Source organism: Triturus cristatus, chromosome 6, assembly GCF_964204655.1.
Source record: "Triturus cristatus chromosome 6, aTriCri1.1, whole genome shotgun sequence".
Lineage (NCBI taxonomy): Eukaryota > Metazoa > Chordata > Amphibia > Caudata > Salamandridae > Triturus > Triturus cristatus.
The window spans coordinates 64373268-64860854 of NC_140589.1; the positions used below are offsets into that span (position 1 = coordinate 64373268).

At 47.7% G+C, this 487587-nt stretch overlaps 2 protein-coding genes across 2 annotated transcripts in view; one reads left to right on the plus strand and one right to left on the minus strand.

The window, feature by feature from the left end:
• Nucleotides 1–14549, minus strand: part of DNAH8 (dynein axonemal heavy chain 8) — a 13985216-nt gene extending 13970667 nt beyond the window's left edge. The window contains exons 1-2 of the mRNA XM_085610239.1: nt 14453–14549; nt 451–617 (exon numbers count right to left, since the gene is read on the minus strand). Coding sequence (XP_085466365.1) covers nt 451–588 — 138 coding nt within the window. The 5' untranslated portion in view covers nt 589–617; nt 14453–14549. The remainder of the gene's footprint in view (nt 1–450; nt 618–14452) is intronic.
• Nucleotides 14550–257708: 243159 nt separating this feature from the next.
• Nucleotides 257709–477715, plus strand: GLO1 (glyoxalase I). The gene is made up of 6 exons (XM_085610240.1): nt 257709–257902; nt 336478–336560; nt 401383–401523; nt 426846–426904; nt 475182–475271; nt 476902–477715. The coding sequence occupies exons 1-6, from the start codon at nt 257816–257818 to the stop codon at nt 476988–476990; spliced, it is 549 nt and encodes a 182-aa protein (XP_085466366.1). The 5' UTR covers nt 257709–257815; the 3' UTR covers nt 476991–477715.
• The last annotated feature ends 9872 nt before the right edge of the window (nt 477716–487587 follow it).

Genomic DNA, 487587 nt, shown 5'->3' on the forward strand with positions numbered 1-487587 from the left:
CACGTCACTCTCACCCCAAATTGGAAGACCTAGACAACACTGCCAAGGTCTAGTTATTTTTTAAATTTAATATAAAAATTGCTCTTGCATACATTTTCTCTTCAGGTTTTATGTTGCTTGGTACCAAGTACCGGTAATCAAGTCAGATATCTTTGTTGTTAGGTTTCGCCTGCACAAACAGCTTATTATTAAGCACATAGGCCAAACCTAATGCATTTACCAAGGCCTGTTGTTGCTTGCACTAAATTTTACATGTGATACTGTTGTGACGCTACCACATGTATATTGTTTCCAAAACCCGATAACTGAGAAATCCTATATTAAGGATTGTTATTTTTCGGAGTAAGAATTAAAATCTCTGAAATTGTACAAATGGCTCAAACGATATTAGAGAAACAAAAATAATGAGAAATGGAATGTAACCATAAGGATCTAAAATATTTAAATTACCTGTTTTTCTTTCAGATTGTCTTGCAAGCTTTGCAATCCACTAACACTGCGTCGAAACTTCGAAGATGTGGGTGTCATTGAGATGCTATCATGAGGTGTAATTATACTGGGAGGATCTATGCTGCCTCCTCCTTCCATTTTATCAAGAGAGTGCTACTATCTAATACCTGAAAATAGAATAAGGACATAAAACATCTGTGAAGGAACAATCATATCTGGCTATGAACATAAAGCCTACATTATATTAACAACTACTGTCTATCTAGAAGCAGAAAAGGAAGAAAGAAGAACAAATGTTACTTACCTGTAAACTGTGGTTCTCCAGTATTGGTGTCTTTCATAGATTCACATGCTTGAATATTCCCCGTCGTCGAAGTGGGAGTCCCACGGTATATATAAAAAGCAATAAGTATCATGTATATATACATATACACATACCTAACCACATAAGAGTATATACATACCCAAATAAACATATATATATAGTTCAAATAACATATCAAGTTAAAAATACCATAGGATAGCATTGAGACATAGGAAAGCATAGAGAAAAAGAATCACTTTGCTAACATATCACTGTCACTTTATAGTCCAAACTCCAGCCAATCAGGCGCTAGCACCCTCTAGAACCTTCTCCTCAGAGGCTCAGGCCCTCAGATTTTCGAGCACGAGAGTGACCATAGAGCCGAAAGAGGAGAAGAGAGCCTCTGAGGGGAGGAGGGTGGGTCGCATGTGAATCTATGAAAGACACCAATACTGGAGAACCACAGTTTACAGGTAAGTAACATTTGTTCTTCTCCAGTTTTTGGGGTGTCTTTCATAGATTCACATGCTTGAATAGAATAGTAAGCAGTAAACAGTATTCGGCTGACCAAGCCGTATTGATATTGCATGTAATACAAACAATGTATTTAAAGCGCAATAATAATAATAATACCCCAGGAGGAGGGAAGTAGCAGAGGCTCACCTTATTTAAACAGATTTCGTAGAACTGCCTGTCCCACAGCCGTGTCTGCTTCGTTAATGGATTCCAGACAGTAGTGCTTCGTAAACGTGTGCCTGCTGGACCACGTAGCTGCCCGGCATATTTGATGGATGGGCACACCAGCGAACAGGGCAGTGGAAGATGACATAGCCCTCGTTGAATGGGCTCTCACTCCCGAAGACAGAGGCTTACCAGCCTTTTGATGGCAAAAAGAGATTGCTGATGAAACCCAACGGGCAATAGTAGGTTTGGTGACAGATTGTCCTTTGCAAGCACGCCCGTAGGCCACAAACAACTGGTCAGATTTGCGAAAGGATTGAGTCCTGCTAATGTAGAATTTTAGACATCTCTTCAAGTCCAGAGAGTGTAAGCTTTGCTCCGCCGGGGTTTGTGGATGCGGGAAAAAAGTCTTTAAGAGCACTGGTTCGTTAAGATGGAAATCGGATGGCACTTTAGGTATAAAAACCGGATTAGTGCGGAGGATGACACAATCCGATCTGAATTGAAGGAACGGAGGCTTTATTGTAAAAGCGTGAATGTCACTGACTCTGCGGGAAGAGGTCAGAGCAAGGAGGAGGGCCACTTTCCAAGTTAAAAATTTGACATCCGCTGAGTGGATAGGTTCGAAGGGCGCCTTCATAAGCTGAGCCAGCACGATGTTCAGGCGCCACGTGGGTGGAGGACGCCGAATGGGCGGGAACATGCGGAAGAGACCCTTGAAAAATTGTTGTATGACTCTGGATGAATAGAGAGAGGACGAGCCATCTTGTCGGAAGCGAGATATTGCCGCTAGAAAGACCTTTAAGGTAGAGTGCGATAATCCAGACTGCGCTAGTTGTAGGAAGAACGGCAGAATGTGTTCTGGAGGAGCGTGCACAGAATGAATGTGGGCAGAAGCACACCAATGACAAAATCGCTTCCATTTGAGCTTATACGTTTTCACTGTGGATGGAGCTCTTGCCTTAGCTAACACCTCCCTGCAGGCTGGAGGAATGTTCAAATGAGCAAATTCAAGGTGCTCAGGTTCCAAGCCGACAAGCTGAGAGATCTGGGATTCGGATGGCATATCCGACCATCGTTCATTGTGAGCAGATCCGGCTTCAGGTGGAGAAGGATGGGCTCGCGTTGGGATAGGAGAAGCAACTCCGAAAACCATGCCTGCCGAGGCCACCGTGGAGCTATTAGAAGTACATGGCACGGTTGTTGTCTCATCTTCCGCAGCACTCGTGGAATCAACGGAATCGGCGGAAAAGCGTACGCAAATATCCCGTACCAATTGATCGAAAGGGCATTTCCGCACGACCCTTCGTGGGGAAACCAGCTTGCGTAGGACTGGCATTTTGCATTCTGCGGGGTTGCGAAGAGGTCGATTGTCGGGTGACCCCAAAGGTTGAAGACGAATTCCAGCGTCGGTTGATGTAACTCCCACTCGTGGGTTGATGATGCTGACCGACTGAGTGCATCCGCCAGAGTATTGGAAATGCCGGGCAGATGAATTGCTTGTAACGTCATCTGATGGAGTATGGCCCAACTCCAAATCCTCTGCGCCAGACGGGAGAGCAGTGGAGATCTTGTCCCGCCCTGTTTGTTCAGGTAGTGCATGCACGTGGTGTTGTCCGTCTGAATGAGGACTGACTTCCCTTGGAATTGCAGGCGGAAGGATTTCAACGCCAAGAAAATGGCCATCAGTTCCAGTCTGTTGATGTGCCAGCAACGCTGAGCCGCTGACCATAGGCCCTTGACGGATAGATCTTGAAAATGTGCGCCCCAACCCTCCATGGAGGCGTCCGTGGTAAGGACGAGTTCTGGGGTTGACGACAGAAAGGATGTTCCTGCTGCGATGTTGGCAGGACAAGTCCACCAATGCAGCGCTTGAGCCATGCGGGGTGACACCACGACCTGATCGTTGAAGGAACCGGAAACCTGGCGCCACTGCTTGTCTAACTCCTCTTGGATGATGCGACTTTTTAGTCTGCAGAGAGGGATCAAAGCGATGCATGAGGACGCCATTCCCAGAAAGGATTTTAATATGCGGACTGAAACTGACTGCTTTGCTGCGATGGAGCTCGCAAGCTGTTGAATCCGTTCCTGACGTTCTGCTGAAGCGAAGGCCATGGTTGTGCTCGTATTGATACAAGCGCCGAGAAAAGTCTTGCACGTAGTCGGCGTGAGTTGAGATTTCTGTACATTGATCGACAACCCCAGGGACTGAAACAGATCGAGACAGCGCTGGGTATCGAGGGCCGCCTGGTGAGAGGATTGAGCTTTGATGAGGCAATCGTCCAGGTAGGGGTATATCTGAATACCCTCTTGTCGTAAGTGAGCCACCACCGGGGCTAGGAATTTTGTAAAGACCCGCGGGGCTGAGCAGAGTCCGAAGGGTAGGACTTTGAATTGGTAGTCCCTGTGGCCCACTCGAAACCGTAGGTATTTCCTGTGGCGTGGTAGAATGGGCACATGGAAATATGCGTCCTGCAGATCGATCGTTGTCATGTAATCCTCCTGAGAAAAGAATTGGAGGATGTCCTTCAATGTGAGCATCCGAAAGGACTGAGTCTTGAGAAATTTGTTGAGCAATCTGAGATCGAGGATCGGACGCCATTCCCCTGATTTCTTTAGTATGAGGAAAAAACGGGAATAGAATCCCAACCCTCTTTGATATTTCGGAACCACTTCGATGGCACCCTTGTTTAACATTATTTGGATTTGTTTGAAAAGTTCTCTGAGATGGGCGGGTGGTGGCCCGGATGGAGGTGTGCGTGGAGGAACCTTCACAAACTCTAGGGCGTGGCCCCTTGAAATTATATCCAGGACCCAGCGGTCCGAAGTGATCAAGGACCAGGTTGAAAAGAACTGGGAGATTTTTCCTCCAAGAACTAGAGGACAACTGGGAAAAGGAAGTTCTTTCCGTACAGAGTCACTGCTTCTTGGTTGAATTTCCTCTGTAATTCGACTTTCCTCTGTATGACTTGCTAGTTTGCTGTCTGTAGGACTGCTGCGGTTGTGAATAGTATCGCTGTTGCCCCTGATTGTACGAGCGGTATTGGGACGAGGTGCCACGAAAGGATGATGATGAGGAGGTGCCGCGGCCGCGTGCACCTCGAAAGGGCTGCTTCTTAAACTGTAGAGTGCCGAGGGAACGAGCCGTATCCGTATCCTTTTTAATGGTTTGCAAGGCATCTTCTACATGCTGGCCGAATAATGACTCCCCGTCATATGGCATGTCCAAAATCTTAGCCTGGACCTCTTGCCGAAAAGAGGTTGACCGAAGCCAGCCCTGTCTTCTTAGGACGGCTGCTCCCGCCAATTGGCGAAAACCGGTGGATGCGATGTCAACAGAGCAGTCAATGATCTCGGATGACGCCCTTTCTCCCTCTTGCAGGATTTTCTGAGCTTCCGCTCTTGAATCCTCCGGTATAAGTTTGACCAATGCAGCCATGTCCGACCACATCTGTCTATCATAACGGCCGAGGATAGCCAAGGAATTCGCAGCCCGGACCGTTGTTGACGCCATGGTTGAAAACTTCTTGCCTATAGCATCCAGGCGACGGCCGTCGCGGTCCGGAGGCGCCGACATTGGAGATGATGGATTCTTGGAGCGGCGCTGTGCCGCTTGTGTGATCACTGAGTCCGGCTTAGGTTGAGACACCAAGCAGGCTGGGGAAGAATCCGGAGCTTTATATTTTTTCTCCAGGCGTGGGAGCACCGCCGGAATAGAATTAGGTGTCTTCATTAATTTTAGGCCTTCATTCCATATGAAGTCTATGATTGGCACAGCTCGTACTTGTTTCTGAGGCTGGGACTTGAAGTCATATAAGAAACAGTCCTCTTCCCTAACCACCATGGGAAGGTGAAAGCGTTGTGCTGCTCTCTCCATCAGCTGATGGAACCCTGTTATGTCGACAGGTGGCGAGTTGACTGGTGACCTTGGCGGTGATGCGGGCGAATTGATTTGGTAATCATCCCAGTCCGCCATAGTGTCGTCCTCTGGGAGCTCGCCCTCTTCCGTATCCGGATTGTCCATATTATCATCCTCTGCATTGAAAGGCAGTGCAGGTGTGGAGGGCGTGGGTATCGTTGGCAATATAGGAGGTGGAACCTCAGATGGCGCTTCACGTGGAGTATTTTGAGGGGATGCTGGAAAACGACGATTATAGTCTTCCAACATATACTGGAGGTTGGAAACAAGCTGCACAGGAAGCTGCATCATAGGAACCGGAGCAGAGGTATTTTGCTCTTCTTCCTGTTCATAAAATTCATCCTCCTCAGACTCTTGGCATTTTATATGGAGCTCCGAAGGACTATGAGCATCCCGAAAAAGAGACTGATCGCCTTCATCCGAATCGTCCTCATCCCCTGAGGGAAATAGTTGACGAGGTGGCCGTGGTCCAGGTGGTAACATAACTGGGTCTAGCATGGCCTTACGACGAAGCATTAAGGAGCTGTCCACAGACCCCGGTGCTGGTGTTGACATTGGCACCAATGGCATTGTCGCAAAATTTGACCCTACCGTCGTCGAGGCGACCGTCGACGAAGCAATCGTCGACGGAGCTGCCGTCGACGAGGTTGTTGCCGTCGACGGGACTGTCGTCGACGGGGTGGCTGCCGTCGACGGGGTGGCTGCCGTCGACGGAATGGCTGTCGTCGACGGAATGGCTGTCGTCGACGGTGTGGCTGTCGTCGACGGTGTGGCTGTCGTCGACGAGGCTGTCGTCGACGAGGCTGTCGTCGACGAGGAAGATTTCCTCTTCTTCTTTTTACCCATCGTCGACGAAGTTGTGGACGTCGACGGAAGCGCCAGCTTCCCAGTCGTCGACGAAGAAGTGAGTGGTATCGTCGACGAGACAGTTCTAAGAGACACACATACTATCGTCGACGGAGAAGACGTCGACGAAGTCAGTGTCGTCGACGAAGGATATCTACTCGATACCGTCGTCGACGAGGCTGATGAAGTAGCCGATCTCGTCGACGGAGGGGCCGTCGACGGGCCCGTCGACGGTTTTGAAAGTTTCTGACTGGAAACATGTGCTGACGGAGTCACAGACGCCTGAGAGCTACGTCTCGGGGGCGCAGACGTGGAGACAGAGACTTTGCCTGTAGACACTTCCTCAAGGTGAAGTCTCTTCTTTTTCAGAAAAGGAGATGGCAAGTCCTGGACACTTCCACGCTTTGAGGAGACTCCTGTTTTGACAGAGGCTACACTTTCCACCTCAGAAAGTGGGTTGTCTGTGTCCTTTAGTTTTTGAAGCCATATTAAAAGGCGACCTTCTCTATCTTTCAAAGTTTTGTGAGAGAAAGTTCTGCAGATCTTACAATTAGCCACCTTATGATCAGGATACAGACAATAAATACATTTCTCATGGGGATCCTCAGAGAAAAGTCTTGACTTTCCGCAAGATGAACAAGGACGGAAAAGAGATTTCTTACTTGCAGACATGATGAGAGATAAAAAACCTCAAACCAGATGAAGAACTGAGCAGAGCTCAGGGAGACTCCCTTCACACGACGTGCGGTAGAAAATCTGAGGGCCTGAGCCTCTGAGGAGAAGGTTCTAGAGGGTGCTAGCGCCTGATTGGCTGGAGTTTGGACTATAAAGTGACAGTGATATGTTAGCAAAGTGATTCTTTTTCTCTATGCTTTCCTATGTCTCAATGCTATCCTATGGTATTTTTAACTTGATATGTTATTTGAACTATATATATATGTTTATTTGGGTATGTATATACTCTTATGTGGTTAGGTATGTGTATATGTATATATACATGATACTTATTGCTTTTTATATATACCGTGGGACTCCCACTTCGACGACGGGGAATATTCAAGCATGTGAATCTATGAAAGACACCCCAAATACTGGAGAACTTTACTTACTTGTAATCCTTATTCCTTTTAAACATGAAAAAGGAAATAAGCTTCCTACATAAAAACTTACGTTCCTTAGTGTTGCTGTCTTTTGTAGATTCATGTTAGAATCAATCCCGGTCATAAAGGTGTGTGCATCTAGTTCCATACAATTGCAGTGCAGTACAGCAATAAGCTATGAAGAGACGAGTAAACATCAACTTAGTAGCACATCTATCACATTGAAAACGATCCAAAGTTCAACCAATGAGGTGGAAGTGCTGTGAACTCTACTCCCCCAGAGGCCAATGTAGGTCAGAATTCAAAGCACATGTGTGAGCATGAGCATAGACACATGCAAGCCTGAAAGAGCGAAGGAGAGAGGACTGCCTCTGAATCTATGCAAAATTTCAACAATGGAGAACTGTAGTTACAGGTAAGTATCATAGGGCCTGATTTAGAGTTCGGCTGAAGAGTTACTCCTTCACAAACATGACAATTATCCTGTCTGAAGTATTACAAGTGCATTATATCCAATGACACTTGTAATGTGGCGGGGAGGATATTCATCACATTTGTGACGGAGTAATCCATCCGCCGAACTCTACATTAGGCCCATATTTCTTCCTTTATGGATTCAGATGCTTGAATCAGACGAGCAGGCAGTGTAAGCAATGCCCAACAATGAAGTGATGTGTGCTGCAAGCCTTTTATATGTATTGTTAATGGTACAGGTCTAATTGTATGCTAACACAAATGCCCAACAATGAAGTGATGTGTGCTGCAAGCCTTTTATATGTATTGTTAATGGTACAGGTCTAATTATATGCTAACACAAATCACTGATTGTGCATTTGATGTATTTGACTGTGTGAAGCAGGCAAGGGGTGCAGAAAACTGCGGCCCAAAAATCAGACTTGATTGCTTGAATGGTGCACTTAATTAAAAAATGACTTGAATGCTTATGGAGAGGAGAAGGAGAATGTTCTTTCTGTGGGAGTCTTTCGTAAGCACAGAAGCTAAAATGGGTCTCCAAGGGAAGAGTAAAAAGTAGACTAATCGCCAACATATTTTCTATATTTTGAACACAAAGTATTTTGCACTCTCCTGTGTAACAAAACAGGAGCTGGACATGAGTGTACTCCTATAAAGAGCACCATATATAGATAGATATTTTTTTTTAAACGTTGCTGGGGCAGCCTGAGACATGTAGACTTATTGCTGCAGGGATGCAGAAGCACTTTGTTCTGACTTCATGCCTGATGGCACAAAAAGGACAAGTTACTTAGCTGTAATCCTAGTTCTCTTCCAGGGCTATACTCATCAAAGTCATAAGCACTGAAGAGTCCCGCCCATGTGCCAGGACCCCGGAGCACTAACAAAAAATATATATATACATTTATTTCACACACGAAAACCGCCCAACTCTCCTCGCTCTTGGCGGTGCGGGTGCAGCAGCTCGTATAGGCAGCCCCACGGCAATACTTTACGCCATGATATCGCCACACAAGAAACAGAAGGCTGCGCACTCAGGCTCGATATATTCAATTCAGTTTATTCCAAATCCAGGAACCAGAAGACTAACACACGCGTTCCGGCCATCTGGCCTTCGTCAGTGTGGCCGGAACACGTGTGTTAGTCTTCTGTTTCCTGGAGTTGGAATAAACTGAATTGAATATATTGAGCCTGAGTGCGCAGCCTTCCGTTTCTTGTGTGGAGACATTGTGGCATAAAATATATATAACAAATATACACACATGTATATAAATATGCAGGCCAACCATAATATCAGGCTCAAATATGTCAATATTGCATTGTATTTTTCATTTGAAATATCAAAAAAACTTGTAAAATAACATTTTTATAACACAGAGAAAGTGTACCTCTGACTTGTTTTGTACATAGCCTTTATTTTCAAAGGAAAAAGGCAAAGGTAATAGCAGGCAGATTAGCCTAGAAAGCTGCATATAGAACACTCAGAAAAAACTGGTGCCGTGCCTTTAAGACCTTCAGGACCTCCAGGCTCCCATCATGCCCCACAGGTGACAGTTAGCTCAGGCCTTTTTGACAGCGTATTACATTTTAATCATAACATGAGTAACAGGCATATCATTATAGACATGGTATTTGTCCGGGTAGGAGGGAGGGATGCTTATGACTTTGAGGAGTATACCCCTGGAAAAGACCTAGGATTACAGGTAAGTCACTTTTCCTTCTCTTCCAGGGATACTTGTCAATAGTCATAAGCACTGAATAGAGTAGCAAGCCCATCCCTGAGCCCTGCGGACGGATACCTATAATGTCAAAACCTGTTTCCAACCATTCGTTAACTAAAGACATTTCTCAAGGATGCTTGCACAAACTGAGCATCCGCCGGAGTATCAGAATCTAAGCAGGCAAAAGTGTGGACTGAGCGCCATGTCGCTGCTTTACATATCTCTTGGATATGAACATTCTTAAGCAGAGCTGTAGTAGCAGCTTTACCTCTCGTAGAGTGAGCTCTTGGCTTGGAAAGGAGCTGCTTGTCGGCTAGCTGATAAGATATTGTGATGCAAGACACTATCCATCGAGCGATGGACCTAGAGCCAGAGAATGCAACCCCCTCTCAGGAGGCGTGGTAGGGTTAGGAAAAAACATGGGAAGAGCGATTGACTGCTTAACGTGAAAATCCAAGATCACCTTAGGAAGGAAACACGGGTGAGTTCTTAGCAGCACTCTGTTAACATGGAAAACAATATAACGCTCTGTAGAGCATAATGCCTGAATTTCGCTCACCCTGCAAGCAGAGGTAATTGCCATTAGAAAAGCGGTCTTCCAAGATAGGTGCTGTAACAAAGGGGGAACAACCTTTACAACGCAACTTTTACAACGCACTAAACTTACAACGCATTTTTTACAACGCAAAATCCATTACAACGTATTCCATTACAACGCATGCACTTACAACGCATTTTTAAAAACTACCTTTACAACGCATTCCATTACAACGCATACTACCTTTACAACGCATACCATTACAACGCATAATATTACACTACACTATCCAACACTTACCCTACTGTTGCACCACCCTGGAGTTAGAATAGCAATTTTTACCCCTATACTATCCAACACTTACCCTACTGTTGCACCCCCTGGAGTTAGAATAGTAATTTTTACCCCTATACTATCCAACACTTACCCTACTGTTGCACCCCCCTGGAGTTAGAATAGCAATTTGTACCCCTATACTATCCAACACTTACCCTACTGTTGCACCCCCTGGAGTTAGAATAGTAATTTTTACCCCTATACTATCCAACACTTACCCTACTGTTGCACCCCCTGGAGTTAGAATAGTAATTTTTACCCCTATACTATCCAACACTTACCCTACTGTTGCACCCCCTGGAGTTAGAATAGTATTTTTTACCCCTATACTATCCAACACTTATCCTACTGTTGCACCCCCTGGAGTTAGAATAGTAATTTTTACCCCTATACTATCCAACACTTACCCTACTGTTGCACCCCCTGGAGTTAGAATAGTAATTTTTACCCCTATACTATCCAACACTTACCCTACTGTTGCACCCCCTGGAGTTAGAATAGCAATTTTTACCCCTATACTATCTAATACTTACCTTAAATGCAATTTAATATTATGCGTTGTAATGGTATGCGTTGTAAAGGTAGTATGCGTTGTAATGGAATGCGTTGTAAAGGTAGTTTTAAAAATGCGTTGTAGTGTCATGCTATGTAATGGAATGCGTTGTAATGGATTTTGCGTTGTAAAAAATGCGTTGTAAGTGCATGCGTTGTAAAAGTGTGCGTTGTAACGACATACATCCGTAACAAAGCTTTATGAATTGGTTAAAATGGGGGCCCCATTTAACTTAGAGAGGACTAAATTCAGTTCCCAGGCAGGAGAGGGTAACCTAACTGGTGGGTAAACCTTCCTTAGCCCCTCTAGGAGACTTTGACAGCTGGCATTTGAAACAAGCATTTGCAATGCAAATTGGTCTCGCATTTGTGAGAGTTAGAGGTATTGGCTTTGTAAATGACAATGGGGCATATGTATCAAACTATTTTGTAATCGCAAACGCTGCGATTCGCAAAAAAACAGAAAATGAGATGTATGAGCCATTTTCGCATCGCATTATTAAGGAATCGCTAATTTTGCGATTCCCTAATTTTGCGTAAGCATTTAAGGAATCGCAAATTGCGATTCCTTAAATGCTATGTAACACGCACCCGAGTTGTGCGATTTCTCCTTAAGAAATCGCAAATTACCACCAACTTCAAGTTGGTGGTAATTTGCGATTTCTTCGAAAAATTCACTTTTTGGCATTTTTTAAAGTGCCATGTGGCACTTAGGGCATGTATGTGCGCCAATGCGCACACATGCTCATTTCAGGGGTGCATCAGGGTGTCATCATGACACCCTTGCACCTTTGAAATTATTCTCAATTTGCGATAAGCAAATTGCGATTCGCAATTTGAGAATGACTTCCCATTCATTCCTATGGGCCTCCTGGCCCATAGGAATGAATGGGAAGGTATTCCTTAATTGCGATTTCACAATTTGCTAATCGCAATTAAGGAATATTAAGAATTCTCCAAATTTGTGCGAATTTTTAAATACATCCCGTTTTGCAATTCTCAAATAGCGATTCTCAAAAAATCGCTATTTGAGATTCGCAAATGGAGATTTTGATACATATGCCCCAATGTCTTCTATCTACCAAAGGAATGAAAGAGGAAAAATATGTAAAGAGAAAGGATGCTAGAGAAAGGAGGAAAATGTAACAGAAATGGAATGAAACTGCGGAAATGGGATAAATTGAGTGAAAAGAAAATAGGGCGGAAAATAGAAACGGCAAAATTAAGATAGAATGATGAAAAAGAGAAATAAAGAAAGCAAAAATGTCCTAAGATTAACAAAGTAAATAAAGGAGGAAATAGAGAAGAATAAATAGAAACAGGAGAAGAAAATAACAAATCAAAGCAGAGCAAAACAGAAAAAAGCAAGGTGGATGAAATGGAGCAGAAAGGCATGGATTGGTAATCTAGGTTTCAAATTACCATGATATCCCCCTCACAGATTAACGAAAAAAACAGACGGCCTATGCCAGGGAACAAAACAAAGCCAGATAGAGTCACATTTCGAGGCCCCCTTTAAAAAACTGCCGGTACTCAGCACGGTGTGACTCAGTGTCCATTGAAATCCTACACCGTAAAAAACTAGTGAGCAAGATTGAGTGGTGTACAGTACAAAACATGTGGCAGATGACGCGCACAGAGGATTCAGAAGGAAGGCTAACGAGAGGAAAGTGAGATAAACTGAGAGAAAAACAAAGGAGAGGACATTAGACAGACAGAGAAGGTAAAAGAGACAGCTGAGAGAAGGACAACATTAGAATGACAGAATGTGGAAATTTAAGGAGAAAAGGCGAGGATAGGGGCTGAAGGGATGAAAAGAAGGGAATAGCTCAATCTAGAAAGGAAGGAGAGGGATTGAGAAAACAACAACGTGGGAGAAATGTTGAGGGGATGAGAATATTTGAAGTAGGAGGCTGTGGGCACGTGGAAGGGAAGAGTGGCGATAAACAGTAGGCATGCTGTGGGAGAAGGGTAGTATGAGAAGAATGACGGGAAGAGGAACTTCTCTGGTGCACATTAACATGGCCTGACAGGCAAAGCATCGTACAATGACCATTTATCACAGGTGCTACCATGATTTTACCTTTTATGGTGAAGGGTAGGGCTCTCCAAACTTGGTCCTGGAGGGCCGGATTCATGCCAGATTTCTAGCATATCCCCATTTAGATAAATGTCGTTGTCGTAAAAAATCTGTCATGTATCTGGCCCTCCGGGACCGACTTTGGAGAACCCTGGTGTATGAAATATGGAATGTTACTAGTATCCAATGTCATTGAACTTGTATTTGTAATTCGATTGGCCTAACGCGTTGTCCCCCTGACAAGGTGCATTAGCAGACAGGTAGCACGTGGGGAAGTCACTAGTCTATACTCGGTTATCAACATTAGAAAAATGGGTGGCCGAGACAGCCATATCAGCATTCACATGTATGAGATGCTAGTGGCACCCAGACGTCTAACTCACTTGTCTAGCTTGCCAGCTGAGATAAAGTGACGAGGGAGAGGGCGAGTGAGCATGAGTGAGGGTGTATGTGAGGCGCACACTTTTCTCAATTGCCAATTATACGTGACTCCACCAGTTTTATCTGTTGGCCCTTGGTTCGCCCCGTTCCTCCTTTCTCCAGTCCCCGTTCTGAAGGTGCCACTGGTTGACCAGGGCTTGACGATGCTTACACAAATCCTATTTACAAAAGAGCACCCTTGGTTGTGTATAAAAATATGATGTGAACTTTCCTATTTCATGCTCGAAATGCCCCTCCCACAGCAGCTTTCTGGCCCTCGCGCTTTTCTCATTAGCTCAAATGAAACGAAAAAGAGCCAGTTCCTTAAGTGCACTTCCTGCGATGAAAGTTGCGGTCTCAACACCTCGGAGGAGATTTCACAGAGAAGAGATTTGTGTTGGTGCTCGGCCCTCGGGCCATATCTTTATCCTGAAACGAGGGTTTTAGCGCTCCGTGTGCTTCCAATATTAACAGGTAAGCTGGACGGATTTAACAGTATCAATATACAGCACTCTTGTCCAGTAATAAATGCTTTGCAGTAACACCCGTTAATATGACCGAGCTCAAAGATATTCATTCTTTTGACCCTAACTAAAGTGAAAGACAAAACCTATGGTAGCCTATAGGTGACATTCAGGCGCTGGCTCGCGTGTGTGGGTCTGTGTGTCGCTTATAGGTCATAGGTTTACTCTTTTGCAAGATGCCTCAGTCAGTTTTGCTAGACTCCTGACAAATACGTGACCCGTGGCTATCGGTTAGGCTTTGGCACGGCAAACTCAGACTTGCATCTTTGTGGTGTCGTTTTATTAATTACTATTACATTAGCCAATATTAACATCTGTCATTAACAACAATATGAAGCGCTAATACAAACATTTGTGTTTTGTAGCAGGTGCACAAGTCCACTGCGTTTCTGAGAAGGGAAGCATGTATAATTTTAGTAAAAGCATTTTATACTGATGTATGAATCTGATCAATTATCCCTCGCCTACTAAAACGCTGCCGTCGGTGTGTGTATATGCAGTACTTACAGAGCAAGGGCGTAGCTGGCACACAGAGGAAATCAGAGACTGGGAACTATTCAGGATCGTGCACTTATGGAACGCGCTGGAGCTTGCAACTTAGAGCACGGCGCATGCGCTGAGAGCTTGACTCAGCCGCTACGTCATGACTATGAACTCAAGAGGAAAGGCAGCGGCTTCTCCCTCTGCTTCATCGCTCACTGTAAGAGCCACACTACCCAAAAAGAGAGAGAAATCGACATGTTGATTCTGCCAAAATAGGAACGGGTTACGGAAGTTAGCAATGAAATGCCAGCCGAGACACAGAAATAAATGTCACTCTTAGCATGGCGCATTTTTGTACCAATCCCCAAACTGAGCTTAAAGACTCACATGTCGGATTCGAGATGTTTCACCATTTCGGCCTAGTACACTCCTATCATCTTGCATTCTAGACAGCACACGTTTTCAAATATAAAAGTGCGCCTCCCATAATGTAAAGTGCTGCGAGATAAAGTTAAAAGTTAGAACTAGTAGACGACCTCAAAGCTGGTATGGCACTTTTTAAATTGTCTGCTGAAATCGAGGAGACTGTTTTTAGTTTTTATGCTGTTGTGATGGGTGCCTCAGATCTGACAGCTTCCCACACTAAGCACTACTCCCGAGAATTAGGGCGCGGCGTAGGTGATCTTGTAATATAATACAAACTCTTTTATTCTGCACAATTTAAACAGGCTTCGACAAAGGCAATCAAGTGGCTTTTGTACATTAAACCACATGTTCCACGTTTCAACATGTTTCTTAGTGCAAATCTCACGCGTTCAAAATGGATGAGTCATGGTGCAGATCTGAAGCTGCTGCGAGGGCGACTGAGTAATGGGATACATGTAATGCACTAATGACAGCAGAAAAGTTAAAACATCCTGGTTGGCGTGAAATTCGCCATCCGTCCACTCCTGCAGCCTCGCGTGCGCACGCACACACACACGCATTCACTCATCACACGCTTGCTTAGGCATGCTGAAGTGGATGCCTGCTTGTACCCCGGGGGGACCACAAAGTGCATTCTGATAGAGAAGCACTCTAGTAGGTCCCTGCTTTTGCCCCAGGGGCACTGTAAAGTGCGCGCAATGGAAACAAAGATAAACCCCTTTAAGGGGGCTTGTCTTGAAGCGAGGAGCAGTGGCGTAACATATAAAGCTGCCGACGTTGGAGCTGGAGAGCAGAGTTCGATCCTAGACTTGGGCTGTATTAATCCTAAATAATTAAACAGAGATCTCAGATAAAACAAGCATTGTGGGGAGACAAATAAAACAAGCATTGGCAGAGACAAATAAAGCAAGCATTGGCAATGCAATGGGGTGTGAGAAGGCATTGGAAGAAAGTAGTCTGTGCAGTAAAGGGGACAATAGCCGTGGAAGGACACAAATGAAGACATGTCCATCATAAGGAGGGACTAACAAGCCTACAACCAATCGAAAGGCACCATTTAGGACACCAACCAATAACAAGCATTTGCAATGCAATAGGTCTCGCATTTATAAGAGTTTGAGCTATTGGCATTGTAAAATTACAATGCCTTTTATTTATGCTTTGGTTTTAAAACAAATAAAAGGCATTGTCATTTACAATGTCAGTAGCATAAACTCGCATAAAAGCAGTGTGTGGAGTGCAGCAGTGTGCGGCGTGCAGCAGTGTGCGGCGTGCAGCAGCGTGTGGCGTGCAGCAGCGTGTGGCGTGCAGCAGCGTGTGGCGTGCAGCAGCGTGTGGCGTGCAGCGGCTTGCAGCGGTGTGCGGCATGCAGCAGTGTACGGCATGCAGCAGTGTGCTGCGTGCAGCAGTGTCGTGCAGCATGCAGCAGTGAGTAATGCAGCAGTGTGCAGCAGTGTGTGGCGTGCAGCAGTGTGCGGCATTGTGTGGCGTGCAGCATTGTGCGGCGTGCAGCATTGTGCGGCGTGCAGCATTGTGCAGCGTGCAGCATTGTGCAGCGTGCAGCAGTGTGCGGTGTGCAGCAGTGTGCGGTGTGCAGCAGTGTGCGGTGTGCAGCAGTGTGCGGCGTGCAGCGGCATGCAGCAGTGTGTGGCATGCAGCAGTGTGCAGCGTGCAGCAGTGTGTGGCATGCAGCAGTGTTTCGTGTAGCAGTGTGAGGCATGCAGCAGTGTGTGGCGTGCAGCAGTGTGCGGCATGCAGCAGTGTGCGGCATGCAGCAGTGTGTGGCGTGCAGCAGTGTGTGGCGTGCAGCAGTGTGTGGCGTGCAGCGGCGTGCAGCAGTGTGTGGCGTGCAGCAGTGTGCGGCGTGCAGCAGTGTGCGGCGTGCAGCAGTGTGTGGCATGCAGCAGTGTTTCGTGTAGCAGTGTGCGGCATGCAGCAGTGTGCGGCGTGCAGCAGTGTGTAATGCAGAAGTGTGCGCAGCATTGTGCGGCGTGCGGTAGTGTGCGGCGTGCAGCAGTGTGCAGCGTGCAGCAGTGTGTGGAGTGCAGCAGTGTGTGGCGTGCAGCAGTGTTTCATGTAGCATTGTGCGCCGTTCAGCAGTGTGTGGCGTGCAGCAGTGTGTGGTGTGCAGCAGTGTGTGGCGTGCAGCAGTGTGCGGCGTGCAGCAGTGTGCGGCGTGCAGTGGCATGCAGCAGTGTGTGGCGTGCAGCAGTGTGTGGCGTGCAGCAGTGTATGGCATGCAGCAGTGTGCGGCGTGCAGCAGTGTGCGGCGTGCAGCGGCATGCAGCAGTGTGCGGCGTGCAGCAGTGTGCGGCGTGCAGCAGTGTGAGGCGTGCAGCAGTGTGTGGCGTGCAGCAGTGTGTGGCGTGCAGCAGGGTGTGGCGTGCAGCGGCGTGCAGCAGTGTGCGGCATGCAGCAGTGTGTGGCGTGCAGCAGTGTGTGGCGTGCAGCAGTGTGCGGCGTGCAGCAGTGTGTGGCGTGTAGCAGTGTGTGGCGTGCAGCAGTGTGCGGCGTGCAGCAGTGTGCGGCATGCAGCGGCATGCAGCAGTGTGCGGCGTGCAGCAGTGTGCGGCGTGCAGCAGTGTGTGGCGTGCAGCAGTGTGTGGCGTGCAGCAGTGTGTGGCGTGCAGCAGTGTGTGGCGTGCAGCGGCGTGCAGCAGTGTGCGGCATGCAGCAGTGTGTGGCGTGCAGCAGTGTGTGGCGTGCAGCAGTGTGCGCCGTTCAGCAGTGTGTGGCGTGCAGCAGTGTGTGGTGTGCAGCAGTGTGTGGCGTGCAGCAGTGTGCGGCGTGCAGCAGTGTGCGGCGTGCAGCGGCATGCAGCAGTGTGTGGCGTGCAGCAGTGTGTGGCGTGCAGCAGTGTGTGGCGTGCAGCAGTGTGTGGCGTGCAGCAGTGTGCGGCGTGCAGCAGTGTGCGGCGTGCAGCGGCATGCAGCAGTGTGCGGCGTGCAGCAGTGTGCGGCGTGCAGCAGTGTGAGGCGTGCAGCAGTGTGTGGCGTGCAGCAATGTGTGGCGTGCAGAAGTGTGTGGCGTGCAGCGGCGTGCAGCAGTGTGCGGCATGCAGCAGTGTGTGGCGTGCAGCAGTGTGCGGCGTGCAGCAGTTTGCGGCGTGCAGCAGTGTGCAGCGTGCAGCAGTCTCGCATTTGTGAAAGTTCGAGTTTTTAGCATTGAAATCTAATGTTTTTTTACTTTAGTCTGTTCATTTGCAGAGGAGTGATTATATTTGCATAGCACTATTGCCATTTATATGAAGTTGTGGCGCTGGAGAACCTGGAAATAGGTTATAAGGGAGGGGAGACAAGAGTGATAGGTGCGTGAAAAATAAGTAACAAAATCCTTGAAAAAACGAACACATAGGTAATGCAAGATTAAGTAAAGCATGTGAAATCTAGTCAGGAACAACATGTTTACTTTAAAGGTTTTGGTTAGTTAGAGCCAAACGCAATTTACCGGCAGCCCAGAACTGCTCGCCTCTATCTAATGTGCTGAACCACTGTAGTGCGAGCGGACTCAAACTGTGAATTCACTCCAAAATACGATGACAATGGAGGGAGTGGGAGGGGGGAGTGGGGGCGGGCCGCAGTTGTAAAAGGCAGGGAGAGGGTGAGATTGAGGAAGGGAAAGATAGGGATCAAAGGAAAAAACAAGGGGGTGGCAAATGGTGTGCACTTTGATGTCCTCAGTGTCCGCACGGCTCACTGAGGACATCAAAGCAAGTGATCAGGCAGTGCTTTTCAGGCTGCCAAATGGTGCGCGTGCCTGGGGCACATGCACTGTATTTGGAGGCCTGAAAAGCCACTGTTTGCACTTGCAAAACTCGCTTACTATAAGTCTCGCCAGAGCAGCGCTAAAGCGCTGTCTCAGGCGAGACCTAAAAATGATGGGTGGAGAGTGGGTGGAGCTTCTATACACTATAGTGTATACTGCATGTCTCAACGAGACAGCGCAAGCGCTGCCTAGGCGAGACCTAAAAAGGAAACCTGGGTAGAAAATTTTCTAAACGCCTTAATTACAGCCAGATGTACTCTGATAGAAGAGAACTGTAGGCCTGCTGTAGCTAAGTATAACAGACAAGGTAAAATAACTTGCTCTTGACCCCAGACAGGGTCATGACCATTAGCTGTACATCATAGATAGAAACGCTGGGGGGCGTGGCCACGAGGCGGATGGGAACAGGACGTGTGAGAGCAGCCAGGAACAGCGGGCAGGTAGCAGAGGCGGGGGCGCCGCCGAGAGCAGGTTGAACGGGGGAAGCAGACCCAAGATGGCGGCGTGAAGGCTCTGAGATCGGACGGGTCGCGGGTCCGGCGCTACCTGAGAACCGGGTAGGGGACAACGACGGGGAGGACGGACCCTCCCACCCCAGTGGAAGCCCTGACTGCCTTCGTGGACGCAAGCAGGGGCTGTCGGAAGGCAGAGCGCCTGGGACGCAAAAGACAGTGGCGGCGGTGGGGCTGTAAAATGGCGGCGGAAGAGACTAGCGGCGCTGCTGGACTGCCGCTGTGAGTGGAAACCGAGGAGGAAGTTATGGCCTCGAGAGGGGTGCGAGCAGGTGGAGCTGAAACACTGATGGCAGAGAAGTGAGAGGGGTGTCGGGGTTCCTTCCCCTGCTCCCCCCCCTTCGCCTTGTTGGTTCGGAGGGCTGCTCTGGTGGCACACAGGCGGCCGGGGAGGTCAAGCTGGCGCAATCGGGGGCGATTTGGGGAGCGTTGGGCCCCGGAGGATAGTGAGCACTGAGGAGAGGGCGAAGCTCCTCTGGACCAACTGCCTGGGCGAGGAGGCTGTGAGGAAGTAGGAAGGTGACGGGAGCGACTCGTGATGCGGGCCAGCCGGTGAGGGGGCCGCGGCTGGGAGCGGAGTTAAAGAAGAGCGTTGTGGCCGCAGAGACGGGGACCTGAGAGGGCAAGAGGCGCGGAATCACGGACATCAGTGGAGTGCAGAGAGCGGCAGCGCCCACCCCCGCCAGGTCACCGCACTGTCCCCGAGGGAGGTGCTGGTGGTCTAGAGGCACTCTGCGGGAACGGGAAGGAGTAGCTGGGGGCGGCGTGGGCCCCCCGGAGGTCAGTGAACAACGGGGGAGGGGCAGTGCTCCCCCTGATCGAATAGCTGGACTGAGGAGGCCCTGGAGGAGGAGGTACTGGCGAGCGCTGGGTAGATAGCCCCAGGCTAAGGGGAGGAGACCGCGATAGAGCGGCCACAGGTGGCAGGAGCCGACTGGAGAGGAGCTTGGCGTGAGGAGGGATTGGCACGGAGAGAACAGCTGGAAACAGGGGCAGAGGTCGGGGGTCCAGGCAAGGGGCTCAGGCGGAGCAGCACTGGAGCCAAAACTAAGGGCAGACGGCACCAAGGAAGGTGGAGGTGCCCGAAGGGGAGGAGAACGGAGAGCGCTGAAGGGACGGCTCACCTACCTGAGGGGAGGCCGCTAAGTGGGGAACAACCAAGAGGGGCGCAGAACGGTTGACCACTTGGAGGAGTTGCGGAGCCAGAGATTGGAGAGAGCTTGGGGAAACCAAGAGGGAAACAGGCGGGAGTGCCCGCGGAACAGGAAGAGGACACCACCTCTCGGGAATGGCGGGAGGATCAGCAGCAGCCAAAGGGGTTGCTTCAGCAACAGGTCGAACAAATATTGAAGGCCATAACAGACACTAAGGAGGCCCTGCAGTTGGACATTGCACATGTTACGCAGAGCTTAGGGTTGCTCCGAGCAGGCCACAACAAACTGGCCGACAGGGTGAAACAAGCAGAGACGAGCATAGGAGCTCTGGAGCCAGCTCAAAAGGTGATGTCCGCGACGATGGCAGATTTTCAAAGAAGGCTGAGGACTCTGGAGCGGCGGGCAGAGGATGCTGAAGGGAGGAATCGAAGGAATAACATCCAGGTGGTGGGGCTACCAGAAGGGGTGAAAGGAGCCAGCATGGTGGAATACCTGGAGGAGTGGCTGAAAGGGACTGTCGCGCCGGAAGGTTTGTCAGCCTTCTTTACGCTGGAGAGGGCTCACAGAGTACCGACCAGGCCCTTGGCGCCCGGGAGACCGCCAAGGCCAGTTGTAGCCAGGTTGCTTCATTACAAGGACAGGGATCTTTTGTTGCAAAAAGCAAGGTCGGCGAGCCCCTACACGGTGGACAACAGTAGGGTGTCCTTATTCCCGGACTATACGCTTGAGGAACAGCGCCGCAGAATGTCATTTGTGGCAGTGAAAAGAGCACTCCGGGAGGAAGGGGTCCAATATTTTCTTGTGTATCCGGCTCGATTGAAGATCATGGTGGATGGCAAGATATCCTTCTCGGACAGCCCGGAAGAGACTTGGGACTGGCTCGAGAGGTATAGAGCGGGTGCGGGAGGGGGGGGCGGAGGGGCCTCGCCCGGGCAGAATGAGGCGCAATAGGCGACGGCAACCAGCGAGTCAGAAGCCGACAGAGACTCAAACGGACAAAGAAAGAGCGGCCGCTCTGCAGGCTGTTACAGCAATCTCTCAGGGGGAAGCAGGTCGATCCCCAGCGAAAACGGACACGGAAGGGGGGTCTACGGGAGAGGATGCTGAACACTCAGATGCCGGAAGTTCGCACCTGCCGCATGTGACAGCTGGGACGGCGGACGAGCTAATGGATGGGTGATGTAGGCTCTTGCCGGACAGGGACAAGGGCAGCAAAGCAATCCCGGGGGGAAGATTGGGAGGAGATCGGACGGGAACTGGGTGGGCGGGGCTCGCTTTCCCCGGCCTGGGGGCAATGCGGGGATGGGGTGAAATTCGAGGAAGTTGAGGTGTTGATGTGCGGCTCCTGTGGGAGCTGCTTTGTTAATACGGGGGTTGGACGCAGGTTGGAGGTCTATTAGGTGTCCGAATCTCTGAAGCTAAGGGCGTACCTCCCGTAAGTTTGTGTGGCTGTAGCTCCTTAAGGGTATAGAGGGAGCAGTTGAGCAGTAGTTTGGATGGGTTCTAATGTTGTAGTGCCTGTTCTGGGGGGAGGGAGTTGGGGGGGTGTGGGGGGTGGGAGGGGGGAGTTAGGGACACCGGTGTGCTCTTCGATGGAGGATGGAGGCAGGGGGGGGGGACTGTCAGATAAATATGGTCAATACATGATTTGAAATGTATCACATGGAATGTGCGGGGGCTTCACACAATGCACAGGCGACACAAAGTGCATGCCTACCTAGTGAGACGAGGGGTGCAGGTGGCGCTCTTACAGGAAACACATCTCAATCGCTCTGAGGGGGCAGCATTGAAGAGGAGGTGGAGGGGGCACCTATTTTATACAACTTACTCGGCCTTTGCCAGGGGTGCGCTGGTATGGGTCAGGGCAGGCGTCCCTTTTCAGCCAATACAGCACTTGATTGACCCAGAAGGACGGTTTGCAGTGGTGATGGGCAGGCTCAACGGAGTGGAAGTGGCTCTGTGTAGTGTGTATGCTCCCAATGTTGGTCAACTCTCCTTTTTCGAGAGATTGTCAGGGAGTCTGGCACCGTATTTAACTGGAACGGTAATAATGGGGGGAGATTTCAACTCCATAGAAGATGTGGATAGGGATAGGTCTCACCGCCGCTTTCTGGTGCTCCAGTATATAAGATCTCCAAGGCAAGAAGAGCATGGCAAGCTAATTGGGGCCTGGTCGACATTTGGCGTGCCCAGCTCGTGGAGCAGAGGGATTACTCTTATTATTCTGGCCTCCATGACCTGCATGTATGATTGGATGCAATATTAGGTACTCCTGATGTCCACGCCAAGGTGATAGGGTGCGAGTACTTAGCAAGAACGATCTCGGATCATAACCCGCTATTAATGCGGATGCGATGGAATCAAGAGAGGTCACCTATACCGACCTGGCGACTCAGACCGGAGGCGCTGGAGGATCCGGTTTTTAGCGAGGAGCTGGGGGCGGGTATTGCACAATATTTTGAAAAGAACGAGGGGACGGCAACATCGGCGTCAATTGAATGGGATGCGTTTAAGGTGGTGGTTAGGGGCATCTGCATAGGTAAGGTGGTGGGAGTACGGAAAACATTAATGGCAGACCTGGAGAAAGCGGAACGGCGATTGCGGGAAGCGGAGAGAAATACGCCAGGGCGGCCTGGGGCGCAGACTGGGGTGCTGGAAGCTAGAGAGGCAGTGGCAGTACAGGTGGAGAAACTGCGCTCTTACGACCATAAGAATTATAGGGCACGAATGCATGCGGAGGAAGACAAAGCGGGCGCTTTGTTGGCATGGTTGACTAACCCGGTGCCCAGGGGAGCGACGATACTGGGCTTGGCATCTCCCATGGGGGAGGTGGTGTATACGCAGGAGGGGATAAACAGATTGTTCCTGGATTATTATGCTGAGCTCTACAGCACTCAGCTGGATAGGGGACCAGATAGTATAGGGGAGTATCTCGAAGAGGTGGCTCTGCCGAGCTTGAGTAAAGAGGAGGGAGACATGCTGGGCAGCGAAATTACGGTGGGAGAGATTAAGAGCGCGATTAAGCACATGGCTCGCAACAAGACACCGGGAGTGGACGGTATTCCCATAGAATTCTATGCCACGTATGTTGAGTGTCTGGCTCCGCGGTTACAGGTGGTTTATAAGGAAGCGCATAAACTAGGGAGGCTGCCTGAGACGACAAGGGAGGCTATTATCATTCCCCTCCTGAAACCCGAAAGGGAGGCCACGGACGTGAAGGCTTATCGCCCGCTCTCAATGCTGACGACCGACTATAAAATCCTGAGCAGGATCCTAGCATCCCATCTCCTCCCACATATGACGAGGTTGGTGCACTGGGACCAATCGGGTTTTATACCTAAACGCAACACGGCTATTAATGTGCGAATACTGGAGCAACATCAGACCCCGATGTCGACGGCGGTGATTTTGTCAGAAGACATAGAAAAGGCCTTTGACAGTCTGGAGTGGCTGTATCTATTTCAGGTGATGCAAAAGATGGGTTTGGGGGAGGCATTTGTAAGATGGGCCCGAATTCTGTATGACTCGGCGACGGCTAGAGTACGAACGGGGGGGATGGTGTCACCGCCCTGCTCTGTGGGGAGAGGGACGCGTCAGGGCTGCTCGTTGTTGCCGCTCCTTTTTGCATTGGTGATTGAACCATTGGCGATGCGAGCTAGAACAGGGAGGCATTATGCTGGGCTGGAAATGTGTGGGGAAGTACATTACATTTCGCTGTACGCCAATGACTTGTTGATGTTTTTGGTCGGTCCTGATGAGGAGCTTAAGAGAGCGACAGAACTGCTGCAGTCATTTAGGGAGGTATCGGGGCTGTGCGTGAATTGGGAGAAGACTTGCTTGTTTCCGGCAGCCCGGGCGATGAGTCCTCCCACTAGGTTGGAGAGAATAAGGTGGGAACCCTGTTGCCTTCGATACTTGGGGACTAACATATACCATGAGCAGGCGGACTTATTGGAGGGCAATGTGAATAGAGCAGTGCGAGGGGTCAAGGGGAGTATGGCATTCTGGAGCACCTTGCCGCTATCAGTGGCGGGTAGAGTAGCACTACTGAAAATGGTGGTACTGCCCAGACTCTTATATTATTTCAGGACGCTGCCGATTTGGATCCCAGGTGGGGTGTTTAAGACACTTAGAGCCATGGTAGGAGGATTTCTGTGGGGCAGTGGTAGGCGGCGAGTCGCACTGGCCACGATGATGAGGCCTAGAGCGGAAGGAGGGTGGGCAGTCCCGGACTTCGAGGTGTATTATCTAGCAGCCCAGTTGCAGTGGTTCACACAGGCGGTGGCTCGGGAATTTAGGGGTCCGAACGGCTCAGAGGGCCGCTGGATTCCGAGGCATGTGTTATCGTTTATAGTTCTTGGACAGTAACTGCGGGTGGACTCATTGAGGATCGAGGAGAAAACATTAAGAGCGTGTTGGAATAGAAGCAAGCGCAAGAGCGGAACTATCTGCCCATACGCTCCGGAGATTCCCCTGGGCATGTGCACGGCCTTACCACATGGCGGAGACTGGTTGGCGCTAGCAGAATGGGAAGAGATGGGGTTGCAAATGGTTGGGGATTTATATGAGGAGGGGGTCCTCTTGCCGTTTCAGGCACTACAGGATAGGTATGGCTTACATAGGGGTGCCTTTTTACTGCATGCTGCACTAATCGCTGCGATTCAGAAACACTGGGGTGAAGGGCTATCCGAGCCACAGACATCTCTGACATGTCAATACGTGGTGATGGCAGCGGGGACGATAAAGGCAGTAACATGTCTGGGAATGCGAATGGTGACGGAGGGACTACAGCCACTGACTCAGTTGCGAGAGAAATGGGAGGCAGATTTGGGGAAGGATATACCTGAGACGACTTGGGTTAAAATAGTGGAAAGGGCATGGAAAGGCACGCGGAACGCCAGCTTCCAACTCATTCATTTCTACATTATCCATAGGGCATATTTAACCCCGGGGCAGATAAATAAATATTTTCAAGTGGACTCAGCGAGTTGCCCAAGATGCAATACGAAGGCGGCGGACTTGCAACATATGCTATGGAACTGCCCGCAGCTTGGCACCTACTGGGAGGAGGTAGTTGAGGTCCTGGGTGGGGCGACAGATAGACAGATAGAGCCTGACTTGGGAACATGTGTACTACACTGGTTTCCACACACGGAGCGAACTAAGCTAACGGGTAAGTTCATTGGTCTGGGGCTCCTATTGGCTAAACGGGAGGTGACAAGGCAGTGGAAATCGAAGCAGGGCCCTAGAGTAGCGCGCTGGAGGGCGGAATTTACCAACTGGGCGGCTAGTGAGAGTATGGTTAGGTTGCAACAGGCTAGGAGAGCGAATAATGAAAAAGCGATGGAAACAGCACGGGCGTGGGAAGCATTGGTAACTCAGCTGAAGGTTCCAGAGCCGGATTCGGATACAGATACCCTAGAGGAGGCGGGGGACAATGAAGGAGTACGCAGAGCATAGATAGGTAGATGTGGGAGAGACGCAGGGGAGGAGGAGTGGAAACTGAGCTAACGGAACTGGGAGGATGACCTTCCTGCGATCAGAGGCCCGCACACCCCGCACGAGGATGTTGAATGATTATCCTAGGTACAATACTTGGAGCACACCGGTGGAGGGGGTTAGGGGGTAGGGGGAGGGAGGGGTAGGAACACATAGGGGGCTTCATGGTTGAGAGGATTGAGGAATTAAGATGGAGGCGAATGTACTCATTGATGTTCATAGCCACAGGAACTGAGGATGAAGGATCACTACTAGTGGCATGATATGAGTGGAGGACGATATCCAAATGGTCAATAATGCAAAATGTTGGCAAGGGGCCAAGAGAAATGTATCCAATTGATAATATGCTCTATATGTGGGGTGTTGGTTATGTTGAAAAGTAATACAAATATTTTTTTTAAAAAAAATCATATAGAAACGCTTCCATCTGAAAGCATATGTCTTTCTCGTCAAAGGCCTTCTCGCTTCCTTCAAGATCTGCATACAGTCTTGCAAGGCCTAAGTTTCCGTATTGCAGGAACTCAGGAACCATGCTGTCAATTTCAGCGACGGTAGGTTGGGATGAAACACCTACCCTCCTGACTTGCTCAGTAGATCCGGATGGCATGGCAATCTCCTGTGTGGTACCTTGGACAGGTGAAGAAGGTTCGGGTACCACCACAGGCTAGGCCACTCTGGTGCAATCAGGATCATCTCTGTCCTGGATCTGTACAGTTTGTTGATCACCAGAGGTATGAGAGGGACTGGTGGAAAAGCGTAGAGTAATCTCTCTGACCAGTGGATCAACAGTGCATTCACCCTGGAGCCTGTTTGGGGGTATCTGGATGCAAAGACACGGCATTTTGTGTTTTCTGCATCCGCAAACAAGTCTATGTCTGGCACTCCTCATCTCCGAAAGATGTCTTGAGTTATCTCGTCTTTTAGCACCCAGTTGTGCGCTTCGACGAAGTTTTGGCTTAGGTCTTCCGCTTGTGCATTGAGGGCGCCTGGAAGGTGGACTGCAGATATCGACAAGTCTTTCACCAGAAGCCATTTCCAGATCCCTTGAGCCTCCAGAGACATGGGTCTGGATCTGGTCCCTCCCTGTTTGTTCAGGTAATACATTGTTGTTGTATTGTCCGTCTGAACTAGCAGGGAACCCGACTCGATGGAGGGAAAAAATGCCTTGAGAGACAGATGCACTGCTCTGAGTTCGAGCATGTTGATCTGGTAAAGTTTTCCCCTTTCCGACCACATTCCCTGGACCTGAAGAGATACCATGTGTGCGCCCCAGCCCTGAAGGGACGCATCTGTGACGAGAGTCTGTTTGGCAAGTTTCTTGAGGAAAGGGACTCCTTTCATGAGATGAGCCCGTTGCATCCACCATCTTACTGAGATTTTGACTGAGTGAGGTAGAGTTATCGTGTCCTCCCAGCAACTGGAGACCTAAGACCATTGGTCCTCTAGAGCTTGCTGTAGGGGTCTCGTCTGTAGCCTGGTATTCAGAACTATGAATATGCATAAAGCCATCAAGCCCAGCAGAGAGGATACCTGCCTGGCCGTGGGATGAGTTGTTCTCAGGAGAGCCCAGCTCTTGTGGAGGATCAATAATAATCTCTCCTCCAAAGGAAACGCTTTTGCGTTTGCTGTGTCCAGAGTGGCGCCCTAGTAATACATCCTCTGCGTTGGATTGAGGATAGACATTTTGAAGTTGACACACAGGCCTAACTGGTTTAATAGTTGAATGCAGCATCTCAGATGGCTTGGGGTGGCACTTTTGAGTAACCTATCGTCTAGGTAAGGATAGACGAAGATATTTTTCTTTCTCAGGAAAGCCGCTACCACCGCCATGCATTTTGAGAAGGTGCGAAGAGCTGACTTTAGCCCAAAAGGCAGGACCTTGAATTGGAAGTGGTCCGATTGGATCTTGAATCAAAAAAACTTCCGGTGCTTACGAGAGATTGGGATGTGAAAATAAGCATCCTGAAGATCTATGTAACACATCCAGTCCTCTTGATAAATGTGTGGAATGATTTGGTGTAATGCCAACATTCTGAATTTCTCTCTGATAACAAATTTGTTTACGAGTCTGAGATCTAGTATACGCCTGAACTCCTTGTTTGGACCTTTCTTTGGGACCAGAAAGTAACGGGAATAGATACCCTGCCGATGTTGATACCAGGGAACCTTTTCGATTGTCTGTTTTAGTAGAAGGATAGATACCTCTTCTTGAAGCATATTTATGTGATGTACTGTTCTTCTCCGAGGAGGTACCAATGGTGGAGGTGACTTTAATCTGATTGAGTACCCATTCCTCACAAAACTGAGTACCCATTTGTCCTGTGTTATCTTGGTCCACTCGTCCAAGAGGAATTTTACAATTCCCCCCACAGGAGTGGGTAACGGAGATGGGGAAGCAAGCACTCACTGCTTAGCCTGTTGTTTTGCTGCACAGGTTGCTTGTCTTGAGCCTCCTCTTCCTCTACCAGGTCGTCTCTGGTGGTACTGAGATCTCGCTTGATGTTTCTGCGAAGACCAATGAGGGGTTTGAACCCTCTACTGGTATTGACGACCATCGTATGGTTGATGGCGACGTCGGAAATCCTCTCTTTTCTCTAACCCCACCACCTTCAAGGTCTCAAGTTCGGATTTCATTCTTGACATCTCATCATCAGCATGAGAGCCAAAAAGTGAGGTTCCGTTAAAGGGAAGGGTGAGAATCCTGTGCTGGGCCTCTGGTTTCAAACCCTTAAGTCGTAGCCAGGAGGATTGACGAACACAGGTTCCATGAGAATATCCATGGTCAGCGAGGTCTGGGGCGTCTCCAGCAGTGCTTATGACCTGAGACCCCCTTCCTGTAGGATTTCTTTAAAATTCTGACAGTCCTCCTTTGGTAACTTCTCTGTGAATCGTGATAGAGAGTCCCAAAGAAAGCGGTCATATCGGCCCTATAACGCTGACGCGCTGGCAACCTTCATGTAGGTAGCAGATGTGTTAAACATGCTCTTGCCAATGGGGTCCATGGCTTTGCTGTCCTTATCAGGGGGAACGGCAGAAGAGGATGCTCCAGTGTCAGCTTTTCTGGACGCTGAAACGATGACGGAGTCAGGAGGTGGCACAGCGGATCCTGCTCTGGTGTCCTGTATTTCTTTGCTATCCGTGATGGAGCAGCTCCCACAGAAGCCGGTGTTAGGAAAGTGTAGAGGGCCGTTTCTAACAATCCAGGTACCAGAGGGAGTAGAGGTCTAGAGGAGGACCTGTGATGCACGGTCTCAAAAATAACAGATGTCGAGGTGTAGAGGCTGGGCATCTGATCTCCGATTAAATCCACAAAGAAAGAAAACGCCTTTTGGCCACTGTTTTAATTGTTTGTTCATTACATACAGTAACACATACTGTTGATACCATAACGTGTGCACAGGTCATCTGTAATACTTCCTACTAGACTCCGGTCTTCTTAGGGGGTTTAGGGTTATCCCCCCACCTGTAGTACCGTGCTAATTTGCTTTGCTTGACACTGACGTCCACATGTAGAGGCGCCATCGCATACCGTATCACTTTAAACCCCTTGCGAAATGATGTTTTTGGGGATATTTCAAATGAAAAATACAATGCAATATGGGCATATTTGAGCCTGATATTATGGTTGAGCTGCATATTCATATACGTGTATATATAGTTGAATCTGCTCCGTCTTACGACTTCCTTTCCTTTGGAAACAAGTACGGGCACGGACCACAGCGCTGTGCTTAGATATTTAGGGGTCGATTCCGATCCTGTATTTTTTTTTTCCGTACGACTACTATCCGTAATTATTTCCGTACGAATCGTACAAGTCCCGTCCGACCCGTGAAGTACGATTCGTACAGGAAAAATACATACGGATCGGCCCGATCCGTATGAATGGGATCGGGAAAAGTTGTACGAGACGGACCCGGACACTTTTCCGTACGAATCCTAAAAATACAGTCCAACCGTAAAAGTATGATCCGGACCGGCTTTCCGATTTACGATTAGTATGGAAAACGTCCCGTACACGGGGAATGACTTTACCCGCTACGAAGCGAACTTTGTACGACTCATATCCCGGGAATAGTTGTTCCAGGGGTGCGAGTCCTACAGGGGTACGAGTCCTACATGTACGAGTCGTACAGGGGTATGAGTCGTACAGGGGTAGGGTATGAGTCGTACATGTACGAGTCGTACAGGGGTACGAGTCGTACATGTACGAGTCGTACAGGGATACAAGTCATACAGGGGTACGAGTCATACAGGGGTACGAGTCATACAGGGGTACGAGTCGTACATGTACGAGTCGTACAGGGGTACGAGTCGTACATGTATGAGTCGTACCCGAGTTGTACAGGAGTAGGGTACGAGTCATACAGGGGTACGAGTCGTACAGGGGTACGAGTCGTACATGTACGAGTCGTACAGGGGTACGAGTCGTACAGGGGTACGAGTCATACAGGGGTACGAGTCGTACATGTACGACTCGTACCCCTGTATGACTTGCACCCCTGGGAACGTGTCGGAGTACGACTCATACGCTACCGTGGAGAACGTCGCGTACCGGGGCTCTGTTTGTAGGACTCTGCTTTTACGGCTGTTTTTGGCTCCCGTAAGAAAAGAGCCGTACGGAGTGCCGTAGGGACGAATCGTACTTGCTGGGCCGGAAACCGCTGCTTAAATACGTCCGGATGTCGCGTTCCAGATCAGAATAGTTGTTTTTTTTTACCCGTAGGGTCTTTTGTACGATTCGTACGGAAAGAGGCTTTCTGTACGAATCGTACTTCCTAGGTTGTAAGGAAAGTTTACCGGGTACGAGTCGTACGGAGAAAACGCTCCGTACAACGATTCGTACAGCCTTTTTCCAGGATTGGAATCGGCCCCTTAGTGTTGCTCTCGGACCTTTACAGCCATTACGCGTTTCAGCCCTCCTCAGGCCTTGATCACATGACACGCTCTGTCAGGTGAGTACTTTTTTTATACCATTTTTTTACCCAATAGTCATTGAAACAGCCAGTGTTTAAAGTGACAAGTGCACCATAACATTGCAATGTAACGAAATAACATTGTCAGAAGTTTTGGAAAGAAATGCATATTAAAATGATTAAATTTCTATCATTGTTGTAGAATTGACACATTAACATTTCCTAAAATTCCTGCGAAAAAGGTTTTATCCAATAAATTTATTCCATCGTATGTCCTTATTCTAAAAACTTTTTGTGCATAATTTCAAAGGGGAACATGATTATAAAATTATCTAAAATCATGAATAAAAATTAATTTCGGTATAAATACCATAAAATTGGTTATGTCCCAAATCATTGTGCAAATTTCGCTGATACAGTACCAAACTTCTATGATTCATGTAAGCATTGAATATTGTAAAGTGCAAATGCTGGGCAAAATTGCATAATATTATTACTAATACCTAAAAGAAACCCTGCTTAAAATCTTGCTAAAAAGACTTTTTCTGCTAACTCACCCTATGTGTAAAATTATGTGCAAAATGCGGCAGTTAAAGTGTTTTAATTAGTATCAAAATAAATATTTGCAATTGCAGAACACCAAAATCAGAAAATTCTTATTTAAAAGAATATATATATATTATTTTGATGACTAAGTGGACATAACAATTTCAGAATTTATGACTCTTGCAGTTAACTTGTATTAGAGACAAGTATATAATTCCTCAGTGGCATTGAGACCCTTAGGATGTTTAGTATCGAGGTTAAGAATATATTTAGCCTCGAGTAGTCTGAGCACTCTTTCTCTGTCTCCCCCTCTTCTGTTGGGGGTGACTGCATCTATTAAAAAGTATCTCAGAACACTGGGGTCAGAATTATGTGATTCACTAAAGTGCCTGGCAACTGGATATGCCTGATCTTAAGTGCTGGAGTACCCTCTTGTGTGCTTGTAAGATCGTGCTACCAATGTAGCGAAGTCCACAAGGGCACTCCAGCAGATAGACGGCACAGTCAGTTTTACAATTGAGGGATTTTGTTATCACATTTTCCTTTTCACAGAATGGGGTTTTGTATGTAGTTTGATTACAGCCATATTGGCATGACTTACATACTCGACATTTGAAGAACCCCTTTCTTTGTGATAACTACGTATTTTTACCAGGTACTGTAGGGTCATGTTGTACCAAAATATCTTTCATGGACCTCGCTCTGCTGTATGTGATAGCTGGTTTCCTGGGGAGCAAGTGCCCGATAGTGGGGTCACTAAGGACTAAAGGCCAATTTCTAGTTAAAAGTTTCCTAATCTGTCCTTCTTGTTCGCTAAACTGTATGATGAATCTAAACATATTGACAACATTTTGTTTGGTATTGTGTTGTGTTTCAAGGGAAAGTTTCTCACTGTCTTTCTTCAGGAGAGATTCCCTTGGTAACATAATACTTTTACGGATGGCAACGTCTATATTGTGTTTAGTATATCCTCTCAGCTCAAATCGATGTATACACACTATATATATATATATATATATATATATATATATATATATCACTTCGTGGTTCCCCAGATCTTGGAGACCCTACTCCGCCAGAAAGCAGGTTTCCAACCTCTTCATTAAGGAACTGCGCATTACAACTGTTCGTGTAGGAGTCCCGACGCGTTTCGAAGCACCTGCTTCTTCTTCATGGGACGGCAAAACATCAGGTGATGGAAAGCTGCAGCCATCTTTATCCAGTACGCATGCGCTCCCTGGTGAGTAGCATGCTGGTAGTTGCAGTTCAATTATTCCCCTTCAGTGGAGTCCGTAACTTGAATTCAGTTCTTTATGCCATTTATATTTTGTTACAACCCTCCGGTGGGCTACAGGTATAGTGATCAGTTCCAATTTGTACGCTTTCTCGCGCTGCAAACAGGCTGTCATTTGGCAACCATTCAGCCCCACTATCACATTCTCAGCGGGTGGTGCATCTCCCGCGGCTTGAGGATGCCGTGTAAAACATGACTTCGTGGTTCCCCAGATCTTGGAGACGCTACTCCGCCAGAAAGCAGGTTTCCAACCTCTTCATTAAGGAACTGCGCATTACAACTGTTCGTGTAGGAGTCCCGACGCGTTTCGAAGCACCTGCTTCTTCTTCATGGGACGGCAAAACATCAGGTGACGGAAAGCTGCAGCCATCTTTATCCAGTACGCATGCGCTCCCTGGTGAGTAGCATGCTGGTAGTTGCAGTTCAATTATTCCCCTTCAGTGGAGTCCGTAACTTGAATTCAGTTCTTTATGCCATTTATATTTTGTTACAACCCTCCGGTGGGCTACAGAAATAGTGATCAGTTCCAATTTGTACGCTTTCTCCCGCTGCAAACAGGCTGTCATTTGGCAACCATTCAGCCCAGCTATCACATTCTCAGCGGGTGGTGCATCTCCCGCGGCTTGAGGATGCCGCGTAAAACATCACTTCGTGGTTCCCCAGATCTTGGAGACGCTACTCCGCCAGAAAGCAGGTTTCCAACCTCTTCATTAAGGAACTGTGCATTACAACTGTTCGTGTAGGAGTCCCGACGCGTTTCGAAGCACCTGCTTCTTCTTCATGGGACGGCAAAACATCAGTTTTGCAATCATTCTAATGAACAAGATATGCAGACGAACAGAATACAATGAATATTCATAAATTGTAGAATAACACCTATACTAATTTCGGACTCCAAGTCAGGGCTAGATATACCACATGCAGATGAGAGATTTGATTACAGGTTTTGTCTGACTCCTAACACTTTCACAGACATATACACAACTCAATGCGGAAGGAGTGAGAAACAGCTGCCAGTTTTCCACTTCTCTGAAAAGTCACAGTTTCCATTTGAGAAAGAAATCTACTAGATAAGAAGTCAATAATTTGGAGGTAACACATGGCACCAAATATTGGGCTGGGCCCCTGAAGGCCTGGAACCCAAGAGAGGTACAGAGGTATTTTACGATCCTTCTAAGTATTGTGAGAGGTATCCTCTTATTCAATTAAGGTTTGATGAGTACTTAACCATTTGAATATATCTGCCCAGGTGGTTTGTGAAATTTCAGTCTCTGTAAACAAAAAGTGAGAAACACAGGAGAAAACAAAATCAAAATGGTGGATAGTCCAGAAACATAGGCCCTGTCCTTATTTCCTATCTGACAACAAACAGTGTCTCATTATCCGCAGTTGAAGTTAAACTGGTTGTCAGAACTGTCCCAATGTATACCACTGCAGAATTTCTATTCATAGATTAAAATGGAAGCTGCAGATGTGGGTGGGTAATTCACAAAATATGCTATGAGAAATCTTCAAGTGCATTAAAGTCAATATAGATGTATTGAAGTGTGGTTAACTTAAATTGTAACTATTACCTTGTTTCAATGGACACTACTGCATATAACATAGAGTGTGTGTTTGGGACCTTTAAGATTGCCATGGGGGGCGTGGCCTGCAGCCGACAGCGATGGCCGCGCGCTAGCGAAGCTCTGAGAGCGACGTAGCTTCCCCAGACAATCCGGCAATATATCCGACAACTTATCCTGCCCCCAAAGACAGCAACAACTACCGGAAGGCAAGAGGCACCGATCGATCTGGCCTCGGTCTGCGTGGGGGCCCAGGAGGCAGCAGAGGACGTGCGGTAGGAGGTGGCCTCGCTCAGCGCCGGCAGCCGGGGACTAAATTTGCCGGTCTCTGCCAGTGGCCCGGGAGCGTGAAGGGAGGCCCGGCCAGGGAGGCGTGCACGCACCTGGTGAAGTGCGGAGAGAGGCGGCGACGGCGGAGGTCACCTGAAGGGGACACAACAAAAGTGGCACAAACGGCGACTTTAGCACCGTGAATGTGGAGAACGGCGCGAGGTGCCCTGCGGTGAGCGGAAGCGGAGCCAGCCCAGCCGAGTGCTGCTACGGATCCGGCAGTGCGGCAGAAAGGTGCAAGCAGCTGGGCCCCAGAGCCGTTAGAGAGCACAGTGACCCGGTCACCCCAGTGGCCCTACAGACTGAGGTAAAGGTGGAACCGGAGCGGCGGTGGCGGGCACGAGGGAGCCGGCGGCCTTGTCGCGCACTGACAGCCGGGGCCTGGATTTCCAAAGAACCCTGAAAGCGAGGGCGGGGCCCAGCAGGTGACCAGAGGGGCCAGCCCAGGAAAGATCGAAGAGAAGTGCCGGTGGCGGGAGACGCCTGTGAGGGGCGCATCCCTCCTGGAGACGGTGACCACATCGGGAGCGAGCACATTGGGCAGCGGTGCGGAGGGTGCTAAGAGCGCGGGAAGAGGGCCCGGCAGAACGGCGCAATCCCACCACCACGCATTGCGGAGAAGACGCACAAGTAGCTGAGGCCACCTGCCGACGGGGAAGAAAGAGGCCCTGCCCCTGATGTGACCCTCCGCCGGCTTAAGGCCGAATTTCAAAACTTTTCAACACACTTGCCAGCAACAATCGCAGAGAGCAGTGGAGGGGCCTCATCCGCGCTCCGCGCTGACTCGGGTCTGGGGCGGGCCATTGTCAGGCCAATAACGTGGAGGGCAGATCCGGGAGCGAAGAGACTGCTGGCGGGGACGTGCAAGGACCCATAGGTGCCCTGAGACGCCCAGAGCCCCCGGTACGGTGGAGGTCGCACCCCAAGCGAACAGGAACATCAGTCGCGCCGTGCAGGTGACTACGAGGACCCCATAACCCATAGCTCAATCGACGCTTCTGGTACAGCGAAAACCGACAGGCCGCGCTGGTGAGCGAGACTAGCGGCAGGCGGCGGAGAATACCTGTCAGGACTGGCCGGACCAAGTGACGATGGGGGGCAAGGGCCAACGCGTGACAGCACAGGCCAAGCTCGACAAATATGCCTTCGGTAAAGACTCCAATGGCCCGCCGGAGCGCAAAGAACTTTCCGCTGGGGCCCCAGACTCCGGGGGAGTGGCCAAGGTGACATTAGAAGATATTATGGCAGCTCTTGCCAGCGTGCAATCCACGGTTGGTTCGATCTCTGCGAACGTTTCCTTCCTCCGAGCGGATTTCCAAAAAATGAACGCCAGAGTGACGGAAGTGGAGCAGGTGGCGAAATCCCTTACTAAAGACACCGCTTCGCTGATCCAAAGAGTTGGTCGGTTGGAGAATGACAATAAAATCATGGCGGCCAAGCTCGATGATCAGGAGGGGCGCTCTCGGCAGAACAACGTTAGAATTACGGGGGTCCTGGAAGGCGAAGGGATACATTCCATGGATCTCAATGTAGAAGACCTAATACAGTCGAAGCTGCAGCCTCGGGGGCTCTCCGCCCTCTTGCCGTGGAGAGAGCGCACAGAGTGCCGGGCGGTAAGCCCAAACCCGGAGCGCCCCCAAGACCTATCCTGACCCGCATCTTTAACTTTCGGGATCGAGACGCTATCCTGCAGGCGGCGAGGGTGGCACCGCCGGTGCGAATCCAGAATTCCCAGATCTCCTTCTTTCAGGACTACACGGCGGTGGTTGCTCAGCGCCGAAGAAGCTTTCTGGAGGTAAAAAAAGAACTTCCTATAAGGGAGCTTCCATACGCAATGCTCTTTCCAGCGAAGGTGAGGGTGGTGGCGGATGGCAAGACATGTTTCTTTGAAACGCCAGAGGAGGCCCACGACTGGCTGGAGGGATGGCAGCGAGCCGGGGGTGATGAGCGCTCAAGGCGGCGTCGACGACAAGAGAAGGCAGAAAAGGAGGACTCCAAGATCTCCGCACATGAGCGGCAGGCATCACTTTCCACGAATGCAGACACTGGGGAATGACACGGCTACAAGTGGCAGTTGAACTGGTGGCGTGGGGACGAGGTGAGCCCCTCATACACGGTGAAATGATTATGTGGACAGATTATGAACATGACGACCCGCCCTTGCCAGTGCTGTTGGCGACGGGTCGGGATTACAGGCTCAATTGGGATGCTAAACGGCAAAGGCTGGCGGAACGGCTGTCTTGGAGGTTGGGGGACTACAGTACTGACTCTCGGACTTCTCTCCCCCGGCACGCAAGTACTGTTTATGGGATCAAAGCACTCTGCTATGTTGGGGTGGCGGGTAGTTGGGGATCCGTCTGGCAGGGAAGCAGGGAGGGGGGTGGGGAAGGGGGGTTGTTTTCCTTTAGTGGTTTTTGGGGCTCTTTTATTGCTCCTTGATTTGTTGTTCTTTCTTCTGCACCTGGAGTTTGAACTGAGAGTACACCCACACGAAGAAAGTTTGCGTACCAAAAATGTATTAGTGATCCAGAGTCCATCACAGAGCTGGACCGCGCCACAGGTATGCGCACACGCGCAACGAACACCATGTCGAGATAATGGCGAGTGCAACAATGAGTGATTGTCTTGGCCCGGGCGCCCCGCTGACAGTGATGTCATGGAATGTGAACGGCCTGGGCAATAAAATTAAGACGGGGCTGGTGCTGCAACATATTAAGAGGCATACTCCGTCGGTGGCTCTCCTGCAGGAGACCCATCTGGCTGGCACGGCCGTGAGGGCACTAGATAGATGGGGGTTCAAAATGGTAGCGCACTCCGTATTCACCTCAGGCTCCAGAGGAGTTGGGATCCTCCTCCGGAAATGCTGTCCCTTGGTGGTGACCGGGAAGTGGGCAGATGATCAGGGGCGCTTTGCTGCGATATCGGGACAATGGGAGGGGTGCAGCTTTAATTTTCTCACGGTATACATCCCCCCGGCACTGCACACACTAGCTTTTCCGGCCCTGGGAAGGTTCCTGCTGGGCCTACCCCAGGGTGAACTGATCATTGGGGGCGACTTTAACGCCACTGTAGACGCGGAGTGGGATAAGCACCCCCCAAGAGGGCCAAACACGACCCCTACACCCCTACGGGGCTTCCTGAACGCCATGGGGCTCCTTGACTGTTGGCGCATGCGACACCCCACAGACCGCCAATATACTCATCACGCTAGCACGCACAACAGTCTCTCGAGAATTGACTACCTCCTCACCTCTCCTACATGTATGGATCGCATACAAGAGATTAAGCACCTCCCCAGGGGCATATCCGATCACTCACCGGTGTTGCTAACATATTCCTCGGGCCTCTCAGGTAGAAGGCGCACTTTCCCGATACATCCTGGATTTATGAAGGTCCCAGGCGTGAGAAAGACGTTGCATAAAACTCCAAAACAGTATTTTCCCGAAAACTTACATTCTGTCTCCTCGCCTATTGTCCTCTTGGAGGTCTACAAAACAGTGCTGCGCGGCCAGGCCATTGCAGTAATTATAGCCCATAAGCGAGAAGCGTCACACCAGGTGGCAACACTGGAGGAAGCAGTGACCATGGCAGAAAGGGAGCACACCAGAGACCCCACCGATACGAATACACATACACTTAATCTTGCGAAAAAGGCATATAGAGACCACCTATGGGAGGCGGCCCGGATGCGCCTAGCGAAAACGCAACATACGATATACGAGATTGGGGACAAGGCGGGCCGACTGCTAGAGTGGCTGGATAAAAAAGAGAAGGCCAACCGGTGGGTGGGGCGGCTGCGACTGACCTCAGGGGAGGACGTAGCAAACCCAGACGACATAGCGTTGGCCTTTGCAAATTACTATGAACAGGTATACACCGCTGCGGTAACGACCACCACAGAGGATAATTTAAAATTCCTCAAAGACATACGACTTCCGAAACTGGCCCCAGATGACGCACTTGCGCTGGAAAAGGGTCTTTCGGAAGAGGAGGTCGCCCTAGCTATTCACGGCCTTCAGTCGGGGAAAGCGCTGGGACCGAATGGGATTCCAGTGGAATTGTTCAAACGAGAGGCGACTACGATAGTGCCGCACTTGTTGCAAATGTATGAGGCCAGTCTGGAGGAAGGCATGCTTCCACGGGACGTCAGAGTCGCGACCCTGGTCGCAATATTAAAGCCCGGGAAGCCCCCCACCGAGTGTACCTCCTATAGACCTATCTCACTCCTAAATGTGGAAGCCAAGATATTGGCAAAAATATTAGCAACCCGTATGCAACCTCATTTGCAGACAATTATCCATCCAGACCAGTCAAGCTTTATGCCCGGCGGAACACTGCAATGAATATTAGACGGCTACACGGCATACTGGCCAGTGGTCCCCACATCCAGGAGGATGCTGTTTTACTCTCGCTAGACGCGATTATGGCTTTCGACCGAGTGGAGTGGCCCTTTCTATTCGCGGTGCTTATGCATTTTGGTTTTGGGCCCAAGTTCTGCGCATGGGTACGGCTACTCTATACAGAACCTCTGGCGCAGGTGGCAGTGAATGGCCGGCTCTCGAGAGACTTTGCACTGGGACGTGGTACTAGACAAGGGTGTTATTCGCCCTGGTTTTGGAGCCATTGGCGGCATGGATACGGCAGGATCCAGTTATATCAGGGCTAAAATGGACGGAGAGCTGGGATGATCGTATCTCACTCTATGCGGACGATATCTTGGTATATTTGACACAACCGAAGCGGTCCATAGCTGCACTGCTGGATATCTGCGACTCCTATGGTAGGTTCTCTGGCTACCCGATTAACTGGACGAAGTCAGTGCTTTACGTTCTAGAGGGGCCCCCGCCACAACTCCCCGAAGGAGTGTTCATCCCAATGGCGGAGGATGGTTTCAAATATCTGGGTATAAACATCACGCCGGATCCTGCGCTATTCCTAGAACGCAATTTGCTTCCGCCCCTAGAAAGACTGAAAAGTGATGTCAAATATTGGCACTCCCTGCCACTGACGTTACTGGGGAGAGCGGCGCTATTCAAAATGATGGCTCTCCCTCGTTTCCTCTATGCGCTGCAAAATGCGCCCGATCTAGTCCCAGACTCTTACTTTAAAGCGATCGACGCAGAGGAGGGATGTCTGCTGTGGGAGGGTAAACCGCATAGAATAGCTCTCTGCAAACTTATGCGGAGCTGGTATGATGGGGGAATCGCGCTGCCCAACATACGTCTATATTATTGGGCGTCCCAACTGATAATAATTGTAGGAAGGTGGATATCTGACTATGGTTACCCCCAACTTTTTGCCTAGTGTCTAGCTGGTTTTTTGACTTAGTTGGCCTGAGATCCTGCCATTCAGGGTCTCAGGCTGTCTGCTCTCTCTTTAAAATGGACTCCATGTACCCTAGGTACATTCCCAATTGGTAAGGATCACCTTATTGGACCCTGTACAGTGTACCCTAGGTACCCAGGGCATAGGTGTACCCTAGGCCTCCCAGGGGCTGCAGGATGTATTATGCCACCCCTGGTCTGGCCTTCCAATCAGACACAACTGGCTGATCACTCAGCTGGGGCAAGGTCGTGTAATCACCCCTTGCTTAGATATAGTATGCCTATATCTACCCTTATATATAGACACATGTGTACCTATCAGTCACTCCTATGGCAGGCCTTAACAATCCTGGAGGCAGAGTGCTTGGTAACATGTGAGATGGTGCTCTAGCATGAGCTGAGCCTGTCTGCAGCTTTCGGAATCATGTCCTTATGGCTGTTCTATGATATAGCCTACCATATACTCTTAAAGTGCCTTATAATCTTAAACGGTTATGGTAACTATGGTTTGGCTTTATCAAAACATGTCGTGTAAGGTGTCTAACACTTTGGAATAATACCCCCATACCATTTCTGGTGATGAGGATATTATTCCCCAGACAGACTTTAGTGTATTGGGGCAGGGAGGGCTGAAAGGAATGAGACATGCCTGGGGCACACAAGGTGTCCCGTGCATAGTCCAGTTCAAACCGGTGCTGGGGCACTCCAGCCCCAGTCCTGGCGCGAAACTGGACAAAGGGAAGGGGGTGTAACCACCCCCCTCCCAGGTCCCACCCATAAGGCGTGACCTAGCAGGTAACCCAGCCCCCCAGATTAGTATAAGAGTGGTAGCTGGGCCCCAGGAGATTAGATTATCCTGAACCTGCAACTTGAACAGAAACTCTGGACCTTCGACATTCGACGAAAGAAGAAGACTGAAGAATCTCCCTTGTGGCCAAGGAGTGGCTACCCTGTGCAAACAGGCACCATCAAGAGACTACCCTTTGCTTTGCTGAAGTTCTACGAGGGACCGACTGCAGAGCCCGACCAGAGCCTTGACTTCCAGACTTCTCCGACCCTGATCCACATCCACAGCCGAGCTGAGATCCGTGGAGGCGACGAGAGACGTGGGACCGGCTACCTGGGAAAAGTGGCTAGTATCTTCCAGCGCAGCTTCTGAGGCACCCTCGAAGTTGTGGACAGGGGATTGAGAAGCCCCAACCCCAAGCACCATCTGCACCGAAGATCAGCCCCCCACACTCCACGAGTCCTGCGTGGGGCCCTTCTGCATTTTCCTGCTTGCCGCGTCTGTCCGGTTGCTTGCCCGTTGGCTAGTGGCCTTTGTGACGACGCATCCAGAAATCTTCACCGCTGGTTTGGCTCCTCCAGACTGGCTCCCACTTCTTTGCAAAAGAGAAGCACCCCAGACCTTCCTGGTCTGCACCAGAAGCAAGTCCTCCGTTCTTCGTGGGTTCCGCTTGCCAAGGCTTGGTGAGTCCTAGTCCAACTTCGACGCCGCCGACAGCAAGAGCCTTCGTGGGACAGCTCGCCTCCTGGTCCTGGTCGTCCTCGACATTCCCTGGTCCTCGTGGCTGCAGCGACAAGCTTCACCTTCACCTGAAATCTTCACGACATCGCCTGGTTCCTTCCTGGTTCCACGTGGTCACTGGCTAGTGACCTTGACTCTGTCCCTTCTGCTTGCAGGTCTCCTCTCTTCTTGATCCCAGCCTTGGGATCCACCGGACACTCTTCACTGACTGCCTGTCAGCAACTTTCCTTCAGGCATCCATAGAAGTCCACGACGAAACCCGACGCATGTTCACACCTATGCACCCGCAGCCTGTGAGCTAGGTAACTTGGGTACTTCGGTGCTCACAAGGGTAGTGACTATCCTAGGGTCTAGTTTCCGAGTCTCGACTCTCTAGCTGCTTCAGAAGTGTCCTTAAACTGTTAATTGCTAACAACTACTATTTCTATCGACTTTAACGCATTACGCGTGAGTGTTTCCACTCTGCACCTGAATCCCGTGGGCCTCCCACTTCCTAACTGTTGCTAGTGTAGTGTAGCCCCAGCGATTCCCTAGGCCTAGGCCTATCCTATTTCCGTGACAGTGGTCCTTATACCACTTACTTAGTATATGGTTCGCGTGGCCCCTAGGGCCTAACTGTATTACTTACCTGTGTGACTTAATGTATGCTTAAATAAGACTGTGTTGTACTTACCTCTAATCTCATAAAGAGTGCTGAGGGTTTGACTAGAATAAATACACTTTATTTTATATATATATCTGTTGTGGTGTCCTTTCATTTGGTATTCAAGGGATTATATATGGTATCACAGCTGGCTTCACATGCCATTCAGAGTTTAGCCTAAGACTGCTCTTGTCCATGCTACCACTAGGATAGCTGGTCTATAAGGTTGACTTTACAACCAATCACCATAAGGGTATTTGTACTGATATAAGGTGTACACTAGAACTAGTGACATCATACATCAGGCCAACTTCTCACATTGGTGAGCAGCGGTTGGGATCTGAGCTTGCTGTTGTAATACCATTGTAATCTTGAGATACTAAATTGAAAGATCACACAGATATTGTTTAGGTACATATAACATAGATTATAATACTTAAGTGCTACTGGACTTAGTGGTTGTAGGTTGAAGGGAGTAACACACCCTGACTACAACTACTAGAGAGGTTTAGTAGATACAACTAGTGTAGGTAGGTGCACACACCACACCCTCACTAGAATCATGTCCCTGAATGGAGATCACACTGATACTCCCTCAGGAGAGGAGAATCCTAGACAGATTCCCTCTAGATATGATGCATTCACTTTCCAGGAGATGAGACAACTGTGTACCTCCAGGAGATTAAAACAGGGTTCCAACCCTACCCTTAGACAGCTAGTGGAGCTTCTGGAGGACTATGATGCTGAAAGAGCTGCCAAGTATGGTGCCATAGCTGTAGATAAGGGTCTACCCACCACAGAGGAGTCAGATGGGGCTTCAGAGGAAGAGGTAGACAGCCAGGGCCAAGTAGGAAGACTTAGCCAGGCTAACCTAAGCTTACATGGGAGTTTGCATGGGGTCCCCCCATACAGACCCCCAAGTGGGCTTAACCAGAGAAGCAGGAGAGACAGATCCCCTTCAAGGGAATCCATCCACTCCCATGTCTCTAGCATCTCTAATGCTTCCTCTCACAGGGGAATGACTTCACCTGAGAGAAAGGAGCATGAAGCCAGAATGAGGGAAGCTAATCTGAGGATTCAGAGGGAAGAACTTGCCCTTGCCAAGGAGAAGCTTGCTCTGGCTAGAGACCAAAAATGGTGTGGGTCAGAACCCACTGGTGGCAGCAACATTCCTAGAGATAGGGATAGGTCTTATGACCATAGAAACCTAAGCAAGATAGTCCCCCCATATCAGAATGGGGATGACATCCACAAGTGGATGACTGCTTTGGAGAGGGCCTGCAAAGTACAGCAGGTACCCCAGAGTCAGTGGGCAGCTATCTTGTGGCTCTCCTTTTCTGACAAAGGTAGAGACAAGCTCCTCACAGTCAGTGATGAGGATGCTAACAATTACAAAGTCCTGAAGAGTGCTCTGATAGATGGGTTTGGCTTAACCACTGAGCAATATAGGTTGTTGTTCAGAGACACCCAGAAGACACAGACACAGGACTGGTCTGATTTTGTGGATTGTGCCACTAAGGCTTTGGAAGGTTGGTTAACTGGCAGCAAGGTGCAGGACTATACAGGATTGTACAACTTGATTATGAGGGAGCAGATCCTTAGCAATTGTCAGAACCAGCTTCTCCATCAACACCTGGTAGACTCAGATTTGACCTCTCCCCAAGAATTGGGAAAGAGGGCAGATAAATGGGTCAGGACCAGGATTAGGCCTACAAATCAGGGTGGTGACCAAAAGAAAGATACCACCAAGCCTCAAGAGAAGGGTGGGGATAAAACAAAAGAGAAATCTTCCTCAGGGCCCCAAAACTCCACACAGGGTGGTGGGTTCCAAGCTCCCTCCTCTACCACAGTTAAAAAGCCTTACTGCCATGAGTGTAAAACTCCTGGGCATTGGAAAACTGACAGCAGTTGCCCAAAGGCTAAAAACAAAACTGTTCCTCCAACTACTCCTGTCACACCACCTATTACTGTCAGCAGTAATCCCCCAGGTGGTGGGAGTGCCCCCAAAAATTTGGTTGGGTTTTCTTGGGGAACACAGGGGGACCCTGGCTTAGCCAATTCCCCTACAGCAGCTACTCTTGTCTGTGATGGTGGCATGGGGTTTGCCAACTTCATTGCCTGTCCCAACACTTTGGGTAGGTACAGACAGGAGCCCTACATCAATGGTAGAAAAGCTGAGGCCTACAGAGACACTGGAGCTAGCATCACTATGGTGGCCCATAGGCTAGTTCCCTCTGAGCAGCTTTTGCCTGGTTTCTCATACCAGGTAACTAACATTGATGGCAAACAGAACAGTCATCCCATGGCAGAGGTATGTCTCAGCTGGGGAGGTGTCACTGGCCCTAAAAGGGTGGCAGTGTCTCCAACCTTGCCTGTGGACTGCTTACTGGGGAATGACTTAGAACTCTCAGCTTGGGCTGGAGTTGAACAAGACACCCATTCAAAAATGGTAGGTCTTTCACAAAAGGGTAGTGGGGTTGTGCCAGTCACAACCCCTGTCCAAGTAGATTTCCTCCCTGAAAAGGTTGGAAGGGCAGTGGTAGCCACAGCCCAGGCAAAGACAGACTTCCCTGTAGAGATTAGCAGAGCTGTGACAGTCACAGCTCAAACCCAAACTGAGTGCCTCCCTGAAAAGGTTGGCAAGGCTGTAATGGTCTCAGCCCATACTCAGACTGACATAGGTGTAGCGAAGCCTGAAACTATGGATCACTCCACACAAACAGAGAGTAGTGGGGAGGAAGAAAAGTCTCCCCCTCCCCAGACATTAGGAAAAGGTCAGCCTCCTCAGGGATCTGACCTCACCCCTTGTGAAGGAACTGCCCCAGAGGTAGCCAGGCCTGGCCTGGCAGAGCCTCTGATGTCAGTGGCCCCTTCCAAGGTGGGACCCAGTCTGGTGCAGGTAGCCTGCCTCTCTCTACCCTGCCTCAGTCAGCCCAGGGCTGCAGAGGTCAGGGAGGCCAGTGGACCCCAAGAGGGCCCCTGTCCACAAGAACCCCCCCATCAAAAGAATGAGGATTGCCTGGCTAGTAGCCCTAGCCAGGTGATGGGTAAAAATATTCCTGAGGGATCCCCTTTACAGGTAGTTAGGGACCTCCCCCAGAGGGATTCTGTTGGGCACAGGCAAACATGGGACCTTAGGGCCCCAAACCTGACCTGTCCCTCCAGTAAGCCCACAAAAGGGACCCAGCCTCCAGCTTTAGGTAGCCAGAGGCTGACCCTGAGAGCACAGTGCAACTCAGTGAAAGAAAGAAAGGCATCCATGGTGGAGGATGATTGGAGGAAGCTGAGGCCTCACTTTGAGGACACTCACTTCAGTACTCCATCTCAACACCAGCTTTTTACTTTGCAAAGACACACCAAAGGTAGAGATTCCCTATGGTGGAGACCCTATGATACCTTTAGGATGAGGGATTGCTTAGTGGACCATGAGACAGGGGGTAACCATGCCAGTGCTGGTTCTTCCTTATATGGCCACTTAGGCAATAGAGGCTTACCTTGTCAAGGCCAGCCTTATCTCCTTTCGTTTGGGGGGTGGGGGTTGTGTAGGAAGGTGGATATCTGACTATGGTTACCCCCAACTTTTTGTCTAGTGTCTAGCTGGTTTTTCGACTTAGTTGGCCTGAGATCCTGCCATTCAGGGTCTCAGGCTGTCTGCTCTCTCTTTAAAATGGACTCCATGTACCCTAGGTACATTCCCAATTGGTAAGGATCACCTTATTGGACCCTGTACAGTGTACCCTAGGTACCCAGGGCATAGGTGTACCCTAGGCCTCCCAGGGGCTGCAGCATGTATTATGCCACCCCTGGTCTGGCCTTCCAATCAGACACAACTGGCTGATCACTCAGCTGGGGTAAGGTCGTGTTATCACCCCTTGCTTAGATATAGTATGCCTATATCTACCCTTATATATAGACACATGTGTACCTATCAGTCACTCCTATGGCAGGCCTTAACAATCCTGGAGGCAGAGTGCTTGGTAACATGTGAGATGGTGCTCTAGCATGAGCTGAGCCTGTCTGCAGCTTTCGGAATCATGTCCTTATGGCTGTTCTATGATATAGCCTACCATATACTCTTAAAGTGCCTTATAATCTTAAACGGTTATGGTAACTATGGTTTGGCTTTATCAAAACATGTCGTGTAAGGTGTCTAACACTTTGGAATAATACCCCCATACAATTTCTGGTGATGAGGATATTATTCCTCCCTTCTAGAGGGAGAAACATGTTAAAATCCTACTTTGCTGTTTAACTCTAACCAAAGCCTCAGCATCACAAAATGGATGCTGCTGCCACAGACACAAGTCTGACCTCCTGCTGCTGGGAGTGATGTGGAAATGTGGATTTTCCTGATCAGTTATGTCCCCTATCTTGGACCCCAACGGTTCTATGTGCATGTTACAAGCACATGTATGTTCCCTCCAGTTCCAGTTTCGAAGACGCAAACACATGTGCGTCCACCATCAACATGTCCTCTGTCAGATCCGCCATCAATGGGCTGGATATTCAATTCCTAAGTATGAAAGGCCACCGACTTTATATGGCTAAAGTTACTCCATTTTTGCAGTTCAGGCAGAGTAGGCCCGATTCTGTCCTCAAAGCCTTTCCCTGCTCTCTGCCTCTGACAGCATCAATTTGAGCTCGCATCTGTATCCATGAACTTTGTCCTACTTCCTGTGCAGCTAACGGTGCCTGCCTCGGCCAGTTTCGCCTGCCTGCCAAGAAGCTGTATTTCACCTTCGAATTATCTACTTTGCTCCTCAGCCGATGCATTCCTGTCTAGTAGTTTAGGTAAACATTTCCTTTAGCTCCCAAGCAAAGGGCTCGGCCTTTCTGTCCTCATGCAAGTAAATCATAGCCCTGTTGCCATGGAAAGTTTTTGCCTCTCGCATCTCATATAGACACTTAGACGCTTGTACACGCACACACACAGTCAGTATAGAATAGATTCTGTCCGAGAGTCCTTCCTTGTGGATAACATAGTTCTTTAAACATAGGATGTTAGATATGATTTGGGATTAGGTTGACTTGACCCCCTAGACTTTTTGTCTCCACATGTAGAGCTAAATGTCAAGTCCCCTTCACCCCCTAGTTACACGTCAATTACACGTCATGCTGCTGCGCGCGCATCTATGCCAAGTATTATCTTATAGATCCACCTATGCACAACATCATGACCAATCATGTTTCTTTTTACTCCTTATTACGCCCATTTTCGGTTACGCATTTACAGTATCGTTTCTCTTATCAATTGTTACGCCTTTTACATTGGTTTCATTATAATGTATGTTCTATAAAAGCAATTTCCTGTCAATAAAGTATGTACTTCACTTCCTGAACCCTCGTGGTGACGGAACCTGAAGGCCGCGACTCGAGTCGGCCATTTTGGAATAAAGCCCATTCAGAAACCTCTTATACCACGGATTCTGCCTCTTATTATTCTGAGCTATTTTATTTAAGATTCCGTATGAAATTCAGTCCAGGTAAAAGAATATTTACCACATAATGGCGCCCGAATAGGGACACTTTCTCATCTCACGCGCCGGCGGTGCGTTGCAGGCCCGGTCTCCTGCCACAGCTGGACGGACCATAACGCGTACCAGCAGGATTTCCTGTAGCTCCCTCCGGTCAAGCGGGGGCGACTGAGGCTGCGATCAACCCAGACGAGGCGGTGAGAAGTGCGAAGTATCCCGACCAGAGCCTAGCTGAGAGAGCAAGATCCGAGGTATACAGAGGCCCACCAGGTTTTCGAAGTCCCGATGTCCAGAGGGTCCGATGTCCACAGTCATCGAGTCCAGTCCATTCTCCGAGGCCTTCCGTTTCAAGGAGCTACCCGGTGAGTACCATCGCCGGGGAGGCGTGTTGACGCGCACATAGGTTGTGCCGGTCAAGACGGATTTGGGTACACAAATCCGGTCTGCACTGTTTAGCAGTGTATATGTACTGTTTAGCAGTATATCAAGTATTCCGAAGTATCTAGTTATTGTCGAGAATTCTGCTTGGTGATTAGTTATGCAGACTGTCATCATTGTTGGTCATTTTTTTAATAATGTTTTAATGTTTAATGTTTAATGTGTTAAACGTCTTGCATATTGTGGTATGAGTGATTGTTCATTATTGTGTTTTTCGCATTAAGTGTGTTCAAGACCAGGTATCAGATCAGTTGTTAATATGCCGCTCTTTTCGAAGTTAAGACAGATTACTACTAGAAAAGGGGTGCTTGAAGAAGCAGTCCCTATTCCTCCTAGGGACACTCCAGGGCACTTTATGTATCACAAGCATGGCTTAGATGCCATATTATTTCTTGATTTATGGGTAGATTACACCAAAGGATTGCCAGAAAGTCAAAGGTGGCCCGCAGCGGGAACCTGGGATGCAGAGTGCATCATGAAAGTCGAGGAAGAATTATGGAAAAGAAAGGTCAGACAGTCACAGAAAGACGCTGTTGAGTTATGGCGTAAAGAATCTCATAGACGTACAGAAAAAGCACGTAGACAAGAAGAGAAGAGTAAAGAAAGTTCAAATAAAGTTCAAGAAAATCTATTAATTGAGGAAGGTATCCGAGTGAAATCAGAACAAATAGATAGACAAAGAAATGCCCTTATGAATGGTATGTATCCCCTTCTAGCCGAAGGATTACCTAAAGCTGCTCCAGAGATACCGAAAGACTTGCCACCCCCATTATTTCCAATTAAGGTACATCCTAAAGGACATCCCAGAACCGCAGAAGATGTTTTTCTTTCCTCATATCTAGATGACGCAGCTCCCGAGTATGCTAACCCCGCACCACATAGACCGTCTGCCGGGGGGGGTTCAACGTCAGGATCAGGTATCTGTCCCTGTGCAACAGCAAGTCCCGACACAAGCTTCGGCAAGCACATCTGTTTCCGCATCTGTCTCCGCAACCGATTCTACAGTGGTGTCCACACCTATAGTTGCTGTGTCACGTTCGACGAATCCATTCACACCCGACGCCCCAGATGGGGCCACGGGAGGTGTTAGCAATACTTCTACGCCACCTAGAATAAATAAACTTGTTTTTCAAGAGTCAGCGCATTCACGTACACCCAAATTCGTAAGTGAACGTGCGCTTAAGGAACTTCTTATAGATTGTAGATATGACCCGGTGGTCGGTAAAGAGGACGAAATGGTCCTGGCATCATTACGCATCAGACGAGCCGCAGGGTATTTAGCGAAGTTACCAGGAATGACTGCGCATCTAGATAAAATATATCATTTTGTTCAAACAGGACGAGATCCAGAATGTATTAATAGAGCTATGGAATTCCAGAAAGTAGAGATACAGGGGGAACTATTACGTTTCCTCATAAACTGTGTGATCAGAAATCAAGACCGACCGGGGGTAGACCCGAATGCCATGCTTATTCTTACAAGATGGAGCCAGAATATATCAGAAGGGAGACACGATAAGCAAAATTGTATAATAGCCATGTGCCGAAAGATCCGTAAAGAAATAGAACGTATTCATGAAGAAAGATTGGAAACAGACGAGTTCGAGCAAGATGAAGTGTCCGAATCAGGGGATTCCGTAAGACAGTCAGAGACCATAGCCTATGTAGGTAGAGGAAGATCCTGTAATAATACTAGATGTTTTTCTGATCCAATACACTCTGTATGTCCAAATAATAGCAGAACGTATCCGACGCCAATAATAAATCTGAAGTCTCCTGAGCATTTGTTTCAAGCCGCAGATAAAATACTCCGAGAACGAAGGGGTTACCACCTCCTCGATTCCATGGATGAGCAAGAATTAGCCAGATCAGCCGTCCACTGGATTGACAGTCCTGGAAAATACGGTGATGAGACCGTAGCACACACGTTTTTTAACCTCAGTCCAGATGAACAACGTTTAGCTGGAATCTATATGATTCAGCAACTCCTTATATTATATAAGAGCCAACATGCTGATCCTGGTCCTTTACCTGATATATTAACGGAACTACTCACGAATAGATGAAGAGGTTCTAGTAACAAGTTAATTAAAGAAATCTTAGTGTCACGTAAACAGTACGTCCTTTTTGTAAGCCCAGATCCTTTCTCGCTGCCCAGCAAGGAAAGAATGCCGTATTACATGGATAGACAAAATCCCTTACGAGAAGTGCACCCAATAAAAGGCGAAGACAATCAGTTTCACCGTGTATTTGTATACACACCCATAACAAAAATTGAATTGTTAGAAATGAAGAAAGTAGTACCGAGTCATGACAAAGACCCAGCGGGTTTTCACCGAGAAATTAAAGACATGTTACTGATGGGAGAGTATACCTATCCTGATATTATGACAATATTAAAGGTGCTAATGCCGGCTGGCATTTATGAAAAGCTGAAAGAAAAAGAGTGGGAAGTGGGAGACCAAAAAAATAGATTGGACAGCATTAGAAGCAGAGGAAAGGGCCCGAACTGCAGGTTCAGGGCTCGGGGATAAAGTTAAAGCATTACCAGGTTTACTAGTACAAGTACTACCACGTTTATTAACTACGAAAAAGGAAGATTGGGGTGCAATCTCAGCCTGTAAACAAAAGCATGATGAAGACACAAGTGATTATTATGCCCGAATTGAAAAATGTTTTGGTGTGAATAGTGGTATAAAAGCAAGTAGTGAGTCGTATCCACATTTATTTGTGACAAAATTAGTGGAAAATGCATTGCCTCCAGTGAAGAATAGAATATTGAAATTCGAGAGTACCTGGCAAAGTAACACTCCGTCACAAATGCTACAAATGTTACAGTATCATCACAATAGAATTAGAGATGAACAAGAACACGAACAAAGACGTATGAAGGATACAAAAATGAAAATGCTAGTTTCCCAGACAGTACCAGCGGATGGTCACAAAAAGGGTGTGACACATTCCGGAGATTCAGCAGTTCCTGTAAAGGGAACATGCAATTACTGTAAACAACTAGGCCATTATGTACACGATTGTCAAGTCCTGAAGCGTAATATAGCTATAGGTATTGCAAAAGAAAGACCACGACCACTCAGACAGGATCAGAATGAACAAGGAGCTACGCAGCATGGACAGTCCATGCCAGCTCAGCAACAGTCTATGCCAGCCTCACAACAATCCATACAGTTTGTGCCAGCTGCACCATCGATGCCTGCTGCTGCCACACAAACCACAACACGACAAATGTATCAGACTGCACAGTATGAATATCCTGAGTATCAGCGTTACGCATGAACTAGCCTAGAGAGGGAAGTTGACTTACCCCTTATTGAGATTCCTGTAGATCAAGAAGGACCTTATGTACATAGTGAATTATTAGGTCAAGATAGAAAATTCTTACTCGATACAGGGGCAAGTCGAACAACAATAAAACGTAGTGAAGTTCCAGGGGCACCCCTCTCAGGCTCTCAAAATGTTTCCCTTGGTTTTTCAGGAAAGCCTATTGTTAATGAGGTATCACAGCCACTTCCACTTACGATTGGTCCTTTAACACGAACTACTGATTTATTGCTTACCAAATCTTGTCCAGAAAACTTGTTAGGTATAAAGACATTAAAAGCCCTAGGGGCTACTATCTGTTGTTCTCCGGAAGGAGTACGATTGTTTTTACGTGATTTTAAAGGTCATTATGTATCCAGAGACATGGATCGCCGATTACAGACTTTACCAGCACATCTATGGGCACAAGGCCCTACTGATGTTGGTTGCATGAACATTACGCCATACCGAGTCACATTAAAGGCAGGAGTGGTGCTACCACGAATGCGACAATACAAGTTACCACCAGATGCTGTAGTGGCTTTGCTGAAAATCATTGACGAGCTAATTGCCCAAGGAGTAGTTGTAGAAACAGACTCCAATGTATGTAATTCACCGATAATTCCGATTCTTAAACGAACAGATCCTACAGCCCCGCCAGTGTATCGATTGGTTATTGATTTACGCGAATTAAACAAATGCATTGTACCACAATTTCCTGTGGTCCCCGATATCTCATCATTATTGACAGCCATTGATTCCGAAGCAACATTCTTTACTGTAATTGATCTCAAGAATGCTTTTTTCAGCGTCCCCATAGATCCGGAAAGCCAATATTTGTTCGGATTCAGTTTAAATGGGCGTAGTTTTAAATTCTCACGCGCACCTCAAGGATTTACAGAAAGCCCCAGCATCTATAGCCAAGCACTGAAACGAGAACTTGACAGTATCAACATGCCAGTTAACACTGCCTTGCTTCAATATGTCGATGATCTGCTGATCACTGCTAGAAGCGAACCTGAATGTGAAAAGGCTTCTCTGACAGTTTTACATTTTCTAGCCGACAAGGGGCACAAGGTATCTCCTTCTAAGCTGCAATTCTGTGTCCAGCGAGTTATTTATCTTGGTCACTCGCTGTCCAAGGAGGGAAGGCAGCTTACACCAGATCGCATTCAGTTAATTGCTAACATGTCAATACCCAAGACACAAAAGGAGGTGCGGGCTTTCATAGGCCTCACTTCATATTGTAGGCAGTGGATCCCTCAGTACGCATTTCTAGCAAAACCACTCATTCAGTTGACAACACAGGAGGCAGCCACATCGACTGTCCTCCCTTGGACCCAGGAACACACACAAGCTTTTGAAAGCTTAAAGAAAGCTCTATGTCAAGCACCTGTTTTAGCGACACCATGTTACAGCAAACATTTTACACTCTTTGTTACAGAACGCGAAGGTACTGCCTTGTCAGTACTCACCCAGGAACAAGCAGGATCACGCAAGCCATGTGCTTATTTTTCCAGTACATTAGATCCCGTAGCTCAGGCTTTGCCTGCGTGCCTGAAATCAGTGGCAGCAACAGCTTTAGCAATTAGACAAAGCGATGCCATAGTGTTAGGACATCCATTGACAGTACAAGTACCACATGCAGTAGAAGTCCTTGTGAACCGAACGCAAACACAACACTTGACCATAGCAAGACTTACCGGTTATGAACTGACATTGTTTCAACCACACATAGAGATCCGACGTTGTAATACATTGAATCCTGCTACACTTTTACCTGTAATTGGAACAGACCCACTAGCTCATGATTGTGTTGAAGTTATTGAAATAAAGACGAAACCCAGACAAGACTTAACAGACGTTCCATTGTTAGATCCAGACCTGACGTTGTATGTAGATGGATCGTGCATGAGAACAAGTACAGGAGATTTAGTGGCCGCCTATGCAGTCACAACAGACACTGAAGTTATTGAAACAAACTGTATAGATACTTTGTCAGCCCAAGCAGCGGAACTTATTGCTCTAACACAAGCCTGTATTCAAGCCACAAATAAGAAAGTTAACATATACACTGATTCACGTTATGCATTCGGAGTTGTACATGACTTCGGGGTGCTTTGGCGAGAGAGGGGTTATTTAACTTCTCATGGGACCCATATTCAGCATGGGTCTCTCATTCATGCTTTGTTAGACGCAATCCATCTGCCCACAGCTATATCGATTATGAAATGTAAAGCACACACGAAGGTTACTGATATCATTTCTCAAGGCAATGATTTAGCTGACAGAACGGCTAAACAGACTGCTCAGACTCACATATCCGACATGACAAAGCCAATAGTCCCGACACCAACACAGTGTATGACAATTAAGGATCCCGCACTTGATATAATTGACATACAGTCACATGCCACAACAGAAGAAATAAAGAAATGGACTGAACTAGGAGGGATCCAGACAGATCAGGGATGGGTGACAAAGGAGAAATCTGTATGGTTTCTTCCTGACTCTATGGTCCAAGCCATTATAGCTACAATTCACAGTCCGGCGCACTTAGGAGAGAAAGCTATGCTAGATAGCATTCAACACATTTGGTTCAATAAACATTTACGAGCAGCAGCTAAACAAAAAATCCGTACCTGTATGATATGTTGTCAGTTCAACCCAGGAAAAAGTGTTCCCGTAGAACAGGGTGGATTTCATACTCCTGATCATCCTTTCGAAGCTCTCCAGATGGATTATATCCAGATGGAACGATGTCGAGGATTCAAATATGTTCTTGTAGTTGTCTGCGCTCTTTCCCGATGGACTGAAGCGTACCCAGTATCAGATTACACTGCCCCGACCACTGCCAAGCAGCTAGTTCGAGAATTCTTCCCACGGTACGGTTTACCACGTGTTGTATATTCAGATAACGGCCAGCCTTTCTCATCTGAATTAATGAAACATGTTTCACTTTTGCTGGGATATCAGTGGAAGTTTCATTGTGTCCGACACCCCGAGGCAGCAGGTCTCGTGGAACGACATAATCAAATTTTGAAAATCAGATTGTCTAAAATATGTCAGGAGAAAGGTGTTGACTGGATAGTAGCCTTACCAGTTGCACTATTTTACATAAGAATGGTAGCACACTCTCGAACAGGGCTATCCCCGTATGAGGTGATCTTCGGCAGACCACCGAATATGTGGGGGACGCCTATACCCCGTAAAATAACTGATGTTGATTGTAATATGCTGACAGATTACCTGGCTTCCTTGATGTCTGCACTACAATCTTGTCGTTCACAGGTAGCTGCAGCCTTTCCTGACAACACTGAGGTGAAACCCCATGACGTAATCCCGGGCGATTATGTCCTTGTGAGGAACTTTGACAGAAAGACCCAACTGGAGCCGAGGTGGAAGGCACCCAAGCTAGTCTTGTTGACCACAAGGACAGCCGTGAAGATCGAAGGAAGAAAAGGTTGGATCCATTCAAGCCACATCAAGAAATTTCATGGACTTCCTTCAGATATAAACAGTCCTCCTCGTGTGTCTTCACCCATTGACTCAAAGCTACCTTTGGCTGAGGCCAGTAGCACAGACCTTTACAAACTGAAACTTAGACCCAGGCCGTCGGACGATTTGATTGTTTAAGTCCTCTCCTAGGTGAAGCGGTTGAATTTGTCCCGACATGTATCCCTTAGGTCTGAATCATGAACAATCAAGAACAATGTTGAAACGACATGCATACTGTAAAGCACTGCGTAGCCACTGTATAATGACATTATTAATTTTGTTTTCCTTGAGTTTTATAATAATTACTGCAAGTATATTGTTGCATATGTATTATCCTGTTTCTAAACATATTTTCAATATAACTGATGAACATTCTTTTAGTGACCTACCCCCACATGAATTATCTTATAGACTTGCGCTGCGTAATAACACTTTCATTAGTATGTTACATCATTCCCATCAGACTAGTAATGCCACTAATTGTTGGGTGTGTGGCCGACTTCCTCCCTATCAGAATAACAAAGGAGTTCTGCCTTTCTTCCCCCATCCGTTCACACATAATGGCTCCTGTGGAGCATGGTTTAGTTTACTGAATTCCATAGACTCAGACACAGCAGTTTATCAATACCATTGGATATGGGGAAATCTGAATCTAGTTTTATTCAAAGTCTGTTACCCTGATAAGGAGGGTCACTCCAGTAGAACAGGAACTGATCTAGAAAATGAAGTGTATGGATTAGGCAATTTTACACCTAATCTTATGATTCTGAATGTCGAATCCGAAGTTGAACTAATTCTGCCCACTATGTCAGTATTTCCAGTTAAGGGTGAATTATGTGTAAGAAAAGTTGGTTCCATACATATGGGCCATAGCAAATGCGTTACTACAGTAGAATATAGTGATCAAGGTAAATCTTCATTTAGAGCTTCTCGCCATTCCTACTTTATATGTGGTCAGACCGCATATATGCGTCTGCCTCTAGATTGGGATGGTACCTGTTACATAGCATTCCTTTTGCCACCTGTTTTCCTAGCTCCTCCTGATTATTATCGAAATGTTCATTTAGTACACAATAGAGAGCGAAGAGATCTCCCAGTTGTCGATTATACTGAGACGGCATGGGACAAGTATGTAGACTTCAATAAAGGTATCTTTCCTTATATAGGTACAATTTCAAATAGTAAGCTGATACGTAGGCTAACCAAGACTCTTGAAGCTGTAGTGAATGAGACTATAGCCGCCCTAGGCAATCTGACAGAGGAGCAATCGGTGATGAGAATTGTTGTTCTTCAGAATCGTCTTGTCCTTGACGTCATCCTGGCCGATAGGGGCGGAGCTTGTAGGGTCATCGGATCCAGCTGCTGTATATTCATACCAAAAAATTCGCCATCTGTATATAAAGCTATAACACGCCTTCATAAGATTGTGAGCCAGATACACGAGAATCCAGGCACTTGGACGTGGTCCGGGTGGTTTTGGAGTGTGATATCAGCCTGGGGATGGAGAGTTCTGTCCTTCCTAGGTATTGGCCTTCTTATACTATTCAGTTGCTGCTTATGCCTGCAATGTGGACCAGCGATTTGTGGTCTGTGTGCCACATCGTGTATTCCACATCAAGGTTTTCGTTCAAAATCCCGGAAGAAGAAAGAAGAAGAAATGATGCTCCATGAGCAAATCAATGGATTAATGAAGATCGATATCTCTTGAAGGGCAAGTAGGGGACAAGGAGGGAATGTGGAAATGTGGATTTTCCTGATCAGTTATGTCCCCTATCTTGGACCCCAACGGTTCTATGTGCATGTTACAAGCACATGTATGTTCCCTCCAGTTCCAGTTTCGAAGACGCAAACACATGTGCGTCCACCATCAACATGTCCTCTGTCAGATCCGCCATCAATGGGCTGGATATTCAATTCCTAAGTATGAAAGGCCACCGACTTTATATGGCTAAAGTTACTCCATTTTTGCAGTTCAGGCAGAGTAGGCCCGATTCTGTCCTCAAAGCCTTTCCCTGCTCTCTGCCTCTGACAGCATCAATTTGAGCTCGCATCTGTATCCATGAACTTTGTCCTACTTCCTGTGCAGCTAACGGTGCCTGCCTCGGCCAGTTTCGCCTGCCTGCCAAGAAGCTGTATTTCACCTTCGAATTATCTACTTTGCTCCTCAGCCGATGCATTCCTGTCTAGTAGTTTAGGTAAACATTTCCTTTAGCTCCCAAGCAAAGGGCTCGGCCTTTCTGTCCTCATGCAAGTAAATCATAGCCCTGTTGCCATGGAAAGTTTTTGCCTCTCGCATCTCATATAGACACTTAGACGCTTGTACACGCACACACACAGTCAGTATAGAATAGATTCTGTCCGAGAGTCCTTCCTTGTGGATAACATAGTTCTTTAAACATAGGATGTTAGATATGATTTGGGATTAGGTTGACTTGACCCCCTAGACTTTTTGTCTCCACATGTAGAGCTAAATGTCAAGTCCCCTTCACCCCCTAGTTACACGTCAATTACACGTCATGCTGCTGCGCGCGCATCTATGCCAAGTATTATCTTATAGATCCACCTATGCACAACATCATGACCAATCATGTTTCTTTTTACTCCTTATTACGCCCATTTTCGGTTACGCATTTACAGTATCGTTTCTCTTATCAATTGTTACGCCTTTTACATTGGTTTCATTATAATGTATGTTCTATAAAAGCAATTTCCTGTCAATAAAGTATGTACTTCACTTCCTGAACCCTCGTGGTGACGGAACCTGAAGGCCGCGACTCGAGTCGGCCATTTTGGAATAAAGCCCATTCAGAAACCTCTTATACCACGGATTCTGCCTCTTATTATTCTGAGCTATTTTATTTAAGATTCCGTATGAAATTCAGTCCAGGTAAAAGAATATTTACCACAGTGATCCCGGCAAGGGAGGCTTGGACAATAGGTTTCCTGCTTGGGGAGGTGCTAGCACCTCCCCAGACAGACTTTAGTGTATTGGGGCAGGGAGGGCTGAAAGGAATGAGACATGCCTGGGGCACACAAGGTGTCCCGTGCATAGTCCAGTTCAAACCGGTGCTGGGGCACTCCAGCCCCAGTCCTGGCGCGAAACTGGACAAAGGGAAGGGGGTGTAACCACCCCCCTTCCAGGTCCCACCCATAAGGCGTGAACTAGCAGGTAACCCAGCCCCCCAGATTAGTATAAGAGTGGTAGCTGGGCCCCAGGAGATTAGATTATCCTGAACCTGCAACTTGAACAGAAACTCTGGACCTTCGACATTTGACGAAAGAAGAAGACTGAAGAATCTCCCTTGTGGCCAAGGAGTGGCTACCCTGTGCAAACAGGCACTATCAAGAGACTACCCTTTGCTTTGCTGAAGTTCTACGAGGGACCGACTGCAGAGCCCGACCAGAGCCTTGACTTCCAGACTTCTCCGACCCTGATCCACATCCACAGCCGAGCTGAGATCCGTGGAGGCGACGAGAGACGTGGGACCGGCTACCTGGGAAAAGTGGCTAGTATCTTCCAGCGCAGCTTCTGAGGCACCCTCGAAGTTGTGCACCGGGGATTGAGAAGCCCCAACCCCAAGCATCATCTGCACCGAAGATCAGCCCCCCACACTCCACGAGTCCTGCGTGGGGCCCTTCTGCATTTTCCTGCTTGCCGCGTCTGTCCGGTTGCTTGCCCGTTGGCTAGTGGCCTTTGTGACGACGCATCCAGAAATCTTCACCGCTGGTTTGGCTCCTCCAGACTGGCTCCCGCTTCCTTGCAAAAGAGAAGCACCCCAGACCTCCCTGGTCTGCACCAGAAGCAAGTCCTCCGTTCTTCGTGGGTTCCGCTTGCCCAGGCTTGGTGAGTTCTAGTCCAACTTCGACGCCGCCGACAGCAAGAGCCTTCGTGGGACAGCTCGCCTCCTGGTCCTGGTTGTCCTCGACGTTCCCTGGTCCTCGTGGCTGCAGCGACAAGCTTCACCTTCACCTGCAATCTTCACGACATCGCCTGGTTCCTTCCTGGTTCCACGTGGTCACTGGCTAGTGACCTTGACTCTGTCCCTTCTGCTTGCAGGTCTCCTCTCTTCTTGATCCCAGCCTTGGGATCCACCGGACACTCTTCACTGACTACCTGTCAGCAACTTTCCTTCAGGCATCCATAGAAGTCCACGACGAAACCCGACGCAAGTTCACACCTATGCACCCGCAGCCTGTGGGCTAGGTAACTTGGGTACTTCGGTGCTCACAAGGGTAGTGACTATCCTAGGGTCTAGTTTCCGAGTCTCGACTCTCTAGCTGCTTGAGAAGTGTCCTTAAACTGTTAATTGCTAACAACTACTATTTCTATCGACTTTTACGCATTACGCGTGAGTGTTTCCAGTCTGCACCTGAATCCCGTGGGCCTCCCACTTCCTAACTGTTGCTAGTGTAGTGTAGCCCCAGCGATTCCCTAGGCCTAGGCCTATCCTATTTCCGTGACAGTGGTCCTTATACCACTTACTTAGTATATGGTTTGCGTGGCCCCTAGGGCCTAACTGTATTACTTACCTGGGTGACTTAATGTATGCTTAAATAAGACTGTGTTGTACTTACCTCTAATCTCATAAAGAGTGCTGAGGGTTTGACTAGAATAAATACACTTTATTTTATATATATATCTGTTGTGGTGTCCTTTCATTTGGTATTCAAGGGATTATATATGGTATCACAGCTGGCTTCACATGCCATTCAGAGTTTAGCCTAAGACTGCTCTTGTCCATGCTACCACTAGGATAGCTGGTCTATAAGGTTGACTTTACAACCAATCACCATAAGGGCATTTGGACTGATATAAGGTGTACACTAGAACTAGTGACATCATACATCAGGCCAACTTCTCACAATAATCAATCAATGGATGCACGCAGCACAAGATGAACCCGCTTTGCGAATGGACAGGGCCATGCTGGGACTACACAGAGTCCTCCAAGCCTTATATGTTAAATCGGGGACAAATAAGCTACAAGGCCCCACAGCGCACACGGTACAGATATGGCGCACGGCACAGCGCAGGTTGGGGTGGGAGGGGGTGATTACACGGCAGACGCCGCTATGGATCTCCCCTAAGATAGGTATGGGTCACTTACGTAAAGAATTCGAGGGGTGGGACCTCATAGGCATCTCCAGGGTCGGTGACCTCTGGAGGAAGGGTGGGGTGATACCATTTGAGAAGCTGCAATCAGAGTATCAGATGAACCGGACCGAGCATTTTAAATTCTTGCAAATACAACATGCACTACAGAAAGCTATACCCAGGGGGACCACCCTACCTGAGTCCTCCCCGCTAGAAGATCGGCTGCTCACAGACCACCTCACCAAGAAAGCTATATCATTGACCTACCGTAAACTGGTGAATCATCAAAAAGACCCCACGGAGATCCTTAAAAGAAAGTGGGAGGCAGCAGTGGGACCCATGGACGAACTAGAATGGTATGAAGCGTTGGCGTCTCCCCGAGAAGTGGCCATACCATCCAAAATAAAACTGGTGCAGCTTAAAATACTGCACCGGATATACTACACTAGAGACACACTCCATAAAATGGGGAGGGCACTTACTCCGCTCTGTCTGCGGGGGTGTGGCCTACTGGGCACCTACTTTCACACTATATGGGAATGTCCTGACATTACCTTGTACTGGGGGGAGGTCATGGCAACGATCTCACGGGTTACCGGTCATGATGTCCCACCAGAACCTCGGATGTGCTTACTGAATGTGTGGGATGCTACTGATCTTAACCAGGCTGACCAAACTTGGGTGACCATCGGACTAGCATTGGCGAAGAGGAATATTGCGCAATACTGGGGGGCGCAGTCAGCCCCCTCCCACGTGAGGTGGTGCAGAGACCTAGATAGTGCCATGACGGCGGAGAGGGTGGTGTGCGCGAACAGGGTTTGCCCCCGGAGATGGCAGAGAATTTGGGGAAAGTGGAACGCATTTAGAGGCAATATATGCGAACCCCCTGTAACGGACTCAGAGTCCGAGCTGAGCGAATGAAACAGAGACATCATCACGACATAAGAATCGACTCGGAGAAGGGTGGGTGTAGGGGCGGGGGGCGACGGGTGGTGGATATGTAGGCTCGGATGTAATTGTATGACAGCTTCACTAAATGTCAGAAATTTATTAATATGACAGCAAACTGTACCACACGGATGCAATATGTACTGACGAAAGGTGTACTTTTGTTCTCTGTTTGTCTTAACAAAAATTGTTTAAAAAAAAAAAAAAAAAAAAGATTGCCATGACAGACATGACTCACATTAACTACTTACATACCGAGATAGGGGTTGACTACCCAAAGAGGATACTGGGGAAATGCTGACTAACGTAATAATAGACAGATGGGAGAGTTTGAATTACAACAGCGTGACACTGAAACCACACGCACTACCCAAACACATGCATATGCTTTGGTCATTAATTCACAGGGTATAAATGCAATAAAGAGGCATCGTGGAGTAAAACAAAACAAAATCCTGTTCTGGGTACCTAGAAAGACTTTTCAGCTAAATATGATTTAACCTTACCTAACCTTACAGGATGTATACTGAGTAATGAATAAGTTGCTTTCTATGGGGAATGTGCTAAGTCTACCGCAGTGCCAGATACGGGGAAGCTTGTTTGCACCCCAGCATAGTAATATATATATCAATCCCTCAAAAGCTGTTTTGCCTGAGGTTCTAAGATAAATAGAGGAGGCACCCTGCCTGCAGGGCACTTATGTACGAAACTGACAGTAAACATTTATACCATAGCTGAAATAGTTATTGGCAACATTAAAAGCGAGGCATCTGTTTTCGCTATATGGCATAGATACGCATCGACTCCACAAGATCAGGAAGACGTAGAATTATCTCCCTAGTTCACGTTTCCATGGGAAGACACACACCTTTAGATCAAAACCACAACACAATTAAAACCAAAATAAAAGAACGAAACAAACCCAGAAGGAACAAAACAGGATAGGTAGCAATTCCAAGGGGTGGGTGATTTACATTTACATCCTGAACTTTTTCACACAAGTTATTTATGGAACACTAGGGGGCATTTGTTGGGCTCATTGCTGTTTCATTTGATCAGACCAAATATTTGCTTTGTTTCCCACTGCGCCACCAACATAATTTAGAAAGTAAAGTATAATGATACGGGGGGCGCTAGAGGGCACCGAACCAAGATGGCCGCACCGTAGTGAGGCTCTGGACGCCTGACCCTGAAATCCGCCATTTATCCGCACAAAGACCCCTCGACCGCAGACAAAAAATGCGGCAACACTGACTCCCGGAGCTGAGGCAGACTCGCTGCAAGTTTTACGGTGCTGAGGTGCTGGGCGGCGGAGCTATCGGGCCCGGTACTGCCTAGGGGAGGAGCTGCGTCTCGGAGGCGGAGGACTGGTGCGGCGGCGGACGCTACTCGAGTGCCGGTGCGGCCACGAGGGTGCGGGCCCGCCGGCAGAGAACGGCTTGCTGTGTGGAGTGCGGCAGGAGAGCCCGCCGTCGCAACACGGAACAACACGCTATGAAGGGGTGAGAGTTGACGCTGCCTGATATTTGCTGTCGAGGCCTCCGCAGGCGGATGGACTGCGCTATCGGGCCTCACCGGGGGCGCTAGGAGCACTGGCGTGCGCGGACCCGACTGCTGGAGGTGCGGGGCCTGCCTGCGTCGGCTGAGGACGGGCTGGCGCAGAGCTCGATATTCGTGCACTGCCCCTGGAGGGGAGCCTGAGACGCATAGGCCCTGACTGCTTGCTGTAGATGGTGAGAAGCTGCGAGCTGAGGCTGGGCGTGGGAAGGCGCTGGAACTTGCACGGATGCGACGCTGTGAAGGATCCGGAGCCCCTGCAGGGAGGCGAGACTCTCTAACAGTGCCCCCCCCCAGCTATAAGACGGACGCGCTTGGGATACTGGCTTGCTGGCTGTGGGTACCTGGTTGCTGACCTTGAGTGGCGCTGCCTGACCGCGGCCGGCGCGCTGTGGCGGAGTGATCTGCAGTGCCTGTGGACCCTTGGGGACGCTGGCGGACCCCCGAGCGACGGCCCGTGGCTGAGTGGAGGTGGAAGATTGGGCGACGCTTGGGAGCAGTCGCCGGGTGTTGCGCTCGCCCCCCCCCCCAGCGGCTCGGTGGGAGTGCGCTGCTGGACGGGGAGGTCGTGAGCCGGAGCCCGGGCGCGGCGTGCATAGCTGCCCCCGGTGTGGGCTGCGCGGGGCAGGAGCCGGAGACGAGCTGCGGGGCCCATGCGGAGGGGAGACCAGTGACAACGTGGAAGGGAGCCCCTTACTGCAAGCGGAGCCTGAGAATTTGCTGGCATGGGGAAGGCGGAGGCACGCCAGGCCAAGCTCCTGTTTGAACAGAGGAAAGCGGCCACGCGACCTGTGACGGGGGACGCGGAGGCGCCTACCCCTGGACCGTCTGCTCCCCCTGCGACTGCCCCTACTGATGAACTAAAAACCATGCTCGTCACGATGCAGCAGAGCTTAAACACCCTCTCAGGGAAAATGGACACCATGAACACCAGGCTGGACTTTCTGGTGCTTAAGGTTGACAAACATGACAAGCAGATTAAGGAGGCGGAGAGGCGCATATCCGCCACTGAGGACAGCTCCACTGAAATGGTGCGCCAAATGGCTCACATGGACAAGATCCTGAAGGTGATTGCGGCCAAAAGCGAGGATTTAGAGGCGCGCAGCCGCCAGAATAACATCCGCCTGGTGGGCATACCGGAGTCCACAGCCACGGGGAGAATGGAAGATTACGTGGAGAGACTGCTGACGGGCTCGCTGGGCGCTGACACCTTTTCGGCGCATCTAATAGTGGAGCGGGCACATAGAGTGCTGGGCCCGCGGCCTCCGGTCGGTGCACCGCCGCGACCTATAGTGGCGAGGCTGCTCAACTACAGGGACAGAGACGTCGCGCTCCGAAGGGCGAGAGAGATCCCGAACCTGCAATACGAAGGCAACTCGTTCTCTATCTATCCAGACTTTACCCTGGCAGTCCAAGAGGCTCGCCGGAAATTCCTAACTGTGAAGCAGAAATTGCGCCAGGTGAACGTGGATTATGCCTTGCTATACCCTACCAAGTTGCGGATCCGGCATCGCGACCGCACTATCATCTGTGCAAACCCGCAGCAGGCGGAGGACTTCATCAAGACCCTGCGACGCTCGTCTCCGGTGCACGACAATAATGCCGGGCATTCGGGCTCTTGCTCGCCCATGACTGAGGATTAGCCGCTGGGCGCCGGTTCTTCCGCTGCTCCAGATTGGACCTCATGGCCTGTTACAGGGCCTACCGGCGGCGCTGAGAGAAGAGTCACTTTCAGAGACTTCGGAGGTGAGAAGACGGTGGCGGGACACGGCTGAGACTTCCTCCAGACCCTGCGGCGACAGGCTTTGACCCAAGGACTGGATGCTGGGGGAGGAAGTCCGCACCCGCCCATGGCTGAGGAGTGGACACGGTGCTCCGAGAGTTCATTGCTGGTGCTGTCGGCGACAGATGAGTACATTCTATAATGCTTTATGTCAGACATTTTGTGCTGCCGCACTGTGGGCACCCGGGGCGCAGCGATGGCTGCGCTGCTACTGCCAGCCCTGGGGGGCTTGATTGTTTGCTTGCTCTGGGCTTGAAGGGGTCTGATTCATTGGATGGGGCACCCTCGACTCTATCCTCCACCGCACTGACCGTTCAGGGGCGGAGGCGGGAGGTCCTGCCACAAGGGGGGACACGAGGGGATTGACGGCACTCGGACTAGCCTTTTCTTTGTTGACATTCTACTGTTTGCTTTTGTTTGCCTCATGGCTGGGGAGGGGGATAGGGTGGGAAGATTCGGGATGCCAGTGCATTTGGGGCGCTGCTGTGGGAGGGGGGGGGTGGAAGGGGGGAGGGAGGGAGGGCGTCGTGGGGAGGAAGAAGGGGGACACACTAGCGACATCGTGGGGACAACTTCGGTTGCGCTGCTGCACTGCATCGCAGCGACTAACATGGCACCAAGTTACACTACATCGGGGACTGACGCACTGTTCACCAGGCCGGGGGATACGCACTTCCGGTGCACTGTTTCATGACCATGGAGGGAGATCGTAGAAATAGTTTGAAGCTTCTGTCGTGGAATGTGCGAGGGTTGCGTGATCCCAGGAAAAAGCGGCACATACTTTCTTACCTGGATCGCCACGATATAAGCATAATGGCACTACAGGAAACTCACACTGACCCCAGAACCTCCCCCACTTTTGGTAGCAGATGGGCCTCAGATAGAATATTCTTTGCCTATTCCACATACGCGCGGGGCACGGCCATTTTAGTCAAGAGGGGCACCCCCTTTAGGTTTGCTGGGTCACGGAGTGATGGGGAGGGCAGGTTTTGCATGCTGTGGGGCGCCTTGGGAGTGCAGTCGCTTGTCATTGTCAGCTACTATGGCCCCAACGTTGACAATCCGGACATCCTGAATGTAGTGTGGGGGCAGGTACTTACAGTCGGAGCCACTCATGTGCTCTGGGCGGGCGACTTTAACACAGTCGTGGACCCGGCTATGGACCGATCCTCACACATGCCCCATCACTACACGAGAAGTCAAGGCGCCTTCCGGGGCTTGTTGGAGGACGGCGGGCTGGTGGACCTGAGGAGGCACAGACACACCGGCGAACGGGAGGGGACATTTCATTCAACCATGCATGAGTCTTGGTCTGGATTGGACTACTGGCTTGGGTCCAGAGGAGTATGCCCATGGGTACGCAGTGTAACTCACATGGCTCGAACCCTGTCTGATCATGCCCCGGTGTGTTTGACGGTGGAGGTCCCGACGTTGACGGTGGGCTTTACAGGCTGGAGACTGGCCCCCGAGGAGCTGCTGGACGAGGTCTTCCGCACCGAACTGGGGGAGGCAATTACAGAATTCTTTGAACGCAATAGGGAATCGGTGGTGCAGATGAGTACCCTGTGGGAGGCGTTTAAAGTCACTATACGCGGGGAATGCATGGCCAAAAGTTTTGGAGTGCTGCGCGACCTTAGACGGAGGTTGAGGCTACTTGAGGTGACGATTAAGGGGCTCGAGGTGGATATCTGGAGGGGGGGCAGTGGAGAGGACAGAGCTAAGCTGAGGGACCTACTGACTGAGTACACAAATGAGGCGGACAGAGAGATGAGGTTCAGAGGGAAATACGCTAAGGCGCTCCGATACGGTGAGGGCGGGAGACCTGGGAAGGCCTTCGCGCAGGACATCAGACAGCCATGTTACGCCAACTACGTTTTAGAGGTGGAAGATGGGGATGGTACTTGCCAGAAGGACGGTCCTCAGATACTGCAGGCCTTTACTGACTTTTATGCGGAACTCTACCGCTCTAAGGGGATCAACGAGGCGGACTTCCCACAGTTTTTCGGGGGAATCACGTTGGGGTACCTGGAAGACAGACAGAGAGAGTTCCTATGCGTTCCCTTCACGAATGAGGAAATTAGGGAGGCGGTTCTCCAGCTGCCGTCTGGTAAGGCGCCTGGACCGGACGGGCTACCGAGTGACTTTTACAAACTGTACATGGATCAATTGGCCCCCATTCTTCTGGAAGTGTATGCCGAGGTGCAAGAGACGCAGGCACTGCCACCCACAATGCGAGAGGCCCTTATCCTGTCGATTCTGAAGCCTGGTAAGCCGGCCCACAAGTGTGACTCCTATCGACCACTGTCCCTTATCAACGTCGACAGTAAACTTCTCACTAAAATGATAGCTAATCGCCTGAACCTCCTGATGGATAAATTGGTCCTGCCGGACCAGGCGGGATTCATCCCCGGGCGCTCCACCTCCCACAACCTGCGCACCCTCTTTTCGATCGTCCAACAGGTGGCCCCGCAGTTGTCGCTGGCGGCTGTCTTCCTGGATGCCACTAAGGCATTCGACTCGCTGGAGTGGGGCTACCTACACGCGGTGCTTCGGTGTATGGGATTCCCGGTTGGCTTCTCTGCCCTGATCAAATTACTTTATACTGACCCGGTGGCCCGCGTGCAGATTAATGGCCAGCTGTCTCGGACGATCTCGCTGTCGCGGGGCACTAGACAGGGATGCCCACTGTCGCCGCTGCTGTTCGCCTTGGCGATGGAGCCGCTGGCGGCCAGGGTGCGTCAACATCATCAGGAGAAGGCCCTTAGATGACTGCTACGCCCCATCTTGATTTCCTTGTATGCGGACGACGTAACGTTGTATGTAAAGGATCCGTTGCACAACCTTAACCCGCTCCTACGGGAATTTGTGCGATTTGGGGGCCTCTCCGGCATACACATAAACTGGGCGAAGTCCCAGATCCTGCCCCTCACTCCGGCGGTCGTCCCCTTTGAGGTTGATTTTCCCTTGGAGTGGTGCGACTCCACCGTCCGATACTTGGGGGTGACTGTCGCCTTGGACAGGGAGGAGCTGATCCGAGAGAATTATGGCCGGGCCAAAGACGCGTTGCGGGACTCCATCTCGAGATGGACGGCCTTGCCATTGTCCATGATAGACAGAATCTCATTGATTAAGATGACGGTACTGCCTAAGTTTCTGTATTACTTCCTGAATATTCCCTATCACCCGGGCAGAGTGTTATTCTCCACGCTGCGGACGGAGCTCCTGCGCTTGGTCTGGGGCGGAAAGCAGCCGCGGGTTAGCTGGGTGACGCTGGCCAGTCCCTATGCACAGGGAGGTCTTGAGCTTCCCAACTTTGAACTCTACTACATCTGTGCGCAAGCGCACTATGCGCACTACTGGTTTAACGGCCCCAAATATACGGCGCACGTGGCCACGGAGCACTGGCTGGTGGACCCGGTTCCGCTAGAGGGGGCGATCCTGCTGCCCGCGGGGCGGTGCGACCGGGAACCCACGAATGTGGAGTGCACGGTGCGAGAATGGAATTGGATTGCGCGCAAAATGCGGGCCCCGATGCTCTACTCCCCCCGCTTGCCGCTGACGTTTCATCCTCAACTGACCCTTCTGCAGGAGGGTGTCTTTAAACGATTTCAGCGAATGCGGCGCGCAGTCACATGGGGAGACATATACAAGGATGGGAGGTTCACTACCCTTCAGCAGTTATGCGCAGAGCCCCCCCCGACTGGGATGGAGACGTTCGTCTATGCCCGACTGAGGGAGGGGATGCGGGCCTGTACGCCAGAATACCCGGCTGAACCACAGGTGCTTCCCCAGTTACACGCTTTGCTGGGAGCGCGCACGGCCTCTCACTTGGTGTCCATATTGTACCGATCGGTTTATGTTGAGCTGGGCGGCCCGCATGGCTCTGCTCGGGCCAGTTGGGAGAGGGTTCTAGGGCACGAAATCACGGACCGGGAATGGCACTACTGCTGTACCCAGATTGAGAGGGTGTCTGCTAGCGGTCGGCTGCGCATTATGCATTTCAAGTTCCTGCAAAGGTACTATTACACCCCTGCTAGGCTGCGTAGATTTGGGTTGCGGGAGGACGCACGATGCGACAGGTGCCGGACAGATGGTGCTGACATGCTGCATCTGGCCTGGAGCGGCCCGGCCCTTCAGTTATACTGGGAACAGGTCTTTGAGGCAGTGGGGAAAATTTTGGATGCCTCGCTCCCGCCGACACCGTTGATGGGCATTCTGGTACGGAAAAACTACCTGTGCTGCATAGGAGATGTGCTTCGCTGTGCTTCCTCCCTGCCAAGTGGAGAGTGGCCTGTAGATGGGGAAGGGGGAGGGCACCTAAATTCAAAGATTGGCTAGAAACAATGATCCTTTGGCAGGATCAGCTTGTCCTTTACTCTGACCTTCTGCCGACTGGGTCCCGACCCGGAGACATATGGGGACCCTTGAAGACGTACCTGCTGCTGAACCCCATGCTGCCTGACGAGGCGGCCCCCGCCTCCCTGACTGGAGCTGAGACTGGGTAGCTTGCGGGGGAGATGTTGACGATCTCTGAGGCTCCCGGGATGGGGTGCTGGATGGGGGGGCCGGGGACCCTTTTAGATATTCTGGATTGGCGGGACTGCCCGCTCTGCTCGTGGCCTCCTGGGACTGGGGCGCTGCTGGCGGTGGGCTGGTTGGTGGGCTGCCCGGGGCGCTTATGCAGCCGGCTGTGGCCTCGGCAGGTTCGGAAGGCTGTTTACAGGGATAATAATCCTCTTGTCTTGGTGTGTGTGGTTGCGTCGCTGCGTTTCAGATGGTATGCTGCTGCATAGATCAGTCCTAGATCGCCCCCTGATTTTTTTTCATTTTTTTTCTTTTTGTTTCTTTCTCACTGTTGTCCTGCTTGTCTCTTCCCGCGATGCTAGTTTGGGGTGGGGTATTCAATTGGTGTTCATTTGTTATTGGATAACGGTATCCTTGTTCTACTACAATGCAAAACCCATATCTACTGCTACGCGGTCGGCCCTTCTGGGTTGTGGAAGTTCCGCTGTGTACCTCCCTATTGCTTTGCTTATTATGGTTTGCTGCCGGCCCGAAGAGGTTGTAGGCGGAATGCCGTGTACTGACTTTCTTTCTGCTGAATAAAGGTTCATCCAGCCACTCAATGTTAAACTTCCATCTTTTCTGCAAATTTTATAAAAGTTACACTAAGAGGTCCTGTTCCTAAAATTTAAGAACCTTCTGCACTGCGTTCAGGTTTACTACTATCGCCAGCAAATTCTAGATAAGGAGTCCTGCCTCTGTGTAAACTTATTTTTGCATTCAGTTGTACAGTCATGTGACACTATGCAATCAGATTCATTGTATTTTTACGATTTGTATATAGACTGAGAACAATGCATAATGTTTTAGATAATTATTCATGTGCCTGTAAAATGTATTAGAGTCACTACCATTGATTTTAATTATTTTATGTATTTTATTACTGTATATGTAAATGTAAATGTTGTAGACTTGTAAAGCGCACAGCTGCCCCAGCAACGGGGCGTCCCGGCGCTGTTGACCGCTGGGGAACCCGTCCTGGCTATCCCTGTGAGATGGTCCCTTTCTGGGTATCTCCAAGGTGAAACCAGGCATCCCCGGCGTCTGTGGGGGGCCGTTGTAGAGATGAGGCAAGCTTAATGCCCAGAGTTGCCGAGTGTGTTCCTGGTTAGAGTAGGTACCGAGGCGAGAATTATTGAGTCCGTTTTGACCCTGGTCCACGCTTTTATTATTCAATCATGGACGAAATAAAGTTATTTTGAATTGAAATTAATTGAGTAGGATAGATCGTAGAAGAATGTGGTAGGGTGGAGTGGTGCATATTGGAGTTGTGATTTGTTGGGCAATTTAAGTGGTGCATATTGGGGTGATTAGAATGCTATAGGGTAGTTTGTGAAGAGTGGAGCATTGTAGCATTTTGGGAAGTGGACTGGAATTGTGTGGTATTACTGTGTGGTGTGGAGTATTATTGATTTGTATAATGTGATATGTAGTGGAGTTGTAATATGTATTGTTGAGTGGGATTATAATTGTGGAGTGTAATTATGTGTTGAGTTGTATTAGTGTGGGATAGTGTCACAATGTATGTTATGGTTTTGTATGGTGGTGATTGTATTTATGGTTAATTGTGCAAAGTGCTAAAAAGTTATTATATGGTATGATGTGGCATTCTGTGGAATGGCATTGTGTGTTATGTATTGGCATGGTGTGAAGTTGTATTTTGCTGAGAGATATTGAAATAGGTGGTGTTTAGTGGAATGGTGTGGGTCTTGTGGAATTATGTATATTTTGGTTGGCATGATGTATGTTGTGTTGGACTGAATTAAGTTTAGCATAACTGTGTTGTGTGATGCAGTGTATTTGTGTAGTTTGGTTGTTTTGGATTAGAGATGAGTAGATTGTTTTGATTGCGTTAATTAGGAGAGCATTATATCATGGTTGTTTCTGTTACATTGTAAATGTTTCGGGTGGCGTGAAGTGGTGGTAGAGTGGAGTAGAGGGCATTTGACATGGTGTTGTTTGAGTGGATTAGTATACATTAGATTGTAATAGAGTTGTGTAGGTGGGAGTGGAGTGATGTATATTTAAGAGTACATGTGTGTTTGATTGGGTGCAATAGAGTAGATGTTTATAGCATAGTTGATTGAAATTGTCGTGTTTCGTTTTGTAGATTGTAGTGAAGTGCTGTGAAGTGATTGGTTTAGATTAAACTTGATGGTACCGTGTAGAATGTATTAGTGTAGTGTGTAATGCAGGTGTGTAGAGTGTTTTTGCGTCTAGTTGAGTGGGAATCCATGTTCTATGTACTTTTTAAATGAGTGTTGTAAGTGGAGTGGCATACAGTTGATTTGTATGGAATATAAGTGCTGTGGTTTTGAGTGGTATGTTATGGATTTCAAGTGTATAGTTTAGAGTTGAGTGAAGTGGTGTATCTTGTATTAGAGATTTTGTGAATGTAGCGTATGCATGGTGTTATCCTACATTGCTTTTTTATAGAACACAGTAATAGGGCTATCACAGAGCTATAGGTGGTGTAAACGTTAATGTGTTGTGGGTGGGGTGAGGGTCTGGTTGATGCTTTCACACACAAAACGTTTTATGTTCTTTTCTTAATAAAAACTTAATACAAACAGAATAATTACAATGTGCATTATAAAATGTCTTCTGAAAAGGCCAATAAGCAGGAAAACACAAGAAAATTGCTATATTTAACTCACTTGAGGTAAGTTTGCCCTCCACAAGACAAAAGACAATAACCGCCAAGAGAAAATGCAACTTTAAGTCCCACATAAAATCATTTCACTATTTAGACAGATTTGCGATTAAATAAAGTATAGCCCTCCTATGCTCACCGCAGACCTATTTCATTCTTATAAAAAATAGCTGTGCAAAATTGTGGATGGTAAATGAAATCAGGGTATGAAGGTATAAATTCAGACAGAACCGTATTAGCTTTTCAACTGCATGTTGTCAGTTGATTATGGTATCTGCACCAAATTTGTTTAATAGTAATAGCCCAGAAAATGCACGCTGTACATAACCAGATGGCGTGATAGCATTTACAAATGGATGAAGAGATGACAAGATTCCATATACATTTGGTTGACTTTACCACACGTTTTCTGTTAAAATGGATCATACGAGTTCTTATTTCCATACAGTTGTGGGCAAGTACATGGTAGCCATTGTAAGGAGTTTATGGGATTTTTTTATTCAGTTGAATAGAAGCACTCTATAGAAGTTACACAAACTGTTGGGAATTATTAAATTGCCACCTGAATTATGTGTTGCGGGACGGGGGTAGAAGGTGTAGGAGGTATAGTATGCAGATCTGGAACGTATTAAGCAGCAGAGGCTGAAGCCATTTGTGTTTTGGATCTGTGAGTATGTAGGTTGCGGCTTGGGTTTGAACACACCACTAATCTCACATAAGCGTGTCCTGTGTGAATACTGGGCTGCAAAACATGCAAATACTGCTTTTGAATGAAGCGGATCTACAATGGCGAAAGCCTGCACTGTTTGTGTGCTAGGCAAGATGACATAGAAGAATCGGGACGGGTATCACGCTGGGCATTGCTGTCGAGCCACAATCTGCTTGAGAGACTCTAATGACTTAAGTAGCCACAATAAAACTACAGGACAGGCAGGGTGGGCAGTGATAGAAAGGAAGGGTGTGGCTTTGGCTTTCTCCCGAGAAAGCGGTTTTAAGTGGGAGCAACCAAATTACATGGTTTTGGTTAACAATCTCACATTAAATATTGCAGAGACTGAAGCCATTTGCCTTTTTTCGATCTATGAATATGTGGGTTGTGGCTTGGGCTCGTGCACACCACTAGTTTTTAGGTCTCGCCTAGGCAGCGCATGCGCTGTCTCGTCAAGAGATGGTGTATACAGTATAGCGGGGGAAGCTCCGCCCACTTTCCTCCTAGCTTTACCTATTTTTTTGATTGGCCGAAATCTTGAATGCTGCATTGTAATTGGTTTTCAGCAAGTTAGTCCTGCCTCCTGACGACCATGTCGTAATTTTTCTCCTTCCATGGCTATCAGCCCCTTTACTTTCAAAACTCTTTTGTTCCCCTGCCTCCCCCCATTCCCTCCCGCAGTCCGTGACTTCTCTGCCTACCACCACCCCCCCCCCACCAAATCCCGTTCCTGCCTTCTTGGACACCCGCATTTTTGCTTACGATGCAAGAGGACTTGCATGAATACGAGTCCTATTGCATTTGTAAATGCTTGTTTTTTTCCTATGATTGGCTGCCTGCATTCGCACTCTATTTTGCCTGACCTGTCCAGACTCTCGCATGCGTGTGATGCTTTACATCGAGCGCATGCGCGCCAAAAGTCTGCCTCTGTCTCTTGTTTTGTTTAACTTCACACTGGAAGTTGTCACTGGCAGCACACTCCGTTCCTGGTTGAAGGAACTTGAGGTCAGTGTAGGAGGGGTGAGAGGCTGCACTCCATTCTCGTACCGTAATGCTTTATGTACCTCACTGGCTTGTGCAATAGGTTTCAGAGCTGCCTTTATTTTGATACAATACAACTGCAAACCACTTGACACTGGCATGGTCGTGCAGGAGGTAGCATTGAATGCAATCTGTAAATGGCAGCACTAGTGGAGTCAATAACTGGTAGGGTGAGTGTGTGTGTTTGATTTCCTTGGTTGTTCGGCACACCTTTTCCACCGTCCAGAGTAGCCTGTAGATTGTAGTGAATCCGGCGACAACTTGTAATAATGAAAAAATCTCTGTAGTTCTTGCAGTGTTTTCTGTATCCCCACCGCATCAACAAAAAGTTAGATCTTCTCCGCCATTGTTGCGGGAAAAAATTCATGGTACTATGAGCAGAAGGCAGTACTGTTTACATATTGATAATCAGCATCGAAGACAAATATGACTAGTAAAAAAATTATTTGCTTTTTAGAAAAATCGATCCTGTTTGGTTTTCCACTGCGGCAGTATGGATTTGCACAAGAGGTTTAAAAGAACCTTTGTCCTCGTAAAATGTCTATAGCTGGCAACCATTGTCAGGTTCGGGTGCTGGCAATTACGCTATCTGCGCACTGCGTCGGCGAAGCCCTGGGTAGAACTACATTACCCATGATGCTTCGCGGACGCGTCGTGCGTCGGGCAGCGTCAGCGCCGGAAACAGGAACAAGAACCCAGGACGCCGATTATTCGTCCAAGATCCCAGAAGGACGCCTGTTGTTGCAGGTCCTGTAGGCGGTAAGAGTGTCTCAGACACATCTGCTGAAACCGCCTTTTAGAGGCACTCGGAGGTTCCCCTGGAGACATTTGACTCCCCCGTTGGTGGAGACCGGTAGCTAACAAGGTCTCGTGCGGGGGAGCGTAGGTGCCCGTAGAGGTGCTTGGGCTGCCTGGATTCACCCTGTTGGCTGAAATCGTGAATGGTTTCATGCAGGGTGATCGTAGCACCCGCGATTGAAGTTTCTTTACCGAAGGTAACACGGAGTGTATGAGCGGATAGTGGAACCGTGTGTCAGACATCCTTAACACCAATACGACCGTGATTATTCCTGGAGTGTGTGTGCGTGAGTAATAAGGGATCCGAACCGTGAATCAGAGATACTTACCATGCATAAGAATCAAAGGGATACTCAGAGGGGAAAGACCCCTACATGACATTGATGTAATCTTTATGGTGAGCCGCAGTGGAGACATTCTTGAGCATATTCCACTACTTCCCCCCAGGATCTCCATAGAATGGAAGTAACCTTGTGCGACAATAACTAAAACTGCAGTGTGTGTGAGTGTGTGTGAAGTGTGTAACACACCTTACCCTGGGTGCAGGAATCATAGCCCACAGAGAAGGAACAAATTGCCGCTTCTAATTTCCTCTCTTGGTGATACCAAACAAGACAAAGATAGTAGTCAACCTACAGCAAGATTGTTATTTCACTGTCTTGGGCCTTGTTGCTTGTATTTGTCTTTTCCATCTTATTTTCCAGTACACAGGAGGGTGTGGGAAGAACGAAAGGAACAGACAGTAACAAGGCTGGACCTGAATCGGATCACACAGGAGTCTAGGGGCGTCTTATTCGTTCTCCTCCTGTGTTCTGGGTTGCTCTTCTTTTCTTTTGCAGGTAGGAAAGGGGACTAAAGAAGGGGTGCAAGGGGGCTAGTTAACAGCACTAGATAAAGGGAAGGTATAACCGACGCTGATGGTGTCTCATTGTTTCTCTCACAGGTCTCCCTCCCCGCAGTCCCTACCCTTTCCTTACCCCGCTCAATTGCCCCAAAAGTCTGTGTGTTTCCAAGTGAGCCAGACTTGGGCCAATTCAGAGGTGGGCCCCCATTGAGCATCTTCTAATCAAAAGGGAATGGATCACTTGTAACTGAAAAATAGGGTTCTGGATCGTTCTATCCGTCAGTACCCTGGGTTGGTACTTTGAGAACCCTCAATCACGTAGTGTCGGTCGTATGGCGGTTTATCTTGATTCTCCGCTTTTTTTATGCGTGTCAGCATTATCATTGGGTCTCTTTTTTTGTAATGCTTCCTCCACCTGGAGGGAACCACTGATTTATCCAGTAGTGATCAGAAATGGTCGTGCAGAAGTGTTATAGTGACGTTAAAACTGTCTTTCTCACACTACCTTAGAAATGATATTTTATTCTGTCTGGTGTGTGAGGAGACTTCTAAAAAAGTGAAAAAATCGTGCAGTAGGTCAAATTATGTAGCCATTGCACTATTTGGTGTCCAAATCAAAGGTCGACATGTTTCTGCCCTTCTAGTGCCCCAGAGGGGGGTCGATGGGCTTTCTTCAGGACCTAGTGGTTGTGAGAACTGGTGATATCCAGTTCAGAAAAAAGGGGGGGTTTACAGGGTAAATACTCCGCAAACACGAGGTCTTAGAGTACCTCAAGGTTAATGTTTACCTAAAAGCAAAAACATGAAAAGAGACAAGCAATGATGCGAGTACTGGTTAAATTCTTAAGCACATTTTCGTAATTCAAGCAGACAACGAAAAAATGGCAAATCTTTATAACACTGTTACAGCAAAACTGTTTAAAAATGGCAAGTCTTTATAATTCAACTGTAATTGTAAAAGGGTGTATTATATAGTGCTCGAGTATCTGTACTTTCAAATGTTTTGTGAGTTCCTCTTATGTAAGGAAGTAACGGGGAAGGGGGTTCGTTGAATAAACAATGAAAGTAATTACAGTGACCGCGGGGTTAAATAACGATCAAAATTAACTTTTCTAGGTAATATACCTATTGTGTGGATTGCAGTCAGGTGTTCTAATACCAATGGATTCCCTTAGTTATTGCGGTAAAGTCGGAAGTTACGTTAGTTCTTAGTAATACAAAAAGAGTACCTTATGGCAGTCCCGAGTTCGGGCCGCTGCGGGGCCGCCGTGAGCGCGTAGCCTAATGTGGTTAGTAAACACGGGGAAAAGGAAAAAGGAAGGATGGTACCGTTAATGGGTGTATTCCGTTGATACTTCACGTGACGGATGAGAGGTAAAGGTCGTTCCTCGTTTCTCCTACCTCTTCTGTGGGCTGCGCACAACTTGTGCTGACGCTGATCTCCGGGGCTCATTTGGAGCGGGATCTCGTGTGTGTTTGTTATACAGTGGGCGATGAAAGAGAGAGAGGACAAAGAGGGAGTGTGTTCCAAAACAGTTGTAAATGCACAACGTACAAGAAAGAATTATAAGACTTAAAAAACGGGAATCGTCTGTTTCCCAGGAAGAGGACAATGCTGTGCCTCAAAGTCCTCCGAGAGAGATACCTCAGGACGCTGCTATGTCTCTCGCAGTTAAGGCCTCCCTAGAAAGGTTGAAAAACACAAACCTCCCATTGAGAACAGGAAGATCACGTTCTCGAGAAAGAGATTTTCAACGTCGTTCTCGAACACCAAGGAGACGATCCAGGTCCTCCTCTCACAGAAGGGAGTCAACCAGATCGGGGAGAAGGCGGCGTAGGACTCCCTCATCCTCTCCGTCAAGTCGTTCTTCAAGAAGGGATTATTCACCTACACTCTCGGATACACCACCTTCTAGAGTATCGCCGGTGGATGATATCTCTACGTTCCAAGAAGTGTTGTGCAGAGGGGCTACGAAATTGAACATCCCAATGCCAGTTCAAGAGACCACCTCTTCTATAATTTTTGAAACCCTTCATGAGCGAGCAGTATCGCGCCCACTGTTGCCGTTAGTCCCTGGTTTGTTACAACCAGTAATGGATATTTTCCTCACGCCAGCGACTATTAAATCTGCGCCGGCGCGGATTCTTAAGAAGTATCGTCCGGCTCCTGAGGATCCGCTATTTCTAAAATCAGATCCACCACCGGATTCTGTTATCACCGCTGCTGCCAGAAAAACTCATGCAGTGGCTGGGTCTTCCACAGTGCCTCCAGATAAGGACAGCAAATCACAAGACTCGTGGGGAAGAAGAGTTTGTGGCTCGGCATCTTCAAGTCTTAAAGTGGCCAGTGCCTCAGCGCTTCTGGGGCGCTACGATAGATAACTGTGGGACTCTCTCCAGAGGTTTATAGATAAAGTTCCATCAGAAGATAGACGGGACTTTGAAGAGATTTTACAAGAGGGCAGTCTGGTCTCCAACCAAGTGATAAGCGCAGCAGCGGATGGAGCAACCTTAGCAGCACACTCGTATGCACATGGGATTACGGCCAGAAGATCTTCATGGCTGAGGCTGACTGCTCTGAAGCCTGAAGCTCAGGCGAGAATACTGAACCTGCCTTTCTCGGGTAGTTCGCTTTTTGGGTCTCATGCGGATGATGAAATGGCTCGCATGAAGGCAGAGCCCGACACCATGAAAGCCGTGGGGCTTGAAAAGAGAAAAGAGTTTTGTCGCCGCAGGGGGAACGATAGGGGTAACTACCAGCAGAGGGTTCAAACCCCTCACTGGCAGAAAAATCAGGACAAGCAAGGTCAAAAGAAACAGCAATACCAGTCCCGCAGACCATCCAGTGGACGTGGTAACAACCGACAATCTAACGCTGGGAATAAGGCTCCAGGTAAACAATGAGGGACCGCTTCCTCCGACGCTGTCCACCGCTCCGGTGGGAGGAAGTATTGCACATCATCTTCCAGAGTGGCAATCCATCACGAAGGACCAGTGGGTTCTAAAGATACTGCGTCATGGATACTCGCTTCGTTTCCGGAGTCACCCTCCCTCGATTCATCCTGTGCATTCCTCTCAGCATCTCAAGAGGCTAAGAGAAGAGGTGGCAACTCTTCTACTCAAGTCCGCAATAGAAAGAGTGCTCAGAATGCAAAGAGGGAAAGGAGTTTACTCCAGATATTTTCTGATTCAAAAAAGGAGCGCAAAGGAAGAGTTCAGACCCATCTTGGACTTGCGAATACTGAACAAACACATCAAAAGAGAAAAATTTAGTATGCTGGCGCTCCACCAAATATATCCTCTCCTCCGGATAGGCGATTGGATGTGTTCGCTGGACCTTCAGGACGCATATTTTCATATTCCCATCCTACAAAGTCATCGAAAGTTTCTCAGGTTTGTGGTGGGAACCTCTCACTATCAGTTCAAGGTTCTACCATTTGGCCTGAAGTCAGCTCCTCGAGTGTTTACAAAATGCATGGCAGTAGTAGCGGCGGCACTGAGGCGCGCAGGAGTCTTCGTCTATCCCTATCTAGACGACTGGCTGATAAAAGGTCCATCTCCTCAAAGTGTTCAATCACAGCTGACGCTTTGCCTGCAATTATGTCGCAGACTGGGGCTCAGGGTGAATGTCAAGAAGTCCAACTTCTCACCAACACAACGAATTCACTATCTGGGTGCAACCATAGACTCCGCAGTAGGAAAAGAGTTTCCTTCGGAGGAGAGACAGTCATCCATTATCCTCAAGGGCAAGCAGATCATATCCAGCAATCTGTCTACAGCAAGACAAATCTCATCTCTGCTAGGGGCCATGGCATCCTGCATTTTCCTAGTGCCCAATGCCAGATTAAGGATGCGTCCTCTCCAGCAAGATCTCGAGGACAAATGGGACCAAAGGAATACCCCGTGGGAAGAAAAAGTTTGCCTTTCCTCAGCTGCCAAACAGTCAATCAAGTGGTGGTTGAAACCATCCAATCTACAGGTGGGAATTCTCTTCCACCAGGAACCACCAACTCAGACCTTAATCACCGACGCATCCCTTCAAGGCTGGGGTGCGCATCTCGGATCTCTGCAAACCCAGGGGCGGTGGTCCAGCAGCGAGCAGTTGTACCACATCAACATGCTGGAGCTCAGGGCAGTCCACCTAGCCCTCAAAGCGTTCCTGCCCGCGATCAGGACGAGTACCGTTCTAGTACAGACGGACAATACCACCACAATGTACTACCTGAACAAGCAGGGGGGTACTCGATCCAGGACGCTCTTGCTGGAAGCTCAGTCACTGTGGCACTGGATCCTAGCACGGAACATCTCGTTGAAAACGGTGCACCTGCCAGGAGAACTCAATGTGCAAGCGGACTTACTCAGTCGTCATTTTCAAGAACCAGAGGACTGGGTACTAAACGACGAGGTGTTAGAAGACATCTTCGGGGAATGGGGGCGTCCGCAAGTGGACCTCTTCGCGGACGAGCACAACACAAAATGCCGAGGCTTCGCCTCAAGATACCATCGGCCAGGATCCATAGGGAATGCCCTTTTGATCAATTGGTCAATGACATTTGTGTACGCTTTTCCGCCTCTCCCACTAATCCCCATGGTAGTGAAAAAGCTGCAGAATTCATCTAACAAGATGATCCTCATAGCACCGGACTGGCCGAGGCAGTGGTGGTACACGGATCTCCTACACATGTCGATCCGACCTCACAAACGGCTGCCGTGCAGGCCGGACTTGTTATCCAAGATGCAGGGGAAGATTTACCATCCCAGCCTTCCCTCGCTGAGCTTAACTGCATGGCACCTGAAGTCCTCCAGTATGGCCAGCTGAACCTTCCCCAGGAGTGTATGTCCATACTGAAGGAAGCCAGGAGGCCTTCAACCAGACACTCTTACCTCTGTAAGTGGAATAGGTTTTACATATGGTGTTGTCAACATCACTATGATCCTACAAAATGTCAGGAGGATGTAATTTTGCCCTATCTTCTACACTTAGCGAGGGCGGGGTTGAAATTTTCATCCATCAAAGTTCACCTAGCAGCCATTACAGCATATAGGCGCTCTTCAACGCAGCAGTCATTCTTTAAGCTGCAGGTGGTGAAGGATTTCTTGCAGGGTCTCAAGAAAGTGTATCCCCCTGTTAGGCCTCCCTCACCTTCTTGGGAGCTAAACTTGGTTCTGTCAAGGCTCATGAGTTCGCCTTTTGAGCCTATACATAAGGCTACCTTACAGCACCTTACATGGAAAACAGCCTTTTTAATAGCCATCACTTCAGCACGGAGGGTCAGTGAGATACAGGCCCTTTGTTCTAAAGAACCCTACACTATGTTTCATCTTAATAGGGTAGTGATGAGGACTCATCCATCTTTCTTGCCAAAGGTGGTGTCGGACTTTCATGTCAGTTACAAAAAACAACGGTCCTAAACCTATACTTAGAATGAATTAATCAAAATACTTTGTTTCTTGTATGATTCAATTAACCATATCATTAAATGAGGTAAACAACATAAAAAACAGAAAACGACCTTGAAAAGAAATCACCATATATTTATTCAATAATATTTTGGATAAAAGCCATATATATTATTTTAATCTCATGAATCAATCAAAGGAGGTTGCACCAGAGGAAGGTGTGCAGTAAAAAAGAGGGTGCTCAAGTGTAAAGAGATAAAGAAGAAGAATACTTCAACACATTATCAAGAATTTAATATGTCAAGGCAGGGTAGAGCGGTTACATGTCACCGTCCTAGCTAGTCTGTCCCAATGGCATTCATGTAAACTTGACTTTTGTTTCATAACAGAAATCAATTCCGGAGTAGCACATTAAGGAGGGTATTTTGGGTACAGACTAAATACAAATGGGGCGTCGACGTTTCGATCCGACTTTCGACCATAAGGGAAATTAGACAGCCTCGGTCTTGCGGATCTTCATCAGGACTTGGCCTGGGCAACCTATCAATTATGGGTGAGTAACGAAATCCACGGTTCATACATGGAGTCCAGTAGAATGAGTTCTATAGTCCAAACTTGACAGTGAATGTCCAAGGGTTAACCACCAGAGGCTTCAAAGGACGATTACAGCCAATGTTCCGATTCGAGAGTAAGCGGACATCTGGGGTTCCTTAAATTATTGTATTAGAGCGCGCCTAGCCAGTACGCGGTCGTCACCATGGAATCAAGCACAAATACCCTCCTTAATGTGCTACTCCGGAATTGATTTCTGTTATGAAACAAAATTCAAGTTTACATGAATGCCATTTGGACAGACTAGCTAGGACGGTGACTTGTAACCGCTCTACCCTGCCTTGACATATTAAATTCTTGATAATGTGTTGAAGTATTCTTCTTCTTTATCTCTTTACACTTGAGCACCCTCTTTTTCACTGCACACCTTCCTCTGGTGCAACCTCCTTTGATTGATTCATGAGATTAAAATAATATATATGGCTTTTATCCAAAATATTATTGAATAAATATATGGTGATTTCTTTTCAAGGTCGTTTTCTGTTTTTTATGTTGTTTACCTCATTTAATGATATGGTTAATTGAATCATACAAGAAACAAAGTATTTTGATTAATTCATTCTAAGTATAGGTTTAGGACCGTTGTTTTTTGTAACGTACATTACCCAGGTCCCTGACCAGATTGGGTTACCCCGTTTTCTGTAATGAGGACTTTCATGTCAATCAGACCATCTCCTTGCCTACCTTTTTTCCCAACCCCTCCTCGCCTGCGGAGAGGGCGTTGCTGTAGGAGAGTAGGGTCTGCTTTCTATGTTCACCCCCACTTTTTGCTTTTGCTTTACTGGTTTTCGACTTAGATGTGGCTGGGGGCCTGCTAATCAGACCCACAGCCCTGCTGTTCTCTCTCTAGATTAATACATGTACTTTAGGTGCATAACCCATTTGGTTTGGATCACCTTATTGGCCCCTGTACAGTGTACCTTAGGTACCCAGGGCATAGGTGTACCCTAGGCCTACCAGGGGCTGAAGCATGTATTATGCCACCCCTGGCCTGGCCTTCCCTTATGACACAACTGGCTGATCACTCAGCTGGGGCAAGGTCGTGTAATCACCCCTTGCTTAGGTGTAGTATTCCTATACCTATCTTATATATAGACACATGTGTACCTATCAGCCACTCCTATGGCAGGCCTTAACAATCCTGGAGGCAGAGTGCTTGGTAACATGTGAGATGGTGCTCTAGCATGAGCTGAGCCTGTCTGCAGCTTTCGGAATCATGTCCTTATGGCTGTTCTATGATATAGCCTACCATATACTCTTAAAGTGCCTTATAATCTTAAACGGTTATGGTAACTAGGGTTTGGCTTTATCAAAACATGTTGTGTAAGGTGTCTAACATTTTGGAATAATACCCCCATCCCATTTCTGGGGATGAGGATATTATCCCTCCCTTCTAGAGGGAGAGGGCATGTTGAAACCTACTTACCCGGTTAAAGTTAACCAGAGCCCCAGCATCACAAAATGGATGCTGCTGCCACGACACAAGTATGACCTCCTGCTGCTGGGAGTGATCCCGACACAGGAGGCTTGGACAATAGGTTTCCTGCCTTGGGAGGTGCGAGCACCACCCCAGACAGGCCTTAGTGTATTGGGGCAGGGAGGGATGAATGAAACGAGACACTGCCTGGGGCACACAAGGTGTCCCATGCATAGTCCAGTTCAAACCGGTGTTGGGGCCCACCAGCCCCAGTCCTGGCGCGAAACTGGACAAAGGGAAGGGGGTGTAACCACCCCCCTCCCAGGTCCCACCCATAAGGCGTGACCTAGCAGGCAACCCAGCCCCCCAGATTAGTATAAGAGTGGTAGCTGGGCCCCAGGAGATTAGATTATCCTGAACCTGCAACTTGAACAGAAACTCTGGACCTTCGACATTCTACGAAAGAAGAAGACTGAAGAATCTCCCTTGTGGCCAAGGAGTGGGTACCCTGTGCAAACAGGCACCATCAAGAGACTTACCCTTTGCTTTGCTGAAGTTCTACGAGGGACCGACTGCAGAGCCTTGACTTCCAGACTTCTCCGACCCTGATCCACATCCACAGCCGAGCTGAGATCCGTGGAGGCGACGAGAGACGTGGGACCGGCTACCTGGGAAAAGTGGCGAGTATCTTCCAGCGCAGCTTCTGAGGTACCCTCGAAGTTGTGCACCGGGGATTGAGAAGCCCCAACCCCAAGCACCATCTGCACCGAAGATCAGCCCCCCACACTCCACGAATCCTGCGTGTGGCCCTTCTGCATTTTCCTGCTTGCCGCGTCTGTCCGGTTGTTTGCCCGTTGGCTAGCGGCCTTTGTGACGACATACCTTTAACTCTTCACTGCTGGTTTGGTTCCTCCAGACTGGCTCCCGCTCCTCTGCAAAAGAGAAGCACCCCAGACCTTCCTGGTCTGCACCAGAAGCAAGTCCTCCATTCTTCGTGGGTTCCGCTTGCCAAGGCTTGGTGAGTCCTAGTTCGACTTCGACGCCGCCGACAGCAAGGGCCTTCATGGGACAGCTCGCCTCCTGGTCCTGGTCGTCCTCGACGTCTCCTGGTACCCGTGGCTGCTGCGACAAGCTTCACCTCTTCACCTGCAATCTTCACGACATCGCCTGGTTCCTTCCTGGTTCCACGTGGTCACTGGCTAGTGACCTTGACTCTGTCCCTTCTGCTTGCAGGTACCCTTCCTTCTTGATCCCGGCCTTGGGATCCACCGGACACTCTGCACTGACTGCCTGTCAGCAACTTTCCTTCAGGCATCCATAGAAGTCCACGACGAAACCCGACGCAAGTTCACACCTATGCACCCGCAGCCCGTGGGCTAGGTAACTTGGGTACTTCGGTGCTCACAAGGGTAGTGACTATCCTAGGGTCTAGTTTCCGAGTCTCGACTTTCGAGTTGCTCCAGAAGTGTCCTAAAACTGCTTATTTCAGAACTGTACTATTTCCATCGATTATACGCATTACGCGTGAGTGTTTCCACTCTGCACCTGAATCCCGTGGGCCTCCCACTTCCTAACTGTTGGTAGTGTAGTGTAGCCCCAGCGATTCCCTAGGCCTAGGCCTATTCTATTTCCGTGACAGTGGTCCTTATACCACTTCTTTAGTATATGGTTTGCGTGGCCCCTAGGGCCTAACTGTATTACTTACCTGTGTGACTTAATGTATGCTTAAATAAGAATGTGTTGTACTTACCTCGAATCTCATAAAGAGTGCTGAGGGTTTGACTAGAATAAATACACTTTATTTTATATATATATATATCTGTTGTGGTGTCCTTTCATTTGGTATTCAAGGGATTATATATGGTATCACAGCTGGCTTCACATGCCATTCAGAGTTTAGCCTAAGACTGCTCTTGTCCATGCTACCACTAGGATAGCTGGTCTATAAGGTTGACTTTACAACCAATCACCATAAGGGTTGTTTGGACTGATATAAGGTGTACACTGGAACTAGTGACATCATACATCAGGCCAACTTCTCACATTGGTGAGCAGCGGTTGGGATCTGAGCTTGCTGTTGTAATACCATTGTAATCTTGAGATACTAAATTGAAAGATCACACAGATATTGTTTAGGTACATATAACATAGATTAGAATACTTAAGTCCTACTGGACTTAGTTGTTGTAGGTTGAAGGGACTAACACACCCTGACTACAACTACTAGAGAGGTTTAGTAGAAACAACTAGTGTAGGTAGGTGCACACACCACACCCTCACTAGATCATGTCTCTGGGAGGAGATCAAGGAGATTCTCTCTCAGGAGGGGCAGATCTGAGAAAGATCCCCTCTAGATATGATACCCTAACTTTTCAGGAGATGAGACAATTGTGTACCTCCAGAAAGTTAAAACAGGGTGCAAACCCTACCCTCCTTCAGCTAGTACAGATCCTAGAGGAATATGATGCTCTTAGGGCCTCACAGGCTGGTACCCTAGGTACAAGGGAGGGTCTACCCGCTACAGATGAGTCAGATGGGACTTCAGATGAGGAGGTAGACAGCCAGGACCAAGTAGGAAGACTTAGCCAGGCTAACCTAAGCTTACATGGGAGTTTGCATGGGGTCCCCCCATACAGACCCCCAATTGGGCTTAACCAGAGAAGCAGGAGAGACAGATCCCCTTCAAGGGAATCCATCCACTCCCATGTCTCTAGCATCTCTAATGCCTCTTCTCACAGGGGAATGACTTCCCCCCAGAGAAAAGAGCATGAAGCCAGAATGAGGGAAGCTAATCTAAGGATTGAGAGGGAAGAACTTGCCCTTGCCAAGGAGAAGCTTGCTCTGGCTAGAGAGCAAAAGTTAAGTGGGTTAGAACCCACTGGTGGCAGCAATATCCCTAAGGATAGAGACAGGCACTATGATAATAGAAACCTGAGCAAGATTGTCCCTCCCTACAAGTGTGGGGATGACATCCACAAATGGATAACTGCTTTGGAGAGGGCTTGCAAAGTACAGCAGGTACCCCAAAGTCAGTGGGCAGCTATCTTGTGGCTCTCCTTCTCTGAGAAAGGTAGAGACAAGCTCCTCACAGTTAGTGATGAGGATGCAGACAATTACACTGTCCTGAAGAGTGCTCTAATTGATGGGTTTGGCCTAACCACTGAACAATTAAGGTTGTTGTTCAGGGATACCCAGAAGACACAGACTCAGGACTGGACTGACTTTGTAGATTGTGCCACTAAGGCTCTGGAAGGCTGGCTAGTGGGAAGTAAGGTTAAGGACTACACAGGATTGTATAATTTGATCATGAGAGAGCAAATCCTTAACAACTGTCAAAACCAGCTACTGATTGATTCTGATCTGACTTCTCCCCAAGAATTGGGAAAGAAGGCAGATAGATGGGTCAGGACTAGAGTTAAGCAGAAAAACCAGAACCAGGGCGGTGATCAGAAAAAGGCAGACCAGAAGGGTAATGATCAGAAACAAAAAGACCAGAAGTCATCACCAGGCCCCCAAAAGGCTCAGGGGGAGGGTGGTCCCAAAAAGGATAAAAAGAAAGATGGCCAAAACAAACCATGGTGCAACTATTGTAAGTCCAACTCACATTGGTTTAGTGAGTGCACCAAAAAGGATAAGCCCCCAGCCACCATTGCCGTTAAGGCAACTGTACCCCCTAGTTCAGCTGTAAGTGGTGGTTCCCAGCAAAAGGGTGTAGTAGGGTTAACCCTGGGAACTGAGGAGGATTCTGGCCTAGTCAGAATACCTACTCAGGCTGTTCAGATCTGTGATGGGGACCTAGCTTTGTCCTCTACTGAAGGCCCCAGTAACCTGGGCAAGTACAGACAGACTCCTTTTATCAACCAAAGAATGGCTCAGGCCTACAGGGACACTGGGGCTAGTGTCACAATGGTGACACCTGCCTTTGTGGACCCTGGACAGATCATACTAGGTGAGAACTACCTAGTGACCAACGCTAGCAATGCCACTACCTCCCATAGTGTGGCTATTGTTTACTTCTCCTGGGGAGGGGTAACTGGCCTCAAGAAAGTTGTTGTTAGTTCAGACCTTCCTGTGGAGTGTTTACTGGGCAATGATCTTGAAACTTCAGTTTGGTCTGAAGTGGAGTATAGGACCCATGCAGAAATGCTAGGGATAGATGCACATGTCCTTGCTGTGACCAGGTCACAGGCCAAAAAGTGCACCACTGAACAAGTGCTGGATCCTGAAACTATGGACCAGTCACAAACCAAGAGAAAGAGCAGTAGGGTAAAGGCTGTGCCTTCCCTCCTGCCTCAGGCCCTGGATCAGCCCTCACAGGAGGATGATTCTGAGAGCCCTGAAGGAACTGTCCTAGAAGAACTTGAACCTGATCAGGTTGACTTTCTTGGGACAGGGGGACCTTCAAGGGCAGATCTGAGGCAGGCACAATTAGACTGCCCCTCTCTTGAACCCCTCAGACAGCAGGCTGCTGCTGAGGCTGCAGGGAATGCTCAAGGTACCCATAGAGTGTATTGGGATGAAGGGCTGCTGTATTCAGAGGCTAGAGACCCCAAGCCTGGTGCATCCAGGATGTTGGTCATACCACTGAAGTTCAGAGGCTTCCTTCTTACCTTGGCCCATGATATTCCCCTTGCAGGACACTTAGGCCAGAACAAGACTTGGGACAGGCTTGTCCCTCACTTTCACTGGCCCCATATGTTAGAAGATACCAAGGAGTTTTGTCGCTCCTGTGTCACCTGCCAAGCCAGTGGCAAATCAGGTTGCACCACAAAGGCCCCCCTCATACCATTACCTGTGGTGGGGGTTCCCTTTGAAAGAGTGGGCATAGATATTGTAGGACCAATGGACCCACAAACAGCATCTGGGCACAGATTCATACTGGTGATAGTGGACCATGCCACCAGGTATCCAGAAGCTATTCCCCTGAGGACCACAACAGCTCCTGCTGTGGCAAGGGCCCTGCTTGGAGTATTCTCCAGAGTGGGCTTTCCAAAGGAGGTCATTTCTGACAGAGGTGCCAACTTCATGTCAGGATACTTGACTGCAATGTGGAAGGAGTGTGGTGTGAACTACAAGTTCACCACACCCTATCACCCACAGTGCAATGGGCTTGTTGAGAGATTCAACAAGACCCTAAAGGGAATGATAAAAAGTTTACCAGACAAGCTTAGGCGAAGATGGGACATCCTTTTACCCTGCCTTCTGTTTGCTTACAGAGAGGTCCCACAAAAGGGGGTTGGCTACAGCCCTTTTGAGCTTTTGTTTGGGCATCCTGTAAGAGGACCCCTATGTTTAGTAAGGGAAGGATGGGAGAGACCTCTCAGACAACTCAAACTTGATATAGTGGATTATGTACTTGGTCTCCGCTCCAGGATGGCAGAGTATATGAAGAAGGCTTCTAAAAACCTTGAGGCAAGCCAAGAAAGTGTGGGTGTTGGAGCCAGTGGCCCCAGCAGCACTCCAAGACAAATGGTCTGGACCCCACACTATTGTTGAGAGAAAGGGAGAAGTCACCTACTTGGTGGACCTTGGGACCCCCAGAAGCCCCCACAGGGTGCTTCATGTCAACAGATTGAAGGCATATGTTGACAGGGCAGACATGGGCTTACTCATGGCTACAGATGAGGGGCAGGAGGAAGAGAGTGACCCTCTCCCAGACCTGTTGACTCAGAACCCTGATGATGGCTCAGTTGATGGTGTGGTCTTTTCTGACAGCCTCACTGTCCATCAGCAACAGGACTGCAGACAAGTTCTGCAATCCTACAGACATATGTTCTCTCTGACCCCAAGTCAGACAAACTGGTGCACCCATGAGGTGGACACTGGTGACAGTCTGCCTGTGAAGAGTAAAATCTACAGGCAACCTGACCATGTCAGGGACTGTATAAAAGTTGAGGTACAAAAGATGTTGGAGCTGGGAGTCATTGAACCTTCAGAGAGCCCTTGGGCTAGTCCTGTAGTTCTTGTGCCAAAACCTCACACCCAAGATGGTAAGAGAGAGATGAGGTTTTGCGTGGATTACAGAGGTCTCAATGCTGTCACTAGGACAGATGCCCACCCAATACCTAGGGCAGATGAGCTCATTGACAGACTGGCAGCTGCTAAGTTTTTGAGCACATTTGACCTGACAGCAGGCTACTGGCAAATCAGACTAGCTGAGAATGCAAAGGCCAAAACTGCTTTCTCGACCCCAGGAGGACATTATCAATTTGTGGTAATGCCCTTTGGTTTGAAGAATGCACCTGCCACTTTCCAAAGGTTGGTGAATCAAGTCCTTACTGGGTTGGATGATTACTGTGCAGCTTATCTTGATGATATTGCTGTCTTTAGCTCCACCTGGGAGGATCACCTGGTCCACCTGAGGAATGTTTTAGAGGCCCTGCAAAAGGCAGGCCTCACTATCAAGGCCACTAAGTGCCAGATAGGGCAGAGCAAGGTTGTATACCTGGGCCACTTAGTTGGTGGGGGTCAGGTTCAACCACTGGAGAGCAAGATCCAGACCATAAAGGACTGGACTCCTCCAACTACCCAGACTCAGGTCAGAGCTTTCTTGGGCCTGACTGGGTACTACAGAAAGTTTGTTAAGAACTATGGGTCTATTGTGACACCACTTAATGACTTGACCTCCAAGAAAATGCCAAAGAAAGTTCAGTGGACAGTAAGCTGTCAAAAAGCATTTGATGACCTGAAGCAGGCCATGTGCAGTGCACCTATTCTGAAAAGTCCAGACTACTCCAAAGAGTTTATTGTCCAGACAGATGCTTCTGAGTTGGGTGTGGGAGCTGTTCTTTCACAACTTAATATAGATGGTCAAGACCAGCCCATTGCTTTTATAAGTAGAAGGCTGACCCCTAGAGAGAAACGTTGGTCAGCTATTGAGAGGGAGGCCTTTGCTGTGGTTTGGGCCCTGAAGAAGCTGAGGCCATACTTGTTTGGCACTCACTTCAAGATTCAGACAGACCATAAGCCCCTCTTGTGGCTAAATCAGATGAAGGGTGAAAATCCCAAACTTCTTAGGTGGTCCATTTCCCTACAGGGGATGGACTTCACAGTGGAACATAGAGCTGGGACTGACCATGCCAATGCAGATGGACTCTCCAGATATTTCCACTTAGAACATGAAGACTCATATGGTCAAGGTTAGTTTAATGTCCCTAAGTTTGGGGGGGGGGTTGTGTAGGAGAGTAGGGTCTGCTTTCTATGTTCACCCCCACTTTTTGCTTTTGCTTTACTGGTTTTCGACTTAGATGTGGCTGTGGGCCTGCTAATCAGACCCACAGCCCTGCTGTTCTCTCTCTAAATTAATACTATGTACTTTAGGTGCATAACCCATTTGGATAGGATCACCTTATCGGCCCCTGTACAGTGTACCTTAGGTACCCAGGGCATAGGTGTACCCTAGGCCTACCAGGGGCTGCAGCATGTATTATGCCACCCCTGGCCTGGCCTTCCCTTATGACACAACTGGCTGAATACTCAGCTGGGGCAAGGTCGTGTAATCACCCCTTGCTTAGGTGTAGTATTCCTATACCTATCTTATATATAGACACATGTGTACCTATCAGCCACTCCTATGGCAGGCCTTAACAATCCTGGAGGCAGAGTGCTTGGTAACATGTGAGATGGTGCTCTAGCATGAGCTGAGCCTGTCAGCAGCTTTCGGAACCATGTCCTTATAGCTGTTCTATTATATAGCCTACCATATACTCTTAAAGTGCCTTATAATCTTAAACGTTTATGGTAACTATGGTTTGGCTTTATCAAAACATGTCGTGTAAGGTGTCTAACACTTTGGAATAATACCCCCATCCCATTTCTGGGGATGAGGATATTATCCCTCCCTTCTAGAGGGAGAGGGCATGTTGAAACCTACTTACCCGGTTAAAGTTAACCAGAGCCCCAGCATCACAAAATGGATGCTGCTGCCACGACACAAGTCTGACCTCCTGCTGCTGGGAGTGATCCCGACACGGGAGGCTTGGACAATAGGTTTCCTGCCTTGGGAGGTGCGAGCACCACCCCAGACAGGCCTTAGTGTATTGGGGCAGGGAGGGATGAATGAAACGAGACACTGCCTGGGGCACACAAGGTGTCCCATGCATAGTCCAGTTCAAACTGGTGCTGGGGCCCACCAGCCCCAGTCCTGGCGCGAAACTGGACAAAGGGAAGGGGGTGTAACCACCCCCCTCCCAGGTCCCACCCATAAGGCGTGACCTAGCAGGCAACCCAGCCCCCCAGATTAGTATAACAGTGGTAGCTGGGCCCCAGGAGATTAGATTATCCTGAACCTGCAACTTGAACAGAAACTCTGGACCTTCGACATTCTACGAAAGAAGAAGACTGAAGAATCTCCCTTGTGGCCAAGGAGTGGCTACCCTGTGCAAACAGGCACCATCAAGAGACTTACCCTTTGCTTTGCTGAAGTTCTATGAGGGACCGACTGCAGAGCCTTGACTTCCAGACTTCTCCGACCCTGATCCACATCCACAGCCGAGCTGAGATCCGTGGAGGCGACGAGAGACGTGGGACCGGCTACCTGGGAAAAGTGGCGAGTATCTTCCAGCGCAGCTTCTGAGGTACCCTCGAAGTTGTGCACCGGGGATTGAGAAGCCCCAACCCCAAGCACCATCTGCACCGAAGATCAGCCCCCCACACTCCACGAATCCTGCGTGGGGCCCTTCTGCATTTTCCTGCTTGCCGCGTCTGTCCGGTTGCTTGCCCGTTGGCTAGCGGCCTTTGTGACGACACACCTTTAACTCTTCACTGCTGGTTTGGCTCCTCCAGACTGGCTCCCGCTCCTCTGCAAAAGAGAAGCACCCCAGACCTTCCTGGTCTGCACCAGAAGCAAGTCCTCTATTCTTCGTGGGTTCCGCTTGCCAAGGCTTGGTAAGTCCTAGTTCGACTTCGACGCCGCCGACAGCAAGGGCCTTCGTGGGACAGCTCGCCTCCTGGTCCTGGTCGTCCTCGAAGTCTCCTGGTACCCGTGGCTGCTGCGACAACCTTCACCTCTTCACCTGCAATCTTCACGACATCGCCTGGTTCCTTCCTGGTTCCACGTGGTCACTGGCTAGTGACCTTGACTCTGTCCCTTCTGCTTGCAGGTACCCTTCCTTCTTGATCCCGGCCTTGGGATCCACCGGACACTCTGCACTGACTGCCTGTCAGCAACTTTCCTTCAGGCATCCATAGAAGTCCACGACGAAACCCGACGCAAGTTCACACCTATGCACCCGCAGACCGTGGGCTAGGTAACTTGGGTACTTCGGTGCTCACAAGGGTAGTGACTATCCTAGGGTCTAGTTTCCGAGTCTCGACTTTCTAGTTGCTCCAGAAGTGTCCTAAAACTGCTTATTTCAGAACTGTACTATTTCTATCGATTATACGCATTACGCGTGAGTGTTTCCACTCTGCACCTGAATCCCGTGGGCCTCCCACTTCCTAACTGTTGGTAGTGTAGTGTAGCCCCAGCGTTCCCTAGGCCTAGGCCTATTCTATTTCCGTGACAGTGGTCCTTATACCACTTCTTTAGTATATGGTTTGCGTGGCCCCTAGGGCCTAACTGTATTACTTACCTGTGTGACTTAATGTATGCTTAAATAAGACTGTGTTGTACTTACCTCGAATCTCATAAAGAGTGCTGAGGGTTTGACTAGAATAAATACACTTTATATTATATATATTTATCTGTTGTGGTGTCCTTTCATTTGGTATTCAAGGGATTATATATGGTATCACAGCTGGCTTCACATGCCATTCAGAGTTTAGCCTAAGACTGCTCTTGTCCATGCTACCACTGGGATAGCTGGTCTATAAGGTTGACTTTACAACCAATCACCATAAGGGTTGTTTGGACTGATATAAGGTGTACACTAGAACTAGTGACATCATACATCAGGCCAACTTCTCACAGTTGCATTCTTTAGATGTCAAAAGGGTCCAAAAATTCTACCTAGATAGGACTAAGGCTGTCAGGAAATCTGATCAATTGTTTGTGAACTATGGTGTTGTCCGCATGGGTTTTGCTGCATCCAAACGTTCCATTGCTAGATGGATTGTTTCATGTATTAAATTGGCCTACCAACTGGCCCAGAAGCCGTTGATGGCGCGCCCTAAGGCGCATTCTAAAAGGGGAAAGGCGGCTACCGCTGCTTTTCTCAATCACGTCCCACTCTCCGAGATCTGCAAAGCAGCTACTTGGAGATCTGTCCATACCTTTACCAGACACTATTGTCTGGATTCGGACACCAGAGCAGACACTCAAGTAGGACAAGCCTCCTTGAGGAATCTGTTCAATAATTAAACAGTTTCATGTTTTGACCCCGGAAATAATAAAATTATATATGTAAAAACCATACATATATACAGCTCTGTATATGTATAAACATATATAATTTTTTCCAAGCAAATGCAGCCCCCATAAAAGGCTAGACAATGTATATATAAACATCCAATAAAATATATAGGTATAATAATACAGGTAAAACACTCATGAGAAAGAAAAGAGAACACTGTGAGAAACACATATCACAAAAACATTGTTAGCCTGCAGGCTGCAATGCAATACAATACCATAGAGACTGAAAAGCTCTGTACAGGTAAAAACTGGCACCGTGCCTTTAAGGCAGCCCTGACTGTAGTATCCCATCATGCCTCAGGGGTGACAGTTGGGTCAGTTGTTCTTTGCGGGACCGTAGCCCTAAACACAAAGATATATCTTTTCCATGGTAAATAATACACTCCTCTCATTTGCCTGGGGAGGCGGGTGGGCTGCTTATGACTTTGATGAGGATACCCCTGGAAGAGAACTAGGATTACAGGTAAGTAACTTATCCTTCTCTTCCAGGGGATCCTCATCAATAGTCATATGCACTGAATAGAATAGCAAGCCCACCTTCCACCTGCAGGCAAATGCAAATGCAAAAATTGTACTATACATGGAGTAAGAAAAAACATGAAACTGTTTAATTATTGAACAGATTCCTCAAGGAGGCTTGTCCTACTTGAGTGTCTGCTCTGGTGTCCGAATCCAGACAATAGTGTCTGGTAAAGGTATGGACAGATCTCCAAGTAGCTGCTTTGCAGATCTCGGAGAGTGGGACGTGATTGAGAAAAGCAGCGGTAGCCGCCTTTCCCCTTGTAGAATGCGCCTTAGGGCGCGCCATCAACGGCTTCTGGGCCAGTTGGTAGGCCAATTTAATACATGAAACAATCCATCTAGCAATGGAACGTTTGGATGCAGCAAAACCCATGCGGACAACACCATAGTTCACAAACAATTGATCAGATTTCCTGACAGCCTTAGTCCTATCTAAGTAGAATTTTAGGACCCTTTTGACATCTAACGAATGCAACGCCCTCTCCACAGGCGAGGAGGAGTTGGGAAAAAGGTAGGCAAGGAAATGGTCTGATTGACATGAAAGTCCGACACCACCTTTGGCAAGAAAGATGGATGAGTCCTCATCACTACCCTATTAAGATGAAACATAGTGTAGGGTTCTTTAGAACAAAGGGCCTGTATCTCACTGACACTCCGTGCTGAAGTGATGGCTATTAAAAAGGCTGTTTTCCATGTAAGGTGCTGTAAGGTAGCCTTATGTATAGGCTCAAAAGGCGAACTCATGAGCCTTGACAGAACCAAGTTTAGCTCCCAAGAAGTTGAGGGAGGCCTAACAGGGGGATACACTTTCTTGAGACCCTGCAAGAAATCCTTCACCACCTGCAGCTTAAAGAATGACTGCTACGTTGGAGAGCGCCTATACTAAATCAGATCTTGATCTCGAACCATCTGATAATGAAGGCGAGATAGAGATCGGGCGCGGTGAATCATGCTCAGATGCAGTATACACTAGTCTATGAGGAGATTTGCGCCTGGATTTTGGTTTGATAGTCAGACGAACGTGCGACAGCTCTTGATAACCCACTGGAGAGGGACGCCTCAACGGTGATAAGCCTATCACCGGAGACCTGGGCCTTGACTCCGGGTGGATAATTAGTGAGTCTTCCTGCCTCGACGTCGAGAGCCTTGTCGTCGACGGAGGGCTTCGTCTGAACGGAGGCCTAGACCCCGACGGGGAATCTCGCCTCGACGTCACAGTTTTCTCCAAAGCCTTGGAGGCTTGTGAGGACGGAGGCACCTGCCTCGACGTCGATCCCGACGGAGGCGCCTGCCTCGACGTTGACCCCGACGGAGGCCCCTGCCTCGACGCCGGTCTAGACGGAGGCGCCTGCCTCGACGTCGAATGTTCCGACGATGAAGGTCTCGACGTCGTAAGTGTCTTCGCCGACGGTCGGTCTTGTCTCGACGGCGAACCTGGTCTCGACGACGATCTAGGTCTCGACGTCGTAGCAGACTTTGAAGTCGAACGCCTACGAACTTCTGTCGACGTCGACTTTCCTCTTGCCGCTTTTGACGTTGACGTCGAGCGATGCCTTGACGGCGAACTATGACGACGTTCTCTCGACGCCGATGATTTCTTAGACGTCGAAGTCGCCGACGACGAACGCATCCGCTTCGCCGCTGTGTCTAGATGTGAGAAGTTGGCCTGGTATATGATGCTCACTAGTTAAAGTGATCACCTTGTACCATGCCAAGCAACCCTTATGGTGTGGTTGTAAGTCAACCTTTTCGGACTAGCTGCCCTAGTGGTAGCGTAGGCTAAGCAGTCTTTGAGGCTAAACTCGTGAAGCGTGTTAAGCAGGCTGTTTTACCAAATGTAACCCCCTTTTATACCAATGAAAGGACACCACACAGATATATATTGAAAATATATATGTATTTATTTCTCAAAGTAACCCCTAGACTCTTTATGAGCACAGGAGCACAAATCGTTAAACAAGAATACGTTAGAATACACAGAAGTTGCACTTTATATGGATAGGCCCTGGTGGCCGCTCGAACCATATACTAAAATAGTGGTATAAGTACCACGAACAGAAAAGGGAAAAGGCCTAGGGCCTCTAGAATCGCTGGGCCTACAAGGAGCTAACTTTAGTTAGTGACCAGGAGGTCCGCGGGTTGCGTGTGCAGAGCAAATAGTCACACGCGGGCTCCCATAGGTTTTCAATGGGTGCGTAAAAGTTACAAAGTTACTGCAAAAAGGATCTTCCGGATGGACTATGAACTCAAGATTGGAAACACAGACACTAGAGATGTTACTCTACACTTGGGCTCCGGAGTGCCAGCTTTACCTCACCCACAGGAAGCGGGTGCATAGGTGTCGAAGTGCGTCGGGTTTCTTCTATCTGTTCAGTGGAGCCTGAAGACAAAGATGCTGCAGGCGGTCGGTCCGGAAGGGATGCGGTGGATCCAAGAGTGGATCGGAGTTGTAGAAGACCTGTAAGCAGAGGGGACAGTGTTCACAGTCACTAGCCAGTGACCAGCGTGGCACCAGGTGGGTACCAGGCGATGTCGGGTGCAAACAGGAAGAAAGGTGTAGCTTGTCTCTGCAGCCACGTGGTCCCTGAAGGTCGACGACGTCCAGGAGTCGGTTCACGAGCTGTCCCACGCAGGCTTTCGCTGTCGGCGCTGTCGGCGACTTGATCAAAGCAAACAAGCCTTGGCAAAAGCAATTGTTGTGGAAAAACGAAATAAGCTGAGGGTTCTGACCAGCAAGGTCAGAGGGACTGCTCCTTTGGAGGGGAGCAAGGGACAGTCTGGAGCAACCAGACCAGCGGTGTATTTCTTGAAGTTCGTCGCCAAGATGTCCACTAGCCAGCGGGCCAGCAACCGGTTAGGCGCGTCGAGTGGCAAAATGCAGAAGGGCCCCACGCAGATCGTGGAGATGCTGGAGGGCTCACCTTTGGTGCAGATGCTGCTCGGGTGTTGGGCTTCTCAGATCCCAAAGCACAACTTGGAGGGAGCCTCGGTTGTTGCGCTTGCAGCTTGTCGTGGTCTTTTCAAGATGGCTGGCTCCACGTGTCTCGGTGCCTCCACGGGTCTCCTCTTTTCAGGGACTGTGGATCGGGCGGTGAGAGGTCTGGAGGTCCAGGTCTTGTCAGTCTCTGGGCTCGGGCTCCGGCGGGAGGCGGCGGCAAAGCAGACGTTGATTCGCTGGATGGTGCTTGCGTTAGCAAGGTGGTCACTCCCTGACCACAGGGGAGATTGGCTTCAGTCCTCTGTGCGGCAGAGCGTCGAAGTTCCCGTCTTCTTCTTGTAGTTAAGTTGATTCCAGGAAGTCTAAAGTCTTAGGACACAGCTCCTACCTTTAAGCGGATTCTAGGGGCCGGACTACCTGCTAGGTCCCTCCCTAAGGGTGGGACCAGGAAGGGGGGTGGTTACACCCCCAATCCTTTGTCCAGCTCGCCCCAGGTCCAGGGCTGGTGTGCCCCAGGACCGGTTTGAACTGGCATATGCACCGAGGCTCCTTGTGAGCCTCAGGCATGTCTGGTTCCTTTAAACCCTACCTGACCAATACACAAAATCCTGTCTGGGGTGGTGCACGCACCTCCCCTGGCAGGAAACCCTTTGTCCACACCTCCCAAGCTGGAAGGACTCCCAGCAGCAGGAGGGCAGACTTGTGTCTGTGGTGGCAGCATCCATTTTGTGGAGCTGAGGCTATGTCTGATTTTACCCGGGTTTCAGGTACTGTACATGTCGTGTCCCTCTAGAAGGGTGGAATGCTAACCCCGTCGCCAGAATTGGCGAGGGGTTAGTATTCCAATTCGTATGACACCTTACTCGACATGTTTTGATAAAGCCAAACCAAAGATAGCATTTAACCGCGAGGTTCATAATGCACTTAAGAGTATATGGTATGACGATATCTGGAAACAGTAGAAGGAAGTTGTTCCGACCACTGCAGACAGGCTCAGCTCATGCCAGAGCACCATCTCACATGGAACCAAGCACTCTGCCTTCAGGATTGTTAAGGCCTGCCATAGGAGTGACTTATAGGTTAACATGTGTCCCATTTTAAGGTTAGGTATAGGTATACTACACCTAAGTAAGAGGTGGTTACACCAACTTACCCCAGCTGAGTGATCAGCCAGTTGTGTCAAATTTGTTAGGCCAGGCCTGGGGTGGCATAATACATGCTGCAGCCCCTGGCAGGCCTTAGATACACCAATGCCCTGGGTACCTAGTGTACACTGGTACAGGGGCTCACAGGGTGATCCACTTCCAATTGGTTATGCACCTAGGGTACATGGTGTGAGAAGTTGGCCTGATGTATGATGTCACTAGTTCTAGTGTACACCTTATATCAGTCCAAATACCCTTATGGTGATTGGTTGTAAAGTCAACCTTATAGACCAGCTATCCTAGTGGTAGCATGGACAAGAGCAGTCTTAGGCTAAACTCTGAATGGCATGTGAAGCCAGCTGTGATACCATATATAATCCCTTGAATACCAAATGAAAGGACACCACAACAGATATATATATAAAACAAAAGTGTATTTATTCTAGTCAAACCCACAGCACTCTTTATGAGATTAGAGGTAAGTACAACACAGTCTTATTTAAGCATACATTAAGTCACACAGGTAAGTAATACAGTTAGGCCCTAGGGGCCACGCAAACCATATACTAAGTAAGTGGTATAAGGACCACTGTCACGGAAATAGAATAGGCCTAGGCCTAGGGAATCGCTGGGGCTACACTACACTAGCGTTAGTTAGGAAGTGGGAGGCCCACGGGATTCGTGTGCAGAGTGGAAACACTCACGCGTAATGCGTAAAAGTCACTAGCAATAGTACAGTTTAGAAAACGATAGATTTAGGACACTTCCGGAGTAGCTAGGAAGTCGAGACTGGCAAACTAGACACTAGGATAGTCACTATCCTGATGAGCACCGGAGTACCCAAGTTACCTAGCCCACAGGCTGCGGGTGCATAGGGGTGAAGTTGCGTCGGTTTTCGTCGTCGACTCCTATGGATGCCTGAAGAAAGATGCTGACAGGCAGTCAGTGAAGAGTGTCCGGTGGATCCCAAGGCTGGGATCAAGAAGAGAGGAGACCTGCAAGCAGAAGGGACAGAGTCAAGGTCACTAGCCAGTGACCACGTGGAACCAGGAAGGAACCAGGCGATGTCGTGAAGATTGCAGGTGAAGGTGAAGCTTGTCGCTGCAGCCAGGAGGACCAGGAAGCGTCGAGGATGACCAGGACCAGGAGGCGAGCTGTCCCACGAAGGCTCTTGCTGTCGGCGGCGTCGAAGTTGGACTAGGGCTCACTAAGGCTTGGCAAGCGGAACCCACGAAGAACGGAGGACTTGCTTCTGGTGCAGACCAGGAAGGTCTGGGGTGCTTCTTCTTTGCAGAGAAGCGGGAGCCAGTCTGGAGGAGCCAAACCAGCGTAGAAGATTTCAGGGTGCGTCGTCACAAAGGCCACTAGCCAGCGGGCAAGCAACCAGACAGACGCGGCAAGCAGGAAAATGCAGAAGGGCCCCACGCAGGACTCGTGGAGTGTGGGGGCTGATCTTCGGTGCAGATGATGCTTGGGGTTGGGGCTTCTCAATCCCCGGTGCACAACTTCGAGGGTGCCTCAGAAGCTGCGCTTGAAGTTACTAGCCACTTTTCCCAGGTAGCCGGTCCCACGTCGCTCGTCGCCTCCACGGATCTCAGCTCTGCTGTGGATGTGGATCAGGGTCGGAGAAGTCTGGAAGTCAAGGCTCTGGTCGGGCTCTGCAGTCGGTTCCTCGTAGAACGTGGGCAAAGCAAAGGGTAGTCTCTTGATGGTGCCTGTTTGCACAGGGTAGCCACTCCTTGGCCACAAGGGAGATTCTTCAGTCTTCTTCTTTCGTCGAATGTCGAAGGTCCAGAGTTTCTGTTCAAGTTTGCAGGTTCAGGATAATCTAAAGTCTTGAGGCCCAACTCCCACTCTTATACTAATCTGGGGGGCTGGGATACCTGCTAGGTCACGCCTTATGGGTGGGACCTGGGAGGGGGTGGTTACACCCACTTCCCTTTGTCCAGTTTCGCGCCAGAGCTGGGGCTGGAGTGCCCCAGCGCCGGTTTGAACTGGACTATGCAAGGAACACCTTGTGTGCCCCAGGCATGTCTCATTCCTTTCAGCCCACCCTGCCCCAATACACTAAAGGCTGTCTGGGAAGGTGCTAGCACCTCCCCAAGCAGGAAACCTATTGTCCAGGCCTCCCTGGCTGGGATCACTCCCAGCTGCAGGAGGTCAGACTTGTGTCGTGGCAGCAGCATCCATTTTGTGATGCTGAGGCTTTGGTCAGAGGCTAACAGTGAAGTATGATTTTAACATGTCTTTCCCTCTAGAAGGGGGGAATAATATCCTCATGTCCAGAAATGGCATGGGGGTATTATTCCACAGTGTTAGACACCTTACACGACATGTTTCGATAAAGCCAAACCATAGTTACCATAACCGTCTAAGATTATAAGGCACTTTAAGAGTATATGGTAGGCTATATCATAGAACAGCTATAAGGACTTGGTTCCGAAAGCTGCAGACAGGCTCAGCTCATGCTAGAGCACCATCTCACATGTTACCAAGCACTCTGCCTCCAGGATTGTTAAGGCCTGCCATAGGAGTGACTGATAGGTACACATGTGTCTATATGTAAGTTAGGTATAGGAATACTACACCTAAGCAAGGAGTGATTACACGACCTTGCCCCAGCTGAGTGATCAGCCAGTTGTGTCAAACTGGAAGGCCAGGCCAGGGGTGGCATAATACATGCTGCAGCCCCTGGTAGGCCTAGGGTACACCTATGCCCTGGGTACCTAGGGTACACTGTACAGGGGCCAATAAGGTGATCCTATCCAAATGGGTTATGCACCTAAAGTACATAGTATTAATTTAGAGAGAGAACAGCAGGGCTGTGGGTCTGATTAGCAGGCCCACAGCCACATCTAAGTCGAAAACAAGTAAAGCAAAAGCAAAAAGTGGGGGTGAACATAGAAAGCAGACCCTACTCTCCTACACAACCTCCCCCCCCAAACTTAGGGACATTAAACTAACCTTGACCAGTTGAGTCTTCATGTTCTAAGTGGAAATATCTGGCAAGTCCATCTGCATTGGCATGGTCAGTCCCAGGTCTATGTTCCACTGTGAAGTCCATCCCCTGTAGGGAAATGGACCACCTAAGAAGTTTGGGATTTTCACCCTTCATCTGATTTAGCCACAAGAGGGGCTTATGGTCTGTCTGAATCTTGAAGTGAGTGCCAAACAAGTATGGCCTCAGCTTCTTCAGGGCCCAAACCACAGCAAAGGCCTCCCTCTCAATAGCTGACCAACGTTTCTCTCTAGGGGTCAGCCTTCTACTTATAAAAGCAATGGGCTGGTCTTGACCATCTACATTCAGTTGTGAAAGAACAGCTCCCACACCTAACTCAGAAGCATCTGTCTGGACAATGAACTCTTTGGAGTAGTCTGGACTTTTCAGAATAGGTGCACTGCACATGGCCTGCTTCAGGTCATCAAATGCTTTTTGACAGCTTACTGTCCACTGACCTTTCTTTGGCATCTTCTTGGAGGTCAAGTCATTAAGTGGTGTCACTATGGACCCATAGTTCTTAACAAACTTTCTGTAGTACCCAGTCAGGCCCAAGAAAGCTCTGACCTGAGTCTGGGTAGTTGGAGGAGCCCAGTCCTTTATGGTCTGGATCTTGCTCTCCAGTGGTTGAACCTGACCCCCACCAACTAGGTGGCCCAGGTATACAACCTTGCTCTGCCCTATCTGGCACTTAGTGGCCTTGATAGTGAGGCCTGCCTTTTGCAGGGCCTCTAAAACATTCCTCTAGTAGACCAGGTGATCCTCCCAGGTGGAGCTAAAGACAGCAATATCATCAAGATAAGCTGCACAATAATCATCCAACCCAGTAAGGACTTGATTCACCAACCTTTGGAAAGTGGCAGGTGCATTCTTCAAACCAAACGGCATTACCACAAATTGATAATGTCCTCCTGGGGTCGAGAAAGCAGATTTGGCCTTTGCACTCTCAGCTAGTCTGATTTGCCAGTAGCCTGCTGTCAGGTCAAATGTGCTCAAACACTTAGCAGCTGCCAGTCTGTCAATGAGCTCATCTGCCCTAGGTATTGGGTGGGCATCTGTCCTAGTGACAGCATTGAGACCTCTATAATCCACGCAAAACCTCATCTCTCTCTTACCATCTTGGGTGTGAGGTTTTGGCACAAGAACTACAGGACTAGCCCAAGGGCTCTCCGAAGGTTCAATGACTCCCAGCTCCAACATCTTTTGTACCTCAACTTTTATGCAGTCCCTGACATGGTCAGGTTGCCTGTAGATTTTACTCTTCACAGGCAGACTGTTACCAGTGTCCACCTCATGGGTGCACCAGTTTGTCTGACTTGGGGTCAGAGAGAACATATGTCTGTAGGATTGCAGAACTTGTCTGCAGTCCTGTTGCTGATGGACAGTGAGGCTGTCAGAAAAGACCACACCATCAACTGAGCCATCATCAGGGTTCTGAGTCAACAGGTCTGGGAGAGGGTCACTCTCTTCCTCCTGCCCCTCATCTGTAGCCATGAGTAGCCCCATGTCTGCCCTGTCAACATATGCCTTCAATCTGTTGACATGAAGCACCCTGTGGGGGCTTCTGGGAGTCCCAAGGTCCACCAGGTAGGTGACTTCTCCCTTTTTCTCAACAATAGTGTGGGGTCCAGACCATTTGTCTTGGAGTGCTGCTGGGGCCACTGGCTCCAACACCCACACTTTCTGTCCTGGCTGGTAAACAGTCAGTACAGCCTTTTGGTCATGCCAAGCTTTTTGGAGTTCTTGGCTTGCCTCAAGGTTTTTAGAAGCCTTCTTCATATACTCTGCCATCCTGGAGCGGAGACCAAGTACATAATCCACTATGTCTAGTTTGGGTTGTCTGAGAGGTCTCTCCCATCCTTCCTTCACCAAACACAGGATGCCCAAACAAAAGCTCAAAAGGGCTGTAGCCAACCCCCTTTTGTGGGACCTCTCTGTAAGCAAACAGAAGGCAGGGTAAACGGATGTCCCATCTTCGCCTAAGCTTGTCTGGTAATCCTTTTATCATTCCCTTTAGGGTCTTGTTGAATCTCTCAACAAGCCCATTGCACTGTGGGTGATAGGGTGTGGATAACTTGTAGTTAACACCACATTCCTTCCACATTGCAGTCAAGTATCCTGACATGAAGTTGGCACCTCTGTCAGAAATGACCTCCTTTGGAAAGCCCACTCTGGAGAATACTCCAAGCAGGGCCCTTGCCACAACAGGAGCTGTTGTGGTCCTCAGGGGAATTGCTTCTGGGTACCTGGTGGCATGGTCCACTATCACCAGTATGAATCTGTGCCCAGATGCTGTTTGTGGGTCCATTGGTCCTACAATATCTATGCCCACTCTTTCAAAGGGGACCCCCACCACAGGTAGTGGTATGAGGGGGGCCTTTGTGGTGCCACCTGATTTGCCACTGGCTTGGCAGGTGACACAGGAGCGACAAAACTCCTTAGTATCTTCTGACATATGGGGCCAGTGAAAGTGAGGGACAAGCCTGTCCCAAGTCTTGTTCTGGCCTAGATGTCCTGCAAGGGGAATATCATGGGCCAAGGTAAGAAGGAAGCCTCTGAACTTCAGTGGTATGACCAACCTCCTGGATGCACCAGGCTTGGGGTCTCTAGCCTCTGAATACAGTAGCCCTTCATCCCAATACACTCTATGGGTACCTTGAGCATTCCCTGCAGCCTCAGCAGCAGCCAGCTGTCTGAGGGGTTCAAGAGAGGGGCAGTCTAATTGAGCCTGCCTCAGATCTGCCCTTGAAGGTCCCCCTGTCCCAAGAAACTCAACCTGATCAGGTTCAAGTTCTTCTAGGACAGTTCCTTCAGGGCTCTCAGAATCATCCTCCTGGGAGGGCTGATCCACCACCTGAGGCAGGGGGGAAGGCACAGCCTTAACCCTACTGCTCTTTCTCTTGGGTTGTGACTGGTCCATAGTTTCAGGATCCAGCACTTGTTCAGTGGTGCACTTTTTGGCCTGTGACCTGGTCACAGCAAGGACATGTGCATCTATCCCCAGCATTTCTGCATGGGTCCTATACTCCACTTCAGACCAAACTGAAGTTTCAAGATCATTGCCCAGTAAACACTCTACAGGAAGGTCTGAACTAACAACAACTTTCTTGAGGCCAGTTACCCCTCCCCAGGAGAAGTTAACAATAGCCACACTATGGGAGGTAGTGGCATTGCTAGCGTTGGTCACTAGGTAATTCTCACCTAGTATGATCTGTCCAGGGTCCACAAAAGCAGGTGTCACCATTGTGATACTAGCCCCAGTGTCCCTGTAGGCCTGAGCCATTCTTTGGTTGATAAAAGGAGTCTGTCTGTACTTGCCCAGGTTACTGGGGCCTACAGTAGAGGACAAAGCTAAGTCCCCATCACAGATCAGAACAGCCTGAGTAGGTACTCTGACTAGGCCAGAATCCTCCTCAGTTCCCAGGGTTAACCCTACTACACCCTTTTGCTGGGAACCACCACTTACAGCTCAACTAGGGGGTACAGTTGCCTTAGGGGCAATGGTGGCTGGGGGCTTATCCTTTTTGGTGCACTCACTAAACCAATGTGAGTTGGACTTACAATAGTTGCACCATGGTTTCTTTTGGCCATCTTTCTTTTTATCCTTTTTGGGACCACCCTCCCCCTGAGCCTTTTGGGGGCCTGGTGAAGACTTCTGGTCTTTTTGTTTCTGATCATTACCCTTCTGGTCTGCCTTTTTCTGATCACCGCCCTGGTTCTGGTTTTTCTGCTTAACTCTAGTCCTGACCCATCTATCTGCCTTCTTTCCCAATTCTTGGGGAGAAGTCAGATCAGAATCAATCAGGTGTTGATGCAATAGCTGGTTTTGACAGTTGTTAAGTATTTGTTCTCTCATGATCAAATTATACAATCCTGTATAGTCCTTAACCTTACTTCCCATTAGCCAGCCTTCCAGAGCCTTAGTGGCACAATCTACAAAGTCAGTCCACACCTGAGTCTGTGTCTTCTGGGTATCCCTGAACAACAACCTGTATTGTTCAGTGGTTAGGCCAAACCCATCAATCAGAGCACTCTTCAGGACAGTGTAATTATCTGCATCCTCATCACTAACTGTGAGGAGCTTGTCTCTACCTTTCTCAGAGAAGGAGAGCCACAAGATAGCTGCCCACTGACTTTGGGGTACCTGCTGTACTTTGCAAGCTCTCTCCAAAGCAGTTATCCATTTGTGGATGTCATCCCCACACTTGTAGGGAGGGACAATCTTGCTCAGGTTTCTATTATCATAGTGCCTGTCTCTATCCTTAGGGATATTGCTGCCACCAGTGGGTTCTGACCCACTTAACATTTGCTCTCTAGCCAGAGCAAGCTTCTCCTTGGCAAGGGCAAGTTCTTCCCTCTGAATCCTCAGATTAGCTTCCCTCATTCTGGCTTCATGTTCCTTTCTCTCAGGGGAAGTCATTCCCCTGTGAGAGGAAACACTAGAGATGCTAGAGACATGGGAGTGGATGGATTCCCTTGAAGGGGATCTGTCCCTCCTGTTTCTCTGGTTAAGCCCACTTGGGGGTCTGTATGGGGGGACCCCATGCAAACTCCCATGTAAACTTAGGTTAGCCTGGCTAAGTCTTCCTACTTGGCCCTGGCTGTCTACCTCTCCATCTGAAGCGCCATCTGACTCCTCTGTGGTGGGTAGACCCTCCTCTGTACCTAGGGTACCTGCCTGAGAGGCCCTAAGAGCATCATACTCCTCTAGGAGTTGTCTTAACTGAAGGAGGGTAGGGTTTGCACCCTGTTTTATTCCTCTGGAGGTACACAATTGTCTCATCTCCTGGAATGTTAAGGTATCATATCTAGAGGGGGTCTTCTGCAGACCTGCCCCTCCTGAGAGAGCATCTACTTGATCTCCTCTCAGAGACATGATCTAGTGAGGGTGTGGTGTGTGCACCTACCTACACTAGTTGTTTCTACTAAACCTCTCTGGTAGTTGTAGTCAGGGTGTGTTACTCCCTTCAACCTACAACTACTAAGTCCAGTAGGACTTAAGTATTATAATCTATGTTATATGTACCTAGACAATATCTGTGTGATCTTTCAATTTAGTATCTCAAGATTACAATGGTATTACAACAGCAAGCTCAGATCCCAACCGCTGCTCACCAATGTGAGAAGTTGGCCTGATGTATGATGTCACTAGTTCTAGTGTACACCTTATATCAGTCCAAATACCCTTATGGTGATTGGTTGTAAAGTCAACCTTATAGACCAGCTATCCTAGTGGTAGCATGGACAAGAGCAGTCTTAGGCTAAACTCTGAATGGCATGTGAAGCCAGCTGTGATACCATATATAATCCCTTGAATACCAAATGAAAGGACACCACAACAGATATATATATAAAATAAAGTGTATTTATTCTAGTCAAACCCTCAGCACTCTTTATGAGATTAGAGGTAAGTACAACACAGTTTTATTTAAGCATACATTAAGTCACACAGGTAAGTAATACAGTTAGGCCATAGGGGCCACGCAAACCATATACTAAGTAAGTGGTATAAGGACCACTGTCACGGAAATAGAATAGGCCTAGGCCTAGGGAATCGCTGGGGCTACACTACACTAGCGTTAGTTAGGAAGTGGGAGGCCCACGGGATTCGTGTGCAGAGTGGAAACACTCACGCGTAATGCGTAAAAGTCACTAGCAATAGTACAGTTTAGAAAACGATAGATTTAGGACACTTCTGGAGTAGCTAGGAAGTCGAGACTGGAAAACTAGACACTAGGATAGTCACTATCCTGATGAGCACCGGAGTACCCAAGTTACCTAGCCCACAGGCTGCGGGTGCATAGGGGTGAAGTTGCGTCGGTTTTCGTCATCGACTCCTATGGATGCCTGAAGAAAGATGCTGACAGGCAGTCAGTGAAGAGTGTCCGGTGGATCCCAAGGCTGGGATCAAGAAGAGAGGAGACCTGCAAGCAGAAGGGACAGAGTCAAGGTCACTAGCCAGTGACCACGTGGAACCAGGAAGGAACCAGGCGATGTCGTGAAGATTGCAGGTGAAGGTGAAGCTTGTCGCTGCAGCCAGGAGGACCAGGAAGCGTCGAGGACGACCAGGACCAGGAGGCGAGCTGTCCCACGAAGGCTCTTGCTGTCGGCGGCGTCGAAGTTGGACTAGGACTCACCAAGCCTTGGCAAGCGGAACCCACGAAGAACGGAGGACTTGCTTCTGGTGCAGACCAGGAAGGTCTGGGGTGCTTCTTCTTTGCAGAGAAGCGGGAGCCAGTCTGGAGGAGCCAAACCAGCGTAGAAGATTTCAGGGTGCGTCGTCACAAAGGCCACTAGCCAGCGGGCAAGCAACCGGACAGACGCGGCAAGCAGGAAAATGCAGAAGGGCCCCACGCAGGACTCGTGGAGTGTGGGGGGCTGATCTTCGGTGCAGATGATGCTTGGGGTTGGGGCTTCTCAATCCCCGGTGCACAACTTCGAAGGTGCCTCAGAAGCTGCGCTTGAAGTTACTAGCCACTTTTCCCAGGTAGCCGGTCCCACGTCGCTCGTCGCCTCCACGGATCTCAGCTCTGCTGTGGATGTGGATCAGGGTCGGAGAAGTCTGGAAGTCAAGGCTCTGGTCGGGCTCTGCAGTCGGTTCCTCGTAGAACGTGGGAAAAGCAAAGGGTAGTCTATTGATGGTGCCTGTTTGCACAGGGTAGCCACTCCTTGGCCACAAGGGATATTCTTCAGTCTTCTTCTTTCGTCGAATGTCGAAGGTCCAGAGTTTCTGTTCAAGTTTGCAGGTTCAGGATAATCTAAAGTCTTGAGGCCCAACTCCCACTCTTATACTAATCTGGGGGGCTGGGATACCTGCTAGGTCACGCCTTATGGGTGGGACCTGGGAGGGGGTGGTTACACCCACTTCCCTTTGTCCAGTTTCACGCCAGAGCTGGGGCTGGAGTGCCCCAGCGCCTGTTTGAACTGGACTATGCAAGGAACACCTTGTGTGCCCCAGGCATGTCTCATTCCTTTCAGCCCACCCTGCCCCAATACACTAAAGGCTGTCTGGGGAGGTGCTAGCACCTCCCCAAGCAGGAAACCTATTGTCCAGGCCTCCCTGGCTGGGATCACTCCCAGCTGCAGGAGGTCAGACTTGTGTCGTGGCAGCAGCATCCATTTTGTGATGCTGAGGCTTTGGTCAGAGGCTAACAGTGAAGTATGATTTTAACATGTCTTTCCCTCTAGAAGGGTGGAATAATATCCTCATGTCCAGAAATGGCATGGGGGTATTATTCCACAGTGTTAGACACCTTACACGACATGTTTCGATAAAGCCAAACCATAGTTACCATAACCGTCTAAGATTATAAGGCACTTTAAGAGTATATGGTAGGCTATATCATAGAACCTGTTTATTACTGAGAGCGCACGAACAACTATTTCGTTTTGTGTGGACATTAACTTTGCCGGCGTGCTCCGCTGGCGTGTGCGCCACCTCTCAAGGGTCCCAGCAGATCCGGAAGGAGCTTTTCTGTTTGTGGATTTAACGTGAGGACTGCAACCTTGGACCGGCTGTGTGGCGACTACTGGAGAGAGAGACAGTGACTCTGTGGATGGAACCTGGTATTTACTGCAACACCCATACGAAGGTAAGCCTGCCTGCTGGGTTTGTTCGTCCCTAGGGGGGGGTTATTTTCTCGCATCGGAGGGTGCGGGCTGCATTTCGCCTCTCGGGGCAGCGACAACCAGCACGGGTGGGCGGTTTCCAACGATGGTGTATCCGCATTTGATCCACACTCCGGTAGGGAAGTGATACAAGGACCACAACGCATATACACGTAGTGTGATCCGGTAGTGGGAGCAAGACTGTACATCATTAGATTCGTCTTAATCTATACACAACGCATTGACAAACACAGTTGGCTCCTATTACCTGTCCTGAGATCAACATCACTTCGAGCAGCCAGCAGGAGGAACTCCCCACTCTATGGGGGGGGTATAACAGGGCATAAACAACGATTAATTGTCCGAGTAGCATTGCAACATGGAAGAAGAGGCGGAACGACGAGCGGCAGCAGCGACCCTATTCAGCAGGAAAACAGGGGTGCACAACAAAGGGGACAACACCCTGAGAGGGGACGCTTCAGTACAACCAGTAGAAGATACCATTAAAAAACTGGAGAAACTTAAAAGAAATGAGGTGTCCAAATGGTGGGAGGCGATTTCTCTACAGAATTATGTAGATCAGAACATGGCGCCAAGAGGACTAAGAATTTTTATTACTCCCACATATGAAGCCCCCAACCCCAAAATGCTGGAGGAATGGTCGGAACACTCAGCTGCAAGCTCCAAAGGCATGATGGGCATATTGATCAAGTATGCTTGGCAGGACAGGGAAGAGCTTCTAAAACAGATCAAAACCCTTACTGCAGACTTGCAACAGATGGTGGACAATGATGCTTTAAAGAAAATCCTAGACTCCATGAAGGAACGTCTTACCAAATATGAGGAAGAGATTAAAGCTAGAAAGCAAAGGAAGATGAACAGAGATTACTCGGATTATGAAAAGGGAAGGATCCTAACGTTCAGTAGAAAATATGACCATTTGTATACCACACAGGACACCCTCAGACAAACCATTCCCACTGCAAATAACATCCTGGTATCTGAAACCCCCACTGTAAGTGATGTCGAATCAGATGTATCTGAAGGCAACACATCTGGTGAGGACTGTAACATCAGACAGGTCAATTTTTTAGAGGAGTTTCGGGACCGACAAACAAACACGGGACAATCAACAACCGAGAACCCGGGGACGAGGAAGAGGACGTGGCAGGGGAAGCGCCGCCACAGAAAAAAGAGATTACAACAACGCTGGGAACGCAGACAAAGGAAGGGGAGCCATGGGAAACAGAAAAACACGCTCCAACAGAAATTACTAATGGATACGAACATGGTAAATTTAACGGTTGTAAATCTATCCAAAAGACCATCATCCGACATAGAAAAGAGAACCCTATGTTTGGGCCTTTCCTTCTGTCCGTCCTCTCCCTTTAACTACACTGAAACACGCATTGACTTATTCAAATATGCGAGGAAACTGAAACTTAAAAAGTGGTTCAAACTGAAAGGACAGGAACATATACCTGGTAGTGGTAATACGAACAACAACGCCATGGGTAATCTTACGATCAATGATATTGATAATCTTTTGGTTTTAGCTGATTTAGCGCATGATAATACATCTAATGATGATGAGATCCGCACCACTCAAATCTTAGGGGAGATGGATCTCACTCAAGGGGCAGCAGCATGCACTAATTTCAAAATCAAATCTACTTTTGTGCCCCCCCTTCCCCACGACAACATTGACACTTTCCAGGACTGCATTGCCAAATCTCTGGTTGATCTCAGATTCAGTAAAAAATACTCGGGTAGCCGCACGAACAACTTATCTTACACTCAAAGACAGGCATTCAAAACTCTAGCCAGTGACACCACTCTAGTTATACGCCCAGCTGACAAGGGGGGCAATGTGGTTATCCTAGACAGAGACTACTACATTAGTGAAGCATTAAGACAACTGCAAGACATCAATTTCTACATAACCATATCCTGGGACATCTACAACTTGAGCATCACAGAGATCTGGGACAAACTTACTGATTGGAAGGACAAGGGCCTCTTAGTATGGGAAGAATTTTGCTATTTAAAAAGGGACCATCCCAAACTTCCCATATTGTACTTACTACCGAAACTCCACAAAGATAAAGTCAGACCTCCTGGTCGCCCCATTGTCTCTTCCATAGGGAGTGTCAGTGAACACATCTCTAAGTATGTGGACCATTTCCTGAGGGAATATGTCATATCCCTTCCCAGTTATTTGAGGGACACGAAAGACTTTCTTGGCAAAATTGAGGAATTGACCTGGGAGCCCACCTACCTCTTTGTCGTGCTGGATGTCCAGTCCCTGTACACGATAATTAATCACCAACAGGGGATGGAAGCCTGTGAGTACTTTTTGAGGCAAAGACCGATCAGATACATGGAACATAGCCGTATGATTATGGAAATGATCGATTTTTGTCTCAAAAATAACATTTTTTCTTTCAATGGCGCCCTCTACAGGCAGGTAAACGGTACTGCCATGGGTTCCTGCTTTGCTCCCAGTTTCGCCAATCTATTCATGGGCTTCTGGGAGCAAGAAATAACAGCCAGCAGGACCCTGGAAACCGATTTCCGGAAAGTTGTCATGTGGCGTCGCTACATTGATGACTTGTTCATCGTCTGGAATGGCACCAGAGGTGAAGCTGAGGAATTTATCTCGAAACTGAATACCAACAGTTACAACATTGTTCTGTCTGGGAGTATTAATGACATCAAAACGGACTTTCTTGACGTAGGACTGGAGGTAGTACAGAATAAAATATGCACCACTCTCTTTCGGAAAGCTACAGCGGGCAACAGCATCTTGCATGCCCTCAGCAGCCACCCCGATACTCTCAAATGGAGTATACCCTATGGGGAGCTGCTGAGGGCAAAGAGAAATTGCAACAATCCCGATGCATACGGTGCAGAGAGGGACAACATTGTCAGCCGGTTTCAAGCTAGAGGCTATCCCAATTGGGTTCTCAAAAAAGCGAAAGAACGCGCGGAAGGGATTGATAGGGTAGACACCCTCAAAGACAGAGTAGAAAGTACCACTGATGATACCTCAGATGTGGTCCGGGTGATCCTCACATACAATTCTGATGCACATAAAATCCAACGCATTTTCGCAAAACATTGGGATATCCTTAAGTCAGATGGGGTGGTTGGCAATCTGGTTCCTGACAGGCCCAGTATCACCTACAGGAGGAATAAAAACATCAGGGACATAGTAGTCAGAAATGATATCACTGACCGCACCACCAATACTGGCCATGGCCTCATGGGATTTTTCCCATGTGGCCATTGTAAAGCCTGCAGAAACAGCACATTTAAAGACAATCTGACATATGGTGGGGTGTCCAAGAAAATCACGCAATTTCTCACGTGTAGTACCTGTTTCGTGATTTATGCCATTGAGTGTACGTGCGGACTTTGGTACATAGGGAGTACCACATGTCCTGCCAAAAAGAGAGTGATGGAGCATCTAAGGGCCATTACCAATAATGACCCCAAATACCCGGTTGCTCGTCACTTTTTCTCCAAACATGGTTCCAACATTAATGACATGAGTTACTGCATTTTGGAGCATATACCTAGGAATCCCAGAGGTGGGGACAGAACTCTTCACCTCAGACAACGTGAATCTAGGTATATTATTGATTTTCAAACAAAGAGCCCAGGTGGATTGAACATGGATGAGGAAATGTCAATCCACCTTAAATAATGAGGAACCATACAACTGTAATCACAGCAAGCTAACATTTTATGTCCTAATTGCTCCTTTACCCTTCCAGCATACCGTGTTTTTATGCTCACCCATGTACAGCCAATTCTAGCTGTTTTGTCATTTAACAGTCTCTTTTTCGTTGTGTATGCTATGCTTCTTAATACTTTTTTTATTGTGTTAATCTTATGAGCTATGTTATTCGTTGCACTGACATGTTCATTTTTTGTATTATTTACAGGAGAGAAGGAAGGAGCCCTTCACTTTGACTCACCGGCACGGGCATCCTACCCTTTCACTCCATGAGTTCACTCTTCACTTGCTCATCACCTCAATCTTTTCCACTGACGGTTTCTTGATAGAGCATATGAGCACGCTCATTGGCTAAGATAAGTCCTATGGTTCTAGTCATCACGTACACTTTTTATGTCTGTACAGCTAAACTATTGCAGTATTATGTTTCGGTCCTCGTTATTTAGCGCTAGTCATAACATTACTAGGTAGTTGCCTGGGCATTTGCCCGGAATTTGCCATTCACTTGACCCCTGTTTTTAGCTCACGCATTTTCGTGTCAATAGTTGGGGTCACCATTGCCATGGCAACCACCGTTTTCGTTTAATACTACCCGTACAATTTCTTGGGTCCAGCAGTACAGCCACAGGGATGTTCCGCACTTGTGTAGACACATCACATTGCATCATTGATTAATTCATTTAACTTTGATTTCGGATTTATTTTGAGCATGCAATGTTTTCCTCTGTACCAATACTGTTTCTACCACTCTAATATGGCCGCTGCCTTGGCTCTAACTCTTTCTAGTGTGATGACAGCGTAATTTCAATGCTTTATCCGCACTTATGTAGACACGTCACATTGCATCATTGATTAATTAATTTAACTTTGAATTTCGGATTTATTGAGCATGCAATGTTTTCCTGTGTACCAATACTGTTTGTACCACTCTAAGATGGCCGCTGCCCTGGCTCTTTCTAGTGTGATGACAGCGCAATTTCAATGCTTTATTAGGACTGTTGGGTAACACAATTTCACACGTGATCAAGGCTTGTCGCCGAAACGCGTAGTGTGAATTAAACTCTTGGATTATTGACTTCGTTGTTTCACCTGTTTATTACTGAGAGCGCACGAACAACTATTTCGTTTTGTGTGGACATCATAGAACAGCTATAAGGACTTGGTTCCGAAAGCTGCAGACAGGCTCAGCTCATGCTAGAGCACCATCTCACATGTTACCAAGCACTCTGCCTCCAGGATTGTTAAGGCCTGCCATAGGAGTGACTGATAGGTACACATGTGTCTATATGTAAGTTAGGTATAGGAATACTACACCTAAGCAAGGGGTGATTACACGACCTTGCCCCAGCTGAGTGATCAGCCAGTTGTGTCAAACTGGAAGGCCAGGCCAGGGGTGGCATAATACATGCTGCAGCCCCTGGTAGGCCTAGGGTACACCTATGCCCTGGGTACCTAGGGTACACTGTACAGGGGCCAATAAGGTGATCCTATCCAAATGGGTTATGCACCTAAAGTACATAGTATTAATTTAGAGAGAGAACAGCAGGGCTGTGGGTCTGATTAGCAGGCCCACAGCCACATCTAAGTCGAAAACCAGTAAAGCAAAAGCAAAAAGTGGGGGTGAACATAGAAAGCAGACCCTACTCTCCTACACATGGAGTCCATTTTAAAGAGAGAACAGCTAGGCTGAGACCCTGAATGACAGGATCTCAGGCCAACTAAGTCGAAAAACCAGCTAGATACTAGGCAAAAATTTGGGGGTAACCATAGTCAGATATTCACCTTCCTACACTAGAGTAGACGACGATTTCCTTTTCGAAGCATGACTCCCCCTGGACTCCTCACCTCTCAGCGACGATCCTGCCGCTGGAGTCTTCGCCGCCGAGCCCGACGCCGAAGGAGAGCAAACAGGGACCAGCTGCTTCGACGTCGACCGCTCCACTGATAATCCATAGAGCCTAATCCTCTCTCTCTCCCCTTCAAAGTTCTCTTGGAGAGGTCTTTACAATGACGACATGTAGCTGGAGAGTGAGATTCTGGCAAACAGACGATACACACAGCATGTGTGTCTGAAGAAGCCTTCTTTTTGCCACAGGAAGGGCAAGGCATAAATAACGAAGGCATTTTTCTGTTGAAAATAGTCAGAAAAACACAGGATACAAACTTCCTCACAGATATTAAGAGGAAGCTTTAAAAAAGTACTAGAAAAGCAATAATTCTTTACTGAAAAGTCAAAAAGGAGAAAGCTGAATTCCAGGGTCCTGACTGAAGGAGCCGGAAAGAACAACTGACCCAACTGTCACCCCTGAGGCATGATGGGATACTACAGTCAGGGCTGCCTTAAAGGCACGGTGCTAGTTTTTACCTGTACAGAGCTTTTCAGTCTCTATGGTATTGTATTGCAATGCAGCCTGCAGGCTAAAATGTTTTTGTGATCTGTGTTTCTCACAGTGTTCTCTTTTCTTTCTCATGAGTGATTTTACCTCATTAAAAAAAAAAGAGATTTAGGTGTATTATTATACCTATATGTTTTATTGGATGTTTATATATACATTGTCTAGCCTTTTATGGGGGCTGCATTTGCTTGGAAAAAAATGATATATGTTTATACATATACAGAGCTGTATATATGTATGGTTTTTACATATATAATTTTATTATTTCCGGGGTCCCCGCACATGGGCGGGAATATTTAGTGCTTATGACTATTGATGAGGCTCCCCTGGAAGAGAAGCATAGTGCCGGGACGGTTGCTCCTGTTGCAGTCAGCTCCTTCCAGGACCATGGAGCAGTGTGCCCACTACAGTCCCCTGACACAGCCTGCCCTCCTACTCATGTGTGTCATTCAACACTGTGCACATTCACTGTGGGTTCAGCATGGCTCTGCCTCTGTGGCATTGTTCCCTGGCCTAGGTAGTATTTTTCACATGTGTGATACATTTGTCCACTGAACAGGGATACATCAGTTTGCTTGTGCATACTCACACTGGGCAGTGCCTGTGTGGCTATTCACAACAATCTGTTGATGTTTGTTTGTGACCAATATGTTTTGGCAGCCCTACAAGGTGATGTCGTGTTAATGAAGCTAGTTTTCAAGCACAGTTATTGTAACCCTGAATAAGAGGTGTCACTTCTTGGTCGGTATCAGTCAAATTGACTCAGGTATGGGTGGGTGTGTGCGGGAGGGGCGTACAAGTTCAACCCTGATGTTTCATTGCCAGTTCTGACTTGTGTGTGATGATTCGCAGTACAGAAAGTCACCGTGCAGTGCCCCCGTGATGTTGGCCAGTGCTTAATGTTCGTGCTTTGTAGCCTGTGTCAGTTTTTGACAATCATGTATCCTGCTTGTACATTTTTGGCACCTGTGTGTGGTTCAGATGCTACACAGTTGTGACTTTGTGTGCTGACATCTGTGGGTACATTCTGGCTTGCCATGAGGGGGAACCCACAGTACAGCTACGCTTTTTTGCTAAACAATTGCAGGCCCATTAGCTTAGCATTGTCCTGGGTGTGGACATGTGTGCCACTCCAGATGACAGTCAGTAGGTCATATGTGTAGACAACTGTGTGATAAGGTGACGGATAGCCATGTGACAAATGACATTATTCAAGTTGTTACTCAGAGAAAATGTCCATTGGCACTCACTACACCTGTCAACATGTCTCAATGTTTCATATGCTTGACCTTGTTGTTTTGTCGTGAAGGACAATGATGTGCCTGCATGACAGATGTCTCCCAAGGAAGTGCAAAAGACACCACCTTTACACTTTCCAGGGACACGCTGGCACATTTTAAAGTAAGGCACAGTTTGAGCAAAACTTGTTTGGAGTTCATACATATACATGTTCCCATAGTGTGGTAGCATTTGGGTTAGTCCTTGGTTGTTGCTGATACCAACTGTCAAGTCATCCAGACCACCGTGGTGCTATGTATATGTACTTACTGATACGCCATTTCTGCCTAACAGTGGCTGATTTGAATGAGTCTGGCAGCTCAGACAATGACTGTGTACATGTAGTCTGGTGTGCACCTCCTTGTGTGACTTCTGCTATACAGACACATGTGTGTTGTGTTCACAGAGTGCCACGTTCACACATTCTAGACATGTCCATTGTGTAAAGGGTTGTGATTCTCCAGGAGTCACAATGTATTTCTTTGGGGTTTCAAAAGTACTCACAGGTCTCTGAGTGTGGGGACACCTTCTGCATTGGCATGTGGTATTTGGCTTTGGGTGCGACAATACTCTTTGGTTCACAGTGAACAAGCGGTAGCATGATTTCATAGTCTTGCTGTGCTCAACTGATCCCAGACACTAGCTTCTCATGATCTTGTGATTTCAAGTTATTTGCTGTTGTGTCCTAATTTTCATTGTTTCCAAGAGGCATGGTGGGTCAACCAACTGGGGAGTGCAGGGCTTACATATGTGGGGAGTATTCTAGATGTTACTCATGATGCCTTTCCTGATATGCACTGTTGCCTATTTTGTTTGGACTCATGTGTCAGATGTATACAGGTGACTGATTTTTTCCAGTCTCTTCATCTTGCCCACAGCATCATCGGAGGACACCGAGGGAGACACCGGCACAGACGTGGAGGAGGGATCGAGCAGTGGTGCCACCACTGCTGAGGAGTCGGCGGACTCAAGTGGCACCGAGGGTGAGGGGAGTGAGGCGGAGGACCTGCCCAGTACCAACACTGACTACGAGGCTGACGGGTCCGAAGCTGAACTCCCTGAGGGGGCGGAGGCTGCTCCAACAGCTGGCAGCAGCACTCCATCCGTACCCGCCCCCTCCATTCCCATCACCGCCCTCCCACTTGCTCAGGTCCCTTCTGTCCGTGCTAGGCCACACCGTGTCTCCTTCGTGCCAGGCACCGCACCCCCTGCCCCTGTCCCCCCTGCTGCCATCACTGCCGAGTCTGTGGACATTCAGCGGCAGTTGCAAGTTGGGCAGACATCGATCCTGACTGTCCTCCATGGCCACACCAGACTGCTGACCCAGATGGTGTCGTACATGGAGGGTATGTCTGACCAACGGATGTTGCTGAGGTCCATGGACTCGTCACTGACGGCAGTACTGAGTCACCTGCAGCGCTAAATCCCCCCCCCACCCCTGCCCCATCCACAAGTCCCACACCCATGCCTGTCCCAAGCACACCAAGACATCCACACACACGCACCCCACCAGACACAAGCAGCACACCACCACGTAAGGGCAAGCGCACACCTCCTGACACGCACACTCAGGGGGAAGCAGGCACACCCACTGGGTCTGGGGCACCAGGCAGGCACGCAGCCACAGTCCTCGTCCACATGACTCACTCCCCAGTCCCTCCGATGTCACTCCCCTTGGCTCCCCTGCCCCAGATTCGGAGAAGGAGGCCTACTTTGCTGGGCTGGGCCTCAGCCCCACTAGTTCACCTGGCCGGAAACGGTCAAGGCACTCCACGGGTAGGGGAGTTAAGTCCCCCAGCCTGTCCACCACCTCCCCCAGTAGCGCTGCAACCCATCCCTCCGACCCCCCCCCCCTCCTTGGGTCCTGTTGTTTCTCCGGGTGCAGGGGAGACGCTTGAAGAACTGGCAGAAGTGTGCAGCGCCGAGCTCACCTCCACCTTTGGCGCTGCCCCACCCCCTGTGGTGGAGTCGTCCGTCCCTGCACCCACCACACCTACCCTTCCCCCTCCTGTCCCTGCGGTGCCTGGTCCTTCCCCACATGATGCCCCCCCCCCCCAGTCGACGACACAGACAAGCTAGGGGAGACGCATGGCCATGTGTCCCCACCCAAGGACTGATGATATGGACTGGCCATTGGCCTTTGTGAATAGTCTCGTTTACACATTATTATTTTCATGCTGAATAAAGCATTTTCTATTTTCGTTAGAAAAGTCTTGCATTTCAGGTATTGATGTTGATGCTGATGCTACAGGAGATGGGGTTGTGGGCATGTGTTATTTTTCAGGGAAATGTTGTAGTCTGCTGCTCATGCGGTGGAACCTGGTATCTGCGTGCCATCACAAGGTCTCTGCAAAGATTCTTTGTCGTGTATGCTCTTTGTGTTTGGAGACATTGTCCCAAGGAGTGTTCCTTCCTCTGTGGAACCTGACATCTTCCCTGCAGAGAGTTGCACAATTGTTGTGTTGACCTGTGTCTACATTTCCTTTGTTGGTGATGGATCCCTTCAACTCTGGCCATGCCTGCTCAGCAATGTCTCCGGCTGCATCGTCTGTGCCATCCAGCTACTCACTGTACTTGTGTATTCAAAACCCGCAGTGGCCCACCCAAATGCGCCCTTGGCCCACCCAAATAAAAATTCCTGGAGCCGGGCCTGGTGCCAAAGAAAGGCGGGTTTGTGCACCTGCTGCTGGGAAGAAATAAAGTGCGGTTGCAGGTGATTAGAGGCACTCTTGAGAGACGTGTTTTAAAGGAACCGCGCGCAACGAGGACCCGATTAATTAACTCTAAAATGGCAGAGAAACATAGGGGGCGGTGTGAGGAAAAAGTGGATTTTCCTGTAAGTTCCAAGTACATCTGTGAGGTGTCCGAACACCCGTCTGCAACGCTGTGGTGCCCGCCTGCGGTCTGGCTTGCCGGATCTAAAACCACAAACTGCTAATGAACCAGGTGTCGGAGCAGAAAAAATTACTTTGAAACTGCTGAACGGGCAGGATAACTTCCCATCATGTAGTAACAAGCATTGGCATAGCCAATAGGTCTCGTATTTGGGACCTTATAAGTGTTTAGCCATGCAACAGTAGATGTTGTTGCACCAAGGGTATTGTACTGCATAACTAAATACTTATAAGGTCCCAAAGGCGAGACCTATTGGCTATGCCAATGCTTGTAACATTGTTTTTTTTGCTCCCCACGCCACCCCTAGTTTGAACCGAGCCATATTCAAATAAATCTTGACCCTGCTCCCCATGGGAGCAATCCACTCAGAACTGCCATGGCATATCCTCCCTGGTCCGAAAACAGGCTGAAAAGCTTGAAAGCTATGGTGGTGTAACCAGGGAGCTCCAGACAATACATTATTGGTTTACTTCACTGTGTGCTGATTGGATTATTCACTAAACAACCAATACGTGCCCCTCCTATACATTACTTCTTGAGACGCCCGGACACTTGAAATAACACTATCCCGCCCACCTTACCGCGTATGTCCTCAGCTCTGCAGCCTCAGGCCTCCGATCACGGCACCTGCCACAAGTGCGCAACAGCTCCCTCAGGCGGCGCCAACGCCGCAGCAACGCCCGTGCGCACGGCGGAGGGATCCGGTGGAGAGCCGCTCTCCACGAGTTTGCGGTGAAGCACTAAGACTGAAATAGTTCCGGCTAGTTTTGACAACTTTCTTCTAATACAGGCTATTTCGTTGTACGTATTGCAAAATCAGAAAAATATTACTTCATCTTGAACACAATCTCCGCTACTATAAAGAGTTTAGAGTCGTATTCGTTAAAACGGAAGGTTACGCGGAAGATTACACGGAGGGTCGTATCTTGCTTGAATGAGGAACTGAGGTTTTTTAAGACAGACAAGTTTGGCGCTGTAATTTGACAGATGTCGCCTTGACAAAAATATTAATTATGAAGGACTAAAAGGATGACATGATTTTATTTGTTGTTGGCTTAGAGCGAGCTAATAGCTCTCTTTTAGACCATTGATGGATAGATACATGGCACTGGTTAAGGTTATCATTATACACGCCCATACTCCTGCAAGTGACTCCTAATATTTAAAGCCTAAATTTGTTTTATTTCGTCTTTTCACAGTTGTAAAATACGCCACGTCTAAGCAGGTCAGGGGAGAAATTTATTTTTCCCGATTTTGTTTCCAAAGTCTCTCACTTTTTTCATCCCCAAATGTTGACATGTATAGTTAGCAGACCACTTTAAGCATTATTTAAAATTGCAGTTGCCTACTGCTAGTTACCCTTGCAATATTTAGTTTCCTATTTTCATGACCGGATAATGTGAGTGCCCTACATTTATAGATATCCTCATGTTTTTGGCTGAATGTGATTTTGAGGTAGGTGTGTGATCCATACCATATGTGGATGTGCCTAATGTTGACTATATATATGTGAGTGCCGCCCCACTGCTCTTAGAGCAGTAGAAAAAGGGAAAATAAAATGATAATAACGCAAGGTTATTATGATTTTAGTTTTCCCTTGTCAGGCAGTTTTAGGGGGCGGGCTTGACTGTCTTCACAGCCAGCAGGGGAGGAGTGGTTGAGGCACCTAAGTGTGCATGCCGGTTTGGCCAGCTAGCTTGGGCCGGCCAAACCATCATGCGCATTTTGCATGTTCTGTGTGGTGTACAGCCTGGGTGGAGAACATGTACAGGCTCCCGCTCCGTCCGAGCACCGAAACGCGACGCTCAGACCAATCACCACACCCGTTGTCTGACCGGAGGGGGAGAGAGGGACCGCAACCCCCAGCTCACCTTGCCGCCTCTACACCGCCGTCATGCAGCCTGCACGCACAGCAGGAGGCACTTAAAACCACCTTGGGGCTCCCACAACATGGTCCGTCTGCACCCGTTCGAGAGGAGGCGGTGCTGGGCCAGGTCTCTTAGCCCTGCGTTTTGGACATACAAATGAGGGTACTGTCACCTTTAATAAATTCTACTCAGTAGTTATATATTTATTTCTGTTGCCTATTGCAAAGCCTCAACTATTAAGGAGAAGTGTGCGCCCCTCTGCGGCTCACCCTAAGATCTAGTTATGTTATGTTATGGGCATTTCTAAAGCGCAAACGGTTACCCAAGGGTATTCTGGAGCTAGCTGCTTTCCTCTAAGCATTGAGGTGGAGGCACATTTACAGGTTAAAGAGCCATGTTTTTAGTTGTTTCCTAAATGTTAGGAGATTGGTGGAGTTTCTCAAGTGGAAGGGGAGATCGTTCCAGGCCCTTGCGGCACCAGCAATGAAGCTTCTCCCACCCCATGAAACTCTTTTTATGGGTGGTACTGATACCAACTTTGCCCCCAGGGAGCGTAGTGTTCTTTTGGGCTGGTACCACTGTAGCTGCTGCTTTAGGTAGTCTGGGCCGTGCCCTGCAGTGCCTTATACACGATGCACAGAGCTTTAAAACGTACCCTTTTCCTCGCAGGCAGCCAATGGAGTTTTTTGATCTCGTTAGCAATTGGCATAAATTTGATGTGCCGGTGACCAATCTTGTTGCTGCATTTTGCAACAGTTGGGAGCTTGTTCATAAAGTGTTCTTGAATGTTTAGGTAGAGACTATTACAGTAATCTAGCCTAGACATGATAAGTGCCGTGACAACTGTCCGCCTACTGTCTACCGGCAAGAAGTGTGTAGTATTTTCTTAATCATTTTGAGGAAATAGAAGGTGATTGAAGCTACAGCATTTATCTGGTCACCAAAGTTGAGCTTATCGTCAACTATCACTCCCAGGTTCTTTGCCTTCCTGGTAGGTATGGGAAGAGTACCCAATGCATCTGGCCACCAATTTGGGGCCCAGAAATTGGGGTCAATAAAATGACCTCAGTCTTGCCTAAATTGAGACATCCACCTCCCAACTGCCTCCATACAGTCGTGGAACTGAATGTCAATTCCTGCTCCCTGTCCAGGACGCAGAGCCACCACAATTTGTGTGTCGTCTGCGTAGGAGGTAAGGTTGAACCCAAAGGAGCCAATTAGGGATGCTAAGGAAGAAACATACACGTTAAAAAGTGTCGGACTGAGGGAGGACCCCTGTGGTACTCCGCAGGGCAGGGAGAAGGGTTTGGAACAGAATTCGTCAAACGCCACAATTTAAGATCTGTCCATTAGGAAGGACTTCAGCAACTTCCATGCCTTACTCTGGACCCCACTTTTGTAATTGATCAAAGTGCTGTCATGACATGTAGACCAGGAGCCAGAGATGTAGTTAAGTAGATGTATTGGTTCAGTTAAGTTGGTACAAGGTGCCCCACCGGGAGCAGCATCCTGCTGCTCAGCCCCACTCAATCTAACTGATCACTCATTCAAAGCATGCACACACACTCAACATTCTATGACATCACACTCATGCAGGCTGAGCAGCCAGGACTAAGAAGCATAGGATATAACATATCTCATTCCTTTAGAAACAATAAAACAACAAGAAGCAAAGTGAAGAAAATAATTACATTTCGTTTCTTGGAAATTAAATCAAGATAGGTCACAAAATCATATTAGATAAGTAAATGCATTCTTAGTTCACAATATTAATCAAATAGCATTCTAGGATATTAAGATCAACAAGATCAAATAAAATGATAAGAGATAAATGATTCCTCTCTAGTTCACTTAAGATCATATAGCATAAATAATTGTGTTCTTCATATAGAATGGTAATGAAACATGAAAGGTCACATTTAAAAGAATTGCACATGTTTCAGGCAGGGTGCAATCAAAACAGATTGCAAATGTTTCAGGGAAAATGCAATCACAACACTTACCCCATACACCCTGAAGAACACTGCATGGAAAATGCAATCAGCACACTTACCCAGTACTCTCTGGAGAACACCACAACACACCTATCTCCCTCTGCTAAAGAACATGAAAAGAAAAAAAATGTGCACATGTTCCAGTATGGATGTAATAACGCACAATAAATGATGTGCGAGGGAGAACAAAATGTAATGCACGCCGAACATTACAGTTTAAATAGCTAGTGCACTACCAATGCAACCGTGACGTGCGAGGCAAAAGATAAAAATAATGCACATGACAACTACAACACTAATTCTTGAGTACTCTGCCAACGCAACCCTGACGTGCGAGGCAAAGCACCTTCCCAACACAACCCTGACGTGTGAGGGACATTCCTAACGCAACCTTGACGTGCGAGGGAGACTGCCAACGCAACCTTGACGTGCGAGGCAAAGCACCTTCCCAACACAACCCTGACGTGTGAGGGACATTCCCAACGCAACCTTGACATGCGAGGGAAAAGCAAAAAATAAGTACTGCACGGGGTACACCTAGAAATGGACAAGGTACTTCACACAAACAGAAATCACTGTGCACCTGGAAATGTAATGCGTACCTAATACTTAAAAATATGCACATATCCATAGTGCAACCACATCCACACTGAAGATTCACTTATAAACTGAACACAACTAAATACCAGAAAATTTACCGAACGACATAAAACAACACACATGCCACATAACACCCTTCCATACCGCTCACATGTACCACTCACTATTACCGCTCACACGTATCACTCACTACCACAAATGATAGCCTGTATGGGTGGTACATAAAAAAAACTTCATGACATTATGCACCATAATTGAATGGCTATATACTCAAACAAGTCAAATCAATTAAAACATTAGGTGAGTGACACCCGAGCCCACAGCGCAAATAGCACCAAAATAAATCCACTTTCGGCCCGCGATGTGAAAGGGAAAACCAGCAAACAGGCTTGCGGGCAGCAACTCACTAGTTCAAAGTATAAATGGGTCCACAGATCGACTATCACGCTAGAGTCACTATAGCACGGTGCCAGTGTTGGAAAATGATCAATTTGAAAGATACCTCAGTTCGTTGCTCATGCGCTATCATCTTTAAACAGGAGAATTCACGCACGTTGGGTCGGTTTCTCCTTTCAGCCTACAGTCTGCCATGCTTGACCCAAAGACCTCGCTATTACAGACAAAATTAATCAAAGTAGTCACCGTTGTGCCTCGGTCCTCACGTAGTCTCGGTTTCCGCTTTGCAGATACGTTGCCGCTGAACTACTTTGTCGAAGAACAGCTGGATCATGCCTTGCCGCATGCAGATCCGCCATTTTCAATAACGTGGCGCAGTGGTGTTGTCAAAGCAACGTACAGCATCCTTGCACGTTGAATTACGTCGTTTTGCAATACCGCCCGATGAAAACAGCGTTCTGGGGTTACCTAGGAAACATCCGGCGTACATTGTCAGTACGCGTCTCACTAAGACGGACATCAGATTGGAACCGGATGGAGGGCACAGCTCATGGTACCCCACGCTCTTAAAAGAACCTTGCGCCAGCTAACAGAATGCCGGTAGGTGTTTGAACAATAACACACGCTGAGGCAGGCACCAAGGTACAACTTCTCACCGTTGTCTCCACTGCTTTAAGTCAGTAGTGCACTCCGACAGTTACCGCACACCAATCCTCCATGTGAGCGTGAAGTTCTGTCAAACACTCCTCGGGGCTCGACTTATGCCCCCGACTGCAGATTGCCTTTTAGATAAGCTCACGCACTACCAACTAACACTGCAGTTTATGTTCACAACATCCATGCATGGCTGGCTTCAAAAACCCACACTGCCGGTTCACTGCATTTCCAAGGCTGTATTGGTTTTAAAATCAACGCTGCACGAAAATTTACTTGCTGCCCATTGTTGACAAACAAACACTGCCAATTTACTCGATGTGAAATTTAAACTACAACACAATCCATAACGTACCTCCCTTTAACATTTCCAGATGACTTCAGATGGTTGTCAGACAGATTAAACACACAAAGCTCAATAGTCTGTAGATTGGCAGGTTTCAAACATCAGGTGATTTAAATATCTTCTGATACTTTGTATGTTGTATAGGCATTGTGCAAGTCCCATATGCCAAATGTCACTACATGTGGATTGTCAGTTCAAAAATCCCACGTCAAAAACGTTCACTTTATAGTCTGTAGGCAGGTTTCAAGCCACTCAAGTCACATAATGTCTAATGCCCGACACATACCTCTGTGGACTGTCTGTTGGAAAAGACACCAGTGGGGCATCCAAGGCGTTACACAGGCTTAATTTTAGGCTTCTTTTCGGACTCTGGCCATCTTCTTTTAGTTCCTTGTGTAATTTCTGGGCTCTTCATGCGTGGTTCTTTTAAAAATCGTCGCCATTTTTGTAATTGAAGAAAGTGCTGTCATGACATGTGGACCAGGAGCCAGAGATGTAGTTAAGTAGATTTATTGGTTCAGGTAAGTTGGTACAAGGTGCCCTACCGGGAGCAGCATCCTGCTGCTCAGCCCCACTCAATCTAACTGATCACTCATTCAAAGCATGCACACACACTCAACATTCTATGACATCACACTCATGCAGTCTGAGCAGCCAGGACTAAGAAGCATAGGATATAACACCCACATGTTGACAAACGGTCGAGCAATAAATCATGATGGACCGTGTCAAAGGCCGCTGACAGATCTAGCATAATCAAGGTGGCCTTACCTCCCCAATTCAAAACGTCTCTAATCTCTTCGGTGGATTTAATGAGGTGCGGACTCTGTGCTATATCCCTCTCTGAAACCATATTGAGTTGGATCCAGACCTTTAGTTTCGCCTAAGAAAGTAGTAAGTTGTACATTCATTGATTTTTCGACCAGTTTAGCTGGTAACGGGAGGCGAGAGATTGGACGGAAGTTATTGGGATCTTTAGGATCGAGGTTGGGCTTTTTTAGTAGAGGCAATATTGAGGCAACCTTCCAAAGTTTTGGGAACTCCCCTACTTCAAACATTGTGTTAAATCTAGTACTGTACTATTGGATACAGGTGTGGTCTGTCCACCTCTCCTCTTGGCAAGAGCAGTTAACTTCAAAGCTACCAATCATGGTCAAAAGAAAAACAACAGTTGGAGGAGCGGGGGGTAACAACACTGTGGTGCCGATTACGATCCGGCAAAAACCGGGTACGAACCGTCGGACGGAGCATATTCCCCGTCCGACGCGTACCCGGTCGTGTAAATATACAAACATGGAATTACGATTCGGACGGAAACACCTTTTCCGTACGAATCGTACAAAACACCGACCGACGAAAATCAACGTACAAATGCGATCCGGGAAAGCGCCGACCTGACGTCGGGACGCACGCAGCCTGCCATTCACGAACCAGGAATTACGATTCGCACCGACGTCATCCCGCACGGTGAATATTTTCCGGCTGCCAAAAACTGCCGGGAAATCAGGACGACGCGAACAAGGAGTACCAGTACGCGACGGACAGACAGGACGACGTGAACAAGGAGTACCAGTACGCGACGGACAGACAGGACGACGCGAACAAGGAGTACCAGTACGCGACGGACAGACAGGACGACGCGAAAAAGGAGTACCAGTACGCGACGGACAGACATGGACCCGAACCTACGTGTCATCCCGGCCCTCATAGCAGTCGACCTCCTCTACAGGTTACGACGCAGACGCAGCAGAAGGTCAGAACAACTAAGGGAGGGGGGAAAGGGGGGGAAGGGGGGGGGGCAGGAGCAGGGGCAGGCCACAAAACCCCCACCATAGTCACACAGCACACATGCCCTGGACATACCTGACTCCCAGGCCCTGGTCACTACGAGGGGGTGGGGCCTTGTCCAGCCAAGCCAGCGACCGCCACAACGGAAGTCCTTGACGACGCGAACCTGCAACACAACCAGACAGGTACGTCCCGTACCCACGCCTTAAGAGCGTGGGTACGAGTCGTACCACGCCCACACCTACGTCACCCCAACAATGGCGGGACGGCTCATACCCACGTGGCAAAGGCCTGGGGACGGCCCGCACAAGCATCACATAGCGTGGGGACGGATATGTACGGACCGTACCCCCACCCCGTATGCATGGAGCGGACCCCCAACCCCAACAGTGCAAGTATGACACGTACCCCCACCCGCGGACGTATGGAGCGTACCCCCCACCCCAACAGTGTAAGTACGACACGTGCCCTCACCCGCGGACGTATGGAGCGTACCCCCACCCCAACAGTGTAAGTACGACCCGTACCCCCACCCGCGGACGTATGGAGCGTACCCCCACCCCAACAGTGTAAGTACGACACGTACCCTCACCTCGAATGCATGGAGCGTACCCCCCACCCCAACAGTGTAAGTACGATCCGTGGCCTCACCCGCGGACGAATGGAGCGTACCCCCACCCCAACAGTGTAAGTACGACACGTACCCTCACCCGCGGACGAATGGAGCGTACCCCCACCCCAACAGTGTAAGTACGACACGTACCCTCACCTCGAATGCATGGAGCGTACCCCCCACCCCAACAGTGTAAGTACGACCCGTGGCCTCACCCGCGGACGAATGGAGCGTACCCCCACCCCAACAGTGTAAGTACGACACGTACCCTCACCTCGAATGCATGGAGCGTACCCCCCACCCCAACAGTGTTAGTACGACCCGTGGCCTCACCCGCGGACGAATGGAGCGTACCCCCACCCCAACAGTGTAAGTACGACACGTACCCTCACCTCGAATGCATGGAGCGTACCCCCCACCCCAACAGTGTAAGTACGACCCGTACCCTCACCCGCGGACGAATGGAGCGTACCCCCACCCCAACAGTGTAAGTACGACACGTACCCCCACCTCGAATGCATGGAGCATACCCACATCCGTGTATGTAATGAGCGTACATATTGTGAAATGGGAGAGGTGTGTGCAGAGTCCTCCCAGCAGTGCCCCGAGACAGGAGGGGTGGGTTCCTATCACTCCCAGCAGTGCCCAGAGACAGGAGGGGTGGGTGCAGAGTCCTCCCAGCAGTGCCCTGAGACAGAAGGGGCGGGTTCCTATCACCCCCAGCAGTGCCCAGAGACAGGAGGGGTGGGTGCAGAGTCCTCCCAGCAGTGCCCTGAGACAGGAGGGGTGGGTGCAGAGTCCTCCCAGCAGTGTCCTGAGACAGGAGGGGTGGGTGCAGAGTCCTCCCAGCAGTGCCCAGACACAGGAGGGGTGGGTTCCTATCACTCCCAGCAGTGCCCAGAGACAGGAGGGGTGGGTGCCTAACACTCCCAGCAGTGCCCAGACATGAGAGGGGTGTGTGCAGAGTCCTCCCAGCAGTGCCCAGAGACAGGAGGGGTGGGTGCAGAGTCCTCCCAGCAGTGCCCAGACACAGGAGGGGTGGGTTCCTATCACTCCCAGCAGTGCCCAGAGACAGGAGGGGTGGGTGCAGAGTCCTCCCAGCAGTGCCCTGAGACAGGAGGGGTGTGTGCAGAGTCCTCCCAGCAGTGCCCTGAGACAGGAGGGGTGGATGCAGAGTCCTCCCAGCAGTGCCCTGAGACAGGAGGGGTGTGTGCAGAGTCCTCCCAGCAGTGCCCTGAGACAGAAGGGGTGGGTGCAGAGTCCTCCCAGCAGTGCCCTGAGACAGGAGGGGTGTGTGCAGAGTCCTCCCAGCAGTGCCCAGACACAGGAGGGGTGTGTGCAGAGTCCTCCCAGCAGTGCCCAGAGAAAGGAGGGGTGGGTGCAGAGTCCTCCCAGCAGTGCCCAGACACAGGAGGGGTGGGTTCCTATCACTCCCAGCAGTGCCCAGAGACAGGAGGGGTGGGTGCAGAGTCCTCCCAGCAGTGCCCTGAGACAGGAGGGGTGTGTGCAGAGTCCTCCCAGCAGTGCCCTGAGACAGGAGGGGTGGGTGCAGAGTCCTCCCAGCAGTGCCCTGAGACAGGAGGGGTGTGTGCAGAGTCCTCCCAGCAGTGCCCTGAGACAGGAGGGGTGGGTGCAGAGTCCTCCCAGCAGTGCCCTGAGACAGGAGGGGTGTGTGCAGAGTCCTCCCAGCAGTGCCCAGACACAGGAGGGGTGTGTGCAGAGTCCTCCCAGCAGTGCCCAGAGACAGGAGGGGTGGGTGCAGAGTCCTCCCAGCAGTGCCCAGACACAGGAGGGGTGGGTTCCTATCACTCCCAGCAGTGCCCAGAGACAGGAGGGGTGGGTGCAGAGTCCTCCCAGCAGTGCCCTGAGACAGGAGGGGTGTGTGCAGAGTCCTCCCAGCAGTGCCCTGAGACAGGAGGGGTGGGTGCAGAGTCCTCCCAGCAGTGCCCTGAGACAGGAGGGGTGTGTGCAGAGCCCTCCCAGCAGTGCCCTGAGACAGGAGGGGTGGGTGCAGAGTCCTCCCAGCAGTGCCCTGAGACAGGAGGGGTGTGTGCAGAGTCCTCCCAGCAGTGCCCTGAGACAGGAGGGGTAGGTTCCTATCACTCCCAGCAGTGCCCAGAGACAGGAGGGGTGGGTGCCTAACACTCCCAGCAGTACCCAGACATGAGAGGGGTGGGTGCAGAGTCCTCCCAGCAGTGCCCTGAGACAGGAGGGGTGGGTGCAGAGTCCTCCCAGCAGTGCCCTGAGACAGGAGGGGTAGGTTCCTATCACTCCCAGCAGTGCCCAGAGACAGGAGGGGTGGGTGCCTAACACTCCCAGCAGTGCCCAGACATGAGAGGGGTGGGTGCAGAGTCATCCCAGCAGTGCCCTGAGACAGGAGGGGTGGGTGCAGAGTCCTCCCAGCAGTGCCCTGAGACAGGAGGGGTGGGTTCCTATCACTCCCAGCAGTGCCCAGAGACAGGAGGGGTGGGTGCCTAACACTCCCAGCAGTGCCCAGACATGAGAGAGGTGGATGCAGAGTCCTCCCAGCAGTGCCCTGAGACAGGAGGGGTGGGTGCAGAGTCCTCCCAGCAGTGCCCTGAGACAGGAGGGGTGGGTTCCTATCACTCCCAGCAGTGCCCAGAGACAGGAGGGGTGGGTGCAGAGTCCTCCCAGCAGTGCCCTGAGACAGGAGGGGTGGGTGCAGAGTCCTCTCAGCAGTGCCCTGAGACAGGAGGGGTGGGTTCCTATAACTCCCAGCAGTGCCCAGAGACAGGAGGGGTGGGTGCCTAACACTCCCAGCAGTGCCCAGACATGAGAGGGGTGGGTGCAGAGTCCTCCCAGCAGTGCCCTGAGACAGGAGGGGTGGGTGCAGAGTCCTCCCAGCAGTGCCCTGAGACAGGAGGGGTGTATGCAGAGTCCTCCCAGCAGTGCCCAGACACAGGAGGGGTATTGGTATTGGCATTGGTATTTATAGAGCGCGACTGTCGCTCCGGAAGGAGTATCCTGGCGCTAACTGGAAAGTATGCTTGAGGTTGAGGGAAGGCGGGATTAGATGGCGTCCAGTACGTACTCGTCAGAAAGGCTGAAGATCCAGGTTTTTAGTTGTTTCCTAAAATGGATTTCCTTGGTTAGGGACCTCAGGTGATGGGGCATGGAATTCCAGGCTCTAGAAGATAAGTGGGTGAGTGTTTTACCCCCTTTGGTTTTTAGGTTGAAGTTGGATGGTTTTAGTAGATTGTTATTGGAGGATCTCAGGGTCCTCTGGGGATTGTAATGGGGGTAGCGCCTAATTAGATATTTGGGGCCGATGTGGTTGAATGCCCGGAATGCAATGATTAGGATTTTGAAAAGAATCTTTTTGTGCAAGGGTAGCCAGTGGAGGGTTCTCAGAGCAGTGGAAGCTGAAGACCTCCTGGGGAGTTTAAGCACCATTCTGGCAGCAGAATGCTGGACGCTCTGCAGTTTATTGAGTGTGACTTTTTTCACACCTGCCATTAGGCCGTTGCAGTAATCCAAGCGCGATAGGATTAGCGCCACGGCTACCGCTTTTCTAGCATCCGTTGGTAGGAAGTCAAAAATTTTTTTGAGGGATTTAATGATTCCGAAGCAGCTTCCTGCCACCTTCCTTACGTGATGATCGAAGGATAGGTCAGTATCGAAGGTGACTCCAAGGTTTCTTGCTGTTGTGACGGTCTGGGGAGGGGCTGTGGAGTCCTCTGGCCACCAGAGATGAGGACAGAAGTTGACATTTTTCCCCATGGGGAGGATTTCTGTCTTACTAGTGTTGCACTTGAGGTGATTTGTTTCCATCCACAGAAAGACGTTTTTCAGGCAGTTTTTTAGATTTTGTTCGGCTGATGTAGAATTCTCCTCTAGCGGGACTATGAGTTGGGTATCGTCGGCGTATGATGTAACAGTTATGCCGAATGATTCGATCAGGGAGATAAGGGGAATAAGGTAGACGTTAAAGAGCAGGGGGCTTAAGATGGAGCCTTGTGGGACTCCTGATCGAATCTTTTTCTCTGCAGAACTGAAAGGTCCTAGTGTGATGGATTGGGATCTTTCTGTTAGGAAAGATGTTATCCAGTTCAATGCCAGGTCAGAGATACCAATGTCCCTGAGTCTGTCCAGTAGTATGGGATGGGGGATGGGAGATGGTGTCGAACGCTGCTGTGAGGTCCAACAGGATCAATACTGCGTTCTTTCTTTGGTCCTGTAATATTTTTATTGAGTCAGTCAATTCGATCAAGGCAGTTTCCGTCGAGTGCTGGGGGCGGAAGCCTGATTGTTGAGGGTGGAGGATATTATTCATTTCGAGATGGTTTTTGAGTTCCCTGTAGACTAATTGTTCTGTGATATTTCCCAGAACTGGGAGAAGTGAGATTGGACGGAGATTGGTCAGGTCGGAAGGGGATTTGTTCAATTTTTTCATTAAGGGCTTAACAATGGCTTGTTTCCATGCCCTGGGGACGATGCCAGTGCTGAGGGAGGTATTTACTATTTTGTTTATGATGGGATTGACAGTGTCAATCAGTTGGTGAAGGATTCTAGGAGGGCAGGAGTCAGAGGGGGCTCCTGACTTGCATGCTAAGATGACTTCCTTGGTTTGGGCTAGAGTGACCTGTGAGAACGTTTTTAGGTTTCCAGTTAGTTTACCTGCTTGTTCCAGAGGGATGGGGGACTGTGGGCTATGGTAAGGGGGGAAGTCTTTCTGAATGAGATTGATTTTCTCTTCAAAGAAGTCTGCTATTTGGTCGCAGAGGTCTTGAGAGGGAGGTATTTCGGGCTGTAGGGCTTTTGGATGGGTGAAAGATTTAACTATTGCAAACAGGGTTTTTTGTTTTTGCTTGGCCTCATTAATGGCTTTGATGTAGAACTCTTTTTTTGCACTTTTTATAATGGAGTGGTAACTTTTCCTTAGTTGGACATAGGAGTTTCTGTCCGAACTGTCGTATGTTTTTCTCCATTTGCGTTCGCCTTTTTTACAGAGCATATGAGCCTCGGCTACTTCTGGGGTGAACCAAGGGGCGTTGGTTTTGCCATTACTATCAGATTTCCTAGTCCGTTTGGGTGGAGCACGTTCTGTAATTTCGCGTAGTATCCAATTGTGGAAGGATTGGGAGTCTTGTTCGACGTTACCAGTCAGGCTGGGGTTTTGAGTCTCAAAGGTAGGCTGGAGTTTAAAGGTGTCTTCTACCTTTTTCCAGTTGACATGGTTCTCTGGGGGTGAACAGGGTTTTTTTGAGTTTTTAGGCTGCGGGGTTCTAATGAGAAATGGGATCAGGTTATGATCTGTCCAGATTTGTGGAATCGGAGTATGGGTTTCTAGAGGGGGAAAGTTCGTGCAGACCCCATCTAGAGTGTGTCCAGCTAGGTGAGTGGGTTGCTTAACCCTTTGCTGAAGGTTGAAGATTTCTAGAGTTTGGTGGAAGTTAAGTGTCTGAGCGTCCTCTGTAGAGTCGAGGTGTAGATTGAAGTCGCCCAAAAGGGTGACATGTGGGTATCTGGTTAGGAGCTGACCAAGGGTATCACTGAGAGTATCTAGGAATTTGGTGGCGGTGCCTGGGGGACGGTAGACTAGTCCTCCTGAAAAGGAGGCGGACTCATTGAGTTTGATGGAGAATCCGAGGGATTCGGCTCCTTTTAATGAGTCCAGGGTGAAGGTATGGCTCTCCCCTTCAGTCTGTCTTGCCTGAAAATGGAGTAGCCTTGTGGAAGAGCAGTAGCTAGGTCAGGATTACTGTTGTCTGAGAGCCAGGTCTCCGTTATGAGAAGACAGTCAAGGTTTAATTCCTGAATGAGGTCTTTGATATCTTGGTTGTGGCAGCCCATGGAGCGTGCATTAATCAACCCTCCTTTAAAGAGTGGATTGTTGTCCCTAGGGTTTGTTCGAGGGGCTGTGGTATTGACGGGGGAGGAGGTCCATCTGCATAGCCTGCAGCTGAAAGGCCCCTTGATGGTATTAATGTCAATTTTGCATGCGCACATTTTGCCGCTGCGTAGGTTTAATAGACAGTTGGACTGGTAACTCAAAATAGGGAGGCCGGGTACAGAGTTTCCTGCGCCTGTCGCGGTCTTGGCACGGACGGGCGCAGACGGGCTTGCCTTAGGCGCTCAAACGGCGCTCCCGCTGCGCTCGTCCGCTGCGCTTGCGTGGAAGGCACATTTGTAGTGGAATTGGGCGTGGCCTGTCAGGGGGCGTGGCCTCGCATCAAATGCGATGGCGGCCGTGAAGGAACGCTATCACTAAACAGCGCTAATATCCGCTGATAGTGTTGTGCCTGCTTGGCGCTTTCAACAGAAATGAGCTCAGGTACAGGTTAAGGTTTTAAAAATGCATCAATCACAAAGTATACAGTTTTTTAAAAAACGGCGAGTGCTTCCTCCGGCTTCCGCCTCAGAGGTAGATTCCAGTAGGTGCGCTTGTAGTCAGCGCTGGCTTTTTCTAGGCAGGAGTGGGAGTGGGCGTGGCCTGTCAGGGGGCGTGGCCTCGCGTCAAATGCGATGGCGGCCGTGAAGGAACGCTATCACTAAACAGCGCTAATATCCGCTGATAGTGTTGTGCCTGCTTGGCGCTTTCAACAGAAATGAGCTCAGGTACAGGTTAAGGTTTTAAAAATGCATCAATCACAAAGTATACAGTTTTTTTAAAAAACGGCGAGTGCTTCCTCCGGCTTCCACCTCAGAGGTAGATTCCAGTAGGTGCGCTTGTAGTCAGCGCTGGCTTTTTCTAGGCGGGATAGGGAGTGGGCGTGGCCTGTCAGGGGGCGTGGCCTTGCGTCAAATGCGATGGCGGCCGTGAAGGAACGCTATCACTAAACAGCGCTAATATCCGCTGATAGTGTTGTGCCTGCTTGGCGCTTTCAACAGAAATGAGCTCAGGTACAGGTTAAGGTTTTAAAAATGCATCAATCACAAAGTATACAGTTTTTTTTAAAAACGGCGAGTGCTTCCTCCGGCTTCCGCCTCAGAGGTAGATTCCAGTAGGAGGTGTGTGCAGAGTCCTCCCAGCAGTGCCCAGAGACAGGAGGGGTGGGTGCAGAGTCCTCCCAGCAGTGCCCAGACACAGGAGGGGTGGGTTCCTATCACTCCCAGCAGTGCCCAGAGACAGGAGGGGTGGGTGCAGAGTCCTCCCAGCAGTGCCCTGAGACAGGAGGGGTGTGTGCAGAGTCCTCCTAGCAGTGCCCTTAGACAGGAGGGGTGGGTGCAGAGTCCTCCCAGCAGTGCCCTGAGACAGGAGGGGTGTGTGCAGAGTCCTCCCAGCAGTGCCCTGAGACAGGAGGGGTGGGTGCAGAGTCCTCCCAGCAGTGCCCTGAGACAGGAGGGGTGTGTGCAGAGTCCTCCCAGCAGTGCCCAGAGACAGGAGGGTTGGGTGCCTAACACTCCCAGCAGTGCCCTGAGACAGGAGGGGTGGGTTCCTATCACTCCCAGCAGTGCCCAGAGACAGGAGGGGTGGGTGCCTAACACTCCCAGCAGTGCCCAGACATGAGAGGGGTGGGTGCAGAGTCCTCCCAGCAGTGCCCTGAGACAGGAGGGGTGGGTGCAGAGTCCTCCCAGCAGTGCCCTGAGACAGGAGGGGTGGGTTCCTATCACTCCCAGCAGTGCCCAGAGACAGGAGGGGTGGGTGCAGAGTCCTCCCAGCAGTGCCCTGAGACAGGAGGGGTGGGTTCCTATCACTCCCAGCAGTGCCCAGGGACAGGAGGGGTGTGTGCAGAGTCCTCCCAGCAGTGCCCTGAGACAGGAGGGGTGGGTGCCCATCACTCCCAGCAGTGCCCATGGAACGCAAAGGGTGCAGTAGCCACAGATACCATGCCCACAAATGTCAGTCAGGTGCACAAAGACCCTGCAGTACATGTACCACATGTGTGCGAGGCTGGGAGTATACGCATGCATAGGGCCAAAAAGAAAACATGTCCACATGAAGTCATGTCAATAGTCCACATACACAAGTACAATGACTACCAAGGATGCCACGAATGATGCAGGTGGAGAATGGCTCAGCATGCATATGCAAAGGTGAAGGACTACGTCACACACCCAGCTAATGTACACACAGCTCTGCGCTAAAGTCAGGGGACACCCTGCAGGGAAGAAGTCAGGGTACACAGAGGAAGGAATACACCTTGGGACAATTGCAACATGCAGCAACTGCTTACATGAATGGAGAAAGGTAGCTAACACCGTGTGATGGCACACAGATCCCAGGGTCCCCCCTATGAGCAGCACACTACTACATTTCCCACACACCCAACACATGACCAACACCCACAACCATGTAGCAGCCCCACCAACAGCAATGCCAGCAAAGCAGGAGTGTTCCAAGGGCAAAAAATAAATAGCTTTATTCAGCATGAACAAAAAACTAGTATGAAGTAAGTCCAATAATTACAAAGCCCATAGGGCAGTCCAGGAGTCACAGCTGGATGGGGGACACAGTGGGATGCGTGTCCCCTAGCTTGCCTGCACAGTCACAAGCCGTTGTCTTCCACAGGGGTGAGGGCATCATGTTGGGGGGAAGGAACAGGCACCGCAGGGACAGGAGGGCGAAGGGTAGGCGACGTGGGTGCAGGGATGGAAGACTCCACCACAGGGGGTGGGGCAGGGCCAAAGGTGGATTCTATGAGCGCGCTGCACACCTCGGCAAGGTCCTCCAGGGACTCCCCTGCACCCGAAGGAACCACAGGCCCCAAGGAGGGGGGGGGGGGGGTCAGAGGGATGGGTCGCAGCGCCACTGGGGGAGGGTGTGGACAGGGGGGGGGACTCAAGCACCCTGACCGTGGACTTCCTTGACCGCTTGCGGGGTGGTGTCACTGTGGGGCTCAGGGACAGAGCGGCCATGAAGGAGTCTTTGGAAGAGATCTGGCCAGGAGAGCTGAGGGATGGTGATTTGGAGGGAGTGGATTGGGTGGAATGCGGACTCCCACTCTGGCTGCGTGTCACACGTTTGGCCCCCGACCCAGTGGGTGTGCCTACTTCACCCTGTGTGTGCGTGTCAGGAGGTGTGCGGCGGACCTTCCCTGCTGGTGTGGTGCCTGTGTGTGTTGTGGTGGGTGCATGCTTACGTCTGGGTGTATGTGGGACAGACATGGGAGTGGGAAGTGTGGAAGGGGCAGGGGTAGGGGGTGGGACGTAGCGCTGCAGGAGACCCACTGCTGCAGTCAGTGTGGAGTCTATGGACCTCAGCAAGTTGCGTTGGTCAGCCTGCGATGAATGAATGCCCTCCAAGTATGCCTCCATGTTGTTGAGGACCTGGCTGTGGGCATGGAGGACATTAAGGATCGCAGTCTGACCAATCTGCAACTGCCGCTGGATGTCCACAGACTCAGCATTGGCGGCAGCAGTGGAGACAGGGGCAGGGGGTGCGGTGCCTGGCAGGAAGGAGACATGTGGTGACCGGGCACGTTGGGAAGGGACACGAGCACGTGGGAGGCAGCTGATGCCAATGGAGGGGGTGGTGCCAGATGTAGGGCTGCTGTCAGATGGTGGTGCAGCCACCGCCCACTCGGAGAGATCATCCTCGGACCCGTCAGCTTCATACTCTGTTGTGCCAGTCGACAGGTCCCCGGGTTCACTCTCCTCCGCCTCAGTCCCACTCGAAGTGCCAGCCCCGATGTCACCGCTGGCACTGGTGCTCGGTCCCTCCGCGCCGTCTGTGTCCATGTCTCCCTCCGTGTCCCCCGACAATGCTGTGGGCAGGGTGAAGAGACAGAAATTAATCATCCACCTGTATACATATGTCACATGCGTCAAATCTACTTAGGTTACAGTGCATAGCCTGAAACAAAGGAAGAGTTACAACTACAAAACAAGGTACATATGTCGGACCTGCAAGACACAGTTGTGTGACCCACCATGCCATGGAAAAACTATGGAGAGCATGACACAATAGCAAATGAGATGACAAGGAATTTTGACTGAGGAGCAAGGCCCTGGGGACAATACAGCACTGCATCTGCACCACACAGCGTGGCAGGAAATTGGGATGAGCAGGGACCATATCCAGGAACTAGAGGCACATGCAGCATAGGTAATACTGATAACATGCCCACCCTGACTGGCACACTGCACCTTGAGTGTATGTCCAGACAAACATCACACACTGGCCAGTCCTAGCAAGGAGATAACAGGTCTTGACATGTAGGCCATGCCCGCACCACCCACCCCCTACATGAGACAAATCTGTGGAGACACAGGAAGCACCTACATCTCTTAGTCTGGGTGAAATACACATGGGATGCAATAATTCAAGATTGCACACCAAATACCCAAGGTGCGCCTGTCCAAATAATCATGTACAAATGGGCATCATCAGATGATTGCAACAAGACACACAGGCAATGGCCACCGTGAGTATGTACTTTGAAAATCAGGTCAGGCTGGACAGTGGACACTTGTAATACATCTCACGTCAAGAAACATGGTGCCAGGGGACAATGGCACAGAGCACAACCTATGCTGTAGACACAGAGATTGTCGACATTCTCGGATTACACACATGATACCTAGGAAAATATGCCCCTGGGGACAGTAGTGGCCACACAACTCCATGCTCCTGAATGGGAATGACTGCAACACACGCTAACATCCCTGCACTATGCGTAACGCACACTCATGCACATCATGTCACAGGCCACCACATGGGACATGCCTGCTGGAAGGCCTGGCACTCGAGAGATTAACTCCCATGTCTGGACTCAGCATTAGTGCCAACTGACATGGAACCCACAAGTCCAGAACTGGACAGGGCACAGGCAAGGTCACAAAACCTGTTACACACCACCCCCACACATGATGCTGCAGGCATTGTACACTTGTAGAAGGTGTCAGGCTACATAACCTTGTGATGGAGTGACTACACACAGACCAGGGAACACATTGCAAGGAGGGGAAGGGAGGCAGGAGAGCACTGCAATACTGTGGGGAACAGGATCTGCACAGCACCATAAACCCTGGAAGTGTATCCATGGAACAGTGCACTTACAAATGCTGGTGAAACACAACAAACACACACATGTACCTACCCCCTTCCGGCTGCTGCATGTCCTGTAGACGCCTGTCCAAGTCTGGAAAGACCACCGCCAGCACACGTTTCTGGATGTGGGAGAGACGGCGGCGCCCGCGGTTCTTGTGGCTCTCAGGTGAGTCCCCCAGCAGGACCCGTGCGATCCTCCGCGTCCAGCACCGGATATCCTGCCAGCGTTTCCTCACCTGGGACAGGTGCCGCCTCCGACCATCCGCACTCCTCACGGCGCTGACGGCGTCCAGCCATATCTGCTCCTTGGCAGAGGCGTCTACCTGTGAGGATGAACAAGTGAAACTACATCAATACACCTTGCACATGTCACAGGGACACAGATTAGAACACATTTGCTGTTTACAACAAGGCATAGTGTGCATCCAACGCATTGCACCTTTGTCATAGGGACATGATCCTCTGGGGGAAGGCCAAAAGCAGTACGTGCCATTGAAAGGACACAGGTGGAATGAGGGCAACTACACAATCAATGATCCAGGCTCACACTGTGCATCACACCCACCCCATCTGTCTCAGGGCACTGCTGGGAGGACTCTGCACCCATCCCTCCTGTCTCAGGGCACTGCTGGGAGGACTCTGCACCCACCCCTCCTGTCTCAGGGCACTGCTGGGAGGACTCTGCACACACCCCTCCTGTCTCAGGGCACTGCTGGGAGTGATAGGCACCCACCCCACCTGTCTCAGGGCACTGCTGGGAGGACTCTGCACACACCCCTCCTGTCTCAGGGCACTGCTGGGAGGACTCTGCACCCACCCCTCCTGTCTCAGGGCAGTGCTGGGAGGACTCTGCACCCACCCCGCCTGTCTCAGGGCACTGCTGGGAGGACTCTGCACACACCCCTCCTGTCTCAGGGCACTGCTGGGAGGACTCTGCACACACCCCTCCTGTCTCAGGGCACTGCTGGGAGTGATAGGCACCCACCCCACCTGTCTCAGGGCACTGCTGGGAGGACTCTGCACACACCCCTCCTGTCTCAGGGCACTGCTGGGAGGACTCTGCACCCACCCCTCCTGTCTCAGGGCACTGCTGGGAGGACTCTGCACCCACCCCTCCTGTCTCAGGGCACTGCTGGGAGGACTCTGCACACACCCCTCCTGTCTCAGGGCACTGCTGGGAGGACTCTGCACACACCCCTCCTGTCTCAGGGCACTGCTGGGAGTGATAGGCACCCACCCCACCTGTCTCAGGGCACTGCTGGGAGGACTCTGCACACACCCCTCCTGTCTCAGGGCACTGCTGAGAGGACTCTGCACCCACCCCTCCTGTCTCAGGGCACTGCTGGGAGGACTCTGCACACACCCCTCCTGTCTCAGGGCACTGCTGGGAGTGATAGGCACCCACCCCTCCTGTCTCAGGGCACTGCTGGGAGGACTCTGCATCCACCCCTCCTGTCTCAGGGCACTGCTGGGAGGACTCTGCACACACCCCTCCTGTCTCAGGGCACTGCTGGGAGTGATAGGCACCCACCCCTCCTGTCTCAGGGCACTGCTGGGAGGACTCTGCACACACCCCTCCTGTCTCAGGGCACTGCTGGGAGTGATAGGCACCCACCCCTCCTGTCTCAGGGCACTGCTGGGAGGACTCTGCACCCACCCCTCCTGTCTCAGGGCACTGCTGGGAGACATCAGGCATTCCCCCCCCTGGGACCCCCCCTACAGTACATAGCATGTGTGTCACACCTGGACACAATGGCAGAAGTCACAGTCACAAAAAAGGGACACAGTCTGTGCCAGTGGACACTGCACTCACCTGATAACCTGGTCGCCCATACAGCATGGGGTACCGTGGGAGGATCACTTCCACCAAAGCCATGTTCTCCTCCAGGGTGAATGGCTGTGACCTCTCCACAGCCCTTGACATGGTTCCAGGGAATCAGTAGCAGCAGCTGGGTCGGGGAATACAGAGATGTGCAGACAAGTGCTCCCTCATGGGACCTGGCTGCCTTATATCTGCCTTGCTGGCCCATCTCATGCACAGGAGTACAGAGTGATTGGTCACTCACATTTGCATCCTATGTTTCCTCCAATCCCTTCAAACCTAGCAGTCTGTGGGTTCTCAATCTGTTTTTTTCTCCTGCATGATGTCAGCCCCACAAACACATTGCAACAAAGTAGATTAATTCCAACTGACTTCTGCTGTGCACCTTCCAGAACAAATTCAAAATGTAAACTTGGTCTCCATGACAACCAGCATGCATGTAGGCCTTAATACTTGTCCCTCATGTGTCCCCTATGTAATTTGGAGCTTCACACACAGGTAAGGTGCGTTCCGGGGCCCTAGGGCACCCCAAATGCATTGCAACGGCCCGTACACGCGTGCCTACGTTCACTATCACTATGGGTGTCCTCGCGTATGCGTACTCATAGTGGTACGGGCCGTACACACGCCTGTACGCTCACTATCACTACGTGTACGCATACGCGAGGACACCCATAGTGATAGGGAGCGTACAGGCGTGTGTACGGCCCGTACCACTACGAGTACGCATACGCGAGGACACCCATAGTGATAGGGAGCGTACAGGCGTGTGTACGCCCCGTACCACTACGAGTACGCATACGCGAGGACACCCATAGTGATAGGGAGCGTACAGGCGTGTGTACGGCCCGTACCACTACGAGTACGCATACGCGAGGACACCCATAGTGATAGGGAGCGTACAGGCGTGTGTACGGCCCTACCACTATGGGTGTTCTTGCGTTTGCGTACTCGTAGTGGTACGGACCGTACACATGCCTGTACGCTCGCCATCACGATGGGTACACATACGGCAGCACTCCCATAGTGATATGGGAACGTACACAGGCCCTCTTAGCAGCAGTACGGCGGTTTTCACACATCACAGTGGTGACAGGCGGCACACAGGTAGGAATAGGGCGGACATACTTGTCCATGGATGGACATACTTGTCCATGAATGGACATCAAGGCATCGTCTGTGCATTACTACATGTGTGGGGCACAGGTGTGACAGGCTGTGATGTGGAACATTACTCCTGAGTCGAGAAGGCACCAGATGTATGATGAGATGTGTACAGATGTACTGTGTGACGGTGCAATGTGTGCCAGGCATGCCCTTGACTCCTTTGACATGTGTGCATGTCGTACTGCACACTTGGGATGAGCGTCACTGGCATGGCACGGACACCAACACACGGAAGTGTCCCCTGATGCCCGGTACAGGGGTTACCACACCTGACTTGTCACTACCCACGGTGCACAATGTGACTATGTCATGTATGTGTGGGGGCTTCCCATCAGGTTGATGTTGGAGCACCCTCAAAAGCTGCAGCTGTTGCAGCAACCAACATGTGTCTGTGTGTAGATTGACATTGCACACTGTTCCGCACACCATGCCACATGTGGTATCGGATGTGAGGTGCACATGTATGCATGGGACACGGAGTAGCGTGACAAGGACATGTCTGCATCCTCTCAATGAATGTGTGGTGAGTCATGACATGTGCACCTTCATGGCAATGTGTGTGGGCTGTCCTAGTGTAATGTCATGTGACCTGTGGCTCTAGTGTTCCGCTACCAGTCTCTGCAATCGGCATCCTACTTCTGCTGATGTGTGGGCGTATGTCACTCCTGTCTTGCGTCTGGCTGTTCACTTGCACTGGGACACAGCTAATCCCATGGCATGGCATGGGGAGGTTCTCAATCTCCGTGTGTAGCTGGGTTTTGGTAGGAGTGTCACCTGGCAGCCATACGTGTCCAGGGCATGTAGCACATACCTGACTCCCTATGTAGCATATGTGTATTGACAGATTAACATGTGCTCAGTACATATAAATTGTTGTCGTAGTGCACTCACTCTTCCTTGTCACTTCCAAATTACTGCAGAGCGCCGCCTCTTGACCGACCAATTCCGGACTTGGCTGCCATGCGGGAGAATGACAGTATCCGGTGCTACCGCTTCCCCCAACCGTTGATTCTGGAGTTGACGGCGAGACTGGCACCACACCTGCAACCGCAGCACAGGTATCCTACGGCACTGACACCCCAGCTGAAGGTAATGGCAGCCCTACATTTTCTTGCCACGGGTACCTTTCAATATACCATAGCTCATGTTGGTGGCATGTCCCAGAGCATGTTCTGCCGTGTGCTGCATGATTTCTTAGAGGCCATGTTGATTCACCTGGATGACTTCATCAAGTTCCCAACCCCTGAAATGTTGACTGGGGTCAAGCGTGGATTCTATGCCCTGGGAGGGATGCCCCATGTCATTGGGTCCATAGATGGGACACATGTAGCTTTGGTACCACCACACGCACGGGAGGTAGCGTACCGCAATCGGAAGCACTACCACTCCATCAATGCCCTTGTGGTGTGTCTGTCCAACATGGTGATTTCACATGTCTGTGCTCGTTTTCCAGGATCAGCACACGATGCCTACATCATGAAGCGTAGCAGGATGCCTGAAATGATGATGCAGCTGCGCAACGAAAGAGCATGTGTTGTTGGTGGGTACAGTCTGTCTGTCCTGTATTTTGCATAGCCTACCAGCACGACCGCTTCACCAGTTCTAACGATGTCCATGTGCTTCCCATGTAGGGGACGCTGGCTATCCCAACATGCCATGGCTGCTCACACCTCTCCGCAACCCCATCACACCGGCTCAGCTCTGCTACAACACCGCCCATGGCCGGACAAGGCGAGTGATAGAGAGGACGTTTGGCCTGCTGAAGAGCCGATTTCGGTGCCTCCACAAGACCGGCGGCGCGCTCCCATATGCCCCTGCGAAGGTCTGCAAAATCTTCATGGTCTGCTGCATGCTGCACAACATGGCAGTTGAGAAAGCTGTGCCACTCATCCTGGATCAACATGATGAGGACCATCCACCCGTGGAGGACGAAGGGCTTGGCAATGGGGCTAGTGATGTGGAGGATGTGGAGCCGCAAGAGGACATCCGGACTCGGCTCATACGCGACTTCTTTGCTTAGTGGTGAGTACCAGTGTCTGATTGTGCACGCATTGGTACCCGTGTGGCATGTGTTGTGATGTGTGTCTCCACCTGCATGTATGGCACGTGAGTCAGAGGTGTGTGTGGGTGTGTCACTGGAGTGATGGTGGCAGTGGTGGTTGTATTTCCCCAGTCATAATTGTGACCTAGCATGTTGTCATCCATACATGTGTCGAGTACATGCACATGCAAGTGGCTGTGCTTTTAGTGGCTGACTTCTTGTGTGTCTCTCATCCCCAGGTATTTGCGCATGCCGTCTGCTGGTTGCATTGTTGTGGCCCTGCTATTCCTCATGGACACGTCATGGTGTGCTGACTCAGCGTTACACGCACGGACAAGTTTGGAAGTCTCCTTAGGGTAAGGGATGCATCAGGGGTGTATTGGGTGTGGCAGTTGTTCACGATGTATGCACACTGCCCCTGTCGATGTTTGGTTCCTCTGCAGCCATGTAGCATCACCATGGGACACGACATGCAGCTGTGTACACCTGAATAGATGGTCTGACTGGTTGACAGTCATCAGTGATGGGATAGTGGATTGTGATGATGGCATCAATGTGTGTAACACTGCCCTCGGACACATACGGTTTGCATTGGCTTGACATGGTGTGGGACTACTACATCAGCGGATCAATGGTGTATGGCTGTCTCTCCGTGAGCAGCTGTGGGTGTTTAGCTGTTGGCCGACTTTTGTGTGCCAGTTCCATGGCTATCACGCATTTGTGCTGCAGAAGGGGGGTGCCAGTGTTGGACCCACATGTTACTCCACATGACGTGTTCATGTGTACTTCGAGTTGCCTCTGCAATCCAGAAACATGACTAATAAAGGTGTCCCTATGCCTCCAAGGTGCCTCTTCTCAGTCAATGCTGGTGTGTTGCCACGGTGCATCCAGCATGTCTGGCATGGTTGTCCCTGATAGTGGCCATGTGTCTATGTGTCGAGTAGCAAGATGCAAGCTGTGTGTGTGGGCTGAGACTGGGTATTATGCATGATGTCCATGAGTGTGTGGGTATTGTGACATGTGCCATCCCCATGCATCCAACGTTGGCCAGGCCCCCATTCTCTGCATCCACCAGACTCACGCTTGCAGGACATGGTTCTGCCACCTGTCTACACATACCTGGGTGCCCCCAGGACACTGGACGGGATCCCTGACCTCTGCGCATGACTGTTGCTGTACTCAATGTGTCTGTCAGCACGGTTGTGCGGCCACCCCCTCAGCTGGTTGGGCCCATCACGGGTGTGTATGGTGCTCCATGTCTGTCTTGCCTAATACACTGTGGCCCGTGTGTCCTGTCCCAGACTCAGGCCCCAGGGTGTGGATGGTTGAAGTCAAAAGAGAACTCAGGCATGATTAGACTTTACTAGACACATGTAAGGTAATAATGCAACCAGCAGGCATCTTCTCTTCATGGTGTGAATTTTTATTTTTGGGGGGGGGGGGGGGGGGGGGGGGGTATGCCGTGAGGGGCTTCCCGGGAGTTTGGAATCCAAAGTTCAGTAGGGGAGTTGGTGTCCTTGCCATTGGAAATCCTCAGAGTCCATGCCACAGTCTTTGTCCACATTGGTCAGACAGTGACCAGCAAGGCCATGTGGCAGAGAATGTCTCTTGATGCTGTGATGCTGTTGCTCCAGTGGGCCAGGTGCCAGGCCAGGTGTCCTGGGAGATGGTGATGTAGTGCCGACCCTCACGGTCCTTTCCGTGGACGACCCGGCCTCCTGCGGGGACCCTCAGAAGCAGGCCGTGACGATGTTTGGGATGCTCCATCGGATGTTTCCTCCTCCTCCTGATCCCTCCCTGTGGGTGGTGATGTTCTACGCCTTCTGGCAAAGGGAGGGTTGCCCATGTTGTCGGCCATCCGACGGAGTGTATCGTGAATCCCCTGGAACACCGTCACTTGCTCAGCCTGTCTGTCCTCCATCCTCCGTTGGTGTTGCAGTAGACAGGCATGTAGCTCCGCATGTTGCTGGGCCTGCTGGGTCTTGATCCCCTCGAGGACGGACACAACCTGGGCCATGCCCGTGGTGTCCTGCCGGTATGAGTCCAGGATGTTACGGACATGGGAATATACCGGATCCCCAGCCAACTGGTCAGGCTGGCGCCTCCGCCGTCCTCCACTCCCACCACCCCTGCCCACTTGCACCTGGCCTGCCCTTGTGGGCACATCGGGTCTCTGGGACCCCTGAGGGGTGGCATTGGCGTTGTCGCCTGCCTCCTCCTGGGTGCCCGGGACACCGTGTCCCTCCTGGCGAGCCTGGCTGCTTTGTGGTGTTGGGGCAGGGATCCTGGGTGTCTCCTGGGATGTGGCAGGAGTGGGGGTGGTGGTTGGCCCCGTTGTACCTGACGCAGGTGCTGCGGGTGGTTGGACACCAGAGGGGCCAGGTTGGTCGGGGTCGTCCACAGAGTGGTGAGAGTCGTCGCTGCCGGTGGGATCGGGCTCCCGCAGATCCGGGTCCTGTGAGTCTTCCCCCCCAGTGTTGGGGGGTGAACCACGACGTTGACCTGTGTGTGAGAGAGACAATGTTAATTTTGGTCCATGCAACATCCATGTTTCATCAGTTTCAACGTTGACACCTTTCCTCTTGGAATTAGGATCTGTCTTGCATTCCACTCACAGTGCACTTGTGCATGGGTGTGTCCCTTGGGCACCACTTTGGCCCCTTTCACTATGTGTGGCACAGTCTTACTTGCTGCGTCAAGTGTGACTGCAGTCAGCAGTGGAGTGGGCAGGTGTGGCGAGCCATGCATTGGCGCCTTCCGTGTAGCACTGTACATGTGCACATGGAGTGGATCCACACACTTATATAATGCAGGCAGCTGTCGTTGTGCTCGTGAACAGGTTGTGACATGGCCCTGTGTTTTGCCATGGGGAAGAGGGGGGTTCTGGCACTGGCCACCCTTGGCTACATGCACGCAGTCTACCTGCTGACGAGCAGACATTCCCACACACCACACAGCTGATTTGCTCTCCCTGTGTCTCCCTCCCTCTCTGTCCCCCTCTCCCTCACTCTGTGTGTCAGCCTCCTCCCTCTGTCCGTGTCCCTGTGTCTCCCTCCCTCTCTGTCCCCCTCTCCCTCCCTCTCTGTCCCCCTCTCCCTCCGTCCGTGTGTCAGCCTCCTCCCTCTGTCTGTGTCCCTGTGTCTCCCTCCCTCTCTGTCCCCCTCTCCCTCCCTCCGTGTGTCAGCCTCCTCCCTCTGTCCGTGTCCCTGTGTCTCCCTCCCTCTCTGTCCCCCTCTCCCTCCCTCCGTGTGTCAGCCTCCTCCCTCTGACCGACTCCCTGTGTCTCCCTCCCTCTCTGTCCCCCTCTCCCTCCCTCTGTGACCCCCTCTCCCTCCCTCTGTGTGTCACCCTCTGTCACCTCAGCCCAGCTTCCTGGGCACACACTGTTAGCAGATCTTTGAATGGCTCTTGGCTTGTTGATGTGAGTTTGTTTGTGATCTCCAGGCACCCATTGGGTGTAGTGTCTGTCTCTGCGCTGCTGCTGTGGTGGTGTGTGCTGCCACTCTTTCACAATGTTGGCTGTTAATTAGCTGCTGTCATGTGCAAAACAGTGCCTTCACCCCCATGTGTTGATGCAAGGCGTCCGCCATTTGCTGGCGAGTCTTTCCTGTGTGGGGACACAGTGTTTGTATGGCTGTGACCTAGGCCATATGGGCAGAGGGCATTGTTGTCTGCTTCTGAGTTGCACTATGTGAATTTTGGGGCCCACCCTCCCGCCATCCGGGTTACCGTGTCATGTGTTGGTGTCTTCTGGTGGCCTGTGACTTGACATTGTCCAGCTGGGTGCATGGGGCATGGTGGCGCCAGTGGCATGTGCGTGTTCATGGAGTGTGGTTGAGTCATGCGATAGCATGGGGTGGTTGCGTGCCTGTTAGTGATTTTGGTTGTGGATGACGTTCCCCCCATGTGAGGTGCGTTGTTTGTGTACTCACCCGGGTCTCGGAGTCCTCCTAATCCTTCGACAGCCTCCACCGGCTGTATGGCCATCACCCTCTCCTCCCAGGGCTGGTAGTGTACGGGTCTGCGGGAGGGCCCTCCTCCAGTGGCGTTGGCCTGGTTGTGTTCCTCCAGCATCTTGGCTCGGACCCTCCTCCGCAGATCGTACCACCTGGCTTGGCATTCATGCCTGGTCCTTCTGGTGTCTGCAACAGCATTCACAGCATCGACGATGGTCTGCCACATGGCTGTTTTTGCTGCAATGCTGGTCTGTCTGACCAATGTTCCAAAGAGCTGTGGCTCGACTCTGAGGATTTCATCGACAAGGACCTCCAACTCTCGGTTACTGAACTTTGGATTCTTGTTAGTGGGCATGGTGAGGGGTGTGGGTGTGGATGGGGGGGTGTGTGGATGGTTGTGGGTGTGAGGGTGTGGTTGTGCAGGTGTGTGTGTGTGTGAATGTGATGAGGGTGTGTTTGTGAAGGTGGTTGTGTGAAGGTGTGCAAGTGTAAGGTGTGGTGAAGCTTGTAGTATGGTGCTGTAGGTTGTCTGAGGGGTCTGGCAGCAGTGAGTCCGTTGCAAAGGCTCATGGTTTTTGTGTGTGGGCCCTTTTTATTGGTCCATTGGTGGGTGTGGCTGTGTTTGAAGTTTGGGTGGGTGTGTTATAAGGAGTGGTGGTGTTTTGGGCCTCTGTTTGTTTTTGGCAGTTGCAGGTCAGTGAATGTGTTTTTTTAGTGTTTGTTGGACATGTTTTGTGGCTTTGTGCCATTCGAATGGTGTATTCTTGTGTTGTTTTGTTTTGTCCTGGTTGTGTACGTGCGTTTTTAGCGTGTGTACGGTGTGTACATGGGCCATTTGGTTGTACGGTGCTGTCCTTGTGTGTGGCTTGGTACGACTCGTACATGCGGTTGTGATGTTGGGGCCTGGGGTGCGCTCCGTACTTAGGAGGTTGTGTTGGGGGTGCGACTGGAAGGTACTGGGGTGTACATTGACGGTGGTACGACACGTACAGGGGTGGGGGTACGACTCGAACGTACTGGGGTGTACATTGACGGTGGTACGACACGTACAGGGGTGGGGGTACGACTGGAACGTACTGGGGTGTACATTGACGGTGGTACGACACGTACAGGGGTGGGGGTACGACTCGAACGTACTGGGGTGTACATTGACGGTGGTACGACACGTACAGGGGTGGGGGTACGACTCGAACGTACTGGGGTGTACATTGACGGTGGTACGACACGTACAGGGGTGGGGGTGCGACTGGAACGTACTGGGGTGTACATTGACGGTGGTACGACACGTACAGGGGTGGGGGTACGACTGGAACGTACTGGGGTGTACATTGACGGTGGTACGACACGTACAGGGGTGGGGGTACGACTCGAACGTACTGGGGTGTACATTGACGGTGGTACGACACTTACAGGGGTGGGGGTACGACTCGAACGTACTGGGGTGTACATTGACGGTGGTACGACACGTACAGGGGTGGGGGTACGACTGGAACGTACTGGGGTGTACATTGACGGTGGTACGACATGTACAGGGGTGGGGGTACGACTTGAACGTACTGGGGTGTACATTGACGGTGGTACGACACGTACAGGGGTGGGGGTACGACTCGAACGTACAGGGGTGTACATTGACGGTGGTATGACACGTACAGGGGTGGGGGTACGACTGGAACATACTGGGGTGTACATTGATGGTGGTACGACACGTACAGGGGTGGGGGTACGACTGGAACGTACTGGGGTGTACATTGACGGTGGTACGACACATACAGCGGTGGGGGTGCGACTGGAACGTACTGGGGTGTACATTCATGGGGGTCGGAAACGTACAGGGGTGGGGGTACGGCTCGAACGTACAGGGGTGTACATACATGGGGGTCGGACACGTACAGGGGTGGGTGTACGACTCGAACGTACTGGGGTGTACATACATGGGGTCGGACACGTACAGGGGTGGGGGTACGACTGGAACGTACAGGGGTGTACACTGACGGTGGCTTCCCGGGAGTTTGGAATCCAAAGTTCAGTAGGGGAGTTGGTGTCCTTGCCATTGGAAATCCTCAGAGTCCATGCCACAGTCTTTGTCCACATTGGTCAGACAGTGACCAGCAAGGCCATGTGGCAGAGAATGTCTCTTGATGCTGTGATGCTGTTGCTCCAGTGGGCCAGGTGCCAGGCCAGGTGTCCTGGGAGATGGTGATGTAGTGCCGACCCTCACGGTCCTTTCCGTGGACGACCCGGCCTCCTGCGGGGACCCTCAGAAGCAGGCCGTGACGATGTTTGGGATGCTCCATCGGATGTTTCCTCCTCCTCCTGATCCCTCCCTGTGGGTGGTGATGTTCTACGCCTTCTGGCAAAGGGAGGGTTGCCCATGTTGTCGGCCATCCGACGGAGTGTATCGTGAATCCCCTGGAACACCGTCACTTGCTCAGCCTGTCTGTCCTCCATCCTCCGTTGGTGTTGCAGTAGACAGGCATGTAGCTCCGCATGTTGCTGGGCCTGCTGGGTCTTGATCCCCTCGAGGACGGACACAACCTGGGCCATGCCCGTGGTGTCCTGCCGGTATGAGTCCAGGATGTTACGGACATGGGAATATACCGGATCCCCAGCCAACTGGTCAGGCTGGCGCCTCCGCCGTCCTCCACTCCCACCACCCCTGCCCACTTGCACCTGGCCTGCCCTTGTGGGCACATCGGGTCTCTGGGACCCCTGAGGGGTGGCATTGGCGTTGTCGCCTGCCTCCTCCTGGGTGCCCGGGACACCGTGTCCCTCCTGGCGAGCCTGGCTGCTTTGTGGTGTTGGGGCAGGGATCCTGGGTGTCTCCTGGGATGTGGCAGGAGTGGGGGTGGTGGTTGGCCCCGTTGTACCTGACGCAGGTGCTGCGGGTGGTTGGACACCAGAGGGGCCAGGTTGGTCGGGGTCGTCCACAGAGTGGTGAGAGTCGTCGCTGCCGGTGGGATCGGGCTCCCGCAGATCCGGGTCCTGTGAGTCTTCCCCCCCAGTGTTGGGGGGTGAACCACGACGTTGACCTGTGTGTGAGAGAGACAATGTTAATTTTGGTCCATGCAACATCCATGTTTCATCAGTTTCAACGTTGACACCTTTCCTCTTGGAATTAGGATCTGTCTTGCATTCCACTCACAGTGCACTTGTGCATGGGTGTGTCCCTTGGGCACCACTTTGGCCCCTTTCACTATGTGTGGCACAGTCTTACTTGCTGCGTCAAGTGTGACTGCAGTCAGCAGTGGAGTGGGCAGGTGTGGCGAGCCATGCATTGGCGCCTTCCGTGTAGCACTGTACATGTGCACATGGAGTGGATCCACACACTTATATAATGCAGGCAGCTGTCGTTGTGCTCGTGAACAGGTTGTGACATGGCCCTGTGTTTTGCCATGGGGAAGAGGGGGGGTTCTGGCACTGGCCACCCTTGGCTACATGCACGCAGTCTACCTGCTGACGAGCAGACATTCCCACACACCACACAGCTGATTTGCTCTCCCTGTGTCTCCCTCCCTCTCTGTCCCCCTCTCCCTCACTCTGTGTGTCAGCCTCCTCCCTCTGTCCGTGTCCCTGTGTCTCCCTCCCTCTCTGTCCCCCTCTCCCTCCCTCTCTGTCCCCCTCTCCCTCCCTCCGTGTGTCAGCCTCCTCCCTCTGTCTGTGTCCCTGTGTCTCCCTCCCTCTCTGTCCCCCTCTCCCTCCCTCCGTGTGTCAGCCTCCTCCCTCTGTCCGTGTCCCTGTGTCTCCCTCCCTCTCTGTCCCCCTCTCCCTCCCTCCGTGTGTCAGCCTCCTCCCTCTGACCGACTCCCTGTGTCTCCCTCCCTCTCTGTCCCCCTCTCCCTCCCTCTGTGACCCCCTCTCCCTCCCTCTGTGTGTCACCCTCTGTCACCTCAGCCCAGCTTCCTGGGCACACACTGTTAGCAGATCTTTGAATGGCTCTTGGCTTGTTGATGTGAGTTTGTTTGTGATCTCCAGGCACCCATTGGGTGTAGTGTCTGTCTCTGCGCTGCTGCTGTGGTGGTGTGTGCTGCCACTCTTTCACAATGTTGGCTGTTAATTAGCTGCTGTCATGTGCAAAACAGTGCCTTCACCCCCATGTGTTGATGCAAGGCGTCCGCCATTTGCTGGCGAGTCTTTCCTGTGTGGGGACACAGTGTTTGTATGGCTGTGACCTAGGCCATATGGGCAGAGGGCATTGTTGTCTGCTTCTGAGTTGCACTATGTGAATTTTGGGGCCCACCCTCCCGCCATCCGGGTTACCGTGTCATGTGTTGGTGTCTTCTGGTGGCCTGTGACTTGACATTGTCCAGCTGGGTGCATGGGGCATGGTGGCGCCAGTGGCATGTGCGTGTTCATGGAGTGTGGTTGAGTCATGCGATAGCTTGGGGTGGTTGCGTGCCTGTTAGTGATTTTGGTTGTGGATGACGTTCCCCCCATGTGAGGTGCGTTGTTTGTGTACTCACCCGGGTCTCGGAGTCCTCCTAATCCTTCGACAGCCTCCACCGGCTGTATGGCCATCACCCTCTCCTCCCAGGGCTGGTAGTGTACGGGTCTGCGGGAGGGCCCTCCTCCAGTGGCGTTGGCCTGGTTGTGTTCCTCCAGCATCTTGGCTCGGACCCTCCTCCGCAGATCGTACCACCTGGCTTGGCATTCATGCCTGGTCCTTCTGGTGTCTGCAACAGCATTCACAGCATCGACGATGGTCTGCCACATGGCTGTTTTTGCTGCAATGCTGGTCTGTCTGACCAATGTTCCAAAGAGCTGTGGCTCGACTCTGAGGATTTCATCGACAAGGACCTCCAACTCTCGGTTACTGAACTTTGGATTCTTGTTAGTGGGCATGGTGAGGGGTGTGGGTGTGGATGGGGGGGTGTGTGGATGGTTGTGGGTGTGAGGGTGTGGTTGTGCAGGTGTGTGTGTGTGTGAATGTGATGAGGGTGTGTTTGTGAAGGTGGTTGTGTGAAGGTGTGCAAGTGTAAGGTGTGGTGAAGCTTGTAGTATGGTGCTGTAGGTTGTCTGAGGGGTCTGGCAGCAGTGAGTCCGTTGCAAAGGCTCATGGTTTTTGTGTGTGGGCCCTTTTTATTGGTCCATTGGTGGGTGTGGCTGTGTTTGAAGTTTGGGTGGGTGTGTTATAAGGAGTGGTGGTGTTTTGGGCCTCTGTTTGTTTTTGGCAGTTGCAGGTCAGTGAATGTGTTTTTTTAGTGTTTGTTGGACATGTTTTGTGGCTTTGTGCCATTCGAATGGTGTATTCTTGTGTTGTTTTGTTTTGTCCTGGTTGTGTACGTGCGTTTTTAGCGTGTGTACGGTGTGTACATGGGCCATTTGGTTGTACGGTGCTGTCCTTGTGTGTGGCTTGGTACGACTCGTACATGCGGTTGTGATGTTGGGGCCTGGGGTGCGCTCCGTACTTAGGAGGTTGTGTTGGGGGTGCGACTGGAAGGTACTGGGGTGTACATTGACGGTGGTACGACACGTACAGGGGTGGGGGTACGACTCGAACGTACTGGGGTGTACATTGACGGTGGTACGACACGTACAGGGGTGGGGGTACGACTGGAACGTACTGGGGTGTACATTGACGGTGGTACGACACGTACAGGGGTGGGGGTACGACTCGAACGTACTGGGGTGTACATTGACGGTGGTACGACACGTACAGGGGTGGGGGTACGACTGGAACGTACTGGGGTGTACATTGACGGTGGTACGACACGTACAGGGGTGGGGGTACGACTGGAACGTACTGGGGTGTACATTGACGGTGGTACGACACGTACAGGGGTGGGGGTGCGACTGGAACGTACTGGGGTGTACATTGACGGTGGTACGACACGTACAGGGGTGGGGGTACGACTGGAACGTACTGGGGTGTACATTGACGGTGGTACGACACGTACAGGGGTGGGGGTACGACTCGAACATACTGGGGTGTACATTGACGGTGGTACGACACTTACAGGGGTGGGGGTACGACTCGAACGTACTGGGGTGTACATTGACGGTGGTACGACACGTACAGGGGTGGGGGTACGACTGGAACGTACTGGGGTGTACATTGACGGTGGTACGACATGTACAGGGGTGGGGGTACGACTTGAACGTACTGGGGGGTACATTGACGGTGGTACGACACGTACAGGGGTGGGGGTACGACTCGAACATACAGGGGTGTACATTGACGGTGGTACGACACGTACAGGGGTGGGGGTACGACTGGAACATACTGGGGTGTACATTGATGGTGGTACGACACGTACAGGGGTGGGGGTACGACTGGAACGTACTGGGGTGTACATTGACGGTGGTACGACACATACAGGGGTGGGGGTGCGACTGGAACGTACTGGGGTGTACATTCATGGGGGTCGGAAACGTACAGGGGTGGGGGTACGGCTCGAACGTACAGGGGTGTACATACATGGGGGTCGGACACGTACAGGGGTGGGTGTACGACTCGAACGTACTGGGGTGTACATACATGGGGTCGGACACGTACAGGGGTGGGGGTACGACTGGAACGTACAGGGGTGTACACTGACGGTGGTACGACACGTACAGGGGTGGGGGTACGACTCGAACGTACTGGGGTGTACATTGACGGTGGTACGACATGTACAGGGGTGGGGGTACGACTCGAACGTACTGGGGTGTACATTGACGGTGGTACGACACGTACAGGGGTGGGGGTACGACTCAAACGTACTGGGGTGTACATAGATGGTGGTACGACACGTACAGGGGTGGGGGTACGACTCGAATGTACTGGGGTGTACATTGACGGTGGTACGACACGTACAGGGGTGGGGGTACGACTCGAACGTACTGGGGTGTACATAGACGGTGGTACGACACGTACAGGGGTGGGGGTACGACTCGAACGTACAGGGGTGTACATACACGGGTGGGGGTGTACATACACGGGGGTACGTCTCGGACGTACGGGGGCGGGGGGAGTGTTGGGCGCGTATGCGGGCACATGTCTCCATGGTTGCTATGGGAGTTCGGTGCGGACGGTGTTTTTTCCATACGGTTGTAACATCGGACGCACGGGATGGATCGTGATTCCTCGGTCGGACTTGACTTTTCACATTTGTACGGTAAATCGTCCGAGGACGTGTCGGACACATTTTCCGACCCGAGGACGTGTGGGAAATCATTCCCGATGCGGTTCGTATGGACTTTTTACCATGCGAATCGTGATTGCCAGTTCGTACGGCACTTGTACGATTTGTACGGTAAAAAGACCGGATACGAGTCGCACGGGGAATTTTTTTACCGGATCGTAATTGGCACCATAGTCCATTGATTCGTTTTTAACTAGGGTGGCCAGTGTCATCTCCCTGGAGATAGGTAAATCCACCTCAGCCCAATTTCTAACAGATAGCCTTGGAGTGGAAGAGGCTAATTCCGGACTGGTATTATCTCCTTCGGCTACTCTAGTTACAGTGAACCTTAATGCTGAGACGGCTAGGACACAGGTGGAGGATGACTTACCTAGCCCACCCTACTAAGAGGAAGGAAACAGGCTGCAAGTGTGCCCCCCCCGTAATCCCCCACCCAAAATGCCCTCAACGCCAGCCAGTTCTTATTTTAGAACATTTCATTGACTTACTTTTACCAAGATTGGAGTCTATATTTGATAACCTTTTAGCGCCAAGACTGAAAAAATTGGAGGGTCTGGATGCAAGATTTGACGCAGTTCTACCGATAATACCCGGTCATCCCATTGCAAAGGAGTCTGTGAGAGGCGGGTACATTGGCCCTGCTAGGCCAACTAAGTCGCAACTGTCTGATATAGGGACATCAGATACGGACACAGGGGGCACGCTAGTAGTGCCTGGATGCTCTACTCAGGTGCCCCTTGAACTACTAAACACTCAAACCATTCAAAACATTGGGCACCAGGAACAAAGGGCAATCAAAGGGGCCGGGACCTTAGGTGCGACTTGTAATCCACCTTATGTGGTGCAGGCAGGGGAGACGGCTCAGGTAGTCCCACCTCAAGGGGCATCACTATCAAGGGGGCTTGTACCCAATAGGTCTGTCTCAATCTATCTTATAAAGCCCCCAGACAACAGTCATGAGACCAGAGATTTGCCACCAGAAACAGCACCTTTGGCTATAGTCTTAGTGGGAGTCCCTCCGATCACACAGGGAAGCAAGGAATCTACATTGGATTTGGTACATAAGGTTACTCACTGGTGTAATGCGAATATTGTGAATGGCCATCGGATATCCCCGGACATTATTATGGCTAGAAGAGTGGGCTGGGTGGGGCACAGGGTGTAGAAAACAATCGAGGGGGGACTGTTTGATAGTCAACATGAGACACCCTGTCCAAGTTAATGTGCTGACAGATTGTGAGCTTAGGGGTAGCTCTAAAACAATGATTAGGATTTCCCCCCTTCAGTACTTTTACCCCCCTGCTAATCTTTTTCCCTCAAAAATCCCCTGACTTCAGGTACCTAGTATATCTAAACCACCCCAGATTAGTAATCCTAGGTTGGTCCTACCTTTAGCCAACAGATTTGAACCCTTGGGAAGCTTACAGGGGCTTGATGGCGTAGATTGACAATCATCATCCGAGGTTGAGCCACATGGGACAATATCACAGGACTCGGCTGCCAATACCACTCCCTTATCTGGGAAATCAGAATCTGCACCACCATTTAGCCCAGTTATTGTCCAGCAACTATTAGTGTCCTACTTCCTAGGCCAGCCCTTACTGGAACCCGTAACACTCTTTCTCCATGGAAAGCCTGCTCTCCCTTTTAGTATAGTACCTCATTTGTTAAGCATGCAATTCCCTCGATATCGGGACGTGCTAGGGGAGGCCCTCTTTTTAGGTCTCGCTGAGCCCAGCACATGCGCTGGCTCGGAGAGACATTTTGTATGTTAGTTTTCAAAGTGCTGCTGGCTGGGCTAGCGCTTGCGTTCACGCGACCGTGCACGCGCGCCAGCCTTCAGCAGCACTTTGAAAACGTGTGCGTCATCGCGATCACTTTCGCTTTCAAAGCGATCCCGATCGCGATGACGCACGTGCGCACACAACTCCCGCTTCTCCCCCTCCCCCACCACATATGGCTGTTCGCGCGTGGCCAACGCTTGTCTTTGCTTATGGGTTTTCCCCATACCCTCTCATATCCCCGTTACTACCCCAAAGCATTACCGCAAGCATGCACTTCTATGATCCTGCATGTCTTAAAATGGCACGCTTAAAATTCTTGTAGCAGGCAACAGCTGTGTGCAGCACTTCAGTTAAACCCCGCAGCGCCATTCCACCGATGCCATTCCGGAGAAATATGGAGAAGTCGATCAGCGCTTACATTTGTTTCAAACTTTTTTTCGAAGACAAGAGTAATTTGCTATCAAACGCTAGGGACAACAAAGAAGAACTCATTGCAACTCTCTTCTCTGGGGTAGTGTGTCTCAGGTTCGATGGGTTCTAGTTGAGACAGCCATCTCTCACCATCCGGCCACACAAACCACTCAATGTGCTGCAAAGATCTCTTGACCCATTCTTTTGTAGGAAGGACGCATTGAACGGGATGAAATGTCACAACTATGACAAAACGGCTACGAAACAGGAAAGCAACATTGAAAGATGCGACTTGCTGGGCTACGCTACTGTTCTCCACAGGCAAAGACAATGGCTTCTGTTATTCAAATGACCCCCGACATCTGACCTATGACCTTTACACCCTTTATACTCTATTCGTCCTCGAACTTTACCATCTCACCAATAGTTCCTTATAAATGGACAGCGAGCAGCTGTCTCTCTTCGCTTGCCGCATCTTTCCATGAAATGTCTTCTAGGACTGCGGCGAGAAACGGGCATCTCACAAGGAGTAAACTGTGCTAGAAGCAAACATAACTGAGGCATAACCGCAAAAGGAAAAATCTACATCAAGTGTATGCCCATCTAGATGACTCGATCCTGTAACGACAGAGATTTACATGACATTATTTTAGGATTCCATACCTGCAAACACAGCCTGGGCTGCTTTTTTTATGCGAGTCATTAATCCATATATTCTGGGCCACTGGAATTATGCAGCAGGGGAGCACCAAATTATGAGGCAGGGTTGACTACATTATGCAGCAAGAAAAGGCAAATCATGTACCATATAAAGCTGCACATTTTTTTTATATCACTTCATTTTTTTGCAATTTTTATACATGACAATAACTGACTGGCTGAAGACTTCACCTAATTAGTGCCAGTTTAACACCTAAATACAGAAATGAGCAATTGGAAGATGCCTAGTTACCTTTGGCAAAGGGCCTGCCTTCCACTGCGCACAAACCCATACCCCACATTTTTGGTATCTTTTGATTAGTATGTGCTAGAAACACCTTTTTGGGCTTTAACCTGCAATGCAGATTATGGATTATTTATCAAATGGGGAAGATCCATAATTATGTGGAAAGGTTGCTACCACAAAATCCCTTAATCCTAGTAGCCCTACATATGCCGAATGCCCTATTATTCGGTAAATGTTATTAGACAAGGGTGCGGTTGATTACAGAAAATAGGGTGTATGGGGAAGTGCAGGGGCTTCTTACAAGTACTTAGGTGATTTTTGATAATTAATTCCTGCTTACAGTGATTGATGCGGAGGCCAGACTGGGTAAGGGAAACATGTTTTTTTAGTGAAGGGCCCGAACCAGCAGAATCTCATACCATGCACAGCTCCCTTAGTCTCGGTCTGTACTTCAAACCAGCTACAAAGACATCTTTGCCAATCCGAAAGTGTGACGCAACCCCAGGGCTCTGAAAGCGTACATCACATTCAGAAACATTCTGTAGAGGGTGCCACCATAGATGCACAAATTTTTTTTAACAGACTTTTATATAGCGCAAACTTGACCCGGTATGTGTATGAGAGCACTTCACATAGCACTAGTTATGTCACGTTACATGAATGAGGACACAATCATTTTTTTTGTTAGGCACGGGGAGATTAAGTGATTTGTCCAGAATCACAGGATGTTCAGCGTCATTGCCGAGACTCGAACCCGGTTCCCCAGATTCGAGGTCGACCGCCCTAGCCGTTAGGCCAACTCCTCTCACACATTAATCTTGCAAAGGAGCAGCATCTATTGCTTTAACATTGGGTCAATGACACACAATTCATTCAGTATCCCTTCATCCTTGCGCTGACAAATCACAGCCACTTCAATGAAACATCAACTCTCAAGGCTCCGTCAGTGCACCCCCCGAAATGCGGAAACATCTGCCTCGCCAACATGAACTTTGAGCTCGGGCTGCATCAGTGCCCAGCCCCTCTTAAATAAGGAAGTCCTGCCAGTCGAAAAATGTAATGCAAAGACGCAGCTCGGTCACTGCACATCAGTCTAGCATTTGGAAATCTGTCACTCTAGACACGTAGTATCCAAGGACATCTCCGTCAGTGCACCTCAACTGAGCATGCCACACGCAGAAATCCCAGCCACACCAAACATGCACTACAAGTTAACCGTTTGTCAATGCACCCTCATCCTGGGATGCGGGAATCTCTGGCATTTAAACATGCAGTGTCAATTCAGCTCTGTCAATGCACCTCAACCTGGGAGGTAGAAATCTCTGGTAGTTTAACAAGCATTAGTAAAGTAAACACATCCTTGCTAATGGGAACGACAAATGTGCGACTGGTGTGGCCATATGTGCGACTCAAGAGGCAACTTTCTCAACGCGAACGTTGCATGGTCTGACTATGCATAAAAGTAGCTGCGTGTGAAGCAGCAAATTCAGACTGGCCCTCTATCTGTGTGGAGACAGTCGCTCTCCTGTCGCCACAGTAAAGAGCTGTTTTTACCTTGCCCAGAGTAGTCTGTCTTTTTCTTTATTTTGAAGTTACCCCGCAACAAGGGTATAAAGAAGCTACTGAAATAAGAGAAAGGGCAAAGTTTCACAAAATGGTTGAGGGAAAAATGGGGCTGCAAGAGGAGAGAAGGGGAAGGTAGACCTGGATTAGATGCAAAAAAAAACAAGCATTGGCATAGCCAATAGGTCTCGCTTTTTGGACCTTATAAGTATTTAGTTATGCAGCACAATATCCTTGGTGCAACAACAACTGTTGCATGGCAAAACACTTATAAGGTCCCAAAGGCGAGACCTATTGGCTATGCCAATGCTTGTTTTGGTTTCTCTTGATTTAGGTTGCAAGATGAGCCGATTAGTGTCATTCTCCCCAAATGTTAGCAGTAGAGCTGATGTTTAAGAATCACTACCCGTTACTAGTAGTACATTTCTATAATTCTTTCACCAGATCCTCCGCGATAGAACACATACCCACCCTGGAGGGTTTCTTTGACACCTACAGAAAAAGTAAATGTACTTATTTTGAGATCTTAATTTTGGTCGACTTTAATGCCCATCAGTGCAACTTTAACTGCATCCCAACTAAGGCTTATGGGGATTCTTTACCTTTAACCATACATTTTGAACATACAGAGTAAGGCACATTCATGGAAGGGCTTCTCTCAGCAAACAACTAGTATTGTCTAGAGAAAACAGGGGGGAACACTCCTATTCCCACCTTTACCGGCAGAGGATGCTCTAGTATCATTGATTTTATAATTATCTCTGTATCCTTAACTCCTGCAGTCTATAATTGGAGTGTTTTTCTGGAGGAACTATAGTGACCATAACCCTCTTATACCCGATCTATTGTACTCATCTGCCTTTTACAAAGTAGAGAGTAGGGGTAGCTCCAATTCTGATATCACCACCAAAGACCAATCACGTAGACTGAAGTTGACCAAGGTGGTACCAGAAAGGATCTTAGATAACCTGTATGCGGAGTTGATGTCTCAGCATGCATGGACATCAATGTGCAGGATAGAGCTGTACTAGACGCCTTTGGAACACTGACTAACCAGATAGCTACCAACCTAACTGTCCCATGCAGGGGTGAGGGACCTAAAGTGAAGAGGTGGTTCAATGGCACCTGTTCTACTGCCTACAGGAAATTAATGTTGCCTCTCAAACAAAACCCAAGTGAAGACAGTGAGATCAGGGCCTGCAGGGGGGTCTATAAGAATGCAATCCAGGAGAGGAAAAAAGCCATCAGGGAAAAGGCACGGGAGGATCTTTGCCAAGCAAGTACACTCTCAGATAGTAACAAGTTCTGGGCGGTGGTTAATAGCCTGCTTTTTCGGAGACTGTAAATGCTAGCACAGATTGCATCGTAGCCCCAAAATGGTGGGTTGATATTTTTCAGGGACATGTATAGTGGTTCTGATCTGGAGGGGATGGAGACACAAGAGAGCCCTAGCCTACCTATAGCACCACTTCATTTTAATGCTGCTGAGGTTCATAGAGGTATCCTTGCTACAGCCGGGAGAAAGGAACTAAGGCCGTGATGGGGTACCAGCTGATCTGCATAAGGCAGACCCCCAGGTCTGGGCTACAATATTGGCACAGCTTTTTGATGCGGTTAGCACATGTGGTTTTCCTCCGTCATAGGCGAAGGCTATTATTATCCCAATTTTTAATAAAAGGTTCAAGGGATGATCCTGCCTGTTATAGACCTATTTCGCTCTTGGATTCTGCTGCTAAAATCATGGGGAAGGTGATCTTGAACCATCTATCATTGTGGTTAGATAATTTTAATGTTATTAAGTGATTTACAGTATGGTTTTAGGCAAGGGAGAGGGACGCTTGATCAATGCATTCATTTGAACCTGGTAATCGGGAAGTACACTATAGTAAAGAGAGGTACCTTGCATATGGGATTTATGGACTTAACTTCGGCTTTTGATCGAGTCAACCAATTTAAACAGTGACAGATTCTGGGGGAGTTGGGTATGGACCCTAGTCTGATATCCTTTTTATATTATGCCCATAATAACACCACTGCTGCAGAAAGGTTCAAGGAAGATGGCAGTTTGACGGACCTTTGGGTTGTCAAGGGAGGAGTACTTCAGGGGTGCATCTTGGCCCCTCTGCTGTTTGCATTTTATATAAACAAACTTGGAGACCTCCTCTCAATCAGTACTGAAAACATCCCAAGAGCAGGGGCCAAATTGGTCCATGCACTACTGTACGCAGATTATGCAGTACTGTTTGCAGTGACCGCTGTAGGCCTCCAAAACCTTTTAAATGTTTTTATTGATTTTATGGAGTCACTTGACTTAGCAACACATTTCTCAAAATCTCATACCATGACAATGGGTAGCAAAATGGCTGCTAAGAGCAAGTTTTTCTGCAGGGGGGTAGAACTGTCGAAAGTGTCCACCTTTCCTTATTTAGGGGTGTTGTTCGATGATCATGGGACCTGTGTTGCGCAAAGACAACTAAAAAAAGAAAATATTGGCAAGAGCATTTGTGGCCTTATGGGATTTTGCCAAAAGGCTGGGGTCCAAACCAATACCTGCCCTACTCTAGGTCTATAAAGAAAAGTGTATCCCTATGGCGATATATGGATGTGATGTATGGGGTTATAAGGAAGTCAGGGATATTCAGGGGGTCAATAATACATTTATGCGTGGCCTTCTTGCTCTCCCCCCAAGCACCCATGCCTTTATTCTGCATGAAGAGCTTGGCTTGGGGTAAATTTCTGACAACATCGCTGCTGCACCATTGATACGTTGGCTGAGGATCTGGTGGAGCACCTCCACTATTCTGAATCAGTTGATCATAGTGGACTGTATCCCCTTGAGGGCGCCCTTCGTTTTCCGTGGCTAAAATACATTAGGGAGCAAATGATGTGGCTGGGCTGACCAGATATGTACAGCAAACCAAGACCCTTAGGCCCGGCAGCCATTAAGGATATTAACTTGAAGTTTCTGGCTAGGCAGCAGGCGGTCAGGGAGGGCTTGGATGTAGACAAGCCCTCAGTGAGAAGGTATGTTACTATAAGTCTGACCCCACAGTTACAGCCCTACTTGTCACTAATCCCCAACGTGCAACATCGCTTTGTTTTAACTAGATATAGGTTGAATCAGGTACCCTGAATTGTAGCCTTCCCCAAGGGGTATTCACTGCCAGGTACTCTAAAGCTGTTTCCTTGTGACAATTTTTCGGAACAGGATACCTTACATTTTCTTTTGTGAATTTTATGCCCCCTTCTGCAACAATTTTATATTGCGGTTACTTAGAGAGGCTAACTTTGTTCAAGTAAGGCCTTCATTACTATGCTATCCTCCCCTGTGGTGTGCTTTTGGGTGGTGAGCAGTCTGTTAGGGGTTATGAGATTCAGGACAAAGATGTCCCTGCAGTAGCTACGTAACATCTATTTAAGCATGGTTACGGCACCATATGTTTTTCTGAGCACTTTTAAACGCCTAATTAAGAGGGTTCTTATTAAGCATCCATTTTTATGGTATTTTATTTACTGTATTTTTATTCATCTATTGATACCTGCTGATTTTTTTACAGTGGGTTTTAATTCTATTTGATTAAGTGATTAATTGTAGTATATACAATATGCGTATGATGGGGTTTTCCGTAATGGACACGTGCACTTTCCCTCGCCTAATGTATTTTTTTTGTAGTAATTTTCTTTATTGGCCTTTCGAAAAACAACAAACAGTAGAAAAAACTTAGCCAGTTGCACAGAATAATATCGCATTCCATACATTTGCGAGATACAGTACTGTACATTGGAATAGCCTAGTACTTACAATATCCGGTAATAAATATCGTACATAGTACAATAGTGTGGTGGGAGATATTAAATTGCAAACTAGTCCTCAAGCGCACCAGGAGCTAACATTCGGATCAGGGTTTATACGGGTGTTCTAGTACTGATAGTTATCGTGTGGTCAGTTCAACTCCTAGTCCAGTGTGTTACCTGTAGTGAGGCTTGTGAGCGCATACCTACAAATCGACGAATGCCACATGAGAAACCTCCCCTTTGTTTTGTCGTGTGTGCGCCCACCCCAGAAACGGACCCCATATGTCCTTTGGCCTGGATGCCGACAGCATCAGCTCCCAAAAGGTAGTTAGTTGTGTGTGGCTGAAGGTTACGTCTTGGAACCAAGCCTCCACGGGGGGGGGGCTCCCCTTCTCCCCCAGTGCATGGCGACCCGGCCTTTTGTAAAAAGTAATAACATAACATGTAATTTACGGTTCCCAGCTGGTGTGTCTCGAACATATTCCAATAGTCCAAGTAATGGGTCTGGGTCATCCGCCATGCCAATTATATCATGTACTTTGGTGAAGATCTTAGACCACAATGAGGCCAACCGGGGACAGCTCCATGCCATGTGCAGGAACATACCTGGGACGTAGCCACATCTCCAGCAGCGGTCATCTCCCTTGAGCCCCATGCGTTGTAATTGGGATGGGGTCCTATAAAATCTGTGGAGGTATTTAAAATTAATCAAGCGCAGCTTGTAGTTAGGGGACAGAGCCGTTAGTTGGCTGCAGCAAAATCCCCACTGATCCTCCATTATCTGGCTTTGCAATTGGTCGTAATAAGAACACATTATGCCAGAGGAGATAAGCGACTGAGGCATTGAAATTTTAAATATGAGGGGATTGCCATTCTCTATTGATATAGGCAGTCTCTTAACATAATATTGGAGGAACTATCACTTAAATCTTTGTCAAAATTACGGCGCTGTTTGTAAATATTATGTTACAACAAACAAATGATGGACGGAATGCTGACAATGCAGACATTCTCCCCCAGTCAAGAGATCTGGGTTAAATCCATCGTTCTTTTGCCCACTACGCCACCCCAGTTTAGACATGGCCATATGCAAATCAGTCTTGACCCTGTGCCTCATGGGAACAGTCCAGCCCGAACTGCCAAGCCATGTCTTCCCTGGACCGGAATCAAGCATCCTAGGACCGGTTTCTGGCTATCAGCCGTCATCAGCCAGGATCGCTTGACTCCAGTGGCGTAGTGAGCACGGGTCCCACGTCTGGGAATACCAATCCCACTTAGGGCGAAAAGCGTTACAACAAACAAATGATGGACGGAATGCTGACAATGCAGACATTCTCCCCCAGTCAAGAGATCTGGGTTAAATCCATCGTTCTTTTGCCCACTACGCCACCCCAGTTTAGACATGGCCATATGCAAATCAGTCTTGAACCTGTGCCTCATGGGAACAGTCCAGCCCGAACTGCCAAGCCATGTCTTCCCTGGACCGGAATCAAGCATCCTAGGACCGGTTTCTGGCTATCAGCCGTCATCAGCCAGGATAGCTTGACTCCAGTGGCGTAGTGAGCACGGGTCCCACGTCTGGGAATACCCATCCCACTTAGGGCGAAAAGCGTTACAACAAACAAATGATGGACGGAATGCTGACAATGCAGACATTCTCCCCCAGTCAAGAGATCTGGGTTAAATCCATTGTTCTTTTGCCCACTACGCCACCCCAGTTTAGACATGGCCATATGCAAATCAGTCTTGACCCTGTGCCTCATGGGAACAGTCCAGCCCGAACTGCCAAGCCATGTCTTCCCTGGACCGGAATCAAGCATCCTATCCTTGTCAATATTATAGCATTCCTAAATTATAATTAAAATCTATATTTAAATACAATATTAATTTGGGTAATGAAGTCACCTTCTGGATGAAGAGACAATTTGTTTTCATGAGACGACCTGTGCACAATAATACATGTGCTAATACACGATCAAGCGCTTGACAATTGAAGTTTCTGCTTGTGTAACATACCTTCTTTTAAAATCAATACTTAAACTTAAATCTTTGTATTGGCATTTTCTTGTTCACAGAGAGTGCGTGTGGGCCGCTGTCCTCACTCCCCCGCCATTTCGAGTTTATAAACTTAATAAACTCGGTAAGTTGTGTATAACAAACGGCAAGGTGTTGTGGTGCCTTTCGAGCAATTGTTTTTACTTTGTAGTTTACTGGGTATAACTACACCTCCTGATCAGTACATTTACAGGAGGGAGTACATAGCCAAGAACTTTATTGGCATTATGTTTGTAAGCAACCACCTATATCCCTATTGTGGGAGGTTTGAGTATGCTTCTGTGGAGACTTTTTAATGTGTGGTTGGGGAGTATTCACCAGTTTTATGATATTCTTTTGTATATATAGTGAGGAACCTGACCATTAAGGGCCAAGCGGCGCAGAGTACGCCTGAAATCCTCTAGTTCTCCTGCCTTGCAATACAGAGACACTGGACACTCCGTCTGGCGTAAAAGATCGAGTTTTATTAGCTGCAGCTAGGACAGTTGTCCGTGAAGTCACACAGGGATGGGTTCACAAGAGACTGCTCCCTGACCTCCGTGGCGCACAAGCTTTTATACAGTGAAATACAATGGATACAATGGATAACCAAAAACATATAGAATTTGAGACATCGACAAATGTCACCAACAATGGTTTAAGCTAAAAACTAACTCGGGTTCCAGGTGATGTTTGTGGCTGGCCCCTTTAAGCAAATTGCAAAGAGAATCCACATGATACAGTTTACAAGGAAAGAAAACATGGTTGTATGTTCTAGAAGGACAGTCGTGAAGCCAGAGAATGCATGAGATGTGTAGTGAAGGGCAGTAGATAAGATAAGCGAGAGGGAAGAATGGTGTGAGCTAACAGATAGTTCGGTCAGGGGTTATCCAGTTCAGACATGAATTAGTGTATTCGGCCAGACCCTGACACTAGTTAATAAACACGGGACGAAAGGCTACCTGACACGCAAGGGCAGAAATGACAAAAACATCTCGTTTACCAGCTGCCTGAGTGTGGGCAACCTTAGATGGCGGAAAACTCAAGATGGAGTCTGGGTGCGATCGAGAAACGACAAATTTCAGAACCTCAGACCCTCCTTTTGCCATTACTCAGGCAATAACACAATGACTGGGCTCATGTTAGTCTGAGTCGGAGTCAATATCAATTGCCATAAGGTCGTTTAACTGTTGCTGGACCATAATTTTACTATTCTCTGTTTGTTGGGTTACAGACTTAGATACACATAAGGTAGCGAACAGACCACAGATAGCAGGACCACTGTGTATGCACAAGCAACAAGAGAATATGATGGCCAGAATTGCTCCAAGGAATGTTAGTATCTTCCATCCCCAGGTAGATAACAATCCCCATAACCATCCCATGAGGGACCAATCTCCTTCGTCCTGATGGATCGATGCGGAGATGGTATGTCATTTTGAGATGGCCTGATATAGAGTCGGGGCGTCATCAGGAATGTATATACAGCAAACTGGGCACCTAATATTAAAATTGGATCAAGGTTTTCCCAGCACTGGTTTTTAATCACTGTTTATCACTGGTTCTGCACTTTCAACTCACCGTTGGTTCCACATTATTTTGTATGCTGTATTCGTTTTTTCCCCTTCCCCTATTGCTCCACCTCCATGCGTTTGGCTGGCGCGGAGGTGTAGTAGCAGCCCAATGATGAAGCATGACACAGCTTGCTGTGTGTGAGGGCAGTTTTACAAAATTGGTGTGTCTCCCACTCACTTATTGGTCTCTACAAAACTTGTTTTTATCCCTCTTCTTTGTGTGATATTCAGTTCCTGAGCGGGAGGTCGAAGGGGGATATTCCTCTCACCCCTCTGTATTTTAAGCGTTTTGAGCCTATTTCTTTTGCCAGAGCTCTGCTTGCTCCCTCCCATATAGTGGGTATCATAGGGTTATGTGCCAGGGGAATGGACGGGCATATAACATTTTGAGATGGGCTCTATCCCACGTCCACCTCAGGGTTTCGACCGTGTCGATGCCATCTCGCGGTCCTCTGTATGCCTGATATATGGCCACCTGGAGGGGAACTGGCGCCGTGACATTCATCTCCACAGGCGTGTGTGGTTGGAAAGGGGTGGGATGTACCTAAAAATGCAGGAACTGGGCCTGTGCGCAGAATGCATACAATTGGATGTCCGGGGCTCCCAAGCCGCCCTGGGACAAAGGTGGGGTTAAGAGTTCCCACGAGATCCGTGCCTGTCGACCCCCCAAATCATAGTGATAATTAAAGAGCAAATTGAATTATAGAAAGCTTGTGTGAGAGGAATCTGAATATTTACGAATAAATACAACAGTTTCGGCAGAACCACCATTTTCGCTACTGCGATTCTCCCGGCCAGGGATTGGGGGAGGCCAGCCCACACATTAACTTTCTCCACAAAACTGTACGCCTGTAATTCATGTTCCAGATATCCTGCATGTTCCTGCTAATCCAAATGTCAAGGTATTTCACCGGCCATTGGCCCATTTGAGTGGGTAATCAATGGGGAATGGTGTAGTAGCTTCCGTTAAGGGAAATATTGTTGACTTGGCCCAGTTTATTGAAATGCTGGATAGGCCTCTGAATTTGATTGGTTCACGGAGGATGGGGCGGTGTTTGCCGCCGGGTCATTGATATATAGGGTGATGTCATCTGCGTATAACGAAATCAGGAGGCCCCTCTTGCTGAACCCCAGGCCCCTGGCAGAGTGGTGTTGCCTAATACATGCCACCAGTGGTTCCATCGCTATCGCGAAGAGCAGGGGGAAAAGAGGGCACCCCTGTCTCGTACCACTCGATTGGTCAAACAGTTCTGGCAGCATACCATTCAATCGGATCCTTGCAGATGGCTTTGTGTAAAGTAATCTTATGAGACTCAGGAAGAGGGGGCTAAATCCCATCCTCTCCATGACTGCAAATAGATATATCCACTCTAGCTTATCAAACGCTTTTGTGACGTCAAGGAACACCGCAATTGCTTGCGTATCAGGGTGCAGGTAATGAACTGCAGTAAAAAAAAAAAAGAAAGAAAGAAGATTGTGTGACGTGGATCTCCCGGGAATAAACCTCGATTGGTCTGTGCGGGCTATCAATGGGAGCAGAGGCTGTAGCCGGTTAGCAACCAGCTTTGCCAATATTTTAATATCCACGTTTGTTAGTGAGAGTGGTCTGTAAGCGTTGATTTCATCATTGGGTTTCCTTGGCTTCAGCAGGCTAATGATGGCCTCACGCATTAAGGGTGGTGAAATACCTGTGGTCTGGGCCTCCTCATATAACACTATTAGGTGTGGGGCTAGTTCCTCTGCGCATGCTTTGTAGAATGAGGTGGTTAAGCAGTCGGATCCCGGTGCCTTCTCCAGTGGGAGACCCTTGATCACCTGGGTGACATCCTCTACAAAGAAGGGGACGTCCAAGTATTCCCTGTGCCCCAGTACCAACCAAAGCAGCTCCAGGGAATTCAGGAAGGGCCAAAGGCCCTCCTGTACTGAGCAATGTGTGGCCGTATACAATTTGGTGTAAAACTGTGTGAATTTGTCTTGTGGGCCGCTAATCACTAGATCTCAGTAACATATGCCGTGGAGCGAGTGGCGCGAAGCATTGTCGCAAGGGTTCTCCCTAGCCTGTCCCCCACCCCGTACCTTCTAGTTTGTGTGTGCTTACCCAGAAACTTCACCTCTTGCTGGGCCTCTTCCTCAAACTCCAGCAGTTTTTCTCTTAATTGAGCTATAAGAGCGGGTCGTCAGTGGTGTAAAATTGTGTTTCGATGCATTTCTCTTGGGATGCCAGTGTGCCCCCGATTGCCTTCAGTACCCCGACTTGACGTGCTATGCATTTACCCCTTATTACCACCTTAAAGGCCTCCCATAAGGAGGCCTGGGTTGAGAGCGAGCCAGCATTAAGATTAAAATAAACTACTATGTCTCCCCTTATTTCCTCTTTAAAGACCTCATCAAAAGGGCATTAGGGGGAAGCTGCCAGCGGAACATTTTGCTAGGTGAATTTGGCATAGTTTGGCACAGGAGGCTGGGAGCGTGGTCAGACAAAGATCTGGGGAGGTGAGAGACTTCGCATGTCCATGTCACCACATCCCGTGACACCAACCAATAATCCAACCTGGACGAGGCCCTGTGATACTCAGAAGTACATGTGCCTTCCTTAACAGGTTGATGGCGGTGACGTCATATGTTGATCAGATTACCGTTCGATATAACAGCATTTAATGCGGCACTTGCTTTAGGGTGAAGGAAGCGGGACTGCCCCTTCCTGTCCATCGCGTCATCAAGTATCGCATTAAAGTCTCCTTCCTAGATGATAGTGTCGCATCCAGTTGCTCTTATTTTGGCCCATATGTTTTGAAAAAAAGTGGGGGTGTCCGCATTAGGTCCGTAAATTGCCACTATTGCCACCCGGACCCCACCCAGGTCACCAATAAGTATGATATAGCTTCCCTCTGGATCGAGGTGAGATTCGCACTCCTTCCAGTCCAATCCCTGCCACACGAGCACTGCCACCCCTCGGGAGTAATTTGAATATATGGAAGAGTAAACGTGTCCCCATCGCCTGTGCTTTAGCCTAGTGGAGGGCGTGTTGTTCAAGTGCGTCTTTTGTAATAGGCACACGTCAATGTGATGCCTTAGTAGGTAGGTGTGAACTAATCTGGTCTTCCTATGGTCGTTCAGACCTCGGATGTTCCAGGTTAAAAACCTTAAACTCGACATACCAAAGCTGTTGTTGCCTGATGTAATACCTTGTTGTGGGCCCACAATGCCCGAACCTCCCAATGGCCAGTCGGTGCGAGGTTTTTACATGTTTGTCATGGTGCCTAACCCTGTTGCAATCTGAAGACAATATGGATGTAGACCGTGATTCTCATGTATGGTATACTAGGCTATGAAGCAATAAGCTGGCTAAGAACAAAACATTAAACTCCCCCCCTCCTCCCTCCACCAACTCCAACCCCCCAAACAGGTTGTGTTAAACCCTTCCCCTCCAACATTGTCAACAAGTTGTTCCCCGTTTAGAGCAAAACAACAGCCGGGAGTTCTCCCTGGGGGGCGCGGTGTCGTCGGCATACACCCCCACCGAAAGCAGGGTGGCCAAGAATAAGGCAGAGGGCCAAAGATGGGTTGTATATGAACAGTTCACAGCGTCGCTGCACAAGGAAAATGGCCAACCCCAACATTAAAACCATCCCGTGTCCCAGCCGGGATTTGGCGTCTGTGAAAAACTGTGTCGTGCCCTTGTGCGTCACCTTAAGCTTGGTGGGATACAGCAGCGAGTAGGGGATCTTAGCTTGTAGCAGAATGCGTTTTGCAGGCAGGAACACCCGGCGTGCCGCCTGCACCGCCGGTGTGAAATCAGGGTAGAATGAGATTGTATTCCCTTTATGGGTTATAGTCCCTCGCTCCCTGGCTAGTCTCAGGATAAGGTTGTGGTCCTGATAGTTCAAGATCCGAGCCAGGATAGGCCTAGGTGTAGCTCCGACTGAAGTTTTGGAGCCCATGGTGTGGTGTGCTTGCTCGACTGTGAACACTGCGGATAGATCAGGGTCAAAGAGTTCACGCAACAGATCAGCTATGTAAACCTCCATTTTAGATATGGCAGTCGTCTCCGGAATGCTCGTGATCAGGTTGTTTCGGCGGGACTGGGCTTCCAAGTCCTCATTCTTTGCCCTGATCAGTCCCAGTGCTTTGTCCATGTGCAGGAGCTGTTCTTTAGTTTCAACCTGAAACTCATGAAAGTCTGAGTTGCGATTTACGAGCACATCCAGCCTTGTCTCGTGAGTTCCCATCCGTTTTTTGACTTTGTCTAGCTGAGAAGTGAGCATATCCAGCTTTGTGCCAATGGTGTCAGTGATATCACTTGAGATGTCATGAGTGATGTCACTGACCATGTCATGAATGATGTAATATGTGACATCATCAGCAGTGCATTGCGGGCGCGCGAGTTATAGTTAGCAGAACTAACTATAACGGAGTCATTTCTATGGTTTTGTACGAGTGAAATGTCCAGCTAACTATAACACCCCTGAAACCTATGGTTTTTTCAGTGAATTTCTAAGGTTTTTTAAAAGCTAATTTCTAACTATAATGTCTCTGAAACCTATGTTTTTTCAGTGAATTTCAAAGCTTTTTTACATGCTAAATTCTAACTAGAACGTTTCTGAAACTTATGGTTTTTTCAGTGAATTTCAAAGGTTTTTTAAATGCTAATTTTTAAGTGTAATAGTAGTTAAACCTATCTGTTTGTACTGATTTTCTAGGGTGGCTTTTCCTCTCCTTGTAAATATAAAGGAGTGCCTGGCGCCATCACTACGTTACAAAAAGTAATGTACTGGTGGCGCAGGGTGCTTGTAAATCTGCCCCATAAGTGCTTAGGTATTGGCAGACTGATACAATAAGAACATAGTGCTGGATGGGTGATTGAAGAATTGCATGAGACGGACAGGAGATATCCTATGCTGCATGGGTACTACTTCAGTATTTAATGGAATGTACCAATAGTATATATCTGCTTAAAAGATTTGTAGGGATTATGCACAGAATATTTTATGTGTACTTGTGTTGGTGCCTAGGTCATTTTATAAGAATACCACTAGTAACTGGAATGATGATGTGACCGGGAGACCGAGGGGTGCTCACAACCAACCCCTCCACTCAGTACGGGTCACATAAACTGGTGGAACCCCCACCCGGACTACATTGACTTGTCTTCCCTTTCCCAGGCGGACCCACCGCGGAACGATGGAGTAGAGTGGGGACCGGAGGACGACGCCGGGAGTAACTTCTCCTTTAACTGGAATCAACCTGGGTCGAGCCACGCCCCCTACTCAAGGGAAAGGGAGCGAACACCTATCACCGAAGAGGACGTCAGAAGAAAAGACGGGGACGCACACTACGCCGAGGGAAACCCGGAAGAAGAGGAGCGAGAACGCGTAGCGAAAAAGATCGGAGAAGCAGACGAGGAAGACCAGCGGACGGAAACCTGCAGACCACAGCCCAAGGAAGGAGCGCCAGGAGGCCAACGTTCCTGTGAATCGCCCAGCCACCCCTCAGGAGAGGAGTGGCTAGCGCAGGTACGGAGACGCGTAGCGGGCTTCGTTGGGAGGTCTGGGTGGTCTGCCAAAGGGAAACGCTAGAAGCAGGCGCGTAAGCAGCCCCCCCCAGCACCCACACATATAGCACTGAAGGCACCGATACCTTGTGTAAATAACTCACGAGCACAATGGGTGAAATCCTTCCCCCTCACTCCTATCCCGGGAACCCCCTGAAGTACCCCAACCAAACCCTGGCCTAACGCGGGACTCTTTTTCTGTTTGCCCCGAGGGGAAACCGTCATCACAAGAAGGGAACAGCCCAGGGAAAGGAACGTGACGAAACGTAGAGGAGAATCAGGAAGGACCTACAAACTCCCAACCGGACCCTGAGAAGAAGCGATTATAGCATACCACGGAACTGTATACCTTTGGGGAATCTACCACAGAAAAGAAATATGTAAATAAATAAACACTCATACAGCGCAACCCTCTAGCCTCCGTTGATTATTCCTCAGAGAGGCCTACCAGGTCACAAGTGGTGCCGAAACCCGGGACTTCTCCGTCGATAAAGATGGAAGCACTGATACAACACTTAGTACAAGCGCAAGATAAACTGGGATGGGCCCTAGAGAGACAACTCACATCGGCCCAAGCCGACCGCGAGGTCTTTTCCAATTCCATGAATGCGCAAATGGCAGGACTGCATAAATTGGTTGCGGATCAAACCGTGGGACCACATCCCCTACCCCGTACCTCGCAACATGGCCCAGCGGGAGTGGCCCTACAAAAGTTCGTGCAGGGGGATGACCCGGACGCCTACCTAACAAATTTCGAACGGGCAGCAAGAGCCTGCGGGTGGCCCCCGGAAAAATGGCCTTTTTTTCTCGCCCCGTTGCTAACGGGGGAGGCCCAGGCGGCCTATCAGGTCGCCAATCCGACCGGTACTACTCCTTACGGGGAGATCAAGAAGATCATTTTAGACCATCTTGGGTTAGACGAGGAGGCATACCGACTACGGTTTCGGAAGGATAAAGGACAGACGGGGGAAAACCCCAAGACCTTGTTTTATAGATTAAAGTTTGCAGCAGACAAGTGGCTCAAACCGGAGGAATGCACCAAAGAGGACATATTAGACAAGATATACCTTGAGCAATTTCTAGACGATCTACCATATCCCACCCAACGGTGGCTGCGTCAACATGCGAACTTGACTACAAAGGAGGCCATGGAAATGGCCACAACTTTTGCCCGAGCTCAGGCCAAATCAGGAACAGGAGAGCCCGAGAAGAGCTACAAACCCCTACCGGGAAAATTCGTGAAGCCTGGATATCGACGACCCGTGGAACTCCCCAGACCCAGAAGCAAACCGCCCGACGTATTCACCCCTAAGGGGCCACAATGTTTCGACTGTGGAGGGTGGGGACACATAGCAAGAGCGTGTCCCCAACATAAAACACACGACGAACCTATGGACGTTGGATATGCGCCAAGAACCGTCCTGTATACCGCGGAGATGGGGCCAGCTTTCTACGTAAGAGTAAAAATTAACGAACACGTCATAAAGGCCTTGTTAGACTCGGGCTGTAAACAGTCGGTGGTCATGAGGGAATACACACGTCCCCGAGACTTACTACCCGGGGCGGTGGTCCATATCCGATGTGTCCATGGGGACGTTAAATCCTACCCTGTAGCCATGGTAACAGCAACAATAGAGGGAGGAACACCAGAGATACTCAGAGTGGGGGTGGTGGAGAACCTGCCAGAGGAATTGATTATAGGGACAGATAACCCCCACTTCCTGAAAATATTTACCATGTTAACGAAACACCAACAGAAACAGTCACCCACAGCAGGAAGGGAAGAGGCGGATGCAGCTCTAGCGAAGTCGGATCCTTGGGTAATAGATAAGAACTTCAAGTTTGCCCAGGAAAACGATAACACACTGAAACATGCATGGGAGGCCGGTATAACTCCCCATGACGCTCCTCCCCTCCAAGCCCACTTCTTGATTAGGGATGGCTTGCTGTACCGCGTAAAAGACCCTGAATCTGAACCACAACTGTTAGTCCCACGGGAGTTCCGTGAACAGATCTTGTTCTACGCCCATTCACACTTAACGGCGGGACATCAGGGGGCAGAGAAAGCAACGCAGGCGGTCCTCAGGCACTTCTATTGGCCAGGGGTTTATTCCGATTTAAAGAGGTACTGTCAACAGTGTGAAACCTGTCAGAGACAGAGCACTTATAAACCCCCAGACGTTCCATTACAGCCCCTCCCGATCATCGGGACCCCCTTCTCCCGGATAGGAATGGACATAATAGGACCCCTTACGAGGACAAAGAACGGACATATCTATGCCCTGGTGGTCGTAGACTATGCCACCCGATTTCCTGAAGCCTTTCCATTGAGAGCCCCGAATGCCCCCGCAATAGCATCGTGTTTAATAGAACTGTTCTCGCGAGTGGGATTCCCCAAGGAAATCTTAACGGACCAGGGCTCCCCGTTCGTATCAAAACTAATGAAAGAGGTGTGTAAAACCCTCGATATTAAACATCTGAAGACCTCAGTGTACCATCCACAGACTGACGGTTTAGTCGAGAGGTACAACGGCTCCCTCAAACGCCTCCTTAGGAAGATGTTGATCATGGAAGGAAGAGAGTGGGACCGACTCCTGCCATTGGCCCTCTATGTACTCCGGAGTCAGGTCCAGAGTAGTCTGGGTTGTTCTTCCTTCCAGATGTTATACGGAAGGCAACTCAGATCTCTCTTGGAGATGACGAAAGAGGCGTGGGAGAGACAAGAGAGAGAGGAAACCTCACACTTTCTCGATTATACCCGCAACCTCCAAGCAAAAATAGTGAAACTCAGGGATTTGGCATATTCGAACCTGGAGAAGAACCAACAAAAACAAAAGACCTTCTATGATAAAGGGAGGAAATGGAGGTTTTTACAACAGGGTGACTGGGCCTTGGTGAAACTACCTTCCTCTATGGGTAAATACAAATCAGAATGGTCTGGTCCTTTCCTTGTAGCTGACACACTGGGGAGAACGACTTATCGTCTACAGATAACACCAAGGAAAACCCAGTGTTACCACATAAATCTCTTAAAGAAGTGGATCGGGCCACCGCCGCCTTCCATACGATTCGCCTCCCCTATCACTGAGGAGTCGACTACCATAAGAGAGTTAGTGGTCAGTCAGGAACTTAACAGCACTCAGCGGAGGGAACTAGAAGCCGTATGTGTTCGGTTTAAACCCACCTTCTCCGATCTGCCTGGCAAAACAACCCTCGCGGAACATACCATAGAGACTGAACCAGGAAAGGTAATAAAACAACGACCCTACCGAATCCCTGCATCCCGAAGGGAGGCCATACGGAAAGAGGTGCAGGACATGTTAAAACTGGGGGTAATAAGGGAGTCCAACAGCGAATGGTGTTCCCCCATTGTCCTTGTGCCCAAACCAGACGGCTCCTTGAGGTTTTGTATGGACTTTCGCGCCCTGAACAGCATCTCCTCCTTCGATGCATATCCGATACCCAGGGTAGATGACCTAATCGAACGATTGGGAAACGCACAATTTATCAGTACTCTAGACCTAACAAAAGGGTACTGGCAGGTCCCTTTGAGAGAAAAAGACCGAAAAAAGACAGCCTTCGCCACACCCGATGTACTATATGAGTTCACGGTGTTACCCTTTGGCCTGCATGGAGCACCCGCCACGTTCCAACGGCTCATGAACACTGTTCTGCAAAACCATCAGGGCTGTGCTGCAGCGTACCTAGATGACATAGTCATATACAGCAACACCTGGGAACAACACCTCCAAGACCTGAGTAACATACTAGGGTGCCTCACCAGGGCAGGGCTCCATGTCAACTCCCGCAAGTCCAAGGTAGGGTTTGACAGGGTGAAATACCTAGGCTACGTACTAGGCCACGGGGTGATTGCGCCCCAAGAGGAGAAAGTGAAAGCAATCAAGAACACCCCATTCCCATCAACCCAGAAAGACATACGAGCTTTTCTCGGTCTAGTTGGGTATTACAGGAGATTCATACCCAACTTTTCGGATGTAGCAGCTCCCCTAACGGATCTACTTAAAAAACGGAAGGCAGGTACCCCGTTGCCAGATCCCTCCTCAGACGCAGTAAAAGCATTCCAAACACTAAAAGACATCGTTACCTCCTCACCAGTGTTAATATCACCAGATTTCTCCCTCCCATTCCTATTGCAAACTGATGCCTCCGGCCGAGGGATAGGAGCGGTCCTCTCCCAAAAGTCCAAGGAGGGAACCGAACACCCGATTCTATTCATTAGTAGAAAACTATTTCCCCGGGAGGTTCACTACTCCAACATAGAGAAGGAGTGTTTAGCGATCAAGTGGGCCGTGGACAAACTGCGTTATTATTTGGAAGGCACACGATTTACCCTTTACACCGACCACGAGCCCCTGACGTGGATGTATCGCAACATGGGGAATAACCCTAGAATAATGCGTTGGTTCTTGACCCTCCAACCGTTCACCTTTAGTATCAAACACCGTAAGGGCAGTGACAATGGTAACGCAGACTTCCTATCCCGGGTCATTCCGCTCCCCGAACGGGAGCAGCTTAGGGGGGAGGTGTGTGACCGGGAGACCGAGGGGTGCTCACAACCAACCCCTCCACTCAGTACGGGTCACATAAACTGGTGGAACCCCCACCCGGACTACATTGACTTGTCTTCCCTTTCCCAGGCGGACCCACCGCGGAACGATGAAGTAGAGTGGGGACCGGAGGACGACGCCGGGAGTAACTTCTCCTTTAACTGGAATCAACCTGGGTCGAGCCACGCCCCCTACTCAAGGGAAAGGGAGCGAACACCTATCACCGAAGAGGACGTCAGAAGAAAAGACGGGGACGCACACTACGCCGAGGGAAACCCGGAAGAAGAGGAGCGAGAACGCGTAGCGAAAAAGATCGGAGAAGCAGACGAGGAAGACCAGCGGACGGAAACCTGCAGACCACAGCCCAAGGAAGGAGGGCCAGGAGGCCAACGTTCCTGTGAATCGCCCAGCCACCCCTCAGGAGAGGAGTGGCTAGCGCAGGTACGGAGACGCGTAGCGGGCTTCGTTGGGAGGTCTGGGTGGTCTGCCAAAGGGAAACGCTAGAAGCAGGCGCGTAAGCAGCCCCCCCCAGCACCCACACATATAGCACTGAAGGCACCGATACCTTGTGTAAATAACTCACGAGCACAACGGGTGAAATCCTTCCCCCTCACTCCTATCCCGGGAACCCCCTGAAGTACCCCAACCAAACCCTGGCCTAACGCGGGACTCTTTTTCTGTTTGCCCCGAGGGGAAACCGTCATCACAAGAAGGGAACAGCCCAGGGAAAGGAACGTGACGAAACGTAGAGGAGAATCAGGAAGGACCTACAAACTCCCAACCGGACCCTGAGAAGAAGCGATTATAGCATACCACGGAACTGTATACCTTTGGGGAATCTACCACAGAAAAGAAATATGTAAATAAATAAACACTCATACAGCGCAACCCTCTAGCCTCCGTTGATTATTCCTCAGAGAGGCCTACCAGGTCACAGATGACAGTGCTGCAAACAGAGTGAACACTTAATTTATAAGTGCTTACGTATTGGTGGAGTGATAGGTTAAGTAGATAGTGGTAGATAAGTGATTAAAGAAGTGCATGGGACAGACTGGACGATTCCTACACTGCATGAGTACTAACTGGGTATTTAGAAGAGTGTATCAATAGTATGTAGCTAGTTAGAGGTCTGCTTGGATAGTGCCCAAAATATTATAGATGTACTTGTGTTAGTAGCTAGGCCATTCCATAAATTCCTGACTAGTAACTAGAATAATTACAGTATTACAGAGTGTATAGTGAATTTATAAGTGCTTAGGTATTGGTGGAGTGATAGGATAAGTAGATAGTGCTGGATGGGTGATTGGAGAAATGCATGGGACAGACAGGAGGATTGCTACACTGCATAGGTACTAACTGGGTATTTAGAAGAGCATATCAATAGTTTGTAGCTGGTTAGAGGTGTGCATGCATAATGCACAAAATATTGTACCTCCACTTGTGTTTTTGGCTACGCCATTCCTTAAGTATATGACTAATAACTGGAGTAATTTCAGTGCTGCAAAGAGAGTGCATGCTAAATTTATTAGAGCTTAGTTATTGGCAGAGTGATAGGATACGTAGATAGTGCTGGATGGTTGAATGGAGAAGTGCATGGGACAGACAGAAGGACTCCTAGACTGCATAGGTACTGAGTATTTAAAAGACTGTATCAAAGCTATGTAGCGGATTAGAGGTCTGCATGCATAGTGCACAGAATATTGTAGCTGTACTAGTATTGGTGTGTCTATGGTTTCGAGAATGGTAGTCTGTATTTAAGGGTGTGAGGAGGTGCATCAGATGATCACGTAGATGATGTCATCAGTGATGTGATTTGAGATGTCAGTGATGTCACTGACCATGTCATGAGTGATGTAATATGTGACGTCAGGAGTGCATTACTTTAATCCAAAAAGCTGGCGTCCATATTGGCCTGGTCACGATGTGAAAATTCAGGAATTGATGCAATAAAGAAAAGAAAACAAGTGTTAATATGCACACAATGTCATTTCAGCATATCTTGCCCCGTGACCGCCAAACCTGTATGTTCGTCAACGTGACTTATTCATAATAAACATACTTAGAATTGCAAACATCAACATAAACAATGGACTACACATTACTTTAAAGTGAAAGGCTATCGGCCACATTAATCTGGGCACGTTGCGTATTAGACTGGTTCTTACACAAAAGAAAAGGAAAAAAAGGGGTGTTAATATACACACTATCCCTAAATAAAGTTCTAGCGATTATAGTTCCATTCCATTCACAGCACATTTGAGATGTCATGAGTGATGTCATGAGTGATGTACCTGACCATGTCATTAATGATGTAATGTCTGAGGTCCTTAACAGTACATTGCGGGGGCGTAAGTTGTAGTTAGCACAGGTAACTATAACTGCTGAATTTCACTGGTTGTGTATGAGTGAAATCTGAGTCTAACTATACTGTCCTTGTAATCTTTGTTTTTTTCAGCAAATTTAAAAAAAAATTTTTTAACGTTAAGTAAGATGCATATCACAATGGATGGTGGGTGGTTGGAAGCAGGGCCTGGCATTGTGCTGCCCCCACTCAAGCTTGCTGCTCCTGCCTTCCCTCCTCCTAGCCATCCATTGTCCAAGTCCATGTCACTGCTCCCTTATTACAGCCCAGTGTGGCTGTTGTTCTGCCACTGGCCTTCCCGCCTTCTCTGAACAGTTAACTTGCTGCCCCATCCACCTCCTCCCTATCCTATGTTGTCTGAATCCATGGACTAGCCTCCTCCCTCCTGCCATGCATGGTCTGATGTGCTGCCACTGCCCTCCATTTAGCATGATGTACCAGTCCACTCCTCCTGCACTCCATTGCCCCATCATTGACCTCCTGCTTAGCCTCTGTGCTTAGCTTGCTGACCCTATTCTCCTTCCCACTGCCCTCCGATGTCTTTGTGCATGCCCCTGCTCCATCCTTTTTGCCCACCATGTTCCATGGACCTGCCACTCCTATCTACTCTGAGTGTTCTGTTGAGCTGCCACTCCCCTCCCACCTGCCTAGCATTGTCAGATGACTGTAACCTGTCCCTGCCACCTCCACCCTGCCTGTCCACATTCCATGCCCCTATCCCCTTCCTCCTGTTCTCCATGGTCCATTTTACTGCCATGTCCTTCTGCCCTCCCTGGTCTGTTGTGCTGCAACTGCTCCTACTGCCTGCCCTGCGTGGTCTGTTGTGAGGCCCCTTCCCCTAAACTCTCTTGTCTGTGCCCAGGTCATGACTCTCTCTTCTATCCTCCATGGTCCTTTGTGCATGCCACTGCACCCTCCTTCTTGCCCATCATAGCCATCGTGCTGCCACTAACCCTCCCGCTTGCCATGCATGGTCTTCTGTGCTGCCACGGCCCCTCCCACCTTCCCTGTGTAGTCAGCTAGCTGCCCTGACCCCCTCCTACCTTCCCTCCATGGTCTGTGTGTATGCCATCATAGTCTCACTGTTGCTCTCCATGGTGTGTCTTGCTTCTAGTGCCCATCCTGCCTGACCTCCATGGTCATCTTGCTGCTCCTGCCCTGCCCCCTTGCACCCAGCCCTCTGTTTCCATGTGCAGACCCCTATTCCCTCCGTCCTGGCTTGTCTGTTCCATTGTAATGCCCCTGATCCATCCCTCCTGCCCTTTATGGTCTGTTATGCTGCTGCTCGCTCTCCTGTCTGTCCATTATGGTCAGCTAACTACCATTGCCTCTTCCCCTCTGTTCTCTGTTGTCCATGTGCATGGTCCTGTCGCCTCTCTATTGCTTTTCATGGATTGTTGTGCTGCACTCCCGTCCCGCATGCCCTGTGTGGTGCATTGTGCTGCTGCAAACCCTGTTGCCTGCCCTGTAGGGTCAGTTTGGAGCACCTATCCATGTCCCTCCTGTCCTCTGTTATCCGAGTCCATGTCCCTACCCCAATTCCTCCTGCCTTCCATGATCCAATGTACCATACTTGCGAACATTTTGAACTTGGTAAGAGGGAGATTTTGAAAAAAACTGGGGTATTGATTTTCCCCTTTGAGTTACATTGAAAAAGAGGAGATTGTAGACAGGAGACAGATCAAATAAAGACCATTTGAGCTTAAAAACATTGGACGTTTCCTGGCTGAATCGGGTCTGTTGGCATGTATGGTTGTACTACCACTGCCTCTTCCTTCTGCCCACAACGGTCTATTATATTGCCACAGCCTCTCTTGCCAGTCCTGTATTGTTGGTTTGTTGCCCCTGCCCCCCTTTCCACTGCCCTCCATAGTCTGTTGTACTGCCACTGCCCGTCCTGCCTGCCCAGTGTGGTCAAATTGTTGCCTCTGCCCTCTCAAAATTTCACCCTCAAAATTGAAGGCAGGTAGGAACCTGCTTTCAATTTTCAGAGTCCGTGCCCTGGCCTCTGCCTCTCAACAGTATCCTAATGAACAACTAGATTGCTAACGTTCTATATTTATTACAAAAGTGTGGAACGCCTGATGTCATCTTGAAAACTGTAATACCTAGAGCATTTCCTTTAGAAATTACATATATGAGAGGGTCTTATTTGCATCAAAATTATGGTTAGTGCTCTAAAAAACTAAAATGAGGACATATTTTCTGAGTTTTCAAATAGCAACAAAGCACTTTTAAATTATTTGTTATCTTTTTTTTTTATCCAGTTGACCACTTGATTAAATGTTGCACTTAGGGGAGAGGATGTGGTGTTACTTCCAGAGCTGCAGACTTTGCAACTGGGGAACCAGGTTGGAGTTTCTGCTTCAGCTCGACATTCTGTTATTCTGGTCAAATCACTTACTCTCCCCATGTCTACAACCAAAATGAATTTGTTCCTGTGTGATGTAACCAATGCTCATGTAAAGCACTCCAATACCTGACAAGTCTGCACTATATAAAACTGCAAAAACACAAAAAATAAAAAGTGTTTTGAACACTTCTGTCATTGGGCTACATGTGGGCTACATCTGGGTGATATTTGTGCTGCATTTGGGCTCTTTTGTCTCTGGTGGCCATCTTGGGAAACTTATTTGTTATGAAGTTTCCTAATTTCCTCATTTACTGCAGTCTCCTGAGTAGGAAATACTTTCAGTTTTTTACTTTGGTTCCATCAAGAAGGCATTCAGATGTGTCACTCTAGTTGCTCATTAGATCACTGTAGTAAAGCTTCTGCTCACCAGGGAAGTCTGCTGCTGGTATTCAAAGTGCATGTGTCAGTCGGCATGTCAGAATTTTTTAATGAAATAGAAGAGGATTTGAGAAGTCAAAATGTGCCCTAATTTTTATTTCTGCAGCACTAATCATAATTTCTATGGCAAAATGAACCCCCTCATGTTGTTCCTTTGCAAATTAAATGTTTTAAGTGTTACCACTTTATTCCAATCAAGATGGCTTCAGGTGTGCCATACTTTTGTCATAAGTAAGACTGTTAGCGCTCTAGTTGTTCTTTAGAACACTCTGGGACATTCTGTCATTGGGCTATACTTGGGCTACATCTGGATGACATTTGTGCTACATTTGAGCTCTTTTGTCTCTGGTGGCCATCTTGGGAGACTTATTTGTTATGAAGTTTCATAATTTCCTCATTTACTACAGTCTCCTCAGTAGGAATACTTTCAGTTTTTTTACTTTGATTCCATCAAGAAGGCATTCAGATGTGTCACACATTTGCCATAAATTTAGAATGTTAGCACTCTAGTTGCTCATTAGATCACTGTAGTAAAGCTACTGCTCATCAGGGAAGTCTGCTGCTGGTATTGAAAGTGGATGTATGACGTTACAACGCATGCATTTACATCGCGGTACATTACATCGCGGTTTTTACAACACAAGTCGTTACAACGACTTGCGTTGGAGGGCGCTGGACTTAGGAGTAGTATAATTTACTATTCCAACTCCAGTCTACGTACAGTAGGGAAGGTGTTGGATAGTAAATTATACTATTCCTTGTCCTAGAGCGCCATCTAGCGCAAGTCGTTGTAACGACTTGCGTTGGAAAAACAACGATGTAATGGCATCGCGATGTAATCCCCGCGTTGTAAACGATGTTTCCCATTGAAAGTGCATGTTTCAGTCTGCATGTCAGAATTTTTTTATGAAATAGAAGAGGATTTGAGAAGTCATTTAAAATGTGCCCTAATTTTTCTTTCTGCAGCACTAATCATACTTTCTATGGCAAAATGAACCCCCTCATTTTGTTCCTTTTTAAATTAAATGTTTTAAGAGTTACCACTTTATTCCAATCAAGATGGCTTCAGGTGTGCAATACGTTTGTCATAAGTAGGACTGTTAGCGCTCTAGTTGTTCTTTAGAACACTCTGGGACGCTGCAGTAGAACACAAAGGAATCAACTGACAGTCTCTGCCCGTGTTGGATGTACATGTTTTTCTGAGAATGTCAGACTTCATTCTCATATGACTGAGAAAGATAATGTGAATTTACAGAAAATATGCTCTCAGTTTAGCTTATAGGTCACCTTCCAAACCTCTGTGGGAAAAGCATGAGAAAATAGTTTTCTCTCAAACAGGATTTTTCACATGGTAAAATCACGTTAGAACACACCACAATTCCTAAAATGAGTATGGTGCCATCAACAAATGATTTATAATGTAACTAAAGTCTTAAACCCTTCTATTAACTGCAATGCTTTTTAATGAGGTGCTAGCATGTATATTGGTCCCAAGATGGCTGCCAACACTTCTTGGATGAAGTGCTGACAGCCAATCAGATCTCACGATGAGATGTGTGGTTAGGCTCCGCCCAGATATATATGTGATTTTACTTTTGATTTTCTCAGGAACTACTGAACAGATTTACACCATATAACCAAAAGGCACGACTCTGAACCAAGGGCTACCTTTTTGCCAAATTTGGTGTAATTCCTTTCAGCAGTTCGGTCTGTAGCTGCGATTAAAGGTTCCTATGGAAAACTGCATTGGGAAGACACATTTTGGGACCCCTTTTTTTCTCGGCCCCCGCTTGACGAATCACCCCGAGACTTTCAGGATAGGAGCGGACCGGAGCGCCACACTAGTTTTGAAACTTTCGCTTAGATTCGTCAACCGGCGCCAAAGTTATTCCAAATAGAATGTTGCGGATTTCCTATGGATAAAAGGTCCTAAGTAGAACAACCTACTGGCGAGCGCCAGTAGGAGATATATATATATATATATATATATATATATATATATATATATATATATATATATATATATATTATATTCCCTTGATTAAAAAAGATGGAGTATAGAGGGTATTTGGAGAGACCATCAGGCACATGCATCAACCAAAAAAAACCTCGCAAAATTTGCAAATCCCAAGAAAAGTCCGTTTGCGAACGCAATCCAACCCTTTCCAATGCAGGAACCCATTCTGCGAAAAACAACCTCTTTTGCAAAAATAAGGAATCGCAAATTTTGCGAGAAGCAATAATGCGAATCCTATTTAGCAAGTACCTCAACACCGAACGCAACTAGCGATTAGCAAATATAGAATCGCAATTCAATGCATGTAAACTCGCAATTAGCGACTCACATGAAAATCGCTATTTTGCAAGTGCAGAATAAGGGGAATCACAATCAGGTGGTAAAGTTAAACAAAAATTATCACACAGGTGCAACCACTCAGAAACCTATTTAAACTCACTCAGAAGGCCCCTGAAGCCGTTCACAATGGCAGCACTCTACGTGATGGCGAGGAGGATGAGGATCCATGCAGCAGCCAAGCGCAGAAGGAGCGGATTTTCAGAGTGCGCCTCACATTGCTGGGACAAACAGAAGATGAAATCTAAGATAAGTACAGGCTCAATGGTGCAATAATCATGCACCTAATAGCAGAATTGGAACCCCTAATGCAGCGCTAGACCCGTAGGACCCATGCTATCCCCGCACATGTACAGGTCCTATGTTGCCTGCACCTACTTGCCTCAGGCAGTTTCCAGGGGGTAGCAGCTGTAGCTGGAGGGGTATCACAAAGCTTCCTCTCACGTTTCTTCAAAACCTTTCTTGATGCCATGACGACAAGGATCCACACCCACATCACCTTCCCCACAACCCAACAGGATTTGAATAAGACAAAACTGGTCTTCAACCAGGTAGCACAGTTCCCTCATGTGATCGGCTGCATAGATTGTACGCATGTCCCTATTTGTCCCCCAGCAGTGAATGAATACATTTTCAGGAACAGGAAATCCTATCACTCAATCAATGTGCAAGTAGTGTGCAATGCAAAACATATCATAACAGACATTGTGGCGCAAATCCCTGGAAGCACCCATGACTCCTATATATTCCGTCACAGTGGCATCCACACGCGTCTGCTCAGGGGTAAATTTGGCGAAGGACAGCTACTTGGTACACATATATACTTATTCCCTACATAAATCTAAAGAATGTCAATGCATAACTGTAACTAACCCTTTGCTTTCCACCCTGTAGGTGACATCGTATATGCCGAGCGTAACTACATATTGACGCCATACCTCAACCCAGCCACGCCACATGAGCAGAGGTACAATGCAGCACAAGACAGCACACGGAATGTGATTGAACGCATGTTTGGACTACTGAAAAGCCACTTTCGCATTCTATAAAAAACTGGTGGAGCGCAGCAGTACCGTCCAGAGACCTGCTGCCGGATTGTGGCTGCATATACCATGTATAATATTTATATTGTTTCCTCTTTTACCCTATTAACTACGATAAAACTAAACACTGTACCTTTATTATGCCTCTATGTGAAAGCAAGGCACTTGAATGTGGAAGGGAAGGTGACCACCTGCCTCGACACCCCCTGCATAAATAAAAGGAGAATGAGCAGGCATTGTGAATATAACATATGTCACTACAAACAGAAATCTCTATTAATAGCACAATCCAAGGAAAGAGATTTAGTAGAACAGAGTATAATAAAAAAAGAAAAAAAAATGAGAGTTCAATATCACTCTCCAAAAGAAAGTCAAATCCAAATCAAGGTTTCACACTGTTCTTCCCTGCATGAGCCACTGCCTAACGGGCTCGCCAACAGGGAAGATATAGCCTTTCTCAATAGAGTGTAGGTAAATACAAAGGCGTAGCGTTTTGCTTTAATAAGCCCTGTCTACCAAAATGATTCCCTCGCATGAGTCCGTTAGCAATGGTGACTGAACAGCGGACTCTCCAACGAGGGAACCACCAAAGAGCTATGAACAGGTCAAAGAGGATTATCCAACACGGCCAAACCAAACTGTTCATACGGCGTGTCAAAGAACTATAGAAAAGATAAGCGGTGTCATCCGACACCCCTACAGGATGTGAAGAATAAGACTATCAGGATGCAAAGAACCGGACACTCGGAATAATCGGCAGCGTCTCCTGTCGTGGCAACGTCCTTCCAACATTCCCGGAAGTCACGTGAGACGTCGTATCTCACGCCCGACGTCCTCCAAGGCTGCTGGGAGTTGTAGTTCCCGTTAGCTGCGCTTTGTTCCTGCCTGGGAGTGCGTGAATCCTGTGACTCCTGGCAGTTATCGTAGCAATGATGGTAACAATGGAAGTAAGACCAATAATGAACATAGTCTTTCGATCACAGACTCTCATAACAGTTGATTTCTTCTCCGTAGGCATGTTCATCTTGCCGTTTGAACAACAGAACAGATGGTGCCTTAAGGTCCTGGGCGACGTTGGTTTCTTCGCTGAGGTTGAGACGAGTAGCCGCTAGATGAGTACCCCCCTTTGTAACTCAGTCTTTCACTAACCCAGGACAGTGGCTCAAACAGTTTTTTTCAGCAACGACGTGTCTCTTCCGGGGTCGCAGCTGATATCGAGATGTACCAGGGATCGTATGGTCAGGGAACACTTCCTCAGGTTCTTCAGGTGACGCAGCTCGGCCTCTCTTGGTGTTCAGGATATCGCGGTGATCTTTCAGCGCAGCAGGTTCCACCAAGGCGGACGGCACCCTTTAGCAGTTGGTGGAATGGATCCAGTTCTTCCGATTGGTCACTCGCACTGCAGTCCTGGTTGCAAGAAGAACTTGCTCAGGTCCCCGCCACCGAGGTTCCAGGCTGCTCGACCTCTGGAACACCTTCACCATCACCTGGTCAGCGGGCCGCAGGTCATGACCGTCAGGAAGAGCTTCTCGAACATGTTGATGAATAGAAAGCAAGCTGTCAGTCAACTGAGACAAGTAGTCGTTCATCAATACATAAGGTACATCATGTATAGGGCGTGGCTTAGGAATCCCCCAAATATTCATTGGCCTCCTGAAAACCACCTCGTACGGTGTGAGGCCAGATCGTGTATGTGGTATCGATCTAATGGATAGCAATGCCAAGGGCAGTGCATCAGGCCATTTCAGAGATGTGGAAGGTTGGATTTTAGCCAACTGAGGCTTGAGGGTAGATTTATATAGTTCCACTAGCCTTGCTGATTGTGGGTGAAAAGCAGCATGGAACTTCTACTTAGTTCCCAATCCTTTCAAGACATACTCAACAACTTGCCCAATGAAATGGGGTCTGTTGTCACTCCACAAAATTCGACAAATGCCAAATCTGGGGAAAAACCCCTTTAGGAGCACCTTTGCTGTAGTAAGAGCTGTATTATCTTTTGTAGCATATGCCTCTATCCATTTACTAAAGGCACATACCACTACTAAGACATACTTCAAGTTATTACGGAGTTCAAGCTGGATGAAAGCCATTTGCAGAACCTCAAAAAGGTGCAGGATGGCCGGGTGCGTTGCTCGGGTAGCAAGCATGGCGGATGCAGCCTGGTCGGGCTCCGTCCACCCACGCCAAAACCCGGCGACTATCCTCTTGCTTTGGCGGTCACGCGAGTGGGAGCGCTGCCTGCCACCCTGGCGCTGTCGGGCCACTGTTGGGCCTTCAGGAGATCGATAAATCGAAGCGCAGCCAATGCCCTGACGAGAATACCGGTGCGGCCAGGGCAGCGTGGGTCCGCTGATCTGTCCAGATTCCACCCACAGCTCTGTGGCCTGGCCGGATCTTGAGGTGAAGGTGGCTGCTTTTTCCCCACACCCCCGCACCTCCCTATCATACAGTGACCTGCATGGATGCCCTAAGAGACACGTAGGGGTTTACTACCACCGACGCTGCTGGGCTGAAGTCTTAGATCGAATCCTCCACCGTGATGTCACTCCCCTCGTGTCTGGGTCCCTCGGCGATGGAGAAGGGCGGGCGCAGGTCCCAAGCAGGGCACCATTGATCAGTTCAGGACGCCCGCTGGGGGAACCATGGGGAGAGATGGGGGGGCTGCTCCACCCGAAAATGCAACCCTCCTGGCAGCAATCATTCATGGAAGGGATACTCTCGATGTCAAGATAGGCGCAGTGGGGTCTGAGGTCTCCTTCCTGCGCCAAGATCTCCGCAAGGCAGTGGACAGTATTACCGAAGCTGAAACTCAGGTCTCGACAGTGGAGGACACGGTGTCCAGCCTCCAAAAAAAAAGTGAACAAGCTCACCGTGGTGTCGCAGGAGCTGGCCTCCAGGGTGGAAGACGCAGAAGGACGCGCACGGCAGAACAACCTACGCTTTGTGGGCCTGCAGGAGGGCTGCGAGGGTGCCTCAATGACCACCTTCATTGCCAAATGGCTCACAGATATTTTACCGAAAGATCTCCTTTCATCGTCTTTTGTTGTGGAAAAGGCCCACCAAGCATTGACACAAAAACCTCCACCAGGTGCGGCCCCGCGGCCGGTCATCGCCAAAATCATGAACTATGCGGACCGCGATGTGATATTAAGGTTTGCCAGAACTCACAAAGACGGCCTAAGGATTCAAATATCTGTGTGTGTATATATATATATATATATATATATATATATATATATTCACATAAAAAACCATAGGTTTCAGGCACGTTATAGTTAGGAATTAGCATTTAAAAAACCTCAGAAATTCACTGAAAAAACCATAGGTTTCAGGGGTGTTATAGTTAGCTGGACTTTTCACTTGTACAAAACCATTGAAATTCCCCCGTTATAGTTAGTTCAGCTAACTATAACTCGCGCGCCCGCAATGCACTGCTGATGACGTCACATATTAAATCACTCATGACATGGTCAGTGACATCACTCATGACATCACTGATGACATCTCAAATGACATCACTGATGACATCACTGATGACATCATCCAGTGAATGTCTGTTTTTCTGAAAATTAAATATGTTTTATATATGTATATCTCAAGGTCGATGGAAGAATAAATGGGTATATAAGTGTCCAAATGGATGATTTGTTTTTGAAAAATTGATTGTGTAACTGACTGATTAAGTGTATCATAGTGAATACATGGCTTAGTGAGTAATGTTTAAATATGTAAATATCTGTATCAGTCTCTCACTTTGTGTATAAGTGGCTGCATGGGTTGGTGAGTAGCTACATGGGTGTCTATATAGGTTATTAGTTGTTTTTTTGAGTATCAGTCTGAGTGTCTGCATGGTTCGGTGGGGGGTATTACGTAGTGCATAGGTGCATGAATGAGTGACTCACTGTTTGTATGTGTTGAAGACAGCATGTGTGCAGGACTGTATGGGTGGATGAGTGTGTGTATGGGTGTGTTAGTGAGTGAATGACTGTCTCAATAGTGTCTTTATGAGTAACTACATATGTTTTAAACTAGTATATGTGACTATTGGTGTATATAAGTGAGTATATGTGAGAGTGAGAGATTGAAAGAGTTCCTTTATGAATAAGTATGTGTTTCTATAAGTGATTGTTTAAAAGACTAAGTATGTGTAAGTTTCCATAGAAGTAAGTGTGGTGGTGTGTGCATAACTGTATATGCAAGTAAATGTATGTTTGATTCTTTATTAGCATGAGTGACTATGTGTGTGAGTAAATCTATGGATGAGTGGCATTGTGTAACAGGATGTATAGGTGTATGAGTACATATGATGAGTGAGTACATGTATGAGTGACTGTATAGGACTGTTGGTGAATGAGTGGATGTGTATTGTCGTACTTTAATATTCGGGACCGCGTAGGGGACAGGGCCCTACCCCTGTCTATCTTGGTATTAGCGAACCGCAAATGGTAAATGCGGCATGTACGAGTGCTTTATATATCGTTCTAGCTATGAATGCACTGTGTACACGTTATTCTGCTCCACTACGCGGGTTCCATTTTGGAAGCAGTGGCCATCTTGTCATTGCCCTCACATAGGCTATGATGGAGTTAATACGGGCCTCACAGTACATGGGCTTTCCCTCTGACTTCTCTGTGACCTGGGCAGCTGGCTCTGCTGCCCCGGGTCAAACCGGTCTCACGAGCTCCCCTTCCTCCGTCCACCTGTGATTAGCATCAGGGTTTGACCCGTCATAAAGCCCTTTCATTCTACACAATCCCCCGGCTAATCTCTTCCACACCTGCTTGTTCCTGCTTTATGACTTGTTTCCCAAAACAGGAGATGCTCATGTTTATTGGGGGGTCTCTTTACATCAAACGTGGGATCTGAACCTTACTGTGTAAATCATTGTGGGCTGGCCGAACTGGAATGTGGGATGGTCATCATGACTCTGCTTTTTCGTTTGTAATGTATACCTTTATATGACCATATCGTAAACCAAGGAATGTGTGCCTGGAGCATGATATTTTGTACTTAAGGAGAAGTCCGTTCCTATGATTTTCAGCAGTCTCCTGAGAACATACACGCTGTTGTACTTCTAGGATACCTGTCATTGGTCTGCAGCCAATAAACGAATCTTTGACTTCACCCAGAAGACTCTGTGTTTCTGTAGGTCCGGAACAGGGTGAACCCAGAAGTCATAGGGTGTGTGCCCCTGCACCGCTGGGTCTAAAATACCCAGTACTTCAGTTTGGCGCCCAACTCGGGACGATTTCAGCGGTACCAGTCCAAGCCAGAGGTTCGTGAGGAGCTTCGTGTGGAAATTCCGGAGGAAGGCCGCCACTTCATCGACCCCTGCATGTCGACGTGGTCCGAAAGTCTTTTCTGCGAGGTTCTCCGCGTCCCGACGGCTACGAAGGACTGCTGCCCTGATTAATCGACCTGTTTTGGACCCTTGACGAGTTTGAGAGAGCGAAACAATCGAGAGAGTCTTCTGGTGGCGCCATCGATCAGCAATATTCAGTTAAGTATAAGTGGAGCGTCTCCCATTTGTTTTGGTATCCTTCGGGATCATTTGAATTGGTACTTTGGAGTTTGCAAACGCCAAAACCAGAGGAGTTTGAGTTTGAGTTTGAGTTTAAAAATTCTTATATAGCGCTCTTACACCAGCGGTTTCATGGCGCTGTAACTGGCAGATCTCCTCAATAGGCAAGGAAGGGAGGTCGGGTAACAGAGGATTAGATGAAAATTTTGCTGAAGAAGTAGGCTTTAAGTTTCTTTTCGAAACTGGGAATATGGGGTTAGGGATCTGAGATCAAGGGGTAATGAGTTCCAAAGGGTTGGGGCAAGGGTCGCAAATTTTGAGCCCCCCCACTTTTTCCGGCGAAACCGGGGAACTATCAGGAGGGATTGGGAAGAAGATCGGAGCTCCCTAGTTGGCAAGTAGGGGATAATCTCCGAAGAAATGAATGCAGGGGCCGTACCCAATCGAGCCTGGTAAGTGATAGATGCAAGCTTGAATTGGATACGTTCCCGAACCGGAAGCCAATGTAAAAGTTTCAGAAGGGGGGTGACATGTGAGGGTTTAGGAAGGTTAAAGACCAGCTGAACCGCCTGGTTTTGGATCATCTGCAACCGCCTGAGACTATATGCAGGTATACCTGCATATAGGGCGTTGCCATAATCCAGGCGGGAGATGACCATCGCAAGGACGATCAACTTCAAGGCCTCAAAGGTGAAAAATCGAGAGACCCTGCGGATGGTGCGAAGAGACAGAAAAGAGGAAGAAACCACAAAACTAACCTGGGAGTGAAGGGTAAGGTGAGAGTTGAGTTTAATACCAAGGGTTTTGACCGAAGTAGAGGGGACCGGAGAGGGACCAAGGGAAGGGGGCCAAAAGAGTGAAGACCAGGGACTGGAACAACCACCCGTCAACACCAACTCGGTCTTATCAGGGTTGAGTTTCAGGTGGTTGAAATCCATCCAGTCCCTGATGAAAATCATAGTGGACTGGAAATTAGAGATAGAGGCAGAAGAAGAGGACAGATTAAAGACAAGTTGGAGGTCATCCGCATAGTTGTATACGGAGACCTCCATTTGTTGTAAAGAAAAAATGAGGGGAGAGATGTAAAGATTAAACAGAAGAGGTGAAAGGGAGGAGCCTTGGGGGACCCCGCCCAGAACTTTCCGAAAGTCCGCAGTGAAGTCACCCAGGCGAACTGCCTGGGTGCGGTCCCTCAGGAAGGAGGACAACCAAACCAGGGCCGTACCCCCGATCCCCGCCGCCGCGACACGGGAAAGTAAGATGGTATGATCCACCGTGTCGAAGGCGGCAGAGAGATCGAGGAGGACCAGTGCCTGGAATTGATTGGTGTCCCTCCCCTCCCTGAGGTTGTCAAGGACCGAAAGAACTACGGACTCCGTAGAGTGTGCGGGGCGAAAACCAGCCTGGCGGGCAGCCAATACCCCATTTTCTTCCACAAAGGTGCTCAGAGACCTGGTGACATGGCGCTCGAGCACCTTAGCCAAAAATGGTAGGAGAGAAATGGGGCGAAAGTTGGCTGTGATCGAGGGGTCTGCGCCCGGTTTTTTTAAAATGGGTAAAATGATAGCTGATTTCAAGGGGTTGGGAACAACCCCCTGAGAGAGTGAACTGTTTAGTAAGTGAATGGGAGGATCAGGGCAAGAAATGTAAATGTGATGAAGTATTTGAGCGGGACAGGTGTCAAGGGGAGAGCCAGATTTTACAAGGGGGATTAAGGATGTGAAGGATTCCTTGGTCAGAAGAGGGAGAGAGTTTAATTGTCCTTGGGAAGGAGGGCACTGAGGATCAACAAAAGACGGGGAAGGTGCAGGGATATTAGCTTTAATGGCAGCAATTTTATCAATGAAAAAGCTGTTCAGAGAGTGACAAAGGGCAAGGGAAGGAGAGGGCTTAAGAGAGGTACGATCTGAAAAGGCTAGGTTCTGAACAATCGAGAAAATTTCCCTAGATTGGTTCTCGGCTGTGAGGATCTTGGAGGAGAAATAGGCCGTTTTAGCGGCCAAGATGGCATTCTTATATTGAGCTAAAAGGGTGGTAAAATCAGCTCTTAAGATGGGACAATAGTTTCTCCTCCAGGCCCTCTCAGCACGGCGTACCGATAATTTGATGGTTTTCAAGTCATCGGTAAACCACAGGTTGGCATCTTTCTCTCGCTTGGAAGTCAGACGTTTCAAGGGGGCAATGGACTTACTGGCTGAGGAGAGCCATTGTTCAATGCTATTAACCTGAGCCGAAGTGGAAAGCCCGTGTAAGACGGGATAGGAAGCACTTAAAAGAGCTGATAAGTTCGCCGGGTCAACTCTACTCCACGAGCGGACCCAGACATTATTAGGAAGGGGGGCCCTAACTGGAGAACTGATAGGAAGAACAAAAGAAATCAGGTGATGATCAGACCAAGTGCAAGGAGAGATAAGAAGGGAGTCGACAGGGCAGTTCAAGGACCAAATCTGGTCCAAGATATGCCCCTTGACGTGAGTTGGGGAAGATACGTGAGAAACAAAATTAAGAGATAAAAGTGTGTCTGAAAACTCTCTAGAAGATGAACACTCTGCTGGGTCGGAGGGCCAGAAATTAAAATCACCCAGTAATAACACTGAAGAGTTATTGACAGAGAGGGTGGCTAACACCTCCTGGAAATCAGGGAGAAATCGTAGAGGCGACTGGGGAGGTCGATAAATGAGAAGACAGGTGAGAGGGGGGGATGTGGACGTGGTTCGAATAGCAAGATACTCTGTGGTGGCAATATCGGGGAGAGAGAGCAGTTGAAATGGAAGATCAGAACGGGCAATGACCGCGACGCCACCCCCCGTTCTGCCGGATGAACGATCGGCCCGAAGTGCATAATAGGGGGCGGGCAATGTAGCTAGCAAGGTGGGTAGGGAGTCATCACAGAACCATGTCTCGGTTAAAAGGAGAAGATCTGGTGCATGATGATCTAACAACACTGATAGTTCATGTGAATGAGCCACAGCCGATCTGGTATTCAGATAATACGCCTTAAGGGTCTTAACTGGGGCAGTATTGACGGCTTCTGTGGAAGGGGGGACCGGGATAGGAGAAGTGAATGAACAGGAACAGTGAGAAGGAGGGGATAAATCTAGCTGGGATATCCGTGAGTGTGTGGAGGCAGATAGAACCCACGGACCCTGTAGCCTGTGAAGCTGGGAAGGAGTGTAAGAAATGATTTGGGCAGGGTATTGTGCCCCTGGCCCCGGTCGGCCGCGGACGGGCGCAGACGGGCTTAACTTAGGCGCAACTTCGGCGCGCCCGCTGCGCCCGCCCGCTGCGCCGTCGGTGAGGGGAAGTGATTATATAGGGACACATGTGGGGGGAGTTTTGAGTGGGGCGTGGCAGGGGGTGGAGGAGCCAGAGTAGTGCACGCCCAGCCCAGACCCGCCCAAGGTGTACTGGCCGCCCGTCCCACTCCCCACGCGAGGCAAGGAGGGGGCGATCGGCGGAGGCGGTCTGGCTGTCTGGGTCGTGAAAGCAGGCGAAGGGGCAGCCAGGAAGTTGCTGGTGCTGGTTCCTGAGCGCTGAGCGAAATGCGCAGGTAGGCACAAGTCAATTAAAACAAGACGTCAGGGAAGTAAAAGAAACACCGTTGCTCCCGGCGAAGCCTCGGGAGATCTGCAATCACTGCAGGTAGCCCACTGTCAGCCTTTTGAGCCGTTAGCCAGGGGGGGAGGAGCCAGAGTAGTGCACGCCCAGCCCAGACCCGCCCAAGGTGTACTGGCCGCCCGTCCCACTCCCCACGCGAGGCAAGGAGGGGGCGATCGGCGGAGGCGGTCTGGCTGTCTGGGTCGTGAAAGCAGGCGAAGGGGCAGCCAGGAAGTTGCTGGCGCTGGTTCCTGAGCGCTGAGCGAAATGCGCAGGTAGGCACAAGTCAATTAAAACAAGACGTCAGGGAAGTAAAAGAAACACCGTTGCTCCCGGCGAAGCCTCGGGAGATCTGCAATCACTGCAGGTAGCCCACTGTCAGCCTTTTGAGCCGTTAGCCAGGGGGGGAGGAGCCAGAGTAGTGCACGCCCAGCCCAGACCCGCCCAAGGTGTACTGGCCGCCCGTCCCACTCCCCACGCGAGGCAAGGAGGGGGCGATCGGCGGAGGCGGTCTGGCTGTCTGGGTCGTGAAAGCAGGCGAAGGGGCAGCCAGGAAGTTGCTGGCGCTGGTTCCTGAGCGCTGAGCGAAATGCGCAGGTAGGCACAAGTCAATTAAAACAAGACGCCAGGGAAGTAAAAGAAACACCATTGCTCCCGGCGAAGCCTCGGGAGATCTGCAATCACTGCAGGTAGCCCACTGTCAGCCTTTTGAGCCGTTAGCCAGGGGGGGAGGAGCCAGAGTAGTGCACGCCCAGCCCAGACCCGCCCAAGGTGTACTGGCCGCCCGTCCCACTCCCCACGCGAGGCAAGGAGGGGGCGATCGGCGGAGGCGGTCTGGCTGGGACTCGTGTATTCACGAGAATATCGTATTCGATAATCCTTTGACGTTTGGATCTAGACTAGTGAGCGAAGATGCCTGGTTCTGGACTATTTGGTAGATTATTCTGTTTGGGTTGTGGAAAAGATTTCCAGCTAGAGGAATCATGTCCGGTTCCTCCGGTTGGAACTCCAACTTATGAGCTCTATGTGAAACATGGCGTAGGCCCCATTGCATATAACGAAGTGTGGATCCACTACACCAGGAAAGATGGTGTTTTAAAATGGCCCCAAAATGGTAGTTTTGATACCGATATTTTAGATAATCTGGAAATTAAATTGTTTAAGAAGAAAGCCCGGCCGGCGATGTTTGACTCTTTCCGCTTATGGCGAAAGGAAGCCAAACAGAAGGAAATTAAGTTGGCGAAAAAGAATAAGAGAGAGAGAGGTATGTCAGTAATGCAAGCAGCTGTACAATTTAAAGACAATGAAGAGGAGCAAATGAATGAGCAATTGCACAGGCAGCGTAAGTTAGGGATTGACAAATGTTACCCAGCTTTGCCACATTCTAAGCAGGATGAGTCAGAAGAAAAGGAGAAAGATCCCTTGATGTCACATTTGTTGAGTTCGCCACCCCCGTATGCTCAAACTGCCACGGCGCCTCCCCAGCTTGTAAATATGCCGCCTCCAGTGCATATACTGCAAGCCTTGCCGCAACCGCCAGTTGCTCTGCAGCCAGTTCCTATTCCTGTAGCGCAGCCCTCTCAAGCGCCGCCAGTTGTGCTTCCAACTGCCCCCGCACTTCCTGCGACTTTGCCTAATCCAGTAACTGCCTCCCCTAACACTCTTCCTTCCACCACTCCAGTACCTGTCTCTACATCCTCTTTTCTTCCCTCTGTTTTTCCCCCTGTTCTCGCCTCAGCTTCTCCTTCAGCGCGACAGCGCTTAGCTAATGTGGTTACTACATTAATGTCTCCTCTCTTTGGGTCATCTGGTGCAACTCCTGGTGTACAGCGTAAGCAGTTGCGCAGCCAATTGCCTAACCCCGATGAGAAAAAGGTAATAGATCACATGGCGCGTAGATGGATCGTTTTTCCTTCACTGTATGATGTGGAATCAGTTGTCAACATTTTCCATCAATGGGATGCCCCTAAACAGAGATATGTGTTTGAGAAAATGTGCGAAATTCTCTGTGAAGAATTGGAGGATAGTGGTAAAAATCCGAACCCGCAGGAATTGTGTAGAGTGAGGTTCGATTTTGGAACTGGTATAATTGTGGACCGCGAAGTAGATAAAGCAGTTGCGGTTGTATTGTCCTTAAGGAATGACGATTGCCAACAGTCATTGTTTGAACAAGAGGTCCTTGTGGGGAAAAAGGCAAAAGCGCGACAATATCCTATGAGAGAAGTTCCCCCGGTATGGAAGGAAGCGGTTGCAGCTGTCGGTGGTAACCCCGCTGTGGCAGCGCATTTCCAGCGTGTTTGGGTGCATGTTCCATGGAAGCGCTCTGAGGTGTTAGCGCTTAAGCAGTCCTTGCCTGATCCCCGTAAAAACCCAGCAGGTTATTATAAAGAGTTGTCACAGACGGCAGGGTCATGCATTATGAATCTGGCCGATATAGACATGTTGTTTGGTAATGTTGTTCCACAGCCTCTATGGGGATCAATTCGTAATGTAGATCACAATGCAGAACTAGGGGATACATGGGCTAACATTGTTACTGCTGATGCTAGACAAACTGGTGGTGCGAAACCAGAACCTTTAGTAGCTGAATTGCCTGGTAGAATCATCACGTATATGAAGACAATAATGCCTGCGATGCGCGTAAATTGGGACAAGTTATCTGCATGCAAGCAGAAGAAAGATGAGACAGTGTCAGACTTCTTCACTAGGTTTGAAGAAACGTTTATTGACCACAGTGGGCAAGATATGAGTACTGAGGGTGGCCAACGGCTGTTTGTGGATAAGTTTGTGCAGAATTTACTTACTGACCTGTGTAAAAAGTTAAAAGATTCAGAAAGTTCTTGGGCTGTTTCTTCTTCAGCGCAAATACTGGCTACTGCACAGTATTATGAAAATAGAGATAAAGATGAGAAGGATAGAACGGAAAAGAAAACGAAGGAACTGAAGACAAAGGTCCTTTTACAGCAGGCCTATCCGCCACGTGGAGGTGGTAATAATTATAGGCAACCCCAAGGTGTCTATCACCAACCCCAACAGTTTCAGACAAACCAGCAAATGAACGGGTATTACCAACCACGTGTCCCTGTAGGTCCCAACCAATGTTCATACTGTAAAGAGGAAGGTCATTTTAAATACAGTTGCCCTAAATAAATGCAGCGGAACGGTAATATGTATGGCGCAAGAGGTAGGGGTGGTCAGCAAGCTCCTAGAGGCAGAGGGCGTGGAAGTGTTCCCCAGAACGCGCGTCCTCTGCCGCCTCTGCCACCATCAATAGCTTTGATCAGCAAGCTAACGCGACTAGTAATACGGCACAGTATTATAATAATGATTATTATGCAGAGGACGGTGATGCAGAGAATATTGATTACTAGGACAGCCATAGACAGAGAGAGGGAGTTGTTTCAGTGCCAGTGGATCAGAGTGGACCGTATGTTGAGGTGACTACAGCAAATGTAACGGAGCCTTTTCTGCTAGACACTGGTGCTGCAAAGAGTTCAATCATACATTCAAAACTCCCTGGCGCACCTTTGTCTGGCGATATAAATGTTTCAGTAGGTTTTTCTGGCGCCCCGGTTAGGAACCCGATTTCCAGTCCCATATCACTTTCTGTTGGACCTTGTGAGCTGAAAGCACCCCTGATCCTGACAACAGGTTGTGGTGAGAATTTGCTGGGATTAGATTTGTTGAAAAGATTGCACGCTACACTGTATTGTTCTCCTTCAGGAGTACAACTTACATTAGGCAAGAAAGTGGTTTCCCCAATGTATTTGTCTAAGAACACGATGCCACCTGAATTGTCGTCCCTTCCGGATGCCCTTTGGGCTACTGGTCCCAATGATGTGGGCCTCTTGGAGATACCGCCATACGTGGTGACTTTAAAGGCTAATGTCAGACTGCCACGTATTCCCCAGTACAAGATCTCTAATGAAGGGCAGAAAGCATTGTTAGACATTGTCAGCGACTTGATTAAGAAGGGTGTGATTGAGGAGACAAGAGGCAACGTTTGCAATAGTCCGATTTTACCTGTCTTAAAACGAAAGGACCCCTCACAGCCACCTGTTTACAGATTTGTGATCGATCTCAGAGAGGTTAATAAGATTGTTGTGCCACAGTTTCCAGTTGTCCCTGATATAACTGCCTTGTTAACGATGATTCCAGCCTCTGCTGCATGGTTTTCAGTGATCGATTTAAAGAATGCTTTCTTTAGTATCCCAATTGCAGAAGAGAGCAGAGATATTTTTGGTTTTAGTCTGGGAGGCCGAAGCTTCCGTTTCAAACGCGCTCCCCAGGGCTACTGTGAGAGTCCATCCATATATAGTCAGGCTTTGAAAGCGCAGCTTGATGCACTTGTTTTACCTAGTGGCGCTATCCTGATTCAGTACGTGGACGATTTACTGATCGCTGCGGATACTGAGAAGATCTGTAAAGAAGCCACATTGTCACTGTTGCGCCATTTATCAGCTTTCCATCACAAAGTGTCTCTCTCTAAGCTGCAATATTGTCGACAAGAAGTGACCTACTTAGGTCATCTCTTATCGAAGGAGGGAAGGAAACTGACCCTAGAAAGAATTCAAGCCATTGCACAGTTGAGTGTGCCAAAGACACAGAGAGAAGTGCGTGCTTTCCTGGGCATTACCTCATACTGTAGGCATTGGATCCCTAGTTTTTCCTTATTGGCAAAACCTTTGTTAGCCTTAACATGCAAAGACACACCGAATCCTATCCTATGGTCTGAAGAGTGCCAGAAAAGTTTTGTGGAATTGCGTAATGCATTATGTTCAGCACCTGTGTTGGGTACTCCTGACTACAGTAAGCCTTTTACATTGTATGTTCACGAGAAAGATGGATGTGCGTTGTCAGTGTTAACACAGCCTTTTGGCGACAGACCACGCCCATGCGCATATTTTTCATCTACCTTGGACCCTGTAGCGAGGGCATTGCCAAGCTGTCTGAGAGCGACAGCTGCTGCAGCGATGTCTATCCGACAATCTGCTGGTTTGGTAATGGACAACACATTGATTGTCATGGTTCCACACGCTGTAGACACATTATTAAATAGGACCAAGACACAACACTTGACTAGTGCACGATTATCGGGCTACGAACTTACACTGTTAGCAAATCACATACACATAAAAAGATGCAATACGCTGAATCCAGCTACATTGTTGCCAATTCCAGCAGACTCAGATGAGATTGAGCAACATGACTGTCTGTTCAGAACAGAAGAAGAGACGAAAGGGAGAGTAGATCTAAAAGATACTCCCCTGACTGAGTGTGATGGCACTTTATGGGTAGATGGGTCATGTTTTAAGCTCCCTAATGGTGACACGACTGCTGCATATGCTATCACGACTTTGCACACGGTCGTGGAAACTGCACGAGTGCCACATAATTCGGCCCAAGCAGCAGAATTAATCGCCCTCACGAGAGCATGTGTGTTGTCTGAAGGAATGAGAGTGAACATATACACAGATAGCCAGTACGCCTTTGGCGTGGCTCATAATTTTGGGCGTTTGTGGAAAGAGCGTGGGTTCCTGACGTCGCATGGAGCTAAAATTCAGAATGGCAAGTTGGTGAATGATCTCCTTGAGTCACTGACCCTACCGTTGCAAGTTGCGATCATGAAATGCAGTGCGCACAGGAAAGTCACAGATGATGTTGGACGTGGGAATGCGTTTGCTGATGAGACCGCGAAAGAAACAGCACAGAATGTGAAGACTAGAATGTATGTTGCAGGTCCCGCAAGATGGGTTAATGATGTGGGAATGTGTGAAAACACAATAGAGAGTGTGAAGTCGCTTCAAGCTGAAGCCACAGAGGAAGAGTTAAGCAAGTGGAGAGAAAGTATGGGTAAGTTGGATTAGAATGGTTGTTGGATTGATCTGACAGAACATAGGCGATGGTTGTTGCCTGATGCATATGTGCTTCCAGTGGTTACTATGGCACATGGAATGGCACATATCAGTACGAAAGGTATATGCAAGTTGTTGGCTCCAGTATGGCAGAATGCTGGGATTCCCAAGTGTGCAGAGAATGTGGTCAAGAATTGCATAGTATGCTTGAAGTACAACCCTGGTAGGGGAACCCCAACTCCGGCTGGTCACTTTGCACCCCCATCATGTCCATTTGAAGTTTTGCAGCTGGACTTTATTCACATGGAAAGATGCAACAACCTGAAATATGTATTGGTGGTTGTTTGTGCTTTCTCAAAATGGATAGAGGCTTATCCTCTGAAAGATAACACTGCCCTATCCACAGCCAAAGCCCTTGTGAAGGAGTTTTTCCCTAGGTTTGGGATGCCAAGAATGGTGTGGTGTGATAACGGAAGTGAGTTTGTGGGTAAAGTGATGAAGAATGTATGTGAAGGGCTAGGGATAAAGCAGAAGTTCCACGCTGCAAATCACCCCCAATCAGCTGGATTAGTAGAACGCTACAATGGAGCCTTAAAGCTCAAGCTGGCTAAAATCCAGGCGAGCACCGGTCTTAAATGGCCTGACGCTCTGCCTTTAGCACTCCTGTCCACCAGAATGACCATACACTCACGAGTGGGACTTAGCCCTTACGAGGTCGTCTTTGGCCGCCCGGCTAATGTATGGGGCGTGCCAAGACCGGCGAAATTTAGCGAAATAGAACATCCAGTACTGCTCGATTACCTGTATGATTTGACTGTTAAACTGCGTGTTTTGCACCAACAGGTACATGATACTCTTCCCCAAGCCTCTGAACCTCCTGGACACCCTATCAACCCTGGTACGTGGGTGCTAGTCCGAAATTTCCAGCGCAAGAGCAACGACGAGCCTCGCTGGATCGGCCCTCATCTTGTTCTTCTTTCGACAAGATCAGCAGTGCGAGTGAAAGGGAAGAAGCACTGGATTCATGGTACCCACTGCAAAGTAGTCCCCTTGCCTCTGCCATATGACCAGTGGGTCAAGGAGGGTATCGCCGACTCAGAGACAGACATTGTACCTCGCTTTGTACCATTCAGTGACGCACGCTTAAGAGGCACAGTTTCAGACCAAGAGAGTGACAATATTCTGCAGGAAGCTGTGCCACCATCAAATCGACTGGACACCACTGAGCCTGAACTTTTGTTCCGAGACCAAACAGCACCTGGCCGTCTCCGCTATAATTTGAGACCTAGGCCCATGGACAAATAAAGATTTCCTCATTATTTCCCTTTTGACATTTTTGCTCTCCCATCTGAAGGACTTTCTTGATTTTTGTTTTTCGAACCACCATCCGGGTTCTGCCGCAGGGTCGCGGTGCCAAGACTTTGGGGTACAGGCCGAAGACGCTAGGTCGACGGTTCTGGTTGGTCTAGGGCTTTTCCCTGGACTGACAGGCGTACTCTTTAGCAGAAGAAACTCATCCACCGCGAGCGGCCCGAGTAGAGGATGGAGTTTTTTAAGATGGAGAGACCGATTGAGGAAATGAACTTTAACACAAGGATGTGTAGAATTGTAAAAAGTAAATGTTTTGTCTTTTTGTGCCTTTTTACGCTGTGTAGTATAATAATGTTTATTGTAGGATTTGTGTTTTTCTCCGCTCAAAAGCCCATTGCACCCACTCAACAGCCTATATCTCTTTCTACTGCCTCCTCTCACTCTTTTCACCCTTTGCCTGAGCACAAACAGACCAGACGATCAGAGTTTGTAAATAACTCGTTTATCCAACTCTTGCACCAGCACCAACTAGTAATGAATACGACCAATTGCTGGGTGTGTGGGTTAATGCCACATACCATTAACAAAGGTATTCCCTACCTGGTGCTACCGTACAGTTACAATGGATCGTCATGGGCATTCCAAACCATGTTTCTCTATGCTCTAGATACATACTCCCCTCGCCAACCGCGTTCCATCAGACCTATCACCAATAATAAGGCTTTGATGAAAGGAGTTGCCGATATGAGTAGGGATATCAATGCATACTCATCTATTCCCAAAGAAGAGTTGAGACCTTATGTAGGATGGAACGCGACGGGGTATAGTATTAGTCTGGGTGAAAGACAGCGAAAAATCTCATCTCCAATCTGGGTCGTACCCCACATGGGTCGGTTCTGCTTACAGGGTAATGGTCAGAATCCTAGAGCTCAACTGGGAAGAAGTGACTGTACCGAAACGTACACCTTCCCGTCACAGTTTTCCCCTGCGTTTCTAGCTGCTAAGGGCACATATTTCATCTGTCATGACCGAGCATATACATGGCTGCCCCCTGATTTCTCGGGCACATGTTATATTGCGAACTTGCTACCGCCGACATTTACTGCTGCCTCTGACTATCACAAGACCAGAGTTGTGAGAGGTGTGATTAGTAAGGAGGATACTGCCGGTCAGGAAGCAGGAGACTTCTTCTTGGGTTTCCTGCCGTTTTGGGGACCTATGGTCAATAGTAGGAACCTAAGACAGCTGACTCGTGTGGTTGAATCCACTGTCAATGTAACGGCTGGTGCCCTTAGTAATCTGACAGCTGAGCTCCAAGCGGATCGCCTTATGACTCTGCAGAACCGCATGGTTCTAGACGTTATTCTTGCAGACCGCGGTGGGGTATGCAAGGTCATCCAATCCAGTTGCTGCATTTTCATACCAGATAATGCTCCAACAGTGTATCAAGCCATCTCCAAACTCCATAAAATATCTGAAGCCATACACGTGGATAAGGGAGATTGGTCACTGGTGGGGTGGTTCTGGGAATTGATATCTGCCTGGGGTTGGAAAGTTCTGATGGTCGTTGGAATGATCTTAGCCATTCTTTTCCTGTTCTGTCTGTGTATACAGTGTGCTCCCGCGATATGTGGTCTCTGTACTACCTTATGTGTAAGGAAACCTGTATCGAGGGACGAGCTAAGTAATAGGATGATGCTACAGCAACATCTCCATGACTTCGTGAACATTGACCTAGACTCGGATTAAGATGAGTATAGTGATTGCCTATGTAAGGGCAAAAGGAGGGTCTGTCGTACTTTAATATTCGGGACCGCGTAGGGGACAGGGCCCTACCCCTGTCTATCTTGGTATTAGCGAACCGCAAATGGTAAATGTGGCATGTACGAGTGCTTTATATATCGTTCTAGCTATGAATGCACTGTGTACACGTTATTCTGCTCCACTACGCGGGTTCCATTTTGGAAGCAGTGGCCATCTTGTCATTGCCCTCACATAGGCTATGATGGAGTTAATACGGGCCTCACAGTACATGGGCTTTCCCTCTGACTTCTCTGTGACCTGGGCAGCTGGCTCTGCTGCCCCGGGTCAAACCGGTCTCACGAGCTCCCCTTCCTCCGTCCACCTGTGATTAGCATCAGGGTTTGACCCGTCATAAAGCCCTTTCATTCTACACAATCCCCCGGCTAATCTCTTCCACACCTGCTTGTTCCTGCTTTATGACTTGTTTCCCAAAACAGGAGATGCTCATGTTTATTGGGGGGTCTCTTTACATCAAACGTGGGATCTGAACCTTACTGTGTAAATCATTGTGGGCTGGCCGAACTGGAATGTGGGATGGTCATCATGACTCTGCTTTTTCGTTTGTAATGTATACCTTTATATGACCATATCGTAAACCAAGGAATGTGTGCCTGGAGCATGATATTTTGTACTTAAGGAGAAGTCCGTTCCTAAGATTTTCAGCAGTCTCCTGAGAACATACACGCTGTTGTACTTCTAGGATACCTGTCATTGGTCTGCAGCCAATAAACGAATCTTTGACTTCACCCAGAAGACTCTGTGTTTCTGTAGGTCCGGAACAGGGTGAACCCAGAAGTCATAGGGTGTGTGCCCCTGCACCGCTGGGTCTAAAATACCCAGTACTTCAGTATGTGGATCTTAGAATTACTGAAGAGGTTGTTGTAACTGGTATTGGTATGTCCATTGTTTTATAAAATTTTAGTCTCTATTTTTGAATGTGTGTATCAAAGGTTATATTAGGGTGAGAGGAGGTCTGCCACTCTATCACAAGGATGATGTCATCCGTGATGTCATCAGTGATGTCATTTGAGATGTCATGAGTGATGTCACTGACCATGTCATGAGTGATGTAATATGTGACGTCATCAGCAGTGCATTGCGGGCGCGCGAGTTATAGTTAGCTGAACTAACTATAACGGGGGAATTTCAATGGTTTTGTACAAGTGAAAAGTCCAGCTAACTATAACACCCCTGAAACCTATGGTTTTTTCAGTGAATTTCTGAGGTTTTTTAAATGCTAATTCCTAACTATAACGTGCCTGAAACCTATGGTTTTTTCTGTGAATTTCAAAGGTTTTTTAAATGCTAATTTCTAACTATGCCTACAGAGATAGGAAATATGAAGAAAGAAGAAAAAATGCACAGAAAGAAAAAAAAGAAGTGCAGAAAGAAGCAACAGAAGTCCTCAAAGACAAAGAAAAGTGCAGGAAGAAGGATAACGTGCAGAAAGAACAAAAAGAAGAGCAGAAAGAATCCTTGTTGCAAAATCATCCTGTACCCTCAACTTTTTCAGACGGATACTGGTGGTAACTGAGTCTGACTAACCAGTCCAAGAGCCAGTGCTATGTTAAAAGACACTTAGAATACAGTGAAAAACCTACATACACTAGGTAACATTATGCGTTGGGGTCCCCCAGTGATTAGCATGACCTCCTCTGTAAGCCCCTAGTATATAATAGGGCAGGGGGATTAAAACTACCTCTTAAAACAGGCCACAGGGCGTTTTTGCACACCTTAACTCAGGCCCCGTCCCCTCCCTTCACCACTGTGTAAACACGCCCTGTGTCCGTTTTTAGTTGGGAGATTAAGTTCATTTGAATCCTGAGGGTCCCTAGTGTAACGCCCTGAACGTCTCAGGATCGTTTAACAGACACGACAATGAGGACGCAACCACTTGTGAAGGGTTAGTTCTTTTAATGAAGGCAAATAAAATACAAAGAACAAACAAAAGTTATAGTCACTGGAATCCTCCAGGCTAAGTACGTTACCAGCCCACAGCACGGATGGTCCTAACCGTCCTCTGCATATACGCCGATCCCGGCGTATGCCAACAGAGGGCAGAAATGAAATGGCCGACAATGCCAATCGGTAGGCTGTGAGGGGCACGAAGAGTGTTGGGGAGAATCGAGGAGTCAGGGAAACACCCAGCCGGGGTCTCTACCTGAAGGGAGCAGCCGCTCAACCTCTTCCTCAGACTGCACCGGGACGCGGAGTCACCTCCTGGTGATGTGTCACCGATACCCCAATCACAAGCAAGAAGACTGAACCGAGAGCAGCCGCTCGATCGATCCTGTGGACTTCCGAGTCTGTAACGCGGCAAACACCTCCTGGTGTGCGTTACAGCTGGCAGTCCCTGTGTCTCTGGTCGGGCTGGGAGTTACGACTCCAACCAGCAAAAGCGCCACTGCGCTTGGACTCAGCCGAGTCAAAAAGCGAAGCTCAATGGTTGACCGGTAGAGCTTCCGGGTCCTTCACAGGTGACGATGGGGCAAGACACGGCCCAGGGAGTAACGACTCGACCTACCTCCGTTCTTGCCTTACTGGAGCACCACTCCGGAACACTGCTCTTCACGAAGCAGGTACGTCGGTGTAAACACAATATCCGACAGCCTTGTACCTCCCGGTTCCTCCCTTTATAGGGAGTGTTTTCCTTGAGTTATGTAACAGCTCTCCTGTTTACATAAGGGCGTGTTTCCCTTGAGTTATGTAACAGCTCTCCTGTTTACATAAGGGCGTGTTTCCCTTGAGTTATGTAACAGCTCTCCTGTTTACATAAGGGCGTGTTTCCCTTGAGTTATGTAACAGCTCTCCTGTTTACATAAGGGCGTGTTTCCCTTGAGTTATGTAACAGCTCTCCTGTTTACATAACCTCTCAACCGCTAAGCATCCTGGGAGATGTAGTCCGTTTTCGCTGGTTACCGTTTTCCTCCCCTCGTATGACAGGAATTCTTGACACCTAGGGTCCAACTAGCCCACTAGGTACCTCCAGTAAGTGCCACAGAGCTGCGTTGCAGAAAGGTGTAAAAAGTGGCACAGCCTGGACCACCTCTCTGCAATGCAGCTCAGTGGCGCTTACTGGAAGCACTTGGTGGGCTAGTTAGCCCCCAGGGGCCCTCAGTATTGAAGGGAAATTATATCCCCAATTTAAAACGTGCCATAGTGCGTGTTTGCACACGTCACCTCAGGCCCCGTACCCTCCCTTCACCACTGTGTAAACGCGCCCTGTGGCTGTTCTAAGTTGAGAGATTAAGTCCCCTTGAATCCTAAGGGTCCCTAGGGTCAAACTAGACCACTAGGTACCTCCAGTAAGCGCCACAGAGCTGCGTTGCAGAGAGGTGTAAAAAGGGGCTTGGCCTCAGAACACCTGTCTGCAGCGCAGCTCCCTGGCGCATACTGGAGATGCCTGTTGGGCTAGTTGGCCCTCAGGGACCCTCAGTATTGAAGAGGAATTAATTCCCCAACTTACAACTCGCCAGGGGGCGCGTTTGCAGAGTGCTGCAAGGAGGGGGCGTGGCCTCCAGCACAATGCCAGTCTTTTATTTATTTTAATTTTTTAAGAAGGGGGGCTGTGTGGTTCCCCTTCTTATTCTAATTTATTGGCCCTGATGACCCCATCCCCCAGGGCCTGTCTCCTAATTATATTTTTTTGACCCCAATCCCCAGGGCCGGCCACTGTTTTTTATTATTTTAAAAAAATATATATTTATAGACACACCTAGGACATGCTGGACAAACCGTACGTACCTATCACCATGACGATTTGAGTGATATTCATTAAAAGGCGACTATGCATACAATGAATCCACGTGGAATGTATTTACACCACTAGTGAAGCTCTGACATGTCTGATGCCCTACCGTGCCTAATGCCGGTAGACACCCTTGTCGTTTATTTATACAAACATGGGTAGCTATTGACGGGCACATTTAATACACATGCACACCAAGCCATTCAAAGGGGATTCGACAAAAATTCGACCAAAACTATGTAAGAAACCCCCCTCACGATTAATAAAACACACATCCACTGTCGGATGTGTAATACTTTTTATTTTACTCTCTGGAAAGGGGACGAACATCACTTGAGAGTCACAGCGCGCTCCTGGCAGAGCCCAATGCTGTGTTACACCCACCATTGCCTGCCGAGTGCCACACACCTCTGTGTTGTATTCCACCAGCTAGTGCATATGCTATGACACTCTCTAGCCCATGTGCACTGTAACACCACCCCGTGAATATGTCATGCCACACTTGTCTTCGCACGGGTTATATTGCCCCATCTAACGTGCCTTCCTCGATGCCTATGTTATAACGCACAGTGCTATGCCATACATATTACAATCTGGGATCCATATCTTTGTCACAGTGCATATGCAACGTTACACTCCCCAGCACATATTTTATATTACAACTTTAGAGACTAGTTAGGTTACATAACACTGCCCTGTGCATATTACACTCCAAGGCGCACATCGCATAGCACGCGCTAGTGCCTGTGCTATCTCGCGCTCTCCAATGAATCTGTCATTGCGCACAATGTATTGCATATTATATTTCACGCCCGGTTCATCTTATATCACACTTTTTGGTGCATAGTTTATACCATACACTATATCTAGTTTTCATTTTCAATCGTGCTCTCAGGACTATGTTCTATATAACACTGTGTTCACCTACCCTTTTCACGGGCATTACATTTTGCGATAGGGTGTGGAGGGTCAGGGGGTGTTTCTGCCAAGTGAGCCCGGAGTCACAGTCACAAACGTCCTCTTCTTCCTGAATAAAAGTGAGATTATGCTGCATACCTGTTCATATTTTAAGTAGTTCGCACAGACACACGTTTTAAAAACAATAAAGTTCCTAATACCCGCCTTCTCTGAACAGTTAGCTTGCTGCCCCATCCCCCTCCTCCCTATCCTCTGTTGTGTGAATCCATGGACTAGCCTCCTCCCTCCTGCCATGCATGGTCTGATGTGCTGCCACTGCCCTCAATTTAGTATGATGTACCAGTCCCCTCCTCCTGCCCTCCATTGCCCAATTCTATGCCCCATCATTGACCTCCTGCTTAAACTCTGTGCTTAGCTTGCTGCCCCTATTCTCCTTCCCCCTGCCCTCCGATGTCTTTGTGCATGGCCCTGCTCCATCCTTTTTGCCCACCATGTTTCATGGACCTGCCACTCCTATCTACTCTGAGTGTTCTGTTGAGCTGCCACTCCCCTCCCACCTGCCTAGCATTGTCAGATGACTGTAACCTGTCCCTGCCACCTCCACCCTGCCTGTCCACATGCCATGCCCCTATCCTCTTCCTCCTGTCCTACATGGTCCATTGTACTGCCACAACCTTCTGCCCTCCCTGGTCTGTTGTGCTGCAACTGCTCCTCCTGCCTGCCCCGTGCGGTCAGTTGTGAGGCCCCTTCCCCTGAACTTTCTTGTCTGTGCACAGGTCCTGACCCTCCCTTCTATCCTCCATCGTCCTTTGTGCATGCCCCTGCACCCTCCTTCTTGCCAATCATAGCCATTGTGCTGCCACTAACCCTCCCACTTGCCATGCATGGTCTTCTGTGCTGCCATGGCCCCTCCCACCTTCCCTGTGTGGTCAGTTAGCTGCCCCTGACCCCCTCCCACCTTCCCTCCATGGTCTGTGTGTATGCCATCACAGTCTCACTGTTGCTCTTCATGGTGTGTCTTGCTTCTAGTGCCCATCCTGCCTGACCTCCATGGCTATCTTGCTGCTCCTGCCCTGCCCCCTTGCCCCTAGCCCTCTGTTTACATGTGCTGGCCCCTACTCCCTCCCTCCTGGCTTGTCTGTTCCATTGTAATGCCCCTGATCCGTCCCTCCTGCCCTTTATGGTCTGTTATGCTGCAGCTTTCTCTCCTGTCTGTCCATTATGGTCAGCTAGCTACCATTGCCTCTTGCCCCTCTGTTCTCTGTTGTCCATGTGCATGGTCCTGTCCCCTCCCTCTTGCTTTCTATGGATTGTTGTGCTGCACTCCCGTCCCGCATGCCCTGTGTGGTGTATTGTGCTGCTGCAAACCCTGATGCCTGCCCTGCAGGGTCAGTTTGGTGCACCTCTCCATGTCCCTCCTGTCCTCTGTTATCCAAGTCCATGTCCCTACCCCATTTCCTTCCATGATCCAATGTACCATACTTGCGAACATTTTGAACTTGGTAAGAGGGAGATTTTGAAAAAAAAACTGTGGTATTGATTTTCCCCTTTGAGTTACATTGAAAAAGAGGAGATTGTAGACAGGAGACAGATCAAATAAAGCCCATTTGAGCTTAAAAACATTGGACGTTTCCTGGCTGAATCGGGTCTGTTGGCATGTATGGTTGTACTACCATTGCCTCTTCCTTCTGCCCACAATGGTCTATTACATTGCCACAGCCTCTCTTGCAAGTCCTGTATTGTTGGTTTGTTGCCCCTGCCCCCCTTTCCACTGCCCTCCATAGTCTGTTGTGCTGCCACGGCCCTTCCTGCCTGCTCAGTGTGGTTAAATTGTTGCCTTGCACCCTCCTACCTGCCTTCAATTTTCAGAGTCCGTGCCCCTGGCCTCTGCCTCTCAACAGTATCCTAATGAACAACTAGATTGCTAACATTCTATATTTATTACAAAAGTGTGGAACGCCTGACGTCATCTTGATGTAATCAAAACTGTAATACCTAGAGCATTTCCTTTAGAAATTACATATATGAGAGGGTCTTATTGGCATCAAAATTATGGTTAGTGCTCTAAAAGACTAAAATAAGGACATATTTTCTGAGTTTTCAAATAGCGACAAAGCACTTTTAAATTATTTGTTATCTTTATGTTTTTTTATCCAGTTGACCACTTGATTAAATGTTGCACTTAGGGGAGAGGATGTGGTGTTACTTCCAGAACTGCAGACTTTGCAACTGGGGAACCAGGTTGGAGTTTCTGCTTCAGCTCTACATTCTGTGATTTTGGTCAAATCACTTAGTCTCCCCATGTCTACAACCAAAATGAATTTGTTCTTGTGTGATGTAACCAATGCTCATGTAAAGCACTCCAATACCTGACAAGTCTGCACTATATAACACTGCAAAAACACAAAATAATAAGTGTTTTGCACACTTCTGTCATTGGGCTATATTTGGGCTACATCTGGGTGATTTTGGGCTACATTTGGGCTCTTTTGTCTCCGGTGGTCATCTTGGGAGATTTATTTGTTATGAAGTTTCCTAATTTCCTCATGTACTGCAGTCTCCTCAGTAGGAAATGCTTTCAGTTTTTTACTTTGATTCCATCATGAAGGTATTCAGATATGTCACACATTTGCCATAAATTCTGAAAGTTAGCACTCTAGTTGCTCATTAGATCACTGTAGTAAAACTACTGTTCACCATGGAAGTCTGCTCCTGGTATTAAAAGTGCATGTTTCAGTCTGCATGTCAGAATTTTTTAATGAAATAGAAGAGGATTTGAGAAGTCACTCAAAATGTGCCCTCATTTTCTTTCTTCAGCATTAATCATAATTTCTATGGCAAAATGAACCCCCTCATTGTGTTCCTTTTTAAATTAAATGTTTTAAGTGTTACCAGTTTATTCCAATCAAGATGGCTTCAGGTGGGCCATACTTTTGTCATAATGAAGACAGTAAGCGCTCTAGTTGTTTTTAAGAACACTCTGGGACAGTCTGTCATTGGGCTATACTTGGGCTACATCTGGGTGATATTTGGGCTACATTTGGGCTCTTTTGTCTCTGGTGGCCATCTTGGGAGACTTATTTGTTATAAAGTTTCCTAATTTCCTCATTTACTGCAGTCTCCTCAGTAGGAAATACTTTCAGTTTTTTACTTTGATTCCATCAAGAAGGCATTCAGATGTGTCACACATTTGCCATAAATTCAGAATGTTAGCACTCTTTTTGCTCATTAGATCACTGTAGTAAAGCTACTGCTCACCAGGGAAAACTGCTGCTGGTATTGAAAGTGCATGTTTCAGTCTGCATGTCAGAATTTTTTAATGAAATAAAAGAGGATTTCAGAAGTCAAAATGTGCCCTAGTTTTTCTTTCTGCAGCACTAATCATACTTGTTATGGAAAAATGAACCCCCTCATTTTGTTCCTTTTTAAATTAAATGCTTTAAGAGTTACCACTTTAATCCAAGCAAGATGGCTTCAGGTGTGCCATACGTTTATCATAAGTAGGACTGTTAGCGCTCTAGTTGTTCTTTGGAACACTCTGGGAAGCTGCAGTAGAACACAAAGGAATCAACTGACAGTCTCTGCCCTTGTTGGATGTACATGTTTTACTGAGAATGTCAGACTTCATTCTCACATGACTGAGAAAGATAATGTGAATTTACAGAAAATAAGCTCTCAGTTTAGCTTATAGATCACCTTCCAAACCTCTGTGGGAAAAGCATGAGAAAATATTTTTCTCTCAATCATGATATCCCAGCGGAAGGCTTTTTCACATGGTGAAATCACCTTAGAACATACCACAATTCCTAAAATGAGTATGGTACCATCAACAAATGATTTATAATGTAACTAAAGTCTTAAAACCTTCTATTAACTGCAATGCTTTTTAATGAGGTGCTATCATGTATATTGGTCCCAAGATGGCTGCCAACACTTCTTGGATGAAGTGCTGACAGCCAATCAGATCTCAGGATGAGATGTGTGGTTAGGCTCCGCCCACATATATATATGATTTTACTTTTGATTTTCTCAGGAACTACTGAACAGATTGACACCAGACCTGCAAAAGGCACTTCCCTGAGCTGAGGACTACATCTCTGCCAAATTTCAAGTAATTCTGTTCAGCCGTTCGGGCTGTACCTTGGACTAAAGGTCCCTATGGAAAATTGCCCCCTTTTTTCTCAGCCCCTGCTTGACAAATCCCCTCGAGACTTTCAGGGTAGGAGCGGAGCGGCGCGCCCCACCTATTTTGAAAATTTCGCGAGGATTCGTCAACCGGCGCCAAAGTTATTCCAAATAGAATGTTGCGGATTTCCTATGGAAACACGGTCCTAACTATAACTATCTACTGGCGACCGCCAGTAGATAATATATATATATATATATATATATATATATATATATATATATATATATATATATATATATATACATATACATATATATATAAATATATATCTCCCCATGTTCGAAAGTCTCCTGGGCACGCAGTATCTCTCTGCTACTGGCTCGCCTTAACAGCGAGACCACCATGTGGTCCTCTCTCCTTTTATGGGCGCTCAGCTATTTTTAAAACGGTGTCGCTGCCCCGTATTCTGTATCGCCTCCAGAATTATCCATATCCCGTTCTGCGCTCATGGTTCGCACAAGTCGCAGCCATACAAAATAAATTCATGTAGAATGGTGGGGTGATTAGGGTGGCGCTCCATACATGTACACAAACCACATATTGTGGGTTATCGCCGCAGCAGATATTTATGCCTATTATGTAGCATTCCATATACTGGTCATAAACGAATGGTGGTATTGCTCCCCCACGGATCCAGCATATTCAGCGGAACACGCTGCTATGGATCAGGTCCCACCCCTCCACTTATTATATAGCTCTGTTCGTCTTGGCCATCTACCACCGGCCGGCCGTCAGAGTGGTGATACAACTCTGGCGGGCTAAGACCCGACTGGCTGTCAGGGGATACTTACTCAAATGACTCCCTTATGGCAGGGCACATATCTCCGTTCCGTGCCGACATTAAAAGGGTTCAGAGGGTGGGACCGTGTCGGGATTTCGACCCTTGGTGATGTGACGCAGGGCACCATAATGAAATCTTTTCAACAACTACAGAATGGTTTTGATTTACACAAATCACAATTCTACAAGTTACTTAAACTCCGACATGCACGTCTACCCCAGATCCACACATCAGAATCCCTCCCCGAGTTTCATCCCTTAGAGGGCCGGTTGCTTACTGGAGACCTTGGACCTCACAAAATCAAACAGGTCTGTCAGACACTGACAACCCATACACCCACCACACTGGACAAGACACGGCTTGCGTGGCAAGCAGACATACCTGAAATCACAGACGACGATTAGGCCGAAGCCATTGCCAGCCCTAGAGGTGCCGCGGTGTCCATGCGTTCGGCTTATCCAATTCAAGTACATACACCGCGTATACTACACTAGGGTACGCCTTTGGCAGATGGGCGTTATTCAGTCCCCCATGTGTCTGAGGTGTGATAGGGAGGAGGGGTCATTTTTACACACGGTTTGGAGCTGCTTGGCGTTACAGCCGTTTTGGCACCGATTTTGTTTGCGTCTCCATCAAGTGTTGTCATGGGATCTCCCACTCGACCCTTGCCTTTTCTTGTTACATTCCACAGAAGGCATTGGGGCGGGAATAGATATAAGCAACACCTCTTGTTTTTAGCACTCACGGTGGCCAAGAGGGATATAGCGCAAATGTGGAAGGCAACATCGCCCGACCTTGGGCAAATGGAAAACTGAACTAGATAAATGTATGGGAGCTAAGATTGCTGTTTTTGAGGCCTGAGGATGCCCCGCTAAACATCGCAAAATTTGGACTCGATGGGCTGATTACCGTGGTATCGACCTTCCCCCCTTGCCCGAGTTGGACCCCTGAGTCTGAATCGCTTTGTTTTTCTTTGCTGGTATATCCCCACTGAAAGTTCAAAAATATGTTTATGTATATAGTTAATGTGGCACACTATGACGAATACACCGCTTGTACGAATATGGAGACCGGAACCTGTCTAAGTTTTTCGTTTATGTCACCTACGTGTTTGGTGGGTGTTGTTATATATTAGAAAGATGGTTATTGTCACAAGCTAAATGTACATCTCTCTGGCTGCGACCCCTGTATATTGCAAAATAACCAAATAAAATGTGTTATTAATAAAAAAAAGGTGCAGTAGGTATGGCAAACCCTCCTGCTGGAGTTAGTATTCCCTTTCCAGGATTATACTGGAGACAAATTAGAAAAGACTGGACTATCTTTTTAGCTGTGCCGGCAATATCTGGATGATCCTAAACTTGCATAAGTAGTTTTGCTATTGAGGATGCACCAACATGTGCCGGCCCATGTGCCATATGAATCATAGGATGTAAATAGGCTGCGGGCCATTTCCACTTCGTCATGTCTTTATTCCTCCAACAGCTCTCATCATCCAATGTTCCCTCCTTAGACCACTGGTCTAATTCATCAGCAGAGGCAGATAGTTGCATGTCCAGCACCTCTTGCCTGGCCTCATGCCAACGTTCAGCTTGTGACTTGACCACATACATAGATGTAGTACTTTGCTGCATTGCAGTTTCATGGGCTGTGTGATAAGCAAAGGCATTGCCCTGTACTATTTTATCAGTCACTTTCTTGTGTGCACTACACTTAACAATCACTACTTTCTTAGGATGTGTTAAGGCAGTAAGGAGATTATGTACTAATTCCCCATGCACTATTTATGTCTCATGTGAGGTAAGAAAGCCTCTTTCCTTCCAGAGTTGCCAAAAATCCTGAGCCACTCCAAAAGCATATCGGCTGTCGGTGTAGATGTTAACGATCAGATCAGTGCTAAGCTCACATGCTCTTGTTAGCGCTATCAACTCAGCTGCCTGAGCTGACTTCTGTGGAATGCGAGCTGTCTCAACTATAGTCTGGAGTGTTGTAATTGCATACACAGCTGTTGTCGTGCCATCGGGCAATTTCAAGCAGGACCCATCAACCCACAATTCCCCATCAAAACTAGAAAGGGGAGTATCTTGTAGGTCAACACGACCCTTTGTTTGTTCTTCAGGAAGAAATATACAGTCATGTGACTCTTGTGACTGGGACTGAGTAGCTGGAAATGGCAACAGTGTAGCAGGATTCAAAGTCGAACATCTTTTCAATGTGATATGAGGGGCCAAAAGTGTCAATTCATATCTTGTCAAGCGAGCACTAGTCAAATGTTGTGTTTTCGTTCGGTTCAAAAGGGCGTCAACTGAATGGGGCACTAACACAAGCAATCTATGTGACAAGACTATTCCCTCACTCTGACGTATGGACACAGCTGTTGCCGCTACCGCTCGAAAACATCCAGGCAACGCACAGGCGACTGGATCAAGGACAGCTGAGAAATATGCTTATCACCGTGTATCTGAGTTAAAACAGAGAGCGCAACTGTCCCTCTCGTGTACATAGAGTGTGAAGGCCTTAGTGTAGTCTGGAGTTCCTAATACTGGGACAGAACAAAGAGCTTGATGTAACTGCTGGAAACCATTCTTCAAATCGATCACACTGAATATAGTTGCAGTAGGAGGAATGTCGTGATGTCAGAAACTACCGGGTACTGGGGCACTACTATCTTGTTGACTTCTCTTAAGTCAATGATAAATCTACAAACCTTAGTATCAGTGTCTTTTTTCAAAATGGGAAGAATAGGGCTATTGCAGGTATTGTAAGGAACTTCTTCCACAACCCCCACACTGATCAAATCCTGCACAATGTGTATCAATGCTTCTTCACCGTCGAGAGATTTTATATTGGGGCAATTGAGGCAATAAAGCACCTTCCCTTACTTGAATATGCACTGGTGGATAACCATTTGAACCACATCGGTGTCTGATGTAGCCCACAAGGTACTAGGTAATGATGCCAAAGCAATATCCTCTTTATGGAGACAAGACCTCTCAACAATTGGATAGTTGTCATTTAAAATAACATACTCACACACCTTCTGGGAAACAACATATTGTAGCATGAAAATGTTTAAGCATATCGATACCCACAATATTATCCGGCGTGTTAGGGGAAAGCAGAAATGGACATGTAGCAGTGAATTTATCAAGACTAAATGCAAGTGGTTGTGACAGTGGGCTAAGGGAAGGTGCCTCATCGAATCCTATCGATGTTATCATTGTGCCAGACAGGGGACCTGCAGGAACCAATTGTTTAGAAAGAGCACTACGAGTAGCTCCTGTATCTACCAGAAAGCGATCAGTAGAACCCAAGATGTTTGCATCGACATAGGGACCCCTCTGATCTACTGGGACCTCAACGGATTCCTTTCCCCATCCTAGGCATTCCTATGCATAATCAGAATCCTTAGGGCCATCGGCCAAGTAATCATACATTTGGTTTTGGTTGCGCCTATCAAAGGTATTAAAAGAATTAGGATTGTGTTCAACTGCCTCAATTCTTGTACGATTATCCATGCCTCCCCCATTTTCTTTGTTCCCTGGGCGGCCTCTCATACTTCCTCTACCCCGCTGATACGGCTGACCTTGCAAATGGGGGCACTCAAAACGCCAATGTCCAATCTCTTTACAATACGCACACTGATCAGAAGACAAAGTTGCTCGAGGGGAAGGGGTACACCAGGGCGATACATCGCACGTACACCTCTACCACCACCTCTAAATGAGGAACCATAGACTTGAGCCAACATAACTTTCGTTTTTAATCCTTAACCTTTTTATCCTCCTTCCCTTTAGCCTCCAATTCCTGATGCTCGTAATACTGGGCCATAGTCAAAAGGGAGACAGGGGAAGACGTAGTCCATGAACTCTCATGGGCCTTTAGGCGACTAGCTATTTCTGGCAACATGTTAGCGCCAAATTTGTCTACGAACAGATGCTTACCCATGTCATCTGTCAACGACTGCCCACTAAAGTCATGAACTGTCTCTTCAAATCGTGTAAAGAACTCAGAAACTGACTCATCCGCTTTCTGCTTACAAGACACTAATGTAGTCCAATCTATTTTTTGAGGGGGTATAAGAGTTTTCAACTTAGTTACAATAGCTTTGGGAAGATCTAAAATCACCTGTTGCGGTTTATGCGCAGGCTCTCTATCAGCATCTATTTCTTCTAAATGCACCCAAGTATCACCATAAGCTACATTATCATCTACCTTCCGAATTGATCTCCACATATCAGGGGGTAAAATAAGTCCAAAGAACATGTCAATATCAGGCAATGTCATAGTGCAGGAGCTAATGGCTCCTTCTACTTCATAAAAAGCGGCTGGATTTTTGCGCGGATCAGGCAAAGTAGCTTTAAGAGCCATAACGTCTGCTCTACTCCAAGGGGTATAGACCCAATTATAAATAATATATCCCTTCGTATTATCTGAAGTTTTATCGTCACTTATTCCCGCGCCCTTTGGAGAAACATACAAAGGCGCAGCTTCACGTATCGGTTTTACAGTAACTACAGGATTACTAGTGTCTGTATCTGTCCCTGTAGCTCCTTGTCGCGCTGGGATCTGAACTGTTCGCTCAGCTGTAGCTTTACCAACTGCCTTTTTCTCTTCTGGCAGGCGGAATGCGTCAACGCGCAATTTAAACACTCGCCTAATTAGATCGGAAACCTGTGAAGAAAGAAAGGTGCCATCACTTAACTGTTTATAATCAGAATTTATATCAGCAGGCTCTAGAGCACCAGAATGTTTTCTAAAGCTGGTTATTACTTCACAAGTGAAGGTCTCTAAAAATATAACTGCTCTAAATCAGACCATTGGTGAACCATTGCTAGAATACCTGGAGCGGAGGCATCCCCATAAGCTGCTTTTCAAGCAGCGGATCTAAGAGTGGCCTTATGTTCAGTAGTTAAAGTAGAGAGAGTCGTTCGCCCGGCTGGTTTATCCATATCTTTCTCTTCTGAAGAAAAATGCTCATCAGAACCTTCATTCTCAGGGGCACTAGGGAATTTATACGGGGCGGAGATCTATCTCACAAAATAGAATCATCTTGAGGTCTATTATGTATGGGATAAATGGGGCGCCTAATAGGGTACTGGCCAGTTACCTCTAAATGACGCTCCCCATCTTCTTTCTCTTTTATTTCCTTCATCTCTTTATTTTTCAATTCCAATGCTTTTAGATAAATTGATTTAGGCTGTTCTATTTCTGCTATAGCTTCTTCTCTTCTCACTCTCTCATTCACCTCTTTCTCCCACAATCAAACATATCTTGTCGACTCCTTTTCTGAAATAGACACTGCTCAACATACTGAATCTTCTTAAAATCAAATGACCCATTTACTGGCCATCGTAGATCAGGATGAATTTTTTGTATATTTGTTCCACAGTGTACTATCATTATGGAAGAAATACCATATTTAATACACATAAACCTATTAGGTGTCCCCTCTAGGGGAGCCGGCTGACTACTTTCTAGATCCATATTGGTACCTCCAAGACAGTAACACATTCTACGAAGTGTGCTAGGAGCAGGCATGCCAAAAATATTATAATCAAGTATAATATTATAGTTAAATAGTATTTATCCCAAGTATATCAAAAGTAGAGACAAAACATCTCATTACCTGGCTTTGTTTATTGCAACAAACAAACAAAACCAGAATCTTGGCCAAGCAAATCCAAAACAAGAGTGTCGCTTCAGCAACCTTACCAAACCAAAGTCTCCAACCTCCACCTGCCAATCTCTGGGTCGACCTAATGGTCACTACAAAAACTTACGCCAAAGGAGATCTCAGTCGGGACCGGCCACCACCTGGAGGGTCAGATCAGCAAAACCGGAAAAACACGTCATCTGCAAAGACAAAGGGTCTACTCGTGCAGGGTACCTCCCCAGTAGATTCCTGTCCTCCGTCAAGACCACTCCTTCAGACGGCTGCGTCTCCGATGAGCCCTACGAGTCGGGTGCCAATTTTGTGGAAATGAGCCTTTTTAGGGGCTCATTCACCCTCATCTGTCCACTGGTTCTTAAACCAACAAAGAAGAGATTGGCACTGAAGCTGGGATTCAAAATAAGTTTATTTACTCATGAGTGAGACCACGTCCATACAACACCCTCAAGTGTTCCAGGAGGTAGTGACTTGTATACACAGACCATGGGCCTTTTTTACCCAGTTTGTTGCACAGTAAGCATGGAGACACAAATAGAACGCACAAGCATACACGGGAATAGCTATCAACTAACATGGTCAGACAAATAACACTTAGTCAGCAAAGTGGGAGGGGAGACAGAACTGCTTACATCATTGAAATAGCCTGACAGTTACATTCTTGAACAGGTGCATTCTAGCAGCTACAGGCCTTTCTGAGCTTACACAGTGCTCTGGCTCAATACTGAAGAAGTTAACTACAGTTGATGACTCCAGTAGAATAGAAAGGCAAGCAACAGTGAAGACGGAAGAATCACATGGCTAACAAAATGGATGCCACAACCAAAATGGCTTCAGCTCATGCCAACAGCAATTATCTGCGATTTCCACAGCGCCCCCCCACCCCCGCGGAAAGACTCCTGGAGGTCGAGAGTTAGGCGATGCGATGAGTCCAGCAGGACCTGCTGTGAGAGGAGTACCGGAAGAAATCCGAGGCGGGGCCGGCCTGGCGTGAGCTCTGCTCCGGACCCATCAGAAGGTAGGAGAGGAAACAAGGACCCTTTCATGTTTGGCCCGGATGAGCGCTGGCGGCGGTGCAAGATTGAATTAGGGTCATCTGCCCCCCTGGGGCCCCCAGTACCAGAACACGCCTTTAGTTGTCCAGTGGAGGGCAGCGGTGATTGTCGGCTGGTTGGCCCAGAGTCCTGGTCTGGGAGCAGGGATCGGCCTCCGCCTCTTCCTTAGACGGGACCGGTTGGGCCTGAAGAGATCGGGGCCACGAAAGGTCTGACGGCAAACGCAGAGACGCTGACCTGACCGGCGGAGTCGTTCACACAGTGGGGTCCAACGAAGTACAATAAAAACCATACTGTGGGCAAAATCAGACTGGTGGCGGTGGAGCCCGTCCTGCAGTAGCTTGGGAACCGCTGAGATCCTGGTGAGAAAAGTGGTTTACCTCCTTACGCCCCCAAACCCATAATGGTGAAGCCCAAAGGGCAGGCGATGATGCAATCCAATAAGATGGATGGCTACACTATCCCGATACCCATGCAGGCAGCGGGGGGGAAGATACTGAAGAGCCCTTGTTGGCCTCTATTATGGCAGCCATAAAAGACCTGAAGGGTACCCTAGAACCAAAGATCGACATGGTGACCATTGAGGTTAATTTAATCCGCACTGACCTCTTCAAACTCAGGGACAAGGTCACTACGGCAAATGCCCAAATCACACAGATACAATCAGCGAGAAAACAATTGGAGGGGCAAGTGCAAAAGTTGACCTCCCAGGCCACAGTGATGGTGGCCCGGCTCGAGGACCAGTAAGGCAGGGTCCGTGGCAACCATATTAGAGTGGTGGGGGTCCTTGAGGGAGTGGAGGGCCCCAGTGTGAAGCTCTTCATGGAGGACTTTATAGTGAGCAAACTTAAACCGCAGAGATTGTCCAAGTTCTTCTCTATTGAACGGACGCACCGGGCTCTGATCCCGCCGCCTAAGCCCGGGCACCCCCCCAGGACAAATATTGCAAAACTTTTAAGCCACCGTGACTAAAACACCATCCTTCAGGCCGCCAGAACCGCTGGAGAAATACAGTACGGAAATGCATAGATCAGATTCTTCCCGGACTTTACCCTCCAAGTGCAGAAGCAGTGCAGAAGCTTTGAGGAAACCAAGAGTGCACTGCGAGATAAAAGAATGAAGTACATGATGCTCTTTCTGGCCAAACTCAAAATTATGTTAGATGGCAAGACTTGGCACTTCCTTGATCCGGAGGAGGTATGAGACTGGGTAGAGAGGCGATACCCGAGAAGCCGAACACAAGTAAGAGGAGCAAGACAGAGGGCCGAGGACTAAGAGCGAAGTCAACATGATGGGGAGCGGATACATTGACCCGGAGCTTTGGGGAGTGGAGGGGGGTGCTCCAAACATAACAGGTGGCAAAGTTTCTTGATCTGGCAGTGACATTGGTGTAAAGTGCCTGGATTGAAACAGACGCTGGACTGTTACGCTACTGAAGTTGAAACTAAAATACTTCTAGCTAGATATATGGGGCATGTCGATGGGAGACATAAGCTATCAAAAGATGTAAAAAAGGATTGAATACACAGCTTGACTTGAGTGGTACGCGCTTGCCGCAGAGGTGACCCCCCTATTGAATTTTGATACAAGTTAGATTTGGAAAGTTGCGGAGGCCTTTGCAACAATCTAGGAGTCACTTTACTCTTCCCGCTCAGCAAAAACCGAGGAGGAATGCGCAGAATATCTGAGAGATATCCGAATGCCGACTCTTTCTGAGGAGGCTAGGAACATGCTGGATAGCGATTTGACAGTAGAAGAGCTCAAGATTGTTACGCAGGAGTTGCTATTTGGGAAAGCAATAGGGCCAAATGGTCTACCGACTGAGCTATTTAAGGCTTTACTAGACAAAACGGCCTGCTAGCGATGTTCACAGAGGCAAACACAGTGGGGCCCCTCCTGCCTGATCAGAGGGAGGCGACAATAGTAGTAATTCCAAAGGAGGGAAAACCCCCAGAACAGCGTGGGTCCTATAGACCAATAAATTACGAGGCTAAGGTCTTGGCTAAGGAGCTGTTGATACGTTTAGCAACGGTGATAACATCTCTTATACACCCAGACCAGGCAGAGTTTATGCCCCATAGAAGCAAGTGACTCAACCTGTGCTGACTATTTGGGGTCCTACATATGACGGCCAGGGATGAGTTGCATCCGTCTGTCCTATTGTCCCTGGACGCCAGGATGGCCTTTGACAATATAGAGTGGAACTACCGATTTGCGGTGTCGTCATTTGGGCTTTGGACCTGCTTTCATTAGATGGTTAAGGCTTTTGTACCACCGACCCTGCACTAGGGTATGGGTCAATGCGAATACCTTCCGAGTATTTACATTGCAAAAAGGTACTAGACAGGGGTGCCCTTTGTCCCCGTTGCTCTTCGCCTTGGCCCTGGAGCCCATCGCCGCATGGGTGAGGTGTGACCCAATGCTACGGGGAATACCCATCGGGGAAGAATGGGAGGAACATATATCCTTGTATGCAGACGACGTTCTGCTGTACGCTAGGAAACCAAAGCAATCAGTAGATACAATACTGCAGATCCTCCGTATTTACGAAGCCTATTCTGGATATTATATAAAACAAGTTGCTGCTTTTCTCTTTGGTAGTCGGGAAACTTATGAGCCAATGCATGATACCAATTGAAAACGAAGGCTTTAAGTACTTGGGGATAAACATAACCAGAAACCCAATAGAGTTTTATAAGAGAAATGTTGAAAGACATCTGATCAGGTTCAGCGCAGATGCAGACCGATGGAAAATGTGCCCCTCACTCTGATGGGTTGTGCGGCTTTATTCAAGATGAAGACCATTCCCCGACTGTTGTATGTTAGACCAAACTCCCCTAATGAGCTACCGGACTCATTCTTGGGAGAGGAGTTGGCCTAACGGTTAAGGCGGCCGACCTAGAATCTGCAGAACTGGGTTCGAGTCTCAGCAATGACGCTGAACATTTTGTGATTCTGGGCAAATCACTAGATCTCCAAGTGCCTAACAAAAATGAATGTGTCCTCGTGTAATGCAACTGGTGCTATGTAAAGCGCTCTGATACCCGATACGGGTCAAGTTTGCGCTATATAAAACTCCATAAAATAATAAAATAAAACATTCTTTGGTAGAATAGAGGCTTATTTACTAGTTTTGATCTGGAATGAGGGTCCTTCGTGAATTGCCTTACGAAAAGTACTGAGAGGAGTCTGTGAGGGTGGACTAGCAGTGCCGAATATTAAATGATACTATTGGGCCTTGCATTGGTGTTTGTTAATAATAGAGTGTTTGGGGACAGGGAGGAACCGGCCTACCGAGTCAACAGACTGAGCATGGGGAGAGAGATTACCCCTCCCTCCTCTATGGGAAGGGGGGGTGGAGATCTTCCACCACACACACAAACAGTAGTCAAGACATGGAACACGGCTGCCAGATACTTGGGATGGGAAGGAAAGTTGACAGAGAGATCCCGTTGTGGGACAGCAAACAGCTCCCCAAGGTGCGAACAATAGAATTTCATTTTTAACAAATGGAAGCTACTGGGTCTTGACAAATTGGGGGATGTATGGAGAAGCAGGTCTTAAATAACATTTGTGACTCTACTAACTGAGTATGAGTTGTCACAGGCGAATGGCTGAGATAACTCCAGCTAGTACATGCCCTTAACAACAACCTACGAGAGGCGACCACACTGCCAACAGCATCTCCACTTGAGCATAGACTGCTGACAGACCCATTGAATACCAGTGCCATCTCCTGTATATATAGAAAGCTACTTAATAATTCACCGGACCCCTTGGGGGCATTAAGAGCAGGCTAGGAAACCAATTTGGAGCATTTGGATAAGGAAGAATGGACAGAGGCTATACAGGGTCCACAGGAGGTAGCAATGTGTGCCCAATTCCGACTCATCCAACTTAAAATCCTACACAGGGTATACTATCCCCGAACCACATTGCATAGTATAGGACATATTGGGAGTATGCAGTGCCAGCAGCGATGTGGGCAGGAGGGATCCTTTCTGCATTTGTAGTGGGAATGCCCAGTGTTACATTGTGGTAAATATTTCTCCTTTACCGGGACTGAATTTGATACAGAAACATTATAAAATAGCTCAGTAAAATGAGAGGCAGAATCCGTGATATTAGAGGTTCGGAATGGGCTTTATTCCAATAAGCGATTATAATCGGATGCCTCAAGTTCCATCACCACGGGGGTTCAGGAAGTGAAGTACATACTTTATTGACAAGAAGTAACTTTTATAGTACATACATTATAATGAAGTGAATACAGTAGGCGTAACAATTGATAAGGACATTGACGTTTGGTTTGCGTAACCGAAAATGGGTGTAATAATGAGTAAAAAGGAACATGATTGGCTGTGATGTCATGTATAGGTGGATCTATAAGATAATACTTGGCATGGATGCGCGCGCAGCAGTATGACGTGTAATTGACGTGTAACTAGGGGGTGACGGGGACTTGACATTTAGCTCTATATGTGGAGACAAGAAGTCTGGGAGGTCAAGTCAACCTAATCCCAAATCATATCTAACATCCTATGTTTAAAGAACTGTGTTATCCATAAAAGAAGGACTCTCGGACAGAATCTATTCTATACTGACTGTGCGTGTACAAGCGTCTAAGTGTCTACACTGAATGCGAGGGGGTAGGAATATTCCATGGTAACAGGGCTATGAATTACTTGCATGAGGACAGAGAAGATGGGCCTTTTTTGCTTGGTAACTGGAAGAATGTTTACTTAAGCTACTAGGCAGGAATGCATCGGCTGAGGGGGGAAGCAGATAATTCGAAGGTGAAATACAGTTCTTGGCAGAGAGTAGGCTGATGTCAGGCTTCGTGAGCCGCGCAGAGAATGAGACAAAGTTCATGGTCACAGATGCAGGCTCGGGCTGGAGCTTTCAGAGGCAGAAGGCAAGAGGAGTTTCGATGACAGAATCAGGGCCTACTTGCCTGGACTGTAAAATGGCATAAGTGAACCATATAAAGCCGATGGCTTTTCATACTTAGGAATGGAATATCCGGCCTATTCATGGCGGATCTGACAGAGGACATGTTGACGGTGGACGCACATGCGTTTGCGTCTTTATAACTGGAACTGGAGGGAACACACAGGTACTTGTGACATGCACATAGAACTGTTGGGGTCCAAGATAGGGGACATAACTGACCAGGAAAATCCATATTTCCACATTCCCTCCTTGTCCCCTACTTGCCCTTCAAGAGATATCAATCTTCATCAATCCATTGATCTGTTCATATAGCATCATTTGTTCTTCTTTCTTCTTCCGGGATCTTGAATGAAAATCTTGATATGGGATACACGATGTGGCACACAGACCACAAATCGCTGGTCCACATTGTAGACATAGACAGCAACTGAATAGTATGAGAAGGCCAATACCTAGGAAGGAAAAAATTCTCCATCCCCAGGCTGATACCGCATTCCAAAACCAACTGGACCAAGTCCAAGTGCCTGGGTTCTGGTGTATCTGGCTTACAATCTTATGAAGGCGAGTGATGGCTTTATATACAGATGGCGAATTTTCTGGTATGAATACGCAACAGCTTGATCCGATGACCCTACAAGCTCCGCCTCTATCAGCCAGGATGACGTCAAGGACAAGACGATTTTGAAGCACAACAATCCGCATAGCAGACTGCTCTTCCGTTAAATTGCCTAAGGCGGAAATAGTCTCATTCACTACTGCTTCAAGGGTTCTAGTTAATCTACGTATCAGCTTACTATTAGTAACAGTACCTATATAGGGAAAGATGCCTTTATTAAAATCTACATACTTGTCCCATGCCGTCTCAGTGTAATCGACAATGGGGAGATCTCTCCGTTCTCTGTTGTGTACTAAATGAATATTTCTGTAATAATCAGGAGGAGCTAGGAAAACAGGTGGCAAAAGGAATGCAATGTAGCAGGTACCATCCCAATCTAGGGGTAGACGCATATATGCAGTCTGACCACATATAAAGTAGGAGTGGCGAGAAGCTCTGAATGAAGATTTTCCTTGATCACTGAATTCTACTATAGTAGTGCATTTACTATGGCCCATATGTATGGAACCAACCTTTCCTACACACAATTCACCTTTTGCTGGGAATACTGACATGGTGGGTAAGACTAGCTCAACTTCGGATACGACATTTAGAATCATAAGATTAGGTGTAAAATTACCTAATCCATATACTTCATTTTCTAGATCAGTTCCTGTTCTTTTGGGGCGACCCTCCTTGTCAGGGTAACAGACTTTGAATAAAACTAGGTTCAGGTTTCCCCATATCCAATGGTCTTGGTAAACTGCTGTGTCTGAGTCTATGGAATTAATTAAACTAAACCATGCTCCACAGGAGCCATTATGTGTAAATGGATGTGGAAAGAAAGGCAGGACTCCTTCATAATTCTGGTAGGGAGGGAGTCGGCCACACACCCAACAATTGGTGGCGTTACTAGTCTGATGGGAATGATGTAACATACTAATGAAAGTGTTATTGCGCAGCGCAAGTCTATAAGACAATTCATGCGGAGGTAAGTCACTAAAAGAATGTTCAGCAGCAACATTATAAACATGTCTAGAAATAGGGTAATATATGTGCAACAACATACTTGTAATAATTATTAAAAGACTCAATAAAAACAAAATTAATAATGTCACTATGCAGTGGCTACGCAGTGATTTACAATACGCCTGTTGTTTCAACATTTTTCGGGTATTTTCTCTACTCAGGTCCAAGGGATACATGTCAGAGACAATTCAACCGCTTCACCTTGGAGAGGACTTAAACAATCAAATTGCTCGACTGGTTGGGCCTAAGCTTTAGTTTATAATTTTCAGATTTGTTCTGTTCAACAAAAGGAAGCTTTGTATCAGTCTGTGAGGGAGTGCAGGGCACAATGTCTATATCCGAAGATAGTCCATGAAATTTCTTGATGTGGCTTGAATGAATCCAGCCCTTGCGGCCCTCGATCTTCACGGCTGTTCTTGTGGTCAACAGGACCAACTTGGGTGCTTTCCACCTGGGCTCCAGTTGAGTCTTCCGGTCGAAATTTCTCACAAAGACAAGATCCCCCGGAACCACGTCATGGGGTTTCACCTCAGTGTTGTCGGGAAAGGCTGCAGCTACCTGTGAACGAGAAGATTGTAGTGCAGACATCAAGGAAGCCAAGTAATCTGTCAGCATATTACAGTCAATATCAGTTATTTTGCGTGGTATAGGCGTCCCCCACATATTCGGTGGTCTACCGAAGATCACCTCATACGGGGATAGCCCTGTTCTAGAGTGTGCTACCATTCTCATGTAAAAAAGTGCAACTGGTAATGCTACTATCCAGTCGACCCCTTTCTCTCTGCATATTTTGGACAGTCTGATTTTCAGTGTCTGATTATGTCTTTCTACGAGACCTGCTGCTTCGGGGTGTCGGACACAGTGGAATTTCCACTGATATCCTAGCAGAAGTGAAACGTGTTTCATTAATTCGGATGAGAACGGCTGGCCGTTATCTGAGTAGACAACACGTGGTAAACCGTATCGTGGGAAGAATTCTCGAACCAACTGTTTGGCAGTAGTCGGGGCAGTGTAATCTGAAACCGGGTACGCCTCTGTCCAACGGGACAGAGCGCAGACAACTACGAGAACATATTTGAATCCTCGACATCGTTCCATCTGGATATAATCCATCTGTAGGACTTCAAAAGGGTGATCAGGAGGATGAAATCCACCCTGTTCTACGGGAACACTTTTTCCTGGGTTGAACTGGCAACAGATCATACAGGTACGGACCTTTTGTTTTGCTGCTGCTCGTAAATGTTTATTGAACCAAATGTGTTGAATGCTGTCTAGCATAGCTTTTTCTCCTAGATGTGCCGGACTATGTATAGTGTTAATTACGACTTGGACCATTGAATCAGGAAGGAACCATACAGACCTTTCCTTCATCATCCATCCTTGGTCCGTTTGGATCCCTCCTAACTCGGTCCATTTCTTTATTTCGTCTGGTGTAGCATGTGTCTGTATGTCAATTACGTCAAGAGTAGGATCTTTAACGGTCATACAATGTGTCGGTGTCGGGACTATTGTCTTTGTCATGTCGGGGGTCTGAGTTTGAGCAGTCAGTTTAGCTGTTCTGTCGGCTAGATCATTGCCTTGGGAAATGATATCAGTAACCTTCGTATGGGCCTTACAGTTCATAATTGATATTTCAGTGGGTAGATGTATTGCATCTAATAATGCGTGAATGAGGGGTCCGTGCTGAATGTGGGCACCGTGGGAAGTTAAATAATCTCTCTCTCGCCACAGCACGCCGAAGTCATGTACAACTCCGAATGCATAACGTGAATCAGTGTATATGTTGACTTTTTTATTCGTGGCTTGAATACAGGCTTGTGTCAGAGCGATGAGCTCTGCGGCTTGGGCTGACAAAGTATTTATACGATTAGTTTCAATGACTTCAGTATCTGTTGTGACTGCATAAGCGGCTACTAACTCTCCTGTACTTGTTCTCATGCATGAACCATCGACATAAAATGTCAAGTCTGGATCTGACAATGGAACATCGGTCAAGTCTTGTCTGGGTTTTGTCGTTACAGTAATAACTTCAATACAGTCATGGGCTAGTGGGTCTGTTCCGACTACTGGTAAAAGTGTGGCAGGATTCAATGTGTTACAGCGTCTTATTTCTATATGTGGCTGAAACAGTGTAAGTTCATACCCTGTAAGTCGCGCTATAGTTAAGTGTTGTGTTTGTGTTCTATTTACAAGAACCTCTACTGCATGTGGTACTTGGACTGTCAATGGATGTCCTAACACTATGGCATCGCTTTGTCTGATTGCTAAAGCTGTCGCTGCTACTGATTTCAGGCACGCAGGCAAAGCCTGAGCTACGGGATCTAATGTACTAGAGAAATAGGCACATGGTTTGTGTGCTCCTGCTTGTTCTTGTGTGAGTACTGACAAAGCAGTACCTTCGCGTTCTGTAACAAAGAGTGTAAACTGTTTTCTGTAACATGGTGTTGCTAAAACAGGTGCTTGACATAAAGCTTTCTTTAGGTTTTCAAAAGCTTGTGTATGTTCTTGAGTCCAAGGGAGAACAGTCGATGTGGCTGCCTCCTGTGTTGTTAATTGAATGAGTGGTTTTGCTAGAAATGCATACTGAGGGATCCACTGCCTACAATATGAAGTGAGGCCTATGAAAGCCCGTACCTCCTTTTGTGTCTTGGGTATTGGCATGTTAGCTATTAACTGAATACGGTCGGGTGTAAGCTGCCTTCCCTCCTTGTCCAGCGAGTGTCCAAGATAAACAACTTGCTGGACACAGAATTGCAGCTTAGAAGGGGACACCTTGTGCCCTTTTTCGGCTAGAAATTGTAAAACTGTCAGTGATGCTTTTTCACATTCGGGTTCGCTTCTAGCGGTGATCAGTAGATCATCGACATATTGAAGCAGGGCAGTGTTTACTGGCATGTGGATACTGTCAAGTTCTCGTTTCAGTGCTTGGCTATAGATGCTGGGGCTTTCTGTAAATCCTTGAGGTGCGCGGGTGAATTTAAAGCTACGCCCATTTAAACTAAATCCGAACAAATATTGGCTTTCCGGATCTATTGGGACGCTGAAAAAAGCATTCTTGAGATCGATTACAGTGAAGAATGTCGCTTCGGAATCAATAGCTGTCAATAATGACGAGATATCTGGGACCACAGGAAATTGTGGCACAATGCATTTGTTTAACTCGCGCAGATCAATAACCAATCGATATACTGGCGGCGCTGTAGGATCTGTTCGTTTAAGAATCGGAATTATCGGTGAATTACATACATTGGAGTCTGTTTCCACAACTACTCCTTGGGCAATAAGCTCGTCAATGATTTGTAGTAAAGCCGTTACAGCATCCGGTGGTAACTTGTATTGTCGCATTCGTGGTAGCACCACTCCTGCCTTTAGTGTGACTCGATATGGTGTAATATTCATGCAACCAACATCAGTAGGGCCTTGTGCCCATAGATGTGTAGGTAAAGTCTGCAGTCGGGGATCCATGTCTCTAGATACATAGTGACCTTTAAAATCACGTAAGAACAACCTTACTCCTTCCGGAGAACAACATATTATGGCTCCTAGGGCTTTCAACGTTTTTATTCCTAACAAGTTTTCTGGACATGATTTAGTAAGCAATAAATCTGTAGTTCGGGTCAGAGGTCCTATCGTAAGTGGCAGAGGTTGTGACACTTCATTAACAATAGGTTTTCCTGAAAAACCAAGGGAAATATTCTGTGAGCCTGAGAGGGGTGCCCCTGGAACTTCACTACGTTTTATAGTTGTTCGACTTGCCCCTGTATCGAGTAAAAATTTTCTATCTTGACCTAATAATTCACTATGTACATAAGGTCCTTCTTGATCTACAGGAATCTCGATAAGGGGTAAGTCAACTTCCCTCTCTAGGCTAGTTCATGCGTAACGCTGATACTCGGGATATTCATACTGTGCGGTCTGATACATTTGTCGTGTTGTTGTCTGTGTGGCAGCAGCAGGCAACGGTGGTGCAGCTGGCACAAACTGTATTGGCTGTTGTGCGGCTGGCATGGCCTGGGCATGCTGCGTAGCTCCTTGTTCATTCTGATCTTGTCTTAGTGGCCGTGATCTTTCTTGTGTTTTACCTATGGCGATATTATGTTTTAGCACTGGACAATCGTGTACGTAATGACCTGGCTTTTTACAATAATTGCATGTCCCTTTTACAGGTCCTGCTGAATCGGAATGTGTCATACCCTTTTTATGTCCTTCAGCTGGAACTGTCTGGGAAACTAGCATTTTCATTTTCGTGTCTTTCATGCGTCTGTGTTCATGTTCTTGTTCCTCTTTAATTCTATTGTGGTGGTACTGTAACATTTGTAACATTTGTGTTGGAGTGTTACCTTGCCAGGTACTTTCGAATTTTAATACTCTATTCTTTACTGGGGGCAGGGCATTTTCCACTAATTTTGTTACAAACAGATGCGGGTATGATTCGCTACTTGCTTTTATGCCACTATTTATACCAAAACATTTTTCAAATCGGGCATAGTAATCACTAGTGTCTTCCTCTTGCTTCTGTTTACAGGCTGAAATTGTACCCCAATCTTCTTTTTTCGTAGTTAATAAACGTGGCAGTACCTGTACTAGTAGTCCTGGTAATGCCTTAGTTTTGTCCCCAAGCCCCGAACCTGGACCTCGGGCCCTTTCCTCTGCTTCTAATGCTGACCATTCTATCTTTTGATCACCTACCTCCCACTCTTTTTCCTTGAGTTTCTCATAAATGCCAGCAGGCATCAACACCTTTAATATTGTCATAATGTCGGGGTAGGTATACTCTCCCATGAGTAACATGTCTTTAATTTCTCGGTGAAAACCCGCTGGGTCCTTGTCATGACTGGGTACTACTTTCTTCATTTCTAACAATTCTATTTTCGATATAGGCGTATATACAAATACACGTTTAAACTCGTTGTCCTCACCCTTTATTGGGTGCACTTCTCGTAAGGGATTCTGTCTATCTATGTGATACGTAGTTCTTTCCTTGACAGACAATGGAACATGTTCTGAACATACAAAAAGAATATACTGCTTTCTTGATTCTAGAATTTCTTTAATTAATTCAGTACCTGGACCTCTCCATTTATTCATAAGTAATTCAGTCAGTATGTCAGGCAAGGGACCAGGGTCCGAATGCTGACTCCGATATAGTATAATGAGTTGTTGAATCATATAAATCCCAGCTAACCTTTGTTCATCTGGGGTAAGATTCAAAAATGTGCGTACTACTGTATCATCACTATATTTTCCGGGACTGTCCACCCAATGGACAGCTGCCCTGGCTAAATCTTGTTCATCCATAGAATCGAGGAAATGATAACCCCTTCGTTCTCGGAGTAGTTTGTCGGCGGTTTGGAACGAATGCTCGTTAGATCTTATATTAATTATAGGTATTTGAAAATTCCTGTTATTATCTGGACATATCGGATGTATTGAGTCAGTGTGATATCTAGTCTTACTCCTATTACAAGATCCTCCTCTACCTACATAGGCTATGGTGTCTGACTGTCCTGTGGGCAGTCCGGACCATTCTTCCTCGTTTTGTTCGAACTCGTCTACCTCTAATCGTTCTTCGTGTAGGCGTTCTATTTCTTTACGGATCTTTCGGCACATGGCTATTATACAGTTTTGTTTATCATGTCTCCCTTCCGATATATTCTGGCTCCATCTTGTAAGAATTTTCATTGCTTCCGGGTCTACCCCCGGTCGGTCTTGATTTCTGATCACACAGTTTATGAGGAAACGTAACAGTTCCCCCTGTATCTCTACTTTCTGGTATTCCATAGCTCTGTAAATACATTCTGGATCTCGCCCTGTTTGGACAAAATGATATATATTATCTAGATGCGCAGTCATTCCTGGTAACTTCGCTAAATACACTGCGGCTCGTCTGATACGCAATGATGCTAGGGTCATTTCGTCCTCTTTTCCAGGCACCGGGTCATATCTACAATCTATAAGAAGTTCCTTAAGCGCACGGGCACTAAGGAGTTTGGGTGTACGTGAATGCGCTGACTCTTGAAAAGTAAGTTTATTTATTCTGGGTGGCGTAGAAAAGACATTGGTAGCTCCTCCCGCGGCCCCATCTGGGGCGTCGGGTGTAAACGGATTCGTCGAACGTGACACAGCACCTACAGGTGTGGACACAGCCATAGAAGTAGCTGTAGGAGCGGATACAGAAACAGATGTGCTTGCCGGAACTTGTGACTCGATTTGTTGCTGTAGGGATACGGGTGCTGGATCTTGGCGTTGGACCTCCCTGGTATGCGGTCTACGTGGGGCGGAATTAGCATACTCGGGAGCTGCGTCATCTAAATATGAGGAAAGAAAAACATCTTCTGCGGTTCTAGGATGCCCCTTAGGATGTACCTTGATTGGGAATAATGGGGGTGGCAAGTCTTTCGGTATCTCTGGAGTAGCCTTAGGTAATCCTTCGGCCAGAAGGGGATACATACCATTCATAAGGGCATTCCTTTGTCTGTCTACTTGTTCTGATTTCACTCGGATACCTTCCTCAATTAATAGATTCTCTCGAACTTTATTGGAATTCTCTTTACTCTTCTCTTCCTGTCTACGTGCTTTTTCTGTTCGTCTATGTGATTCTTTACGCCATAATTCAACGGCGTCTTTCTGTGACTGTCTGACTTTCCTTTTCCATAACTCTTCCTCGACTTTCATGATGCACTCTGCATCCCAGGTCCCCGCTGTGGGCCACCTCTGACTTTCTGGTAATCCCTTGGTATAGTCTACCCATAAATCAAGAAATAATATAGCGTCTAAGCCATGTTTGTGATACATAAAGTGCCCTGGAGTGTCCCTAGGAGGAATAGGGACGGCTTCTTCGAGAACCCCTTTTCTGGTAGTGATCTGTCTTAATTTCGAAAAGAGCGGCATATTGAGAACTGATCTTATACTTGATTTTGACCTGATACTTGAATTTGAACAGACTTAATACAATAAACACGATAATGAACAGTCATTCATACCACGACATACAGAACATACTTAAACACTTTAAACATTAAACATTAAACCTTTAACTGAAACAACAATGATGATCGTCTGCATAACTAAATCACCATGCTTAATTCTCGACAATAACTAGACAATAACTAGATACTTCGGAATACTTCGGAATACTTGATATACTGCTAAACAGTACAGATACACTGCTAAAACAGTGCAGACCGGATTTGTGTACCCAAACCCGTCTTGACCGGCACAACCTATGTGCACGTCAGAAATGCCTCCCCAGCAATGGTACTCACCGGGTAGCTTCGGAAACGGAAGGCCTCAGTAACTTGAACTTGAACCGGACCGGACTCGACTCGACTCGACTCGTCGGACACTGGGCTTGACTTCGGACTGGTGGGTCTCTGTATACCTCGGATCTTGCTCTCTCAGCTAGGCTCTGGTCGGGATACTTCGCACTTCTCACCGCCTCGTCTGGGTGTTGATCGCAGTCTCAGTCGCCCCCGCTTGACCGGAGGGAGATACAGGAAATCCTGCTGGTACGCGTTATTGTCCGTCCAGCTGTGGCAGGAGACCGGGCCTGCAACGCACCGCCGGCGCGTGAGATGAGAAAGTGTCCCTGTTCGGGCGCCATCATGTGGTAAATATTTCTCCTTTACCGGGACTGAATTTGATACAGAAACATTATAAAATAGCTCAGTAAAATGAGAGGCAGAATCCGTGATATTAGAGGTTCGGAATGGGCTTTATTCCAATAAGCGATTATAATCGGATGCCTCAAGTTCCATCACCACGGGGGTTCAGGAAGTGAAGTACATACTTTATTGACAAGAAGTAACTTTTATAGTACATACATTATAATGAAGTGAATACAGTAGGCGTAACAATTGATAAGGACATTGACGTTTGGTTTGCGTAACCGAAAATGGGTGTAATAATGAGTAAAAAGGAACATGATTGGCTGTGATGTCATGTATAGGTGGATCTATAAGATAATACTTGGCATGGATGCGCGCGCAGCAGTATGACGTGTAATTGACGTGTAACTAGGGGGTGACGGGGACTTGACATTTAGCTCTATATGTGGAGACAAGAAGTCTGGGAGGTCAAGTCAACCTAATCCCAAATCATATCTAACATCCTATGTTTAAAGAACTGTGTTATCCATAAAAGAAGGACTCTCGGACAGAATCTATTCTATACTGACTGTGCGTGTACAAGCGTCTAAGTGTCTACACTGAATGCGAGGGGGTAGGAATATTCCATGGTAACAGGGCTATGAATTACTTGCATGAGGACAGAGAAGATGGGCCTTTTTTGCTTGGTAACTGGAAGAATGTTTACTTAAGCTACTAGGCAGGAATGCATCGGCTGAGGGGGGAAGCAGATAATTCGAAGGTGAAATACAGTTCTTGGCAGAGAGTAGGCTGATGTCAGGCTTCGTGAGCCGCGCAGAGAATGAGACAAAGTTCATGGTCACAGATGCAGGCTCGGGCTGGAGCTTTCAGAGGCAGAAGGCAAGAGGAGTTTCGATGACAGAATCAGGGCCTACTTGCCTGGACTGTAAAATGGCATAAGTGAACCATATAAAGCCGATGGCTTTTCATACTTAGGAATGGAATATCCGGCCTATTCATGGCGGATCTGACAGAGGACATGTTGACGGTGGACGCACATGCGTTTGCGTCTTTATAACTGGAACTGGAGGGAACACACAGGTACTTGTGACATGCACATAGAACTGTTGGGGTCCAAGATAGGGGACATAACTGACCAGGAAAATCCATATTTCCACAACATACACATTGGCAAAAAGTGGGGACAATCATGGCGGAAGTGGTGGGGACAGAGGTTACACAAGATCCCAAATGGTTTCTGTTGCTTGTATCGACTGAACAAACGTGACCCACTTACGTGAGCACATGGCTAAGACTGGCTGCGATAGTAGCGAAACGAAACATTGCTAAACACTGGGGGGCAGTGGCCTCTCCTGATGTGGCAGACTGGATCACTGATCTGGACTGGTGTATCAAGCAGAACAAACGATCGATCAGAGTAGAGGATGCCCGAAAAAATGAGAAAAAGTGTGGGGACCATGGCGAGCATATCGAGGTACAAAAACTGTAATTCTGGGAAAAGAGGGGGGGGGGACAGGACTAGAGCTCTGTGTGTATTGATTAAGAAAGGTCACCGGAAAAGCATGCAACTTGTAATATGTTGTATAGAATATGTGTCTGCATTGTTGAATTCCTAGCATGTTAAGAAACAGATTTTTTTTTTAAATCCCGCAAAGGTACAGAGACCTCTCAAAATTTGAAATATTTGGGTATTCAAGAGCCGCAGGGACACAGAGAGATGGTTCCATAAGTGAAACAAAAGATTGATGAATTTGCTGTGCCACAAAATAGGAAGGAAGCTCAGAGATTAATTGGATTGTTTGGCTTTTGGAGACAGCAAATCCCTCATTTGAGTCAGATTTTGGCCCCTTTGTATAAGGTTAAGCGAAAGAAACTTGAGTTTGGGTGGGGAGAGCAGCAACAGAATGCATTTAAATCAGCAAAGAAAGCTATACAGCGTGCCTTAGATTTGTTCAGTATGAGAGGGGGATGTTGAGCTAAGTGTGACAGTCCTAGTAAGCTAATTGGAGTTTGTGACAGATGTAAGTAAAGCAGAGGGTGCCTTTTGGATTTTGGGCAAAGAAATTACCAGATGCTGCAGAGCGATACACTCCATTTGAAAAGCAGTTGCTTGCATGCTATTGGGCCCTGGTGAACACTGAGCAGTTGATCCCAGGGTACAATGTGATTTTGAGACCTGAGATTCCTATAATGCAGTGGTTAAGGAGTAGCCCCGATGTTGTGTAGTTCCTACAAAATTATATAGGATATGTGCGTTTAGACAACATAAACTGAGGGATTGGTGTCCAGACTGATTCCAGACACCCACAAAGGATATGTTAGTCTGTAGACCAGCTAGCTCACAGTGCCACTATAACCCCCCCAACCTCAACACGTAATGAATAGTTTCTGGCATCTATCAAACAAGACAACCCTAACCCCTCAGGCGTTGTGGAAACAGTACAGTACTTTTTTCTCAGTCACTCGTGCTCACTTTGACTCCGAGAAATACACAGAATAAACGGTGGGGACGTTTTCAATAAGTGTTTGTTGAACCAGCGTCATTCTAGTATAAAAAACGTGTGCTGTGACAACCATTAGTCAGAAACAAAGATATATGTTATAAGCACCAGCAGATAAATAAAAGGTAGTATTCTACCATGGCTCCAAAACAGTGAATATATGCAGGCATATAGATACATGGCAATAATCATGAGTACTCCTATGGTGCAAAACCCTAACTTGATGTACCCAAGTGTACCCAGCATGTATGTGGGTGTATAGCCAAGAATCCCCCAAGAAAGAGCCAACTCCATTACCTGATGTGAGAGAATGAAGGACCCCATCTAGGTCTTGAGTTGGACACCCCATCGGAATGTCAGACCACTGCGTGCTGAGGTGTCTGCGTGCAGGGACTTTAGCCTCTCGGGTCAGCATGGAAGTTTTTCTCATTTGAGAAAGCCACTAACAGGTGGGCAGAGAATATAGGGATGAATATATCCCTAGAACTGATCAAAACTGCAATTATGCAATGTCTCATTTGTCAGCATACACAACACAGATCAGTCCCACAAGTGGTGAGAGGCTAGCTTAGTAGAGGAAAGCTGCCAGGACATATGGCAGATTGACTACATTGGGCCAATGCCAATTAGTCGGGATTGCCAGTATGCATGTACAGTGGTGGATACTTACTCTGGCTACTTGATAGCCGTTTCATGTAAACGTGCCACACAGCAGAATACTTTAAAAACTTAACTTACTAATTTGTATTATGGTACTCCATTGCAAATCAAAAGTGACAATGCTTCTCATTTCAAAGGCAAATTGGTGCAGGACTATTGTGCACAAACACAATATAGAATGGATATTCCAGATTCCTTACTACCCGCAGGCAGCGGGTCTTATAGAAAGGATAAACGGATTGTTAAAAGACCAGCTGAAAAAATTGTCAGATGGGTGATTAAAAGTTTGGAGAGATAACTTGCATGATGCATTGTTCATTTTGAACAATAGGCCTTTGAAAAATACAGAAACCCCGTTAATGGATATGTTGACCCCAGCTTTACAGATTCAGCCTTGCGTGCCACTAATAAAACTCTAGAAGCCTTGGCTCCATATCGAGCCACCCCAGACGCTGCATGTCTTTATTTATATGCTTTACAGACACACAAACAAACCCAGAGATATAGCTTTAACTGAATCCAGGGTTGGAATTCAGATCCCCCTAGGGCATTTTGGATTGATTGCCCCTCGTTCTGGGCTTGCCTTGAAAGGTATCCAAGTTTTGGGAGGGGTGATAAACTCCGATTACCATGGAGAAATAAAGGTGATACCGTTGAACAGTGAAGACACTGATTTAGTAGTGCAACTTGGAGATAGAGATGCTCAGATTGTCATCAGGCCAGTTTATGGAGGAATTGTTAGGGAGGGGACTGCCCCAGCCCTTCTTACTGTACGAGGAAACAAGAGGGTTTGGCTCAACTGATAAGAACCCAAGAGACAACGTATGGATTGAATGACCCCCCCCCCCCTGCACCTGCTGAAATCATAGAACAAGGAAAATGCAACATCCTAGTTGTAGTGAGACCTGGAGAGGAGAAATGGAAACATGCGCCTGCTGATAACTGCTATTTGCAAGAATGGACTATATTTGTTTGTTCTCTGTTCTTCTAGATCACAGCATGGAGTGTTTCTCTGTGTGAACTGTGTACGGGGGGGACCGGGAGGGTCTTGGAATATCCACAGTCAAGGGACTTAACTGCCAGCATCAAATGCATGTTAAATTACCCAAACGATGGTTCATTTCATGTGGCAATACGTCATACACTTATATTCTAGCAAACCTGACTGGTGGCTCATGTGCCTTAACACGACTAGGACTTATGTTTCCTTTGCATTCAGATTTACGTTCTCGCTATGCTAGAGATGATTTCAATTGCCTAAAGATTGTGATTCTGAAATTACCTTGTTATCCAAAACTGAATATATTAGTCTAGCTACATCCATAGTAGATGTTCCTGGGTTAACTGTATATAATACTAGAATAATTAATGTGCTTGCATGTTTAATAGTGAAAAATATAAATATATCTTCTACTGCTTTAGCTGAATTGCTATTAGATGTTCAAGGAACAAGAAAAGCCACTTTACAAAAAAGAGCTGCCATTGATTACTTGCTTTTAAAACATAACCATGGCTGTGCAGTTTTCAATGGTTTGTGCTGTTTTAATTTGTCAGACCATTCCACATCCATCCACTCGCATCTCAATACACTGAATGAGTTAGTCAAGGGAATAAAACAAGATGGGGACAAGGGGTGGTGGGATTGGCTATTTGGATGGTTTCCTGATTTTGGGTGTTATTTTCATTATATTCTGTATTCTGTATATTCTGTATTTTGATTTCTATGTGGTGCTGTATGCAATGTGTGCCTAATCTTATATCCTTATGTCGTCCTTGAATGGTTACTTTTATACCTATGGGTTATTCAAATTGTTAGACAAAACAGGGTACACACTGGGAACAGCCTATGGGGTCCCGAGGGTTGAGAGGTCTCTTCAACAGTTGAAGAGTGGTAGGGGGGATACGTCCTCCCTTTAACCCCTTGCATGCCCGCCCCTTTCCCCGCCCAGTGCCGCGCTTTGTATTAGCGGGCGGAGTTCATGACGAGCTGGACTCGTCATGGGCACAGCGCCACCGCGGCCCATGACGAGTCCAGCTCGTCATGGGCACTGAAGGGGTTAAAGCTCAAAACTACAAGCAAGTATCCCACCTATGGTTACGAGGAAGATAGTATGTATTGCATAAGGCACGGTTGGGGTGGCTTTTCTGGTAAACCTCTAGTGGGAAAGCTAGCTCCGCATGGCTGGTACGGGGAAGGGAAAACATTTTTTTTTATATATAACCCTCACACACTCTATTAATCTCATGCTTAATCGTCGGATTCACCCTTACTCCTTAAGGTCAGACTGGGCTCGACCATATTTCAGGGAGCACTTAGAGATAATGGGTGACCAGGGGCTTAACTAGAGATTAAAAATTCCTCACCTACTCCAAGGTATCTGTTGTAAATAGTTTTCATCTGTAATGTACTTAGTGATTAGGGTATATGTTTCAGTCTTTTCTCTATGTTCTGCTGGGATTCTCTTAGTGGAACATCTGTGGTGTTCTAATTACGTGCGAGTGACACAAGCGGTGTTCTAGGGTAGGCAGTTGGTGTTCAGTCAGCTGGAGTGGTGTACGCTTCATCTGTTCCTCTGGAATAAACTTACCTAAAGTGAAGGAAGGCTCCAGCGTGGTTTGTGACATCTTCTCTACATCAATTTGGCGACGATCGTAGCTGACTGGACGAGTGAGAGAGCTTCCTACGGAACGGACCTCCAAAGCGACACCCTCCATAAGAATTCACGGTGTGCGGAGGCACGAATGACTACTTCACACGAGGTCTCTGATCTGGAAAACGGCGAAAGGGCTGGCGGAGCTTTAAGGACTCAGAGCAGTGAACTGTGAGTTAAGAAAGTTAATCGGCATTTTTTCGGGCAGAGAGTTGCTAGGCAGCACTGCGCTCGGTCTTCAGCGCGCGCAGAGTTCGAGTGCTGCTAAGCGACGGTCCTGGCTCAGCGTCTGTCCCCGTATGCCCGCATATCAACGCATGATGAATCAAAAGAATTAACAGCGTTTATAACCACTGAGGGCACATTTCAGTTCACCAGACTTCCGTTTGGTTTAATATCAGCTGCCAGTGTGTTTCAACGGTTAGTCACAGAGATTTTTACGGGCATAAAAAAAGCAGTGTTTTTTCAAGAAAACATATTGGTGTTTGGGGACACTGTCTCAGAACATAATTCAGTGCTCAGAAATGTGTTGCAAAGAATAGATGATGCTGGTTTGACGTTACGGAAAGAGAAATGTTGTTTCTTGGTTCAACATATAGAGTATTTGGGCTATGAGATTTCAGCTCAAGGTGTTAAACCAAAGAGGAACCTCTTAGAAGCCATTAATCTAGCTCCACCTCCCACTAAAAAAGAACAACGTAGGTCATTCATGGGACTCATTGAATTTTATGCTAAATTTGTGAAGAATTTTTCGGACAAGACGTTGGTGTTGAGGTCTTTGTTAAAAAAAGGAGTGAAATTTTGTTGGAATGTTGAGCACCAGGAGTGTTTTGATTTGATAAAAAAGGAATTGAGTGAGGCCAGGGTGTTAACTCCCTTAGATATCAAGCGCATGTCTATATTGATGGTGGATGCTAGTGTTACAGGCTTAGGGGCAGTCTTGTTACAGAAATGTCATGAAGGGGAGAAAACTATTGCTTTTGCGTCACGTACGCTGTCCTCTTCTGAACAGAACTATTCAGTAATTGAGAAGGAGGCGTTAGCTGCTGCTTGGGGAGTACAGTACTTTAGAACATACTTGTGGGGTACAAAATTTCAGCTCAAAACTGACCACAAACCCTTAGTAAAAGTTTTGTCACCAGGAGGTGCCGGGAAGGGTTCACCAAGATTGGCAAGGCTGGCCTCAAAACTACAAGAGTATCAGTATGATATTTCGTATATTCAAGGTTGGCGTAACATACAAGCTGATTGCCTTTCAAGGCTCCCAGTCAAAATAGAGGGCTCTGGGAATGAGTTTTCTGATGTGGATGGGGATGTAGCTGTCATTCATGATGTAGTAACGTTGAGTGGGGGTAGTTTTACCAAAGATGAATGGCTTACTGCAATGAGAAATGATGTAGTTCTTGCCAAAGTGATGGAGTTAGTAAAATTAGGATCCAGAAGAGAAAGTTGTGTTCAGCCGTCTGTACGGCCATTTCTCAAAGTATTGGATGAATTGTCGACTTGTGGCGACAGTATTTTAATGAGAGGTGACAAGTATATTCCACCATTCAGTTTAAGATGCAAGCTGTTATTATTGGCTCATGAAGGCCATCTAGGGCAAACACTCACACAGCGTAGATTAAAGGCAGATTTTTGGTGGCCGGGCATGGATGCTCAGGTAGCGTCTTGGGTGGAAAATTGCTCAGCTTGTAGGGATTGTGAAAAGAGACTCAGAGTTGGCTCCAGTTCAGAGGTGAGCCACATCACCACTCCGGAATTACCATGGCATAGTGTATGTTTGGATTTTATTGGTCCTATGGATGAATTACCGAGCACTCAACGCTTTGCCATAGTTATTGTTGATGTGTATTCCAAATGGCTTGCCATGGAATTTGTTAAGGATATAACCACGGATTGTACTATACAATTTCTTAGGAATATATTTCTTAATGAAGGTTATCCTTCAGTTTTGATCACGGATAATGGAACTCAGCTTACCTCGCAGAAAATGCGGGTATTTTTATCTGGGTGTGGAGTGACTCACCATCGTACTTCGCTCTATAATCCACAGGCAAATGGTGTGTGTGAGAGGGCTAACAGAGTTGTAAAAGGAATTATTCAAATGGCGTGTGTCTCAGGTGGATTTGCTGATGAAATGGTTAAAGATATGGTGTGGGCCTATCGAACCACGGTTCATAAGGAGTATGGCAAATCTCCATTTGAGCTCATGCGTGGAAGACGTCCAGGTACTAAGCTTGCTCCCTCTTGAATTAAAAATTATCTTGTGGAAGGCACGGAATCAGAGTTTAAGGGGTGTATCTCTAAAACAATCTCTGTTGGTGATTTGGTTAAGGTGAAACCTGGGAGAGTGATAAGGGGTGGGAGAGTGATAAGGGGTCTTTCAAAATTTAGAAGGCCACATGGGGTCAAGCAAGTTTTTCAACATTATGTTGTACTGGATAATGGTGAGAAGTGGAATCTTCGCAGGGTAGCACTTTATTGTAGGTCAACATCATCTAGTGATTGTAGTAAGTCGGTGGAACATGTTCGACCCAGTAGTGGGTACTTGTTGGCTACTTCTGAGTCTTCGGTTTCTTCAGAGGTAATTCGTTGTAGGGAGAAGGGTGGTGGAGATGCTACCATGGCTGATAACTCACAGGTGGGGGTTCCTCATAGTCATGATTCTCAACAATCTGCTCAACAACCTGTTGTAATTAGAGATGTAAGGTCTCGCAGACCTCCTGTCTATCTGAATGATTATTTATGTTGATGTATTTGATTTACTATTTATGCTCATGCTTATTGTATGTGTAATATCTGTATGGTAGTTTAACTGTTCAATGTTTAGGGAAGAAGATGTGTTGTAAATAGTTTTCATCTGTAATGTACTTAGTGATTAGGGTATATGTTTCAGTCTTTTCTCTATGTTCTGCTGGGATTCTCTTAGTGGAACATCTGTGGTGTTCTAATTACGTGCGGGTGACACAAGCGGTGTTCTAGGGTAGGCAGTTGGTGTTCAGTCAGCTGGAGTGGTGTACGCTTCATCTGTTCCTCTGGAATAAACTTACCTAAAGTGAAGAAAGGCTCCAGCGTGGTTTGTGACATCTTCTCTACATCAGTATCCCTTTATTTGTGGAGATGGTGGGGAAAGCTAAAAAAAAAAAAAAGGGAACGGGTAATGTGGACTATTATGGTCCTATGACCCTAGGTTTTGTTGACCGACATGTTTCAGCCCTACACAATGGCCTAAAAAGGTCCTGGGTTTTAATCAGGATATCAAATAAACAACTCCCTGGATAGTCGACTGCATACCTATGTCATGCACTTCATAAGTTGGGCAAAGATAATACTTGCTCTTCTTGCGTTTCAGTTTTTCTGGTCACATCTGTAAGAGAAAAATCCATGGTACATTTTTGTATATAGAACTATTACAGCAGGGTTACAGGTGAATGTATAAAAATACATTGTAATGAAAGGAATCCTTGTATATCCCAGTGCATGAATGTTTACTGCATCAGCCTTGACTGGAGGTCTGTGCTTGAGTTCCTTGTGCATCTTCATTGCTAATACTATGGAGTATCAAGTGGTTCTCCATTAGTAAATCCTATATCATCTACACTGTATGTTGAGATATATCTAGGGGGTGGTCTAATAACTGCCCTGCTATGTGATAGTTCATTCGTACTTATCCTTGTACATAATGCGTAATTTGCGACATACAACATATGACACATATTTAGTCCCACTTTTAAAAGACAGACTCCACACTGGTTTAAAACAGTTACAAGTATATATATATATATATATATATATATATATATATATATATATATATATATATATATATATACACACCTGTATTGTCCTCCGGTTTTCCATAATGTATATCATAGTTCCGTATACTGATACTCACCCACAACTGATGGGTGTAATACAACTCGAGTGTGAGTGAGGGGTGCCCTTTAGTCACACACTGCAAGTAGGAGGGAGGGAGGTAAAAAGAAGAAGGAATGAAGAGAGTTTAGCGATCGGGTGAACGTGTTTAAGAGAGACCCTGTTAGATTCACAGGGAACTGTCTACCCCCATTGGCAGCGTTCGTTGTAAATGATTTGTGGTAATGGCCATGCATGGTTTTGACCGCGTTGTTAGGGCTGTTTACCTTGTGATGGTGACAGAGGTGTTAAGCAGAGTGACGAGTTAATGGCAGATTCTTTGGTTTCTGTGAGCAGTTGGCCTGGTATATGCTGTCCACTAGTTATAGTGGGCACCCTGTACCAGTCCAAACAACCCCTTATTGGTTATAGGTTAAAGACAACCTTTATTGAAAGCTATCCTAGTGGTAGCTATGGAGAGCAGCCTTCAGGCTAAGTCTTGAAGGAATGTAAAGCAGCTTGTTTTACCAGTCTATAATCTCTTGAGTGGCTAAATGAAAGACATCCACACCATATATATATATATATATATATATATATATATATGTATTACTAAACACATCCTCCTAATCTCTTTATGAGACTAGAGGTCAAAACACATAAGTTACACTTCAAATATGACAGTAAAATAGCACAAATACACGTCAGGCCCTAGGGGCGAGCCAACCCATATACTAAAATAGTGGTATAAGAACCACAACTTAACTAGACACAAGGCCTAGAGCCTGTAGAATCGCTGGGACCCCAAGGAACCACCCAAGGTAGTGACACAGGGGACCCACGGGGGCCGTGTGCAGTGTGAGAACACAGCCGAGAGCTCCCGTTAGCTTCTATGGGGAAAGTTGCGGTTAGATTTTTAAAGATTAGGGACACTTAGAATTGAGTCAGGACCAAACCCTTTGGGACTTAGGAAGTTCTAGGGCCAACACCCACGGGAGCGCCAGAGTACTCGTGTTACCTCACCCAGGGAAGCCGGGTGCATAGGTTTCTTTTGGTGTCAGGTCGCGTCGTCGATTTCAATGGGAGCTGGCGAAGAAGTGCTGCTGCCGAGAAGATGAGAAGTGCCTGAAGAGATCCAAGCCTGGATCGAAGATGAGAAGAACCTGAAAGCAGAGGGGACAGAGTCGGGGTCACTAGCCAGTGACCAGGAAGGCGATAGGCAGATGCCCACCGGTGTCAGGTGATTTCAGGTGAAGCGTGACTCTTCAGCCACGAGGACCAGGAGGCGTCGAGGATGTCCAGGAGCTGAATTCGGGCTGTCCCACAAAGGATGTCGAGTGCTGCAGCATTGGTGCCCGGATTGGACACAACAAGCCTTGGCAACCGCAACACAAAATGGTGGCCCACGGGTCACTCGGTGTGACTAGGCCGACAATCTTCGGTGGATTCAGTGCTCGAGGTGGGGGCTACAAGTCAGCCCAAGCACGACTTCAGGAGACGTCGAGAAGTCAATGCACTTGCAAAAGTGCACAGTGACCAGGAGTTCCGGTTCCACGCTACTCACGAGGGCTGCGGGTCTCAGTTTTGCTGGGGACTTGGTTGGCCTCTGAGATGTCTGGAAATTCTCTTCCTGGGTTGCAAATACTTCGGAGTCCGGCGGGAGCTTCGGAAATGCAGACCAGCAAATTGCTTCGTTGGTGCCTGCCAAGCCGGGGAGTCACTCCTTGACCCCAAGGGAGATTTCTTCAGTCCTCTAGTCTTGAGTAGAGTGTCGAAGTTCCAGGATTCAGATTCAGAGTTTCATCCAGGGATATCTAAAGTTCTGGTTACAGGGTTTTCTTACTTATACCTAAGGAAGGGGTTGGACTAACTCTGGGGGCCCACCTATGGGAGGGTTTGGAAAGAGGGGTGGCTACACCCATTTCATTTGTCCAGTTTCACGCCAGAGCAGAGGCTGGAAGCCCCTGAACTGGTTTGAGCTGGACTATGCACTGGGAAACCAAATGTGCCCCCAGAGCAGGACTTCAAAGCACTCTGAGAGTGCTCCCACCCAGCCCCAATACACATAATCCTGTCTGGGAGGTGGTTACACCTCCCTGTGACAGGAAACCTATTGTCCAGTCCTTCCCTGCCGGAGTTTCAGTCAGCAACAGGAGGTCAGACTTGTGTTTGTAGCATCCATTTTGTGATGCCAGGGTTCTATTAAGTTTCTATCGGGTATACCCGTGCTGCCATGTCTCTCCCTCTAGAAGGGTGGGATCATACTCCCACACCAGTTCCTGGTGTGGGGGTATGATTCCAAGGTGTTTGACACCAAACACAACATGTTTACGTGCAGCCAGTCCAAAGTTAGCATTTACCGTTTGGTTATAATGCACTTAAGAGAATATGGTCAGGCTGCACCACTGACAACCCCGGAGAACAGATTCCGAAGGCTGCAGAGGAGCTCAGTTCATGATTGGGTACCCTCTCACATATAACCAAGCACTCTGCCTTCAGGATTGTTAAGGCATTCCATAGGAGTGACTTATAGGTTTTGTATGTGCAGTGAAAGGTGGGGTATAGTGAACCTATACCTCAGAAAGGGGTGCATGCACCTATTTACCCAGGCTGCAGTAGCAGACCTGTGGTGTCATTTTGGGTGGCTTTCCAGGGGTGGCACAATACATGCTTCAGCCCCTGGTAGGCCTCTGGGGTACCTATGCCCTGGGTACATAGTATACCATATACTAGGGACTCACAAGGGTACCTCACGATGCAATCTGTGGTGTACCTAAAGTACATGCAATCAATTTAGAGAGGAAGCAGCTAGGCTGGGACACGAATAGCAGGGTCCCAGCCAGACTAATGTCGAAAAACAGTGAAACACCAGCAAAAAGTAGGGGTAAACATGTAAAGCAGATCCTACTATGCCTACATTTTCCAAGGTTGAAGATGTGGTGCAGGCAAGGGTTTTTGGGAGCTCCTGAGTGGATTGATTTCATGGTGGAAAGGATGTTACAGGTGGTCAGTGTGTGGTTCGTGTAGTTACGGTGGTGGTGTATCCATCGAGGAAGTCCACAGGTGTGGGATGGGTTTAGAAGTTTCTGTATATGGTTACAATCTTGCTGTGGAAGAGGTGGGCGAGGTTGTCGCAAAGCTCCTGTGAGGGTGTGATGTTTTGTTTTCGCTGGCAGCAGGGTTGGAGAATTCCTTAAAGATGTTGAAATGTTCCTTGGTGTTGTTGGAGTTAGTTTTGATGTGTGAAGCAATGGCTGTCTTCTTTGTTGCCCTCAGCAGGCAGTGGTAGAGGATGAGTGAGGTCTTGATGGGTGCCCTGTCGGCGGTGTCCTTGCTGGTGAGCCATCTCCACTCCTACTGTTTTCTGTCTTGTTTCGCTGTTCTGAGTTCTTGGTTGTACCAGCTAGCCTTTTTAGAGGATTTTCTCTGGATATTGCTCTTGATGGGCACGATTCCGTCCGCGCATTTAACTTTTTCACTCTCTGTTTGAGGTTGGTGGCAGCAGCAAGGTTAGAGGTGTTGAAGGCATTCGCCCAGATGGTCTCTGATATTTTAGTGGGCTTTGGTCATCTTGGGGGTGTGGGGCTGGAGATGCTGAAGTGGACGATGGAGTGATCGGTCCATGCGAGTTCTGTGACATGGCTATATTTGAAGCGGTTGCTGGAGGTGAAAATTGGGTTCAGTGTGTGTCCTGCAATGTGGGTAAGGTCCTGGAAGATCTGATTCAATCTGAGGTTGCTCATACTGTCAAAGAGGTGCATGGTGTTTTTGTCATTGGGGCTGTTGATGTGGAAATTTAGGTCACCGAGGAAGATGTAGTCCTTGGAGTCTTAGGCGAAGGGTGCAATTAAGTCTGCGATGGGGTAGCATAAGCTAGATCGTGTACCAAGGGGTCGGTATGTGAGGGTGCCTCGGATGGTTGTCTTGCCGTCCGCGTGGAGCTTGAAATTGAGATTTCCCGGGGGGGTGGGGGGATGGGAGGCGGGGGGGGGGGGGGTGGTATTGTCGGTGGTGGTGGTACACTGTATAGTCTCTTTGCGGATGATATTTGTTCCTCCTCCTGGCTTGTTGGTGCAGTCCTGGTAAGTGATTTTATATCCATCAGGGATCACTGTGGCAATGTCTGGGGCAGATGTAGGGTTGAGCCAAGTCACTATGAGGAAGATTATGTTGGGTGTTTTTGTTCAGGTGGTGCCTGTGGTGTGTTCGGGGTGGGGCTGGAGTGTATGCGCAGAGGCAGGTGAAGTGGCAATAGGTGCAGGTGAAAAATCCTACCATGGAGCGTGGTTCGGCACGGTGTCAGGGTTTGTTGCGGCGCCTGGGGTCGAGGGTGTGGAGCTCGGTGATAGTGTATCGTCAGGGGACGGGAGACCCAGGGGTCGTGGCACTGGGCACAAACGGGCATAGATAGGCTTGTCTGCGGCGTGCCAGTGGCGCGCTGGGGCCTGCATTAAGAAGGTCCTAATGTGGGCGTGGCTTCTGTTGGCGGGTAGAATGTTGAGTGCGAAATACTCTGGCAGCTGCTGTGCCACTGGATCCGTCTGGAGCAAGCAGGAAGTGAAGGCCACAAGGAAGTGGCAAGCTAGGTGCCTACGTTTGGTTAAATGTGCTCACAATTGCTTCAACCAAAGAAATTCATTCCTCAGCTAAACTAGGTGTCCAGGTGCCTACTCCTGGTTAACCTAGGACACAATTGCTTCAACCAAAGAATTCATTCCTCAGCTAAGATAATAATAAATCTAATATCACCATCAAATCCCATAGGGCTATTTTGGCATAATTTTAACACAGATCCCAAAGCTCTGCAAACTAAGAAAGGTTCCCCACTTGTGGTCCTTTAACCAGGATATGATCTGTAGAAATATCGGATCTTAAGAATTAACTGTTCTGTAAGACTTACCTGTAACAAAAAAGGATACCATATAAATGAACTATGTCTATTGGAAGGGCAGCTATGGTTCCAATCTTCTGTTCCACACACCAGCTAACCTAGGTTGTTAAGGTTTATTTATAACTGAATTGACTGCAGCGAGCCTAGGAATCGTTGATAACTAAGAATGCCTCAAATGAAAGTCCAGTGACATTCCAGGCTCACCTGAAATCTTCCACACCATGAGATGAAGACGGCTGTTCTGATTAATTTGATGAAGCACCTCAGGCTTGATTGTGGAAACAGTTTATGCAGCAGCAATCCTGTGACAACTTCAGGTCAGGGACCGCAACACATACAGACTTAAACCATTCCATTCAGCTTAAAGCAGACACTACTACCCATTCCTGTTCCTCTGCGGGAACAAGAATGTTATACGTGTTAAACCAAACCTCAAACTAAGAAACTATAACAACCAAGGAAACACATAAAATATCAGACCACCAAACACACGCTCACAGAAAATAATACATACTTATTATAAGAGACGTATAAGGAAACTGAATCCTATTGTTATGTTAACTTGTATAAAGCACTAATCATCCGAGGGGGGTATCCAAGCGCTTAGGCAGATGTTTTGATGTGTGTTCCCCAGGGTGCTTATATGAAGAACCTGGTCTTAAACTTCATGCAGCACTCAGGAAGGGAGGAGGAGGCTCTGAAGGGTTGTTGGAAATCTTGCCTCTGCAAAATAAATTGCAATCAAAATAACATGCAATCTCAAAACATTGGAGGAAATACAACTACACACAAAAACCTCCAACCAGCCCGGTGCCCATCTGCTGGGATGTATATCACCCAAACCTCCAAAGACAGCAACGAAATAGTCAGCATATCCTGCAGCACTTCCTTAGTCTGCAGTCACACGGATTCTTCAAACCATGGTGTCCTTTCTTTAAAAATCAGTATCAGACATAAGAAAACACCCAATGCAACCCATCCTCCTTTTCCTTATCACCTGAAGCTCCTCCGCCTTTTTGAAACTAAGCCACTCTTCTCATTTCCAAGTATGTCCATCTTCCAATTACCTCCTACTGCTTTTACCTTGAAACTTGGATAACCTATAACCAACCAAATCTGGTTTGACTTTCACCCAGTCTCCCACATCTATGCCATACCCACCCTGAAAAATCCAAGGTCCATGACTTCCTAAATGTAGAGTCAATGAAGGGACCAATTTCACACTTGGGGCCATATGTATGATGCCTTTTTCCCGTTTGCAAACGGGCAGATTCTCAGAATCGGCCCGTTTGCGAATTGGAAAAAGCCTTTTGGGATGTATCATCCCAGAAGGCCATCGCAAAATAGATAACTGCAAAATTTGCGATTCTCTATTTTGCGAATACAATTAAGGAATTGCAAATTGCGATTCCTTAAATGCAATTCTGGAAGCACCAGAAATTTGCTATTTGGCCTTAAGGAATTGCAAATTACCACCAACTTCAAGTTGGTGGTAATTTGCGATTTTCTTTAAAAAAACACTTTTTTGTTTTTTTTAAAAGTGCCTAAGGGCATGTATGTGCGCAAAATGTGCACACATGCATATTTCAGGGGTGCAACGGGGTGTCCTTTTGGCACCCTTGCAACCTTGAAATTGCATTCTCAATTTGCAATTCTCTAATTGGTAATCGTAAATTGAGAATGTCTTGCCATTCATTCATATGGGCCTCCTAGCCCATAGGAAGGTATTCCTTATTTGCGAATCTCAATTTGCGATTCGCAAATAAGGAATATGTAGGATTCGCAAAAATGTTTGCAAATCCTACATACATTGCATTTTGCGATTCTCTAATTGCAATTCGCTAAAATTCGCAATTTGAGAATCGCATAACTCTTTTTTGATACATATGGCACTTGGTTGCCTACCCCTCATTTTAAAGGGTAAATTCCCTGTTTTGAGGTTCACTGTTGTTCGATGGGCCCACAACATATTCTTAACACTATCCTAATGAAGCGGCGGGGGAAACAGTGCACTTCAGTAAAAACAAAGGTCTGTCTGAGTGGCATTTTAAAATAACATACAAGCATAATAATATGTAACTAAATACATTCAACCATAAAAGCAGTATATTTTGGAATAAACAATTTTGAGAAGGTAAAAAGAACATAATACCTCTGCCAGAGCAGCAAAGAAAAGGGTGATCACAGCTCTGCAGATGCGGTTATACTATAGACTGGCTACTGATTGGTGGTCCTATTGTGAGGTCACTGTCGCACTAGAGCGCTGTTTTCGACTGTATAGTACACTGTTATTTTCTTTCTTTCATGTATATGTATATTTGTTGCTAGAATATCAGTAGTAAAGAAGTTGATTCATAATCAAGGCTCGGTCTTGTAACAGAATTCACATAAATAGTTCCTCTACTTTTTACTAAAAAACAACTAATTTTTAATGTTGATGCTTTGAAGTGCTTCTTGCTGAAAAGGCAGGGAGGGGATCTCCTGTACTCTGCAGACAAGCGAAAAGCAGTCAGCTAAAGAACAAAAAGCCTTCTTGTCAGGCATATACCTGAAAGACATATATGTGCAATTGGCTAATCAGTAAATTTAAAGCCTGCCTGGGAGACGCTATATTACTTTAAATGTAAGAATTAGAGGGTACATCTCACACCCCTATGAACACCCAGTTGCTAAGTAATAGGAATGAATATGCTAGTGTTTTTTTAGGGGTCCACTCATGCTGGGTGTTCCTGCAAACCCAGATGATAACTAACAAGAGGTGAAGGGGGTCCATCAACTAAAAGTCACTTTTTGTCATGTATGTTATTATTGAACTGAGTAAGCCAATTAAATGCAAGAGTAGAGATTGTACATTTTAGTGCCAGCACTAATGTATTCATTTAGGTGTACTTAGTATATTGAAGTTCATTAATACATAAGTTGAGCAAAGGTAACAACATGCTAATAGGGGATTACAGATAAGCATCCATCCAAATAGGAGCTATAATATATTTTTCTTTTGTGTAGAAAGTCGTTCATAATGCTTCATAGATGAAAGTCAGCAAACATGTGTTTCGACCCCTGGAGGCTCGTAGTTCCTGGGGATTTTTCAAGGCTTGAGTATGAAAAAAGCATGTATGTATGCCGATGTTACCTGCATCCTGACTGCATTACTGACCCTTTATAACACGGTAGATGACTGACTTTTACGCTCCCATAAGGTAACACCCTAATAAAGACGACCACTAGAAGTTTTCCTCTACAGTCCACTGAGTGGTTTACACATACCAGCAATCTTTCCAAAAAGAGCCTTGAAAAAGCTCAAGGCCTGCACGGGACAAAACATGTATTGGCTGATGATCTTTTATCTATGATGCACTATAAAGGACTTTCAACACAAAAGAATGAAATTATATTACAACTATTTGGATGGATGCTTATCAGGGACCGCCCATTAGTGTGCTATTACCTTTGCCTAACTTATGTAATGATAAACTTTCACTCTACTAAGCACACCTAAACTTATACAGTAGTACTGGCACTAAAACCTACAATCTCTGGTTTTGTTTTTAGTTGCCTTACTTGCTTCAAAAATAACAGCATATGCGACAAAAAGTAGTATTGGTACTACCTTTATCTCTCTCTTGCTGTATTGCTTCAATTTCTGGACTCATTTGAAGCTATGTGGTTAAAAAGATGTATTCTCTTTGAGAGATAATTAATCAGCTGAGTTCTGGAGTGTCCTTAGTAATAAAAAAAACTTATAAAAAGGTTACTGCATGTTAATAAAATATATACATATTTTGGAAGCACTTGTTTTAACAAATGCTAAACCTATTTGCACAATTCGCAGCAGGCTATCTTATACAGTGTGTAACAGATTTTGAGGATGTAGCACTGCATCCAGATCTGCCGATTTTGGTACTAGGGAATCAGGTTTGAGTTGCAGCTTAGGTTTAGCATCCTGTGATTGTGGGCAAATCACTTAGGATCTGCCGACTTTGGAACTGGGGAACCAGGTTCAAGTTGCAGCGTCGGCTCAGCATCCTGTGATTCAGGGCAAATCACTTAGGGCCTCATTACGAGTACGCGGTCCATAGGACTACTGTATAGACGGTGGTGATCTGACAACTGCCACACTGCGGGCCCGCTCGCAGTATAACGAGTGTGGCGGGTGGATCACTACAGGACTGCTGCGTCCGACGGGAACCAGGATACCACAGCTGTCAAGAGCAGAAATATGCTGACAGTGCTGCTGCTGCACTGCCAAGCATATTCTGAGTTGCCTGACCACCGCCCTTTTCATGGCGGTGAGTCCGCCATGGAAAGAGTGGCATAGAGGCAACTAAGGGGGCCCTAGGAGGACCCCCATGCCACCCCTGGGGGTGCATGCAGGGGGAGAGAACATATTGTATCCCCCTGTACAGTGGCATGCATGTCACATCGTGTAGGAACGTGCTGCAGGCGCTGTTACAGCGTCAGGCTGCATGTTAGGCTCTCCAATGAACCAAACAGTCCATCGCCGTGAGACCGCCCGCCATAGATTACAATTGTAATCTGGCGGGCGCACCATGGCTTTGACGGTCCTCCTGCGGATGGCAAGGTGCCGGTGTCACAGAAGGACTGCCAAGCTCGTAATAAGGCCCTTAATCTCCTTATGCCTAAAAAAACAAATATGACCTTTTATAATGTAATAGGTGCTCACCTAAAGTTCTCCAATACCTTTGGGCAGAGTTTGAGCTATATAAAAATGCAGAAAAAAATAATAAGTTGTATTTTCACAGTGCTTTCAGTCGCAGGCTGGGACCTCGTAGTACTATACAGGTCACTATTTCCCACTGTAGCAAGAAGGATTTATTCTGTGAGTGACTGGTTAAACACAGACATCTGTGTGATTATTATTATTTATTAAATCTTATAAGGCGCACAGCTACCCAGAGGTTTCCCGGCACCATTCGACTAACGCAACAAGAGAGGGAAGGCATTATTGATTAAATAACCACGTTTTAAGACCTTTGCGAAAATTTGTGTAGATATTTTCATGTCGAAGTGGCATGGGGAGTGTGTTCCATAGTAAGGGAGCCATATAAGAAAAGGACCGACCACCTATACGTGACCGTCTAATCCTGGGTACTGAGAATTTGGCCTGAGTAGATCGGAGAAGACGTGTTGGAATATAGGGATTGACTAAGGCACTCACATACTGTGGAGCTGTGCCCATTTTAATTTTATGTATATAACACAGGGCCTTGAATTTGATGCGGTTCTCCATCCTAAGCCAGTGGAGGTCGCGGAGGTAGCCTGAAATAGGTGTCTTTCTAGGCACCTGGCAAAGCAGTCTTGCCGCCGAGTTATGTACTACCTGCAGTTTTCGAACCACCTCCTTATTGGCTCCTAAAGACATGATGTTGCCATAGTCCAGCCTCGAGGTAATCAGGGCCCGATTGCATTGACCAACTGAGCTTTTGTAACATAATGAAGGGCATTTCATAAAGATTATATTAACTTACATTTATTTTCCATTTAAGGTGTTTTATTTCATATGCATTTGCTTAAGGGTGAAAAGAACCCGACCCACGCACACTGAGCCCAGCCCTCATTGCACACAGGATCACAGCTCTCATACATTTTAGGTCGAGCCTGCACAGCACCTGAGCTGTGCTTACGAAATCTCTTGTATTTAATATATCTTAAAAGGGGCCTCTTATCAATTCCCATAGCTGAATTACTGTGTTTATTCGCTTTTATGTGGAACTTTTTTTATTTGTTAACTTCTCCTGGCTGCATGAATTTACAATACTTCTACTAAAGCTGTTCACACTGTTTATGCCCCATTCACGGTCAGGATAAGATCTCCCCACGGAAAAGGCAGACAGCTCCTAACAGTGGGCTGAAATGCTTGATTTTTATTAATTAGGTTGTGTAAAACAGATGCTTTAGCCTTAGAACGTTTGTGGCATTTCCTATTCATAATTCAGGACCTTTCTTTGCACTTTGTAGGCATTATTGGATTGATTTACTCAACTTAATCTATGTGGTCATTATGATCAAATTCTAAATGTTGTAATAAACATTGCACTTTAAAAAAAATTAAGTTAATTTACAAGAGCTATGCTATATTTTACTATTAAACAGGCAGCCACAAGTGCAGTTACCCTGCAGCCAACAGGGTCGGTATTTGAAAGGTGCAGGAGGTGCAGTAGCACCGGGCCCACAAGTTGTCAGAACTCCTCTAAACACCTAATATTGCTATATTTAACTACTAAATACGAGGTCACAGGTGCAGTTAACTTGCAGGCACTAGTGTCATGATTTCAATGGTGCAGCAGGTGCAGTGACACCAGGACCAAAAGCTCTAAGCACCACACTAAACACCTAAAATTGCTATATGCTACTACTAAACAGGCAGTCACAAGTGCAGTTACCTGACATACAATAGGATCATGATTTGAATAGTGCAGCAAGTGCAGTGGCACTGGGGCCAAAAGTTGTCATAACTCAGCTAAACACCAAATATTGCTATATTTTACTACTAAACAAGCAGTCAGAAATGCAGTTATTTTGCAAGTAGTAGGGACATAATTTGAATGCTGCAGCAGGTGCAGTGGCACCGGGCCCACAAGTTGTCAGCACTCCTCCAAGCACATATTGCTATTACATCAATTTAATTATATTATTTCCCTTTCTGTAGTGGCATGAATGAGGGAGGCGAGACAGGTTACTGGATATAACTGAGCCCTTTTATTCACTCCAGTACAAATTACGGCCCACGAGGAGCAGCGGGTGAAACAACTGCCGGCTAGCGTCCTCGCGCTCATTCTACCCTCCTCCCGCCGCCCCCTGACGTCACAACCATCCTCGACGTCGGATTGGCCAGTGACGTCAGGAGGCAACACACAAGGAGAGAGGACAGTTCCCTACATCGCAAGGCTAGAACGTTACCTCACGTACAACATCTCCCTTCCTTAACAAATTGAGAAATATACATAACTTTATCTCATAACAAAATCTTCGAACCTCTTGGGAGCTCTAACCTGCCTTGCAGGTCTGCGGGGAGTGACATACAGGTCGGGCCCACCGCCGCTAGTGCCCGTACCATCTTGGCTTGCACTCACTACAATATGGCTGTCATTCCTCACAGATTTAGGACTGTTATCACTACGGCCTTCGTTATTCCCTAGGCCGTGCCGCGTATTCTAATACCGGTCTGCACTCCCGTGTCCAGTCCGCCCTCGTACAGGAGGCGTACCACCACTCATACCATCATCCGTGGCACCACCTTGTTCGCATATCCCTGCATGAATTTGGAGTAGTATTCACTGAGCCCCAGGAACGATCGCAAGGCGTCCTTGTCTCCGGGACACGGGGCATCACGTATGGCCCTCACCAAGTCATCTTTGGCCGCAATGCCCTCCGCGGTCAGCACGTGTCCCAAGTAGTCAAGCTTGCCCTCCATGAACTTGCACTTGTCCTTGGAGACCGTCATCCCTCTTTCACGCAGCACTCCCAGCACTTTGCCCAGCAGCTCCAGGTGCTCCTCCTCATCCGCCGTGTGGACTAAAATGTCGTCCTGGAAGGCTTCAACGCCCTTCATGCCGCCGAATAGTAGATCCATCAGTCTTTGGAAGACACCGGAAGCCGAAGCGAGGCCGAACGGGAGACGGACGTACCTGTACACTCCGAATGGGGTAATAAAGGTGGTCAGTGCCTTGGAATCCTCCGTGAGGCATACCTGGTGGTACGCGGACTTCAGGTCTATCAAAGTGAAAACCCTCGATCCTGACGTGGAAGACAGGATCTCTTGAATGTTGGGCAGAGGGTGGCAGTTCACCAGGATGTTTCTGTTCAAGGATCGCAGGTCCACACATAGCCGAATGTCCCCTGTCCTCTTCTTCTTGGACACCACGATTGCGGACACCCACTGTGATGCGCCTGCTTCCTCTATCACTCCTTCCGACTTCAGCCTATCAAGAACAGCCTTTAGCTCCCCCCTGACAGATAGGGGAACCGACCTGACCTTGTGTTTTATCGGCACAGCATCCTCTTTCAATCGAATGGCGTGCACGAATCCTCTCACACACCCTACTTTGTTTTCAAAAACAGACTCAAATTTGCCGATGACCTCAGCCAAGCCCTCTGACAAGTCATCCGGCTGCACGTAGTTGACCCAATCGTCCCTCAGAACTATGGGATCGTCCGCCCCCGGGACTAACATCACACCCAGCTTTGCCAGGTCCATCCATCCCACCAGGCTCCTTCCCTTCTCAGCCACATAGATCTTTGTTCTCACTGTTCGCCCCCTGAAGGTGAGGGAGTCCCAGAAGTACCCCATCATCACTATGTCTTGCTCCCCAAAGGCCTTCGGATTGACATCCGTCTCATGCAATTTCACACCCTGCCATTTCAAATCATATGTCGTATCAGATATCAGGGTAATAGGGGAACCAGAATCAGCCGTAAATGGCAATTCAACCGCACCGATCAGGACAGAGCCAATAGGCCCCTTCACTCTACCATCCTCGGCATCAATGGACAGTACGATGTCCGCATCCGCATCCGCATCACACTCGCTCACTTTCATGCCCCCACCAGGTCTCCTGGCCTTGCACACTGCCGCGAAGTGGCCCACTTTCCTGCATTTAGAACAGCTTTTGGACAGAGCCGGGCAGGCCCTGCTATCCGCTAAGTGGTCCCTCGACCCACATCTAAAACAAGCGAGCGGCTTCCTGCCCCCCCCTCTCTCACTCGCCGCCCTGTCTGGCTCTTGGATGTACTTTTATGTCTGTCCTGCACATAGAATACACTAGAAGCCTGACTTGTGCTCGCAAGTTCCTTCGTGGACACCATAGAACGTTCAACGGCCTTCGCAATGGCCACCACATCTTTCAGCGAAGGGTTTCTGCAAGAAAGCAACCGTTCCTGCACCTTCTTAGAATGGCAGTAGAACACCACCTGGTCCCTGAGGTAGGTATCAGTCATCTCCGCGAATTCAGTCTTGCGCCAACACACGTAGACAGGCAATATATTCCTCGATAGTCTCTCCTTCCTCTTGCTTCCGCAATGCGAACTTATGGCGCCCCACCATGATGTTACCTTCCTCAGAATATTGCAGTTCGAGCCGCTTGACCGCCTCCTGGTATGCATTCAGGGGGGCAAGGGCCCCCGGAGGGTCCGCATAAACTGGTAAGCTGTCGAAAACCTCCTGCCCCGCTTTCCCCAACAGTCCGAATAGAAGCGACTTCTTCCGTTCGGGGCTATACCCCTCACCATCAATGGAGACTATGTAATTCTCAAATGCGCGCAGCCACCCCTTCCATTTCATACATGGCTTACCGGGAGAGTCCAGAAAGAGGGACGGCACGCAAATATTGATAGGTTGCGCCATGGCTGGAGAGCAGGAACACGTGGAACAGGAGCGCAGCACACAGACAGCTCCCAGGCAGCTCAGAGGGACCCCACCGGGTGCAGGAAATGGGATGCCAGGCGCAGCAGCAGGCAGCCACAGCCTTAGGCGACTGGAAGCACCAAGGAACCACAGAACCAGCGCTCCCACCGCAGCAGCTCACCGAAGGCAGCTCACAGGGCAGTCAGGGCGCTACAGCACATCATCACGGGGGCAGCATCAGGCGGCACACCAGGGCTCACTGGCAGAGAGCCACGTACTCAGCAGGCAGGGATAGGCACAAGGAACCATCAGCGATGGAGCCAATCGCGCAGGAGCGAGCGAGGAGGCATCGGCGCGCCGCACCAGCAACGCAGGACCATGAGGCACGTCGGAATCACACGCGGGCCGTAATGAAAGCTTTAACCCTCGTCGCCATTTGTAGTGGCATGAATGAGGGAGGCGAGACAGGTTACTGGATATAACTGAGCCCTTTTATTCACTCCAGTACAAATTACGGCCCACGAGGAGCAGCGGGTGAAACAACCGCCGGCTAGCGTCCTCGCGCTCATTCTACCCTCCTCCCGCCACCCCCTGACGTCACAACCATCCTCGACGTCGGATTGGCCAGTGACGTCAGGAGGCAACACACAAGGAAAGAGGACAGTTCCCTACATCGCAAGGCTAGAACGTTACCTCACGTACAACACTTTCATTTTATTTTTCAACGTCTTACTATTTTTTACCAGCACTATACCACTGGTAACAGCACAACATGTTGCCTTTTTGTACATCTACTCAGCAAGCTAAAACAAAAACAAATTATTAATAACGCAGGCGAAACGTATGTATTTATCAATGCACTGCACCAGCAGCTCTTGTCCCTGGTGTTGCATTTGCCAAAGCGCTTGACTAGATTTTAAATTGCCTGTCAGGCACTTTAAATCTGTATTAATCTTTGAAAGGCACGATGAAGGAATTCTGAGAGCCGAAAAGACGCTGCCATAAGTGAACGGGTCCCTCCAGAGAGGGGGTTTTGAGGCACGTATGTGCTCGTGAGAGCCCAGGGCTGCTTTAAGCAAGCGTCCGGTGACGCTCCCGGTCCGCCCACAGTCCCGCCCGGTAGGAGGCGGACCTAGTTCCCGCCTCACCGCCTAGTTCAGTCCCAGGGGGGTCAGGTCTTCCCGTCCGAAACTCGTCGCCTCCGCAGCTGCATCATGTCTGAAGCCCCGGCACCGGAGTTGCGCGGTCTGTCCGAAGAGGACGTGGCCAGGGCGTGCACCGACCCGGACCCCAGCACTAAGGTGAGCGCGGAAGGAAGGCCGCGGCCGCAGCGTGACTGACAGAGCTGACGGCCACAGGGTGGTCCCGCCCGAGCAGGCACGCGCGGCGCTGTGGGAGGGAGGGAGGGAGGCAGGTGAGCGCGAGCAGACTCCTGCAGACCGCTTGCGCCTGCAGTGTTCAGGGAGAGTGACTTGCGTTTCAAGAGGCCCTGATCGGTCTATCAGTGCCCGGGAGTATAGATAACTTGAAGTGTGGCTCACTGCAAGCTGCGCTACCCAGTAGGGTTGTCACCTTTCCCATAGAAAAATGCCGGCTATTCGTTGTTGTTTTAAACATTTGCAGAGACTTGGTTTTGATGTAAATAAAACTGCAAACAAAATTATCTTTATTCGTTTGTAACATTACTTCTCTGTCGTTGTTCACTTTAATTATGTCATAGATCGTTAATGTAGCTCTAAACACATGTAAACGTGTTTTCTAGTTATATTTGCGGTTTGAAGTATGTACATATACATGCTAAAATTACTGTCCTTAAGTGGTTTTGCATATCTTTTTACCGGCTGGGGCATCAAATTACCAGTGGTGCTGGTAGAAAACCGGCTAGGTGTCAACCCTACTCCCCAGTGCTCCACAAGTCCCTTCCGGTCTCACTTGTACAAAGTTGAAACGTTTTTGAGTATGTTGATGACGGAACAGGTCTTACGATTTCTGCGTTTTTGCAGGACTTACGTAGTGTTTTGGTTTTATTTCTCCTGTTCTTCGTTTATAAACCAATGCTGTGGCGAAAATGTAGACTTGTCAATGTTTTTACCGAGAACAGCAAATGGCAGAGTTCTAAAAAGGGATAAGTCGAAGTGGGGTGACGTCAAAGTGTGTGTGTGTGTGTGTGTGTGTATATACATATATATATAATCTACTGGCGGTCGCCAGTAGATAGTTATAGTTAGGACCGTGTTTCCATAGGAAATCCGCAACATTCAATTTGGAATAACTTTGGCGCCGGTCGACGAATCCTCGCGAAATTTTCAAAACTAATGGGGCGCTACGCTCCGCTCCTACCCTGAAAGTCTCGGGGGGATTCGTCAAGCGGGGGCTGAGAAAAAAGGGGGGTCCCAAAACGCGTTTTCCCCATTTATTTTTCCATAGGACCTTTAGACACAGCTACAGCCCGAACGGCTGAACAGAATTACTTGAAATTTGGCAGAGAGGTAGTCCTCAGGTCAAGGATGTGCCTTTTGTAGGTCTGGTGTAAATCTGTTCAGTAGGTCCTGAGAAAATAGTATTTAAATCAATATATATATCTGTAAGCGCGCTCCGTGCGCTTACCGTAAGCTTACCGTACGCGTACGGTGCCGTGCGCGAGCTCAATTCTGATTGGTGGTTACATGACTGTAAACATTCGAATCGGTCGAAATCAGGAAGTGTCGGCCGCCATTTTCTGTCTCTCGCACTGAGAAACAAAGGTGGGGAACGTGAAACGGGGGCAACGAAGAGAGTTGCAGACCCCCTAGTGTTTGTCAGGGGGTCCAAGAAGGACCCAAAAGTACGAAAAATAAATGTAATAATTTAAAAAAAAAATCGCGGGGTACGCGTACGGTAGCTTACCGTACGCGCACGAAAAAAAAAGTAACAATCACATTTATTAAATAAATTTAAGGACCCACAAGGGAGAAAAAAACAAATGTTACTGCGTAAAAAAAGGCGAGGCGCGCACGGCATGGACTGCGCAACGTGGGAGCTCGGTGCGCACCGAGCGCCCACAGCACGCGCAGGGTGTGCGCATAGTGAAAAACCAGAATAAAAAATAAATAACATAACTTAGCATTTAAAAAACCGTACAAATTCACTGAAAAAACCATAGGTTTCACACACGTTATAGTTAGGAATTATCATTTACAAAACCTTTCAAATTCACTTAAAAAACCATAGGTTTCACACATGTTATAGTTAGCTGTACATTTCACTCGTAAAAAACCAATGAAATTCCACGTTATAGTTAGATCAGGTAACTATAACTTGCGCGACCGCAATCCACAATGTGTAATTTCAGATGTCATCATTGATGTCACTGACCATGTCATGAGTGATGTACTATGTGATGTCATCAGCAGTTTATTGTGGGCGCGCAAGTTATAGTTACCTGATCTAACTATAACGTGGAATTTCATTGGTTTTTTACGAGTGAAATGTACAGCTAACTATAACATGTGTGAAACCTATGGTTTTTTAAGTGAATTTGCAAGGTTTTGTAAATGATAATTTCTAACTATAACGTGTGTGAAACCTATGGTTTTTTCAGTGAATATGAATATATATATATATATATATTAGCTCCAAACCGGGTTCCATACATACAAAACAGGCACTGACTATATATATATATATATATATATATATTCAGCAAAACTTCCTCCCAAAGTAGGAAAGCCGATGCCGTGTCTTATGCGCAGAATTTTCTTTATTAAGTCAGCTAAAACGTTTTAGCTGATTTTAATAAAGAAAATTCTGCTTTGGGAGGAAGTTTTGCTGAATATTATCGGTCCTTTCGTCGACGCGCCCCCTGGTTTGGAGGCGGTGGGCATACCTGAGCAAACGGAGGAGAAATATATATACACATACCTATTCCACTATTAACATTTCAGTGACATTAACTGGAAAAAATCAGTTAAAGTGGAGTTTACGGTTTGAAATTAAAACTGAACAAGTATTGGTATAGCCAATAGGTCTCGCTTTTGGGACCTTATAAGTGTTTAGCCATGCAACAGTTGATGTTGTTGCACCAAGGATATTGTGCTACTTAACTAAATACTTATAAGGTTCCAAAAGCGAGACCTATTGACGCTTAACATGTGCTGGTGGTTTCATGTGGACGTCACCAGCATCCATGTTGGGGATCTGGACTTCTTTTTATCTCATCAGACTTTGACCATGAGCAGAAGGGGGCAAAAACAGCTGTAAGAAGGAGAAATAGAAAGTTAGGAAAACGGACCGATGGGAAAACCGAGAAGAAAGGAACCTGCAAGACAGTGAGACAGACAGTATGTGCGGTTTGAAAAATAAAGACACGAGGGGTAACCGTGAATAGGCAGTGTTGGTATTCAGCAATACAAAGACATGATACGGGGCTTGTAAGACAAGTACAAACTTGCTTACGCAAAACAGCAGACAAACGGGTTAACAAGTGGGGGGAGTGTGGCTGAGAGCCACTGACTTTAACAGGCAAAAAAAATGATAATAAAAATGTTATCATTTTATTTTTTAGCAGAGGGGCGACGATCCTCTGCTTTAGCGGAGGACCTGCCACTGCAGCCAGGGGGTGGCTTTGCATATAACAATAAAATATTACTTTACAGAAAAAAAAAAATCTAGAAATTAGCTGCAAAAACAAAGGTTAAAGTGACGTTATAATTAGGTGAAACTTTCATTGACAACGTAAATTTTAAACTAAAAAAAACTCTAATTCACCCATTATTGTTATCTCTAGTAACTCTAACTCGTGTCCTAAGGTAACAATAACTGAAGCCCTTGCCATGTACTACTAATTACCCAACATATTACATCCCTTGTGACATATTTTATAACATCATTGATAACATCACTGCAGCATTTGAAAAGAACATCAATGATGAAAAAACTGTGCCTGGCGGGGATGCGAGTTGTAGTTACCTTACACAGGGGATACATAAAGGGTAACCATGAAATATGGGGCTACGTTGCTATCAAAGGCCAACGTTTTGTGGCTAAATTATGGTTACACGGCAGTGGCACAAGATATGGTTTGTGAAGCGGGACATGAACTGGCCAATTTCTGGAAAGGGGGGGGGGGTTAGAATTGCAGCCATAAGGTCATTTAAACTGTGTTTCCATCGGTGACGTTTCTGAGGGTTGCTTCTCATGTCAATGTTACATGGTCCTTGACCACAAGAGAGGCAGGTATTTCTTTTATTCGTAACCGTTGCAAACTAGCAGTGTTTGTTACAAAATAAAACTCCCTCGTGTCAATGTAATGTCCCTTACTGTTTGTAGTTGGACGATCACTGCTGCCCGGCATTCCATGTATCATATTCCTACAACAAAGCATAGCGCGTGCGTGCCCAATCGCTGCAACTAAAAAGCCCCGTTTTTGTAAGGTGTGTTTAGAAGATCAAAGAAAAAAACGGTGAGGAAAACAAACGTTGCATGCAAGAAACACTACTTTCCAAAAACAGTAGTCTGCACTGGCAGTCAGCCGAAGCCTTGCCAGGCACCTTTTAAAAGATAAGGCAAAGTAGCATTCACACTGTGTAATAAGCAGGTCTGTCTGATGAGAGGAACAACACGGGGCACAAATAACAAGCCTGGAGACGGTGTGTGCTCGTTCTGCACTGCAAGGGGAAATCAAAGGCTTGATGAAAATACGTGGAGTGCGGAAACTAATTAAAGCTCTACAGACTACAAAACCTCCTTGTCCAGCCCAGAATAATACGCACAACAGGTACATTTAAGGAAATTATAAAGCATCGCACATTACTGTGCCCTTTGGGTCCCTTATCTGGTTATGCGCGGTGTACGGATGAATGGTACATAGACTGAGGGGGCGAGAGAGGGTGGGGCAGACGTGTTCCTTAAGGCGAGCACTCTGTGGTGTGCTGTTGGAACAGAATGAGGTGCTTAAATGTGGGTGCACTGAAATCAAGGTGTCTCTTGAAACATGGGGCAACTGTGTGAGGCATCGAGGGGGGGTTGGAGACTACAGAAGACAGAAAACCCATGAAAGGTTTGCACATTCTAATTCAAAGTCGAAAAACGTGGCCAACAGCTGTGGTTTATGATCGCTGGTTTCTTACTGTGCTGCATTGCGTTTGGTGGACTACTTCTGGGACCCATAGACTACAAAGTACCTGATCATTAATGGATGAAAATGATCGTTAATGGATTAAAATTGGCAAGTGGGAACAAACTTTGGCAAAGCCGATGGATCTCACCTACGTTAGAGTTATTGGCTTGGCCAATGTCATTTAGCCCTGGCTACTGTGCAGCAAGGCTAAAACTGGTACAGCGCGGTAAAGGTTAGCTAAAAGAGCAAGCATTGGCCGCGCGGCAGTAAAAGTAACGCCGCGCGGCCGTAAAAGCGAAAGTCATCGCGATCGCTCTGAAAGCGAAAGTCATCGCGCTAAAGCACGAGTTTTTAAAGTGCTGCTGGCGCGTGCACGCTCGCGTGAACGCAAGCGCTAGGCCAGCCAGCAGCACTTTGAAAACTCACCTCCAAAATGTCTCTCCGAACCAGTGCATGCGCTGGGCTCAGCGAGACCTAAAAACCACAGAAATGAGCAAGTTAGGGTTAGAATCGCAGTTCATAATTCACACAAGAGACAAGAAAACAATAACTTGCATCCCAAATGCAAGACTCATGACTTTGCACTTAATGTGACAGATACAAATGCTGTAAAGAATCTTAAAGATGAGTTAAAATGTCATTTTAACCTCGACACACACAATACTGTAAATGTATTATTATTGATTAGTTTGAGTATGCATTGTTAATTACATTTTGCTTTTAGGTTCTTAATGACCTATGCACAGCGGGACGTGACGTGACTGCTGGGCAGGCCCCACGTCCAACCCTCTGCTCCATGAGGGTTTGCAGGATGGCCTGGCCTATGACTAGGCCCTGTGCCCAAGCTACTGCAGGCTGGCAACCCATGCTGCTTCCCTCCTTTAGTGATTAACAGCAGGGGATTGATGCAGGGCCTAGCATACGCCCAGACACTACGTTGAACCCGAGGCTTTTTACTTTTATGGTTCATGGACTTAGTTGTAGGTTCACTAACTCACATTAACCTTCATGGCCAGGGACCAATACAGAGCAATATTAATCTGTTTAGTGTGGGGGCGGTGAACCTACGTAGAGTCTGCAAATCTCTCTAAAAAAAAAAAAAAGTCCAGCTTTAGCTCATGAAGCTTGCTTTGGATGAGTGGTACCTGGCTGCGCAGCTTGCCATGGGTTTGCAAAACCTGGCTAGGGCTTGCAGATCTTGGCTGGCTGTGCTGGGAACTACAAACCAAGGTCCGTGCACCCCATGACAATCCAGCTTTTTTTTCTTTCATTTTGTTCTTGGAGGTTCCCTTTGGGGTACTTGCCCAACCCATGGATGAAGGATGCTCCTTGATTGTTTAGTAGAGCCTTAATGTTTTCTCCAACTTGTGGAAAGCCAAAGAAGTTGTTTCACTCTCACTGGCTCTGGTGTGTTTGCTGACCCAATTTGGTGGGGTGCGGAAGCTCCTTCATCCAACCAGGTTTGAATACTTTTCACATTTTTGATCCGTGGGGGTTTGCAAAGTCGAGTTTGTGTACCTCAGCGAATTAACTGTCCCGATATCTGTTTAACCTTTTCTACCCCAGACCAAATCTATTTTTATGTATTAACTTCTCAATTAATTGATTTTATTTACACGAAAGCAGGCAAAGGCTTCTTCTTTGACTACATTTCTACCTTCATGCCAGGTTTGGTTTAAATCTGTTCAGCTATTTGTTCGAGAACAAATACTCCTAAGGGAATTAAAATACATGTTAAAATTTCCGGCTTTAGGTGGTTTTGCATATTTTTACCAGATGGGGCATCAAATTACCAGTGATGCTGGTAGAAAACCGGCTAGGTGTCAACCCTACTCCCCAGTCCTCATCCAGTCCCTTTCTGTCTCACTTGTACAAAGTTGAAAAGTTTTTTAGCATGTTGATGACAAAACAGGTCTTTGCATTTCTGCCCTTTTGCAGGACTTCCATAGTGTTTTGGTTTTATTTTTCCTTTTCTTCGTTAATCAACCAACGTTGTGGCAAAAAAGTAGACTTTATTATTTTTTGTTTTTAAACAAATTTTATTAAAGCATTAACACAAGAACCACGTATTTTCATCATTGTTAAAGTGCTCTAAAAGGCCTTGTACAGCATATTTGACAATGCGTTTTCTTTTTAATAACAATATCAACTACATGTACATCGCTATGCAAAACTTCCCCCTTACACAAGTCTATACCTTTGTGCGTAGGATATGTGGAGGGCAGCGTATCTGAGGACCTTTGCTGAGGCTATTAAGCAGTATGGGAATATCTATTCGTCATGTATCGTCTGGTGTGTGGGTATGGACTAATGTTTAAGGGTGGACAGAGGAGTCTGCACCATTGAGCCCTCAGGAGAGGGGTTTCTGGCGCCTGGTTCTAGGTCTTTCAAAGAGTCCACTAACCTCACCTGGGCCTGTGCTACGTTTATGGATCATATGCCGCCCCTAGCTTCTCTGAGTAACCCTTCTCTTTCGTATCTTGCCCAGTTCTCTCCACCATCCACCTATCCGCGCCCCCCTTGTGGGGGCTTTCCAGTTAATCGTTATTTCATGTTTCGGGAGTATAAAGGCAAAGTCCTGGAATCTGCTGGTGACCTTGCTTTTTGGCTGTGTGGGGGGAACCAATTCAATATGCAATGACCCATAGTGCAGGGGACCTCCTTGGAAATCGTGTCCGCTACTACTGTAATCTGCTTTGATCGTGAGTTTCTAGAAATTTTAGATACTATTGCCTGGATACTATCCCAGCCTCTTTCCGATATGGGGATTCCCAAATCCGTCTCACACTGGGCCCTCAGAGCCTCTAAAGATTGTAATGTATGGCATGAAACCATCTTAATTATACCTGCTGCTCTGACTATATAGTGACAGGTGTTGTTGTGATGTGATGGTTCTGATGCAGCGCGGAAACCTAGGTAACGGAGATCAGGACAAAACCCTGTACCAAATATCCTCCCTTCGTCACAGACCAAATATCACATTCACTCCTACAATCACTTCTCACTGGCTTGCACTTACAGGAGAGATGAATGTTCCAAGCACTGACATGAAAGGAATACCTTATAACCTATAGAGAAATGTATTTACACATTTATACACTAATATCCTTACCCCTACAGATATCAATCCTAAGCATTAAGATACTCCTCCCACGTGATCAATGGATCATTTAGTCGGATTAGTATGGTGATTTAGACCAGCTAAAAACCACATTTAGGATTTGGACTATCCTCCCTTAATAAATGACAAAACACATTTGCTCGTTAATCAATAGTTGTTTATCTAATTATAGCAAGAATTTTAGTTCCATCTATTACATTTTATTAACTCGCAGAACATCATATTTACCTAATCTGGCTATTAGTCGTCCTCTAAGTCATCAAATTTAGTCGTCGATCAGTCGGAATTCAAAAGTTCTTCATGCAGCACACTACAGTCCCAAGGATGGACAAGGGCCAGTGATGTGCAGTGCCCATAAATTTTATAGAGTTCGCAGTTCATCAAGGAAATGGGCAGCATTCAGTCTGTCAAAGATTCAGGAACGCAGCAGTCACGTAGTGTCACCGTCGTCTCTGTCAGCAAAAGGAAAGCACGCACCCACAATAACATTTCCTCTCTATTCTATCGTCATTTTTATAATAAAAGTGAAGTCAAGATGTTACAATTTTCAGAATTTGGGCTTCTCTCATTGGTCGATTGGGATCGTCCGGTGAGGTTTCTCACAGTTCAGGAGGTTATGTCACTGTACATGATCTATCCGGTTCCTTGTATCTGTCCATTGTTAGTGTACTTGGCAGGCTTTCCACCGTGGCCTTGCTTGGGCACAGTGAGACTAGGGTTATGTCGAGGCCACAGGAACAAGTTGTAGCGCAGGCGCACTTCGCCCAAAACCTCGTGGAATGGTGGCCATCACGTCGTGTTAAGTCGGCGGCCATCTTTGCTTTAGGCCCAAAGGACAACTTAAGTGAAACAAACACAAGAGTAATTAATACATAGAAATAATGAATAAAATGTTAAACCCTCACTAATTCCCCTATGTGCTTGTAATTATCTAGCATATAGCGACATTTAAAGCGTTCATATTCACCCATTGATGTCATCTGGTGCAACATTACGAAAATGTCACAGAAGCAATCATTTATCATGCGATATTCTATTTTCTACTGTTAGTATGCGTACATATGTTAATTACAAATTATTTAGCCATGCAAAATGCAAATCCCACGTGTATTTCGTACATTAGTAATGTTGATTAAACTTCATGCAAACACATTAATAGTATTGTAATTAATAGATTATTCTAATTAGTATAGGCATGCAGAATAGGGGGGTATACAACATTTTGTACTACCCGCTCCATCAGTTCCGCCAGGCCAGTTTTCCAGCGCGCGCTTAATGCTCTCGTCACCACTGTAGGAAGGAGTGTGTAGGAGAGTAGGATCTTCTTGTAGTTACCCAATTTTTTGCTGATGTATCACTGTTTTCGACTTAGATTGACTGGGATCCTGCTATCTGGGACCCCAGTCTAGCTGCTTTCTCCTCTAAATTGATTGCATGTACTTTAGGTACACTCCAGATTGGATTCTGGGGTACCCTTATAAGTTCCTAGTATATGGTATACTATGTACCCAGGGCATAGGTACCCCAGAGGCCTCTCAGGGACTGCAGCATGTATTATGCCACCCCTGGGAGACCATTCAAAATGACACAACAGGTCTGCTACTGCAACCTGTGTAAGGTGGTGCATGCACCCCCTTACTTAGATATAGGTTCACTAGATCTATTCTAAATCACTGCACATATAAACCTATCAGTCACCCGATGGCAGGCCCTATCAATATCAATACTGAAGGCAGGGTGCTGGGTTTGATGTGAGAGGGTGCACCTGCATGAGCAGAGCCCCCCTGCAGCCTTTGGAACCTATTTTCCAGGGTTGTTTGTGATGCAGCCAACCATATATATTTAAGTGCATTATAACCTCACGGTAAATGCTAACTTTAAAACGGCTGCTTAGAAACCTGTCGTGTATGGTGTCAAACACCTTGGAATCATACCTCCACACCAGTAACTGGTGTGGGAGGTATGATTCCACCCTTCTAGAGGGACATATGTGACACACCAGGCTGCCCGGTACCAGCTTTCTCGACCTGGGCATCGCAAAATGGATGCTGCCAGCCACAGACACGAGTCTGCCCTCCTGCTGCTGAGCCAAGCTCGAGCAGGGGAAGGCCTGACAATAGGTTTCCTGTCACAGGGAGGTGTGACCACCTCCCAGACAGGCTTTAGTGTATTGGGGCTGGGCAGGTGCACTCTGAGAGTGCTTTGACATCTGCACTGGGGGCACATTTAGTGTCCCTAAGCATAGTCCAGCTCAAACCGGTTGCAGGAGCCATTTGCTCGAAACTGGACAAAGGACATGGGTGTAGCTACCCCTCTGTTCTGACCCTCCCATAGGTGGGTCCCCAGAGTTTGTCCCACCCCTTCCTTGGGTATAAAGTAGGAACCCCTGACTACTGGATTTTATATTTTAGCTGGACTAAACTCTGCTACAGAAACCAAGTACTTCGACGATCTACACTAAGCTGGATGACTGAAGAATCTCCCTTGGAATAAAGGAGTTACTCCCCTGCAAGGCAGACACCTTTAACACATCTGACCGGTTTGCATCTCCCGAGCTCCTGAGGACTCCGAAGATTTCTGCAACACGGGAGGTGGATTCCCGAGCGTCCCTGAGGTTGATCTGACCTCTCAGCTTCTCTGAAACCAGTATCCCTCCTGCGGACCGTGCAACCGAACCTCTGTGCACCGTGTACTTTTGCAGCAGCATATGGTTTTCGGTGATCCCTGAGGCTGTGCTTTGGGCAACGTGTAGTCCTGACCCCGAGCAGTAATTGCACCGAAGATTTCCGGCCTACACTCCACAAGTGTTCCGTGGGCTGGTATTTTGTGATTCAGCTCGAGGTCCCTTCGTGATCCCTGGTCTGTTGGCCTGTGGGTCCCTGTGAAGGTAACTTTGACTTTCAGTGGACTTTCCTGGTTGCTCCAGACGTGCCCTGACTCTCCATTGCTTGGAGAGTCCCCAGGACCTTGCTGGTCCTCACCGAAGCTTATTTCCTCTGCTTGCATGGGTTGCAGTTGCAAAGGCTGGTTGGTGTTCCATCTGGACACTGACCCGCCCCCCTGCACTAGACATCCTTCGTGGGACAGCTCACCTCCGGACTATGGTCGTCATCGACGTCTCCTGGTCCTCGTGGCTGCAGTCATGCATTGCATCTTCTCACCTGATGCACCCGACATCGGTGGGCATTCGTCTATCGTGCCCCTGGTCACTGTGAAGTTACCCAGACTCTGTCCCCTCTGCTTTCAGGTTCTTCTCACCTCGGATCCAGGCTTGGATTCCACCGGACACTTAATCTTCCCGGCAGCAGCACTTTTCTGCATCACGCCATTGAAAACGACGAAGGATCCCAACATCACTTGACCCCTATGGACCCCGCTCCTCTGGGATAGGTAACACTGGTATCTCGGTACTCTCAAGGGTGCTGGCCTTAGAACCTTCTATGTTTGAAAGGGTTTGCCTAAAGTCCTCTCCGAAGTGTCCTTAATCTTTCAAATTCCAACTGCGACTTTCCCATAGGATTGTATGGAGCTCATGTCTGGGTTCACACACCTTACCCGTCCTCCGTGGGCCCCCTGTGTCACTTCTTTGGGTGGTTCCTTGGGGTCCCAGCGATTCTATGTGCTCTAGGCACTGTGTCTAGTTAAGTCGTGGTTGTTATACCACTTTCTTAGTATATGGTTTGGTCTCCCCCCTGGAGCCCACTGTGTATTGTGCTATTTACTGTCGTTCTAGTGATTTAATATTGTGTGCTTTGTTCTTTAATCTCATTAAGAGATTAGTAGAGAGTGTTTAGTAATAAATACATATATATTATATATCTCTTGTGTGGTTTTCCTTTCATTTGGTCATTCAGGAGGTTCTGATCTGGTAAAAACAAGCTGCTTTACATTCCTTCGAGACTTAACCTGAAGGCTGCTCTCCATAGCTACCACTAGGATAGCTTTCAATAAAGGTTATCTTTAACCTAATCATCGATAAGGGTTGTTTGGACTGGTACAAGGTGCCCACTTTAATTAGCGGTCAGCATATACCAAGCCAACTTCTCACAGAGTGTCCATGGGGGATATTAAAAACTTCTCAGAATTCTTCAAAGGGGAGGAGCACGCTCTCATACAATAGGTCCCCTACCATGGCTGCTCCCACATCTATCCACTCAGTCAAGCCCTCTGTTACCCCCATGTGACGATCGGCTCTGCATCTTCAAAGGAAGGACCGGGGAGTAGGGGGGTCTCGTGTGTGTTTTTTGAGAGCAGCGGGTCCAGCAGCGCTGTATCACCCTGAATTCAGGTGTATCCACTTCAGAGCACCGCAAAGTGTTCAATAGTGTGCCTGTCAACTTAGGAGAGGCTCGTGGCAAATGGCCCCACTGCCTGGCACAGGGTCAGTCGACCTGCCAGCCACTGTGTGAACCATTGGAGTTGCGCTGCTAGATAATAGAATTCGAATCCAGGCACTGCCATCTCTCCATCTTCCGATGGGCGTCGTAATTTAGCTAATGCCACTCTTGCGCCTCGAGTTCCAAAGAGTTTAGCTCCCTGAAGATTGTTCAGATAATCCAGAGTGGTAGCACTGTGAAGAAATATAGCACCCTCAGGAGGGCCACCATTTTGAGAAGGGCCACTATGCCTGCCAATGAGAGTTTTGCCAAAACTCGGTGCAGGCTTGTAGTGCTCTCACGGCCGGTCCTACATTCCCGTCTAGTAGGTTCTGCCTATTTTTACCCCTAAATATGGCAAACAGTCAGGCTCCCATCACAGGTCTCCCAGCTCGTCTGGCGGCGGTGTGTCAACCCTAAAGGGAAAGAATTGGGATTTCTACCAGTTTGCTCCCAAGCCAGACCACGCCCCAAACTCTCCCACCATAGACCTGGTCCCCACCAAATTGGTCTCTGTCCCTTAAAAATAAAATGAGGTCATCCGCATATAGGGCAATTTGATGCTGGTGGTTACCTATCTGCATGTCCCTGTATCTACCCTCTTTACGTGCCAGGCAGGCCAATGGCTCCATTGCTAGGGCGAACAGCAAACGAGAAAGTTGGCACCCCTGTCGCATACCTCAGCCCACTTTATAGCTGTCTGAAATTGTCTGCGCCATTCGCACTCTGGCCATGGCATCTAAATACTATAGTTAAGTGTATGCTAAAATCCCTGACCTAGCTCCATCTTGGACATGACCCCGTAAAGGAACTTCTATTCGAGGCTATCAAAAGCTTTTTCAGCATCTACTGCAAAGGCTGCTGCCTCGCTGTCTTCCTGGTGTTCATAGTCCAGGATCGAGATGAGTCGCCTGATATTCTGCCAGGAGTGAAACCTGCCTGGTCCGGGTGCACCAATTTGGGCATGAACTGGAGCAAGCTGAAGGCCAGGATTTTGCTTAGAATTTTATACTCTAGGTTGAGCATCGACAGTGGCCTGTAGGACTTCCAATCTCATTCTGGCTCCCCTGATTTCAGAGGAGGAATCACAAGGGACTCATGTGGTGCCCGGCAAGTGGCCAGCATCCCATGCTGCCTGATAAAGGGTCTCTAATTTTGGGACCAGCTCTACTGCGTGTGTCATATAAAATTCGGCTGGAAATCCATCTGATCCTGTGATTTTCCCATGCACCAGTCCTTTTGATGGCTGCTCTGATCTCTTGCACCATGATTTGGCCACCTAGCTCCTGGGTGAAGGCTGCTAGTGATAGCGGTGCCAAATGGGCCCGCAAGTCATATTCATCATAATGCGCAATGTTTGCATATCGTCTCGAGTAATATTGCAGGAAGTGCCTGTAAATATCTTCCTGTCTATATAGCCTACCGTTATCTCCTGAGTCCAGCTCGACAATCAGCGAACCTCTCTTTGCTAGGTTTGCCAACCAGGCAAGTAGCAAGCCTGAGCGGTCCTGCTCCGCGTGGGGTCTTATCATATATTGTTTATAGTCGAAGCAGCGGAGTCGCTCTACCAGACTAGCCACCTTTTCCCTGGCATCTAAGAGCGTCTGACAGATTTCTGGGTGTTGCGGCCTGTACATCTCTAATTCATGCAGTTCATGTTCTGATTGTATAACTTCATGCAGTAGTGTCCCTCGTATCGCTACTGACTGTCATGCACCGCCCCCTTATCACAGCTTTAAAAGCATGCCATTCCACTAATGGGGAAGTCACCGACCCCGCATTGTCCTCAAAGTACTGTTGAAGGCTGGTCCCGAACACAGGGTCCTCTAACACTTCCGGCGTCGACCGCCAGGTGGGAATCTGAGTGGGAGGGCGTTCCCAGTGTACTTTTAAAAGGACCACATTATGGTCCGAGATAGTTCGGGCCAAGTATTCTACGTCGGTGAGCAGGCCATGTGTAGCCGGGGTACATAAGAACATATCCAGCCATACACGTAGTTCGTGCGAGCTGGAGAAGAAGGAATAATCTCTCGCCTGTGGGTATGATTTATGCCAGGAATCTACCAGCCCCCTCTGCCCTGGCCAATCCTTAAATCTCCTAGCCATCCGATGAATAAGGGAATCCTTAAGCGGGTGTGATTGGTCAGCCCCAGGATCTGCCATGTAGTTAAATTCTCCTCCCACCACTGCCAAGGATACGAGGTAGAGGGCTAGTGTGTTCGACTGTCTTTCTAGTAAACCTCCCTGTTCTGTATTTGGGGCGTAGACATTAATGAGCGCTATGTCTTTTCCTGCCTGTCACTAACACATACCTCCCTTCAGGGTCTGCTATGTGTCCTATGTGTTGGAAAGTGATCCCAGAGCGAACCCATATCATGGTGCCCCTCACAAATGACGAATATGTTGTATAGTATGCCTGGCCTCTCCATCTTTTATGTAATGCTGCCCCTTCCTTAGCTGTGAGGTGTGTCTTGTGCAATAATGCAATGTGAACCCCCCCTCTGCTTTAAATAAGAGAATACATACTATGTACCTCTTAGTCATTGTATGCATTCCCCTGCCATTCCTGCATAACAATTTAAAGTCAGTAGATATAGACATTACGACTCTCTCCTCTTTGCCGTCCTTCCCAAACATCAACTCGGTTCCAGCACAGTAGCAACCCATTTTCTGGTCAGTGCACTGATCATATTCTAAGTGTCAGTGCTGTTGTAGGGGGCTTCATATTAAGGAGCTGCTCTTCACCTAACAGCTGCACAAAATAAAATTTAAATGTCTGTAAATGAACTGTGCAAATTTTCCAGAATATGGAAGGCACAAATGAGGAAATGTTTACAAAACAAATCAATACCTATGTGATGACATGTCCACACATCATTTGTGCGCTGTATACTTTTATCAGTAAAACTGTATGTCTCTGCAAACGTAATGAACATTTCAATTGGAGATGTGGTGTTTGTAATGGCTGTGGGCTACCACAACATGCATACTCCACTTTACCCCACTCTAGTCTGCACCACTCCACAACACTGTACTCTGCATCAATCCATTCCACACTGCGTCACTGCACTATACTCCACTCTAAGCCACTTCACTCTACTCTAAACCACTCTACTACGCCAATGTACTCTACCCCATACAAATCTACTGTGAAACCTCTACTCAATGCCACTCTATTTCAGTCTGCGCCATTCCACTCTACGTCACTACAGTCTATCCTGCACCACCCCATTGCACACTACTCTGCTGCACTCTGCACCGCTGCACTGCCTGCCACTATACTCTCCTATGTTCCCTACCCTAGGCCCAAGTAGCAAAGTGACCTTTTACCTACATTTGTGCTTCCTTGCTTTGCTTAACAGTTCTAGCTCTGATCTTTTGCCCAGTTATGTGCTGAATAAATGTCGATTGGTTTCCTTGAAACTAGCCTCCTTTATTATGTATGAGGATTCTTGGTAAGGTCCACTACACATGACGTACATAAAAGTATTAACATACTCTGTACAAAAGTAATCGCTATTTTCATCCTAGGGCGCCAGGGTTACTTTGCATAGTTGCAATTATTGATTTAGCCCCTTTTACATAATCGTACTCGCAACATATCAATTGTGGTAGAACCCCCGAGGCCACCTTTTTGGTATAAAAGAACCGCACCTTCACTAGATAAGACGCTGACACAGACACCGGTCCCTGCACGCTGAAGCTACTACATGGACCGGTCTGACATCCCTTGTGGGGTGTCCAACTCGTGACCAAGACTGGATCCTTCATTCTCTCCCAACAGGTAATGGGGTTTGCTCTTTCCTAGGGGATTCTTGGCTTTACACCCTCATACATGCTAGGTACACTTGGGTTCTATTTACTCTGTTGGTGCTTGGAATCTTTTACATTTGCTTCTGTTTATTCATTGTTGCAGCAAACATGTTTTATACTAAAATGACGCTGGTTCAATAAATGATTATTGAAAACGTCCCCAATGTTTATTCTGTGTATCTCTCCGCGACTGAGCGAAAAGTACTGTACTGTTTCCACGATCCCTGAAGGGTCAAAGGTTGTCATGTTCAATGGTTGCCAGAAACTGTTCGCTCCTTGGTGAGGTTTGTAGGCTTATGGTGGCACTGTGAGCTAGCTGGTCTGTAGGCTGACGTATCCTGTGGGGGTGTACGGAATCAGTCTAGACACCGATCCGTTAGTTTATGTTGTCCAAAAAAATGCGCTGATCCTATGTATTCTTAGGAACTACATGATGTGCGCATTTGTTGGAGAACCTAAACTAATCTAAACAGCATAAACTAAACATAACCAAATGCATCATTTGTATTGTCTTGGGAGATTTAGTTTCAGAAAAACGACTATTGGGATTAGTCTCACACTGACCACGACACTGAGAAGAGCTTGCGATCCAAACAGTTCCAACACGTTTACTTACCCATTCATTTCGGCTCCTAATTTTCTGCCATAATGTTGCACTGCTCCAAATCTCTGGTGCTATGAAATTCCCTAGTAAAAACGTGTAGTAGAAACATTCACAAATGTGCAGTAAAAAAACCAAAAAACCCCTAGTTGCTTCAAAAGGACGGAGGGGTTGTCATCATGTATTTGAGCTACCAAAAACGATTTTTTTGCTCCAGCCCCACCTCCACAAGAGGAAGCCAGTAAAGGGTTGTAGGTAAGGAAAGGATGGTACTGCGAGTCCCAATGTTAGTGGACGAAAAGAGCAACCGCAGCAGAGAAAAAAGTTGTAAGAGGCAAGCATTCCCACTGCTCAAAGCTTTTTATGCACCATGGACTCCTTACTCTGTTCAGACCAAGAATGGCACATTCATAGGGGTAGCATTGAAATCTCCCTTCAAAGAGCATGCAGGAAGATGCTGCTAGTAGAAGTTGTAAAGCATTCTTGTATTTCTTTGGCTAAAAGTTGTATGGTTTTTTTAATGACCGATGGGTGTCTATCAGAATTCTCTTGCTGTTCTGTAAGAGTTTGAAAACAACCATTTATTCCAGAAGTATCAATCTGCGCATGTCTTCAAGTTGCTGAATGGTTCTCTGGCTTGTACACTTACAATTTAGGATTTGCGAGCAGCCCACCTCCAATCTGATCAGGTGTTTTTGTTTTTCAAATGTTGAAAAATGGAATCAATCCGTTTGGGGAAAGATCCCACCTTGATATAGGACGATTAGTAGGGAAGGCCTTACTATACTTCAAGACTCCATTTTTAGGCTAGTTTTACTTGCCACCAGAATGCAACATTCCCCATGGGTGTTAAGTGGAAGAAAATCTGTATTCCCTCCAGACAAATTCAGGGTACAGAGAGTAAGAGGGAGGAAGAAGTGGGTTAAGATGGTCCTGTTTTTCTGTGGGCTGAAAGCATCCTTAGTCTTGCAGTTCATATAAAAGGTATTTCTGAGTAATCCTTTCAATCCTTTCAAACGCATTTGTAAGGTGCATACTACTTGGAACAAGATTTTTTCACACAGGTCAAAGAATATCTTCTAGAAGTGGTTTGATTTAAGTCCTGCCCGAAAGCTGCGAAAGGAAGAAAGCTGACTTACATTTTTTTGGTGAAGAGCTCCAGAACATGGGTCCTGACACTGAAATGCTCTTTGCCCCTTGATTCTACATGAAAACATGGAACGTAGAGAAACCTCTTATTCTGAATCTGTAAGCCTCTATTTAGGGCATCGTTTTTAATCTGAATAGTAACATCTGGTGGGACCAGATTATGTATGCACCTAAACATCCAGGACCCCACTTTAAAACGTCTATGTTCTTTAACAGAGAACCAGTGGAAGGGCTTTTTTTACCTCTTTGTCATGATCCACTTTTTTTCCAGTTTGATTATTAACCTGACTGCTATGTTGTGGGCCCTTTGTGACTGGTTTAGTTGAAAGCTGGGGAGCCCAGCATACAAGCAATTGCAATAATCCAGTCTAGCTTTAATTGTAGCGCCAGCAATTAATACCTTTGTGATTTATAGATGTGAGATAGTCCGGGTTTCAATTTGTTCAACTGAAAAAACAGCTACCCTGCCACATTCCCTGTCTGAAATTGTAGCCCCATCTCCCCATCCAAGCGGAATCGTAGAGCAGTGGAGACCGATGTCAGCGATTGATTGAACCACGGCCGACGCCACTTAATGTATTGCGGACGAAGGGCATCAGGAGCTGCACGGAGGCCTTCGACCTGTGCTTTTCAGAAAATATGCATCCTAGCCAGACTGTGGAAATTTACGAACTCCATCAGACTTCTGCTTATTGAAGCTGGTATTGGCAGTCAGTAGTTCCAGGTGGGACTGTTCCCTGTCATTTGAAGCTTGCTTTTTAGGTCGAGCACCAGCACGCATGCGCAGTCTGCAAGACCTGCTGTATTCAATAAAAACACTTTATTCCCGCCTGCTGCTTACCATTTTTTAATCCCTGTGTTGCTCTTCTTTGCTGGCTCCTAACTTGTTCCAATAGCCAACACATCAGTTCCGTTGAAGGCTAAGGATCACAGGTTAAGTACAGTTTCCTTACGCCTTCATTGTACATCTGTTCTTTGTGGGAACTATTTTTCTTCCCTTCACCCCAGAATGGAACGATTGAAAAAGTCATTTTTTTTTTGTTTCATTATTGCAATTGCATTGCGTGAATGCGCCAGTGCATTATCCCCGCCCGAATCGCAGGTTGCATACCCCAGCTGTGTTGATGACTGCACCACATTGCTTAGCCCACCAGGTGCCTGTGCGATCCTTGTAGTTTTTTTATTTTATTTTAAAACAAAAGTTGTGTGAACGTGCCAGCGCACAACCCCACTCCCGAATCGCAGCTTGTTTCCTATTCCTTCTTGCGCATTATTATTTATTCGGTTTCCATATCCGAGCAGTGTTAAGTGCCCCACATTCCTTTGGCCGCTGGGCCCCTGTGGTATCCTCATTATATTATTTTTATTATGCCATCTTTGAGAATAAAACTTAACTACAAACGTTTAAATAACAGCTTACTTGATTAAGGAGTGGCAATGTTTTGTATCAATCTAAGGTGGACGTGTCTCCAAAGGGCATCCACAGCGCAAGAGAAAGAACAAATACTCAAGACGGTGTCCTATCTTCACCACTGCCTCCTACTCCTCCTCTGTTGGTGTGCATCATCAGTAAGCCTTCCATTACAGGCATTTCAGGAACAGGCGGTTCATCTTCCTTGGGAGGGAGTGGTTAGCTTCTTCCCTGAAGACTTTGCCTGTGGTCGATAGCGAGGATAACCGGTAAGTTCATGTGATGGCCTTAGTTTACCCCTTTCTGCTCATGTGCTTACAGTATGAGTGGAATTGTGCATCTGGATGTTTCCTTTAATTTTCCGCTTGTATATTGGCCGGAGTGAACGTGCAATACACAACTGCACAAGCTCAATCCACGGCCTCTGCTCCGATTGCTGTACACGTATCCCTGATGATGCCCGCCTCAGTGGCCAGCAGTCCGAGTGTGACCTAGCAAATAAATCTTCCCCCTGCAACGCCTGTCAGTCACAGCATGGGTCAATCCGTAAATCTGCCCGCTGCATCACAGTCCAGCAATAATATGGCAGTGCCTCAGCACTTGAATCTGCCCTCCACAGCGCAGCATGCACCAGCAGCTATTCACCAAGGAATGCCCCCCATTATGCAGCAGTGTCCCCACTCTGGCTACACCTTTCTTGCAGTCGCTTCAGCCCCAACGGGTGCCGATGGGCCCACACTGTCTTCCTCAGCAACTGATCATGGCAACGCAAAACACCCCCCAATCCCGCTAAACCACAGGTATCGTTATCGCTTCAAAAACACTCTGCAGCACTATCCTTTTGGGCCTTCTGTTCGTGTGCTTACAGTATGGGTGGGATTGTGCATCTTGGGTCTTGCCCTTCTTTTTGCAGGATCCATCTGTAGTACTTTTGAGGAGAACTCTGGAACGCAAATGAATAAAGGTGGGATGTTAACCTACCTAATTCCCATGACCTCATTTATTGAGGCTGGCAACGCTTAGGCTGCACTCAGGTTTGTACCTCTGACAATTTCAGATGGGACCTTCAGATACAAGCAGAAGTGAGCATTGTTCCAGAGTGATCTGGTTTGGTAGTGGGTGACTTTGGATTTTATGGTGGTGTGCAGTTAAAAAAAGTATTGTGGTAATCGAGAAGTTTTGTGGGAGACATTCTTAAAGAAGAATTTCAACGCAGAGCTGGTCATGTTGTGATTCTTTGCCGACGAGAATGAACTCTGTCCTAATGGATTTCATTTGAGCCCACTTAGTCTTCGAGGGATACCTAGTATTTCATGCAGTGTCAAAAGTATGTGAGATAGTAGGGTACAGCTGCCTGTTTGCCCATGTTTTTTTTTCCTTCTGGACTGTTATTCTAGTTTATTAATTCTATCCAGGGTATTATCGAATGGCATTTATGATTTTGAGGATTCCTGGGACAGTATGGGGATATCTTTTTTTAATACTGACTAAAAAGCAGCATTTTCATATTATCTTCAGCATTGCATAATTGGAACAGAGAGGACTAGCTTTAGTTTTCAAGTTAAATAAGATAGTGTAAACGTTTCTCATTTATGCAACTGGAAACTTTTTTGAGACTAGGATTTGACAGAGACACAAGTTAGGACGTGTAAAAGCCCTTAGAAATAACCTCCATGCTTCAGCTTCAGTTTCAGTTAAATCTATTTTTATTTCTAACCGGTACACTGCTTTGTGTTTCAATGAAAGCATGCATTCCATTACTTTTTCAAGATTTAACTGGTGGGGTGTTTAGGTATTTCGTTCTTTTGAAGTCGCATATATCAGAGTCTGGATAGGTATGTTTGGTTCCTGTTCTTCAGTGTTACTAACAGATATAAACTGGTGGAGTCGTTTCTTTAGAGGCTACATTTGTATATCCAAATCGGTGACTTCTACGGTATAAAAAGCAATCTTTGTGTGTTTTTGACGGTGCAGTACCTGTAGAATGCCAAAACCTCTCATGGATTAGCATCTGGCAATGCTTCTCTCTCACGTTTTACAAATTGCCCATTTACTGGGGCCTGGAGAAAGCACATTGCATATACTCCCAACTGCATACCCACCAGAAACACAACTGTAATTGAGCTAGCACGAACAAAGCCTTCATAACTAGACCTGCGGTTCTAAACCTTTTGACTTTTGTGGACCTCCACTGAATCTTTAATAGTACCCAGAGCCTTTCCAGAGCCTTTGCTAAGGACCCGGACTGTCTCAATTTAGATGATTTCAACCACAAAACAACGCGCGCAAATAAAGAAACAAGCATTAATCAAGCAAAACACAAATAACATAACAGGTGGTAAAATGGTAAAATATTTATTTAAATTCACAATCCGATATATTAAAAAATCATTTTTAAAGGAAATATGGGAGCTTTATTTAATAAGTTTAATTGAAGCCACCCGTTTTACATATTATTTTCAGGTTGATGCATTTGCACTACTCCCACGAATCAATCTGAGGATATCAACTTAATTCTCCAATTGAAATTCTTTCACGTTTACAGAACATTAATAACAGGTTATTAATCTGCTAATATTTAATTTTCTAAGCGGATGCGGAACCCCTAAGTAGGCGTTCCGGACCACAGGTTAAGAACTGCAGAACTAGACCTTGTCACAGCTAGGTTAACACATTAAAAGTACTCTTGCACAGATACTTAACAAAGCCGTCGCAGAGTGTTTTTCTGTCTGACCGTTTTGCAGGTTTTTTTTTACACTTGCTTTTTATCACCAGTGTTAAAGACTGGTGTTTCATAATATATGTCAGCCTTGGAGCGGTTGTTTAGTGTTGTTTCATTTACATTCATTGTGTTTTTCCAAACCTACAATGCCAATAGCTCAAACTCTCGCAAATTCGAGACCTATTGTATTGCAAATGCCTGTTACAAATTGTAATGCCTGTGCATCATTGTAGGAGCTAACATCAATCAAACTAGTTTCTGCTTAGCCCTATGTTGTATCTTGTATTTAATGCAACGCATTTGTCCTAGTTCATGGTCCTTGCTGCTCAGCCAGTGTGGATGTTGTAAAATGTTGGTATGAGTGGTGAGGTCACAGAGTGTTGGGATGCCTGGGGAGTGTCAGTTGAGAGTATGGGCTGAGCAGCAAGGGAGCTGCTCCTGGTGGGGCTCGCACCATAATCTACAGGACTCTTGATTACTTGATTATTTCCATCTTCAATAAATATCTTCATCTACACCTCGGCTTCCATGGACTTCTTTTATATTACCACACCCTACCTTGGAGTTAGTGTGTGATATGACTCTATTTAAGAAATTTTAACTACTTGTGCTCTGTTTTTTTTGCTGCGCACCCTAAAACTCCTGGTCGCTCTTGGTCAGTTTCTGCAGGTGATAACTCTATGGGAAGTGGGTTTAATCCGGTTTTTAATTGGATTTTAACAGGCGACACAAGCGTATTTCTGAAACTGCATTGTTAGCATCTTTTTATTTGTTCCCGCACTGCTCAAAGGCGTTACCTCTAAGTGAATTAAGTCTCATCCAGTTTTAATCTGTGTTCAGAGTGTAATATGGTCTAATTTAAGAAACACTAATGCCAGTTTTTCACTCTAAAGACTAGCGGAATGTACTGTGGAATTGATAGTTACTCATAATAACAGACGTTTGTTTCTTTTATCTTTTTAGACATGTAATGATTTTTATTAATTGAACATGAATACTCTTAATTTACTGCCTGATTCAAGAAAGCCACTACATACAGAGATTTAGGATCACCACAGCCTTTGATTCTAATCTACAGCATTACTTCTTGTTGTAGATCTATGTAGCTGTGCCTGATTAAGATGCATCCAGTTTATAATTTGGCAAAGTTCTTGGACTGAAAAAATATCTGTAGAGAACCAAATGTTTACTTGCGTATCGTCCTCATGCAGTCTAATCTGTTTTTTCTTTGAAAACGTACAACCTGGGTAGAAGAGGAGGATAGGTGTTAATGCTCTCTGCAATCAGCAGAGACCGAGCAGGAGAATGAAGGGCCACCAGGTTTGTAGGGCCACTTGTGTTAACAAGCATTGAAAATGCAACAGGTCTCGCCTTTTATTAAGTTAAAGCTATTTTCTTTGTTTATGGTATTGTATAGCAAAGCAAATGACTTTAACTTAATGAAAGGCGAGACCTATTGCATTTTTAATGCTTAACACACTTCGACCTGCTGTGTGTCTGGCAGAAGTACCTTATTCAATCACGGGTTTTACTTTGTAATGTGACACTTGCGTTTTGCTTGCTCACTCTAAATGACAAGCATTTGCAATGCAATAGGTCTCGCAGTTACACGAGTTTGAGCTATTGGCATTGTACCTACCAATGCCTTTTATTTATGTTTTTAAAAACAAAATATAAATAACAATGCTTTTTATTTTTGATGTCAATAGCTCAAACTTCTCCCATTTGCTGCTTGATCATATTGTGTGATCCTGGGCAAATGAGTTTAACAATTTACTACATAATCCCCTTTATCTAGTAACAATAAAATTGATAACAGTGGCCCCAGGAGTAACGAGCTCTAACCTGGTCTAGCTTTCCGTTACTAACCATATTGTGTGATCCTCAGAAATTTCAAATTACTTTATCAACCTATATGTCCTAGACATCTGGTGCCTTACACTTTGGCAGACTAGACAAAACTGGCAGGCTCTGTATATGCACAAAACTGGATTTATACTTTTAGCCAGCACAGGTGAGGAAGGAGAAAATGGCAAAACATGTTGAGAAAATCGTATCAAAACAACGCATTTCAAAATGCATTTGGACAAGCACGTCACTGTTTTTTTAAGAAGCACAGAGTTTCTGCCCATCCCAGATTATCAATCCGCAGTAAGCATGATGATGTCACGTTAACAAGTGCTTAAACCGGTCTGGGTCTGCTCTTAAGAGAGACGGTGACTCTTTGGTTATTAGTGCCGCGGGGGACACACTATCTGTGATTTAAGTCCATTGTGAAGAGAAGGTTCACAGGAAGAGCAGGGGGAGGAGTCTGCGCCGGGACTGGCCTGACATCAGGGCCACTCCCGGCTCCCAGACACGGAGGGCTGTCCTGGGCAGTCTGTACATGGACTCCCTCCCGAGCTCGTGTGCACGCACACTCCTCTCGCGGCCGATACGGCCCTTTAGCGTGCGCCCAGCCTGGGAGAGACCACGCAGAAGGATTACACGGGGAGGACTCGAGAACTCTCTGCTTCACACCACCAGGAAAGTGAACAATGTATGTCCGTGTCTGAGCACCTTAAGTTATAACGCATGTTACATGCCCTCATAAATGAGATAAACTAAATCAGTGTTTTAATTCCTCTGAGATGCCCTTCATTAATGTTATCAATATTCCAGGATTTCTAGGATTTCAACCACAATGTACCTTTTGCGCCCATATCTCAAATATCTAACTACTCTCGTGTAGCTGCTTTTTTTATTTGCGCGACCCCCTGCCTTGTTAACACCACGGGTTTATATAAAGCGTCTTATCTTATAAAGTCTCTTTAATACATAATGCCCACGTACATATTCTTTGGATAGTGAGAACAGCTTTCAAAGCCTGCTGATCTCAACCGTAATATTTATTTTTGCACGGTTCAGAATCGGTAGTTCCATGGCGGGGTGCTGAGCGAATTGTGAGTGTGTGAAGACTGCTTCGCTGTGTAGCGCACAAGCCTTGCCCTGTATGACGGGGCCCCAGGAGCGAGCTAAGTCTAGGGGTAAAATTATACTCGCCTCATGTGAGTTTAGGAGCGTCGTCGCCGTGTGGCGCGTGACAGTCAGTGTATACCGGTGCCTCCTTCCGCAGCCCTTCACTCCCGGTACTATAAAATATTCAGCCCACGGAGCCGTCACTAGTACAGCGTGGGCATTGTCACACGAAAAAAAAGCAAGACGCGTTAATGCGCCACAACCTGTACGCGCGCACAAGTGCTATGGATTGTAAAATTTCGATTGTCGCATGCATATCTCCAGCGCTTGTTTAACGACAAAGCACACGCTGCGTAAGACATATAAGCTATCGTGTGCATACATTAATAGTTGGTGTTCAGGAAAAGAGCAAAGGCGTGCTAACATGGCGCCAGCCAGACACGTGCACATCTCCTATCCTGTGAGGCACTGTGAAAGGAAGCAGGAGGCGTGTTAACGCGGTGCCACTTATACGCATGCACATCTCCTGTCCTGCCACTTCAGCTAACGCCGCTGTACGCGTTCACAACTGCTGTCTTTTAAACGTTTGCACATTTCAGAGGAAGGAAGCAGGAGGCGTGTAAACGCGACACCAGTTATACACGTGCATATCTCCTGTCCTGCTATTTATTAGGTCTCACGCCGCCGTACACATTCACAGCTGCGGTCTTTTAAACGTGTGCACATATCCTGTCCCCCATCGAAAGCAAGTCTACAACAATAGATCTCGCCCAGGCGAGCAACGCATGGTGCTGCATCACTAGGCGAGACCTAAAAAGCGAAGAAAGGGGAGTGCCATTGAAGCCAACCAATGGTAAGTAATGTGCATTCTCCAAACCCATTTTAAGCTTTTTTGGGTGGTAACGAGATTTTGCAAGTGCTATGCAGGCGAAATCTAAAAATATGTACAAAACCAAGTAAGATACCTGTGGACAAACACACTTCATCCTGATGCTAAACTAGTAAATTAATAGGGGCAACGCTGTAACATCTATGCAATAGGTGTCAAAGGCAGTATAAAATAAGCCTTCCAACGGATATCACGCAAACTAATAAGGATAGTGCACAGTGCCTGGTTTCCAAGCAAAAGTGAAAATTGCAATTCATTTTACCCAGCATCAACTCATCTGAATCAATGGTCTTTTCACACTCCAACAATTAAGAGTTTCAATCTAATTAAAATGTGGTGAATATTAATTAGACTTAAAAAAAAAAAACACAATTATGTGCAAAACATTTCAGCTACATAACCAAAGTGATGCTACTACAATGTAATTTAAGTGTCATGTGGTTATGTTGCACACTTACCATGGTCTCTAAATAAATCAGGATAGTAACCCATCAAGGATTAGCCATGTAAAAAGTTTTAATTTCAGTAGATACTTCCCCTTTCATGAATGTGTGTAGAATGTTGAGCCCTGTAAGCTGTTCCAACCACCTGCTGGATAATTCTGTCACCCGTGTCCCAAGAACCACTGTCCAGGGACAGTACGTGTAGAGTTCCCTTTAAACAGTCACCAAGATATCCAGGGTATAAATTGCCCTGGAACTTGCCAACATTCAACATTTCTGTAAAAAACAATTTCAGGGAGAAGCACAAAGACTCTATGGGAAATGTTATATTACCAACATTGTTACAATGCAGTTGTTGCTCTCCTTGCAGTTACCAAACAGTGTTATTTCATGATGAAACAACTGATTTTCCTTTTTACAAATCAATGTATTGAGGTTTGATAAAGCAATGGGTTCCACCATTAAACCAAAACAAAACTACAAGCCTAAGAATACAATAATATAATGCTTGAAAGCCTCGGACTGCTAAAAGAGCTTTTGGTGGAGTAAAAAAAGTATCTCTACCATGCAAGCTGTTCATTGTACTTTAGCAGATTCTACTGTTAGAGGCCCACATTTTACAAATAAAGTTAAACTGTTCGGAGGTACAGCTATTTCCTTGGATTATTAGTGGCACTTTTTAATCCTCCTTGGTCGATTTCAAGTATAGATCACATCCATTATCCAATCATTGTCTATGGCCATAACCCCTGTGCTGGGATGTCAAACCACTGAAGCCTCTGAATTTCACAATAGTGCCAACACCAGGAAAAAAATCTGCAGAAGCACCAGTCATGCGCAAGGAGAATTAGTGCTATACTTTTGCTGATTAATTTAACAGGAAAATGTTTTCGATATGCCCATCATATTTTTATGCAATTTATTTGCCCCATCGTCTTCTTACCAATTACTTTTCCCTGTGTACTTCAAAATCCCTCTGTGTCCTAAGCTGAATATTTATATCTGTGATCACATTTTGTAACACTTTTTTATGCATATATCTGGGAAAGATCATCTATTAATTTTCTTTATACTGATGTACTATAAATCTGGTAGAGCGGATGATACAGAAGACCACCTTTACACATTATTCCATACCACCATGTTTTTTCTCACAGAACAAGGGTTTTACCCCAACATAAACTCCAATAATGTTCTATGTTAGTTTCAAGAAACTGAATTTCCAAAATCTTACAGGGTAGTAATAAGGAGGGTTGAGACGACTCCTCCTACAATATAGGGCTAAGTGGGCGACAGGCACTCTGCACTGTTGGGGAGGCAGGCCAAGGGACACCATCATGCAGGAAGGCAGGCATTGGGAGGGGGGGGTGATCGAATCGTTTATGTTTTCGTTTTTTTGTTTGCACAGCAAGGAACAGCAATACCAATGTGAATGTTGGGGCTAAACATACAGCTACACACTATGAGGACAATTGAGTTGGTGGCCACACGGGATATATGCTCAAGAGTTAGCTCAACCGAAAGGCCTCTTGGAGCTCAGGGCACACTGACACTAAGATCCTATGGTAATGAGCACAGTACATTTACCGCAAAGTACGCGCACGGAGCAAAATGGCCCAGCTATGGGACCCTCGCCTTATCGGCATCAGGTGACACACATATACCGTTATGGGGTGGAGGGAGTAAAAATCTAAAGTTCCTCACATGGAACGTGAACGGACTAGGCGACAAGTTGAAGAGAGGCATAGTCCTCCAGTACTTGAACCGCCAAGCACCCGACGTACTGTTCCTACAGGACACTCACCTAATTGGCAACACATGCAAAGCTCTTCATAGACGAGATTTCCAACTTATCGCACACGCAGGTTTTTGCAGCGGCCGCAGGCACATGGGCAGGGAAACCCCTTAATGTAGCATCAGTATATGTTCCTCCGGCACTGCAACAAGCCACATTAATGGACCTTAGCAATTTCATCATTGACCTTCCTGTGGGGACAATAGTAATTGGCGTTGCTAGATCGGCGACCCGACCCCTACCCCCCCATATACACACACAAACTTACCTTTAGGGGATTTCAGACAGTCGTCTCTTTTCCTCCCCAAACAGGTCAATCAAAGGCTTCTAATGGACAGTTGAACCATCCACGTTTAGCTTCTGTTACATATACTGGCCATTAGAACCGTTAGCGAAACATACCTCCCCAAGCACTTTCACAGTATTCTGCTGGGTATTCACTGTCAGCCCATCTGTAAAACGAGCATGGCGCAGCACTGAGCAGTAACTACTCTGCTGTAGGAGTGGTGCGGGAAGGAGGAGTGGTGAACTTATAACTGGTAAAATGATGAGCCATAAAAGCTACACAAAGGCCTAGCTTGTTTTTGGCTCAATGTTCCAAGGAGGACCTAGAATTGACCCAAATCCAGGCACTTAACGTGAACCCTGGATAAAGTCTTCTGTGGTTCACCAAACTGTATGCATACGTATGGTAGTTGCTAATCCGTGGAAAACGGACAATCAAGTGGATTTTAGGTCGAATCTGAAGATATTGTCTTTTAAATAATTAACAATTTTTAGAAGCTGCTAGTGCAGCCTTCAGCATTGAGGAGTCAAGTGTGGTGTGGTACACAACACTTGTAGGAGGTCAGAGGTCTTCCTCAGTGAGAGCCAGCGCGGACCTGCTGCGGTCCAGGTCATAGATGTATGCCATGAGGAAGCGCAATGTGTTCTTGCCATATGGGTTCGTTGTTGTGTTGTACAACCATACAGAATTTTTCTTCTCCAGTAGGCACTTAACAGTTGGTGATGTTTCTCTAATTCTTGATGTCCTAGAAGTGACACAAAAGCCAATTTTTGCAAACTCATAATGTGTGCTGCGGCAGCATCCATGGGCAAATGTACATTGACTGGGCTTGCAATCTCTTTTAGAACCCCGGGAACCTCTTAGCCTATATGTTTGTATGTTCACATAAGTTACAACCTGCATACGTGGTGCGTAATTTATTGCAGTGCACAGTGCTAAAATATTTGTAAATCAGTTTTTAGCAGGATTACATTACTCTTGCAAGATTTCTGCATTTTTGTGTGTGCAGTATTACCGTTATCATGGCCATCACTAGATTTGTGAATCACTTTGGTACCACGGCTACCACTGTTCTGTGCATACCTGAGCTCCTATAAATGAGTTCATAAAAACAGCACTACAAAGTAATTGTTAGCAAGCGCTATATAACAGCACTAAATATTACTGAAACAGGAATATTAAAAATATGGGTTTTTTTTTTTTTTTTTAGAAGAGCTGCCCTACAAATTTCAGCAAACTGTACTTCGGGCGATAACTATGCAGGGACATGCAGTCTGTAGTGCAATAAAATATAAAGAAATCCAAGATTAAGGAACAGCTATTGTTTTACCTTATTTTGTTCGGTATGTTAGCCAAGACCTTTTGCTTTTACCAAAATTATATATTTTACAGGCTTGCAGGGAGGGCGCTTTCAGACCGCCCTCACCACCCATTGGTCTGATGCATCAGTCACATTTTTCTTCCACTTACTGCATGAAGCGAAGCATGTGCACCTAGTGGGTTGAACTGCACAATGGGAACCTGGTATCGATCCCAGCTTTCCCATATGACTAAATTGTGTGATCCTAGTCTATTGTTTGATTTCACTTTCCCGCCTTTTTCTTCATTATTATAGACAAGAGGACCTCGAAATACAGGAACTCTGGATATATGCTGTACAAAACCTCTCCTGAACCATAATGTAGTTCACGTATAACAGCAAACAAAGCCACCGACATGATGCACATAACTGATGTGCCTCTTAGTCCACTGGTCGAATTCTTGGGGAGGGGGTGCACAGATCTTTATAAATTCATATTTGAAAACTATCACTTTAAAAAAAAAGACTTCTCAAAGCATTGATATAATCTAATGTACTGAGGTGAAACTGTTCTGCATGATAACAAAAACAACTATTATAATTTTACACATTTCCTGCAAGAGGTCTTTAAAAATTAAGGTGTTCCTACAGTTAAGAGGTGTAGGACGCCCCAGTTACTTCCTCCCTTTAACTTCAACGAACCTTTAAATAAATGCTTGCCCGTTTATTTAACATGTTTTTAATGGTAGCGCTGAGTTGAGTAAACAGCAGCTCGGTTCTGCTGTTGACTAGGGGCCTGCATGTAAAGGTCAGGGGGGCTGCCTGAGGGCCCACAGCTGTACTCTCGAGTAGACTGGCATACTGCATCGGGCACTTCAGTCACTGGCTAAATTCACTGTGAGTGATGGATTTCTGCCCTTTCACAAGGTACACATCTTCAAACAAACGAATACTCAATCGCCAGGGACTACTATGGCAATATGCCCTTTTTTAAAACCAAAAACATATGTTTACTTTTAGACCTTATTTGTTATACTGGCATGGGCCCAGCAGCTTCTTTAGCATTATTTTATGAAAACATAAAAAACAAGCATTCACAAAGCCAAAAGTATGGCAGCCACGGCTAGACTTATTTATTTTGCCAATGCTCGTTCACCAGGTGCAATAAACAACACACCCCTCTCAAGCGCTTATAATACAGGTTGTTGTTCAAAGGTGCTACTTTTTAGAGTTTAGGTAGTCTAGTGGGTCACTTACACCCACTTTCCCCGAGTGGAAGCGCACTAACCTATCAAAGGAGAGAAGTTTTAATAGTTCACAAAAGACATGAATAATCCAGGTTACTGAATAGGAAAATCACTGAACCATGCCAACGATGTTCGCTTTTGTGAAAACATTACAGTTAACACAGGGTTGTTGATTAAAAGGAACAATTCCAATATGCACCACATATGCCTATTCGATATACTTACTCATCGGAGAACATTCATGAAACAAGCATTTGCAATGCAATAGGTCTCGCATTCACGCGAGTTTAAGCTATTGGCATTGTAAATGACACTGCCTTTTATTTAAGTTATAAAAAAGAAAACAAAAATAAAAGGCATTGTTATTTGTAATGTGAGTAGCTCAAACTTGCGTAAATGCGAGACCTATTGCATTGCAAATGTTTGTTCTGCAAATGTAGAGGGGAGTAGAATTACGTGTTGTCAAGTAGAGTGGAAATATGCAGAGTGAAATTATGATGTGTGGGGTGAAATTATGTGGCATGAAAGTATGTTGAGTGGCTTGGAACTGTGTGGCATGGAGCTGAATTGTGAGATGTGGAATTCTTTGGCGTGGTGTGGCATAGACTGCAATTGTATGGAAATGAATTATGTTACCTGGAGTTAAATTATGTGGCATGGTGTGGAATTAAGGGATGTGGTGTGGAATTAGTTGGCATGGCGTGGAGTAGGATTATATGGTGTGGTGTGGAATTGTGTGGAGTGGAATTGTGCGGCATGGAATTGTGTGGCATGGAATTGTGTTGAGAGGAATGGAAGTATGTGTCATGGAATGGAGTGGAAATATGTGGCATGGAATGAAATTATGTGGTGGACTTGAATTATGTGCCGCTAAGTGGAATTATGTTATTGAGTGGATTCATTAATAGTGGAGTGGAATTATGTGGCATGGAATTACGTTCCATGGAGTGTAATTATGTGGTATGGCATGGAATTAATTGGTGTGGATTTGTGTGGTGTGGCCTAGAATTGTAGGGTGTTGAGGGAAATTGTGAGACATGGAATTGTGTGGCGTGGTATGCAATTGTGTGACATGGAGTGCAATTCTGCGGAGAGGAAGTATGGGGGTGGAGTGGAATTATGTGATGTGGAATTATGGGGTGTGGTATGGAATTATGTGGCATGCAATTGTGTGCCATGGAATAGAATTATGTGGTGTGGATTTATGAGAAGTGGAGAGCACTTTATGTGGCATGGAATTATGTGGAGTGGAATTATTTTGCATTCACTGAGATAGACATGTTACTGTGTGGCGTGAACTACAATTATGTGACGTGGTGTGCAATTGTGTGGAGAGGAATTCAGTGCCGTGAAGTGGAATTATGTGACATGGTGTGAAATCAAGTGGTGTGGCATAGAATTAGGTGGCAAGGAGTGGAATTATGCTCCGTGGAGTAGAATTATGAGATGTGACATGGAATGGTCTGGCCTGGAATTGTCTGGTGTGGAATTGTGTGGTGTGAAATTATGTTGGTTTGGGGAGATTAAATTTAGGTGGTACAGTGTGGTACAATGTGGAATTATGTGGTATGGAGTGGAATTAGGTCTCATGGAGTGGAATTATGTAGCATGATGTGGAGTCGTGATGTTGCATGGAGTGAAATTATGTGGGATGGAGTTGAATTGTGTGGCATGGAATTGTGGGGTGTTGACTAGTGGAATTATGTGGTGTGGAGTAGAATTAGGTGGCGTGAAATTATGTGGAGAAGAATTGTGTTGCATGGAATTGTTTGGCATGGTATTGTGCGGCATTGAGAGGATTGGAATTATGCGACATGGAGTGGAATTATGTGGCTTGGATTGGAAATATGAGGGTGGAGTGCATTTAGGTGGCATGGAGTTGAATTGTGTGGTTCAGAATTGTGTTGCATGGAGTGTAATTGTGTTGACTGGAGTGGAATTGTGCAACGTGGAATTGTGTGGCGTGAAATGCAATTGTGTGATGTGGAGTGCATTTGGGTGACATGGAGTGTCACTGAGTGGAGTGGAAATCATATAGCATGGAGTGGAATTATGTGACATGGTAATGAATTGTGTGGTGTTGAGTGGAATTACGTGCCGTGGAATTATGTGGCATGGAGCCGAATTATGTTGATTTGAATTGTGTGGCATGGCATTACATGCCATGGATTGGCTTTAAGTGGCGCAGAATTTTTTGGCATGGAATTGTGTGGTGTGAAATTGTATGGCGTGCAATTGTGTGCCATGGAGTGAAATTTTGAGACATGGAATTGTGAGGAGTGCCACTGTGTGACATGGAGTGCAATAGTGTGGAGTGAGATTAAGTGATGTGGAGTGGAATTATGTGACGTGGTGTGGAATTATGTGGTGTGGAGTGAAAGTGTGTGGCATATAGTAGAATTATGTGGCATGGATTTATGTGATGTGCAATTGTGTCGCATGGCAAGGAATTGAGTTGAGTGGAAATATGTTGATCTGAATTATGTGGCACGAAAGGGAAGAGGCATTATGTGACACAGAGTGGAATTATGTTGTAGGGAGTGAAATTATGTGGCATAGTATGTGGCATGATGTGGAATTATATGTTGTGCACTGAAGTGGAATTATGTGGTATGGAGTAGAATTATGTGGCATGGAATTGTGTGAGTGGAAATTTGTGGCATGAGTGGAATTATGAGATGTGGAATTGTGTTGCATGGAACTGCGAGGCCTTGAGTGGTGTGGAATTATGTGGCATGGGGTGAAATTATGTGGTATGGAGTGGATTGAAAATAGGTGGAGTGGAATTATGTGACTTGGAGGGGTAATATATGGCATGAAATTATGTGGTGTGGAGTTGAATTACGTTGCGTGGAACTTGGTTGCGTGGGATTCTGTGGTGTGGAGTCGAATTGTGAGACATGGAATTGTGCAGCATGGAGAGCAATTGTGTGGCATGAAGGGCAGATGTGTAACTTGGAGTGCAATTGTGTGATGTGGAATGCCATTGTGTGGAGTGGAGTCATGTAGGGAGGAGTGGAATTATGTTACACTTTGTTGAATTATGTGGTGTTCTGTCAAATTATGTGGCATGATGTGGAGTGGCATTATGTGATGTGGAGTAGAATTATGTGACATAGAATTGTGTAGCATGGCGTGGAATTGTGTTGCATTGAGTGGTGTAAAATTATGTGGCATATAATAAAGCATAATTATGTATAGAGGTCATTTAAGTGCCTGCTGCTTGTTTCCTCTGACAGGTGGTCACTTGAGAGCAATGTATCGGAGTTTGGAGCTGATCAATAACGTGTCCACAGGACCCGATGGCTCAGAGGGGAAACAGCAATTAAGGAGGATGTCTCTGTCTCCCTTCACGCCCAGGGAGGAGGGAGATGCGAGCAGAGCATCAAAGGGCTGGGTGAGAAGGGAGGGGGGAATGCAAGGGTCAAAGCAGCGAAAGTGAAAGTAATCGAGCAGAGCATCAAAGGACTGGGTGAGAAGGGAGGGGGGAATGCAATTAGCAGAGGAGCAGCTGTGCACGTGCATGTGATCTCGTGCACTCAAGGTTTAGGCCAGCCAAAAGTGTGGGTAGCACTTTGAAAATCCCACATATAAAATGTCTCTTCGAGCCTTTGGCTCACGAGACCTAAAAAACCACACGAGGTTAAGTAGCACTGCTTCTGCTTAAAGAAGCATTGTGGATGCGATACCTCTCTGTTATGCCCTAAGGGTGTGGGACGCAAGGACGTAGAGTGAGGAGAAGAGCAGCACTGCATGTATAAAAACAGGCACTAGGCTCTGCGCTGAGCCAGCAAAGCCCGTCATGATAGGTCTTATATGTTATACAGGAGTAAGTGATTTTCTGTCATGACGCGTTAACCAAGCACTGTCACACGTCTGCTAATGGACACATTTCCCCAGGACCGACCTGCTCACATTAGACCGCAAAGAATGCAATCTCAGACCAATACACAAACACAAGCGTGTCCAAGTGGGGATTTCGGAATATATGTAGGCCTCTAATATAACGCGACATCCGAGCACGGCACTGCGGTCACACCACACTGGACTGCATGGTGGCACTGCACTGAACAACACCAGAGCATGGCACTGTGGTCACACCACACCGGACTACATGGTGGCACTGCACTGAACAACATGGAACAAGACATCACATTAAACAGAATGCAATATTAGAAAACATGACGTAACACTGTGCAGTATGGTACCACAATGTGCACAGCATGGCAGCTCCACAGAGGACTACACAACAGCACAACACAGAACAACATACACCATGGTACTGTGCTGAACAACATGACCCAATACAATGCCAGCACACTAGACAACATGATACCACACAAGCCAACTCAATACAACACTAGATAACATGGCAGCATACCACCAAGGTCAACCCCCTGAGATCCTCATTATAGCATTGCTTTGGACAACATAGCACATGGTGCCACAGAAGCGTTGGCTAGGGCGGCCAACTCCGAATCTGGGGAACCCGGTTCGAGTCTCGGCAATGAGGCTGAACACCCTGTGATTCTGGGTAAATCACTTAATCTCCCGTGCCTAACAAAAATGAATGTGTCCTCATGTAACTCAACTGGTGCTATGTAAGGCGCTCTGACACCCGATATCGTGCCACGTTTGCGCTAAATAAAACTAAAAAAAAAATGCACAACACAACATGGACATTACACTAGAAAGTATGAAGCCACAGTGGAAAACGTGATGGCACCATATTAAACACAACCTTGGTTAACGTGGCATCACAATGAAAAGCACAGCATCATACTAGACAGAAGGACACCACAAAAGACAAAACGTCACCACACAAAATGCCATGGCCCAGCACTGGATGATATGACATCAGCTTAGCAACATGACACCACACTAGAGAAAATGGCACCACTCTGGCTACCCCGATGGCGCCACACTGGTTAATATGGCACCAGACTAAACAGTGTGGTACAAACTAAGTAACACGGAACCACAAAAGGCAACAAGAAACCTCACTAAAACATAGACTGCACCCCATGTTATGTGGCACTAGTCAAGAAAAACAGCACCACACTGCACAGGCAGGCGCAAGACTAGACTGAAAGGCACTGCACTGAACAGCACGGTAGCAACAGGCTTGACAATATTTCCTAGTCTGGCTTAACACGGCACACGCTGGGCGAAACGAACTGCCACGTTAAAATGTTCAGAAAGCTCCTAATACAATACCTCGAGACTGACAAAGCAAATGGGTACATAGCTGCCCTTAGTACAGCAGGTGCGGTGGCACCCGGGCTCTGGGGTGTAAGTGGCCATCTCACGTCAATTGTCACTATTTTTTGCTCTCGCACAGGGAGGTGGGGGTCCCATTTCCTCCTGCTTACACTAGGGTCCATGGTGCCCCACGAAAAACAAAAAAAAAACAGTAAATAGCCATTGCAAAAAAAGTCCAGAGTTTCAAGGCACAGCCCTTCCTGCGGGTGGAACACACACTTGGCAACCACTGTTTGTGGAAACCAATATCCATCTAAAACGGTTTATTTTCTAATCACTCTGCTAATAGTCTAATCGTACGGCATGCTGCAATTACTGCAAGTTAATGGGTGCCCTGTCTGAGTGTATTTGCGTGCAGAAAAAAAAAAACACATCTTGGAGGGCAAAGAGAGAGAGGGGTGGGAAGGCGCAGGGGGCTCGAGCCACCAGCATGCTGAAAGGAGCCCAGGCTGGCCCCCTCCCACAATTCAACTAACCCCACAGCCTACCAGGATAGAAACAGAGGTGGGGTGGGGGTAGCGTGCGCGAGAACTTCCCACACACTTTAGACAGATGTTGTGTGCAAGAGGGGAAGAATCTTATTGCCCTGTGTTTGTGCACCATACTGATAAATTCTAATATTTGCTAAGAGAAAACATTATGTTTATACAAAATAAGTAGCCACAAAAACGAGGAGTCCCGTTCTAACTGCATCACATAGGCATTTTTTCAATCACGCAACCTGCTCCTCAAACTGAAATGGCGGTACTATCCTAGGAAATGCACTGAAGTCCGCTAAATCACCATCCACATGGTATACATATCGCATTAGAAAAGTTTTAAAGAGTGTGCCAAAACTCTTGCTCAAAGTCATTAAGTGCATATGCTGATAACCAGGTGGCGTTCTACAATCTAAAGCGCTGCTTAGGATGAAATGGGTTACACAGGAGTTTGGAAATACTTTGTTTGCCTGACCATTTTAACCAAAGATGCTTCTGCAGCACACTACGCGCTGTCTTTTGAAGGTCCGCGCAGACACAATATTGACTAAAGGCGAGACTTGGGGGAGCCTCTTTGTACCCTGGAGTTGTTGAACGCACAGCCAGCCTTATGACGACAGACCTGGTTCTGGGGTCCTGAGGACCCCCACTGCCCGAACATTTCTGCTTCACCATCCAGTCTTCGATCCCCTTGCGAGACAGGCAGGCGTTCACCGCAAAACTGTCCCCTGCAAAGAAAGTGAAAGCGTGCATGAGAACTAAAAAGCTGATGCCAAGTGCGAGGAAAGTGAAAGCGTGCATGTTTACACTTAGATTCCTTCACGTATAAGAACTACATGGTTCCAATGATGTAGGAGGGGGACTCCTTCCAGCATAGAAAGAAAGTCGCTTGTATGACGTATATTACGCGACATCAAAGTAAGGCGCAGTCTGTACACAGGGTTTTTTTTTTTTTGTTTTTTTTTTAGATGTTTACACATATTAATGCTGGGCAAAAGGTTCACATCAAAAGTAGCAGTGTAACACCAGAGCACAACCATTGGCAACTAAACAAATGATGTATCTCCCCGTGCCGAAAATAAAATGTTAACTTTGCGTCTGTCAGATAAAAGCGATACCTCTTTAACAAGTCATTACCCAAATAGAAAAAAAAGTAGTGTGCAAGCCGAGAATAGAGAAATGAAAAGTATGTCAGCCATTGTTGAAGGCAAACGCGGTAATACGAAAAAATAGTGGTTAGTGGCTAATTAAGAGACGCTGTCTCCTGCCGCAAGTAAAGGATCAAATCCCGGTGGGCGGGGCCAAAAGCGGACAGGGAGGCAACCCTCAGTGTAATGATTGCCTCCGGTGCAATCATTACACTGTGCTTTGCATCATCCATGACCCAAAACGATGCACACCAATAAAAATTGGAGGCGGAGCCGCGACACGACTTCTGGAATTGTATTGATTCCAAGAAGCCCTCGTATGGCGAGAGCAGCGCATGCGCTGCTTTCGCCAGGCCGAGACCTAAAAAATAAAAATAGTCAAGAGAGCTGGCTTATTGCCTGGTAGTCCAAAGACTCCAGAAACTGGAAACTCAGAACTACATCTCAAGGATCATCAGCAATTGCTTTGTCATAGTGTTGGTGTGAGTGTGAGGAGGAACTGTATGATGAAGCATGATACCCAAGCGTGTGGTGCGTAGGGGGGGGGGGGGGGTTATGTCCTGAACAGAAATACTTGTTACATTTCAAATGAGACCGATACCAATGTCATCCTGCCAATGTGGTTTGAGATATTGATAGGCCATTTGTACTCTTCCCAAGTCCAGACAGGCCCGCCAGTCATATTCGCATCTGTGACCATATTATTAGAACACTGGGGCATATTAGTCAGACATATGTTGTCTCCAACCCGAGCGCCATTCCGGAACTATCTGGTGTTGGATTTCATAATTGGAGACCAGTGGCGGCTGGTGATCTTTGAAAGGGATGGGGCTCAATACCAGCAAGGAGTTCCCTCCATTTTTAAAAATATTTGCTCACTCGTACTCCTCCTCACATCTAGGCCTATATTAACAAATGTTTGGGGCTGGATTTGCATCACAAAAGTGATGCAATCCTGCACAAAATGTTTTTTTTCATTTACTTTCCAGCGCTAAACTTTTTTCAGTTGTCTGAAAGTAACGCAAAGCAGAACTGCTTTAAGTTGCTATGTGTCCAGGGGGCGCCCATGGGTGGTACAATGGGTTTTGATGCAAAACTCTGTCATCTAATGATAATAGACAGGGATTTGCGCCAGAAAAATGCCACTTGAAAGCAGGCGTTAAAAAGGAGAAATGCTATTATTTCTCCTACATTTTCCCACTTTGCATTTGTGCTGCACTGTACAGCACACATCCAAAGTAGGAAGTTTCAAAGTTCTTTGAAGCATACCATTTTGTACTGGCAGCAGTAGGAAGAATGCAAAATAGTGCCATATATTTGAATTCATTGTGCTTTCCTGCTCTTTCCCCCTCGCATATCACAGCAACTTTGAGTGCTGTGCTGTGTGAAAGATTTTTGATAATCTAGACCTTAGTATCTTTCCCTTTTATTTACTCTAACTCCCATTCGAATACATGCTCATTCTCACGCATAGTTACTCCCACTCACTGTTGCACACTAAAGTACTCCTACTCATTGGTTCTCATTCTCACTAACAGTTACACACACTCATTGGGCCCTGGTGCAACTCCATCTGCTGCACCATTGATAGCTACACCCCTGACTCACCTCCACTCCCCTGCACAACCTCCATTGAAGCACTCTTTCTAACACATGCGTACTCCTTCACTCACTCAATCGTACTCACTTACTCTCAAACTCGGATTCTCACTCCCTTTCACTCATTGACACACTCAAAGGTGCGCACACTTTCACTGAATACCATTCTCTCTCAATCACTTACAAACACACTCACAAACACATGCAGAGAAACATTTTCTTTTCACTTACCTTGCTTACTTAGCTGGCAACTCTGAAGCTCTGTGGCAGTAGTAGAGCAGGAGTCTGGTGTTGGGCATTGGAAACGGCAAGACATGATTCCCAGCGAGAAGCCTTTTGGAGCAGCAAGGGCAGGATTTAAAAGGGGAAGACCCACCTTAATCCTTCTCCCAGCTTCTTCATAGAACTGAAAGCCCTATAAGAAGCTGGGACTGTGCTGGGTGTCGTACATCTGCTGCTCTGTGTGGCTATTCATTGGCTACAGGAATGTACGTATGTGCTGTAGGAAGCTGGTTCTCTATATAGTGTACTAAAACGAAGTACACTGTGCAGAGCGTCCATTGGGTCTCCAATTGGTTTACAGAGGCTAAAGTAGATAATAGAAATGCTCTCTTTTATGGTAATGTTAGTGAGCAGTTAGGCTTATCAGAGGGTAGTACTATGCATCTGTTGCATTCACAGAGGCAATAAATGAGACCTACACATAAATAATAAAGCAGAGATCAATTTAGTAAAATAACATATATATATATATATATAATCTCTCTCTAGATTAAAGGGCAAGTACTGTATGTCTTGTGAATTTTCAAAGAAAAACAAATAGATAAAAGTTGTGTGCAATTACGCACCATGCAAGCCTATGGAAGGAAAAAAGCAGGTAGGTAAAGCACAGACAGTTGTGGGGGCTCACCTTCTGGATTTAGAATAGCAGGAAGCAAAGGTCCAATGTTCTACCAGCAGCTCGTCGGGTGCGTCCCGAATTCTGCATTGAATTGGTGGAGTTGGTCGGTGGTGCGCTACAAGGGGTGGTGGGTGCCCCCTCTAAAGATAGGCTGCACAAGGGAACGTGTGGGCAAGACGAGGGCTCCCAAACAGGGGCTAGGATTGCAAGGGCCTTATGAACAAGGGAGCACAGCCAGTTCATCATTACCCAGGCCTGCCGGGCTGGATGCAGAGCAGGTAGGTTGGCGGGCCCTGGTGTGTAAAGGTGATCCTCGCGGTCCTGGGTCAACAGCTGGCAGGGGAAAATTCAGAACTGCTGGGCCACTCTCAAAGTGGGTCTTGGGTCTTGTTTTTCCCTTGGTAGCTGCTGGGCTCTGGTACAGTTGATGTTCCAACTGGACTCCTCGATGTCAGTCTTGATTGTGGGCGATCTAGTACCCTGAGGATTGTTACTGCATGGCTCCAATCAGTCCTGTTGCCTCCACACATGGTGGGGAGACAGAGCTTACCTTTCAGAGCACGAGTACCTCTTCCTGGTCTGTTGCTGCACCGGTCGGGCTGGGGAGCTGCAAGTTGATGGACCAGACTCTGCGGTTTCAGTGCCTGTGGTCTGCAGGGGAGTGGCTGCTCTACTCCAAGGGAGTTCTTGGGCAGTTTGTGAAGGCTTGTATTCCTCTGGGGTTCTTAGAGGCCACACAGCAGCAGGGCTAGACAGTTCACCCCGATTGTCAAGTCTTGAAGCAGCAGGCAGGGGTTTATGCCAAAAGTCTGCGGCAGGCGCTTAGTCAGGCTGGACACTCGTCATTTCGAGTTCCCCAGATCCATGATGGCTTCAATGAAGTGTGGGGTATTTGGTACCAAACATCTCCGCATAATAAACCTGCACTGATTCCAATGTCAGATTTATCAAAAATCTCACACAGAGGACACTTTAGAGGGGTCCCCTGAAACCTACCTATCCTTAGTGTGGTCACCGACTGGCCTGAGCCAGCTTTCTACCACCAGAAAGTGTTCTGACTTCATAGGGAGAATGCCTGCACCCTCTGAGGCCGAGAACAATACCTTTACTGGGTGGAGGTGTTCACGCCTACCCCTGGTCAGGAAGAGCCATCCGTGACGCGAGTTTCAAAGGTCTTGCTGCCTTTGTAATGCAACCCCACCTCTCCCTTTAGAGGGAGCAGGCCCCCTTCCTGTCCTCGCCCTCATTTTGATGGGAGACAAGCTGGAAAACGTTGGAGGAATAGGTTGGGTGCCCCCCTCTGCCAACTCCACCCCACAGGTGCTGGAGGAGAGATGAAGTACACTGTTCAGTGCCCACCATCTTAAAGATGGTGAGACTCCTCCGATCAGGGATATGCCCACCCCCCATGTGGGGTGAGCATTTAGAGGGTGTAGTCACCCTTAAGGTACGTAGCCCATCTGCTACTACCTGGCATTCCCTTGAAACGCCGTAAATGCAGTTTTTAGGTGGCCCCCCTCAGCCCTGAACTTCAGTTCCTGATGACCTAACAAGAACCGGACACTACTGAGTCGCACCAGCAGAGAACTGCAGACACCAACTGACTTGGCCCCAGCCCTACCGGCCTGTCATAGTCCTCGATGATCCTGCGCCAAGAGGCGACCCGTCCTGCAGCCTAGCAACCTCCAAAGTCTTGGGAAGACTGCCTACCTTCGACAAAGATCAAGACTATTGAGAACAGCAAACCTGTTTACCAAGCAACCATCTTCAAAGTAAAGACTCTGTGACATGAAGGACCACAAAGCCTTCACCTGGTTCCACCTCTGCACTCGATGCCTCCTGCCCGAGTCCAATTGGCCCACTGGTTCCAGCAAGATTCCCCAGCACTCCAGAGTCCGATTCTACTGTCAGCTGACTGCTCCTGGACTCCTTGATGTCGCCTGCAGCCTCTACACGGAGACACCCCCACCCCACCCCCCCCAACCGCGACCTGCTCCGATAAGCTGTTTCTGATACCAAAAGGCACACCTGCACCCGTCTATTCTGGGCCTTGGTGAAGAGGACAAATGGTGTCTCTACGTCACTGACCATCACAACTTACCTCTTGGTTTAATGTGACATGCCTCCTGGCCTGAGCCTGTTGCCTGTGTCTTATTGTCTCCATTGTTTGCAATGGGTTCCCCGATGCTGGGTTCCCGACCAGCTGCCCCTATGCCGCTGGTGGTGTAGGATTGGTGCTGCTTTGGGGCCCGTCTAGTGCTTGCTTCGACACTTGAAGACTGGCCTCTCAAGCTGCTGCTACTTGTAAGCAGCCTCTGGAAGATTGCCCCCAATCCCCATTGATTTGCATTGGGCGCTCGACCTTGAATTTGCACCCTGCACCTGGTGCCACTGTGCCGCTGGTGGTGCACTGTTGGGGCTGAACTGAACCGTGCCCAACACTGCCCTTAAGTTCCGAAGTCAATGTTATCCCTATGTATGCTGAATGTTTTCTTCCTCCTATAGGTTAACATTGCAAAGTCTGAAAATTCCACTGTGTCCATTGTTTAACATAAAGGATTTCTTTAAAAATTGTATTTGCCTATGACGAAGTTCTGTGGTTGTGAAAAATAAAAATAACCAAGTACTATTTTGTTTTTTTTAATTGGGATCAGATTTATTCATTGAGTGTGTCTCATGTATTGTCACTGTGTGTACAACAAATGCTTAACACTACCATCTGATAAGCCTAATTGCTGGCCCACACTATCACAAAAGGGAACATTAGTATTATCTACTTGAGCCTTTGTAAAGCCTCTGGGGATCCCCTAGACTCTGCACACTATACCTCATTTTGGTATAGTATATAGAGACCCAGCTTACTACAGTAATTCTAGCATTTTATACAGGAACTCAGCAATGTATACTAAAAGCAAAAAATAGTAATTTTTAGGCAACTCATCATTTACGTACACTGCAGTCAAAGAAGCCAGCTTGATAAAAGCATGGAGGAGAGGCATCTACCAAGACTAAGAACAGCTGAGAATCGGTGAGGGGTAAGGGATGAGAGTGCAACACAGAGCTTAGACATTGCATTAGTGCGGCAAAGTGCTATATAAATTCCCTCCGTTCTTGAAACGGAGCCCTGTTGCTCCATTTCATGGGCTTGCTTCGATTACTTTATAGAGCACTGGCGTAACTTTGATGCCAGGAGCGGACTCTCAGGCTTGTTTACACAGAAACTGAGCAGCTGTATATGATCTTATGCCACAGACATTCAGATCAGCCGCAGACATAATGAATGGCTTTCCAAGGCTATATGGAGATCCGCATTGAGCGCGTGCCCCCTTTTAATCAGATTTCTGTAGAAAACCGTTTTGTTAAGTTTTTATACAAGCTAACAAAAAGCAGTATTTTAGTGGTATGCGTGACGGTTCAAGTTTGGCGGACGGGAGTGCCTGTAGGTGGATAAGGGGTGGTGTACAGAGGGAAAGGGGAGTAGGACAGGACAGGACAGGTAATTAAGACAAGAGGAAGGTTTGGGCTAACATGGGTGGAAGACATAAGTCTGCACAGCCAAGACTGTGGGGTACTATCAACTTGAGAATAATGGAGGTTGGAGATGATTTAGTTGAAAACTGCACTTGTGACATTCAAAATCACATTCTTTGATGGTGGCGAGCAATTCACATCTTGCGATTGATTTATTCCACTTTAAAAAGGAATTTGTGAAGCAATTTAGAGATAATTTATCTGGTCCAACCAAACAGTGGCCGCTCCTCCGCTAAGGCAGAGGTGCGTCAAAATGCCAATAACGTAGTATTACTATCTATTTATTCTGTCCTCCTGCTGCGGCAGCTTTGCGTGACGGGCGGGACTGCAGAGCATGGGAGGAGTGTTAGCACTCTCCTTAGTGCGCTATGAGTGTTGGCCGGCCCTTTCGGGCTGGCCAAGCAGTCATGTGCACTTTCCCTGTTTGCCATGCAGGCTGCATTAAAGCCTGTATGGAGAACATACCCAGGCCCCCAGCCCCTGGCTGAGCGTTGAACCACGCTGCTCAGACCAATCACAACGCTGCATTGCAACTTTGTGATTAGTTAGGGGAGCCTGGCTGCTTGCTTCCTGTTTCATTCCCGACTCTAGCAGAGACGAGGGAGAGATGCTGTGGTAAGGTACGTATTTATTTATTTTTAAGTATCCCTTTGCCACCTCCCTTGCCCCCACCCCCGCCACCCCTGATCCATGCCGGCCACTATTGCAACCAAATAAATGCAAAAGTCTAACTATCATTAGCAAAGCCAGTAAGTGTGGCTTGTACCTAAGAGTGCTTCTTTATTAATTGGCAGATTTGTGTGTGATATTGTTGGTAAATCCAGGAATGAGTAGCTATTTACCGTCTCCTTTTGTAAACCATGACGTGTTCAATGAACTTACACGCTTTCTCTCATTGATGTTTTATCTCAATGTGCCTCATTTACATTACTTTAAAATGATTAGCTCTTAGAAAAGCAGATCACCTGTATTGAGTGCTGTATAGTGTAAAAATAGTCCATAGCAGCTGCTTTGTTGAAAAAATATGGACCACAAAATTCAGTGTTAAAAGCTGTTAACTCTGCCTTTTAGACTTCAGCATGTGAGTTTACTTCTAGAGTTACTCGTACTCTACTTCTTGTCGGTCTTTGATACCTTCACCATTGGAAGTTTATTTGAATCAATCAGGATTTATAAAGCGCTGCAAATCACCCGTGAGGGTCTGAAGGCACTGGAGTTGCTAGCTGCTTTGCTGTGCTCTGTTCATTCGAAAAGCCATATAAGCAGTGCTTTAAATGAGCCGGTACTCCCAGGTACTGAGTACCGGCACTTTGTTTTTAACAAGCTGAGTACCGGCACTTTTCCAGTGCCAAGGAGAGTACCTGTACTCTGATTCATAAGGTGGGCACAGGGCCGATGCCTCCGGGCCAGCGTGGGCCCGTTTATTTGGCAGAATGCTGGCTATTTTGGCGTCTGTCTGTATCATTCCGCTGAACGGCCTGCTGGAGGCCTGCCGCAGGGGTAAGTGGGCCTCTGCTCCCAAAGCTCTCTTTATCCTCAACTGCCCCCTGCCGGGCCTCTATGCTGGGTCGTCTTGTTAGTGTATTGGACATCGGCTGCCAGGGGCACGGTGATGTGTGCAGCCTGAATGGGTGGGAGGGAACCGAGCCTGCATAAGTGACCGTGCCATTTAACCGCTTGGCCTCCCACTGAGGCCTGACTCACTTGCTTCTGCAAATCCACCCCACCTGCTGGGACATTGGCAGGGATGAGGTGGTGAATATGGCCTCCACGGCCTGCCTGGAGCCCAGGTGAGGTGGGAGAGGCAGTATTGTTCTTCCCCTGACCTCTACCCTGCTGGACTCTTTGCATGCTCACGACCCTGCAGTGCTCACTGCCTGCCACTGCACGCTCTCCGGCCGTGTGGCCTTCTGCGAAGGGAAGAGGAAAGAGAATGGGGTGAAAAGTTGAAGAGTGAGGGGGCAGAAATAGAATTCGGCCTGGTCACCCCCACGCTCCTGTGCCTGCTGCCGCTCCCGCTGCCCCAGCCTCCCGAGGGCCGCCGAGCCCACACCTGCTTTTCCCGCCGCCCCAGCCCGTGGCCCCGCCCCCGACAGCCGATTGGACCACGCTCCCGCCTCCCCGCAGACCCTCCCGACCGGCTCCCTTCTTATGACGTCCCCAGAGCGACCGCGCAGCGGACGCGCGCAGCGGGAGCACCGATTGAGCGCCGAAGGTGCGCCAAAGGTAAGCCCGTCTGCGCCCGTCCGCGACCGGATCGCGCCCAGTGCCAGGACCCCTGGCCCACGAGGACCCCGACCGACCCGCCTGACGTACACCGCCGCCACCCTCATCGCACTCAACACCGGCCGATTCCCAGGATGCTACCGAGCCACACCACGACGCACCCACGGACCCTTCAGCTGCCACGCCTGCAAGTTCACCTGCATCCGGACCTGCCTCGCACCAGCACCCGCCAAGTCGAACACCAGCAGCACCCACCTCAAGTGCATCCTGCTCAACACCCGCTCCGTCCACAGACACGCCATCGAACTCTGGAACCTCCTAGACGCCACAGCCCCGGACGTTGCCTTCCTCACGGAGACTTGGATGAACGCCTCTTCAGCTCCCGACATCGCCATCGCCATCCCAGAGGGCTACAAGATCACCCGGAGGGATCGCACCGCCAACCAGATGGGAGGAGGCATCGCCATCATCCACAGGAACACCATCCGTCTCACGACCAGCACCGACAACACCCTGACCACTGCCGAACACCTGCATTTCCAGATCCACACCGACCCGAAGACCACCCTCAGAGGCACCCTGATCTACCGACCTCCGGGACCACGCACCCAATTCAGCGAGGACATCGCCGACTTCGTCAGCCCGCATGCCCTCCCCTCCGCTGACTACATCCTCCTGGGGGACCTCAACTTCCACCTGGAGAACAACAACGACCGCAACACCAGCACCCTGCTCGACAACCTCGCCAATCTTGGACTCAAGCAGCTGGTGTCCACCCCCACCCACCTCGCCGGACACACACTCGATGCAGTCTTCTCTTCCTGCACAGACATCGACTTCAGCCACGCCACAGAGCTTCAATGGACGGACCACAGCTGCGTCCACTTCACCTTCAAAAGAACGACGACCCACCACCACCAGCAACAGGCTGCCCGCAGAAGCTGGAACAAGATCACAGCCGACCAGCTCGCCATCTCCCTGAGCCAGCACCCTCCTGCCAGCTCAGCGAACCCCAGCCAGGCCGCCGACAACCTCACGAAGTGGATCAGCAACTGCGCGGACGAGCTCGCCCCGCTGAGGACCCCGCCCAGCAGACCCGGCAGCAAGAAAGCCCCATGGTTCACCGACGAACTCAAGAGCTCCAAGAAGAACTGCCGAGCCCTCGAGAAAGTCTGGAGAAGGGAACCTACACCGGACAACAGAACCTCCTTCAAGCTTGCCACCCGGAAGCACCACCAGCTGATCCGCGCCGCCAAGAAAACAGCATTCAAGGACCGGCTGGACAACAACGCACACAACTGCAAGGAACTCTTCAACATCGTGAAAGAGCTATCCAACCCCAGCGCAGGAAACAACGACATCACCCCATCGCAAGACCTCTGCAACTCCCTCGCCTCATACTTCCACAACAAGATCGCGGACATACACAACAGCTTCAACAACCAACCAACGCACACCACGACAGAACAACCACCCCCCACCACCACCCTCCACGCCTGGACCCCGATCAGCACCGAAGACACCATCCGCACGATGAACTCCATCCACTCCGGATCACCGACCGACCCCTGCCCTCACCACGTCTTCAACAAGGCCGACGCTGTCATCGCACCCCACCTGCGAGACATCATCAACACATCCTTCGACACCGCCACCTTCCCCGAGAGCTGGAAGCACGCCGAACTCAGCGCTCTACTCAAGAAACCCACAGCGGACCCCACCGAACTCAAGAACTACCGCCCCATCTCGCTCCTCCCGTTTCCAGCCAAAGTCATCGAGAAGACCGTCAACAAGCAGCTGGCCGCCTTCCTCGAGACGAATGGATCCCTCGACCCCTCACAGTCTGGCTTCCGAGCCAACCACAGCACCGAGACCGCCCTCATCGCCGCCACCGATGACATCCGAGCCCTGATGGACAACGGAGAAACAGCGGCCCTCATCCTCCTAGACCTCTCCGCGGCATTCGACACTGTCTGCCACCGCACCCTAGTACAGCGCCTCCGCAACGTCGGAATCCAGGACAAGGCTCTGGAATGGATCATCTCCTTCCTCGACGGAAGAACACAGAGAGTCCGCCTACCACCGTACAAGTCAGAGGCCACCGAAGTCATCTGCGGCGTCCCCCAAGGATCCTCGCTGAGCCCCACCCTCTTCAACGTCTACATGAGCCCCCTCGCGGCCATCGCACGCCAACACAACCTCAGCATAATCTCCTACGCCGACGACACCCAGCTGATCCTCTCCCTGACCAACGACCCCGCCGCCGCAAGAGCCAACCTGCACGAAGGGATGAAAGAGGTAGCCGAGTGGATGACGACCAGCCGCCTGAAACTGAACTCAGACAAGACGGAGGTCCTCATCCTGGGCTCTTCACCCTCCGCCTGGGACGACTCCTGGTGGCCTCCCGCCCTGGGCACCGCACCCAAACCGACAGACCATGCACGCAACCTGGGCTTCATCCTGGACTCCTCCCTCTCCATGACCAGACAAGTCAACAACGTCTCCTCGGCGTGCTTCAACATCCTACGCATGCTACGGAAGATCTTCTGGTGGATCCCCACCGAGACCAGGAAGACCGTCACCCAGGCCCTCGTCACTAGCCGACTGGACTACGGCAACGCCCTCTACGCCGGTACCACCGCCAAGCTCCAGAAGAGACTCCAGCGGATCCAGAACGCCTCAGCCAGACTCATCCTCGACATCCCACGAACCAGCCACATCTCCGGACATCTGAGAGACCTACACTGGCTCCCCGTCAACAAAAGAATCACCTTCCGCCTCCTCACCCACGCACACAAAGCCCTACACGACCAAGGCCCGAGCTACCTCAACAGCCGAATCAACTTCTACGCTCCCAAACGCCACCTCCGTTCAGCCAACCACGCCCTCGCCGCGGTCCCCCGCATCCGAAGAGCGACTACAGGAGGAAGGTCCTTCTCCTACCTGGCCGCCAAGACCTGGAACTCCCTCCCGACCGACCTGCGCCTGACCCAAGACCACCTCTTCTTCAGGAAGAAGCTGAAGACCTGGCTGTTCGAGCAGTAGCGGCACCCCCCCTACCCCCAGCGCCTTGAGACCCTACGGGTATGTAGTGCGCTTTAGAAAATGTCTTTGATTGATTGATTGATTGAGGAGAGTTTAAATGGGGGAAATAGAGACAGAAGAGGTAAGTGCGGACACAGATGGGGGAATACCTCGAGACAGCTATGGAAAGAGTAACAGAGGCATTGAGATGGCAAATTAGAAATAGAGAAATAGAAGGAGTGATAGAGGATTATAGGATATCTTTGGGGTAAATAGAGTGTGGCTGCGAGAGAAATGGATACAAATGGGAGAGAAGTGAGTGGGGAGGGATCGCGAGATTAGAGATGTGAAGATTGGTAGAGAGTATTTGTCTGCTTGTTTGTGTGCGTTTGCCTGGTTGTGTGTATGCTTGTGTGTGAGAGAGAAACTAAATCAGAGAGTAAGATAATCGGGACACCCAGGAGGTATTTGAAAAGAATTGCGTCTAATGCTTGTTATTAATGATGCTCTACCAGTCTCTCGTCCTGGGGCACATTGATTCTTAGCCTGAAAGTGCTGATGGCACTGTTGATGGCTTGGCTGCATACAGGGTTTAGGCTCCTGGCATTGTTCACCCTTAGCATATGTACCACTTAATCTGCACATATGGAGAGTTTGAGACAGCTGTCAAGGGCAATGCAGGGGCAAAATTAATACTCCATAGAAGTGTTTTCTATCATGTCTCACCCCGCCCACTAGCCACGCCGTAACTTAATCTAATGAGTACCTGCACTCATTTTTTTTCCATTTAAAGCACTGCATATAAGCGATGAAAAAGCAGGAGAAAGCATTTAGAGAAACAGGGGGAAAGGAAAGAGAAAGCAGTAAAGAATGAGCATGGAGAAAGCACTCAGAAAGAGGGGGGAAAGGGAGGAGAAAGCAGTAAAAAACGAGGAAGAAGCATGAAAAAGCTCTCCGAAAAATGGAACAGAAGGAGAAAGCAGTAGAAAACGAGGCAAAACCAGGAGAAAGCACTCTGTGAAACGAGGGAAGGAAGGAGAAAGCAGTGAAAAAAAGTAGCACAAGCAGGAGGAAAGACTCAGAAAGGGGGAAAGGAAGGAGAAAGTAGTGAAACAAGGCAAAAGCAGAAGGCCACACACAGGAAGCTGAGCGGTGCAGCAGCACCGGAGAGCTGTCCCTGGGACCTGCTCCTGAATGCTAGAGTATTAGATTGGCTTTAGTGGTACTGTCCTTACTTTTAGGCATCAATTGATTAAGATAGTGAAGTTCATCTTGGTCTTAGTCAAAGTTCCACAATAACCAATGTGATGATTCTGATACACCTTTAGTAGATGTATGCTCCTATAAATCACTCTCTATGATCCTCCCATTATGTTTTGTTGTTGTGCTCCACCCTTCTGCTGTGTATTTGTTTCCAAGTAACAATTGTGTTTATTCAAAATGTAATGTACGATGTAAATTGTTGTGTTCTATGTAAGGTGCCCTAATTCCTTTTGGTGCAGATGCCCTATATAACACCATTAAATAGTGTGTTTTACCGTTTTTAAAAAAATCATGTCCATTATTTCCACGCCAGCCAGACCATCCAGGGCTGAGATTTTGCACAGGGCTGGCCTGCAGTCAGGCCCTCTGCCCAAACCCTGTTTTCAACCAACCCCCCACGGCGCTCTGTCTTCGGCCACGCTACAGGTGTTGAGCGTAGGGCCAATCCAATCTGTGCACGGCTTTGGGCTTTGAGCAGTTAGCGTGGGTTTTGAACATGGAGTGACCCTGTCATCAGCCCAGCCTCATTGCACACATCCCTATCTCTGCATTATATACGGTTTTTCTTTTTTTAAGCTTTGGGAGACCCGCAAATCCCATGCGAGCCCTGATTTTTCATAAAATGGCGGATAAATTCACCTTAGAAGGCTGTTGAAGATCTTTTTTCCATTTTGTTAAGTTTCCGAGTTGGAACTGACCCACAAGCTTCATGATCGCCGTAAAAAACAAAAAAAAAAAACAACCCTGTTTAACACGTCACACTATTGAAGAAATTCAAAATATACTCTGTTGATGAAACGTTGTAGGATTTCGTGGAAATCAGTCCATTGCAGTCAACAGTTATCAGTTTTCAGTGCAAAGTCCGATTCCAGTATAAGTGCATGGTGGCCACTCCACTGTGTAATCTACTTGGAGAGATGTGTAATGTCCTGTTCTAATTATTACCACTGTGCGTGTGAGGTGGAGCTGCCACGAATGACGAGTGAAGATGTAGGATTTATGCTCGTCTTGTCTTGCCTCTTGGCAGTAGCTGGACAAGGAGTTTTAACGATATCCAGAGCCCAAAAGATCATGTTGAATGACCAGGACTGGCTTACAGAGAATGGTTCCAGTTGTTTTCTACTATAGACCGACTCTTGAATCAAAACGTTGACCCAATAACCAACCTTTTCCATAGTCGCGTAAGCTGACTCAATAGTGTGTTAATTACTTCAGATTTTCAGAATGGGTGAATGTAAGTAAGTAACATTGTTTTACGTGTCCACACTTAGTTTCAGTAGCATTTTATAAAGATGGAAACCCAGTTTAAAAAAAAATCTGTTTTCTTACTTACTTATGTAAAATAACGTGTGTTATAAAAAAACACCATAGGATTTCCCACAAGACATTGGATGGATGTTCTGGTCATGACGTAAAACCTAAATAAAACGCACGATAATGTCATTTATGGTTCGCTACGTAAACCGTAACTCCCCCAATGTAGTGTTCTCCTTTGACATCATCAAAGCCACAGATGACCGCTGGTTGGCAATCTGTATGGTGAGGTGCTCTGCAGCTGAAAGGACAGGAGGTTTCTACAGTGAAGGGGAGTGAGAGAGTCGATTTTTCTAGTCCCCTGAGAGAACCAATGCCTTGCCTACCTGCCAGCTGCTGCCACCGCCATGTTGGTCGTGTGTGGACATGTCCAACTACTGCTTGGGCATGGTTGCGTTTACTCATCCGCTCTAAAGGAGCTGCAAGACTGGCTACTTGATGTTCAGGTGCATGGTATCAAATGTCATATATTTCAATTAAAAACATATCCTTAGCATTGTTGTATGAAGCGCCCTCTTACAAAATTGAATACTGGTGGTCTGTGTGCCATAGAGTTGCAGACTGTTAGGCTCCATTATATATATTGCGCTTGGATACTTCCACACATTTCGCTGGCCTCAAGTGTCAGGACCTTGTACTCGAGGGGTCCTCAGAGCCGTTTGGGTGGTGTTCCCTTGGGTAGGCAGTGACTGACCGGTAATACAGATAACTCGCTGTAGCTGCTGGAAGGTGGGGCGCTTAAATTAATGGGGAGGTGCAAAGAATCCTGTTGTCAATTTTTTTTTACATGTAACCCGTAGCAACTTTCCAGGAAAACCAGCCCACGAAGATCTAACTTAAACATCAACATCTAAGGAACAGGTATTTGTTCCTAGCAATACCTCTTTACTTGGTTTGTTCCAAAAATACCTCCTGCTGGCACGCAAGATCCACCGCATGGAAACCCCTTTGATTGCTGAGGGCTGTAAAGAGGGTGTAGCTGATGGGTCTGTGGAAACTGCAAATCTGTGCGACTTGTCTTTTCTCTGTATGACCGTTCTTTTTCTAACTCCTTTCCCGTGGCCAATGGGATTGATGATTGGACTAACGCAGAGGGTGAACAATCGATGGGTCTTTGAATTGCAGTTTTCTTAATTCTCCATTTTAAAATGGTTTGAGGCATAAATTCAGTGATCAGGTTTAATAATCCTCTCAATCCAGATGAGAAGTGGTCCCATTTTGTTTATCGCTGCACAACTATAATGGACAAAGACTACTCCCTCACCCCCTTCCCCCATACTAGATATGGTGTGGGTAGCACAACACGTCCTCAGGTACTCTGTATACCATGAACTTGCTTGTAAACTTGGACATGCCTCTGAATATGTTGTTCCAGTGAATCTAAGGGAGCTCTTTTAACACCTGCATTTTTATTTTAAAACCTTGTGTAGAGCTTTGAGGCTTTAAGGAGCTTTTGGGTTGGTTAATGTGTCAAAGGTTGGCAGAAGGACTGCATAGTGAGTGCCATATTCTGTAGTACACCCGCCCCTGCGCTGCTATGTCAGTGCGGGGCATGCCAACCGGCAGGTCCATGAACAGAACCAATCCTTAAGTTGCTCTCATGCTGTTTATAACAAACCGCAGATGAACCCAGTTTGGGCAGGTGAACCCAGCACTCCAAAGGAGTCAAAGGGGCTGCGATGTGTTCCCCAAGATCCTTCACACAATTCGGATTCAAAAGAGTTCTTATGTGCTAATGTTGGGCTGGGTACTTGTCCAACCCAACATGCACACTTGGCTATATCCTGAGCATACAGCCTGCCTGTCAATCAACCGGATTGGCCCCCATCCTTCACAATATAAGCACCAGAAGATGACATCGCTGCAGCCAGGATAATAAATGGACAAGTACATGTGGTGCAATTCTATTTAATGCGTGTGGCGGCTCTCGGGGGCGGGGGGGGGGGGCAATACTTGTGCACCCCGATAGTTGAGCCGCCCCTGTTCAAGTAGGTAGTTTAGTCCTACACGCGGTACAGGAATACTTTCCTCTGGCCAGACCGCATTGAAAGCTGCCTCTAAGCTTAATGCTATTAACTGGCAGCACCTATCATTCAGGAGGAGTGGATAGAGTGTATTATTGTGCCAATCCAGGTGTGAAGTTCATATTTTCATTGGGCAGAGCCGATTGGGCCGTGAGGCTCCTCTCCGGGAATCCAGCCGACATTAATTCCACGTTACCTTATCAAGTCTGCCATGAGTTGAATGCAAAAAACCTGACATACATGTTCTTTTCTAGGGCAGGTTTCAGCACATTCAAAATGTTTACATTGAGACAGTCAGGTGACAGAGCAAAAGAGGCCTAGTGTGTTTATTGCTGGCCTAGACTTGTCAGCGAAGGAAGTTTCAGCATTCCCGTATTACGGGCTTTGAGTTAAAACAGTTGATGGGCCTCCAAAAATCTACAAAAACTAGTTGCAATACCTGCAGGTCGTGTGTATTGAAATAGCTACTTGAGTTAACTGTAAATGACTTAACCCACGAACTGGTCTCGCACAAACATATTTTGACCAGATTGAATTCGCATACGATACTTACTGAACAGTGGTCTAATTTCCCCAAAATAACTGGGTACAAAGCATTCTATTTAGGTGGCAAGAGTACAAAGCTGCAGATATCCATCCTGTAGCTGAATTCAGTGTGTAACCAGGAAAACTGGACTCAGATCCCAGCTTCCCTGCTGTACTAGGCTGTGTAATCCAGTGCCGATCACTTTACTTAACTGCGCCTCAACCAAATTGAGCTGCAAATTTGAGACCGCTTTGAAATAATTCAGTTCAGGTTGACTGTTCTATAACAAGCATTGGCATAGCCTAATAGGTCTCGCTTTTGGGACCTTATAAGTATTTTGTTATGCAGCACAGTATCCTTGGTGCAACAACATCAACTGTTGCATGGCTAAAAACTTAAAAGGCCCCAAAGGCGGGACCTATTGGCTATGCCAATGCTTGTTGTTGCTAGGGGCCGGTTTTACAGCAAAATATTTTTTTGCCTTTTTATGTTGGTAGCATTGACATCCATAAAGACATCTAAGCAATTTATGCCTTAGATTATTATGTGCCTTTATTTGCAGTTGCCGAGATGACCTCTACACACCCCTTGAGTGGTTTCCTGGTTTAGGCATTAGACATCTTTCGTGTTTGTCAGTTAGCTGTCATGGGCAGAAACGAAAAAGACAATATGTTTGGCAGGAATAACCTCCCTTTTGAGATTTGTCAAATTGGTGAGGAGGTTTCTCGGATATTATATTGCCGTTGCTCGTTTATGGTAGGGTCAGATGTATTGATTGGCCGAATAAATTGACTGCTTCGTAGTCTGTGTTTAAAACCTACGGTATTGAATGCAGTGGTAGATGTTGATGGTTCGTTTTCTGAATATGATGTTTCTAATGTAAGTGTGAATTTCCATTAGAGTGCCTTGCTGCAGGATTGCACCAGCATACACAGCGAACCGCTGCAGTGTGATCTCATGTAGGAGTGACATATAAATAAGAAAAGGGTGACATGCACAATAATTATAGGTTCCTGAGAATGTCTAGTAATCTACCTAGGTTAACCGATAATTATAAACCTTTACCGGTTGCTGGTATCAAAAGCTTAAAGCTCCATGTTCTGTGGTTAGATGATGGGGGGGAAAAAAACTACCAATCTTCCAGCTTTGGGGGAAATAACGTCATTTCCTTATGGAATAAATTGTACTTTGGACGTGGCCCATGTTTGCACTGCTTGACTGTAGCGAAAGGGCCACCAGAAGAAGACCGGAATCGCCTGCCTCAAGGAGGCAGATGCATGCGTCCACAATACGAAGGAGGCTGGTTTACATAGAGTACTCGCAGCTGTTCGCTCCTAAGGACGCAGGTTCGATCCTGACCTCCCTCCACTCATGATTGTTTCAAGTAAATATGTGAAACATGTCAGTGCGCTTCCCAGTGAGATGTTTTGCCTTTTTAGGTGTCAGTGCAGCCATCATAACACATAGTCCCTCCTCCCCGCCCCAGTACGGTACATTTGGAAACACAATTGACGTTTACCTCAACGGAGAGGTTCGGGAGTATTAGTGCCTTATTCTTTGTGTGCTGCTTCAAGACACTTCTGCAGTGTATAAGCGCTGTAAATAATAGGTCTTAAAAGTACCCAATTTAATGGTGTTCAAGTACCGACCTCAGAAGGATGAGTTCCCCATGTCAGGATTTGAGCCAACACCTTCATACATGCATCAGCAGCAGGCATTCAACTCACTCGGCCATCGTGCCAGCAGACGTTCAAAGCAACATGGGTAGCTCTTATGTAGGGCTCTTTCTCAGTGTCAGTAATGCCACAGGGAGATATAATGATTTGTAGTCGACATTATGCTTTGCCATTGCAGCGAGCAGCAGAACCCCTCACATAACCCCCTTAATAAAAGGCAATTAAGCCATTCACCCTAATGGTAATCCCCCCCCCCCCCCCCCGCTTGTAATTGTAACGTTTGAGTACTTATTCCAGTACCTGCAAGCTTCACTGAATAAAACGTCATTCTTGCAGGGACCTCACTTTGAATCGGAAACGCGTTTTGAACGTTCTAAGATGAATATAATTTACTTCTCTTCTGTGCAATATTAAGGCGCAGTTTCCTGGGTGGTTTGGTGGGCTCGTTCTATGCAGCAGGGTGTTTAGTCTGTATTTAAATCGTGATGTTTCTCAGCTCCAGCTGCCCTTGTGATGAATCTTTGATGCCCACTGCTACAGACTCTGGAGTAGCAGAAATGCACCCAGGGCCGATGCAAGCATTGTTACCTACCCGGAAGTTGCACTGTACTGCATCGCTGCTCCCCAGGCAATGGGCCCTCCTTTGATGCTTTGAGTGGCAATGAGCCAGAGAGATGGGTTGTGAATCAAAGAAAGCTAAGGGATATGTAGGTCAATGGGCGAGAGGCTATGGGGAAGAAGTGCAGGGGGCAATGGGCAGTTTTGTTTAATTGCTGAGCTCCACAACTTATTACAGAGATGAAACGAGGTGAAATAAAAGTCAACACCATAATATTTAAGTTGAAGTCTTTAAAAACGCATATAGTATTGTTGAACTGTAACTCCCATCCAATATGTAGCTTCTGTCCAAATTCTAATGATCTATGATGGCAGATTGGCCAAAGCATAAAGTTATTTTTTATGTTTTTATTATCCTGAGCGAGAACACACGTTTGCATCGTAAAAATCATTCGGAGTCCGTCTGCCAGTAATGCCAAGCTGTCAACTCTCCAATCCCTTTGCTGACACCTACTGGCCTAAGGGAAATCACTCTGTAATGGAGTTAAATGTTTTCAGACAGCCTAGCTCAATCATATTAACCCTGGCCGTAGTTCGCGAAGTAGCGCTACGCGAAGCTACGCAAAGTGCACTACGCGAGCTACGCGTAGCACTTTGCGAACTGCGTAGTAACATGTTCGCACTGTGCAAGATGTCGTTTTCAATGATTGCACAGTGCGGACAAGCAACCGGCACTGTGCAATCATTGAAAACGGCATCTTGCACAGTGTGAGCTGTAGTTTTCTGCTGCTCGAGTAGATTTTTACTCGAGCGGCAGCTTTCTCAACGCGGACTGGTAGTTTCTCGTCGCGAGCATGCGCGTCCACTCGCAATGAGAAACCTGACCTCCTCGCGTTGAGAAACTCGCCGGGAGGTTTATTTTCCACGCTCGCGATCGCCAACTTGATGTTGCTGATGGCGAACGAGGAAGAAGTCTCGCCGGGATGTCATTTTGCTTGCTCGCGGCCGCCAACTTGTCATTGAGGACCGCGAGCAAGCAAAAAATGACCGCTGCACTACGCAACACTAAGCTACGCGTGTTTGCACTGTGCTACGTGCAATTCGCATAGTGCGAAGTAGCGCAAACTTCACAAACTACGCTAGCGTAGCGTAGCGCTTTGCCCAGGCTTAAATCATATATCATTGTTACCAATCTTCATCATAGAAGAGAAAACTGAAAAGCAGCACAATAAATGTGCGGTAAGCTCAAAATAGCCGAGTTATTTAGCACATTAAAACTTAAAAGAGAAAACTATTCTCATCCAGGTTAACATAGGGACAACCTACTAATGAGTAAAATAAAAAAAACAAGCATTGGCCGCGCGGAAGTAAAAGTAACGCCGTACGGCCGTGAATGCAAGTCATCGCGATCGCGGTGAAAGCAAAAGTGATCGTGATGACGCGCTGTGCAAATCATGCGAGGGATGTGCGTGCAGCAGTTATTGAAGAGGTGGAGCGTGGCGCGCGCGCTTGTGTGTGTGACCGCAAGCTGGTGGCCGCTGTAGTACCACTTTGAGAAGCCGCTTACTAAATGTCCCGCCAGAGCAGCGCTGGCTCAGGCGAGACATAAAAACCCCACGTATGTATAGGCACTTGAAGTAGGGAAAAGTGAAAGTTATTTATATATTCCTTCGAAAAGAACAAAAAGCGCTGCCAGAAGACAGCGCACTTTGTAGTGTAAGAATGCACTCACTCGTGTTTTGAAGTTCAAAGGCGCTTTATTTGCAAAAACGCTGCTTCACCCAACGCGTTTCACCTCTCCTGAGGCTTGATCACGGGATGTGGTTTGTGTAACACAGACTTCTTTTATTTCTACATTTTTGCATGCACTCCTCTTTTGTTGTTTCTCTCATGATGCATTGTGGGTGTTGTAGTGTGCACGTGAATTAATATACAAATATACATTTTTTTTTGGGAAAACTTTATTGTGCAAAATAGCATAGTTACAAATATGGGCCTACAACCACCAGGGCCGGCCACTAGTAGATGCATATCAATTGCTGAATGTCACGAAGCAGCGACTGATCCCCAGAGGCGAAGCAGGGTTACAGGAGATATTCTAAGCATCTCAGAAGCTAGGCAGGATACAGATATTTTTAATTTTTGAAAAAGAAAAAGAAGGAAGAAACAAACAATGAAACAAAACTCAAGGCGAGAAACAGTCTAGACGGTGTCGAGCTCCGACGGGGGATCCCACCATACCAAGTAGAGAATCAGGAGGACAATAAAGATGACCGGGGGGGAGGCAGCGGGGAAGTCAGAACAATCAGTCAAAAGGTACAGTATTCCAGGAACCTCAGGATCAGGGGGACAGAGAAGTGTCCGGAGTATCTACAAAAGGGGGCGTACAGATGTTACCTCGGTAGGTGTTCCACTGACCCCAAACTCTACCCCACGCCCCAGGCTTGCCCCGAACCAGATACACCGTCGTCTCTCTGAACATGCACCAGTCCATGTTCTCCTTCCACACTGACACAGTGGGAGGCCGTCGGGAACCCCAAAGCTGCGCAATATCCCGCTTTGCAATCATGTTCCCCAGTGCCGCCCACCGGGCCTGGGCGACGTTGTAATCATTCGGCTCCCATACATTCAACAAACATCGACGAGCCTCAGGCAACAGAGCGACCCCAGTAACACACTCCATTACAGCATGCACACGGTGCCAATATACCGCAACCTCGCGGCACTCCCAAAGGATATGAAGGAAGGTGGCGCTCATTCCACAGCCGCGCTTACACAACCCATCCGAAGAAAAACCCATCACAACCAAACGAGGACCCGTCACATAAACACGGTGAAGAATTTTGAGCTGGACGAGACGGAGACGGGCAGGAATGGCGACCTCTTTCGGGGAGGACAGTGCGGACTGCCAGTCTTCGTCATCCAACTCCAACCCGTCTCCGGTCCAGGCCTCCCCAAGACGCACGAGAAGGTCTGCCAGATTGTTGATTAATTTCTTATAAATCAAGGAAATTGTACTATCGGGCAGATGACCATCAAGTATACGGTCCTCGAGTGGTGAAGATGCAGGGACTGTGGTACCGGCCTCAAAGACCGACAGCAAAGCGTGGCGGACCTGTGCATATCTGAAGAACTCCCTCTCACTCAACTCATACTCACTCTGAAGCACCGCAAAGGATTTGACCGCACCTTTCACCCAGAGATCACCCACTCTGCTAATGCCAATCATATCCCAGTTATCAAAACCTTTCGTTGTCCAGAGGCATCCCAATCTGTCCGATGCAAACAAGGGGGTCGCTCGTGTCAGGCGATCATTCCATCCCACAGCCACATTGGCATCCTTCCACACACGTACTGCAATCTTAGTGGGTCCCGTTAGGTTCCTCCCCGCTGTCCGAGAGTAGAGCGCTCTGTTGAAGTTGCCACCAGGCAACTGATATTTATCCATCTCAAAAGCCGGATTCGGGCCGGGTGCATACGTAGCATGGTTGATGGCGGACAACTGGGAGGCCCAATAATACCTCCTGATGTCCGGGAGCGCGATGCCCCCGTCATACCAGGGGAGGGTCAGTTTTGCCAGAGCGATACGTGCGCGACCGTCCCAAACAAGTCTCCTCTGTAAACCCTCCACCTCCCGAAAGTAAGCTGCCGGAATAATATCAAAGGAGTTCTGGAGTGCGTAGAGAAATCGGGGCAGGGACATCATTTAAAAAAGTGCCGCTCAACTGAGTGGCGACAACGGCAATCTACGCCACCGAGCCACGTCCAACTTCAATCGCTGGAGAGGGGGAAGGAGATTATGCTCGTGGCGGACCGCCGGGTCCAACGATACGTAGACCCCCAAGTACTTGAAACCGGATTGCGAAATTTGAATGGGAAACCGATTCGGTAAGGGGGGGAGGCCACCGGAGATAATATACACACACGATTTAGACCAGTTAATGATCAAACCGGAGTTTTTACCGAAAGAAGTGAGGACATCAAATAGGACGTTAAGGGATTCACGCGGGGAGGTGAGGTACAAAAGAATATCGTCGGCGTACAACGAAACCCAGTCTTCAAATTCAGGGGCCCACTGAATGCCCTTTATCGATGGTTCCCATCGGAGCCAGGCTGCAAGCGGTTCGAGAGCAAGAGCAAAGAGCAGGGGGGACAACGGACACCCCTGCCTAGTACCCCTCCCGAGAGCGAAGGGCTGGGACACCCTACCATTGACTACAACCTGAGCTAGCGGATCCGTATATAGAAGTCTCACCCAACTAATAAACCCCGCACCGAAACCGAACTTCGCCAGAGTGGCCCTAAGATATGGCCATTCTAGCGTATCAAAGGCCATCGTGGCGTCCAAGGAAGCCAAGATGGCCGGCTCGGAGAGAAACTCCGCCCTGGCGAGAACGCCATGTAAGCGCCGCAAGTTGAGAGCAGTGTTCCGGTGCGGAATGAAACCAGATTGATCCGGATGAATCAGGTCACAGATGACCGAGTAAGCGATTAGCAAGGACCTTAGCGAGAATCTTCGGTTCAGCATTCAATAGGGAAATAGGCCTGTATGAGGCACAACGATCACGAGGCTTGCCCTCCTTAGGAATCACAACTATAGTGGCCAGACGCTGGTCACAAGGGAGGGAACCAAGCTCACGCGACTCCAGAAACATATCACGGAGAAACGGTGCGACTTTATCCGGGCGCAATTTGTACAATTCAATAGGCAATCCATTGGGCCCATAGCTTTGCCAGAACGAAGTGAACGAATCGCGGTAGCAATCTCATCGGCCGACAGCGACGCCTCTATGCGCTCTCGATCCTCTTCAGACAAGCAGGGCAGCGCAATGTCACTCAACAAGAAACGAGAGTCATCTTATCTCTATCGGACACCGGGGAGTAAACCACACGGAAATAGTCAGCAAAACACACCACAATCTCGCCAGGGTCAGTCACATGCACACCGTCAGAATTCTGAAGCACAGGGACCACACGGTTCACTCTCTCCTTCTTATCAAGCCATGCAATCAATTTACCCGCCTTATCCCCGACATCATACAGTCTACCTTGCTGTTCCCTATACATTGTCTTGGCAGCATCCGTAACAAGGGATTTATATTCAAACTGTTTCAAGCTAAGCGCGTGGAGCCTATCCTGGGTGACACCTAAGTCAAGATCAGCCTCCAACTCCAGTATTTCGGCCTCCAGCTTCACGACCTCCGCATTCCTAGCTTTCTTGGTCTCGACTATTAAAGATGGGGCCTGTCCACGAATAACAGTTTTGAAGGCTTCCCACAGGGACACGGAGGACAAAACAGACCCCTCGTTCTCCAGGAAGTAGTGGTTGAGCGACTTAATGAGGCTGTTACAAGTCTTTGGGTTGCGCAGATGCCAAGGGTTAATAGGGGCGATCCGCCCCGCGGCTTGCGTCCCCGTGTCGAAAAGAAGCCACACAGGGGAGTGATCTGAAATGCCCCGGGCCAAGTGTCTTACCTCCCCAACGTGGGGGAACTGGGCCGCGGGCATGAGGAAGTAATCAATCCTGGAGAGACTCCCATGAGCCCCGGAGTGGAGGTGTATTGACATTGCGTCGGATGCATTAACCTCCAGCAATCCACCAAACCAAAGGTGTCCAAAAACCCACCAAGCCATGATTGGGAAACGGGGGGGGGGGGCGATCCAGATCGCCGGATAGCACGGAGTTGAAGTCCCCACCCATGAGGAGAAGACTATCGGGGAGTTCCAGCAATATCCGACCAACATCCGAGAAAGTGGAGGTCTGGAGGCCTGGGGGAACATATATCGTGGCTAAAGAAAGAGTCTTACCCTCCCACCTACCGGTTAGGGCGGCATAACGTTATAATGTGGCGGGATTCTTTTTGTCTCAGAGTCTTTATTCTATCTCCGCCTCTTTCTGATTGTAGTATTTGTTCCAAAGCCCAAAATTTCAATGACTCCCATTTGCCATCATGATGTTGATACATGTGTTTTGCGATGGCATTTGTTGAATCTTTATGAGTTGTGGCTCGGGTGTGTTCCAGGATTCTCTTTTTTACCTCAAAAATTGTGCTGCCGATATATCGTTTCTGGCAGGGGCATTCTATCATGTAAACTACATGAGTACTTTTGCATGTTAGATGTTTAATTTGCCATGTTTTTCCTTTCCCGATGTTTACAGTTTTCGTTGAAATTGCAATTTTGCTTACTTTGCACTGCTTGCAGGGCCAAAAACCTACTCTTTGAAGCCAAGTTGTTATAGGGGCTTCTTGAAAGTGGCTGTGTATGATTCTATCACTTATGTTTGTTGCTCGTCGATAAGTGATATTCAGGTGGTTGCAGATGATTTTGGATAAGGTTTGGTCCAATTGAAGGATTCCCCAATGTTTTTTGATTATTGCTGATAACTTGTGATTTTCTGCACTTAAATGCTTCAGGGAAGTGAACGGCAATATCCACTTGGGATATAAGAACTTACCTGTACCACAATGACCAGAACACCTTGCAAAGACACGCCCATTGGGGCCTGATTCACTTCAAAAAATCGAGAGTGCGATTCAAACTAGCACAGCTGTTTCCTCCTCGACGAAAGCCAGTGAACAAGGGAGATTGCTCCTGAAACGCGTATGGCACGAAGGATTAAGCTGCGAGGGCCTCGCTGTGTGTGCTGCTGTCTTCCAGTAATAAAGATTGAATCTATGCTGTGTGTGGCGCCTTCATACTTCGGGTATCTACCATTGGTGTGTGTGTATATATATATGTATATATATATATATATATATATGTATATATATATATATATATTCACTTAAAAAACCATAGGTTTCACACGTTATAGTTAGGTGGATATTTTACTCGTAAAAAACCAATGAAATTCCCCCGTTATAGTTAGTTCAGATAACTATAACTCGCGCGCCCGCAATCCTGCTCATGACGTCACATATTACATCACTCATGACATGGTCAGTGGCATCACTGATGACATCACTGATGACATCATCCTTGTGATAGAGTGGCGGTCGCGCGAGTTATAGTTATCTGAACTAACTATAACGGGTGAATTTCATTGGTTTTTTACGAGTGAAATATCCACTTAACTATAACATGTGTGAAACCTATGGTTTTTTCAGTGAATTTGTACGGTTTTTTAAATGCTAAGTTATGTATGTATTTTTTTATATATTTATTTTACAATAAATTACGTATTAAATTTGTTACATTTTTTTTGTGGTTTTTCACGGTGCGCGCACCCCCGCGATTTAAAAAAAAAAAAAAATTAAAATGTTTTTTTCTGCCTTCGGGGTCCTTCAGGGACCCCCTGACAAAGGCTAGGGGGTCAGGAACTCTCTACCCTGCCCCTTTTTCACGTTCGCCACCTTCCTTTTTCACTCTCGCACTGAAAACAACAAAATGGCGGCCGACACTTCCTGATTTCGACCGATTCGAACGTTGACTAACATGTAACCACCAATCAGAATTACGCTCGCGCACGTTAGGGTGCTCGCACGGTGCGCGCACGGTGCGCGCTTCTAGATATTTACATGCTTTTAAATGCTATTTTCTCAGGAACTACTGAACAGATTGACACCAGACCTGCAAAAGGCACTTCCCTGACCTGAGGACTACCTCTCTGCCAAATTTCAAGTAATTCTGTTCAGCTGTTCGGGCTGTACCTTCGACTAAAGGTCCTATGGAAAAATGCATGGGGAAAACTTGTTTTGGGACCCCCTTTTTTCTCGGCCCCCGCTTGACGAATCACCCCCAGACTTTCAGGGTAGGAGCTGAGCGGAGCGCCCCATTAGTTTTGAAAATTTCGCGAGGATTCGTCAACCGGCGCCAAAGTTATTCAAAATAGAATTTTCAGATTTCCTATGGAAACATGGTCCTAACTATAACTATCTACTGGCGACCGACAGTAGATTATATATATATATATATATATCTATCAGGTTGCCCAAAGTGAGGAGGCCACACAGGGTTCGAATCTCATAACCACGAGGGCCCCAGCAGAATCCTCCCAAAGCCATCCACTGCGCGGCTCGACGCGTTTCAGGCCAACCGCCCTTGTTCACGAGCCTCAGGAAATGTAGACACAAGACAACTGTGTTGATCTGGAACACCTGCTTTATTATCAAAATGTCCGCCCACATGGGCGTGTCTTTAAGTCACTCACTGCAACGCTATCACATTGCCTTCTGGTATTAGCAGTCCAAATCAGATGTATTACCTCGGTGGGTTCATGAATAGTGCCATAGTTCAAAATCCCAATTTAAAATCCAAGTGGGTTGAATGGACAGGAATGGGTGAGTCCGCTGAGTTAAGCAACCCCCTCGTTTGCGATGAACTCTGCTCCGAGGACGCCAGGAATCCCAGCGCCTAGATCCGCAAGTTAGCGGCGGGCCACCTCGCGGCCGAGCAGGCCGCTAAACATAAATCGATCAGGTTGCCCAAAGTGAGGAGGCCACACAGGGTTCGAATCTCATAACCACGAGGGCCCTAGCAGAATCCTCCCAAAGCCATCCACTGCGCGGCTCGACGCGTTTCAGGCCAACCGCCCTTGTTCACGAGCCTCAGGAAATGTAGACACAAGACAACTGTGTTGATCTGGAACACCTGCTTTATTATCAAAATGTCCGCCCACATGGGCGTGTCTTTAAGTCACTCACTGCAACTTGGATTTTAAATTGGGATTTTGAACTATGGCACTATTCATGAACCCACCGAGGTAATACATCTGATTTGGACTGCTAATACCAGAAGGCAATGTGATAGCGTTGCAGTGAGTGACTTAAAGACACGCCCATGTGGGCGGACATTTTGATAATAAAGCAGGTGTTCCAGATCAACACAGTTGTCTTGTGTCTACATTTCCTGAGGCTCGTGAACAAGGGCGGTTGGCCTGAAACGCGTCGAGCCGCGCAGTGGATGGCTTTGGGAGGATTCTGCTGGGGCCCTCGTGGTTATGAGATTCGAACCCTGTGTGGCCTCCTCACTTTGGGCAACCTGATCGATTTATTTATATATATATATATATATATTCTCCAATCCTTCTACGAAATTTCAAAACAGGCGTAGACTCCGTGAGGATAAAGCAAGGAGTAGTTTATTTCACCAAGAGACCATGACTCGTTTCGACGGCAAGCCGCCTTTGTCAATATCACAGGTAACACCAATAGTAACTATTATATACTCTGTGTCTTTAGAAAAATCGTCATGGCAACGATAAACAATGAACATAGAAAATAGGAAAGAAGTCTTTATCCCAGAGATAAAAGACAGACTGAGTTGGCTTAAATGTTCTTTGCTGCTGAGAGTAAATTAAATTGAATTTACATTTACAAAAAAGCATATTTGTGCAATAAAGGTTCAACAGAAAGCCGGAACAGAAATTAGAGTCACAAATAAGAAAAGCCACACAATAGAGCCCAAGTGGGCCTAGATCACTAACTCCCTAGACAGTGTCCAGGCTCGTTACCTGGATGAGCACAGAATAGCTGAGTAGCCAAATGTTTTCTGAATATGAGCAGATAGACTGTGAGGGAGGGGAAAACTAAGCCTCTGGTGTGATCACATAGTAGAAATGGTGTCTGTCTACTAAGTCTGGGTGTAATAGAAGCCAAGACACATAATGAAATGGAAATTTAAAATACAGTGAGGTGAACCTGGGAAAAAAACGGAGTCTGGGTACGGTTGGAGACAGGCAGAATAGAATTATAAATGTACGGATAAAGCCTCATCCGTATTTAAACCAATAGGTATTTTGGTATTAAACAAAATTATGTACTTGGATTCGAGTCTACGCAATAATTGTCTATTCCCTCATCTCGGGTTCTTAGGTACAGTGTCAATGACGCAATAGGAGAGGTCACTGGCTCTTCCACTGTGGTATTGATTGATGTGTCTAGCCACAGGGTAGTTGGGGTCATCATTATTAATAGCCCGTAAATGTTGAAGTATACGTACATGGACAGGGTGAATGGTACTCCCTATGTAACGTTTATTGCATGTACATTGTAACATGTACACAGCAAATTCGCCTTTGCACGTGAAGCTTCCTCTTATAGTAAAGGGGAGTGTCTTAGTGGAGAGCCGATTTCTTTAATGTTAATACCATGTCGGCAAGCCTTACATTTTGTACATTTTCTGAAGCCATTGTTGGTTTTGAGCCACTCAGAACCCTTGTTGATACTAGGTGCATTGTTAACTAATTCTTGTCTAATGGATTTTGCACGTCAGAATGAAATGGATGGTGTCTTTGGCATTTTATGACCTAGGACTGGGTCACTGCGTACAATCTGCCAATGTTTGTACAACATCTTTCTAAAAAGGTCATGATACGCATTGTATCCAGTTATAAACCTTGGAGTTCCTGATGTAGAATTTTTCTTTTTTGTTTTTTCAGGATTAGGAAAAAGAAGTTCCTTTCTAGTGACCTTTTTAACTTTGGCATTAGCTTTGTTTAAAGTGTTATCATTGTAACCCCTTGTTTCTAGTCTGTCAAACAGGGTATTGGTAGCTATGACAAGATTGTTTTCGGTACTGCTGTTTCTCTTCATACGGAGACATTCTGCAAATGGGATGCTTTCTTTGAGAGAGGTAGGATGAAAGCTACTATAGTGGAGAATAGAATTCCCAGAAGTGGGTTTCCTGTAAGTTCTCGTTTCTATTTTTAAATTCTCCACAAATACCTCTAAATCTAAGAACTGTATAGAAGATTTGTTAGTATGACACGTAAATGATAGATTAAGAGAATTCTCATTAAGTGCTCTGGCAAAGTTGAGAGCAGATTCTTCTGTACCTTGCCAAAGAATGAACAAATCGTCTATGTATCTTGCATATAGCACCACATTTTCAGCCATCTCACGCTTATGCTCAACCATGAGTACCTGCTCCTCCCACCAACCCATATGCAAATTAGCATAGCTGTGGGCGAAGCAGGTAGCCATGGCCGTCCCGCGTAGGTGTTTGTAGAACAATTTGTCAAATACAAAAACATTATTGTCTAGACACCATTCTGACATCTCCAGCAACATGAGGGTGTGTGTGTGTAAGAGTCAATAGATCTTTTGCCTAAGTAGTATTTTAAAGCATTAAGGCCATCTTTGTGTCTGATGCTCGTATATAGAGTATTAACATCGAGCGTCATCAGAACAAAATCTTCCTTCCGTTGTAGATCATAGATCTTTGTCAAAAAGTCTCCCGTATCCTTTATGAAAGATGGAAGAGCCTTAACATGTAGCTGTAAAAAAGAATCAATGAATTTGGAAGTGTTCTCAAAAAGACCTCCTATTGCAGCTATAATGGGTCTTCCAGGTGGATTTATAGCATTTTTGTGGATTTTCGGTATTAAATATAGCTGAGGAGTAATAGGATAGTCTGTTTTGAGAAAGTCAAATTCTTGTTTGGAGATCAGATTAGAACAGCTCCACTGATGTAGAGCTGCGTGGTATTTTTCTTTGGTGATAAGTATAGATGTAGGGCTTATCCGACAGTAACATTCTGGATCTTGGAGTTGTTTGTGAGCTTCTAGATTATATTGATCTAAAGTCCAAAGAACGACATTTCCACCTTTATCCGACCATCTCACCACAATATCTTGACGTTATTTGATTCTGTTTCTGAGATTTTCGTAATCAAGTCTCCGATTACAGTTGGTACGGATAAATCTGTTGCTGGATAGAATAGATAAGTCTTTAAGGTCTTTGACCATATTTTCTGCAAAAATGTCAATGTTGTCTCTCGGCATCATTGGCAGAAAAACTGATTTTGGTCTGTAAGGAGTGGATTTCCTCCCATAGATATCTAATCCCATGTTGTCTGCCACTTGTTTTAAGGGAATATCTTCACCAGATTCCAATGCCGCCATATCCTGTAGCAGCAACATGTCTGCCACTTTCAAGTTGCTTGCTGGCTCATTTGTATCCTTTTGAGTCATTGCTGAATTTTCAGATTTGTTAGTCGAACTGAAGTATTTTTGCAATTTAAGCTTCCTTGTAAATTCAAAGAGATCCACACGAGTCTGGACATAATCAAAATTGGTTTGTGCACACCATGATAAACCTAGTGCCAATATTTCCTGTTCTTTTTCGGTCAGCATCATGTTAATAAGATTTATAACTGTATTGTCTATAGCGGATTTAGGTGTTACTTCCGCTTTGTTCTTCTGTTTGATGTTTTGGATGTACGTGTTTCTCCCTCCCCATCTTCGGTCCTTCCGCCTTCTCGTTTTTGATTTCTTGCTTTGTTTGCTTGTTCGTTTCGAGGGGGGCGAGGTCTCAGATGCATGGAACGTTCCAGCCGTAAAAAATCAAGTTCCTGAATTACAGATGGAGCGGCACCAGATGCAATTTCTTCGATGTCTGATTCGACTTCTGAACTAAGCTCTGAACCGCTAGGCTCTATTGATTTCTTTTGAGAGATATTCACTGAGGATAGTTGTTGTCTTCGAATATTGTCGAATTTTTTCGAAAAGGTGTATATTCTGCCGTTAACATAATCTCTTTTATCCCTCTGGAATTTCGTTGCCTTTCGTTCCTTAATTGATTGTTCGTGTTTCGTTAGTCTCTTTTTCATCTCAGTTTGTGCTTTGCTTAATTCTTCTTTGTCGGAGAATTTTTCCAATTCTTTATAAACCTCATCTATTTTTAGCAAGATTTTTTCTCGATCGCTGATTGCATATTTTATCAGAATTTCCAGCATGCGCCGTGATGAAGTAGCTCTGTTCTCAGCCCATTCTTTTAACATGCTCGGGTCAGGATTCTCGTAAGTTGGTGCTACGAGCACTCGCAGTCCTCTCGGAATGCGTCCTACATCCAAGTACCTTTGTAGTGATTTACACTCCCACCATTTGGATATTTCCAACTTGCGCGGTTTCTCCAAATCGTACATAGTTTGTTTCATATCTTTATTTTTATTTGTAGCCTCAATGCCGTTTGCTGGCTGTGCATAGGAATCCATTGTTTCATCATTAAATATATCTAATGCTGCCTCTTCTCGTTCACGGACCCACTCCTCGGCCATCTTATTGAAAACTAATCTTACTTCTTGCTTCTCACTGCCCGAATAGCAATCTCGGGACTACCTCTCCCATCAGCCACCGTAATGTCACACTCACAACCAAGTACGCGACGAAGTTCTTACCTGACAAACAGACCGCCCTCCGGCTATCTCTAGTGTCCGCAAGCAAAATTCAACGCGAAACAAAGGTTGTGGCGGAATCAATATCTGCTGCGGGGGCGGGGGGGGAGATATATATATATATATATATATATATGTTAGAACCGGGACCCTTAGTTAGCTGAGGTAGGGATCCTCGCTCCTACGTCAGGGAAAGGAAGGACACCTTCACAGATAACCCTTGCTCACCCACTTGGTAGCTTGGCACAAGCAGCTAGGCTTATCTTCAAGGCAAATGTGTAAAGTATTTGCAAGCACGCTCCCAGTGACCCAATGGTGACACCACAAAAGCACTCCACACGAGTTTCATATAAAATCAAGTATAAGTTTATATAAAAATGTATATACGATGAGACCACACAATAAAAATCCATCTTTTTTTTTTTAATAAAATCATTTTTATTGGCATTTTTGAACAAGTACAGTACAATAGCATCAATATCGATTTAGAATGTATTTGTCATCCATTTTACATCTTGCCATGGAATAGAATTATATTGTATTTTGCGCCCCCCTTAGCAATTCTGGAATTGGCAATGCTGATGCGGATAGATGGATGAGGCGGGTTCTGTGTCCATGCAAGGTAATCTGTGAGCTGTACTGGGAGTTGGGCTTCGCTCTCATTGCCAGCCCTACGCTAAAGTTGGTGGGACGTGCCAGCTAATGATGTAAACTGGAACAAACTGGGGAGACATAACTGGGATACCCTGTGTCTCATTTTACGCCACTTGGTAGGGGCTACCTAATGACTAAATTTTGGCTAGGTCTGCCGGTTGCACTTGCGCAGGGTGGGAAGAACCCTGTCGCGTGAAGGGGGATATATGCGTATTGTCCCTTCTCGGCCTTTAGCCTTGGCCCATCGAGCGTCTGTTCTATCTGTGGACTACCTTGAGTTGCCGCGGGGGGCGATAAAAATCTAACATATGCATCTTTGTAATATACCTTCTGGCCAGTTATTAGGCCAGCCAGCTCTTGTAAGTTCTGGCGGTATTAATGAGCAATTCTAGATGATCCCATGCAGTCCAAATGCAATGCTATGCAGTTCGTATTGCAAAAGTCATGCACTTTGCAATGTAAAAATAATGCAGTTCGTTATGCAAACTAATTCAATGCGTAATACAATAATCAAGTAGTTCATTCTGCAACTAATACAATGCGTAATGCAACAATCGGGTCGCTCGTTCTGCAAACGAATGCAATGTGTAATGCAACAATCAGGTAGTTCGCAATGCAGAATTAATGCAATATGTAAGACTCTCCAACATCGATCATGGTGCTTCAGATGGGCTCTCCGTCCCTCCTACTGACTCATGGTCAGTTTCCATCAACATATGCCCCCAACACGGGTCTGGTGTAAACCACAATGCAGCTCCACGCTCCGGCCCCGGTACTGCCACTCCTTGGCACGTACGGGCCGCGATACAAGCTGGAACAGTGGCTCGCACTGCAAGAAGGGGAGAGGCCAGGAGCGTCTCTCTCAGAGCCCGCACCCTGCCCCAGGTGCAGACCAACGTTACCTGGGGGGTGCGACCTCCCTCTCCTCTCCGCCTCTCGCGACTTGGGCCTCCGATGCGACTTGGTTGATTCCGGGCTGATGACGATAATGAAGATGTCAGGCTGCAACAGGGCACACGCACACAGCGTCGCTGAGACTTCCTTGAGCCTCGGGTGTGCACGGTCACAGGGAAATCCTCACGAAGGTCTCAGGCTGCACAAAGCACACAGCTTTGCTGAGACTCACTTGGACTCCTGGCGCCCCCGATCATGGGACAATCCTCACGAAGGTCTCAGGCTGCAAAAAGCACACACGCACACCGTCGCTGAGACTAGCTTGGACTCCAGGTGCCCACGATCACAGGGCACAGCTTACGAAGGTCTCAGGTTGCACAACGCACACAGCGTCCCTGAGACACATCTGGAAACTTTTGTATTCCTGAGTTTCCACAACAGAGAACCAGCTCACCTCTGGCCCTTGGGGTTAAGTTACTTCAGGAAACAGCACAGCAAAGTCCTTTCAAGCAGGGGGACACAGCACACAGCAAAGTCCCTTTAGCCTCGCCTTGGGTAAAGCAGCAAACTGCAGGCCAGCCCCAGAACACACAGCAAAGGTCAGTCCTTTCCTTCAGTCTATTCAGCTGTTTCTTACTTGGCAGAAGTTACTCTTGATCACAAAGTAATTTCAGTCCTTTACAGTTTTGATCACTCCTGCGTTCAGGTGTCTTTGAAGTCTTTGTGTTTAGAGGGGCCCTAACCCCTGTCTGAACCGTTCTGGGTATCTCTCTGCCAGTGACACCTTATTCCTTTAATAGTGGGGGTCTGGATCCTTAAACACGCAGGGGATCGAGCCATTGTTTTATGGCGCAGCCCAGAACTCTTCACCGCCAGGGGTACTCCTCCCCCCCCTACACTCCAGATGCAGGTCAGCCTGTAGCTGTCTCACCTCCTCCCCTGGGTCAAGACATTCCTCAGATCCTATCACTTTCAGATCCAGACAGTCAATCCACCCCCAGGCAGAGACGCACAGAAATGTAAGGGCACAAAAACCTATCCACTTTTAAAAGAGGTGGTTTCTAAACACACAATTCAAAAACCACCTTCACAAAAAGATGTTTATTGATTTGTGAGTTCAGAGGTACTAAACTTCACCTCTCCATCTTAAGCCTTTGGGAAGATAGGCTGTAAACCTATTACACCGCCTCACCATTCTGTCCTATGGGCAAAATGGCCTTTCAACAGTCAAAAACGAAATGGAGAATATTTCACTGTCAGGACATGGTACACACCTCCGTACCTGTCCTACCTTTCACATACACTGCACCCTGCCCAGGGGGTACCTTGGGCCTACCATAGGGGTGTCTGATGCCCATAGAAAGGGAAGGGTAAGGCCTGGCTAGTGGGTGCATTTGTCAGGACTACATGGCAGTTTAACAAACTGCGCGCAGGCACTGCAGTGGCAGGCCTGAGTTCTCTCTTTAAGGCTACTTGTATGGGTGGCACAATTAGTGCTGTAGGCCCACTAGTAGCATTTGCATTACCAGCCCTGGCACAGAAAGTGCACTTTACTCGGGACTTTACTAGTAAGGCAAACATACCAATCATGGACAGCCAATTACCATTACACTTTACACAGGGAGCACTTGTACTTTGACACTGATCAGCAGTGGCAAAGTGCCCAAAGCATCTAAATTGGCAACACCAAGTCAGAAAAAAGGTCTAGGGGGAAAACAAAAAGTTTAAAGAATGTTAGAAATAGGATCTCTGGTTGGCTAAGGCTTGCGCCAAAGGCAGGCAGACACCACCACTCTAAGTCAGGGCTGGGGAGTTACACGCCAAGATAACCCCTGCTCACCCCTTTGGTAGCTTGGCACGAGCATTCAGGCTTATCCCGGAGGCAATGTGTAAAGCATTTGCGCACGCACCCAGCAACAACATCCTAGGCCCACCACAAAAGAAACTCCACACAAGGTTATATATAAAAATAGCCTTTGTATTCTCATAACACCTTAGAATAGTACTCACATATTATACACTGTGCCACCTGGCACTGGGCAATATTTACAAGGGATTATTTACACCTGACAGTGCCCACTGCACCACTGTCGGTACCATCACAAAGTGGAATGGAATAAATTTTTATATAGCGCGATAGCTACCCGCAGGCGTCCTAGCGCTTTAACAGAATACAAGTGGGTGGCGCGGGTCGAGGTTATCTCCTGAAGAAAAAGGTTTTTAATTTTCTACGGAAAAGCAGGATGTTAGGTTCAGATCGGATAGAGAGTGGGAGGGAGTTCCAGAGCCTGGCCGCGTTTGTTGAGAACATTCTTCCTCCACTTCTTTCTTTTTTTAACCTAGGAATGATGACTTGGAAGGCGAGGGTCGTCCTCTGCTGCCTGTTGGGATGATAGGGGGTGATTAAGGTGTGATTCAGGGTTGCTCCTTTCCTCCAGTAAGCACGGTGGGCGATGCACATGCTTTTAAAGTTGACTCTATCCTTTACTGGCAGCCAGTGAAGGGCTCTTAATTCAGATTTCACTGATTGCCGTCTGGGGATGCGTAGGAGAGTACGAGCCGCGCAGTTTTGGATAACCTGCAGTTTTTATAGGGTGGATTCGGGGGCTCCTAGGTAAAGGGCATTTCCGAAGTCTAGCCGGGAGAGGATTAGACCCTGGACCAAGATCTGTCTGGCCTTGAAAGGGAGGAGCGGTAAGATCTTTCGTATGAGTCTCATAATACCCATACAGGTGGCTGCTAGTTTGGTTGCTTGGTGGCCGAAGGTTAATGCGTTGTCCAGCCAGATGCCCAGGCTCTTGATGGAATTCACGGCTGGGGGTGCGGGGCCTAGTGTTGGCGGCCACAGAGAGTCGATGGATTTTTGGGGGGCGTTACCCAGCTCTGTTTTGTCGCCGTTCAGCTTCAGGTAGGACTGGCTCATCCAGGTGCATACTGCTTCCATATAGCCTCTGAGATCGCTGGAGTAAGAGGAGGGATGAGTCAGGGTAACCACCAATTGCGTGTCGTCGGCGTAAGACACGACTTGAACGACAAAAGGGCGTATTATTTCTGCAAGGGGAAGCATGTAAATGTTAAATGGTGTGGGGCTCAAGGACGAGCCCTGAGGAACCCCACAACTAAGTGGTTTGCTGGGCGAGGTGGTATTGCCCTCACAGACCCGGAAGGAGCGGCTAGAAAGAAAGGAGTGTAGCCAGGTCGCAGCAGTGGAGGTTATCCCTAGCTCTGACATTCTGTGGCATAAGATGTCATGATTTACAGTGTCGAAGGCGGCACTGAGGTCCAGTAAAATGATGGCCGCAGTGCCGTTCTGATCCACGATTTTTCTAGCTCCTTCTGTTACTGCTAATAAAGCAGTTTCCGTTCCGTGCATGGGGCGGAATCCAGTCTGAGAGGTGTCCAGAGAGTTGTTAGTTTCCAAGAATTCTGTCAGGCATTGGTTTACGTATTTTTCCGCGATTTTAGTCCTCCACGGTAGCAAAGAGATCGGGCGGTAGTTCCCCCGGATTCATCGGGTCTAGATTGGATTTCTTCAGGAGAGCCTTCACTATAGCTTGTTTCCACTTTGGTGGAACAAGCCCTACTGAGAGAGACTTGTTGATTAGGTTCAGAATAGTGGGGAGGATGGTGGGGGTAATAGTTTTTAGGAAACGAGCTGGGGCTGGGTCACTAGGGGATCCAGACTTGACTTTTAGTATTATGGATTCTAGATTGGTAGATTGCAGAGGAGGGAAGGTTTCCAGAGAAGTAGGAGGGGTGGGTCTGATATACTGTTGAGCCGATAGGGGGTGAGGGGATGGGGGTAAGGAGGAGTAGATCGTGGCTATTTTATTGTAAAAATAGTCTGCCTGTTCATTGCAGCGAGTTTGTGCGGTCAGAGGATCTGGAAGCTTGTCTGGGAGTTTTAGCAGATTTTTTGCGATCTGGTAAATTTCCTTAGGTTTGGATGCTGCTTCGTTAATCTTATTTTCGAAGAAACTGGCTTGGGCCTTTTTTATGGTGATTTTATAGAGTTTTAAAGACGCCCGATATTCAGTTTTGTGGTATGAGAATAGTCAAGGCGCCATTTCCGTTCCAGTCTTTGGCATTCTCTCAAGAGTGCGCAGGTCCTGGGAGTACCAAGGGGCATTTTTAGGTCTATGTTTGGATTTGATGTCCTTAAATGGGATAGTGGAGTCTAAAGAGGTGGTAATCCATTTATTAAAATTGTCGTTACTGATGATCGGATCGGGGTTGTTTTCCGGGGCAGAAACTTCCAGTGCGGAGGTCCACAGGTTGGTATTGAGTTGTGACCATTTGCGGTTTCTGCTTGGGGCAGGGAGTGGTGTGGGGCGAGATTCTGCTGGTGCCCAGGAGAATGGGATCATGAAGTGGTCTGTCCATGGGAGGGTGATGGGTGAATTAACTGTAAAACGGGTACAGTTACTGAAGATAGGATCCAAGAGGTGACCTTTTTCGTGGGTGGGTTGCAGAACTAGTTGCGGGAGATCTAGTGCTAGTAGATTATTTCGTAGTTCGGCGGCTGCCGAATCCAGGGGGTCGTCTAAGTGCACATTTAGATCGCCTAATAGAGTGTAATTAGGTGATGAGCAGATACCACTGGCTATCTCTGGGGCAAGTTGATTTATAAAATTAGTCGGAGTGCCGGGTGGACGGTAGATGAGAGTCCCTGAGAAGGTACAGGTAGGGGAAAAGTCCAGCGAGAAAGTGAGGTGTTCGCAGTTGGATAGATCAGTTGGAAAGGAGCGGCAGGTGTAGCAGTTTTTATAAAAAATGGCTATGAACTTAGTAAATGTAAAATTTAGCATAAACATAGAACACAACCAGTACTACTGGTAATCACTGCTCTTAGCATCAGCCTGTAACATAAACCACATTATGCACAGTATCACATTAGGCGCCAAACGCATTGTACGCCAACCTCGTCAGCATAAACACATTATGCACTTCTCTCACAAGTCTAAATACATTAGACCCCAACCTCCTAAGCATAACTAACTTAGGGAATAATTCTCACTAGCATAAACCATGATATGCAAAACAACCTCATAATCATAGAACATATCAACACAGGGTGCGTAAATCGTACTACAGGAATTACATTTCCTAGCACCAAAATCACATTAGGGCCTGGCGCCTGGCGCCCTACAATCCCAACAGCTAACCGGCCATCTCAAACAGGGGCTCAAATGCCATGTGTCACAACAGTCAAGGTGCGCTGCAAAGGCAGCGAAGGTCAAGGTGCGCACTTCAGCGCAGACCTAAACGTTGCAGCTGGCACTAAATACTGTGCAGCTGTGCAGGCAAAGATGGGGGTGAAGGAGTGCGTCCCACTCCTGGCTTAACCATGTCCCCAAATAACGAACAACTTAAACGGTGCAGCTGCACACTACTTGCTGGGCAGCTGTGAATGTAAAAATGAGGCATGGGCTCTCAATGGCCCTTAAAACAAATGTGCCTCCTTCGGTGGAGCCACATGGGGCTCTGTAAACAATTATGCAAAGCGTTGGAGCCACTCAGGCTCTAGAAATTAACATGCCCTCATGGAGCGCACTGGCTCCTGAAATAATCATGCCCAAGCGTTGGAGCCACACGGGGCTCGGAAAATAATTAATGTCCCCCTATCGTGGCAGTGGCCCGCAACTGCGGCGCCGCTGTGAAAACCAACACCATGCTGAAGCATGGAAAATGCTCACGGGCCCCTCCGGCCCTCTAAACAACAATGTGCTCCCTTCGTTGGAGCGACCCCCTATTAGGCAGGGGCCGCTCAGGAAATAGGTCGGGACACACAAGGACGAAGCCCCTACTCACCGGGGTCTGCTGGAGAACTCCTCTACTTCTGCAGTGATCTCCTTGCTCCAAGGACCGGCAGCATTTCTCCGAGGAGTCCGCGAGGCTCCCCCTGCTTGCTCCTTCACCCGGTCCCTCCCGGGGTACACAGGACTTGGCAGGGTAGCACGCGAGGCTCCAAACTACTTCCCCAGGCTGCTGGGGCATGCGCGGGACTTCCTCTGCAAAACCGGAAGTCCTGCCCGCCACCAGGCACACTGTTGCCTGACTTCCGCTTCGGCCGATAGGGTCCGCGGCAGAGATTTCTCTTCGGTTCAAATGAGGGGTAGGCTCCCTCGAGCGTGAAAATAAATGTAGCAGCGGGTGGGCACCCGCATTGGACTCAAATAAGCGGGGTGGGCACCCGTAGTAATTATAAAATAAAACGAAGACGCTGGGTGAGCACCTGCGCACTAAAAGATAAAAATAAGCGGGGTGGGCACCCGCCACTGCAGGCATCACGACACCAAGACAAAGCGCTCCCAGGCGCTAGGGGCAAAAGAACAAAGTCCGGTCTGTGGAAGATCAAGTCCTCTGGCGTCAAGAAAAGCAAAGAGGGTCCCAAGCAAGGTATCCAGGGGCAGGGCCGAGCCCAGGGAGGCAAGCCTTCCCCTGGGCCCCAGCAGCAGCACGCCCCTCGCAGATTCGAGAACAAGAACATTTTCATGGGGTCACAGCCCCTTTTTTATACACAAAATCCTTTGTCTCCAAAGGTGCAGGGAAGGGGCGAACCAGATGCAACTGGTTCCTGAGCACTTTGTTTTACTTAGCCCCTCTCCCTATTCACAGGACAGGCCAGGGACATCCGGCGCACCACAGGGGGTGGAGCCAGCATGGTGGAGAGAAAGCCCAGCCCTGTTCAGGTCCCAGGTGTACTCTTCCCTGCCATCAACATGCAGATCTCTCCATTCACCACCGGGGCAGACCCATCCTGACTCCTGGAGCCAGGCACACCAGCCAATCACAAGCCAGACAGTCACTTCACATTTATTACACAGACATGCCAGCTTCTAGAAGTGGCACTTCTACACTAGACACAGTAACGCCGCACACATCATTGCGCAGCCTTCAATCTCACGAGTTCGCACATACCAAACTCGACCCTGCACTCCTCTCACATCAGGACTTAACACCGTCACTCAGATCCCCCATGCATTCCTATGGGAGGGCAGGTCAGTCTCACTAAAACATACACAGAGCGCACGCACTTTCCACTGGGACACAGTGTAAAAGCGCCTAGAGGCCTAAAACCACTAATACAACATAGGAAAAAGGCTAGGATAAACGCAAAAAGTTTTAGGGGTGAACTTGCCAGAAGGGCTAAGTCCAACAAGTCTCTTTAGCCAAAAAGAGCCAAGTCCTTTATTGTTCGTGCAGTTACATAATCTAATGTACTAAAGTGTAACAGGTGTTCAAGAAATAATCAAAAACAGAGTGCACGTCTTACTCGACCATAAAAAGATTCACTGTTTCTTATGCTGTACTTGTACGTGTGAATGTAAATCTTTTTTTTTATTCTTACTGTTCTCAAACTAACAATGTATGTATTTCACTTTATTGTAGATGTGCTTTATATAAAGAGGTTATGGTCAGTTAAAGTGGAACACAATTTGCCTAATTGTAACATCTGGTTTTGACTTTCAGGATTTCTTGATGCAGCAAACTATGCTTAGGATAAAAGATCCTAAGAAGTCATTAGAATTTTACACCAAAGTTCTTGGAATGACGTAAGTAAACGATATCCCATAATTGCTGCTTTATTTCGGATATTTTTATCCATTACTTGGGTGTGTTTACATTAAAATGTATTGATTCAATGGTGCTAGTGTCCATATCCACATGCCCCATCCTCCACCATTGTACCTCCCTGCACGCGCATTCCTTGTTAATATTTGGCTGAAGCTCTACTTTCAGTCTTCCTTGCACTTCTGATATGTGTTCAAAACGCCCTGACCTTATGATATAATTTTAACCATGTCTGTACGTTTCACAACAGGCCCTCTGCTGTCCCCACCTAGTGAGGATTCTAGTGGCTTAAATAGTTGTAAGAATAGAAGTTTAAAAAAAAAAACCTTACACTGTGATCCAACTGGATCCTTGCACTGTTCCATCTCTCACAAACTCCCCCCATCCCCCCCCCCCCCATTGAGCACATACAACGAGAGTGTGAGAACCAGTAGGTAGAAACAACTAGAAAGAGGGAACGGGATTAGAAGAAACTCCTCACTTCTACTGGGCACAAACATCTGCTGAGCGAAGTCTGAGCTAAAGGCAATAGCTAATATGTTATCAATCTGCCTTGGAAGCCCTGCATCTTACTCGAACAGTGAAAAGGACACACCTTACCTGTATTACTGTGTCACCAACTTTGTGTTATTATTCAAAATGTATTATTCCTGATACCAGTGGCGTAACGAAACTTGAGGGGCCCCCCTGCAAAGCACAAGGAGGGCCCCCCCCCCCCCCCGGCGGCGCGGCCCACCATTTACCACTTTGCCCTACCACCCAGAAATCTAGCATATTTTGATTTGAAACCTCCAACATTTAAAGGAAGTGCCTCTATATGGTCTTTCTCTAACTTCTAATGAGAAAGTGGGAAACACTCTTAACATACAAGCTACACCATTTGTAACAATGCTGTCAAAAGCAGATTATTTAACTGAGCAGCAATGAGAGCAATACCAAGGAGCGATCCTATTGTCTCAGGAACTGCCTCTGGCTGAAGAATAACTATGAAGGGTCTGAAATAGAATTGACATTAATGGACAATATCTTGTAACTTTGAAAGACCAACCCAAACCTGAAATTCCATACAAACTCGACTGACAATGCACATGAGAAGTACACAAACTATAACTCCGTATCCTGTGAAAGTCAAGAGAAATAGACTGGTTAACTATCTGCATGCCACACACTAGCGACTGTCAAGGGTTGTGCATGATAATAACGTGACCTGAGGAAGCAATTTCAATCATAATGTCTTTATTAGTAAGCACTGCAAACAGGCAGGCAAATAAGGCTGAGGAAGAAAACTGTTTTGATGCTTCAGAACATTGATGCAGATGTCACCCTTCCATCCTCACCCCTCCATGCCACCCAGAGCCCCTGCTCTTTCTGGCATCCTCCTGGCCTCTGGAATGTCCTCCCAGAACAACTCCCGCTTTCATTATTAGTAACAAATGACATTTCAGGGTAAGAAAAAGGATTAACCGGCGTTGACTGTTTCGGCTAGGCCAGCAGCATGGCTCAGATTTGTTAGGACAGCAGCATGGCTCAGATTTGTTAGGACAGCAGCATGGCTCAGATTTGTTAGGACAGCACAGCAGCATGGCTCAGATTTGTTAGGACAGCAGCATGGCTCAGATGTGTTAGGACAGCAGCATGGCTCAGATGTGTTAGGACAGCAGCATGGCTCAGATTTGTTAGGACAGCAGCATGGCTCAGATTTGTTAGGACAGCAGCATGGCTCAGATTTGTTAGGACAGCAGCATGGCTCAGATTTGTTAGGACAGCAGCATGGCACAGATTTGTTAGGACAGCAGCATGGCACAGATTTGTTAGGACAGCAGCATGGCACAGATTTAGTAGGGCAGCACGGCACATAATTGGTAGTTCTAAGTTTGTTCAGCCCTCTGAATGCCAGCTTCACCAGCTGAGTGTGTTGGTGGAGTCTATTGTATCCGCCTTTATCAGCATTTGAAGATGAAAACCTTCTGAGGCCTGCCAGCCAGGAAAAATCTAACTACCTCCACCACATTAAGGGTGGCTACAATGTCTGAGGCTATCCTTGCTGACTCCTGGTGGGGGGGGGGGGGCTTCCTGCTGACCACCATATATTGTGGCGATAGGACCCTCAATCTGCCTTTATCAGCATTAGAAAATGCAGGTACACTCACTGAGCCCTTGGATCACACTTTACCACACTAAGGCTACACAATGGGCTACACAATGGGCAACGAAAACGTGCGACATTCACTCCCTCCGACCTTTGCTCACTCTTTCCAACCTTACTTTTATTTCCTTTCTTATTCGCTTCTTTCCTACTTCCCTTCTCACTCTCCACTCTTTCCATTTCTTCCCCTCTCTTCCTTCTCCCTCAACCCTTTCTGTAGCTCCATTCTTCTTTGTTCCTTCTCTTCCTCCCTTGCAGTCTTCTTTCTGTGCCTCATCTCTCTCCCCATCTCCTTGCAAGCTTCCTTCCTTCTCTCCTTCCTTCATTTATGCTTTACCGCTTTTCTTCCATACTTAACTTCCACCCTCCTTTCTTCTTTCCACCACTCCATTTTCCTTTCTTCCGCCCTCCCTTCTACTCTCCTAACTGTTGTCTCCCCACCTCTCCTTCCTTCCATTCCGCTCTGTCCTTCCCCCCCCCCCCTTTCTGTCTTTAAGTGCCCCTCCACCCCTCTTTTTTCGCTCCCACTCTTGTTACGTAGCTGCACGTCTGGCCCAGCTTCATCTGAAGTGCAGCAGACATCCACTAAGGGTTTCTCGTAAATCATTTAGCATTGTTTTGTTCTGGTCTCGTATGTAATTGACAGCTCGATTAATATTAACTTGCTTTATAAACTGTTAACTCATTTATTGATGCCACTTGTCAGACTGGCAATGGGGCTCATGTCCATTTAGAACAAAGAGAATTTAAGACAGTAAGTAAAGACAGGTGTAAGACACATAACTGACACGAATCAACTGCAATTTAAAGAAATCTGACTCTAAACTGCTTGATGCACAGCCAGGCAAAAAGGCAGCGCTACTTCATGATGTCAATGAGCTACAATGATATCCACACAAGTCTCCAAGGAGCATCATTTAATCATTGTAGTCGAATACCTCCTACCTTGAAGGAACTGCACTGGCTTTCCATTAAACTAAGAATTACGTTCAAAGGTAATGTATACAAATCATTTCAAGTATATGGTCCTTTCTATCTTAGTAACTTGACCCCAAATGTAAAACCGGAAACAACCTGAGGTCGAGCAGCACAAGTCCTCCAATAGTCCCATGTGCAGATGAAAGCAGCATGCGGAAAACAGTGAGAGCTCAGGGGATGCTTTTTGCAATTCCTTGCACCACATCCTTCAAGTCACCGCCAAACTTTATTCCTCAAAGTACTGAAGAAAAAGTTATTCAAAGAAACCTATGACCATGAGCAGACACTATTCAGGACCACCCATCACCCTTTATAGTAGCGCTCCTCACGGTCCGTTGGCTCATAGTGTAGCTCCCACAAATATCCATCTCAAATATACACCCCTAACAGTTGCGCACGTCAGTCTTTAAGCCGAATGTTTATACTGTGCATTCCTTCTCTCTCCTACTCTAAGTGCAAAGTTTACTTAGCAATAGGTTAGGGAGTTACAAAAATTATAAAACCAGTACATAACTAGAACATTAAAGGCAAGTGAACAAAGTGTGTAACTTTTCTTGGAACCAAATAGAAGCTTCACACTGCAAGTTTTCCACTATTTTTCAAGGCACCTCCCCCCCCCCCCCACCCCCCCCCCCTTCCCTCGAATGCCCACTCCACACCACTGAGATTTTTGCTCTACTATAAAATTACATCACGATTAAATCAAGTAGCAAGTGAAAATTCACGGCTTTTGTTAACACTACATGCAACCTGTGGAGCGGCTAAATTAATCTTAGTTACGCAAATGGCTTTGGTAGTTGCATCTGGTGTCAAACAAATGGAAATATCTGACAATTGACTGATTGTCCAGCCCTTAGTTTCTTGGCGTCAGTTTCTATCTGGAAATACCCAATAGTTGCTAATTAATGCTGCCTATATACAAAGTGCAAAACAAGTGTAATATATGGCCAGTCAAGGGATGTACGTAACCCTAAGCCAAAGGAAGTGACTGAGCGCTCATTATTCCTAGGTCAGTGTGCAAGTAACTCACAGTCTAGGTATACTCTTTGCCTTCGGAGGCCTGTTGTCCTCTTTATTCCATTATACAATCAAGAGTGCAAGTCCCAGAATGTAAAGTAAAAGACTGGGTGAGCTACTCACTCGTGGGCTGGGCGAACTTCAGCACTCTGAAGCAATATTTGTCACCTCCCCTAAAACGGCGCAATTTACAAACGCCCTCATTGCAGATTCGCTATCGTAGCTTTCAAGTAATCAGGAGCTACATGCCACAGCTTCAGTCAGGTCTGGTTTTTTGTCAACCATACTTTGTATGTAAGATTAGAAAGGACGCACATTTTTAAAAGGATACCGAAACTACAAACACCAGCACATAAAGTAGAAATGGAAACACGGGCAAGTTGAACACTTCACAAATGGAATAGGTTACATTTAACAGCTATATAGGTGCCAAGTTTCCCAAGTCCATTCATGGCTAGCTCGGCAAGTTCCTTTTTTTCTTCTTAGACTTCTGTGACTTGTAATATTATTTAACCCAAAATAAAAATAGGACTAAAAGTCCCAAAATTCTAAGGAAAACCCGGGACCATGCTAACAAATCGCCTGTGGACCTAGGAAAAATGGTAGGTATGAATTGGTAGCTGGATATCTTTTGTATTCTAGGGCAACCTGTCCAAGAATTGTATCTTTGTCCTATCAGATGTTATGACTACTTCACTCAATAGTCTTTGTGTTTCGACCTTGGAGGGGTGAAAGGCTAAAGACTCATTGCTTGGGGCTGAAATAAAAAAAAAAAATTCCATGCTGTGCCTTAACTGGTTTACAAGCTCCCGGTTCTGAATAAGTCGTAATTATTAGGCATGGTGCTTTCAGTTCGGAAGGAATTACCCATTAGTGCCATAATGTAGTCATTTGTACGCCATATATTCCTTGAATACTAAATGAAAAAGTTATTTCTAATCAAGGAAATGAAAGGTAAACTGTAGTTTTGAAACGTCCAGCAGTACACACAGCTCACCTTTACGAATAGTGTGCCTATCACAGTATGCACTTCACTGGACTGTTGATAAATGAATATGAGGTTTCTAAGGACTCAGTGTATCGCGCGGCATGCGCTGGCTTGGCCGGGCTCGACTAGGGGTGAGCTGAGCTGGGCTGCCTGGAAAGTGGAGCCCCGGCCTGCATGCGCCTGAGCCAAGCAGGTCCGGCCTGCACTGAGTGCTGCCTCTCTTTCAGCTTTGCAGGCGGGCCGTGAGCTGCTGCGACAGTGGGTAATTACCGCAGAGGCGGGCTGACCGGGCCTGGTCGCCCGCTCACCCGCCCCCGGACTCCGCTCCGATTCCAGTCACTGCAGAATTCTTCTGTTCATTAAACTTTTTGCAGCACTTTCAAGGAAAGCGCTGAAAAGTATAACGAAGAGAAGAAATCTGCAGTGCAGTGGAGTGGAGTGGCAGGGCCCCATACCAGGATTCCATTCCATTGCCCACCACCCACCTCTCTGAGACAGTGACTCTCCACTCCGATGGACTGTGAGCAGCACCACACCACCAGGGCAGTGGCTCGCGTTTCGGATCACTACTCCTGACCCGCCCTGCCTCGGACATACTCCCGACACGACACTCACCTGCCGCAGAAGACAGGACGAGACTAGCCACCAGGCAGGGGCTAGTACTAGTAGTACTCTAGTATAATTTTCCTGGCACGGCGCGGCCGCATCCTTCTCAGGAGTCAGCACTTTTCATTACAATGCGCATGACTGTGGCACCAGCCCGCCCTCACCCTGAAGACGCGGCACCGCGCGCGCAGACGCACCATTTGATTGAGTACGGGCGTACTGCGCACTAACTATTTAATTTATTAATTAAATAGTTAGAGACCGTCACCGTGGCTTGCGCGTACAGTTTAATTATGGGGACTTGGGGAGGCCTCTGGCCATCTGCGCTGTTAACTTGAGCACCATTTTTGTAATGTTGGCCCTTCCTTCCTGATGTGCCCCCCCTTCACAGAAGACAACTCTCTGGGTGTGTTAGAAGGATTTATTCTAGGTCAACATATACACAGCAGGAGCGCCGATCTGGAGCTCCGATCGCTATTCAAATCGGCGCGCTAATGCCGATTCCAAGATGGCCGCCGCCGGAAGTCCGGTGACGTCACGCGCTGGGCGCGCTGCGGACTAGACCGCAACACCACATCTCCCTCCTTTGCAAACACAAAAGTCTCAGTCTCAGTTTCACACCAGAACAGTCTTACTTGTGGTCCAGGCTGAACTCCTCGAATCTTCGTGGTAGCATTATTCTCCTTCCGCAGCGTGTCCTCCTGCTTCCTGCGCCTGCGGTAGGGGTGCTGCTCCCCCCACTCGGGATCGCCTCCCCACTCGCTTCTCGTGGTTCAAGACCACCCAACTCTGTCCCTCGGTCACCTAGTCCTGGAGTCTCGGCACCTCCACTTCTTGGACTCCAGGCTCCTTTGGGAACGCTTCCTGCTTCTCCCTCCGGTCTCCTACACTCCCCCTTGCCCGCCGGTGTGGACTCAGCTCCAGCCCTGCTGTCCGGCTCCGTGTTTAGCTCGGCTTCATCGGCCCTGGTACATCTAGCCATCCGGTCTTGTGCCCATATCTTCCCGTCGCTCAGTAAGGCTGATGTGGAATAGGGTTCCACCACTTGGAATGGGGGCGTGAACTTGCTGTCCCCCTTCCTACCCGGTGCCGGCATTTTCACCCTTACCCACTCTCCTTTCTCCAGGGCGACTTCCTTGGTGTTATGCCTAGCGTCGTAGTAGTTAGTGTACACCGCTTGTGCCTTCTCCAAGTTCCTGCGCACCACCGCCGGTGACCAACGACTCTGCACAGTGAGCTTCTTCCAGGCCACATTGTCTCGGGTGAACGGTTCTCTTCCTCTCAGTATGCGGAATGGGCTGTAACCTGTGGACGAGGGAGTTATCCGGTAAGCCCATAGCAGGCGCTTGAGTTCCTTCTCCCAGCTTGCTCCCTGCCCGATGGCCGCTTGCACTGACCCCATTATCACCCTGTTGAATCTCTCTACGGCTCCGTTCCCCGCTGGATGGTACACAGGCGTGCGCCTGACCGTTATCCCGTTTCTGTCCATGAAGGCCTCCCATTTTGTCGACGTGAACTGTGGACCGTTGTCACTGAGGATACCTTTGGGGATTCCTTCTCTGATGAACACCTCCGTGAGGAATCCCAAGATAGTGTCAGTCTCTGCGTTTTCGTCCACATGGACTTCCAGCCACTTCGAGTACCTGTCCACGACCACGGTGAGGTACTTCTGGTTGCCACTGGCGTCCTGAATGGGGCCCAGAACATCTATAGAGATCTCTTCCCACGGGTTTTCCGGGCAGTTGAAGTGTCCCAGTGGTGGACGTAGCATTTTCTGCGTCTTGTCAGCGTTGCTGCATTGCTCACATGACCTGACGTGCCTTTCCACGGCAAGGTCCAACCCCGGCCACCAATAATCCTCCTTCACTCTTCCCTTCGTTTTCACGATACCCAAATGACCTTTGTGTGCCAAGGCCACCACTCTGGGTCGCAGCGCCAACGGGGGTACTACTTTGTTGCTCCGGAACAGGAAACACGGGTTGTCCCCCAGCGACAGTTCTTCTCTGACCTCCCAGTATTGGTTGAGTTCTTCTCCGAGCAACCTCTTCTCCGGCCACCCCTGCGTCACATATGTCTTGACGGCCTTCACTTTCTCGTCAGACTCGTACTCTTCTTCCCTTTCCTGCTTGCTGATGGCCCTTTCGTGATCGCCCATGAACGCTACGGCGTACTCTGCCCAATTTTCTGCGTCTTGCGCTTCTGCTGATTCCTTCGCGGCCGCTCTGCTCAGGTAATCCGCCACTCGGTTCCTGGTGCCTGGGATGTACTCTACGTCGTACACGTAGTCTAGGAGCCGCAGTGTCATCTTTGCGATCCTTGGCGTAGCGTGCTCATGGCCGTTGGATGTGAGGACCTTTACTAGGGGTTTGTGGTCTGTTCGTAAGAGGAACCGTCCTCCCCACAAAAACTGTCGGAACCTTTCCACCGCCCACACGACGGCTAGCATTTCTTTTTCGATCACACTGAATTTGCATTCATTGTCGGCCAACGTGCGGGGCGCGAAGCTGATCGTCGCTGTCACTCCTTGTGCAGACCTTTGCGTTAGCACGGCTCCTAAGCCTCGGTCGCTCGCGTCGGTGGTCAGAGTCGTGGGGGCTGCTGGGTCGAATCCTTGAATGGGTATGGCTTCGCATATTTCTCTTTTCATCCCCTCGAACTCCATCTGTTGTTCCTCCTTCCATGCGAACGCCGTTTTGTCCTTCAGGATCGATCTCAGGTGGTATGTCTTCGATGCAAAGTGGGATACGAACTTGCTATAGAACTCGGCCATCCCCAAGAATGTCCGTACTTCCTCCTTGGGTGTGGGTGCATCCCTGATGGCTGCCACGTTGGAGGCTTTGGGTTTTATGCCTTCCTGGCTGATTTCGTGCCCTAGGTACGTGACACTTTCCAGTCCAAACTTGCACTTGTCCCACTGGGCCGTGAGCCCGTTCTGCTCTAGTACTGTCAGGACGCCTGCTAGCCTCCGGTCATGTTCTTCCTTGGAGGCGCCCATCACCAAGATGTCGTCCTGGAAGAACTGGATTCCCTCCATCTTGTTGAACAGGCGGTACATCAATTTTTGGAAGACTGCCGCTGCCGAGGCAAGTCCGAACGGCATCCGTAGGAATTTGTAGCACCCGAACGGTGTTATGAACGATGTGAGGTGGCTGCTCGATTTGTGGAGTGCGATCTGGTGATACGCAGACGTCAAGTCTACTGTGGAGAACCACCTGGCGCCCTTGGTCTTGGCTAACATCTCGTTGATGCGGGGAAGCGGGAACTTATCCACCACGATGTTTTTGTAGAGTTCTCAGAGGTCTACACACAACCTCACCTTCCCGTTCGGCTTCTGCACCACTACTAAGGGGGCCAACCATTCCGCGTTGTCTATGGCTTCGATGATCCCGTTGTCCTCTAATCTCTGCAGTTCCTCCTGTACTGCCTCCCTGGTACGGAACGGGATGTTTCGCACTTTGTGGGACACCGGTCTGGCTCCTTCCTTGAGGTTAATTTTGTGCGTGAACTTGGTGAGCTTCCCTATGTCGTCTCTGAAGACTTCTGGGAACTCCTCCTTCCACTGCCTTGCTCCCACTCCGGGGTCTTCTTCCATCATGAGTACCTGTATACGGCCTCCCGGGTTCAGTTTTATTCCCAGCTTCCCTTGATCTCTCCATCCCAACACAGAGGGTCCCTTTTCTGCCACGTACAGCTTTCCTTCGCACGTTCTGCCCTTGAACTCAAATGTTAGGGGGCAGTACCCTACCATGGGTATGGGTTCCCCTGTGAATGTCACCGGATGGATGTCCGTTGGGCGCAGTTGGTGGGTGTTAGCCGGTGCGAAATCCTCTTCCCATATCTTTCTCTTTATGATCGTGTAGGGGGAACCTGAGTCGGCGACCATGGTGACTCCCACTCCCCCGATGGTCATGTCACACTTCGGTTTCTTGTCGACCGCGCCGTCGATCCCCAGGATCTGGTCTTCAATCATCAAGATCTCATCGTCCTCTTCTTGACATTCCTGCTCTTCCTCCTTGCCCAACTCCTGTGCTACGTACTTCACTTGCTGCCTTGACGTTTTCCTTCGACACACTCTTTCATAATGACCCATCAGACCACAGTATGCACACTTTGCTCGGAACGCTGGGCACCCCTTGTCGTTGGCGGCGTGTTTTTCGCTGCCACATCTGTAGCACGTGTTGGTGCTCCCTTGTCCCTGTGTCTGCTGTTTCGCGCCCCGGGCTTCCTGTACTGTCGCGTGTTGTGCTGCTCTGCCGTCTGTCTCTCGCTGCTTTTCCTGTCTTCTATCCTGCACACCGCTTGTTCTGGGAGTCGGTCCTTCTTTGCTGTCTCCGCGCACCTCTTGGACATTTCTGCTTTCTTCACCATGGCTATCACGGTCTTAAGGGGTTCATCTCCATTAGCCCACAACTTATCCTGGATGGACGCGTTCGCTGCATGCATTACAATTTGGTCTCTGATCAACTCTTCCTGGAAGGTTCCAAATTTGCACGTTAAGGCAAGTTTCTGTAACGCCGCCACATACTGATCAATCGTTTCCCCTTTCTGTTGCGCTCTGTGGTAGAAGTTGTACCTGTCGACCGCTACGCATACGGTTGGCCGGTAATGGGCGTCCATGTCGTCGATCGCGTGCTGAAACACATTATCGTCTGCCGCGGGCCGCACTACCTTCACCAAATCGTCGTACACTCTCTGGCCTGCCGGGCCCAAATGGTGTAGCAGTATCCTCTTCCTGCGCGTGCTTGGAAACTCTGCTCCGCTCTCCTCCTCTAGCGCGAACAAGAAATTCAAGAAGTACGGCTTCCAATCCTCCCACGGCATATCCGGAACCCCTGCTTTCGTGAGGAAAGGTACCGGGTTTGGCAAACCTGTCGATGTGGCACTCATCGTGATTCTTGCCTCCGTTCGCCGCTGTCTTGGGCTCGAGCTCCTCGACCCCCGGGTGCTGTTGGGGCTGCTTTCACCGGGGTTGTCTTCTCGGTCGGAGTTGCCGCTTCTCCCGTTGCGTCCTGTGACCCCCGCCACGGTGGGTGCGTGCGCTTCACCACGCGGATTCTCTGGCGCCGTTCCGCTCCGCTGGGCTGCTGCTGACCGGGGCCGGGCTCTTGAGTGACCCGTCGGACTAGATGCGCGCCCTCCTCTGCTCTCCGAGACACTGCCGCGCTCCTGCTGGTCGGGGGTGTGACCGTGGATGTAGATGGCGCGATAACCACGAGGCACACTCTGTGGAGGCAGCGCTGGGCCGTTTCACCTCCTCGTCGCCATTGTAATGTTGGCCCTTCCTTCCTGATGTGCCCCCCTTCACAGAAGACAACTCTCTGGGTGTGTTAGAAGGATTTATTCTAGGTCAACATATACACAGCAGGAGCGCCGATCTGGAGCTCCGATCGCTATTCAAATCGGCGCGCTAATGCCGATTCCAAGATGGCCGCCGCCGGAAGTCCGGTGACGTCACGCGCTGGGCGCGCTGCGGACTAGACCGCAACACCACAATTTTATTTGCGAAGACTGAGGCTTGCTTGCACTGCAGCAGTCTCCCACCGCTGAGAGTGAGGGGACCCCTGGAGCGTGGGGGCCCCCCGCACTGCGGGGGCCTGTCTTATGCTCCTGCCTGATACTGAAATATAACTAGAGGGGATTCTCTTTTTATATATGTTCATCATCAGAATTTCTCTTCTCTTATTAGTAAGAAAAGTACCACAGGCTTCTTAACTGTGTGTTTTCTGATCAAGATAACTTAGTTTCTACTGGACTGTGTTACTGGAAAAAAAATGATGAAGCATATCAAACTTCTTCCTGTTCAGTCACATCATCGTATCCCAAGGTTAAAAGCAATTATCCTTAAAGCTTTTAGCAATGCACAAATCCTAATGTTCAAATAGTTCTAAGTTACGTTTCTCAAACAGCATAATGCTAGGAATTGTTCCTTGTATTCAGAACTGTCCCCTAGCACATTGTTTCCCAAACTGGGGGTCAGTTGACAGCCGATTTCTGGTGGGTCGCCAAAGTCCAGGCAACAAATAAAGATACCTTTAAATTCAGTCAAATGTCAGGCTATGCGTTCTGCTGATTATTTGATTACAGGAAGACTGGTGTTTATGAACTCCTCTCACTTTGCAGTCCGAGAAAGTGAAATAAAGTGAATCCTGCTTGGGCACATGAAGTGGAAAAGGAGAGCTGGTGGATGTTCTTTTTTCCTAACACACAACAAAATATAAATACCTGTAAATGAACTGTACCCATCCAGCGCTTAATAAGGCAAAATGAAGCACATTTTTAGGTCGAGCCTAGACAGCGCGCATGCACTCTCTGCAAGACCTGTTGTAGTCCATAAAGGAGTTTGCACCCGCCTGCTGTTAACAATTGGTTCAGTCCAATGTCGCTCTTCGTTGCTGCCTATTAAGTAGTTAAAGCAGCGCTATGTCATTTCTGTTTTTGGCAGAGGAGCACTGCCCACGTTCAATTTCCTTCTGCTTTAATTGTTCATTTGCTGTTTCAGAGAACTATTTTGTCTAATAATTGCAGCGTGGCATGCCGAACATTATTGTCAGATATGGCAACAGCGACTTTCTTTTGTTATGCGCAGCCGTCCTGGAAATATATTTTAAGGCGCTGCGCTTTTTTACTTGTTTCATTGGCAGTGACATAAACTATGACCATGCTGGCAGCCTTGGTGTGTGTTGGCCATCTGAGTCTCCCATTTCCCGTCTGCCTTCTCCCTGTCTGCACCCAGCTTAAATACTCTTCTTATTATTTTGAAAAGGACAAGCCTCCCATTGAATTAAGTCAAATGCAAGAATTTATATATTTGCTTTGTTGCACATTTGTGTAGATCTATAAAGCGTTCTAAATTACGTAAATGCTTTTAAGCGTTATTTTGCTGAACTATCAAACCATAATAAAACATTTGTTATATAATACTTTTGTGAAAACGATACTAACTACAACGTCCATTTATAAATGAATGCACTCAAATAAGTATATGAAATGCAATGGAAAGTATTTAAACAGAAAATGCAAAGATTGTCACACGCTTTGGAGAATAATGCAAGCCTAAGGAGCATTAATACCGGTCTGTAGAGCCAGATGGCACTGGTAGTGTGGTTATTTCTTATTTAATCTTGGCACTCTTCTTATTCAATGTTCTTTATTGGGAGGGGTGTTAGGAGAGGGACCCAAGTACCTAGAGGTTTAAGCTTGTTCTGTATTTAGCTATGATTGGAGAAACCCACAGAGTATTCGGGCTGTCCGAGTACCACTGAATCAGAAGTTGATGCCCCCACTCAACCATCTAAAGGAGTTATTTTGTACTCCATGACTTAGGATGTCAAGGGTGTGAGCTTTTAAATATTTTACCTCGCATGGAGTACTCCAAGACTTATGTTTACTCCCTCTGAAAACGTACATTAAAGGGACTCTTCTTATCTTGCCTAACATAATTAAAGAAGATGGGGTGGGTCATTAATCCTGCTCTGACTCTATTCTCTGTGCGGCCTAGCTGCTGCTGGTCAGAAGCAGGAAGGATCGGGAGAGGACGCGGTGAGTTAAGTGGGGGTGGGGCTGAGTTTTGTGGTGTAGTTAGGGTTGGGGGTAGTTCTTCAAGGCTGGGGGTGAGGGTCGTTTTTAGGGCTTAGGGGAGGGCGGATTAGTTTTTAGGGCTCGCGGGGGGTCATTTTTTTTTTAAATTAGGGGTTGGGTCTCAGGGCTGTGGAAGGGGTCGAGGTAGTTTTAGGGAGAGCATGAGGGGTGTGGGTCGGAGTAGTATATGTTAAGGGGCAGGGTTTTATGGCTCAGGCAGGGGAAGGGAATGGGTAGTCGGGGTAGATTTTAGGGCTTGGGGGAGGGTGGAGTAATTTTTTTAATTGGGGTTAAGGGTTTTAGGCCTCAGGGCAGTGGAAGGGGTTGGGGTAGTTTTAGGGACAGCGTGGGGGTTGGGGTAGTGTAATTTAGAACTTAGGTCGGCGAGTCGGAGTAGTGGCAACCTTAGCCACGCATACCCCCTTACCATTCATGCCTTTACCACAAAATTACATGGTAAAGGAACGCATGATTAAGACTCATTTGAGGTTCGGGCTGTGTGGTAGAGGCACGCTTGGTTTAGCCATGCATGCCTCTATCATACAACTGGTCTGGTAGATAGCAACTGCGGCTCAGTGAACCTCTGCTGACGCATGGTTTTGGTGACTCTAAACCTTAAAGTTGTTCAAGATGAAAGATGGGTATTTCAAAGCCACCTGACATGAATCTCAAAGTTGTCGCCTGCAGTGAAGTTGGCCGCTGAACAATGTAATACCACCTTGATGGGCAGTGAAGGTGAGATTAATACTGAACTATTCTTGAGGTATTTCCATCTGGTAAAGGGAGGTTCTCTTCACAAAGTACACAAAGTAATATTCCTCTTTGAATAACCTAGGCAGGAAGGTGCCCTTGATGTGTTCTACAGTCCCTCTTGCCTGCAGTGACAGTCATTGCTTGCTTTGTCCACCACAGTGGGTGCAGCCGTGTACTTGTTAGAACACATTTTGCTGTCTGATTGTTTTCTCCGTAAGCAATAATTCTAATTTTAAATCGAAGATTTCTTAGTATTTTATATCCAGGGCTTGTGAGGTGTCACCCTTGGGAAGTGTTGCTGCTACTGGGTGTCTTTCCATTTAGAATATTTGGTAGCCCTGTGTTGCAACACCAGCCTCGTAAACCCGAGGCATGGGAATTGTATTTTATAATGCAACAACCTTTTTGCTTACTGAAATATCATAGTTTGCACATGTAGTAGAGCAATTTGACACAGGCTTGTGGACAGTGAAGCTTTACTGTATAAGACTATAACGGTTCAAATACTGTTTTGCTTGTTTAACAAGTCATGGCCAGTCTTAGACAGCTGGATTGCGAACAAGCCTGGGCTGATGCAAGTGCCCCGGTACTAAGGGTATTTGTTTAGGGGGCTCCTGGAGCATCCAGCTTCTTGTAACTTGATAGAGAGACAAGGCTGACCTACCTTCTAGGGCCACAAAGACTTACTCCTAAGGTGTTGCTCCCTCGGTGGGCCGATGGCCAGCAGCAAGTTGAATTGGACAAATGTGCTCAGTGCCTGCAGATGCAGGGAGATGGCTCCTCCACCCCAAGGGAGATAATAGCTGGTTGCCGAAGTGCTGGGCAGTCCTCCAAGTGTTGGGGATGATACGCATCTGCAGAACGAATTGGGTCTTTGTTACTGTCAAGGAACAAGCAGCCAGGCAGGGTTGGCACCAATTGCTGTACAGGTCCTTAAATTTTCCGGTGTCTTCTCTTCTTTGTCCTCTTCAGTTCCCATGAAGTCGAATCTGAGGACTCAATTTAGGGGTGTTTAGGGAAGTATATGGTAGTAGCCAATGGTCTATCTGCCATTGGAGAGACTACACCCCCTATATGGCCACTAACTGTGGGGATTGTGCAGCCCTAAGGGTCACATAATACATGCTGCTGCCCTTAAGGCCCTGCGCACCAGGGGTACCAATTACCAGGGACTTACAGGAGAGCTGAAGTTCTGCCAATTGGGTTACAGTTAATACTTGTTTTGTTCTAGGGAAAGAGCAGTGGCCCTGGGGCTTGGTTAGCAGGGACCCAGTGCACTTCGAATCAAAAGCATCAGTACCAATGGACAAAAAGTGGGGGTGACCAAAAAGAGGCACTTTTCTACAGCTGTTGAACCCCTTCGCAGCTAGGCCTCCCACCCCCCTCCCTTGCCCCCCCCCGTGCTAAGCCTTTTTTGGGGGGTATTTGGGGTAGTTCGCGTTTGGGCCCCTGTAACTTTTTGACCACATAGCTATCCACGCCAAATTTGCGTCCTTTTTTCCCCAACATCATGGGGATTCTAAAGGTACCCAGGGTTTGTGGATTCCTTTGGAAGGGACCCAGAAGTTAGCCAAAATACAGCGTGGTGTTTTTTTTTGTTTTTTTGGGGGGTGAGTGGGGATGGGGGAAAAAGGGCTACAGATGAAAGCATCTGTTTTTTTCCCTACAAATGGTATAAAAAAAAAAGGTTGTGGTGCTGAAATCGCCATCTTCCCAGCTTTCAGGGACAAGCAGACTTTTGTCAGAAAACCAACATTCTTTACACAGTTTTGTCATTTTTCTGGGACATAGCCTATTTTTGCTATTTTTTGTTCTTTCAACCGCTTTCCAGTTAATGGTAGCAATGGGTATAAAAGCTATGATGGATCCTGGAAAGCTATACATTTTAGAAAAGTAGACAAAATTCTGAATTCAGCAAGGGTTCATTTGTGTAGATCCTTCTAGGTTTCTTTATAGAAACTAACCGTTGAATATAGGAAAAATTGAACATTTAGTTGGAAAAAACAGCCATTTGTGTCAATGTTTTCACCTGTAACTTCGTCGAATTATGACAGCTGTTTGAAAGCAATATACCGTTACATCCGCTGGACCTTTCTGGTTGTGGGTATATATAGGACTTTAGGTTCACCAAGAACCCGACGAACCCCGAGCCAATAACTGAGTAGCATCTTGCAATGGTTTTTTATTATGTACCGGGTATATAGCAATTGATTTGGGAAAATATATACATGGAAAAATCGGTATGAAAGACACCTGTGTATTTCTGAAATTGTAACAAAATATAGAGTTTAGAAACTGTAGATATGTGCACATTTCTGAAATTGTGAGTACCCATACTAGCATGAGAATTAAAGGTCATTTTTCAAAATTACTTCTTTTTTACATATTGTCTTTCATTTGGAAGGCAGAAATTTATCGAAAGTCAATAGGTAATAGCTGCTGTACAATTCTGTGTTACCCTAAGTCTCCCGTTAAAAATGGTACCTCACTTGTGTGGGTAGGCCTAGTGCCCGCGACAGGAAACTGCTCAAAACTCAACGTGGACACACTTAATTTTTACAGTGAAAACTGACCCTTTTTTGTAGAGTGCCTAGCTGTAGATTTTGAACCATAGCTCTGGCTGCACCTAGGGAAACTAGCAAACCTATACTTTTTTGAAAACTGGACACCCAGGGGAATCCAGGATGGGGTGACTTGACTGGCTCTCACCAGGTTCTATTACCCAGAATCCCTTGCAAACCTAAAAATGTATTTTTTTTTAAAAAAAACACATTTGCCTCACATTTCTGTGGTGGAAAGTTCTGGAATCTGCGTGGATCCACAAAATTCCCCCAACCCCGCGTTCCCCAAAGTCTTCTGAGAAAACCGCTACCTCACTTGTGTGGGTAAGCCTAGTGCCCGCGACAGGAAACGGCCCAAGACGCAACGTGGACACCACATTTTCATAGTGAGAACGGACCGTTTTTTTGCAAAGTGCCTAGTTGTAGATTTTGAACCCTAGCTCTGCCGGCACCTAGGGAAACCTAGCAAACCTATACATTTTTGAAAACTAGACACCAGGGGGATTCCAGGGATATATGGCTAGTGTAGATCCCCCAACGTTTTCTTACCCAGAATCCCCTGCAAACCTCATTTAGCTGAAAAAATCACTTTTTCCACACATTTTTGTGTGGGAAAGTTGTGCCATCAGCAGGCTGACACAAATTTCCTACCACCCAGCGTTCCCCCCCAGGTGTCCCGATAAAAATGGAGCCCTTGTGTGGGAGGCCCAAGTAACCGCGACAGGCAAGGGCTCAAAACGTATTGAGGCGACATCAAAATGGCCTATCACAAAACGACCTGGCTTTGCAAGGGGGGGTCACCTGGGTTTTTGGCCCTGTGCTCGGCGGCAAGCTAGGGAAACCTACCAAACCCACACATTTCTGAAAACTAGACACCCGGGGGATTCCAGGGAGGTATGGCTTGTGTGGATCCTCCCAACGTTTTCTTATCCAGAATCCTGTGCAAACCTGAAATTTAGCTGAAAAAATCACTATTTCCACGCATTTTTGTGGAAAGTTGTGGCATCACCGGTCTGACACATATTTCCTACTACCCAGTGTTCCCCCAGGTCTCCCGATTAAAAACGGTGCCGCACTCGTGTGGGAGGCCCAAGTACCCTGCCCCATCTGCCTTCCAGGGGGAAGAGAGAGACTGTAGCATTTTTTCTTTTGGGTGGGGGTCTTTGCATGCGCATTCTGGGCAGCCCCCACCCCTATGTATATATAAAAACAATAATCCCTGGGGCCTAGTGGGCTTTCTGCCCCCCCGAGGGGCAGATCAGGGGCTATTGACCCCATCTGCCTCCTGGGGGGGGGGGGCAGAAAGTCTTATTCTTACTTTTGGGGGAGGGGGGCTTTGGCATGCCCATTCTGGGCAGCCCCCACCCCTGGCGCATACAAAAAAATCTGTGGCGTCTAGGGTACTTTTTGCCCCCTGGGGGGGCGGAAAGACTGGAATTGTGTGGGGGGTAGGTGGGGGCATTTGCATACCCATCTTTGGCAGCCCCCACCCCTAAATCGTAAAAATAAAACCCTGGCGTCTAGTGGGCTTTCTGCCCCCGCCGGGGGGGGCAGATTGGGGACTACCGCCCCATCTACACCGGGGGGGGGGCAGAGACTGTAATTGTGCAAGGGGGGGTTGGGGGCTATGGCTGGTTTCTAGTGGTATTTCTGCCCCCTAGAGGGGGTAGAAAGAAAGACTGGAATTTTAAGTTAAATGTAAAAAAAAAAAAAAACCTTGGCGTCTAGTAGGCTTTCTGCCCCCCCCCCCCCCCCCCCCCCCCCCAAAAAAAACTGAATTTAGCCCCAAAAATATGGGTGGGGGGGGAAACAAAGGCCCTTGCCCAAGGGGCCGCTTCCCTATCCCTGGTGCCTAGTGGGTGGATCCCTGCTTGAGGATGGCCCGCTCCCCCCCCCCCCTCCCCGGCAGGGCAGGGACCCACTAGGGAGGGGTACCATTGGAAAGGGGAGATTCTCCCCTTCCAACGATACCTCTCCCAAGTGTTTCGGTGTTGGGGGCCTGAGATAACCCCCCGAGAACTGAAACACTGCCATGCGCGCGATCGTCATTGGATTGAAAACCAGTGAGGGGCCTCTGGAGGTTTGGGAAGCTCTTCCCCACCTCCTGAGCCCCAAAATAAATTTAAATCCCTCTGCTGTTGGCAGCAGAGGGATTTCGTGCCCCTGTCCTCATGAATGAATGGTTCCGTCATGAGCACTGGAGCACCGGTGCTCATGACGGAACCATTTTCTGGACCTAGCTTAAATACACTTTTCTCATTATTTTGTCCTCTGTGAAAGGGTTCTCCAAAGTCTGTCCTGGAGGTCCGATCCATGCTAGTATTTTTGTATATCCACATTTAGATGAATGTCGTTATATTAAAGATGTCGAAGAAGTGGAGAACCTACCCTCCAGTCCCGTTTCCGAACATGACTCCGGATCGGAAGACGTCGACGAAACACTCTTTCGCAGAGATGAAGACGACACCGAGGTAGGAGACTACAATGAGGCCTTAGGGGCCGAAGAGAGTAGCTCCGGTGACGAGCAAGGCCTACCCGTTCAGACTGAAGAAAGCCCAGTGCAGCAGTCTATGGCTCCGGTCGAGGGATCGCCTTCGGGCCTTACCCAAAACCTATCCCGCAGTTCTTCGGCCCCGCCCTCGGGCCCGGCCTCGGACATTCAGCGGCAGCCATTAATGCCCAAAACGGCTGGTTTCCCTTCTTCAAAACCGAAACCGAAAGCTGTATTGGTTCAATTGAAACCGAAACCGAAAGTGGCGCTGGTCGGATCGAGGCCCTCCACACCTTCGACGCCAGCAAAACACATCGGCACCGAACGCACCAAACGAGACTTCGGTGCCGAACTCGAAGCGGCCGACGTCGGAGTCGACATAAGGAAGAAGGCCTTCGGTACCACCAAACCTGCTCGGCTCCCGGCACCGACGCAATCGACTCCGACCCCAAAGGTCAAACAGCCTGCTGCGTCTCACACCGCTTCCACGGCGACACCAAAGCCACACTCATCGAAGAAGTCGACGGCCATTCCCGCCCCTCGACTCGATGACCCACCGGCGCCGAAACAATCCACGACCGCCTCCACAGAACCGGTCGGTGCAAAAGACTCGGACACTCCAGATGCGACCCATTGCTGCGCAAAGCACCAAAACGAAAACGGTCCTCCAGGACACGTCGGGCTCCGAGCCAATTAAAGCTCCAGCAGCCTCTTCGACACCAGCCAACATTACTTTTGGCCTGCCACCATCCTCGGCCCCGAAAATGTTCCAAATCAGGACACGGGTGACCCATACCACAATCACGCCTGCCGAACGCTCTGCGGAGACGTCGCCATTGCATCTAATCGACGCCGACACCGGCAGGATGATTATCCACAAACGGAAAATAACTTCGGAGCCGGCTTTGGACTCCTTCAGGATTCCACTTAAAAGAAAGCTGCCTGTGGCTACAGAACCAGTTCTTACGAGCCTTTCCACTCACCCTACCAGGATCCGCAATCCTTCTCTCCCACACACTCCGACACGGATGCGTTGGTGGACTACATGGGTGACCAAGTCCCCTACCCCGGAGACATGGACCCTGACGGCCAACAGGACCCTGATCAAACTTGAGATGACCCTGTGGACCCAGGTGCACCTATGGATGCACAAGACCCGCAACTCTAGAGCAAAAACATCTCCCACAGAGGACACGGCAGCGTTCAACGCTCTAATTGAACGTGCTGCGGCCAATCATGGGGTGCAACTTCACTCGGACACCGTCGAGGACGACTTTCTTATGGATACTTTTGCATCCTCAGAAAGGAATATAAAAACTCTACCCATGTTGAAGGGTGTCCTCAAACCAGCAAAGGACATCTTCAAGGAACCCACCAGGGCAAGAGTCATAAACCCCAGGATCGACAAAAAATACAGATCAGCGCCTGGGGACCCTACTTACATCAGAGGCCAATTACCTCTGGATTCCATTGTCGTTGCGAATGCTCGCAAGAGGGCACACTCCCAAACAGGTGACGCTCCTCCCCCGGACAAAGAGTCCAAGGTGTTAGAGACCTCTGGCAAACGGGTTGCCGCCCAGGCAGCCAACATATGGCGCATTGCCAATACTCAAGCACGCCTCGCTCGCTACGATAGAGCGCACTACGACACATTAGAGCAACTAATCCAACATCTCCCTGACCAATTCAGAGAAGGTGCAGAGATCCTCATCAGGGAGGGACAGCTCCTCACAAACGCATCCATCAAGTGCGCACTGGATGCCGCAGACACAGCTGCCAGGGCCATAAACACTAGCGTCATGCTGCGACGACATGCCTGGTTACGAATCTCCGGATTCAAACCTGAGGTGAATAACAACATACTCAACCAGCCTGTCAACCCCGACTATTTATTCGGCCCGGAGGTTGACACCACCCTAGAGAAAATAAAGAAGGACACGGACACTGCAAAGTCCATGGGGGCTCTCCAGACTCAGTCCTTTCGGAGCGGCTCCTTTCGTCGCCCCGGAAATAGAGGAGCAGGTAGAGGACAGGGGTCACAGCAAACATACAACAAGGGCAATACACAAACCACCTACGATAAAAACACCCGGGTGGATATCGTGGCTCCAGTACAAAGGGCAGAGGACGCGGCTACGGCAACACCAGGTCCTCCCCCAAGAACAAGCAGTGACGCCCTCTCCCTTCCTCCCGACCACATAACACCTGTCGGGGGAAGGCTACAAAGGTTCCTGTCCACGTGGAACTCCATCACCACGGACAGGTGGGTCAAAGACATTGTCAAATACGGTTACTGTCTAGAACTAACCTCCACTCCACCCACAATACCTCCAAAAAACCGTCCTATGTCCTCAGAGCACTTAACGCTCTTACAGCAGGAGGTGCAAAGTATGCTTCTAAAAGGCGTAATAGAGGTCGTACCCGTCCACGAGCAAGGTACGGGGGTGTACTCCCTGTACTTTTTAATACCGAAGAAGGACGGGTCACTCAGACCTATATTAGACCTGAGACCCCTAAACAGATACATTCTTTCCGAGCATTTTCACATGCTCACTCTCCAGCAAGTCCTCCCGCTGTTCAAGCAGGGAGACTTTCTAGCCACACTGGACCTCAAGGATGCGTATTTCCACATACCCATTCACCCATCACACAAAAAATACCTCCGGTTCACTGTTCAAGGGCAGCACTACCAATTCAAAGTCCTTACCTTCGGCGTGACAACGGCACCAAGGGTGTTTACAAAGTGCCTAGCTACTGTGGCGGCACATCTACGGAGGCAGCACATACACGTCTACCCTTACCTGGACGACTGGCTCGTTCAAGCGAAGTCAGCCCAGCAATGTGCCAGCCACATGTCCCGCACCATTCACCTCCTTCACAATCTGGGGTTCTCACTAAATTACCCAAAATCCCATCTACAGCCCGCACACGTACAACAGTACCTAGGTGCGACTATAGACACTCTGGCGGCCACAGCTCAGCCAAATTTGGTGAGAATCAACAGCATGCAAATGCTGATTTCCAAGTTCAAACCACAACACTCCCTTCCCGCGCGAGTGTTCATGCAGTTGATAGGCATGATGGCCTCCTGCATCTTCATAGTCCCCCACGCGAGACTACATATGCGCCCGCTTCAGGAGTGCTTAGCACGTCAGTGGAATCAGGCTCAAGGACAGTTGAAGGACCTAGTGTTGGTGAGCGGTCGGGCATACAACTCTCTGCATTGGTGGAATCCACAAAACCTATGCAAGGGCCGACCGTTCCAAGAGCCTGTCCCACAGATAATACTGACGGCGGACGCGTCTCTCCAGGGATGGGGAGCTCATGTACTCCATTACACAGTGCAGGGACTATGGACACAACAACAAAAGAAGATGCACATCAACCTTCTAGAGCTGATGGCAATCTTCCTCGCTATGAAAGCTTTCAAAGTACACTTGTGCAACAAAGTTGTGTTGATCCGGACGGACAACATGACTGCCATGTACTACATACAGAAGCAGGGAGGAACACACTCTCCACAGTTGTCTCATCTGGCTCAGAGCATGTGGAAGTGGGCCATTCAAAGGAACATGTTCCTCATGGCAGAACACCTCCCCGGCAAAGACAACCAGATGGCGGATCTGCTCAGCAGACACAGCCACCAGATGCACGAGTGGGAGTTACACCCATCAGTACTCCAACCGTACTTCCAGCAGTGGGGTCATCCAGAGATAGACCTATTCGCGACAAGCGAAAACGCAAAATGCCAAAGCTTTGCCGCCAGGTTCCCACATCCGCAGTCGCAGGGCAATGCGATATGGATGAACTGGTCCGGCAGATTTGCGTACGCTTTTCCACCAGCACCACTGATACCGCTGGTGGCGCGCAAACTGCGTCAACACTCACTGACGCTCGTCCTGGTTGCTCCAACGTGGGCACGCCAACCGTGGTACACCACCTTTCTTGAACTTTCCGTGGTGCCGCATCAAAGGCTGCGGATCAAACCCGAGCATTTAACGCAGAACCAAGGAGAGATTCAGCACCCAGATCCGCAACAGCTGAACCTGGCAATCTGGCTCCTGAAGTCCTAGAGTTTGGCTACCTCAACCTGCCACCTGACTGTATGGACATCATTAAGGAGGCCAGGCGACCCACTACCAGAGCTTGCTATGCAGCCAAATGGAAGAGGTTCGTCATTTATTGCAGTAATAATGACATTAACCCGCTGGACGCATCCATCCAAAACATCATTTGTTACCTATTACACCTATACCGATGCAATCTGGCGTACACCTCTATACGTGTCCATTTGACCGCAATATCAGCCTATCTGCAGACCAGGCAGCACCTCTCTCTATTCAGAGTGCCTGCCATCAAAGCATTCTTGGAAGGACTCAAACGAGTCATTCCACCAAGCCACCCACCGGCTCCGATGTGGAACCTCAACTTGGTCCTCACACGCCTGATGGGTCCACCCTTTGAACCTCTACACTCATGCGAGATTCAATTCCTTACCTGGAAAGTAGCTTTCCTAGTAGCGATCACTTCTTTGAGAAGAGTTAGTGAACTCCAGGCACTAACCGTTCAAGAGCCATTTATACAGGTTCACGCAAACAGGGTCGTACTACGTACCAACCCCAAATTCATGCCAAAGGTGGTATCGCAGTTCCACATGAATCAAACCATTGAACTGCCCGTTTTCTTCCAAAACCCACAAACTGTCGCAGAAAGGGCACTCCATACACTAGATGTCAAAAGGGCCCTCATGTATTTTATCGACAGGACCAAACCCTTTAGGAAAACACAACAACTTTTCGTTGCCTTTGCCCCACACCACAAAGGTAACGCTATCTCCAAAGCAGGAATAGCCAGATGGATCGTTAAATGTATCCAAATTTGCTATCAAAAGGCTAAACGTACTTTAACGATTCCCCCACGAGCCCACTCAACACGTAAGTTCGGGGCCTCAATGGCTTTCCTAGGAAACATTCCTTTGCATGACATATGTAGAGCAGCCACCTGGTCCACTACACATACATTTACCAAACACTATTGTGTAGATGTGCAATCAAAACAGCAGGCAGCTGTAGGACAGGCTGTTCTCAAAACTCTTTTTCAGACCGCTGCAGCTGGCACTGGTAGCCGCCGCTAATAAGAGGGCACTGCTATATATTCTATGCACAGATATGAATTCAGCAGCCCACATGCCTCGAACTGAATATGCTACTTACCAGTATGCATCTGTTCTTGGCATGTAGGGCTGCTGACATTCATATCGCCCTCCCTCCTCCCCGGCGCCTGTAGCAGCTGCAGCTCTCAGAATTACTGTAAGCATGGTCATCACTTTCTATATCTACTCCATCACTGCCACAATGGCGAAAAACAATCTGAGGATGGAGAGGATGCCCATGCGCACTGTAGTCCAGGGGAGGAGTCGCCTATCCCAGGATACTTCGAAGACTCTTCCAGGACAACAACGTGCAAACATCCGGACCCAACACTAGGCGGCGATCTATGCACAGATATGAATGTCAGCAGCCCTACATGCCAAGAACAGATGCATACTGGTAAGTAGCATATTCAATATTGAACCTTTGTTTGTTGTTTCACAAAGCCTCCTCTATTTCTTAAAGGATATGTAGTGATTCATAAAGAACAAACTTAGAATGTGAACTTTAACTAGTCCACTGTCCCAGAATGTCACATGATGACCTGAAGCTTTTTCTCTCATCTTTTGATGGCTACGGTCAACTACTACAACAGCTAGACATCCATTGCATTTTGAGGATATTTTCTACTGCTGCATGCTTTGTGGCAATGGGAAAAAGATAAGTTGCAGAAGGCCTGACTTGCTTACACCAGGTGTCACAGAACAGATAGTGCATGCCCTGAAACTGCAGACTCCTTATGTCGGACAAAAAGAATTGCCCCTGCAGGGAGCCAAGTGTTAAAATGCCTGTATGATGGGAGATGTGGGGGGGGCACATGTGATACAAAGACATCTTGTAGGTAGCAACTAAGTCTCAGTGAACCTCTGCCAACGCATGCTTTTAGTGCCTCTAAACCTTGCAGAGCTGTTTGATGGAAGATGGCAATTTCAAGGCCACCTGAGATGGGTCTCATGTCGCCTGCAGTGAAGTTGGCTTTCGTGAATACCCTAGGCAGGAGGGTGCCCATGATGTTTGACATTCTCTCTAGCCAGAAGTGACAGTCATTGCTTGCCTTGTCCACCACAGTGGGTGAGGCCATGTACTTCTTAGAATGTATTTTGCTGTTTGATTGTTTTCTCCATAAGCTATAATTCTAATTTTAAATCAGATTTCTTCATATTTTTCCCACTCTTAAGTTTTTAGCCATATTTGTCTTGAGTGCAATTTTGCAAATTCAAGCTTATTCTGCATGTCATAAGAACCTAAGAAGACTCGGTCGACCCAGGGTGCCTTCTGTCAGTGCTGACCTATTTTCAGGGCTTGTGAGGTGTCACCCTTGGTAAATGTTGTTGCTACTGGGTGTGTCTTTCTACTTAGAATATTTGGCAGTCCTGTGTTGCAACACCAGCCTCATAAACCTGAGGCTAGGCAGGCACAGGGATTTGTATTTTATAATGCAGCAACTCTTCTTCTTTTGCTTACTAATATCTTAGTTTTCACGTCTAGTAGACCAATTTGACACAGGCTTGCGGACAGTGATGCTTTACTGTCCAAGACGGTAACAATTCAAGTACTATTTTGCCTGCCTCACAACGAGTCGTGTTCAGACTTGGCCAGCTGATGGGGTCACTATTTCAGTTTGCAGACATTGGGTCACACAGCTCAGGATACAATCTTTTAAGCATATTCTGAGCCAGCAGATACTGGAAACTCACCCTGTAATGTGCATTTTATCTTGTTTTGACATTGGGTCACACAGCTCAGAATACAATCTTTTAAGCATATTCTGAGCCAGCAGATACTGGAAACTCACCCTGTAATGTGCATTTTATCTTTTTTGAAGGCAACATCATACACTACACATCATATGCAAGAAAGCCGCTGCTGCGGAGTAGACAGAGCGGTATTCCACTTAGAAAACGGCAACATCACCTGCACGGACCTCACTAAAATGCTTGTTACAGAGGGGTTCAGCAGTTACCCCTAGAAAGTGTTGGGATATTTAGTTGCATTTTTTTTTTTAATGTAATCCTTTTGGGTCTGATTCTGGTCTAGGTCCACTCTCTCCCCGCAGCTCTGCTGTTCGTTTCTTGTCTCCAGACCCCGACCTCCTCCTTTGGAGGTTCGAGGCTGCTTTCCGCTCCTGCGCCTGCTGCCTACTCCAACTGGGACCAGACTGCCTGCAACCACCGTAACCTTTCTCAGCTGTTTTTTTTCCTTAATTTTTCCCTGTTGTGCCACTGTTATTGTGCCCATCTGTGTCTTGCTCTAATTCCACCACTGTTTTTATTTTCTCATGCCTGCCTGTTCCTTTTGCCACTACTGCCCCTGCGGCCCCTCCCCCTGGAATTCCCTCCCCCCCCCCCCTCCGAATTTCCCTGCACCAGCCTCTCCTCCCTCCCACCTCCCCTACTTAATGGAGGCCGCTGCGCGGTCGCGCAGTGGATGTGCACAGCGGGCGTGCCGCCGGGGCGCCAAAGGCAAGCCCGTCCGCGCCCCGACCGCAGCCAGCGCCAGGAACCCTGAACCTCTTACTACCCATCGCTACGACCACCACATTCCTCGCACTCAACCCTGGAAGACTTACAGAATGCCATCAGGCCTCGCCAAACTCGACCCACGGCCATTTCCCCTGCCTCCACTGCCGCCAGACCCTCACCGCCACCCCGGCCTCCAACACCGCCGACGCCAGCATCGGCGACACCCTAAAATGCATCCTCGCCAACGTACGCTCCGTACACACACGCCATGGAAATCTGGAACCTACTCGACTCTCTCTCTCGCCCGACATCGCCTTCTACACACAGACCTGGACCAACGCATCCTCCGTCCCCAACATCTGCACCGCCATCCCAGACTGATACAAAATCCGGAGGAAAGACCGCCCGACAACCCTGGGGGGGGCCTCGCCATCGCCCACAAGAGCACCTTCCACCTCACAACCTCCAGCGAAACTTTCTCCTCTGCCAGACACCTGCACTTCCAGATCCAGACCACCCCCAAAGCCACACTCTGAGGAACCCTCGTCTACAGACTCCCCGAACACCCTTCGCCACCACATCAGACTTCATCGCACCCCATGCCATTGCCTCAACAAACTACATACTCATTGGAGACCTGAACTTCCACCTCGACAACCCCAGCGACCCCCAACTCCACTGTCCTTCGTGACAACCTCGTCCGCATCGGACTTAAACAACTCGTCAACACATCGACCCGCAGAGCAGGACACACCCTCGACCCCATCTTCGCAGCAGGATACAGCGTCCAATTCAGCCACACAACGCAGCCGGCATGGACCGACCACCAATGCGTCCACTTCGCCATCAACAAACCCAAGGCACCCAAACCAGCCCCACGCCAACCACGAAGGAACTGGAGCAAGGTTACCGACGAGCAACTTAACTCCACACTCACCTGAGACAACCACACCTGGGCACCCGACACAAACGACGCAGCCAGAGAACTCCACACCTGGATCTCCGCCTGCGCAGAGGAGCTTGCCCGACTAGGCAACCCCGACAGACAACGCCCCAGGAAAGCCACCTGGTTCACCACCGCTCTCCAAGAAGCCAGACGCACCTGCAGACGAACTGGAGAAAGACCATGACAACTGAAAACCACACCACCTACAAGGACACCATGATGGACTACCACAACCAGATCAGAGCCACCAAGAAGAACTTTATCCACAACAAAATCCTGACCAACTCCAAGCAACTTTTCCGTGTCCTTCAAGAATTCACCAACCCACGCAGTGAAGCCAGACATCACCCCCATCCCAAGACCTCTGCGACAAGCTTGGAACCTATTTTCACCTCGAGATCAAAAACCTCTACGACAACTTCATTGACCATCCACCAGGCGCCACAGACAGCCCCCCAGAAACACCAGCCAGCCCACCATCTCCAACTGGACACCGATTACGGCCGAAGACACCGCCTCGACCATGAAAAGCATCCACTTGGGGGCCCCCACAGACCCCTGCCCCCCTCACATCTACCAGAGAGCCCTGGCCGCCATCTCACCCGAACTACAACGCACCATCAACACCACCTTCAAAACAGGCACCTTCCCAGACGACTTGAAGAGCACAGAAGTCAGACCTCTGCTCAAGAAGCCCACAGCTGACCCCACCGACCTAAGGACTATCGGTCCATCTCGCTCCTCCCCTTCGCAGCCAAAGTTGCAGAGAAAACAGTCAACAGGAAACTGACACGATTCATTGAAGAGAACGCAGTCCTCGACCTGTTCCAATCCGGGTCCAGAAGCAACCACAGCACCGAGACCGTCCTACTCGCCGCCACAGATGACATCCACACCCTCCTGGACCAAGGCCACTCCACAGCCCTCATCCTACTCGACCTATCAGCGGCCTTCAACAACGTTTCCCACCGCACACTAGTCGCTAGACTACATGACGCAGGCATACAAAGAACAGCCCTGGACTGGATCCGATCATTGCTCATCAGAAGAAGCCAAAGGATCAGACTCCCACCCTTCCTCTCTGACCCCACGAAAATCACCTGCGTAGTCCCACAGGGTTCATCCCTGAGCCCCACCCTCTTCAACATCTACATGGCCCCCTCGCAGCCAGCGTCCAACAACACAGCCTCAACATCGTATCTTACGCCGACGACACCCAGCTCATCCGCTCCATCACCAAAGACCCCACTACTGCCAAACTCAACTTCCAGAAAGGAATGCAAGACGTCGCAGTCTGGATGACCAACAGCTGCCTGAAGCTCAGCGCCGAGAAGACAGAAGTCCTCGTCCTCAGTACCACCCCTTCTGCAAGTGCCAGCACCTGGTGGCGACCTCCCTCGGAAGCCCACCTACCCCCTCAGACCATGCCAAGAACCTCGGCTAATCACTCACCATGAACCGACAGGTCAACGCCGTCGCCTCCAGCTGCTGCAACACCCTGCGCATCCTCCGCAAGACCTACAAGTGGATCCCCCCTGAGTAAAGGAAGACAGTCACCCATGCACTCATCACCAGCAGACTGGACTATGGAACGCACTCTACGCTGGCATCATTAAGTCCCTACTCCGCAAATTCCAGACAATGCAGAACACCGCTGCCAGACTAGTCCTCGGCATCCCCCGACACACACATCAGTCAACACCTACCAAGTCTCAACTGCCTCCCCGTGGAGAAAAGTCACTTTCAAAATCCTCACTCACGCCTACAAATGTCTACACAACAACTGACCCAAATACCTCAACAACAGAATCCACTTCCTTGTACCCAAAAGAAACCTCCGATCTTCCAACCTCGCACTGTCTGAAATCCCACGCATCCCCAGAGCAGGCGGAAGATCCTTCTCTCACTTTGCAGCCAAGACCTGGAACGAGCTACCGGCAGACATCAGAAGCGCCCCCTCCCTGAACACCATCAGGTAGGCCCTCAAGACCTGGCTCTTTGGCTAAACAGATCTTCCTAATAGTGACTCGCAGTGGTATGTGTGAATGTTTTGCAACCAAAATGCGATTACAAAATATTCTCGTTTTACTGCCTACTTCATGTAGGTGGTAACCCATTTGCAACCAGGAAGGGGTCTTCAAGGGACCCCTTCCCCTTTATGAATGTTTGTAAAAATGTTTTTAAGAGCAAGCAATGGTTCTACGGACCACTGCCTACTCTTAAATAATAAAATAAACTTTTCATTTTTCTTTTCGAAACGCTTCCTTTTTTCTTCAAGGTAAACAGGCTGCATTTAAAAAAACCCAAAAAAAATGATTTATTTAAAAGCAATCACAGACATGGTGGTCTGCTGACCCCAGCAGGCTACCATCACAGTGGTTTTTGCTATTCTCAGTGGGTTGCAAACTGAGACCTACCTCGTGAATATTAATGAGGTAGGTCTATTTGCAACCCACTGAGAATCGGTAAATGTGTGTAACACATTTGTACATAGCTGTTTGCGATAACCCAATAGAGGATTTTTGCGATTCACTATTTGGTAATCACAAACCCAAAGCTATGTACATCTGGCCCTTGGCATCTAGTTCTAGTGGTCGTGCATCTAGATGAGTGACCACCACATCTCGCTTGGCTTTCTTAAGCCTCATGATTTATTTATTTTTAAATTAAATATTTTTATTAAACAGTTGTGATGGTATGGTGACAGATCACAAAGCCACATAGCAATAGCATGTAAAAAAAATTATACGTGAGCAAGTTTCCAAAAGAGATTACTTCGTAATATGACATGAGACAGTAAGAGAATCTCCATTTTATTTTTTTATTTTATCGAGTTTTTCCCAACCAGTGTACCAATAAACCAATATTACATACAACAGCATCTTGTAAGAGACCCAACCATCATTGTACATGTCAGGAGAAACCGGTTCTTCAAAATTTTCTCCCTAACTCCCCCCCCCCCCCCCCCCCCCCCCCCCCCCCTGTCAGTGTGCCCGCGTCAACCCCCCTTCAGCTTAGGCATTTAGAACCCCATGTTCCGAGAAAGCCTAACTCAAATCAATAGAAAAGACACTATCATTGTTCTCAAAGGACAGGAGGCTCCATGTTGCCACCCATATGTGCTCTATGCTCCCACCTTGACTATTCGACAATTCTCAATATGTTGTGCAGACGCTGATTCCTCACTGAGTGTACTTAAGTGGCCTCATCCTGAACAGTCTCCCCAGTAGTCCCAGAGGGCCCCACCCTAGGCTCCACACTCTGGTCCATGTCTACAGGAGCCCTGTCCCCCTCGTCCAGCTCCTCCGCAGAACGAAGCCCCTCTACTAAAGCTCCCCACGCCCTTGCAGCGTCCAGCGCCTTCTCATTAGAGGCACGCCTGGCCAATTGTAGACGAAGCGTCCCTTCACTCCCTGCCCAGGACCAGAAACTCGCCTTCCACCTCCGAAAGCTAGGTCCAGCCCTTGCCTTCCAATGCAGGGTGAGCTCCCTCTTCGCCATTATCAGACCCAAATCATAAAATTTGCTCGTAATTTTAGTACTGGGGGTGTGCGGAAACCAAAGCAAAAGGCAAGTCCCCATCTCCACTTCCAGCTTGCGCTCAGTCACTTGATTCAAACACGCCACCACATCTGCCCAATAAGAGCCTAATCCCAGGCAGGACCAAAACATATTACCAAAATCAGCACCTTCTGCATTGCACCGGGGACACGGCGATTGGGACCCTCCAAAATACTGTAAAATTTGGACCGGAGTTAAGTAAGCCCTGTGGAGAGTGTAAAATTGGACCAATTGAAACCTAGCGTTGCGTGTGCCCTTCCAGGCCCGCCGCAACAACTGCGGCCACGTCGTCTCAGGAATGGGCCTACCAAGATCTCCCTCCCATTTACCTCGCAAGGTATCCAGGGGTAGAAGCCTCTCCGTGGACAGCCGCCTACATAGAAAGGCGATGGCCTTGAATGTACCCGCCGCCATAGTGACGTATTGACACCCCAATGAAGTTGGGGGTTCCGACAGTCCCATCTTCCATTGTTTCTGAATCCCCGACACCAAGACGGCATGTAAAAGATAATCCCCCCTCGGCATATCGAAACCTGTCTGCAAATCCTGGAATGGAAACAAGACTCCATCCCTGTATAAGTCCCCAATCATGTGGACCCCACACTCTTCCCAGCCAGCCAACGCCGACCAATCCCCCGCCATGAGGGAGGGCCGTGCACATGCCCAAAGGAATTTCCGGGGCATATGGGGACCACGAAGCCTGCTCGTTTCTGACTGCGAGTCCAGCATAGCCGGAGTGTGCGCTCCTCGAGGGTGAGCTGGTCCAGCCTGATTTTTTTGCCGAAGCACAATGAATGACATGTGTCGAGGGATGACCCTACCCTGTGGACCATCAGGGCCTCTAAACTCACGCGCCACGGCCTGTGTAAGCCATTGCAGCTGTGCCGCCAAGTAGTACCACTCCAAATCTGGGGGCGCCAGCCCCCCCCTCTAGTAAGAGAATCTCCATCTTGGACATTTTCCCACAATTCAATCGAAGGAGGGATACATAGATCACCACGGGACTTGTTCCAGTTCGCCCACTTATGATCCCATTTCGAGGGACAACCTCTATGCTTAAACACGTCCTTCTCTGCGACCATGGCATTGTCCATAACATTAGCCCACTTTGAATATTAGGGTAGATCTCCGGATCCCCACCCCTGAGCTATGTTCCGTTTAGCAAGGACAAACCCCATGTACACCCATGTGCTCTCTGTATGAGTCAGGTCCGTGGCATTCCACACGTTTAAACACATGTTCTGTGTAGAATTTTCAGCTGAATGAGTCATAAACGCATTGGGATGGCAACCTCCTGAGGGGAGGAAATGGCTTCTTGCCAGTCATCGTCCTCTAAATATTCCAGGTTGGTTTCCCACAGCTGTCTAAGACGTATCAGTGGGTCAGGCTTGTTGTTTATTAGTTTGCTGTAGGTGAACAAGATCGCTTTACGTGTTAGGGGGTCCGTCAGAAGCCTATCCTTTAGCGGGGAGGCTACAGGTAATGTTTCCCCGCTAGTGACAACAGTGGTGATTGCACATCGAATTTGGAGATAACTGAATGTCTCTGACACAGCCAACTGGTCTTCTTTTTGAAGATCAGCAAATGAGACCATAGCATTTCGTTTCCATAGGTCCCCCACTGAGGAAATACCAATTAGGTCCCACTTATCAAAGCCCGGGCATCTGCTCAATATCCCAAGCTGTTCTCAAAGGGGTGTGAGCAATGTTAATTTCTTGTGCCAACCCAGTTTCTTTGTTGCACAGTGCCAAAGTGCCACTGTGTGTGTAGTGGGGCTGATAAGGTGCTGTCTTTTGGGGCTAGAATATAGTGCGTGCTGGTATCCACCCCTAGCCATTACCCATCCGTCTGTGTGGTACGCCGGCTCAGACTGTAGGGCAAAGACCCATTGATTGACCACTGCAAGCTGGGAGGCCCAATAGTATTGTTTCAGGTCGGGTAATGCAATCCCCCCATTATACCACCCTCTGGTCAGTTTATGTGCCGCTATCCTTTGGCATTTCCAATCCCATAAAATAATTCTAACCTCGCGCTCCACACTAATGAAATAGGCATCGGGGACCCTATTTTGTAGAACGTTCAAGAAACACGGGCGAGCCAGCATCTTAAACAGTGCTGCTCTGCCAAGCAAGGTAAGAGGCAAAGTCCGCCAATGAAGTGCGTCTTTCCTGAACCTGGCCAATGGAGGTTGTAGGTTGGCATCATAAAAGTGGGCCGGGTGTAGAGGGATATAAATACCAAGATAGCGAAAGCCCTTAGTGGTAACAGTTATTCTGATATCTTTCGGCAGCTGTGGTACAGGGCCCCACAGCATGAACAAAACAGACTTTGTCCAATTGATGGTGTAGCCGGAGTGTGCGCTAAAAATTGCGAAGATGTGCAAAATTCTGTGGATCGAGGCCAAGGGACCCGCCACGTATAGCAGAACATCGTCAGCATAGAGTGAGATTCTTTCCTCATGCTGGTCTGTCCACTTCAGTCCCCTAATCATAGGGTCACCCCTGGCCCAGGTCGCTAGTTGCTCCAATACTAGGGCAAATGTAAGGGGTGACAGGGGGCAACCCTGCCAGGTTCCCCTCTCTAGGCAGAAGCTGCGGGAGGTGTGCTGGCTAACTACCACCTGCGCAGTAAGGCCTGAATACAATAGTTTGACCCACTGTATAAAGAGGGCCAATGCCCAGTCGTCCGAGGAGGGTGAATAAATAGGGCCATTCGATAGTATCGAATGCAATTTTTGCATCCAGTGATAGCAATGCAGCATCCTCTAGGATAGTATTAGTTCTCTCCATCACCCCGTCGAGTCGTCGGTTAAGAGCCGTATTGCAGCCGGGCATAAAGCCACACAAGCTGGTTTATAACTGGTAATAGGCGATTGGCCAATGCCTTGGCCAAGATTTTAACCTCAGCTGTCAACAAAGAAATAGGTCGATAGGATTCGCATCTCGTCACTGCGTTGCCCGGCTTGTGTATGACCGCTGTGTAGGCCAGCATAAATTCTGGGGGTAGATACCCTGCATGGTAACTCTCTAAATACATAGCATGTAGATCGAGCGTTATCTTGGAGGACACTAGCTTAAAAAGCTCTATTGGAAGCCCGTTTGGGCCCATAGCCTGGCCTGACATAATGCCACCTATGGCTGTCGCGAGTTCCTTCTCTGTGAGATCTCCCTCTAGGGTATCATGATCGTACGGTGTAAGTACAGCTATGGCAATGGTGGCCAGGAGGTCCTGCGAGTCCTGCAGGGTGGTGTGAGTGGTGGAGAAGTATATGGAGGTGAAGTAGGAGGCAAAGGCCTCAACAATGTGTTGCGGGTCTGTAACTGATTCGCCAGCGTCCGTCTCAATAAGGGGCACCCATCTCTGAGCAGTCTCTCACCTCTCTAACCATGCCAGCATTTTACCAGTGGCGTCGCCCAATTCATATATTCTGTGAAGAGTTGCTTTACGTTTTGTCTTGGCAGACTCCGCCGGAAGCTGACGATAGTCTAGACTTTTAATACTCTGAGTGTGGGTGAGCTGTTCGTCGTTGTGTATTGCCACCTCGTCCTCTATTACCCTGATTTCCTGCTCTAGGGCTTCTAATCTGGCTATCCATTACTTCTTATGCCCTGCCATTAGAGAGAGGGCCTGACCTTTTATTACTGCCCCAAAGGCTCCCCATACCATGCAATGGGACTGAACTGAGTGCGTGTTCTCAGCAACGTAGTGATCTACACCCTTGATCAGAACACTTCTAAACTGGGGGATCTTCAAGCTCCACAGGCTTATAGATGGGGTGAGGCGGCTGTGTCTCTGTGGTATAGCTAGCTGAGCCGGAACCGGGGAGTGGTCTGAACTACCTCGCGCTAGCAATTTAGCGTCCGTGAAGTAAGCGAGATCATCATTATGTGTGAGTTGGTGGTCGATTCTGGACTGGCTGCCTTGGGCACTGGAGTGGAAGGTAAAATTCCGAGCCAAGGGGTTAAAATGGCGCCAGATATCTACAAGGCCGAAGGCCAGGAGAAAGTCCATTCGGCCTTCATAGTCATCTAGTAGTCGTTCAAGCGCATCCTGGTTAGTTTGGAGGTTGGCAACCTGGTGTTTGAGAAGGTCGGTGTTGGTCTTTAAGTCTTTGGTCGTAGTTTTAACTTCGGTGATGCGTTCAGTTATTTTCCGCATATCCGCTCTGATCAGGGAGACCTCTCAGGCGACAGTATCAATACGGCTTTCCAGGGAGGTGCGTACTGTCGTTATAGCTGTTAAAATGTCTTGCAGCGTGGGGTCTGGCTGATCCCCACTGGGTTTGGTGTTAGTTTGTGGCTCATCCTGGACTTTCTGCCACGCATATTTTTCCGACTTGGTTTGGAGCGCGGCACGTCCGCTGCAGTCACTCGCCATGATATAGCAGGTAGGTAGGATGGGTTAATGGAGGGACCAGGCCGTACTAGCTACTCACCGCTGCCTGTGCAAGGACCAAAGCCCTCTCCGGCCTGTCGGGTTTCGCCAGGTAGGCCCAGGCCTATGGATAGAGTGCCAGAGGAAGAACACACCAAGAGAGGGGGAGCCACTGATGTAAGACCGGTAGCAACTCCGGCCGCTCGAAGTATAGCGCATTCACCGAGCCTTAACTACATTAAGGATTGCGACTTGGTTCCAATGGGATGAAGAGTGTTGCTCCCCCCCCCGCCCCCCCCTTGCAGATGATATGCATCTCTGCCACCTACGCAAATGCTGCATGGAAGAGCCGCCAGGTCAAAACATAGCTCTCCCTCTCCGCCAGTAGAGCAAAATATCTGGTGCCTCCCAGGCGCCCCTGCCCCCCACAATGACAATAAATGAATGCAGGCTCCGTTAGTTGTATTTCACCAAATGCGCAGTCGCAGCTCGTAATGACGGAGAGGCCCTCTCGCCGGGCCTCGACATTACCAGTGGCTTGGCAACTTCTCCCTGTGACGTAGTGAACTTTACCGCAGCTGTGGTATACGAAGGCCTGTATTTAGGGCCAAAGTACAGTAATGAGGCCGATGGTGCAAAACTATGAGAGGGCCTGCAAAGCCTCCGATGCGGAGAGGGGGGGGAAAAGCCCAGGCAAGCAAACAAAGTCAGTTGGGGCTCTCCGGGCCTATCCAGCAGGCCCAAGTCCTTGGCTGCCACTGCAGATGTGCACGCGGCCTGCCGCGGCCTCTCTGGGCATGTATATAGGCTGGCAGTTAGTCGCTGGCGGTGGGGAGGCAGAAAACTGACCGGTTTAGTCGTGGCTGATACCCAGGCTCAGCGCGCCCCCTCCATCACGGATGCAAGCCCAGGAAATACACCTCTACCACGGCACCGGGCGTGGTAGAGGGCCTACAGGCACGCACTGCGTCCATCGGCTCCGCGGCACAGGTCCGGCCGGCTATCTCCGCCAACGCTTCTCCAATCCGGGCAGTCTTCGGCACAGCGGACGGGCATGCTGCAGGGGCCAGGCGAGCTCCACTGCAGCGGATTTCGTTCGGGGCAATGATGTGGAATCAGGATATTTAGGGAGTGGCGCGGCGGAGCGAAGGTACCGTGCGGCCATTTCCCTCGGCAGTTGGCCACGCCCTCCACGATTTATCTTTAAATGCCTCTGAGAACTTTTTAGGTCTCGCCTGAGACAGCGCTTTAGCGCTGCTCTGGCGAGACTTATAGTAAGCACTTTTGGAAGTGCAAACGATTGCTTTCAGGCCGCCAACTACTGTGCATGTGTGCCGGGCGCGCGCACCATTTGGCAGCCTGAAAGCACTCGTAGTCTTTCACTTTCGCGGCCGCTGGGCCGCTTTGATGTTTTATCGCGATTGCGATCACTTTCAGTTTCGCGCCGCTTGTTCTTGTTCTGACTTTGTCTATCTCTTCCTGTATTTTTCCTTCTCTTGCTGTCTATCTCACTCGCTGTCTCTCACCATCGCTCCATGTCCCTCTTTGACTTTGTGTTTTCCTATATTTTTCCTTCTCTTGCTGTCTCTCACACGCTTTAATTTTGGTTCACACTTGGAATTCACAGCACCATATCGCCACAAAGTGGTTGGATGTGAAGCTAAACAAAAACCCTTTATAATTTGATTTAATAATGTTTGAAATACAAAACGAACACACAACTATGGACTCCTAAATATATTACACACTCTGAGAACACATTATACTGTATTTGTTTTTTATTTTTATATTAAGTCTTTAATTCATGCATTAACGTAGTGCATTGTCAAATTGCACTGCTTGATTTATTATTTGTGGTTTATATAAAATGACAATCTCATGTCCTTTGGCATTTTAGCGTATTCAGTAGTGCGGGAACATCTTTCCAAATAGTACAGAGGTTTCCAACAGAACGGACACTGATTTAATGACTAGAGACTGCTGCTCCCTTGTGGAAAATGTTAATACTTGTTTTCTGATAGATAACCTCTATGTAGGATCTAGGTTGTCACTAATAAGGAAGAGTCCGTTAATTGTAAACATTCAAACGTTTATTTCCAGCGCGACGTGTTGACAGCGGTAAGTCCAAGACAGTAATAACAGCTGTCATTATCACCATATATATATATATCTTACCCCCCAATACAAATGAAGCTCCACGTGCCCCACCGTTAACACCAACCTCCAATGCATTATGTGGCGGATGACGACATTCTATGAAAATGGACACGAGCCTGAAGCAAGGTTTACGCTCAAGACTACATCAAACACGAGCACGACAACAGCATGCCGTGCTTGTGTGTACAACAATCTATATCCCACCGGGCAAAATGTATGATTATCTAGTAAGCTCAATCTTCATGTTTATCCGTGACATTAGTAATTCGGAGGATTCCCCTAAGGTAATAATTGTAGGTGACCTAAATGCAAAAATGTCCAACTCTGCATGTTCGTCGTTTGTAACTTTGGAAAAGGAAAATGCCTGTGCGATCCCTGGGGTAGTGTTTCCCAGAGGCGCCTGCTTCACGAGGGCGTAAGGGGGCGTTGATAGGGAAGGAGAAGAAGGAAATTCCAGCAGCTTAGCAAACAAGCCTTTGCAATGCAATAGGTGTTGCATTTATGCAAGTTTAAGCTATTGGCATCGGAAATGGCAATGCCTTTTATTTATGTTTTAAAAAGCAAATCATAAAAAAAGGCATTGTCATTTACAGTGCCAATAGCTCAAACTTACGTAAATGCGAGACCTATTGCATTGCAAATGCTTGTTTTAATGTGACCTGCGAATCCCTGGTCCTGTGTTAGATTCAAAGTAGCAAAGAGGAGTTACTTGCATCAATGAGTAGACGGACTTCCATGTTTGCATTGGTGACATGGCTCAGAAGTTAGTAAGATTCAAATAACAATGTACAGGTGGCTTGGTAGTTCCCCCCCCCATGAATATTGGGGAAGTGTGGTTGCAGGGGATTTATCTCTATGCACACTGGGCCGGTTACATTGACCTTTAGAGAAGGTTGAAGCATTTCGTTGTTTCTCAACTCGCTCTGCAGCGGCTTTAAGGCCGCATGTCCATGCTATATATAACACCTAAGCACATTATCACAGCATTCCAATCTTTCAGTCTTTTCACCAGTATGCACAAATGGTTCTCTTTTGTGTGAAGTATTGCGTGCCTTTTTGGAGAGTAAATCTTGGCAAATAATAGAGCGTTGTTCTCTCAAGGGTGTGAGCCTTCAGTGGCGTCCATTCCTTCGGACCGTCACCCAGCCTCTGCCAAGGCACGGAAATACCAAAGATACGAAGAATTGTATTAACTTGTATTCATCATGTACAGGCACTTTCCATTTACAGGAAGGGCTGGTATCCCACTCCCTTTCCTTGCCCCCTTACGATTCCAGACAAACCGCAGCTTGGCTTCGGGAGTTTAGGGGGAAAATGTGCTCATACCTGCCAAAAATGTGAGAGCAGAGGACTTAAAACCTTAGGAACCGACGTGGTTGGTGAAGGGAGTCTGTGCATGCGAGAGTATAAATAAAGCAGGGGTTTAGTTAGTCAGTAAGGATTGGGGCAAAAAGCATTTCAGGAAGATGGAGGGAAAAGTAGGGGCTTTCAAAATCACATATTTGGTTGTAAAATTACATGGAATTGTCTTGTAGAGACCTTTCGGCACAAACTAGCCTCCTGTGTAAATTAGGTCAATCTGCGTAATGTAAAATTTTGCAGATTTCACGTAACTTGAAATTCTGATATTTCACCGGTATAAATTTAAACATCGTCCATTAAATACTTCTTGGCCTGATGGAAAATAGTTTGGAGAAAACAATGGGCGTGCTGGATATTACATAAATTAAGGATTCTGGGGCTGCCTCCACTACTGCGATCTGACAACCTAGAAGTTGAGACGAGCTCATTGTTGGGTCCAATCTTTGGTAGTGCTCGGGAAGGAGACCCTCTGCCTGCAGTAGAGTGCACAGATTCCATGGGAAGATCTGAGACCAGTGGAACTGTAGTGGCAGTATTGGGTTCCCCTGATGGGAGAGACAGACTAAAAGTGGGAAATGTCACATTAGATAACATCTGGGTCTTATTTTTCCTGGTTTGTGCCATGCTGCTTTGAAGAGAGAGAGCATTCCTGTGCATAAAAAAGAACTGAATGGGCTCAACATCTCTGCCTCTCTGGATCATCCTGTCTGATTTTGGGTAGAGTACTGTTGGAAGGATGACTAGTATTCTCAATTAGAGGCAGCCAAAATATGTTGGTAAAAGGTTTAAGCTATACTCCTCAAGAAAGAAACGCCCTGTGGTGTTTGCCAGATATCCCCTCTTTTCTGCCCATTAATATCCCACAAACATTCCCATCCAGAATAATGTATTCACTGTAATTAGAAAAAATGAAACCATAAACCGTGGTTTATGAAACAGATAAAGTATCCCTTGCCATACATAATAAGCATATTGCAAGTCACCGATCAGTTCCGTAACCATATAGAGGAACTCAGAGGTGACTTATGTACGCCAGGGGGTACTTTATCCCATAAAACACGTGGTCACACCATTTCCCCCAAACCAGTTAGAACCACAAATGATGGAATCCTATGAAAAAGCGAACATGTTTGCAAACATGAAAAATAAAGCTAAAACCTCTAGTGCAAATGACACATCAAAAACCTGTTAGATATTTGTTGCAAACGGATATTAGAAAAAGTTCAATACAAGTCAGATTAAAAAAAAAGAAGCAGTAGCTCGGAATGTGTGGAAACGTGCAGAAAGATTCTAGAATTTCTGTAACTGAGTGCAAAAATAAACCTCTCTCTGCTTGTCATTGTAAGCTATTAAAATAGAGCAGAAGAAAAGCAGTTTTCCATTTGTAGCTTTAATTATGCTCTGTGAACTGACCTGCCTTTCACCTTGGCTGCTGTCTCTAGCAGCAGGTATTGTGACATCAGAACTCGACTTTAAACTTCTAGTTGAGTTCTGATGTCTTTTCTTTATAATCAGTGACTTGGTGCCTCACAAGTCGCCGGTTATAAAGTAATTTGTGACTGCCGCTCATACAGGGATTATAGAATCCTGTGTATTATAGCATAAAATATGGTGTAGAGTTTTGTCTTTTTGTTGTTCTATTTATTTGGCAAGATGTTTGAGTCCGTCCTCATTTTTGTTTACAAAGCAGTATTCCTGTTTATGATAATCTGCTAGCCGCAGATTTCTCCCATTCTGAATATTTGCCAGGTGTCAGATTGGACACTGAAACTTTTCCATAGTACCTCTGGAGGTGATGCACTGATTCCATTCTGCTCTGGTAGTGAAGTGCAGAGCCTATATAGGCACCACTCCAGCGTGCTGGCATCAGTTTATTTCTTTTCGCTCCTCCAGACACGATTCGAGAGTTTTTCTAGTCTCTGAGATTGCTTTTTCTCAAAATTCTCAACAGTGTACAAGGGACGTTTCCCATTAAGACAACAGGTTTTAAACCCTGTGAAGACTGACACAAACAGATGTCTGTGGCAGATCCCTGACAGGTTTGCCTGTGGTGTCTGAGGTTGAGCTACATCTGCAAGACCTTTAGAGGCTACACATTGATGAACCCAAAGGCCATTAGGGAACGCAGGGCGTAACTCTACGTCGCCTAGCAGAAGAAGATGCAGTGCTAGGACCGCACACCAAGTCCCGTTCCAAGGCTTAATCCCAGTCCCGCTTCCATTGCCAGAGTCGAGGGAGCCGCTCTAATAGCCAGTCTTCATTGTGCTCCGTACCTCCTGTAAGCAAATAAAACATAAGAAGTCAAAGAGGAGTTGCTCTCCTTCACACCATTCCCACTCTCCTGACGAAGCGAGTGAGTGGCACCATCAGTTATGTTCCCGCTACTGTAGCCTGACTATTTGAGCCTATTCCACAGCTGATTCCAGCACAACCAGAGCTTCCAGGGCCTTCAGCCATGCCGCGCTAGATGGAAAAGTTCTGCCTTGCTGTGCTCTGGATTTTTGGTTCTCTACGGACTTCCTCTGTTGTGTTTTGGGCCCAAAAGCGCTGAGAGGCCTTCCACCTGGATTACTGCCAGCAGGGTCGCCCTGAGCGCCAGTTGGACCCTTTGACCCACTTCTGTCCTCCGCTCCTGTCCTGACGACGCCCTCGTGCCCTTAACCATGCTAGTCTCTGGTACGTTGACGCCAACTTCACTGCCCAAAGTGGCCCCAAATGTCCTTTTCAACGCCAGTTAGATGTCACAATTGAGTCCGACTAGTTTCAATTTTATTTTATTTATGATTATAGAACTCCGAGGAAGTCCAGAAGGTACTAGACCTGGTCACAGTTCAATCATACGTGCCACTTTCTACATCTACATCTAAAGGTATGGAGACCTGTTTGACCTGGGTAAATGAACCTGAGCTAAGGTTCTACCTCACTATGTTACGCATGTAGGAAGGTGGATATCTGACTATGGTTACCCCCACCTTTTTTGCCTAGTGTCTAGCTGGTGTTTCGACTTAGTTGGCCTGAGATCCTGCCATTCAGTGTCTCAGGCTGTCTGCTCTCTTTTTAAAATGGACTCCATGTACCCTAGGTACATTCCCAATTGGTAAGGATCACCTTATTGGACCCTGTACAGTGTACCCTAGGTACCCAGGGCATAGGTGTACCCTAGGCCTCCCAGGGGCTGCAGCATGTATTATGCCACCCCTGGTCTGGCCTTCCAATCAGACACAACTGGCTGATCACTCAGCTGGGGCAAGGTCGTGTAATCACCCCTTGCTTAGATATAGTATATCTATATCTACCTTATATATAGACACATGTGTACCTATCAGCCACTCCTATGGCAGGCCTTAACAATCCTGGAGGCAGAGTGCTTGGTAACATGTGAGATGGTGCTCTAGCATGAGCTGAGCCTGTCTGCAGCTTTCGGAACCATGTCCTTATAGCTGTTCTATGATATAGCCTACCATATACTCTTAAAGTACCTTATAATCTTAAACGGTTATGGTAACTATGGTTTGGCTTTATCAAAGCATGTTGTGTAAGGTGTCTAACACATTGGAATAATACCCCCATACCATTTCTGGTGATGAGGATATTATTCCCCCCTTCTAGAGGGAGAGACATGTTAAAATCCTACTTTGCTGTGTAACTCTAACCAAAGCCTCAGCATCACAAAATGAATGCTGCTGCCACAGACACAAGTCTGACCTCCTGCTGCTGGGAGTGATCCCGGCAAGGGAGGCTTGGACAATAGGTTTCCTGCTTGGGGAGGTGCTAGCACCTCCCCAGACAGACTTTAGTGTATTGGGGCAGGGAGGGCTGAAAGGAATGAGACCTGCCTGGGGCACACAAGGTGCTCCATGCATAGTCCAGTTCAAACCGGTGCCGGGGCACTCCAGCCCCAGTCCTGGCGCGAAACTGGACAAAGGGAAGGGGGTGTAACCACCCCCCTCCCAGGTCCCACCCATAAGGCGTGACCTAGCAGGTAACCCAGCCCCCCAGATTTGGATAAGAGTGGTAGCTGGGCCCCAGGAGATTAGATTATCCTGAACCTGCAACTTGAACAGAAACTCTGGACCTTCGACATTCGACGAAAGAAGAAGACTGAATAATCTCCCTTGTGGCCAAGGAGTGGCTACCCTGTGCAAACAGGCACCATCAAGAGACTACCCTTTGCTTTGCTGAAGTTCTACGAGGGACCGACTGCAGAGCCCGACCAGAGCCTTGACTTCCAGACTTCTCCGACCCTGATCCACAGCCGAGCTGAGATCCGTGGAGGCGACGAGAGACGTGGGACCGGCTACCTGGGAAAAGTGGCTAGTATCTTCCAGCGCAGCTTCTGAGGCACCCTCGAAGTTGTGCACCGGGGATTGAGAAGCCCCAACCCCAAGCACCATCTGCACCGAAGATCAGCCCCCCACACTCCACGAGTCCTGCGTGGGGCCCTTCTGCATTTTCCTGCTTGCCGCGCCTGTCTGGTTGCTTGCCCGTTGGCTAGTGGCCTCTGTGACGACGCATCCTGAAATCTTCACTGCTGGTTTGGCTCCTCCAGACTGGCTCCCGCTTCCTTGCAAAAGAGAAGCACCCCAGACCTTCCTGGTCTGCACCAGAAGCAAGTCCTCCGTTCTTCGTGGGTTCCGCTTGCTAAGGCTTGGTGAGTCCTAGTTCAACTTCGACTCCGCCGACAGCAAGAGCTTTCGTGGGACAGCTCGCCTCCTGGTCCTGGTCGTCCTCGACGTCTCCTGGTCCCCGTGGCTGCAGCGACAAGCTTCACCTTCACCTGCAATCTTCACGACATCGCCTGGTTCCTTCCTGGTTCCACGTGGTCACTGGCTAGTGACCTTGACTCTGTCCCTTCTGCTTGCAGGTCTCCTCTCTTCTTGATCCCAGCCTTGGGATCCACCGGACACTCCTCACTGACTGCCTGTCAGCAACTTTCCTTCAGGCATCCATAGAAGTCCACGACGAAACCCGACGCAAGTTCACACCTATGCACCAGCAGCCCGTGGGCTAGGTAACTTGGGTACTTCGGTGCTCACAAGGGTAGTGACTATCCTAGGGTCTAGTTTCCGAGTCTCGACTCTCTAGCTGCTTCAGAAGTGTCCTTAAACTGTAAATTTCTAACTGCTAGTAATTCTATCGACTTTTACGCATTACGCGTGAGTGTTTCCACTCTGCACCTGAATCCCGTGGGCCTCCCACTTCCTAACTGTTGCTAGTGTAGTGTAGCCCCAGCGATTCCCTAGGCCTAGGCCTATCCTATATCCGTGACAGTGGTCCTTATACCACTTCTTTAGTATATGGTTTGCGTGGCCCCTAGGGCCTAACTATTGCTTACCTGTGTGACTTAATGTATGCTTAAATAAGACTGTGTTGTACTTACCTCTAATCTCATAAAGAGTGCTGAGGGTTTGACTAGAATAAATACACTTTATTTTATATATATATATCTGTTGTGATGTCCTTTCATTTGGTATTCAAGGGATTATATATGGTATCACAGCTGGCTTCACATGCCATTCAGAGTTTAGCCTAAGACTGCTCTTGTCCATGCTACCACTAGGATAGCTGGTCTATAAGGTTGACTTTACAACCAATCACCATAAGGGTTGTTTGGACTGACACTAGAACTAGTGACATCATACATCAGGCCAACTTCTCACAACGCAGGTATAAGAGTCACTTTTTAGCGCTTTCCCATTGCCAGGTACTTTGTTTCCATCATTACCTTACTGTCCTGTGTGATGGCAAATCACATCAAAATACGAAGCACTTTATGCTCTTTTACACGCTATATTCTTCTCTTCTGTTACAGTATCTGTGACCAATTTTAAGAGGGAGATTTTTTAAAAATCACCATGAGGGTTTGTGTTTTCTGCAGCGCTTGGAGTCAAACACTATGCTATTCAATCTTAAATGTTATGTTATGTTATTTTTGATTTCTATAGCGCACGGCTACTCCATTGGAGTGTCCCGGCGCTTTTTATAGGCAGCTTGTAAGCATAAAAACATAACACAGTGGGATAAAAGAAAAACAACAAAACTAAGGAGGGAACATGCTAAGGGGCAAAGAGCCAAGTTTTAAGGCCCTTCCTAAAGGTCAGCAAATTAGAAGTGCTACGTAGAGCCAATGGCAAAGCATTCCAAAGCTGCTATGTTATTTCCCAAGCACTGAAACTGAAGAGATATGCACTTTAGCTCAAGGTTATGAGTTTGTAAGGACTTTTTTGTGTGAGCCCAAAAAGCTATCATGACATTTTGTAATTCTCTGGGATTTTAATAGATTTCTTCAAGTACTCTTACTTTTCTTTTAAATGTGAGGGACAGTTGATATTTGCATGATTTTATTGTGATTTGATGGTTTTAAAGTGTGTTTTCATTGTGCTTTTATGGTCTTTATGGTAAAATAAAGCTCGATTATATAAAGTCCACATAAAATCACAAAATTACATATGTGTGAAAAAGATTCTACATCCTACAAGGATTTCAGCACTCACTGTATTACAAGACCACATTCTATACACTCCCTTTTTGAAACCGACTCTGATAATGATTTTGACTCGGGTGATGAGTTTGCTCAGTCATATGCCAATGCCCATTGGTATGAGGACATGCAAGTGGGCTAGCTAGGACCCCAGAGATAGTCATTTTCTCTCCTCCTCACCCGGCCACAGAAGAATCTGCCTGCCTTGCCATGGTTATGCGTAGGGTGGCAGAAGTTGTTGACCTCCACCTCCCCACTGTGGAGGTGAAAACAAACATCCTGGACCAAGTCTTGCAGCCCGGCCAGACTGCTTTTGAGCCTCTCCTTAATTTTGGAGAGGACTTAGCTACCCTCCTAGGGTCCTTGGCTAATCCTTGTACTGGTTCTCCAGTTAACCAACAGATTGCCAGGCGCCATAATCCTGCTCCAGATGACCTGCCCTTTTTGGCACAGGACCCCTCTCCAGAGTGTCGTGGTGCAAGCTTCCACCACCCACACCAGCCCCCGCAGTTACCCAACCACACCCCTTGATAGGGTGGAGACACGTTTGGCCCTTCTGTCTATTAATGCTTCCTGTTTTGCTAGTCTGCTATACTCATGCCCTTTGGAATTCAGTGGCACAAGTCCTCCCTGGTGGTCTGAAATATTTCACCCTGGTCTATCACAGGCAATTCAGCACATTTGTGATGAGGCCAAGATTACAATTTGTTGTGGTTTGGACACCAATGACTCGGTTGGGTAAGCTCTAGGAACCAGTGTTGTCATTCGTCACCACACGTGGAGACGATCGATCGGGCTCATGGGCTACATCCTGTAATCCTTGATGTGTATGCTGTTCAGTGGGATGCATTTGTTTGGGGATAAGACTGATTCAGCCACCGAACTTTGCAAGGAGATTAGGACTACTGCTCACTCTCTGGGCCTTTCTACCCAGACCCGCCAGCAAAGATTTCTGTTTCTTTCATGGCTTCGGATGAGGCATTCCTTACCGCTAACATGTCTCTTCCCAGCAGAGATGTTTAAAGCTGTGGTATCCACCGCTCGAGTGGCCAAAGTCAGCGTGCTACTCAGTCTTTCACCCCCCCATCCCCTAAGCAGCCTCACCTGCTAATCCTCTTTAGTGTACCCTTACAGGGTCAAAGCCACCCGGTGGGAGGCAGAATCCACTGATTCTATCAGGGTTTGCAAGCCATCACATCAGACAGGTAGGTTCTGCAGATTGCTTGTAAAGGTTATGCCTTACCCTTCATTTGTTCCCTGCCGCACCTTCCACCATCCAACCAGTGGCTGACGAAGGACAATCTCCATTTTCTGGCAGGTTGTGCAAGCTCTTTTGGCCAAAGGGGCTGTCGAGAGGGTGCTGGTGCCAGAGGTAGAGCCTGATTGTTATTGCTGCTACTTTCTAGTGCCCAAGGAGGACAAAGGTATTTAGCCTATTCTAGACCTGCGCCCTCTCAACGCCATCCTCTGGAAAGAGAAACTCAAAAAGCTCACCCTGGCCCAGGTCTTGCCTGCCCTTGACCCTAGAGACTGGATGGTGGCGCTGGACCTGCTGGTCACTATTTCCATATTCCCGTCTTCCGGCCCGTCTGTGCTACCTGCCGTTCATGGTGGAAGACTAGCATTTTAAGTTCACTATGCTCACCAGAGTGCCTCTAGTGTTAACAAACGTGATGGCGGTGGTGGCAGCACATCTTCGGAGGTCAGGGGTGTGCCAGTCTTCCCCCCTATCTCAATAACTGGCTGCTGATGGCGTGCTCACCCCAGGCAGTCGTCAGCCATCTCCAGGCTATGGCAAACCTCCTGTCATGTTTGGGTTTCACTATAAAGGTGCTAATGTCACACCTGACTCCTCTCCAGACTCTCCCTTTCATTTGAGCCATTCTGGACACGGTTTGGTTTCATACTTTTTCTCCAGGAATGAGTTTAGGACATTCAGATTGATCTCAATCCATCAGCTTTGGACCTGGATTTCAGTGAGTATGACCTTGAGGCTGCTGGGACTAGTGGCCTCCTGCTAGTCAAACATGTCAGGTGGTATATTTGGGCTTTGCAGTGGGATCTGAAGTCCCAGTTTGCCAACATCAAGTGGACCTCTTCTATGTCCAGATTTCAAAGAAGACTGTGAACGATACTTGGTGGTGGCTACAGGACTGAGATTGGATCAGTGGCAGACCCTCTCTTCCTTCCCCACCCAAAGCTGATCGTGTTAACAGATGTGTCACTTCTGGGCTGGGGTGGCCACTTGGAAGAGATGCAGATCCGAGGCCTCTGGTCTCTGACAGAGTCCCCGCTCACAATATCAACTTCCTGGTATGTTATGTTAACCACCATTTGTAGCGCGCACGGATACTCGGACGTGTCCCGGCACGAAAGCCAATTCAGAGGAGACATGGTGGCATATGCCACGGCTGGATGATTAATTAAAAAGCAAGGTATTTAACTGCTTTTTAAACAGCCTAAGGTCATGGTTGTTCCTAAGCTCAAAATTCAGGCTGTTCCAGGCCTTAACCGCCCTGACAGAGAGGGAGCTACCTTCCATTCTAACGAGGCAGTAGCGAGGAATAACCGCAAGGCATTGTCCCGTAGAGCGAAGGTGTCTGGGTGGTACATAGAAGTCAAAGCGTCTCCTGAGATACATGGGCCCTGATTTGTAAATGGCACCGTGAGCAATGGTAAAAGCCTTAAACAGAACACACTGGTCAAACGGAAGCCAGTGCAAATCTCGGGGAAGTTGCTTAGTGCTGGACCTACCCGGAATACCCAGTAGCGTTTTAGCGGCCGCATTCTGGACGGTCTGTAGCTTTTTTAAGCTGTTAGCCAGGAAGACCGATGTAAAGGGTATTGGCATAGTCTAACCTCGAGAGAATGAGAGCGCGGGTCACCATTTCTTTTGCAACTTTAGGCAGTAGTGGCAAACATTTCTTGAGTAGTTTCAGTGTGCCGAAGCACACTCCCACCAGTTTATTAATCTGCGGTAGGAATCTGAGGTCCTCACTGAACCAGACCCCCAAGTTTTGAACTGGGCTTCCCATAGACTTCGACATGGGGTAACCCTTGGGCCACAGGTCATCCCTAAAATGCAGCAGGAAAGACCCGTAGAGGAGTACCTCAGACTTATCCTCATTGCATTTGAGTTGGGCCAGCGCTAACCATTTAAAAACTTCAGTCAGGCAGTATTTAGCTAAATCGGGGGATAAATAATTTTTCTTCCATGTGAAGAGAAGCCGGGTATCATCAGCATATGCTATGATTTTAGCACCCAGCCCTTCCGCCAGATAGATTAGCGGTGTCACATAGATGTTCAACAGGAGGGGGCTCAGGGTTGAGCCCTGAGCGACGCCTGTGGTCATGCTTCTCGGTGTGGAAGAAAATGGCGGCAACCACACTTGCTGTGTTCTATTTGCCAGGAAGGATTCGATCCAATCCCACACCAGGCCAGAGATTTCGATATTGGACAAGCGGGCTAGGAGTTGGCGATGTGGTACCGTGTGGAACACGGTGGAGAGGTCCAATAAAACCAGGGCCGCTCTGCTGCCTGAGTCAAGGCATTCCCTAATCGTCTCTGCCATCTCAACCAGTGCCGTCTCAGTACTATGAGGCCCTGAAGCCGGACTGGGCTAGGTGGAGGGCGCCAGAAGTCTCAACAAATTCAGAGAGCTGTTTGTAGGCTGCCTTCTCACACACCTTCGCCACAGCCGGGAGTAGTGCGATTGGTCGATAGCTAGCCAGAGTGGCAGGGTTTAATGAAGGTTTATTTAGCAGGGGAATGAGTTTTGCCCGTTTCCATTCTGTTGGAACTGTGGCGGTTTGAAGCGACAGATTAATGATCTTGTTTACTTCAGGATTGACTACCTCCGCCACTGCTGTCAGCTGCCTGGCTAGGCAGGGATCGGATGGGGACCCCGATTTAAGAGATTTAAGAATGGCCAAAGTGTCTGGCAGAGGAATAGGAGTAAACACTGTCATGAGAGTGCGGGCTAGATCTAGCTCTGAGGCTGCCCGGAGCGGGTATTCCACCTGCACATGGAGAGCAGGCCCAAAACTATCCTGGATTGTTTGTACTTTATCGATTATATAAAAAAAAAAAAAGAGAGAACTGCTCGCACCAGGAATTAGAGGCAGGAGCAACCATATGTTCTGCACATGGCTTCAGGAAACTCTGGATAATTGCAAAGATTTCCTTGGAGTAATTTTTCGATTGTGCAATGCGCTCCGCATAAAAATGGCCTTTGGCCTTCTTGACAGCGGCATAGTAGCTATTCTGACACTTCCTAAGTGCTATTTTGTCCAGCGGGCAATAAGCTTGTCTCCAACTACGTTCAACCTTTTTGCATGATTTTTTATGTTCTTTAAGTTCGTTGGAAAACCAGGGTTTGGGAGGGGTGTTTCTTGCTCTCTTATGGACCAGAGGTGTCGAAAAATGTTCTACTGCTTTCGAAATCCAATTATTGAAACCCACTAGAGCATCCAACAGGACCCCAGAAGCAAAAGGGCGGGTATCTGTCAGAACTCTGCAAAGAGCAGCGGGCTCCATACGTGGAGGAGGTCTGCCCTCGGATGACCTCAAAGCTGGATAAGAGGACTTGATGGAACAGGAAAATTGAATTAAAAAATGATCGAACCAGTGAACCGGGAGAGGATCCTGTACAACTATGGGAAAGTTAGAGCAGACTACATCTAGGGTATGCCCCCCGCTGTGTGAAGGGGAATTAATCCATTGAATCAGGAGGGCAAGATCTAAAGAATCAATCGGTTCTCTTGTATCAGAAGCCTCCACACAATCCAGATGAATTTTAAGGTCCCTGAGAAGTAGATAGTTAGAATAATGCAGAGCTCTAGGCACAGTAACTTTGTCTAAGGTTTTTAGGAAGGAGCTAGAGGGACCGGGAGGGCGATATATCAGTGAGGCCCCCAGTAGAAAGTGCGGGGAGATGGTGAGGGCGAAGTCCAACGCTTCCCCCTCCATAATGTCATGTGAATTGAATTGAGTTGAAGAGACTCTTTTATATAGCGCATGGCTACTCGAAAGCATCCCAGCGCTCGAACAACAAAAGTAACCCAAAGACAATAGAAGCGCCGCTAGCCAGTCCGGATATACACCTCTAATTTCTTGGAAAGAGCCAAGTTTTCAACTTCTGCCGAAACACAAGTAGACTAGGCTCTTGGAGAGAATTCCAAAGTTTGGATGCATTCAGTGAAAAAAAGACGGCCGCCCGCACGGGATCTGTTGATCCGAGGGACTACTGCCAAGTTCTGATCATTAGAGCGGAGGTTTAAGGAGGACTTGTAGGGGGTTACCAGATCTCCTAAAATGGGAGGGCCTTTCCCATGGAAGATTTTATGTGCCATACACAATGTTTTAAAGAAGACCCGCTCTTTCACCGGGAGCCAGTGCAGGGATTTTAATGCGGGGCTAACCGAAGTTCGCTGGTTAATCCCCAGTAAGAGTCTTGCCGCCGAATTCTGAACGACTTGAAGTCGTTTGATCGTGAAGGCCGGCGCTCCCAAATAAATGGCATTCCCATAATCTATCCTAGATAAAATCAAAGATTGTACTAGGATTTTTCTGGCCTTTTCTGGCAGTTGTGGGAGAATTTTTCGCGTAGATTTAAGAAGCCCAAAACAAGTAGCAGCAGTTTTTCTAGCCTGAGTTCTAAACGTTAGTTCGGAGTCAAGCCAGAATCCGAGGCTTTTGATTTCCGGTCTAGGGGTAGGACCCGGCCCCATGCATGAAGGCCAGAGGATTGCATTGTCAAAACTGGCCTGTCGTCCCAACAGCAGCATCTCTGTTTTCCCACCATTCAATCTGAGATGGGACCGATCCATCCAACCTGCAACGGCTTCTAAGCAGTTGCGCAGCAACAGCGGAGACTGTGTGAACTGGTTCAGGGAAAACACCAGCTGGGTATAGTCGGCATAACTCACCAACTGGACCCCGAACGGAGCCACTACTTCCGCCAGAGGAGCCATATACACGTTAAACAGTGTGGGGCTAAGGGAAGACCCCTGCGGAACCCCACACTGCAACGGAATAGGGTCAGAGCGATAGTCCTCTTCAAAGACCCTAAAAAATCTGTCCCCAAGGAAAGATTCCAGCCACTTAAGAGCCTTGTCAGTAATTCCCATGTTGCTGAGACGGGAGTAAAAATCCAGTTTTCCCTAAATACTACCGCAACCCCGACTCCTCTGCCTGTTTTACAGTCAGCCCTGGCTATTTTACACCCCTCAGGGATGGCCAAGGCAATAGCTGGAGCCGAAAACTTATTGAGCTATGTCTCCGATATAAATAGCAAATCTAACTGTATCCGGCAGCAACTCGAAGATATCAGACGCATGTTTTACCAAGGACCGTGCATTAATTGGGGCAGCTTGAATACACCGGGAGTTCTGTGGGGCAATAGGCTCGGGAATAGGGGGAGAAATAGCACCCATGGTGTGATTAAAATGGTGGTTGCAAACCTGGCAAGTCCTGGAGATGTTATCCAGGACCCTCCATTCTTAGCCGCACTTGATCATGTGAGCACCCATCGATGACATATCTGCGCGACTCATACAAGCGAACGTTAGGCAATTCTGGTGGAAAACATAATACAAATACAGAACTGCCCCCCCCCCCCCCCTCCACCCAACAGCTAGAGCGTGCCTTGAGCAACATGGCGGCCTAGGATGTCCCACTGGGAGTCCGGGGATGCGTGTGTGAAGGTAAGCGATCGTTTAGATTCTCAATTAAAACAGTAGCAGCATCAAATGTTTTAAAAACACAATAGCGGCACTTAACTATAAAAAAAAAATTCAAGTTCGATAGCAGCATGTATTCTAAAATCACATTAGCACCAAAATGCGGCTTGAGTCAGGGTCTCACACACTTGGAGCCAGAAGAAGCGGCAATCTAACACCACCTCTCTCCTAAGGCCTCCTGCCATCCTCTTGGCCCTGAAAGCCTTTTTGCCATCTCTGAAGGGGTCGCTGGTACAGGTGCTCAAAGACTGCACCACTGCCATGTGGTACTGCAGCAGACTGGGCAGGGTGGGGTCACAGACCCTGTGCCAGGAGGCCTTATGTCTCTGGAAAAAAACCTGCCAATGTATCTTCCTGGTGGTGAACCACTTAGCGGGCTCATTGAATGCCAGGGCCGACTAAATTGGCTATCAGGGGATCACAAGTGGCAGTTAGACCCAGAGGTGGCGCAAGGTCTCTTCCAGGAATGGAGAGAACCTTGGCTCAATCGGTTTCCTACTGCTGAGAATGCGCAATGTCAGGACATCTGCTCGTTTGAGTTTGCAAGGCATCGCTCACTGAGAAACTCGTTTCTCTTCAAGTGGAATGCAGGACTCCTGTATGCCTTTCAGCCGATACCACTCCTAACCCGAGTTCTCCAGAATATCAGGATAGACCAGATCCAAATCATCCTAGTGCTTTTGGACTGGGCACAGAGAGTATGGTAACCGTACTTCTGGGCTTGAGCTTCTGCCCTCCGATCATGCTGTCTCTCTGGGAGGACTTCTGTTGTAGAAGAGTAGTCTGGTACTCCACCCTGGCCTCTGGACCTCCACCTTCATGCATGGAGATTGAGCAACGACAGCTGAACACCTTCGACCTTCCCCCGGAGGTGGTTGATTTCATCTTGGCATCTAGGCATGAAAGCTGCATACGCCTTCTTTTGAGACAATTTGTTTTTTTTTGTGTCACTCCCCAGGTTGACCTTCTCCCACCCAGACCAGACTGTTATGTTTTATTTGTTCTGTGTCGTGCCTGGCAAGGCTTTGTTCTGGGCACAGATAAGGGTTCATTTTTACGGTTGCCTGATGAGCCCTCTTGGTTTAGCTCGCCGGTTGTGATACGTTTTTTGAAAGAGCTACAACACCTAGATTTTCTTTCTCCCGTCTCAATTTGTGACTGCCAAATGGGGCCTCAATCTAGTCCTTACTCATTTAATGTGCACTTCATTTGAAATCGTCCACACATTTCCTTTTGCGGCTTCTCACTATCCAAACTGTATTCCTGACTGCCATCACCTCTGCAATGTGTGTGAGTGAACTTCAAGCTCGGTGTGTGTTCTTCCACCCTACACTACCTTCTTCCCTGATAAACTGGTTCTGTAAACTATGGCTTCCTTTCTACTGGAAGTTGTGACTCCGGTCTACGTCAGTTAAAACATCACCATGCTTGCGTTCTGTGCTCCGTTTCACTCCTCTCAGGAGGCCGAGAGACTCCATTGCATGGACCCCAAAAGAGCACTCCGTTTCTACATCAGTCTTACCATAGGAGATTAGGTGGACGATCAGCTCTCTGGGGTTCGCCAGAGCGAAAAAACACAAGACCTGCTGGATTGTGTTCTGCGTTAAAATCTGCTACTCGTAGGCAAGAAGAGTAAACTTGAATCTTACCATCCAAATTACCCATTATCAGGAACAGAAGTGAGTAGACAAATGTGCATAGTACGATCACCACTATGACCCATATGAAACTGAATATGAGGAGTTTAGAGTACTTCCTGTGATGAGTGCATGTAAACCTCATTAAGGGCCTGCACCTTATGATGGCAGATTATTATGCAAGATTCACAGCAGCCCCTGCACTGACAGCCAGATAATACAGTGGCTCGCCATGGCACCCTCTTATCATAATCCAACCATGCAGAGGAGGCCAAGGAATTCTGGAACACCGTGCCAGTGATAGAGAGGGATGTGGAATAGATGCCTTCAGCAAGATGGTTTACTCTATGGCAGCAGTGTCAATTAGAGCAGCCAGTACTCTGGCAGTCCTCGAGGAATGCCAGATGTGGAAAGACATGGCTCCTGTAACTGTACCTCTTACTGAAAGGCAAAAACAAGAAATAAAGAATACTTCATGAAGGAGAAAGAGCATCTGCAGTGTTTGATTCTACGATTGACGTACCAATTCTGGGCTTCTGAATGCTGGCGGGTGCTGCTCTCTTAAGAGCACCAGCCGGGTCAATTACGACTTTTTTAGACCTAAGGTACAAAATAGAATTATAGACGTTCTTTTTGACTGCAAGTCCTGTTTTGGGGGAAATCACATGTGTTATGCGCTGTAGACCATCTCAGCAGATTCTGATATAGCCATTTTGCTCTGCATTACAGAAGAGACTGCTTCAACCCTTTCCGGGAGCTAGAGAAGGAACACAACTATACCGTGGACCCTATCGCCCCTTCAGATATCCGCTAAATCAATCGCAATATTACCGCCAGTAGTATAGATCATAACAGTAGTAACAACCATATGGTCCTGTGGTCCAGACTTAAAATAAGGCTCCAGCCAAATGCAGAAAAGGAGGGCAGTCCAAAACTCACCTCGCCATTGGTGACTTTCAGGCACCGGCTACTGCCAGTTCATCTTCAGGCACTCTGTCCCCGTAGGTGATAGAACCTGTTTTACAACAAGTGGAATGTTACCACAGCGAAATGGGTGACACATGTCATTTAGTTTTAGCACATTATGTAATTTTGTTTCCACGCCCTGAGACAGCACCTCTGCCCAAATTCAAGCGTAGGTATCTACGCCTGTTCCAAAGCACAGCTTCTCAGATTGCTGCATAAGGAAGCCGTAGAGCCAGTTCTTACGGAATATCAGAACATGGACTTTTACTCCTTTTTCTTTCTAGTAAAGAAGAAAGCATTGAGTGTGTTGGCCCATTCTGGACTTGTAGCAACTCAGTATCTTCCTCAGAAAACAAACATTAGCATTGGTGACTTGACAATAGGTGCTGCAGTTTCTTAGCAAGCATTTGGCATCTCTGGATCACAGATATCAGCTCTTCATATACCCATGCATGCCAAACATCAAAATATTCTCAGATTTGAAGTAGCAGATCTCCATGATTAATTCTGTGTACTCTCTTTACCCCTCAGATCCACTCAAAGAATATAAAGTGTATCGCACCAGTAACAACCCATCCTTGACGTTTTGGACACCAGGTCTCTCTCCGTAGCTTAGACTACTGAATGGTCTAAGATTCATCTATAGACACTGCAAAAAACTCAGTTACAGTCTGTATTAAACTAACTCTTCAACAGGCTAGGGCTCTCACTCAACCGCAACCAATTCTCCTTGAAACCAATATGGAGAATTCAGTTTCTAGGGACCATAATGGATGCAAAAACAAATCTGTCCACATATTTATTCTGTCTATGATTTATCAATATTGCTTTCTACTCTGATTGGCTGTTTCATAGATGTACATGCTCCAATGTTGGAGTAGGAAAACATTACTTAACTGTAACTAAAGTTCTCCAGCATTGGTATCATGCGGCCCACCCCCTCCCTGAATAGAGGTCACCCGGATTACTTGTTTGCTCTTATAAAACTTTCCACACTTGTGCTGAAACTTTTAGGTGCAATGGTGTGGGGGGGGGGGGTGAGACTAGGGACACTCACCTCGTTGGTTGATGTTAGTTTTTTCCAATTAAATGAATGTTATTAAATTGGCACTGTTTTAAGACCTTTCAGACAGCCAGTGCCTTGTTCTACTAATTAAGTTTATCGTGGGACTCCCATCACAACGTGTGAATATATAAAAGATGCCAACTGATTAACATTTTTTTCTTATTACTCTGATAATCCAGTGATTGTATTTAAGATTCTGTTTTGGGAGTCTTACACTTGAATACATTTTATTTTTTAATGGTCTGGTGATCTGCTCTAGTTTTGCTTATGTGATGAACTAATCAGTGGAGGGTTTTAAGTATTTGAGCAAAATGACTGGTGCCATTTGTAAGGAATTTGTTGTTGCATTGGCACTTTGTATGGCTACTAGCAAATATTTTATATATAACTGTTTTGACTTGACTTCCTTGGTGTGATTTTCCCACAAATGTTTGCCTTCCGTTCTTCTGTTTTTGCTGGCTTTAGCACTTTGCACACTTCACTGCTAACCAGTTCTATAGTGCTTGTGTTCTCTTCTTTAACCCTGGTGAAATTGGCTTGTAACTCCTGAGTAAAGTGGTACTACCTGTACCCTGAGCCTGTAAATTCAATGCTACTAGTGGTCCTGCAGCACTCATTGTCTGGTTGCTGCTTGCAGAATTTCCCTCCCCTCAACTAGTAGCCCAGTTTTCTACAATAACTTAGCAGATGTTATCTGGAGGTCAAGGTTAGGTGAGAGAGTGAGAGAAGGTGGCCACTTGTAGATAATTAGTAACCAACTTGATTGTTATGTGGAAAATTTAGAGCCTGCTGGCCTTTAATGTTTTTAAACAAACGTTTTTATTTTTTTACTTTGTAAGTGTTGGAAATGGCCCTTCTTGCAGGGTCATCCCTAAACCTTTTGCCTGCCTCTTGTATTTTTTCTGACCTGTTGTTGGTTTTATGACTCTGGGCACTTTACCACTGCTGAGCAGTGGTAAAGTGCATATGCTCTCCCTTTGTAAATATGACATGTGATTTGGTATATCCATGATTGGCTTATTTGGTTTACCTGTTAGTCCCTAGTAGCGTGGCCTGTTTGTGCCCAGGGCTGATAAACCAAATGCAGCTGGTGGGCCTGCAGCACTGGTTTGCGCCACCCACATAAGCAGCTTGTAAAGTGTGTCTCAGATCTGCCACTGCAGAGTCTGTGTGCAGTCCAGAACTGCTATCTTGGCTGTGAAGTGCACCCACTTCCCATCCCCTGAACCTTCCCTTGGCATCATGTGAGTCACCCCTATGGTAGGGTGCATTGTATGTGTAAGGTAGGACATGCCCTGATGTGTGTAGCACGTCCTGGTAGTGAATTATACCCAATTTCGTTTTTCACTACTGTAAAGCTACCTGTTCTCCATAGGCCAGAATGGGAGGTTTGGCTATTACATTATATAGTCCTAACTGACCCAAAGAACATGGTAGAAAAACAAATTTAGTATGCCTGAGCTCAGAATATTAAAATACATCTTTAAGGGAAGGTTATTTTTATATCCTGTGTTTGAAAATACCACTTTTAGAAAGTAGGTATTTTCTTGTCTAAGCCTTCCAGTGTGCTCTGCGGTTATGTGTATTGGCTGGTTTTGGAGTGACAGGGCTGGGGAATTCCAGGAGACAGGGTGAGGTGTCCCATTGGTGAATAGAGAGATCTGCATCTAGATGGGTGGGAGGAGTTGCACCAGGGACCTGAATAGGGCTGTGCCTTTCCTCCACAATGCTGTGGCGAGTCTGATGTCTCTGCTCTGCACTCTGAAAGGAAAGAAGCAGCCTGGTAAACAAAGTGCTCCAGGACTGGGCAGAACTGGTTCTGGCTGAGTTCAGTGACTTGTAGCTTCTGAGAACAAAGACTTTTGGGGTATAAATATCTGTGCTGAAACCCTAAATTTGTATTGCTCCTGGACGACAAGAAGAACCTCGGTCCGTGTAACTGAAGGAATCTGCAGGAGGTGACTGTCCTTGTGCTTGTCTGCTGTTTCTTTGACTGGCCTGCAGTTGTTACTACTGGACTTGGAAGAAGAGGAAAAAGACTTTGAAGGAACTTTTATCTTTGCTACAGCTATCACCCAAGGGCTAGAAGAGAGCTAGCCTCCTGCAGGAGTCTCAGGCACATCAGACTCCACCACCAGCCTCCTGTTTCCTCCCAGCGAGGATTTCTATCTGCAGGTGAGGCTCCTGTGAGTTCCAGGGCCTATAGTTCTACTGTGGAGAAGAGAGTGCTGAAAATCATTGCTAACGCCCGTTAGCGAGCCGCCGCAGCTGAAGAGCATAAGGAAAATCATCGCGCTGCTGCATCCGAGTGCCTAGCGTGGAGAAGTTTGCTGCTTTGTCCTGCACACAGATCAGCGCATCATCCTCCCTTGCGGCAAGGATTCAACGCATCGCTGGTCTTGCGTGAGGAAAATCATCGCTACAGCTCCTTAGCGACATTTTGGTTGTTTTGTTACAGAATTCAGGTACTTTGCAAGTAAAAGGGTGGCAGAGACCACTGCTTTGAACTGAACCCCTCTTTGCACACTTTGAACTATTTTTGCAGCCTTTCAAGAGTAACCCTATGTTCAAGGCATATGAGCTGCAGATCACACACTAAGGATAAGATCACCATCTGGTGTTGGGCTCGGAAGATTGCAGGTTGTTGTTGTCTTCGGAAGAAGTCTTTGGTCACGAGATTGGTGACTCCTCCCCTGGACAACAGTGCGCATGGGCATCCACTCCATCCTCAGATTGTTTTTTTCCGCCATTGGGTTCGGATGAACTTTTTTCCGCTCCAGCAGAAAACTTATAGCAATCACTACAACTCTCAAAATTCGAAAACTCGACGTCAAAGCATATCGGACCGACTCCGGACGCGGCTGATGGAAAGGACACCTTTTAAAAAAATGCCCCCAATGTGGAGCAAAGTTCCCTCATAGCGATCACCTCGAGGTCTGTAATTTGTGCCTTTCACCAGACCACAACGAATCCAGCTGTCCAGCCTGCGCCGCATTCCATCCGAAGAAAACTATCCGGGACCGAAGAGCTCGACGCCATATGGCCAAGCCGGTTCCGGAACCAGAAGACATCTTTGCACAGGATGTCCCTGACGACTCCGAAGATCTCCAGATCGTGTCCGAGGCCGACTATTCTGATCCGGGCAGCCTGTGAGTACCAGCCCCCCTACCCCAACACCACCCAAAAAGACATTGGTCAAGACTCTGCCAGCTGGGCCCAGTTGCGATCCAAAAACATCTTCAGAAGCCCCGACCTCGGGCCTGGCTCCGAAGAAAAGTAAGCCTGCAGGTGGCTCGGGCTCGAGCAAACCTCATATCATTGTGCCTATAATACCTTCGGCACCGAAGCAGGCTCCGAGACCGAAATCTCCATAGGCCCCGAAACGTCACTCGGCACCGACATCTCCACCGGCACCGAAACGTTCTTCGGCGCCGAGGTCTCCACCGACACCGAAAGGCTCGTTGGCACCGAAAAACCAACCGGAACCGAAAAGTTCTTCGGCACCCAAAACATCCTCGGTGTCAAAATAAGTCCATAAAGAACAAAAATCAGAAACAAAGTCGGCGCCAAAGCCGCCTTCGGACAGTGAGGAACTCTTTCGGCCTGATCCAAAGCAAAAACGGATTTACATAAATCCGAAAACTGGACATGTCACAGCGGTGCCCTACAAGAAAAGGAAGCTGGACACAACACCTCCTCCAGCACCTCCAAAGAAGGACTGTGCCACTTCACCCATACGTCCTTCCTCTCCTACATTACCTCCTATTCCATCCCCCCACCCGCGCCGCCTTCACCTCTCACACACCTCCACAGGATGATGATGATTTAGGGGGAGGGGGAGACCCAGATTTCTTTACTTATCCCACTAATCCCTTTACACTCCCGGACACAGCACCAGTAGATGACTGGACTTACCCTATGCCTGATATGCCTGACCCCACTCCATACCCCTCAAAACCCTCCCCTCCTGATGACCATTTAGGGTTCGGTCAGCTTATAAACAGAGGAGCATCGTTTCATGGTGTCACCATGCTCACCGACACTCCTGAGGAGGATTTTCTACTCTACACTTTTGAGCAGTCCCAGAAAACAGTCCACATTCTACCCATGATTAAGGGAGTGATAAAGCATGCCAATGAGGTTTTTAAAGACCCGGTCAGGGCCAGGGTTCTCAACCCCAGAATAGAAAAAAAATATAGACCGGCGCCACAAGATCCTGCGTACATCAAGGCGCAACTCCCCCCTAGACTCACTAGTCGTATCAAATGCCAGAAAACAGGCGAACTCCCAAACAACCGGAGACACGCCACCACCAGACAGAGTCTAAACTCCTGGAGGCTTCCGGCAAAAGGGTTGCCGCTCAAGCTGCTAACCACTGGCGTATCGCAAATACACAAGCCCTATTGCCTCGTTATGATAGAGCCCATTATGATCAACTAGAGGATCTCTTGCAACACCTGCCTGAACCATTCAAAACACAGGCCACTGACCTCATCCAAGAGGGCAAACTAATATCCAATGCCTCCATTAAATGTGCATTAGACGCAGCGGACACCGCCTCTAGGGCAGTCAATACAAGCGTATTGCTCAGACGCCGCGCATGGCTGCGCATTTCCGGCTTTAAGCCGGAAGTCCAAACTACCATTCTTGCTCAACCCTTTAATCAGGAGCAACTATTCGGCCCTGCAGTAGACACTGCCCTAGAAAAAATGAAGAAAGATAATGAGACTGCCAAATCTATGGGAGCATTGCAGTCTACTCTACCCAGAGGCTCCTTTCGTCGCTCCTTTTATAGAGGAGCTTCCAAAAATGTGGGAACAGACAACTCTTCCACCTTCAAAGCATCAGGTCAAACATCCCCTAACAGAGGATATTTTAGAGGAGGTTATCGGGGAAACAATACTAAAGGCCGAGGACGGGGCAACAACACCTGCACCACTACAGCCACCAAACAGTGACTTGCCACCACTTCCCCCAGACCATTCCACTCTGGTCAGGGGCAGACTTCAACAGTTCCTACCTGTCTGGAATACCATCACTACAGACAGGTGGGTAAGACAAATTATCCAATCTGGCTACTGCCTCGAACTCATAAACCCACCCCCAAACATACCACCCAGTCACCGTCCCATGACGTCTCACCACCTCACGCTCCTCAAACAAGAAATACAGTCTTTGCTTCAAAAACACGCAATAGAACCTGTTCCACTACAATATCAGGGCACAGGAGTATACTCCCTATACTTCCTCATTCCCAAAAAGGACAAAACCTTAAGACCCATACTGGACCTCAGACTACTAAACCAGTACATACAATCGGATCATTTCCACATGATCTCTCTCCAACAGGTCCTTCCATTACTTCAACAAGGAGACTTCCTTGCCACATTAGACCTCCAAGGACGCATATTTTCACATCCCTATGCATCCCTCTCACAGGAAGTATCTACGATTCGCGGTACACGGTCAGCACTATCAGTTTACAGTTCTCCTATTCGGAGTAACAACTGCACCCAGGGTGTTCACCAAATGCTTGGCAGTTGTGGCAGCATATCTCGGGAGACAAGAAATCAATGTCTTCCCCTATCTGGACGATTGGCTCATAAAAGCCAATACTCTAGACAAATGCGTTCTCCACACTCACCGCACTATTCAAACCCTACACAACTTGGGATTTACCATCAACTATCCCAAATCTCAACTACAACCCTCCCAAGTACAACAATACCTGGGAGCCACCATAGACACAGCCAAAGCCGTAGCTTATCCCAGCATAGCCAGGATAGCCAACATACAAAGTCTCATCAAAAAATTTCAAACACAACACTCTCTCCCCGCAAGAGTGTTCATGCAACTCTTAGGCATGATGGCGTCATGCATCTCCATAGTACCCTACGCACGCCTTCAAATGCGTCCCTTACAGGAATGTCTAGCACAACAGTGGAATCAGGCCCACGGACAACTTACCGATCTGGTGTTGGTGGACAGCCGCTCACTTCGCTCGCTGAAGTGGTGGAACACCATCAACCTGTCCAAAGGGCGGCCGTTCTTGGAGCCTGTTTCACAAGTTGTGCTGACCACCGACTCATCTCTCACAGGGTGGGGAGCCCACCTCCTTCAACACACCACTCGGGGAAGGTGGACCACTCAACAAAAACAGCTCCACATCAATCACCTAGAACTTCTAGCGGTGTTCCTAGCACTGAAATCCTTCCAAGTGCATCACAAAACAAAACTGTCCTCATCCGCACGGACAACATGACCACAATGTATTACATACAGAAACAAGGAGGGACACATTCTCTACAACTGTCCCAACTGGCGCAACAGATTTGGAGATGGGCAATTGCCCGAAACATCTACCTGCTAGCAGAACACCTCCCAGGGGTTCAGAACCAGGTGGCTGACCTCTTAAGTCGCCACACACAGCAGATACACGAATGGGAACTACACCCCAAAGTCTTACTCCCATTCTTCCAAAAGTGGGGACAACCAGACATAGACCTGTTCGCCACACAAGAAAACGCAAAATGCCCAACCTTCGCCGCCAGGTTCCCACACCCACGGTCAAAGGGCAATGCAATATGGATGAACTGGTCAGGCAGATTTGTGTACGCTTTTCCGCCTCTCCCACTCATTCCATTTGTGGTACGCAAACTGAAACAGTCGCTGACACTCATCCTAGTGGCTCCCACTTGGGCACGTCAACCCTGGTTCACCACACTTTTGGAATTATCGCTAGATCCACGTCAAAAACTGCATCTCTCCCCGGATCTCTTAACCCAGAACCATGGAGAAATCAGACACCCAGATCCTCAAACACTGAACTTGGCAATCTGGCACCTGAAGTCTTAGAGTTCGGGTACCTCAACCTTCCTCCAGACTGTATGAATATCATTAAAGAAGACAGGAGACCTACTACTAGGGCATGCTATGCTGCAAAATGGAAACAATTTGCCGTTTACTGCGCTAACAATGACATACAACCACTGGATGCTTCCATCCAAAACATCATTTGCTATTTATTACACTTGCAAAGATGCAATTTAGCGTATTCCTCTATACGTCTACATCTAGCGGCATTAGCAGCCTATTTGCAAAATAGACAACACCTGTCCCTCTTTAAGGTACCAGCCATTAAAGCATTTATGGAGGGTCTTAAAAGAATTATTCCTCCAAGGTTACCACCTTCCCCGGTGTGGAACCTTAATATTGTTCTAACAAGGCTCATGGGTCCCCCATTTGAACCAATGCACAAATGCGAGCTGCAGTTCCTAATATGGAAAGTGGCTTTCCTCATCACAATCACATCCCTGCGAAGAGTAAGTGAAATACAAGCCTTAACTCTCGAAGAACCCTTCCTACAACTACATCGGAACAAAGTGGTTCTTAGGACGAATCCAAAATTCCTCCCTAAAGTAATTTCCCCTTTCCATCTAAACCAGTCAGTGGAACTGCCAGTCTTCTTCCCTAATCCAGACTCAGTAGCTGAGAGGGCACTTCATACCTTTAGATGTTAAAAGAGCCTTGCTGTATTACATCGACAGAACCAAACCTTTTCGGAAAACCAAGCAACTGTTTGTTGCTTTCGCTCCACCACATAAAGGCAACCCTATTTCCAAATCGGGTATCGCCAGATGGATAGTCCAATGTATCCAAATATGTTACCAAAAAGCTAAACGTACTCTTAACGTTCCCCCTAGGGCGCACTCCATGCGTAAAATAGGGGCTTCTATGGCATTCTTAGGGAACATCCCCTTAGAAGACATTTGCAAAGCAGCCACATGGTCTACTACACACACATTCACTAAGCATTACTGTGTTGATGTGCAATCCAAACAACAAGCTTCAGTAGGCCAAGCTGTTCTAAAAACTCTATTCCAAACTGCTGCAACTGATACAGGTGACCACCGCTAGGGGAGACACTGCTATATAGTCTATCCTTAGTGTGTGATCTGCAGCTCATATGCCTCGAACGGAATATTCTACTTACCAGTATGCATCTGTTCTTGGCATGTAGAGCTGCAGAGCCACACACGCCCACCCGCCTCCCCGGGACCTGTATCCGTTCCAGCTTTGTCTTAATTAGACACTACACATGGACATCCTTTCTCTTTACTTCTTACACACTCCATCATTTCCCATCATGGCGAAAAAACAATCTGAGGATGGAGTGGATGCCCATGCGCACTGTTGTCCAGGGGAGGAGTCACCAATCTCATGACCAAAGACTTCTTCCGAAGACAACAACAACCTGCAATCATCCGAGCCCAACACCAGATGGCGATCTTATCCTTAGTGTGTGGCTCTGCAGCTCTACATGCCAAGAACAGATGCATACTGGTAAGTAGCATATTCCTTTTCTAGTATTGTGGATTTTTACTGTTATTGATCTTGTGTTAAGTCTATATATAAAGATACTTATTTTTATAACTCCTTGTGTGGTGTCCCGTTAGTGTTCCTCACTGTGTTACTGTGTATGGTCATAAATGCTTTACACACTGCCTCTGAGATGAGCCTAGCTGCTCGTGCCACGTTACCACAGGGTTGAGCAGGGGTTATCAAAGGGTGTAGCCCGCTTACACTGACTTAGGAAGAAGGGTCTCTACTTGGACAGTGGCCAGCCATTGCCAACTAGAGACCCCCATTTCTAACAGTACGAATTTATGATTCTTTTTTAAATTAATTTACGAAATAACTAGGTGATGTTACTGCGTCCATCTTTCCTCATATTACTATCATTAAAAAGTAAAAGATTACATATACTTCTGTTTTTTTGCAGACTTTTGCAGAAATGTGATTTTCCATCTATGAAATTTTCACTTTATTTCATGGGTTATGAGGACAAAAAGGACATCCCCAGCGATACAAAAGAACGAACAGCATGGACTTTTTCCAGGAAGGCCACAATAGAACTGACTCAGTAAGTACTATCTCCCACATTCCCTGTTGAGCTTCAGCATGTGAACTAGCTTAAACGTCCTTTCCTCTTAAGCTTATCGTGATTTTATCTGCTCTTAACTGTGGTATAGCAACAGTTCTACAGTATGGGGAGCCTGATTCCTGAATGTTTATTTTCTTCATGCAATACTCCCTTCAATTGGCATAAAGGGTGGGGGGGGGGTTTGAGGTAATAATGAATCCAATGTTCATACCAAACCATTAAACTTTTGACTTACTTTAAAATTCCCATTTGTTTTGCTTTAAAACGTAATTGTAATGGCTGAGATTGACCCAAACGATTCTGTGGCTCCGCATGGCAAATCATATAATAAACTATATTTTGAGACGCAGTTGGTCTGTAAAGAGAAGAACTTGGGCTATTGGTATGATTTCATAATTGAGAACTGGGTTTCCAAAATCTGGATAGATTAGATGCCATAGGGTGTTTTAGAGCCTTTCTTCCGGATTCATCTAGGCCACATTGCTTAAAATTATTTTTAGTGATTTTTTTTTTCTGGAAAGGGGAGGGGGGGTTAGCTCATGTAACTATTGAGAGAGACTGGTTGATGTCTGGGGAAAAGGTGCTACGTACCGTAGACTCAGAGAATTAATATGGGAGCCATTTGATTGCAACATTGAATGCGAATACTATAACCACTAACATATGGAATAGCATTAGGAGGTGGTATGTTGTATCAAGTGTCCCTAAATATGTGTTTGTGAACAGTGGAGGCAGCCTCCCTCTCTTTGGGATGTTTGCGAATGTCTTAAATGGCAGGGCATATTCAGATTTATGTGCGGAACTGTGATAGAGTAACACCAATTATTTCTTTCGTTGTCTAGCTCCGTTTGGCGCTCTTGATTGCTGTGACTGGAGACAATACATGTCTACTGGGTGAGCTTTTGGGTCTTCTGCCATTTGTTCTCTTATACAAAGCTCACTAACGGACTTTTATGCAGCATTGGTAGTTTCCATCTTATAGAGCGGTGTTAGGTAGTTTAGTGAGTTGGTGACGAAGCTGACTCTGTGGATGAGTCTAGTGTTCGCTTTGCCGAGACGTGAAGGCAAAATTGTCTAGGGTTTTGGGTGGTCACTAGTGATGGGATGATTTATACTGGCCTCTTTTTTCTGGGGTGGAAATGTGGATTGTATGTTTTCTTAGAAGAAGTAGGTCTCGATATTGGTACCGGAGATATAGAGAGATGAGAGGGATTTGCCAGGGCTTTGAAGATTTTGGTTCAGAAATTAAAAGTTCTTACGTCTTGCTTGGTGCTTCTTTGAGTCTTCTAATGGCAGCTACTTCTGTTCTTTTAAAGGTCTTTAAGTATAAGTTTGACAACTCTGTTCTCTTAATTGTGCTGTCTTGTGAGGATTTGCCTATATGCCAAGGTATTTCCTCTTTGTATGTCTTTTTTATTATAAGCATGAAGCTTACACACTCACTGTTTGAGGAGTCTGTGAACCTAGCACTTAGTTATGGGGTCACCTCATCCATCGTGCTTATAATACCTTTTGTTTATCTAGGCAAGTAAGTTGTTGTGATCTGGATATTTTGGGATGTTGGGTCAGAACTGCGAGTCCATCATTGTGGCAAAGCAAGCATCTTTGTTCTTTAGGGCAAGGAAGAGGCTTGTCAGGATTTTGGTGGCTAATAGGGCGTTGTTGCGCTACCATTAATGGGCCTTCATCACTTCGGATAGGATTGACTTGGCCAATAGGTGTAATTCATGAGGCCTCTGTCTAGTTGAGGCAAGTTGTATAGAGCTCTAATCTTTTATCTGTGTTTTACATCCAGGTGTTGTAGTCTCACTCCAGATTATTCCATTATGATTTCAGGAAGCACATACAAAGCGGATAAAGAATGTGGAGCTGGTCTGGAGGAGATCTATTATGATAAACAGATTAAAATTATATCTGTTATATGCTTCTTCTTTTGTCATTTAATTTGATGGCCAAGTGGCCTTTGAATTCTGAGTTGGCTCCTCATCTGGGCTAATTGGTTTACAGTAGTCTCGTGCAAGTAGGTCCCTAGCATTGTGCAAGCATTCATCTATTTTTCTCCAAGGGCTAGGAAGACTCCATTGCGTTTGAAGATGTTTTAGTGGATGGAAATGGGTTTGATCAGGCCTTTAGGTTTATCTCGAATGTTATTTTCTTATTAGTGTGTGGGTTTTGAGAACCGGACTGTGTTCTATGTATAGGTAGATGATCAGGCTTGCTGTATATGGGACAAGTTAAGGATTGGGGAGAGTGACAGTAGCTAAGAGCATGAATGATGATGTAATTCTGTTAGTGCTTTGCCCTGGCTGGTTGGCCTTTTGGTTGTGTGTTCCGCTCTGTATTCTCCATGCTTGATGTATGCACAGGTGTGACTTTAGTGGAGGTTTGTGCTTCTGTGATGTTGCATGTTTAGCTCAGCCGGATTTGATCTGATCTCTGATATGGTTGGCTTGGGTTAACCAAGCTAATTATGAAATACTGTTTCCTTCATTTGACTGTCCTTAGTATAGGCATAAGATGTCTAAGACCTATTGCAGAATGTCGCTCTGTTATTAACGATTTGAGTTATGCCAAGAGAAATTGCCATTTGCAATGGCTTAAGCTTACTAAAATTGGGATGCCAGGGGTATTTAAGTTCTTTAGCACACAGGACGTGTCAACTCTTGATTTTATTGGCCAGATTTAGGCCTTGTCCTACTCTTGAGGACACCTACTAAGATGTACATGCAAATATACAGGTTGGGTTGTCATTCATCACCCCTGCCCTGGAGAAATGTTACATTTTTTAGCGACCTTGAAGTATTTTTACCTTTTTTCATGATGCCTTCTGTGTTGGAGTTCTTTGGGCTCTCTGAAACGCCACAGTTGAGCGTTGTGGGTGTCTCTCTTGGTACTCCTACCTTGTGGAAGTCCCTTCACACTTCCCCGCTTGCGTTAGCCCAAACTGTTTTTTAAAAGTAGGCAGTTAGTTTGTGGACCTAATGAAAAAGTAAATGCTCGGCTAATGGCATCCTCTCATTCGCATAACTAGGAGGCAATGCATGCAGAGACGATGATTATCAAAGGTTCTGCTACTTACAGAGAAGTTTGCTGTTTTCCGGTGCTCAGGCTCAGAAAACGTGATTATCAAATGCGTGCAAGCCCTATCGCTCAACCAGGCGAGCAACAACCATTGGGCTGTCGGGTGCAGTGGGTTGGGCTGAGGCTGCCAGGCAGTGATCAAGTTTCATCCAGGTTATTGCTCTGCTCGTCTAAAGCCCTGGTATTCACAGTAAGCCTCTGTGTTTATCTTTTTTTTGCCTTTTTCTTTCTTTTAGTACCCTCCCCTGCAGGACCCTTTTATTGCTTATTCGCTATATCTGCATGCCAACAGTGATGAGACTAGCAATGTTAAAGGGTTTACATGGGGGCGTGGATTGAAAGCCAACAATGGTAGACTTGTGAACCCACAGCTCCGCGCCAGGTAATACATTATTAACTCCTCATAAGCCCTCCCCGTCCTTACTAATGAACCTGGACTGGGACGGGGAGGGCTACGACTCGGAGTAATGAAAATTATCGGTAAGTAACCGGTCATTACCTCCTCGTCAGCCCTCCCCTTCCCAGTCCAGGTTCATTAGTAAGGACTGGGACGGCTACGACTCGGAGTGATGAATATTACCGGTAAATAAACTGTCATCCTGCAAATCTGGTAGTAGCGAGACTACGACTGTCCCTAAACTTTGCACGCCGCACAAGGAAAACCTCCCTCTATGAGCGGGAGAAGCTGACATTATAACGATGCCGAATTCAGCAAGATCTCCCGGTCACAAGCCGAAACCGGTCTGCTAAAATGGCAGCTCTGGACCCCAAGATTTTGTTGGTGTAGAGCTCCGAGGGGTACATCGATCTGCGTGGCAGAAGGGTATGAGCAGAGGCAGTTGTTGTGTGGTCCCAGGGGAGCCTTGCACTTGGGGACTGCCAGGTTTGGAGCCAAGGTGTGTGGTTGCCTGGGGGCTGGCAGGCATCCGGGCCACTGAGCTGAATGCGATTGGGCAGTTCAAGCTCCTAGCTGTGTGGCTGCATCGCTGATGCACTAGCATTGTTGTGCCGCTCGTAGGCTTACTGCTGCTCTCATCTTACCTGGGCTGCTGTTGCTGACTTTCCCGGTTACTGCGGGTTCTGCCTGAGGACGCTGTGCTGTTGGGAGGCGAAAAATCGTTTGGACTACTCTTCACCGGGACTGCGAGGACCAGGCTGCTTGGCGGTGTTCGCAGCTGTCTCCTCTTCCCGGCTCTTCCCCTCCCGTACCCTAGCCTCATAGCGCAGCCCTGTCACCGCGCGCAAGCGGGACGCGCGCGGGACGTAGCCCGGGGCGAAGACCGGGCAAAGAGCGGGCCGTCTGAGGCCGTCAGAGGGCGCCTGAGGACGGGACGGGCCACAACACTAACCTCTACTGTGTGGTAAATGTTATACTCTCCTATAATCACGGCCCTTTGCACTTTCTATTTTTCGTACTGTATTGACACTTAAAACTGAATCTGTTTTTGGGGTTTGTTTTACAGCACTACTGCTGGTCGGGCTGTTACCATGCCTCTAGAAGCAGGGAAATCACGCACCCTAATTGTTAACACCTCTAAGGGACCTGTCTCCGGCACAATAGATCAATTTTTTAAACGAGTGACTACTGTTCTGGAGAAAGAAATTGCGGATACCGAAAAGCGCCTATCCCTTGACTTGCTAACTGGCAAACGTTCCTCACTGGGAACAATCGGGAAGGTACTCTCTCCAGGGGTGATAACTGAGAGAACGGGCACTACCTCTGAAAATGAGGAAGTAATAATCCTCCCAACAAATTCCCCAGGTGTGTCTATCCCGTCGGACCATCTAAGTACTCTAACTACATCCAGGTTATCCGTCTCACCGAACTTGGATATCTCCCCACCATCGATTAGAGAGACCCACGAGAATAGACATACTCCAAAAAAGAGACTAGGCCCCCCCGTCAAAACACATGTAGCCAAAAACAAGAAGACTAGATCCCCCGTGCATCATTCTGTTCTCACTGGCCCAGCAGTGTCAAACAACCTTTTCTCTAGCACTAACACTATAGGAATTCCCGCTGATCAAGATTTGATGGGTGACTTATTTACTAAAATGGAGACTTTGATCAAGTCTCTTCTACTTCCTCTCTTAGAGAGGACAAGATTAATAAGTCTGCATTTGGACGACTTGGGCAAACAAATTCAAGGGAATAATCTGACCCTCTCTGAACTCCTAAAAAACCAGAATAAAACCAGCACCACTGCTCTAGTGATTCCCCCCTCTACTGTGTCAGAACAACCATCAACTAGTGGCACGCATAGGAAAACGTGCACCGCCCTGGGTGGGAAATCAGCGGAAAAACCTCCCAATGAAACTACTGATACAAGTAGAATCATCCCCCCACTTAAAGATAAAGAAATAAGAAGGGAGGAAAAAGATATCATGGTTAATAGAAAAGATGAAAGGCCAACTCAATTCGAGAATATCACACCAAGTAGAAGGGTGGATTTACCCCAAGAATCAGCCCCGTATACCATCGTTATGACAGGGGTACCTGAACTGACAGAGGGTACGAGAGAGAACTTCTACGCTCTAAAAAATAAAATCATTTATTGGCTAAATCAAAACCGACCACTTCCCACTGACATAAATGGGGAAATTCTAATGGTGAGACGCACCAGCTGGGTGGGAACTAGACCTAAAGAAAAGAAGGGGGACGCTATTACGACGCGTTATGTCAACTATTTCTATCCACGGGAATTGGTTTCCCACTCTAAATCTTATCCCGCAAAAAATCTCTTCTCAGTTTGGAGAGCAGTAGACCAGCAAATTCCCCATCAAAACTTTCGCAACTATTCATTTAACTCGTACCCTATGGGGAAGTGCTTGACTAACGATCAACATTTATTCCAGCGCCCAAACCATCCATCTCCTCATCTACCTCAGAATTACCATTCTGAATTATTTCCCAGGTTTAATCTACCGATTCAAAACCGTTATTCAGCCTTGACTGATCTGGAAAATGTAGATTGACTCTCTGCAGAACAGGCTCGACTACAAAAAACCATTGTAGTAAACCAAAAAACATCCGAGGACACTGTTCTTCGAAGTAATAGCTCAGAAATGCAAACAATGGAAAATAGTAATCTCGACCCAATAGCCATCTCAACATCGTCTAGAGGACCCGATACTATTATTCAGGGGAATACCTGTGCTTATCAAGTTCTGGAGAAGGGAGACGTAGAGTACCAACCAGTTGCAGAGGCAGTCCGTACAAATAAATGTACAAATAATGACTTAAAAATACAAATCATGTCATGGAACATTGCTGGCCTTTGTACAAAAATAATGAACGGGAGTTTGCTTGACTTCGCCGAGGACTATCATATAATCTGCGTACAGGAGACATGGTCTATTAATGAACAGAACCTGTTAGGCTATAAAACTTATTTTACACTGGCAGTGGCAAGCGCTCACGGAAGGGCTAAGGGGGGTTTGACTGTGTTTATAAAAAATACTATAGTGGGATTAAAAATAACACTTCTTGGCCTATATCCTAACTACCAGACACTGAAACTCTCATTCCCGAAGAACGGGACAATAATTCTGGTAAATATGTATGATAATTTACCAGAAAGTGAGAGAGTAGATCTACTTGGGTCTATCCGCAATAAACTTTCAATTCTGACTAAAAAGATGCAAGGATTAGATGTCCCAAGCATCGTGTGGTGTGGCGATTTTAACCACCACCCCTGCGACAAAAAAACATCAAAATTTGTGGCATGACAGAAAAAACAGAAAATAACATGATTCATTTCTGCCATACAAAGGTAGGAGACCTTTTAAATGAAATAATGTCAGAACTCGGTCTAGTGATTTTAAACGAAATTAATACCGCCACCAGGAAACTACAAGCTACATATTTGGGTAGGGGATGGGAGTCGACGATCGATTTATATACTGGTCTCAGTAACTCTCGAGAATAAGGCTCAGAGCTTCAGATTATTAACCAACACCCTAAGTGATCATGTAGCATTGGCCTTTGAATTGGTTATCGGCCAGGTGCAATTTACACCCCAACTGATGACTGCTCTCACCCAGAATAATATATACCTCACAAAAATAAATGGTTATGCCTTAGGTTGGGGAAAGATAGACCCAGGAGCCATAACGAATAAGGTAGTCCACGCGGTATATCCCGCAATTGTGAAGTGCTTGGACACTGACACCAGTGAAGAAGATCTTCTTCACAATTTCGGTCTAATCATGGAGAAAGCAAGGGACTCTTTAACAGGCAATAAGAAAGGGCACAGGGGCGGGAAAAAAGGGTGGTTCGACCATAAATGCACTTTAGCGCACAAAGCTTTAAAGAAAGCACTAACAAAATCCGTAAGGGACCAAGAGGAGATTCGTACTCTAAGGAGGTCCTATCGACTAGCTTGTAAAACAAGAATTGAAAAAAGCGCTCTGGGACCAACTATATGAGAGCTCGCAGAGTAGAAATAGCGAGCAGTTCTGGAAAGTCGTAAAGACCCCCTTTCTGAACGATCCCAGCGACCAGCCCATAGTAGAAGTAGCAATCGACGGCCCAGCATGGGTAAATCATTTTTCTAAAGTTTTTGGGAAAACATCAGGAATTGAACCATTAGAAGAAAGTGAACAGACCCCACAAAATAGTATATTCCCGATTTTTTTAAACTTTGATATCAATGAAATTATAAACGCTATTAAAAAAAGTAAACGCGGAAAAGCCCCCGGTCCAGATGGCGTACCGGTTGATTTTTTTAAGTTTCAATTAGATTTATGGGCTCCAATTTTAAAACGAGTGTTTGACGCAGTAATGAAGTGCGGGCTAATCCAGTCCTGGACCCATTCGATTATGGTCCCTATATTTAAGAAGGGAAATAGGGACGATGTGACTTGCTACAGGCCAATCTCATTACTGGACTCGCTCGGGAAAATCATGGGCAGAGTGGTTCTCCAGCGCCTCCAGGAATGGGTAAATGATCACAGTATCTTATCTGATATCCAATTTGGATTTAGAGAGGGGTTCGGAACAATTGAACAGGCACTGAATCTATCACTATTGGTGGGAAAATATGTATCAGCAAAGCAAGGAAGGTTATACATGGTCTATGTCGACCTTTCTGCGGCATTTGACTGCATTTCCCACTCGAAACTTTGGTCAGTGCTTGCAGATATGGGCATAGATTCGGACCTAATATACCTCCTTCGTGCACTTTATTCCAATGCCTCATCGAGGGTTCGTTTTGGAACACAGGGCGAATTATCTGACTCTTTTAAGGTAGAGCGGGGCGTGAGGCAGGGTTGTGTCCTGGCCCCCTTTCTATTTTCTCTCTATACTAACAGTCTTGAAGCTGAGATGTTGAGAGGGGCCCAGGACCTCCCACGAGTAAAAGATCGCCTCGTCCCCGCGCTCTTATACGCAGACGATGCTGTAATAGTGGCACGCACCCCGCGAGAGCTTCAGAAAGCTCTAGACAGATATTCTAACTTTATGGCCAGTCTGGACCTTAAAATAGACATCAAGAAAACATATGTGATGGTGGCAGGAAAGGGAAAGAAAGGGGAAAGGACCACCATCTGTCTGGATAAAGAGAATTGACACAACTACACAATATCCATATCTTGGGGTCATGATAGATGACAAACTCAACTGGAAAGCAGCCATTGAAGCTCGCAAACACCAACTTTTGCGAGCAATAATCGCTCTTATAAAGTTCTCCCAGAAGCTAGGAAAGAGACCACCATTAGAGCTTCTCCGCATTTACAAAGCTAAGTGCCATTCTACTGCACTCTACGGGGCGGGCCTTTGGGGTCACAAACATACCAATGCTCTGCAGGTAGCAGAGAACACATTTATCCGATTTCTTTTGATGGCACCAAAGCGAGCATCGACCTTTGCCTGCCATGCAGAAATCGGAATTCCCCATATTGAAGATCTGGTGAAGATTTAACCCCTTTTGTTGTGGCGCCGTATTTGGACGTCAACGGACAATTTATTCACAAAAGAAATAGTGGCCGATTGTATGTCCCTAGAACATATGGGGGAAATTGAGTGGCTGCTTCATGTGAAAAATTTCCTCACAGATCTTGGCCTCAAAAAATATTTTACCAACCCCGAATTAATTGCAGAAATATCAAAGAATGATTTAAAAATAAAGGCCCTTAGCTATATGGAAGAATCCCGGTTGAGTAAGCAGATAAGTAAAACATCTGTTCAACACTCTTTAATAGTCATGACCACTTTGGAAATGGAACCGTATTTGGTGCATGTTGAGTCACAATTTGAACGTTTCTTGTTGACACGATTCAGATTGAATCTCTTTCACAAGCTTGTAGCCTTCCCCAAAAATCCAAACTGGAACGAGGGTTTAACGTTATGCCCTTGTGACGAGATTTCGGAGCAAACAACCATGCATACTGTATTGTTTTGTAAATACTATTCTCCCCATCGTAATCTCTGGTTAACACCGTTGTTGAGAACCCTTGGTTTTAGAAGATGTCGTCCTGCTATGTTGTATTTACAATGTCTAAATTCCGCGCTGACTACGAAATGCGTAAGCACGTTTTTATGTTTAAAACTTTTTTTATTGAAACAAAACAAACCATGGGGGAGGGGGATAGGAGGCAGGATACATGGAATACAGTCAAAGAAGAGGGGATGTATCTCCAGAGGGTTGGCAATAGGTGGCGCGGTGGCTCAGAGGGAAGAACACAGTGACTGAACGCTAGAATTGCAAGCTGTGGAATCCCACGCGCGTATCCGAGACCCCAAAGCTGAGCAAGAGCATCCCCCCCCATCAACACCTCAACAGAACACCATCCCCGCCCCCCCATCCCCCATCCTCCCATTAACAAAACAACAACCCTCCCCCCTCCCCCCCGTCCTATGGTCCCGCATCAAAGCAGCCCTAGCCAGGAGCCCCGCACTCCCCCCCCCTCCCCGGGGGTCCCCATCTCACATGTAAGCTAGTCCGCCGGGGTCACCGGCGGCCTCAGCCTGAGAAGCCTAAGGTACCTCGGGCAGGTGAGCTCCCGGAATTCAGTGGACAGCAGCGCTAGAAAGGGTTGCCATAGCTCTTCAAATTGGTCTATCTCCCCCGCAACCGTAAGCGACAGCTTCTCCATCCCCAGCACGTGCCAGAGCCTATGCAACCAACCGGTGATGGAGGGGACGGTGGATGTGCGCCAGTGGACCAGAATGTTCTGAACCGCAGACCCCAGCGCTATTGCAATCTGCCTACCCCTGCGTGACTTCAGTGGGTACATTAGGGCATTGGGGAGGCCCAGCAGGACATACGCCGGGAGACGCGGCAGCTCTATCCCAAAGTGCTCATCCACCTCGTCCAAGACTTCTTTCCAGTAGGCGGTCAGCACTGGGCAATCCCATAGAATGTGTGTAAGGGTACCTTCCTGCCCGCAGCTCCGCCAGCACCCCTTGTCAGTGTGTTTATGCATTTCATACAGTCTCTCCGGGGTGTAGTACCAGTATGTGGACACCTTAGTGAATGTCTCCGTAAGGCCCGTGTGGTATGCAGAGTGCCGAGCCCGATACGCAATTTGGTCCCATTCCTTGTGGCTGAGTGTCCTACCCAATTCCCTGTGCCAACGCTCCCTCCCCGGGTTGTAGTAGTGAAACGGCGGGGGTTGTAGGTGTTTATACAGATCAGTGATCAGTTTAGCGTCAGAGGTCCGAGTAGCCAACCACCGCTCGTACGGTGTAATTGGACGGGCAGCGGTGGCACGCACCTGAGGCTGGAGGGCCCAATGCCGAACTTGCATGTAGCGCAGTCTGTCCAGCTCCGTCAGGCCGAACTCCTGGCGGAGTTGCTGAAAAGGAACCACGCCCTCCGGACCATAGATCTGGAAGAGTGCCCTGCAGCCCGCCCGTACCCAGTGGGAGAAAACCCCCGGCTCCATCCCCGGGGAGAAGTCCGGGTTGCCCGCAATGGGCGAGAGCGGCGAGGGGAAGGTGGTGAGGCCCCGGGTTTCGCAGACCGCGTCCCACACACGGAGGGGGACCCGCGTAACAAAGGAGGCGTAAAGATTAGGGGGGCGGTGCGTGCGGCGCAAGAATGGGACCTCTTGTAAGGTGCGGCCCGCCACTGCCTGGTCTTGAAAAAGCCAATGTTTGTCGGACTCCCACCTGCTCCACTCCACCAGATAGCGAAGCTGTGCCGCCTGAAAGTACTTACGGAGGTCCGGAATGCCGAGGCCCCCCGCTTCCGGAGCGAGCGTGGAGAGGACCCTCTTCATGCGTGGCCTGCGGCCCTGCCAGACAAAGCGGGAGATGTCAGCCTGCATTTGTCGGATCCAGCCCACCGGGGGCTGGAGCGGAAGGGCTCGGAAAAGATATAGTATCTGGGGCAGCACCGTCATTTTGACCGCCGCGATTCTCCCCAGCCAGGACAGCAGGCCTTTGTTCCATCGGCCAAGCTCGTCCTTGATCTTCCTGCTGAGGGAGGCATAATTGGCCGTAACCATCTCCGATAATGTAGGCGCCAGCAAAATCCCCAGATACGGCACCGTGGACGAGGACCACTGCATGGGGAAGAGCCGTTGAAGATCCCTCCTGGTGTCCGCAGCCAGGGACACGTCTAATGCCATCGACTTGCTCATATTCATTTTGAAGCCGGCCACCCCCGCAAAGGCGTCCAACTCTCGGAGGCAAGCAGGTAGCGACCTCCTAGGGTCATCCAAAGTCAGCAGGACATCATCCGCGTAGAGACTCACGGTGTGGACGTACCGGCCCATCCGGACCCCGACAGCATCCGGATTATTACGGATCCTCTGAGCAAACGGCTCCATGTAGAGGGCAAACAGGAGCGGCGAGAGAGGGCAGCCCTGCCGCGTGCCGCGCTCGATGGCGAAGCCACCAGAGCTACACCCGTTTACCCGCACCGACGCTGAAGGATGCTTATAGCAATTAAATACCATGGTGCGGAACTTATCGCCGATTCCCAGTTTTGTGAGGACCCGCTCAAGATACGGCCAGTGAACTCTGTCGAAGGCCTTCTCCGCATCAACGGACAACAACATCCGCTCCCCCGAGATCCTTGAGGCCTTCTCCAGAACATGCACCACTCTCTTGGTGTTGTCAACCGTCTGTCTACCGGGCACAAAACCAGCCTGGTCCGCCTCCACCAAATCGGGGAGGTGTGGACCCAGCCTGGATGCGAGAATCCCCGTGTACAACTTGAGGTCGACATTTAGGAGCGAGATGGGCCGGTACGAGCCGCAGAGGGCCCGATCCTTCCCAGGCTTCGGGATTACCGCGACCGTCGCCCTCAGGAGATCCGGAGGGATGGCTCCCGGTTCGGAGAAGGAGTTAAACAGCCGCGTAAGGACAGGGGCCACGGTCGTGCAAAAAGTCTTGTAGAAGAGCGACGTGTACCCGTCCGGGCCCGGGGCCTTGCCATGTTTCAGCCGCGCGATAGCCGAAATCACCTCCTCCACATGGATGTCCCGCTCCAGGTGGTCAGCCTGAGCCGGGTCCAGTACCGGGAGGGTCACCGACTCCAGATAGCTATCGGCATCCCGTGGCGGGGAGGGCTCCTCAGCATATAGCGCCTCGTAGAAGCCGCGGAAAGTCTCCGCTACCTCCGCGTCCCCGGAGACAACCCCCCCGTCCGCACCCACCAGTTCTTTCACCACGCTGCGCTGTTGCGCGACCCGGAGCCGGTGTGCTAGGAGCTTGCCACATCTGTCCCCCCCAGTGTAGTAGGCATGTTTCAAGCGTAAGGCGGCGTACTCCGCCCTATCAAGATCCAGAGCCGAGAGGAGCTTCCTCGCTGCCTGCAACTGCCTCCATACCCTCGGCGCTCCCGTACGGCGGTGGACCTGCTCAAGCTCCCGGACTTGAGCTGTCAACTCATCCCTCTTCAGTTGCCGCTCCTTATTCTCGGCTGCAGAGATAGAGATGAATTCCCCCCGTAAGACGGCCTTCAGTGCCGCCCATTGTGTCGCCTGCGAAGTGTCAGTGTTGCTGTTGTGAGTGAGATAGTCCCGTATGACCTCCCCGACGCGTTGTACCACCGATTTTTTGTGTAGAAGTGTGTCCCGGAGGCGCCACGCCCCCCGAGAGGGGGAGGCCGCCGGCCACCGGAAAACGCCGGTGACTGGAGAGTGGTCAGACAGGGACAGGACCCCGATGTCCGCCGCCGTGGCAGCGGCACGCATCGGTCCACTCACCAGGAGGTAGTCCAGCCGTGAGTAGGTGCGGTGTGCGTGCGAGAAGAAAGAGTAGTCCCTATCCGTGGGGTGCAGGGAGCGCCAGAGATCATGCAAGTCCATTTCCGCAATCCGGGCCTTCCCATCCTGGGACAGCTCCCCCGTCTGCGGGAAGCGCTGGGCCGATCTGTCCATCCCAGAGTCAAAGACAATGTTGAGGTCTCCGCCCAAGATAATGTGTCGGTCTGGGGAAGCAGTGACATCCACCAGCGCGGAATCTAGGAAGCGCTCCTGATGCTCGTTTGGGCTATAAACGGAGCCAACTGTAAATGCTATGCCTCCCAGGCGCATGCGATACGCAAGGAGCCTCCCCTTCTGTTCAGCACACTTATGCAACACCTCCCCCCGAAAGGAGCTCGCTAGGAGAATGGCCACCCCCGCTGTCTTGTTCGCTGCCGAGGAAAAGAACTGGGTGGGGAACTTAGCTGAGCGCATCCTATGGCAGTCTCGGGGCAATAAGTGTGTCTCCTGCAAAAGGCAAATGTCCGCCTGCGTCCCCTCCAGCAACGACAGGATCGCTCTGCGCTTCACCGGGTTATTCAGACCCTGAACATTAAGGGTCACTACCTTTAGGCCCGGCATTCCTCACAGGGATCGGGAGCGCCATGCAATGGGTAGGGAATCAGCGGGCGGGGCGCGCGGGGCCGCAGCGCGGGACAAGCCAAAACAAAACGGGCATAGACAACATCGGACGGGACCTTCCCAACCCCAAAACAACCCCCTCCCCCACCCAAAACCCACCCTCGGCAACTAGCCATCCCCAAACTCAAACACCCCATAGTCTCAGTCAAGCCCCAAAGGGCAAGTCCGTAGAGAAGAGCAAAGTGGACGTCCGGCCACTCACCTCCCCCCGCTCCCCCCAACCCCCCCGCCCCGTGCCAAGCATGTTAAGAAGCTAAAGACATCTCCCCCCGGAGTGCGTGTTAGGCCGTCAAGGCCACGCTAGAGGAGCCGGTTGAGTCCCCGGCCGCCGCCCTCAGGGCGTCAGCCCTATCCGCCCTAATGGTAGGGGAGTCCGGGCGCCCTGCACTGGTCGCTGAGCGCCGCCTCGTTGACCTCCGCCGATTCCGTCCCTCCGAGGACCTCCACGACGGCGTAGCTCCCTCCTCCTCCGCTGCCGTGAGCCCCAGGACACCACAAATGTCTTGCAAGGAGCGTAGCTGGTGTAATACTCCGTTCCACCGAAAAATCAGGCGGAAGGGGTGACCCCAAGAGTACGGCGTCTCATGCTCGCGCAAAAAGTCAGTGGCAATCCTAAAGGACCTGCGTTTCTGCAGAGTGATGGCGGAGAGATCCTGGTAAAGCGCCACTGGCCGATCCCGAAAGGTCAGGGGCTGTTTCCTGCGGGCTTCAGCCATAATACGCTCCTTTAGTGAAAAGTCGGGCAGGAAGGCCAGAATGTCCGGCGGGGGTGCCGATGGCTGGCGCTGACGGCCAACCCTATGCGCCCTGTCGATGCTGATGGGAAAGTCCGTAGCCTCCCCCAGGATCTCTCGGAACAGGGCCCGCAGGTAGCCCCCCAGATCGGACCCCTCATCCGCAGTCGGCACGCCCCGCACTCGGATGTTGTTCCTCCGAGATCTGTTCTCAAGGTCCTCAGAGTGGGCCTGGAGCTCCACACACTGTTCCCGGAGGCGAAGAACGTCCTGCTGGAGATGGGCTATCTCCTCCGCTCGCTGTTGGCCCTCCGTCTCCGCCGCTTCCACACGCTCACCTAGGCCCTCCACCTCTCTGCGCACTTCTCGGACCTCGCTGGCCACCTCCCGCTTCAGTGTCTGAAAGTCCTCCCTGAGGGAGCTAAACAGTTCCTCCATAAAGGCCCTCGTGACGGGTGGCTCCCCTCCAGTCACATCTGCCGGAGCCCGGGAGGGCCCCGGTGAGGGCTGTGCCCTGTCCCGCAAGTGCTGGGCCCTGCCAAGCATGTCCGGTAGAGTACGGTCCCCTTTCTTCGGGCCTCCTTTTCCAGACATCGCCAGCTCCGCAGTCGGGCACTGGTCCAAGTGCCCCAGGGAAGCTCAGCCGCCGGCTAGCACTCGGCCCGGGTATCCCCCACAAGTGAGGTCGCTGCGTCACAGGTGACAAAATGGCGGCCTAGTCCGGTCACCGGCAGCCGCAAGAGCTAGCGGGAGACAACCAAGGAGGCCGCAGCGGAGGGGTCCCAACAGCTCATCCCTCCGGTAGGCAGCCCAGCAATAGCGGGAGGTCGCCCGCCGCCAGCAGCCAGGACTTCAGCGGAAACCGCCACCACTGCTCCTTCGGGGACAAAATGGCGGCCGGTCGGAGCAAGCCAAAACGACTAGGCCCGGCGACACCTCTGGGGCCCCGAGGCACCCCGCAGTAAAATAGGTTCCACCCCCGGCTCCCGATTGTCACGCACAGGGGGCCAGATGGTCCGACCCCATCAGAGAGTCCGCCGTACCTCGGCTAGGGGTCAGGGCTTCCGTAGTGCAAGGTGTCGCCATCACCAGCCCGAGTGCCGGGGCACCCGTCCTAAGCCGTCCACACCGTTGGGCCCCTTCCTGCCAGGCTCCTTCAGTCACCGTCAAGCGGCGGGCCAGATCCCCTCCAAACCGCAACTTTCAGCACCAGGCCCAACCGAGGCGCCCGGACAGCTCTTCAATACGCTCCGCCCCTCGGGCTCGCCGCCGTCGTCCCTTGATCTCGGGCGAACTTTTGGGGGGGTTCCCCCGGGGCGATCCGGACAAAAACAGCACCGGTGTATGCCCCTGATGTTCCGCCACGCTCCTCTCCCGCGCTGAGCCTCAGCGGGGGGAGAGAAGCATAAGAAAAGGGCTTTAGCTTGGCCGGGCCGGAGGAGCTACGGGAGGAAGCGTCCGCTCACCCCGCCATCTTGGCCACGCCCTGTAAGCACGTTTTTAAAATGTATTTTTAAACATAGAGAGAACCTTGAGTAAACAATTTTTATAAGGAGCCTTTTATAAAATGCACACTTTTGCTGACCTGTTTTATGGATGTACTTTTGTGGTTATTATTGTCTCATTATAACCGAATAAAGATTTATACTACTACTAGCATTGTTGTGAGAAGGCCGGGGACTGCAAACACCCTTCTACCTCGACTTGGTATCCTGTGGTGGCAAACTCCTAACAATCCAAGGCAGCTCCTGTTCCTCGAGACTGCTGCACCGATGGACCCCGCAGTGAGTACCGGCTGGCTGCTGAGACCTGAGACTGCGTGAGGGGATATCCAGGCATTTTCTCCCCCTGCTAGAGGCGGTGTCACCTGCATGGCAGAGGGCGGAGTTGAGAGCCGACTGGCCTGATTGCCTGTCCGCCCCAGCGGCTGTGACCACCCTGCCTCACCCCTGCGGCCTGCAGGAACTGGAGTGACAAACACCGAGCTTGCTTTAGCGGCTCCCACACAGTTGTCCCCAGTTGTTGCTGGTGCTGGACTGACCCGATTAGACCCCTCTGAGGTGCGTTGTGGGTCCATAATTGGTTGGTTCCGGCCCCTGGAGGAATTTAGTGACTAGGAAACTGGCGCTCTCCACTGTAGTGGCGTGGGGTGACGCCTGAAGTCTGTCTTGGGTCACGTGCAACGGCAGAGCCTCGCCTTGGGGAGAATTACAAACCACCCTGCGGCTTGGAGGGGTGTCAGGGGCCTATATCTTTTGCGCCGAGGAGTGGGGTCCCGGCTGAGTACACGGTGGGCTGAAAGTCTTAGTGGCCGTGAATCCCAGCAGGCAAGACAATACTCTGTTCCTCCTTATTGTGTAAACTTCCCACAACCACAGGGGAAGGTACACAGCATCACCCTCCAAATGTGACCCTACTCCAGAGTCCTAAAGGGGAGTCCTGACACCTGCTGGTCCCTAGCTAACCAGAGCATCTACAGATAAGTCCCGCGCCCAGCAACCAGGGGCTTCGCCGGAACTAGACCCGGTCCAACAACAGCTAGCAAAAATAATGGAGGCCATAGCAGACACAAAGTCCTCTTTACCAGGACATTAGTACAGTATCAGTTGGCCTAGGCCTACTGCGTACGGATCACTGGAAACTAGTGGAGATGGTGGGGGCAGCAGAAACCTCCATTGCAGAACTTCAACCTGCACAACAATCCTTGAATGGTACAGTGGAAGAACTCATTGATCGGGTGTGCGTGCTGAGGCATAGGACGCAGAAGGGTGCATTCGTAGGAACAACATTCGGGTGGTTGGTCTACTGGAGGGAGCGGAAGGCTCCAATACGCTGACTTTCCTGGAATGCTAGATCCACACAGTTGTGGCCCCGAAGGGCCTTTCTACCTTCTATGCACTGGAGAGAGCCCACAGTCCCTGCCCGACCGGCCGCCCCAGGGGCCTCATTCATGGAGGCAGAGGGCCCTGTGCGAAGGCCTACAATACTCCTTGATATTCCCGGCTAAACTTTGAGTAATACTCGATGGATTGCCTCACTTCTGCGAAGAGCCTGGGAGGGCATAGGAGTGGCTTGAAGCCTATAAGTCAGGAGGACAACCCCCCACTGCATACATTTTAAAGCTGGCCCCACGCTTGGCGGCCTTATAAGCAGAATCACTGCAACTGGGGCACCTCCCCGCCTCTGTGGGAGATGCATTGGTAATCCCGCTCCCTAAAACAAAACTGGGGGGGGGGGGGGGGGGTGGGGTCATCGGTTCCAAGGATTTCACTCCCTCTCCATGTTCAACAGGGATTTCAAAATCCTGAGTAAGATACTGGCTCAGCGCCTGCTCCCTCATATGTCCACCCTAACTCATATAGATCAAAATGGCTTCATCCCAACAAGGAATAATTTGTATAACCCACAAAGATTATTCTCTTTGCTATATCACCCCTCCCAGTGTTTACTCCCAGGTGCAGCTGTCTTGTAAATAGCATTTGATCCGATTAGATGGGACTGCCTCTTTGATACAATGAGACACATGGGCCTGGGTGAGAAATGGGTTAAGTGGGTCAAACTACTCTACGAACAGCCAACTGCCAGGGTCAAAACTGGGAAAGTAGTCTCTACGCAGTACTATATCTTTTGTGGCACACACCAAGGGTGCCCATTATCGCCCCTCCTATTTGCATTGGCAGTAGAGCCACTAGCAGCATTATTCTGTCGGGGAGGGGACAGGCTGGGTCTGACAGTTGGAGGCCATACGCATATTATCTCCCCTTACGCAGATGATCTCCTGACTTATCTCAAACTGCCACAACTCTGAACTTACTGGATAAGTTTTAACGAGTCTCCGGGCTACAGGTCAACAAAGGCAACGGACAGTCCCCACCCTGTAGATCTTCCCTGAAATCTTAACTGGACCCCCCACAGCTTTTAATACCTGGGGATACACATCTTCCACTCATTGGAGGATATGAGAGAGGAGAGTCTTGGACGAGCTCTGAGATCCCTCAGAGCTTGCATTCCATTCTGGTGCTCCCTGCGCCTCCCAATCATGGCAAGAATCTCGCTGTCATAGATGGTTATACTACCTCGTCTGCTATAATTTTCACAAGGGTCAGAGGAACAGGTCTTGGCTAGAGAGGATGCCCGTGGGCTACAAAGACATCCCATGGTGTGCCCCTGGAGGGAGGTCCTCTTAAACTGGGAACAGCCTAACAGATACCAACCCCAAAGAGAGGAGACAGAGTCTAGCTCCCACTCGGATAGCACTAACAGCACAGATTAGTTGGACAGAACCGAAAACCATGCTGTATATTGCTCCCAAGCAGTTACTATCTTGTGTAAACTTGGAATTCTTGTCTCTCATATTACGCTGACAGTAGGATTCCTTCGATTGAGAGCTGTGCTCCCCCCGCTCCCCCCATCGGCCTGGTACCCCCTAACCGCCCAAGATCCACCTGATAAGTCCCTGAACTGACATACCACCCTGCATAGATACTCAGTTCAGAGTTAATATCTTTTTTTTTTTTTGTTTTCTTCCTATTGTGTTATCCCTTTGGGTTGCATCATGAGGACACGTCTCCTATTGCAGTGGCCCCCTTTCTCCTACCTAGCTGGACTAACTAGCAGTAAATAAACAACGAATGAGCCTAAGGCCATCAACCACCCAGTGTATCTATTTTTTTTTTTTTTTAAATATTTGTTTCGATTGGCATTTCTCAAGTACAACAGCAAAGAGCACACTTGCCAAAATAAGATAGTACATATCATGTCCATTGAGCAGATAGCATGCGATATATCAATAGCAAATTCACAACCAATCTCTAAAAAAAAAAAAAAAAAAAAAAATCATTTTTTGTGAGAATAGCGCTAAAGCCTTTCAATCTGTGAGTTCCGGGTGTAACGGCAGATAAGAACGGAGTGGTTGCCAAATGTTTTTGGGTCGGGAAGCGATGGGTGTCAATGTCGCATAAACATCACCACAATACATCCGGTCTCTCAACCATGCCTTCACGGTTGGGGGTGTAAGCCCCCCCCTCCCGTGCAAGGAAACCACTCTTTTGGCCAGCAATTAGGCGATAGCAGGAAGGCAACATATTCCAGTCCAGTTCCCAGTGGGCAGACATATGCCAACAGTGGGGAGGGCGATAACTCAGAGTCCACCATCACTGTTAGATGATCAGATTGCTTCCTAGCATAACTTTGCATCGGTTTAAATGCCATTTCATCATTTGGAATAGCTTTGTATCTATTTTTAAAGCTATATAAAACCCACAATCACCCTCATAATTCCTTCTATTCCACACACACTCATCTGACATCCCATTCAAACCGCATACCACACATTAATCATTCAAACAATTCGAAAAGACAACATCCCCACCCCTTACATTACCGGACTATGACCTCTTCTCCCCTTCTGGTGTAGTAGCCCAGCCTGGACACACCAACAGTCAATGCACGTTTCGGTGGTTATATGTTTGTTCTACCACCTTCTTCATGACCATATTGCATTCAAATATAAATTTACAGCACATCAGGAGGGCAAACGGGGAAATCATTTTTGTCATGAAAAAAAGAAATTGCCCAGGATCACACAGTTTAGTCATTCTAGATAGCCAGTTTCTTTGGGTCAGTTCACCACAAAAGGTCCAGACTGGCCCTGATGGCCCATACACAATTGATGATGCCACAACAGAGCAGAGCATATCTGGACGTTAAACAACGACATGAATGAAACCTCAGTTACATGTTATCAGTCCAAGCAGACCTGAAAGTCTTGTACAATGGGAAATCTCCCATGTTCACTGATCTATCAGCAGTATGGAAATGGATTGAAACTCTGATATACTCTGGGAGCCCTATCTATTGGTTATCCAAGAACAGATTGAAACCTAGACCGCAATATAGGAGAAAACCACATAAGGTTGAAAGACCATCCGCTACTCTGCACAAGGTGAGAGGTTTGCAGCAGCATTGGCGGCACTCCATGAATCGTTGGGCTTGACCGTCACCAGTAGTTTAGGAGACCGCGCATTTGTGATTAGTGGCAACACAGATGACCTGGAAACGTCCCTGAATATTGGACTCATGGTTGAAGCTCAGTACCTATGCAAAATAATAAGGCCCACTGGCTGCTCTTAGTTAACCTGGGCTGGAGTATATTGCTGGTTAGCATTCCCCCACGGAAACGTCGCGTGTTAGCGCTGTGAGATGCAGCTTTTGGGGGCTGTGAGGGATGCCAATGTGGGCTATTGCAGGGGAAATTAAGGTATATAGGGGAGGGTGCTGACTGAATCTTAAGTGTTAAAGCTTATGATTCAGGGAATGTGTATCAGGATAATAGAGTGCTGCTACCTAGGGAAATATGCAAGGCAGAGACTGCCATGCATACTTCCTTGAGGGACTCTGTGGTTTACATTAAGAGCAATGATAGATTACTAGCATATAGGAAAAAGCGAGACAATCAAACATAGATTGAACTGCTTTGCTTATAAGGAATTCACAGCCAAGCATCTCTGAAAGGGTGATAGATCGGGCAGGTTGTTATCAAGCTGAGGGACTGCAAAGGTGCCCATAATTCCAGTGGTGGCGCTGTGAGGAGATCACTCTGAGTGTGCACTATGCTCAGACCAGCATCAATGACATTTTTGTTAATTACTACACTTCCTTGAACGTGCTACCATGGGTGATATGGGGCACACTTGCTGAAGTTCTAAGGACATCCGACTCTCCCCATTTCATCAGAAGATCAAAGACTTGCTTTGGAGGTACCACTGGCTTAAACTAGGCAAGATATAGAAGCGATAACTAGGGGCCAGAACCCAGGGTCGGATGACCTGCCAAACAAATTTTACCAACGTACAATAGACTGCTAACTCCTCTGATCTTGGAGGTCTATAACCAGGCCTGAAACTTACTTGAGCTTCCACAAAAGACCGATTTTAGTAGGGATTCTGAAATCTGGCCATGATAGTTTTGATAGGTCTTCGAAGTGACCACTCTCTATGATGAAAATACACTATACAATCCTGGGAAAGGTGCTACCAAATAGATGGTTGCCCTTGCTCTCTGTCTTAGCTCATAATCAGAATGGCTTCGTTTTGGGCACGCGAACTTCCTCGAACTTTAAGAGATTTGTCTACTCGATGACTGCTCTACTGGATGCAGAACACTTAACAGCAGTGGTATCATTGCCCTGTTCAAATTAATAAAATTTAATTTTCTTAATCAAAACCATCTCACCCTAAATGGCGTTGTTGCAATGTTGAAAATGTTGATATCCGTATTATTGTCAATTACTGGCGTTCCTGGTTGTACCAGGTATGTATCGGCTGTCAACAATAAAATTATTATGGAAACAAAAAACAATCTCACCCCAAAGAAGCTCAGTAAGATATGGAGACTAAAGAATAATCTCCCAGTCAAATGGGGGGGGCGGGGGGGGGAGCAGATTTAATCATACAGTGTGGGAGTGCTTGACTCAGACTACTGGAAATATAGGAATAAAAACAATAGCAAAAGTAGTAAGTGGAAGAATAGACTGTACTCTGAGGGTGGGTGTGATGGTCTTGATGCCCAAACACTCGAAGTTGGGAAAATAAAGACACCCAAATAGCTTCTAAAAGTATTTTGAAGGGCTAATGGGTCGAGGTCAATGCAATTGACCTCTGGTGTTTTACAGTGTATCATATGTCACTAATAGTTGACAAAACTAGAATGATAACGATAAATGTAATGTGAGATAAGGTAAATATATTAAATGTGTATTAAAATACATTACAACACTTACTATTTGTTCTGCTAGTATTCTTTGAAGGAGAGTCCTACATTGCCTGTTAAAGTTGTTAAATACTCTTCTTGCCCACCTCCGGTCTGAAATCAAGCAGTTGTCGCTGGAGACGGCCAAACTCCTTTGGCTTTCATCCGTAGCCAGGGTATTTGGTTGGGGCGACAAGAATGGCTCACTCAATCGCCTTGCCACATACCCTAGGGCAAATCGCATAATCCCCGAGATCATGGCGCAGGATGGTTCGACGTGCCGTTCCCCAGAGGGGATGGCCTGTGCCTTTGCCTCCTCCTATCACCAATTATACGAGGCCAGACCCCCATCCCTTTCTCTTGCAGATGCATTGGAAGCCGGGTGTGCCCGCCTCCGAAGTTTAGACCCCGTTAGCCAGAGGGATCTTGACCGCCCAATCACACGTGAGGAGATAGAGGGAGCAATTGCCCTGGTTTCCTCCGGCAAGACACCGGGCCCGGACGGCCTCCCTCGAGTACTATATGCATTATCTGGATATTCTTACCCCGCATTTGACGGAGTTGTTCCAGGAGGCCGTTGAGAAGGGCTCCTTCCCGCAGGAGACAGATATGGCCACCATAGTTATTCTTCCTAAGTCCCAGCCACGCTGTGCAGACTACTGCCCTATCTCCCTCATTAACACCGAGGTTAAATTGTTCGCCACGATCCTCGCCCAGCGACTCCAGCCCCACTTGGCCACGTTGGTCCACCCCGACCAATGCGGGTTCATTCCCTTGCGTGGCACCAGGCACTGTCTCCGTAGACTGCAAGTCGCCATTGTACATTGGCATCTTCTCACCCTATATCTCGCGATTCTCCTGGTGGACTTTGAGAAGGCCTTCGATTCGGTGGATTGGGGGTTTTTAGAGGATGTTCTTGACAAGATGGGACTTGGTCCCTGCTTTCCTGCCATGGTTAAGGTTCTTTATGCCTCCCTCCCGGGTCCGTGTGCTGGTGAACGGAGTTCTGTCTGAGCTCTACTCGGTTCGCAGGGGAAATAGACAGGGTTGTCCCCCTGTCCCCCCTGCTTTTCGCCCTGGTGATGGAGCCCTTGGCAACCATGATGCGGTTGTGTAAACAGGTGCAGGGCTGGGAGTGGCCCAACACCGAGTCACACAAAATTGCACTCTATGCAGATGATGTCCTCATCTACCTGGCAGATCCCGCCCGGTCAGGCCCCATTGTCTCCGCATTCTACGCACCTTTGAACGGGCCTCAGGTCTCCGGTTGAATCCTGATAAGTCGACCCATTTGTATTATCTGGCCACGTGTTTTCTCTCCATACATGATTGGTTCAACGGGGGATGGTCGGACCCGGCCTACAGGCTCTAGGTCGGGGAATTGGGATTCAGGCCATGTTGTACGGGCCCCTATTCCTTCACGCTTACCAGAGGTGACGCGCTCTGTGTACACCCTTGTGGCAGGGAACCTGGCTCAAAGTAGTTAATGCGTTGCAGGGTTTCAGGACCGGGGACCTTATAGACATTTTTACAGCTAGGCGATGTGTGGGTGGGGGAATATGCAGTCCTTTAGAGACCTTCAAAACAGATATTCCTTACATCCATCGCAATTCTATTGGCATTTGCAATTGCGTCACGCCCTCCGTGCGCACCTGGCGACAGGTACACATCTTCCTGATCACAGCCTGCCTGAGGCCCAGATAATGTTTGGGGACATGGGGAGGGGTGGCATCTCCCACATTTACCGCACACTGATTAACAATGCTCCCACTTCCCTGGACCGACTGCGGGCTCAATGGGAGGGCTGGGTGGGCACCTTGGATGAGGACTGGCGCGAAACCCTTATGGCTCCTAGGACGGTCACTGCCTCCGCTAGATTGCGCTTGGTACAACTATATTATTTACATGCTACATATCTCACTCCGATGCGCCTTCACCAAGCCGGGCTCAGTCCAACCTCCGCTTGTACTAGATGCAGCCACGATCCCGCCGACTTCTTCCAGATGGTATGGGTATGCCCCTACTTGGAGCGGTTCTGGGGGGAGGTTGAGGAAGAACTCACTGAGGTTTTGGGATGGGAGGTCCCCCATGACACAAAGCACACGATTCTGGGCATTACTGATGGGTTGGATGGGTCTCGGAACGAGAAGTTGTTTTTCACTACAGCAATGGTGGTTGCAAAAAGAGACATTGCAGCCTCCTGGAAGCTCTCCGAATCTCCAAACTTTAGACGATGGAGGACTGGGGTGGACTGGTGTGCAACGCAAGAGAAGGTTATGTATGAGGCTCGTGGATGTTCCAAGAAATACAGTAGAGTTTGGGGAAAATGGTTGGGGGGGTGTGGTGTAGTTATAGTGGGAATGTCCAATTTCATTTTCCTATGTTTTTCTTTTATCAATGTCTGTATACCAGATGGTGCTAATTCTTTTCCTTAGTCCTAGAATTTTATGGCGTCGGACTGTATGGCTGGTGTATTTATTTCCTTTTTAATGTCAAATTAATAAAAATGTGTTTATCAAAAAAAAAAGTTGTTAAATACAAATATGAATACATTAATGCTAGATCCCCAGCGTGCTTTAAATTGAGCAGTCCTATATTGGCAAACAAATGACCCCTATGCATTATACCATAACAATGACACGATGACCCACAAGCAATTTTTATTATGACTCTGAATTTGGCTCCGCTTCCAGCATTTAAAGTGTTAGGCCCCCACACCGAAATTTGGGTCTAGTTGAGCCTTTGCCACAACTGAGTGCAGTGCTTTGTTTTCAGTAAATTTTCCAATGTCGAATTGTATCCAAATTCTTGCATTACTGATTACCTTAAAATAAAAAGTTATTGTTGAAAATGGACTTCTCTCTAATGTTTGTTCTTTTTATTCTCCCACTTCAACAGTAATTGGGGAAGTGAAGAGAAGAGTTATCATAACGGAAACTCTGACCCTCGAGGATTTGGTATGTTGGCACCGGTTTGCATTCTGAAATTGTGGATTTTAAAACCTTAGTAAATTAACAATGGATCATTTTCATTCTCTGTTACCTGTAAAGCTGGCATTTTGAAAACTCTAGAACACAAATCTGTCTATACATACACATTTAGTGGGCAAATTTAAAAGGTATAGCGGGAGAGGTGCTGCTACATTTTTAGCAGCGGGCACAGGAGCTTATTTTGCCGTTACGTTAAAGGCGTCAGAATGGCTATGGGAACAGGAAAAGGCGACAGAAAAAATGTTCAGTGAAGAGGTACCTGTCCCAGATGAGAGAGGCAATATCCGAGGGACCGCGGCTGCGACCTCTGATATACATGCAAAATTGAGGCGCTTGGAAAAACTACATAAAAATGACATTTCGAAGTGGTGGGGATTCAAATCCCTCTCGAAATACTTGGAAGTTGGAAGAATTCCAAGAGGTCTACATGTATTATTAGCTCCTACTTATGAAAATCCCAATCCTGACATGCTCTGAGAGTGGGCAGAAAACAATGCCGAGACTTTAGAAAGAATGATGGCAATTCTTATTAAATATGCAGAAATTGATCGCAACGAACTACTGGAAGCAATAGAAGCAGTAAGACCAGACCTGGGCAATAATGCGGTTTTATATATCTTTCTTGTGTCCTATTGTATTCATATCGCTCACTGATTTAGGAACTGTATTGACTCTTCTATATATCCATCGCTTTGTCCCACTATTGACATTTCCCTAACCCCCGTCCCTGTATTTTACCTGTGCTGTCCTGTACGTAAAGTATCTTTCCTTGTAAAGCGCTCTGATACCCTAACGGCTCATGTTTGCACTATATAAAACTTCAAAATAAATAAGGAAACCCTGGAGAAATTTGACAAACAAATGAAAATTCACCTTTCTAAATACAAACCAGTAATAAGAGACCGAAAAGCATTGAAATTTAGCCATGATAAGCAGGATTATCCTAAAGGTCAGATCTACACGTTTTCCAGATGCTTTGGCAATATACGAAGGCAAAAGTTGTCAGAGCATTAAGTAGGGTTGAACCAAGACACCCTGAAACCAGTTCTGAATTGTTAGGAAATTGACATCAATCAAGAAGAAGGAAACCCCCAAGGCAGTGCTAAGTATGTTCCAACTGTCATAGAGAATCTTTCTTTTTTATGACTAGACAGAAACCTGAGGCCCCGTCCCAATAATGGGAAAACCACAAAGGACGGAGGAAGCGAAAAAAAACGAAAGACAGGTGGAACAGAAACAGAGCAAAACTAGCGTGGCAAGCAGCCACACAAATTGAAGCAAATCAATCAAATGAGGAAATAAGACAAGAAGCCACAGGAACCATCATTAATCTGACGGATGTTTAACTATCTAGAGAGAAAGAGTGTATATTGGCTCTAGGATTATCTTTCTGTGTACCTTCTAGTTTCAACACCAGTCGAATAAGAATAGATCGGTTTAAATTTGTTAGAAAAATGAAACTGTGTTAATTCTTTGCAAATCAATTTCAAAAGGAAGTTTTGAGATTCAGAAGAATCAAGCTAAGACCAATTTCCAGGTATCAGATTCCTCAATTGTGATTCAATTAGATCAGTTAGAGAGAGAGATTATGGGGCAAGACCAAGTTTCCACTGAACTAGAAATATTTGATTCACAAGGCTTAGATATTTATGGGAGTAAATCAATATCATTTAGACCGAAGTCGGTATTTACACCAATATTACCAAGGGATTCTATTGACATTTTTTCTCAGTTAGTGATATAAGATCTAAAAAATCTTCAACCGAAAATATCCCTACAAAGGGAGGAGCCCTGTGATATACATGTGATCAAATATAACAAGCTTATGGACCAACTTCGCGGAAGACAGGATATAGTCATCAGACAGTCTGACAAAGGCGGGGCCATTATCCTTTGGCCACTTCACATGTACAAAACCGAGTCTTTGAGACAGTTGAATGATGATGAATGCCAGAGTGTGTCTTCAAAGTCAGAAATGGGAGCTGTTAAAACAATGTATAGTCTGGATTTGGCAAAATGGAGTGGTCTGAGCTTGATTTCCCAGGAAGAATATTATTTTGAAAGTAGAACATGCAATAACACCCATCCTATATTTAATACCAAAACTTGATAAAGAAATTGTCAATTCACCTGGGAGGCCAATTATATCGGCCATTGGAAGTCTATCTGAAAGTACATCCAAGTTCATCATTGGCTTTTTTTTTCTACAAGTATTTGTTCAAAATGTATCTTCATATATCCAAGATACTGGAGACCTCTTGAAAAGGGTATATGACTAACAGCGAAGATTCACATATACTCATCACATTGGATGTGACATCACTCTATACGAGTATTTCCCATAGTGATGGTTTAAGAGCAATCGAATATTTCTTGGGGCATAGGCCTTTAAGCCTTTTACAACATACAAAAATGATACTGTCAATGATAAAGTGCTGCTTGGATAATAACTTCTTTCTATTTGACAACATGATCTATAGACCAAAGAAAGGTACAGCTATGGGCACCTGGTTCACCCTCAGTTATACAAATCTGCATATGGGCTGGTGGTAGGAGCAGGTGCTCATAAATGATTATGCTGAGTAGTGGTCAGAAAACGTCGTCCTTTGGACCCGTTTTATCGATCTTTTTGTTATATGGAAGGGGTCCGAAGAATTGAGTAGAACGTTAACTGAGGGTCTCGACATAAATGATTTAAATCTACACTTCACAACCACTATGAGTAAAAGTGAAGTACATTTTTAGGATTTGCAGGGTACAATAGTTATGTTATGTTAGCAGGCTGTAACGCCCTGAACGTCTCAGGATCGTTTAACAGACACGACAATGAGGACGCAACCACTTGTGAAGGGTTAGTTCTTTTAATGAAGGCAAATAAAATACAAAGAACAAACAAAAGTTATAGTCACTGGAATCCTCCAGGCTAAGTACGTTACCAGCCCACAGCACGGATGGTCCTAACCGTCCTCTGCATATACGCCGATCCCGGCGTATGCCAACAGAGGGCAGAAATGAAATGGCCGACAATGCCAATCGGTAGGCTGTGAGGGGCACGAAGAGTGTTGGGGAGAATCGAGGAGTCAGGGAAACACCCAGCCGGGGTCTCTACCTGAAGGGAGCAGCCGCTCAACCTCTTCCTCAGACTGCACCGGGACGCGGGGTCACCTCCTGGTGATGCGTCACCGATACCCCAATCACAAGCAAGAAGACTGAACCGAGAGCAGCCGCTCGATCGATCCTGTGGACTTCCGAGTCTGTAACGCGGCAAACACCTCCTGGTGTGCGTTACAGCTGGCAGTCCCTGTGTCTCTGGTCGGGCTGGGAGTTACGACTCCAACCAGCAAAAGCGCCACTGCGCTTGGACTCAGCCGAGTCAAAAAGCGAAGCTCAATGGTTGACCGGTAGAGCTTCCGGGTCCTTCACAGGTGACGATGGGGCAAGACACGGCCCAGGGAGTAACGACTCGACCTACCTCCGTTCTTGCCTTACTGGAGCACCACTCCGGAACACTGCTCTTCACAAAGCAGGTACGTCGGTGTAAACACAATATCCGACAGCCTTGTACCTCCCGGTTCCTCCCTTTATAGGGCGTGTTTTCCTTGAGTTATGTAACAGCTCTCCTGTTTACATAAGGGCGTGTTTCCCTTGAGTTATGTAACAGCTCTCCTGTTTACATAAGGGCGTGTTTCCCTTGAGTTATGTAACAGCTCTCCTGTTTACATAAGGGCGTGTTTCCCTTGTATGACAGGAATTCTTGACAGTACATCCTCCCTCTCAGCGGCTCCCCACGGGTCCAGCGCTGGCAGGAAAACGCCGATGGAACAAGGAGACCAAGCGCGGAGCATGAACCCCTTCAGCCGGTTCCCATGAATGCTCCTCCGGGCCATAGCCTTTCCACGCAACCAGGTACCACAGCTTCCCCCTGCGCCATTTGGACGCCCGTATGCCCGACACTTCATACTCCACCTCCGACTCCACGCATACCGGCCTAGGTGTCCCAGACGGCTTGGAGGGTGCTGGTTTGAGCAATGATACATGAAAGACAGGGTGTATCCGCAATGACTGGGGCAAGCACACCTTCACGTTCACGGGACCCATACACTTGGTAATTCGATAGGGGCCCATGTACTTGGGATGGAACACACTGTTCTTTCGAAACCTCATGTTTCTTGTGGATATCCAGACGTAGTCTCCAGTGCGGTACAGTGGCCCGGGCCTTCTCTTCCTATCTGCCGCAGCCTTGTATCTTCTCTTGGCCTCTATTAGGACAGCCCTTGAGCGCATCAACGTGTCTTTTATGTGTGCCACCCTGTCCGCTGTGGCGGGAATCCTGTCCTCTCTGAACGGATGTAGAAATGGCAAGAACCTGGGATGTTGACCATAGTTGCTATAGAACGGAGATGACTGTGTGGAGCTGTGAGTGGCGTTGTTATAGGCGATCTCTGCAACCCATAGCAAGTCGACCCATTCTTCCCTGCCCTGGTCCACAAAACATCGCAGATACTGTTTGAGCGTTTGGTTCAGGCGCTCGGTTTGGCCGTCCGTTTGAGGGTGGTAGCTGGTGGACAGGGCGGTCTTAACATGCAGCGCAGTGCACCAAGTCTTCCAGAATTGCGCAGTAAACTGCGACCCCCGGTCCGACACGATCACCCCAGGTAATCCATGCAGTCGTACCACATTCTTTAGGAGTAGTGACGCCAATTCCCCGGCCGTAGGGACTCTCTTGCAGGGGATGAAGTGCCCCATTTTCGTCAAGTAATCCACCACCACCAGTATTGCCGTCATCCCCTGGTCTACCGGTAGGCCCACCACGAAGTCCAGTGATATGCTATCCCATGGTCTATCCGGGGTCGGAAGTGGATGTAAGAGCCCTTGGGTTCGGCCATGGTCGGCCTTCATGGTAGCACACGTAGGACACTCCTGTCCCCACCTCCTGACATCCACTCTCATGGTTGGCCACCAGAAATGCCGTCCCATGCTAGCCACCGTTTTTTCAAAGCCCAAATGACCTGCGCATGGAGAGTCATGGCACCAGATGAATGCTTGTTTCCTTAGCCTAGGCGTGGGTATCAATAGGCACCTGCCCTTCAGGGGTATCCCGTCCTTCAGCTGCCATTCTCTGTGACTGAGGAGCCACCTCCGCCATGCGAATGACCTGATCCCTCTCTTTATTCCCCTCAGGAAAGTATCCGGTTGGATAACCCCCAATACCATCCTCGGGGAAATGATGGAACGCTCGGTTGCAGGCAATGGTTCCTTAACTGCAGATTGACGGGACAGGGCGTCCGCCTTCCGGTTTTCCGTCCCCGGCCGATATGTGATGCGGAAGTTGAACCCCGCAAAGAAGATCATCCACCGCAGCTGCCTGGGAGAAAGGTGTCTAGTGGCCGTCATGAACTGTAGGTTCCGATGGTCCGTGTACACCGATACCACATGTCTTGCCCCCATCAACCAATGCCTCCATTCGGTGAAGGCGTCCTTGATTGCGAGAAGCTCCTTCTCCGCAATATGGTAGTTGCGTTCGGCGTCGTTGAGTTTGCGGGACATGTACGCAACGGGATGAAGCACCCCTGTGTCGTGGTTGCGTTGGGACAAGATAGCCCCCAGCGCCACATCCGACGCGTCCGCTTCCACCACGTAGGGGAGATCCGGATCGGGGTGAGCCAACACCGGCGCCTTACCAAAGGCGCTTTTCAGGGCCTCAAAGGCTTTGTTCGCTTCAGGGGACCAGACAAACTCCTTGGACTTCCTCAGTAGCTGTGTGATTGGGGCCACCACTCCTGAAAATCCATCTATAAACCGCCTGTAAAAGTTGGCGAAGCCAATGAAACTTTGGACGTCCTTCACGCTTTGGGGCACCGGCCATTCTTTCACCGCCTTGATCTTTCGTTCTGCCATCTCCTGTCCCTCTGGACTCAGCATCACTCCGAGGAATTCCACGGATGTGACGTGGAAGTCACACTTGCTGAGTTTACAAAACAGCATGTTTTCCCTCAGCTTTTGGAGCACAGCTTTGACGTGGTGTACGTGCTCCTCCACACTGGACGAATAGATGAGGATGTCGTCGATATATACGACCACGTAGATATCCAACTCCTCTCTGAATACCTCATTCAAAAAGTACTGAAAGGCTGCCGGGGCGTTGCACAGACCGAACGGCATGACGAGGTACTCAAAAAGGCCGAACCTGGTCTTAAAGGCGGTCTTCCACTCGTCTCCGTCCCTCATGCGCACCAGATGGTATGCCCCTTTCAAATCCAACTTGGTGTAGATACGAGCTTTCTTGACCTGTTCCAGAAGTACACTGATGAGAGGCAAGGGGTACCGATTTTTTATGGTTATCGCATTCAATGCCCTAAAGTCCACACAGGCTCTCAGCTCCCCATTAGCCTTCGGGATGAAGAAGAGTGGCGAGGCGGCCGGAGACTTGGACGGGCGGATGAATCCTAGCTTGAGGAGTTTATCCAGGTACCCCCGGAGATGCACGTTTTCAGGCTCCGTCAGGGCATACAGCCTGCCGCTGGGAACGCTGGCCCCTGGCACCAGGTCGATCTGGCAGTCAAACTGTCTATGTGGTGGTAGCACTTCCGCCTTCACCTCATCAAATACATCCTCAAAACTGTGATAAGCCTGGGGGAGAGCCACATCTTTTTCTGCCGCTGTAGCCACCGTCTGACTCCCGCTCTCATCTGCGTCAAGGGATTCCGTTCTTATTCCACAATGCAGGATGCAATACGGTGACGTCATTTCGATGCGATGTGTTGGCCAATCCACAAAGGGGTTGTGTTTCTGTAGCCACGGCAATCCCAATATGACGCCATATTGGGGCGCTCGGATGATGTTAAAATCGATTTGTTCCAAATGGTTCCTCCCATATCTCATCGGAAGGACCCCCGTGTGCTGTCCGATGGGCCCCTTCACCAATCGCCTTCCGTCTACCGCATAGACGTCTTCGGGTACTGCTTTGGGAAGAAGCACTAGCCCTAGCCTGCATGCCTCGTTGTGGTCCATAAACATGCCAGTGGCCCCTGAATCCACCATGGCCACAACGGGTATCCACTGGTCATGCACTCCCACGTGCACCGTGATAAACAGGTGTCGTTGTCCTTTAGTGACCGAGTTGGAAAGTGAAGGGATGGATGAGTGACTCCGAGATGCCCCTTCTCTGGTCTTGGAGTCCTCTAGTTTTCCGCCGGTATGTCCACCACGGCTGTTACCGACCGGTTGGCCCGATAACGTGACGTCTTCGGTTTGGCAGGGCATTCACGTACGTAGTGGCCTTTTTTGCCACAATATAGGCACAATCCTTGTTTACGGCGTGACTCTTTCTCCGTGGCTGTGAGGCTCGCTCGTATTGCGCTGATGTCCATGGGTTCTCCCTTGGATGCGGTGGAAGTTTCAGGACTTCCCACCGTCACATAGGATGGAAGGGATTTTCCTTTTCTCCCATGATCCCCCTTTCTTTCACTTAGCCTATGTTCCAGCCGTAATACCAGGTTGATAAGGCCCTCACATGTCTTGGGTTGAGGGTCAATATGAGCCACGGCGTCCTTGAGCTCATCGCACAGCCCTTGATGGAAGAGCGCCGTCTGTTTAGCAACAGGCCACTTGGTTTCCGCAACCTGCCTTCGGAACGCGTTGAGATACTGCACCAGGTCGTTGGATCCCTGTCTCAACTCAAGCATTTCACGGTCCGCCGTGTACGAGTCAGCCCTTCTGTCGAATACCTTCAGGAATTCCTCGCGAAAAGCACCCCAATCACATAAGAGGGGGTCGTCCCTGCTCACCAGAGGTACGGCCCATTGTGCCGCGTTTCCAGCCAAATAGGATATAAGGAAAGCCACACGAGCCTGACTCGTGGGGAACGCCTTTGGTTTGCACGATAAATGTAGCGCCACTTGTGTGAGGAATACCTGCACTGTGTTAGGATCCCCACTGTACCTCTCTGGTGTTGCCAAGGGGATGGCTACCGGCATTTCCACTACTACCGCAGGGGTCTGGTTCGTGAGGGAGGTGCTGGGCGTGAGCGGGTCCAATTGGATAGCATCCAGTCTGGCTTTTACATCGGCTGTTTCTTGCCTAGAGGCAGCCACTTCAACTTGCATGGCCGCTAAAGCAGCCAGCACATCATCAAGTGTTGCCATGTCTGTTATCGACCGGGAGACAGTTAGTGTTATTAAGGTCGGATATTTTGTAACGCCCTGAACGTCTCAGGATCGTTTAACAGACACGACAATGAGGACGCAACCACTTGTGAAGGGTTAGTTCTTTTAATGAAGGCAAATAAAATACAAAGAACAAACAAAAGTTATAGTCACTGGAATCCTCCAGGCTAAGTACGTTACCAGCCCACAGCACGGATGGTCCTAACCGTCCTCTGCATATACGCCGATCTTGGCGTATGCCAACAGAGGGCAGAAATGAAATGGCCGACAATGCCAATCGGTAGGCTGTGAGGGGCACGAAGAGTGTTTGGGAGAATCGAGGAGTCAGGGAAACACCCAGCCGGGGTCTCTACCTGAAGGGAGCAGCCGCTCAACCTCTTCCTCAGACTGCACCGGGACGCGGGGTCACCTCCTGGTGATGCGTCACCGATACCCCAATCACAAGCAAGAAGACTGAACCGAGAGCAGCCGCTCGATCGATCCTGTGGACTTCCGAGTCTGTAACGCGGCAAACACCTCCTGGTGTGCGTTACAGCTGGCAGTCCCTGTGTCTCTGGTCGGGCTGGGAGTTACGACTCCAACCAGCAAAAGCGCCACTGCGCTTGGACTCAGCCGAGTCAAAAAGCGAAGCTCAATGGTTGACCGGTAGAGCTTCCGGGTCCTTCACAGGTGACGATGGGGCAAGACACGGCCCAGGGAGTAACGACTCGACCTACCTCCGTTCTTGCCTTACTGGAGCACCACTCCGGAACACTGCTCTTCACAAAGCAGGTACGTCGGTGTAAACACAATATCCGACAGCCTTGTACCTCCCGGTTCCTCCCTTTATAGGGCGTGTTTTCCTTGAGTTATGTAACAGCTCTCCTGTTTACATAAGGGCGTGTTTCCCTTGAGTTATGTAACAGCTCTCCTGTTTACATAAGGGCGTGTTTCCCTTGAGTTATGTAACAGCTCTCCTGTTTACATAAGGGCGTGTTTCCCTTGAGTTATGTAACAGCTCTCCTGTTTACATAAGGGCGTGTTTCCCTTGTATGACAGGAATTCTTGACACAGGCTTTATAACGCGCAGAGCTTCTCAGAAGAGTGTCCCGGCGCGAGCCACGTAAAACAGGAAAGGAAAACAGAGAAATTCAGTTAAAGAAAGTTTACGTTTTTTTTCTAAATTGAATGGGGTTCTGTAGACTACGTAAATTGAACGGGAGAGAGTTCCAGGCCTCCATGGCCAGGTAGGCCAAGGAACTGCTGCCTTTTCAGGCGGTATCTGGGTATAGATGCCTTTAGCATATTCGAAGAGAGCAAATGTCTACCGGAGACGTAGAACTGTAAGCGCTTCCTAAGTTAGACTGGGCTATACTCATACAGTGCAGCGTGGGCCGTTACCAGGGCCTTGAACTTATCCTTGTTCTTGCAGGAAGCCAATGAAGACTATGCAAATGTTGCCAGACACTCGTACGTTTGGGGAGACCGAAAAATAGTCTGGCAGCGGTGTTCAGAACCACCTGGAGTCTATCCAAGAGGAAGCCAGGAAGATCTACGTAGAGTGCATTAGCATAGTCGATACAAGAGGTGACCAGCGCACGAGTAACCATTTCCTTAGCTGCTAAAGGGAGAAGAGGCAGAAACTTTTTAAGCAGCTTCAGAATGCCAAAGCAGGTGCCGGTCAGCTTACTGATTTTGCTGCTGAAGCTAAGCCTTTCATCAAACCAGATCCCAGGGTTCTTGACTGGGAGGCCCTGCGGCGAGCGCTTAGGGGACTCCTCCGGCCAGAAAGAGTGCCAGAACAGAGGCGGAAACATACCAAAGAATAAAATCTCGGTTTTATGTTCGTTGCACTTGAGCTGGGCAGAAGTGAGCCAAATAAACACAGCTGCAAGACCGGTTTTAACATGATCAGTAGACGACTCCTGCTTTTCCAGGGCTACAGTAGCCGAGTATCGTCGGCATAAGTGACACCTTTGGCACCTAATTCCTCCGCCAGTTGAATGAGAGGAGACATATAGATGTTGAACAAGAGCGGGCTTAACGGGGATCCTTGAGGTACCCAGATCTGAAGTTCTTGAGTGGTGGACATGAACGGGGGGGGGGGGGGGGGTCCAAACTCGCTGAGTTCTACCTTCCAAAAAAGATTTAAGCCACTTACTAATGGAACCCGTGATACTCAGCTGTTGCAAGCGGGCAAGGAGTAGTGAATGGGGAACCATATCAAAAGCAGCAGACGGATCCAAAAGGACCAGTACTGCCCTGCCGCCCCTATCCAAGGTTTCGCAAATGGCTTCAGCAATTTCCACCAGTGCGGACTCCGTACTATATACTATAAAGTACCCCCTACTTGGGGGTACTTTTTGACCAGAGAGGAACTTGGGGTCCTCAAGTGAGGGCGAAGAGGTTGGCGGTTATTAGATCATCGTCTGCCCTCATGGGCTTTGCGGGCAGGTTAGGTGCCAGGCCCATGGAAGCGTTGTTAAAAATTTACAAGAGTAAACCTGTCGCCGTGGCGTTATATGGTTCACCAATTTGGGGCTATGTAAACGTGGAACCAATCCAGAGAGCGGAGAACAGATTCATACGGACACTCCTCTCTGTGCCGCAGTCAACACCAACTTACTCAATACACTTGGAGGTGGGTCTTGATTTCCTTACTGATGGGTTGAATATGGCTCCCCTGATCTTTTGGTTAAAGACGTGGCTTAATGAAGACCTCCCACTGAACCATAAGATCATGTCCGACGTCTTGTCCCTAGACCATTGTAAAAAGATCCCCTGGCTGGCCTATCTGTTGAAGGTATTCTCAGATTTGGGACGACCAGAGCTCTTTACTTCCCCTCAAGATATCAAGGTCCAAGACATCGATCTTGTCAAAAAGCATTTTATGGGGAGGGCAAGAGCACTTCGTGAAGAAAGGGAATTAGTGAAACCATCAGTAAGGGGCCATTACTTACTTGTTATTTCATTTTCTTTAGCACCGTATCTTGGTTTCGTTACAATTCCATTCCATAGGTTTCTTTTAACCAAGTTGAGGTTTAAGTTGTTACATTTTTATTTAGGCACTTTTAAAACATGGGAAAAACCGGAAATAGCCTCACCCTGCAGTTGCGATCATTTCTCACCCCAAGACACCATGCATTTTGTTATGTTTTGTGGGTTTTATTTAGAGCCAAGGAAAAAATATCTGGTATCAGCTTTGAAGGAGGCGGGCTTCACACAAGTGAGACCGGCTCTGCTCTTCTTGCAATCATTGCCCAACATACATATTACCTTTTGTATAGCCAATTTCTTGGTTGCTGCAGTTGGGATGAAAAAACATACCCATTAGATCCATCGTTATTCCTTTTTAACTTTTGTATGCCTAGATTTGTTTTAATGTAAATTATTTTATTGTCATATTTTAACACGCATGAAATGTTCCTAACTCCTTGTATGAAATGTTTTTAATCTCTTTGTATGACTTTAATTGAGTCGAATAAAGATATTTTGACTGACTGACTGACCGTACTATCTGAGGCTCAAAAGCCAGATTGGGCCGGATGAAGGAGTCCGTGCTGTTCAACATAGGCTGTCAACTGCTTATTAACCATCTTCTCACAAAAATAGCAATAGCATGGAGAAGCGAAATTGGGCGGTAGCTGGCCGAGAGGTTTGGATCGGGGGACACTTTTTTTTTTTTATAAGGGGAACAATCAAGGCCTGCTTCCAGGCAGGAGGGACCGTGGCAGATGCCAAGGAGGTGTTAATCAACAGATTCAGGAAAGGGTTGATTACAGTGGCAGCACTTGCCAAAAGTTTGGCAGGGCACCGATCACTAGGGTAGCCTGATTTGAGAGTGGACAAAGCGACCATGGAGTCCGCTAAAGGAATTACATCAAAGGTGGAGAGAGAGACCACGGAAGGGGATGAATCTTGTAGAAGAGAGGGTATGGAAATGGCCTGGGTACATGGGCATTGTTCATGGCTTTTGGTGTTGTATAACTTTGTACAGTATGAAAAAGCTCTTTAGCATTATTGCCAGACAGGACAATACGTTCAGCATACTGCAAGCGTTTAGCTTGCACAATAGCAGCGTAATAGGATTTTTGAGCCGCTTTGAGGACAGCGTTGACCTTGCTACTGTAAATCAGTCTCCATTGCCTCTCTAACTTTTTGCATTGCTGTTTTTGCACTTTAAGCGTGGGCGAGAACCAGGGTTTAGAAAGAGGTGCATTTAGATGCCTGGGCTTATTTTGAGGGGTAGGATACGACATCGCCTTTACGATCCAGTTATTGTATTTCTCAAGAGCCCAATGAAAATCCTCCAGAAGCTGAGGCTGACATTCAGCCAGAGCTTGACTAGATGTAGCAGGATCAATTCTATGGGTGGCAGTCCCAAGACAGTCCCTACAAGGTCTAGCCAAAAGGGCTTTACAAGGAAGTTGCCATGAAAAGTACAGCAAATAGTGATCCGATCACGTTATTTGCAAAGGAAGGAGGCGCCACCACCAGTGAAAAGCTGGAGCAAATCCCATCCAAAGTGTGGCCCCTGCAGTGTTTAGATTAAGTTACATATTGTTGGAGTTGAGCAAATTGTAAGACAGATAAAAAATCTTGTGTATCTCCCTCCTCAGTATTATCAATATGTATATTAAAATCTCCTAGGAGCAAAAAGTGCGTGTATCGAAGGGCTCAAGACATAATCCAGCTGGTAAGCAAGCTGGGAAAGAGTCCGACGGGGCCAGGTGGTCTATATAGCCAAATCCCTCCCAGAAAAAAGTGCGGTGAGATATTAACCCAAAAATCCATTGCTTCAATATCCGGTGAATCCACCAGCTCTTTGCAGTGACACTCCCATTCTTCCTTCACAACCATTGCAATGCGTCCCCCCCCCCCCCCCAGCCCCCCCCCCCCCCCCCCCAGATTTGCGATCAGCTCTTAGGATTTTAGACCCCTTAGGGATGGCCATCTTATTAACCGGATTTGAGAAAGGAGTGAGCCACGTCTCGGTGCTAAAAAGCAGATCGAAGGACTCATCCGTCAAGATATTGAAAATGTCCTGGAAGTGTTTGGGTATAGAACAGGCATTATTAAAGCCTCCTTAATGGGCAGTGGGAGTTTATACCTGCACTTGATGCAGACAGGAGCTATTTCTGCCATAATGTCCCCTTTAGTGATGGCTGCACAATCCTTGGTGTTAAGGGACATCAAATCCTCCCTATTATACTGATAAGTGAGAGTGCTGGCATAAAAGGGGGGTCCCAGCAGCATGGCTGGCTGCTGACTGGTGCAGACGGGCTTGCCTTTGGCGCGTCCGCTCACACATGCCACCTAAATGCAGTGGCAGCTGATAGCCCTTTTCCGGAAGTGCGTTGTGCCAGGCGAAGGAGTCTCGTCCCTCGGCAGAAATGCTGTGGCGGACTGGGGACTACAGACCAAAAAATGCCCAGCATGAAAGTGTGGATGAGGTAAGGGTTATGAGTAGCAATAACAAAGCAAAAAAGATTGAAAAATGATCCCCAAGTATTGCAAATATTTAAAAGCAATTAAAAACGAGTAAAACAAGAAAAATCACTGGTAGTGGCAAGATCCAAACGCAAACATATAGTAAACCAACAGCGGGTAATTTCCTTTTGCATGCCCACAGTTTCCATCCTAAAAATCTGAAATTCAGCAACCCATATGCAGAAAATCAGAGAATAATGAAGAATTGCAGTGACAAGAGGGTACTAGCAGAAGTGCATTAAGAGTTAAAAGGAAGATTTTTAAGTCGTGGGTATAGCAGTAAGATTTTGGATAGTGCCATCAGTAAAGCAAATCATAAAGACCGCGAAGAAATCCTCTTTCAAAGAGGTCCAATTTCGAGCAGAAAAGAAAATTCTGTGAAAGATCAAAATGAATTGATAATGATCACAGGATATTGCAGAGAACACCAAAGCATAAAAAGAATACTTTCTTCCTCATTAGCACTTTATTAAAGGTGACTCATTAATAGGCAGTTCAATACTGGCCTAACCATTAATGACAGTTAGACAAGCTAAGTCCATGAGGAAGGAATTAGTGCACAGTAGCCCTCAAATACAGACTGTAGAATCATGATTGATAGGAAGCCCAGGGTTTAAGCCTGGTCTCAGATGCAAGGCATGTAAATTTGGGTTAAATGCAAAAGAAGTGAGTTCCCCATTGTCCAAAAAGAGTTATCAGATAAGATCAGCCCTGCACTGTAAAAGTGATTTTGTAGTTTGTTCTTCAATGCACTTGTCCTAAGATGTATGTTGAGAGTACTATTTTGAAGGTGCAGCTAAGAATATTGCAACATATCAGGGCTATCAAGAATATTGAACAAAGCTACCCACCACTTTAAAGAAATTTATGAATGGTATGTGTCTAATTTGACATACTTTGTAATTGACCACGTGCCCCTAACATCAGAGGACGGAACAGGGAACAATTTAGAAGATTAGAATCAAGATACATGTTAAACCTCAATAGGAAGATGTCTGCAGGATTAAATACTGAAGAAGAACTTTATGTACATTTATAAGGCCAGCCTCTCCCCATTTCCCCCAAGGTCAAAGATGAAATAATCTTAAAAATAGTAAAGCCCAACAGTGTTTTTAGGAAACCAGAAGAGAAAATAATGACTTTATGCATTTTTTGAATGTCTAGCTGCCAAATCAAAGTTTGAGGATTTTAGTGTTAAATGAAGATAATTACCAAGTTGGGGAGGTTTGTTGGTTATCATTTTTACTTGTAGATATAGCAAAGCCATAGTTCCTAAAAAGGTTGAAAATCTTTTTAAGCAATCAGCACTTTGCACTTGATATCAAGATGAGATGTAGTATGATGAAAATCCCCCAGGTGTGTAGCAATTTAAATATAGAATAAGATACTATACATGAGAATGATATCTGCAGGTCTAAGGTTGTCATTTATATGGAGAAAATAGTTGCACAAAGAGATTGTTGATGAGTTAAGTGATTCTTTCTTGTTAAAAGATTATCTTTTTTATCAAAGAAATGTTTTCTGAATTTTCATATCCACTCTTTTAATATTGCTAGTGAAATTGAAATTCTATTAATGCAACTGCACTTTGACTAATGTATTCAACGACGACGACACCCAGCTCATTCTCTCGCTCACTAAGAATCCAGAGGACACCAGACTAAGTTTCCAGGCAGGTATGAAGGACGTGGCAGGATGGATGAAGGACAGCTGCCTGAAGCTAAACTCATCCTCGGACCCTGCACCTCCGTCTGGAACAAGACCTGGTGGCCCTCCGCAGCCCACCCACCCCTACGGACCGCGCCCGGAATCTCTGCATCATCCTTGACTCCTCCCTCTCCATGAACCGCCAAATCAACGCTGTCGCCTCCACTAGCTTCAACTGCCTTCCTGTCCGCTGGAAGACCTTCAAGTGGATCCCCCCAGACTGCAGAAAGACCGTCACCCACACACTCATCACCAGCAGACTGGACTACGGCAACGCCCTCTATGCCGAAATCAACAATACTCTTCTGCACAGACTCCAGACCATCCAGAACGCTGCAGCCAGACTCGTCCTCGGGACACCACACCATGAGCACATGACCCAACACCTACGAGACCTCCACTGGCTCCCTGTCGAGAAGAGGGTCACCTTCAAGCTACTCACCCACGCCTACAAATCCCTCCAGAACATCGGACCCAAATACCTCAACAAGAGAGTATCCTTCCACGTACCCAAGAGGAACCGCTGACCTCGCCCTGGCAGAGGTCCCCCGCATCCGCAAAAACAGAACCAGCGGAGAGCTTTCTCCTACATCACGGCCAAAACCTGGAACGAGCTCCCTGTGAACATCAGATGCACCCCGACCCTGCACACGTTCAGGAAGGACCTCAAGACCTAGCTTTTTGACTGATCCGGAGCCGCTCCCCCCCTCCAGTGCCTTGAGTCCCCCACGGGTGAGTAGCGCGCTTTACAAACCCCTGATTGATTTGATTTTTTTTAAAACAACAATAGTTACCTCATTTTACTCGTGTATTCTATTTTAATGAGCATTTTTGCACACTTCATTGATCACATAAGTATCAAAGTTGGCAGCTTAACTTTTCAGTATTTTTTCCGTGTTTGAGTGACATCAGCACGTTGCACGTATTTATGTCTGGCCAAAAATCCGTTTAAGTCAGTTTGAAAAAGGCTGGGGAGCCAGCCGAAACGCGTTCTGTGAGGGAACTTGAAATAAAATGAATTATTGAGCAATTATTCACCCTGTGGAGTGTCGGAGTTTGTCCGTGGAGCAGTGCGTTGTTTAATTATAAATATATTTAACCAGCAAGGTCAGTAACTTGTAAGCTATGAGCAACTTTATATGTCACTCAAACCAGAAAATTATTTTCTAATGTATAAGCTCCCAAGAGTATATGCGTCTTGCTTTGTCCTTTTTATCATAAGACGATGGCATGTCACAAGTCTAAAGTGAGGAGGTGGGGGTCCTCTAGCTGAAAAACATTGTTGCCGGATTTGGCTGCTCATCCAACCCTTGAACCGTTAATGGACTTTATTGGGATTGAATAGCAGATTTCCTTTTATTGACTTGGGCGCAACAAAACCCTTTGAAGGTTTTGACGAGGTTATACCACCATTGATGGTCTAAAAGAAATGTCCACAGTCTCAGCATGTCCCTCTTGAGAAGAGGAAAAACAGCTTCTAACAATCCACCCAGTTTTATTACCATCTTTCTGGCTACTGCAGTGGAATCAGACTGGCCTGAACCATAAGATAAGAGTCTGTCTTTAGATGTTTGTTAGCTCGCTCTTTCTCTGTTGTACAATGTACTCAGTGAATACTTGTGTCTCTCTGTGGGTGCCCCCTACACCTAATAAACCTAACATTAAAGTTGTGGGAAAAATGTAAAAAGAAAAACAGTGTTAGAAATGGGGTCTCCAGTTGGCTAGGGTATGCACCTAAGCCAGTCAGAACTCACCACTCTAGTCAGGGTGAGGGAGTAACGTACTGAAGATAACTCCTGCTCACCCCCTTGGTAGCTTGGCACAGCAGTCAGGCTTATCCCAGAGGCAATGTGTCAAGCATTTGCGCAACACACTCGCACAGCAGTGACCCACTAGGTACACCACAAAAGAAATTCCACACAAGGTTATAAAAAAATATCCTTTGTGATCTAATGTGTTTTTATGGATAATACAATCACATATATCAGTGTGCCATTAGGCACTTGTGATAACATCACAAGGTTGATAAATCACTTGGACAATCGGGCCACTGTCATGGCAACACAAGCAGTGAAACCAAGTAAATGCTGGCTGGTTGCCTACAGTATAAAAACACCAAAACAATATACATTGTCATTCAGGGACTGACATGCAGTAATAACCTCCCTCAGTCAGCATCACAGTTGGCAATACAAGCCACACGGAAAAGGTCACCATAACTTGTCGGATTAACCACCCTCCAGGAATTTCTGCACCCCTCTTAGAGGGGCTATGGTAACCCTAGCAAGACTTGCAGAGAGATGAGCCCTTCTGGGCGTAGGAATCATGAAGCCACTCCCCCTGTACACCCCCTCATGCTCCTTCGGTCAGGAAACGCTCCACCGGTTTCCATAGGAGCAGGAAAATGATAGAAACTACAGAGGTGCCCCAGAGGGAAAAAAAAAGGCGGTAAAAGGATTTCCCACCTGAAGATCCGTATGTTGAGCGCAAGCATACCATCCCTCGGCGCTTGTGCTAATCAGGGTAATGGGGCCGCCGGCCCGCACTTTCCCAATAATGCGACTGGGTAGAAATAGAGCCCCAATGCCTCCGGTGCAGCCCTGCAGTGAGGCAGGGTAAAGCACAACTACAGTAGCGGGAGCGTTCTGAAGGAGCGGCCACGAGGCTCCTCACATCTCGCTGCTGGCGGCTCACGGGCCGGTACACAAATACCGCGTCAGGAGCCCTCCTCTGGTCTCCGAAGGAATGGGTGCAAGGCTCTTCCCCTCTCGCTGCAGGTGGCTGGTGAGACTCTTGCCTTCCTTCGCAACGCCCGCACCAAGGTTCGGTCGGCAGTGCTTTGAATGTGACTAGGAGGCAGACTGTAGATCGGGCAGTGGAGAAGTTTCCTACTGCACAGGCTTCGGCCACGTAGTGTCAGCAAGCTCCAAGCCAGACAAGCCTGTAGACTTCTGTTACTTAAAGCGCTAGGCGGCCACCAAAAATTAGCTCCTCATGACCTTTCAAACAAAGTTAGCACCAGGAATTCTCACTCCCAGTAGCGCCAGGGAGCTTTCCAGTGACGACTCATAGGGAGGCTTTTCCAGGGAGGTGTGTGAATTCCTCAACAGCGGAATGGAGTTCATATCAGGACCAATCATCTCACAATAATGAAAAGCACCAGAAATCACTGAATGAAGTGTAGTACACAGGATGCAGACTTTGGTGTCCCAACGTCTTCCGAAACAGAAGGCCAGCACACACAGGGCAAAGTCAAGGTGGGTGTTCCTCCTGGTAGCCTGAAAGCTTCACAGGATACAGTCCACTCAGTGTCTTCCTTTCTTTCATGGCTTCACAGCCCCTCTAGTGTCTTTGTTCTAGGGCACTTAAAATTCAATTGCAGTGCACAACACCCCTCATTCACAGTGCAAGGCTTGACTCCTGACACCACAGGGTGGGCGGAGCCAGCATTCTGAAAGACAGGCACAGCCCTATTCAGGTGCTGGTGCTAGTCCTCCCACCACTCCAAATGCAGACCAGGCCTATTCAGGTGCAGGTGAAAGCTCCTCCCGCTACTCTAGATTCTGCCAAGTTCTATTCAGCCTAGCGCTGAGACACCCAGGCAGGGCAGGACACACCTCAACCCCTCCCAGGGACTGGCTGGAGTGAATGCACATCCCCTCTCCTGTTAGTCCCAAGCAGACGGTCAATACACACCCAGGCAGACACAAAGACGCGTAGCATACAAAAATGCCCACTTCTAAAATAGTAATAATAAATCTGCTTTCACCAATAAGCAGGATTTATCACTACTATTCGAAACATATCAAACATGGTGACGCTACTCCTCTCATGTCAGGAATTACCACTTTATTACATATCGGGGAATCCTCAATGCATCCCTATGAGAGGGCAGCCTCACAGCAGTGAGAAACCAAATAGGCCGTTTGTCACTACCAGGACATGCCACACAGTTGAGGCACATGTTCTACCTTTTAGGGCCGACCTTAGGGGTGACTTGCATGCTGCTTTGTCTTAATGCTGCCATAATCATTATGGCTGTTCTACATCAGATGCCTTAGACCCTTCTCCTGTTCTTATCTCTGTAATGTGCAGGGGCTTTCAGGGTGGGTGTTTTGAAGTTGGCAAACTAACTATTGTAAGCACACGCAAAAAAAGGAAGAAGAAAATCAAATAAACCTTGTCCTCTATGGGAAACCCCCAGTGGTTTTAAAACTGCCCTCACCTACTAGATAGTGGCATGCCCCATCATAGGGCATGCTACAACACTGTGGCACAGATCAACGCTGAGAGTGGGGCACAGGCCAGTGCTAAAAGTGGAGCACAAAACATTCATCTTTTCGGGGCAAAAAATGACCCCTCAAAAATTGAATCATCCAAATACACAAACCTTAAAACAACCTAAGAGAGTGCCCCCGTTTTATTCTGGTCCTGTCTTGGCAGGATTAAAAAACAATTAGTCTGGGTATGCCTGGACAGTAGTGCCCTGTACCCCAGAATACCATATTCATCAACATGATTCAGCCTTCCAACTCCCCCTAAGGGTTGACTGCCTTCGTCAGGATGAAAGTCCCTGTTCTTACTCCTTTCCTGCCAGTGCTATGTGGAGATATGGGATCCATCAATGGCCATACTTGCCAGTCCTAAGGACACACTCGGAAAGTACCAGAGTTTCACTAAGTTCCTTCCAAAATCGAGGTAGGGGTGGGAGTGTCACCCTGTATACACACATTCATCAAGGATCCGACACAGTCCTTCATACCATTGGTTTGCGTCCGATGTTTACGTCACGTAGGAGCTCACTGCTCCTTATCATGGGGCTTCATGGATCCCCATATCGATGTCGCCCTTTTGACTCTTGAAATAAAAGAAAGCTTTTCTGCCTATGAGGTATGTGATGGATGTATCACAATTGAAAGGGAAACGAGTGCTGTATCTCCAGTGAGCTGACCACCCTTGTTTAAGGGTCCTTATGGGTTAGAGATGGATACCCTGAAGGCTTCAATTGTTTGTACACCATCCTCATCCTTTGTCGGGAACACTTTAACAGCTCCCCTTCAGACTTTTCTTTTGCCTTCATTTTGTCCTTTTGTACTTAATTTGCTTTCTTTCCCTTTTTTCCAACTCCTCAAACTTTTTATGACAGAATCCGAAGTTTTAGATGTGTGGAAATGCTAGAAATATCTCCAATCTATGCACCTGCTTTCCAGAGTTATGTATTTTCAGTGTGATAATTGAGCTGACACATTTGTCACTGTGATTTATTTTGTATTATTGCTAATTTAAGGTCTGCTTGTTCCATTTTTGTTTTCAAAATCTAAAACAAGATTGATTATCCGATCCTATAAAAACCCAGGTGTCGGACTATATGCTACGGAGGGAATTCGCTCCAGGCTTAGGTCATGCCAGATTGCAACAATAACTTTAGACAAAAGTGACAGTGTGAAGAAGTGGCCTTCAGCCGGTTGCTGTTTGTTCCATCCTTGAACAAGCTGCAATAGGAAATAGTTAACTTGCCATTCCATAACGAAAACACAGGTACGCTCTGTGAACTATCACTGAAACTCAAGAACAGACTTGCTGTTTATGCCTTTAGGTAAAAGTTAGCATAGCGCTAAGAAACGCTTGAGGGTGTCGGGCGATAAGAAATCAATAACATTCTCCATGACCTGTTCCACTGCATTCCTTTTTATAGTCTGGGTAGTTATTAGTCCCATTGTATGCACTAGGTTAGGATTTTAAAATACGTTGTCTCGTCAGGGCAATTCCCGAGTGTGATAACCATTAACAGAACAGGGATTGGAGATCCACTGTATCTCTGAACTCCTCTCGTGGGATGATCATAACCATGACGCACTTCCTACACGGTATTGCTCATTGGCTTGTGTATGGTTTGCAGTCCAACTGAATTTCTAATTCGTTCTGGCACATTGACTAAGTCCTTGCACCAGGAAGTTAGAAATCTGACCCCCTGCGACTCTGGTGGGTGAAACGTACCACCTTGACTTCTCTCTTGTCGTGGGGCAAATGCACCTGTGCCTCTCATCTCAATGTGTACCCCTCCTGGTTATCTCCCCTGGCTCTTTCTCCTTCATATTACGTGACACACTGGTTTAGGCTTTGTGACGTACCCCATCTCTTCTGCTTACTATGGGGATCGATATAGATATTCCGTGACTCATTATTGCACTCTATGCTTGGTCTTTGTTGGTGCCTGTAGTTACCAGCTAATTCCACAGTACTGGGGTTTTTTGGATCCTGAAGTCTGCTGCTCTGCTGTCTATTCTTTTTTCAGTGGTGGATGGACATGGAGGGCATGAAGGCTACACTAACACTTACCAATAGGTCACAAGTGGGGTGTATGGATTGTGTAGGTCACATTCAGCTTCCCACCCGTCACCACCTAGAACCATCTGAAGTAAGCCACCAAAGGGTCCGTGCTTCTCTGTACCAAGCACTGAATGGAGCCAACTAGGTACAACTCTCAAGACAAAAATCCTTCTGGGAAACTCGATCAGTGTACCCTTGGATTTAGGGGACTATTCGAGAGTGGCTACCTAAGGTAAATGTCCCAGTTAGGTTATACTGTGGAAAGGTGGCTGCAATTGCCTCTGGACCCTTTTTAGGTTGTGTTTAAATGTTAATCATGCTAGAAGATCGCTGTTCTTTACAGGTCACTATCAGTCCTATATTGCTTGCTACCACCATTGTTTTGCTTTGTAGTGTTAACATGCCATACTATTATCAGGTGTAATTCTTATCCATTTATCAGTATCACTATGATGAAGATAATAGCCAACATTGCCAGCACTTTTATCAGTTACCCCCTATGTGGTGCTGCTTCCTTTGAGAAATTGATTCCAACCATTTAATGCTCCTGTATTTTTCACTTTTGAAATACTTGGTTTATGGTCCTCCGCTGTGAGTGTGTCTCACTACCCAAGTCTCACTCACCGTAATCTGTTATAATGGATTGTGAGTGCTAACTGCCAGTGTCTCCCTTTTAAGATGAGGTCTGCTGCTGCTCAGCTAGGGTAAGAGGCTATGGGCTGGTTCCACATAGACACATAGCCACACTTGTGCAGGCTGAGCATGTGAGACTTCTGTCTAGCCCTTGATAGAATGGTAATGACGGGGCAGGCCTTCTAATATGAGGGGTATTCATATTGTGAGCATGAACATCTGTAGTGATTACTGAAAAGTGTGTGCTTCATTGTGTTACACACCATGGATGAAGTCTGTACCAAACTACACTATCTCTTTAGTCCTAGAGGCTTGGTTGACGCACCACTATTCTGGTAAATCAGGACACTGAATGTTAATTCTATAGTAATTTCCACAGATCTGCACTCTGTGGCACTTTATTCATTTTTCTTTGACTTGGCTGCTAATGAGATTCAAGCCCTTGAATAATTCTGCTGTGCTAAGTAATTACCATTAATCAACTTCAACTTTATTCGACAATTCTGTCATAAAAGCTTGTAAAAAACACCTTATACCAATTTTACAGTATGAATAAGATAAAAAAAATGAGACCATAAATACAAATATTTACATAATAATAAAACTTATAAAAAGATATTAAATGAGAGACATTTGTCGAATGATGCTTAAAAAGGTCTGGATACAAACCTTCAGACCAATACTATAATATAAAATACGTGCTATAAAATGCCTCCGCATCCCCAATATTCCCAGCTGAAAACAGCTATCTCTTAAGATATGGGTGGATGTTGTTTTAACGCCTTGGCTCGAATGGACCATGCCCAACCTAAGAACTTGGACAAAGCTATAGCAATATGAGGGGACGCGTCTGATCGAAGAACTCTGAGTGCTTCCTCGTGCTTTCTGAAACCCAGTAATCTACATATGGGAATAACCCATGCCCTTCGAAGTCCAGTATAGATAGGGCAGAAAAACAGGAGATGACTTGGAGATTCCTTGTTATCTGGGCACCATGGGCATTCTTATTTTGAAGATCCAGCCCATCTGCTTGTAAACGACCTTAATGGGAGGGTGCCAGCCCTCAGCTGGAAATATAGTTTCCTATCGTGGGGTTTCGTAATCACATCCCAGTATTTTTCTAATGCAGGTCTTTGCTTAAATTCTAAAAATTGGCCTGTTAGGTGCCTTGTGGATCTGCCCCAGTCCCAATACATATTCTTCAGTGTTTATTTTGATGGGAAGACTGCATTTTGGGGATCATTCCACAGTTCGCTCAGACCCATCCTCTCAAGAAGCAATCTAATCTCTTTTAGCCAAGGGATTTTGTGGAAGGTGTCGGCCACTATTACATCCTTGAGACCATTGGTGTAATGTTCTAGTTCTTCTGTGCACCAAAGTCTTCGCCAATATAATAGTGGTCGTAGCTTTGCAAAATCATTTACGGCCTTCCTACCCAAATCCAACCGAAGAGGGTGCGTTGGGGTACTCACTGGGACTCCAACCACTTTACGTAGGAATGAATTCTCTACCACAGTCAGTTGGTTCAGATTTGCGAATCCCCATAGCTCTGCTCCATAAAGAACAGAGCTCAAAACCTTTAGCCCATAGATTTCGAACACCGGAGCAACGGGCTTCGTACAGGAGGTTTTAAACTTCCCTAGAAGCACCCCCACCTGTTGTTTGAATTTAAGAGTAGTCAAATTGAGTTGATATTTCCAGCCCATGTCCTTCTGTAAAGATACGCCTAGATATGTGAAGGCATTAACTTGCTCAAGCATAACGTTGTTCATGCTAATTTTGCCCCTGAATGATCTATGTTCGTTAAATGACATGAATTTAGTCTTCCCCGTATTTATTTCTAGGCCACGGATTCTACAGAACTCTTCAAACCTCTCTAGAGTTTTCTGTAGACCACTGGGTGTCTTTGAAATTAATAGGGTATCGTCCGCAAACATGAGGACAGGAATGTGAACTCTTGATAGTACTGGGGCGTCGGAGGGGACCTGGGCCAGGTAGTCGGCCACCCCGTTGACTAAGAGCGAGAACAGGGTGGGTGCCAGCACACAACCCTGCCTCACTCCCCTGGCAACGGGAAAGATCTCCGTGACCTTGCCCCTTGATCCCCACCGCACCCAAGCGTGGTTGTCCTCATGTAAGCGGACGATTAAGGACAACAGCTCCAAAGGCATGCCCAATTCACCTAGTACCTGCCACAACTTACGGCATGGCACAGTATTGAACGCTGCCTTCAGGTCTACGAATACTGCATATAATGCTCCCCTGCCCAATAAAACAGTCTTCCAATAGATTGTCACAAAACGGAATGCCTGATCTATTGTACTTGTGAGGGGGCGGAACCCTGCCTGCAATGGGGTAAGTATATGGTGTTCGTCTATCCATAACTGGACTTTCTGCAAAATCAACCGCCCTACGACCTTTTGAATGGAATCTATAAGGCTGATCGGACTGTAATTGCCTGCCACCGATTTATCGCCCTTTTTGTAGACTGGTATTATTTCCGCTCCCTTCCATGAGGGCGGGATTGGAGCACCGCATGCGACTGCATTAGCGATTATTTGTATGTAACTACACCACAGCGATTTAGTGTTCAAAAACACATCAGCGGGTACGCAATCAGACCCTGCGGCTCTACCAGGTGTCACTATATCTAGTGCCCTAGTCACATCGCCCAGAGTAAATACCCACTTGATGAAGGGTTTATCATTGAAGGGTCTACTATCTACTTCGTCTGGTGGTAATGCGTACTGGGGTTTAAAGTACTTCACCCACTTCTCCTGGGCAACATTGTTCTGTGGGGGATCTGGGCATCCGCCCTTTGCCCATTTAAGTTTTCTCCCAGAATGCTTTCGGGTTTTTATCCTTACACGCTTCCAGTAAATCACCCCAGCTATCCTGTTCCCACTGTTTTTTAGCGGCTCCAACAGCTTTCCTATGCTTGTTCCTTGCCCAACGTACTCTATCCCCGTCTCTGTTTCCTAATACAGTACCCAACTCAACCCTGGCCTTGCGGCAATCCTCGTTGTACCATCTGTGGGATTTTCTTATGTTCGGTTTCCTAGATCTACCATACCCAAGAAAATAAGACTTCAGGCGATCAAAGAGGGCTACATGCTCCTCCATCACCATCGTCTTCCATTCCTGGCTATCATCTTTGATACCCAGTGTACCCATGGTTATACTTAATCCCTGTTCCATTTTGGCCACTATCTCCGGGTGAACAACGATGTGATTCAACTTAAGGTGGCGCATGTCATTACTAACCACGACATCGTGATTCGCCGTGGTATCCCTGATGGGGATTACCTTGCATAACACCCCTGCCAAGGTCATTATAAGTGGATTGTGGTCACTTTCGACTCGGTTAACTACAACCATGTCAATGAGATACTGCCACAAATATAGACTAACCAGCCAATAATCTATACGGCTTGACGAGGACCCGTTATCAAAAGTTACAACCCCGGATCTATCAGAAGGGGTACGGCCATTGGCCGCCCTCAACTGTAGACCCATACAAAGACCCTTTAAATGGATGGCCGCCTCTGTCCATCTTTTTATCGGCGGGATTTCGAGGATAGGTATTCCCCATTTACAATCCTCCTCTTCCGTTAGGCTCCCATCATCGAGTCCCATTGCCTCAAACGTAGTATTGAAATCCCCCCCGATTAATGGCCAGACTTCGCTAGGCAATGATTCTAACAAAAGTTCCAGTGCTGTCACCACCTCAGAGCGACACCCTCCAGGAAGACCACGTGCATAGATGTTATATATATCTACTTGTATCCCTGACCCCATCTTCATTCTTACAGCTAAGATATCACTACTTGCTGTAGGTAGCTGAGATACGGTACAGGCCAGCGCCTGCCTGACCCAGATTACCAAACTACCTGCTGGCCGTCCCCTATCTTTCTTCTCTGCGGGGATATAGAAGTTCAGGTAGCCCTGGCGAAAAACATGATCCACTGCCCACGTCTCCTGGAACAAACAAATATCATGACCCTCGATAAAGTCAGCCCACTCTTCCTGTGATGTCTTGGAGCTTAAACCAGCAATATTCCAGGACAACAAGGACAGATTACTCGAAGTGGGAGAAGAAAGGTTTTCTGTAATAACCTCACGGTCCATAGTATGGGGCCGGGCTAGACTCTCGTTTTTCCCTAATTCGATTCGGGAATCCGGCTCAACCACCTTGGTGTTAGGCGGTGGGTTAACATTCCCAGCCTCAAGATCTAACAGGGCATATGATACCAGTGTTCCCCCTAAGGTTTGGTCGTGAGAACCAACTGAAAGATCTTTTTGGGAACCCCTATCTATCCCTAAGCCCTCCATTATAGATATACTTCGACCATCCGTATTTCCAACCTGCACCTGAGGCAGGTGGCGTCAGTCACATTCCTCAAGCCCTGAAAGTGCATCGTACATATTCCTAGTTTCTAAGCCCCATAAATTTCCTGTGACCCCCCCCCCCCACCACCCCCCCTACTCCTGGACGATCATGTTCTAAGGGTATATTCCCCTCCGGATAAAAATAGTCAAGGGGAACAATGTTTATTTGGAGCCTGGGCCTTTCCTGCACCCACCCAAATATGTGTGCTACTGCTCTGGTATCCTTGAAGTTGATTATTATGCAATCACCCCTCACTGATTTTTCCCTACCCACTCGACCCTTCGGGCAAATAAGATCTCGGCCAATGCCGTAGGGGGGAGCGGGCGATTTGCATTCAACCACTGAATGCACTTTCTTTTCAGGGCAGGATAGTCCTCCCATTGACCCGGTCGTAAAACTGGTACCCCCACTAGTATTAACATGTATGGTGCACAGTCCAGGGGGAGGTTGATACGTGATAAAATTTTCCGCTGTCGGTCTCTGGGAGGTGTGGTGTTTGCCTCGGGAAGGTTCGTGATTGTAGTAGTGATACCAGGTCCCTTCCCCCTTAAACATTGTTGGGATGCTAAGGCACTCCTAGTTGGCACGGGGCCACTATCCTGTCCCTGATGATCTGAATGAGATGCCTGGGAGTGGCCATTGCCAAACATTCCTTCTTCTCCAGGGGAAACTGGGATCATCCCAGGTAAAGGTTCTGTCATTCCCCTCCCCTGCTTTTCTTTCCCCTTCTCTAACCCCGTTGCTCCTAAAATAGCAGCCCCTCTTCCCTGGACCCTCGCTACTTAGCCTCAAGGGTGCTCAACCTAATATCTATTTTATCCAACCTGTCATATATGGGGGCACAGGAGTTAATAAACAGATTTTCCATTTTGGCCCACATGTCCTCTCCCCAACTAGGCGATGTCTCCTCCCCGAAACCTAATGTTGGGGCGGTCGATCTCGCCTCTGGGGGGGCAACTTCAGGGATTGTTTTCGCTGGAGGACCCTTATCGTCCATTTCCGGGTTGGGCTTCTTCGCCTCTGCCTTCCTTCCCTTTTGTTGTACATCTGTCCGTTTCCTCTTTGTACCCATTGTTAAACTATTTTTTATAGGGACGGGATTAACGCTACGGGTATGTATACATCTCCGCATGGGCTCAGTCAAAATGCTACTGTCCACAATTAGTTGTTAAAACCCTATTAGCGCTCCCCACCAAATTGAATAGACGAGGAACAGGTGTTGCACTAGTGTGTCCTCGGGTAACTTCGTCCACAGTATTCGAGGGAACAGCAGAAATATCATAGCGGGACTTTGCCTGCGCTAGATTACCCAGAGAAGACCTTCTATCGAATGTGGGGTCCATAGAGAGTCTCTTATCCATCATAACTATTTCTCTCTCCAGTGCCGATGATGCACGTGTGATGAACTGATCTAAAGTGCCCAACACAGAACCTCCAATGGACTTCTTCTGATTGGCCATGGTCTAGTGCGCTTACAAGCAAAATGGGAAATGCCGTAATATACAGATAACGTTACGGGGAGTAGCTCGGTGCACAACTATGGCCTTGTTCACCAACAGTTCCCAGCAGAAAGGTACTAACCTTATTCAGCACTCCACAGAGGGGTGCCCCGTCCCGTCGTCCTACCGGTCTCCAACGGGCACAAACGGGCCCGCCCTTGGCCCGGGCTTAGCTCGGCGCGTCCCGCGAGGCGGTAGGGGCGTTGTCGCTTTGAAGTTCCGGTGCGGGAGGGAGGGGCCGCTGTTGATGACGCTGCCCCTCTACCTCCTGGTACGTGAAGTCCTCCGGTAGCACGGTGATTATTTTGCCCCCACTGCTGGCTCCTGTAATGCTGCGCGTCCCCGTAAGTAATTACTTTGCTAGGCTGTGCTGAACGGTCAGAGGGCTTCTCACGCAGCAGTGCTATTAAACAATAAAAGGCTTGCTCCTAGAAGAGGATAGGGTGCAGAAGGAATCTGCATGTACTAATTACTTTACTCACGGAACCAGCTCCAGGAAGGCACAAACTCATAGAAACCAAGATGGATAGCCAGAACCCCTGGGGCCAGTCAAATGAGGGTCTGTCCTTTAATGTTTTGGAGGGAAGAGATTAGGCAGCTTTGGCAATTAGAGGTGGAGCATAAGCACTTAGAGAAGGTCTTTCAAGGGACTGCTTGACAGTTTCATCTTGGAAGTTCCCAAACTGTTGTGCACGAGGTTTGGGGAAAGGGTGATGATGTGTTACCTTCTTATTGGGCAGAGATGCCTAGCTTCTGGAACTTTCAGCCTCTGCTTTAATAGTTTTGCAAAAGGAAGAGTTTTTTGAGAACAGTCTGAACCTGTGGGAAGCAATGCTGGAGGAATGCCCAGGTGAAAGAGGGAACATGCTTGACTCACCACTGCAAGGATGGATACAAGGACTAATTCAGTTGGCATCCAGGTTCTAGGATTGGTTTCTCCAGGGCCTGTGGCACTGTCCCCCAACGCTCTATGGGGGACATTAGAGGATGGACCTGCTGCGGGGGAAATCCCTCAAGAGTTCTCTATCATCTATGGACTGGTCGTGCAGGTGAGTGATCTCCAAAAGGAGGTGGCCCCCTGCCTTCTACTGAACCGGTAGCTCTACAATGGACTAAAGGAGGCTGTGGGCCCTGGAGGTGGAAAGCATGGAATGCACTTTGCCTTTGGGTCTCAGGAGTTCTACTGAGGATGACCCTTGTTCTAGGAAAAGTACCAGACGCACAGACAAGAGACTGCTATTGTGCAAGGTATTGTGCAAGGTGGGAGCATAGTAAAATTCAAGCTCCCAGAAGAAGTCACAATTATAGAGGCTAGGTGGACGAAAGCCAACAGTACAGGTGCTCAAAATCATAAACGGCCCAACAAGGCTGGACAAAACTAAAGACGATGTGTGACCATTCAGGGGTTGGTTTTGACCAGGACCGAAGTAACCTTCCTTTCCTGGAGTACTAGGACTCTACTACAAAGGTCTCGGCCGTGAAGCCTGCTCAGGAAGGAGTGGTGGTGGGCGTAAGCGGAAGTGCGTGGGCCCCTAGCCTTTGGTACTCTTGTCCCGATGGACCCCCAGTTCCTGGCGACCAATAACATGAAATTCAGGAGCGTTGCTGTGCCCTTTATCAAGCTACTCCCAGGGAGTCCAGAGCCACGGAAGCAAGATGGTGTTTTTCTAAAGTCCTGTCCACTAAGTTCCTGTGTATGGGGGTGGGGGAACACACCCCTATAGAGCCACCTGGACACATGAATGTGGGCAGGTGAAGGAAGGTTGGCGAGCTCCACTGGGGCCCAAGGAACAAGTTGCAACCAGCCTGGAAAAATTATACATGAACAAGGTGTGTTGTTTTTTTTTGTTTGTTTTTTTCAAAGAAAAGGAAACAAAGGCATATCCCTTAGCAGGGCCCAAGGCTGCTCATCAGTATGGACAGCCATGGGCTAAAGGAATGCAGTGGAATCCTCTGGGGGGGGCGAGGGGAGGGGGGAATTTGCATATGTGGTTTGTGGTGCACCAGGAAAGGCAAGCGCACCACCAACACCTACTAAAGTGTTTGTGGGGCTGCCAGGAGTGTGGCAGTCCCCACTGGAGACTCCCTCCCCCCAATGCCCCCAATGTTTTTTTTATCTCACCCAACATCTGAGGGGTCTGTATTCTTGACCCCAGGAGAAGTTTCTTTGTTTCTGAGCTTGGGTTGTTGCCTAAAGACTCTGGAGTGCGGGGACCCCTGTTAGTGGTTCAAAAGCCTGCACTACAAAAGGTTTAAAAGTAGAAGAAAGGTTCATGTACAATTCTTTCACAAGTGAAATGCTTTGACAATCGCAAAGTCAACAGTGAGTAATTACATGCCCTAATGAATGTGACTTTAAGATGGTAACATCCATAGCAGTTTAATGACATTGCAATGGTTCCTTATGACAGTTTTCTCCTTTTATGAATGTGATGGCACCCTAACAGTCAGTCAGTAGGCCTACCTTTTGATACAAGTAGCTGCTCCCCATTTTATTGTACCTAGTGTATGTGGAAGGTGCAGGAGGGCGTTGTAGTTAAATAGTTAAGGTTAACCAGTTATGTGAATTATTAGTGTCACCATAGGTCTTTCTACCTACCATTGTATACATGTTAGTGAATTAATGTATAGTATTGTTTAGTGGTGCATAATACAGTACCTCTCCTTTTTATAGGTAAGAACACTGACCGGATCTGATTTATTGGGTGTTTGTTCCGTGCTAGAAGACTGGGATACTAGCCCACACCACCTCCCCTGAATAGGCCTTGGGCTGCTTTTCCTTGCTACCCTGATAGTGCTACAACGGGGTACTTGGTTCTCAGCAAAAGGGAGCTTGTAGACATTACTTGTGAAGGACCCACACCCTTTCTAGCTGATAACTTTCTTACATTTCCCTTATGATGCATGCATTTTACTGGTGGTCCCCTCAATACTGTTAACACCCTTGAGGTTTTACTGAGGTCTAGAAACGTCAAACCTGGTGGTTGAGCCCAAATCCTGGTACGATAATGCTTTGCTTTCATGGTTTGTATGGAAGGACCCAAAGAAAAACAATCCATTTGGCCTGCTACCATGCAGATTCCTAAAGTGGTCACCTGCTCTATTCCAGGAAATTCCAGACCCACTGCGGTATCGGCGTTTGGTATCTTCTAGGTCTTTAAACTTTCTCAGGCCTCTTTTGTGTTATTGATTGACCTGCTAGCCTAGAACAGATGCTCAAGACTTCACACATCTATTTCTCTTTAATACTAGATCTAGTCAGAAGTAAATAAAACCAGCTTGTAAGTAATTTCCTAAACATTTTGGCCCAAACCTAGCCATATTGAAAGGGGTGGGACTCCGTCAAGAGTCCATTTTGGGTGCAGTTGACCAATCACACTGAATCACATTTAGGAGACTGTTACAAAGCATCTTCGAGTCCATAGAATATACATTCTGCCTCACTGATTGACTAGATGTCATACGAGACCAGTGCATTGTTTAAAGTTGTTTGTAATGTAACTGAACCATAAATAATCAACAAATTGACATCTCTTAAGTCTTTCCTTTGTCTTTTTAAGTAAAGATTGTTAAAGTCTAGAATGCCATCCTGCACATTCTGGATAACCTCCCCCCCTGTTCATGTAACGCCTCCAAGACCCCAGGTGAACCTGTCCTCTTTTGCGGTGAGGCACTTCTTCTTTTGAGACTTTCACACATTGGGTAGGTTCCCAGAGACAATCCCTCTGAAACATACCTCTTTGGTCAAGAAAATGTTTAACTGATCTACAAATCCTGTGGTTGGTAGGTTGCAGAGCGTTGCAAAGGTGAAGGTTTGTGTAGATGAGAGGGTGATTAGCATCTTTTCAGCAAATAAGGCAGCAAGTTTTCTTGTTTACATCAAGATCGCACTTAAGAAAACCTAGTCAAGATAGGCCTACCTGAAATGAGGCCATTCGGGGGAGACCAAGCCGATGTTCGTTGAAATCACAAAAGTACGACTGGCTTTTCTGCGCCTGCTGTATCTAACATTTGGACCACGAGCTATTTCTACTCTGGCTCAGAAAAGATCTCTGGTGTAGTTCCTCCTTCCTCCAGATGTGATAAAGTAGATACTGTCATTACAAGAGGAAGAAGAATTACTTAGGTTTGCATGGTGCCAAAACTGATAATGTGGAAACTAGCATCCCTCCTAGGGCTATACCAACACAAAGTTAAAAAAAAAATAGAATGAAGGGTTCAAGGTGCTCACTTGGACCTTTACTTCTTGCAGCAGTCATAACTAAAAATAACGATCTCTCAGGCAATTCTACTGATAGAGGTCCTTGCACTTTTTCGTTTGAACAGTCCTGTACAACCAGTACTATCACGGCTTGATCTACAGAGGGGCACCAAAAATGACAAGACAAACTCCAGAGGAACCTAGTTCAAGTGGTAGACCAGAACTGAACCTCAAGAGGTCGGTCCTTGTAATCCAGCACTACAGCCTCCATTGGCTCAATTGAGGGGGAAGAAAAAATCCAAAGAGCTTGGGCCATCCACAGGGCTCACAAAGGAAATGAGTGGAATATGCCATTAGATTTTCCCGGCTGTACCACAATGCAAGGAAGGGCCAAGATTCTGCTGTAAGAAGCACAAGTGTACAGATAATATATTGGATCGCTTGGCAGACAACTCTAGGATGCTTTTTGCACACCAACCCAAGTAAACTTCCAAACCTCTAACCTAAAGAGAGCCCTGGAGATGCAGCTATTGAAGGATGTTGTGGATATATACTCGCCCTTCAAAACCACCAACACCATTCCCCTTCAAAAATGGGAATGGCCCGTCCATGGTCCTTCAAGAAGGGGCATAGCCTCTCCATGTGCACATCCTGTCCAGTGAGAGTGTTCAAGTGCAGAAATGAGAAGTAAAACTGTCCTTACAATCCCACTGGAGGTAATGCGCCCTAACGGACTCTGCTTTATGAAGTAACAATAAGAAGGCATTTTAGCACTTGACAACACTAAATTTATATAAAGCCCATAACCTGCTCTTTGTCACATGGGATATTCATCGTAGTAGCACTGAGTTATTATGGTTGAAGGTATTTGCTAGATCTGCCTTGCTTTCATGTGTTTCTATTCATGTTTAAGGCCTACAGAATCAGCTTCTAGCAAGCGAAATGCACCAATATTTGAAAGGTGTGAGCTTGAGTAAAGGTGCCAGGAAAACGTTTTTAACTTCCTTAGTGGATAAATGGAGTAGAATGTTGAGTCCATGTTTTCAAACGTGTACAATGTGCTTTCTCTACTGGAGAGTCTCTATACCGGAAAAGAGCATGAACGGGTGGAAAAAAACTTTCTCTGCGTATGACGCAGAAAAGTGATTGCTTGATGACCTTTTCTGATTGTAGTTATTGTAATAATAATAATCTATATTTATAAAGCGCAAACATATCGCCCCTTATGGTTTCAAGTTGCTTGTGGCCTTCAGGGAGATTAAGTGAGCTACTGCCCAGAGTCGCATGGTGCTGAGCTAAGCTGCCACCGGCGAACAAACAGTGAGCCCGGTGCTCTGGAGTCGGCCGCTCTGGCTGCTGCGCCACAGCTTATTAGACAATGGAATTCTGTAAGAACCCCTTTCAGAGGGCCACGGGACAAGCAGGAGCTACTGGGCTTAATCATGGTGGCTTTGGCATTTTACTATTGATGTTCCATGGCCCAGCCTACTATGGGCTCTGTGTAACTGGACCAAGAACCCCATCCACACTTGACTCCGTGGTAGCGCGTTTCGAGCAGCCAAGGCTTCTTAGAGAGGAGGTAGGTGAAGGGCCAACACAGTCTCGCAACTCATCATACATTCAGCCACCTCAATAATTAAATGTCCCCAAGGGGGTGGGACTTTCCAGAATGCAGTCTTAACCACTCCTGTTGGAGATGAGACAGAAGAACCAGGAGCATTCAGGGGTCCTGGATCAAGGTAGACTAAGACTGATGCCGGCAATGAGCAGTAGTCTGGTCACGGCTGATAAAGGGTCTAGACATTTACGGCACTCCTCCTTTGATGAGGAAAGTACGGTCTGTCTCAAGTGGTAGACCTGGGGTGCTACTCGAGTTACGATGACTAGGTGGCCACTGAGTTCACAGTTGCACACTTTTCACGGTCTCCTTCTTCCACAGGGACCTCTGGTCTCATGTCAGGCAGAAGCTGGTGAATGAGTGAGTGTTCATTATACTCCTGGGTGCTGCCTGCTCAACGAGCAAAGCACACTCAGTCTCCAGTCCTGATCACAACTTGCAGAACCTGTGCTGAGCGTTTCCATGCTTGTTAAAGCTTCAGTTTGACAACTTGCGACTCTCAAGCTCCCCTTCTTATAAACCTTTTCCAGATACAAATGGGATTTAGTGTCTGTCTTTGAAGTTGGTGTTCTGGTGTTTAGCCACCTTGAGTGCCCCATACCTTGGTCTTGATCTTCCTCCCAGGTTGAGTTAAGCACAGAGCAAGGGAATTTTACACAAGTGTGCCAGGAGGCACCACTCCAGTGGCACAGGTAAAAAAGCCTGTTCACCCTTCTGATTACCATGACTGAAAACACAATAAGCTGCCATCACTCCACTTGTGTTAATTAACTTCCGGTGAAGGCACGAGCCTTCCTCCACCTGAGGATAACACTTGGGGAGCCCTTCCCTGTGAAGGACTGGGTTATTCTAAGACCCAGCGGTGCCAGGGAACAACACCTGAAACCTTCGTGGGTTACCTGTTCTGGCGTACGAAACACAGACACGGGACACGTCCAGCGACGTCAGAGATCAGCGTTTATTTACTGCAGGGATACAGAGATCACAAGAAGTACACAACGTGTAGGTTCTCGGAGACTGTTTCAAATTGCAAAAGTGGATCGCTCCTTTTATACACGTTTTTGCCATTGTACAGTATGGCGAACAAAAGTTACAACTCAGTTCCCACAATAAACTTCAAAAGAGTCGTGTTCATGTTTCAGGAGGCCGGAACATAATTACAACAGCATTGCCGGTTCCCAACTGTAAAAAAATATCTTCCCCGCAATAAAACACATTCCATTCTGACCGTAAACACATTAGGAGAGAGGACAAGAACAGATGCAAAGAAAGGACAAGGATGCACAACAGGTTAAAGAAGAGTGTCGGGAGTAATAAAGGAAACTTGATGACAGGATCAAAGACCTCGTGTCAAATGCATGCATGACTGAAACAATAGGCTAGCACGGCAAGATGAGTCCCGAGCGGGGCCATCTGCCTTCGCCGTGTCATTTCCCTTATCGTAAAAGTCACCCTCAAGGAAACACGTGTCCCTCATGTAAGCTTGGGAGTCCCAGGGTCACGAAGCGGGCAACGTCCGTTCGCTGGCTACTTGAGAGCAAGAAACAAAATGGATGTCGTATCTACAATGGAACCCGAGGGTTCGGATGAACAAACCCAAAAATGAGACGAACCATACGTGGTTGCGTAGCGAAACTGCGTACACCCACTATACTCGTCATTTGCGGTTCGTAGACACCAAACTCATCCATATTCGTCACCACTCAAAAAGTGTCGTTCCGTCTCACACGGAACCTCAGACGCTCCTTTTGCCCTCAGGTAGGCAAGCACTAGTCAAGATCGGAATCGATTTCAATATTCAGCAGATCGTTCACCTGTTGCTGGAACATCATTCTACTCATCAATGTCTCCTTGGTAACAGATGGCCGTCTTATACACGTTGTAGCACAAAGGCCACATAAGGCAGGACCACACTGTACACAAAGACAACACGTGAATAGAAACGTTACAACAACCCCTACGATCATCAGAATTTTCCAATCCCAAGTGGATATCAAACCCCAAAACCATCCTAGAAGTGTCCAATTACCTTTGTCCACGTGTATGGACTCGGAAATCTTGTGCAACTTTGAGATGGCTTGGTAGACAGTTGGAGCATTGTCAGGAATGAAAATGCAACAGCTCGAATGGATAACTTTACACACACCACCTCTATCTGCGAGAACAACATCTAGAACCATACGGTTCTGCAACGTCATGAGTCTGTCCGCCTGAAGTTCAGCTGTTAAATTACCAAGGGCACTCGCGGTGATATTAGCAGTCGACTCGACTACACGGGTCAACTGTCTTAGGTTCCTACTATTAACCATAGGTCCCCAAAACGGCAGGAAACCCTTAAAGAAATCTCCTGCTTCTTGACCGGCAGTATCCTCTTTGCTAAGAACGCCTCTCACAACTCTAGTCTTGTGATAGTCTGAGGCCACTGTAAAAGTCGGTGGTAAAAGATTCGCAATATAACAGGTACCCGAAAAATCACGGGGTAGCCATGTACATGCACGTTCATAACATATGAAATAAGTGCCCTTAGCAGTCAGGAAAACAGGGGAAGAGAGCATCGGTAGGACATACGTGTCAGTACAAGCACTGTTCCCAAGTTGTGCTCTCGGATTTCGACCCAAACCTTTCAAGCAGAAATTACCGAGGTGTGGTACAATCCATATTGGGGACGAGCTCTTAAGCTGTCTATCACCCACTGAAACACTATACTCAGCCTCACTCAGATCCCTATAGGCTTGCACCTCTTCATCTGGGATAAGCGATGCATCAAAAACATCTCTATCTAAATCCGCTATCGCCAAAGGCTTGTGGTACGGACCAGGACCAAAATGAACAGAGCGTGGCTCTCGACTGGGGTAGGAATCTAGTGCACTACGAAACATAGTTTGGAATGCTCGAGCGGAACCCTGGGAGCTGTAAGGAAGAACCAAATACGGAATACCCCTATCCATGGTATGTGGCATTAACCCACACACCCAACAGTTGGTAGTATTCATCACCAACTGATGCTGATGTAGGAGTTGAACGAAGGAGTTATTCATAAATTCCGCACGTCTAACCTGTTCGTGTTGAGGCAAAGGATGAAAAGAATGTGGGGAAACAGTGGTGATGGAGCCTAGATTAGGAGAAAGGGTAGGTGAAACAGAAGGCAATAACAATTGTATTCCAAAATATACTCCGCCCACCAATAGCATAGATACAGTCAGAAACAGTAGGAATACCTGAAACCGAAAACATTTTGTTCGTACAACCCTATATAACTCTGATCTCTGCGCCGACATCCTTTCTACTTCCAACAGCTTAGAGAATGCCATCCTCTACAAACCGTCCGTGACGTACTTGACGCACTTCGTTCTGAGTAGCGATTATCAATCCCCAGGAGTTCCCAGGAATCGACAAAAAGTAACCGACCTAGCGTCAGAAACCTGCTAAACAGAAAGGAGTACCCGCACGGCCCTACGGTAACCCGGATGGTAGGTTTTCCTCAAAACGTTCAGTTTTAATACAAATCTCTTTAGCAGTGAAAAACACATTAAAAAAAACTCAAAAAGAAAGGATGTAATTGTCCATAATGCTCATCGCACCGAAAAAGGGAAAAAAAAACAAATATACGACTTAATTTTTATTAGTTCTTGAACGAAGAAAGTATCGACTTCTTCCAGGTCGAGTTTGCTCTGTAAACAATTGTTCAGCTGGCGCAACAGTGTTCGATAAAGTGGACAACGAGTCGGACCTTGTGTTCTCTGCTATTGATGACTCCACAAGTGGATTTGGCAGCGACAGATCATGTCCTATAGGTTGAGCGTCACTAAACGGCACAAAGTTTAAAGGAGTCTCAGTTTCCGTTGCTGCAATCCCAGTTCTCACCCAACCGTCTGTTGGTGAGGGGATCGGTACCTTCTTCGTGTGGCCGGCGTGGACCCAGTTTTTCCGGCCCTCCAATCGAACCGCAGTCCTCGTTGTCAACAAGACTTGAAAAGGTCCTACGAATCTTGGCTCCAAGTTACGTTTCCAACCAAAATTTCGGGTAACGACCCAATCACCTGGCCGGAGCTGATGTCCAGGACCCTCTGTCTGCGCCGGTAGAGCTTCAAAGACCTGTTGATGAATCAACCGTAGTTTAGTGGTCAAATCATGAAGGTAATCAATTAGCATTGGATACTCAAGACTATCAAAGGCCTTAGGTCTCGGGACTCCCCAAATGTTCGCAGGGCGACCGAACACAATCTCATATGGGCTAAGCCCTACTCGAGAGTGTACAGTCGCCCTGGTTGATAAGAGAGCCAGAGGCAAGGCATCAGGCCATGATAGACCAGTGGAAGTTTGTATTTTTGCAAGTTTCAGTTTCAGGGTACCGTTGTACCCTTTAACCAAACCCGCTGCCTGAGGATGATTAGCGCTATGAAATTTTTGACGGATTCCAAGGCCCTTACACACACTCTGCATCACACTTCCTACAAACTCACTTCCATTATCCGACCACACGATCCGTGGCATTCCATACCTAGGAAAGTATTCCTTCAGCAGGATTTTCGCTGTGGACAGGGCAGTATTATCCTTAAGAGGATAGGCCTCAATCCATCTAGAGAACGCGCAAACCACAACCAAAACATACTTCAGGTTATTGCATCTCTCCATATGGATAAAGTCCAGTTGGATCACCTCAAAGGGACAAACAGGGGGAGCAAAATGACCAGGTGGAGTGGGGGTGCCCTTGCCAGGATTGTGCATCAAACACACCATGCAATTCTTAACCACTCTCTCAGCACACTTAGTAATACCCTCATTCTTCCATACAGGGGACAAGAACTTACATATCCCTTTTGCACTAATATGTGACACCCCATGAGCCATCGTCACGACAGCTAATACGTATGCATCTGGTAACATCCACCTTTGACGTTCCGTCAAGTCAACCCAACATCCATGCATATCCAACCTTCCCGTACTTTCTTTCCACTTGATCTTTTCAGCTTCAGTTGCCTCGTTCTGAATTGCTTTCACATTCTCAACAGTGTTTTCACACATACCAGTTTCCGTCGGCCATCTCACTGAACTTGTCACATACATTCGAGTTGTAAGATTTTTAGCCGTTTCCTTAGCAATCTCATCCGCAAATGCATTACCACGACCAACATCATCCGTCACTTTCCGGTGTGCACTACATTTAACAATCGCCACTTGTTTAGGCAAGGTAAGTGCATCCAAAAGATCATTCACGAGCTGCCCGTGTTGGATCTTCGTCCCATGCGATGTCATAAATCCTCTTTCTCTCCAAAGTCTTCCAAAACTGTGCGCAACGCCGAATGCGTACTGACTGTCGGTAACACATTCACTCGCTTTCCTTTAGACAAGACACATGCCCTTGTCAATGCAATCAACTCTGCCGCTTGTGCTGAATTCTGATTCAATCTCGCACTTTCCACAACCGTACTCAACGTCACTACAGCATACGCGGTCGTCACATCACCATTCGGCAATTTGAAGCAAGAACCATCAACATACAAAGTACCATCAGGATCTGCCAAAGGAGTGTTTTTCAGGTCCACACGACCCTTTGTTTCTTCCTCAGTTCGTAAATAACAATCATGTGGTGGTACATCATCTGATTCCGTATTACTCGGCAATAATGTCGCCGGATTCAGTACATTACAACGCTTGATCTGTATATGACTTGCCAAAAGGGTCAGCTCGTACCCAGACAACCTTGCACTTGTCAGATGTTGAGTTTTTGTACGATTCAGAAGAGTATCAACTGCATGCGGAACCATCACTATGAGCATATTATCCATGACAAGGCCTGCGGATTGTCGAATAGACGCCGCAGCTGCCGCCGTCGCCCTCAAGCAACTCTGCAACGCTCTAGATACCGGGTCTAAAGTCGAGGAAAAATATGCACATGGGCGCTGCTTGTCACCAAATTGTTGCGTTAAAACACTCAACGCACAACCTTCCCTCTCGTGGACGTATAGTGTAAATGGCTTGCTGTAATCAGGAGTACCTAACACAGGAGCCGAACACAACGCATCACGAAGTTCAGAAAAACTTTTCTGACATTCCTCCGTCCATGGCAAAGGAGACGAAACATCCTTGCACGTGAGAGCTATCAATGGCTTCGCTAACAGTGAAAAATTTGGAATCCACTGTCTACAGTATGACGTGATACCTAAAAAGGCACGCACGTCTCTCTGAGTCGTCGGCACAGTCATTCGAGCAATTGCTGCGATTCTTTCAGGGGTCAACTTCCTTCCCGCCTTTGACAATAAGTGACCTAGATAGGTAACTTCTTGACAACAATATTGCAATTTAGAAGGTGACACCTTGTGGTGTAAGTCGCATAGATGCTGCAACAGTGCCACAGTAGCAGTCTTGCAAATTTGTTCAGTGTCTGCAGCTACCAACAGATCGTCAACGTACTGAATCAAAGCCGCACCAGTCGGCAGCACAAATGCATCTAGTTGACTTTTAAGAGCTTGGCTGTATATCGATGGGCTCTCACAGTAGCCTTGAGGTGCGCGTTTGAACCGGAAGCTACGACCACCTAATGTAAAACCAAACAAATCACGGCTTTCCTCAGCAATTGGAATGCTAAAGAACGCATTCTTCAAATCAATTACCGAGAACCATGATGCAGAGGCTGGAATCAGAGTCAGTAAAGCTGTAATGTTGGGCACCACAGGAAACTGCGGGACAACAATTTTATTTACCTCCCGTAAGTCAATAACTAGACGGTACACAGGGGGCTTGGAGGGATCAGTTCGCTTCAAAATAGGCAACACAGGACTATTACACACGTTACCTCGTGTCTCCTCAATAACATCTTTATCGATCAAATCATAGATGATCGCTAATAGTGCTCGTTCACCATCAAGGGAGATACGATACTGGGGTATGCGCGGTAATCGCGCATCAACTTTCAATTGAACAACATAAGGTGGTATTTCCAGCAGGCCCACATCATTGGGACCTGTCGCCCACAAAGAAACCGGAAGAGAACTCTATTCCGGCGGGAGCTTGTCGATCGATAAATACATTGGGGAAATCACTTTCTGACCCAACGTAAGCTCTACTCCCGTAGGAGAGCAGTACAAAGTCGCATGTAACCTTTTCAACAAATCCAAGCCCAAAAGATTCTCACCACAACCAGTAGTCAAAATCAAAGGAGCTTCTAACTCATGAGACCCAATCGTAAGGGGCAAGGGGCTAGAATCCGGATTGCTAACGGGGGCGCCAGAGAATCCAACGGAAACATTCATTAAGCCAGACAAAGGCGCGCCAGGGAGTTTCGAATGCATGATGGAACTTTTTGCTGCACCAGTGTCCAACAGAAAAGGCTCAACGACGCCCAATGTGGCAACTGCGACATAAGGCCCTCTCTGATCCACCGGAACTGACACTTCTCCCTTCCTTCGTCTATGGCCGTCCTAGTAGATACCGTCCGGATCAACATCACGCTCGACATAATAGTCGTCCACATGATACTGTGCAGATCTACCAGACGAGAGATCGCGTCGATCGAAACAATTCTGCGAATCTGACGAAGTTGCAAGACGCTCAGCCTGAGTCTGAGTAACACCGCGACCTCTACCACGTGAAGCTTGTTGAGGACCACTACGACCTCCTCGAGCTGACACACCATTGTTCCTATCACGTAGAACTGGGCAATTAAACTTCAAATGGCCCTCCCCTCGACAATATGCACATTGATTATACCCCAACACAAAGCGAGGTGCGGGAGAGTCATTGCGCACCTGTGATCTGGGAAACTGCGATTGTGAGCGATTTGGCTGTTGCGAGTCATTGAAATTTGAGCGCGGAGGATACGCTTGCTGCAATAAGACCTTAGTTTTAAGATCCTTCGTTTTCTTATCTGCACGTTCACTTTCTTCCTTTTCTCTGTTTTCATAATATTGGGCCGTAGCCAATATTTGAGCAGTGGTAGAAACAGCCCACGAACTCTCAGAATTCTTCAGCTTGTTGCTGAGTTCAGGCAACAAGTTCGATACAAATTTATCAACAAACAACCGCTGACCACCCTCCGAACTCATGTCCTGACCACTATGATCAACAAATGCTTCCTCAAATCTCGTAAAGAAATCGGAGACACTCTCATCCCTCTTTTGCTTACACGCGGACAATTTGTCCCAATTAACGCGCATCGCTGGCATAAGCGTTTTCATAAGAGTAATTATCCTCTGGGGCAAATCCACAATAAGCTGTTTAGGTTTAGCCCCACCAACTTGCTGGGCGTCTGCCGCCGTAAGAGCAGCCCAGTCACCGCCTAACTCAGCCGCGTGATTCTCGTGACGAATTTTCGCCCAAATCGGCTGAGGCACTACATTGCCAAACAACATGTCGATATCAGCAAGATTCATAAAAGTAGCATCCACTAGTTGGGACAACTCCTTATAATAACCTGCAGGATTTTTACGAGGATCGGGCAAAGTTTGCTTCACCTGCAAAACTTCCGATCGCTTCCAAGGGAGGTGTATCCACACTCTCTGAAAACGTCCTGGGACAGCAGGATTAGCATTGGGATCACCTGGCATCCACACTGGGGGGACTTCTCGCATAGGATATTGACCAGGTTTTGCCATCCACTCTTCGGTCTCGTCTTTGAACAACGCTCTAGGTTGCACTGTACATCGAAAGGATAACAGACGTTCTAGAGCAGCTCGAACCTTATAACCTACAATCACACCAGTTGTAAATGAATGCTGAAGCTCAGAAACCTCAGACGGTACATTGTCGACCACATTGTCGCTCACATCATGATCCCATTCTTCCCTCAACGATTTACACATTTCCTCAAACACGAATCGTTGCGTGGGCGCATTAAACTGGGAAAATGTTTCAAACACTATACGCGAAGGGTACTTAACAGGATTACGAATCCATTTACGTGCCATTTTTACCAAGGATTCACGTTCCCTACCATCAGGAAGCTGACTACGCCTCTGAGCAACATCAGAAAGAGTCGAACCAAGTATTGGCCCAAAAAGCGGAGAATAAAGAGTAGCAACAGCATTCAGGAGACGGCTACAAACAGAAGGAGAAGAAGAAGACGGCACAGGAGCAACAGCAGTAGGAGTGGAAACAGTAGAGGTGGACGCGGCACCAGAAGTAGCGGAAACGACCGGCTGAGGAGGGGCTGGGAAAAGCGCCGTAGGAAGAGAAGCCGGTAAAGGAGGATGGACAATTTGCGGCACAAGAGGATTCGGGGGAGCGGGAGGAACGACGGGCTGACCAGCAGCCGCCAAAACAGCAGGTTGAGGAATAGGAAGAATCGTAGGACCCACAGTATCCGGAGCATAGGGAGGTGGTGATTTCAACAAATAAGATAGGAGCGAATCTTCTATCACTTCTTCTCCCGTCTTATCAGCATTAGACGGTAACACCGGGTAACACTTATCCACCGCCATATGATGAAGTCGAGCACTAACTTCCTGCTCTTTCTCATCTTTGTCTCTCTGATACTGTTCAGCATTTCGCATCACAGTAATGACACCTTCTCTCTTATTTTTCTTACTCTGTTTGATTTCTTTCTGCTTGGCCTCTTTACGCCATAACCGGAAGGAATCAAACATGGCTGGCCTAGCCTTCTTTTTAAACAATTTAGCTTCCAAATTATCTAAAACGGCAGTTTCGAAACTACCATGTGATGGCCAACTAAGAACACCATCATTTTTAGTGTAACGGACCCAATATTCGTTATATACGATAGGACCCACACCATGACGACTATAGAGCTCATAAATTGGAGTTCCAACCGGAGGTATCGGACATGAATCCTCCAACCGGGAATCCATTCTGCAACATTTAAGAAACCCAAACAAAGTACTACGGCCAGGCATCGTGCACACTAACCGAGTTTACAAACTTCAAGAGCTATCGAATTATGATGTCCTCGCACAAAAATGAGAGACCCTCGGTTTTGGCAATTGCAATCGTCAAATAAAACCCAACAACTAAGAACCACAAATGCTATAGAACCATGCAAACAACAAAGGAACACTGGGAGCGACCCACAAATACTTAACTGAAAGAGCAATGGCGTCACCAGGAAGGCCCGTCTATCGTCTCGCCGTACAAAGGACTACGCCAGGCGCCAAAACAGGTCGACAGGCAGGGCATCAGTCCGTCGCAGCCGTCAGGAGGCGGGGATCTTCGCGGGAAAAGACGTCGGGCCACTTATTTCGACAACTGGATCGATGAAGCGGGGTGCACCTTCCCTCGGAGATTTCACACGAAGTTCCTCACGATCGTCGGGCTTTGGACCGGTACCGCTGATGTCGCCCCACGTTGGGCGCCAACTGAAGGACTGGGTTATTCTAAGACCCAGCGGTGCCAGGGAACAACACCTGAAACCTTCGTGGGTTACCTGTTCTGGCGTACGAAACACAGAGACACGGGACACTTCCAGCGACGTCAGAGATCAGCGTTTATTTACTGCAGGGATACAGAGATCACAAGAAGTACACAACGTGTAGGTTCTCGGAGACTGTTTCAAATTGCAAAAGTGGATCGCTCCTTTTATACACGTTTTTGCCATTGCACAGTATGGCGAACAAAAGTTACAACTCAGTTCCCACAATAAACTTCAAAAGAGTCGTGTTCATGTTTCAGGAGGCCGGAACATAATTACAACAGCATTGCCGGTTCCCAACTGTAAAAACATATCTACCCCGCAATAAAACACATTCCATTCTGACCGTAAACACATTAGGAGAGAGGACAAGAACAGATGCAAAGAAAGGACAAGGATGCACAACAGGTTAAAGAAGAGTGTCGGGAGTAATAAAGGAAACTTGATGACAGGATCAAAGACCTCGTGTCAAATGCATGCATGACTGAAACAATAGGCTAGCACGGCAAGATGAGTCCCGAGCGGGGCCATCTGCCTTCGCCGTGTCATTTCCCTTATCGTAAAATTCACCCTCAAGGAAACGCGTGTCCCTCATGTAAGCTTGGGAGTCCCAGGGTCACGAAGCGGGCAACGTCCGTTCGCTGGCTACTTGAGGGCAAGAAACAAAATGGATGTCGTATCTAAAATGGAACTCGAGGGTTCGGATGAACAAACCCAAAAATGAGACGAACCATACGTGGTTGCGTAGCGAAACTGCGTACACCCACTATACTCGTCATTTGCGGTTCGTAGACACCAAACTCATCCATATTCGTCACCACTCAAAAAGTGTCGTTCCGTCTCACACGGAACCTCACCTGTCTTTAGCAACACCGCAATCCATGAGACAGGCTTAGGTCATGGCACACGCACATGATCTGTGTTTGCCTAAGAACAAAAAAATGTTACCAAGGTCCCAGATATCGGCACCCCAGGGGCGCTCAGGGCAGACAGAGGTACACATCCATTCCCTTGCAAGGGACTTTTCTGTCCCAGTATCCGCATATTAAATGTAGTTTAAAAACCGAGTTAGCCAGAAACTAAGTTAAGTTACTGGCATATGGGATTGGGTAAAAATGCTGAGCATCAAGGTGCATCACACCTTAGTTATTCGTGTTTTATAGCAGTTGTAGCATAGAGCCATCACCCCTAACATGAATAGGGATTACACTCTCTGATATTAATAGGTCTGAAGATGAAGTTTGATGTGCTAGCATCCTTCTTTAGATATGGGATTTCATCTAGAGCTATCTACCTGAACTCATTTTCAGTCGAAACTACGCCTCTGGCAGCCTCTCTTAGCTGGGTCTCCTGCCCTGTCTACAGGAAAAGGTAGCCTGACTGACCGACAGAGCTAGGTGATGGCGCATGTTGGATACCCGGCACCTGTGGGTGATATCGGCCACTGAAAAAATCCTGAGGGAGAAAGGTTAATCTGGCTAACTTTCACTCAAGGAGCTCCAGTGAATGGAATCGAGAGGAAGAAGGTATTTGAATGTCGGCAGCATGTGTGCTGTAGATTCACATGCTGTGCACTCTCCAGCTAGCTAGTAGTGTGGGGAACATTAGAATGTGTTTTTCTTAAGAAATCTTTTGGTTTCAAGTGTGCATTGAATGGCTTGCGATCACGTTCTCGTCGTACTGTGACAGACTCCACCTCAATAAATAAGCTTCAAGCCACCAGTTAGTTACTAACTTTCCCTCTCCTTGTAAATCAGAGCAATCCATGTACACATAGTTGTACACTTTCCTCGCTGTAATGGTTAAATAAATATGATGTGCATTGGGTCAGGCTGGTATCGGTGGATAGCAAGGTGTGGAAGCCATGACCATCCAAGTAGCAGGAAGAGAAGCTTCCATTTGCGCACGAGAACATGACCTGAATGTCCTGGACGCTCTTTGAGAGCAGCCTGCAAGCAGACCTTCCCAGGTTTCAGGGAGTTAGTGGCTGACACTTTGCACAAACACTAAAGAGAGGGGAAATCGCTGGAGATCCGGCCCAGAGGAGGAGGCATAAGGCTTCTGGAAGTCACCAGTGGCTTCTGAAGTGCTTTTTGCAGGCTGTTTTTAATATTAAAGATCGTCCTCCTGAAGCTGAAAGGTGCTTATATACCAGAAGGACCATAATATGGTTCATAATAAGATGTTTTCTGTAGGTTTTGGAGACTGCGTAAGATAGCTCGAGTCTGATGGAACTCCGCACGTTGGATTATAGCTTCAATGCAGTGGTTCTCAACAAACCGCCAGGCAACTTTGTTAATGGCAAGATGGAATCGTCTGAGAGAATCTCTGGCATCACACTGCTCCTGGCTAATATTTTAATGATAGTAGACACTATAAGACTGCATTGTTGCCTACTCACAATTCTCAAAATATTGTTAGTTTAGCATTTAGGGTAGCCCAGAATTATGGTTGAGTTCTTACATACATTAACAATCTTTTAAAGAAGCTTGACGAATACCACCGCCACCCTCCTCCCCCCCCCCCCCCCCCCCCCCCCCCGCTAGGATACGCATTCCAGACCACTGTAGGTTCTTTGTATACCCAGTTGCATAGTCTTTTAGTCCAAGAGAATGTGAGTGAGTCGCTGAAACTAGTCGACAACTTTCACTGCTGGTGCAATAGTCTATATATCAGACAAATCTACTATAGATCGCTTCAGTGTTAAGAAATTACCTTAACTACGGCACTGTGAAAATGCGGCAGAGAATCTGGGTGCATAATTGCACAACTCCCTGCCTGTGCTTTGGGCTTATCAAGTTGTGTTATTATCCATGGAGTCAGGATCCTCTCGTGTCATTCCATTCACTCTCCTCAACACGAAGATATTGGCTATACAAGCTACATAAAGTCGATCTGGTCCAACAGCACTCATGACAGTCCGCAGCATGGAAGGAACATACTACAGGCGTGCAAAACCTTACTCAACACAACAGAACTTACCCACTCACCATTGTCCCTGCTGTAATTGCATCGAGAGTGGCAATACTGAAAGGGTCTCGCCCAGAGAAAAGTACCAATGTACTTTGAATCATGATAGGACTCTTACCATCAGCCTGTACAGTAGCATGTATGTGACTCGCTCGCTGCGGAGGCCATTATGTGTAACCTGCAAGTTAGAAACGGAAGTCCCAGAGCTGATCCAGCCTTCTATTTAATGCTCCATTGCCAGTAATGTGGTTATATTTACTATTGAGTAATGTTTCTATACTGAAAGTCTGCGCTGATGGATTTTTGCTTAGCAATACGTGTTTGTAAGTGCAGTCATCAACAGTTTAATTGTAGTTGACATCAACTTTATCCCCTCTCAGGCTCCGCACTTATGCTTTCTTGAGGACCTCAATATAGCACAACAGTTCAAGTCATTCCCAGAGTTTGTAATCCATGATGCTACTTCATGTGTCTAGATACAGAGGAGTGTTCAGCTTGCACATGGAAGTGGACTTGGTAGATTGTCTGTATTGCTTCTGGTCTCTTGTCAACCTTTGAGGTCACCACCTTCAAGATGTTCCACCACATTCCCTTCTAATCTTGGATTTCTTCACACGATTTTCATAGACTTGCTGGCCAGGGGACAAATGCATGAGCCAATGCAACCTGAGATGTGATGCCCACATGCGGATTTATCTCACTGATTCTTCACAATACTCTCTATCAAGCAGACTAAGGTGAAGCAATATAAGCTGTTGATCAGCCGGAGGTTTCTGTAGCATTATTTGTACATTGTATTTTTGTAGGGTCTTGATTGTGCGCCGTAACAGCAATAAAGTATTTTAAAGACGCGAGTCAGTGGTGCTATGTGAGACTTACCCATTGTTCTGTTCTTGTAGGACACATTGGCATTGCAGTTCCAGATGTCTACGCAGCCTGTAAAAGATTTGAAGATCTAGGAGTAACATTTGTGAAGAAACCAGATGATGGCAAGTTATTTTCCACATCCCATTTTAAAAAAAATATAATTTAAAATGTGTCAGAAGTATCTGGTGTCAGCTTCAAAAGTGTGTATAGTTTTCTACAATATAAGGTTTTAGTAAGAATCTCCCTAAACATTAGGTTTTGATATCTAGCATGAGCTTTGAATTGTATTCCAGGACTTCACATGTTAGTTATATGTTGGTACCACAACACTTGGAGATGTTTATTTGAAGCCTGCATGACACAACTCCTGGAGATGTCCTTGTACTCAGTGCTCCTTTGCAGCATTCCCCACGTCTCGCACGCATACACAGCGTAGTTACAGCACAATACTAATACCTCATAATTTCACTGTAAGGAAGGTCCTGCCTATACATTGGCTGAACCAACACCTGCTTTCTCAATTCCTCTATGCATTAGCCACCCAGAGTCTTTGTCACCCACAGCATGATTCAATGCTTACTCCAAAACTTCAAGTGAAAGCTCCTAGGTTAGTTAATCTAAAGGATTCTGGTCATAGGACCGCCTCCTCGAGCAGCAAGGTCTCTAAAGTAAAACTCCGTAAAGCTTGCAGAATGATCTTTCTCATTAGAAAAGGGGTAAGTTCCCCAGTTTGGAAATAGTTTGTTTTCCGTGGGCCTTTATTATTGCTAAATTGCATTGAACTACATCAGTAGCCTTTCAACAAGCCCATCCTTCCTTACTCTGCAGTACTGCACAATTTGCTTTCCTTGATGGAAGATAGTTATTGTCTACCCTGACTTTCTAAACATTAGTTACTGTAGTGTAGATGGTCTCTTGCTAATGTATACCTCATAAAACATTTACTTGTCACTTTTCTGTGCACACTCATTTTGGCAGGGTCATTTGAGATGTGCGGTTCCAGCTGTAAGGTTGTTGTGTTTTTTAACCAGTTTTATTGATTTTTTCAGAACACAGACATGTCCGCTACACACCAAACACAATAGATGGCATAACATGAGTGCAATTAAACAACCCCAACAGCAAGTCCATAGTAGGCTCACCATTTCCCCCCCCCCCCAAATCTTCCCATGCTTGCAAGGGCATCCGCTAGGCTTCTATATGGGGCTTTCCTGGTGAGCACCCCACTCTATCCCCTTCCTCCTCTCCGCCAACGAGTGGTGGGACTGGGATTTCCAATGGCAGGCGATGTTACGTCACGAGTGTCGTGCCATCCTCTGCCCACCCACATCCTCCAGCGGACCTAATAATGCGATCCTTTGGGCAAGATGGAGCCCTCGACCCAAAACTGCAGTGTACGCCCTCTCGACCCCTGCCCAGAACTGGGAAACCCCCCGCCACGGCCACACCACAAGGATTAAACATTTTAGTGTAAAGAGTAGTTTTCTGTCCCCGCATACAAGTAGTTCTTAATAAAGTGGCTGCTGATGGATTCTTTTACCCTAAGGTACTAATCATATAACTGTACCAAGGATTAATAGGGCAAAGTGGAGAGGCCTTATGGCTCTGAGACCTGTTGATTAAAGCACTGATTACAGCAGCACATGGTAAACTACAACAGAGTTCATCAGACAGTTCAGAAGCATTGTCAGTTTCAAGAAGGAAACCTGGTTTCAGTACTGATGACTGACTTGCTATGTATTTGTTTTTCAGGTAAAATGAAAGGACTTGCTTTTATACAGGATCCTGACGGTTACTGGATTGAAATCCTTAGTCCCAACAACATGTTAAATATAATATAAAGATCTTATCTTTTGGGTCCCTGCCATCAAATGTTAGAAGAGATCGCTCCAGGAGGCAGAAAATGAACAATGTACAATAAAAACACTACTTTTTAGCAATATTGGAATTCTATAACTTTGTATTTGACATAAAAAAAATTTTAAAGGACTAACTCCGCTTTTTTGCGATTTTGCCAATTTGTCATCTTTCTTGAGTGCTGTGAACATCTGGTGTAGGCCATCCTTCTGCTGGCCAAGTGTCTGTATATTGTATAACCTCAGGAACATGGTGTTAATATATTTTTCTAATGTTTTGTAGGAAAGTAACAGATATATAAAAATGCAAACATGTTTCCGAGTGGTGGTGGTGTGCACATACTTTACGCAAATGTGTCATCACAGCATGCAGTTCACCACGGCACATCGGTCATCAACCTATTAAATGTATTTCAGAATGTCGTCTGACATTTAAAGCAAAAGTTATTTCGGGATAAAACATTGTTTCCTCTCGTTTTTTGGCCTCTTTTAAATCCAAAACTTGACTGGTGGAAATTGTTCACTTGCATTTTTGATGCTGTAATGTGTTACATCTGAGTACAGCCGCACAGCACGATGGACGGATGTGTCGCCAGAAAAGTGTTAGAAGCAGAGTCGCAGTAATTGTACTAATGACAGCACGCTCTCAGAGAAGAGCCTGGGCGTGAGCAAATTAAAAAGATTCTCAATAAATAACCACAATAATTCCATGTTCTTTTTGTTGTTGTTCCTTTATTGATACAGATGTGTGTGCTTTATATATGTTAACCAATGAGTAATGTGTTTCTAATGAATCAAAGGCTGACGAGGATGTGAAGTTGTACTAGAAATAGTAACTAAGCACATTGTCAGAAACTAACCCCATGAAAATAGCCATCCTGCTATGTGGACCCAACTGAAGAATACAAGCGAAAGCTAGGACTTTGGAGAAAAGCAACACAGAAGAATGATTAAAAAATATTTTGCTGAAAATAATGCATATTTAACTGCCATCCCTGTCAGTACAGAACTGCGTGCAGGCTATCCTCACTAGCCCTGGCTGTAAGATGGCTGAGAAGTAAAGAATAACAGTAGATGTAAGAAGGTTTATAGGTGACGTGATTACATCAGGTCAAAGATATTGGCATCACAAACATCGAGAAGGGACAGGTAATAATAAGGAATGAGGCCAATTAAAAGAATACATTAAAAATGGGAATATTAAAATAGAGGTAAATTATTTTTAAAAGTAAGAGAAGGGAAGTGTTAGTGAATGGCGCCCCATAATAAAAAGTAAAACATATTTTTACGGTTTTGAGAAAATACTGGAAACGCCGATTGCTGACCTTTTTGCACAAAATGGATTTGCTACTGGAAACGTTTCATAAGGATCTCGGTGTGTCAAATACTTCAAGTATTCACCATGGTCGTTCATGAACTGTCTCCCCCTCTCCGCGCTTTAGTAGTTATATAGATATATATCATCTATTATAATGAAGATTGATCCAGTCCTCATACGAATATTTATGCCCCTTTGAACTTCACTTCCAGATTAACTTGTACGAACACTTTATTAACTCCGCGTTGTTGGTCTGGTTCAAGCAAGCAATTGTTGTTCTTATTATATCAGGGTCGATAGTGCAATCTATATTGTCATCTCAAGGCAATTTGCTGAAACAATAAATACATACTACTGCCAGCACCCCCACTCAGATGTCAGACCTACCTCCTGGACAAAACAGCAGCATCAGCCCTGATTTCTTGGATGGAGCCACTGAGGTTGGATCTAAAAGGGTAGATGAAGATTGAGAGCTACTGGGAGGATTCTAACAGATGTGTGTGGAAGGGGAGGAGCTGGGAAGTGTGCTTGTGAACTTCAAGTAAAGAGCTGATTTGTCTGAATAGTGTGAAGAAAGAGAGGATGCCATTAGTTTAGACCCCAGAAGAGATTAGAAGGAATTCCTTTTTCAGTGGGTTCAGTGGCAAGCAGTGTGAGTCTCTCACATCAAGCCCTTCTGTGGAGTGTGTAAAACTTGTACCAAGAATAACTTTAAATAGAGCAGTGTGTTATCCTTGTTTTGATGAAACTTTATTGAAGTGCAATTTAGAAACAGCGCGAGATTGAATAGAATTGGGGAGAGGGTGAAGCCCTGTGGTATGTCACGGGTCATACTTTCTGTTGTCAGTGTAATTCCCCAATTTTAGTGATGGGACCAGCCATTCAGGAAATTGCAGAACCATCTCTGTACCATTCCTCTTAGGCCCATTCTAAGCACAAAGGTCTTGAGTAGGAGGCCATGGTCTATTGTGTCGACGGCTAATGACAGATCCAGGAATGCCATAAGACATACTTCACCTTTGTTGATGATGCATTGCAAATTGTCTAAGATCTTTAAAGTGAAGGGGGCTGTTTTGGGGCTGTAGGCTATTCTGAATACAGACTAGATATTGGCGAGTAAGTCCTTGGCTAGGTGAAGGGGGTTGGAGGATGATGTAAAGAGGTTCTTTATGCATGAAAAGAATGTGCCAAGCAAATCGTTGCAGGAAATGTTACAAGAAAGGGAAATTGCATCTAAAGAAGTGAAATCCGCTGCCACCTTGCAGGGTGCAATTTTATGTGATCTTTTCTGCAGATTGATTTTGGGCTATTCAGCTGGAACCGCTTTCCAGGGTGAATGTAATTTAAAATCTGAATGTGATTTGAAGTCACCACATTCATCACCTGCAACTGCAGGTTGTTGGTTCCTGGGCAGTGCAAATAATGGAGAGGGCTTCTTTGCACTCAGTTTTGGCACATCACAGTCAGCAGGTGGGTATCAGGATTAGTCCTCCTACCCTTGAGGAAAGTTGCAGCATTCAACTATACTTTCAGAAAGTACATCTGTGTGGATGGAAACTTCAATAAACTATTCAAAGTCCGTCCTTGGCAATTGGGCAGTAGCCCCCTGTCCATTTCAGAGAATCAAGACAGTGTAAAATGTCAATCAGTCGAGATAGGGCATATTACTCCTTGAGGAAAAAAGGCCCCTTGGCGGAGCTGGAACAGTGACACTGATTCGCATGGTCGTTGACCTGTAAAACAGCTACTCTCAAGGAACCACTGCACATATTTCATCCTGGACAATCCAAGCAAGACATGTTGTTGAACAGTACTCATTTTTCATGTGGCTGCTGGTACTCTAATTTGGGAGGAGTGCTTGAATAATGTGTTAAAAGTGCATTTCTGTAAAAGTGCAGTCTGGAGTTCAACGTTAATGGGAATCTGGGGAGCCACTCCTTTCCCTGCAGTCACCATAACTTCAAAGGCTCTAATAAGGTGTGTTAAATGCAGAATTCAAGATTTTGTTTGCTTCCTTTACTTTTATTGAGTGTCCTTTTACCTCACAGGTCAACATTCTTCGAAGAGGTACCAGGGGGTATATACACTCATCTAGGAACAGCTCGATTGAAAGCAGGGTCTCGAGATGATCATAGATTTATGTATTTAAGGTCAAGAAAGAGGTCTTTCAAGGAAAAACCTGAGACGATATAATTAAAATTAGCACTGGTGCCTCAAGATCGTTTTTTATCCACCAGAAAACCAGCAGCAATTTAGTTACCTGTGAGATTAAGCTTGTGGTCTGAGCTAAGTTGTGGCTGTCCACAACTTACATGTTTGACAACAGTACAGAGAACCGTATGAGTACTCGATCTCCAAGTGCCAGCCCAACCACTGCGGGATTATAATTTAACACTAAAGTGGAAATGGAATTACTCTATGGCACTTCTTTGCATGTAAGTAAAGGGAGTTCAAGTTCTTTAAACAGATTTCTAATAATAGTCAGCAAGTGTAAGTTCAAAAAGTCCTATTCTCAAATTCTTACTCGTTCCCTAAAGAAACTAGGGTGGCACCTTAGGCACTATTGTGTTGAGATGAGGGTTTAACAAGATGAATGGCAGTGCAGGCTGTGTTCCTGGATCCCGGATACACCATGTAACCGCTTAAACAATGCATCTTCCAACTGATCAAGAAGCAACTGCTGTCAATCAGGCATGAGCCTTCTCCCCAGCCACATTTAAAGTTAGTCTTGATGGAATACTACACATGTTATCTCAGCAGAGTGCTGCCGGGGATGTTTAGGAATATCTGAAAGAGCAGAACGCCACTGCAGATGGAACCTTTGGTTTTGTGGCCCTCAGGACACGGAGTGATTTTCATGCTAAAGATTTGCTAAACATGGTAGTTACTGCTTGTGTTTCTTCTATGAGGTTTTGTTTCATTGCGTTTACCTGGGAAGAAATACTTAGAGCATTTGTTCTTTGTTTTGTTCAGTTCTTTTTTGTGTGCCTTCATTGGAGATTATTTGAAAATATAAAAGTTGTGCATGGGGTGAGTCCCATTTTAGCCCCTATGCTAAAAAATGCACGGGAAAACATTAATGCACTGAGTGGAGAGCTAAAATATTAGGGCATAGGTAGGAGCCATGATGGTGTCTGGGTAGGAGAAGAAAAGCCCAACCTGTTCACCAGAGACATTTGCCATAGCTGTATTTATTTCCATCTGTTTATCTGAGACTCCTTCCTCAGGGACCAGACTATGGAGAATTATTGGTTTGCAAACATCCATCCCTTGCCTTTTCTGATTTAGACGTTGGTAGTTTCCTTAGGAAAGTAGGATCTGCTTTCATTGCCACCCCCACTTTTTGCTGGTGTCATTATGTTTTCCTGACTAGTCTGACTGACTGGGATCCTGCTAATCCGGACCCTAGTCTCAGTGCTTCTTCCCTAAATTGGACACGGTGAGTACCTAGATACCCTCCAGATTGGCTACTGGTGTACCCTAGTAAGTTCCTAGTGAGTCCATTCTCCTGGGTTGTTGGTACAACAGCTATAGCGACCTATAGAGTGGCCATGCGTCATTATGCGATGACAATCTCTAAACTGGCTGTAACAAACCCTGTGATGTTTTGTATTAAATATGTTGGAATCACACTGGTGTGGTAGGTATGATTCCATGCTCTGTTAAGCTCCCCCGGGAGGCCCTCAGTGCTCTCAGTACTAGTCTTCCAGAACCAGACAGCAAGCTTGGGCTGCTGCTGGCCAGAGACACGTTTCTGCCCTACTGCTGCTGAGCCAAGCTCAAGTAGGGGAAGGCAGAACAATAGGTATCCTGGATGTGTGACCACATCCCAGACAGGGTTTAGTGTTTTGGGTCAGGGTGGGGGAACTTTGCAGCACCACTGAGACAGCTTGATGGGTACATTTGGTGCCGTCCAGTTGAAACCTGTTCAGGTAGCCGTTTGTTCGCACTCTGGCACGAAACTAGACAAAGGACATGTGAGTAACATCCCCACTGTCCAGCCCCTCCCCTGGGAGGAACCCCTGAGTCATCCCAACCCTTTCCTAAAGGTGCTTAGGGGCTTACCTGTGGGTGGGACCCTAGATTCATTGTGGGATAAGATTCAGATCACATACCACTTCAACTTCGACTGCCTGGACTTGGCTTTGGGAAAGCGAGACTGCACCAAGGAAGATTCCTGCTGCTCCTGTCACCCTGCTGGTATTCTTCAACGTCTGTGCCTGTGCTCCATAGAGGTTCTTCACCAGGCCTGTGGACGTCCAAGAAACCCGAAAGAATCTCCCTTGGAGTGAAGGAGGTACTCCCCTGCATATTCAGGCACCGCAACGCAGCTGACCTGTCAGCTGATCCTGGGCTCCCACAGACTCCAAAAAGCTCAGCAACACGGGTGGTGGTTCTGTGACTCCCTCGAGGCCTGCACTGTCTAAATACTGAATTTGAGGCCAGTATCCCATGTCTGAACCTCTGGAACAGAACCCCTGTGCACTGTCTACTTGCCTTTGCCAAGGATTGTTGACTCTCCTCCAGAGATCTTCCTGCTCCAAGAAGCTCCCACCTCAAGCAACATGCTGCAACCAAGACCTTCGCCCTCACCACTTCCTCTGCACCATGGGCCGCCTTCATTGATGAGCTGCTAAAGGTCCTCTTTTGATTCCTGTGCCTTCGGCCCACGGGTCCTCTTGAGGGTCTTCTTTGGCTTCAGTGGATCCTCTGCTTGCTCAGGGCCTGCTCTGACTTATCTACTCATGGTGAGTGACCCGGACCTTGCTGGTCCCGACAGTGCAACTTTTTTGTTGACTACGTTGTTTGCCATTGCCAAGGCTTGTTGGTGCCCCTGCCGGACACTGACCCCTTGGCCCTCGACATCCGATGTGGGACAGTACGTTAATGGCTCCTGGTCTTCTACAGCGTCGCCTCTTCCGCACAACTGCAACCTTAAGGACACCGTCAACCTCACCTTCATCTCCAACTTAAGTGGCATTAGTCTTCCGTGCCTCCTGGTCACTCCTGAGTGGTATAGACTCTGTCCCCTATGCTTGCAGGTACCTCTCATCTTGAATCCACCTTTGAGTTCCACTGGACTCCTTTGTATTCTTCTCCAGCTGCATCTTTCCTGAAGTCCTCCATTGTGGTCTAAGGCGGTTTCTGGCGTCACTTGACACCTATGCACCCGGCTTTCCTGGTGTAGGTATCCTGGTTCCTGGGGTATCCACAGGTGGGGTGACTCTCCAACTGTCCATCTTCCACTGGGTTTCTTCAGGGTCTACTGGGAAGGGTTCTTCTTATTTAAAATTTTAACCGCGACTTACTTATTGACTAACATTGAGCCTGCTGTTGTGTTCCCACGACCACAGTGGGGTTCCTAGATACTCCCCTGGGTGGTTCCTTGGGTCCCCGGCTCTTCTACGTGTTCTAGGTCCATTCTTGGCTTGAGTCGTGGATCACTTTCTACTATTTAAGTATATTGTTTGGTCTGCCACTGGAGACCCCTGTGTATTTGTGCTACTTACGTAATCCATTTCCTAACTACTGTGTGTAGTCTGTTTCTATCTCCGGGTAGAAGATAGTACAAATGTGCTAATGAGTGTTTGTAATAAAATACATATTTTTATAACTCCGTTGTGATTCTTTTTCACTTAACCTATACCGTAAGATTAAGGTTTGGTAAAACAATCTGCTTTACACTCCTTCAGGACTAAGCCTGAAGGCTGCTCTCCACAGCTACTACTTAGAAAGCTTTCTAAGGTTGTCTAAAAATACTAAAATCACCATAACGGTTGGGTGGATTAGTGCAGGATGCTACACTTACATGAGTGAGCACGATATACTATGCCAGCCTCTCGCAGTTTCATTATTAGAGAAAGCCCTACTGCTTTTTGGCTAACCCTCCTCTTGTTATTCCTATTAACAAGAGGTGGGCGGGAAGCACACTGCCTCTCATCCCAGCACAGTTCATCCCTTTGCACTTTAGTACATGCAGTACGCTTAATTCAAAGTTGCTGTAGTTTTTCACAAAAGATGGTGCAGGTAGTGCTGCTTTCTCTAGACCTGTGTTTCTGGGTTTAGCCCTTCATCCGTAGAGAGCAGAGAAAGGTCCTCTGGGGTTGCTGTAATGCTGCCCAAGTCTTACCAGGTCACAGTACCACTCCACAGGCACAAAGGTGCATCCCAGGTGAGCTCATTGGCTCAGGGAGCCTTTTACACACAAGGGGGGAGGGTGCAATCTGCCTCTCATTTCAGAACTTGGGATAACAGCACTACCTGCACCAACTTTGGTGAAAAACCTGTTATCAGAATGCAATGGTGTAAATGTTGCTAATTTAATTACTAGAGAAAGCCCTACTGCTTTCTGCTGTCCCTGACGAGCTCACCTGGGATGTACCTTTGTGCCTGTGGAGTGGTACTGTGGCATCTGAAGACCGACGGGTGACCCTGTAGGAAGGGCCAGGTCCAACAACAACTGTGAAGGTGTACTTTTGCAGCTGCATCGCCCACTTATGTCTGTGCCCACAAAGGTACAATTAAAAGTGCACATACCGGTACTTGATGGCCAGGGTACCCATTACATCTGTGAGTAGTAGTCTTCAATGTTTGTGAAGGGCCCTGCTTGTAAAGGCGGTGCATGTCCACATGTCTTATGATTAATCCTACTACAAGTTAAGTGTTCTTTTGCTCTCAAAGTATTTTATAGTGGCGTCCATAAGGACTGCTGACTTGATGTATCTAAATGCGCTATGGTGTTTTTACCATTATTCCCATGTTGCTTGGGTTGGCATGAGTATTCCAAGCAGTTCTTTCAGGGTTGCCAGATTGGGAATGACCCCTCCCCACCCCCCACAATAATTGGCCATACTGAGGAAGCTCCTCACTTTAGATGAGTTTTACGGAGCTGGTTCATTTTTTGAAGGTGGCCCATTTCTTGGTGGTCCGTGCAGACTCCATCCATCGAGAGCAAGTAGCCAAAGAATTGGACTTTTGCTTAGAAGAATTTTTATTTAGATTTGTTAAAGGTGATGACCCTCTTGGATGCCTCTGGAGGGTGGCTCTGAGTCTTCTGTGATGTTCAGTGACAGTGTTGTTGAAGATTAGTATGTTGCCACTGATGTTAAGATTGGCAATTGGTCCTGACAGTGTCTCTGGAATTGTGTTCTGGAAGACATAGGAAATTTATGATGTTCCAAGGTTCAGTCTTTGTACCTTTTTGGAGCTCCAAAAAAGTGGAGAATGTTATGTGTCTGCTGTCTCTGTGTCCAGGAGAGGTAGGTGGTATCACAAGTTAAGGGTATAATACGAGAGCCATTGCGCTCCAGTGGGAATGTCCAATATAACATTGATTGTGGGGGTTCAAATGGCCTTCTCTGTTGTTGGGGAGCTGCATATTGGTAAGTATCCTAGGACATACATGCCTGGGTTTTAGACGCCGGGCATCACCCACGCACATTCTCTGATCAAGCACCTACCTATATAAAGTTACAAATACCCGAGCCGTATTAACAACCGTTTACCTGGAGATTCCCTTCAGGTGCACTCTTGGATCAGGTTTTTCGTGAGGAGCTGCGTGAAAAACTGGTGGATTATTTCACACTGAATGAGGGCACGGTGGATTCTCCGGGGGTATTTTGGGAAGCATTCAAAGTGGTTACGAGGGGGAACTGCATAGTGCTCAAGACAGGGGTACTCAAAGATATTCGTTACACCCTTCACAGGGTGGAGCGTGAACTCCAGGAACTTGAAAGTTTGCTATTAACAAATCCTGCCCCGGGTATCGCGGCCCAGTTCAGGTCCAAATTGACTGAATTTCAGCAGGAGGTGGAAAGGGAAACAAAATTTCTGCACAAATATACTCAGGCAAGGCGCTATGGGGAGGGCGATCGTGCAGGGAAAACACTGGCGGGTTTACTCAGATCCCCAAGAGGCACCGATTACCTTACTGAACTTCACACAGACGAAGGGGTGGTGGTCAGATCACTGTCGGATGTATTGCAAACGACCAGTTTTTACCAACACCTATACACATCCCAAACTAATCCATCTCAGACGGATATTTCAGAATACCTAAACACTGTCGCACTAGCATGGTTCAACGACGGGGCCCGAGAATACATGGAACTGCCAATATCGGCAGAAGATATACGGCAAGTAATAAATGGCATGCCGGCGGACAAAGCCCCAGGTGTGGACGGTCTGACAGCTGCTTTTTATAAGGAATATGTTGATATCATTGCCCCCCGGCTTTTCCAGGTATATTTAGAGGCCATGGAAACAGGCATGCTTCCTCCTACCTTACGTGAGGCAATTATAATCACCTTACTGAAACCTGATAGAGATCCTACTCGGCCGGAGTCTTACCGCCCCCTTTCATTAATTAACTTAGATGCTAAGATGTATGCCAAATTGATAGCGAATTGACTGCAACCGATGCTCCCGCAGATTGCATTACCGTATCAATCCGGGTTCATACCTGGGCGCTCGACCGCTCACAATCTAAGAACTCTCTTTGGACTCCTGCACTATCTGGCCTCCCATGTTCAGGCAGTTGCCGCGTTTCTTAATGCAACTAAAGCTTTTGATTCCCTGGAATGGAAGTTTCTTTTCACTTTATTGCCCAAAATGGGTCTCAGCCCCTTATTTATTAAGCAGATGCAAATAATATATACAAGACCGATGTCGAGAGTTAGGGTGAACGGGCAGGTATCGGAATCTTTCGAAATCACAAGAGGGACGCGACAAGGCTGCCCTCTTTCGCCCCCATTATTTGCTATAGCCACTGACCCATTGGCGGCCAGACTTCGTCAACACCACACGCATAGAAGCATTGGATTTACCTCTAGAGGTCTCCTGGTATCAATGTACGCCTACGATATGGCTATCAATTTGGTTAATTCAAGTGATAATTTTGATGCGGTCATGAGGGAATTGTTTCGATATGGGGGACTGACAGGTATTCAGATTAATTGGACTAAATCCGTATTGTTCCCACTAATGGACGATACCACTCCATTTGACACGGAATTTCCGATACACTGGGCCGAGGATCCAACGAGATATTTGGGTATCAAAGTAAGTAGATCTCTACAAGAAATTTGGTTAGCCAACTATGGCTGCGTGATTGATTGGATAGAAAGCAAGATTCACAGGTGGAAACTACTACCGCTCTCCTTAACAGGGCGCATTGCGATTACAAAAATGTTGATCCTACCCAAACTATTATATTTGTTTGTAAATATCCCTATGCCACTGAATACTCACTTTTTTAAACGGCTC

Bases quoted from the DNA above. Each gene is read 5' to 3' on its own strand.
- GLO1 (XM_085610240.1), top strand. From the start codon at position 257,816: ATGTCTGAAGCCCCGGCACCGGAGTTGCGCGGTCTGTCCGAAGAGGAC. The intron at 426,905-475,181 runs GTATGTTGGCAC...CTGTTCTTGTAG, and splicing joins CTCTGACCCTCGAGGATTTG to GACACATTGGCATTGCAGTT. The intron at 475,272-476,901 runs GCAAGTTATTTT...TTTGTTTTTCAG, and splicing joins TGTGAAGAAACCAGATGATG to GTAAAATGAAAGGACTTGCT.